Raw genomic sequence first — 576,716 nt, 5'->3', positions numbered from 1 at the left:
AAAGTTATTATAGGAACTTTTCTTGATCCCTGTCACATTCCTTTGATTTCGTGTTTCTATAGTCATGATGGTTTTGTAAGCAACACATTGAGAAACTCTGTGTCCAAAATTATGACATGAGAAACATTGACCATTAAAGAAGTTCCTGAAATTATCGTATCTATTGACCTAGTGATTGTAGTTTCTATTGATATTCATCTTTGGAGAAAATTGAGTATGGTTTACCTGAGGTTGGTTGTGGCTTCTGTTCACCCTTGAAGCAAATTGAGTCTAATTTTCCTGGTGATGTGATTTATGCCTTTGTTGACGATTGTCATACTGTTCATTGTTCTTTGCTGCATCAAGATATCTTTTAGTGGAGGTGGACGGCTTCGGTGATTGAGATGCTTCTTCAGTATATCCAAGACTTGTCTTTACCAGAGGAGAATGTTGCACTTTGATAATTTCATATAAGGTTTCTAATCCTTTAGCAAATCTAAGATTGAGAGATTTCGTTTTCTCAAGATCCTTTCTTAGACCCACAATTTCACATTCTAGTTTTTCATTGTGTTTTTCTTTTTCAGCAAGTTGGTATGTCAAGGTATCTATAATCATATTCTTTTCTTCTAAACGGATTTTGAGTTTATAGATTTCTTCATGAAGGTCATCTTCTTCTAAAGCATCCAAAAAATTATCATCGTCATAAGTCACTAGAAGTCTATAGTCATTACTATTTTCATCTTCATCACTATTTAATAAACCATCGCTATCTTCATGAGTATAGTAACTCTTTTTACTTATAGCTTGTTCTCTATTCCATTTTGCATATTCCTTCCCTTTATCAGATTTATCTTTATGAGGACATTTTGTTGCATAATGACCGACTCTACCACAGGCAAAACATTTGAAGGGTAGTTTACCCCTAAATCTTCCAGAACCCCGTTGAAGTTTCTTGACAAAGTTTACTTCATCTTCTTCTTCTAAAATATGCCCTGATTCATTGAGTTCTTCCTTTCCTTTTGTTGAACCTTTAAATGTGGCTTCTCTCATATCTGATGGACCTCCTTTTCTCATCTCAAAGGCAATTAAGATTTCGTCAAGCTGTGTCATAGTGATAGTCTGCAGATCTTGTTTTTCTTCTATGGAAAACACTTTTGATTCAAATTTCGCTGACAAGGATCTTAAAACTTTCTCAACTAAGGTAACTTCTTTTATATCTTCACCCAGATTCTTCATACAATTGACAAACTCATCTATACGTAAGAAGTAAGTAGCTATACTTTCATCATTGTGCATCTTAAGAGTTCCATATTGAATTATAAGAGTTTGAAGTTTAGCACGTTTTACCTGAGAGTCTCCTTCGTAGCTCAGAACGATTTTGTTCCATATTTCTTTGGCTGATTTGAGTTGCATAACTTTGACAAACTCCGATTGTGACAGACTTCCCAATAATGTATTGACATCCCTGGCATTGGTTTCATATTGCTTTTTATCTATCGTATCTGTAGGAATTGTTGATGGAAATGTATATCCTCCTTCCACGATTTCCCAGACATTCGTTCCAAGTGATTGTAGATAGGTTGTGGTTCTTATCTTCCAATAAACAAAGTTGCTCCCATCAAAGATTGGTGGTTTGATGGATCCCACGCTTTCTTGATTACTCATGATGATGGATCTCCCTTCAAGCGATCAAGCTTCTTCTGAAGGACCTGCTCTGATACCAATTGTTGGAAATAATACTGAGAGGGGGGGTGAATCAATATTATCAGGTTAATAATTTTATTTCCTAAACAGATTTGTATACACTACTTTAGCTAAGTGAACCAGCGTGTACACGCGACTGTACTTAAAGCAACCAGTGTAAATGCAGAGAACTTTTGATTTACCCAACTTATCATGCATTGAACTTTCACCAGTATATCAAATATTTATTAGACAATGTAGTAAAAGCAGAATAAAGCATCACACGTAAGCAACACACATGAACACCAAGATATAAGGTGGAAACCCAATGTGGGTAAAAAGCACCTGTTGTTGTCGTCTCTGTCTTCTTTTAATAATAAGAAAATATGTTTACAATATTGTATTGGTGCAGACTTATACCAGTACGTAGACACCCACCTGCAGAAGGTTGCAACCTTCTCTCGTTCTCCAGATTCTACTGGAAGGGAGCTACAACCCCCTAGCTCTAGTACTAGCCAATATGTTTACTAGTACGTAGGTGTCACCCTACAGAAAACTCCACTCTTCTACCAGGGACCACGTTCCATGAATTTTCAGACTGGATACTCCTAGAACACAACACCACAATATGAAGGCCATGTTTCATTCAATTTTCATACTGGACCCATCAACAACATCATAGCTGCAATACAATCATCAAGTACATCAACCAATCACTGAAACTCAATCATCATAACCTGAATCTGGTCATTCAGAATAGTGTCACCATAACACAAAACAGAACCCAGAACTCTGCAACAGAAAACAAAAACAACTGAAACATTCTTCACAAGGTATACGTTACTTCCCTGTGTCGAACCTGCGTGTGTATGCGTTTTTATCAAAGCCAACCATCGGATACATCTGTAAATATTAATTCATAATTTTTCAGCTATTCCAAACTTCAGTTATACCCAGATCATAACATTTACAGAATAATACATGCGTCAGTATTCAGATCTAGAATATACATGATCAAAACCATATACTGGTAATTCATTTTAAGCCTTAAGATCTCGATCCATCATTAGATCTTATCCCTCACCAACCGCTAAGGTTCATCCTTGGTTCAGATCCAGCAATGCACCATAAGCCAATAACCTGCATACTAGATCTCACACTTCATCAGATATTTGATACTTGCACGCCTAGTCTAATGATCTTCTCCTCCTTATATAGTTTTAGGCCTTTCTCAATACCATGGACCAAAACCACTTAGGACCAATACCTTGGACCAAATACCTAGGGTCAATACCTCAGACCAAATACCTTGGACCGATACCATGGACCAAAAACTGAGTTTTCCAAGATATACGCGCTTTTCCTTCTATGAAAGTGCGTGTGTACATATACGCTACTTGTGTTCATCGAACCTGCGTGTATACGCAGCTTGGTCAAGGTGAACTTGCGTATACCACCCTTTCTTCATTCTTTGAAGTCTGATCTGTAATTCTTTGTTGTTAACCTGTTGTACTGTGATATTTCATCTGAGTGAGTTGCCATCAAGGACAACACATGTATCATAATTCCAACCTTGATTAAATGGTAAGAAAAGTGTGATCAAGCAAGAGGGCTCATTCGTCAAACGGTTTCAGATAGTCTTCAGGTAAGCATTGAGGCATAAGACCGTCTGGTTGAGGTATGGATAGTTCTTGCTTCTTTATTTGATAAATCTAATGATGTTTCTTCTTATTACCTTGAAAATAAGATTCATGAGCTAGATCCTACTAATATTGATAGAGTATAATTATATCTTGCTGAATTGAAAACCTTAAATGAAAAGTTAAAGAATTGTGGTAAAGATTACAAGAAGATGGACACTACTCTTATCATTCTTGTAAAATAAAAATTGTCATCTTGTTTTGACATGTTCATCCAAACTAGGAATAGGGCCCTTGAATTATCTCAAAGTACCATGAAACCTACTTTTGATGATTTCTGTAAATGGTTGATAAATGATTAAAAATAGTGATTACTTTAGGACAAGTCTCACCTAATAAAGCTCTTATGGCACATAATAAGAATCCTAAGAAAAGTTTTAATAATGCTAAAGGTTTGTATTCACACACTTCTAATCGTACTAATAATAATGGTCATGCTTCTCATGCACATCATGAAACTAGTAAGAGGAAGAAAGTATATGATCCTTGTAAGAATTGTGGTAAAACTAACCATCCTGAAAAGAATTGCTTTAAAGCAAAACGTTTAATGGCTAAAGCTAACAAGAAAATTTCTAATGAATCTCAAGTAGTTTTATGTGCATCTATTGCTTCGTCTAGCAATTCTTCTTCTAATGTGGAATGGATAATGGATTGTGGTTCTTCTAAACATATGACTGGTAATATTTATTTATTTACATCTTATGACACTAATAAGCACTCATCTTAGAAAGTTTCTATTGGTGATGGTAAACAACTTTCCGAAATTAGTTATGGTAATATTAATGTTGCTAATGGTCAATTGGAAGATATTTTTCATGTTCAAAACATTCCCATCAAAATACTTTCTATTTATCGTGCATGTCAGAAAAGTTTTAAATTTGAAGCTTGGCCTGATACATATGTTCCTAAAGATATCAACCAAAATTACAAAGTAGTCTCTTCTGGTCTTGTTGATCATACAGTTGGTTTATATAAATTTGTTGGTTTTAATTCAACTAAGAGACAACCATTTTATTCCTATTTTGTTAATGCTAATGAACTAAGTCAATTATGGCATGAAAGATTGGGTCACTTGAATTATGGTAAAATGCAAATGCTAACTAAAATGGTTCATGGTTTGCCTAATATTTCTTCTACTACTAGTGTTTGTGAAGGATGTGTTCTCGGTCTGACATGCTAAAGCACCTTTGCAATTAATTCATAGTGATATTTGTGGTCATCTTGAAGTTCCTTCAATATCTCATGCAATTTATTTTCTTACCTTATTGATGACTTTAGTAGAAAATCTTGGGTTTATTTTTTGAAAAATAAAAGTGAAACATTTGTAAAATTTCAAGAATTTAAATCCATGGTTGAAAATGCATCTCGTAAGAGTATTAAAACCTTGCGATCTAATAATGGGTGAATTTGTTAAGAAATAATTTGATGCATATTTATCTAAACATGGTATTCAAAATCAAAAGATTGTTCCTTACACACCTCAACAAAATGGTGTTGCTGAAAGAAAAAACAGAACTTCAGTTGAAATGGCTAAATGTATGCTTTATTCTAAAGGTCTGCATACGAAATTTTGGGTTGAAGCCATCTGTTGTGCTGATTTTATTTTAAATAGAGATCCTACTGAAGTTTTTAAGCATGTTACCCTTGAGGAAAAATGGAATGGATGTAAACCAGATATTAGTAATTTTAAGGTGTTTGGTTGTGAATGTTGGGCTCATATTCCTGATGAAAAATGGAAAAAGTTAGAACCCAAATCTCACAAGTGTATCTTCATTGGTTATGATGAGAATTCCAAGGCTTACAGGTTGTTTGATCCTTCTAATAAAAGTATCATAATCAGAAGGGATGTTCAATTTCATGAAGTCTCTTCCCCACCTAAGTCTGTAAAATCTCGTGTTACAATGAATTTACCAATACCACATGTTACTCCTATTCCTATTACTCCTTCCAGTTTTGTGCCTCTTATTGATCTTGATTCTTCCTCTCCCTCAAGTATTCCACCTGAAACTCGTGAAGCTCCTAAAGTGACTCATGTTCCTTCTACTCTTCCTATTTGGGCTTAGAAAACTCTTGAATCTGCAAGTAGTGAGGTCGGAAATCCTTCTAACACTCGTCAAACTAGATCTAACTTTGCTCTTATGACCAAATATTTGGCCACAGATGGTCCTACTACTTATTCTCAAGCTAAGGGTAAGCCTCATTTGGAACAAGCTATGTCTGTTGAATATGAATCTCTTTTGAGAGACAAGACTTGGTCTCTTGTTCCTCTTCCTTTAGGAAATAATTTAGTTGGTACTAAATGGGTTTATAAAACTAAGTTCACTACAGAAGGACAGGTCGAAAAGCATAAAGCTAGATTAGTTGCAAAAGGTTTTAATCAACTTGAAGGTATTTATTATAATGAAACTTTTTCTCCCGTTGCTAAAATGAACACAATTAAAAACATTTTATCACTTGTTGCATCTAATAAGTGGAAAATTCATCAAATGGATGTTAAAAGTGCCTTTCTAAATGGTGATCTTACTGAAGAAATTTTTATGCAACAACCTCCTGGTTTTATTTATGCTGATTCCTCAAGCTTAGTATGCAAATTACAAAAATCTTTATATGGTCTCAAACAAGCATATAAGGTTTGGTATGATAAAATTGATGCATATTTCTTGAATAATGGTTTTAAGCGTTGTACATCTGCTCCAAATTTGTATGTTAAGAACTTTGGTGATAATGTCCTCATTATTGTTTTGTATGTGGATGATCTAATTATCACTAGCAGCCAGCTTGTATTAATTCAAGATATGAAAATTGCTCTTCAGAAGAAGTTTGAGATGACAGATCTCGATACATTGCATTATTTCTTAGGTCTTCAAATTTGGCATATGGTTAATGGTATTTTTCTCTCTCCTCCTAAGTCTGCGACATATTTATTGGCTCGTTTCCATATGAGTGATTGTAAACCAGATCCTCTGCCATTTCAATATGGTGTAAAGTTCACTGTTGAGTGTACCACTCCACTGGTTGATGCTACTCTTTATCGTCAGATCGTTGGCAGTTTGATATATTTAGCTCACAACATACCAGATCTCTCTTTTGCGGTCAGCATGGTTTCTCGATTCATGCAACAACCTCATGAAAGACATTAGCAGGCAACCAAGAGAATTCTGTGATATTTACATGGGACATTTCATTATGGTGTATGTTATTTGAGCAGTGCTACAGCTTTACTCTCTCGTTATACAGATTCTGATTGGGCAGGTAACAGTTGTGATCGACGATCGACTCCTGGTTACATATTTCAACTTGGTCCAGGTCCAATCTCTTGGTCGAACAAGAAGGTGAAGACTCTTTCTTTATATTCATGTGAAGAAAGAGTATAGAGTAGCCAAAGAAGTAGCTAAAGAAGTCATTTGGTTACGGCATGTTCTTATCGATCTTGGTCTGGTTCTGAAATTATCCATTGTGCTGAAATGTGACAATCAAGGTGCAATTCATCTTTCTTATAATCTGGTATATCACTCCAAGACGAAGCATCTCGACCTTTATGCTAATTATATTCGAAGTCTTGTTGCCAATGGTATTCTTTCTCTGGAGTATTGTCCTACCGAGCAGTAGGCAGCCGATATCTTCACCAAATCCTTGACAGAAGCAAAGTATGTACATCTTCGTTCTTTTCTTGGCATGAGGGAAGTTGTCATCAAGGGGGAGCAGTAATGACTCCTTCATTCCTTAGTGTTAGGATGGGCCCTTCTCCCAGCCAATATTAAGGGGGAATATTGGAATATATTATATTCCTTGGAAGGTAATAATGTATTTGTAATATGTGGAAGTTGTCTACAATCTTATGTAAAAGAGTAGTACATTATATCCCATATTTATTATGGCATAGTATACTCTTGTATCAATTTATTATATAAAGAGGTGTTATTTTGGAGAATTATATTATCCCACATTTAATATGTGAGAGTAATTCCTCCACATCTCTGGGTATATAATAGGGTTAAGGGAGTCTCTTAGGGGATATATCATTTTGTGATACCATCACATCTTTTCATGTGCTCACAGCATACTTCCATTTGTATCGGGATATTTGTAGTTTTTGTCTTTGTAAGATTGTAGGAGATTTCTGGAGATAATAGAAGACAACCTTCTCATGGATGTAGCCCAATTGGGTGAACCACGTATATCTGTTGTATTATTTTTCCTTGTTCTCTTTCTATTCTTATTTATATGTTGATATATTGTTGGTTTCTTAGATAGATAACTAGTTTAGTATATCTAATATTCTAACAAAGTGTAATGAGTATATCTATATTGGTGAGAATAATGAAAATTGAAATAAATAATATACATCAATATAAATTGAACAACAATGTACCATAGCAAGAAGTGACTCATAAATTGTGCACATGGTTTCCAAACCAAGTCTCGTGCCTTGTTACAACAAGTCTTATGTTTGTGTAGTTCCATACTTTGTTTCCTACATGTTTTAAATCCCATTATAAATCATAGATTTAATATAAAGGATTTTTTTGTTCTATTAATTATAAACTCATAAAAGTAAAACAGCATAGATACTTACAAATTCTATAATTAATTTTTGATACGTAAACATATACTCACAACCCATATTTAACCCAATGTCAAACAATTCTTCTGATGGCTCTTCTTTGTATGTTAGCACCTATTTGAAGACATTCAAGGATGGTTGCTGTAAAGCAACTTAAAATATAAAAAAATGAAAACGTGAGTTGTTATAAAGAAATATTAACAATTACTCACAAACTTTGATATCAACATTTTTTTTCCTTGTCGTCATATTTTATGTGCTGAATGAGTTCCATTTTGTTTAGTTTTCTACAAGAAAATACTTGAAAATTAATATTTAATGCTAAATTATTTTTTTATATGTACAAAGTTAATAATGATTACATACATTTGAAGCAAGTTGTTGTTGAGATGGCTCCTCCTGCGATGCAATTATGTCTATTTCTTTGACCATCTCCTTGTACACTTTTTTGGACATTCCTACTAGTATGTTTAACATATCCGCTCGTTGATCATTTGGGATGTTCATAATCTTCTTGGAAAAAAAAAAAAAACCTATTTTTATAGTGATATATGAATACTAAATATAACAAAATTGAAATTAATAAATGAATAGTTAGTAGTAATATATAAATATAATTCTAGAAAATCATTTTAATTAGGAATATTACCTTTTGAATGATTTTTTTTGTTGATGTATGATTTTTTATAGCAAGTATGCTATGTCTCATTGACCATTTCTCTGGAAACGCTTCCTGTAGTATAGATTTAATTTGGTTCTTGGAATAATTGGATTGATTTTTGTATTGTAAATGGAAATTACATCTATACGTTCATTCCACTAGATCCCTCATAGTTTTGTAAAAAAAATCCCCCCTTTCATTAACCTCCAACACCACTCCAGATGATCTAAGGACCAATTCATCGTCATTTACATTTTCTATAATTTTTCTTTTCTTAGAATGACATTGATCTTTTCATTTGTTATTGCTCCATGTAGAACATTAAACATATATTAATTAATAGGTTGTTTGAAACATGTTATCTAATACTCTTAAGTATATTATTAATGAAAATTCAAAAAAAAAAACTCATATTGAATAGTACCTTTTCATTCACCTTATTCATCCTTTTGCAATTTTTCTTCAAGATTTTAAGCTCTTCGGCACTTAGATTAGAAATAATCTTATCAACCTTCTTCATTTTGTGGCTCTGCATGATACACATTAACCAATACATATTAGTTTAACTTACATGTAGTTCAAGCATATTAATTTTGCAAATAATTCACAAAAACCTTGCCTTCTTTGCTTTTCTCGATATGCTATCATTGCGTTGATCAATATTTTTGTTACTTGACACCTTCTCAGACATTTTTTATCAATATGTACCATTCAATACATAACTCATTAAATATATTTTATACATAGATCAAAAAAAAATAGCCAAAATGATCGGTGTGTTTATTCCATTAAACGCATTGGCGTTTAATTGTTCAGCACCGTCAACGAAAATTATTTTTTTTAAATAATTTTAAATTATGATAGTGTGATTTGTAATGATAAACGCACCACACTGACTTAATAGTGTTATTTGGTAGAAGCACGTAGATGTGGTATATTACACTGAGAGCAACGATGAACAGATTGGACAGAACCGACAGTGTTATAATATACCGTTGTGTTTTATTACACAAGGCACACTGAGGAATATATATCTGTTTCTTTTTAACAGATAGGGTTGACAAGGTTTGGATCTAATTCAATAAGTGATCCCCCTATTTTACATGTCAAATGCCCTATATATAGTAAGTACACAAACCCATTAAATCTAAAATGCCTAAAATGAAAAACCTTAATTGTGAAGTGGTAGAGGGAGTTAAACCCTAAGGTGAAATTTTGCAGTCACATAAGCAAGAAGAAGCAAGGGTTTAAGGTAAGTATTGTTTTTTTTTTTTTTTTTTCTGAATTTTAATTAAATTTAAATAGGAACATAAATCGTAAAAAATGTTACTAGTAAAATCACCACACCTTTCAAATTATGATCCTTTTGCAGTTCCAAAATATTTTGCTACTCCACAGTGCTCCCATTATGTTTCTCTTGCAAATGATATCTCTTTTAATTAAACCCTAACAAAAATTGTAAAAAAAATATATTAGTAAAATAAAAAAAGAAAAAAAAAAAAAATTACTATGCAGAGTTTTGAGTGAATCACCATACCTTTCAGCTTTTGATCTTCTGAATAGTTTTGCTACTCCAAAATATTTTGTTGTTGCACAATGCTCCTGGCATGTCTCTCTTGCAAATCGCTCCCTTGAAATTTTGGGAAAAATAATGAAATAGCGAATAACTTTTTTACTATTTAAAAGACTTTATGAAATTAGATTTCGAAAAATCAATTGCCGCTCATTTGTGTTTTTTTTTCACTTTATTCGAACATTGGTGTGTTCGATAGTAAATAGCAGCAATGCATTTATAAGAAAAGTGCACTGACATTGTCGGGGCACCAAATTTTTTCAACGCACCAACGTGATACAATTCTTTTTCTTTTCTTTTTTCGAAATACCGAAACGTTGTGATTATTTTTTAACACAACGATGTAGTTTGTATTTAAATGCATTAGTTTTGTAGTTGTTACAAGAGCACCGAGATGGTAGAATTTGTTTTTATTTTCTAAATTTCGGAAACAGATGTGTACCAGTGTTTTTATTTAAATGCATCGGTGCATTTTTGTACAAGAGCATTGTATGATAACATATCTTATATTTTTCGGAATGTCAAAAATTGGTGCGGGTATTATCTGAACGCTCCGATGTTGTTATGATTTAAACGCATCGATGCAATTAGTTCTGATAAGCGCACCATAGAGTTTAAACGGTATCTAAACTTTTATTTTCACATCAAATGGCATATTAATCTCAAATCATATTAGTCCGTAGTTGAGTGCGTAGGGCAGGTCGAGTCTGTAACCGTTGGAAGAATTAATAAAGAGAAGTTTAACATAATTCTATTTATCATTTCCTGTTTAATGTATTATTGGGTATAAATTGCAAGTGTACTATTTATTTTTTGCGCGAACTTATATGTGTGTGTTGTATAAAGAAATATAACACAAGGCTTCTATTTACACGAAGGTAACTAATTGGTGAAGGAAGATAGGTAAGATCTCAGGTGCAACTTAGGGAAATAATACAGAGCACTGCTCCAGCAGCGCGGAAGCCCCACAGCCCCTAGTTAGGGTTGCACGAAGGCAAGTATATCAGGGCACGAAGGCCTGGGAAGTGCAGGAAGAAACCTGCATACAGGGACAAGCACCTGGACTGAATCAAACCCTCAGACATCTCAAGGGTGCGAAAACTTGGTTCCAGCACCCCCCCCATACTACCTCGGGTGAGACCTCAATCCGCGCTCCGTGGACTGTTGCCGAAAGGGCCAGTAGTACAGGGATTTGTTTGGCTAATTAACTCTGAACCTGGGTCAGGCCCCAACAAGCCAACAAATGGTTCTGTTGCCGGGACCGGGATCTGCATAGAGATTTATGATGTCATATCACTGAAATTTGACAAAGAAAGGAATTGAAGATTGGTTGGATAGGAAGATTTATGAGTTCGCGGTGCAGGAAAACAGGAATACATGACTATCAAAGGAAGAGTGGTTAGACTGCTACTTATACAAAGAGATCCACGAAATTTTCTTCGCATCTTTCCCTACTGAGCTATATGAGTGGATCGCGAAGCTAGCAAATATCCAAGGAAGGTGTAAGCTCAACAGACCTATTTCGAAAATTGGTGTGCATATTGGAAGCATCGGAGGATAAGATCATGTGCATTGTTGATCACTGGCTCGATCTAATTATAGGAGGATTCATCACCGAGTTCACAGTAGATACTTCATTCAGTTATAGCGAGGCATAACGACGATTCCTCAAAGGATCGCGAGGTAAGTACGTTAAATCTTTGAACACTTGGATTAAAATGCTATTATGTGAAAAACAGGTTATGTGAATAAATTGATGTTTGGGGCTACGTGAAGTGGAAGAATCTATAGAAACAAAGGTAGTAAGAACTAGAAACTAGCCCCTTGATTTCACCTCTGCGAGAGGGTGAAGAAGAGCTCGCGAAGGCTTCACCAAGAAGTGCGATCAATTTGATAAGGCAAAGGATTCCGTGCATACCACCCCCACCCACACCACTGGCAGTTTCACCGTCTTCACCCCCATCTTCGCCCATACCACCTCCACCACCACCACATATCAATATGGTGAGCACGATAAAGTTGCCAGTGTTCAAAGGAGTTGGGAATGAAGAACCAGACTAGTTTTGGTTCGTGATAAAAGCTGTATGGGAAGCACAGGGGTCACAGATGACAATATAAGAAAGCAATGAAGTATGGTGTGTAAAGTGCAAGGGTCAGGGACATGACAAGGACCACTTCTCGGTGTTGGCAAATTACCTCGCGGGAGGAGGACCAATTCCATTGAGACCAGAGGCACAAGCAGGACCGAGCGCGGCGCCTGCACTATGGTGCGTGATTTTTCAGATAGGAGGAAAGCATGCTACAGATAACTACCATTTATTATAAAAGTACACGCATAATTCACAGCAGTTATTCTGTAATTTTCGTAGATCAGTGGGACATGATGAGCGCACCTATAGAAGTTATGAGTTGATGATGGATCGGACTCCTACCTACAGAGTTCAGGCCGAAACATGGGCCCTTGACCAGAACATAGGGATGGCGCGAACCGAATTTCAGGGACGCGGATGAGGCTGAGGTGGAGGAGGACCAGGAAGAGGTCACGGATAGCTGATATGTTACAATTACAGAGGGCCAGGCATTATGCCTGTAATTGTACAAATCCAACGCGGCCATCATGCTTGTATTGTACATTATTTGATCATAAGATGGAGGATTGTCCCACCGTGATAGCGAGGTTGCGTGATAAAGGAGCACTCCAACCTTCCCCGACCCAGAGCCTACAAATGATGAGGTCTGAGCCGCGCGATGAAGACCCTAATGTGAATATTATGCTCTGAAGTGGAATTACGACAGGGGATGACAAAGGCAAGCAGCTCGAAGAAAGTACTTGGGTTCGCAAGGCTCCAATGAAGGAATCAGAGTTTGATTTGGAGCGCGCTAAGGAAACCTTAATGGAAGCCAAGAAGAGCTTCGTTGATTCCTCCACTTCAGGAAGTAAAGACAGACCGGAGCCAAAAATGGACCCATCAATGCTCACAACGTTCCTGGAAACATGCATGAAGCTGCTACGCGACAACAAGGTTGTAAAGGGACTACAGGAACTCATAAATAGATGCGCTGGGACCGCGCCAGGAGAACCGCACGTAGTCCAAAAGCTCAGAAAGCACACGACGTGAACGGGAAGGGAGATGAGATTGACCGTGTAGATTAGGGAATATGAGATGGACCAAGTGATTCTAGATCTAGGATCGGACGTGAATGTCCTGCTGAAGTAAACATGGGAGCGCATGGGAAGGCCTACACTGCAATGGTCTCCTATCCAACTGTGAATGGCGAACCAGCAAAAGATCCTACCTGTAAGGACCTCTGGTTGCAGGTGTGACGGGCGTCGGGCGAAGGCGTGCACGAGGGCGTGGACGGGCGCGCGGGCGTGCGGACGGGTGCGCGGACGGCGGCTGAATGACGAATGCGATGATACTATGCGACGAAAATAGAAACACTTGGAAAAGCGGCTAAGTGTTAAGCGATTTATATGGCGACTTGGAGGAGGCTACATTGAGGCATGGTCGGCGATACAAGGAGCGTTTAAGGGGTGTATGAATGCTATTTTGGGGGTCGGCCAAGGGGCTACCGCCCACATAAGGGACCACACATGAAACTATGTAATAAGCATATATATATGGCATACGTTGAGATCATTTGATCATCCAACTTCGCACTTGAGAAGTACGCATAAGGTGAGGGGTAAAGTAGTGCGCAGAAATAAGAGGTAGTGCGCATACCTCATGCGCAACTCTTAGAAGGTGCACTCAAAGTCTCTTGAAACCGGTTGTGGATTGGGCAAGGTGTGCCCGGGTGGATTTCTAAGGTGCGGTTCTTGGTGTAAGACTTGGCAAGGATTCTTGGTGGCTCGGGTGAGCACCGTCCTTTGTGCAAGAGATGCACAAGATGTTGTAAAGGCAGGATTGCCTCTCTTTGTAAAATATGGTTAAGTGTGAGACTTGGTTCGGCCAAGACACACTCGTTTATTGTAAACTGATATTCTTAATAAAATTGTCGGGCAAACTCACATTACGGGGAGTTGCCCCTCCCCTTTATACTTGTTGCAATTGTTGTTGTTCTTGGTATAATTGCATGATGATAATGAATGAGTATGGGCTTCATTAAGTATAAAGGATAATTGTATGTTTACTTGGTTGTGAAACACAAGCTAAGTAATGTTAATGTGAAAGTAGGCGTAGTCCACGAATGTTAGTATTGGTGAAAAGAAAGCGTTCGGTGGTGCCGCACCTTGCTACAAGCGGTTGGAAGACTACCGCAGGTGTAGGGGCGTGACAGTTGGTATCAGAGCTCGGTTGGAGCTGGTGTTAGAGCAGGGTTGCTCGTGACGAAGTGCAGGTGTGGGTACACTTGGAAACTTGACAGTTGATGACAGTGGAAGCAGGTTTAGCAGAGGTGAAGCTTAGTGCTTGGACCAAGCTGAACGACAAGGCATGGCAAGTTTGGGAGAAGGTGAAGGGAAGCTCTTGCTTACCTTATACAGGTTGAAGCGGTTGAAAGAGGAGAATCCCCGGATTCAAGAGAAGCTTGCAGTCTTGGAAAAGAATGTTGAAGACGAGCTTCTTCAACTTGGTTGGACAATGGAGCAAGGTGAAATTGCAGACTGTGCTAACAAGGAAGAGGAAGCCATGACAGTTGAAGATGTTGTAGACATGACCATGATGAGGGATGAACTTGAGGATGATCAAGTTGGACCAGGATCGTGCAGTTTATGGACATGGATGAATGAGGAAGAGCCTCATGATGATGAAGTAAGTATTGATACTCGTGTTTCATTTGGGCATTTGGTGGATGGACCGTATGCAGGGAGAGGCAAAGCCAGTTTGCCTATGCTAGGGAGGATCTTACCATGGATGACTAGGATGAGACCTTGTATGGAGAAGCAAGGATTGTTGATTGTTGCAGGACTTGTTGGGGTTTTTTGTGACCTTATGGTAGAAGGTACAAAGGCCCTTGACAAGAGAGGAACTTGATGATCGTTGTGGAGGATTGGGTCATGCTTTAGCCATATGGATATTTGGCTAAGTGCCCGGCATCACTCATGGACAGATTGGAGGGCAAACTCTTGGGTGGACTTCTCATGGCCGAGACCAAGAGATAGTCTTAATGGACACTTTGGTGGAGGAGCTATGATGGAAGGGACTCGTGATGATGCTGATATGGTTAGGTGACCGAGTTCACTAAACCGAAGATTGAAGACTTGGGTGAGGATGACCGATTGTTATGATGGGTCTACTTGGTTGGACTACATGGGTAACATAGTCATGGACATCAGGTTGGAGGCATGGAGCATGGTAGTCTTATGCAGGAACATTGTGTGGGAGCACTTGTAGAGGTGTCATGGACATCCAAGGAAGAGTGCCAAGGCAGGAATGTTGTGCAGATGGATTTGCTAGTGTGACATGGAGATGTTTTGCTTATGAACCGATGGAGAGATTGTACACTCTTGTACAACAAGACCATGGACTTGGTTGGATTTGTGAGGAGATTATGGAGCTCATGAAGACATGAGATTGTTGTGACTTTTAGGGACTTCATACATGGTGGACTTAGAGGATTTGATGCATTAAGAAGCTGAGGTCAAGAGACTTTGATGCAGTATGGGATGCATACTTTCAAAGTACATGTATGGGCATGGCTTGGAAGAGTGACTTGATGTGGAGGATCGATATGAGACACTTTGGAGTGATGTAGTTACAATGATGATGATGATGCCTTGACTTGGTCATGGGTTGAGCCGAGACTCAACTACTTTTGGCACATGGACAGGTGAGACAAGTGCATACTTGTTTCTATGGTAGACTTGAGGGATGACACATTGTAGATATGATGGAGATTGCTTCATGGACCTAGATGTGGCATATCATGAGTCGGTTTGATGAGATGATCTCTTCATATGGAGGAGACACACACATGGATGATGATGTTGGGATAGATGTGGCTGATTTCTTGTAGCACATTGACACCAAACATCATGGACAGCATGTTGCAGATGAGATGGATGGAGTTCCATGGACCTGAGCATGGACTATGGAGATAGATTCTTGATGAGTCGAGAATGTGGCAGGATGTTTTGAGAAACGACTGATGGTGGCATGAGGATGTTCACTCTCATGGTTTGAGCGTGACAGTTGGACTGGCCATCCGAGTAGTTCAAACATGGGGACTAGTAGTGTACAGGGATGTGTTGGCATCGTGTTGGAGTATCATGGCAGCAGTTCACATGAGGACACATGATGAAGACAGGGTCGGTAATCATGGATCGAGATGACATCTGATGGAGAGCATACCGTTGAGGTGCATACCTTGGTATGATGAGCTTGGTGACAGTTGGTTGCTAAGCCGGGACATGGTGGAGATGAGGCTCTACACATGTTGCAAGGATGGTTGCTTTGTGTGGAGAAGTCAACATCATGGTTGATGATGATCCTGGTGGATGGCTACCGGGATGGTATGTTGTCGAGGACGACAACGATTTCAGGTGGAGGAGGATGTAAGGACCTCCGGTTGCGGGTGCGACGGGCGCCGGGCGAAGGCGTGCACGAGGGCACGGATGGGCGCGCGGGCGCCGGCTGAACGACGAATGCGACGATACCATGCGACGAAAACAGAAACACTTGGAAATGCGGCTAAGTGTTAGGTGATTTATATGGCGACTTGGAGGAGGCTGCGTTGAGGCATGGCCGATGATACAAGGAGCGTTTAAGGGGTGTGTGAATGCCAGTTTGGGGGTCGGCCAAGGGGCTACCGCCCACATAAGGGACCACACATGAAACTATGTAATAAGCATATATATATGGCATACGTTGAGATCATTTGATCATCCAGCTTCGCACTTGAGAAGTACGCATAAGGTGAGCGGTAAAGTAGTGCACAGAAATAAGAGGTAGTGCGCATACCTCATGCGCAACTCTTAGAAGGTGCACTCAAAGTCTCTTGAAACCGGTTGTGGATTGGGCAAGGTGTGCCCGGGTGGATTTCTAAGGTGCGGTTCTTGGTGTAAGACTTGACAAGGATTCTTGGTGGCTCGGGTGAGCACCGTCCTTTGTGCAAGAGATGCACAAGATGTTGTAAAGGCAGGATTTCCTCTCTTTTGTAAAATCTGGTTAAGGGTGAGACTTGGTTCGGCCAAGACACACTCGTTTATTGTAAACTGATATTCTTAATAAAATTGTCGGGCAGACTCACATTACGGGGATTTGCCCCTCCCCTTTATACTTGTTGCAATTGTTGTTGTTCTTGCTATAATTGCATGATGATAATGAATGAGTATGGGCTTCATTAAGTATAAAGGATAATTGTATGTTTACTTGGTTGCGAAACACAAGCTAAGTAATGTTAATGTGAAAGTAGGCGTAATCCACGAATGTTAGTATTGGTGAAAAGAAAGCGTTCGGTGGTGCCGCACCTTGCTACAAGTGGTTGGAAGACTACCGCAGGTGTAGGGGCGTGACACTACCTATGGGGAGATTGCAGGGAATCATAATAAATGTCGAAGGAGCAAGGCGCTAGCAGATTTCGCAGTGATAGAGATTGTTGATGACAGCAATCCCTACCCCTTGCTATTAGGAATAGATTGGGCCACTGAGATGAATGGGGTGATAAATCTGAAGAAGTGTAAGATGATTTTTGAGAAAAAGTCTTTGCACATAGTTGTACCTTTGGACCCTGCAGAAGGATCACGCTACACGGAGCCGATGGGCAACTACGACAGCAACGAAAATTTAGATTGCATGTACAAGATAATCGTGCGACAACAAGACTAGGTGAATCCAATCGCGGATGGACAAATCTCATGGGAGCGCGAAAGCTCCTACACATCGAATTCTGACGAAGAGATAGAACGATGGCAGAACTGGTTACACGAGGTAACCACGCTGAACTGTAACATGATGACGAGATCGTTGCGCTGCGTATCAATGGAGGTAAGGGATTTGCCTACATATGATGGGTTAAGTGAGGTGGATGACTTCCTGAATAGATTTGAAAGAGAAATTCTAGAACAGCAACGTTTCGAAGCTTTGAAATGGGTACTACGCGCTACACCCATGAGGTGATGGGGTACGCACCAAAGAAGTTTTAAGGACTGACGCGAATGTAGAAGGATGATGCGCATTTAGTTTGGGAAGCCCCAGATGCGGTTAAAAGATAAGTAGAAGGATGATGCGCATTTAGTCTGGGAAGCCCCAGATGCGGTTAAAAGACAAGTAGAAGGATGATGCGCATTTAGTTTGGGAAGCCCCAGATGCAGTTAAAAGACAGGATGATCCATGTGTGCACCTCACCAAATGGACAAAAGTCTATGGGGAAGAGCTGCAACTTGAGTGGGTGCACCTGTTCTGTCATACCCTAGATATTATACCCATGAACTGGTATATAGAGACAAAGCTCCACCATGGAACGAATGAATGGAATCTCTTGCACGAAGGATTCTTGTTAAGCTTCACGTTTGACGATCATTGGTGGGATACTATTGATGATGCGCTACAAGCAGTAAAAGCAGCGATCTTCAAAATACCCCAGGAGCCGATAGAAGTGATTCAGCCTGAATGGGCAACCCAGCTGAGCTGCGTGCTAGAGTGTTACAACGTGAATATTGAAGAAGACGACGAAGATCCGTGGAAAGTTAACATTCCAAAAACGGAAGGCTATCGCGAGGTTCAAGGGCCATTGATTGAAGACCCTGACATAACCACATCGGTAAAGACAAAGCAGGTGAACATTGGTACGAAAGCCGAACCTAAGTATGCAACGCTCGGTGACTACTGGGATGACACGATGATGGATAAGGTCATTGAGTTACTCCACGAGTACCAGGACTTATTCTTGACCAAGATCACGAACTTTAAAGGAATCGTTGGCCCTATGCGACACGAAGCCAGTCAAACAGAGGCCTTACTGCTTGAATCCGAAGTACAAGGAAAAGGTCCACTTAGAACTAGACAAAATGCTCACAGCTAGAATCATCGAGCCAGTGGAAGAATCTTACTGGGTAATCCCTATGGTACGATAGGAAAATAAGTAGAAGGGCGAGATAATAATATGCGTGGACCTCAGGAAATTGAATGACGCATGTGTGCATGACCCATTCCCAACTCCGTTCACAGATGAAGTATTGGAAAATGTCGGCAGACAAGAAGCATATTCTTTTACGGATGGGTTCTCAGGGTACCACCAGACCAAAATCACGCTGGAAGATATGAGCAAGACCACCTTCGCGACTGAGTGCGGCTGCTTTCAATACACCATTATTCAGTTTGGGTTGAAGAACGCTTCGACCATCTTTTTTCACATAGTTGTTGCAACATTCAAAGAATATATCCACAAATTCTTGGAAGTCTATCTGGATGATTGGACTATGTTTGGATTGGTTAAGCACCACGTAGTGAGCTTACGCTTGAAGTTGGATACTTGCTGATGACACCAAATCACATTGAACCTTAAGAATTGTACATTTCTCATTCCCTTTGGAAACCTGTTGGGACATGTGGTCTGCAAACATGGACTGATGGTAGACCCCGTGAAGATTGTAGTGATTCTGAATTTGGAAGCACCGCGAAGTGTTAAACAACTGCATGCTACCCTGGGACATACGGGGTACTACAGGAATTTCATCAAAAGCTATGTCGAGATCACCGCACCAATGGAGAAACTGTTGAAAAAGGATGCCACGTTCTGCTGGAATGATGATTGCATGAAGAGCCTGGATGTACTAAAAGAGAAATTGGCCTCCGCGCTAATCCTGGTCTTCCCAAAATGGGATGTGGAGTTTCATGTCCATGTTGACGCATCGTGTATAACGCTGGCAGCGGTACTAACACAGGAGGGTGGAGAGGCCTTGGATCACCCTATCACGTTTGTGAGTTGCAAGTTATCTAAAGCAGAAAATAACTACTCCACAAGCGAATGCGAGGGGCTGGCTATGGCGTACGCACTCCAAATATACGAGCACTATTTGCTAGGGGGACACTTCAATATGTATACAAACCACTCCGCCTTAAAATACTTGGTCAATAATCCTGTGTTAGGGGGGCGCATATACAGATGGCTCTTATTGTTCCAAGAATATGACTTTGAGGTCGTGGTGAAGCCTGGATGCCTGAACGCGAGACCAGATCACTTGTTGCGCATTGAGATGGGAGAGGAACCTACTAGTTTGGAGGAAGGATTACCTAACGCACAACTCTTTGTTGTGTGCGTAGCGGATGGACACTTTGAAGATATAATCCACTTTCTAACAACGGGGACTACGCCAAAGGAATACTCTGTCCAGTAGAAGAAGGAACTGGTGGTGCGCGCGGCTAACTTTTTGGTCATCGCGAGGCACCTATATAAGATGGGCAATGATGAGGTACTGCGAAGGTATGTACCTGAATTTGAACGAAGTCAGATCCTCACAGAAGTGCATGGGGGCGCTGCAGGAGGACACTATGTAGGGCGAGCAACCGCGCAAAATATTCTCCGTGCAGGGTTATGGTGGCCAACCCTTCATCAGGATTCAAAAGCACACTGTAAGGCTTGTTATATATGTCAAAGTATAGGTAAACCATCATGGAGGGACGAGATGCCTTTGAATCCACAAATGACGCTGCAGCCCTTCGAAAAATGGGCAATTGACTTTGTATGACCTATCAAACCTCAAGGAAATACGGGCGCGAGATACATTATCACCGCAGCAGAGTACCTAACTTGTTGGATGGAAGAGCAGTCAGTCAAAGACTGCACAGCCTCTATGGCTGCGAATTTGTTGTTTGAACATGTGTTGACTTGATTTGGATGCCCGAAAATCTTGATGAGCGATCACGGTATGCATTTCCTAAACGAAACCGTCAACGCGCTAATAGAAGAGTTTCAGGCGTATCATCAGAAAAGCACACCACATCACCCACAAGCCAATGGGATAGTAGAATAATTTAATAAAATACTGGAGACTGCGCTAACCAAAGTATGCAACATGCAGCGGAATGATTGGGACCTACGTGTACCTACAGTACTATGGGATTACAGGACAACGTGCAAGAAACTGACGGGCCAGACACCTTTCTGCTTGGTTTATGGTGTGGAAGTTGTCATGCCAATGGAGTATATTGTGCCTAGTCTATGCATAGAAACACTCACAGGTATGACAAACCGCGAAGCTCTAGAAGAGACGCTCGTGGAGTTGGAAGAACTTGAAGAGGAACAGTTCTTGGCTGGCTTCCATCAGTAGGTACAAAAGCAGTGTGAGAAGGCCTGGCACGATCACCATATTAAGCTGTGCACCTTCAAGGTAAATGATTTAGTGTTGCTGTATGACAGTCAGTTTGATAAATTCCTAGGAAAATTCAAAATGCATTAGCTGGGACCATATGTGGTTAAGGAGGTCACAGACAGAGGCGCGGTACAGCTGGTCAAGCTAAATGGAGAGCCTCTCCCAGGCAAACTGAATGGCAGCCGATTGAAGCCCTACACGGATGGCCCAGCTATCTCACTAGCCGACAAACGCATAGTCTTTGCGCTCCAAGTAGCCGAATGAAGGCGCGAGACTATAAACAAATGCAGGGAACGTAGGACCATATGCAAGGAAGCAATTTCGACACCGCTGTCTCATAACAACACGTACAGGAGATCCAGCAGGCAACCACTCAGTGCGTTGCCGACCTTGTAACGGTTCGAGCAGAGTTGGAGGGACTCCACACGAAGATCTTTGCGCCGATAGAGTGACTCGAGGGTGAGTCACGATTTTTGTGTTGGGGGACTGTTGGGCATGGAATCCCCCCAAGGCATGTTTTGGGGCTTAAAGCCCAAGTTTTGACCAAGTCCATTGTAAAGACTCCGCGATTTGTGGGCACAGAGCGCAAAGTCAAAATAGAGTCACAGGGTTGTCTACCCTTGTGTCTTGTAATATAATGTCGGCTTGATAAACCTACCCATGGTCCGCAGACCATGGGATTGTATATATAGAGTGAGGCTCTAAGTGTAGAAGATAATATAGAATAGAAGCATGATGAGTCTAAGAGATTAGTCGAAGTGTAAAGTGTATCTTTGGGTCGTAGAGTAGGAGAAGGCTTTGAAGTTGAGTGCACAGAGGCCTAGTAGTCCACAGCTGAGTGCGCGAACCCCTACAGCTGAGTGCGCAGGGTAGGTCGAGTCTGTAACCGTTGGAAGAATTAATAAAGAGAGGTTTACCATAATTATGTGTATCTTTTCCTGTTTAATGTATTATTGGGTATAAATTCCAAGTGCATTATTTATTTGCTGCACGAACTTATATGTGTGTGCTGTATAAATAAATATAACACAAGGCTTCTATTTAAGCGAAGGTAACTAACTGGTGAAGGAAGATAGGTAAGATCATAGGTGCAACTTAGGGAAATAGTGTAGAGCGCTGCTCCAGCAGCGCGGAAGCCCCACAACCCCTGGTTAGGGCTACACGAAGGCAAGTATATCAGGGCTAGAATGCCATGGAAGTGCACAAAGCAACCTGCATGCAGGGACGAGTAGTTGGACCGAATCAAACCCTCAGACATCTCAAGGGTGCAGAAACCTGGTTCTAGAACCCCCCCATTCTACTTCGGGTGAGAACTCAGTCCACGCTCTGCGGACTGTTGCCGAAATGGCCAGTAGTACAGGGATTTGTTTGGCTAATTAACTTCGAACCTAGGTCAGGCCCCAACAAGCCAACACGAATGCATGTTTCTCGGTAATATTGAGGTAATTCACCTGCACGATCAATCAAGCCCCTTATATTTTGAGAAATCTTAGCACACAATCAACATTAATAATGGTCGATTTTACGAACGTTAAATATTGACATTGTACAATTATATTACCCACCAGCTGAAGGTTATTCAAAGATAATGCTCTTCTAAGTGATAATGTCTTATCGAGTAGCTAGGAAGAGGCAAAGTAGTTGTTGAAAATTTTTGGTGCTAAGTACATATCATATCATGCAAGTTTGAATGATTCTATTCTATATAGAGGAGAATATGCAGACAAAGAGATATGTCTGAAATGTGGGAATGACAGATACTGCAATTAAAAAAAATGGGTAAATCACATGGTCCTCCTCATAATATATTGAGGCACATTCATATAATCCCAAGGATTCAAAGGCTCTTTCATTGCAAAGAATTAGCTATGTTACAGGGATCGCATGCCTCACACAGAAGTGAGTCAGTGTTGAAAATGCAGCAAGAAAATCTCAGTTTGACCTTGCCTTGGTCAAACTAGAGAAATTTTGAATTTCCACATCAGCAGAAATCTTGTAGGTGGTTAACTGAGGTGACATGGAACTTGTCAATCAATTAACTTAGTTAATTCAAGTTGGGGAAGCTTGAGTTAAATTCAATATGATTGATTGCTAATTTCTAGAAATCTATTTCAGTTAGATTGAGTTATGGTCAGTTAAACTAGTTCTAACTATTGGAGGAACTAGTGCAAGTGTGACTTCAACCACACTCAGTGATCAACCAGTTAACTAATCATTCAGCCCAAATAACCGATGCATGCAGAGAATTCGAGTTACCTAGTTTACATTAAGATTCCAATGTAGTGTACTATCAATTGTAGACTATTCCAATGTATACAAGTGGTGCATGCAATCAGAGGATCAGCCTCAAGGTATTGTGCAATTCAATTGAGGGAATTTTCCTAATTAATAGGGGCCCGATTACTCAAGGAACAACACAAAGAAATAGGAGCTTGGAGGGCTTGAAAATTGGTTAAGTGTTGGCCAGGGATAGTCATTCAAGAAAAGGGATAGAATATACACTTGCAGGTTGGCTCAGGCTTAAGCAGGATATGTATTACATCTATATTCTTTGATTAATGCAATACATATAGGAATAGGTTTTGAGCAGTTCCTTTCCCTAGATAAATCTTTGTGTATGTGTGATGTTTCTTCTTGCATGTTTATGATTTGTGTTCTTGATCATGAATTAAATTTCGGAGACCAGTAGAGTAGATTTGAGTCTTTTGTTTTATTATATTTCATGAGTAGTTTCATATCTATACCATAATTTCTACATGGCATCAAAGTAGGATTCACAGTAGAGAAGAAATTTTGAAGTTGTTATAGCAGGAGAATCAAATTTGTAGGATCAATTCTTCAAAGCTAGAAGGATGGATTTCTATAGACTAAGACTTGAGTATGCCCTTGAGCAAAGATTGAATTGTGTTGCTTGGAAGGACAACATGGAGGAAGTGTTGGAAGACAATGGATTGAAGGAATTTGTTGATAATGAGATCCTGAAACCAGGATCAGCTAATACTCAGAATCTAGTAGAATGGAAGAAGTGTGTAGCCAAGGCGAGGAGAATCATATTGGAGGGAGTATGAGACCACATTGTCTCAAATATCCATGGGAAAGAGAATTTGTATGTAATGTGGAAAGCACTGACAGATTTGTTCCAAAATAGTTGTGACCATAGGAAGCTAGTGCTCAAGGATAAACTTTGAAATATCAATATGCATAAGAACGAGATTGTTCCAAAGTATCTGAGCAAGTTCACATAATGTCATGATGAACTTGGTGGAGTTTGTGCTACTGTTATAGAAGATGATCTGGTAAGCCTATCCCTTCTAGGCCTTCCTAAGAGCTGGCATAAATACCAAGATTCAGTGAATGGGAGGTAGAAACTGCCAAATTGGGAACGCTTATGATCTGATTTGGTACATGAGGAAATAAGGCGGAATACCAAAGATGAGACTTCATCCAAGGGTGAGGATCAAGAAAAATGTGCCTTGGTTGGAAAGGCAAAGAAGGGAAAAGGGAAGAAATCCCAATCCAAACTAGAATCTAGTCAAGGGGGAAAGAAGAAACACTTGTCCAAAATTAAGTGTTTCAATTGTCATGACCTCAGGCACTATGCCACGAAGTTTCCACAAAATAATGCAAGCAAGAAGACCTCAAGAGAAGCAGCAGGTGAAGCTTTGGCTTCATAATTCGAGCTTGACTTCACTCTCATCGCATGCATGGTGAGCACAGTGATGGGGAGCATGTGGTACTTGGACAATGGTGCCTCGTTCCATATGTAATGGAATAGAGAATTTTTCAGTGACTTAGAAGAGAAATATCTCCATATGGACATCAAGATGGGAGATGATGGAAGGTACAGCACAACCAGATTTGTATAGTCATCTTTCAGAGGGAGTCGGGCTCCCCTCTCAAACTCAAGGATGTGATGTTTGTTTTGGGTCTAAAGAAAAATCTCATCTTCATTGCAGTTTTGGAAGACCGTGGTTATGATGTGGTCTTTAGCAAAGGGAAAGCCTTCCTGAGACACATAGCCACAGGACAAGTGAATCAGATCAGGGTTCGTGTGAAGAACATGTACAAGCTATATGTGGAAGATTATGTTACATTAAGCATGAAGGTGGAGAAGGTGTAGAGCCGCAATGTCGGTGAACTTTGGCATAGAATACTTGGCCATTTTCATCATGGCGCCCTGAATATTATGTAGTAGATAACATAGGCTTCCCTAAAGGAGCACTTAAGCAGCACGATACATGTAAAAGGTGTACCTTGGGGAAGCACACAAAATCCACATTCCATGATCGCGACAGCAAAGCACATGCAGTCCATGAAATTATCCACTCTAATGTCTGTGGACCTTTCACGACATCCTCCACTATCAAGCACAAATATTATGTTATCCTTGTAGATGATTTCTCACAGAAGTGTTGAATATTCCTCATGTGGAAGAAAGATGATATATTCTCCAAGTTCGTTGAATTCAAGGCATTGGTTGAGAAATAAGGCAGCAAGAAAGTGAAGTTTCTCAGGAGAAATAATGGGGTTGAGTACGTGCCAAATGAGTTTAAAAATTTATGTGCAAAAGAAGGCATTTGAGGGAAGTTAACAACACCCCACAACCCACAGTAGAATGGGGTGGCTGAGAGGAAAAATCATAGCATTGTGGGAGAAGCAAGGGAAATGTTGCATGACCAAGGCCTACCTTTGCATTTGTGGGAAAAAGTATGCAACACAACAGTCTATTTGTAGAACAGGAGTCCTCATCGGATTCTTGGCATGAGTATACCGGAGGAAGATTTCTCTGGGAGGAAGTTAGATGTGTTGCACTTCAAGATTTTTGGAGCCTCTATTTACTGCGATGTCTCCAAAGAATCAAGGAAGAACTAGAGCCAACAATAGAGTTGGGGGTATTTTTGGGTTACACATAAACTCCCCACAACTACTATGTGTACTTGTCATCCCTCAAAATGACAGTTGTGTCAAGGGATGTAAAATTTTATGAGGAGAAAGCAATGAGATGTTCTCTTGAAATGGAGCTTTAGTTGCAACCAGATCAAGAGCATTTAGCTCCAAAGGAGGAGCCTTGGGAAGCTATGGAGTAGCCACAAGTTGAGGAGCAAACAGTGGAGACATCCACTCAAGCAGAATCATCCAAAGAAGGAAGGAAAATAACCAGGGAAGCTGAGAGATTATTGTATGATTCTAGAGAGAATGTGGGAGCACCCACTTCATAGCACAAACAGAGAAGGTCACCTGATCAGTACACTAGCTACATGGCTCTAATGACTATGCTTATAGAGACTAAGTCGTCCTCTTCAAGGAAGTAGTAGAGTAACCTGTATGGGTTGATGCAATGGTGGAGGAATGTGATTCCATTATAAAGAATAGTGTTTGGGAAGTGGTCCCAAGACCAGAAGATAAATGAGTTATGGGTTCGAGATGGGTCTTCAAGGTAAAGCATGCAACAAACGGAAGCATGGAGAAATACAACACTAGATTTGTGGCCAAGGGATTCTCTCAAGTTGAGGGAATTGACTATGAGGAGACTTTTGCTCCTGCAGCAAGGTACTCATCCATAAGATCAATTCCACATCAATTCTAGCATTGGTGGCATAGATGAGGTGGAAGATCCACTAGATGAATGTAAAAACAACTTTCCTCAATGGAGTTATTTAAGAGGAGGTGTACACAGAAAAACTAGAAGGTTTGAGACCTTTGATCAAAAGTCACATGTGCGTAGACTCAAGCAAGCTTTGTATGGACTCAAGAAAGCAACCCGTGCTTGGTACACCAAGATCGATAATTATCTCACCATGTTGGGCTTCACCGATGCAAAATTTTATCATATTGTGGCAGAAGGTAAATTATTGATTATTGTCTTATCTATTGATGATTTGATTTTAACCAGTGATGATAATTTTATTAGATCTTTCAAGGAGGACCTTGCAAGAGAATTTTAAATGAAGCATATGGGACTCATGCATTACTTCCTCTGTTTGGAAGTATGGCAAGGAGATTGGGAACTATTTGTCTCTAGGGGTAATAATACAAATGAGATACTAAAGAAGTTTTGCATGGAGAATAGCAAACCCATGGAGACTCCTTTAGCTACCAGTTGGAGGAAAGAGGATGCCACTTCAGGTGAGGAAGTGGAGGCTACCATTTATCGACAACTTGTGGGTTCATTAATGTATCTTGTGAACACACACCAAATATGTGTTATGCAATCAACCAGTTGATTCAAGTTATGGTTAGGCTCACAAAATTATATTGGAAGGAAACTAAGCATGTTTTACGTTATCTCATAGGCACTACCCAGTCTGGACTATGATACAAACGAACAGAGGGAGTGAAGCTATGCGGCTTCACGAATGTGGATTGGGCAGGGAGTTCATCAGACCGAAAGAGTACATCCGGAGGAATTTTCAGTGTTGGGTCCACAGTTGTTTCTTGGTATAATAGAAGCAAAGATCTATGGAACTCAACTAAACAGAAGAAGAATACATGGCTACCAGTCAAGCAACATGTGAGGCAATCTGGATGAGAAAGATTCTTGTGGGATTGTTTGGTCAGATGATGGATCCAACTATGATCTACTGTGATATTCAGAGTTGCAACAAGCTCTTTGAAAATCCTGTATTTCATGATTGATCTAATCATAAAGATATTCAGTATCACCGTCTACGGGATTGTGTGCAGAGGTCGATAATGTTGTTGGAATACATTCCAATAGAGGAACAAGATGTAGACATTTTGACAAAGGCTTTATCAAGATGAAAATTTGACTTCCATAGAGGCAAGATCGGGGTAACTGATAATCCATTTATTACTGAGAGGGAGTGTTGAAAATGCAACAAGAAAATCTCAATTTTACCTTGATCCAAGTGGCTCCAAAGAGACACAGGACAAAGAGGGCGTATGAACGCTCGAAAATCAAAGTGTTTAGATTATGCTCGAACCATGACCATAGCGTATATCTCGTCGTCCTGATCGTGGAGGTGTGAACGGTTCATCAGTCTGAGCCCATTTGAGGGAGAACGAGCCAGTCAAAGTTTTGGTCAAAGTTGGTCTATGGGCCAGGTTTAAGTGTCCTACAATTTGACTGACCCCGAGGCATAAACCTAGCTCTCGAAATCAGTCGAAATTGTTGCCATGCTAATTTGCCCAATGACCCTTATTTTCTAGAAGTTTCAACACAACCCTCTTCCTTATAAAATCCAAAATATAATTTGTTATGAGGTGGCAGGCCACCAACCCCACCACCCCAAACCTTCATAACCAAAATTATATTAAGGCCGACAGCCATAACCCCCGCCGACCTAATCGCCTCAACCCTTTAAACAAATCACATATATGTGTTCAGGACGACGGCAATAACCCCGCCGGCCTAATCGCAATCACAACAAATATGAATATATATTTGTTTAGGGATCGGCGGCCATAACCCCCGTCGAACCCTTTTAAACAACTATCGCATCAAAACATATATAATTAAGGCACCCTCCAAACCATATAACGAAATGTTGTATTATTCAGGGTAGGCACGGGCCACCGGCGGTGGACCCGGCCCACACCCTATTGCCCCGACCCTTATATATATGTTGATATTGAAATACACCGATATATGCGCTGATCGTCGATTTTAAAGGTGCCGACCACGCCGATCGCCGATCTTGAAGGTGCCGACCACGCCAATCGCAGATTTTGGAAAGCGTCGATTTCATATACGGTTGTGTCAGTGCGGGGTTTTAGGGGCAGGCCACCCAATGTGGACCGGACCCCTATTAATATATCATTTTGGTTCTATAAAAATATATATGGAGGGGCGGGATTTGATCCCCCGACCTCTCCTCAACCAACATATATTTTTACCATTGAGCCATAACTTCTCACCTTGGATAATCCACCCAAGGTTTTTTATTTAAACTCGGAGTTTTACCTATGCACACAGTTCGAGGAGGAAAAAGATGGACTTGGATTTCGAGGCAGTTAATTAATATTTTAATGCAAGAACCATGAATTTTGCAAGGGAGCAAAATTTTCACTTTGTCAAAAATTGACAATTTTAATATGGATTCTACACCTCTCGTTGCCACGAGCACAGTGGCACTGTCCGTTTCTTCATCAGAGTTCTTTGTTTTTCAATCATTTTTCAGAATGTACGTGGAACCATGATTTCAACAAAAACAGGTAGTGGAACCATGAGCCTTGATATTTTCACGAGGTAAAATTTTGCCATGTTGAATTATAGTCAAGTTTATACTTGTTTTTCATGGTTTTCAACAGGGATCACAATGGAGTGATCAAATTCCTCATCTAAGTTGCAGATTTCCAATCCATCCATGGAACAGAATCTTTGAGGAATCCCTAGGGAATCTAAAAGATTCCTTGAGCCTAGAATTCTCAACTTCTCAGAATTCAGATTTTGGACAGTCAATTCAGCACTACTCGACGCCACAAATCTGATGGTATATTCAAATTTGTCATTCTCTCATTTCTTCTTCTAGCCACTTTTCTAAGTGCCAGTGCAGATGTCCACATTCATGTGCGAGCAGTCATTTTCATATGATCAATGTCGTGAGATCGATGGTCCGAGCAGCTTCAGTAGTGTGACATCCACTTCCTCAGATGACCCTTGGTTGTGACGTATATGATGTGTCCATGTACTTCTTCTTTCTGCATTATGTTGCACAGATCCTTGATTGATGTTGATGCGGGATCTTGTTTATTACATGGTGTCATGATTCCTTGCTTGATTTGATGCGGAATCTTTTATGTCATGTACTTGTTGCCATAACTCATCATGTTATGTTTTGAGATCCCTTGTTGTATGTTGCTGGGCACTCTTGTTGTCGTCATTCATGTTTTTGTTTTGACATCCCTTTTATGCCATGTTGGCAGGATGCTCATCATGCATGTTTTTATGTCATACTAATAAGAGTCTTTTGATTGAGAATTCCAGTAGTGGAATATCTCTTAGAGACACTCCTGCGTGAGGGAATTTTTCCTTGTATGATCGAGACATCATCTCTATGTACATCATCATTATTGATATCACTTAATGTAGTGGCCTACACCATCTTGACACCGGGGCCCGGAGACGTAGTCCCTCCTAGATGAACTCCATTATCAACGCTTATGTTTATATGTTGCTGATGATTGCTATGTTCCTCTTATTTTCTGCATGCAGATGTATTGATTAGTGTTATTTTAAAATGCAATTTAGCACATCACGAAAGTAAAAGGTCTTGGAAGGGTCCTTCGTCACACCTGGACCAGGATCAAGTGGTATCAGAGCGGTCTTTGCGTTGATGTGAATTGCAGTGTGAACAATGGAATGTGCAGTCAGATAGAGAATGAAAAAGTGATGTACGAGACCATGGTCAACATTTCCAAAAGAGTGGAAATCGTGTATGAAACTCCATAGTAAGAGACAGCGGAAAAGGAGCGATTGCAGCTTGAGTTTCAAGCCACAGAAGAGGCCATGGAAGAACTGAAGCAAGAAAAACATAATCTTCAAACAGAGAACAATGAATTGAAGATGCGTCTACATGAAGAGAAAGAGGAAAAACATAGTTTTCTACTACAACTGCAAGCAAAGGACGAGGCCTTGGAAAAGCTGCAACGTGACCCATGTGAGGTAAAAAGTAGTTCTCCATCTTCATGTATGTTTCATGATGATGATTTCGCTGTTTTTGAAAATCATACCACAGGAATTGGCTCCAAATTGTTGAAGAAAATGGGGTATGAAGGAAAATGCTTGGGCGTTAATGGCCAAGGCATTGTCAATCCCATCAAAGTAGAGGAATTACCCCGTCAAGCAGGACTTGGGTATGTCAGAAAGGAAGTTGGGGAATGCACTGAGACAGTTAGCGAACCACCAACAACGGATAATGAGAAACCCTCTTCAGTTCTTTCCAAATCAAAAGAGAAGGTAAAAAATGTTGATTTCCTTTCGATTTCTCCTTCACATAGTATGATGTCTGTTGGAGATTTGGAGATCCCAATTACAGGGACCAACATGAGGCTCCTTACAAGGATGAGGCACGAGGAGAAAGAAGAACTTGGTGTTAATAACCAAGACATGACTCAAACTTTGGAGGTTGTGCATGAGCATCGATTTACAGGCTCGAGATACACTAAAGGAGAGTGCTCGAAGGTATCAGAGTCGTCTGAGACATCGTTGAAATCGTCGAGGAAAGAGAATGATGGGAACACTTCCCCATCATCCCACGGCAATGCCCATTGCAGGGAGAGAGCTGAGGCAAGCTCTCATCACCATACTGACATCAAAGACAGCAAAGCAAGGTATAACCACTTTCGATCTTCGAATGTTCATTTTGATTATGATCATGTTGTTAATAATGAACGAAGATCAAGGCATCGAAAAACATGTACCTTTTGTGGTTTACCTAACCATACCTTTTATAAGTGGTGGAAAATAATGGCAGCACTCATGATGCGTGAAAGACCCTCTCAATTGCATGAAAAGAAACAGGTTAAGCAAATATGGAGGAAGAAAACCTACTGCAGTCATTGTGACAGAAATGGCCATCAAAGAGCCACTTGTTGGAGGCTCCATACAGAGCAGCGCCTTAAAGACAAAGCGTCAGTGCGTGAACCAGGAAGAGCAGTTGTTCGACAAGCAAAATCACCCCAAGGAGGCGACCCATTCACCTTGATAAGTGAAAAATGGTTTATAGACATGTTTTCGTTTCATGGTCATTCTTTTGTAAATCATTTGTTGCATTTTAAAATGTAGAAGTGATGATGTGTTTCCATCACTTGGTCAACAATAATGATGTCTGGTCATGTTTTGAGTCGTATTTTACACTCTGGAAGTGATGTTATGTTTCGATCACTTGTCAAAACAATAGTGTTTGGCCTTATGATTGTAAATCATGTGTTGCAGTGATGATGTGTTTTCCATCACTTTTTGAAGCAACAATGATATGTTGGCCTTGTTGTCATAGATAGGGTATTGTGTCCATCTTAATGTAAACTTGACCACCGAGTATGTGTTATAAACTCGTGGCAAGTGTGTGACATTTGGGTCTTTAGTTGGTCATGTCATTCTAGCATGTAATTTGCAAAACAATGTACTACAGGTTGTAGAAGTAGCAAGTGTCGGTTCGTCGCTTAAGGCTCCGAAGAACAAAGATGAAGGAGATGGAAGCGAGACAATTCAGGATGCTTGTGATGCAGACAGGGTACAGAGAGAGTTGGAGATATTTTTTTCATGCTTTTAGAGGACCAAAAGCTCCTCATTGGAGAGGATTGATCCGGGTGGCTCTAGAGAGACACAGGACAAAGAGGGCATATGAAGGCTCGAAAATCAAAGTGTTTGGATTATGCTTGAACCAGGACCAGAGCATAGATCTCGTTGTCCTGATCGTGAAGGTGTGAACGGTTCGTCAATCCGAGCCCATATGAGGGAGAAGGAGTCAATCAAAGTTTTGGTCAAAGTTGGTCTGTGGGCCAGGTTTAAGTGCCCTACAATTTGACTGACCCCAAGACATAAACCTAGCTCCCGAAATCGGTCGAAATTGTTACCTCGCTAATTTTACAAATGACCCTTATTTTCTAGAAGTTTCAACACAACCCTCTTCCTTATCAAATCCAAAATATAATTTGTTATGAGGTGGCAAGCCACCACCCCCGCCACCCCAAACCTTCATAACCAAAATTATATTAAGGCCAACAGCCATAACCCCTGATGGCCTAATCGCCCCAACCCTTTAAACAAATCGCATATATGCGTTAAGGCCGACGGAAATAATCCCCGCCAGCCTAATCGCAATCGCAGCAAATATCAATATATATTTGTTTAGGGATCAGCGGCCATAACCCCCACCGAACCCTTTTAAACAACCATCTCATCAAAACATATATTGTTAAGGGACCATCCAAACCATATAACGAAACGTTGTATTATTCGAGGCAGGCATGGGCCACCAGCAGTGGACCCAGCCCACACCCTATTGCCCCGACCCTTATATATATATATATATATATATATATATATATATATATATATATATATATATATATGCCAATATTGAAATACGTCGATATATGCGCTAATCGCTGATATATATATCGGAAAAACCCCATAAATCACATCGATACATAATGGCAGCACTATATTAAAGGCATTGATAATCGATTTTAAAGGCGCCGACCACGCCGATCGCCGATCTTGAAGGCGCCGATTACCGATCTTGAAGGCGCTGACCACGCCAATCGCCGATCTTGAAGGCGCTGACCACGCCAATCGCCGATCTTGAAGGCGCTGACCACGCCAATCGCCGATCTTGAAGGCGCCGACCATGCCGATCGCGGATTTTGCAAAGCACTGATTTCATATACGGTTGTGTCAGTGCGGATTTTAACGGGCAGGCCACCCAATGCAGACCTGACCCCCATTAATATATCATTTTGGTTCTATAAAAATATATATGGAGTGGCAGGATTTGATCCCCCGACCTCTCCTCAACCAACATATATTTTTACCATTGAGCCATAACTGCTCACCTTGGTAAATCTGCCCGGGGTTTTTTATTTAAACTAAGAGTTTTACCTCTACACACAGTTCAAGGAGGCAGAAGGCACGTATGGATTTAGAGGCAGTTAATTAATATGTTAATGCAAGAACCATGAATTTTGCAAGGGGCAAAATTCTCACTTTGCCAGAAATTGACAAATTTTATATGGATTCTACACCTCTTGTCGCCACGAGCACAGTGGCATTGTCCATTTCTTCATCAAAGTTCTGCATTTTTTAGCCATTTTTCAGAATGCATGTGGAACCATGATTTTAGCAAAAACAGGGAGCGGAACCATGAGCCTTGATATTTTCCCAAGGAGGTAAAATTTTGCCAAGTCGGATTATAGTCAAGTTTATACTTATTTTTCATGGTTTCCCGCAGGGATCGCAATGGAGCAATCAGATTCCTCATCTGAGTTGCATATTTCCATTCCATCCATGGAACAAAATCTTTGAGGAATCCTGGGGGAATCTAAAAGATTCCTTGAGCCTAAAATTCTCAACTTCTCAGAATTCAGATTTTGGACAGTTGATTCAGCACTACTTGACGCCACAAATCTGATGGTATATTCAGATTTGTCATTCTTTCATTTATTCTTCTAGCCACTTTTCTAAGTGCCAGTACAGATGTCCACATTCATGTGCGAGCAGTCATTTTCATACGATCGATGTCGTGAGATTGATGGTCCGAGCAGCTTTAGCAGTGTGACATCCACTTCCTCAGATGGCCCTTGGTTCTGAGGCATATGATGTGTCCATGTACTTCTTCTTTCTGCATTATGTTGCACAGATCCTTGATTGATGTTGATGCAGGATCTTGTTTATTACATGTTGTCATGATTCCTTGCTTGATTTGATGCAGAATCTTTTATGTGATGTACTTGTTTCCATAGCTCATCATGTTATGTTTTGAGATCCCTTGTTGTATGTTGTTGGGATACTCTTGTTTTCATCCTGCACGTTTTTGTTTTGACATCCCCTTTATGCCATGTTGGCGGGATGCTCATCATGCATGTTTTTGTGTCATACTGATAGGAGTCTTTTGATTTAGAATTCCAATAGTGGAATATCTCTTAGAGCCACTCCTGTGTGAGGGAATTTTTCCTTGTATGTTCAAGACATCATCTCTGTGTACATCATCATTATTGACAACAGTTAATGAAGCAGCCTACACCATCTTGACACTGGGGCCCGGAGACATAGTCCCTCCTGGACGAACTTCGTTATCAACGCTTATGTTTATATGTTACTGATGATTGTTATGTTCCTCTTATTTTCTGCATGCATATGTATTCATTAATGTTCTTTTAAAATGAAATTTAACACATCACGAAAGTAAAAGGTCTTGGAAGGGTCCTTTGTCACACTCGGACAGGGATCAAGTGGTGTTAGAGCGGTCTTTGCGTTGATGTGAATTGCAGTGTGAACAATGGAACGTGCAGTGACAGAGAATGAAAAAGCGATGTACGAGACCATGGTCAACATTTCCAAAATAGTGGAAATTGTGTATGAAACTCTATAGAAAGAGACAGTGGAAAAGGAGTGATTGCAGCTTCAGTTGCAAGCCACAGAAGAGGCCATGGAAGAACTGAAGCAAAATAGACATAATCTTCAAACTAAGAACGATGAATTGAAGATGCGTCTACATGAAGAGAAAGAGGAAAAATAGAGTTTGCTACTACAGCTGCAAGCAAAGGACGAGGCCTTGGAAAAGCTGCAACGTGACCCATGTGAGGTAAAAATTAGTTCTCCATCTTCATGTATGTTTCCTGATGATGATTTCGCTGTTTTTGAAAATCATACCATAGGAATTGGCTCCAAACTATTGAAGAAAATGGGGTATGAAGGAAAACGCTTGGGCATTAATGGCCAAGGCATTATCAATCCCATAAAAGTAGAGGAATTACCCCATCAGGTAGGACTTGGGTATGTCAGAAAGGAAGTTGGGGAATGCGCTGAGACAGTTAGCGAACCACCAACAACGGATGATGAGAAACCCTCATCAGTTCTTTCCAAATCGAAAGAGAAGGTAAGAGATGTTGATTTCCTTTTGATTTCACCTTCACATAGTATGATGTCTATTGGAGATTTGGAGATCCCAATTACAGGGACCAACATGAGGCTCCTTACAAGGATGACGCATGAGGAGAAAGAAGAACTTGGTGTTAATAACCAAGACATGACTCAACCTTTGGAGGTTGTGCATGAGCATCAATTTATAGGCTCGAGATACACGAAAGGAGAGTGCTCGAAGGTGCAGAATCATCCGAGACATCATTGAAATTGTCGAGGAAAGAGAATGATGGGAACACTTCCCCATCATCCCACGGCAGTGCCCATTGCAGGGAGAGAGCTGAGGCAAGCTCTCATCGCCATACTGACATCAAAGACAACAAAGGAAGGTATAACCACTTTCGATCTTCGAATGTTCATTTTGATTATGATCATGTTGTTAATAATGAATGAAGATCAAGGCATCGAAAAACATGTACCTTTTGTGGTTTACCTAACCATACCTTTTCTAAGTGTTGGAAAAGAATGGCAACACTCATGAGGCGTGAAAGACCCTCTCAACAACATGAAAAGAAACAGGTTAAGTAGATATGGAGGAAGAAAACCTACTGCAGTCATTGTGACAGAAATGGCCATCAAAGAGCCACTTGTTGGAGGCTCCATCCAGAGCAGCGCCTTAAAGACAAAGTGTCGGTGCGTGAACCAGGAAGAGCAGTTGTTCGACAAGAAAAATCACCTCAAGGAGGTGACCCATTCACCTTGATAAGTGAAAAATGGTTTCTAGACATGTTGTCGTTTCATGGTCATTCTTTTGTAAATCATTTGTTGCATTTTAAAATGTAAAAGTGATGATGTGTTTCCATCACTTGGTTAGCAACAATGATGTCTGGTCATGTTTTGAGTCGTATTTCACACTCTGGAAGTGATGTTATGTTTCTATCACTTGTCAAAACAATATTTTTTGGCCTTATGATTGTAAATCATGTGTTGCAGTGATGATGTGTTTTCCATCACTTTTTGAAGCAACAATGATATGTTGGCCTTGTTGTCATAGCTGGGGTATTATGCCCATCTTAATGTAAACTTGACCACCGAGTATGTGTTATAAACTCATGGCAAGTGTGGGACGTTTGGGTCTTTAGTTGGTCATGTCATTCCAGCATGTAATTTGCAAAACAATGTACTACAGGTTGCAGAAGTAGCAAGTGTCGGTTCGTCGCTTAAGGCTCTGAAGAACAAAGGTGAAGGAGATGGAAGCGAGACCTTTTCAAGACGCTTGTGATGCAGACAGGGTACAGAGAGAGTTGCAGATTATTTTGTTCATGCTTTTGGAGGACCAAAAGCTCCTCAATGGGGAGGATTGATCCAGGTGGCTCCAGAGAGACACACAGGACAAAGAGGGCTTATGAACGCTCGAAAATCAAAGTGTTTGGATTATGCTCGAACCAAGACCAGAGCGTAGATCTCGTCGTCCTGATCATGGAGGTGCGAACTTTTCGTTAATCCGACCCCGTATGAAGGAGAACATGCTAGTCAAAGTTTTGGTCAAAGTCAGTCTGTGGACCAAGTTTAAGTGTCCTACAATTTGACCAACCCCGAGGCATAAACCTAGCTCCCGAAATTGGTCGAAATTGTTGCCTCATTAATTTTCCCAATGACCCTTATTTTCTATAAGTTTCAACACAACCCTATTCCTTATAAAATCCAAAATATAGTTTGTTATTAGGTGGCAGGCCACCACCCTCGCCACCCCAAACCTTCATAACCAAAATTATATTAAGGCCGATGGCCATGACCCTCGTCGGCCTAATCGCCCCAACCCTTTAAACAAAATCGCATATATGTTTTAAGGCCGACAGCAATAACCCCCACCGGCCTAATCGCAATCGCAACAAATATCAATATATATTTGTTTCAGGATTGGCAGTCATAACCCCCGATGAACCCTTTTAAACAACCATCGCATCAAAACATATATTGTTAAGGGACCCTCCAAACCATATAACGAAACGTTGTATTATTCGGGGCAGGCACGAGCTACCGGCGGTGTCCCGACCCACACCCTATTGCCCCGACCCTTGTATATATATGCCAATATTGAAATACGCTGATATATGCACTGATCACCGATATATATAGGCGAAACCCTGGAAGTCACACCAATACATAATGGCAGCACTATATTAAAAGCGTTGATCGCCGATTTTAAAGGCGCTGACCACGCCGATCGCTGATCTTGAAGGCACCGACCACGCCGATCGCCAATTTTGGAAAGCGCCAATTTCATATACGGTTGTGTCAGTGCAGGGTTTAAGGGACAGTCCGCCCAATGCGGACCCAACCCCCATTAATAAATCATTTTGGTTCTATAAAAATATATATGGAGGGGCAGGATTTGATCCCCCGACCTCTCCTCAACCAACGTATATTTTTACCATTGAGCCATAACTACTCACCTTGGTAAATCTGCCCAGGGTTTTTTATTTAAACTCAGAGTTTTACCTCTGCACATAGTTCAAGGAGGTAGAACGCGGGCATGGATTTCGAGGCAGTTAATTAATATTTTAATGTAGGAACCATGAATTTTGCAGGGGGCAAAATTTTCACTTTGTCAGAAATTGACAAATTTTATATGGATTCTACACCTATCGTCGCCACGAGCACAATGGCGATGTCTATTTCTTCATCAAAGTTCTGCATTTTTCAGCCATTTTTCAGAATGCACGTGGAACCTGATTTCAGTGAAAACAGGGAGCGGAACCATGAGCCTTGATATTTTCCCAAGGAGGTAAAATTTTTCCATGTCAGATTATAGTCAAGTTTATACTTGCTTTTTATGGTTTTTCGAAGGGATCGCAATGGAGTGATCAGATTCCTCATCTGAGTTGCAGGTGTCCAGTGCATCCATGGAACAGAACCTTTGAGGAATCCCAGGGGAATCTAAAAGATTCCTTGAGCCCAGAATTCAGATTTTGGACAATCGATTCAGCACTACTCGATGCCACAAATCTGATGGTATATTCAGATTTGTCATTCTCTCATTTCTTCTTCTATCCACTTTTCTAAGTGCCAGTGCAGATGTCCACATTCATGTGCGAGCAGTCATTTTCATACGATCGATGTCGTGAGATCGATGGTCTGAGTAGCTTCAGCAGTGTGACATCCACTTCCTCAGATGGCCCTTGGTTCTGAGGTATATGATGTGTCCATGTACTTCTACTTTCTACATTATGTTGCACAGATCCTTGATTGATGTTGATGTGGGATCTTGTTTATTACATGTTGTCATGATTCCTTGCTTTATTTGATGCAGAATCTTTTATGTGATGTACTTGTTTCCATAACTCATCATGTCATGTTTTGAGATCCCTTGTTGTATGTTGTTGGGATACTCTTTTTTTTGTCATGCATGTTTTTTTTTTGACATCCCTTTTATGCCATGTTGGAAGGATGCTCATCATGCATGTTTTTGTGTCATACTAATAGGAGTCTTTTGATTGAGAATTCCAATAGTGGAATATCTCTTAGAGCCACTCCTGCATGAGGGCATTTTTTACTTGTATGATCGAGACATCATCTTGGTGTACATCATCATTATTGACAGCACTTAATGCAGCGGCCTACACCATCTTGACATAGGGGCCCAGAGACGTAGTCCCTCCTGGACGAACTCCGTTATCAAAGCTTATGTTTATATGATGCTGATGATTGTTAAGTTCTTCTTCTTTTCCGCATGAAGATGTATCCATTAATGTTCTTTTAAAATGCAATTTAACACATCATGAAAGTAAAAGGTCTTGGAAAGTTCCTTCGTCACACCTGGACCGAGATCAAGTGGTATCAAAGCGGTCTTTGCATTGATGTGAATTGCAGTGTGAACAATGGAACGTGCAGCGACAAAAAATGAAAAAGCAATGTACGAGACCATGGTAACATTTCCAAAAGAGTGGAAATCGTGTATGAAACTCTACAGAAAGAGACAGCGGAAAAGGAGCGATTGCAGCTTCAATTGCAAGCCACAGAAGAGGCCATTGAAGAACTGAAGCAAAACAAACATAATCTTCAAACAGAGAACGATGAATTGAAGATGCGTCTACATGAAGAGAAAGAGGAAAAATAGATTTTGCTACTATAGCTGCAAGCAAAGGACGAGGCCTTGGAAAAGCTGCAGTGTGACCCATGTGAGGTAAAAAGTAGTTCTCCATCTTCATGTATGTTTCCTGATGATGATTTCACTATTTTTGAAAATCATACCACAGGAATTGGCTCCAAACTGTTGAAGAAAATGGGGTATGAAGGAAAACGCTTGGGTGTTATTGGCCAAGGTATTGTCAATCCCATCAAAGCAGAGGAACTACCCCGTCAGGCAGGACTTGAGTATGTCAGAAAGGAAGTTGGGGAATGCGCTAAGATAGTTAGCGAACCACCAACCACGGATGATGAGAAACCCTCATCAGTTCTTTCCAAATCGAAAGAGAAGGTAAAAGATGTTATTTTCCTTTCGATTTCACCTTCACATAGTATGATGTCTATTGGAGATTTTGAGATCCCAATTACAGGGACCAACATGAGGCTCCTTACAAGGATGAGGCACGAGGAGAAAGAAGAACTTGGTGTTAATAACCAAGACATGAATCAACCTTTGGAGGTTGTGCATGAGCATCGATTTACAAGCTCAAGATACACTAAAAGAGAGTGATCGAAGGTGTCAGAGTCGTCCGAGACATTGTTGAAATCGTCGAGGAAAGAGAATGATGGGAACACTTCCCCATCATCCCACGGTAGTGCCCATTGCAAGGAGAGAGTTGAGTTAAGCTCTCATTACCATACTGACATCAAAGACAACAAAATAAGGTATAACCATTTTCGATCTTCATATGTTCATTTTGATTATGATCATGTTGTTAATAATGAACGAAGATCAAGGCATCGAAAAACATGTACCTTTTGTGGTTTACCTAACCATACCTTTTCTAAGTGTTGGAAAAGAATGGCAGCACTCATGAGGCGTGAAAGACCCTCTCAACAACATTAAAAGAAACAGGTTAAGCAGATATGGAGGAAGAAAACCTACTGCAGTCATTGTGACAGAAGTGGCCATCAAAGAGCCACTTGTTGGAGGCTCCATCCATAGCAGTGCCTTAAAGACAAAGTGTCGGTGCGTGAACCAGGAAGAGCAGTTGTTTGACAAGCAAAATCACCCCAAGGAGGTGACCCAATCGCCTTGATAAGTGAAAAATGGTTTCTAGACATGCTATTGTTTCATGGTCATTCTTTTGTAAATCATTTGTTGCATTTTAAAATGTAAAAGTGATGATGTGTTTCCATCACTTGGTCAGCAACAATGATGTCTGGTCATGTTTTCAGTCGTATTTTACACTCTGGAAGTGATGTTATGTTTCTATCACTTGTCAAAACAATAGTGTTTGGCCTTATGATTGTAAATCATGTGTTGCAGTGATGATGTGTTTTCCACCACTTTTTGAAGCAACAATGATATGATGGCCTTGTTGTCATAGCTGGGGTATTGCGTCCATCTTAATGTAAACTTGACCACCGAGTATGTGTTATAAACTCGTGGCAAGTGTGGGATGTTTGGGTCTTTAGTTGGTCATGTCATTCCAACATGTAATTTGCAAAACAATGTACTATAGGTTGCAGAAGTGGCAGGTGTCGATTCATCGCTTAAGGCTCCAAAGAACAAAGGTGAAGGAGATGGAAGTGAGGCCTTTTCAGAACACTTGTGATGCAGACAGGGTACAAAGAGAGTTGGAGATTATTTTTTTCATGCTTTTGGAGGACCAAAAGCTCCTCAGTGGCGAGGATTGATCGAGGTGGCTCCAGAGAGACACACAGTACAAACAGGGCATACGAACGCTTATAAATTAAAGTGTTTGGATTATGCTCGAACCAGGACTAGAGTGTAGATCTCGTCGTCCTGATCGTGGAGGTGTGAACGGTTCGTCAATCCGAGCCCATATGAGGGAGAACGAGCCTGTCAAAGTTGGTATGTGGGTCAGGTTACAATTTGACTGACCTCGAGGCATAAACCTAGCTCCCAAAATCAGTCGAAATTTTTGCCTTGTTAATTTTCCCAATGACCCTTATTTTCTAGAAGTTGCAACACAACCCTCTTCCTCATAAAATCCAAAATAAAATTTGTTATGAGGTGGCAGGCCACCACCCCCGCCACCCCAAAGCTTCAAAACCAAAACTATATTAAGGCCGACGACCATAACCCCGGCTGGCCTAATCACCCCAACCCTTTAAACAAATCGCATATACGTGTTAAGGCCGACGGCAATAACCCTCGTCGGCCTAATCGCATTCGCAACAAATATCAATATATATTTGTTTAGGGATCGGCGGCCATAACCCCCGCCGAACCCTTTTAAACAACCATCGCATCAAAACATATATTGTTAAGGGACCCTCCAAACCATATAATGAAACGTTGTATTATTTAGGGCGGGCACGGGCCACCGGCGGTGGACCCGACCCACACACTATCGCCATGACCCTTATATATATATATATATATATATATATATATATATATATATATATATATATATATATATATATATATATATATATATATATATATATAGATATATATATATGCCGATATTGAAATACGTCGATATATGCACCGATCGCCGATATAAATATCGGTGAAACCCCATAAATCGTGTCGATACATAATGGCAACATTATATTAAAAGCGTCGATCGCCGATTTTAAAGGTGCCGACCACGCCAATCGCCGATCTTGAAGGCGTCGACCATGCCGATCGCCGATTTTTGGAAAGGGCTGGACCGCCCAATGCGGACCCGACCCCAATTAATATATCATTTTGGTTCTATAAAAATATATATGGAGGGGCGGGATTAGATCCCCCGACCTCTCCTCAACCAACATATATTTTTACCATTGAGCCATAACTGCTCACCTTGGTAAATCCACCGAGGGCTTTTTATTTAAACTCAGAGTTTTACCTCTGCACACAGTTCGAGGAGGCAGAAGGCGGGCACGGATTTTGAGGCAGTTCATTAATATTTTAATGCAGGAACCATGAATTTTGCAGGGGGCAAAATTTTCACTTTGTCAGAAATTGACAAATTTTATATGGATTCTACACCTCTCGTCGACACGAGCACAGTGGCACTATCTGTTTCTTCATCAAGTTCTACATTTTTCAACCATTTTTCAGAATGCACATGGAACCTTGATTTCAACAAAAATAGGGAGCGAAACCATGAGCCTTGATATTTTCCCAAGGAGGTAAATTTTTTCCATGTCGGATTATAGTCAAGTTTATACTTGTTTTTCACAGTTTTCTGCAGGGATCACAATGGAGCGATCAGATTCCATATCTGAGTTGCAAATTTCCAGTCCATCCATGGAACAGAATCTTTGAGGAATCCGAGGGAATCTAAAAGATTCCTTGAGCCCAGAATTCTCAACTTCTCAGAATTCGGATTTTGGACAGTCGATTCAGCACTACTCGACGCCACAAATCTGATGGTATATTCAGATTTATCATTCTCTCATTTATTCTTCTAGCCACTTTTCTAAGTTCCAGTGAAGATGTCCACATTCATGTGCGAGCAGTCATTTTCATACGATCAATGTCGTGAGATCGATGGTCCGAGCAGCTTCAGCAGTGTGACATCCACTTCCTCAGATGGCCCTTGGTTGTGAGGTATATGATGTGTCCATGTACTTCTTCTTTCCGCATTATGTTGCACAGATCCTTGATTGATGTTGATGCAGGATCTTGTTTATTACATGTTGTCATGATTCCTTGCTTGATTTGATGCGAAATCTTTTATGTGATGTACTTGTTTCCATAGCTCATCATGTTATATTTTGAGATCCCTTGTTGTATGTTGCTGGGATACTCTTGTTGTCATCATGCATGTTTTTGTTTTGACATCCCTTTTATGCCATGTTGGCGGGATGCTTATCATGCATGTTTTTGTGTCATACTGATAGGAGTCTTTTGATTGAGAATTCCGGTAGTGGAATATCTCTTAGAGCCACTCCTGCACGAGGGAATTTTTCCTTGTATGATCGAGACATCATCTCTGTGTACATCATCATTATTGACAGCACTTAATGCAGCAGCCTAAACCATCTTGACACTGGGGCCCAGAGACATAGTCCCTCCTGGACGAACTCCGTTATCAACGCTTATGTTTATATGTTGCTGATGATTTTTATGTTCCTCTTCTTTTCCACATGCAGATGTATTCATTAATGTTCTTTTAAAGTGCAATTTAACACATCACGAAAGTAAAAGGTCTTGGAAGGGTCCTTCGTCACACTCGGACCTAGATGAGACCTTGGTCAAACTAGAGAAAAATTGAATTTCCAAATCAACAGAAATATTGGAGGTAGTTAACTGAGGTGACATGGAACTTGTCATTTATTTAACTCAGTTAATTCGAGTTGGGGAAGCTTGAGTTCAGTGCATTATGATTGATTGTTAATTTGTAGCAATATCTTTCAGTTAAATTGAGTTATGATCAGTTAATCTAGTTCTAATTGTTGGAGGAACTAGTGGAAGGTCAAGTTTTGGAAGTGTGAATTCAACCACACTCAATGATAAACCAATTAATTAATCAATCAACCCGAAATAATTGAAGCATGTAGAGAGTTCAAGTTACCCAATTGAGATGGATATTCCAAGGCAGTGTATTATCAGTTGTAGACTATTCCAATATGTACAAGTGGTGCATGTAGTCAGAGGATCAACCTAAATGACTTATGCAATTAAATTGAGGGAATTTTCTTAATTAATGGGGGCTTAATTCTTGAAGGAACAGTGCAAGGAAATAGGATCTTTGGACGCCTTGAAAATTGGAAAGTGTTGGCCAGGGTCAATCAGTCAGGAAGAGGGATAGAATATACACTTGCAAGTTGTGCTCAAGCGTGAGCAGAATATGCATATCTATTCTTTGATTAATGAAATACAGATAAGAAGGGGTTTTGAGTAGTTTCCTTCCCCTAGATAAATCTCTATTTATGTGTGATGTTTATTCTTGCATGTTTATGATTTTTGTTCTCAATCGTGAATTAAATTCCACAGAGCATTAGAGTATATTTGAGTCTTGTGTTTTAATATATTTCATGAGCAGTTTCAGAGTTATGCAAATCCCAACAAATTCAATAGCCATGAAGCATATAGAGGATACATAGCCTGAAAAATTCAAGGATGAAGTATGAATTCTACGACTCAGCGTAGCCATGGATGGCATCAACCCATATTCCCTCCAAAACACCAACTATTATGTTTTGCCTATCGTAGTGATCAATAACACTATCCCCCCAAGGTTGTTCATGAAGAATGAACATCTTCGGTTGGCTCTCATAGTCCCTGGTGGAAGACAAGTGAGTAATATGGATGTCTACTTACAACCATTGGTAGATGAATTGAAGGAATTATGGGAAGGGATACATGTGTATGATGTATCAAGACCCATCACAACAAAGAGGATTTTTACGTTGTATGGCATATATGCTTACACCACACATGATTATATAGGCTTAGGAGTTTGCTCTAATAAATTACATTTTCATTGATTTGTTTATATAAGTAACAATATTGATTCACATCTTAATTTAATTAGCTAAAATTTTTCTAATCTTCATGGTCGCTAATGTGTTGTTCTGTATAAAATAATTTTGCAGGTCTTGTAACAAAAGTGTATCATGGGTGTAAATGTTGTGGACCTTCTCTGAAAGCTAGGTGGTCCGACCACCTATGAGAGCTAGTGTATGACTGCTCTAGGGTATTCCTCCCAGAAGAACATCCTTACAAAAGAGAAATATCTACTTTCAAAGGTAAACCGAAGAGAACCCAAAGGCATGCAATAATGACACTAGTTGAATGGGTTAGAACATATGAGAGAGAGAAGCAGAAGGAGTTTGCATAAATGTTTGACTCAAATGGGGAGCCTATGTTCGATGATCCAAACTTCTTCGACACCTATGTTGAGAAATTTCCCATTGGGACCAAAAGGAAATTTGTCTTTTATGAGCTGCCATATCGGAAGCATCTTCAGATTTCCCACTTACTAGATCCCATGCATATATTTAAAAGTGTTTCATCTTATTCATGGAGGCACATATCATCGAAATAAAGTGACACATTGGTTGTTAGGAGAGATCTTATTTCTTCACAAACTAAAAAGAAACATTGTCCCAGACAAGAAACTAGAGGAGACGTTGGTCCCTCTTGGTCTTTCAAAGAAGGTGATGTCCCATGTATTTTAAAGGAAGATGATACTTCTTTGGAAAAGGAAGTTAAAATGAGTGTGAGGGTGCCTTATTTTTATGGGTCTTCACTAAGGCATTGCTTTGATGTGGAAGACTGTTTTTCGAGGTTGAAATCGCATGACCATTTGAACCTTCTAAGAGTACATATGTCAAAAATATGATTTTCTTTTTCTTTTTCTTTTTTATGCAATGGGATATTTTATAATTATTTTATGTATAGTGTAATATTTAATGTGCAGTGTAATTATCATATGCTCCTGCATGGGTGTGTGAACCATGACTTCCCCCAAGACCTATAGCATGCCATATCTAAATTATCTGCATTTTTACGTTGGATCACATCAAAGGAGATTCATATGGCTAGCATTCCATGGTGGCATCAAGAGATAGTTGAGATTGTTTGTATGTTTGAGAAGGAATTGTCGATGAGTTTCATGGACTTGCAGGTTCATCTTCTAATTCACCTAGTAGATGAGGTTGAATTAGTTGGGGTGGTTTCTTGTCGTTGGATGTTCTTCTTAGAGAGATACATGAAGAAATTGAAAGGTTTTGTTCAACAAAGGGAAAAACCTGAGGGTTCTATGGCAGAGGGGTATATATCATATGAGTCTTTCTATTATGCCAGTGAGTACATCAAGCAGATCGACAACACACCAGGTGCGGTGATTTGGGATGACGAAAGGGATGAAGACAAAAGAGAAGGGGAGCTTCTCAAAATGAATGGAAAGAGGCGCATGATAAAGAGTAAGTGGCTTATCATTTGTCAAATTTCTACAACTATTCACACTAAACTTCATATTAATACATATTTTGACCTCATATGTACTATATATATGTTGGTTTGATTTCATCAGCGAATTCAAAAATTGAAGCCATCAACAAATTCATTCTTTACAATATGGAAGTGACACAATCGTGGGTCACATTGTATGAACAGAAGAGGAGGAAATGGGATAGTGATAGGAAATAATTCAAATGGTTGAATGGTAGAAGTGTGCCTTATCCTGATCATTTAAAATAAAATATGTCAATGACATGCCCTAATAGTTGGGTTGTTGATCAAGTCAGAGAGAAATATGATGCATCTGGTTGTTACCCATGTGTTGAAGAGGATGCGCTAAACATAGGGATTGGGTGCAGCAACTCGGTAATTATAATCTCTTTCTATACATTTTTAACTTCATACTGCACCTTTGAATTGTAACATCTATATATATTTTATATTTTTAATTATGTTTGATTTATTATACACATGACACTATAATTTTTTCACTTTTTTATAGGTGCATTTGTTCCCATATATGTGGGCATATGGACATCATTTTCGCATGGAGGATGTCGATGATGGATGCATGACACAAGATTGTGGAGTGGAAGTCGAGTTCGACCAATCTAGTCGTGCTAGCCACCGCGATAAAAACCTAATGCAGGGGACATTAGGTTACGTTGGAAATATACAAAATATCATTCAAGTGGACTTCTCTTCATTCCAATGTGTTATTTTTAGGTGCAAGTGGTGGGACACCTTTGATCGGAATAATGTAAAGGAATATCGTGATAGTGGGTTGATATCTATCAACTCTATAAAGATGTGGCATGAAGCTAGGGAGCCTTATGTTTTCCCAAAACACTGAAACCATGTGTTTTTTTACCCAGATGTGTTGGATAGGGATTGGTGGTTCGTATTAAGACACGACCCTAGATCAAAACATATTTTTTAGAACAATGGTGTATCATGCCAAGCGAGGAAGATAATCAGTGTGATGACAACAGAGAGTGATATGTACTTGTATGATTTCATCATTTATACTATTGTTGTATGTTTTTATTTTCTTTATTTCGCTAAATATATTGTTTTTTTATTCATCTTGTTGGCATTTTATATAATTGATAAGATTCACAAACGTTTTTACATGCTTTTTTGTAGTGGAAACATTTTTACACTTAAAACTAAGTATTTCCAATTATGTACAATATCTATGATAATAAGGATTCAAGGTCACAATCCTTCTCAAATAGGAAAATGAGAAGAATATAACCAAAATGAGAAAATAGTGAATTTAGAAACAACATTGAAGATTTATTCTCGATTTAGATACTTATTGGTTTATTAATCAATTCACATGTTTTTTCTTCTTGTTTAGTTCAAAATCAATATAAATCATGTAGTGATAACTCTATGAGGACTTTAACAATGAAAAAATTGTGTATTAATATGTAAGATTAAATTATTGACATGAGAGGTAAAGTCATGTTTACTATATTTAAATTACAGTTCTTGCAACATTATGTAAACTAAAAGGAGGTCTTATGCATGTATAAAATGTTGATTACATCTTTTATGGACCATAAGAGAAACAAATGGGCTTACATGGATGCATGAGAGGTTTTAATTTTTTCTTCATGGATAATGGAACAGTTTTGACTTTTCTTTTCAATGGTAATTATAAATAAAAGTTGAATTAATAAATATTTTATGGCTAAGAATTAAATGATAAATAATGTGATGGTGATTAAGAGGCATTTGTTTGACTTTCTGATAGACTTGGTGATGCATCTTTTTTCCTATTTAGATTATGTAAAATAAATGTCTAGTTTTATGTATTTATAAGTAAATTATTTAAAGTAGACATGTCTTTATCATTATGAACATGGAGTAATATTAGCTAGGAGAAATATGAAAACATCATTTTTAGTGACTATCTCGTGATAAGTTTATGGAAAAAATAAGATTTATTGAGTTGTTCATTAAGAAGTAATCAAATATATTATTTGTCAAAAGTTTAAATCTACTATAGTATGATTTTTATATTATTTAACTCATATTTATTATTAAAAAGAGTTAAATTTAAACCAGTACAATAGTAAATAAAGAACCAAAATAGCACCAAAATGTTATATATTTATTACTATAAAAAAGTTCACTTGCCTCTTTAAGGGAGAACTTCTCGTAGAGCAAATCCCCAACTACAAGTAACTTCACAGACCTTATTTTACATTTCTTGATCCTTAGCTTTAGAGAGCGAAAATTATAATTTAAATTGATAAGAGTTGCTATAAATATTAAATTTAAATTGCTTGAAATTCTCATAACTTTAGTAATAAATTAAATTTTATAAAAATTAAATTTTTTAAGTTGTATTAAATCTAAATTAATTATAAAAAATTCTAACTTAAGTTATTTAAATCTAACAGTAGATTGAATTTTATAAACCAATATTGAATTGGTTAAATTCTATTTTTGAATAATTTATTGTTATTAATATTTTATATTAAAAATTGAATGAGTTGCACATTTTCGCCTTAATAAAAACCAACTAAATAATTTTACCTTTAATTATTTCTTCCTTGTGAGTATTGGAATATTTTACTAATTAAGTTAGAATGAATATGAATGAACTATGTAAGCCATAGAAAAATATTTGTTGGAATTTTACAATCATAGTTTCAACCATACTAAACTTTGTAATTTATAAAAATATCTTTGCATTTTTTTTCTAAAGTAGGTCGTTTTGCATGCAATTTCATATATAAAATTTTGATATAAGTTCACCAATACATAATTTATAATAAATATTATTTCATAAAAATAAACATCATGATGATAACCATCTAATAAACAAAAACATCATTTAGGATACACATTCAAATTCACTACCATCATCTAGTTATATACACCCCTAGCACATATAAATGTCATTAGCAAGCACAAAAATAAATAATTTAACTGGGCATCATCATCGTGTCACATCTAACAAAACACAAACATTGCAATCTAACATAATCACCGCACACATCCTCAAATTAATATACATCTCATGTCAAATAATTGTTATCACATTCACATCTATCTACAAGCACATTAAATGAACATATCTAACATCGCCTAACAATGTACACATCAACACCAACATATAAATTAAGTACATAAACATGAACAAAAAAAATGCACCACTCTTACCTCATGCTAGTGCCCTGACATCGATGCTTCTCTTGCTCACCATCCTTCCATACGGTGCTCAGTGCATGGCTTTCCAATTTTCTCAAATAATGGTGAATTTTTCTTCTTCTTCTCAATTACATGTTAAAATGCCTCCCCAATGATAAAATGTCCCGGTAACGTCTATGTTTCTCTAAAATTTATTTTTTTAAGGGATTATACTTACAAATTAACTCAAAAAATCTGTTGTTTTTTAAATTTTTTTCCCTGTGTGGTGTGCTCAATATGTTCGGCTCGCACCGATAATGGTGCAATCTGTAAATTTACACGGTGCACCACAATTCAGTGCTTGAACCTAACACACCGCTATTGTTGCGGTGTATTTCGTAAATGAAAACGCACCGAGAAAATATATAAACTATACGTATGTGCGTACATTTTTAGGTTACACCCGATGCATTTATATTTACCAAGCGTACTGCAAAAATAATATTAAAAAATATAACTCAGTGCATTTGATAACCTGAATGTTTCGTACCGGTGTGAAAAGGTTACACGTGTGCACCAATGCATAAGTGAGATGCACCAAATGAAAATTTAAATATGTGAACCAACAACGGTGCATTATACATATGTGCGCAATGATTCTAGTGCAGTTGTGTTTGATAACACACTAGAGCCACTGCATTACTGTTTTTTGGGCACATCGGGATTTTTTTATTTTTTATTTTTTAAATTGAAAGTTATGTTTCCATATTTGGAGTATTTAGGAACAGGGTTTCCAGGGTTTCCTAATGTCCCCCATGGGGTTGCAGCAAAGAGTTAGCTTTCCTACTCAGAGATATGTTGGGCCTCATGTAGTGCATCCAACATATTTTTAGGTGCATGGTGGGAAACTACAAATTTCTTCTTTTGTTGCACAAGAGGTTAGGTGCCTCTCATTATTAGTCACCACCATTGCATGCTTTAGCAGTGATGGGAAATGCATTATTTGCCCTCTTTTTGTATTATGTCAATTCTTTGATTCAGGTGCCATGATTTATCAGATGGTCTGCCATTTTTTTAAGGTATTTTGGTATGGCTTTAGATAGAAGTTGTGTGATGATACATGGCAGGGCGAGCTTCCCTTTCGCTTCAAAGATTTTTGTTTATTTTTTGAGAGGTTTCCATAGACAAGGCCTACATTTGAACATTGCCCTCCCAGGTCAATGACTGAGGTCTGGATGCGCATGTGGGGCCAAATGATTCCCAAGAGGGACCTACGAAGTATCCACCCAGGCACTGACGCTACTGGCCAGTGAGTTTAACCATGCTTTTATATTTTTGCCACTTCCGTATGCAGGTATTGATTGGAGATAGTGTCCGAACATCCTCTTCACATCGGCTGAGCCTCCAGATGATAGAGGTAAGATTAGTATTTTATTTAAATTAATCTAGTTTCATTTTATTGTTTTATTTAATTCGAATACAATTTATTTTAGCACGTTATTTAACTTGTTTTATTAAATTATTTAATGAAATTGTCTAATTATTGTTGTGTACTATATATTTTTTAGACATCGGCACATTCCAAGGGTACATGCCTCCTCCCCCATCGGATGGAGTATATGAGGAGATGGGCGAGGTCCAAGAGGATGAGGCACATCCTTGGGGGGTGTGGGTGTCTAGGCCCATAGGGATGGTATGATATTTTGGATAGATTAATGTGACAAAATTTCCAGAGTTTTGGTTGAGGAGGAAGTCTGCCCTGCGAGGGCTCAAGACATCAACACAGATCCTAGGTTTGGGGATTTCTACAGGGATTATCCACAAGAGATGATGTCTCTTATGTTTCATATCATCAGAGCTAGTAGGCTACTGGCATTGATGAGGGATGCATGGCATGCAACGATAGATACGTCATGTGCGCCTTCATGTAGTGCTACCCCGTGGGATCATGATGATGAGGGTGGTGATCATGATGCTTCTTGTAGTACTACCCTATTCGATCATGGTCAAGTTTTTGGTGATCCTTCTGGTAGTACACCCCCTCCTTAGTCGCATGATGATTAGATGCGAGAGCTATAGTATGTGCCTTATGTTTCTCGTGACAGAGTAGACCAACCACCTCCTCCTCCACCTCATATTTCAACAAACATTAAGGCAGTAGTTGAATATCCATCGTCTTCTACTGCAGACCAGCCACCTCATCCTCCACCTCAGAGTTTGACAGACATTGACCATCCATCATCTTTTGCTGCGGACCAGGCTAGCACTACTACGTCTGTTGTTAAAAATGGCAGACCATCTGATAAATCATGGTGCCTAAATCAAATAATTGACATAATAAAACAAGAGGGCAAATAATGCATTTCCCATCACTACTAAAGCATGCAATGGTGGTGACTAAAAATGAGAGGCAACTAACCTCCTATGCAACAAAAGAAGAAATTTGTAGTTGTCCACCATGCACCTAAAATATGTTGGACGCACTACATGAGGCCCAACATATCTCTGAGTAGGCAAGCTATCTCTCTGCTGCAACCCCATGGGGAACATTAGGGAACTAGGGAAAATCCTCCCCTCTCCAGGATAGGTTAGTGATAAAATATATGTCCTCCTCAGAGGGCCTATACCACGCCTCAAGATAGACAATGGAAACACTACTCCTAAACACTCCAAATATGGAAACATAACTTTCAATTAAAAAAATAAAAAATAAAAAATCCTCGTTGCGCCCAAAAAACAGTAATGCACCGGCTCTAGTACATTATCAAACACAAATGCACTAGAATCATTGCGCACATACATATGACGCACCGGTGTTGGTTCACATATTTAAATTTTCATTGTGGTGCATCTCACTTATGCACTTGTGCGCACTTATAACCTTTTCGCACTAGTATGAAACGTTCATGTTATCAAACGCACCGAGTTATATTTTTTAATATTATTTTTCCAGTGCGCTTGGTAAATATAAATGCACTGGGCGTAACCTAAAAATGTACGCACATACGTATAATTTATATATTTTCCCGATTTGTTTTCATTTACGATACGCACCGCAACAATAGTGATGTGTTAGGTTCACGCATCGAATTGTGCTACACCGTATAAATTTACGGAGTGCACCGTTATCGGTGCGAGCCGAACATATTGAGCACACCACGCAAGGGAAATAATAATAATAATAATAAATAAATAAATAACAACCGATTTTTTGAGTTAATTTCCAATTATAATCCGCAAAAAAAATTAAATTTTAGAGAAACATAGACATTACTTGGACATTTGCTCATCGGGAGGCATTGTTAACACGTAATTGAGAAGAAGAAGAAAAATAAACCATTATTTGAGAAAATTGGAAAGCCATGCATTGAGCACCATATGGAAGGATGGTGAACAAGAGAAGCATCGATGTCAGGGCACTTCCATGAGGCAAGAGTGGCATCGGTGCTTCAAAGCTCTAAAACACTATAGATGGTAAAAATGAAATTTACAACCAGGAGGGTTTTTTTTAATTTAACCTTGTTTAGGTGTGTTATTATAACAACACCAATGCGTAAGAAATCCAAAAGCACTGTTTTTTTAATTAAAAAATCTATAATGGTGATTTTTTTAAGGCGCCTCGGGGTGTTCTAATACATTTACCACATCAATGCGTTGTTTAACTATAGCACCGTTTTTTATAAGAAAATTAAAAACCACCTCACGATGCTCTTTGGAAGATGCACTGGGCATTTAAATACATGAACTGCACCAGTGATTCATTGGAATATAACACCACATTTTTTTTAAATTAAAAACTATATTGGTGCTCCTTCTAAGTATGCACCAAGGCGTTTTACTACAAGAAGAGCACTGGTTGTAACATCCCTCATGAAAATTTCATGTAATAAAAGTTAATAAAGGCAAAATAAGACCACGGTTAAGGGACACTTATTCCAAGTTGAATCTTGGGCAAAGATATCCTAGTGGGCATCACTAGATGTGTGTTTTGGCTAAGGAAAATTGGAGGAAAATTTCATTTTTGGCACATTTATTAATGAAAATAAAGGAAAATAGGAGAAAACGAAGGTAAAAGGTCACAGGTTGCATGTGATGAGGAAATTGAAGGAAAATAATGGAAAATGAAGAAAATTTAGGCCTCATTAATAAAAAGGATTTTGAGGATCATTTGGTAACCTTTTGTCAGTTCAAGTTTGGAGGTCTCTCATTATTCTCTCTCTCTCTCACTCTTGGTCACTTAGAGTTTTCTTGGAGTAATCTAGCTTTGGATCATCGAAGGAAAAGCAAGCAAAACGGAAAGGAAGGAAATCAAGGATCAAGGAAGAAGAGCAGGATCAAGCAGCTTCAGCAGGAATAGTTGCAAGTAACCTTTTGCATGTGTGATTTCCTAGCTAGTTTGGACATGCATGGCCTTAAATGTTGGTGTATGGTTCTCTTGTTGTTAATGGCATGGTTTTTTCAGGCTATGACAGTGGTTTTCAGCCTAGCCTTTCCTTTTTCCAGATGTCATGGTATGTTGGAATGTTTATTTTAGTTTTGAGCTTTGGTTTGCTGGATGGATTTCGGAATCCGGGGCGGAGGTGGTCTCAAGGTTCATTCCCAAAGGCCTAGGAATCCCTTGACCAGTTTTGGCGAGATACACGGTAAATCCTGAGGGAGAAGTCTCGGTTTAGGGCCTAGTGATCCAGGTTTGGATTGTAGTAAATCTTGAGATACTAGTCTCGATTTAGTGCCTAGTGATCCGGGATTGGATTGCAGTAAATCCTGAGAGACAAGGAGACGGAAAATTCCTTAAGGAGAGTGATGGATTTCGAATTGCATTCCAAGCTCGGTTCAGTTATGATCGAAGCATCGGTTTTGGTGTGATCACGGTTTGGTGAGGGTGGAGATGGCTTAAACTCTAGATTCCCTTGGTTGTTCTTGGATTGGCTGTTCTATGAGATCCCATATTCATGCTTAGAATATGGCACGGGGGTGACTGGATGAAAGAGAGATTTAGTTCAGCCATGTCTATGGTTGGGTGGTACTTGGAACTCCCGAACCTGGTCATATTTTCCTATGATTAATCAAAGTTAAGTTCTCTTACTTTTGTACTTGTTTATATGTGGATTTAATGGTTGTCATATCTTTGATATTTATATGGTTTAATGTTGGTTATAAACATGTTTATGTCACTGGTTCATGTCATGGTTATTTCATGTATTTACTTGTAATTGTTAAATTGATGGATGCAAGACCTAATTGATGATATAATAGTCCAATGGAGAAGGAGGTGATACTTCTAGTTATGTTTCATAAGTTATTTCAGTCATTTATGTTTTGTCTTATATCCTAGACCTATAGGTTGCATTGATGCCAAGTGATTGACAAAATTTTAGTCTCAGTTGGGGATGCTCAAGCCAAGTTGTGAGGTTGATTTTTGATTTATCAGCGTCGTTATCATGTCTTTGATGGATTCTGAAGGTTGTAGCAAGTTCTAGGAAGATGCCCAGATTCTGGGCTAGAAAAGTGGCTCAAATCTCGTGGTTGTTGGCACAGGTCTGTTGAAAAAAGTCCACAGTCACTGGCACAGAGGCCTACGAGAGCGATTTTGAGTTGTTGGTTTTCGTATTGCCTATAGCATGAGAGCGACTTTGGATTAAGAGGCTTAAAACATCAGTGGGACCCAGGGACAGGATGTCTGAGTGGCTAACATGTCTCCTAGGGTGTAATTATTGATGTGGATCGGTTTGTTTGATGAGTTTCGTCGATTCCATTTCCTTAAGGTCACCAAGGAGATTAAATTCCTTATAGTAACCTCTCCCATCACATGTTTGCCTAGTTGGTTGGCTGCTTGGGTGGACCTAGGAGGAGGGGGTGTTATAGATTGGTATTAGAGCATGGTTGCGCTCTCCTTGGGTGAAGGTGCTTGGTCATGCATGCATGTCAGTTGCATGTGTGTCTCTTACACTTGAATTCCATGTGATTCTTGCATTGCATCATGTTGATTATGATTATAGTAAGCTTGTCATGAGGAGCTTGATGTGATTTTGTGGAATGCATCATCAAAATTTTATGGTTGGATGCATATTGCTATATGTCACTTACATGTTGATTATATGTCACTTGACTACATCCTTGTATGTCGGGTGCATTCTTGAATGTTTTCATTACATGTATCAGTCTTGTAGGTTGATTACAAGAATTGATCACTTATGCTTGACTACATGATTTCATATGTATGTGTCATGATTAGGCATTGCTTATCCATGTTGATAATTGCATGTGGAAATGTGTGCAATGGAGTAATGGTTGTTGTCATGCATGAGGTCACAACATGCATTGTTAATATGGCCTTGCATTAATGACTGGACCCTAGCTAGAATGATGTTTATGCATTGATACACTTATTTGATATATGTCTATATGTTGTTATGATTATGTTATACATATATCACGTTGATTTGATGATCTTACAGACAAGGTATCCTCCCTGAATTATGCTAAGGTATGTTGGGTTATTATTATTTGGTTCAGCTGACATAGTATGCCTTGCAAGAAAGAGATCAGATGGCTTGCAAGGTGGTAGATTGCATAGAATCTCCATATGCATTAGATGGGCAACGTGGTGTGGCACATTCTTCTGACCTGGCAGAAATGTTGAGAATCCTGAAGGAAGAAATAAGGAGTTTCAAAGCAGACAATGACAAAAGCACGCAGGCACAAGAGAAACAAGCAGAGGTGAATGCAATACTACTTCAAAGTTTGTCAGATTTGTAGCGGCAAGGACCACTTCAGATCAGCCATGGACATGAGGACATAACTAATGGGGCATATGGCAGCAGGTCTCATAGTAGACATAGGTTTGATAGATCTTACGCTATCAAAGATGGCAGGATATTGGACACTCCGGATAGGAGGGGTGAAAAACACAGGTATTACTCTAGCTCTGGTTCTGATAGATATCATGATCATCATCATTATCATCCGTACATGAGGAATGATAAGGGATACTTGCCAGATGAGTTCAAGAAGGAAAAGCCACCTACCTTTGATGGAGAGATGAAGAAATCGCAAGATGTGGAGGCTTGGTTGCTTGGCATGAGGAAATTCGTTAGATTGCCATTGGGATCGTATAGTATGCTTTTGGGTATGGATTGGTTATACCTTCACAGAACCAAAGTGGATTGCTTCAACAAGTCCATTGAGTGTGTGGATGATAGTGGACCTTTCAGGGAAAGAAGAAGCCTATATCAGTGAGGATGGTTACCTCTATGCAGTCTAAGCGTAGCTACAAAAAAGGTTGTGTGATGTTTGCAGTACACATGTCCAGTGACAAGGGTAAGGAGATTGAGGATGCTGATGTGTTGAGCAAGTGCCTAGTATTGCAACAATTTCAGGATGTATTTCCGAAGGACATTATAGAGTTGCCACCTCACAGGGAGGTAGAATTTTATATTGAGTTAGTGCTAGGGGAAGCTCCAAAATCAAAAGCACCTTACAAGATGAGCACGCCTGAGTTGGTGGACAAAGGATACATCAAACCTAGTGTATCACCTTGGGGCACACCAATGTTGTTCGTAAATAAGAAAGATGGTACTCTTAGATTGTGCATTGACTATAAGCAGCTGAACAAAATGGCCATCAAGAACAGATATTCTTTGCCAAGGATTGATGACTTATTTGATCAACTAAAGGGAGTAGCAGTGTTCTCTAAGATTGACTTGAGATCATAATACCATCAGGTACGCATCAAGGAAGAGAATATCTTCAAGACTGCGTTCAAGACCAGGTATGGCCATTATGAGTTTGTTGTTGTTCCATTTGGTTTGACTAATGCTCTAGCTACATTCATGTGTTTGATGAATAGTGTGTTGCATCCTTATTTGGACAAGTTTGTTATTGTATTTGTTGATGACATACTGGTATATTCTAACAATGAGGAAGAACATGTCAAACATTTAGTAGCAATGTTGGGATTGCTAAGAGAACATCATTTGTATGCTAAGCTTAGCAAGTGAATCTTCTTTCAGACTGAGGTACACTACTTGGGGCATGTTGTCTCCAAGGATGGTATAGCAGTAGATCTAGAAAAGATATGGGCCATAATGGAATGGTCAGCCCCTAAGAATGTAGATGAGGTGAGATCATTTATGGGATTGGTACGTTACTATGGGAGGTTCATCAGGAACTTCTCACACATTACATATCATATCACATCATTGTAGCGGAAGGTAAGAAGTTTTAATGGACGATGGAATGTGAAGATAGTTTTGAGCAACTTATGTAGTTGTTGACATATGGACCAACGCTAATGATTGTAGATCCAGATAAGGAGTTTGTAGCGTGTACCGATGCTTGTAAGGGGGGACTTGGTGGAGTTCTCATGCAAGAAGGACAGGTAGTGTGCTATGAGTAACGAAAATTGAATGAGCTTGATAAAAACTATTGAACACATGATCTTGAGCTAGTAGAGATTATACATGCATTGAAGATGTGGAGACATTATCTTTTGGGCAGAAGGTTTACATTGATGAGAGATCAAAATGGGTTGAGGTATTTGTTTGACCAGCCGAATCTAAATTCCAGGCAAGCTAGATGGTTGGATACCCTTAGTGAGTTCAACTTCGATATCAGATACATCAAAGGGAAGGAGAATTGGGTTGCAGATGCTCTTAGCAGGGAGGTACAGGTAAATCATATAGCAGCTATAAGCTCCCATGGGACCGAGTTACAGGATACGATATTGTAGGCATGACAACGGGATGACAAATACATGGAGATCATGCACAGGTTACAGCAAAGTACATGCACAGGTACAAGTTTAGGTGCAGGTACAGGTACAGGGAATCAGGATGCAGACTATCATCTCACAGTAGATGGCTTGGTGAGGTTTCGAGACAGGATCTATGTGTTGAATTGCAGTGAGCCCAAGAAGCTTATCTCAAGGGAGCTTCATGTGAAATCATATTCAGGTCATCTAGGATATCAGAAGACATTGACGACAGTGAAGAAGTGTTACTATTGGCCGAATCCGAAGAAGGAAGTGGCAGAGTTTGTGGCTAGATGTTTAGACTGTCAGCCGGTAAAGGTGGAATGTAAGCATCCAGGTGGTTTACTATAGCCTATTACAATTCTAGAATGGAAATGGAAGGTCATTTCCATGGATTTAATTACAGGTCTTCCGAGGACAGTGAAGCAGCATGATTCTATTATGGTCGTGGTTGACGGATTGAAGAAGGTAGCTCACTTCGTTCTAGTGAAGACTACATATTCCTCCGTTGAGGTAGCACATGTGTTCATCAGAGAGATAGTGAGACTACATGGTGTTCCAAAGAAGATTGTGTCAGACAAGGATGCAATGTTCACTTCCAAATTTTGGAAGGATCTATTTGTAGGCTTCGGTACAGAGTTGGCCTTCAGTACAGCTTATCATTCGTAGACAGATGGTCAGACAGAGAGGGTCAATAGGTTTTTTGGAGGATATGTTGAGGATGTACATGGTGCACCAACATAGGAAATGGGAGGAGTATCTTCCATTGGTAGAGTTTGCATACAATAATGGTTATCATCAGTCGTTGAGGATGAGTCCTTTCGAGGCATTGTATGGGTGGAGTTGTAACACTCCCATTAGCTGGAGTGATCCACTGAACAGGGTATTTATTTGAATGAACATGTTGGCAGATATGGAGCAGGAAATGTAGGTTATAAAGAAGAATCTCAAGGCAGCACAAGATAGACAGAATAATTATGTAGATCAGCGCAGGGTGTTCAAAGAGTTTTAGGTTGGGGGGCATGTGTATTTGCGCATCAAGCCCAATAAAATCTCTTTTAGGATTGCTTCACTGCCAAGTTGTCACCATGGTATTGTAGGCCTTTCGAGATCCTTGAGAGCATTGGACCAGTGGCATATCAACTTGCACTGCCTCCAACAGTGAAATTTCAGATGTTTTCTCTATTTCATTTCTTAAAAAGTATAAAGGATGTTGATCATGTTATTGATTGGTCTATATTACAGGTGGAGCAAGAAGGAGAGTTCCAGTCGGAGCCTCAGTGCATATTGTAGCGGAAACATCTCATGCTCAGGAACAGAGCCATAGAGCGAGTTAAAGTGTAGTGGAAGAACTTTGGGCCTGAAAAAGCCACATGGGAGATGGCAGATCAGATGCGGGCCCTATATCCTTCATTGTTTTCCGATTGACGCAAAGCAATTTTGGTTGATGATTGGTTTATGTTTGGCATATGTTTTGCAGATGTTTTGATATTTGTATATGTATATGTATATGGATGTAAATATTTCCATGAGCTAAGTTATAAAGCTCCAATAAGCGTTATGGTTATTATATTGTCATGTTTTCATGATGTTTTTCTTTTGAGCAGGTTCTTCATTATAAATACTGCAACAAGCTAAGTTATAAATCTCCATAGGCAGTATATTTGCTTTTTAGCGATTTTGCTGAGGTCTTGGTGTGGTTTAACACTAAGGACGATGTTCTCTAAGGGGGGGGGTTCTGTAACAGCCTTGGTGAAAAGTTCATGTAATAAAAGTTAATAAAGGCAAAATAAGACCATGGGTAAGGGACACTTATTCCAAGTTGAATGTTGGGAAAAGATATCCTAGTGGGCATCACTAGATGTGTGTTTTGGCTAAGGAAATTGTCAAAGGATGAGGCAAAGGAATTTTTGGCACATTTATTTATGAAAATAAAGGAAATTAGGAGAAAAGTAAGGTGAAGGGTCACAGGTTGCATGTGAGGAGGAAATTGAAGGAAAATAATGGAAAATGAAGAAATTAGAGGCCTCGTGCATAAAAAAGCTTCTAAGGATCAATTCATGGCTTTTGTCAACTTCAAGTTTGGAGCTCTCTCATTATTCTATCTCTCTCTCACTCTCTTGGTCACTTAGAGTTTTCTTGGAGCACTCGAGTTTGGAGCAAGGAAAAGAAAAGAAAGCAAAGGAAAGGAAGGCAAGCAAGGAAAATAGAAAGGAAAGCAAGATCAAGTAGATTCAGTAGGAATGCTTGCAGGTAACCTTTTGCATGTGTGGTTTCCTAGATGGTTTGGACATGCATGGCTTTGCATGTTGGTGTATGGTTCTCTTGTTGTCGGTGGCATGGTATTGTCGGGTTATGATAGTGGATTTCAGCCTAGCCTAGCCTTTTTCTGAATGCCATGGTATGTTGGGATGTTTATTTTGGTATTTGAGCTTTGGTTTTTTGGATGGATTTCAGAATCCGAGGCAGAGGTGGTCTCAAGGTTCATTCGCAAAGGCATAGGAATCCCTTGACGGATTTTGGCGGGATACATGGTAAAGCCTGAGGGAGCAGTCTTGGTTTAGGACCTAGTGACCTAGGTTTGGATTGAGGTAAAGCCAGAGAGACAAGGAGAAGGAAAATTCCTCAAGGATAAGGATGGATTCCGGATGGCATTCCAAGTTCTGTTCGGTTGTGATCAGAGCACCAGTTTGGGTATGATCATGGTTTGATGAGGGTGGAGGTGGTTAAACCTCTAGAATCCCTTGGTTGTTCTATGATATCCCACATTCATGCTTGGAATATGGCATGGGAGAGATTGGATGAAAGAGAGATTTGGTCCAGCAATGTCTATGGTCGGGTGGTACATGGAAGTCCTAAACCTGGTCGGATTTGCCTATGATTAATAAAAGCTAAGTTCTCTTACTTTTGCACTGATTTATATGTGGATTTAATGGTTGTCATATCTCTGATATTTATATGGTTTTATGTTGGTTATAAGAATGGTTGAATGACTGGTTTATGTCATGGTTATTTCATATATTTACTTGTAACTATTAAATGGATGGATGCAAGACCTAATTGATGATGTAGTAGTTCAATGGAGAAGGAGGTGATCCTTCTGGTTATGTTTCATAAGTTGTTCTAGTCGTTTATGCTCTGTCTTGTATCCTAGACCTGTAGGTTGCATTAATGCCAAGTGTTTGAAATAATGTCAATCCCGATTGGGGATGCTCAGGCCTATTACTGAGGGTGATTTTTTATTGATCAGCATTATTATTATGTTGTTAATGAATTCTAGAAGTTACAACAAGTTCTGGGCAGAGGCCAAGATTATGCGCTAGAAAAGTGGCTTAAATCTCGGGGTCGCTGGCATAGAACTGGCAATTCTGGTCCACAGTCGTTGGCAGACAAGCCTATGGGAGCGACTTTAGGTTTTTGGTTGCTCGCTTTCCCATAAAATGAGAGTGTAATGTAGGTTTAACCCCGTACAAAAATTACCTGCATACAAATTCTAAAACATAGAAAATAAACAATGCGAAAGCATAACACATAAAACACATATACACAGAGATTTTCCCATGTATCCCAAAACCGGGACTACTAGATTGATTTTTCATTATGTTCCTTTCAATGTTACAATACATATATATACATGTCGAAGCATCCAATACCATGGACCGAAAGCCATCGTGCCCAAAACCATGTGTGAAAACCATGCACAAAACCATAGGTAGGTTCGCCCCACCTAATATAGTGTCCAAAAAAAACTACCCCGGGGTGCTGCCGCGGACCCCGCAGAGGGGGCTACTCACCCCCCCTCTAACCCCCCAGTGGACTAGGGTGGCTAGTCATGGAAATAATATAACACAACCCAACATTCTCCCACTTGTTGTTTTTTTTCCACAGGGGGGCACAGGATAGCTTAGTCATTTATCTAGCCCTACAATGCCCATTGTTTCTCTACACAAAGAGAACTTCTCAGAGCTCACATATTTTGTCAATGCATTTGCAGTATTCTTCAAAGTGTCCACCTTTACCAGCAACACCTTTTTGTCTTCTATCATATCCCTCACAAAGTGATATTGAACATCAATGTGCTTTGTCTTTGAATTGTAAGCAGGGTTCTTTGCCAAGAAAATTGCACTTTGGCTGTCACAATCTATCCTTATAGCTCCATATACTAACCCCATACTTGAACACAATCTCTGCAACCGAACTACTTCCTTGCTTGCATGAGTGGCTGCCATGTATTCTGCCTTTTGTAGTTGATAGTGCCACTAAAATATGTTTCTTACTCATCCAACTGATTGCACCTCCAAATAGGTTAAACACATACCCACTTGTAGATATTCTCTTATCCAGATCTCCAACCCAATCTGCATCGACAAAGACACAAATATCCAAAACTCTGTCCAATCGTGGTCTTCCTTGGTAGCATAAACCATAATCACTAGTGCTACGCAAATACCTAAAAACTCGCTTCATTGTTGTCCAATGATCCTTCCCTGGTTTTGACATAAACCTGCTCAATACTCCCACTGCATGTGCAATGTCTGGTCTAGTACAAACCATCGCATACATCAGGCTATCGACTGCACTTGCATATGGAACATGGGACATGTCCTCTTCCTCTTCTTGTGTCTTGGGACACTGTTCAGCAGATAACTTTACACCTATAGGAATAGGAACCTTCACTGGTTTACTATCCTGCATATTAAACCTCTGCAATATTGTCTCGACATAATTCCTCTGGTTTAAACAGAGCTTCCTCTTTGCACGATCTCTTTTAATTTCCATGCCCAAAATATAATTTGCAGCACCAAGATCTTTCATGTAGAATTTGGAGAATAATTGGGTCTTCAAATCTTGGATAATTTCTTTGTCATTTCCAACCAGCAACATGTCATCCACATACAAGACTAGCTAAATAACACGGTCGCCAATTAATTTAAAATACACACAGTTATCTACTTTGCTTCTGGTGAAGCCAAGCCCCCATATAAATGTATCAAATTTCTGATACCACATCCTTGGTGACTGTTTTAGCCCATACAAAGACTTCTTTAACTTGCATACCAGTTCTTTCTTACCCTTCACCGCAAAGCCTTCTGGTTGCTTCATGTAGATCTCCTCTTCCAAATCCCCGTGGAGAAATGTTGTCTTCACATCCATCTGTTCTACCTCAAAATCAAAAGCAGTAGCAACAGATAAAAGTAATCTAATAGAAGCTACCTTCGCAACAGGAGAAAAAATATCACCAAAATCAATTCCTGGCACCTGGGAATAACCTTTTGCTACCAACCGAGCATTGTATTTCTCCACCTTTCCTTCTGCATTTGTCTTCTTCTTGAACACCCATTTGCTGCCAATGGGTTTCCTTCTAGCCGGCAACTCCACCAGATCCCAAGCCTCATTTTTGTGCAAAGATGTTATTTCATCAACCATGGACTCTTTCTAGAGTTTTCCATCTTCTGAATCTACTGCTTCCTTCACAGTTCTGGGATCATCATCAGTAATAGATAAAGCAAAATTTGAATAGAAAGAAGATGGACTATACCTTTCTGGCTGCCTTCTTTCTCGAACTAATCTTCTCACAACCGGAGTTTGTGGCTCTTCATCTTCTGATTCCTCTTCTGCTGTAGAGTCTGATTCTTCCTCCTTTAGCTCAAACTCTATCTTCTCAGGTTCCTTTGATGGGACTTCATGTTTAATAACATTTTTCACCTCTCTAAACACCACATCTTGGTTGTACACAACCTTCCTTGTTACTGGGTTCCAAAGCTTATAACCCTTTAAACCATCCTTATACCCAATAAAGATGCACTTTACATATTTACTATCCATATTTGTTCTTTTCTCCTTTGGAACGTGTATGTATGCATCACATCCAAATACCCTCAGATGTGAAAGAGATGGTTTCTTTCCAGTCCATATCTCTTGTGGAGTCTTATCCTCGAACGTTGATGAAGGTGATCTGTTGACCAGGTAACATGTTGTCTCCACCGCCTCTGCCTAGAATTCTTGCCCTAACCCAACACCACTGAGCATGCTTCTTGCCCTTTCCATCAACGTCTTGTTCATTCTTTCTGCGACTCCATTTTGCTCAGGTGTGTTTGGAGTAGTCTTATGTCGTGCTATACCACACTTCTTGTAGAATTCTTCAATATCCTTGCTGCAAAACTCTCCACCGTTATCTGTTCTCAACACCTTTATCTTCTTCTCTGTCTAGTTTTCCACCAAAGCCTTAAATTCTTTAAACATGTCAAAGACTTCAGATTTCTTCTTAAGGAAATATATCCATGTATTCTTTGAGAAGTCATCTATAAAGGATACATAGTACACAGACTTACCAAATGATGGAACCTTCACAAATCCAAACACATCATTATGCACAAGCTCTAATATTTGTTTCACCCTCTTACCACCAGAGGTGAAACTCACCCGATTATGCTTACCATATACACAATTTTCACAGAAATTCAAATCCAAAGAGCTATTAGTTGTACCTTCTACCATACCTTTACCATGAAGTATTCGAAGGCCCTTCTCTCTAATATTTTCAAGCCTTTCATGCCATAGCATGGTCTTTTCTCCACAGACCACTAGATTTTCTGCTCCACTTTCAGGAACCACAGAACTGTTGCACCCATCAATAACAGTGCTACCTTGTAGCTTGTACAGAGTTCCAATCCAAACTCCCTGCATCAATACCAGTGCTCCTCGAACCATCTTGCAGGTATCTTTCTTGAACACTGTTTTTACACCTGCATCATCCAGCTTGCTTACAAAAATCAGATTTCTGGCCAATGCAGGAATATGCAAAACACCCAGAAGTGTTCTAACCCTTTCACCTTGCAACTTCAACTCTATTTTTCCACAACCAACGATTCTAGCCTTCCTATCATCCCCTAAGAAAACATCACCACCATCATATTTCTCATACTCGCAGAACCACTCTCTATGGGGAGTGAAGTGAAAGGATGCATCTGAGTCAATCAACCATGCCTCATGATCTACATGTGCACTTGAAGAAGCCAAGTACACATCCCCACCTTCATCTGAGGTGGTTTTCGCCTCTGAAAAAGGAGCATCATCAGATCCCTTTCCTTTATCAGCAGCTTTAGATTTACAGTCCCTTTTGTAGTGCCCTTCCTTTCCGCATTACCAACACACCACCTTTATAGGTTTTCCTGGAGATTTAGATCTCCCACTCGATGACTTATTTTTGTTTTTGTTCTGGGACGTCCTCGTACAGACAAGGCATCACCATTCTAGCTCTCCATATTTTTTCATCTCATTTCCTCCGTCAGCAAGGATGAGACTATTTCATCAAACTGCAAGGCAATTGCATTGCTACCTATTGCAATAAACAGACTATCCCACGAATCTGGTTGAGAACACAACAAACTGATTCACTTATCTTCATCTGAAATTTTAATATCAATAGATAATAACAAACTTACCACAGTATTAAATACGTTCAGATGCTCTGTCACCGAGTCTCCATCTTTCATCCTCAGGTTATACATCTTTTTCCATAGGAATAGTTTATTCACCAGAGACTTAGATTGGTACAAAGTCCCTAACTTAACCCACAAAGCCTTAGCCGTAGCTTCCCCTGATACATTCAACAATACTGAATCTGAGACACAAAATCGTATTGTGATATTTTCCTTCCGATCCAACTTCTTCCATTCTTCATCGGACACTCCCATTGGTTTAGTACCCGGATCTACCGTGATCCACTGATCTTTATATACCAACAAATCCTCCATCTTGAGTTTCCATAACTCAAAACTCTGACCATTAAATTTCTCGATCTCTATCTTTCCATTGCTCGCCATCTTCTTTCACCACCAGAATTGATCCCACGGATCTCCCACTAAACAGGGTCTACCACAGGCCCGAACGAAACCCCTCAGCAACAAAGGCGTCCCCTTGAAGCCAAAACAGCTCTGATACCAAATGTAGGTTTTAACCCCATACAGAAATTACCCGCACACGAATTCTAAAACACATAAAATAAACAATGCGAGAGCATAACACATAAAACACATATACACAGAGATTTTCCCATGGATCCCAAAACCGGGACTACCAGATTGATTTTTCATTATGTTCCTTTCAATGTTATAATACATATATATACATGTCGAAGCATCCAATACCATGGACCGAAAACCATCACGCCCAAAACCATGTGCAAAAACCATGCACAAAACCATACGTAGATTCACCCCACCTAATATAGGGTCCAAAAAGAAATTCCCCAGGGCGCTACCCTGGACCTCATAGAGGGGGGCTACCCGCCCCCCTCAAACCCCCTGGATAGGGGGGGCTGCCCCCCCCCCCCCCCGTGACCCCCCCGCTACATAATCGGCGCAACAAAGTGGGGGCTTCGCCCCCCCTCTAACCCCCCGGTTAACTAGGACGGCTATTCCTGGAAAGAATATAACACAACCCAACAACAATGGCCTAAGAGCTGCAGAATAGTAGTGGGACCTAGGGATAGTTTGTCTAAGTGGTTGACTTGTCTCCTGAGGGTTCTGTTGATGATGTTGGATGATTGTATTTGATGTTCCATCTATTCCACTTCCTTAAGGTGACATAGGAGGTCGAATTTTGATTGTAGTAGCATCTCTCCTCATGTTTACCCCAGTTGGCATGGTTACTTTGGGTAGACCTGGGGGGCTGTTACAGATTGCATATAAAAAATAACATAAAATTCATAAATTAAAGTGGAGTAGTGTGACCTACCCACTTCTTTGCAGAATGAGGCACTATGTGGGTGCTCCTAGAAGAGCCTTATGCATCCATTAAAATTTTACATCCATGCATCCTAACCAACCATTAAACCAATATGGTTAGGAAGTATTTATGCTTCTAAATCAACTATAGGCACTCACAAGTCTCTTACCATTCCTATTCCTGCGACATTAAAGCTTAGGCCATGAAGGTTTTCCTGTACCATTGTAACACCAAAAGAAGATGATACCTAGTTTCATATTTTCAGCAACAATCAGGGTCCTTGATGAAGGGAATCACCTCTACCTCAATTTGGTCTCTGACCAAGTGTAACACCCCCTCCTACATTTATTGACTTTCACGATCCCTCTAGGGTTAACATGAGTTGAGTGCTACTATGACATGATCTGACCTCCAAGTTCTAGTTAAGGAAGTGGGGCCTACAAACTGAAACCTTTATGACCTTCCTAAGGGGATACAGACCACCCAAGAGCTAAAAAACCACCCCAGGTGACCAATCCCTAAGTTGGAACTCTTTTTTACTAATCTAGACCCATAACTGCACCCTTGACACTGCATCCATGTAGTTATGAGGCTATAATTGCACTCACAGACTTGCTTCCATGTAGTTATGGCCCAAAAGCCCTAGTTTTGTGCCTGCGGTTCCGGAATCTGAGCCAATTTTTTAGGCTAGTATCCAGACCACTGCCCAGAACTGCCTATAACTTTCCAGAAGTATAAATAAGATGCTAAGAATGCGAATCATTCAAAACTTGAACAAGAACTTTATCTAACCATGCCTAACCATGACAGACATTTCTTCAAACATATGACAAACATAGAAGCAACATGTCATGAATGAATATCTGATCTTAAGAGTCTGAACTTCATTTGAGAATCACCACGAACATCTAATTCCCTCTCATAATAGTTGCAATAACACTTGTTATCCCATGCATTCATAAACCATTCATTAACATATCAAATCATGGACAAGATCCATAGCTAGAACATATCATAGAACCATGCTTGTAACCATCATATAACCAGACTAGGAACCATGAAAAATTTCATATAATCAATATAATAACAAGTACATGTGCTCATTAATCACATTATGAAAATAGCTCTTAATTATATACGCAAAATCCAACCAAATCAGGGATTTTCGCATACCACCCAACCATAGATTGGGCTTAACTAAATCTTTCTTCTACCAATCACCCATGTGCCATATTCCAAGCATGAATGTGGGATCTTATAGGATAAACCAAGACATAAACAGCTAGGGTCTCCAGAGGTTAAATCACCTCCAACCTCATGCTACCATGATCTCACCTAAACTGTTCTCGAGATCACGAAACTAAACCAGCTTGGATGCCTCATAAATCCTTCACCATACCTTGAGGAATTTTCTTGTCTCCACCCACCTATCGAGGGATTCCCAGAGAAAACCATCTCCACCCCCAACCCTTGGAAATTTTCCTAAGACCACCTCACCCGAATCCAAAACCTTATGGAAATCCAAATCTTAACCAATAATAAATCCCATCACACCATGGATATCTAGGAAATGACAAGGCAAGACTGAAACCACTGTCAAACAAGGCAAAACCCATCCCAATGACAACAAATGAACCAAATGAATAACTACATATATCATGCATTCACAAATCAGCTATGAAATCATACATGTAGCCTATTACCTAGAATATCCTCCTATTGAAGTTGTTGACCCAATCCTCCTTGCTTTCCCTTTGCTTCCTTTTTCTTGTTCCTTGCTTTCCTTCCCTTCCTTGGATTTCCTTTTCTTGCTTGAATTCCCTCTCTTGGAGCTCTATCTTTATCTTTCTCTCAACTGTTCAAAATCAAAGCTGAAAGAAAGTTGTGAATTGTTTCTCTGATGCCTCTATTTTCTTCATTTTCCTTCATTTTTCTTCTAATTTCCTTCTCATGCAAATTTGTGTCTCTTTGTCTCCCTTTTGTCCTATTTTCCTTTATTTTCATAATTAAATGCCAATTAATGCCTCTTTGTCTTTTCCAATGAATTTTCCAATTTCCTTAGCCATAATAAACCACAAGTGATGCCCATTATAGCACTTTGCCCAACATTCAACTTGGAATATGTGTCCCATGACCTTGGTCTTATTATTTTTGCCTTTATTATCCTTTATTACATGAAACTTTAACTTGGGGATGTTACAAACCCCTCCCCCTTAGGGGAACACTTTCCTTGGTGTTCTATGACACTTATGACTAGAAAAACTGTTGAAAACCAAAACATATTGCCTATGGAGCTTTATAACACAACTCATTGCAGCATTTACAATCATATGTATATGTATATGTATATGCATATGCATATGTATATGTATATATATATACACACACACCAAAAAATCATTTGCTTGAACCAAAAAATAATGAAGGATACATAACCCGCATTTGATCAACCATCTCCCATGTAGCTTCATCAGGCCCAAAGTGCTTCCAGTGCATTTTAACTTGCTCTATTGCTCAGTTTTGGAGCATGAGGTGTTTCCACTGTAATATGCATTGTCGCTCTGGTTGGAATTCTCCCTTTGGTTCCACTTATAATACGGACCAATCAATCACATGATCAACATCTTGGCCATATCTCTTAAGCAATTAAACATAGAAAACATCGTGCAATTTCACTATTGGCGGTAGTAAAATTTTGTAGGCCACTAGTCCAATCCTCTCAAGGATCTCAAAAGGTCCACAATATTGTGGTGCCAACTTGGCACATGACCCAATCCTCAAGGAGCTCCTCTTGGGCTTGATGCGCAAGTACACATGCTCCCCAACCTGAAAATCCTTGAATGCTCTATGTTGATCAACATAACTCTTCTATTTGTTCTGTGTTGCCTTCATATTCTTCTTGATAACTTGCATCTCCTACTCCATCTTAGCCAATATGTCTGGTCCAATCAGCACCCTCGTTCACTGGATCACTCCAGTTGATGGGAGAATTACAACTTTTCCCATAAAGAGCCTCAAATGGACTTATCTTCATGAATTCCTGATACCCATTATTATAATAAACTCTACCATTGGACGATACTCCTCCCACCCCCTTTTTTGATGCATGACATGCATCCTCAACATATCCTCCAGAATCTTGTTAACCCTCTCTTTTTGCCCATCTGTCTATGGATGATAAGTTGTACTGAAAGCTAACTCTATCCCCAAACCTGCAAACAACTCCTTCCAAAACTTGGAAGTGAACTTGGCATCTCTGTATGATATGATCTTCTTGGGAACACCATGCAATCTTATGATATCCCCGATGAAGATCTGAGCTACTTCATTAGTTGAATTTGTAGACTTCACTTAAATGAAGTGAGCTACTTTGCTCAACCTATCAACCATAACCATGATGGAATCATGTTGCCTCGATGTCCTTAGAAAACTTGTAATAAAGTCCATGGAAATGACCTCCCATTTCCATTTCAGAATCGGAATAAGATGCAATAGACCAACTGGGTGCTTACACTCGACTTTCACCTATTGTCAGTCCAAACATCTAGTAACAAACTCAGCCACTTTCTTCTTCAAATTCAACCAATAATAGAACTTCTTGATTGTTGTCAAGGTCTTTTGGTATCCTGGATGACCTAAATATGTCTTGACATGAAACTCCATCAAGATGAGCTTCTTCAACTCATTGTTGGTGGTAATTCACTGTCTCTGTGGTGTATTAAATCTGAATTTAAAATTTAAATCACTGCTGGAAGTCAAATTGATGTAACAAAACAAATTGTATATTGCGCCCAGATTAAAATTGATGCTTCCTGCATTTGCTACTTTCACCAACATACATGAAATGGACCTCCACGTTGGTGTTTACTCATCAAATAGTGCTAGAAAGGGAATTCCAACGCACAAAACAGGGGAAGGAGCTTACCACGTTGAACTCATTGTTGGCTCGGAAATATAAGTGCGCCCTTTTCATGCCAGAGACAGGAAAATTCAAAAATCCATTAAGAGGTAATTGTAACTTGGTTTCCACCTAGAACTTGATTCAATCCATACAATGCCTAGCGTTGTCAATTACTTATCGAGTGTACCAATTCGATCCAACTTAGCTAAGGATGGATGTGCCCAATTCATGGGAGGCTACAATTACTCAGAATTCATTTTCAAATATAACCATACAACCACATAGTTCACACGATTATTCAATAGGAAATAAAGAGACTCAACACTGTGCAAATTCAGAGACTGATAATAAGAGAGAATCCATCATTCAGGGGCGCTCCAACATTTCAAGCATGGTTGATTTCTTTTTTTTTTTTTAGGAAAAACTCCACACAGAGTCAAAGCTTTGTTTTTATTTATTTTCTTTCTCCCTCACACACTCTTTTTTTCCCAAATTTGTGATTACATCAAGACTAAAAATAATCAATGGTTTGTTTTCCATATCCAAAATATTTTGCTCTAATGCTTATTTTTAGACAACTAAAAGATTTCGTATCAATTCTCTAGAGTTTCAAGGCCACTTGGACAAATAGCCTTGTTACATTATTTCTTCTACTTTATTCTAGAAGATAATCACATAACTTAGCCTCCTACTATTACATTTAGCATGAAAATTAAAATAAATAATTTTTTTAATGATGCACCTGCATCAAACTTCTGACCTTGAAGTTGTTCATGGACTCCTGTCCATGAGATTTTCAATAGTGCTGCCACTTTTCTGTATTATTGTGGTAGTCAACCAACTTGAATCTTCCACTAGATGGTCCTTCCACTTTACTTAATATTTGAAATATTCTTTCCCTCTAGTCTTTCTCTTGACTCGCTTGTCCAAGATCTTCTCTGGCTGCAAAGGTTCTGCCCTGGGCATCTAAATTCACCATTGAACTTGCTGACCAACTTCAGTAGTCTCACCATCTTCAGCTACTCCTTTTGTTGCACCTGGATGATACTTGTATAAATCTGCTACATTAAAGATTGGTGAAATGCCCATTCCTGCTCGCAATTTAATCTCATAAGCATTATTAGAGAATTTCCTCAAGATTTTACATGGCCCAATTTTCTTAAATTTATGTTTATTGTATTCCCCCTTGGTAAATCTTTCTTTCCTTAAGTGGGCTAAAACCAACTCACCAACCTCGAAACTTTGCTATTTCCTTCACAAATCTACTCTACTCTTATACTTGAAGCTGCTCTCTTGTCGTTTTCTCTTTACCTGTTCATGAATTTCCTACATGGTTGTAGCGAAGTCTTCACCATCTACACTTCTTTTCTCATCTCTTCCCAAATCTCGGAGCTCATAAACACCTCTTGGATGCATTCCATATAAAATCTAAAACGGACTTTTTCATGTACTTCTGTTTGGAGAATTGTTATATGCACATTCAACTTGTGTAACGCTCGATCCCATTGTTTCGGATGCTCTCCAACCAAACTCCTCAAAATATTGCCCAGAATTCAATTAGCTACTTCAGTTTTCCCATCTGTTTATGGGTGATAGGCTGAACTATAGCTTAAATATGTCCCAAGCTTCTTCCACAAAGATTTCTAAAAATGGCCAAGGAATATTGTATCTCTGTCTGAAACAATATTCCTTGGAAGTCCATGCAATCTCACAACTTCTCTAAAAAACAAATTAGCTATGTTTGTGGCATCACTAGTCTTGAAACATGGAATGAAATGTGCCATTTTTGAATCTATCCACAAGTACAAAAATGGAATCATGGCCTTTCTGTGTCTTTGGCAAACCCAATACAAAATCCATATTAACTGAATCCCATGATCGACTCGGAATTGGAAGGGGTGTATACAAACCCATGTTTTGGCTCCTACCTTTTGCATGTTGGCAAATCGTACACTTGTCCACAAACTTTTGTATATCTGTTCTCATCTTTGGCCAAAAGTAAAACTACTTTAGTTGTTCAAAAGTCTTATCATGCCCAAAATGTTCACTCATTCCTCCGCTATGCTTCTCTTTGATTAATTTTTTCGTCATTGAACATTTGGGAATGCATAATTGACTTGTTTTAAACAAAAGCCCATCATGTAGCATATATTCCAAGCATGGACTCCTATCTCTAATGACTAGTTCCTTACATGCCTTGAGTGCCTCTTTGAAGTTTGGATCATTGTCATACAATTCCTTCAGGAAGTCGATTCATGTGATTTTCACTTGCCTTTCCTACATTATCAAGGTCGTCATGCTTAAAGCATCTACAATCTTGTTAAATTGCCTATTGATATGCTTCAATATGAAGGTGAAATTTTGTAGATACTCCACCCATTTTGCATGTTTTTGACTCAGTTTTGGCTGCTACATAATGCACTGTAAAGCATGATTATCAAAATATAAGACAAAATCCCTGGACAACAAATAGTGCCTCCATTTCTTTAATGCTTGAACAATAACATATAATTATTTATCGTAGGATGAGTACTTCTTTCTGGCTTCATTCAGTTTTTCACTAAAATAAGCCATGGGCTTTCCCTCTTGACTCAAAATTGCCCCTATAGCTTCTCCACTAGCATCACACTCAATTTGAAAAGGCTTTTGGAAATATGGCAGAACGAAGATAGGTTGTTATGTGATCTTCCTCTTCAATAGTTGGAAGTTATTTTCAACTTCCATAGTCCACTTAAACGGTTGCTTATTTTTCTTAATAGTTTCAACATTTGGAGCACTTATTTTGCTGAAATTTTTAATAAATTTCCTATAAAAACTAGACAACCCATGAAAACTTCTTACCTCGTAAGAATTTTTGGGTGAAGGCCATTCTTGGATAGCCTTTACCTTTTCAGGATCCATTTTCAGCCCCTCTCTTGAAATAACAAAGCCCAAGTACACAAGTTCAGCTTGAAAAAATGAACATTTCTTCAAGTTTATAAACAATTTCTCCTGCTGCAATTTCTTCAAGACATGTCTCAAATGCCTTACATGATCCTCTTTAGACAGACTGTAGACCAAGATATCATCCAAATATACTATAAAAAAATTCCTAATGAAATCCTTCAGTACCTTGTTCATCAATCTCATAAAAGTGCTTGGTGCATTAGATAAGCCAAATGGCATAACAAGTCACTCATACAATCCATCTTTTGCCTTGAATGTGGTTTTTCATTCATCTGCTTCACTTATCCTAATTTGATGGTATTCACTTTTTAAATCTATTTTTGAAAAAAAAATTGCATCCGTTAAACAGTCCAATAGATCATCTATTATTAGTAATGGAAATTGTACCTGATTGTGATTTTGTCAATTGTTCTTGAATCTGTGCACATCCTCTAGCTTCCATCCTTCTTTGGGCTCAATAATTCCCGCACCGCACATGGACTTAAGCTCTCACGGATCAACCCTTTATCTAGCATCTCTCGTACCTATTTCCTTATCTCTTCATTCTCATGAGAAGTCATCCTATAGGCACCTTTATTAGGCAAGCTTGCACTTGGTATTAAGTCAATATGATGACTGATACTTCTCTTGGGTAGAAACTCTCTTGGCAGATCATCCACAACAATATCATGATATTCATTTAAAATTTCCTGGATTTCAATAGGCAAATATGAGATTTTAGTGGTTGTAAATACTAGGCTTGGTAATCAAAGCGAAGTTTACGTCATTATCTTCTAGCTGTTGTAAAAATACTTTTCCACTCATCAACAAAACCTTTGGATCATTGTTCTCTGCTACCCCATCTTTTGGTAACGGGACTAATACCTGATTCAGTCCATCCTTTTGAAATTTGTAGACATTCCTTCTTCCTTCGTGCATTGCATTCTTGTCATACTGCCATGGTCGACCTAATAAGATGTGACATATGTCCATCGGCATAACATCACAAATAATTTTGTCTTTGTAATTACCCAATTGTAGATCCACTTCACATTGTTCATTAACCAGTAATTGATGGCTCTTTTGAAGCCACGAAACTTTATATGGTGTTGGATGCTTTGTCTTCTTCAAGTTCATATTTTCTACCAATTCAGTGGATATCAAATTGTCGGTGCTTCTGCTATCAATTTCTACTTTGAAACATTGCCCTTTAACCTTACACATGGTTCTAAATATTGCTTTCCTTTGGGTTGGTTCAATAGCTTCTTTGACCGATTTCAATAGAACTTTCTTCAACAAGAGTGATTCACCTGTCTCCAACACATTCTCAACTTCTTTTACTTTTGGTTCTTCTTCCTTGGCTGGAGCAACAACAACATTTCTTTGACATGTATCCCTGTTCTCTAGACACTGAAAAGATCTACGTCCAATCTTTCCACACTTATAGAATTTAAACTCTCTTCCTCTACCTCGGCCTCATCTTCTAGAAGAGAATCTCCTTCCTCCATAATCATCTTCCTACTACCCATGTTGACTTGAACCACTAGTTCCTTCTCTTTGGAATGTGGATCTCCCCCGTCCCGATTGTTGTCCTCGTCTTGACTACTATCCTTTTCCTCTACCATATCCTCTTCCTTTGCCAAATTGTTTTTGTGCAATCTTCTCCTCTGCTTTCAAAGCAATTTGATAGGCTTCTTGCACTGTCTTTATTGTCAACATGTTGATTTCATCTTGGATATTTATTCTTAAACCATTTATATATCTGGCTACTTTTTCTTTAGTATATTCCACATAACCTGCCCTTATGTTTACGCTATAAAATTCTTCAGTGTATTCCTTAACAGTCATCATCCTTTTCTTAAGATTTTTCATTTGCCTAAATAAAGGCAGCTGGTAGTCTTGGGGAAAAAATTTACCTCAAAGTTTCACAACCATCCAATCCCAACTCTTGATCTTTGGCTTGTTCTGCTTGCTCCCTTCTACCTGCACACCATCCCACCACAGAGACGCATGCCCTTTTAATTTGGTCACCACAAACTTCACCTTCTTCTCATCTTCCATTTCTTCATATACAAAAAACTTTTCCATGTCATTGATCCAGTCGATAAGCTCTTCAGGATTCAAGCTTCCATTATAGTTTGAGAGATCCGGCTTAGGTTTCGAGGTGGATCCTATGACTGTTGTCAGCATTCTCATCTCAATTGGTTATGGAGTTGCTGCTCTTGGAGTTTCTTCCTCCTCACTAACATCACCAGGATCCCTTTTGTCCCCCTCTCTGACATTTAACCTCTCTTCCAAACGTTGCATCACCCTCATCACTTCAAAATTTGCTACCAGGCGTCCACTTCTTTGACCTCTTCCTCTTCCAAACCTGAAAGCCATAACTGATTGATTGTTATTTAAAGAAAACTTTAAATCTGTTATGAGTTCTTTTGGAAAAAATCTAACCTGCTATGATACCACTATGGTGGAAACTCACTGTCTCTGTGGTGTATTAGATCTGAATTTAAAATTTAAATCACTGCTGGAAATCAATTTGTTGTAACAAAACAAATTATATATTACACCAAGATTAGAATTTATGCTTCCTTCATTTGCTACTTTCACCAACGCACAAGAAAGGGACCTCCACGTTGGTTTTTACTCATCAAATAGTGTTAGAAAGGGAATTCCAACGCGCAGAACAGGGGAAGGAGCTTACCACACTGAGCTCATTGTTGGTTGGGAAATATAAGTGTGCCCCTTTCATGCCAAAGACTAGAAAATTCAAACTTCCATCAAAAGCTAATTGTAACCTAGTTGCGCCACCTGGAACTCGATTCAGTCCATACTATGCCCAGTGCTGTCAATTACTTATCTAGTGTACCAATTCGATCCAGCTTAGCCAATGATGGATGCGCCCAGTTCATGGGAGGCTACAATTACTCATAATTCATTTTCAAATATAACCATACAACCACAGAGTTCACACGATTATGAAACATGACATAAAGAGACTCAACACTGTACAAATTTAGAAATTTATAATAAGAGAGAATCCATCATTTAGGGGCGCTCCAACATTTCAAGCATGGTTGATTTCTTTCTTTTTTTTAAGGAAAAACTCCACATAGAGCCTAAGATCTATTTTTATTTATTTTCTTTCTTCCTCACACACTCTTTTTTTCCCAAGTATGTGATTACATCAAGACTAAAAATAATCAACAATTTGTTTTCCAAATCCAAAATATTTATCTCTAATGCTTATTTTTAGACAACAAAAAGATTATGTATCATTCCTCTGGAGTTTCAAGGCCACTCAGACAAATAGCCTTGTTACATTATTTCTTATACATTATTCTAGAAAATAATCACATAACTAAGCCTCCTACTATTACATTTAGCATGAAAACTAAAATAAATAATTTTTTAATGAGGCTCCTGCATCAATTGTTATCCGACACATATATCCTATCCCTAAATCTCACCAAGCCATATGTTGTGATGTGATACTCCTTATCCCTATCACCCTCACCTTGTTATTGCAATCTCTGCTTTCATTTTTTATACCTCCCATCATGTTTACCTGCATGCAAGATCTTCTCTTGCGAATTTGTCCCATATGAACTCACAACTACCATGTGATTCACCTATACTCTCCTGCTAAGAGAATTTGCAACCCTGTTCTCCTTGCCTTTGATGTACCTAATATCAAGGTCAAACTCACTGAGGGTATCCAACCATATAGCTTGCATGGCATTTGGAACAGGTTGGTAAAATAGATACCTCAATCCACTATGGCCAGTAGTCAAAATAAACCTCATGTCAATAATATACTGCCTCGACATCTTCAAGGCATGAATGATAATTGCCAACTCAAGATCATGAGTCACATAGTTCTGTTCATGCTCATTCAACTTCCTTGATCGTAGCATTCCACATGTCCCTCCTACATTAGGACTCCACCAAGTCCTTTCTTGCAAGCATCTATACAAACTGGAAACTCCTTATCAAGATCTACAATCTTCAAGACTTGAGCATTCATAAGAAAATGCTTCAACTGCTCAAAATTAGTTGCACACTGCTTAGTCCATTCAAACTTCTTTCCTTTTGTCTGCAATGATGTAATAGGATAGGCAATCCTTGAGAAGTTCATGATAAACCTCTTGTAATAACCTGTTCGTCCCATGAATGATCTCACCTCATCCACGTACCTAGGAGTTGGACACTCCATGATAGCTCTAATCTTTCTGGATCCACTGTTATGCCTTCCTTGGAAACAACATGTCCCAAGTAATGAACTTTAGTCTAAAAGAAACTGCACTTGTTGAGCTTGGCATACAACTCATGCTCTCTCAGCAATCTCAACACTAGAGCTAGGTGTTTTGCATGCTCCTCCTCACTCTTGGAGTATATCAATTTATCATCAATAAACACCATCACAAACTTGTCCAAGTAGGGATGCAACACATTGTTCATAAAAAACATGAAAGTAGTTAGAGGATTAGTAAGACTAAATGGAACCACCACAAACTCACAATGCCCATACCTGGTACGAAATGTAGTCTTGTAGATGTCCTCTTCTTTAATGTGCACCTGATAATGTTCTGATCTCAGATGAATCTTTAAGAACATTGTTGCTCCCTTCAACTAATCAAACAAATCATCAATCCTTGATAATGGATAAGTGTTCTTTATGGTCATCTTATTCAGCTCCCTGTAATCAACGCACAATCTAAGAGCACCATCCTTCTTTACAAATAATACCGGTGCACCCAAAGGAAATACACTTGGCCTTATGTACCCCTTGTCAAACATTTCCTTAAGCTGCAACTTTAGTTCCACCAACTTTGAGTGCTCATCCTATAAGGTGCCTTTGATGTTGGTGTTACTCCTAGTACCCACTCAATAGACAAATCCACTTCCCTATGATGCGGTGTTGTAGTTGCTACAACACCCTCCAAAAATTTGCCTTGCACTCAAATTTCAGAGCCCTCCATGGTCTTGTCCTTGTTTATTGTAAACACTCAATATCATTCCATGAGATTTATTGAAGTTCTTTGGCCTTGTTTTCTTGTTGGATTACTTGTCGTCTTTTGGCATGTCTTACTGTTATGTAATGTTTGTGAGCCTTTTCTGGTGGTTTTGAAGGTCAGTTTTCATGTAAATGAGTTGTCCTAACAATGTATACATCTATCGCACTCATACACAAAGTCTTGAACGTTGTCGCACAAGTGTTGTCATGGTCATCCCAAAGTCCATCTTAAGTGTCACACTTGTCGCATCTTGTCATGAGGCAGTCACGAAGAGGGGAATTATTTGTCTGTTTGTTATGATGATCTAAGTTTTTGTGTCATCAAAGTATGTTAAGTGTGTGATTGCAAGTCAAGTTCATCACGAGTCCAACTCCCTTCCCACACTTAGTCGTTTTCGGGAAATCTTCCAACCGGGAAACTTAGCTTCACCCACCCTGACTGAGATGCGCACTGCGCAGTCTCAACCCTCATTGATGTGACCTTGCTATCTGGAACTACACAGTGCACAGTCACTTTCTTCTAGGGTTGTTTTTCTACACAATTCGAGAGCCCAGAAGCCTCCCTTGACCTCTAGAATTGCACAATGGTGCCTCCCAGTCTTCCTTCAACTACGCACTTCACACCTTCAACCCTTAAGCTTTTCCCTTGCTTGTTGGAACTGCAAATGCACTGAAACCCTTGGCCTCTAAAACTGCACAAATGCTTCCTCCAGTGCCCTCCCTTTAGCGGGAGCTCACTTCCCCCAGAAACTGTGCAGATTTCCCCTTCATGCCTCTCTGCTACCCATTCCCCCTTGCCTATTAAAATTTCTCAAAATATCGTCCTAGGGCCTCATCCCGTAGCAACCACTGCCTAATTGAACTGCATGATTCTGACCCTCAGTGGGCACTGCGCAATTTTTCACCTCAGTGAGGACTGTAATGAAAAGTTCCTCAGTCAATCCTGAGTTGCGCTCTTCGCAGTCCCAGTGATCAGGCTCTCTCCCTATCAGCTGGAACTACGTAACGCGTAGTCACTGAGCCCCTCCTCCCAGTCCGCAACTTGTCTCGGGCTCAGTTCATGGATAATAATGCATCATCTTAGACTAGGGAGTTTTTGATTGATGTTGTCCCATCATGAGTGGATTGCAAGAACAGGTAGACTATCAAGTCATGGCGATATGATGAAGGAGGAGAAGAAGGAGGGAAGCATGCCTAAAGACTCACTTGTAGTTGAACTTACAAGTGGACCTATCAAGAGAAATAAATGGGACACAAGTTTACAACCACCTTCCAAGACAGAAGATAATTGAAGACCCCGCATCATCAAGCTATGCAAAGGAGAAGGGAAAGCAGATCCAAGAACACATTTAGAATTCAGTAGCAACAATAACTTGATATTTCCACATCATCAATCTAGTATGTGTCAACGATTTCATCTCAAGTCATGTCATGAGTTGTCATATGCCACATCACTAGTGTAGACCATGTATCAAATGTGTTGTAAGGTGGAAGTCCAAAGGACACACATGAATATGAAGAGTCATGTAAGTTGAAAAGCCATAGGAAGTTGAACAGTCATGAGGGTAGTCAAAGAGTCACAAGGGGGAAGCATCACCCCTTGGTTATATATATCCCCTCATTGTATGAGCAAAGGACTTTTCACCTTAGCTCCTCCTGCAAGGCATTAGAGAGATCAACTAGTTCTTTGAGGAGCAAGGAGTGGCTCTAATGTCCCACTACTGGGGCTGGTGTTGTACAATGTAAATATGTGTCTTGGATTTTTTTCTTAACAACATAATCCTTTTCAGGCCAACACGTTCTTGATGCATGAACTATGAATGTTTGTAAGACTATTATGTGGACGTTTGTATTTCATGTTTTCTTTCACATGTACTAAGATAGTTGAACTATTTCGGTTATTTTAGTGTTTATCTTGTTTATAATGTGTTGTAATGGTTTTTATTTATGTCTCATCCTTGTGGACTATTTTGCAGGATACTAGACATATCTTTCCCTTTTTATTGGTTATAACGTCTGTCGCACCCGCTGCGGACTATTATGTTGGATGTTAAATGAATCTTCCCTTGTTTGTTGGTTGTAACAATTGTTGCATCCGCTGTGGACTATTTCGTTGGATGTTGGAAAGGTCCTTTTGGCTCATGTGTGTCTCTTCTTGGGTGGTACTATTAGCTCTCACTTAGAGGCTCACTTTTCTCTTCCCCTTTGTAGTGGAATAACCTCAACACAATTGCACTGCACACTCACCAGGCACACTTCCCTCACTTTTCGAAGACACCATTGCATCACTCTCTTGCGCTGAAAGTAAGAGTTAAGGAAAATCTTTAAGGATTTGGCAACTGGGCCTTTATACTGGATGGGACTCCTACACCAAATGATGTGAGGTCTGATTGGGACTTCATATCAGGGAGATCCCGTGAATGTTGGAATGTTGGAAGGTCCAACACCATTAACATTTATGGTGCTATAAGGATGTCTGTCAGTATTTGATGGCTGATAGACCCACTGACCCCACTAATCCATCTTCTGTTAAAGGCAACAATGTTCACTCCATCTCCCCTACTTGTACTTCTAAAGGTGGGGACTTTTCCCATCACAGGCGTGAATGGGAAATCCCATATGAACAGCTTTGGGTCATTCGCCCCAGCACCCATTAGTTTACAAAATTTGTTGTATTGATTCCAGGAGTAATCGGTCTTCCATATTCTCAAAAGAAGAACAAGGCTACCCCAATAGACATAGTAGTCTCGTCCATTGAAGAAGTGGTCCTCGCCACTCTTAAAGAATTAGACGTTGTGGAAAGGGAAGAAGAGAATCCACTCTTTCAAGGAGGTAATGGAGGCAACCCCTTACTCTCGGGTTCAACTTTTTGCGGGGCAGGTGGAGAAGAAGAGGAAGAGGAACCATCAGATTCAGAAAATTAAGAGGAGGACAACGAAGAGGAAGACATGGCAGAGAAAAATCTAGACTGGATGACTCAGGGTGCACTAGTACTTCTGGCTGTTCTGCACAAGATGTCAAAGCATGCGAAAAATCTCTTGACGAAGTATGACCCTAACAAGAAAGTGAAGGTTGAAGATCACTTAGACAACTTTGACCTACATCTGCAAACACTTGAAGTACATTATGATGATGTTGCATGCATACTTTTTCCATGTACCTTGGATGGTAAAGTAGTTGTATGGTACCACATCCTTCCTCCAAACTCCATCAAGAATTGGAGGGGATTCAAAAAGATATTTATTGAAAATCTTGCTAAATAAAAGATCCCTGCCATGTTATTAAATGAGTTGGGTAATCTAAAGATGGAGCAGAAAGAAAAAGTTAAAAATTTCAATCATAGGTTCAACCGCATCTTGAACAAATTTTCGAACAACATAAAATCTCATGACTCCATCATCATAGATTACTACACTTCTGCCTTGCCAAAAAATATTGTGCAGTTTGTAAAGCGAAATGCGAAACAAACATTGACTGAAAACTACAAAGAGGCTATCATTGTTGACAAGGACTTGCATGCTATTAGAGTCATCATAGATGATGAATCAACAAAAGACTCCAAGGACACGGGTAAGAGGTCTCAGGCCTCCGTGAGCAAGGCTAAGGAGAAAGAACTGAATGATCTTGAAAGACTAACTCGTCTAGTGAAGTCCCTAACCACTGAAATGGTTGAACTCAAACAAAGGACAAGCGAGACTACTGTGAGCAATAAGCCTCCCAATTTCATGCTCAAAAGGAATTTAGCTTCCGGCAACAGCAACAATCAGCTGGAAAAGTCTGTGCAGAGTTCCAATGTTGTCCTGAATATTGAAAATTTGGCACAGATTCATATTTTATGTTTCATAATGAGCATCATTTGAAGAAGGCGTGCCCACAATGGAACCAACTCATGAGTAGAATGGTTACGCAGTTTGTTGACTCAGTCATGGTTGAGGAGCGGGTTGAGCCTAATGAAGAGAAGGAATAAGTCATTACAATTGATAAAGCTCCAAGCATTGGGCATGCAATGAACATGTATCATTATGTTCTCACAGCCCAAAAGTGTACTACTAACAAGCAGCCTCTGAGTGATGGTTTGGCCTCAAAGTAGAGCAACCGATAACATTATGTTCTCATAGCCCAAAAGCGTACTACTAACAAGCAGCCTCTGGGTGATGGTTCGGCCTAGAAGCAGAGCAACAGATAAAACTTAAGAAGCCAAGGGTCGAACACTCTGATTGAGGTGTCGAAACAAACCTTCAAATAAAATATGTAAAGGAAACTCAATCTTCTGGCTAAGTCAGCGCAGAACACTCAGAGAAAGTCCAGGAAAGCAGTCTCAATGAAAAGTGTTTCTGACAGCAGTAACGATAGAACCATCCCTCCGGAAACCACAAACCAAGTTCCACCCCTGGACACCTTATTCGGTCTACCCGCCATGGATTATAGCGTTGTAGACAATATGAAGAAGGTTCATGCAAACATCTCCATGTTCGAACTTACAAAGATCACGAGCCAGCGGGAAATCCTTCCATGGGAACTTGAGCAAACCTCCTCAAATAATGCCACCTCTTCGGACAAGGGATCAAGTAAGTCTCTTGAAACTCTTGCATATGTACTTAATGCACTCATGGTGAATTAAAACACACTCTGCCCGTCGTTCTTTTTAACATCCTAAATATTCAATTTCAATGTACATAATTGCTTGGTTGATTCAGGTGCATCGGTGAATGTCATGTCGTTATCTGTGGCCAAGAAGATCAATGCTAAATGGGAAAATACAGATGCACAGATTATTCAGCTGGATAGAAATGATGTCCAAGCGATTAGTGAACTCAGGGATGTCATCATCCAATTATCATCTTACGAACGAGTTCACCAATGTATCAACATAGTGATTATGAACATCCTAGAGGCATACAAAGTGTTACTAAGCAAAGACTGGTCAAGCAAACTTTAGGGATACTTGCCCACAAACTGGTCACACCTATGGCTTTCGTATAGGGGCGGGAATAATCAGATCCAGGTAGAGTCAGAAAGATATATGAAGCACACAATGACTCCCTTGAATGGACATAACGAGCTAATGGTGTTCACAAAATTGTTATATTGCAATTATTTTATGGAGACACAATTGGGGTGCTATCTTGCAGAGTCATCCCCACTTCCACCAAACACACAGTTGGATCTCCTTCCATGCCTAACTAGTGATAATGAACTCTGTATAGTTAGTAGTATTACTAATGTAGTCAGCAATCCCTGTATATGTGGACTATGTACTTCGATGGATACATGATACAGGAAGGCTCTAGAGCTGGTTGCATTTTAATAGACCTGCTGCAGGGAAAGCATTTGATCTCTAGTCACTTGGAATTCGAGTGCACAAATAACACAATATAATATGAAGCACTCGTATTAGGCTTACAAAAGGCCATCAACCTCAACGTTTCCAATTTAAAAGTGGTAGGTGACTCTGAAATTGTGGTGCGTCAAATACGTAACACTATACATTGTGTGTCACCTCATCTAAAAATTTATCAACAAGAGATATGGAAACTCATCTCTCACATCCAAGCTTTTAATATTATTTCAGTTCCAAGAATGTGTAATGCATCAGTAGATGCCTTGGCAAATGCTACTGCTAGGATGTCGCCTTTGAGAGATGATTTTTCTATTGAAATTTTGTATAAATCTTCTGTCCTAGATAATATCACTAACTTACGTGTTTTTTATGATGACCAACAGATATTGTATTTTATGGCGAACGTTGATGTATTCAAGGACGCAGTGATCAACAAGGACGAGCACGAAAAGGAACTATAGGATGTTGGCAATGCAAGTAAAGGCAACCTCATTCCTAAGGGTGTGGTTTCATTAGAGAAGTTGTATGATTTGTAGAACCACTTCCAGGGACCCGTTAATTCCAAGACCCACAATTCCACGTTGTCGCATGAGCAAATCAACTTGGGAACTGAGAAAGATCTTAAATATGTTAATCTTGGTACTTGTTGCACACCACAAGAGCAGCAAGCCTTCATCTACTTATTCAAGAAATACCATGATGTCTTTGCATGGATGTACGATGATCTCAATACATATGACATGTGAATCATCTAGCATGTAATACCAATCAAGGAAGGGGCCAAGCCATTTCAACAGAAACTGAGGAAAGTTCATCCAATGCTTGAGCCCCTCATACAAAAGGAGTTGAGAAAATTGTTGGATGCTGGATCATCTACAAGGTGTGACATTCAATGTGGGTATCAAACTTGGTTCATGTGAGAAAGAAGTTTGGGGAGATATGCTTATGTGTAGATTTTCAGAATATCAACCGCGCCTCGAACAAGGATAACTACCCCATGTTGTCCATGGAGAAAATATTGCAAATAGTATCGGGGGCCAAAATGTTTTCTTTGCTTGATGGATTCTCAGGATACAACCAGGTTTTGGTGGCAGAGCCTAACAAATTAAAAACTACTTTCAGGACGAAGTGGGGCACATTCGTATTTCGACGAATGTCGTTTGGGCTAGTCAATGTTGGTGCAAAATTCCAACATGCGATGGACATCACCTTTCACGGGCTTATTGGACAAAGTGTAGTGGTCTATCTTGATGATGTGACAATATTCTCCAAACAGAGGTCAAACCACCTGCGCCATCTAAAGAATATTTTTGAGCGATGTCGTAAATACAGGATATCCTTGAATCCCAAGAAGAGTATCTTTATAGTGTCCAAAGGTAACCTCCTGGGACACATCATTGCTAAAAGTGGGATCAAGGTAGACCTGGACAGGGTCAGGACCATCACATAGATTCCCCACCCAGTGAACAAGAAAGCCATGCAGTCTTTCTTGGGGAAGATCAACTTCCTCCGTAAGTTCATCTCTGACTATGCCCAGATTGTTAAACCAATACATGAGATGATCAAGAAGGACGCAATTTATAAATGGTATAAGAGGGAAAAGGACATGTTTATCAAACAAGCTATAGCAGAAGCACCCGCATTGTACAACCCTGACTTTAGTAAATACTTCTTGCTCTATACTTCTGCTTCCAACACTTCCCTTGCAATTGTGCTAACTCAGAAGGATGAGTTGAACAATGAACGACCTATCTCCTTCATGACTGCAAGTCTGAAAGGACCAAAGCTCAACTACCCCGTCATGGAAAAACATGCTTATGTAGTGTACAAGGCTGTAAAGCACTTCAAAACCTACCTGTCAAAGAACCGTTGTGTTATCTTTGTTCCACACCTAGTAGTTAGTTCACTGCTCATTCAACAAGAGATGGGTGGAAGGAGGGAGAGCTAGATAACTGGGTTACAAGAATAAGATGTAGACTTCAATCCAATTCACAACATCAAGGGTCATTATCTTTTCCAATTAGCAGCAGAGAAAATAAATGTAAAAGAGGAAGAAGAGCTCACGGGATGGGAGAAAGAGATTTAAATGTACAACATTGAGCGAGCCACCCCCACTACGGACGTAGACTCTTGGTACACAGATGTGCGCCAATACCTTGAGCATGGCAGAGTGCCCTCTCACTTCTCTACACGACAGAAGAGGGCACTCTGACTGAAAGCATTATCATATCAGTTGGTGCATGGGGTGTTGTTCAGGAAGCACCATAATGAAGCACTGATCAAGTGTTTAGAGACACATGATTCAGAAAAGTTCTTACATGATCTCCACGACGGACCAGTAGGGGGACACTTCACAGGAAACACTACAACACATTAGGTTATGTGAGTCGACTTTTACTAGCCTACAAAATTAAAAGATGCTCATGCCTATGCCTGCAAGTGTCCAGTCTGTAAAATCTATGCCAGCAGAAATCAGAAGTCAGCAACCGCGCTGCAATCCGTTGCAGTGGAAGAACCCTTTCAATAGTGGGGATTAGATATAACTGGGTGGATATTCCCACACTCATCGAAGTAACAACGCTATATCCTAATTGCTACAGATTGTTTCACGTGGTGGATAGAGGCAGCTCCATTAAAACATGTGAACGATCAGGAAGTCACCAGCTTTCTGCAGCAAAACATTATCTCTAGGTTCAACATTCCTACGTCACTTGGTTTTTACAATGCAACATATTTTTCATCGTTAAGACTTTATGATTTTGCACTAGAAAAATGGTATTATATTGGAACATTCTAATTATTATTATTCATAGGGAAATGGTCTTGCTGAATCCACGAACAAGAACCTTATCTATATCATAAAAAATACCATATTCTTTGAACAATGAAACTGGCACTCTTGCTTTAGTGAATGCCTTATGGGTGGACTGAATCATGCTTAAACCTTCTCTGAACACCTCCCCTTACTTCCTGGTGTACGAAAAAGAAGCCATCCTGCCGAACATCTACTTTCCCACTCTCCAACCGTCCCAAGGCAAGCCATGTATTTTAATTCAGCATAGGATAGACAGTTTGCACAAGCTATAGGAAGAAAGGGTGAAAGCTAAAGAAAAAAATTGCTTCACTAGAGTCGTAACAAGAGGTGGTTTGATAGAAAATATGCATCGAAAAATAGCTTTTGTGTGGGTGACTTCGTCTTAAAGTGGGATAAAGCCCATGAGGACAAAGGCAAACACACTAATTTTCAGTCCATGTGGATCGGTCAATACATAGTACACGAGAAGCTTGGCCAACACACATATCGTATTCAATCACTTGACAGGAAGATTGAATCTCTCTCTGTCAATGGCCAAGACTTAAAGCAATATTTTCAATGAAGATCTGGGGCTACGCCCCGCGCTATGTTCATAGTCTTTTGTTGTTTGTCATTTGTTTATCTTCTTGAATTTTGTGTTGTTTATCATTTGTTTATTTGCTTGAATTTTGTGTTGTTTTGTCATGTAAATAAGTGTTGTGCCTAATTGCGTTGTGGCTTCTAAGTGTGTGTGTGTACGGCTGAAGTCTAAAGAGCCTTGTTACACTATAGCATTTGGCTAGCATTCTATCCTTCTTCCTTGTGTTGGTTACATCTTTTGGTCGATGGAGTTCTAACAGAAAATATGATTCATCTTTAAGGAGAGTTTTGGTCCAACCATGAACCCATGGCTAGTCCGGAAACCTCGTGCCTATGCCCAATCTTTTCTGCTAGTGTTCTCAAGCTTATCCAATTAGTAGAAACAAAGAAGGGGAAATCTAAACAAGAAAATCTAAATCAGAGGTTTTTATATGCTTCTCTGAAGGAACAACCTTTTCTGCTCTCAATAAGTCGGGATCCCTCTTTTGCCCCAAAATAAATAAGTGTCGATGCATAGTTCTCTTTAAATAAATAAATAAAGGTGAAAGAAGAGAACGACTTTCTGCACATAGAGGTGAAGCAAGCAACTTCGTCGGGGCACTGTCCAAGCTTTCTAGTAACGGAGCAATGTTTGTGTTCCTGCATGACTCCCTCAGGATATTGTCCAAGCCTGCTAGTAGCGAAGCAACACCACAAATGAAAACTTTACTCTGAAAATCTTAAACTCACGAGCTAAACTACCCTTCCCAACTCGAAACATTATGATTACACTGAATCATATCTTGTGTTCAACTGAGAAGGTATACAAGGAAGCATGTCTGCCCATGGGGAAAGTGGGAAGGTCGAAATGATTTGCACACTAAATCAATACTCCCTGAGGAACCAAGGCCCTGCACAAAATAAAGTAACGAAGACAAAGAAACTGGAATTCAACCAGTGTGTCGCCAAGTGTTGTAGCTGCTGCAACGCCCTCCAAAATTTTGGCCTGCACTCAAATTTCGAAGCCTTCCTTGGTCTTTTCCTTGATCGTTGCAAACACTCAAGCTTATTCCATAATCTTTCTTCAAGTTCTTTAGCCATGTTTTCTTGTTGGATTACTTATCGTCTTTTTGGCATGTTTGATTGTTATGTAATGTTTGCGAGTCTTTTCTAATGGTTTTGATCGTTGATTTTCGTGTAAATGAGTTGTGCTAACAATGCATATTGTAGAAAATCTTATAGATTCACAAGCTAATGCAATTTTCTAAAGCAAGAGACAAGAATCTACTTCTACTCTTTACAGCGGAAGCCCATAAACATCGAGAAAAAATAATCAATAAAGGAAGAGAATTAAAGGCACATAACACAATAAATATCCAGGGAAAGCCACAACTCAAAACCCCACTATCTATTTTTTATTAATCCGGAAAATCAAGATGAAATTACAATGCTTGTTCTCTCTAGAACAATCCCAGCACTCAACAAATTCAATCTCCAACTCATAAGCAAGCTCAAGGCCAAAGCTTAGCCAATTCACAATCTCTCCAAGTCTCTATTCCAATGTGTAATTACTATGAAGGATAGCTTGTATTTAAAGGGAAATAAAGCCTCTAAAAATAGCGCAATCCCTCAAGGATCAGTTCCTGATTGCATGCACTGTCAGTGCAACTCAGAAAAATCTAAAACAAATAATACATTGTCCCTGCACTCTAGTCTCAACTGGGTCTTTCTCAAAATCGACATGCATGAGTTTCTGATGAATAAATATTTAATTAACTAGAGTAGCAATGGTGGAGTTCATTAGTGTCACCACTGACTATTAACTCACTATTAGTTCTCTCAATTAGTTTGAGAACTAATTTAACTGAATTGACTCATGAAACTGAGTCTTCTATTTTACAACTCACAATTAACCCATATTGGACTCCTACAAAGTAGGGAGAACATACACTTGACTTCCAAAAGACTTCTAACTTGAATTTCCTAAGTTAAGTAAGTTTAATAAACTTAATTTAACTATTTTAAGTTGTTATGAGAATAGAGTTTGAATTTAATTCAGAGTTTAATTCAAGGAAAAATTAAACTGGAATTTCTTGTTGCCATTTCTCAACATATACATTTATCGCACTCATACACAAAGTCTTGAACGTTGTTGCACAAGTGTCGTCACGGTCGTCCTAATGTTCATCTTAAGTGTTGCACTTGTCGCATTTTTTCAAAAGGCACTTGCACATAAGGGAATAATTTGTTTGTGTGTTCCGATGATCTATCTTGTCGTGTCGTTAAAGTATGCTAAGTGTGTGATCACAAGCCAAGTTCACCATGAGTCCAACTACCTTCCCACACTTAGCTATTTTTGGGAAATCTTCTGACCAGGCAATTTAGCTTCATCGGGCCTTGACTGAGCTGCACACTGCACGATATCAACCCCCATTGTTGTGACCTTGATGCCTGGAACTGCACAGTACACAATCACTATCCTCCAGGGTTGTTGTTCTGCGCAATTCTAGAGCCCAACAACCTCCCTTGACCTCCAGAATTGCAAAGTGGTGCCTCCTAATCTTCCTTAAACTGTGCACTCCACGCCTTCAACCCTCAAGTTTTTCCTTTCTTGTTGGAACTACATCATGCGCAGAGATTCCATCCCCCATCGGCTCCAAAGCTATGCAGATTCTTCCTCCAGTGCCCTCCCCTCAATCGTAGCTCACTGCCCCCAGAAACTACACAGATTTTCCGTTCAGGCTTCTCTACTTCCTAGCCTCCCTTGCCTCTTAAAACTACGCAAACTATCCTCTCAGGGCATGTTGGCTACGTGGGGCCTCACCCAGGTTCAATAGTGAGTTTAGCTAAGCAAATCCTGGTACTACCGGCCCTTTTGACAACAGTCCGCGAAGCGCAAACTGAGGTCTCACCCGAGGTAGTATGGGAAGGTGTTGGAACCAGGTTTCCGCACCCTGGGGGTGTCTGATATGGGAGATCGGTACCCGATTCAACCCTCGCGCTTATTATGCATACCAGCAAGATCCTTGCGTTCTGTGGGACTGTCTTCACGTAGCTCCAGCCATAGTGCGACCAGTGTAAATTACCCAAGTCTTCCTTAATTAGGGTTTGTTCGTTAATTACTCAGAAGATTCTCATTCATAAGCATACATACAAGTGCACGCATATAAATAAACAGATATCATCAATGCATTACATTCAAATACAGATCTATGGATTAGATGCACAATATATCAAACCAACTTATCTTTATTAATGATCTTTCTCAAGTACAGTTCGATACAGATCCGACTCCGCCCTGGGCACTCAGCTGCAGGGGTCCGTGCACACAACTGCGAACTTTTCCAGGCCTCTGCGCACTCAACTGCAGAGCCTCTTCCTACTACTACGACCCAAGACACTTCAGGGTTAACCACTATGCTCTAATCATACCTTCGCATCCTTCTATTACTTCCCAAATTCTCACCCCCTTTACACTCAGAGCCTCGCTCTATTTATACAATCCCATGGTTTGCAGACCAAGGGTAGGCCGACACAACTTATGTTAAATTACATTATTTTAGGGCAGACAACCCTAGATTCTCGCGCTCGCATTTCGCGGGGTCTTTACATTACTTTGACCAAAACTCGGGCTTTAAGCCCCAAAATCGTGCTATGGGGGGATCCGCTGCCCAACAGGCCCCCAACACAATCATCGTGACTCATCCTGAGTCACTGCATGGCAATCTTGGCACGAAGCCCTTCCAACTGTTCCTGAGCTACGTGAAGGTCCGTAGCGCACTGTTCGGCTGTTTGTTGAATTTGCTCTACCCGCTCTGCTAAATACTCGTTATCCTGGGAAAATCCCTGTCTGAGAGCACGCAATACTTTCATCTGTGTGAGCTTTTCTTGTCATGAACAGTGACCTCAACGGTCACTTTCCAGTCTACCCGAGCAGTAACGCAACCTCCCATGCGCGGCCACGACCCCTGTGACATACTGATCATGCGCGCACCCTCCCCATTGCGCCACTCCCATACAGACTCTTTTACAGTCCCACGCTCTCTTTCAACTGCTTGGAGCGTTGAGACCATGCTTTCTACGGATAGTCAGGTGGTCACACCACCTGTGTGAGGCTTCCCTACACCTTCTAGCCTAGTCCCCTGACCTTCCTCCATTTCCCTAGCGATAGTTAGTGCCGTGCAGTATGTCGTACATGGTGCTCTCCCCTGGTTACTTTGTTCGGCATCGTGCGGTCGCAGCCATGGTGGCAGAGCCCCAAAAGCTCAGTGTAAATCTTTCACTGTAGTAGCCTGGCAGCTCATATCCTGTCCCATCATTCTGAATTGCTTGGCTTGGCATGCTTGCGCGATAGTCCTTTGATCTCAACCTCCTTTACCATGCTTTTCTTCCTCAGTCGTACCTAATCCTTGAGTGCGCAAAGCTTAAGGTTCCCCCGTCAAATGGCTCCCTGAATCTGCATAGGTTCGACTTCGCGTGGTTGCATAATTCCTTTTTCCTGGTCCCTGTGCGGTGTTCCAACCATGTGAGGATTCCTTCCTCCTAGAATTATGGCCTTGACTCTGCCCATCCTCCTTGGGATCGTCATCGCGTTCAGATTCTTGTACATGGCCTGAGAGGCCCATTGGACCGCTAATACGCGCAGGTCCCAATCAACTCGTCTAGCCTAGCGAACCCTGTTCAAGATCCCACATCCCTTCTTGAATGCGTCTGTGTGGAACGATCGTGGCGCGTGCCGCTTTCGTTGCTGCCACGGCTGGTTCCAATTGTCGATCCTTAGTCTAGGGTGTGTTAGTGTGGACTACATAGCCCTCGTCTACACCCATTGACCCAAGTGAGTGCGCAAGCTGCTTTGTTTCGGCTGCCCAATTCTTGTTTGACGCTGTGGGTTTCCAAACCGTAAGCACATTTGCCTTCTACATTCGCGCCAGTTCACAATGGTCTTTTGAAGTGTACTCCACCATCGTGTAGGTGTTGCGCACAGTGCCTATGCTAGCACCGTAGCACTACTGTTCCAGTACTGTGCTTTCAAATTTATCTAGGAATTCATCCATCGTGGTCACTCCATCATATATTGGCAGTTCCCTTGCCTCTGTCATCACGCAGCGCAGTGATCTAATCATCATGTTGCAATTTAACGTCGTCACCTCGTGCAACCGGTTCTGCCAACGTTCTACTTCCTCGTCTGAATCCGAAGTGCAGGAGCTGTCGCGCTCCCACGAGATTCTTCTATCCATAGTGTTATGAAACCAGCTCAAGAAAAGATAGAAAAGAGAGATCAACGCCTTAGAATTCAGCCTCTTCGAGGGGGCAACCTCCTTTACATTACATAAATGAACAATTCTTTGATGATACAAATGAAAAGACCTCCTTTCTATATATAGGAGTCTAAGGGGTTATAATATAATCAGAGCCGACATAACAATAATAATGTAAGGGCACAATAATAACAATAGTGGGCTTCTATGTGGCACAATAGTAACAATATGGGCACTACATGGGTACATCAATATAATAAGTGGGTTATACTAACAACAATAGGGGGTTACACTAGTAGTATAGGGGCCTAACATGCCCCTCTCCTTCAAAAAGCATTGTCCTCAACGCTTGAGTAGTTCTTGATGCTTCTGTATAAAATTCTTGTCCTCCCATGTGGAATATTCAGCGGGTAAGTTCTTCCACTTGATGAAATACTCTGAAATTGATCGATTTCGTAGCTGTCGGGTTCTTGTTTTTGTGACTGCTCCAGGTTCCAATATGATTTTTCCTTCCTCTTCAATTTCTAACAATATTGCTTGAATTGGGATCTTTTGCAACTTTGAATAAGTGGCCATACTTCTTCGTCCTTCTTCCATTCATCCCTTGCTTCATTTATCCAATTTGGTTGGATAATATAAATAGCAAAAAACAATGCTTCCACATCCTCATCCGTCAAGAGTATTCTCATTCGGTAAGGTCGCCATTTTTTAAGTGCATGTAGTATTGCCAACATTTCCTTCTCATAAATAGCTTGCTTGAGATGTAGCAGTAAAAATACCCAATCGCCTACATCAAAACATTTTTCACTGCGATGTTGATCTATCTGTTGTTTCGTTTGATTTTGCACCGAAGTGGCGTTATCCTTTAAAATTTGGAGAACTTGTTGTTGATGCTCGATGTGATCTTTCTTTGCTTGAACCTTTTTCTTCTTGATATGTCCTTCTATCTTTTGAGGAGTGGTAATTTCTTCCATTGAATTACAAGATATGGTTGGATTCATTTCTTCTTTCTCGATGTGATCTTTCATTACTTGCACCTTTTTCTTCTTGATATGTCCTTCTATCTTGAGAGTTTGAGGAGTGGTAATTCTTTCCAATGCTTTACAAGATATGCTCTGATTCATTTCTTCTTTCTCTGGGGTGGTGTCCTGGCGTATATCCTCTTATTTTGATGTTTCTTGATCCTTTTCTTCCTCCTCTTCATATTCTATGTAAAATAATTTCTTCTCAGCACACCTATGACCTTTAGTGCATTTGCTATCACAATTGTAACAAAGCCCTTTTTCTCTTTTTTCTTCCAATTGTTGTGGTGTAACCCTTGTAGGTTGTGGAAGGCTGGGAGGAACAACACTTCCATCTTTATAGTTGTGAGGGGTATGCTTCCTGGTTTCCATAATTTTTCTTTCCATTATGTCACAAAGCCCTTTTACTCTTTCCAATTGTTGTGGTGTTGCTCTAAAGAAGGTGTTCCTCTTTGTATCCTCATAATGTGTTATCATTTCCTCCGTGAAAATTGACCACGTAACAAGTTTTTTACGAGAACAAAGCCCTTCATACCATAAAAATTGATCTGGTTCTAAATATGAAGATGCAATACATACCTTTTGTAACAGTTGTACACCATGTAGATCAAAATATTGCTCCATTTGAAGTATCCAATTTACCGGATCCTTGCCATCAAACTTCCTCATCTTGCTTTTTCTTGATTTTAGGAGCTCGACCTTGAAACGACTGTAACTCTGTACTTTTCAATCACCTAGTTCTGAATTTGTGATCTGCAGTAGCCCTCTGTGTCCTCTTTCCAATGCCACAAGTCTGACCCAAATTGGATTCTCCAAGGAAGAGTTATGCGAAATCTCCCACAGTGACTTGATTATAGACTAGTTCAGTAGAGCGAACTTGTATGAAGTACCACGTGTCACTTTTTCAACCTTTGACTCTAAAAAATATATAAAAGAAAACTACAGTCTGTCCTCTTTCTGTACCTTCTTACGAAATTTCAATCCGATGCTCAGAAAGAAAGTTATGACGATTTTCCCCAGGTCACCTGTTTTGAGTGTAATTCAGGAGTCTAAAAAGACCAACTTCCTCAGATCATATCTCCGAAAATATTGTGCGAAAAGCTCTAAAATTTGGACGCAAGGTTCAGTGCGATTTCTTCTCAAATGGGTTTTTTTTTGCGACTTCTGAAACGTCACAGAAAAAAAAGTTATAGCGAAAATGCCACGATGACCCGTTTGGAGCAGCGAAACCCTAGAACCTAAAGCTCTGATACCAAATGTTATGAAACCAGCTCAAGAAAAGATAGAAAAGAGAGATCAACGCCTTAGAATTCAGCCTCTTCGAGGGGGCAACCTCCTTTACATTACATAAATGAACAATTCTTTGATGATACAAATGAAAAGACCTCCTTTCTATATATAGGATTCTAAGGGGTTATAACATAATCAGAGCCGACATAACAATAATAATGTAAGGGCACAATAATAACAATAGTGGGCTTCTATGTGGCACAATAGTAACAATATGGGCACTACATGGGTACATCAATATAATAAGTGGGTTATACTAACAACAATAGGGGGTTACACTAGTAGTATAGGGGCCTAACACATAGTCGGATTCACCCGATCCTGGTCTCGCATCATTATCTAGTAAATACAATCCAGCTCATCGTTGCTTTCCTCGTCATGCACTAGTTCCGTGTAGCGTGCACCTTCGGCTGGGTCCAGCGGGACTACTAAGCGTAGTGATTTTTTTTCAAATATCATCTTCCTCTTATTCAAGTTGATGAATCCATTCATATTATTCGCCCAGTCTATTCCTAACAACATGGGATAGGGATTGTTGTCATTGACAATCTCTATCACTTCAATGTTTGTTTGTGTGCTCGCACCTTCAATATCGACTGTTACTCCTTGCAACCTTCCCATGGGCACAATCTTTTGTTGGTTCACCATCCGTAGTTGAATAGGGGACCACTGCAATGCGGGCCTGCCCATGCATTCCCATGTCTGTTTTGGTAATACATTCGCATCCGACCCTAGGTCTAGGATTACCTAATCCATTTCGTATTCACCAATCTGCGTCGTCAATCTCATTTCCCTCCCAGTGCGTAATGCATGCTTTCCCAATTTTCGAACTACGCATGGTTCTCCCAACCCCGTGCACCTAGTGATCAGCTCTTGTAGTCCCTTAACTGCCTTGTTGTCATGCAGTAATTTCATGCATGTCTCTAGAAAGGTAGTAAGCATGGAAGGATCCATTCCTGGTTCTGATTGATCCTTACTACCTAAAGTGGAGGTCTCCGTGAAGCTCTTCTTGGCTTCCATAAATGTCTCCTTTGTGTGTTCTAAGTCAAACTTAGGTTCCTTTGCAGGAGCCTTGTGAACCCATGTATCTTCCTCGGGCTACTTTCCCTTATCTTCCCCTATGGTCGCACCGCTCCTGAGCATCATGTTCACGTTTGGGTCTTCTTCGCGTGGTTCAGACGTCATCATTTGGATATTTGAGTCGAAGGAGGCTGAAGTACCCCTTTCTTGCGCATCTGCGTGATCAACGTAGGACAATCTACTGTTTCATGATCAAACTGAGCACAGTACGAACAAGATATCCTTGTCAGGTTGGTGCAATCACGAGTATAGTGCCCTGATCCTCCGCAATTGTAACAAATTAGTTGTCTACGACCCCTTCCTAGTCCCATTCCTCCTTGTCCTCGACCTCGCCCCTAAAATCCAGTGCACGCCATTCTCACGCTGGGTTGAGGGCTCGCGTCTCTGTCTGCATTCGATAGGCTGGGGTCCGATCCATCATTAGCTCGTAGCTACGACAAGTGCGCTCATCGTGGCCTACTGACCTGCAAAAATTACAGAACAGCTGTTGCGACATCTGTGTATACTTCTGTAATAAATGACAATTGTCCATATTATGTTTTCCCCCTATCTGGCAGATCACGCACCATAGTGCAGGCGCCACGTTGGGCCTTGCTTGTGCCTCAGGTCTTAGCGACATAGGTCCTCCTGCCACTAAGTAGTTCGCGAATACAGGACAATGATCCTTATCATGCCCCTGACCTTTGCATTTTATGCACCATACTTCCTCGCGCACCTCTGGCTGTGGTGCCCTATCCTACTTCAAGCTCTGCATCTCCAAGCATAGATTCTATAGTTGCACATGGATTTGTTGAACTCCTAACCCAGGATCTTGTATGCAACCTCATTGCCATTTCCAACGCTTTGTCCTGGGTTGAAAGCTTCTGTTGTAACAGCGTTATCCTCAGGTGCGGTGTCAAAGATGCCACAAACCATGCGCCGTGATGTGTATCCATTAGTGTCATGTTAGCCTCGTGGATCGTAGTCTTCAGCCGTTGATCCAGATCCCAGGGGGTCTCACTTGGAAGCATCGCGATTTATTTGAATCCGATGATTGACTGTGTTTCAGATTTCGGCAGGCTAAACTCTCTGTTCAACGCATTTTGGATTTCTGCTATCCCTGCATTTGGGTGGTCGTTAGAGTGCTTGATATACCACATCAATGCACGATCCTACAGCGCGCTCACCAATGTAGCTTTCTTAATATTATCATCAGTAACCCCTTGCGCTTCCCATACTGCTCTCACCACGAACCAGAACTGGTCCGGATCTTCATTCCCTACTCCTCTGAATACAGGTAGTTTGATCGCGCTTGCCATGCTGAATTGTGGGGGTGGTGGAGGTGGAGTGGGTGGACATGGAGGCGAAACGGGCAGTGGCATGGGTAGAGGTGGTAACTGCCGAATGTGTTGCCTTATCAAGTTGACTGCACTTCTCAGAGAGACCTAAGCGAGCTCTTCCTCGCTCTCTCGCGAAGGTGAAATTAATGGACTGTTTCGTAATTACCCGCTACCTTTGTAGATCTTCCCACTCTGCATCGTTCCAAACATCAATGTATTCGCATAACCAGTTTTTTACATAACAACATCTTAATCCAGGTATTCAAAGATCTAATATACTTACCTCGCGGTCCTTTGAGGAAACATCGCTCTGCCTCGTTGTAGCTCACGGTCGTATCCACTACAAACTCAGTGATAAATCCCCCTATTATCCGGTCGAGCCAATGATCCACAGCCCGCGCAATCTTGTCTTCAGATGCTTCTAATCTGCGCACCAATTCCAGGGTCCATACTATTAGTTGGTTGAGTCTATACCTTCCGTGGCTGTCGGCTAACCTTGTGATCCACTCATACAGTTTAGAAGGAAAGGATGCAAAGAAAATTTCATGGATTTCCATATACACGTACCGATCCAACCACCTTTTCTCCGATACCTATGGATTTCTATTTTCCTATGTCGTAAACCCGTGAATCTTCTGGTCTAGCCACTCTTTAATTTCCTTCTTTGTTGGGTTCTAGTGGCCCAACATCAGACATCCCTTAGGTAGATCCCAGTCCCGGCAATGGAACCATTTGTTGGCTATGTGGGGCCTGACCCAAGTTCAACAGTGAGTTTAGCCAAGCAAATCCCGGTACTACCAGCCCTTTCAACAACAGTCCACGGAGCGCGGACTGAGGTCTCACTTGAGTAGTATGGGAGGGTGCTGGAACCAGGTTTCCGCACCCTGGGAGTGTCTAATATGGGAGATCTGTACCTGATTCAACCCTCGCGCTTATTACACGCACCAGCAAGCTCCTTGCGTTCTGTGGGACTGTCTTCGCGCAGCTCCAGCCACAGTGCGACCAGTGTAAATTACCCAAGTCTTCCCTAATTAGGGTTTATTCGTTAATTACTTAGAAGATTCTCATTCATAAGCATACATACAAGTGCGTGCATATAAATAAACAGATATCATCAACACATTACATTCAAATACAGATCTATGGATCAGATGCACAATATGTCAAACCAACTTATCTTTATTAATGATCTTTCTCAAGTACAATTCGATACAGATCCAACTTCGCCCTGCACACTCAGCTGCAGGGGTCCGCGCACACAGCTGTGGACTCTTCCAAGCCTCTGTGCACTCAGCTGCAGAGCCTATTCCTACTACTACGACCCAAGGCACTTCAGGTTTAACCACTATGCTCTAATCATACCTTCACATCCTTCTATTACTTCCCAAATTCTCACCCCCATTACACTTAGAGCATCGCTCTATTTATATAATCCCATGGTCTGCGAACCAAGGGTAGGCTGACACAACTTATGTTAAATTACATTATTTTAGGGCGGAAAACCCTAGATTCTCGCACTCCACACCCACATTTCACGGGGTCTTTACATTACTTTGACCAAAACTCAAGCTTTAAGCCCCAAAATCGTGCTATGGGGGGATCCGCTATCCAACAGGGCCTCATCCTGCAGCAGCCACTGCCTGATTGAACTGTGCAATTTTGACCCTCAGTGAGCATTGCGTAATTTTTCTCATTAGTGAGGACTATGCAGAAAAGTTCCTTAGTTGAGCCTAAGATGCACTCTACACAGTCTCAATGATCAAGCTCTCTCCCTGTTAGTTGGAACTATGCAATGCGTAGTCATTGAGCCCTTCCTCCTAGTTTGTGACTTGTCCCAGGCTCAGTTCATGGATAATAATGCATCATCTTAGACTAGGGAGTTTTCGGATTGATTTCATCCTGTCATGAGTGAATTGCAGGAACAAGTACACTATCAAGTCATGGCGAGATGATGAAGAAGGAGAAGAAGGAGGGAAGCATGCCTAAAGACTCACTTGTAGCTGAACTTACAAGTGGACCTATCAAGAGCAAGCAAAGGACACAAGTTTGCAACCACCTTCCAAGACTGAAGATCATTGAAGACCTTGCATCATCAAGCTATGCAGAGGAGAAGAGAAAGAACATCCAAGAACACATCTAACACTCAACAACAACAATGACTTGACATTGCCACATCATCAAGCTAGTCTGTGTCAACAATGTCATCTCAATTCATGTCATGAGTTGTCATATACCACATCACTAGTGTGGACCATGTATATTGTAATCAAATGTATTGTAAAGTTGAAGTCCAAAGGATACACATGAATATGAAGAGTCATGCAAGTTGAAAAGTCACAGGAAGTTGAACAGTCATGAGGGTAGTCAAAGAGTCACAAGGGGGAAGCATCGCCCCTTGGTTATATATATCCCCTCATTGTATGAGGAAATGACTTTTCACCTTGGCTCCTCCCGCAAAGCATTAGAGAGATCAACTAGTTCTTTGAGGAGCAAGGAGTGGCTCCAATGTCCCACTATTGAGGCTAGTGATGTACAATGCAAATATGTGTCTTGGAACTTTTACTTAATAATAGAATCCTTTTCAAGCGAGCACATTCTTCATGCATGAACTATGAATGTTTGTAAGACTATTCTCTGGACATTTGTATTTCATGTTTGCTTTCACATGTACTAAGATAGTTGAACTATTTCAGTTATTTTAGTGCTTATCTTGTTTATAATGTGTTGTAATGGTTGTTATTGTTGTCTCATCATTTTGGAATATTCCATAGGATACTAGACAAATATTTCCTTTTTTATTGGTTATAACGATCGTCACATCCGTTGTGGACTATTCCGCTGGATGTTAGATGGACCTTCCCTTGTTTGTTGGTTGTGACAACTTTCGCATCCGTTGTGGACTATTCTGTTGGATGTTGTACATGTCCTTTTGGTTCATGTGTGTCTCTTCATGGGTGGTACTATTACCTCTCACTTAGAGGCTCACTTTTCTCTTCCCCTTTACAATAGAAGAACCTCGACATAGTTGCATTACACACTCACCAGGCACAGTTCCCTCACTTTTCGAAGACACCATTACATCACTCTCTTGTGCTGACAATAAGATTCAAGGCAAATATTTAAGGATTTGGCAATTGAGCTTTTATACCGAATGGGACTCCTACACCAAACAGTGTGAGGTTTGATTGGGCCTTCATATTGGGGAGATCCCCTAAATGTTGGTGGGTCCAGCACCATCAATAGGCGATAACTTTGAAATATATGAGAGAAATACATTGAAACTTATGTAAGATAGGGTACCTCTTGAGGACTTCCACATCCTCAACATCCTTACCTTTGTCATTGGAAACATGCACTGCAAAAGTACTGCAAATGCGCTTAACCTGTATGGTTGTAACCATCCTCACTGATGTAAGCTTCTTCTTACCCTGCAAGATTCTCTCTTCTCCATTATCATCTAGGCACTCAATGGCCTTCTCATAACAATATACCTTAGTCTTGTGAGTAAACAACCAACCCATACCCAAAAGCATATTGTATGATCCCAAAGGAAGCACATTTAGATGTGTTGTTGTAGGCATACTATTTAGCTCAAATGCACAAGCTCTCACCCAATGGTGAACTCTTTACTTAGTCCCTATAGCCAACTTCACCAACCAAGATTTTGCTTGCACTTATTTATTCAAACAACTCTGATCCACCAAGTTAAGACTAACATAGTTATAATTAGATATACGACCAATCAAAATGGAAACAACTTGATCACAAAGCTTACCTTCCATCTCAATAATGGATGCTTGATGATCATCCTGCCTATTGTCCACTGCTGCATAAATCTGAGGAATATTATGACCAACACCTCCAATTGTTTGTGCCTCCTAAGCACTGTAGATTTGAGGCCTACCTCTCTGGTACAATAGACAATATTTCTTACTATGATCTTCGCCACAAATCCAACACTGCAACAGTTCTTTGCCACTATCTTTATTCTGCTGCTCTCCAGGCTAAGGTTCGTGTCACTTCTTTGTTACATTAAACTTATTGTAAGGAGCCACATTCTCTTTCTCACCTGCATCCTGAGGTCTTCCCTGCTTCCGTGGCCACTTCCCTTTAGCTTTCTCATTCCCCTTCAAATCATGCTTTGGCTTAGCCTTGCGCTTCGACTACTCATAACAATTCTTCAGTTTCCTAATGGCATCCCCTAATGACCGAGGCTCATCAAACTCAATATGGTCTCTAAATGTTGGTGGTAGCCCACTAATGAACCTTTGAATCTTTACTTTCTTGTCCTTGAGGTAAGGTACACACCTCAACAAATCCAGGAATCTGTTAATGTACTCATCATCTGTCATAAAACCCATCTGCAACTCATAAAACTCCTTAGCTCTATCATCATAGTACCTCTCAGATAAGTACTTCTTCTTGAAGAGTCTTTCGAACTCATCCCAAATTAGCTCCTCTTTTGAATGCCTCTAACATTCTTCACGTCTCCCCACCATATATCTTCTTTGCCTTTGACACTGAAGGTGGTTATTTTGGCTTTCATGTTCTCTAAATAGTCATGCAACCTGAAGAACTTCTTCATCCCAAGCAACCATGCTTATGCATCTTTTGACTTCTTCATTTCTCCATCAAAGGTAGAGGGCTCAAATTTCTTGAACTCCATTGAAAAATACTCACTCCTCTTATAAGGATGATGGCAGTGATGACGATGATGTCTCCTGGAAGAAGAACTAGAATAAAACCTGTACATACTAGTCATCCTGTCAGGTGTGTCCATATTTCCAACTTGTGCCTTAATGGAGGCCTCCTACCATATGCCCCATTTGTCTTCTCCTCTTGCCTATCTCCATAATTGATCCCCATTTGCCCTTGTTTTTCCAACTTTGAAAGACTATGTAGAACCACTGCATTAACCTCTGCTTTCTTTTCCTAAGCCCTTGCAAGTCTTTCATGTGCCTCAATGAACCTATCATTGTTTGCCTTGCAACTTCTGATCTCTGCCCTTAAACTTTTCAATATGTCTGTTATGCCAAGAGAATACTCATCTCCTTGCTGGTCAACTGATATATAGGGAGAGTCACATGAACTCTAATCCACCATTTTTCTCGTCATCTCTGATCTTCTTCTTCCTGCAAACATGCTATGCTAGATAAACCAAATCGATACCATAACCAAAATCATACCCTAATGACGTTCAGGGGAAGCTATCACATCTACATAAATTAGTCCAAATTAGCATGATATTTGATATGCATAATCATATCAACATATCGACATCATGCATGATAACACTAACTACATACAATGACCTCGTGCGCGATAACCATAACCATGACAATACATGCATAACATCATGCATCTAGCCCATACACTCCAAGTATTTGAATGTAGAAGCTCTGATACCAATCTATAACACCCCCTCCCACATTTACCCACTTTCACAAGCTCTCCAGGGTAAACATGAGTTGATTGATACTATGACATGACCCGATCTCCAAGTTTTAGTTAAGGAAGTGGGGCCTACAAACTAAAACCTTTATGACCTTCCTTAGGGGCTACAAACCACCTAGGAGCTAAACAACCACCCCAAGTGACCAATCCTTGAGTTGGAACTCCTTTTTACTAACCTAGACCCATAACCGCACCCTTGACACTGCATCCATGTGGTTATGAGGCTATAACCGCACTCATAGGCTTGCCTCCATGCAGTTATGGCCCAAAAGCCCTAGTTCTGTGCCTACAGTTCCGAGATCTGAGCCACTTTTTTAGGCTAGTCTCCAGACCACTGCCCAAAACTACCTGTAACTTTCTAGAAGCATAAATAAGATGCTAACAATGCTAATAATTCATAACTTGAACAAGAACTTGACCTAACCATGCCTAACCATGACAAGAATTTCGTCAAACATATGACAAACATAGAAGCTACAGGTCATGAATGCATATCTAATCTTAAGAGTCTGAACTTCATCTGAGAATCACCAAGAAGGTCTACGGCTCACTCATAATAGTTGTAATAACTGTAGAAATTTTGAATAATATGACACTTATTCACAGAAATTATCTTGATCATACACTATTGCGGAATGCATGCATAATACATAACCTCCTCTACGTTGATCATCAATTTTGTGGAATTAAAAACAATGAAACATCAATCGCATGCGCACATTAACACAGTATGTAACCGGGGAAAGCATACAGCTGAAAACCCCCAACTATCTGTATATTATAATGATAGAGAACATGTAACAATACATAGTACAATACTCCTCACAAGTACTCAGTACTATCTCCACCTGTTACACACAAACTAGCTCAGATCTGAATCAATCACAGGTTCAAATCTCCTCCGCTGCTTGCCTGCCTCCACTGCGCAATCCTGCATGAGAATAGATGAGAATGGCTGATCCAAACTCGTATTTCCCTTGGATGAACCACGCAATTCTCATTGGCAATACTCAATCCATTGATTGTGCAAATCTCATGCACAACTATAGTCACAACTGATAGTAGTCTCCACCTCTAACACTTGTCTCCACTGAACTGTCCATGCACTGAGTTAACTGATGTATTCTTTAGTTGCTTTATGAGTTAACAATTAGTGAATTTATTAATAATTAATTCACATCACTCATCACTAGTGTATTCTGCAGTTAGACTAAATACAACTAGTTCAACCAAGTCAAACTGAACACAACTCCATCAACTCCTCAATCAACTCCACCAAACTCAACCACTTGAGTTCTAACTGAAGTCCATCATGCAATAGCTCAACTAACCCATAAGAAAAGCGTATTTCCTTCTGGAAGTTGCATGTGCCACATCCATAGCTCGAACTGAAGTGCTCCAAGAGGATAAGATCATGTTTATAGTCCAAATATTATTAAGAGCTAATAATATTCGATTGTTCTATTTTTAGCCTGGCAGTCTAAAAATACACTCCGCCCATATTTCTAAAAATAGAAGTCCATCTATTTTTACCAACATGACCAATCATCCACAAATAGCATCCTACAACTCATAGATCATGATCCATATGTCTAAAAATAGACATAGTCTAAAAATAGACATAGTCTAAAAATAGACTTTGCGCCAAAAATAGCCTGCGGGCCCACTTGGTGAAGGCGACTTCTTTTCACTAAGCTCCATCATCTTGTTGCATTTTCAACAATAACACTTGTTATCCCATGCATTCATCATTCGTTCATTAACATATCAAATAACGGACAAGACCCATAGCTAGAACATATCATAGAACCATGCTTGTAACCAACATATAACCATAATAGGAACCATGACAAATCTGCCATATAATCAACATAATAACAAGTACATGTGCTCATTAATCACATTATGAAAATAAATCTTAATTACATATGAAAAATCCAACCAAGTTAGGGATTTCCACGTACCACCAGACCATAGATTGGGTTGAACCAAATCTTTCTTTCAACCAATCACCTCGTTCCATATTCCAAGCATGAATGTGGGATCTCATGGGATAAGCCAAGACATAAACAACCAGGGTCTCTAGAGGTTAAACCACCTCCGCCCTCATGTTACCGTGATTTCACCTAAACTGGTCTCGAGATCACAAAACCAAACTAAGCTTGGATAGCTCAAAATTCTTTCACCATACCTTGAGGAATTTTCCTGTCTCCACCCACCTGTTGAAGGATTCCCAGAGAAAACCATCTCCACCACCAACCCTTGGGAATTTTCCTGAGACCACCTCACTCAGATCCAAAAACTTCTGGCAATCCAAAGCTTAACCAATAATGAATCCCATCACACCATGGCTATCCAGGAAATGGCAAGGCAAGGCTAAAACCACTGTCAAACCAGGCAAAACCCATGCCAATGAGAACAAATGAACCTAATGAACAATTGCATATACTATGCATTCACAACTCAGCTAGGAAATCATACATGCAACCTATTACCTGCAATATCCTCATGCTAAAGTTGTTGATCGAAACTTCCTTGCTTTCCATTTGCTTCCCTTTTCCTTCCTTGGCTTTCCTTTGCTTACTTTCTTTACCTCTCTTGGATTTCCCTCTTTCTCTCTCTCTCAACTGAGAAAATGTCGTGAATTGTTTTTCTCATGCCTTTTTATCATTGATGCCTCTATTTTCTTCATTTTCCTTTATTTTTCCTCTAATTTCCTTCTCATACAAGTTTGTGTCTATTCATCTCCCTTTTCTCGTATTTTCCTTTATTTTCATAATTAAATGCCAATTAATGCCTCTTTGCCTTTGCCAATGCCTTTGCCAATTTCCTTAGCCATAATAAACCACAAGTGATTCCCACTATAGTGCTTTGCCCAACATTCAACTTGGAATATGTGTCCCATGACCTTGGTCTTATTCTTTTTGCCTTTATTATCCTTTATTAAATGAAACTTTAACTTGGGGATGTTACACCAGGACATTCCACGAACCATGAACCTTTCTTTAATTGACTGCACCCAATTGCGTAGACCCGACAATGTGGAATGGAGGAATACCTATGTTGCATCAACAACATTAAGCTCCACCTTAGTTTATCATGGAGGAGGCTTGGAAAGCCATTTTCCCTTCTAGTCTAAGCTCTTTTCCATGGAATTTGAGGGGATAATATAAACCAAACCAAATATTGATATTGAAAACTACACGAAAGAATCCATTGAGTAGTAGAGAAATTAGGAGGAAATTTAAGGAGATTGTCCTCAAAATCCTTCGTAAATATTGCAATGTTGGCATTAAAAAACAACATTATTGTGGAGGGTGGATGGGAAATTAGTATAATTTATGTCATGCTACACCATAGCTTTCCAAACCTCACCATCATTTCCAATGGCTGAGACAATTGCCTGGGTTTGATTTTTTCATTAATGGTTCAATACCTTATCATTACAAAATGAAGGATCGGTATGAACTTCACGTGGACATGAAATGTTGCAATTGATGCTTTGCAAGGGAACAAGAACAGAGCTTGAGATCTTGTATTGTTGAAAATGAAGCAAGAAAATCTAGTTTTGACTTTGCATTGGTCAAACTACATTAAAATTCGAATTTCCACATCAACAGACAACTTCGATGATGTTAGCTTGTGTGACATGGCTTGTGTCACCTAGTTTACTCAGTAGATTTGAGTTGGAGGAGTTAGAGTTCAATTTTTTCATGATTGATTGCTAATTTGTAGCAATCTATTTCATTTAACTTGAGTTATTGTCAGTGTAACTAGTTCTAACTATCAGAAGAACTAGTGGAGGTCAAGTTGTGGAAGTGGAACTTCAACGACATTTAGTGATCAACCAGTTAATTTATCAATCAATCCAAAAATATTTGTTGCATGCAAAGAATTCAAGTTACTTGGTTGAGATGGAGATTCCAAGGCAATGTACTATCAGTTGTAGCATATTCCAATGTGTACAGGTAGTTCATGCAGTGAGAACTATACACTTGTAGGGTCTGATCAAGCTTGAGCAAGCATATGTATTTCTTTTTTATTCTCTGATTAATGAAATATAGATAGTAAGGGGTTTTGAGCAGTTGCTTTCCCCTAGATAAATCTTTGTGCATGTGTGATGTTTCCTCTTGCATGTCTATGGTTATTGTTTTAGATGGTGAATTAACTTTCACAGATCAATAAAGTATCTTCTAGTCTTGTGATTTAGAAAATTTCATGAGAAAAATTGAATATACACATTAATTTCTACATGGTATAAGAGCTAGAATCACTGTAGAGCAGAGATTTCGAAGTTGTCATTGCAGGAGATTCGAATTTGCAAATCAGGGTTGCAGGTTTTCTTCAGGTTTGAGAGGATGGCTTTCAATGGACTAAGGCTTGAGTATGACCTTGAGGGAAGCTCAAATTATGTTGCATGGAAGGACCGCATGGAGGCAATACTGGAGGATAATGGGTTGAAGGAATTCATTGATAATGATATTCTGAAACTAGCAACATCTGATGCTAAGGATCTGGCAGAATGGAAGAAGTGTGTTGCCAAGGTGAGGAGGATCATATTGGAGGGATTACGAGACCATATTGTCTCAAATATCCACAGGAAAGAGACTTTGTATGCAATGTGGCAAGCATTGACAGATTTGTTCCAAAATAGTAGTGACCACAAGAAATTGGCACTCAAGGACAAGCTTCGAAATATCAAGATGCAGAGGAACGAGACCATTCCATAGTACCTGAGCAGGTTCATACAATGTTGTGATGAACTTGGTCAAGTTGGTGTTACTATAGCAAAGGATGATTTGGTGAGCTTAGTCCTTCTAGGCCTTCCCCAGAGCTGGCACAACTACCAAGATTTGGTGAACGGAAGGGAGAAACTACCAAATTGGGAACGCTTGTGGTCTGATTTGGTATAGGAGGAAATAAGGTGGAATACCAAAGACGAGACTTCATCCAAGGGTGAGGATGAGGAGAACTATGCCTTGGCTAGAAAGGAAAAGAAAGGGAAAGGGAAGAAATCTCAATCCAAAGCAAAATATAGTTAAGGGAGCAAGAAGATAGACTTGTCCCGAATCAAGTGCTTTCAATATAATGAATTTGGGAACTATGCCAAGAAGTGTCCACACAAGAAGGCAAGCAAGAAGACTGTAGGAGGAGCAGCGGGTGAAGCCTTGGCTTCACAGTTCAAGCTTGATTTTACTCTCATTGCATGCATGGGCAACATAGTGATGGAAGTGTGTGGTATCTCAATAATGGTGCATCATTCCATATGATGGGGAATAAAGATTTTTTCAGTGATTTGGAGGAGAAGGATCTCCAGCTGCACATCGATATGGGAGATGATGGAAGGTACAACACGACCGTGATTGGTACAATCACCTTTCAGAGGGAGTCGAGCTCCCCTCTTAGGCTTAAGGATGTGATGTTTGTACTGGGTCTAAAGAAGAATCTTGTCTCCGTTGCAGTTTTGGAAGATCGTGGCTACGATGTGATATTTAGGAAAGGAAAGGCATTCTTGAGACACATTTCCATGGGATGAGTGCAGCAAATCGAGGTTCGTGTGAAGAACCTTTACAAGCTAGATGTGGAGGATTATGTGGCATTGAGCACAAAGGCGGTGAAGGTGCAGACCCGCAATGTCGGCGAACTTTAGCATAAAATACTTGGCCATTTTCATCATGGTGCTTTGAAGATCATGGAACAAATTACCATAGGCCTCCCCAAAGGAGCACTAGAGCAACAAGACACATGCAAAGGGTGTACCTTGGGGAAGTACACAAAAGCCACTTTCCATGATCGGGACAACAAAGCACATGCAGTGCTTGAAAGGATCCACTCTGATGTTTGTGGACCTTCCTTGACAATGTCCACTACCAGGCACAAATATTTTGTTATTTTTATTGATGACTATTCGTGGAAGTGTTGGATCTTCTTCATGCGGAATAAGGATGAGACTTTCTCCAAGTTCTTAGAGTTCAAGGCACTGGTGGAGAAACGAACAAGAAGGTGAAAGCTCTCAGGGGCGATAATGGAGGTGAGCACATGTCGAATGAATTTAAAAATTTCTTTGTAAAAGAAGGCATTCGACGAGAGTTGACAACACCCCACAACCCACAACAAAATGGGGTGGCTAAGAGGAAGAACCGAAGCATTGTGGGAGCAACACGAGTGATGTTGCATGACCAAAGCCTACCTTTGCACTTATGGGCTGAAGCATGCAACACAACGGTCTATTTACAAAACAAGAGTCCTCATCAGATTCTTGGCATGATCACACTAGAGGAGGCTTTCTTGGGGAGGAAGCTAGATGTGTCGCACTTTAGGATCTTTGGAGCCTCTGTCTATTGCCATGTCTCCAAAGAATCAAGGAAGAAGCTAGAGCTGACAATAGAGTTGGGGGTATTTGTGGGTTACATAAAAACTCCCCACAACTACCATGTGTATTTTCCATCCCTCAGAATGACAGTTGTGCAACGGGATGTCAAATTTGATGAAGACAAAGCCATGCAGTGCTCTCTTGAGAGGGAGCTTCAGATCCCACCAGAGGAGGAGCTTTTAGCTCCAAGAGAGGAACCTTAGGATGTTGTGGAGAAACCAAAAGTTGAGGAAGAGAGTGGAGATAACCACTCAAATAGAATCATCCAGAGAAGGCAGGAACAGAACCAGAGAAGCTGAGAAGCTTGTGCAGGATGCGAGGGAGAATGTGGGTGCTCCTTCATATCAACGCAAGTAGAGAAGGTCACCAGATCGGTACACTAGCTACATGGCTCTAATGACTGAGCTAGTAGATACTAAGCCATCCTCTTTCAAGGAATAAATAAAGAAACTAGTATGGGTTGATGCAATGGTGGAGGAGTATGAATCCATTGTGAAGAACAATGTTTGGGAAGTGGTTCGACGACCAACAGACAAATCAGTTGTAGGTTTGAGATGGATCTTCAAAGTGAAGCAGGAAACAGACAGAAGCATAGAAAAGTACAAGGCGAAATTTGTGGCCAACGGGTACTCTTAGGTGGAGGGGATTGACTATGAAGAGACATTTTCTCTTGTAGCAAGGTACTCATCCATCACATCAATCCTTGCTTTGGTTGCACAGATGGGGTGGAAGATCCACTAGATGGATGTGAAAAATACATTCCTCAATGGAGTTATTGAGGAGGAGGTGTATATCGAGAAACCAGAGACTTTGAGACTTTTGATTGAGAGTCTCATGTGTACATACTCAAGCAAGCATTGTATGGTCTCAAGCAAGCACCCCGTGCTTGGTACACCAATATCGATAACTATCTCACCGGTTTGGGCTTCACCAAAAGTGAAGCAGATGCAAACCTCTATCATATTTTGGTAGAAGGTAAATTGTTGATTGTTATTTTATATGTTGATGACTTGACCTTGACTAGTGATGAGCATCTGATCAGATCTTGAAAGGAGGACCTTTCGAGAGAGTTAGAGATGAATGACATGGGTCTCATGCACTACTTCCTTGGTTTGGAAGTATGGTAAGGTGATGGGGAGCTGTTTGTTTCTCAGGGAAAGTATGCCAACAAGATACTTTAGAGGTTTTGCATGGACATGTGCAAACCCATGGAAACTTCTCTAGCGACCAACTAGAGGAAAGAGGATGCCACTTTAGGTGAGGAAGTGGATGCAACTGTTTACTGATAGTTGGTGGGTTCACTCATGTATCTTGTGAACACATGACCAAACATGTGTTATGCAATCAACCAACTTAGTCAAGTTATGGTTAAGCCAACCAAACTATTTTGGAGGGCAGCTAAGCATGTTCTACAGTACCTCAAAGGCACTACCTAGTTTGGAATTTGGTATAGACAGACAGAGGGAGTGAAGATGTGTGGTTTCACCGATGTAGATTGGGCAGGAAGTCCATTAGACCAAAAGAGTACATCAGGTGAAATTTTCAGTGTTGGGTCTACAACAATTTCTTGGTACAACAGGAAGCAGAGATCAGTGGAATTCAGCTCAACAAAAGTAGAATACATGGCTGCAAGTCAAGTAACATGTGAGCCGATCTGGATGAAAAAAATACTTGTTGGCTTGTTTGGTCAGATTATGGATCCTACTATGATTTACTGTGATAATCATAGTTGTATCAAATTCTCTGAGAATCTTGTTTTTCACGATCGATCCAAGCATATTGATATCCAACATCACCATCTATGGGATTGTGTATAGAGGCAGATTATGTTGTTGTAGTACTTTCTAATAGAGGAACAAAATGCAGATATTTTGACAAAGGCCTTGTCAAGAGGGAAGTTAGAGTTCCACAGGTGCAGGATAGGGATGGTTGATAATCCCTTTCTTGTTGAGAGGGAGTGTTGAAAATGCAATGAGAAAATCTAGTTTTTACTTTGCCTTGGTTAAACTATATTAAAATTTAAATTTCTACATCAACAGACAACTTGGATAATGTTAAATTGTGTGACATGGCTTGTATCACCCAGTTTACTCAGTAAATTTGAGTTGGAGGAGTTAGAGTTCAGTTATGCATGATTGATTGCTAATTTGTAGCAATCTATTTCAATTAATTTGAGTTGTTGCTAGTTTAACTAGTTCTAACTATCAGAAGAACTAGTGGAGGTCAAGTTATGGAACTTCAGCCACACTCAATGATCAACTAGTTAACTGATCAATCAACCCAAAAATAATTGTTTTGAGTAGAGAATTCGAGTTATCTAGTTGATATGGAGATTTAAAGGCAGTGTACTATTAGTTGTAGCATATTCCAATGTGTACAGGTGGTGCATACAGTCAGAGGAAGACATAAGACAATTGCGCAATTCTAGAGTGTGAAATTCATAAACAATAGGGGGAAATTTCCCAAGGGAACAACACAAGGAAATAGGAGCTTTGAGGGCTTGAAAATTGGCTAAGTGTTGGCCACAGTCAATTAGTCAGACAGAGGGATAGACAATACACTTGCAGGGTGTGCTCAAGCTTGAGAAAGCATATGTATTTCTTCTCTATTCTCTGATTAATGCAGCAGTTGCTTTCCCCTAGATAAATATTTGTGCATGTGTGATGTTTCCTCTTGCATGTATATGATTCTTGTTCTAGATGGTGAATTAACTTTTGCATATCGGTAAAGTAGCTTCAAGTCTTGTGATTTAGCAAATTTAATGAGCAGTATTGAATCTACACCTTAATTTCTACATGTATGCCTAGCATGCACCAACCAAAGTGGAGGAGCTGCCACCCTTTGCTTCATTTCATCGTTGTGCCCATGCTAGGCAATGTGGGGAAACCATATTTTACCATGAAAACAAAGAAAAATTTTATGGATTTTAAAAGAATGCCACAAGAGAGATGGATCAGTGCCTTCACAATCTATAACATAGGGAGTCTAGGATATAAACAATTATATGATTTCTTTTGAGTGATTCGAAATCTAAACAAACTGGTAAAAATAAACTAACTTACCCTAGGGTTTGAGATTTAGGTTCTTAATTTTTCGGATGATTAAGGGATACAAAAACCCATCTTTATTCCTCAAATACATGGAGGAAGGGTTTAGCTCAATAGAGGACAATGAATCAAATGCCAAATAAACTAAAGCATAAGAAAATTAATCTGATGGAGCATAATACCAAGATAAAGCAAATAAACTAACTTGCCTCACTAATCAACATCCAAGATCTAGCACACAAGAGAGAACAATCACTAATCAAGTGAAGTTATGATCCAAATGTGGCAATGAACCAAGAGACAAATTGACTTCCCTATATATATAAGGGAAACCAAGTCAACATAGTTCTAATTTGCTCTAAGAGCACCTAAAAACAAGTTATCCATGATACAAGGAGCATAGGTCATCAAATTGACCCCCAAATATAGCCAAAATAATGTAATAACACAAAAATAAGCCTCAATTAATCCAAACGCATGAGTAGAAAAGCCTCAAAGGGTGACATCATCTCCAAAAAGGCATGTTTCTCCATGAAAAGGTGCGAGGGATGACCCAAAGGGTTTGTCTCATCTCAAAAGTCATGTTTCCTTATCAAAATGGTGCCTCAACACCAATGAAAACCCTCACAAGCCCAATATAATCCTCTAGAAAACCCAGGTCATCATCAAATGCATCATAAGGGTGATGTCATCATGCTAGGGCATGGCATCACTATGGTAGAAAGTGCAAAATCCCCTCCAAAGGGGTTCCATGTCACCATCATTATCATCACTTATCATCAAGAGAAGAGTAATGCTCATAAAGAAGGTGCAATGCCAACCAAGGGGAATCTTCTTATCTCTTGGGCACACTTGATCTCCAAGCAATGTCCAAGTCTAAATCATCAACTTCCAAGGTTCAATGGTAAAGGCAGGGTCTCATAATTGTGCCAAGTCAACCCTGAGGTTAACACTCCTCAAAAAGTGTCCAATGTCCTTTGGAAAAGTGCTTTGTGCCATCCTTAGGGTGGTTGGTTGTAATCAGGCCTAGAATTTCAAATTCCCTCTGCCTGTCAAATGAAAATTTTATGACGTTTTTACATTTTACATGCCCTTCACTTTACGTTTTATGCCAATAAACCACCTTTCATACTAATAAACTAAACTAGTAGCATTGGATCTTCTCGCATTTAACTCTTCTATGTAATAATCAAGAAATAATTCTATGTTTGTTCATAAAGCTTCAAAGTAGAATCATATAGTTTTCACATAGATGCTAGTGAGCAGTGTACAACATCCGCAGTGTGAGCATGGTCATCCAAGCCTCCAATGTGAGTATAATACTAATCATCTTACACTGTATGATGTTGAAAATATAGTGAAATTATGGTAATTTACTAAAAGTAACAACTACTAGCATTTATTCATGCTTAACACAACATTCTTTAAACCAAATTACCAAAGTTGTGCTTATAATTGCAAACTTTCAGACTTCACATAGATATATCCATCTCTAACAAAAACAAATGGCTGAAATATCAACAAGTGATCCCCAATCTGGACAATTATATCAACAGGTGATCCCCAATCTGGACAATCTTCAAGTAGCAGAAAACTTGAAAGCAAATATGGACAGTGTGGACTTTTAGTTAACCATTCAACTATAAATTTTCACCATTAAAGCAAGAGGATTGAACAATTACAAATCGTTCTCGTAAATTTATCTTTGGGTTGACAATTGGATTATCCCAAATGATGCTAGAACATTAATTTAGGAATTTTTTTACACAGATCAAGACTAGAGTTCAATTCATAAACGGTTCAATTCATAAATTCTTCTCATGCGTGTACAAACCAGATTGAAGCGATTTTCCTCATAAACTCCAAAACAAGGAAGGGAAAATTATAATCACTAACCTTTTTCATTTTTCTAAAAAGGCTTAGAAAATTCTAATCACAGAACTTTTTCATTCTTCTAAAAAGGAAAATTCATTCAATCATTCTTCTGTAATATTTTATGTAATCACGCACATTTTTCATTCTTCTGTAATATTTTATGTAGTTTTACCATTAACAACACATCTGCAACAATGTACAGAGGACAAAATGTTCAAACATTTATCAACCCAGAAACATTATTTTTAACATATTTTGGTCTATAAGTATATACATTTGTCAACCTGGAAACATTATTTTTAACATATTCTGGTCTATACGTATATTATATATGAAAATTTTCAATCTCCCCTCACTAACAGACTCAAATTCTAGTTTTATTACAATTTCCAGATCCAAAAAAATAGAATCAGTTTGACTAAAATTAAAAAGAAATATTTGTTTTTCATTTTTTTAACTTAAGTAAATAAAAATAAAAATACAACTGACACTAGTTAGTTTTCAAACTAGTTTTATTATAATTTCCAGATCCAAAAAAATAAGATGTCTCACTAAAAATAGAAAACAAATATTTGGTTTTCATTTTTTTAACTTAATTAAATAAAAATAAAAATACAACACAACAGTTAGTTTTCAATCAATCATGCGGATTTTAGCAGAAGTCATTTATTGTTGTGCACCTCACTACCATACTCAAACAAATCTAGCATTATAGAAGTCAACAAACAAAATAAAGAAATTTAACGACACCATGCATCATTGTATGTGGGTAAAAATAGTGGAATTGTAGTCTATCATATTTATAGTCCAAATTTATAGTGAGACTATTTAAACAATGAAAACCAAGCAAAAGTAGTATAAATAAAACATTTAGTGGAATTTTTCCAAACTATAGTGTATTTCATTGAAATTCAAACTTGTTAGAGAAAATACAAAAAAGTTTTTAATAATAGATCGTAATTATACTTCATTTAAAGTCAATCTTTCTAGAGAAACTACAAAAAACTTTTCAATAGGGATATCTTAACATAACCTAGAAGAAATTTCAAAGCTCAAGAATCCTTCTTGACTTTGTATCAATCCATACCTCATATACTACATGCCAATCAACATTAGATGATTCAAGTCCATTCAAAGATATTCTCATTAAAGCATCCAGTGTATCCAACCCTAGCCTTGATTTTCTGATGTCCTTGATGATGTTTTGCTTAGAAAATCCCCTTTCACAATCTACTGTACTTGCAGGAATAGTGAGCATGGCTTGCCATAATTTCATCATATTAGGATAAGTTTTGTGCCATTGTTTTGTGTTACGAAAGACTTTCCATGCTTCTTTCATAGAAAAACCCTCACAAGCCAGATTTAATGAATCAACAAAAGGGTGCAACTCTCTTTTACAAGCTTTAACATCAAATAAAGCTACAAATCCAACATCACTTGATATGGTATGTTGCAAATGTTGAAAAAGCTTTTCTAAATTTTTCTCACGATTATGACGCTCTTCTAGATAATAGCAAGGGCTGAACAATTTTGCTGCATTAAAAAGATGAAGGTCTGGAAATCTTTCATTTAAAGAGTCTATGAGAGTCTCTATATAACCTTTTGTGAGTTGCTGACAACTCTCTTGTGTACCTTCAATACAAGGTTTCATAGATTGTTTCCTTGCTTCATTGCATTCAATATCCATGGCTGAGATAGAGATGTATCGTAATTCATGTCTATCTACCAATGTCCCTTCATCTTTAATATCAATGTATCCATTTTGAGAATTGCTTAAAAATTTTGAAAGACAAATTGTGTCTTCTGTAAACGTCTCTTTTCTCAAAAACCATCTAGATAATGTGCTTATAGTTACTTCAAGAGCCAACCCAATAGTTGTAATGTCTACATTTTCTTCTTGAAAAGTCATATTCAACTTGTTCAATTCCCCTAGAACATCAGCAAGCATATGTAAACAATATTGGATAGAATATATTTGTGCCTTATCATACCATGATGAAGTTTTTTTTTCATTTTTCCACAAAGTTAAAATTGCTGGCATAAGCTTCACAAGCCTTATAATAACTTTTCCTCTCGATAACCATCTCACTGAATGTATTTGTAGAACATCAAGAACATCAATTTTCATGACTCTAAGCAAATCATTAAGTTCATTATTTCTTTTTGGGGAGTTTTGAACCCATGAATACACTTTGTTTGCAATTTTTTCAACATATAATAACTCAGGTATTTTCTTAGAAGCATCTGTTGCTGCTAAAGACTCACGATGAGCCACACAATGAACTGTAATAAGGTTTGGATTGTTCTTTTTCAAAAATGAAACAAGACCATTTTCATGTCCAATCATTGTTGAAGCTCCATCTGTAGAAACAACTATCAAATCTTTATATTGAAGGCCTCTAACATCATATATTGTTTTCCCTTTTCCATCCACTACATCATTGAGCTTCATAAACTGTGAGATAGGTGGCCCAAGACCCTTTGAGTCTAGATATGTTTCATAAACAACAAGGTGTTGCTCTAAGGTTCAATCAGTGCTTTCATCAACCATTAATGAGAAGAAAGGGCTTTCCATCATATTTTTTATCTGAATCTGTTCAAGATGTTTTGATATGCAATATATAAAATCATTTGCAGACTTACGATTTGTGTATGAAGAGTACTCTTGAGACTTTGGCATATATGGAGTTTTTGCATCCATTAGAAATTTGCAAAGTTTCTCATACTTTGAAAGAGATAAATCTTCTTGACAAATGAAATACGCTACTTTCATTGTAGAAATCATTCTTTCCTTATTGGCATCTTCAAGCTATCTAATATGATCTGGAATTGGTTTCATCTTTCCCTCTAGAGAATTTATCCATCTTGCCTTCGCATCTTTATGCACCAATGGTTTTTCATGAGTAACAAGAGCATCATGTTGTAATGTTGTGCAACCATTACCTAAACCCCATGGTCCATTCATCTTATACTTCTCACAATAACTACACTTCATAACTATTTTATCATCAAACCTCACATAATTCAACCAAAGAAACTTATCTAACCATTCCATACGAAAGTGTCTTTTTGTTTGCACTTTCATTTTTGAATTATTAGCAACTTCTCCTTCAACTTCATTTGTTTCTTCATCTAGATCACGATCATAAGAACTTCCAAAAATTTCATGTAATTGTTGTTCCAAATCAGCATTATGGGTTTCTTCACATATTTCTAAATTGTTTTGAGTCTTGGAAGTTTTTCCTTTTGTCCATCCATACATTTCCCCAATTGTAGCTTGTAGTTTTCTCTTTTGAGACATTTGTAGATTTGTAATCACCTATATAAAAAACACATATGGAAATTAAAGTTCATTAAATCATACAAATTGGCCGAGTTAATACTTTCTAATAATGGATATTTATTTATTACCTAAAAAAGCATAAACATTGTTAAACCCATTACCCAAAAAAATATTTGTTAAAAAAATATTAAATGTTAAAAAACAAGGTATTAACAATTGCATTTAGAACAAAAGAAATTGTTAAATAAAATTTAACTATTATATATAACTCAATTCAACAACCTCAACGGCCTTCACATGCAAATCCATAATCACGTAAAGTTATACCATCACATCTAATTATAAAATAAATTTATATTCATTTCAAACTATTTAAAACCGGACATGAAAATTTGAAATGACACTCTCGCAGTTCTAAATTTTATTAATACAATTTTATGAGTTAATAAATAAAATTAATATTCATGGGGATACCTTTATAAGTATTATAAATTTGGGAGCAACAAAGTGTTTCTGGAGTGAGGCGCCGCAGAGGCTAGGGCATCCTTTATCGACGCCACAGCCACCGTCCGCGACCCGCTGACAAAGAATAGCTGGGCAGAGGTGCGGGTTATCGGTTCTGGTCTTTAGTTCTTATTCTGTGTGGGGGCGAGGTGGCTGCCCTTGCCGCCTTTGCCCCCGTTTCTCGCCTCTGCTCTGTTTTGGTACTTTTCCTATGCAGCGGTAGTTGGGTTTATTTTGGTACTCGCGGGCTATTCTGTTGGAGCGTTGAGGGAACAGGGATGTGGAGGTTCTGTCTCTGCATTGTTTCGTGCTGCATCAATGGCTGGCTTCACTGGTTTTTATTGCTGGTTGCTGTGGATGTTTGGGATAGTTGTTCTTACTCTGGTTTCGTCTGCGTCTGGAGGAGAGTTTTGAGGGGGTGGGGAAGGAGTGGCTACCCTGGCGGCTCTCTTCCTCATTTCGTGCCTCTCCTTCTTGTCTGGGTAGCCTGATCTAGAGCATACTGTTTCTCTTTTTCCCTCCACAGGAGCATTTATCTGTTAGCGGGGCTATGGTGTTGGATCTTCTTCTGGGTGCTGCACCTCTGCTCTTTTTTTCTTTTTTGTATTAGGTTTGGGTATCCTCTACAGGTCTGTTGCACATTTTTGGCCTTTTTTGGGCTCTGTTGTTGCAGATTTGCTGGGGTTCTCATTACCTATTGTTTGCTGCCCTGTCTAAGGGCATTCTGGATACTTTCTTTGGGAGTATTGTTTTGTTGGTGGCTCTGTCCACATTACTGCATATGCTTCAAGCATCTACAATATGTAATCTTCTGAATCTTTTGATTAATGAAAATTACGAATTTTCTCCACAAGAAAAAAAAAATAATATTCATGGCGAACATTTTCAGAATCTTAAAGTCACAGAAACGATAAGCTTTAGGATAGAAAATTTTCAGCTCCCTTATAAGAGCACAGTTCTAAATTTTACTAATATAATTTTATGAGTTAATAAATAAATTAATATTCTTGCAGAATGTTTTCAGAATCTTAAAATCACAGAAATGATAAGCTTTCGGATAGGAATTTCATATTACGTTATAAGATGATGAATGATAATGAATGGTTTCAATTTTGAAGTCACGTCCCTATAAATATAGAAAGGATAAGCTTTCAGATAGAAATTTCAGATCACATTATAAGATGATGAATGATAATGAATGGTTTCAAATTTCAATTTTGAAGTCACGCCCCTGTAAATTCAAAATCTTCAACTTCCCATTCCAGAAAACTACCAAATAACATTAAACCTCTTATCCACTGCAATTTTGAAAATTCAAAATACCAAATAACATAAAACACATATTAGATTAGAATAAAAAAAATAAAATACACACTTTTTTTTTCTTGAATTTGAGGGTTTATCGCGCTACCAACCTGAGTTTGAGCTGCTCCCCAAGCTGGTTGGAAGAAATCATGCCTTAATTTACTTCAAAATTTCTTTAGGGGCTCCCTAAGCTGGTTGGAAGAAATCACACCTTAATTTACTTCAAAATTTTGTGAAGGGTTGTATACCATATCAAAATGTACATATAACTTGTAAGTATTTTTCAGGTTTTACAATAACTAACTACATAAGTAAATAAAGCAACCACGCCTTAATTTACTTCAAAATTTCCTCAAGGACTGTATACCATATCAAATTTGACATAACTTGTAAGTATTTTTCGGGTTTTACAATAAATAAAGAGTACATACCTCATAGGCTGATACCACCAGTCTAGCAGTTTTGAACGAGAAAGCATGCCATATTCAGAGGCTAACAAATTCAACACTGCAGTAGAGTAAAAACAAATTCAAAAGCAACCACCCCTTAATTTACTTCGGGTAAAAACGAATTCAAAAGCAACCATGCCTTAATTTACTTCAAAATTTCGTGAGGGGTTGTATACCATATCAAATTTTACATAACTTGTAAGTATTTTTCAAGTTTTACAATAAACTAATGACATAAGTAAATAAAGAGTACATACCTCATAGGCTAATACCACCAGTCTAGTAGTTTTGAATGAGAAAGCATGCCATATTCAGAGGCTAACAAATTCAACACTGCAGTAGGATAAAAACAAAATCAAAAGCAACCATGCCTTAATTTACTTCAAAATTTCCTCAGGGCTGTATACCATATCAAATTTTACATAACTTGTAAGTATTTTTTAGGTTTTACAATAAACTAATGGCATAAGTAAATAAAGAGTACATACCTCATAGGCTGATACCACCAATCTAGTAGTTTTTAAGCATGCCATATTCACAGGCTAACAAATTCAACACTCAACACTGCAATAGGGTAAAAACAAATTCAACAGTGAAGTAGGGTAAATTAAAAGATTGCAGGGATGTTATTGCTTTTCCCAATTAGCAAGAAAGAGCAATCACAGAGGAAAATGTAAGACCATAAAACACATAGTAAATTCTAAAGGCGAAAGTGGTAACTGGACCCTGGTAAATTCTAAACTGGACCCTGGTAAATTCTAAAGGCGAAAGTGGTAACTGGACCCTGGTAAATTCTAAACTAGACCTTGGTCAATTCTAAAGGCGAAAGTGTTAATTGGACCTTGGTAAATTTTAAAGGCGAAAGTGTTAACTAGACCCTGGTAAATTCTAAAGGCGAAAGTGTTAACTGGACCCTGGTAAATTCTAAAGGCGAAAGTGGTAACTGGACCCTGGTAAATTCTAAAGGCAAAAGTGGTAAGTGGACTAAGTGGACCCTGGTAAATTCTAAAGGCGAAAGTGGTAATTAGACCCTGGTAAATTCTAAAGTTGTTTCACAAGAGAGTGAAATCCAATGCTAGTAAATAGGTCATTAAATTATGTCATCAACAACCAGATCTTGAAAGAATATAGCACGCTAGCCAGCTGTGCCGTGTGCCATAGCCCTGTAGTCCCCATTGCCCAATGCCCATAATGTTCCATTAATTCTCAACAACCAGATCTTGACTCCGTAGGTACAGAGCAATCCGATTGGATCACCCATGATTAGATTTTTGTAAACTCAACCTTAGTTATAATAAATAATTTTGGGGATTAGTAAATTCTAGTACAATAGATTTTTACGGTTTGGATTTTTAATTAAACATCAAAATGACGGGACCCCAATATATTTTAGACGTCAGATTTGAAGTGCAAAAATTTTCACCAACCGTAAAATATGTGCTGAAACTTAAAATATGTCTTGTAGGATGTCAATTTCCAGAACTGGTTGTAATCCCTTAAGTGTTGGATGTCATCCCCTAAGGGATCTTGGCCACAATTGGAAGAACCGTCTAACACATATTCAAAAGTTAAATCAACGTCATGGGCAGAAGAACCATAAGAGCATTAATACGAGCCATATTCAATGTCTAAGCCATCAAAGTACTTCACACAACTATCATCTTCAAGTGTCTACCAAGCTTTTGATTGTATACATGTTACTATACTTAGACTCGGGAGGGTTATCAGGCGACCCTCTTAGGTACTTTCAACCCTAAGGGGATGACTAGTTCTCAGACCAACCCTTTCAAATGATAGGTGCAAGTATTAGGTGTTATGACTTGGGGTTTACTTCACCAAAGGCATCATAATCTTATACTAAATTATGTAAAACCATTATCCATGAGCACCTTTGTCAATAGAGTGATTAGTTGCTTGAAGTATCTTCCCTTGCCTTTGTTTTTCTAAGTCCCCATATTTTCTTTTCTCTTTCTTGATATGGGTTGTTTAACAAGATTCATTGATTTGTGTTGAAAATAGCAACAAGAAATGCTAAAATTAGCATTGCTACAGATAGCATTTCAGGATATTCCAATTTTAATTTGTCCTTGAATTAAAATTGAGAGTTAAATTTCGAATTTAGTCTCACCAGCTGTTTGAAAAATAATTAATTAATTCATCTTGAGTTAATTAGTTGGAGAAATTCAAACATGAAGTCTTTGTGAAGACATGCAACAGTTATCCCTTTGATTGAGGAAGTTATCCCTTAATTAAGGAGATAAGGATGAGTTGTATTTGAGTTGTAATTAGTTAGCTCAGTTAACTGAGTTAAGTCCAATTAAATTAGTTCCAAACAGTTTGAGGAACTAATTGTGAGTTCAGTCAGTTAATGCATGCATTCATGCAACTAGTGTTCTCCAGATAACTGAATATTCTCTCATAAATAACTCATGCATGTCAGTTCAGACAAAGACCCAGTTGAGATTAAAGACAGGGACATTGTACTATCAGTTGGAGGAATTTTCTTATAAAGGAAACTCATCCATGCAGAAGGAACAAGGTTCCTTGAGGATTGCATAGTTCTGGAAGGGTGTGAGATCAGTGTGAGAGATCAGTGTTACACTTGGTAACAGTAGGATCACCCAGGAGAAACATCGCAATGAAATCGGAGGCTTGGAGGACAAAGGAGAAAGCATATGTGTTGTCTATTTTGTCTATGAGCAGTAGTGAGGGATTGTACTGAGAGTTGGATAGCTTGAGAGCTAAAGCTTTGTGTAATCCTGAGATATTTCCACTTGTATGATAATACATATAGCGGGGTTTTTCGCTGAGGCTTTCCACAGAGTATTCTTATGTGTTTCATGTGTGATTGAATCTTCTTCTCTGTTATATGTGTTCTGTTTGATCTTTCTCAAATGGATTAAGCTTCTGCAAGTTTGATAGTAGAAGTAGATTAAGTATTTTGCTTTAGTACATTGCATAATCAGTTTAATCTATAGTGAGAATTTCTACATGGTATCGGAGCAAAGGTGATCAAAGCGGAGAACATTATACAAAGAAGGGAGAACTTCGAAGTTTGAAGTTCTTGATTGTAGGTACAAAATCGATTTCTTATCACATCTCAAAGTTCACCAATGGCGTTCAATGGCTTGAGACTCGAGTATGCCCTCGATGGCAACTTGAATTACGTAGCATGGAAGGATCACATGGAAGCGGTATTAGAAGACAATGGTTTGAAGTACTTCATTGATCAAGAAGTCCCCAAGCCAGCTGCAGCTAATGCCTAAGAATTGGCAGGATGGAAGGAATGTGTGGCAAGAGCGAGGAGGATTCTTCTGGAGGGAGTTCGAGACCATATTGTCTCGAGTCTCCATGGGAAGGAGAATCCGTTTTTAATGTGGAAGACATTGAAGGACCTATATCAGAACAACAACGACCAGAGGAAGTTGGCGCTGAAGGACAAGCTTCAGAAAATCAAGTGTGAAAAGGGCGACACGATTTCTACATATCTGAACAAGCTCACCACCTGCAAAGATGAGCTTGGAAGTGTAGGAATCATGACATCCGATGATGATATGCTGAGTCTTGCTCTCCTCAGTCTTCCTAAGAGCTGACATAGCTACCAGGACTCAATGAATGGAAGAGAGAAACTGCCAGATTGGGAATGACTGTGGTCAGATCTGATGCAGGAGGAGATCAGGAGAAGCACTAGAGATGGTTCTTCATCCAAGGAGGATGAAGAAAATATGGCCTTAGCGAGTAAGGCAAGGAAAGGGAAGGAGAAGGATTCTCATCCCAAATCGAGTTCTTCTCATGGTGGGAAGAAGATTGACAAATCTAAAGTGAGATGCTTTAATTGTCATGAGGTGGGCCATTATGCAACTAATTGTCCATTGAAGAAATCCAAGAAGGGATCCTCGGAAGGATCTGAAGGTGAGGCATTGGCCTCTCAGTTCGAATTGGATTTTACCCTCATCGCATGCATGGTTTCATCGATGATGGGTTGTGGTTGGTTTCTTGACAGTGGAGCCTCATTCCACATGACTGGTGATAAGAGTTTACTCAGTACCTTGGAGGAGAAAGACTTCAAGATACTCATAGAGATGGGTGATGATGAAAATTATAGTGTTTCAGGAGTAGGCACAGTTGCTTTTCAGAGGGAGCATGGAGCTCTTATTACCTTGACAAATGTGAAGTATGTGCCTGGACTAAAGAAGAACTTGGTATCGATCGCGATGTTGGAGGACAAAGGCTACAATGTTGCCTTCAGTAGGGGAAAGGTGTTCCTTAGACACATCATCACAAGACAGGTGAAACGGATCGGTTCACGAGTCAAGAACCTGTATGCTCTTGAGGTTCAAGATGCATGCAAAGCCTTGAGGAGTAAGGAAAATGTTAGAGACTTGGTGGTTGAGAGGGAGAGTAAATTACCTCTCAACATGCAAACCCAGAAGAAGTCTCAGACAATTGTGGAGGAGCCACAATTGGAGATGTTGAGAGGAGACCGAGTGGAGGCATCCACTCATGCAGAGACCTCTAGTAGGGGAAAATTTCGAGCCAAGTGGGCAGAGGGATCACATGCAGCCATACCTCCAGGTGTGAGGTGAGGCGATATGAAGTGATAGCCTCAAGAAGGCTGAAATAGGGGTAGGATCCTTGAGGTACCCAGTCTCTTTGATTAGACCTTGCTACGGGAGCCCCGACGAGGAGTAGCAGGACTAGCTGAGTGGGTAGAGACAGATGCAGATGGAGCGGCAGAGAGAGCTACAGTGCAAGAGTCCTAAGACAGCGCAGAGCTAGCAGGCTGTTGAAAATAGCAACAAGAAATGCTAAAAATAGAAATGCTAAAGATAGCATTGCTATAAATAACATTTCAGGATATACTCCAACTATGTTGGAAATAGCAAAAAATAGAAATGCTAAAAATAGCATTGTTATAAATAGCGTTTCGGGATATATTCCAATTTTGATTTGTCCTCGAATCAAAATTGAGAATTAAATTTCGAATTTAGTCTCACCAACTGTTTGAAAAATATTTAATTAATTCATCTTAAGTTAATTAGTTGGAGAAAATCAAACATGAAGTCTTTGTGAAGACATGCAACAGTTATCCCTTTGATTGATGAAGTTATCCCTTAATTAAGGAGATCAGGATGAGTTGTACTTTGAGTTGTAATTAGTTAGCTCAGTTCACTAAGTTAAGTCCAATTAAATTAGTTCCAAACAATTTGTGGAACTAATTGTAAGTTTAGTCAGTTAATGCATGCATGCATGCAACTAGTGTTCTCCAGATAATTGAATATTCTCTCATAAATAACTCATGCATGTTAGTTCAGACAGAGACCCAGTTGAGATTAAAGATAGGGACAATGTACTATCAGTTGGAGGAATTTTCCTATATAGGAAACTCCTCCATGCAAAAGGAATTATCTCCTTCAGGATGTACAGTTATTTCAAAGGTTAGTGTTGTGTGTGAGGTGAGAATCACACAGGTTGCAGCTGGAGGACCCAGGAGAAACTGCGTAAGGAAATAGGAGACTTGGAGGACTGCAGGAAGGCATATGTGTTGTCTATTCTGTATATGAGCAGCAGTGAGGGATTGTACTGAGAGCTGGATAGCTTGTGAGCTAAAGATTTGTGTAATCCTGAGATATTTCCACTTGTATGATAATACAGATAGCGGGGTTTTTAGCTGAGGCTTCCCCCGAGTATTCTTCTGTGTTTCATGTGTGATTGTTTCTTCTTCATCTGTTATATGTGTTCTATTTGATTTTGCTCAAAATCAATTAAGCTTCCACAAGTTTGTTTGTAGAAGTAGATCAAGTATTTTTCTTTAGTATATTGCATTATTAGGTGATCTACAGTGAGAATTTCTACACAGGCTGCGGCAATGCGAGAGGCACAGGAGTGTTGCACCAGTGCAGGATGGCACAGAGAGGTGTGCAACGGTGCGAGATGCAGGGAGTTGTTGCAGCAACACAGAGGTCAGAGAGGGAGCACTTATTAGCGGCAGAGGGAGCTTCAGCATCAGAGGGTGTTTCTAGCCCAACAAGGAGGTCAATTACTTACTTCTCAGTAATTGAGTTGCAATGCAGTAGTGGGCAACACGATGCAACATGATGAGAGGAGGTGTAGTGTGGACGCAGTGCTGGGAGATAGGACCAACAGTAGCACAGATGCAACAGGAGGAATCAATGTGATTGATGCAGAGAGAGATCAAAGTGACAGAGGCTAGAGCAGTCAGATACTGAAGAGGACAGAGGTGCAGAATTTTCAGTCAACAGAGGCAATAACAGTCAGAGACTTTGATGACAGAGGCATCATTTTGATTTAGGTTGGATATATATTTTTTTTTTGTTTCTGAGTTGCTAGAGCAACAACACTAGGGAGAAGTGTTGCATGCAGAACATTCCAAAGGTTCATGATCGGGATCGAGTTGAATTCCTTTCTTGTTGAGAGGAAGTGTTGAAAATAGCAACAAGCAATGCTAAAAATAAAAATGTTAAAAATAGCATTGTTATAGATAGCATTTCAGGATATTCCAATTTTAATTTGTCCTTGAATTAAAACTGAGGATTAAAATTCAAATTTAGTCTCACCAGCTATTTGAAAAATAATTAATTAATTCATCTTGAGTTAATTAGTTGGAGAAATTCAAACATGAAGTCTTTGTGAAGACATGCAACAATTATCCCTTTGTTTGAGGAAGTTATCCCTTAATTAAGGAGATAAGGATGAGTTGTATTTGAGTTGTAATTAGTTAGCTCAGTTAACTGAGTTAAGTCCAGTTAAATTAGTTCCAAATAGTTTGAGGAACTAATTGTGAGTTTAGTCAGTTAATGCATGCATGCATGCAACTAGTGTTCTCCAGATAACTGAATATTCTCTCATAAATAACTCATGCATGTCAGTTCAGACAAAGATCCAGTTGAGATTAAAGACAAGGACATTGTACTATCAGTTGGACGAAATTTTCCTATAAAGGAAGCTCATCCATGTAGAAGGAACAAGGTTCCTTGAGGATTGCGCAGTTCTGACAGGGTGTGAGATCAGTGCTACACTTGGTAACATTAGGATAACCCAGGAGAAACAATGCAACGAAATAGGAGGCTTGGAGGACAAAGGAGAAGGCATATGTGTTGTCTATTCTGTCTATGAGCGGCAGTGATGGATTGTACTAAGAGCTGGATAGCTTGAGAGCTAAAGCTTTGTGTAATCCTGAGATATTTCCACTTGTATGATAATACAGATAGTGGGGTTTTTCGCTGAGGCTTTCCCCATAGTATTATTCTATGTTTCATGTGTGATTGAATCTTCTTCTTTGTTATATGTGTTCTGTTTGATCTTGCTCAAATCAATTAAGCTTCTGCAAGTTTGATAGTAGAAGTAGATTAAGTATTTTGCTTTAGTACATTGCATAATCAGTTTAATCTACAGTGAGAATTTCTACAATTTATTGTGTAATAATAATGATATAATTCCCCTTTAATGGTAGGTAGTTTATCGCTTCATCGCGAACAAGATGTTCTTTGAGAGTTCGATTTACTTTGATAGGCATGATATGAATGAATACTCTCAGGGATGAGTGTCTAAAGCTATAATTGGATTTTAATCACTGTATATCCTTTTCCATTCTTTTGTATTTTGATATTTGGCTCATGCTTTTTCTTTTCTTTCAACTGTGTCAACCTCAGGTATTTCCAACATTGTGTTCTCATAGGACAAAGCTAATAGTGAACCAATAAGAGCAACTGACAACAATCAATCAAAAGATGGGATAATAAAATGAGGGAATGATGGAAAACATTAATTGTTAATAACATAGGACACTACTATGACTAGAGTCTCATGTTTGTGCCCCTCCTCAGTAGTGAAGGAAAGACCCAAATAAAGGTCACATTAGGCTAGGGCCAAATAATAGCCACCAAGATGGAATAAGGGAACTAGTACACAACCAAAAATAGTTTGTGATCCAATTTCAACCTATGATTCATACAAGAATGCCTTGAACATTGAATGAAAGCAATTGAATGCAAAATGATTATTGTACCTCACAATATATGGCCCACCTTCAATTGATGAGTAGGATAGACCAATGGATATACTCACTGAAGAATGGGTGGGAGGCATATGAGGCTGGTTATTTATTAATCATAGTAGAGGTTGTTGACTAGCAAGTTGCATCATAGAGGACAAATTTCTGGGGGTTACCTATGCATGCGAATGGGTAATAGGAAAGACAATGAAAATGAAGTTGGAGGGATATCAAAGTTGTTGAATTTTGAGAACATTGTTTTGCATGAAGAAAACTCCCATAGTACATGAAATTATGAACTATGTAACTTGCAAACACTAAATAATATATGTCTGAAAGACTTACGTAATCAATTGTGTTCTCTATTATTGAACTATTTTATTTGAATTAAATTATGCGCAACCTTAATGTTTTATATGCCTATATTTATTTCCACATGAAATGATGAATTATGTAACTTGCAAACAATAAATAATATATGTCTACAAAACTTATGTAATCAATTGTATTTTCTATTATTGAACTATTTTATTTGAATTGAATTATACACAACCTTAAATTTTTTATATACCTATATTTATTTCCACAAAAACCGTAAAGATTTTTAAACATAATTTTTTATTGCAATTTTTTTTCTTATATATCCACTTTACCCAACATTTAGTTTTTATGCATGTTATTTTCTTATACACAAACAATTATATATGTATTAGAAAATAAGTTGTGGTTGAACCATATAGGCTAGCTTCTTCTAATGTTATGTTTGTATATTTGGCACCCTTACAAAGTAGTGTATAAGAAACATAAATTGACAAAACCCAACTAAATTTGAATAGAAAATTTAAGTAAATAGGCTCTTAGAGGGAATTTCTATCCATTCCTCCGAAATTTGCGTGCAACTCTTTACAGGTGCACAATGAGGCTAAGGAAATATTACCTTCTGCCCATTGCCCAACAAACTTGTACATTCCAACCCCTATTGCAGGCCTTCTTCCTTTAGGTATTGTCTTCTTCTTCTTACTTAGGTACTGTAATTTCGCCCTACTGTGTCAACCTTGAACTTATCATAATCACACACTCCTTTACACCATGGTGAATGAATAATGGGTGTTTAATGCCTTAACACCTTTGGGGCTTCCATTATCTATACACAACTTGTGTTTCATTTGCAAGACCTTCCAAGCCTAAGTGGACCTAAGTGTTTGTATCACTAACTTCCATTGTGCCCAATGGTTCTTTGCTATGTTCATGATATATTTGTTGATTGTTCAATCTCTATTAATGGTGTGCTTGAAGGGCCACACATCTAACAAGTGTCCCCAAGGTGCCCAAGTGTGCCTAGCAAGAGTGCACCTAACAAGTGCATCTAATGGATGGGAGCCCAATAAATGGATCCCACAAATGTGCTCCAAGTATGCTCATGCTTGAAGACATTTTTGTTGTCCATCATAGCGCCCAAGTGTGGAACATCCAATTCCTTGGGTCTACATGTAGCCCTAAGCACCCAAGTTTATAAAAAGCTAGTTAAACTCTTTATTCCACATTGTTAGTCATGTGTAGAGCATGTGTATGGACACGATTGGTTAGGATAACCCTCTTTGCCTTTCTTTGCCAAGTTCCTCTTAGTGTGACAAACTAATGCACACTACGACAATTTATCAGACATTTGATATATTTTTTTTAAAGGATGAGTATTTTGCATTAATTCAAACTAGTTTGAAGGCCAGGTCCTTTTACAGATAATGCTAATTCTTCTTCTTTGGCCCCCAATAAAATCCAAAAAACTCTAATACATTGCATACTATTGGCTACTTCTGCATACAATATCCAACTATACTTATATTGATGCCAAAATATGCCCAAAAACTTAATATATTGACACTTCATTCTACACCAAACAAAAAGTTGACATACCACCAAATTCAAACAACAAGAACATGTGGACTAGGAGCAAGATTTTTAACACTTGTATCATTATGCAAACCAGAACACAATATAACTTGAGAGGCACTGTCTTTAGTTGGCTCTATAACGTTCTCCTTCTTGTGCAACTTCACGTCCTCCAAACTGGTTGGTATGCCTAGAACTTCACGCAGGGTTCCAACTGACCTTTTTTCGCCTTCAATTCATCATCATGCAAACAAGCAGACAAAACATCCTAAGTGATTTGCAAACGATTGAAACTACCTTTTAAGTTTATATTAATCATTGACTTGATAAGGGATGCATTTAGGGCCCAAATTTTTCATGTCCTACCAATATTATCCTTGCGCCAATTGCGCTGCCTTATTCGCCATTTGTTCAACCAACATTCAAATGTCTCTTTACATGATAAAATTCATTTCTTTCAAAGTTGGTCAACAACAAACCAATCCTGTGTACAATGGGAGGTATTATTTGCTCATGATTCACTTGATACTTGTGGATTTGATGTATGAAAATCGAGTCCCCAAATACCATTAAAGTTCTTATCTTATTCTTAATGACTAGTTTTAAACCTTACCAAAGTGCTAAAAATTATGCTTGATTGTTAGTCATTGCACTGAGTACTCATGAATAATCAAACTCCCTTTGGTTATCGAGACCATATATAACCCCACCCCCTTTGGTTATCGAGACCATATATAACCCCACCCCCTTTGGTTATCGAGACCATATATAACCCCACCCGCTCCTACCTCTCCCAAATACATTTAATATATTCATGTTATATAACCCCACCCGCTCCTACCTCTCCCAAATACATTTAATATATTCATGTTATATAACCCCACCCGCTCCTACCTCTCCCAAATACATTTAATATATTCATGTTATGCTTAAAGCACTCCAAAATCTATTTTTTAAGTATCAAATTCCCCTTAAAAGCTCTCCTCATTTGTGAATGATCACTAAATGAAATAATTATACAATAGAAGTGCTTGGGACTATTCAAGACCAAGGCGTAAGTCATTGATAAACATTCAACCGAAGCAAACTCAATGTGAAGTTGCGACATATAATGAAATTGGCATAAACAGAAAACAGACATATCTATCTGAGAGGATTTCCAAAAATATGAACACATGAGCTCTTTCATTTTGAAGAGCTCCCGCTTCAATCTGCACCTCCCGCAGTCACACGATTAGTTCGAAGTTGAGCGCGCTGCAACTCAAGCGTGGAATCTGAACTATTTTATATTCTATGCCACTACCAGGTATCAGTAATAAATTTTCAAGCGGACCCGACTTTAGCCATATCTCTGTTATGTTTAAACTTTGGATCAGACCATAGATTAGTGGCTTCTATGACGCTGTGAATTCACTTGGGGATTAATAGAAGGGACGAAAAAAATATTCGTGGACTTGGTTTAAACAGGTTTTCTCAGTCACACCAATTTTTCACCACTCCAACTAAGGTTATCATCGTGCAGCACCTGCTCAGCTTTTAAATGTCGAGTGAATTGATGAATTCATTTCACCACACAAAAATTGAAATTATCGGAAGCAGGAAATACCCTGAAGTGAAAGTCTTTCTGTAATACGAGGATTCTTCCTCTTTTGCTACAATAGTGAATAAAGAGCTCACAGTAGTGTTGGCTTCGTCAAGTAAAGTCTGATTTGGTGACTGAAGGATAGGGTTTCAGGGCTTCTCAGTGATTTACAACAATGAATTCGTGACGTCATAGAACATTCAAGGTAAGAATTCAATATGTTTCTGTGTGAAATTTTTTGATATTTGACAAATGCTGTTACTGCTATATACTTGCAATGGCATTATTTAAAGCCCTTGGGCGAACTCTCTGGATTGCATTTGAACAGGCCCGGAAATATCAGAGGAACATTTGCTTTGCTTCTCACAATTGATTTCATTCCATTTTCTCATCATGGCGGACGAAAAGCGCCTACAAATATGGGTTTCCGATCAATTGCACATTCTTCTGGGCTATTCCCAGCCAGCAGTGGTTTCTTTTGTCATTGGCTTGGGTAAGCATGCTATTCTGGGAACGTGGAGCTTGGAATTCTGTTTTGGCATTGAAATTTCTTCTTTGCTCCGGTTATTGCAGGGGACACAATTTTTACAAATTTGATGACATGCTGTATATTTGCAGCTAAGAAATCATCATCAGTTGCAGACGTGGCCAGCCGACTTTTAGAATATGGTCTTCCATCATCTTCAGAAACACAGTCATTTGCGAATGAGCTCTATACCAAAGTACCACACAAATCAGGTGGCATGAATGTAAGTAATCTGTCGCGACAAATCCACTTTAATGTGGGTTCCCAAATTTGGCCAAATTGTGCACATGTTCATAGCTCTATGTTCACCGGGGTTTGGGCCGGGCTTATTATCATGGTGATGCCCCATTTTGATCACGATAGAGTATAATTTTTTCCTTTTTAACACTCACTCAAACATGATATATGTTTGTCTAAAGAGAAATGGTATTTTAGTCAAAAGCACCAAAGCTGGTGCAAGCGTTACATTCCAACAAAATAGGTTGCCTCAGCTTACCTTATAATTGATTAAGTACAGGATGGCTCTAGTCTGCACCTTTTATACAATCCTGCATAAATCGTTTAGCCCTTCCCTTTTATGTAATATCCCTTAGGGTAAAATTGCCACAGGGTTTGAAAGAGTACCTGACAAGATTTGTATACCCACAAGTTGTAGACCAATTGATTTGCATTGAGTTTAGTCTCCACCAAGTCTACTAATATCACAGTTTGCTTTTCATTTCTTGCAATTACAAATAATATTAAAATTCAATAAACAGTGTAACCAGTGTTTAGTTTCACCAATAACTCATGCACATGATACCAGTCCAACAATACATAATGGGTTATAAACCCCCAGTCCTTCCAATCTCACACTAAAATTCAGACTCACAACAATTGCTAGCAACCCTACTGTCCTAATACTATTGGTCTGACCTTCAACCAGCTTCAGTACCAGTCTTGGCTGCCTCTTTGCTGCTTCTTTACTGTCATTGTCAGTCAGCCAGACTTGTTTGCCAGGGATAATGCCCATAAATGCTTGAGGCTGCAAACAAAACCTCAGTAGGGTTTTGTTACTCTCAGTCAACCTTTGCTGTTGCAGATCAAAGTCTTCAAGGTGGCCACAACCACAGGAACAATCTTCCGTAAACTTTGCAGCCTCAGGTAGGCCCCAGGATGGTCTTGCTACCAAGAATTCCTCCTTGGATAAGTCTGCTGTCACAGGAAAATCACCCTTAGGAAGGCCGCTGCGACAGACTAGGGTATGAGTCCTCAATTGACCAGGGATTAGGCCTTATGCTGTCTAGTGTTATCACAATTGACTTCAAATCCCTGCGCTGCCAGAGAAGGGTGCTTGAAGAAGGTCTGCTGCTTCATCTGATGGTTAGGGACTAATTCACTGGCCAAACAAATTTCTTGAATGCCCCTCTGCTGCAAATTTAGCCACAGAACTCTTTGATGCAATAAAATATATGAAGATGCCACAGAGATTATGCTAAACAAATTATAGAGAAGGAATTGGCTAGGGTGGAATCTTTCACCACTGAAACCAATAAAAAAAGGGGTCTTAAAACCCTCAGAGCCTCTGTTCACAAATCAGAAAGATCAACAATCCATGATGAGCTAAATGATTTCTCTTCCCTTTGGGGCCTTTTTTCCTAATGTTAGAATTTGCATGCACCCGAGGTCTGGTCTGTCTTAACTAAGCATAAACACACTAGCAGTGCCAAACTTCAAAATGACTTGCACAGTGGAAATGTTACAACAATCAGATCAATGATAGTTCACAAGAGTTAAAACCCCAAATCTTGTTCTTTATCACTTTAATAAGAAAATCATAGGACTCTTGTACCAGGGATCATGGCCCTTTAGAATCCCAGTGCAATGCTAATAAAGAAGGTCTGTCCTTTGACCAATAACCTAGGACTAAGGCCTAGTCCGTTAAGCTCTCATTTGCCCATAAAATACAATAAATATACAACTGTACTTGTTGTTGCTTTCCTTGGCAACGAGTCCTCTACAATCCTCTTTTGGTACTAGGTCTGCTCCTTTAAACCTCTGCTATCAACCTATACAACCAACTCCCTTTGCCTCTGCCTATGTCTCTTTGAGCTTGGCCTGTCCCTATTGGTTGCAGCTGGTTTTGCAGATCTGCGGTCCCTGTGGCCCTCCTGTAGCTCCTGCGGCTTGGCTTGTCTACGAACCATAGAACCAAACCTAAACCTTCCTCGATTGTTAAAATTGGCAACTAGGGCCAAAGTCCATGTGGGTCATCTTATTTATGGCAGCTGATATTTTTCTTGGATTCCTCTCGTCGAGAGGTGTAGGATTGATCTAACGATCATCCGATTCCGACATGTATTTATGGAGATATGAATTTATTTGTATATACTTGACAATTTGTCAAGGTCGGCCAGCAAGATAAAGTGTGTGGCACACCCCCAACTTAACCTCAACGATTCATATAAAAGGAAGATACCTTGTGGCATTATTACACATTATCTCAACACTCATCTTCTCTCTCTTCATCTCATTGGGCCAGCGTAGGAGCAGTGTCTCTCACACGTGCAAGAGGAAGGACGATTTTCTATTTTAGGGCAGCATGGACTGTTTCTAGGGCAGCATTGACTTTATGGGCAGCGTTGCTCCTCTTTCTATTTTAGGGCAGCGTGGACTGTTTCTAGGGCAGCATTGACTTTATGGGCAGCGTTGCTCCTTTTTCTATTTTAGGGCAGTGTGGACTGTTTCTAGGGCAGCATTGACTTTATGGGCAGCGTTGACCAAGGATCAGGGCTGTTATTTGATGCGTTGACCAAGCGTTGACCTGTGCATGCTGTTTGGGCGCTGTGTTGATCAACGTTGACCAAATTGTTGACCAGCGTTGATTGGTTAGGGCTGACTGCAGGCTGCTGATTATTGACTGCCGTTTTGACCGTTGACTGAGGGCTGTTTTTGGTTGCCGAAGTTTGCTGTTGAAGACTGAGTTCTTCAAGGTTTACTAGAGGTCAATCCGGGGCTGTTTCACTAGCATCGACTTTTCTGGTTGCTGATTTATTATTGCTGATATAAAATATCAGACTCGTGATATTGTACTATCTCTCTCTCTCTCTTCTGAATTATTGAAGATTATAGAAGAATTGATCAAAGGGTTTCTCCACCTTGGGGTTTGTCCTTGGCTAGCCGCCACATCTGGTGTCTCTTGTCTTGGCTTGTCTTGTGTTGATCTATTTATGTTATATCAACATTTTACTTTATGTTAATGTGATTGCTAAACAGTGAAATTGACATTGGGCTAATAAGAAGAAATTGAAGTAAATTGCACTAAGCATAGAACATACCATAACTTAACATGGTATCAGAGGTGAGGTGAAGACAAATTCCAAGCAAGAGCAATCACTGAAAACTGTTGGAAAAAGTCTTAAGACTTCATGGGTTCCTCATCACACTTCCCTGCCGAAGTTAAGCTCCGTGAGAAGTCTGACTATCACTGATGTCTCTCGATCTGACATTAGAAGAGCAGGAAGTGTTGGACTATGTGAGAGGCAGAATTACAGAGCCTCCATCAAATGCACCGGCTGCTACAAGGAACAAGTGGACTAAGGGTGAAGTCAAAGCAAAGAAGATCATCCGGGACTCTATTGACAAGCACCTGGTGGCCTATGTTTCCGAGCTGAACACCTCCAAGGAGATCTACGATAGATAGACTGGTAAGCTTGTTTAAAGTTAGTGATGCAAATCAAGTTTTGTTCCTCAAAAATAAGCTGAAGGAAATTAAGAAGGGCAAAGATGAGGATATGCAATCCTACTTCTTAAGGATCACCGAGATCAAGAATGATCTCCTATCAATTGGGGAAGTCATTCCTGATAGGGAACTGACTATCACAACTCTTGGAGGGCTCCCATTTGAATGGTATGTATTTAGAACCACTCTTCTCAACAATAATGTAATTCCAGGATTTGAGGAATTGATGGTGAGATGCATTCAAGAAGAGACTAGGATGGAAGAGCAGGAAATGCCTTCATTTAAAGGCAACCCCACTGCTTTCTCCTCTCATGCTAAAAGGAGAAATAATTCTGGGTCTAAATCCAAAGGAAAGGCCGGATTGAAAGGTGGAAGGAAGGGAAGATGTTTCGTTTGCAATAAATTCGGCCACTATGCGAGGGAGTGTCCAAATAGGAAGGACACATCTCATGACGATGATCAAAATCACTCTTGGGGCAATTCCAACCACAATCAAAGGAATGGCAGGTTCAATGGCAAAGGAAAGAGGAATGCCGGAAATCAAGGAAGTGGTCAACCCTCCAAGAAGGCAAGGAACTCCAAGTATGAATCTAATGTTGTTAACAATAAGCAAGATGAATATTATCTGATATCGACCCTCTCTACTACTTCTCCTCCGGACTCGTTGGGCAATTGGCTTATTGATAGTGGTGCCTCAAGGCACTTCACTGGTTACAAGGAAGCTCTCTCTAATCTGATAGATAAGGAGACCAACCTAGAGATTATTCTTGGAGATAATTCCACCTATCCCGTAAAAGGTGTAGGGAATGTTACTCTTCAATTAAATCAGGGTAACACAATTCATTTGCAAGAAGTCCTATATGTACTTGATCTCAAGAAGAATCTGGTGTCCATTTCGGCGATGGAAGACAAAGGCTACAAGGTGGCCTTCATCGATGGCAAGGTATGTGTATGGGAAAAGAATTTTAAAGATGCTTTCACTCTTGGGTTTTGAGTTGACTCTCTATGTCAAGTTGGAGGAAGTCCATTGGGAGTCATGTCTTGCAACACAACTCCTCAGTCTGAACTATGGCACCGGAGGTTTGCCCACCTTCACTATAAGGCTTTACCTGATGTGAGACAAATGGTGACCGAGATGCTCGAGTTTAAAGTGGAGCAAGAAGGTGTATGTCCGGGGTGTGCCGAAGGAAAACTCAAAAGGGGACCATTCCCTCAAGTCATAGCAAGACCTCCGACATTTTGTAGTTGGTTCACTCCGACATATTTGGTATGATGCTTGTGAACTCTTTAGGAGGATATTTATATTATCTCACTTTTACATATGACTATTCTCGCAAGACGTGGATATACTTCTTGAAAAAGAAGGATGAAGTGTTCTCCTGGTTCCGTCACTTCAAAGCCTTGATCGAGAATCAAACCGAGAAGAAGATCAAGATCTTAAGGACTGATAATGGGACCGAGTATGAATCCAATGAGTTCCATGACTTTTGCAAAGAGGCTAGCATTAAGAGGGAGACCACAATACCATACACTCCTGAGCAAAATGGTGTGGCGGAAAGGAAGAATTGTATGATTTTGGAAGCTGTTCGTTCCATGCTCCATGATCAAAGGCTTCCGAAGTTTCTATGGGCCGAAGCTGCAAATACCGCCGTATATGTTCAAAATCGATGCCCTCATCAAGCATTGGATTCCAAGACTCCCGAAGAGATGTTCACTGGTAAGATGTCTCTCATTTTAGAATTTTTGGAAGTCTCGTATATTTTCATGTGCCGAAAGAGAAAAGGAATAAATTGGGTGCATCTGGAAAGAAGGGAATCTTCGTGGGCTATAGCGAAAATTCTAAGGGCTATAGAATCTATGTGGCTGGTCAAAGGGAACTCGAGATTAGTCACGACGTCACCTTTGACGAAGACATGGCTCGTAGCAAAGTTGACAATCTTCCTATTCTAAGGAAAACTAAAGAAGTTGACACCAAGAAGCCGGATGAAAAGGAAGATGAGACGATGCTTGAAGTGGAAGAACCTATGGATCCTATTGATCCTCCTCTGCAAGAGCCTTCCTCTTCTAGGAAGAGGCCCTCATGGCTTAGGGGGACACTTGATGATGCCAAAGGACACATTGCACCCAGAGGGACTTTCTACGAAAGTAAGAAGCCGACCAGGTATTGGGATACTTGACCATTATGAGCATGATCATTCAAAATGAGCCTTCATCGTCCAAAGAAGTCGTGAAGCATCAAGTATGGAAGGATGCTATGAATGAGGAATATGAGTCCATCATGAAGAACGATGTTTGGGATGTGGTCCCCAGACCCTAGGACAAAACAGTTGTCACCTCGAAGTGGCTTTACAAAATAAAGCATGGAGCTGATGGAAGTGCTGAAAAGTGTAAGGCTCGTTTTGTCGCTTGTGGCTTCTCTCAAAAGGAAGGTATAGATTATGACGAGATATTTGCACCCGTTGCTCGATACACCACCATCCGCTCGATCATAGCCCTTGCCGCTTCGCAAGGATGGAACCTACATTAGATGGATGTCAAGACCGTGTTCTTGCATGGTTCGATCAAAGAGGAAGTCTATGTGGAACAACTCGAGGGGTTTGAGATTCATAATCGGGAATCTCACGTATGCAGGTTGAAGAAAGCCCTCTATGGGCTGAAGCAGGCACCCCGAGCTTGGTATGAAAGGAGCGATAGCTACTTGATGAAGCTAGGATTCACTAGAAGTGAAGCCAATCCAAACCTTTACTTTAAGGTTGAGGATGATAAGCCTCTCATACTGGTGTTGTATGTTGACGACCTCTTTCTGACAGGTGTAGACCCTCTCATTCACAAATGTAAGAGGGAGTTGGCTTCCGAATTTGAGATGAAGGACCTAGGACTGATGCACTATTTCCTAGGGCTGGAAGTCTGGCAGAAGCCAGGGAGATTTTCCTATCTCAAGGAAAATATGTGGTGAAGATATTGGAGAGATTCGGTATGGTGGACTGCAAGCCCGTGACTACCTCGATGGAGCTTGACTTCAAGAAGTTATGCGGTAGTGCTGCCGGACCTGCTTTGGGAAATGCTACCGAGTATTGTCAACTCATAGGAGCATTGATGTTCTTGGTGAACTCCCGTCCGGATATATGTTTTGCAGTCAACATGTTGAGCCAACATATGGTTGAGCCTCACCACTCACATTGGATTGGTGCCAAGAATCTTTTGAGATATCTTCGGGGCACAATCACTCATGGGTTGAGATACACTGCCAGAGATGTGAGGCTACATGGATATACTGATGTTGATTGGGCAGGCAGTGTGGTGGACCGAAAGAGCACCTTCGGGTGCTGTTTCTCTCTGGGTTCTGCCTCGATATCCTGGATGAGCAGGAAGTAGAAGTCGGTGGCTTTGAGCACCGCTGAGGCAGAGTACATTGCTGTGAGTATGGCCTCTTGTGAGGCTGTCTAGTTGTGGAAGCTCTTCAGTGAGCTGTTTGGATATACATTGGATACTACCGTGATCCTTTGTGACAACCAGAGTGGGATTTGATTATCTGAGAATCTCGTATTTCATGATCGCTCCAAACATATCGATATCAGGTACCATTTTATCCGGGATATGGTACAACGAGGAGCAATAAGGCTCCATCATATCGGTACAGATGAGTAGGTCGCCGACATTCTGATGAAGCCCCTAGGAAAGGTCAAATTCTTGACTTTCTGAGAACGACTTGGAGTCATTGAGAGACCCTCGTATGAGGGTCCTGTATGATGCATGCATTGAGCTCTGGGAGCTCCGGGGGGCTTGGGGTACTTCTTGGAGCGACAAGCGACCATAGGGCGACTCACCCTCCCCTAATGGTGCGCTGTGTACAGGGTGAATGGTTCAACCTTCCCCTATGATACCCAGTGGCGACCTATGGGTAGGATGAGTGGTTCTCCTGCTGAGGCATCCTACCCATGTAGTCTGGTACTCATGGGAAGTACCTATCATTTGGCCAATGAGTAGGGAAATGAGGATAGGGACCATAGTAGTATTGATGGACGCATAGTGTATCTACTGTACTACCTATGCTAGGATGATCGACATTGATCTGGGATCAATTGGAACTGATTTCAGGTCAGTAAGAGTGATATAACTCACTCTCTCTTGGAACTGATTTGGGATCAGTAAGAGTGGTATGACACACTCTCTGGGATTGACTTCGGGTCAGTAAGAGGATGGTATGATACATCCTCGATCATTTCTTCTTCTTCATAGTTCAACAGAGCAGAGCCGAGCAATGCATTTGATGGTAGAGATAGTACCGACGGACAAATGGATTGGCAGATGGAGTTCTCCCTAGTTGAGAGGAAGTGTTAAAATTGGTAACTAGGGCCAAACTCCACGTCAGCCATCTTATTTATGGCAGCTTATATTTTTCTTGGATTCCTCTCGTCGAGAGGTGTAGGATTGATCTAATGATCATCTGATTCTGACATGTATTTATGTAGATATGAATTTATTTGTATATACTTGACAATTGCACTCTCTTTATCTGGGACTGACTTCGGGTTAGTAGAGGATTGTATGATACATCTTCAATCATTTCTTCTTCTTCATAGTTCAATAGAGCGGAGCCGAGCAATGCATTTGATGGTAGAGATAGTACCGACGGACAGATGGATTGACAGATGGAGTTCTCCCTAGTTGAGAGGGAGTGTTAAAATTGGCAACTAGGGCCAAACTCCACGCGAGTCATCTTATTTATGGCAGCTTATATTTTTCTTGGATTCCTCTCGTTAAGAGGTGTAGGATTGATCTAACGATCATCTGATTCCGACATGTATTTATGGAGATATGAATTTATTTGTATATACTTGACAATTTGTCAAGGTCGGCCAGCAAGATAAAGTGTGTGGCACACCCCTAGCTTAACCTCAACGATTCATATAAAAGGAAGATACCTTGTGGCATTATTTCACATCATCTCAACACTCATCTTCTCTCTCTTCATCTCATTGGGCCAGCGTAGGAGCAGTTTCTCTCACACGTGCAAGAGGAAGGACAATTTTCTGTTTTAGGGCAGCATTGACTGTTTCTAGGGCAGCGTTGACTTTTCTGGGTTGCGTTGACCAAGGAGCAAGGCTGTTATTTGATGCGTTGACCAAGTGTTGACCTGCGCACGCTGTTTGGGTGCTGCGTTGACCAGCGTTGACCGAATTGTTGACCAGCGTTGACTGGTTAGGGCTGACCGCAGGTTGCTGATTATTGACTGCTGTTTTGACCATTGACTGAGGGTTGTTTTGGGCTGCCGAAGTTTGTTGTTGAAGACTGAGTTCTTCAAGGTTGACTAGAGGTCAATCCGGGGCTGTTTGACTAGCATTGACTTTGTTGGTTGCTGATTTATTATTGCTGATATAAAATATTAGACTTGTGATATTGTACTATCCCTCTTTGCTGAATTATTGAAGATTATAGAAGAATTGGTCGAAGGGTTTCCCCACATTGGGGTTTGTCCCTAGCTAGCCGCCACCTCTGGTGTCTCTTGTCTTGGCTTGTCTTCTATCGATTTATTTATGTTCTATCAACATTTTACTTTATGTTAATGTGATTGCTAAACAATGAAATTGACATTGGGCTAATAAGAAGAAATTGAAGTAAATTGCGCTAAGCATAGAACATACCATAACTTAACATTGACCCCGTTCCACAAAATTACTAGTTGCTCGGCCTTGTCTTCCAGTTGACTATGACTCCTCCTTTAGCTCCACACACAAGTGATGTCCTTCATGCTTGTCTCTAGCCTCTCCTTTGGCTTCTATTTATACTAGTCCAAGGGGTGTGAAACCCCAAGTGGTGTGTCCTTTGGCCTTGCTGGCCGACCTGAGCGTGCTTGACTCATAATTAAATTGAATTTGTTAAGTTCATTTTCTTGGGTTTTAGGTTCGCTCTTTTGGGCTTCAACATCACTTTTCCTTCCCAGAATATAACATCAACCGCTGTACCTCAATTGCTGAGACCGACAACATGCTGCACTTGAGTTTCGGTACCCAAAGTACATCCTAGACTCGCAACAATCCTCTTGACTCCATCCTAAATGGTACAATACCGTTCCTCTCACTGCCTTTTGACTCTTGAGTCTTATCACCAATATTCACGTGTAGATCAGGTTCTAGAGTCCCATTCGGTCAGGCTCTCAAATACTTCTTGTGATCTTGTCATATGATTTAACGCTCTGTTATCTATGAACCAAGCACCATCATGAATGGTTCTCCCTAAGAAATGAGAGATTAGAGAAAACTCTTCATTGAACTTCTTGTTGCTCGGATTGTATAGGCACCACAACAACCGCTCAAGGCGGGCGCTGTCACTCTGTTCTCGCTGTCTTCCAACAACAGGCTTTGGGGGGTAGTCCCTATGGAATGAGGTGAAGGAAAATAAATTGGGAACCAACTTGTTTGGGAGACATGGATGAGTGGCCTAGTTACTTGGTAGAATTTAGCAAGATTAATGATTAGATTAGATTTTAAGTATGAGACTAGTGCCTTATGGAGTCACAATTCTTGTTTAATGTAAATTAATGCCAAGTAACCGGATGGACACCTGCTACTTGAATGATCGACTAGCCTATATGATATGCAAGTCCTAGGATCTATTTGTGATGCAGTGATCTTGGGTAATTTTAATTATATGCCTAGTCTAAGTAGAACCTTTCCCCTAACTGTTTTGAGAAACAATCCTCAAAGTAAGTTGTGAAATGAGAGCCAACGAGAAGCAGACAACGACCTGATTAACGATACCTCCCCTTGTGTTCCACTCACCCAGTGCCTCCGACACTACAGAGACTGTGGCTCTGACGACTGCAAGGTCACTGTGTTAACTACTAGGAAGAGTTGAACCTCTCCAGCTATTTTGAATTGGGTTGCCCTAAATCTCTATCAACCTAGGTTATGCTAGGAGGTAAATTCTTAATGTAGGCTAGATCCTAGAATGCTTATGCAAGATGATGAGTGAAATTATCGTGAATTAAGATTGTTTGTGTTATTCAAGTACTAAATGTGAATTATCTTAAAGCAAGAGTACTTAACAATATTGAGATAACAATCTTAAATAAGATAAATGTTGAAAGATACAAGTGCAAACTTCAACTAGAGATCACCCACAAGATGCTTAACCAATTCAAAGAAAACTAAAGCACTTATCCACTTATGATTATCCACAAGATATAAATCAAGAATATCACAATGCCAATTTGATCTTAGATGCTCAAAACAAGATTATGTATGATCTTATTACTTCAATGGCAATTATTAAGAGGAACTCAATCAAATCCACAAGATACCAATATGCTCAAGAGACTTATCACCAAGACAATTTATGATTCAAGTGCTTTTAGTGAGTGAGCTTATTAAATGTGAAATATGAATTCTTATAGCACATAAACTCGCAAAAACACAATGTTAGCCACTTTCACCATGTAAATGCTAGGAACAAGTAACAACAAAATATAGAGCTATGAAGACACTTATGCACTTTATGTTCCAATGATCTATTTATGAGTAACAAGTGACTATTATGACAACAATAAGTAAATAGCAATTCCACAATGCCTATGCTTGCCTAAAGTTACAAAGAAAAGCCCAACAACCAAACAAACTTAGCTAACTGAAAAATTAGATGTAATTGCCCTTTTAAAAAGTATTTTTCAGAGATATTTCAGATCGGATATATTTATTGCTGCAGTAAATAAATCACAGATCAACAAGCTAATGAGGCTAAAACAATGCCAAAATTGCCTAAAAATAGGAAAATTCACCGAAATTGAAAGATTTCAAGTTTTTTGACCCTCTTTAAGTGTGTGATTCAGAAATTTCAGAACTAATATTTTCAGTTATGTAGTAAATTCCATCAAGCATAAAATTAGATCTAGGATAAATCTAACGTGCCCAAGTGGCCAAAATTTAGGAAAATGAAAATTTTACAATTTTGAACTATTTTGAGTCTTGCCCAAAGCTAGATATGATTTTAGGGCTTAATTATCATTGTTATTTCTGTTGTAAAGAAACATAGGCAAAATAAGGGTTTAGATATCAAACCCTAGGCCAAGGGCCTTGTAGATGCACTTGCCCATGTCGCCCAAATCTTTTTGATGAAGAAGCTACCTGAAAATCAAACTTTTGGAGCTCAAGAATCTGCAAAACCACCAAGGAACTAGTCTCAAAACCTCAGAGGAGCGTTTAGGGACAATTAGGGCAGAAAAGGGCCAAGAAAAGCCAACGCTAGGCCAAGGAAGGCCGGTGTTGAGGGATGGGGAGCTTAGGAGGGCAGATCGGGGCACAAAAAGGCAACAGGAGGTCGGAAAGAGGCAACGCTGGGGCTCCGAGGCTGGACGCTTGATCCAGGTCCGGGTGTGACAAAGGACCCTTCCAAGACCTTTTACTTTTGTGATGTGTTAAATTGCTTTTTTTAAAAGAACATTGATGAATACATCTGCATGCTGTAAAGAAGAGGAACATGACAATCATCAGCACATGAGAACATAAGTCGTTGATAACGGAGTTCATCCAGGAGGGACCACGTCTCTGGGCCCCGGTGTCAAGATGGTGTAGGCCACTACATTAAGTGCTGTCAATAGTGATGATGTACATCAATAGTGATGATGTACATAAGAGGTGATGTCGCTATCATACAAGGAAAATGCCCTCACGCAGGAGTGGCTCCAAGAGATGTTCCACTACAGGAACTCTTAGTCAAAAGACTCTTATTAGTATGACACAAAACTCATGCATGATGATCATCTCGCTAGCATGGCATAAAAGGGATCTGAATGCAAACATGCATGACGACTACATGAGTATCCGATCAACATACAACAAAGGGATCTCAAAACATAACATGGCGAATCATGACAAGAAGTACATCACATAGACGATTCCGCGTCACATCAAGCAGAAATCATGAAAAAAAGTAATAAACAAGATCCATCATCAACATCAAACAGGGATCTGTGCAACACAATGCATAGCAAAAGAAGTACATGAACGCACTGCATATACCTCACAACCAAGGGCCATCTGAAGAAGGGGATGTCAAACTGCTGAAGCTGTTCGTGCCATCGATCTCACGGCATCAATTGCATGGAAATGGTTGCTTGCTCATAAACGCTGACACCTGCATTCCACTTAGAAAAGTGGCTGAAAAATAGAATGAGAAAATGGGAAATCTGAAAGCACCATCAGATTTGTGACGTCGAATAGTGCAAATTCGACTGTCCAATTTTTGAATTCTATGAAATTGAAACTTTGGGGCTTAAGGAATCTTTTAGATTCCCTCTAGATTCCTCAAAGATTTTGCGCCATGGGTGGACTGCAAATCTGCAACTCAAAAGGCGAATCTGATCTCGCCATTGTGATCTTTGTGGAAAACTGTGAAAAACGACTATAAACTTGACTATATTCCGACATGGAGAAAAATTACCTCCTCGCGAAAATTTCAAGGATCATGGTTCTGCGCCCTATTTCTGCAGCAGTCATGGTTCCACCTGCATACTGAAAAATGGCCGAAAAATGCAGAACTCTGATGGAGAAACGGACAGCGCCATTGCGTTCGTGGCGTCGAGAAGTGCTGAAACCATATAAAATTTATCAAAATCTGACAAAGTGAAAATTTAGCCCCTCTTGCAAAATGTTGCCTCGAACTGCGTGCATTGCCTCCTCTGCCTCGAAATGTGTGCCCGCTCCTGGTTCCTCCATCTGCCTGGGCGCACTGTGCAAATGAAGGTTCATATAATTTTTCGGGCGGATTAATCAATAAGGTTGTTTGGATGAGTTGGTTTGGAATCCCAAATAAGAAGGAGGAGGTCAGGTGGTCAAACCCCGACCCCTCCATTTTAATACACCATTTGTTTTTATGTTGAACCAAATTTAAAATTTTGGGGTCTGGTCCGCATTGGGCGGCCCGCCCCTTAACTCTCGTAACTCCCTTGGAAATTGCGCGCTGTTTTGTTATTTAAATGGCATACGGTTTTTGTGTATTGCCGTATTAATTAAGGGTTGCGTGTGATATGATTCATGGGTGCCGTCCTTTATGGTGTATGCACCATAAATGGGGCCGCCTAGTGGGGGCTAGCCCACGTGGGCCGGGTGGGTTCGATCCCTGCTGGCCTCACTTAAATGTGGCTTTTATATAGTGCGATGGTGGTTGGGGGTGGTGGGGTTGGTGGCCCCCGCCCCCTTTTTTAATAGGCAGTTTTGAAAATTTGGTTTTTGGACCGAAGGAGTCTTTTTAAACAGGCAACAATTTTGCCCGGAATCTGGCCGGAGTTGGCCAGATTTCGTCTGTCGGAAAAAGTACAAATTGCGGCCTCCTTAAGCCTGCCCAGTCAGCAAAAAATCAACCCAACTTTGACTGCTTCTAACTTTCGCATACGGACTCGGTTTGACGGATCGTTCACACCGCTGCGATCAGGGCAACGAGATCTACGCTCTGGCCGTGGTTAGAAAGCATTCTGATCACTTTGATTTTTGAGCTTTCTTGAGTTCTTTTTGTCCTGTGTGTGTCTCTGGAGTCACCTGGATCAATGCTGGGGCTTCTAGGGGAAAAGGCTAGGGTTTAAGGGTTGAAAGGCCCACGATTAGCCATAGGGGCAGCCGTCTAGGCTTCCAGAAGGAGGCCAAGGCTAGGCCAGAAATGGCCTTAAACCCTCTGTGCAAGGGCTTGGAGAGGAGGCTGAGGCCTCTGGGGCTCACGACCTACCCTAAAAGGGCCGAAAAAGGACGATGCAGGGGCGAAAAGGTCGGTGTTGGGGCCTTAGAGGCTGACGTTGGCCTTGGAGAGGCCGGATTCGGTCCTGGGAGGCTTGAAATTGAAAACCCTTATCTCAATTATTTTTTTCCTTTCGGATCTGAATTTTGCTGCAACATCTTCCATGAATAGCCCTGCAAAATTTCTTAGAGACTAGATCTTACCCTCAAGGGCCTAGATCTAGCTCTGCTTTAGCTTGATCCCTTGATCTAACCTGCAAAAAATGAAAATAAAACACCCAAACCCCAAATATATGCAAAATACTTAAGACCCCAAAATCCACGTTAGAAAAAATAATTTACAAATTAGATTTTATTTACATGATCTACAAATATACAAGGGTTTTGAAAATTTTAAACTTTGAAAAAAATATTTTTATGGAGTTTTTTCCTTTGATGAATGACTAAAAATACTTTAGAAACCCCAATGTATACTATAGCCTTAGAGAAGATTTAATCCACCATACAAATATTTGGGATCCAAGCAACAGTGATTCCTGCCCAAGTTTGTGAACTTGGAGGCCAAGGACTGAAGTACCTGCAAGCACTGTATTTATCTAAAAAATAATCTGTTAAATCACATGGGGAATCAAACCACCTAAGATTAGCCCAAAACTATCAATAGTATGATTTTATCTCCATCTAATGAAAAAACAGATCTTACCAATATTCAACACAACATAGAGATGCTTGTAGTCAACACATACCACAAATCAATAAGCAAGAACACCTTGAATTGCACCCCAAAGTCTTTATTATGATAGAAGAAATAGTTCCCAGCGGGACAATAGTTACAAAGATGCTTCAACAACAATTTTCTAGCCAGAGATCAAGATGCTAGAGACTCAAATGACTCTCTAATTTATAGATTAATCCTCCAAGTGGAAAAATAATGGTTAGTTTCTTTGATCTTTGTCAAAATAATCTTGGCCGTTGAAAAATATTTGATTATCTTTTAATCTTGGCCCTTGATTTTTTATTTTTGAGGAATTTTTGAATTTATCTTTTAATTTCATTTTATAAGCTCAAAATTAATTATTTTGAGCCAATTTCCTAAAAAAATTGACTTTGAATTAACCACTAAGGTCCAAAGGTCCATTTTTTTTTAAATATACAATATTCCCTCGTTGGAGGACCTTTAAAAATTGACTCCTTTAAGACCCATGAATTTTTCCACTTAGAGAATTAATTTTCCTAAGACAACTTAATTTGACTCTAATTAATTAATTTTTTGGCTTAGGATTTTATTTTATTTTGCCAGAAAAATTAATTAATTTACACATGAGGGGATTTAATTATTTTTCCACCCTCTAATACATAAGATTTCCATTTACAACTCTCAAAGGGGAAATGCACATTTGACTTAGACCCTCAAGACACATACTCAATCTGCGACACAATATGATCTAGTAGACCAAGTGATTTGTAATAAAATAATTTAGCCAACTAGCTTAAATTATTCCCAAATCACTTTTACATCAGAATTGAATAAAACACTAGGACTCACCTAAGATTTTGACAATAAATTTCACCCTAGCTTTGGGGTTTAAGCTGGAGGGAAAAAACTCTTCTGATTAGCTGTGTCTAGAAACACAGGTAATCAACGAGGTTAAAAAACCTCCTAGGATGAAATTCGTCATCAAAATTATAGGCTTACCTAGGTTGTTACATATACTCAAGGTCTTACTAGGATCATTTACATTATATAACTTGCAAAATGGGTTTACAATGACATGTAGACTGCTGATAGATGACTCGATCTTGTTGAAAAAATTTGGCACTTCCGCTTCCTTGGAACTTTGACAAATTCTGTGCAACAAAACCGTTTTGCGAAATCAACATTGCTATCTCCCACTTCTTCTTATTCCCTCCTTTCTTCCTATGCAGACACTTACTTTCATAATGACCAAGGTCGCCACATGCAAAGCATTTCACTTTGCTCAAGTCCTTCTTGTTGCCATTGTCGAACATCCCTTTGCCTTTCTTTAGTTTACTAGCAAGAGCAACATTGTCATCATTGGGACTCTTCTATTGAAGATCCTCGTCCTAAAGTTCTTCGTGGATGAAATCATCCCATAACCTATTTTGATCTAGAAGATTCTCTCGTGATACTATTCCTTCGATGAATGGCTTCCACTGCTCTGAGAAGCACTTCAAGGTAGTCCTCACTAACTCAAGTTTTGGAACATCGTCACCAATGGCACTAAGCTCATCATGAACTTGTTGAACCCTTGTAAGATATGAATTTACATTCCCTCCACTTGTCATCTTGATGTCCCAGAGCTCTCTCTCAATACCGTCTTTTAGTTCTCATTCTTGTTTCGAAACAACACTTTTAGAGCCTTCCACATATCCCATGCAGTGTTCTACTTGGTGAGATGAGTTATCAAGTGATCCTTGACTCCATTAACGATGATTAACTTGGCCTTCACATCTGACTTATTATGCCTAGCCAACTCTGCCGCATTGGTTGGCGGGGTGATCGTAGTGTTGGCAAATTCCCATAGATCATTCACCAAGAACACTAGCTTGATTCTTTCCTTCCATGGATTGTAGTTGGACAACCCATCCAATCGATCCTCATACCTCAAGCCAGAAATCATTTTTGACACGCTGTTCAACAACAAGTCAACTTAGCTTCCTCTTAGAGTTGATCCATGTGCACACTCTGTTCCAATTACCCTTCAAAGTTGCTCTGATACCATGTTAAAATTTCCACGCACCCTAGGTCTTGTCTATGTCTTAACTAGAAGCGTAAACTAGCAGTTCCTAACTTCAAAATAACTTGCACAATGGAAATATAACAATGATAAAATCAATGATAGTTCACAAGAGTTAAATGCCCAAATCTTGTTCTTTATCAATACTTTAATAAGAAAATCATAAAGCTTCCGTACCAAGGAACATGGCCCTTTAGAACCCCAGTACAATGCAAATAAATAAGCTCTATCGTTTGACCAATAACCTAGGACTGAGGCTTAGTCCATTAGGCTCTCATCTGCCCATAAAATACAATAAATATACAACTATACTTACTTCTTGTTGCTGTCCTTGGCAACCAGTCCTTCTACAATCCTCTTTTGGCACTAGGTCTACTCCTTTAGACCTCAGCTGTCAACCTATATCGTTAGCTCCTTTTGCCTCAGCCTGTGTCTCCTTGAGCTCGGCTTGTCCCTATTGGCTATGGCCCGTTTAGGAGATTTGTGGACCCTGCAACCTGGCATGTCTGCAGACACCACAAAACTAAGCCTAAACCTTCGTCGACCCTGCTCCACAGAATTACTAGCTGCTCAACCTTCTCTTCCAGTTGACTACGGCTCCTTCTTTAGCGCTCCACACACAAGTGATGTCCTTCATGCATGTCTCTAGCCTATCCTCTGGCTTCTATTTATACTAGTCCAAGGGGTGTGAAACCCCAGGTGGTGTGTTTGTTGGCCTTGCTGGCCGACCTGAACCTACTTGACTCGTAATTAAATTAAATTCATTAAATTCATTTTCTTGGGTTTCAAGCCTGTTCCTTCTGTTCCTTTGGGTCAAAAACCAAAAATTCAGGTAAAAACCCTGGACATCACATTTGTGGGTTTTCTCTCTCACAAGCCTTGCACCAAGGGCTTGTGGGAGTACTTCCCAATCCTACACAATTTCAACACCTAATTATAATTTGAGAAGCTAACAAGTTTCCCTCCAATTACCCCAATTTACCCAATGTTACCCCAAAAACATTGAATGATGGATTCCCCCTATTGTCGCACAAAGTGTCTAGGCATTGCGACAACGCTCAGAGTAAGTGCTGTCACTCTAATCCTTACTCACTCCGTTTAGACTCTCTCCTAGACAAGTCAAGGGGGGTAGTCCCTAAGGTGAATGAATGAGAATGGCCTGTTAAACAAAAGGCTCTAAGAGACTTAAAGATGGACAACTTGACGAATGTAAACGAGTCCTGGTTAACTGAGATGAATAGATTAAACACAAGACACAACCACAAGATAGAAATGATTATAGACTAGTGCCTGAATATTCAATTAACGAAATGAGAACAAGTTACCCAGAGCAATTTATAATGTGGCGAAGGTGACGATCATGAACGATTAAATGTAAACGCCCAAAACTGCAATATATTCTAGCAATTAAATCCCATGAAGAATTATGAAAATTAAATGCTAAGCAATGATTCTAGATTAAAAATGATTTTATTCAATAACCCAGATCTAGAATTAATTATCTTTCTTCTATAGCCAATGATTTTAAAACATTAATCGCACTTGACAATAGAGAAATCACTACCACAAAATTTAAAATTTTACACTCAAGACCAATGACACCAAGGAACTTTAAATTTGAATTTGAATTATCCCTTAGGGAATTAGTTTAATGTCGTAAAATGAAGAGATTAAATTTTTAATGTGACCAAAGTAAAATAAATCAAATAAAAAAAGGGTTAATAAGTTGAAATTTTAATGGGCAATAGGCCACATTAAATTTTTTAATGTGAAAGTGCAAATCACCTTTTGATTTAATTCTTTGAGGAATTTTAAAGTCACATAAATGAAAATTTTTAATTAGTAGGTTTTTAATGTTTTTTAAATTTTATTTTAGATTTTTTAAATGAAATCAAAATCAAAATAAAAAAAATGAAAATCAAAATAAAATAAAATCAAACTTAAACAAATTGAAAAGTAAAGAAAATTAAAATTGAATTAATTAAGAAAACTAAACTAAAGTAAACAAGAGAAATCCAAAAAAAAAAGTCAAATTAAAACAAAATCAAAATGGAACTCAACCCAAATAAAATCGAAACCTAAACTCACTAAATTAACCTAACATAATAAATAAATAAATAAAAAGTGAAATCCTAAATCTAACCATACACATACAAATGAAGTAAATAAAAAAGGTCGAAATGTTTGGGTATCGAATTCTTGTGTGCATGTATACTTTGACGGTGGCGGAATGGAGAGAAACTACCGGTCGACAGAATGGAACGATTGTAGCGTTGGATGGATGAGGGAAGGGCTGCGAGAGAGAGGGTGTAGATTTGAGCGAGGAGGAACCGCGGGCTTGCAGGACGGTGACAACACGCAGATTGAGACAACGGAAGGGGTGAGGAGTTGTGTGAAGAAAAGGTCGTGATGGAGAGAGCCACGGGATGAGAGGGAGCAGCGGATGGTAGTGCACAGGAAGAAAGGGAGGAGCACAGAGAAATGAGGAGAGCAGTGGACAGGTCTTGCAGGGACCGTGGGTTAGGGAGCTGGCAACCATGGAGGGCCAAGGGACGTGAATGGGTTAGGAGGGAGAAAGGGAAACACAACAAAATATAGCAGAGAAAAGACTTTGGCTTTAATGGAGTTTCGAGGGTAGCGAAAATGCAGGAATGGAGGAGCAGAAGCTAGGTTTCTAAAAAATTTCGAATTTTGCAGCAAACCCAAAAACCCAGGGAGCAAATAAAAAAAAACCGATCAGCGAAAAAAATGGTAGCCCAAAAACTTAAAAATTTTAGAATTTTTTTGGTTAAAATGTTGAATTCTTGAAACCCTTATAAAGATCTCCAAATTTAAAATTTTCGAACCCTTGGACTGCAAAATTTTTCGAATAATGTCCCTGCAAAAGTATGTTGAAAAACCCCAGAGATTCAGATCTTACCCTCCAGGTCCTAGATCTGGACTCTACATAAATTTGTTCCTCAGATCTGTAGCTGCATGACAACAAGAGGCCACCCAAACGATATATACAATGATAAAAACCAAAACCCAGAAAAACCCACGTTAGAAAAATAATTACAAAATTTACAAACTGCACAAGAATGGTAGATCTATCAGATCTGAAGAGTATGAGCCCAACTCGGCTCCCAGATCTGATAATTTAAGTCTCTAAACAACCAGATCTATCAATTTCCCACACAAATTAAATTTTTAAATTTTAAGGAGGTGCTAACTCGAAACCCTTCGCAAGTCACCAACAAAAAATCTTATGATAAGCTCGACATTCATTTTACTGGGCTCCTCAGAAAACACGGATTGAGAGTTGGTTGGTCCAACTGAAAACTTCCCCTTACGCCCGAGGATCTAAATCCAACGATTAAAAATAGAGCGAGAAAATAAGAATAAAACTCAGACAAATAGAGATCCCTGCTATTATGTTCAAAATTTATATTATTATTCTAACCCCAGCAACTGAGCAAGATACCTGTACTCAAATCACTTTTTAGAAGCCATTATCAATGGCTTTAGAAAAATTTATGCATGAAAACACATCTTACAGTATTCCGATGAAGAGTAACACTAGCAAAACTCAACCCCAAAGTCTTTCTTTATTATCCAGAAAAGATTACACAAGAGCTTCTCGCTAAGCACACTACTCAAAGGTCGGATTGATCGATTGACAAATGACTTTTTATTTAAAGATAAATCCTCTAATGACTAGTTCGAGTGATCCCTGTCAAAAAAATCTCGACCGTTGAAGAAGATTTTTTTTTTTTTTAATCTAATCCGTCGAAATATTTAATTCTCGAGGAAATTCGAATTTTTTAATTAAATGTATTTTAATTAACTCAAAAATTAATTTTTTGAGTTAATTTCCCAAAAAATTGGACTTTGACTTAACCCCCAGGGATCAAAGGTTTAAAATTTAGCAAAATAATTAATTTACCTTAGTCCTGGGACCTTCTAAAATTTGATTTTTAAGGGCCGATGAATTTTGCCTTTGGAGAATTTAAATTTACCTAGGACCTAGAATTAATTAAATTTCTGGCTTAGGATTTTAATTTTTGGCCAGAAAATTTAATTAATTAACCTATGAGGGGATAAATTATTTTTCTAACCCTCAAGACACTTTACGTCATGATTTTCATATTTTTTATATCATAAGGGGGAAAACCCATTTGTAATAGACCCTCACAGACTACCCATTTTTGCGACACAAATATAATCCAACAGACCAAACAATTTGTAATAAAATAACCTAACCAAATAGTTAGGGTTATTCCCAAATCACTTTTACATAGACTTGATTTAAAACACTAGGACTTGCCTAAAATCCTAGGGACAAAATCCATTCCATCTTTGGGGTAAGACTGGAGGAAAACTCTGCCGACCATCCGAGAATGGATCAGTGAGACAAAAAACCTCCCAGAATGAAGATTGTCACTAGAAAAGTAGGTTTACCTAGGTCGTTACATACATGACACAGATCTACTGAGATTATTTACATTATACATATGCAAAAAGGGTTTACATAACATCTTAGAAGTCAGGCTGATGATGATAGCTGGACGGCACAAACAAATCGATCAAGTGCTATCCCTTTTGCGAAAAAAGCGGGTGTACTGCTATGGGTTGTTGACACGTAGTGGTCAACATCTAGGTCTACTTGGGGACACGTTGCTGCACTGGAGGAATGCGAGAATCCAGAATTTGCATCCACACAACACACAATATAACATAAGTAGCGTCCATCCAAAAATCATCATATAACGTTAATCACAGGAAAGATATAAGCTCTTCATTTATTAACTATCCTAATAACATGTAAAACATCTACCTACAAAAATAAAATACTGAAATAAAAGGGTATAAGGTTAGAAATACAATACAAAGATGCCCCATTGCATCAGATGCATTCAATATAGTGCATATTGAGCATTTCCTGCTTTCATGGAAATCTGTCGGTTGTTTCTCGGATGTGCCATGTCCAATCCTGCACACGGTAGGATTTTTTCCTATCCGAAAATCAAGCTGCTCGCGGCCATTAGATGCATCAAACCTCTTTCTCAAGGAACAATTGGAAAGCATTAAAAGCTCATGGAAATTTATAGGTTGTACAATTATGTCTGCTGGGTGGACAAATTAGAGAGGTAGAACAATAATAAATTTTGTTATAGCTCGCCCTAAAGGAATCATGTTCCTAAAATCCATTGATGCATTTGTAAATGTAAAAGATGCACATTTGATTTTTTCGTTGTTGGCTGATGTGGTGGAGGACGTTGGAGTTGCAAATGTTGTTCAAGTAATCATGGACAATGCAACAAATTATGTGGCAGCTGGAAGGTTGCTTTGTGCCAAATATCCCACCATTTTTTGGAGTCCATGCGCTGCTAATTACATAGACTTGATGCTAGAGGACATTGGGAAGTTGGAGTGGGTGCAAGATGTTGTGCAAGAATGCAAGTAAATTACCAAGTATATTTATAATCATGCTTGGGTGTTGAACCTTATGAGGGAATTCACTGAGGGTGAGCGTAGTCGCCCAACTGTCACACGGTTTGCTACAAATTTTCTTTCCCTCCAAAGCCTTTTGTATGAGTACCAAGCTTTGAGAAGAATGTTTTGTAGCCAACAATGGGTATTTTGGAAAGATAACACAAAACCAGAAACATTGTCTGTGAAAGCATTTGTCTTTGGTGATAGTTTGTGGGACAAAGTCACTGAGATTATCAGCTTCACTGAGCCCCTTGTGAAAGTCTTGAAATTGATGGATGGAGAGAAACCAACAATGGGATATATTTACGAGGGCATGGACAGGGCCAAAGATGCCATCAAGACTTTCTAAAAGGGAAATGAATCTAAATATCTCCCTATATGGCAAATGATTGATTCCAGGTGGGATAGGCAACTACATTCACCATTGCATGCAGTAGGAGCATATCTCAATCCGAGCTTATTCTGTAATGAGGGGTCTAGCATTCAAAGAGATCCCGAGGTGATGAGAGGTGTCATGATATGCATTGAGAAGATGTTCCTGGATCAAGATATTTAGGACAAAATCAACATACAACGAGATATGTACAAGGAAGCATCTGGCATGTTTGGATTTAGCTCAAGCCAACATCTCAAGGACGAGAAAATGCCTTGTAAGTGTTGTGAAAATTCTATCACTGCAACAACTGATTTATTTTACCTACTTATTTCCCAATAAGTTATTTATGAAAATCCTTCAGTAAACATTAAAATAAATTCTGGTGCAGACATCACATCATAATACAAAAACAAACTCATGCATAAGAATCGACACAACTATTTTGGACAATTAGTCCTCGGAAAAACCCAATGTGGGAAAACCAGTGCAGCAAGGGAGGATTTTATTATTCAGCAATTCTTCAGTACAACTGGGTGCCAAACTGGCTTACCCAACAGAGAGAAAATTCTTCAGCACTTCTCCCAGTCTTAGCGTCAGCCTGGCTGACCTCTGCGTAGCTCCCAGACCCTCTACGTCAGCCCCTGCCTCTCTGCGTCACCCACGCAGGCCCTCCAGTGACTGCGCAGTCTGTTGCCTCTGCGTCTGCCTCTCCAACCTCTGCGCTGTTCCCCTGGTGCTGTTCTCGACTCTCTGTTCCGTACTTGCTGCCTCCTGTTGCTCTCCAGACCACTAGTTTGAATTTCTCAGCTAACCCCGCTCCAGAAATCGAACTGACTGGTCTCCCTCAGTGTGTTCTCCAACTGACCCTCAAGCCTCTTCTTATACTTTTCCTGTTGGTCTTTCAATGACTGAGATTAAATCTCTAATCAACGGCTAAGATTAGATTTGGCTTGATCCATGACTTTTGGAACCTTCTAACCCATTTTTATATTAATACCCATTAATATTTTGTTTTTCCTAAGTTTAGACTTAGGAACTTCATTAAAAATATTAATTATTTTAATATCTCCCAAACTGGTTAGAATCTGTCCAAACCATTTCCGGGTCTTGGAGATCTCATCTGCTTTAGCATCTCTACAAATTTTCAAGGCTAGAGCACATCTGATGCTACCCCAAGCCAACATTCCCTCTTAGCGAGGACTCTGCTCTAGTAATACTCCACACTGAGCATTACTCTGATCATACGGCATCGATACCTCTGCTGATGTTAAGCCTCCCTGCCCATCATCCTTTGCACGGCTGCATCCTGTAGTGTTGCCCATGGCTCTATCACTGCCACTGCTACATCTGTACTGCAGCTCCCTTTGCATCTGTGCTGCTATTGGTTCATCTTCCCAACATTGCATCTGCACTGCAACTTCCTCTGCATTCGTGCTGCTATTGGTCCTTCTTCCCAACACTGCATCTGCACTGCAAACTCCTTCTCATCATGTTGCATCGTGCTACTGCTGACTGCTACTGCACTGCAACATCATACCCATTTTTGCTACTGAAATGGATTCTTTATCATCCCCATCTTCTCCCTGAAATAATCAAACTTGGTTCTTCCAAGGGCCTTGGTAAGGATGTCTGCCACCTGTTCTCCTGTAGGAGTGTAGCTCAACTGTACAACTCCTCGTTGGACACAGTCTCTAACAAAGTGACACCGGATATCAATATGTTTTGACCGATCGTGAAACATTGGATTCTCAGAGAGCTTGATGCAACTCTGATTATCACACATGATCCTGGTCGCCTCCATCTTTCTTTTGAATAGGTTCACAAGCAGTTTTCTAAGCCATATGGCCTCGCACGAAGCTGTGCTTGCGGCCATATATTCTGCCTCTGCTGAGCTCAGAGCCACAAATTTTTGTTTCCTACTGCACTAGGAGGTCATTCCTGATCCAATGTTGAAACAGTACCTAGAGGTACTTTTCCGATCCACTAAACTTCCTGCCCAATCTGCATCAGTAAATCCACTCAATCTGATATCCTTACTCCTGGTGTACAAGAGTCCATAATCGACTGTTCCTTGTAAATATTTGAGAACATGTTTGGCTGCTGCCCAGTGTGCCCTCTTCAGCTCCACCATGAACTGACTAAGGGTGTTGACAATGTAGCAAATGTCTGGCCTGGTATTGGCTAGATACATCAGGGACCCTATGAGTGTTGAAGTTTTTAAGTTTACTTAGTTAGAAACCCTTCATGCACTTTATCTGATTTATTCCTACCTACTTGTTATTTTTCCTCAACAAGTTATTTACAAAGTAAATACTGAAAATAAACACCAGTGCATGCTCAACATATTACAGATCAGCAACTAAAAGAAACAAGAACAAACACACCATATGACACCATTATTTTTGGACTAATGTCCTTGGAAAAACCCAATGTGGGAAAACTGGTGCAACTATTTGAGGGTTTTCTTATTAAGCAATATCAGAGTACAATCTGGGTGCCGAAACTGGCCTACCCAACAGAGAATTTCCTTGGCAGTAATACCTCTCAGTTTCTGACAAATCTACTGGCTGAAACCTCGGATAATCCTTCCGGCAGCTACTCAGCACCAATCTGCCCCAGAAACCCTAGCATCTGCCCAATCTGGACTGCGTCAGCCTCTCCTAGCCCAGCGCTGGCCCTGCGTCAGCCTATCTTGGCCTGCGTCAGCCCCAGGAGGCCCTGCGTCAGCTCTCTGAGCCTTTGCGTCAGCTACGCTGGCCTCTTTGGTGCTCTGCGCAACACTTAGCTACCTCTGCGTGGCCTTGCGTGAGCACTGGTTGCTCCTGCTCTCTGGCTGCTCTGCTGCTCTCCTGGCACTATCTCTGCCTCTCTGTACTCAATGCCCCTCAGCTGCTCTCTCGATCACTGATTCTATCTCTCTTAGCAAACCCCACTCTAGAGAATAGAATGACTGATCACTCTCTGGTGTTTTCTCCAAGTGACCCTCAAGCCTCCTCTTATAATTTTCCTGTTGACATATCAACGACCGAGATTAAGTCCCTAATCAATGGCTAAGATTATATCTGGCTTGATCCATGTCTTCTGGACCATTTTAACACAGTTTCATATTAATACACATTAATATTTTATTTTCCCTAAGTTTAGACTTAGGGACTCCATTAAAAATAATAATTATTTTAATATCTCCTGAACTGTTTAGAATCTGCCCAAACCCTTTCTGGGTATTGGAGATCTCATGTGCCCCAACCTCTCCACCAAATTTCGTGGCTAGAGCACATCTGATGCTACCCCAAATCAACACTCCCTCTTAGCAAGGACTGTGCTCTAGCAATACTCCTCACTGAGTATTACTCTGATCATTCGGCATCGGTACCTGTGCTGATGCTAGGCCTTTCTGCCGAGCATCATTTGCACTGCTGCATCTTGTACTGCGGCCCATGGTTCTGCCACTGCCACTGCTGCATCTTGTACTGCTGCCCTTGGTTCTGCCACTGCCACTGCTGCATCTGTACGACAACTCCCTCTGCATCCGTGCTGCTGCTGGTCCTTTCTCCCAGCACTACATCCGCACTGCATCTCCTCTCATCATGCTGCATCGTGCTGCCCACCATTGCACTGCAACTCAGTTACTGAGAAGTAAGTAACTGATCTCCCAATTCTAACTTCCCTGTTGGGCTAGAGACCCTCCTGATGCTGAAGCTTCCTCTGCCACTGACAAGTGCTCCCTCTCTGACCTCTGCGCTGCTGCAACAACTCCTTGCATCTCGCACCATTGCACACCTCTCTGTGCCATCTTGCACTGGTGCAACACTCCTGTGCCTCTCGCATTGCTGCAGCCTGCTAGCCTCGTGCTGTCTCAGGACTCCTGCACTGTAGCTCTCTCTGCCGCTCCATCCGCATCCGTCTCTACCCGACTCAGCCAGCCCTGCTACTCCTCTTTGGGGTTCCCGTAGCAAGGTCTAATCCAAGAGGCTGGTTACCTCGAGGATTCTGCCCCTCATCGTCTGTAGTCCGCCTGACTACAACTCGATGTCTCCCCACTTCTGTTCAAGTGGTGCGTGTGTACTCATGGCACAATCATCATCTGTCAAAATTTCCTTCTCTGCCCGTGTTGGCGCTGCCTTTGTCTTGGAAGACTCTCCTTTACTTTTCTTCCTTGGACACTGGGTCGCATAATGACCCAGCTCCCCATAGTGGAAGCACTTGATCTTGGAGAGATCTTTCTTCTTCCGCTTTTCCTAGTTTCCCTCAGATGCTAGGGCCATATATTCCTCCTCTTGCTTGACTTTGATCCCCTTGCTGCTGCTACCTGTCTTTGACTGCCGTCTGATCTCTTTTTGGCGAAGAGCTGCCCACATCTCGTCCCAAGGTGGAAGTGTTTCTCTGCCCAATATACTCTGGACAAATACTTCCCAGTCTTCTGAGACAGCATTTAGGGCTGTCCTCACCATTAGCTCTTGATTCGGTGTCGCTCCTATAGCAGTCAACTGGTCTCGGATCTCATTTAGTCCTCCGAGGAAGGTGTCAATCGATTGTCCCTTCTTCATCTAATACGACCTCATCTGATTCTCAAGCAGCATTCTTCTCTGCACAGAAGTATGCTGGTACAGCTTCTTGAGAGCCTCCCACATCTCAAATGTCGTTTCCTTCTCGGCTATATGTGGTACCACATGATCCTTAATCCCATCAAGGATAATGCCCTTGGCCCTTGCCATCGCCTCCTCGTACCTGTCATTATCACTGGGGTCGACTGGGACAACTATTACCTTCAAGGCGAAGTTCTTGACATGATTCCTGTCAAGCACGGATAAGATTCTGGCCTTCCAGACTGCGAAGTTCGATGCTTCGTCCAGTCTATCCTGGTCTCTTACCCCGTGTAGTGCCATGATGCTCCTCTACTTCCCTCTTGGAAGTTCTCTGTTCGACTCCTTTGAGTCTCTACTTCCCGTCTGGAAGTTCTCTTCTGGACTCCCTTTGAGTCCTGATTTCCATCCTGGAAATCCTTTTGCTGCTTGTCGAGATGCCCCCTACTCTAATCGACTTGTGTAGCTGCATTGCTGATCCGGGTTTCTCAGCTAGAAATCCTCGGTAACAACACCTCTGGCCCTGCTCTGTCAGGTACTATTTTGACTACAGTATCTCACCAGCTCCACTTTGCAATATTCTTGCAACCTTCTAGACCCTAGCAACTACCTTTCTGTGAACTGCGTCAACCCCTCTCTGCCTCACGCTGGCTCTGCGTCACCCCAGATGGGTCTGCGTTAGCCCTGGGATGCCCTCCGTTAGCCCTCTGGCCCTCTACGTCAGCAACGCTGGCCTTTCTGGGGCTTTGCGCAACTCTCGGCTTTCTTTGCGTGGCCTTGGCTGGCTCTGCGTCACACTCCTTGGCTTCTGCATTGCTAGAAACAACTTTTGTCACCTCGGGACAATTGTTTTCTGCTGCTATTGCTCCGCTTGGCTGATGTTTTTTAGCCCTCTTGTGATTTGCAATCACGCTCTGATACCATGTTGAAGTTTCTAAGTTTACTTAGTTAGAAACCCTTCATGCACTTTATCTAATTTATTCCTACCTACTTGTTATTTTTCCTCAACAAGTTATTTACAAAGTAAATACTAAAAATAAACACCAGTGCATGCTCAACATATTACAGATCAACAACTAAAAGAAACAAGAACAAACACACCATATGACACCATTATTTTTGGACTAATGTCCTCGGAAAAACCCAATGTGGGAAAACCGATGCAACTATCTGAGGGTTTTCTTATTAAGCAATATCAAAGTACAATCTGGGTGCCGAAACTGGCCTACCCAACAGAGAATTTCCTTGGCAGTAATACCTCTCAGTTTCTGACAAATCTACTGGCTGAAACCCCGGATAATCCTTCCGGCAGCTACTCAGCACCAATCTGCCCCAGAAACCCCAGCGTCTGCCCAATCTGGATTGCGTCAGCCTCTCCTAGCCCAACGCTGGCCTTGCGTCAGCCTATCTTGGCCTGCGTCAACCCCAGGAGGCCCTGCATCAACTCTCTGAGCCTTTGCATCAGCTGTGTTGGCCTCTCTGGTGCTCTGCACAGCACTTAGTTGCCTCTGCGTGGCCCTGCTTGAACACTGGCTGCTCCCGCGTCTCTCTCTCTGGGTGCTCTGTTGCTCTCTCGACACTATCTCTGCCTCTTTATCTCTCTGTACTCAATGCCCCTCCGCTGCTCTCCCGATCACTGATTCTATCTCTCTTAGCAAACCCCGCTCTAGAGAATAGAATGACTGATCACTCTCTGGTGTTTTCTCCAAGTGACCCTCAAGCCTCCTCTTATACTTTTCCTGTTGACATATCAACGGCCGATATTAAGTCCCTAATCAATGGCTAAGATTAGATCTGGCTTGATCCATGTCTTCTGGACCATTTTAACACAGTTTCATATTAATACACATTAATATTTTTTTCCCCTAACTTTAGACTTAGGGACTCCATTAAAAATATTAATTATTTTAATATCTCCCGAACTGTTTAGAATCTGCCCAAAGCCTTTCTGGGTATTGGAGATCTCATGTGCCCCAACCTTTCCACCAAATTTCGTGGTTAGAGCACATCCGATGCTACCCCAAATCAACAATGAGCTGCTCTTATAAGGTGGGATCAACGTCCTTGTCTTCTGATGCATCATTCTTCTTCCAATTGGTGATCATTGGAGTAGCCATGGGTCTATAGTCCATCCTGAATCTCTTCAGGGTTTTTGTAGCATATCTTCCTTGCCGAAGGAAGATCTCTCCCTTTTGCTGCCAAACTTCCAAACCCAGGAAATAATGCATTCGTCCCAAATCCTTCATGTCGAATTCCGTGGCTAGATTCTTCTTGCAGTTCTCGATGAGCCTGGATGATCCTGTCAGGAAGAGATCATCCACATATAATACTAAGATTAGAGGCTCATTCTCTACAACCAGATAGTAGAGATTTGGATCTGCGTCACTCTTGACAAATGCCATTTTCTGTAGGTAGCCATCGATTCGACCATACCATGCTCTAGGTGCCTGTTTCAGCCCATACAAGGCTTTCTTCAATCTGCATACATGAGACTTCTTCTCATGTGTTTCAAAGCCCTCTGGTTGTTCAATGTATACCTCTTCTTCTATCACTCCATTTAGAAATTCCGTTTTGACATCCATCTGATGGATCTCCCGCCCCATCTGTGCTGCAAGAGATATCATGGTTCTAATAGATGTATACTTGGCTACCGGGGCGAAGGTCTCTTCGTAGTCAATTCCTTCCTTCTAAGCATACCCCTTAGCCACAAACCTGGCTTTGTATTTCTCAACACTGCCGTCTGCAATGTATTTGATCTTGTAGATCCATCTCGAACCTACCCCTGATCTGTCTTGAGGCCTTGGCACTACCTCCTAGACATCGTTTACCATTATGGAGTTGTACTCGTTAACCATCGCATCCAGCCAAACCTGATGTTGAGCTGCCTCCTAAAAGTTGGTAGGCTCCCCATCCTGAGTTACTAATGCCTGATATCTATCTGGCTGTTTTCACTCCCTCTTATTGTTCGTTGGCACACCGATGAAGTCCTCTGCATCTCGCAGAATCTGACGAAGTTCCCTGCTCGTTCTTCCTCTGCTAGCAAGTGCTTCTGTTAGCTCCTCCTCATCCTGTGATTCTTCCTGACCCGAGGAAGAATTCTTTTCTTCCGTTGGTTGAAGAGGTTTGACCAACGGTTCCTCTTTTGACTGCTCCTTAGAAGGCATTTCTCGAGATTTTCTGAAGGCCTTGTCCTCCATGAACTTCACATCTCGTCGAACTACTACCTTCCTGCTCCCTGGAAGATAGATTTTGTAAGCCTTAGCATTTTCGCTGTATCCCACTAGATATCCTTTCTCTGCAGTTTGATCCAGTTTCTTCCTCTTTTCTTCGGGTATGCGACAATATGTTAAGCTCCCAAATATCTTGAAATGACTGACTTCAGGCGTCTTCCCTGTGAAGACTTTCTCTGGAGTAATCTTGCCCAATGCTCGATGAGGAGTTCTATTTTGAACATAGACTGCTGTGTTGCATGCTGCTGCCCACAGAAATTTGGGCATATCCTGATCATACATCATCGCCCTAGTTGCTTCTACAATAGTCCTGTTCTTTCTTTCTGCTACTCCATTCTGCTCCGGATTGTAAGGAGCTGTCCACTCTCTTTTGATGCCCTCCTTAGTGCAAAAATCAGTGAAGTCCTTATTGACATACTCTCCACCATTATTTGAGTACAAAATTTTTATTTTCTTCCCAGTCAGATTCTCCACCAGAGCCTTGAACTCTTTGAATTGACAAAAAACCTCGTCCTTGTTTTTTCAGAAAATAAATCCAAGTTTTCCTTGAGTGATCATCAATGAAAGTAAGGAAGTACTCGACACCACTAAGAGCTTTAGTGGACATGGGTCCACAGATATCTGAGTGTATCAATCCTAGTACACTCTTGGCCCTGTTTTTACTTCTAAGAAATGCTGCTTTGGCATACTTTCCTAGAGCACATCCTCTGCATACATCATCTCATTTCATACTAAGATCCGAAATTCTTATTATAGTTCTCCTGAGAATTCTCAGAGCCCCATGGTGCAAATGTCCCATTGTTCTGTGCCATAGTTTGTTCAAATCCTTGTCTCCATGACTGCCGATTAGTGCCATTGGTGATTCTAGTTGTAGTCTGTACAACCTGTTACTTTTGATCTCGATCTGCACTTTCTTTTTCCAGCTCGGGTCTTTGACGTATACATTCTCCTTGATGATGAAAACGTCATAGCCTTTGCGTTGAAGTTGCGACACGGAAAGTAAGTTCATCTTCTCCTCCCGATAATCTGAGAAACATTCACGGATTCCTGTCATATGCCAAGAGGCCTCACTGTCTATATACCATACCTCTGATGATGCAGAGCTAGTCACACAAGCCACTTCTTCCAACCTGAAAGCCAACATAGAGAAATCGAAATCACTTTCTCTTATGCAATTTTCTGAAAATTTGTGCGAGTCTCTTGACGTAGATGCCTTTGCATCATGGTCTTGACCCATAATTGATTTTCCCTTCCTGTCTTTGATTACTTGCTCTGATACCATGTGAAAATTCTATCACTGCAACAACTGATTTATTTTACCTACTTATTTCCCAATAAGTTATTTATGAAAATCTTTCAGTAAACATTAAAATAAATTTTGCTGCAAACATCACATCATAATACAGAAATAAACACATGCACAAGAATTGACACAACTATTTGGACAGTTAGTTCCCGGAAAAACCCAATGTGGGAAAACCGGTGCAACAAGGGAGGATTTTATTATTCAACAATTCTTCAGTACAATTGGGTGCCAAACTGGCTTACCCAACATAGAGAAAATTCTTTAGCACTTCTCCCAGTCTCAGCGTCAGCCTGGCTGACCTTTGCGTAGCTCCCAGACCCTCTGCGTCAACCCTACCTCTCTGCGTCAGCACTGGGCCTCTCTACGTCACCCACGCAGGCCCTCCAGTGACTACGCAGTCTGCTGCCTCTGCATCTACCTGAGAGGCTCTGCGTCTGCCTCTCCAACCTCTGCGCTGTTCCCTTGGTGCTGTTCCTGACTCTCTGTTCCGTACTTGCTGCCTCCTGCTGCTCTCCAGACCACTAGTTCGAATTTCTCAGCTAACCCCGCTCCAGAAATCGAACTGACTGGTCTCCCTCAGTGTGTTCTCTAACTGACCCTCAAGCCTCTTCTTATACTTTTCCTGTTGGTCCTTCAACGATCGAGATTAAATCTCTAATCAACAGCTAAGATTAGATTTGACTTGATCCATGACTTTTGGAACCTTTTCACCCAGTTTTATATTAATACCCATTAATATTTTATTTTTCCTAAGTTTAGACTTAGGAACTTCGTTAAAAATACTAATTATTTTAATATCTCCCAAACCGGTTAAAATCTGCCCAAACCATTTCTGGGTCTTGGGGATCTCATGTGCTTTAGCCTCTACCAATTTTCAAGGCTAGAGCACATTCGATGCTACCCGAAATCAACAAGTGCAAATTGTTAGAACTGAGCTTGCAATTTTGCTAGTTCTCTTTTATATGTTTGGCATTGCAAACTGATAATCTTTGTTGTTATTTTTTTTACAGCTCATTGGTGGATAGATTGTTGCATTGAGGCACCATAATTACAAGAATTTGCCATCAGAGTTCTGAGTCAACCCTGTAGTGCTTCTTCTTGTGAGCTCAATTGGTCAGTGTTTGAGCACATCCACAACAAAAAGAGAAACATGTTGGAGCATGAGAGGTTGGAGAAGTTGTTTTACATCTACTACAACCTTCGAATTCTCACAAAACAAGTGCAACCAAAGGATACAGATCCAATTGTATTGGATACTATTGAATCTTGATTTATACTCTGATTGGGTTGTGGAGGAGGAGGCCCCTGATTTGAGTTGGCTTGATGAAGAGACTGAGGATCTCTCTAGTTTGCCATCTCAAATGGAGACTCCAAATACACCTGCCTCACAGTTGCTTCAGCCTTCCGATGTTACCACTAGCTCCACGAGGGCTTATTCTAGGCGTGGTTTTCCATGAGTGATGAGACTCAAGATTGTTATGAGACAATCATTTATTGCTTCAGCCTTCCGATGTTACCACTAGCTCCACGAGGGCTTATTCTAGGCGTGGTCGTCCATGAGTGATGAGACTCAAGATTGTTATGAGACAATCATTTATCATTTATGACATATGTATTTGAATTTTGAACTTGCTGACATTTTTGATTTTAATTATAGAATCATGAGTCCTTTTCTTACTCAGTATGTAAATGTTTTGCTTACAAAAATCGAATATGTTATGTTGCACTTTTATAGATATGAGATGATGTTATGAATTATTGCATATATTGTGGTTTTTATAACTTATAACGATTGGAATTGTCATTATTTTATTTTTTGTGCTTCAAATTGACCATATTTTAAGTTTTCTTTGTATTTTGATGAGTCTTATAAGGGTCGTTCCCAAGTCTTATACGAATCGACGAGTCAATGTCGTGATGAGTCTTATACGAGTACGAGTTGTGCAACATTGTTTCTGAGCCCCATTGACTTACTATTGTTGTCATTTGTCTTCCATAGAATTTGACCAATTTTCACTGTTAAATTGTGATGATCTGAAATGTATCATTGACAATGAGATGGTTTGTTTTAAGTGACCCTATGTTCAATGTTTAGTGCTTGAAGGGCTTTAAAGCAGTGATGCGAAAATCACGATTTTATCGGAAAATTGCGATTTTAAGTTTTCCTCTATTTTATCGCCCAATTTTTTAACAGTTTTTTTCGTAAAAAATCGTGAGTTTTTGAAATAATCGCGATAAAAACAAAAAAATCGCGATTCGATGCATAGTTATCGCTAGGCCGGCGGACAACAGGTTTATAAGGCCAAAAAATGATTTTTTTAAATTCATTTGGACAGACAGCGGCAACGACGTGGTTTGGGAGTGACCTAGGAGAAAAACCTTGGTCGATTGGGCGCTGATTGGAGGAGAAAAACAGATTGAGAGCTAAGGAGGAGAGGAATTTTCTCCAGCAAACCGGTATGGGCACCAAATTTATGTGTTTTGTAACTTTGTTTTGGTTTTTTTTTTTAATGTTTTTGGTTGGGTTTGGAATCTGGATAACCCATTGTTTATCAAATATTTCAATGGGTTATCAAATATTTTTGAATTGATTTGATGGGGTTTTTGTTTGTTAAATTGTCAAAAATTCCATGTGTTTTGTCATGTTACTCATGTATGTAATTTTTTTAAATTTTTGTAACTTGTAATCCTTATTTTGCCATAGGTTCACCATTCAACTTCAAAGTTCAAAGTTCAAACTTCATCTTACAAATTTAAAACTCAAGAGTCAAGAGTTCAACCAAGTTACAAACATGCCAAGGAAATTGGACCCTCTGTGGGAATTTGGTGAACTTGATGGAGGGTTTGATAGAATAAACTTGTCTTGCAAGTTGTGTGGGCAGCATATGTCGGGGGGGTTTATAGATTGAAGTATCACCTTGCACAAATCCTTGGATTTGATGTAGGGCCTTGCAAAAATACAAATCCGGAAATCATCCGAAAAGCCATGAGATCATTGGAAAATTTAGAGCACAATAGAGAGGCCAAAGCAGAAATGAAGAAGCAACTAACAAAGACTGTGTTAGGCTCAAGTGAACAAGGAAGTGGCACTGGTTCTACTTTAGCATCAATATCTACAACCAACCCGGTAGCTGCCTCATCATTTTTTGTTCCTAGAACCACGCCTGGTTCACAACCATCTATCACTTCAATGCTTAAAAAAACTGAGAAAGAACAAGCTGACAAGTTGTTGGCCAAATTTTTCCTTTGGAGTGATATTCCTTTCAGCGTTGCAAGGAATAATCCATTTTTCCAGCCTGCTGTTGATGCTATTGCAACTGTTGGCCCAGGGTACAAAATCCCTTCTTATGATGACTTTAGAGGCCGGATTCTTCAAAATGAAAAGGTTGACTGCACCAAAAGATTGGAGGAGTTTAGGGCATCATGGGCACAAACAGGATGCATTGTGATGTCAGATGGTTGGACCGACCAAAAGGGGAGAACCCTTATAAACTTCTTGGTTAGTTGTCCCAAGGGGACAATGTTTATGAAATCTGTTGATGCATCTTCACATATCAAAGATGCAAAAACTTTATGTGATTTGCTGGATGTGTTTATTTTGGAGGTGGGTGCAGAACATGTTGTCCAAGTCATAACGAACAATGCTGCAAATTATGTTGCTGCTGGCAGGATGCTTATGGAGAGGCATCCTACTTTATTTTGGACACCTTGTGCTGCACATTGTATTGATTTGATGTTGGAGGACATAGGGAAAATTTCCTTTGTCAAAGATATTGTTGAGTCATCAAAAAGCATTACAAAATTTATATATAATCATACATTTGTGCTTAGCTTGATGAGAAAATTCACCAACAACAAAGAGTTGGTGCGCCCTGCCATTACACGGTTTGCCACCAGTTTCATATCTCTTCAATCCCTCTTGAATTCTATGTGGGATGTGAAGAGAATGTTTCTTTCAGAGGAGTGGCGTGCTTTGACAATCAGTCACAAACCAGAGGGAGAGGCCATATGCAGATTAGTTTCATACCAGGAAGACTTCTGGGCGGGAGGGCAGGAGGTGTGCACTGTTACTGAACCTTTGGTAAAGGTTTTTCGATTAGTTGATGGTGAGAGGCCCGCAATGGGCTATTTGTATGAGGCCATGGACAGGGCCAAAGAATCCATTCAGGCCTACTATGATGATAAGGGAGATGAGGGGTTTTTGAGACAATTCCTCCTATGAGAAGTGATTGATGAACGATGGAACAACACACTCCATCGTCCCATTCATGCTGCAGGGATCTAGCTGAACTCCGCATTTTCTTACCTATGTGGGTTCGTATTTGATGCTGAGATCATGGATGGATTCTTAACCTGTGTTCAGAAGATGGTGCGATCTCCAGCAGAACGTACAGAAATCTCCATAGAAATTGAGACATACAGGATGGCAGGTGGCACATTTGGCTTTGACATGGCTGTGATTGATAGGACGACTAAAATGCTAGGTATTTTTTAGTTTGTTTCAAATTTCATTGTCTCTTCAAGTTCATAACTTCATACTTTGCTTCAACTTTCAAATTTCCTTTTTTTTCTTATGTTTATTTAAAATTTTATTTGTAATTTTGTTGTAGATGCATGGTGAGAATGTATGGTGCCAGGGTACCCCTTTTGCAAAAGCTTGCCATTCGAATTTTTAGCCAAACATGTAGCTCCTTAGGATGCGAGTGCAACTGGAGTGTATATGAAAAAATACACAACAAGAAGCGCAACAGGTTAAACTTAAAACTTAAAATATTGTAAATTTTCAAATAATTTTTTGAATTCATGAAACAATATTTTTTTATAATTATTATTTCAAGATCTTTGTACAGGTTGGAGTCCCAGCGACTTAATGACATGGTCTACGTCTACTACAATCTTCGATTTTGGGTGAGGCAACTTGAGAGTATACCTGATATGGAGGCCATCTCATTGGATGGGATTGACACCACTGCTGCATGGAGGGTTGAGGTAGAGAGGCCTCTCATGGAATTTACTGATGATTGGTTAGAGCAGGAGGTAGTGGAGGGGGAGGAGGAGGAGGAGGAGGAGGCGGAGCAACAGGAGGAGGAGGTGACACCACCTACCCGGGCTACCCCTGCCACCAGTAGAGGACGTGGTCTACCTCCTATAGCTCCTAGTTCTTCAGCTTCTAGAGCACAACAGAGTCCACTGCCAACTCCACCAACATCTACATCTAGAGGGAAAGGGAAAGCTATTGCATTTTCTCGCAAGAGGGGCAGAGGAAATCAATAGTATTAGACTTTAGTTATTTGGTTCATTTCATTGTATATGACATTATGACTCATGATATGACTCATGAGATACATTATTATATTTTCTGTTGATATTTTGAGGCTGAGTTGGGGCTTAGGAGTCAGGACTTACTATTCAGGACATGATTCACTGTTATGTGTGATGTAGCGCTAGAAATGATATTACACATCTTATATATTAGTTCTTTTATCATATTTATGTGTCAATGTATTTATTTTATGTTGTAGATGTTTTAGATATTAAAAATTTTGAAAAAAATGAATATTTTTGTATTTTATGATTTTTTTTTCCGATTTTCCCGATTTTTTCCGATTTTTTCTCCTCGCCGATAATATCCTGATAACGATTACTGCAACATTGCTTTAATGCCTTCCCCAAAACCTCGTTGCAAGTTTGGCTATATCATGCCTTAGAAGTTTCCATGCGTGCAGAGCTTTTGGTTCTGTATGGGGAGCTTGAAGCTCTGCACTTTCACATATCACACACCATTTAGAAGTAAGGTGCATGCGAAGTTGGTTGTGTGTAGACTCGTAGAGCCAAGGGTGCAATAGAGTGGAGGTAATAGCCTTGCGTTGTGCACTTTTCATTGGAAGCAATAAGCTACGTGGTAAGCAAAAGCCATGCAACAATGTGGTACACTAGTAGATGGAGTGCCAAGCAAAAAGCAAAAGACAGGTTATACTGATCATCTTACCTGCACTAAAAAGCAGTCTCATTGCACTCGTCTTTTTACAAGGATCAATAATATCTAATCATCTCTGACTGAAGTCCCTAGATCTCTGGATATTGGAAAATGCAAACTCAGTCAACTTGACTTAGTTTGAGTTTGAGTCCAAGTTGAATGAGTTTAAAAACATTGGATTGAATATGTCTCAACTCAAATGAACAACACTGAGATGCAATGGCTCACATACCGGCAGTAAATTTTCATGGTAATGTGCTAGCAATAATGAATGTTGAGTGTAGCTTCCACTTCCTCCACAAACTCTTCAACGAAAACGTTCCTTCAAAGCCTGAGATCAATAGACTTCAAACAGAAACAAGTTTGGGAAAAGAAGGCAAATGCTCAAGAGGAAACCCTACTTTCCTTTTTAACCCAACCAAGGGCTTAGATTTGATCACAAAATTTTATGACAAGGAATTGCTGTATGGTGACTTCAAACTATGGTTTTAATCATTATTATACTCATGCATTTGGCCATCCTCAAATGCATTGACTGATTGACATAGTAAAGTGTTTTTTTTGTTTGGCATATATGCTTGGTATTGACACTTTACAATAGCGATTCCATGTTTACCATAGTCATGACACTGGCCTTGCAATACTTGTACTATTTAGCTTTTTCAAAAGCATGAATACGGTGAGGTATATAAAGGCAAGACACACAGCAATAGTGATCAATAAATCTTTTACCATATTGCTTGAGAATATGAGCTGGAGACATCAATCTTGTTGATTTCAGATTTTATTTTAGGTGCTCCTGTACATGCTCGCTTCGTTTTTGGCTTCAAAACTAACTTTGATTGCTCACTAATTATGTGTGCTTGTTCAGGTAAAACAACTCACTTCCACGTGGGCTAAGACACTAACAATATCAATCAAATCAGTGTCTTCCGTCATCAAAGCCACAATTCAACAGCATTTAAAGTTTGAAGACTTTCACATGATGCTTGTGCTAACCTGAACTAAGCCATCCAAATCATATAACCATTTATTTTCAACCAAACCACTTCATCATCATGAGAAATAAAAGCATTGAATGCACTGGAACAATCATCTGACATATCTTTCTCGTTGTTTGATTAAACAACCATGATATATAGGAATGACATCAAGATTCAAAAGTATTTCTTCTCATCAGCATCAGAGCAACAGTAGATCAATCTGCTGTAACATTCATTGATTCAACTTATTTCACACTAGAAGGAACTCCCAGTGGTTGCCTAGTAGCTTGATAAGATCGCAACTTTATTAAGGTTCTGGAGTTAAGTAAAATTTTGTTATAAGGCTTCATTGCGACACTTCACAATTGTTGGGATGTTGACTATTGTGGGAGTCAACAGAATCAATGACTGATTCCACCACCATAGTTTTGGAACCTATCTCGAACTAAGGTCTTGTACACCCTTCCTCAATGCCAACACTCCAAGAAAAGAGTATTTATGTGAAGAATACAATATGAAAGATTAATATCTCCAAGATCTGGAGCAAAGTACAAATGCACAAGATCACCAATAACTTAGCATCACACTAGCTATTATATCCATGATCAGTCTCTCCACAAATGTACAAGATGTACAATCAATACTATCCTCAATGGATAGCAGTGGAAGCTCCCTCTATCTGTAACAATCACTGAAACTGAGCAAGGTAGCCATTCCTGTAAACCCTTTAGTCACACCTCAACCAAAACAGATCAGCCAATAGTCATTGATCATCAATCTATCACAGAATGAATTATCTTGATTATTTTTCTCCAGATTAAATACAGTCTCAATCCTGATAAGCTATTTCTAATATTTTGAAATAGGATGAACAAATTCACCACCAAAATTTTTCCAAGAATGAACAGATATGCACTCACCCTTTTTAATTATGAATACGAGAAAATGGCCACAATCAAGTTTACCTGGTTTTAGAGCACATGCTATAATAATATAATTAACTTGAGTTCTGCATAAGGGAAAGCTTTTCAGTGCTTCTTGTACTGGTTTTGCACCATTGACAGGCCATGAAAGATAAAATTTCTTCTTATATGTTGCAACTGTGCAAATAAACTTTAGTATCCTATATGGGTCAAGTCTGATTCAGGTCTACAGAAATACAGAAACAGATCTTGTTCTGCTGCAACTTCTAAACCTTTTGGTTGCCTGAAAACACTAGACAACTGGTATTTTTGTTAGCTCTTTTTGGTTCTGTTGTGACTTGTCTATTAGTTTATGCTTTTCCCTATAAAGCATATGCATTCAGCTTTGTGTTCAAGGTTTCATCATGTTATCACTCAATCTTGTGTAGATGGAAAGCAAACAAACTGTCAAATTTAAATTAGAATACTCTTTTAACTGTTTTTCTGCCTCTAATTAAGTTTCTTATTATAGAGGCATCAGAAACTTGAGCTAGGGTCGCTGCATTTGTTTGTGGGCAGAGAAAGCATAGAGGCTAGTAGATGCTACTTTCTTCATCAACGCTTGATTGTGTTTATGTATAGGCCTACCAGCAAGCTGAGAGAGAAGCAGCTGCATTTGTGAGGAAGCAAAAAGAGTATGCAATCTTAGATGCAGATGATGATGATGAAGTTGCTACAGTTGCAACATCTAATGTATCTAAGAAAGATTCTCGTCAGAAACACATTCGAAGGAAAAGGCAGCCTGATGAAAGTGATGACGATGAGAAGGTATACTGTTTTTCTATAATATTTTTGTGATTGCTTTTTCTTGTTTGCTTCTTTACTTTGGAGGATATGCTTTAGCTTTAGACATGCTTGGTGTCCAAGGAACTAATAATTCAGTCTCAGTTATTCATCAAAGCTGATGATTTCAGAGGTGCTCAGTTGTCTGAATGCTTTATTTTCAGAGTGGTTCACATTGTTGAGTTCAGAAATTTTTCTATTTTTTGTTATTGATGGCAAATATATTGCAGGTTGTTATAAGGCCAGCAAAAATAAGACGGGGTGGAAGAAGTTCAGATGAAGACGATGAAGATGAGGAGGCAAGTAATCACAGGACTTTAGAAGTGAATGATCACGTACACTTTAAACTATGTGGTAGTAGTTAGATAGGGAATAAATAGTGAACATACAAATAATAACTAAATTACTATGACCATTTATAACTAGGCTCTACCTATCCAAAAACATCCTTTGATGAATATAAATATAAATTATATTGAAGTTTGAACTATGGATCAAACATATATTTTTGGCTTTTGAAAATTTGAATTATCATACAATGGGGGTGTGGTTTTAACTTTTGTCTGCAAATTATTACATTCTATGCTTCGAGTTACACATGTAGCATCACATCAACTTTTCTCTCTGGGCTATTTTAGAAAGGGGGAACTGACAGAAGAAAAACAAGTCAACCTGTGTAATAGTTAAACTATTCTATTTTTATTTCCTATCTGTTACATGGTGTCATACTTTTTGTATATTTACTTCCCTTGTCAATCTCACTGTCACGTTGTGTTCTATATCCTACTCATATTATTTTTATTGGTTATGTCTCTCTACTCTTCTGATCCATTTGAAATGAACTTCCTGCCTGTCTTTCATTGTGTCTATATTCCCCAAGTGTTATTGTAATTCATGCTTTCATTCATTGTATTTTTTACATCTTTTCGCCTCCCTTGCCCTTGGCCACAAGACTCATGAAACTTTGACATCATTGGCCCCATTGTCCGACCTCCCTCTATCACTCTTTTTCTCTTGACAGGTTCTTGGGTTGGGTTGTTCACCATTCCAGCATTTGACAAACTCACTTAGTGTTTTGTATCACTGTACCTTTGTCACAGTTTTATACATATGTTGTGATGTTATACTTATGTAGTTTCTTTCTTTGTATTATTTTCATCATTTTCTATGAGTTGCGCTGGCACTTCCACATTGTATTCATACTAGTTGTACTGTTTGGTCCCATTGACCTACTTTTGTGGTCAGCTGTTGGGCATTAATAAAATTATCTTATCTTATTTATACTGTACAACCAACACTGCTTGGTATATAGGCTTTGATTAATCTTAAGTTGTTTTGATTCATTAAACATCCTCTTATCCCATCAGTTGAAACTTCTTATCATATTTCTGGACTCTGAACAAGTCCTGTAGCAGTATAGTGTCTTTTACCTTTAGGAATAAAATTAGACATTACAGTCTCTCGCTACCAATGAGTTTGTACCCATTATGTTAAATTTCCTTGAACCCAGCAACCTGGCAATCTACTATCTAGCAGATTGTTATATATCTACTAAATAAAAAGCATGACTGAGATCTTAACAAAACTTAAATATTGGAAATAAACAAGTAATCTCAATCACACATTACACTCAAAAGTTTTCTGCTCAATCAAATCAATTCTTCATTAAATCTTCAGAACCTACTCTGGCTCCGTTACTGGGATAATGGCCCTTTGTGGAAATTACATATACTACAATAACCTGGATATGATCTAGCTGATCAAGCCTGAGACCTCTTGTGGTTGATTGGATTCTCCTTGCATCTCCTTGCACCTTCCTCGGACCTGGCACATGTGGAGGAAAGTCCTCCACCCAATCACTGAGATGTCCTCATCTCAGTGTCTTGTGCTCACTCAATGTGTCTTCTCTTGTAACCTAGCCTTTCTTTTTTAAGCTTGAGTTATGATCGAATCCACAACCCTAATCTCTAAAGTGATTGACAGTTGAGATTAGATCTCAACATCACTTGAGATCGACGTTTGAGATTCATCTAATTCACTAATGCAAAAACCTTTGCATTTCATTAGATTAACTCACTTTTGTCTTATAAAAGAAATTACTTTAATCACTAAAGTAATTGCTAAGGTTAATGGTATATTAGGCAACTTCCGCAGGCCTAGACACTTAGGTCTGTGCAAAAGTACCTCCCTGAGCTACAAAACATCAACACTTTATTGTCTGAATTTTGGACAAGGCCATCATGCTGGTTTTATGCTTTTGTATTCTTTGTGCTTAGCCATTTCTTTCATGTGCACGCATTTCCATTTCCATTCATGTCATCATTCCAAAACTCATTCATCTTTTACTCTTAAATTAAGTCCTTGATGACAGGGATATTCCTATGATTTTGTTTCCCTTAGAGTTCTGTCTGTAACTCACTAATACTTTATTTATCTCAACTCTGTTCTATTCATCCTACCTTGTGACTAGGTTCTCTTCTGAAATTCTCATATTTTAGTTAAAGTTATCAGAACCAGCCCCGAGGGTCAGACTGGGACTGAAATAGAACTGGACCAGAACCAACCAGTGAATCTGGTTTATTATTAGTTGTCTAAAAAGTTACAAATTTTAATAAAAAATTATTTATGTATATCCATGTAAATCGAAACAATTATACACCAAATATCCAAGTTTGCTCATGTATATAGCATGTAAGGTTGAATATAGAAAAATGGCACTGAGTGTGATACATATGCAAAACAAAATACATATACATCAAGGTTCTAAATGGCCTCTAGATTCCAAAAACCATAAAGCGACAGCCTACAACCTACAGGCTACACAAATAACTACATACCATCAGATTCATCCCCACCTAATGGTGCCATTGTAAATAACTTGCTCAATGCCATGCAGGTCAAAAGTGTAATATCATTGTACTATGCCATTGAAAGTTTTATAATGGAAAGATATGCTGGCAATGCCACATAAGAATGACACCCCTTGCATAGTTGGATACATTTGTTCTGATCTGAGATCACTGATTGAGATTAGAAATCACAAGGGCCGGTGTGGAGTGGAGTTGTTGCTTAGGCTATTAAAAGCCATTATTTCTTATTAGATGAAGGGAAGGCAAGCTTCTTGTTATTGCCCTTGAGTATCTAATTTAGGGTCCAAGTAATGGGCAGAAAACCAAGCAGGAGCTTTATTCAGAAGTTAGCAAGTCTGAGGAGGTTGTGGAGCTATATGAGGTATCTATGAGGAGGCTAATCTTGGATGATTTGTATCTTCTCTAGACCCAGGTATTCTTGAGTCATCAATGATGAAATTTAGATACAGAATTTGCTCTGTTACAAACGAACACTTTCCAGGGAAAGCATAGAACATATATTCCCAGAGAGTCTACAGAAATACTTGCCTAACATGGTAAAGGTGCTCTTATTAAGTGTCACTGTAAACAAGGATGTCATCCGGGCTAAGTCATCGGGTTTGGTGAACTTGATTCTTTAAGCTCAAAATTGCCAAATTTTGTCTGATCCCAAATTTGTTAGATTAAAATTTGAGATCGCTGAACCTCAAGGCGAACTTGAATATGTGAGCGAACTAGAAAAAATTCATCAAAATTCATTGGAGTTTGATTGGGGTTCGACTCATGAATATAAAACAATTAACAAAAAGAAAGGTAAAATCTTAAAAGACAACCCTAAACTCAATTTTCACCTCTGCCAAGCTTCATTCCACCTTTGAATCACGACTGTGGCCTCCAGACTCTTGGCATTTGTGACTTGAAAGCTTGACTGAGTTGTGAGTCTTGACTGCATCCCGCAAGTGGACTTGATGTCCCCTAAATTCGTGCCTACAAAGTCTAGCGAGTTGCCACAAATCTGAGACCCTACAGGTTGGTGTCATCGTGCGACCACAAGGTTGAATCGATTGTGGAACATTGCTGAGTCTGTTGACTAAACTGGAACCAAGACAAATAATCAATAATGCTGAATTTATCCTCAAAATTTTTACTGTTGAACTTTTGTCGAATTTCAAGATCCCCGAATTCAAACATGAACGCAAACCAGGTGACTTAGCATCCAGTTACACAACTACAAACCTTTCTATGAATGATAGTGGGACAATTTTCACTAGATGCATAAAAGTAATATTTGAAGGTAGTCTTTGATATGTCTACCACAACTTAGCAGAAAATATCTAGAACAATGGTGATAACAAGAGAAATAGATAGAGGAAGTACAAAAAAGGATGGTCAGATCCTTTTAAGGTTCAACAATTTTGGTCAGCACTCAAGGGTTCATATCATCTCGTGTCATCAACTATGACAGCTCCAGGAATAGCTACAAGCCAGAGAAAAAGACATCAAACCCTTCCAGATATGCTTTGAGTACAAAACATTTCTCAAGGGGAAGGCAATTTAATGAATATAAATATATATAAATATAAAATATCATTAATTAATAATCAATAAGTGATAATTAGCATTAATGAAAGGTCATGTCTCAACTAAAGTAGATGACTCTTAGTGAAAGGGAACTTTCACTTATTTATATAAACATGGCCTTCATCTGTAATCATATCATATCATTTTTAGTATTTTACCCATGCATTCATATATGATTTATTTAACCTAATGGATATCTTTATTTTCCAAATATTTTGGATAAGTGATCTGCGAGCCAGGTTTGGTTGTCAATTTGGTATATTTCTTATATTCCAAGTATTTTGGATATTTAATTAGTGAGCCATATTGGTTGTCACACTCTGGTGCTCCATGTCCATACCAATAAAATGGCATTCAAATCCCACTCCCTGCATAAGCTTATAAAAATAGCAGGTGTGAAAACAGATCTAGTTCCTAAAAAATGAAAGTCTTTATAATGGCTTGATATTTAAGATTGATACTATATGCAATATTGGGTCTCCAAAAACATAATTATCTTGTTAAAATATACTTTCTTGCTAAAGATAGACTACCCAAACTAGACTCAAAATGTTAGTCTTGGGATTAGCTGAAATCCAAGCCATGGACCAATCTTTGTATTGGGCCTCTGAAAATTTAATTATCTTGCTATTCTGACCACTTTCTAAAAATAGAGTCTTCTCTGATTTGCCCCAAAGTCTAACCACAAGCTATCTCCCCCACGGGTAACCAAATATGTTTTCATTTTCTGTTGAAAAAGACCATGTGCTTAAAAATAGAAACTGTTGAAAATATCTCACTCAAGAATTTGAAAGTGCCCATCTGATTGTCCCCATCTCCACATTCATCCTTTAAAGTCTGCATGGGAAAAACTGCTAAAAATAGAATCCTGGAAGTCTGAAATGAAAACATACTAAAATAGCATAGAATGTGTTCTATCCCAAGAATATTGGTATCTAAATAATCTTTAAAATTCATACATTGCAACTATGGAACAAGGTTGTGTTGATTTTTGGGTAGCTGCAGGTGGTATTCCCCAACTACTCAAGTCAGCTCATCAAATAATTAAAAGGAAATTAAATTAAATTATTTTCATCAAGTCGGTCCAACAAGGAGACGTGCCCCTTGGAACTAGGGAACAAGGTTGTGTTGATTTTTGGGTGGCTGCAGGTGGTATTCCCCAATTACTCAAGTCAGCTCATCAAATAATTAAATGAAATGAAATGAAATTATTTTTCATCAAGTCCGTCCAACAAGGAGACGTGCCCCTTGGACACCTCATGAACACTATAAATAGGCATTTGGCCTCCTCACTTGGACACACACTCATGCGTCATCACTCACATATCTCTCTCTCTCTCATTCTCACAAACACATGTGGGAAGCAATTTGAGGAAGAGGCTGAAGTTTCTAAGGAGCCAAATTTCTGAGACAGCTGAAGTTTGACCAGCATTGACGGAGACTTTTTGAGATCTGTTTTGACCAACTTTGATGGAGTTTTGAGGTCTGTTTGACCTGTGTTGACTGAGTTTTTAAGGCCTGTCTAAACTGCATTGACCAAGTTTTTGAGGTCTGTTTGACCTGCGTTGACCGAGTTGCTCTGTGATATATTTGGCCTGCACTTGACTGAGTTTGACCTCACACATGTGTGCTGCATTGTTTGACTGTTAGACCAAGTATTTCTAGGCAGTTTGACAGAGATGATTTGCTGCTGCAGAAGGCCGAATTTCGGCCTGTTTGACTAGGTTTGGCTAGTGCTGTATTTTTGGTCTAGGTTGACCAAGTCTGACTTTAAAATATCAGATTGTACTTTCATTGAATTGAACAATTTCTCCTAGAAAAGATTGTTGGGTTTTCTCTCGAGTTTGGGTTTCCGAAGGAAAAATTCTGGTGTCTAATGTGCATGGCTATTCTACTGTGAGCTTTGCTGTTTTCCGTTGCATTTACAGTGGAAGTTTTTGAGTGTAATTGCTTAATGATGTTCTGGGGTGTGCTAAAGTAATAACATATATCATTGGAAGTGATTATCGGTTGCGGAAAATTGTGCTTGTCTAATTACACTAGAAAATTGTTAAATTTTGGTATGTTCTATGCTTAGAGCAATTTACTTCAATTTTCTTATTAGCTCAATATCAATATCCAGATTAGCAATCACAGCAGCATGATAGTAAAATGCAGATAGAGCATAAACATAAACAGTAGAAGACAAGCCAAGACAAGAGAACACAAGATGTGGCACCAACCAAGGACAAACTCCAATGTGGGGAAACCTTTGATCAAATCTTCTTATATTCTTCAATAGTTCAGCAGAGAGAAAGATAGTACAAGTATACAAAACTGATATTTATGACAGCAGTAGAAAGTCCATCATTCTGCTAATGATGACTGTTCAAAGATGCAGCCCTGAATCCAATCACAAAGAGCGCTAAAGCAAATCCTTTGAGGAGATAAAGTAATGGCCCTTCTCATAACACTGGTGCAACATTCCTCTGATTGATAGCTGCTCCTGCAATTCTGTTTAGGGCACAATATGCAGCCCTAAGTAACCCTTGCAATGGTGCTATGGCCTGTGGCCTAGCACATAGCAACTCCTGGTGTAAATGTCCTCAAAACATCATCAATGCAGCAGTATCTTATCCTATAAGAACTTGTCTTTGCTGTCAGCACTTTCAAGCATCTAACTGTGTACATACGCTGATCTATAGAGCAGATCTCTTCAACGCATTCCTTCACTTTATGACTGTGGCTTATCAATCTAGCAAACAGTCCTTAAGGCATGCCTAGAACAACTTCCTTCATCACACTGTCACCTACAGCAAATACACTGTCTTTCCAGGCTTCTAAATGTTATGTTAAGACTCCTTTTTGCTGCGGCCTAGGGCTGATCTTAGACAGTGGCTAGGACTCCTCTTTGCTGTAGATTAGGACTCCTACAAGCTGCGGATAAGAGCCTCTCTTTACTGCGGATGAGGGCTTCCCTTTTGACAGCGGATAGGTCCACTTGACTGTGAGTTAAGGGGTCCTTTTGACAGAGGATTAGGACCTCCCTTGACTGCGTCCTAGTCTCCTTTATGACTGCGGATTAAGGCCTCTTAGGACAGCGGATCAAGACCTTCCTTGATCACGGATTAGTCTTCTTCTTGACGGCAGATAGGAGCCTCCTTTGACTGCAAATGTAGCCTCCCCTTGACTGTGGCTTGCTGTGGATAGGAGCCTCCCTCTAGGCTCCTCTTGACCTGCGGCTAGGGCACCTTCAGGACTGCGGCTAGGGCTTCATTCTGAGCTGTGTATTAGACCTCTTCTGGACAGCGTATAGGAGCCTCTTTAAACTGTGTATAGGTCTCCTCTTTGTTGTGTTCATATCTCCTCACAAGACTGCTGCTAGGGCTTCTTTAGGTGACTGCGTCCAGATCTCTTAGATAAACCTTTTCCACTACGTCCTCCTTGTGAGAGGACAAACCCAAGCCAGTGGAGAGGAGAGATCAAGAGAAATGTATGTGTAACAAAAGCTTGAGGACTCCTCTATTTATAATGCAATGTGGAGGTTGAGCTGGGGTAATTTGCTTGTTGGCCAACCTTGACAAATGGTCAAATAATGCAAATAAATTCATATCAACATAAATACATGTCGGAATCGAATGATCTTTGGATCAATCCTACAACTCTCGGAGAGAGGAATCCAAGAAAAATCAGCTACCATAAATAAGATGACCCACATGGAGTTTGGCCCTAGTTGCCAATTTTAGCACTCCCTCTCAACTAGGGAGAACTCCATTTGCTAATCCATCTGCCAGTCCGTACTATCTCTACCATCAATGCAGTGCCTTGCACTGCGCTGCTCTGCTGAACTATGAAGAAGAAGTGATCGAGAATGTATCATACCATTCTTTACTGTCCCAAAGCCAGTGCCAAATAGAGAGTGTTGTTGCACAAAGTGTGTAAGTAGCGCGACAATGCTCAGAGTAAGGGCTGTCACTCTAGTCCTTACTCACTTCGTTTAGACTCTCTCCTAGGCAAGTCAAGGGGGGTAGTCCCTAAGGTGAATGGATGAGGGTAGCATGTGGAACACGGGCTCTAGGAGATTTTAAGGATGAACAACTTGATGAATTTAGAATAAGTCTCGGTCAATTGAGATAGATAGACACAATCACAAGATAAAAATGACTACAGACCAGTGCCTTTAATTTGAATTAACCATAGATTAAGTAAGAAAACAAGTTATCTAAAACAATTTTCCAGTATGTGACGAATAGTGACAATCATGAATGATCAATATAAACGCCCAAAAATGCAATATGCAAGATATTCTAGATTTAAAATAATTTTCATTAATTGCCCAGATCTAGAATTTAATTAACTTTTTCCAGTATGATTAAAACATTTATCGCACCTTGACCATAGAAAAATCATGAAAATTTAATTTAATCACCAAATAACACCATGGTAATTTAAATTTGCGTTTCAATTATTCCTTAGGCAATTCCTTTAATGTGAAAAATAAAGAAGTAAAACAAATCAACATGTTAATAAATCGAATTTTTAATGAGCCACAGGCCACATTAATTTTTTTTAATGTTTAAGCACAAATCCCTTAATTTATTTCGTTTTTTACCAGAGATTTTTTTTAGATTTTTTAGATGTTTTAGATTTTTTTGAACTTTTTAGATTTTTAAAATTTTTTAGAATTTTTAATCTTTAGGATCTTTTGAATTTTTATATATTTTTTTGAATAAAAAAATAAATCATAAATGAAAAAAAATAAAAATGAAATGAAAACGAATCAAAGAAAAGTCAAAACAAATTTGAAAGTCAATTAAAACAAAGCCAAGTGAAAAAAGAAAATCAAAATAAAAAAAAATAAAAAAATAAAGGTCAAAACTAAATCGAAAATCAACTAAAACAAATTCGAATGAGAAAATAAAAAATCAAAATCAAAAATAAAAAAAGAAACCAAATCGAATTTCAAAATAAAAGAAAAAATTATATTAAACTAAACTAACGCATACATGAGAAAGTCGATAGACCAAATGTAAACCAACCCTAACAAATGAAAACCAAAACGAAAAATAAAAATTGAACGCTTTGTTTGATGTTTCTGCGGGTGAGACGGAGGTGAGAGCAACTCGACGGCGATAGACAGAGAGGAGGAAGAGAAGGTCTGCTCGACGGGTTTGATGGACTGGACGAAGCAGAGGAATGGATGCGACAGATGGAGGTGGCAGCGCGCAGGAGGAGAAGCTGCGGACATCGATGGATAAACGCAGAATGAGGTAGCAGAAGTATGGAGGAGCTGTAGTAATGGGTAGGCGGGGTTTCTGAAACGTGGGATGGACGCAACAAGGAACGAGGAGCAAGGAAGAAGTGCGGATGGGCAGCGTGATGGAGCAGGGAGATATGCAGATCGTGGGGAGTGAGGGCGAATGGAGGGTTAAGAAGAGAGTTGTAGATGGAAAACGCAAAGTTGTAACTGTGGCCCTCTCCTTCAAAAACAAATTTCGAAATTTGTGTTTAGAAAAAATGCAAAAAACCCAGGCAACAGACAAAATGGTGGCCCAAGAACCCAAGCAAACATTCTAGAAATCTCTGATTAAAATGTTAAAATCTTCTGCTTCAAATTTATTAATGGAACCCTTAAAAAATTTCTCCAGATTTAAAAAAAAAACTTGAAACTCTAGACTGCAAAATCTTTTGAATAATGTCCCTGCAAAATTATGTAAATAAAACCCCAAAGATCTTGATCTTACCCTCCAGGGCTTAGATATGTACTCTACACAGATTCTTTCCTTAGATCTGTAGCTGCAAGACAACAAGAAACACCCAAACGATATATACAATAATAAAACTAAAACCCAGAAAAACCCGAGTCAGAAAACTAAAAAATAATTTACGGATCTATGTACAAGAATGACAGATCTATCAGATTTGAGGAGTGCGAGTCCAACTCTGCTCCCAGATTTGATAGTCTAAGGCTCTCGAGTCTCAACAGCCAGATTTATCAATTTCGCATATAATTTTTTTTAAAATTTTTAAAGTTTAAAGGAGGTGCTGAGCTCACAACCCTTCATTCATCACCAACAAAAGTCTTATGATAAGCCCGGGATCAAATTAAGCTAGGCTCTTCAGAAAATACGGAGGAGGAGTTGGCTGGTCCAATTGAAAACTTCCCCGAATGCCCGATGATCTAAAAATCAAGACTTTCCTGCAAAACTCAATTCAAACATCAAAATAGAGCGAGAAAATGATAATAAAATTTCAGATAACTAGAGATACCTGCTATTACATTCAAAATTTAAATTATCACCTAAACCCCAGCGACTGAGTAAGATACTTGTACTCAAATCACTCTTCAGAAGCTATCATTTATGGCTAAAAAAAATTACGCATGGAAACGATACATCTTACAGTATTTCCATGAAGAGTAACACCGATGAAAATTAACCCCAAAGTCTTTTTTTATATACCGAATAAAAATTTACATGAGAGCTTTTCGCTTAGCACCCAACTCAAAGGTCGGATGAATTCACTGACAAATGACTTCCTATTTAAAGATAAATCCTCCAATGGCTAGTTCGAGTGATCCTTGTCAAAGCAATCTCGACCGTTGATGAGGATCAAAATTTCTTTTAATGTCATCTGTCGAAATTTTAAATTCTTGAGGAAATTCGAATTTTTCAATTAAATGCATTGTAATTAATTTAAAAATTAAATTTTGGAATTAATTTCTTCAAAATTTTGACTTTGACTTAACCCCAGGGATCAAAGGCTTAAAATTTATCAAAATAATTAATTTACCTTAGTCCCTGGACCTCTTAAATTTTGATTTTTAAGGACCGATGAATTTTGCCTTTGGAGAATTTAAATTTACCTAGGACCTAGAATTAATTAAATTTCTGGCTTAGGATTTTAATTAATTTTTGGCCACAAAATTTAATTTACTAACCTATGAGGAGATAATTTATTTTTTCAGCGCTCAAGACACTTTACATCATGATTTTCATATTTTTACATCTTAAGGGGGAAAATTCATTTGTAAAAGACCCTCACAGACTACCCATTTCTGCGACACAAATATAATCCAACAGACCAAGCAATTTTTAATAAAATAACCTAACCAAATAGTTAGGATTATTCCCAAATCACTTTTGCATAGATTCGATCTAGAACACTAGGACTCGCTTAAGATCTCAGTGACAAAATCCATTCAAGCTTTGGGGTAAGGCTGAAGGAAAACTCTGCCGACCATCCAAGAATGGATCGGTGAGACAAAAAACCTCCCGGAATGTAGATCGTTACCAGAAAAGTAGGTTTACCTAGGTAATTACATACACGCCACGAATCTCCTGAGATTATTTACATTATACACATGCAGAATGGGTTTACATTATAAGATGATGATCAGGCTAATGATGAACGCTGGATGGCATAGAGACATCGATCAGGTGCTATCCCTTTGCGAAAAAAGGGGGTGTACTGCTATGGGTCGTTGACATGTAGTGGTCAGCATCTGGCTCTACTTGGAGACACGTTGCTGCACCGGAGGAATGTGAAAATCCAGAATCTGCATCCACGCAACACACAACATAACGTTAGTAGTGTCCATCCAAAAATCATCATATAACGTTAAGCACAAGAAAGATATAAGCTCTTTATTTATTAACTATCCTAATAACATGAAAAACATAAATCTAACTACAAAATGAAATATTGAAATAACAGGGCATAAGGTTAGAAATACAATACAAAGATGCCCCATGGCATCAGATGCATTCAATATAGTGCATACTGAGCATTTGCCTGCTTTCAGGCAAATCTGTCGGTTGTTTCTCGGATGTGCCATGTCCAATCCTGCACACGGTAGGACTTTTTCCTATCTGAAAATCAAGCTGCTCGCGGCCATTAGATGCATCAAACCTCTTTCTCATTCTCTTTCTCTTGTGCTTTTTCTGTGGCAGGCTGTATCACTGATGATGTGAACATTCTGCTTGAAAATTCTCAGATGAAGTATGTAAGATATGCATGATATGTCTTTCTTCATTCTGCATCTGCTCTGTCAAGAATGATGGATCAATCTCACAAGTGTCATGAGTAATAACTTGATCTTTTATGACTGGTGGATTAACCATGTGAACATCAACCTGATTCTTATTAATTTCCATTTTATTCGGGTCACCTTCAATTAGCCACTTTTCAATGGAACAAATGACCTCCTCATAATAAAATGGAGCCTGCTGCAGTAGACAGGGAGGCTTATGATCTGTTGATGTTTCCTTGTTTCTTTCATCCTTTGATCGATGTTGAAATTTCTGTACCTGTATTGTTATGTCATGCATCTGGCTAGAGTGTTCAATCTTCATAGCACTGACTTCCTTGGCATGGTTTTCCTCCATGGTCAATAATTTATTCTTAAGACATATCTGACTAGCTTCCATATCTTTTATTACTTTATCATTACCTGTTTTTATGGTCATCAAATAATTTTGCATAGAGCTCATTTCTTTGTCATGATTAGCTTTCATGGTTTCCATTTCTTAGCATGTTTTTCTCTCATGACAAGTAAATAGTTTTGCATGGAAGTCCTTTCTTTCTCATGACTTGCTTCCATGGCCTCCATCATTGTGTTATGATTTACTTGAATAGTACTCATTTCTTTCTCATGATGACTTTGCATGTCGGTCCTCATAGCCTTCATATTTTGAGCACACTTTTCTACTATGGTGGCTACGTGATCGGAGTGTTTAATTTTCATGATTTCCATCTCCTCATCACGTTTTTCTAGTTGAGTGTACAAAGTTCTCATATCCTGGGCGTAATCAGCTATCAATTTTTCTTGACTAAGCTCCATATTTTTTACCAGCTGCGTTTGACTGAATTGCATGTCTTTAACCAACTACTTTAGTTCTTCTATAAGATGCTTATCATTTTCCCTTTCATTGTTGACACTGATTTGACAACTTGTTCCTGCTTTTCCACTATCATGGATTCGTCTTGCAATGGTACAAGTGGATTCATCATGAGAACATTCACAATGCCTGCAATATGACACATTTTGATATGGAGAATTGTCTTGAAGTATTTCATTGACAGTTGGATCCTTTACAAGATCACTTTCATCATGTTGCATAGTATTAGGGGCACAAGGCGAGCCACCTTGATCTCCATATCTATCTTTAAAAGCATTGATGATGTCTTGTAAAGAAGCGAAAGAATCTTCAGGACAATTATGAAACCAATTCAAAGCATCACCAAAAAATGTTGGCGTTGTCGACTCAAATAAAAAGATGAGAAATGAGAAGAATGATGAGGAAATGTCGATGAAACACCGAGAATAAAATATCCCCGACAACGGCGCCAAAAAATGTTGTAGCACAAAGTGTTTAGGCAGCGCGACAACGCTCAGAGTAAGGGCTGTCACTCTAATCCTTACTCACTCCGTTTAGACTCTCTCCTAGGCAAGTCAAGGGGGGTAGTCCCTAAGGTTAATGGACGAGGGTAGCCTGTGGAACACAGGCTTTAGGAGATTTTAAGGATGAAGAACTTGATGAATTTAGAATAAGTCTCGGTCAATTGAGATAGATAGACACAATCACAAGATAAAAATAACTACAGACCAATGCCTTTAATTTGAATTAACCATAGATTAAATAAGAAAACAAGTTATCCAGAACAATTTTCCAGTATGTGACAAATAGTGACAATCATGAATGATCAATATAAACACCAAAAACTGCAATATGTAAGAGATTCTAGATTTAAAATAATTTTCATTAATTGCCCAGATCTAGAATTTAATTAACTTTCTCCAGTATGATTTAAAACATTTATTGCACCTTGACCATAGAAAAATCATGAAAATTTAATTTAATCACCAAATAACACCAAGGAAATTTAAATTTGCGTTTCAATTATTCCTAAGGCAATTGCTTTAATGTGAAAAATAAAGAATTAAAACAAATCAACGGATTAATAAATCGAATTTTTAATGGGCCACATGCCACATTAAACTTTTTTAATGTTTAAGTACAATCCCTTAATATATTTTATTCTTTACCAGAGAAATTTTGTAGATTTTTTAAAAATTTTAGAATTTTTAATCTTTAGGATTTTTTGAATTTTTATATTTTTTTTGAATCAAAAAATAAATCATAAATGAAAAAATAAAATAAAATTGAAATGAAAACGAATCAAAATAAAAGTCAAAACAAATTCGAAAATCAATTAAAACAAATCCAAGTGAAAAAAGAAAATCAAAATAAAAAAAATTTAAAAAAAAGGTCAAAACTAAATCAAAAATCAACTAAAACAAATCCGAATGAGAAAATAAAAAATCAAAATCAAAAATAAAAAAGAAACCAAATTGAATTTCAAAATAAAGGAAAAAAATATATTAAACTAAACTAATGCATACATAAGAAAGTCGATAGACCAAATCTAAACCAACCCTAACTTATTGTAAATGAATCGAGTTACCCTGATCCAATTGAAGAGTAACGTTCCCCACACCCTTTACGGGATAGGTGGCATTGTCTCCAAGAATGATCTGCAAGTTTGTCTCCTTCTCTATCAAATTAGAGAGAGCTTCCTTGTATCTGGTGAAGTGCCTTGAAGCACCACTATCAATAAGCCAATTTACCAAAGTGTTTGGAGGAGAGGTAGTAGAGAGGGTAGATATAAGATAATACTCTTTTTGCTTATCAAAAACAACATTTGATTCTTCATACTTGGAGTTCCTTGCTTTCTTGGAGGGTCGACCACTTCCTTGATGTCGTGCATTCCTTTTTCCTTTGCCATTGTACCTGTCATTCCTTCGATTATTGTTAATTGAAGTTGCCCCTGGAATGATTGTGATCATCATCATGTGATGTGTCTCTTCTATTTGGACACTCCCTCGCATAGTGGCCAAACTTATTACAAGCAAACCATCTGCCTTTCCTTCCACCTTTAGGTCTGGGCTTTCCATTGAAATGACCTCTAGACCCTGCATTATTTCTCCTTTTGGCATGAGCGGAGAAAGTAGTAGGGTTGCCTCTATTAGAAGGAATTTCTTGCTCCACCATCTTGGTTTCTTCTTGGATGCATCTCGACATCAATTCTTCAAACCCTATAATTCGATCATTATTGAGAATAGTGGTTCTAAATATATACCACTCAGGTGGGAGCCCTCCAAGAGTAGTGATAGTCAGTTCCCTGTCAGGAATGACTTCTCCAATCGATAGAAGATCATTCTTGATGTCAGCGATTCTTAAGAAGTAGGATTGAATATCCTCGTTATTTCCCTTCTTAATATCCTTCAACTTATTTTTGAGGAACAAAATTTGATTTGCATCACTAACCTTGAACATGCTTACCAATCTGTCATAGATCTCCTTGGAGGTGTTCAAATCAGAGATGTAGGCCACTAGACGCTTGTCATTGAATCTTTGATAATCTTTTTCGCTTTGACTTCACCCTTGGTGTACTTGTTCTTTGTAGCAGCTGGTCCATTTGATGGAGGCTCAGGGATTTTACCCTCTTCACATAATCCATCACTTCTTGTTCTTCCAATGTCAGATCAAGAGACCTCTTCCATCTGTGATAGTTAGACTTTTCATGGCTGTCTTCAGCTGGGAAGAGGGATGAGAAACCCATTGAGCCTTTTACCTTGTCCAACTGTCTTCCGTGTTTGCTCTTTTACTCTTGCTTGGGCTTTGTCTTCACCTCACCTCTCATACCATGTTAAATTTTGGTGTGTTCTATGCTTAGAGCAATTTACTTCAATTTTCTTATTAGCTCAATATTAATATCCAGATTAGCAATCACATCAACATGATAGTAAAATCCAGATAGAACATAAACATAAACAATAGAAGACAATGAAGCATAAAAACTGATAGCTTGTAGGCTTGAATGTAAAAATACACAAGAGGTATTTTGTAATAATAATTTATTATATATAAAAATGTATAAGTGATGATCAAATGTTACAATGAGGACCCGCATATATACCTAAGCAGGTGTCCTTTCGTGACTGGGCATGTCTTTTAGACATGCCTTTTCACTTAACTTAATGACTATTTAACATAACCAATATTTGATTATTTAATATTTACATTTATTTTATTTATTTACTTGTTATGAATTATATTCATAACACAGCCCCTTCCTTCAGAAGCTTTGTCCTCAAAGCTTTAATGTTGTTGATTTTCTTCATTTAGTGTTAGTCATCTTGATGTATATAATCTAGCATGCGTCTCGTCATGTAGCTCATTAGTAATATTCCCCCTTGTTTTCTTATATATAATAATAATTTTTATTTTTTTTAATAATATATATATATATATATATTTGTTTAACAATATTTTTTTTAATAATAATAATATTTTTTTATAATTATAATTTTTTTATTTAATAACAATAATATTATTATTATTATTATTATGGTTTTTTTAATAATTAAATTAAATTAATTAAATTACTATATTGTAACTATTATATAGTTATTGTGAAACGAAATTATGTGGTGCCTGTTATAATGTCAAACCCCAATATACACTATGTATATTAACTTAACGTATTTATCGAGTGGTGTACTTGATGTCATGTCTTTCGACCTGGGGACGTGGCGTTTGATGGGAGACGACAGTAGCGTTTTAAACTGAATGTATGGGTGGATGGTTCGTCGGCTATCCGAACAAGGGAGCATGGGCCTGCACAATCGTTCACTGTGTAGCGTGTGGGCAGTTTGTGTGTAGTGTATGGGCCCAATGTGGCCATGTTCTTCCTCACCGCGCTCCTTGTGACCACGATCATCATTGTGTGGAGGCCGATGCCATAGAAACCCTCGCCTTTTAGCCCACAGTTTCAGACACCGCAGTGCCATGCGATAACCCTCAATGTTTTCATTAACAATTGCTTTAATTTGTTCTATATTTTTATATCCGTTCAAACTGTTAATACTCTTGGGATTCATGCTCCCAGTCACAGGAAGGTGGGACTGTTTTAACAATTCTGGCTTTCCAAATTTGCCCACATCAGTTCCATGGTTTTCAGCCCTTGTATAGTTGTCTATAATACTCTTTGAAAAGAAACATTTGCAGAAACTTGGAACATCTGCTGCAATGTTCCTCATGCTAGCCAGGAGATTTATGCAGAAATTTATGGAATCAACCACAGATCTAGTGCTAATGCTCTTCACTTTTTCCAAATATTGAAACCCAGAGCGAAAGAAACGAAGTCTTAAGTCTGAAATTTTAGTGAGACTTTCCCTTGATGATTCTTTGATTCGATCAAGCTTGAAACTAGACTTCGTTGAAGCCATTGAAGGTTCTTGAAACCATTTGAAATATTCTTTCAGTCCCATTGAGTTCGATCCTGATGGTTGAGTTGTAGAAGGTGTATACCATTTTAGTTCTAATGGAACAGTACTGTGGGTGCTGAAGGAATTGCTTCTGACAGGCATTACAGAAAATATTGAAAAACAGAAAACCAAGATGTTCTTGGAAACACCCTTGAGAGCATCGCTCTCGGCATAGGCTGCAGCGTCCATGAGAATATCCACAGTTTCCTCGAACGAACATCTCATCAAGGGTCCTTTCTCTGTGTTACAGTGATGGCACCAATATTCTAAAATAACACACAGTAACGAAGTCTAAAAGCAGATTATCTTCGTGAAATTCATTCCCAGTCTTTTCAAGTACTTCATGTAAGCTTCAAGCTTTGCTCTTTCTTTGAGCATTCCTTTACTTTAAGCTCCAACCAATTATTTTGCCTTCTTATCCTCATTGATCAATTTTCCCACATTATTAACATCCAAGGCTGAACCTGTCAATGATTTATTTCTATCTTCACCATCCTGCACAGACTGATCTGACTTGGCTTTAACCACACTTGTCTTGAATTCTGACATAAAGTCCTCAGCTGAGATAAAGTCCACAGAAGATTTTGCTGGAGCACCCTCAATTGAATTAGTGTTGTCTTCCTTGAGTATTCTTTCAAACTGATTTTCAAGTCTGTTGTCAATGGGCTGAATCTTATCCAAGAAATCTCGTATCTCCACAAGGCGAGCAATCACAGGGTGATCTCTGACAGGACGACCTTCTGCTTTTAAAAGTGAGTAGAAAACAATAGATTGGAAATAGCACAACAACAACACATGCTTCACCTCCAGATAGTCCACGCCTTTGGTTACATTTTTGTCACCTTTCACCTCCTGCTGTATAACCTGAACAATTTTCAGGGTATCAAGTCCATCCTTAAATTCTGATAGTAGTCCCACTAACTCTGGAGCATCACTCATTACAACTTCCATCTGCTGCTCTTTTGTTAACGCATTAATATCCTTCTTGACTTCCTCAAATGCTACAATTTTACCATCATCAACATCTTTGCCCAATTCTCTATTTGAAGTTTTCTTTGATTTCCTCCTTTCAAGCCCCCCTTCACGTCGCTTCACAGCCTCCTGCAGGGTTTCCTCATGGGTATCTGAATTGACATTGCTTTCGTCTTCCTCATCCTCATCTAGACCAAAGTCTTCAGGACGAAGTGATTCTGCTTTTTTTCTTTGCAGTCTTAGTACCTCAGCCTCTTCAACTGCCGGTAGCTCATCATCACTAGATTGGATCTCATAGTCAATATTATCAGCACTATAATATCGGTTTTTTCCTTTGCCCCATGTTGCTTTCCTTTCTTCCTCCTGTTCATCAGCTTCTTCTCCCATTAGCTGTGCAGCCTCATTTAATTCTTCATCATCAAAATCATCTATATAAGGAATTGGAACGGGCCTTCCATTGGGTGCGCCCTTACTGCCCTTTTTTTTCTCCTTGACTGAGTTTTCTTCAAGGGGATATTTTGTATTGTCGTGCTCTAGTAAGGACACTAGCTCTTTTTGGATCACTTTATCGACCTGCTCAATGAAATTTGTTGGTGCAAAAGAATCTTTATCATGACCACTTATAAAAATTTCACATTGCTTTTGTTCCTTCCCATCCTTTAAGGGAAAAGGCATGTCATTAATTTCATGTTCATCATATTTTTCAGCGTCTTCAACAGTCTTCTGGCTAGCAGGCTCACCTTTATCTTTAAGAACACCTATATTCTCATCATAATCTGGATTTGTCATAACAGTTGTCACGTATCCACTTTGATTTTCGGTTTCATTCATGTTATTGTCCACTGCCCTTGCTGCCTCTACTGACAGAGGTTTTGTTCTTTCTTTAGATATAATAACAACAACCTCATCATCATCATCTTCATTTGGATCATCATCTTGATCATTTCCTGCAACATCTTCATTTTCAATATTATAATCATCTAATGCTCCACCTTGTTTCTTTTTACCATCGCTATTATCTTCCTTAATCAACGACCGAGATTAAGTCCCTAATCAACGGCTAAGATTAGATCTGGCTTGATCAATGACTTTTGGACCATTCTAACACAGTTTTATATTAATTTACATTAATATTTTAATTTCCCTAAGTTTAGACTTAGGGACTCTATTAAAAATATTAATTATTTTAATATCTCCCAAACTGTTTAGAATTTGCCCAAACCCTTTCTGGGTATTGGAGATCTCATGTGCCTTAGCCTCTCCACCAATTTTCGTGGCTAGAGCACAGCTGATGCTACCCCAAATCAACACTCCTTCTTAGCGAGAACTGTGCTCTAGCAATACTCCTCTCTGAGTATCACCCTGATCATCCCGCATCGGTCCCTGTGCTGATGCTAGGCCTGTTGCCCATCATCTGCACTGCTGCATCCTATGCTGCTACCCATGGCCCTGCCACTGCCACTGCTGCATCCGTACTGCAACTCCTTCTGCATCCGTGCTGCTGCTCATGGCGTTGCCACTGCCACTGTTGCATCTGCACTGCAACCCCTCTCATCACGCTGCATCGTGCTGCCCATAGCACTACCACTGCTAACTGCTGCATTGCAATTCAGTTACTGAGAAGTAAGTAACCGATCTCCCAACTCTGAAATCTTTGTCAGGCTAGAGACACCCTCGATGTTGAAACTCCCTCTGTTGCTAACAAGTGCTCCCTCTTTGACCTTTGCGCTGCTGCAACAATTCTATGCATCTCGCACCGTTGCACACCTCTTTGTGCCATCTTGCACTGGTGCAACACTCTCGTGCTTCTCGCACTGTTGCCTCACGCTGTCTTGGGAATCCTGCACTGTAGCTCCCTCTGTCGCTCCATCCGCATCCGTCTCTACTGACATCCGCCAGTACTGCTACTCCCTTTGGGGCTCTTGTAGCAAGGTCTTAATCCAAGAGGCTGGGTACCTCGAGGATCCTGCCCCTCATCACCTGTAGTCCGTTTGACTACAGCTCGATGTCTCCCCACTTCCGCTCAAGTGGTGTGTGTGCACTCATGGCACAGTCATCGTCTGTCTCCACTTCCTTCTCTGCCCTTGCTGGCGCAACCTTGGTCTCGGAGGCCTCTCCCTTGCTCTTCTTCCTTGGACACTGGGTCGCATAATGACCTAGCTCCCCACAGTGGAAGCATTTGACCTTGGAGAGGTCCTTCTTCTTCCGTTTCTCTTGCTTTCCCTCAGATGCTAGGGCAGCATCCACCTCCTCCTCCTTCTTGATTTTGATCCCCTTGCGCTGCTTCCCGCCTTGCTCAGCCTTCTGATCTCTTCTTGGCGAAGAGCAGCCCACATTTCCTCCCAATTTGGAAGGGTTGCCCTGCCCAGTATGCTCTGGACAAACACCTCACAGTCTTATGAGACTGCGATTAGGGTTGTTCTCACCATCAATTCTTGATTCGGCTTGGTCCCTATGGAAGTCAGCTGATCTTGGATCTCCTTTAATCGACCGAGAAAGGGGTCGATCTGTTCTCCCTTCTACATCTGGTATGATCGCAACTGATTTTCTAGTAACATCCTTCTTTGCACAGAAGTATGTTGGTACAATTTCTTTAGGGCCTCCCACATCTCATTTGCTGTTTCCTTTTCGACAATATGTGGTACTACATGGTCCTTGACCCCGTCAAGAATGATGCTCTTGGCCCTCGCCATTGCCTCCTCATACTTGTCGTTATCAGCTGGGTCAACTAGGATAGCTATCGTCCTCAAGGCGAAGTGCTTGACATGATTCCTGTCTAGAACAAATAGGATTCTGGCCTTCCAAACTACAAAGTTTGAGGCTCCGTCCAGTCTGTCCTGGTCTCTTACCCCGTTCACTGCCATCTCGTTGCTCCTCTACTTCCCTCTTGGAAGTTCTCTGAGTGACTCCCTTTGAGCCTCGATTTCCCTCCTGGAAACCCTTTTGCCAATGTCGAGATGCCCCCACTCCGATCGCTAGTGCAGTTGCACCACTGATCCGGATTTCTTGGCTAGAAATCCTCGGTAGCAACTCCCTCCTCCTTGGCCTTGCCCTGTTAGGTATTGTTCTGACTACAGTACCCCACCAGCTCCACTCTGCAACTTACCCACAGCCTCCTAAACCCCAACAAACTGAAGGTTAGAGCTCCTAGGCTTTGCGCAATCCCGACACCGGCAAATCAGCTTCCTCAGCCAACTACGTCAGCCCTCCTGGCCTTTGCATGGCTCTGCGTGAGCCTATCTTTGCCTCCCTCAACCTCTGCACTGCCTCTTCCTGGCTCAATCTTGATGACGCAAGCACTGCATCACCCCTTCCTTGCTGCTACTCTGCTAGGAACAACTTCTGTCACTCGGGACAACTGTTTTCTGCTGCTGCTGCTCTGCTCGGCTGATGTCCTCAGTTCTCTTGTGATCTGCAACCATGCTCTGATACCATGTTGAAGTTTCTAAGTCTAACCCGTTAGAAACCCTTCATGCACTTTACTGCTTTATTCCTACCTACTTGCTCTGTTAATTAACAAGTTATTTACCATGTAAATACTGGAAATAAATACAAGTACATACTCAACACATTACAGATCATCAACTGAAGGAAACAGAAACAAGCACACAAGTGACACCGTTGTTTATGGACTAATGTCTCCGGAAAAACCCAATGCAGGAAAACTGGTGCAACTATCTGAGGGTTTGATTTATTAAGCAGTTTCAGAATATAATCTAGGTGCCAAATCTGGCTCACCCAACAGAGAAAATCTCGGCAGTAGTACCTCTCTACTCAGAAGCAGATATTCTAGCTGAAACCCTAGATAAACACTCCGGCAGCTCCACAGCTCCAATCTGCCCCACGAAACCCCAGCGTTAGCCTCTAGGGACTGCGTCAGCCTCTCTCTAGCACAACGTTAGCCCAATGTCACTTTGGCTTGGCTTGCGTTAACCCTCTGGCTCTCTGCGTCCCCCACGCTGGCCCTCTGAGGTACTGCGCACTCCTGGCTGCCTCTGTGTGAGCCCTGGCTGGCTCTGCGTGAACCCTTGGCTGCTTCTGCATCCCTCTCTTTGGCTACTGCGTTGATCCTCCCGGTGCTATCTCTTCCTCTCTGCTTTTGTATTCACTGCCCCTCAGCTGCAACTTTGATCACTCTCTCAACTTTTTCAGCAAACCCAGCCCCAGAAAGTCGAAATCTTGATCTCTTGGTGTGTTCTCCAAGTGACCCTCAAGCCTCTTCTTATACTTTTCTCGTTGATGAATCAATGACCAAGATTAAGTCCCTAATCAACAGCTAAGATTAGATCTGGCTTGATCCATGACTTTTCGACCATTCTAACACAGTTTTATATTAATTCACATTAATATTTAAATTTCCCTAAGTTTAGACTTAGGGACTCCATTAAAAATATTAATTATTTTAATATCTCCCAAACTGTTTAGAATCTGCCCAAACTCTTTTTGGGTATTGGAGATCTCATGTGCCTTAGCCTCTCCACCAATTTTCGTGGCTAGAGCACATCTAATGCTACCCCAAATCAACATTTAGGATTGCCGCTAGGGCTTCATTCTGAGTTGTGTATTAGACCTTTTCTAGACAGCGTATAGGAGCCTCTTTAGACTGCGTATAGGTCTCCTCTTAACTGTGTATCGGTCTCCTCTTTGCCACATCCAAATCTCCTCACAAGACTGTTGCGACTGTGTCTAGATCTCTTAGATAACCCTTTTCCACTACGTCCTCCTTGTTAGAGGACAAACCCAAATTAGTGGAGAGGAGAGATCAAGAGAAATGTGTGTAACAAATGACTTGAGGACTCCTCTATTTATAATGCAACGTTGAGGTTGAGCTGGGGTAATTTGTTTGCTGGCCGACCTTGACAAATTATCAAATAATGCAAATAAATTCATATCTCCATAAATACATGTAGGAATCAGATGATCTTTAGATCAATCCTACACCTCTCGGAGAGAGGAATCCAAGAAAATATTAGCTGCCATAAATAAGATGACCCACATGGAGTTTGGCCCTAGTTGCCAATTTTAACAAAAATCAACATGGTATCAAAGCATTGGTGAAAAAAGGCCATCGAGATAACCCCTTGAAGACACCTATTCTGCAATTTGATTTGTGATCAGATCCTTTGACCAGAAGGCAAGATAACTGAACCTCATGAAGATAAGGGAGAAGCCAATTATAAGAAGAATTGGGCCTGTTTTGACAACAAAAGGAAGTTACTCCAAAGTCAGAGGAAGCTAAGGAGAAAGCCTCCCTCACCTACTTTTTGTATACAACAATAAATTCCAGTGATGAGCTTCACAGGTGGTCAATGATCTTCAAAGGTTCGACATGATATGATGGCATCATATAATGGATTAGTGTCAATTTTTTTTCAAGGGACAATGATTGGTTCCATGACTATAGTGGGATAATTTGCACATGACAAGTTTGTTGGACTTGCAAAGGGTGTTGATGAAATTTGAAAGTATTAGGGTTTGTAAACCCTAGAAGTCTAGAAGGATATGACTTGTATTGAAGTCTTGGTCCTAAGGGTTTGTGAAACCCTAGAATGAGACCTAGAGTGTCGAATGCCAATGGAGTTTGTACTTGGTTCATCTTCTTGTTAGCATGAAGATGTCTTAGCTTGCAGTTGAGCCTTTGGTGTGGCTAGATAACTCGAGGATGAAGAAACCCTAGCTCATACAATTCATGCAAGGAAGGAAAGGAAAACAACATGCATTAGTAGCTAATGATGAGGATGAGGATGAGCATTTCTAGCTTGATGAGATTGCAGATGGATTTTAGTGATTTCTGCAAGAAGGCAAGGATCAAGAGGGAGTTGACAATTCCCTACAATCCTCAAATCAAAAGATAAGTACTTCATATCTTTCTTCTTTGATTATTATTACTTTATTTTTGGTCAACCTCTTGTCTTTGTATCTTTTGCTTGGTTATAATCGTTTCTTCCATGGCCTCTTAATGAAATTTGCAGGTACATCGTGAAGGATGCCAAAGCAATGATTCTGGTAGTAGATGGAAGCATCAGGAAGAATGAAGCAAAGCATTTGGCAAGAGGATTCTCCTAGGATTGAGTTTAAACTAAGCAAGAGTGATTTGTGTTTGAGAGGGAGAAATTGTATAAACATCTAGAACTATGCCAGATGACTGGAAGAGCTTCTAGTTCAAAGGGAGCAAATAGTCAGGTAGAGTGGAAGGATGCAGCCTACTGGAGATCCAAAAGGTCTCTCATGATGATGAGCAAGAGGCTCCCAAGTATGTGGGCTTAGGTCCTTTTGTACCTGTGGAACATTCGTTAGATCATTAAGGACCCATTGAGGCAGTGGACCCACTCAGGGTCGTTGTTCCAAGAGTTCAAAAGGAGGCCAACATGGCTTCGATATACATTGCACGATGTAGAGGGGCATGCAACTCCTTGTGGCACTTTCAAGGAAAGCAAACGTCCTAAGAAGTACCCAGGCTATGCAACACTGATGAGTCACATCATTGATTTGTAGCCATCCAATTATGAGGAGGTAGTAGGCCAGCAAGTCTGTGTAGGAATTTACAGGGTAAGTTCCACAGAAGAATACCAAAAGGACACCGCTCACAACCAGATCTCAAATCAATACACCAGTATTTTTGACGTGGTTAAAACCCTCAGAGTGCAAGGAGGGAAACAGTCCACGGCCTGTCCCAACGTGGGTACAGACAATTTATTAATCAAAGAATGAAAATTTACATAAGCTTCTCTCATGCACGGATTACCCGAACAATGACCCTCCATGCGCTTTAAATAGAACTCATGGACCAATCGGGTGTCAAGCCACGGATCAAGTGTCGGTAATACCGAGGTGAGAGTGAACCGTCGGATCACTACATATCGTGACCGTCGGATTGTAAGTTACAAAATGTACAACGGTAAAGAAACACACTTTACCTAACTCTAACCTAACTCTATACTAGACCAAGTTGAACTTAACTATATCCTATGTGTCGGAATATCCTAACATCCCCCCTTAAGAACAACTTGGGATAGGATTGAAGGATTTACAAATATGACACAATAGGAGAAGGAAGGAGGCACTAGAGCCTATCCCCCCTTAGTGACAACTTCCTGAACTCCAAGCATATATCGAAGTTTAGTGAACTTCGCCTCTGTGAGAGCCTTTGTGAAGATGTCTGCAACCTGATCATCCGTTGGACAATATTGCACTTCAAGAACATGGTCAAGAATGAGCTTTCTGATGAAGTGCATGTGTAGTTCAATGTGTTTGCTGCGCTGATGCTGGACTGGATCTTTGCATAGCTGAATGGCACTTTGATTATCACACCAAAGTGTGGTTGGATGCTGCTGCTCAAAGCCAAACTCTGATAGGATCTGACGAAGCCACAAGGCTTCCTTACTAGCTTCCACGGCACCACGATACTCTGCTTCTGCTGACGAAAGAGAAATGGCAGCCTGTTTCTTACAAGCCCATGTAATAGGTCCTGAACCAAGAGTGAAGACATAACCGGCAGTAGACTTCCGATCATCAAGGTCACCAGCCCAATCAGAATCAGTGAAACCAACTAACAGAGGAGCTGCTTTGGCACTGTAATGAATCCCAAACTGTATTGTACCTCGAACATAACGAAGTATTCTTTTAGCTGCTTTCCAATGACTTTCACGGGGGTTTTGCATAAAACGAGCAACAAGGCCAACAACAAAGGAAAGATCAGGACGAGTATGGGTTAAATACAAGAGTTTTCCGACAAGTTGACGGTATAAGGTAGCATCAACTTCAGGAGAAGTACAAGAGACTGAAAGTTTGACTCCAGACTGAAAGGGAGAAGGGGCTGGCTTACAGTCTTCCATGTGAAAATGACGAAGAATATCACAAGCATACTTGGACTGGGAAAGGAAAATACCCTCTTGGGATTGCAAGACTTGAAGACCGAGAAAATAGTGTAAGTGTCCTAAGTCTGTCATTTCAAATTTCTTTTTAAGGCTGGACTTCACATGGTTTATAAGGTTGGGATCACTACCAGTAAGAATAAGATCATCAACATAAAGAACAAGGATGATGAGAGAGTTGCCCACTTTCTTGGTGTAGACAGTATTGTCAGAATGACACCTAGAAAAGCCAGATTCTAAAAGAAAGCTATCCATTTTGGCATACCAAGCTCGAGGAGCTTGCTTGAGGCCATAAAGGGATTTCTTAAGGCGACAAACGAGGCTGGAGTCTGTTTGTATGAAGCCAATGGGTTGTTCCATATAGATTTCTTCCTGCAAGTCCCCATGCAAGAAGGCAGATTTAACATCCATTTGATGTACTTCCCATTTTAAAGAGGCAGCAAGGGAAAGAACAAGGCGGATAGAGTTCATTTTGGCAACTGGAGAGAAGGTTTCAGTGTAGTCAATGCCTTCAACCTGTGAAAAGCCCTTAGCAACTAGACGAGCTTTATGTTTGTTAACTTTCCCATCTGGTCCATACTTGGTTCTGTAAACCCATTTGCATCTAACAAGTTTGCGTCCCTTTGGTAGAGGAACAAGATCCCATGTATCATTTGTCATCAATGAATGATATTCTTCATTCATAGCTGTTTCCCAATGTGGATGGCCTGAAGCTTCTGCAAAAGTGTCAGGATCATGATTCACTGGAGCTTGAGCCAGTAAAGAAGAGGCTCTTTCAAACTGAGAACGTGTACGTCGCTGATCTGTAGGATCACCGGCAAGATCACCTGCTGCATCCCGAGTAGCACGGACCCATCTTGGAAGTTGAGGATCCTGAGAAGGTGGGGAAGGATTATCATCCTCGCTTTCATCATCAGAAGAAGAAATGTTCTCAAAGATAGAAGAGATGGGAAGAGGTGGCACATCCGCCGGACTAGGCTCGCAGGCCGATTTATTTTCATCAAATTTTACATCTCTTCTAATGATAACATTTTTGGACTTAAATGGAATAAGTCTATAGCCTTTTACATCTTCAGAATATCCAACAAAAGTACATTTCTCACTCTTAGGTTCTAAGGCTTTATGCTTTTCATCTGGAATATGGGCCCATGCTTCACTTCCAAACACACGAAAGTGACTTACATCTGGTTTAATGGAACTCCAAGCTTCTTCTGGAGTGATATTCTCTAGAACCTTAGTAGGAGTGCGATTGATTATATAATTTGCACAATTAATTGCTTCGGCCCAAAAACTAAGACTGAGTCCTTTAGATTGCAGCATACAATTAGCCATTTCCTTTAAAGTGCGATTTTTCCTTTCAGCTACACCATTTTGTTGTGGAGTGTATGGAACAGTATGTTGCATTTGAATGCCATTTTCGGTGCAAAAGTGATGAATGCATTTTTAACATATTCTCCACCATTATCAGTTCTTAGCTTAAGAATTTGATGTCCAGATTGTTTTTCAACGAATGCTTTGAAGGCCAAAAAGGTGGTAAATACTTCGCTCTTGAGTTTTAAGAAGTATACCCAAGTGCGTCTAGAGAAATCATCAATGAAAGTTAAGAAGTACTTGCAGCCAGAGAATGAAGCAACAGGAAGAGGACCACATAAATCACTGTGCACAAGCTGTAAAGGGGCTGAGGCGTGCCAAGAGGCACGTTTGTCAAAACTGTCCCGATGATGTTTTCCGAGTACACATCCGGAACAAACACCATCTTTGCAAGATACCATAGGAAGACCTGTCACCATGTTTTCTTTACATAGATGCTGAAGGGAGCGATAGTTTAAGTGACCATACCGCTCATGCCAAAGTTTGCTCACTTCATCATTATGAGCAACAAATACTGAGGGAAGATGGGATGACCCAAAGTTGTGAAACTTATACAACCTTTTGGAATCATCAGCAAGACCAGTAGCTAGAATCTGTTTAGGATCTTTTAGATCCTTGATTACAACATCATGAGGTGAAAATTCAACAATTTTACCTTCACCTGAATGAGTTATCTGATAGACAGATAGAAGGTTGCAGGATAAGTTTGGAACACATAATACATCATTGAACTGACCATTGTCTAGATGAACAGTTCCAGTCCCTACAACATTAAGAGATCTATCATCACCAACATATATATTTTTGGTGTTACAATCATTTAAAGAAGAAAACATGGCTTGGTTTTTGGCCATGTGACAAGAGGCTCCAGAATCAATGAGCCACTCATGAGAATGAGAAGAAGAAGAAGATACATTTAATGCATAACTAGACTGAGATGATTGACGATGACATGCAGAAAATGCCGTTCCGGAAGTTGAAGTTGAAGTAGGCTCCAGATGGATGTTATGTTTCTTCATTGCGGCTTCCAAGGCTTCCATCTTCTTAAAGCATTTAGATTCTAAGTGGCCATCTCGATTACAAAAGTTACAATGTCTTTCAGTCTTCTTCCATTTGTTTTTATTGGGCTTATCATATTGCTGAAATGATCTTTCATCTTGAGGCTGAGTTGGTTTAGGACCATTCCTTTGAGGATAAGACTTTTAGGATTCTTTGAATTTGGATACTGCTGGGCGGCTAACGCTTTTGTGGAAGAGTTTCCAAGATTAAGAAGACCAAGGTGTAAGAGTTTTTCTTGTTCTCTTATTAAGGAATCACAAAAGGAGTCAAAGGAAGGGGCTTGTAGTCTTTGCCTTGACAAATGAAAGCTTCCCTGGTAGAATGGAAAGTGGAAACAAATACAGAGTAGGCTGGCCCTAACTTAGTGAGGATGGAATAAATAAGGTTACCATCATCTTTCTTAACTTTAACACTTCCAAGAGATATCTAAGGTTCTTGAATTTGACAAGAAATCTTCAATGCAAGAAAAATTATTAGGATCCAAAGTAAGCAGCTCATTTTCAAGTTGATGGGATCTAATTTCATTTTTAATCCCAAAAACTTTAGCAAGTTTTTCTAATGCTTCATGAGGAGTTTCAATTTCTGCAATGTGGAATCTAAGATCAGGAGAAACAGACATTCCTATCAAGCCACGTGCTTGATCTTGTCGATTTTCCCATTTTTCGGCCTTGTCTTCATCTTTGGGTTTCTTCTCTTGGTCTGTGGCTATTCTGAAGAGACCTTTACTTCTAAGTAAATCTCCCATGTAGGCTACCCATTGGAAGTAGTTAGTGCTGTCAAGAATGACTTGGCATGGACTTTCCATTTTTGAAAAACAACTGAAGCTGAAGATGCTGAAAGTGAGTGGTCCAATGGATAGATCTCGAAAAAATAGGCGGTTTTAAAAAAAACGGCTCTGAAAAAGGCTTCCGGATGAAGAAGTTATGGCTTTTTGAAAAAAAATTGTTGACGTTGCCGGCAAAGTGCGCGAATGTGCGGGAATGAAAAAATCCGCCCCCACAAAATGGAGACTTGAACCCAAGACCTCTACTCTCTTAAAAGGTCTTTGAACCAATTGATCTATACAAAAGATTTGAGAGAGAGAGAGAGAGAGAGAGAGAGAGAGAGGGGGGGGGGGGCCTCGATTTGCGTGCTTGCCTTGGGAAGACTCTTTTCCCCTACAAAACACAAAACACAAAACCCAACACGAATATCCAAAGAAAAACGAACCTTACGGCTCGAAGTTAGCTTTAGCCAAAAAACTAGAAATTTTAAAAAAAATCTCAAAGTTAGCTTTTAGCCGAAAAACTAAATATTTTCCTCAATGTTTCTGATTTTCCGAGATCACACTAAGGTGCAGGGAAAAGAGCATACGCATGAGAAAAATCCTTTCTTTCTGTTTCTGATTTGCCCAGATCGCACAGAGTCGCAGGGCAAAGAGCATACGCAGAAATGAAAGGTATAGATCCGGAAAAAAAAAGGCTAAATAAACCGAAACCGAAATAAGCAGAGAGAAAATGACAGTAAACTGCAAAAAAAACACTGTATACCTCCCGATCTGAAAAATGACGCAGCTAGGGCTACCGGAAACCTTTTCGCGTGAAACGAAAGGGGTTCCTCACTGAAACAGATGCTCCGAATGCAACAGAGCAGTCCTCTCGGCCCGAAAGCAGTCAGAAACAGCAGATCTAGGAAACGACAGCCGCATGCAGTTCTACCGGCTTCAGATTTGGATCACCAACGGACGCGGCCCTCAAATAGCTCTGATACCATGTAGGAATTTACAGGGTAAGTTCCACAGAAGAATACCAAAAGGACACCGCTCACAACCAGATCTCAAATCAATACACCAGTATTTTTGACGTGGTTAAAACCCTCAGAGTGCAAGGAGGGAAACAGTCCACGGCCTGTCCCAACGTGGGTACAGACAATTTATTAATCAAAGAATGAAAATTTACATAAGCTTCTCTCATGCACGGATTACCCGAACAATGACCCTCCATGCGCTTTAAATAGAACTCATGGACCAATCGGGTGTCAAGCCACGGATCAAGTGTCGGTAATACCGAGGTGAGAGTGAACCGTCGGATCACTACATATCGTGACCGTCGGATTGTAAGTTACAAAATGTACAACGGTAAAGAAACACACTTTACCTAACTCTAACCTAACTCTATACTAGACCAAGTTGAACTTAACTATATCCTATGTGTCGGAATATCCTAACAGTCTGGAGGAATGCCATGACGAAGGAATATCAATCTGGGAAGAATGATGTGTGGGAAATTGTGCCTAGATCTGAGGGGAAGTTAGTGGTAACTTCTAAGTGGATCTACAGGATCAAGCATGCGGTAGATGGCAACATAGATAAGTACAAAGCAAGATTCGTGACTAGAGGGTTCTCCCAAAAAGAGGGAGAGGACTATGAAAATATATTGGCTCCAGTCACCAGGTACACTTCTATTAGAACTATTATTTCTATTGCTATTATTATATGTTGGAAATTGCATCAGATGGATGTGAAAACCACTTTCCTCAACAGAGTGATTGAGGAAGAAGTGTACATAGAGCAACCTCAAGGCTTTGAGGTACATGAGGAGTCTCGAGGACTAACCTTAAAAGAGATGCCACGTTTGCCTAGAAGAGTACAAAAATCAAGCTCCAGAGGCCACAAAATTGGCCATTTACTCAAACAAAATAGCCGCAGGAAACCAATTGAGGTTGCCTCAAATAAGCCACATAAACCTGAGTTTTAAGCCTCAGGAATGCTGCATCTATCACATAGAAACATCGCAGATTTGCCTCAGAACAATTCTCGTCCAAGCTTCAGGAGTGCCTCAGATTAGGTTTCAGATGAAGGCCGAAAACTTCAGTCCAATGAAAACTTTGCTTAGATAAACCCTAAACTAAGCCTCAGAAAGTACATATTCAAGTCTCAGAACAACTTCAACTTGACACCAAATTGCTTCTGCTCTAGGGGGGCCGAGATTTAGGCCTTAGGGCCTGCAACTAATTCAGTGAAGTATACCCTCAGAGTTAGCCAAAATTCGGCCTTTGAGGTAGTCGAAAAACCACAAAGATGTGTGAGCGAGAAAAACTTCAGGAAAGAGGGCCAAACCTTTGCCCATAATCTGCTATAAGGATGCTTAATGTGCCACAGAAATCTGTGCCTTTCCACCACAGAAATTTTCCCTTAATTACAATTTCAAATAAGCATAGAAAGTCCTCAGACTCAAATTTCTTTAGAACCCCAACGAAGGACCAAGAGAAGAAGATAAATCGTTAAGTGCCCAGAACTGTCTCCAAAAATGGCCTGCTCCTTGGTTACTCGCGACTACTCTAGGCCTCTAAATTTCTCATGGATATTTCAGATCAAGTGCATGAGTTGATGCTCCACGAAGGGAAAATGAACCCTATTTATATAGGTGTGGAGGCTTCTAGGAGGGAGGCGGCCTGATAAAAAAGGAGGGAGGCCGACCATACCCAAATAATTTGAATTTCGAAATGAAATTTTGTAGCAAAAAATAATTGTCATTAGGGTCGACTTTATTTCAATTTTTTTTGATGATTTATCCTTGATAAAATCCTCTTTTGACTTTGACTAGGATAGGTGTTAATTTTTATGGTATGTTCTATGTTTGCAACAATTACTTCAATGTCTTATCATCATTGACAATAATTGTAGATAGAACATCAACAATACATACAAGAAGATATGAGATAATTTGATTACAACTGAGGGTCCCAATTATATACCTAGGTAGGTACCCATTCATGAATGGTCATGTCCTTGGAGACATGACTCTTCAACACTAATTATTAGTTAATTATTCATTATTTATGATTGTTATTATTTATATTATTTTTATATATATTTTATTCATAACAGGCTTCTAGGAAGGGGAATTAGCCCCTAGTTGCACTCTTTAACACTCCCTCTCAACTAGGGAGGAATTCCACCTGTCAACATTCATCCACTGCTATGCGATTGTGTCCATCAAGTGCCATCTCTGCAACTTGTCTTGTCTCTGTTGAAGTTTTGATGTCATAGTCCACTAAGAAAGGAGTGAAAGAGGGTGGGTCACTAGTCCTTGCCATCCTTGCCAAAATGACAAAGGAAAGTCCTCATGTCCAGGGATAGAACCCGTACTAGGCTTGATCCTTAGTGATCAAGTTGTTCAACATCATGCGTCCTAGTCATAGGGAATATAGTAATACCTGACGCATCCGTCAATAGTACTAATTAACCCTAAGCACTTTTCCCAACTCATTGACCAGATGAGAGGTACTTCCCAAGAGCCCCAAACTGCGAGGGTAGGATGTAGGCTGGGGTATCCACAGGGGAAGGTGAACCACTCACCCTGTTCATATAGCGTACTCCATAGGGGAAGGTGAACCACTCACCCTATGTTCACATACTAGGGTATGTACACCACAGGGGAAGGGGAACCACTCACTCTGTGTTCACACGCTGGGGTATGTACTCCACAGGGGAAGGTGAATCGCTCATCTTGTTCTCATCTAGCATACTCCATAGGGGAAGGGGAACTACTCACCCTATGTTCACATATTGGGATATGTACTCCATAGGGGAAGGTGAACCACTCACCCTGTTCTCATATAGCGTACTCCATAGGGGAAGGTGAACCACTCACCCTATGTTCACATATTGGGGTATGTACTCCACAGGGGAAGGTGAACCGGTCACCCTGTATTCACATGCTCCTGTGCTCATATAGATCCAAGAAGTACCCCAAGCCCCTAGGTGCTCCAGAGCTCAATGTTCAACTCAATCAAGATCCCTCCATATAGGGAATGCTACTCTCTAAAGGCTAAGAACTTTGCCTTCCCTAAGGCTTTGTGAGGATATCAGCAACCTGACCATCCATCCATGGGAGCCTCAGTGCTCCTCCCAACAACATATAGATGTATGATGGCACACAACTCACTAAAGAGCTTCTTCAAAATACATTGTCTTACAACTAGCCATTCTAGCAATAGTGATTTTAGCAATCCTCTATTTCCTGTACATCTAGGATACCAAATCAAAATCATGTTAAAGAAAATATTTAACTAACCTTACTCCCTCTCACTCAGGGAGACCACAAGCCTAAGCTTGTCTAATTCATGAAGGTGCCCCAGTGCTTGTTTTGCACAATTTTCTTTCATATGATCAGACTCTCTTTGGTTTAAGGTGCATGTTGTAATACAAAGGATACTTCAAACAAGATTGTAGTGATGATGCATAACTCTCATTCCAATGATTCGAGAAGTCATTGATCTTTAAACTTAGTTCTCACATTATAGTATGTTATGCATGGAAACCTTTATCAAGCTAGGAACCAAGTAATATGTCAAGTTGAAAGCTCTTCAATCTTGTCACCTCTTTATTGCCAATGCCACTTAAGGTTTATGAAAGAGGGTCTTAACCAATCTTATTTGAGCAAACTGACTTCAAAAGACATATGCTTGAATCATAGACTTTCAATTATGCCTTATTCCATATTGACAGATATAGTCTTCAAGAGCGTTCAAACAAAAATTACTATTAGCAGATACATACTTTATATTTCGGTAATTAGACATATTTACCAGTAGTTATTGCCCACCATAATTTATGGAATTCTTTGCATTCTTTATATTTTGGTAATTAGATATATTTACCAGTAGTTATTGCCCACCATAATTTATGGAATTCTTTGCATTCTTTAGGTAGGAGTAAAAATTCAATATGTTGTAGGTAAAGATTGTAACAACCCCAAAATTTGAACACTACGTTGTGTCCTTTCTCCACCAAAGCTCTGATACCATGTTAAATTTTTATGGTATGTTCTATGCTTGCAACAATTACTTCAATGTCTTGTCATCATTGATAGTAATTGGAGATAGAACATGAACAATACGTACAAGAAGATATGAGATAATTTGATTACAATTGAGGGTCCCAATTATATACTTAGGTAGGTACCCATTCATGAATGGTCATGCCCTTTGGAGACATGACTCTTCAACACTAATTATTAGTTAATTATTCATTATTTATGATTGTTTTTTTCTATATAATACTGCCTAAGCACCCACGGGGGATTTGAACCGGTGACCTATCGCAAGGAGTGCCTTAACAGTGCACCCATTCACCATCAATCCAAAGCCCAGTGGGCCATTATTTATGACTGTTATTATTTATAGTTATTTTTATTATTTCTATATATATTTTATTCATAACAGGCTTCTAGGAAGGGGAATTAGCCCCTAGTTGCACTCTTTAACAATAGGTCCATTTTAATTTAATTTTATTGAATAAACAAAAGTTTCTTGTAGCATCTCCTTTGGGGCTTCTTGACTACAAAATGGGGCACTGATCGTTAAAGAGGCATATCTCTTCAACTGTGAGGAGTTATGAGGCGTGCTACCTACCATTGGAATTGACACAAAGAGGAGAATCAAATGGAGATGGTCACGGGAACAAATTCACTGGTCTTCATCCTCAAATTCTTCAACAGGTGTAGGGCAATATGATCAGGTATTTGGGCTTATAGAATGTTACTTCCAATCAATGTGATCCATAGATGAATATCAAGAGCATTCAAAGACCGATGTTGGCGTCAATGAAAACACCATTCAACAGGTTTCACCATTGGTCAGGGAGAATTTACTTGGTTCCAAGTGTCGACTTGATTAGTTGGTGAGCCAAGACTACTATTGTTTTACCCTGTTCAAGGGGTACCTGACCATATCACCAAAGGGTATTTGGCTAGTGGGTGACTAGATCCTTCGCATGATACTGATGCAGGATGCTTTCCACATGGTTGTAGGATAGAATATGAAGTGGATGGATACATTAAGTAGGCTCATTTAATCTTTTCTTGGGATGGAGAAACTTTTCAGCAAAGTGGACATTTGAGGAAGTCAAGGTGAATACTTCCCTAGCTGAGAGGGAGTTTTGATTTTTAGGTAGCTGCGGGATGTATTCCCTAGCTACTCAAGTTGGCTCATTAAACAATTAAAAGGAAATTAAATTAAATTCTTTTTCTTCAAGTCGGCCTAACAAGGAGACGTGCCCCTTGGGCACCTCATCAACACTATATATAGGCATTCAACCTCCCCACTTGGACACTCACTCATCACTCTCATATCTCTCTCTGTCTCTCACACGTGGGAAGCAATTTGAGGAATAGGCCGAAGTTTCTAAGGCGCCAAATTTCTGAGACAGCTGAAGTTTGTCCAGCAGTTGACCAGCTTTGATTGAGACTTTCTGAGATCTGTTTTGACCAATGTTGATTGAGTTTCTGAGGTCTATTTGACTTGTGTTGACTGAGTTTCTGAGGTATATTTGATCTGTGTTGACCGAGTTTTTGAGGTCTGTTTGACCCATGTTGACTGAGTTTCTGAGGTCTGTTTGACCTGCATTGACTGAGCTGCTCTGTGATCTGTTTGACCTGTGGCTGACTGAGTTTGACCTTGCACGTGTGGGCCACATTGTTTGCCTGTTTGACTGAGTATTTCTGGGCAGTTTGACCGAGCTGATTTGCTGCTGCATGAGGTCGAATCTCTGCCTGTTTGACCAGCGCTGTATTTTTGGTCTGGGTTAACCAAGTTTGACTTGAAAATATCAGATTGTACTTTTGTTGAACTGAACAATTTCTCCTAGAAAAGATTGCTGGGTTTTCTCCCAAGTTTGGGTTTCTTAGGGCAAAATTTTGGTGTCTATTGTGCATAGCTACTCTACTGTGATATTTACTGTTTTCCATTGAATTTACAGTTGAATTTTCTGAGCGCAATTGCTTAATGATGTTCTGGGGTGTGCTAAAATAATATCATATATCATTGGAAGTAATTATCGGTTGCAGAAATTGTGCTTGTCTAGTTAGCACTAGAAAATCAACAGGTTGGGCTGGAATAAAGCACTGCAACAATGTATTGACATGGCCATGGTTCTCACCAACTATCAATGTTAAATGATGAACTCTGTATTGTTGAGTTGATCTTGTATAATGTTCATGAATTGAAGTATTTAATATTGATCTCACTATGAATAATATCCAATGGAAATTAACACCCAGATTCATGAAGGAAAATTTGCTGTTAACAGAATTTATCCCCTATCTAGAACTATGTCAAATTTAGGGACGAAAAGCTTTATGTGTAGTGTGAAAGATTTCTTAGCAATGGGGATACCTTTGGGAATATTGGGTTGAGGCTATGGTTTGAGGTGTGGTGTTTGTTGGAGGACTTGCTGTTGAGTGGTGAGGAACTGCTGGAGCATACTCACCATATCCTACATTATTTTAGCCTGGAATTCTTGTTATTACTGGGCTTCTTCTTGTTATTTCACAAGGATTTCCAACAACAGATTCTGCTTCTGCATTTGTTTGGCCAAGATTTGGACAAGGTTGGAGCTCTTAGAGTCTTCAGAGTCATTGGCAGCTTTATGGGGAGCCATAACACACAGGAAATGCTTGAAGAGGTTGGTTTTTACAATTAGTAATAGTGATCCGTGGGTTACAAGTGTGGATTAGGGCCTTGCGAAGAAATCATTAGTGTGGGATTCTCTGTGGGTTAAATCAACAGAATGGCACCTTTATGCGGGTTCAATCAGTGAAATGGTCTAGAAACCAACATAATATATTGCTGCAACCAGGGCCTACCATGGTTGGAAATATGTTATTATAAGAAACTGCAGAAAAGCCAAAAAAAATGGTAAGTGCATTTGCACAAAAATAGGTTACATGATTATCACCCTTATCTCCTGACGAGAGCTTGAAAAAATATTTCAGGTAGGAAGAAAATATCGAACACTGGAATAGCAAAAGTCTTAAGAGTCCCTGACCTTAAGGCTTTGATACCAATTCATATGGACACAAAACAACAATGTGACACACTCATATACAATATTAAAATATTCAAGAGAGAGAGCAAGCATGGGAGTAGAAAGGAGATTGCTGAAATGAACACAAATGTCACACACTCATTTGTTGTAATTATACACGAGTACAAAACTGTGGGGAAAGTGATCGAAGTTGAACAAGTCCCCAATAAAATATAGTAAAGTAGGTCAGCGATCAATTTATACCCAGTCACCCCAAATGTACAAAAGATGAAGTACTAAAGTACATGGTACAAAAGATTAAGTACTAAAGTTCAAAGTAGACTAGTGTAAATTGCAATTTCAATACATAGTGTAATTAAATCCATGAGGAATTTAGGGGCTAGGTTTCATCACAGTAGTTCAACGTTACGACTCAACACTAATTAGTTGTATGGGTTCTTGCCTCTCCTGAGACATATTGCTTTTATTATCTGATTGTTATAGGCATTGAATACTCTCTCTCTCTCTCTCTCTCTCTCTCTCACCAAGTAATTGTTAGTTTATGGTAGCATCGAATAGGTGTTCTAGTCTCTATGATGTCTAAGAGGCTAAGGAACACGAGATCTCCAAAATCCAGAAAAGGTCTCGTGAGATAAGACTAAAAAACGCCTTAATTAAATTAATTAGCCAATAATTTAATTATTTCCTAAATCTAACTTAGGGAAGCTGGTTAATTAAAGTTAATTAATTATGGGTAATTTGATTTTTCTCTTGATACTTCTATTGATGGAGTCAAAGTGATCTAAGCCATTGATCAGGATTAGATCTTAGCCGTTGGTTAATTAAAGTTAATTAATTAAGGTAATTTGATTTTGCTCTTGATACTTCTATTGATGGAGTCAAAGTGACCTAAGCCATTGATCAGGATTAGATCTTGGCCATTGGTTGCCCAACAAAAGATTATAAAAGCAAGTCGAGGGCTTGGAGAAGTGGCATCGAGTATCATTTGAACAGTTCAACTACCTAGTTGCAGGTATTCAGCAATGGCGTATAAATTAATTACTCCAAAAGACTTGGAATATGAAGTTATCCATCGAGGATATAAATACTATATTAAATATATGAATAAGAATAAGAATGATAATGAATTTACAAATGAGAACGAGAGGCTTGCTTATATATCAGGCAAGTGTCTCTTCATGAAGAGTCATGTCTCATTTAGACATGCCTCTTCAACCTAATTACTAATTAACTAATAATTATTTATGCTTATTATCATTTACATTATTTATATATATTTTATTCGTTACATTGCCTTCTTCCTCAAAAAGCTTTGTCCTCAAAGCTTGTCGATGAAAAAGGCTTGATCTCTTTTTCGGCTTCGAATGACTTTCTCTCTCGGAACAATCATCTTCGTTGATACAAGCCGATATGATCTTCTAAGGGACAAACAAAATTGTCGCACTGAGAAGGGATCAGACCATCCTAAATTAATCTTCTGTGGAATATTCTGATCACTGGAATTTTGTAACAACTTGTTAGCATAAGACTGGATTGATTTTACGTCATTATTCTTTGGAACATCAATTTGTCGTTTCGGTTCTGAATGGTCCCGATACGTAGCGTGGTTGATTTGTCTATTCTCATGATTCGGATGCCGATAGGGAACCTTTTTGGTTTGATTTTCCCTTATTGGGCATGTGGCAATTTTTATATTTTTTTTTGGCGAAGATGTTGTTGAGTTCGTTACCAAACCTTCACTTGGGGTGTTTATCATCTGAACTGCAACATCCAAGCGTGTCTTTTCTTCAACTTGCTTGTCTTCTTCCTGAATTGTGACTTTCACTGGATCGGTATTTGTTGTTTTGTCGTCAACTTGAATTCCTACATTTGATGCTTCTTTCTCGATAAGTTGTTGTACCTTGTTTCCTAATGACTTCTTATCCTTCTTAAGTTTCTTAATTTGCGACAACAATTTTTCGCTATGGTTTTTAAATCGACAAACTTCTTCATTTTTGTCAACATTGATTTTGTCAATTTCTTTTTGCATATTTTGTAATACCTTTTTACCTTCTTGAGACATTACTTTTGAAATATCTGAGATATCTTCTGGTGTCACTGAATTTGGTTTTAGTGTAAAATTTTGGAGCGTTATTTTCTTCTTCTTGTAAGAAAATGTTAAAAACTTCTTCTTTGTATTTAGAATAAAGGAACCTAGAGTTTTCATCCAGGGTGATCCCAAAACAATGTCACTATCGTTAAAACATAAAGTTTCCATGGTGAATTGTGAGGTAAAAGTATAATCTCCAACATTTAGGTGTAGATTACTTATGTCGTATTGTTTGTTACATGTGCCAAAAATATTCGTTTCAACTATATTTGATTCAGGAATCACCAATTGGTTAGCACATTTAGGACTAACATAATTACTTCTTTCAGTAGGACTGATAGAGATTATGATATCTCTTCCTGCGAGTGATCCTTTGATTTTAAATAATGTATCAACACATTTACCAAAGGTTTCAGGAAACCTTTCATTACTAGTCTCCATTTTTGCTTCTTAAATATTAAATACTGTTTTCTTTTAAAATCATTTTTTTAATTAATTTTTTTGTTTTTTTTTGTAACTCTCTTTTTATATAATTTCTCTTTTTATTTTATATATATAGCTCTTTTTTTTTGTTATATATATATATTCTCTTAATCTATAAAATATATTTCCACTTCTCTCTTATAAAAATCTAATATATATATATATATTTCAAACATTCTCTTCTTATTCTTCTTTTTTCTGTTCACTCTTTTAATAAAAATTTTTATATAATAATTTTTTTTTAATATATAATTATAAATTATATATATTATATAATTTTAATTTATATATATTATAAAATTATAATTATATAAAATTTATATATACATTTTTGAGACCCACTTTTCCTTTTATATGTAACTATATAAGGCTTATATACTAAGTCACCTGACACGGGGATTCGGGATTCGTAGTGTCGGATTCAGACATGTTGACCCCCCGGAACAGGACACGTAGGATTTGTTATATATTATTTTATTAAAATATATATATATATATATATATATATATATATATATATATATATATATATATATATATTAAAAATTAGATATTTCCTACACAAATTTTAATTAATGATACAAATTTTTTGATTTCAAACATAGATCTTCATCTATAGCATCCATAGTACATACAAAATTCAAATACATGTTAGTGGTCACATAAATCATGATTCATAATTCATAAATGAAATACAACTTACAACTACAAGATAGTAAGATAAACACATTGACAACTGTAGTTTTCTCATTAAGTCATCAAATCAAAATGTGTTACATAGGTAGTGCTAGTGTAATGCCAATGGCAAATAGAAATAGAAAATATAAAACAACTACAGGTATACAAGCCTCAAGGCATCAATCCTCATCATCAGCATCAGAATCAGCATCAATGTCCTCATCATCATGGTCCCCACTGCTCTCCTCTGCATCCTCCTCCTCCCCTGTATCCATAGCGGCCTCTGCGTCTGCTGGTGTGGAGGATGACCCGTCTAAGTTATCAAATCTAACAGGCTTTAGCACTAGATCATTGAGATCCATGTTGGCCAATGCCAACTCAACGCTGGTGTCCAGACCCATATCATCAGGGAAGACATCCCAGATCTTTGTCTTTCCCCTCAACCACTCTTCCCTTTGCCTGTAAATAAGACGAAGGTTGGTATGCACATACGTCATTGTCTCTGCCCTGGACTGCTCAAGCCTGCTCTTCTTCACACTATACAAATTCCCATATGTGCTCCAATTCCTCTCGCAAGAAGAGGATGAAGTCACCTGAGAGAGGAGCCTCATGGCTAACTGCTGAAGAGGAGGGCTTGTTGCCCCATGATTTGCCCACCAAGAATAGGGCTTCTTAGCCCCCCTGTCTCTAATCACATCATAACCTCCAAATCGACCACTGCCAGTGGAAAACTCTGCAAAGGCATCCTCCACCTCATCAAGCAATGCACTATCCTGAAAAATCCGCCTGAATGCCTCTTTTCTTCCCTGTGAGATTTCACCATCCATGTGAGGAGGGAATCTGTGGGAAGGTCAACCATTCAGCCACTCATGGTTGTAGTATTTGGGGTTCAATGAGTGAGCCAAACAATGTAAAGGTGTACAATTCTTGTCCCATCTGCTGACAAGAATATTCTGTATAGTATCACAGAAGGCCTCTGGTGATGTCTCATACTCGGGGCACTCACTCTGTAGAATAATGCTCCTCACAGACTCAATCATGGAATCCCATCCCTCATAAACCTCTCCTAGGATGGGTTTGTCTGTATCTGCAAATCGAAGCAAAGAAATGATAGGGTCCATGATCCAAATAATTAGATCTACCCTCTCCCACCAAGCATCATCTAGCATTGTGTCCTTCACTCTTTTAGAGGCTACCTGATCTGTCTTTCTCCAAAAAGACCAAAACTCAGAAATAACCATGGACCCAAGAGCGATCTTGACCTCCCTTAACCTCTTCAACATCATGAATGAAGAGGCAAACCGTGTATCAGCAATCTTCAACAATGATAAATTGGTGTACTCCTTGTAGATAGTGAGGGCATTTGTATGATTTTGCACAAAGTTACGGATATGTCGTGCATCCTCAATAATGTTACCAATCCAAAGCACATCAATGGATTTCAGTGCTAAGTTCAATGAATGGACAATGCAAGGTGTCCAAAACACTTGTGGATATTTAGCTTCCACAATCATGCCAGCAGCCTTGCAAACAGGTGCATTATTTGTAATGATTTGCACACAAGAATCAACACCTACATCTTCAATAACTTTAATAAATAACTCACCAATAAATTGTGCATCCTTGTATTCTCCAAGTGTATCCACTGCTTTCATGAAAACTGGACCAGTCAAGGAAGACACCATGAAGTTGATGATTGGGTGTTGTGCTGGATCTGTCCATCCATCAGAAACAATGCTAACCCCAGATGTTGGCCATGATGCTACAATAGGCTCAAGCATTTTTTGCACCTCTTTTTTTGCCTTCGTCAACAATGTGGTTCTCAGCTTCTCTGACCCAGGAGGCACATACCCTGATGGAGCCCCTTGAGTTAGAGCTCGACACATCTCAATAAATAGAGGTGAGCGTGCAACATTAAATGATATGAAGTTTTGATAGAAGAAGAAGGCAATGGTGAGATCAAGCTCTTCCCGTCTCTCTTTTTGGAAAATCTTGTCCATTGGACCAAGTGCAATTGCTCTTCTTTTTGCTGCTTGTCCCCCAATAGAACTCTCAAATGGAAATTTGGTGGTGGCTTTCCTCAAAAATGGAAGGGGGTCTTCATTCTTGGGTTTTCTTGATTTTGAAGCCACATTTTCCATACCAACAGTGGACTCCTTTTCCAATTCTTTTCTCTTTTGTAAAGGAACAGCTTTAAAAGCTCCAATCCCACGACCCGGTAAAGCCAACAAATGGGCTTTCACACGGAAATATGTGCTTTTGAAAGCAATGTGACAAAAGTTGCATCTCCATTGCACATTGCCTCCTCCCTTCCCCTTGGTGGATATTTATCAATGTTGTCTCTAGGTCCTCCTCTTCCCTCAACATTACTTGCAGCAGACTCTGATGATATTGGGGGAGGAGGGGCATCTCCAATGGAGACATTCTTGACCTTCCTTTGCCCCTTAACTGCTGCCTTTGATTGAGCCATTAATACTGTTAAAAAAATGAACAAAACATGCACAAATTTGTAAACAAAAAATCATATACAAACTGCTGTAATAGAATAAGAAATGCAAAAAAATGGAGTTGAAATGCACTTACTTGGTGCTTGAATCTCCTTGCCGAACGCTCTACTCCCTTAGCTCCTTGCTCCAAACCCTTATCTCCTTGCAAACAGCTCAAACAATGCAGATACAAATGACAAACAACGTGAAAGAATAGAAGAAATGCGTGCTTTATAACCCGCGGCAGACACGGGTTTCGCTGGTCATGCACGGGATTCGTACAGGATTCGCTCGAATCCTAGTCGGACTCGTCGAATCCGATTTTGGGATACGATTTTCTAGTGAATCGTATCGGACACATGGGATTCGGGTTCGCCGGGGTATATGAATGAATCCGGTTACTTAGCTTATATAGTATCCTTTTTTATAATTATAATAATATTTTTTTCTCAGAAAATTTGGATGAGACGTGACTCTTGGTATGATCACAATCTTTAGATTTGAACGATAAAAATTATTTAGATCACACCTTTTTTCTCCAATGTTATCAAAATATCTTTTACTTTTAAAATACCATGGGCAATTACCATGGGTTGTTTCTAAAATCTTGGTGAATGTTCTCCACGTAAAATGTAAAACTTACAATTGGTTTCTAAAACCACGGGCAATTACCATTGGTTTCTAAAACCATGGGCTTCTCCACGTAAAAAGTTTTAAATATACTTGAAAAGATTCCCTCTTATCTTTAATTTTTTTTTTTTTTTTAATATGTATATATTTTAAGTGGCCAAAGAATTGAAAAATGGAGAATCTCCCAATGTGTAGTGAAACGCTTCAATTATTACAGCAACAAGGTTGATGACTATTGATGGCCAAGGGTTGGTGATCGGAGAACGTGCTTCGTGCAGCAGTGAAGCGGGCAAAGGATCGGCTGCTCTGATACCAAATGAAGCGAACAAAGTTCCTTCTATAAATTAATTACTCCAAAAGACTTGGAATATGAAGCTATCCATTGAGGATATAAATACTATATTAAATATATGAATAAGAATAAGAATGATAATGAATTTACAAATGAGAACGAGAGGCTTGCTTATATATCAGGCAAGTGTCTCTTCATGAAGAGTCATGTCTCATTTAGACATGCCTCTTCAACCTAATTACTAATTAACTAATAATTATATATGCTTATTATCAATATCATTTACATTATTTTACATTATTTATATATATTTTATTCGTTACAACGTAGTTGAAGCTAGGGAAAGCATCAAAGCGAGGGATTAACACAGATTTGGGAGCAAAGTTTTTGGTGGAAGATTTCCTCAGCATTTCCATTGTGGGAAGACAGGAAAGAGGAGGCCGAATTATCTACAGAGGAGGCCATACAAAGTAGTGCGAATAGCTAGAAACCCCAATGCGAGTTGTTGAAAGAGACTTGTTTTAGTTGCTAGGGGCCGGATCAATGTTTTGGAGGCAGAGTGAGTAGGTTCCAGAGGAAAAGAAAGGCTAGACATCTCACCTAGAGGCAATTTTGGTGCTGTACAAATTTATTCAGTCAGGCGGTGTGTATTCTAGGCTACGATGCGAGTGGCCAAGCAGAGTGCGAGCAGGCTAGAAGAGGCTAGATCAGTTGCAGGGGGAGACAAGGGGGTCTTCTAGTATCTTTTGCCAGTTGAAAATTGCCGGAGCCTTGCCAATTTGGCAGGCAAATTATTGTACTCTTGAATTTGCTGAAGAAATAATAAAACCCTCATTTGCTGCACTGGTTTTCCCTTCGGGGTTTTTTCAGGGACAATTGTCCAAAAATAACATTGTTAATTTTGTGCGTGTGCATCTATTTCCCAGATTCGTATTTTTATTTCTGCAACATTTTTATTTTGATGAATGCATCAGTGATTTAATCGTTATTTGCCGAATAATTTATTCAGAAGACAAATAAACTGCTAACAGTTAGAAGATTAAACTCCAGTTGTTGCATTCAAGGAATTTTCACATTAATTTGTGTACGTGTTATGTGCAATTCTTAAAAATTATTATAAGAAGGATGCCATCATTTTTGGAAGGAGTTCACTTGTATTAGATGTTTGTAGAACATGGATGTTAATAACACTGATATTAGTGATCTTCTATTAAGTAGCCTTCTAAGGAGGCAAAGCGTACATAGTTCATTAAGACATAGAAATCAACGGGAACGTTACAAAAGCCAATTTTTGTTGTTCCAAATTAATTGACTACAACTTCCCTTAGAAAACCAAGCTTAGAGGCTTCTGATGAAAACTTGAAAATTAGAGTTTTTTTATAGTGATATAGTAATCTATTGGACTAACTTCGGAAATAATATCATACAATAAGAGACAACAAAGTTAGACTGACATAAATGAAGAGAAAGTATGAAGGGGTCTTAAGAGTATCCTCTATATTGACAATCGTTTCCTCTTCCTGAAGACAACGAAGGGTCTCAACTTTTCACTGATGCTCATTGGATAAGATCCATCGATTTGTTTATAAGCTCTACTTTGTATGTTGGAAATAGTAGCAAGGTATTCTTTGACTTGTGCCTTAGTCAAATAGACCACAAGCAATCTTTCTTTAGCATGCATGAGTTCCTATAAGTTAGGACGAATTCCTATAAGTTAGGATGAGTTTCAATAAATTAGGACAAGTTCCTAAAAGTTAGGGCAAGTTCATGGAGCAGTTTAACTCATGTGAATAGTTGAAGGCTCAGTTGTTTGTCTCCTAGTGCGAGTTAGAAGCTCCAATGGTTAGGACGAGTTACATGAATCATTTAGACTCAGTTAACTAGTCAATCACAAGACCGAGTTCCAAAACTAAATTTGCCAGATTTAGATGGGTCAAATTGCTTATAAGGAGGAGAAAGGCACAAAATTGATTCATTGTTTTGTAAGCACGAGTTGGTGAGACAAGACAATAGAGAGCACAAGTTTGTGTGCAAGAGCTTGTGTGTGGGAATGGCGTACTAAGGAGAAGCTTGTGCGCGGATTGATAGAAGAGAATTCCTTGGGATTTGTGCTAGGATCTAGGATTTAATTCCTAAATAATAGGAGCTGCCTATGCACAAGGATTTAGGAAGCAGATCGGGGTTCTTGCAAGGTGTTTCAAGCTTAGGACAAGCAGAGGGAGAACATGATTGTTTTCTGATTGAAACAGTTGTATTGTAAGAGATCTATTGCTCAAATTTCTATCAATAAAATTCTCAAACAAGCAGAGGGTTATAGTTAAGTTCCCTAGAAAATACTGTGTTATTGTATTGAGTTAATGTGTTTTTAATTCGGTTCTATTCCGCTGCAGAAGAGTAGAGAAATTCTGTGTCTTGGTGTTACAATTTAGTTTCAGATTTGTTCACTACAGCAGTGCAGAATTTTCAAGGATTTCTACACTGTACATGTGATTCAATTGACACAGGCCTTCTGCAAGGTGGCTTGATTTTCTGTCAATATAAAATTCCTTATTTGGGTGGTTCAATTCCTTGGAGCTGAAAAAGGTCTCCTGCTTACTGGGACGTGAATCTACTGGTGGAGCCTTGCTTTTTCCCATAGATTGACTTTTGTACTGATATTTCAGTAATCATCAACATGATCCTTTTGTATGGACTTCAGATTCCTAATTCCAGCCCCAAAGTTAATAAATAATTCCCTCACCTCTGGTCACATATCCTCTGCAAATATGTAATTGTTCTCCCTTCATCAAATTTACAGCATCGTAACACAAATGAATAATGAGTGAATGAGTTGAATATAATCTCTGTATGGGCAACATTGATTAAAAGGAATTAGTTCATTGCCAATTCTTTAGCTTCACAATGGCCTACAATTATTCTCAGAGGATAATGAGCAAGAGAGTATAACTGTAAGAATGTATATAGGTTATTGGTTAAGTCTTTTTGTCCAACCTCCCTTTTAATGATTTCTTTCTGATCACTTCTTGTACAGTATTGCCTTGCACTGCATTGCAATGCCTCGGATTGTCCAGTTATTTAGGGCCATAGAGCTATTCCATTTTTCAAAAACCCATCTTATAAACTGTAATGTTCCATCTTTAAACTGTTGTCAAATACATTGAGTGGTTCTTGTGTGTGTTGTCTATATTATTTGTCACAGAAATGCTGTTATTATCTTGTTTTGAATTAAAGGAAGCATTAGAAGCTTTTAGTTTTAAGATGCAAGTTATGTGCTTCTGTTATAATGTGGGTTGAAAATAAACAAAGCTTTTAAAGAAAATAGTTTTATTTGGTTGCCTTGAAATGTCTAGGCAATGAAAGAGGAGGCTAGAGAACAAGATCAGCGAGAGAGGGCAGAATTGGAAAGAAGACTTCGAGAAAAGGATGAAGCTAGCACAAGGAAGGTTTGTAGTGATGTTTTCCTCCTGCTCTTGTTATTTTAGGGCAACATAAATGTTCGTCTATTGTCAGTGTCTAGCATTTCATGGTTGGAATTTATGTTATGTTTCCATGTTCTATATGGTTTTTATTATGTTGAGGTTTTTGGTCATCAAATAGAAAAGATTATATATTTGATTTGAAACAATTGTGATGGGATTTGCATTTCAACTAGACATTTACTGATGAAATTTATGCTTTAATTTACAGCTAATGGAGCCAAAGTTGACACGAAAACAAGAAGGTATGTTGCTTCATTGGTCATCAATAATGTTGTTCTAGCATCTTTCTTCAGAACTAGTGTTCTTGCTGCCAAATCCCTTCTGCAGTAATGACTAACATTCAGTGTTCTATTAAAAGAGGATGCAATTCGGCGTTCTGAAGCTGAGAATGAGAAAGACCTACTTCCCACTCTAAGGTTTTATTTCTCCCTCAGTTTTGGCTGTTTTAATGTTCTCCTTTCTATGTCCAATCTCTTTTGTGTATACCTACTCCCAGGAGTGGAGACTAAACAACAAATGTCAATTTTTTTGGCTATTTTAATTTGGCTTATGTGTTTTTGAATTTGAACACACAGAGAAATTTCTCGGCAAGAATACTTGAAGATGAGGGAACAGAAAAAGCTTGAGGAGCTGAGGTATACTGACATAGCCATCTTGATTTTTCAAAAGCATATACTTGTTTTAGCGTGTTATGGTTGGCATCAAAAAGATCGCTTGAACATGATATTTATCTATCATAAGGAGATTCATTCTTGAAAGATTTCACCCAGGTTTAAGTTTATTAATATTATACTTTGTGGACATTATCTTATACAAATTTCAGGGATGATTTGGAGGATGAGAAATATTTATTTGATGGAGTGAAGCTGACGGCAAAAGAAGAGCAAGAAATGAGGTATGCATTTTCAAGATATAAGCAATTAAATAGATTCTTACTTATCATCTAGGAGGGCCATAATTTGTTTGATTAGTATTAGTTCATATTGCAAGAGTTGTGTTTTAATGTAATGTCCCTTTTTTAGGTATGTGCCAAAAATTCACGAAATTCTCGCTTACACAACCCCAGGTCTGGTCTATATGCTTTGACAGTCTCACAAAACAGAAAACATAAACAAACTAAGATGCCCAACTTTAATAGCAACTTTTGCACGTACACAGTATTTATTACTCAAAACTGATTTCTTATTAGTCCTCCAACAAGAATCCTTAGGGCTTCCATACCAGGGATAATGGCCCTTTACAATCCTTTGAAAGTGCCTAGAAAACAATGTCAAACCCTTTGACCAAATGTCCAGGGCTGAGGCCAAGTCCTATAGGCTCTCATCCACCCAATTATCACTGCTGTAGGTGTCTTTTTGCTACAGCATCCACTGAAACCCTTGCTGTGGTTACCTAGGGTTTTCCTAGCCCTTCCAAACACCACAGTCTTCTCTTAACTGTGCTCAGGCCTACTCCTTTAGGCTTCTGGTCTTCCTTAACAGCTTGGCATCCTCCTTTAACCCTCAGCCCCCTTGTTGTAGCAGTCTTCAGGCCCTCAACCTCCTTGCTTTCCCTTGCAGCTAAGTTGCATGAAATGGGGAAACGGGTATGAGTTTCCGAAATGGGCACGGGTACGAAACGTGACCCCCTCAAATTTTGGAAACGGGGAAACGCGATATATATATTAGAATTCAGGGCATTTAAGAAATGTTATGTGCAATCATAAAGCATACATGATACATTATAATTTATTACATTTAAAGTCTAAACATTATGATTAAATTTACATCACATTTACTCATGAATGATCACATAATGAAAATAGCAATATTGGACTATCCAAAATCAACCTTTATCATATATCCAAATCTCAAATTCAGCCTTTATTGTATATATGAGGCTGCAAGTACAATAAAGACTATGCGGCTGCAAGAACTATAAAAACAAAATACTTATCCTCATCAAAAATAGAAGCAGAAGCATGCTCAACAGTGGATGGTTGCGCTGAAGAAGATGATGGGCCAATTCCACTTCCAGGCTGGACCTCAATATTCAGGGAAGCAAGAGAGAGATCCAAATCAGGACTTTCTAGATCCACATCCCATTCTTTAGAAGGACCACTGTGGTATTTTGGACCTCTACGAGATGCAAGGTGAAGGTTGGAGTGCACATAAACAAGATCCTCTGTCTTCCATGAGCCCAACCTATTGCACTTCACAAAACGAATAAAACCATAGGTGCTCCAATTCCTTTCTGCTGATGAAGAGCTTGCCACTTGTGAAAGAACACAAATGGCAAGGTTTTGCAAATGTACACCATTTGCTCCATGACAAATCCACCACCTAACTGGATTCATGGTGCTTCTCTCCTCCAAAGCTGATATATCTGAATAATCATCTAATTCTGCAGCGAAATTGACAAATTCTTCCTTTACCTCCTTGTGTAGATGAGATGGAAATATTCTCATAAGGGTTTTTTTCACCCCATTAGCCACCTCTCTATCCTTATGGGGTGCCTTCCTCTTCCCATTGCTTTGAGCAATAAGCTCCTCATCATAAAATTTGGGGTTCAAGGCATGTGCTAAAGTATGCAATGGAGTGTTGAAATTGTTCCAGCTATCAACAATGATTTTCTTGACTAAATCAACAAAATGATCATCAACAAACAAAAGCTGTGGAGACTCTTGTGAAATGATTTCCATAGTTTCTCAACCATGGAATCCATGCCATCATATACCTCTCCTAAGAAAGGTTGGTCAGTGTTAGCATTCCGAAGAAGCTCAAATGCAAGGGTTGTGAACTTTAGCAAGAAATCTATCTTGCTCCACTAGTCCTCATCAAGGCACAATCTACGCACCATATATCCCCACTCTGAATTTGCTTGTCTCCACTCAACCCAAAGTTGACTCACCACCATAGAAACTAATGCAAGTTTGAGGCATATCTAGTCTCAACAACTTTTAACAACTCCAATTTGGAGTACTCTTGAAATATTGCCTGAGATTGGTGGTGGTTGGTGATGAATTCAACAATCTCCCTTGCTTCCCCTATGATTTCCTTTATCCATGGAACTTTGTTGCGGATCTCCTCTAAGATCAGATTTAGATTATGGACGATGCAGGGTGTCCAAAAGATGTGGTCATACCTCCCCTCAATAATTAAACCTGCAGCTTTGCAAACTAGTGCATTATCTGTGAGAACTTGCACCACCTTGTTAGGGCCTATTTGTTTATTAGATTTTATAATAACATCAACAATGAACTGTGCATCTTTTACGTCTCCCGAGTAGTCTTCCGCCTTTATAAACATTGTTCCTTGGGGGGAAGTGGCAATGATATTTATCAATGGTTTGCGCTTTGTATCTGTGCATCCATCTGAGACTATGGTAACCCCAGAGCTACTCTAGGAAGAACGAATTGGTGATAAGATATCCTCCACAAGCTCCTTCTCATTTTTGAGAAGCTGAGTTCTGACTTTCTCATAGTTGGGCCCCTTGTACCCTTGAGGAGCTTTGTTAATTGCCCTTATCATATCTTGCTAGTAAGGAGAGCGAACAACATTGAATGGGATACCACATGCATAGATGCACCTAGCCACTCTGGAATCAGTTTCTTCTCTCGCTTGCACATTCACCAATTTAGAAATTCAGCTATCCTGAACTGAAGGGGATGCCCCTTCAGTGCTTTTGGATGGTTGTTGTTCACACTGTTGATAATATCGACGATATTCGAAAATATTTTCGGCAAAACAATATATCGCTGAGAAAATATCGGCAAAATATCGCGATATTTTGAAAATATTGGCAAAATATCGCAATATTTTGAAAATATCGACAAAATATCGCCATATTTTGAAAATATCGGCTACTTATAAAAATCTGGAAAAAATTGATTTTTTATGCTTGCCGATATTTTCGCCGATATTGCCGATAAGATGTTTTTTGGACCGTCGCCGATATTTTGCCGATACCGATATTATCAACACTAGTTGTTCATGTTGTTGAGTGGCACTGGCTCTCCTCTTCCTTGCTTCAACTACAATCCTTGGCTCAATGTTAGGTGGAGCTTGAGGAGTAGCTTGACTAAGCTCATCATGCCTTCTTTTAATTCCATCCACCTCATCTTGCTCTCTTTGATATGCCCTCCTTGCCAATGGGTCTGTTGTTTTTGTGCAACCTACAATCCCTTGTCCTCCTCCATGCAAAAGATGTGCCTTCACTCTTGGGTAGGAGCCCTTGTACGAATTACTGCAAAGATTACATCGCCATTCCCATGAGCCACCACCTCCACATTTTTGAAGCTTTTGAACATGCCTCCAAAGAGGATAATATTCAGCCCTTGGGTTGGACCTGGGGCTTGAACTTGCAGCTGCACCTTGGTTGGAAGCCATTGTTGCAAAAAAAAATCTGTAAAGAAAAACGTTTTTTATATATTTGGAAGCATAAACCCTCGAAAAATTGAAGAAATAGTAGGAAAAAATTAAGAAAATGAATGCCTTTTAACCAAATTAATTTTTTGTGGCTGAAGCCACCCCAAAATTCCAGAAAAGATAAGAGAAATATGGCCGTAGCTGAGCCAAAAGCCAAGAATGCCGTAGCCGGAAACTCTACACTCCAAATCTGCTCCTGAAATCTCTTTCTCTTGCTGCTGAAATCTCCTTTGCTCACTGTTCAAAACACTGTAGCTGAAACCACTGCTCTCTTCCTCTTTTCTCCTTCGCTAAAATCGCCCGTCTCCAAGAGAAACGACTTGCTCAAATGTGTGATGAGGGAATGAGGCGAGTCTTTATACTTTGAGAGAGGCATCTAGAAGCATCCACAAGATATTTTATTTGTCCCCAGCGTGAAACGTGCTAGTACAACCGGAAACAAGTTTTTGTTTCGTTTCTTGGCTGCAACAGACCTGGGGGCAACGTTTCCTGCAACATAGCCTTGCAGCCTGCTCCTAGGCCTCATTTTTCTATGGCTAGCACTTTACTCCTTGCTGTGGCCAACTGCTCTTGGTTGCATCCTCCTTCAGCAAGCCCTTCAAGCACTCAAAATAGGCTGTGACCTTCTCTTTTTGTCTGAAGCCAACCCTTCCTGGCTGCGGCTAGCCTCTCCTCCCAGCTGTAGTTTTATTTTCCTGTTCGTGGCTAGCCTCTCCTCCTGGCTGCAGTGTTCTCTTCTTTCCTGCGGCTAGCTTCTCGTCCTGCCTATGGCCTCGACAAATCAACCTCCTTGAGGTCCGACCTCAATCCTTTTAGATCAACCTCTTTTTCTTAGCCCGTCGGTCGTTTCTCAAGGTACCACCTTCCCTTTCAGCCTCTCACCTACAAACAACAGACACAAAGGACAAAACGTAGCCTTTTTTCACCATAGAAAAGATGCCCTCCAAAACCCTATGCTTCCCTAGTTGTAGGTTTGTGGTTTCCTTGATCAATTTCAGATCTCAATCAAGAAGAAATCCATTACATCTTGTCCATATGAGTTGCTCCTCAAGCCTCTCCATTGGCATCTAATTTATACTAGACCAAAGGTCCCTTTGGAAGCCCCCTTTGCCTTCAAGAAACCTCCAACATCAAACTCAACATTAAATTAGAACATTAAATGCTCTCCTTGGGTATAGAGTCCACTCACTTTGGGCACAAAGCCTACAACTTTGGTGCAAAGCACATACACTCATAAAATCACACTTTATGAGTGTTTCTCTTTCACAAGCTTAACACCAAGGGTATGCGAGAGTACCTCCTGATGCTACCTGTTGCTACCTAAATCCACACCTAGGATTATTGTGGAGAAAATCTCTAACTCCACTTGTTGTGGCCTTGGGGGCAAGTTGCAAGTTGGGGCTTTAACCCAATTCCCCATTCCTCCATCTAGGCTAACTCCTAGCAAAGCCAAGTGGGGTAGTCCCTAAAGGATAAAACTAAGGCTTGATTAGTTTATACTAAACAAGTCCTAAGAGTTAAATGGAATTACAAGAAACAATCCACCATTAACAAGATAAATCATATCATGAACTTCAAAGCATGTAGATGATAACCATAAGCATTAACCATTAAGCATCATACTCATTCATAAACCATAGATACAATGACGATAAGCAAATGAATAAGATACTTGACAAGTAAAAGATATGGATAATGATGCCAGTGCCAAGCATGTGCTCGATAAATGCTCCAAATGAAGTATTTGAAAATGTAAAGTATTGAAACGTAAAGTGCTTTGAAGGTGAAAAGTACTTGAAATTGAAATGATAATTGCCCACAAGTTAACAAGCTTTGGAATATAAAGTGACAACAAGTTGATGGATCAAGTAAAGAAAGTGCTGGAAAGTAAATGTAATGGAGTGCTTCTTTTTTGATTTTAGAGTTATTAGGTTGTCTCTTGTGTTAGATTAATTTGAAATTGGAACATGCAAATTAGACCAGTTTCAGTTCAACTTTCCCTTTCGTCCTTATCTTAAATGGGTTAAGAAAAGATGCAAGTGTGAAAATTTCTAAATCTAATACATCAGAAACCCCTACTGCAATATCTGGTTTATTATCCTATACTTGTTCTTTACATTAACAAGTTATTTAATAATATAAACATCGAAATAAACACAATTGCAGCCTTCACAAATATACAGATCATGAACTGAGATAAACTGAGACAACACAAGGGACACCGTTATTTTTGGACAATCGTCCTCAGAAGAACCCAATGTGGGAAAACCGGTGCAACATATATGAGGGTTTTATTATTATGCAGATTTCTGAATACAACTAGGGTGCCAGAAATGGCTCACCCTTCAGAGATTATCCTCGACAGTAGTACCTTTCTCCGGAGATAGATATTTCGGTTGATCAGCAACCGAATGAAAGATCCCACAACAACCTTGACTGTTCCTTAGATGGATAGCGAAAGCTGCTCCAAGCTATCTTCTAGAACTGCGTCACCCTCCAGGGACTGTGTCACCCTCCTATGGCTCTGCATTAGCTGATCAACTCCCAGTTTGGCCCACGAAATCACCTCAGCGCAGCCTCTTCAACCCAGCGTCAGCTCTGTAGCTCTCTGCGCTGCCTGCGTCAGCCTCTGCGGCTTCTGCGTCAGCCTCTTGGCCCTCTGCGTCCTCTGTGCTGGCCTCCTCAGCCTCTGTGTCAACCCTTGCTCCCTCTGCGTTAGCCTTTGCTGCCTCTGCGTCAACCTTCCTAGGCTCTGCGCTGTCTCTTTGGCACTTTCTCTGCCTCTCTGATATGTATTCTCGGCCTCCTACTGAACTGCCCCTCGCTGCAACAGATCACTAACTCGATTTCTCAGCAAACCCTGCCCCAGAAAATCGAATTGACTGATCAACTTGGTGTATCTCCAACTGACCCTCAAGCCTCCTCTTATACTTTTCCTGTTGGCAATTCAACAACCGAGATAAGTCCCTAATCAATGGCTAAGATTAGATCTGGCTTGATCCTCATTATTTAGAACTTTCTCACCCATATTATATTAATACGTATTAATATTTTAATTTTCCTATGTTTAGACTCAGGGTCTCATTAAAAATATTAATTATTTTAATATCTCTCCATCCGGGTGGAATTTCCCCAAACGATTTCTGGGCCTTGGAGATCTGATGTGCCTTAGCCTATCCACCAATTTTCATGGCTAGAGCACATCCGATGCTACCAAAAAGCAACACTCCCTCTTAGTGAGAAGTGTGCTCTAGTAATGCTTCACCATGGAAACATCACACTGATCCTCTGATGCTCTGCCCAAAATGCTTTGGACAAATGTCTCCCAATCTTCGGAGACTGCATTCAGTGCAGTGCTTACTATAAACTCTGGATCCGGTGTAGACCCCACGGAAGTAAGCTGGTCCCGAATTTCTTGCAACCCGAGGAGGAAGGGATCTATCTCCTCTCCCTTTTGCATCTCATATGATCTCAGCTGACTCTCCAATAACATCTTCTGCTGCATGGAAGAGCCCTGGTATAAGGTGGTCAGGGTGTCCCACATCTCCTTTGTTGTGTTCTTCTCAACAATATGTGGTATGACATGATCTTTGACCCCGTCTAGGATCATGCACTTCGCCCTCGCCTGGGCCTCCTCATACTTCTCATTCTCAGCTGGGTCAACTGGGATAGCCACTACTTTCAAGGCATAGTCCTTGATGCGATGTCTATCCAGGACTGCCAGGATCCTGGCCTTCCAGATGACAAAATTGGAAGCCCTGTCCAATCTATCTTGATCCCTTAGTCCGTTCACTACCATCTCTGCTCCTCTTCTGGACTCCCTCTGAGTCTTGATTTCCCTCCTGGAAATCCTCTGGCCAACTGTCGAACCACTCCTCTCTAATCCTCCTTTGCAACTGCAACTCGGATCTGGATTCCTTGGCTAGAAATCCGTTGAGGTAGTGATTCCCTCTACCTTGGTTCCGTCTCCTTAGACACTATTCTGCTAAGACAGAAACAACGTCCCACCAGCTCCTCAAATCACAATCTGCACAACTCCCTTAGCCCTGACAACTGAAGAATCTAAGCCCTTTAGGCTCTGCGCAATCATGGCGAAGGCTGAATCTGCTCCTCTGATCAACTGCGTCAATCCTACCTGGCTGAGAAGGATGACGTGGCTCTGCGTGAGCCTCTTCTGCCTCTCTTTGCCTCTGCGCTGGCCCTTCCCTTGGCTCGAAATGCTGACGCAGGCTCTGCGTGAGCCTCTGCGTCACCCTCTAAGCACTGCGTCACCTCTTCTCTTGCCGCTTCAGCTCTGGAACAACGCTGTCTCTCGAGACAGCTGCTTCTGCTGCAAATTTTTCAGATTTCTTCTGCTGGCGTCTTTAGTCCTCCTGTGATCTGCAATCGCTCTGATACCATGTGAAAATTTCTGAATCTAATACATCAGAAACCCCTACTGCAATATCTGGTTTATTATCTCCTACTTGTTCTTTACATTAACAAGTTATTTAATAATATAAACATTGAAATAAACACAATTGCAACCTTCACAAATATACAGATCATCAACTGAAATAAACTGAGAAAACACAAGGGTCACTGTTATTTTTGGACAATCGTCCTCGGAAAAACCCAATGCGGGAAAACCGTTGCAGCAGATATGAGGGTTTTATTATTATGCAAATTTCTGAATACAACTAAGGTGCCGGAAATGGCTCACCCTTCAGAGATTATCCTTGACAGTAGTACCTTTCTCCGGAGATAGATGTTCCGGTTGATCAGCAACCGGATGAACAATCCCACAGCAACCTTGATTGTTCCTTAGTTGGACAACGAAAGCTACTCCAAGCTATCTTCTGGAACTGCGTCACCCTCCAGGGATCGCGTCACCCTCCTACGGCTCTGCGTCAGCTGATCAGCTCCCAGCCTAGCCCACGAAATCACCTCAGTGCAGCCTCTTCAACCCCAGCGTCAGCCTCTGCGGCGTCTGCATTAGCCTCTTGGCCCTCTGCGTCCTCTGCACTGGCCTCCTCAGCCTCTGCGTTAGCCTTCCTAGGCTTTGCGCTGTCTCTCTAGCCCTTTCTCTACCTCTCTGATATGTATTTTCGGCCTCCTGCCGAACTGCCCCTCGCTGCAACAGATCACTAACTCGATTTCTCAGCAAACCCTGCCCCAGAAAATCGAATTGACTGATCAACTTGGTGTATCTCCAACTGACCCTCAAGCCTCCTCTTATACTTTTCCTGTTGGCAATTCAACGGTCGAGATTAAGTCCCTAATCAACGACTAAGATTAGATTTGGCTTGATCTTCACTATTTAGAACTTTTTCACCCATATTATATTAATACACATTAATATTTTATTTTTCCTAAGTTTAGACTTAGGGTCTCATTAAAAATATTAATTATTTTAATATCTCTCCATTCGGGTGGAATTTCCCCAAACGATTTCTGGGTCTTGGAGATCTCATGTGCCTTAGCCTCACCACCAATTTTCATGGCTAGAGCACATCAAATGCTACCAAAAATAAACAACAAGGAGGTCCAAAGTGGAGAAGCTTAACTTCATTAATGAGTATGCACCCGGTTCTCAATGCGCCCCACTTGCAAGTAGATCCAACGCTAGTCACCTAGTCTGCTTTAGCAAGTCAAGTGTTTACCATTCCCCCAGTCTTAGAATAAGAAGGCATAGGAGGAAAAAGGTCCATGGATTAAAATACTTCAAGCAGTTAGGCTGGAGGTTAATTTCCTCTAAGTACAAAAGAATTCAAATTTAATAAAACTAGGAAGTTAAGAGTCTAAAATAAACTAATTGCATAAAGAAAGGAATTGCAATTGTCAAACTAGAGATAAGATGCCTCGAACAAATTGATGATACTTTGCAAAATAAAGAACAAGAGCAACTTATGAGAAAATTAGAGAAAATAGGCAAATGAAACTATGAGAGGGCAAGCTATGAACTATAAGAAACTGGAATGCTCAAAATAAATTAAAATACTTTACAAGACTCATCCAAGTATTTTGCATGTGTAGTTTTAGAGCATATGAATCATAAAATGAAAAGAGTGTGGAAAAAATAGAACTAGTCTAATCCACTTTAGTGTAAAAGCAATGAACAAACCAATCAATCAAACCATGAAGGTCTCCTCCAAATTGAGAAGAGTGGGATGCCAAGGGGAAAGAGTCCCCAAGCTCCCAAAAAAAGGACAATTTTTATTAGAGTTGATAACCCCTTATATGATGAGGAGGATATGGAGCGAGTCCTTTGGAGAGGTTTACAAGTTATCCCTCAAGAGGGAATGGATACTTCTTCCAAGTCCAATTAGTTACAATAAGTAAGTTACAACTAACCACCTCCTCTTTAGAGGAATTAAATGAAAACTAGTTACACATAGGAATAAATTGCTTAGCAACATTAGGAAATTCTATGAAGGTGAATGTCACAAATACAGAAGTGATTTAACCCTCTCTATAAGGGTTAAATCACTTCTAAAGAGCTTCCTCAACCAAGCAGCTTCACAAGAGGCCATACTTGCAACAATGTATTCGGCCTTGCCGGTGCTCAGAGCAACTGATTTCTGCTTCCTGCTCATCCAGGATATCGAAGCAGAATCTAGTGAGAAGCAACATCTCGATGTGCTCTTACAATCCACCACACTGCTAGCTCAGTCAACATCAAAATAACCATGGAGCCTCAAATTCCCGACAATGTATCTCAGTCCATAGGTGATTGTGCCCCAGAGATATATCAAGGGATTCTTGGTAGCAATCCAATGTATGTGATGAGGCTCGACCATAAATTGACCCAATGTATTCACTGCAAAGCATACGTCCGGACGGGAGTTCACCAAGAACATCAGGGCCCCCACGAGTTGACGATACTTAGAAAGATTTCCCAAATCGAGCCCAACAACACTTCTGCATAGCTTCTTGAAGTTGAGTTCCATAGGAGTAGTCACAGACTTACAATCCACCATCCCAAATCTTTCAAGTAGCTTCACAATGTATTTTCCTTGAGAAAGGAAAATCTCACCTGGCTTTTGCTAGATCTCCAAGACTAGGAAGTAGTGCATCAATCCTAGGTCCTTCATCTCGAATTCGGAAGCCAACTCCCTCTTCCATTGATAAATGAGAGGGTTTGCACCTGTCACAAAGAGATTGTCCACATAAAGTACCAAGATGAGAGATCTATCATTTTCAACCTTGAAGTAAAGGTTCAGATTAACTTCACTTCTTGTAAAACCCAACTTCATCAGATAGCTGTTGATCCTCTCATACCAAGCCCGGGGAGCTTGCTTCAACCCATAGAGGGATTTCTTCAACCTGCATACATGTGTCTCGATCTTGAACTTCGAACCCCACAAGTTGCTCCACATAGGCTTCCTCCTTAAGTGAGCCATGCAAGAAGGCAGTCTTGACATCCATTTGACGTAAATTCCATCCTTGAGAGGCAGCAAGGGTAATGATCGAACGGATGGTTTATATCGGGCAACTGGTGCAAATATCTCATCATAGTCCACACCTTCCTTTTGAGAGAAGCCTCGAGCAACAAACCTGGCCTTGAACTTTTCAAGACTTCCATTAGCGCCATGCTTGATCTTGTAGAGCCATTTCGGGGTGACAATAGATTTGTCCTTGGGTCTAGGGACCACATCCCAGACATCATTCTTCATAATCGACTCATACTCTTTGTTCATAGTATCCTTCGAATGTGCAGGGCTCAGTTTGAACAATGGTGCTCATGGCAGCTAAGTACCCTTGGTACCTGTTCGACTTCTTACTTTAACGAAATGTCCCCATTGGTGCAATATGTCTCTTGACATCTTCGAGAGTGTCCTTGAGCCATGAGGGTCTCCTTTTTGAGGAGGAGGGCTCATGGGGAGGTGGATCAATGGGATCCATCGGTCCTTCAACATCGGGCATCAGCTCGTCCTTTGGTTCTTCCTGCTTTCCTGTATCTTCTTCTTTGTCCTTCCTTGGAATAGGAAGGTCTCTAACCTTCCCAAGGGCAACATCTTCATCGAAGGTGACATCATGACTTATTTCCACTTCTCTTTGACCAGACACATAGATTCTATGTGCCTTTAAAGTTTCACTGTAGCCCATAAATGTTCCTTTCTTCCCAGATGCATCCAATTTGCTTCTCTTTTCTTTCGGCACATGAAAATACACAGGCTACCAAAAATTCTAAAATGATAAACATCATGTTTCTTACCGTGAAAACTTCTTCGGGAGTTTTGGAGTCGAATGCTTGGTGAGGGCATATATTTTGAACATACACGACAGTGTTGGCAGCTTCTCCCCATAGGAATTTCAGAAGGCCTTGATCATGAAGCATGGCATGAGTCGCTTCTATAATGGAATGATTCTTCCTTTTAGCAACACCATTTTGCTTGGGAGTATATGTGGTAGTAGTCTCCCTCTGAATGCCAACTTCTCTACAATAGTCATTGAACTCATTTGTTTCATATTCGGTTCCATTATCGGTCCTCAATATTTTGATCTTCTTCCTTGTTTGATTTTCAACTAAGGATTTGAAAGAGCGGAACCATTTGAACACTTCGTCCTTTTTCTTCAATAAATAAATCCAAGTTTTGCGAGAGAAATCATCCACAAAAATAGCATAATACAAATATCCTCCCAAAGATGTCGTAGGCAATGTACCAGATAGATCAGAATGAACCAATTGCAAAATGTCAGTGGTCTTACTATCACTTGAGGGGAATGGTCCCCTTGTATGTTTTTTTTCAGCACAACCCTGACAAACACCTTCATGTTCTACTTTAAATTCGGGCATACCTGTCACCATCTTCCTTGCATCGGGTAGAGCCTTATAATGAAGATGAGAAAACCTTCGATGCCATAATTCAGATTGAAGAGATGTGTCACAAGACATAGCTCCCAGTGGACTTCCTCCAACTTGATATAGGCTGTCAACCCTGAATCCAAGAGTGAATGCTTCTTTGAAATTTCTTTTCCAAACACGTACCTTTCCATCAATGAATGCCACCTTGAATCCTTTGTCCTCCATCGCCGAGATAGATACCAGGTTCTTCTTTAGATTGGGTACATATAGTACTTCTTGTAGATGAATGGTGTTACTTTGATTCAATTGAAGAGTAACATTCCCAGTTCCTTTCATGGGATAGGTGGCATTGTCTCCAAGAATGATTTCCAAATTTGTATTCTTTTCTATTAGATTTGAAAGAGCCTCCTTATACCCGGTGAAGTGCCTTGAGGCACCACTATCAATCAACCAATTGTCTAAGGTATCTAGAGGAGAGGCAGTAGAGAGGGCAGATATAAGATAAAATTCTTTTAGCTTGTTATCTACAACATTAAATTCATCATACCTGGAGTTTCTAGATCTTTTGAGAGGCCAACCATTTTCATATTGAGTAGCGGGAGCATTCCTCTTTCCTTTGCTGTTGAACCTGCCGTTCCTTTGATTATTGTTGCCTCTAAAATTGTTGCAATTGTTGTTGTTATCATCATTCCGAGGTGTATCCCTTTTATTTGTACACTCCCTAGCATAGTGGCCAAACCTGTTACAATTGAAGCATCTTCCCTTTCTTCCATCTTTGAATCACTGTCTTCCTTGACCTTGTTTCTTTGAAACAACGTTGTTCTTCTTTTTAGCATGAGCGGAGAATGCAGTAGGATCATTTCTATTTGAAGACATGTCCCTCTACATTATCCTTGTCTCTTCTTGAGTACATCTAGTCACCAATTTATCAAAACCTGGAATCCTGTCATTGTTGAGGATAGTTTTGTTGAACACATCCCATTCACGAGGGAGACCTCCAAGGGCAACCTGTCAGCAATAACTTCTCCAGTGGATAGAAGCTCATTTTTTATTTCGGTAATCCTCATGAAGTAGGATTGGATATCTTCTCCTCTTCCCTTCTTTATGTCCTTCAACTTGTTCTTGAGAAAGAGGATCTGGTTTGCATTGCTAGCTTTAAACATGCTAACCAACTTGTCATACATTTCCTTAGATGTGCCCAGATCGAAGATGTAAGCAACTAAATGCTTGTGAATAGAATGCCTGATGATCTTCTTAGCTTTGAATTCACCTTTCTTGTACTTTGTTTTAGTGGCAACCGATGCATTTGAAGGAGGTTCGACAATCTTTCCTTGCACATAGTCCATAGCATCATGCTCTCCCAAAGTCAATTCAACAGACATCTTCCATGCATGATAATCAAACTTATCATTGAGCTTGTCATTAGATTTGAAGTAAGATGAGGAGGCCATTCAATCTTGTCCTTGTCTCACAAATCTTAGTGATTTATTTTCTCACCCTTGCTTGGGTTGTGTTATATTCTTTCCACGACTAGCCCACGTAGTTAACTGGGGGGTTAAAGGGGGGGCGAAGCCCTCCTTTTGTTGCGCTGCTTGCGTAGCGAGGGGGTCACAGGGGGTTTGAGGGGTGCAGGTAACCCCACTCTATGGGGTCTGGGGCAACGCCCCGGAAAATTTTGGTTTTGGAACCTATGTTAGGTTGGGCGGACCCACCTATGGTTTTGTGCATGATTTTCGCACATGGTTTTGGACGCGATGGTTTTCGGTCCATGGTATTAGATGCTTCAGCATGTATAAATATGTATTATAACATTGAAAGGAATATAATGAAAAATCAAGCTGGTAGTCCCGGTTTTGGGATCCAGGGGAAAATCTCTGTGTATATGTGTTTTATGTGTTATGCTCTCGCATTGTTTATTTTATGTGTTTTAGAATTCGTATGCAGGTAATTTCTGTACGGGGTTAAAACCTACATTTGGTATCAGAGCTGTTTTGGCTTCAAGGGGACGCCTTTGTTGCTGAGGGGTTTCGCTCGGGCCTGTGGTAGACCCTGTTCAGTGGGAGATCTGCGAGATCGATTCTGGTGGTGAAAGAAGATGGCGAGCAGTGGAAAGATAAAGATCGAGAAATTTAATGGTCAGAGTTTTGAGTTGTGGAAATTCAAGATGGAGGATCTGTTGGTGGATAAAGATCAGTGGATCACGGTAGATCCGGGTACTAAACCAACGGGAGTGTCCGATGAAGAATGGAAGAAGTTGGATCAGAAGACAAAGAGCACAATACGATTGTGTGTCTCAGATTCAGTATTGCTGAATGTATCATGGGAAGCTACGACGAAGGCTTTGTGGGACAAGTTAGGGACTTTGTACCAATCTAAGTCTATGGTGAATAAACTGTTCCCGCGGAAAAAGCTGTATAACCTAAGGATGAAGGATGGAGACTCAGTGACAGAGCATCTGAACGCATTTAATACTGTGGTAAGTCAGTTAGCATCTGTTGATATTAAAATTTTAGATGAAGATAACTGCATCAATTTGTTGTGTTCTCTACTAGATTCGTGGGATAGTTTGGTTATTGCAATAGGTAGCAATGCAACTGCCTTGCAGTTTGATGAAATAGTCTCATCCTTGCTGACGGAGGAGATGAGACAGAAAAATATGGAGAGCCAGAATGGTGATGCCTTCTCTGTACGAGGACGGTCCCAGAATAGAAACAAAAATAAGTCATCGAGTGGGAGATCTAAATCTAGAGGGAGATCTAAATCTCCAGGAAAACCTGTAAAGGTGGTGTGCTGGAAATGCGGAAAGGAAGAGCACTACAAAAGGGACTGTAAATCTAAAGCTCCTGATAAAAGGAAGGGATCTGATGATGCTCCTTCTGCATAGGCGAAAACCACCTCAGATGAAGGTGGGGATGTGTACTTGACCTCTTCAAGTACACATGTAGATCATGAGGCATGGTTGATTGACTCAGGTGCATCCTTTCACTTCACTCCTCATAGAGAGTAGTTCTGCGAGTATGAGAAATATGATGGTGGTGATGTCTTCTTGGGGGATGATAAGAAGGCTAGAATTGTTGGTCGCGGAAAAGTAAAGTTGAAGTTGCAGGGTGGAAGGGTTAGAACACTTCCGGGTGTTCTACATATTCCTGCATTGGTTAGAAATCTGATTTCTGTAAGCAAGTTGGATGATGCAGGTGTAAAAACAGTGTTCGAGAAGGATACCTGCAAGATGGTTCAGGGAGCACTGGTATTGATGCGGGGAGTTCGGATTGGAACTCTGTACAAGCTGCAAGGTAGCACTGTTGTTGATGGGTGCAACAGTTCTGTGGTTCCTAAAAGTGGAGCAGAAAATCTAGTGGTTTCTGGAGAGAAGACCATGCTGTGGCATCAAAGGCTTGGACATATTGGAGAGAAGGGCTTTCGAATACTTCATGGTAAAGGTATGGTAGAAGGTATGAGTAATAGCTCTCTGGATTTTGATTTCTCTGAAAATTGTGTATATGGGAAGCAAAATCGGGTGAATTTACCTTCTGGTGATAAGAGGGCGAAATATATATTAGAGCTTGTGCATAGTGATGTGTTTGGACCTGTGAAGGTTCCATCACTGGGTAAGTTTGTGTACTATGTATCATTTATAAATGACTTCTCAAGGAATATATGGATATATTTCTTTAAGAAGAAATCTGAAGCCTTTGACAAGTTTAAAGAATTCAAGGCTCTGGTGGAAAACCAGACAGAGAAGAAGATAAAAGTGCTGAGGACAGATAACAGTGGAGAGTTTTGCAGTAAGGAATTTGAAGAATTCTGTAAGAAGTGTGGTATAGCACGACAAAAGACTACTCCATATACACCTCAGCAAAATTGAGTTGCAGAAAGAATGAACAAGACATTGATGGAAAGGGCAAGAAGCATGCTCAGTGGTGCCGGGTTAGGACAGGAATTCTGGGCAAAGGCGTTGGAGACAGCATGTTACCTGGTCAACATATCACCTTCATCAACGTTGGAGGATAAAACTCCACAAGAGGTATGGATTGGTAAGACACCCTCTCTTTCACATTTGAGGGTATTTGGATGTGATGCATATGTACATGTTCCAAAGGAGAAACAAACCAAGTTGGATAGTAAATCTGAAAAGTGCATCTTTATTGGGTATAAGGATGGTTTAAAGGGTTATAAGCTTTGAAACCCAGTAACAAGGAAGGTTGTGTACAACCGAGATGTGGTGTTCAGAGAGGTGAAAGATGTTATTAAACATGAAGTCCAACCAAAGGAACTTGAGAAGATAGAGTTTGAGCTAAAGGAGGAAGAATCAGACTCTACAGCAGAGGAGGAATCAGAAAATGAAGAGCCACAAACTCCGGGTGTGAGAAGATCAGTTCGAGAAAGAAGGCAGTCAGAAAGGTATAGTCCATCTGCTTTCTGTTCAAATTTTGCTTTATCTATTACTGATGATGATCCCAGAACTGTGAAGGAAGCAGTCGATTCAGAGGATGGAAAACTCTGGAAAGAGGCCATGGTTGATAAAATGGCATCTTTGCACAAAAATGAGGCTTGGGATCTGGTGGAGTTGCTGGCGGGAAGGAAACCCATTGGCAGCAAATGGGTGTTCAAGAAGAAGACAAATGCAGAAGGAAAGGTGGAGAAATACAAAGCTCGGTTGGTAGCAAAAGGTTATTCCCAGGTGCCAAGAATTGATTTTGGTGATATTTTTTCTTCTGTTGCCAAGGTAACTTCTATTAGATTACTTTTATCTGTTGCTGCTGCTTTTGATTTTGAGGTAGAATAGATGGATGTGAAGACAACATTTCTTCACGGGGATCTAGAAGAGGAAATCTACATGAAGCAACCTGAAGGCTTCGCGGTGAAGGGTAAAAAAGAACTGGTATGCAAGTTAAAGAAGTCTCTGTATGGGTTAAAAACAATCACCAAGAATGTGATATCAGAAATTTGATACATTTATACGGGGACTTGGCTTCACCAGAAGCAAAGCAGATCACTGTGTGTATTTTAAATTAATTGGTGACCGTGTTATTTATTTGGTCTTGTATGTGGATGATATGTTGCTGGTTGGAAATGACAAAGAAATTATCGAGGATTTGAAGACCTAATTGTCCTCCAAATTCGACATGAAAGATCTTGGTGTTGCAAACTATATTTTGGGCATGGAAATTAAAAGAGATCGGGCAAAGAGGAAGCTTTGGTTAAACCAGCAGAAGTATGTCGAGACAATATTATAGAGATTTAATATGCAGGATAGTGAACCGGTGAAGGTTCCTATTCTTGTAGGTGTAAAGTTATTTGCTGAACAGTGTCCCAAGACAAAAGAAGAGGAAGAGGACATGTCTCGTGTTCCATATGCAAGTGCAGTCGGTAGCCTGATGTATGCAATGGTCTGTACTAGACCAGACATTGCACATGCAGTGGGAGTATTGAGTAGGTTTATGTCAAAACTAGGAAAGGAGCATTGGACAACAGTGAAGCGGGTTTTCAGGTATTTGCGTGGCACTAGTGATTATGGTTTGTGCTACCAAGGAAGACCAGGATTGGACAGAGTGTTGGATATTCGTGGCTTTGTTGATGCAGACTAGGCTGGAGATCTAGATCAGAGAAGATCTACAAGTGGGTATGTGTTTAACCTATTTGGAGGTGCAGTCAGTTGGATGAGTAAGAAACAATCTGTAGTGGTACTATCAACTACAGAGGTAGAATACATGGCAACCACTCATGCAAGCAAGGAAGTAGTTTGGTTGCAGAGATTGTGTTCAAGTATGGGGTTAGTACAGGGAGCTATAAGGATACACTGTGACAGCGAAAGTGCAATTTTCTTGGCAAAGAACCCTGCATATCATTCAAAGACAAAGCACATTGATGTTCATTATCACTTTGTGAGGGATATGATAGAAGACAATAAGGTGTTGCTGGTAAAGGTGACACTTTGAAGAATACTGTAGATGCATTGACAAAATCTGTGAGCTCTGAGAAGTTTTATTGGTTTAGAGAAACAATGGGCATCGCAGGGCTGGATAAATGACTAAGCTCTCTTGTGGCCCCCTGTGGAAAGAAAACAACAAGTGGGAGAATGTTGGGTTGTGTTATATTCTTTCCACGACTAGCCCACGTAGTTAATCGGGGAGACGGAGCCCCCTTCGTTGCGTTGATTGCGTAGCGAGGGGGTCACAGGGGGTTTGAGGGGTGCAGGTAACCCCACTCTATGGGGTCCGGGGCAACACCCCGGAAAATTTTGGTTTTGGAACCTATGTTAGGTTGGGTAGACCCACCTATGGTTTTGTGCATGCATGTTTTTGGACGCGATGGTTTTTGGTCCATGGTTTTGGACGCGATGGTTTTTGGTCCATGGTATTAGATGCTTCGACGTGTATAAATATGTATTATAACATTGAAAGGAATATAATGAAAAATCAAGCTGGTAGTCCCGGTTTTGGGATCCAGGGGAAAATCTCTGTGTATATGTGTTTTATGTGTTATGCTCTCGCATTGTTTATTTTATGTGTTTTAGAATTCGTATGCAGGTAATTTCTGTACGGGGTTAAAACCTACAGAATCACTTTTCTTGTACTTTGTCTTAGTGGCAACCGATGCATTTGAAGGAGGTTCGACAATCTTTCCTTGCACATAGTCCATAGCATCATGCTCTTCCGAAGTCAATTCAAGAGACATCTTCCATGCATGATAATCAAACTTATCATTGAGCTTGTCATCAAATTTGAAGTAAGATGAGGAGGCCATTGAATCTTGTCCTTGTCTCACAAATCTTAGTGATTTCTTTTCTCACCCTTGCTTGGGCTTTGTCTTCACCTAAGCTCTGATACCATGTTAATTTTAGATAACAATGGTATGTTCTATGCTTTAGAGCAATTTACTTCAATTTTTCTTATTAGCCCAATATCAATTTTCAGATTAGCAATCACATTAACATTGATAGTAAATGTAGATAGAACATAAACAATAAGCGGAAAACAAGCCAAGACAAGAGGACACAATATTTGGTGGATGCCAGGGAAAAACCCCAATGTGGGGAAAACCCTTTGATCAAATCTTCTTATTATTCTTCAAAAGCTTAACAGAGAGAGAGTACATCATACAAAATTTACTTGCCCAATCACTGTCAAAACAACCCAGCCAAATAGCAGTCAACAAGATGCCCTAACGAGAAAGTCAATGCTGGTCAAACCAATAGAAAATCTCCTCCAAATGAGCTCGGTCAAACCCAGTTAACTTGGCCTCCAAAGTCAGTCAAAATCAACCCAAAACAGTGCTAAAAATCTCGATCAAACTCTGTCAACATAGAGACAACGCTGCGTCAACGCAGGTCAACCTGCTCCAATTACCTCATTTTTGTGCCAGGAGATGTGACCTCAAAAGATCAGAATAATTGCCTGAAATCCATCAAAGTAGATGAGTTGACACTCGGCCAATGCTGCTCAACGCCCCTGCAAATAGCCCAAAAATAGTCTTATGATTTGCGCTTGAAATTTTCGGCCAACCCAAGTCAACGTGAGAAGAGAGAAGAGCTGCTCCTTTTGCTGTACGAACGAATGAGGAGAGGAGAGAGAAAGATCTGTTGATTGATGATCCAAATGAGGAGAATGTCTCTCTTATTTATACATTTCGATGACGGGTGGAGACACATCTATTGGGGCATCATGAGCCTACATTAGACTTCTGGCCGACCTGACAATTTGCACATGTGTGAGAATTAAATTTAAATTCTCACTTCTGCTCATCCAAACAAAGATGATCTTTAGATCAATCTTGCATTCGGAAAGAGGAATCCAATAAAAATATCATCTCCATCATATGAGCTGTCCAAGGTGAAGTTTGGCCCTATTTGCTAATTTTAACTTGTGCTAAAGAGAAAGGAACCAGGAACCTGTATAAATGTGAAGCAACTAATGATTGGGACAGTGAAGAATCAGATGTAGAAGAAATCGAAGATTCTCTAGAATTTTCTCCAAAGCTAGATAGTGAGAATATTCCGCAAGTGTCATTATCAGCCATGTAAGGTATATCTCAACCCCAGGCATTAAAGCTAGAAGGACACATCAAAAAGAGCAACGTAATGGTTATGATCGATACCAGAAACACCCATAACTTTTTGGACTTGACTATGGCGAAAATACTCAACATTTTTACATTTCCCATGCCCAACATGAAGGCTATGGTAGCTGACGGTAAGAAAATTGAAAAGGTACAGAAACGCCATAAAGTTAAATTACAGATTCAAGACTATAATCTAGAATCTTCGTTCTACGTTGTACCATTAGGAGTGGATGTGGTCCTAGGCATCTAATGGCTTCAAATGCCAGGTACTTACTCTGCCAACCATCAAAAGCAATTTATAAAATTTTAAATGGTAGGGGCAACAATACAAGTTATATGGGTTCCAAGCCCCTGAGAATCAAATTGTATAAATAAGAGAGGCATCCTCCACCCCTCATCGAATTGTATAAATAAGAGAGACATTCTCCTCATTTGGATCGTCAATCAACACATCTTTCTCCCTCCTCTCCTCTTTGGTTCATACAACACCAGTTTTATTCCAAGAAGTCCAATGCAATTTTGGGAAAGAAGAAGTAGAGTATCTCAGACATATAATATCCAAAGGAGTTAAAGGAGATCGTAATAAGATCAAGACTCTAAGCGAATGGCCCAAACCAGTTAATATCTCCAAGCTAAGAGGATTCTTAGGATTGATCGGGTATTATCGAAGATTTATAAAATCCTATGCCCATATAATCACACCCCTAACGAATCTTCTAAAGAAGAACTCGTTTCGATGGAATGATGAAGCAAAAAAGTGTTTTGAAGACTTGAAAGAAGTTATGTCTAATAGCCCTGTATTGGCAACTCCAGACTTCTCAAAACCATTTGTGATTGAGTGTGATGCTTCAGATTTTAGCATAGGAGCATTACTAATGCAAGAGGGCCACCCAATCATGTTTGAAAGCAGGAAGCCCAATAAGCAAGAACGTCTCAAGTGTACATACAACAAGGAAATGCTTGCTATTATGCACACATTAGCCAAATGGAGACAATATCTCTTGGGAAGTAAGTTCTTAATACGAACAGATCATAATAGTCTTCAGCATCTCCTCCAGCAGAAAACACTATCTACAGAACAACAAAAATGGATCGAAAAAACCACTGCCTTTGACATGGATATATTACATAAGAAAGGGAAAGATAACATAGTAGCTGATGCTCTGTCTAGGAAAGACGAAGAACCATCATTACTTGTAGTTTCAGTTGTTGTTCCCGAATGGCTTAATGAGATTTGAAGTGAATATGCAAAAGATCCAAAAACAAGTGCTATAATCAATAACCTTCCTCAGAATTCAAAATTTGAATGGAAAAATGATATTCTATGGTACAAGGGAAGAATTTATCTGAGTTCAAATTCCAAATTTAAAGCCAAGATTCTCAAAGAGTCACATGATTCACTGTCAGATGAACATATAGGATTCTTTAAAACCTACTATAATGCACATTAGTCATTCTTCTGGAAGGGTATGAATAATGATATTAAAAAATATGTAGCATAATGTGATGAATGTTAACGAAATAAAAGTGAGAACATTATGATCCCAGGGTTGCTCCACCCCTTAAATATCCCAAACCAAAAATGGGAAGAAATATCAATGGATTTTATTGAAGGATTACCCATGTCAGACGGGAAAGATAAAATTCTTGTAGTAGTAGACAAACTCACAAAGTATGCACACTTCATAGGAATGAAGAAATAAGATTCAACAAAATTGATCGCCGAGATATTTTGCAAGAATGTCTACAAATTACATGGATTTCCTAAAGTCATTGTTAGTGATAGAGATCCTAAGTTTAAGGGGAATTTTTGGAAGGAGCTTTTCAAACATATTGGAACATACCTCAACATGAGTTCTGCATATCATCCTCAAACAGACAAACAAAACAAGTGGGCTCAGTGGTTACATCTCACTGAATGGTGGTACAATTCAACTTATCACGCTTTCGTAAAGATGATCCCATTTCAAGCTCTGTATGGATATAAACCACCCAAATGGAAGGATTTGGCCATTTTTGAGACAAAAGTTCCAGCAGTTAAGGAGCAATTAGAAGAAACACAAAAAGTTTTTCAAACATTAAAAGAAAATCTAAGTGTTGCAAGAAATCACATGAAGCAACAGGCTGACTGACACAAAACAGAGAGAGAATTTGAAGTTGGAGAATGGGTATTTGTTAAACTTCAGCCTTACAAGCAATTATCCCTAAAACAAAAAGGAAAAAACAAATTGGCGCCAAAGTTTTATGGACCATATCAGATTAACAAAAATATCAACCAAGTAGCATACAGCTTAAGCCTTCTAGACAATAGTCGAGTTCACAACGTTTTCCATGTATCTTGTCTTAAAAAGGCATTGGGCAAACACCAATCAGCACAGACAACACTTCTGATATTAGATGATGAAGGCAAGTTCATCTTAGAACCAAAAGGAATTGTTACCACCAGGGAAAGGAAGTTGTGATCTCGAGTAATTGAAGAATACCTGATCAAGTGGAAAAATCCACCAGAAGAAGAAGCCTCATGGGAGACAAAAGTTTTTTGCCAAAAACACCTGTCGTTATGGTTACATCTCGCTAAATGGTGGTACAATTCAACTTATCACACTTCTGCAAAGATGACCCCATTTCAAGCTTTGTATGGATATGAACTTCCCAAATGGAAGGATTTGGCCATTTCCGAGACAAAAGTTCCAACAATTAAGGAGCAATTAGAAGAAACCCAAAAAGTTTTTCAAACATTAAAAGAAAATCTAAGTATTGCAATAAATCACATGAAGCAACAGGCCGACTGACACAAAACAGAGAGAGAATTTGAAGTACAATGAGTATTTGTTAAACTTCAGCCTTACAAGCAATTATTCCTTAAACAAAAAGGAAAAAACAAATTGGCGCCAAAGTTTTATGGACCATATCAGATTAACAAAAACATCAGTCAAGTAGCATACATCTTAAGCCTTCTGGACAATAGTCAAGTTCACAACGTTTTCCATGTATCTTGTCTTAAAAAGGCATTGGGCAGACACCAATCAGCACAGACAACACTTCCAATATTAGATGATGAAGGAAAGTTCATCTTAGAACCAGAAGGAATTGTTACCACCAGGGAAAGGAAGTTGCGATCTCGAGTAATTAAAGAATACCTTATCAAGTGGAAGAATCTACCAGAAGAAGAAGCTTTTTGCCAAAAGCACCCGTCGTTATGTATGCTTTGAGGACAAAGCATCTTTTCAAGAGGGAGGCAATGTTATGTAATTAATTAAGTATGTAATTGGGGCACGATCAAAGATCATGCCCCTTCTTGAAAAGGTGCCCAAGGGCTTATTTAAGCCAGGGCCCTTGTAAAAATCAACATTCAATTCATTAACATATATATATTTACTCTGTAAAAGTCAGAGTTTCCACTACAGTGACTTATGGGGATTAAGAGAAATCCCATATTTCTTGCATCTTTTAAAAACTTTCCTAAAGTGTTTCAAGTGTTTATCATCAGAATCAGAAAATACAGTTAAATCATCAAGATAAATGACAATAAATTTATTTACCTTACCAACAAATGTTAGATCCATTGCTCTTTGAAATGTTGCTCTAGTGTTGATTAAACCAAATGACACCTTAGCATACATAAATGTACCCACTGGAGTTGTAAATGTTGTCTTTTCTCTGTCTTTTGGACTAACCATAATTTGGTTATATCCAGAAAAACCATCTAACATTGAAATCCTATTTGAATCTGATACTCTCTGACATAATTGGTCTATTATTGGTAATGGATAATTATCCTTTAAAGGCAATTTGTTCAGATTCCTAAATTCAGAAGTCAGCTCCCTCTTACACTCGAGAATAAGAGGCTCTCCATCAATTAAGAATAAATCATCAACATATAATACCAAAATCAGGGGCATACCTTAGATGATCTTAAAGTAGAGATTTGGATTAACATTGCTTATTATAAATCCAAGCTTCATCATGTAGCTATCAATGTGGGCATACCAAACCCTTGGGGCTTGCTTCAATCCATAAAGTGCTTTCTTCATCCTGCATACTCATGCTCCTCAAAGCCTTGTGGTTGCTCAACATATACTTTTTCCTTGAGAATGCCATGTAGAAATGCGGTCTTCACGTCCATCTGGTGAAAAGTCCATCCCTGGCTAGTGTTGAAGAAAGTGTAACTAGGTTCGGTCTTCATAGATCTAATTTTGATCTTTGTACTTGTAAAAGAAAAGAATTATTATTTTTGTCACTTGTAAAAAATGAGTTTCTTGCTCATTGCATAGGTCAAGCACATGTTTAAGTGCTTCTAGGAAAGTCAAAGAGTCAATGTAATTGTTGAACACCCATGTGGGCATGTTACACTATGTAAATCTATGTAAATATGTCAAAAGAATATGTCAAAGGTGATCCTCCAAAGCAATGACAAGTCTCCTCTTCAAGTCGGCTCAAAAATGAATTTTGGTACACTTAATGATAAGTCGGCCTTACTAGCTCAAGTCAGCCCAAATAGGAGGGACAAACTCCTATGTATAGGGCGGTTCGACCTCACAATTGAACCATAAATCATCTCTGAAATCAACGAAGAAGAAAGAACGAAAAGAGGTGCGAAAAAGGTTCATAAAAGGTGATTCTAGGGTAGTGAAGAAGAAGGAAGAAGAAGCCGAGTTTGGGAGGTCTGTTTAAGGGTCAAATTCTGTCACACGTGTGAAGGTAAAGAGGGTAAGTCTGCTGTCATATCAGATCCAGAATTGCAGCAACCTAAGAGAACTGGTTTGGGTGGAAAAAAGGCTCCAAATAGGCCTCCATCTCAAGTGAAGAAGGTCCCATCTCAAGCGAAGGAAGGGAGCAAGCTAGAAGGACAATCTTGAGCCCTAATCAGCCACACGTGCGAGGAAAAATCAGATCTACAGTAGGGTTAGAGGATCAGCCTCTAACTTAGGAATATACCTCAAAAAGAACCTCATTCTCTAGCCCAAGAATCAAAGAGAAGGAAGACTGCCTAGCGAAGTAGAGAAGGAAAGGAAGACACCAAAGAAGTGGTCTCTAAGGAGACCTAGGGTTTCTGTAGTTGCTGGAAAAAGAGCGAAGGAAAGTTCTATCAGTTGCGAAGAAATGCGAAGGAAGAGATTAAGGTGCAGAGCAGAAGAAGGTATTGATTGAAGGACAAAAGGAAGAGAGACTGTGTCTTGTGCTTGGAGGATCTACTGGTCAAGGGTCTAGGGTTTGGCATTTGTCAATTGAAGCTTCAATAAGAGAAATTTGTAGAAGGGTTTTCCTCTCCCTCTTTCTGGTAGAAACCTCTAACCACAAATCTCACCTCGTATTTCTCAATACTCCCATCCGCACCATGCTTAATCTTGTACAACCATTTAGAAGTCACAACACACTTTCCTTTTGGTCTCAAAGCCACTTCCCATACATCATTCTTCATGATAGATTCATATTCTTCGGCCATAACACCATTCCATACTTTTAAGTTTTTCTTTCACAACTTCTTCAGAAGTGTGTGGTTCAACCCATATAATGTTGCTCATTGCTACAACATATCCCTAATATTGGTATGTAATTTTGCTTTCCCTGAAGGTTCCTCTTGCAGTAGCATGTCTCTCAACATCCTGAAAAGTGTCACGAAGCCATAATGGTCTTTTCCAGCCTGGAGGATCACGTAGAGGGGGATCCAAGGGGTCCATGGGTTCCATAGAATCATCAAGAACATCAGTCTATGGCTCAGGCATATAGTCTTCTTGTACATCCATGGCATCATCCCTTCTTTCAATATTGGCAGGGGGAGGAGTGTCCCTTGCTTTCCCAAGGGTAGCATCTCTCTTTCCTGAAGCTTCCAACTTGTTCCTCTTGTCCTTCAGCGCATGAAAGTAAATGAGGCAACCAAAGATCCTCAAATGTCAAACATTGGGCTTCACACCAGTGAAAACTTCTTCGGGAGTCGAACATAAACACAGTGTTAGTAGCTTCCCCCATCGGAACTTTTGATCATGCAACATAGCTCGGGCTACTTCCATGATAGTCCTATTCTTTCTTTTAGCTACACCATTTTGTTGAGGGTTATAAGGTACGATGGTCTCCTTCGTGGTTCTTGCTTTCTTGCAAAAGTCAATGAACTCATTTGAAATAAATTCTCTTCCATTATCAAACCTGAAGACTTTGATCTTCTTTCTTGTTTTATTTTCTATCAGTGCCTTGAAGTCCTTGAACATGTCAAATGCTTGGTCCTTGTGCTTCAAAAAGAAAATCCATGACTTGCGGGAGAGGTCATCCACAATGGTTATATAATACAAGTAGCCACCAAGAGAAGTCATTGGTGTGGGTTCACATAGATCAGAATGTATGAGTTGAAGTATTCCATTTGTCCTAGTCCTGCTTGAAGGGAATGGTCCCTTTGCCTTTTTTCCACTTGCACATCCTAGACAAACTCTATCATGATTTACTCAAACCTTAGGCATTCTAGAAACCATCTTCCTCACCTTACGAAGTTTTCATAATGAAGGTGAGAAAATCTTCAGTGCCACAGTTCACATTGATGATTGCTGTCATGAACCAATGCTCAGATCGGTCATCCATTGACTTTATAAAGGCCTCCAATGCTAATTCCCAAAGTGAAGGCATCCCTCAAGCGAGATTCCATTTTCCAAGGAAGGACCTTTCCTCTTATGAAGAAAACTATGATTCCTTTGTTCTCCAAGGCAGATATAGACACAAGATTCTTTTTCAATCCCGATACATACAAAAGATCATGAAGATGTATAGTTTGACCATAATCCAGATGAAATGTAACAAAACCAAACCCCTTCACAGGATAAGTATAATTGTCCCCAAGAATGATCTTCAAATTTGTCTCCCTCTTAGCTAGGTATGAGAGGGCTTCATGATAACCAATGAAATGCCTTGAAGCCCCACTATCTACCAACCAACTATCAAACAAATTAAGAGGAGAGGAACTAGAAAGAGCAGAAATAAGAAAGTATTCAGATTGAGTAGCAGCTATATTATTTTCATACCTTGAGTTCCTTAATCTCTTGGGATGACATTGAACTAATTCACGAGTTGTACGAGCTTCTCTTCTTCTTCTATTGTTGAACCCATTGTTATTGTAGCCACGATTGTTGTTGTTAGACCTGGGAGCATTACCATTGTCCCGACAATCTCGAGCATAATGACCATATTTATGGCAATTGTAGCATTGAATTTTGTCCCTTTTAAATCTTCTATTGGAGTCCTGGATGGTAGTGTAGACTTTCTTGAATTAGATTGTCCTCTTGCTTTTTCTTGTCATGAGCAACAAATGTAGTGGGTTCTCCTTCTTCATGCTTTTGAATTCTCCCTCTTGAAATCATCCTAGTCTCTTGAGTGCACTTGCCCAACAACCCATCAAATGAAGGAAACCTGTCATTGTTGCTAATAGTTGTAATGATTGTCTCTCAAATTGGAGGAAGACCTCCAAGTGCAATTAGTACTAGCTCTCTATCAGATGTAATTCTCCAGCAGACAACAAATGATCCTTGAGTTAGGATATCCTCATGAAGCATGACTGCACAGTTCCCCCCTTGTTCATCTTAATGTCCTTGAGTTGATTCTTCAAAGATAGAATATGATTCAAGTTGTTAACCTTATACATCCCAACTAACTTATCATACATTTCCTTAGACTTCTTCAATTTCTCAACATAAGTGATCAAATGATCTCTCAAAGAATCAATAATGATTTTCTTAACTTTGACCTCACCTTTCTTGTACTTGGACTTGACAACAATAGAAGCATTTCTCGAAGGCTTAGGTACCTATCCTTCAACATATTCCAAAACATCATTCTCCTCCAAAGTCAAATCAACCCTAGCTCTCCAAACAACATAGTTAGATGAGTCATTTAGCTTTTATACAATTTTGAAGTATGAAGTAGACATCTTGACCTAGTCAAGTGATCTTCAGTAGCGGATAAGATATCTTCAAAGGGTGTTTGGTATTGTCTCCTTAGGCTCGTCTTCACCTCAATTCTGATACCATGTTAATTTTCCAAAGTTTTACGCTGTAACAATCACTTGTAACAATTCTTCTTCCAATAGCAATAAATTATCCAATATGTTTTCCATCACCCAATCACAGTGAGCAATTGTAGATACAACATAAAACCATATGCACAATAGAAGACAACCAAGAATGATAGAGACACAGAGATTTTGTTCAAAGACTAGGGAAAAACCCCACAAGGGGGGAAACCCTTTCCAAATTCTTCTTCTATTAGATTGTCATCAAATGTTCAACAAAGAGATACATAGTCCAAGTACATCAATAACAAGTCAAAGGTCAAATCCTTGACCAACCAAGTCAACCAACCAATATTCAATCAAATATGAGCATGAAAGTCAAATTTGGTCAAATTTCGATTTTGCAATTTCCAGTCAAAGTCAATAGTAGTTAATGCAATCCTAACTAGTTCTTGCTCAATGGTCAAATCTGCTCCCAAACAGTTTGGTTAACCAATCAAAGAGTGCGACCTTCTTTCCTTAGTCAAATTCAGTCAAAACAATGTCAAACTCTCAGTTAAAGGAGAGAGAAAGTCTGCAGTCAAACCCTAACCAAACCTGCAGTCAAACTAGTCAACGCATGCCTAGAAATCCTCAGTCAAAGTCTCCTCAAACTCGACCTTCAAGACAGTTAGAGAATGCGGTCAAACCAAGTCAAATCCAAGTCAAAGCTAGTCAAAACAATCCCAAAACATAAATTCAACGCTGGTCAATAGAAGTGTCTCTCTCTCCTTCATAAGTGTGAACTTGGACGTGCAATTTTCAGAGAAGATAGAACCAAATGAAGAAGGAATGGTGTGTGATGTGATGCCCCCAAGTGATGCCAAGTGATGTCTATTTATGTGTCTTTAGAGGTCGAATTTCTCTCTCTAGGCTTTTGAGTTGACTTTGGACCAACATTAAAAATATAATTTTCCCATGTGTAAATTGAATTCTTCCAAGGACCAGTGGGGTCTCCTTAAGGTGTGCAGGGCTTCTCCAAGGAGGGAATTGCTCCCTTAGTTGCCAATCTTCAATGAATTTTGTTACAACTTGTTTAATTTCTTTAATTTTTTCACCTCTTTATGCCACTCACATAGGAAAATTGGGCTTTGAGGAGTTAGAAGTCATTTTTTGACCCTCAAAGTGGACATTAGAAGAATGTTGGGGTGGAGAGCATGATTTTTAAGTAATTATATGCCCCCAACATTTTCTAGGCTCAATGTTGGGGTGGAGAGCATGATTTTTAAGTAATTATATGCCTCCAACATTTTCTAGGCTCACTTATTTACAATTTTTTGAATAATTTAATTAAAAATCCCATCCCACGGGAAGTTTTAATAAATTAAAAAATCTTATCAAAATCCAATCAAATTTCGTGACACTTTAGATATGTCCTAGTATGGTAATATACATTGATTCTAGGCACTAGGACAGATCTAGGGCTCCTTCATCACTGTCGCTCCAGCTTTGGAGGTAGGTGAGTAAAAAGCTCAGATAATTATTCATCGCTGAAAAGCAAGAATAATTAGCTAAGTGAAAAAAAACACTCTAGAGTATACTGGCTCTATGATTGAGTCTTAAGTCGCTTGAGCCTTTTACAAAAGGTCATCGTACTAGTAACATTTACTACAATTCCCTGTAGGGTTTCGAAATTTGAGAGAGAATAAAGCAGAGAGGAGATAGAAAAGGTCAATAGGTGCCTGTTGACTTATGGTCTTCTAAACAAATGATGTTTTGACTTCTGGTCTTCTAAAAAAAATGATGAGTGCCCTGTTCATTAGGCCATGGGGTGTTCAAGTTCTGCTTGGTGCAACCCAACAGATAACACTACCCAATTTTAACACTCACACTTAGCAAGGGAGACACTTCCATTCCTTGGAAGTCTCTTTGTTTCTCACATTGGAACACAATCCTCTTCCACAACTGCTCTCCAATATTCATCATAAGCATCATCTTTCATCATAGAAGCAAAACTTGCTACAAGAAGAAAAGCCTTCTTGGAAGTTTCCTTGCTTCTATAAGCCTCTTGCTTCTTTTCCTGATAGGCCTTTAGGCCATTCCATGGCTCCTTTTTGTTAGCTATGGAAGTCTCCTTTCTCCTCTCTGACGATGCACCCTTCTGGGGTTGCTGATTCTCCCTTTGAATTGGCGATCTCCCTCTTGAACTTGACTACCTTTGAGTTTGAAACCTTCTTCTTTCCTTGGTCAATATGCTTGCCTTTGAGCCTGTACAAATATTTCTCTCTGACTATCCATTGGGCTTGAGCATCACTTTTCCATCTCGGAATAGAACATCAAACCTCTTTGCCTCAATTACTGAGATTGAAACTTGAAAGAATGCTGCATTTAAGCTCCGGTACCCAAAGAACATCCTGGACTTGCGACAATCCACTTAACACCATCTTGAATGGTACAGTCCTAGTTCCTCTAACTGCATGTTGACTCTTATAGTTATCACCAATCTTCACATGTAGATTATAGTCCCACTCGGCCAAGCTTTGAGACACTTCTCATGTTCCTGTCAAATGCTTCGAGGCCTTGTTGTCTAGGAACCAAGCACCCTCACGAATGGTGCTCCCGGAGAAATAAGATAGGAGAAAATTCCTCATCAAATCTCCTAATGAAATCATGCCGATTGTAGCTGGAGTAGCCATCTCAAGCTTCCTCTCTTTCCCTCCTTATGTGAACACCTGCTCGGATAATGACCAAACTCATCCCATGCAAAGCATTTCACTTTGCTCAAGTTCTTCTTCTTGTTTCCATTGTTGAACTTTCCTTTGCCCTTTTTTAGCTTACTAGCAAGGGCAATGTTCACCTCATTAGGGCTCTTCTACTGAAGATGTAAGACTCTGAAATATTTAACCAGAAATGTAAAGTTTTAAAACATAATATGTGTTTTCTTCAAACCTGTTTGCAGCTTAAATGGTTTATCCAACATTCATATAACTGAATTACTCAGTTTGGTATGGAGTACCTACCTGTATTCCGGCGGTTGATGATGCCTCATACTGCTCCTGCTTCCTGCTTCTCTTACCAAAAGACCGAAACCACCCAGCCAAACTGAGCATAAACTCGATACTCAGTCCAGTAAGCTTCTCCATTGAAGCAGACTGTTCCCCCGTGCCCAGAAACCTCAGAACAACCAGCTCTCCTTCTGTTGGTAACTCAAGTCTGCAAAGATCTGTCCTTCTTCAGTATCCCCTTCCTTTGTTCTCCCTTCTTCCTTCCCCCTTCCAAAATTCTTCTCTTTGGTTTATATATTGTTTCTTGGCGGTGGCCGCCCTTCCACTAGCAACCCACCGCTTTGCCTCCTCGTGACACCCTTCCATGTCACGTAATAAATCTATTTCTTTTATGAATACTTATGATAACGATTAGTACATTCTTGTTCAGATTGTGTATCGAGGTTAAATTCTTACTTAATGTGAGGGTACTATAAAATTGGTGTTTTGAATACTTTTAGGTTTATAACTTTAATGATCATGTTTTACTTCATCAGGTGCCCAGGCTATCATAAAATCATCCTATCCTTCCTAATCTCTTCCGCTCCCATCCTATCCGTCCTCTACTAGAGTATGCCATGGCGTCAGTTATACTGACCTAACCATTCATAAACTCCAAGGATGACAGCGTCGGCTATACCGACCTGATCCCTAGTAGGCATCCGGCAGTCATCATCACACGTCTAGGGGAGCGTGACTCGCACAGTCCTCCCATGACTCCAGGGTTCGGAGGATAAACAGTGGGCAACACCTCCACCCCTCCCAGTAGAATCAGGGTTAATACCCTATCATGGAATCTCTTTGAGCCTTAATTGTTCTGAGGTTTCTGTCATCACGCGGTCATTTTGGTAACGGATATTATCTGCAATCATAAACACTTGTCCATGCATTTATAAAATGTGCATTAACATATTCAAAAACAAATAGAATTAAACTGATATTATATCATAAAAATTCACGTTTATATATGATCATTTCAAAATGGTTCTGAGTCTCTGATTTAAAGTAGAGCAAATATATACAAAACATGGTTTTAAGGTTCTTCAAAATTGACACACGTTGGGGTAATTTTGACATATGATTTCCGTATCTTCCCATTGTACCTCTAGTGTCTATATTACTAATATAACATTCAACATGTATTTTCATGGTTGTTTGTGACTCACTTTGCTATAGAAGCACCTTTGCCTCCCTTGTCCGTATATTTCCGTTTGCCCATCATTTATCAAGTTAATGCTCTCAGACTTTATCATAATAGAGGATAATGCACATAATCTACTAATTGGAACTAATTGTACTGCTATGTCGACATCATTTTATATTTTAAACAAATTATCTATTAAGTCCCAATCTTTATCCTTTATTCAAGATATGGGAATCCTTTGAAGGATCTAAATTCAACTTTTACCTGTGAATTCAATTATTCTCTCCATAATATTAAATTCTACATATTCATGAATTAATTCGCCACTTAGTTTAATTGGAAGTATTCTTTTAAGGAAACCTCTCTCTATGTTCTGAGTAATGCATCATAATTTCAGATTGAAGCAATTGTAACATTGGTTTTCATTGCCTCTTGAAGTTGCATAGTTAATAGGCATTAGAATTCAGGTTTGATATGCCCAGTTGAGTAGATAGCTTGATCTTTGTGCTTACTTGGGCATGCCTTTCCTCGGCACATATTTAGCATGTGAATCTTGGTAACAATATGCGAGTTGGATAAAGCTTAGTTAGATGGTTTGGTCAAAAGATTGGATATGCCCAAATTTTCGGCACATATATGTTTCTGTTATGTTCTAATCTCTCTGAAAACATTTGTTCAAATCGTATTTTATCTGTTCTAAAATAGAGGATAGCCTTTAAATCTTTGCTTAATGATTTGGAAAGTATTTAAGCATTATGATTTGAAATATATATATATATATATATATAAGGTATATATATTGCAATTACTGATAAAAATATTTCTGAAGGAATGGCTATTCCCATATCTTGAAAATGGTATTGAGTTAAGAATTAATTATTAAAATAGTTTATTTAACATTTAATATCCTTGTAGGTGTTGCAGAGTAATCCTTTGTGACTTTGCTTGGGCCATTTTATTGTAATGAGTCCGAGTACACAATGTGGAGGAAAACTTCGTCATTGAAAACTAAAAAAAAACAAACATCAAGGAAGCAACGGTAGTAGGGTTAGATGTGCCATGCATGATGGAGAAGTTGCTGACAAAGATGAAGAAGAGACTGAGAAAGAAAAATTCAAGGTAAAGACTTCAGAGATTGGTGTTGAATTTGTTTCATTATAACTGGAGAATGTGGGCTCTCACTAGGTAGTGTGTTCCCAGAAGATGGTGAAGAGTTTGTGAAGGAGTGTGCCATTCCTTTGGTGCTTTGTTTACAGTAAGAATGCAGTAATTGAGGTAATTTGTTCAGAGTCCAATTTTATGCTTGCAAAAGCTGTTATGTAAAAAATTAGTTAATTTTAGGTTTATTGTTTAATTTTAGGTTTAGTTAAACGAAAGGGCACGATCATAAGATCATGCCCTTTCCCAAAGGGTGCCAGAAACCCCATTGTAATCAATCATCATCTGTAATTCATCTTATTAATAAAATATTTCTATATATATTTCTGTCTATCCAGAAGTTTTATGCTTCATTGGTATCGGAGCCATCGAATCTTCTCGCCTGTGCAGGTTTCAAGCACCTATCCGCTGCCATACTCACTAGATCAATCCCTCATTGTTCCGCTGCTTGCAAGCCTCAACTCCTCACTGCTTCGCTACCCTAAACTCTTCGTTGTTCCGCTGCCATCGTCCTGCATCTCCACTGTCAACACACATCATACCTCGTTGTTCCACTGTCTAGCCACAAAAAATCCGGCAATCTGTCTAAGAAACCGGCCACTGGTTCACATAAATTCTCGACAAATTAGAGGGGGGGCGTTGTTCTAACAAGCCGAAACTCCAGTGAATTATTGTCGTTTCTCCCCTGTTGTCGAGTAGTGGAAGCATTGTGTCTGCGTGGAGGCGGAACTTAGTTGGAAATCAACGGTGTGTCGTGGTTGGAAGTCAATCGGTTTTTTGTCGATATATAAATGTGGTTGGGTCAATCACAAGTGGGTTATTCATCGTAAAACCCTCTATTCTGCCCCATTGGCCACCATCATCATTTGCAGACAGGCAATTGTCTCCCTTCACCCGCTGTGCCGCCTCGTCAAGTGGCTGTGTAAAAAATCGATTCTGAACAGTCAAAGGGCGTGACTATGTAACTGCCCGATTCCCTCCGCACACACGCGTCCATACAATTCTCTGCGCATACAATTCCGGGTTAGCCGCAGCACTTCTGTGATTTTCGCTTAAAGGTTTTGAACAATCCGCAGGAGGTGACCCCCACAGGTGGACGTGACGGTCGACAAACACTTGAAATAAATATAACGTGACGTATATTATATATAATATATATATATAACGTTTGTTTATATATAATATCAAAAATATATATATATATATATATATAATATATAATATAATTATATATATATATATATATATATATGTTATATATAATACATAATTTAATTTAGTTATAAGTTTTATATATATATAAAAAGTTAATTTAATTAATTAAAATTATTTTAATTAATTAAAAAGTTATATATATATATATATATATATATATAATTTAATTAATTAAAAGTTATATATATATGTGTGTGTGTTAATTTAATTAATTAAATTTATTTTAATTAATTAAAATTTATATGTATAAAATTTATTTTAGCTAATAGAGAAAAAAAAGAGGGAGGAAAAATATTTTAGCTGGCAAATAAATACACACCCCCGCAAACCCGCTCAATGTCGACAATGACAATGGCGGATTTTCAAAAAAAATTGTTGGATGCAGAGCATAAGATAAATAGCAACCACGATGAGGTCAATAAAAGACTAAATGAATTCGAGATCAAGCTTGGGGAGCAAGCGGACAAAATCAAAAATCTTCAAGATACGACAAATCGAATAGAGATAAAGATGGAAAGTCAACATGTCCAAACAGAAGTAAACATCAGAGATGCCTTAACAATGCTGAGACTTCTGTGTAAAAGGTCGAATTGTACACCCGAAGAGCTATTAAAAGAAAGTGAAGAGAATCAAGAACACCTCTCATCAGATTCAACAAAGTCAACAGATTCTCATGAAAAGGTTGAATCCCCAAGAAAATCAGCGACACCCCACCAAGAAGCAAGTAACACGACCTTTACAAACAAGCAACTTTGGGATACCCTTACTAATCAACACCCTTTTTTTGCTCAACCATTAGCCACATACCAGAAGAGGGCAAAGGTTGAGATGCCTAAATTCGATGGAAACGAAAAAAACAATGTTGCATGGATAAATAAAGCAGAAGAATACTTTGAGATATATGACATCACTGACGATGACGAAAAGCTCAAACATGCATCCATGAAAATGGAGGGAGAAGCATATAACTGGTATATGTGGTGGAAAAAGACAACACATGTCATTCGCTGGAGGAGATTTAAAGATGCATTCTTCAAAAGATTCCAAGGTGTAAAGGAAGAAGAGTTCTTTTCAAAACTCATCAAACTATGACAAAAAGGAAGTGTCGACGAATACACTCAAGAATGGGAGATCTTAGTAACACGAGTACCTGGGTTATCAGAATCTCGTCTAATTCAGTCATACATCTCGGGACTCAAAACCCATTTACAAGCAGAACTTGAGATGCATGACATTACATCTATAGAAGTAGCAAGACGAAAAGCAAAAACAGCCGAAAAGAAATCTGAACCAATATTTTGGTCAAAAGCGGAAAAAACTTATGCAAGACGAAGGATACCTCAGTATGTGGACTCAAATAATACAAGATATGTTCCACCGCATCGTCGTGAAGATGAAAAATCTAATGTGGAAATGCAAAGAATAAAAGAGGGTAAATGTAAACGCTGTGGTGAGAAATGGGACCCCAAACATAGATGTGCTAAAGGAAAAGAACCAAAGAACCTATATAATTGTGAAGCAACCAATGATTCAAACAGTGAAGATTATGACATAGAAGACACAGAAGACGCCCCAGAATTCTCACCAGAATTAGATGACGGAAGTATTCCGCAAGTGTCATTATCAGCTATGACAGGTATATCACAACCTCAGACTTTAAAGTTAAAATGACACATAAAGAAGAACAACGTAGTGGTTCTCATTGACTCTGGAAGCACACACAATTTTTTAGATGCAACCGTGGCAAAGAGACTCAATATCTTTTCATTTCCCTTACCAAACATGAAAGTGATGGTAGCTAATGGTAAGAAGATTGAAAAGGTAGGGAAATGCCATAAGGTCAATTTGCAGATTCAAGACTTTAATCTAGAGTCTCCATTCTTCATAGTACCGTTAGGAGGAGTAGATGTAGTCTTAGGTATCCAATGGTTACGAACTTTAGGTACTTATGCCGCCAACCATCAAGTACAATTTATAAAATTCAAATGGGGAGGTCAGAAGTAAAAACTAGACGGATTCCAAGCACCAGAAAATCAAGTTGTATCATCATCTCAGATGATGAAGCTGAGTCGAAGAAGAGCACCTGCTTATGCAATACAATGTCACCAATTAGAAATGTTATCTGCAAATATGACCAGAGAAGAGTCACCAGAGATACAAGATCTGATTCGGAAGCATGAAAAAGTATTTCAAGACCTACCTATGAAGATGCCACCTAATAGGGAAATTGAGCATACAATAGAAGTCAAGGCAAGATCAGACCCCGTCAACATCAAGCCATACCGATATTCACATCACCAAAAAACGGAAATTGAGAGATTAATCCAAGACCTTTTAAAGTGTGGGACCTTGATCATCTTGGAATATATAATCAAGTGGAAGGACTTACCGAAGAAGACGCTTCTTGGGAGAATGAAGCATTTTGTCAACAACATCCGTCGTTGCGTATGCTTTGAGGACAAAGCATTCTTTCGAGAGGAAGGCAATGTTATGTAAAAAATTAGTTAATTTTAGGTTTATTGTTTAATTTTAGGTTTAGTTAGACGAAAGGGCACGATCATAAGATCATGCCCTTTCCCAAAGGGTGCCAGAAACCCCATTGTAATCAATCATCATCTGTAATTCATCTTATTAATAAAATATTTCTACATATATTTCTGTCTATCCAGAAGTTTTATGCTTCAAAAGCATTGTGAAAATTATTGTGTTGGTGGGAGAGGCAATAGTTTATATTCGTCACTGGATGAAACCAGTCCGAATGATGTAAGAATGTATGTTACATATACTTCGGATTTATCATTTCTCTAATAATCGAACAGGCATTTCTCCCAATTCCTCCACATAAACTTCTCAGAGTTTCACTAAAGTTATTTATTTATTTATTATTAGATATACAATGGCAATTTGTAAGTTTCTCCCGTGATACTTCTCCTTTGATGAATGGCTTCCACTGCTCTAAGAAGCCCTTTAGTGTAGTCCTCACCAATTCTGATTCTTCCATTGTCTCCTTCACAGCTGCAAACTCATCATGAACTTGTGGAATCCTTGTAAGATAGGAAGTCACATTCTCTGAACCTGTCAGCTTGATGCCCTTGAGCTTCTCTCTTAATACCATCTTCCAGTTTTCGTTCTTGTTCTGAAACAATGCTTTCAGAGCTTCCCACATGTCCCATGCAATGTCTTTTCTGGTAAGATGAGGTATCAAATGATCCTTGACTCCATCAAGGATGATCAACTTGACCTTTGCATCTACTTTGTTATACAAAGCCAAATCTACCACATCAGTTGGTGCCTTGATTTAGGTGTTGGCATAATCCCACAGATCATTCACCAACAACACTAGCTTGATTCTTTCCTTCCATGAACTATAGTTAGATATCCCTTCCAACTGGTCCTCAAACCAGAAGCTAGAAACCATTTTCTCTATTGGATTCTTACCCATAAATCCAAGAGACCAGCTGTCCGTCCAACAACAAGACAACTAAACTCCTTGTTAAATCTGTCACCTGCACACAATTCAGAGGCAATTGCTCTTCAATGTAGCTTTGATGCCATGTTAGAATTTCATGCACCCTAGGTCTGGTCTATGTTTTGGCAGTTTCACAAAATTGGGTTGCCGCTCTCTCCTCGAGGTATTCTTCTTCTTAAATTTAGTCTTTCTAGCTTTCATTTTATTTTATTTTCTCTATTTTATTTATTATTTATTATTTTATTTCCTTCTGTTTCTATTCCTTCCTTTATTTTACCCTTGGCTGATATTGCTATTAATTTTATTTTGTATTAATAAATTTTATTTATAGAATTATCGCTATTAATATTTACTTATAATAATTTTATTATTTTTTTGTTTTCTGTTGATTTGACTTGATTATTATATATTTAATAATTATTTATTTAACCCTTAATTTTAGTTTTTTGCTTAGTTTTTACTTTTATTATACATTTAATCCTAGTTTTGTTACCATCTATTAAATGACTATATAAAGAAATTTTATGTTTTTAGAATTTATATGTATTTTATTTATAATAAAGATATTAATATCCATCTATTACATATTATGTCCTAGTTTTATATGATTTTTTTTTGGTTCAGCTGTTGAGACATGTCCTGGGGGATTGAACCTCCGATCACTTGGATACACAAGTGCTTGCCAACATGCTTTTTTCCAATTGTGCTACCACCGCAGACTAGTTTTATATGATTTTGATTATATTAATATAATTCTCTTATTACAACTTTTTATTATTTTTATTCATTGATGAATTTTGACCTTTATCTTTTTTGACTTTTTCCTTTAATTCTTTGACTTGGTTTATATTGATTTATCGACTTTTTATTTAATATATTTTTAATATATTATATATTTATGCCTAATTTTATTATAAATAATTATATATTTAGTTAATCCTAGTTTTATTTGATGTGTATTTTTATTATTGTATTAGTATTCCCTTATTATAACTATTTATACTTATTTATATTTATTATTGAATTATGAGCATTTATTATTTTTTCTAATGGTTAGTTTTTGACTTTTGACCTATCTCTAAGTTCTTAGATTCCTCCCTCTTTCTAAACCCTGTTGGATCAGATTCTCTCTTCATCTAATAATCATCTTGATGATAAATCACATTGGATGGTTCAAAACACGTTGACAATCTACTCTTCTATGTGATGGATCTGGAAGACAAATGCTTAAATAATTCTACTCGCAAAAGCCTCCTTTTAGAAATACATAAATACACTGAAATGCTTAACTTTAAAAACAACTTTTGCACAATACACAATATTTATTGTCCAAAACTAATTTCTTATTAGTCCCTTAACAAGAATCCTTAGGGCTCCCATACAAGGGATAATGGCCCTTTACAATCCTTGGAAAATGGCCAGAAAACAATGTCAAACCCTTTAGGCTTTGACCAATCTCTCGGGCTAAGGCCAAGTCCCTTAGTCTCACATCGTCCAATTATCACTGTTACATGTGTCTTTTTTCTCCAGCATCCATTGAAACCCTTGCTGTGGTTACCTACTCCTTTCGCAACCCTTCCAAACACCATAATCTTCTCGTAACTGTGCCCTCACCTACTTCTTTAGTCCTTTGGTTTTTCTTAATAGCTTGGCCTGATCCTTTAACCCTCTATCCCCTTGCCATAGCAATATTTAGGCCCCCAACCTCTTTGCTTTCCCTTGCGGCTTACTCCTAGGCCTCAGTTCTCTGCGGCCAACCCTTTTCTCCTTGCTATGCCCTTTAAGCATTCAAAACAGGATGCGAGCTTCTCTTGTTGTCTGCGACCAACTCTTCTTGGCTGTGGCCTTCTCTTCCTACCTACGACTAGCCTCTCCTCTTGGCTTAGCCTCCACAAATCAACCTCTTTGAGGTCCGGACTCAATTATTTGAGTTCGACCTCCTTTTCCTAGTTTGTTGGCCCTTCCTTAGAGCACGACCTTCCTTTTCAGCCTCTGGTTAAATCTCTTAATACTAGCCCAAAGTTATTTTCTCATGACAAATATTTATTCCCGACAGACTATTTAATTAACAAAATAAATCGTAAATTACCGAAAAATAAATCATTGGTATTTTAACATTTAGAAATATATACAATAAATCGGAGAGATCAATCACAGTGCGCACATTGCAATAGAAATAATTCACCCACAAAAATTCTCTGACATTTATTAATCAGGAAATCAGTGTTTCAACCCAAATAGAATTTACAAAGAAAAATATAGTGATTGGAACCTGCAACTTGGCCCCATTGGAATAGTTTGACCCAAGGAAAATCGGCCAACTAGAAATCAACCTATGAAGAAATTCGACCCACCTCTCACCAGAAAAATCGGCCTTTGCTCCGACCTCTCACTCGGCTTCTGCGCACTCACAATTTGGCCCTGGCAAGTCTGTCTCCCCAGCAACTGCGCCTCCTCCTAACTTCAGCAATTTGGCCTCTTAGAAACACCCTCAAATTATCCTTGTATTCTTCTTCCTTCTTCTTAGTCAAATTAAGCCACACACTCTAGAGAATTCACTTTCTCGTTCTTGGGAAAATCGCTTTCCCAAAAAGGCTGTAGTTACCTCTCTCTCGTGTTCTTGTGTCTTCACCTTTTCGCTAGGCTTATTTTATAATCTTCATGAAGCCCACATCCCTAACCCTAATCTCTCTTCTAGAAGATCTTGGAGATCAATGGTTGAGATTATTTCTAAGTCACTTAAATAATTAAATTATTTATCTTTAGAAAATGACTTAATAGTCCACAATAATTAATTGACTTTAATTATTGTACTCTTCCTAAGTTAAACCTAGGAAAGAAGACAAATCGCTTACTCCATCAAGCAAACACCTAAAGAAGCAATAAATCATCTTCCACATGCTATGACACCAAGGTTATGCAGAAGACCTTCAGAAGCTACCACGAGCTTCAACACCTCTCACCTGCAAGCAACAAACACAAAAGACAAAATGTAGGCCTTTTTCAGCATAGAAAAGATGCCCTCCAAAACTCTTTACTGCCCCTAGTCGCAGGTCTGCGGTTTCCTTAATCAATTTCAGAGCTCAATCAAGAAGAAATCCATTACTCGAATTCTGTTGAATTCTGGACATTGTATTCGGTTGTCGTCGAATCTGTGAATTAGTGAATTTTGGCACTGTGATTGAATGAGATATTGTTTCATGTGCTGAAAGAATAGTACGAATCTGTTATTGTTTGAACTACATAACAGTGATGCTGGTTTACTATATTATATACCATTAAATGTACAACACCATTGATTGGAACTACACTGTTGCTCTTGTACTGTGCTACTGAATAAGATATCTATTTCCATAGTTGAATGAAAAGGAAAGATTTGGGGTAAAAGTTTAAAACCTAGCTGCCTAAGAATAACCTGGGGCAAAAATTACCCTTGCTCCTTACATTAATAAAATTCTCTTATCTTATCACATTCTAAAAGTTTATCCAGATTCTCAAGTTTACCCACTTACATTGCACATTTCCATTGGTGAACTTTCCAAAGGGTTGACACATATCAAAACTTCACCTTGTGATATAATGCAGCAACCATGTGAAATTTTCACTTCCAAGTTTGTCAACAATAGAGCCGATGTAGATTAGCTTGAAGAGATTTATGCATGAATGCCCTGTCAAAATTAAGTATTGAAAGAAGCAAATATTCACACGTATGTAGAAAGAATGCATATGTATGATACTTGATACGTACAGTTGCATCCCTTGGATGTCCATATATAATAAATTTCATTGCTATGTTTGCAATCATTAGGCTTCTAAACGTATAAACCTGTAATAGTTGGAATTGTTCGACAATAACAGAACTCTAATATTTTTAGATGAGGAATGCAAATTGTGAGCAGAATTTGTCCTGAGTTATGTTGGTGATTTGTATCTTGTCATGCTTGTTGATGTTGATATTAAGCTGTACTTTAAAGCTATGTTAGAAGCAAAATGTTTATTTGCTTCATCAAACAAGTGCATCATAGAATGGAGAGTTACTGCACACATATAAGCAGCTTTTTAAAAAGCAACGTTTATTTGCTTTATTTTTGCAAGATTCTGTTATAGTTGTGGTGCTTCTGTCTCACAAATAAAATTCACTCTGTTCCTGTATGAAATTCCTTATTGCAGGTACAAGAAAACAGTTTACGAGCTAGCATCACAGCGTGCTAAGGATACAGACAATATTGTTGAGGTATGTTCTAAATTTATGCTTTATCCTGATTGCAAAAGTGGGTTCCTTTTGCATTTATTTCTATAGTGTATTTATTTGAATCTACTAGCTTTTTCTTTTCTCACGACGAACTAGATGAAAGGGAGTGGGTTCCTTTTGCATTTCTTTCCATAGTGTATTTATTTGAATCTACGAGCTTTTTCTTTTCTAATGAGGAACTAGTTAAAAGGGAGATAATTTGAATGGATATGAGATATTGTTAATTTCCTAAATTTTAAATTTACTTCTTTTTGGGTCAATGGGTAGCATGCAACTTAGGAAGCTGTGCCCCTCTTGCCACTGTGGTCAGCCTTCATAATTTTTGGTAGTGATTTCTTTGATGCATTCATAGTTTTCTATATTTCCAATTAGAAAAACATTGATTGAAGTTCGGACATTTATTACATCATTTGCATATGGTACATAGACTTATAAGTTAACTCTAGCCTACAAGATAGGTTCCATCTTATTCACCCCCATATATGCCCCTTGCAAATTGGAGGGGTAAGAGCCAACCAATTTTCATCAGGTTTGTGTTCAGAGTCATCTTTTAGAGCCAACGTCCACATTGGTCAGAGATGGTTCTCATGGAGATTAGATACAACATCAGTGATTTGAGCCCATTTAAGAGTAAGAGATATTCCACAGGCATCTTCATTAGTTCTAAGGAGATTACGATTTTTAGTAGTTGGAGTTTGGAGGCTTTCTTGTCGAAAGTGATTGCATATTTGAGGTCTTTGTGAGTTCACGGTTATGATAAGCTATCTCCAAAAAACATGAGAGACATTGCCATTTTTAGCAGTTAGGGTTTTGGGGTTTGCCTGGTGCTTTTGAGCACATATTTGGGTTCCTGGAAGAAAATTGATTCCAATGAGCGTGCTTTCATTGACATTCAAGAACCTTATATTTTGAGCATTGCCTACTTTTATGATTAGGAACATGTGTTTCCTCCTGAGAGGTCATTGGCTCAAAGCCAGATGGAGGTAGAGTATATAGTATATACACCTCCGTAGACTTATAATAGTCAAGTCACTGTGCATAGGGTTTTCCCTTATCCCACAAGCAAGGGGGCATCATACACCAATTTAGTACTGGTTTGGAAGTGACCTTAAAACTAGATTATTATTATTATTATTATTATGATATAGAAAGGTTCCTCTAGCAGTGCCAAGCATTTTTCATCTTTTCATATTTTTTAGTGGTACAGCTATTTTTGGCATGCCTATTTATTGCTGATGGTCACCATGTAGGGCAACAATTGTTGAGAAATCAATATGGCAACTAATAAGGGTGATTTCTCTTAATTTGATAGTTGCTTGTGATGTTCTTTTACTTATTTGATTAGATTCTTCTTCTGCTTGTTATTATTATGTTCTTTATCATCAAACAACTACCAAAAACATGAAGATCATCAAAGACAAATGGACACAAAATGTAGGCTACAAGCTAGGGCCAAAACCTCTCTTAGAGAGGAAAACACAAAAGAATCTCTTCTCTTCTTATAGACACAATTCAAATGAGAATTCCAAGACCCAATACCTTTGACCAAGACACCCTCCAAGCACCAAGTCAACCTTCCAACAAAGTCCTTGCAATAAGTCAAATCCTCCCAAAGTCAATGAAGGTCAACATCTTTCAAATCAGCCCTAGATCAACTCTTGGTCCTGCAATTTCAGAGGTTTAGACCTGCAACTTCTTCAGAACTTCGAACCTGTAACTTTTGGCTTCTTGCAGCAGAATAGTAACCCTAATTTCTTTGCACGTGTGAACAATGACCAAAAATTCGTCTTCTTCTTTGCTAGTATTTGCTTCTTGTTTCCTTGCCTTGTTTCTTGATTTCACTCTTCCTTCTTCTTCAGATCAAACTTATGTGTCTCTATCTCCAAATGAAGTCGAAGACCTTCTATTTATATGCTTCTAGTGGGGTCGTATTACTCCTCACTGGGCTGACTTCTCTTGGACAGGCCGACTTGGTCTTGGAGGGTTACTTTGACACTTTAGACACAAAAATACATTTTCTTTCTTGTTACGTGTTGGCCAATAGGGTTTTACAAATATGAAAATGACTTCTTTGACTCACGATATTAATTCTTTTGACTTGAAAAACCCTAGAAGCATGAAGAACATGCTTGATCTAGAAAGTGTTGAGAAATCTATGGGCAACAATATAGGATGATTTCTCATACTTGATCACTGTCTGTGGAGTATACTCATCTTGATTAACTTCTTCTTTTATTTGATTCTTAGTGGTGTTTTCTTCATCAAACAGCTACCAAATCATAATTTATAAAGAACAAAAAGACAAAGGACACAAGATATAGGCGATCAACCAGGGCCAAAACCTCTCCAATTTGAGAGGAAAACACACACGAATTCTTCTTCTTATAGAATTTTCAATTGACGAATTCCAAGACCTAGACCCTTGACCAAAAACTCCTCCAAGACCAAGTCAACCTTGCTTCTTTTGCCAAGTCTAATTAGCTGCTCCTTCCTTGTCCTCTAATTTAGTCTTCCAATACCTTGACTGCAACTTCGACCTGCCTTCCTTCTATTTTGGCCTGCTTGCAATTTTCAGCCCTTGCTTCAGAAACCCTAGCTGCACATGTGAGATGATAAAGTCAGATTTCAGTGCTTTCTCTCCTTTGCTTGTCTTGGACTATTCTTCTAGTGAATTCAGCTAGCAAAATGATCCTTCCTTATGCTATAACTTGGCTCCTTCAAGATCTGTAATTTCTCACTTCAGAAACCCTAGTTGCAGTCACATGTGTGAGGTAATTAGCCCAGAAACAATCCCTAAAGGATTCGCTTTTCTCCTTCTTCCCTTCTCTGTACAAGAGAGTTCTTTTCTTTCCTTTTTCGCACTTCTTTTCCTTGACATGGATGCTTGATTGATACCTTCTTAAGTGAGCCCGAGTCCTCCTTTATATAGGTTTCACACTCATGCAATTAGGCCGACTTGACATAGATCCTAGGCTGACATGTCATATTGTGTAGGCTGACTGCTCCTTTTGAAGGCCGACTTGCTTGAAGCAATTAGACAAGGTCTTGGGGGTCTTTTGAGGTTGTTCGACCTATCTTTCTGCCCTAGTTCACTGATATGAAACTCTCAGGCGTTGAACTAAACACCCTTCTCTTAGATGAGTTGAACACACAAGTTGTCTAGTGCATAATGAGCCAAGTCTGTGCCCTTTTCCCTCCTTAGAAGTTGACTTGGGCCCACCATTTAAATGAATGGCTGAGATTAGATCTCAGTAGATGGCTGAAATTGTTTCAACTTTTGACTATAGTAAAATTAAATTTTTTCTATGTCATAATAATGAGAAAAAGTAAAACTTCACCTTTGGCCCACCTGTGGGTCCCTCTGCCAAATTTAGTGCACCTCTAAATTTAGCTGAAGCCTTCCTCCTCTAACTCCATTTAACACTCACTCTTAAAGAGGAAGGTGTTCTGTTCTACACCCAATTTATCTCCGAAGTAAACGAATCTGCCCCTTGCCAATGTCTTGGTTTAGAATATCAACTGTCTTCTCTTCTGTAGGTATGTACTGGAGTCTAACTTTACCCTCTGAACACAATCTCTGATATGGTGGTATTGTATATCGATGTGCTTGGAGCGGTCATGAAACAGAGGATTTTCAGAGAGCTTGATGAGACTTTGATTATCACAGTGTATGACTGTGGGCTCCAACTTCTAACTAAACAAACCAACAAGTAGCTTACTCAACAGTATGGCCTCACAAGCTGCTACGCTGGTAGCCATGTACTCTGCCTCAGCTAGGGTCAGTGCTACTGATCTCTGCTTCTTGCTGAACCAAGAAACAACTGCTAATCCAACCCTAAAGGTACAACCTAAGTGCTCTTCCTGTCTGTTGACCCCCCTGCCCAATCTGCATCTATGAAGCCCTGAATCCTTTAATATTTTTAAGGGATTGATTGGGCTAAGTGATGAAATAGCCTATCAATCCCCATAGGCTACAATCCTCAATAAAGGGGAAGACCCCAAATTTTCCAATTCTGGGCGAGTTTTGGGTCGGTTGGGCAAAGAAACCCAAAACTGGGGTTTGAAGTAAAATTTACTCAATCATTTAAGGAGGAGAGACCCCTATAGGAATCTGTAAATAAGGGAGGATTGAATTCATTTCGAATCATCATTGAGTTGGATCGTTTTTCTCTGTTTTTCTTTGAGCCTGAAGCTCTGAGATTTTTAAGACCCCTTTTTCCCTATCAATTTCGGTGGTGAAAGATTCCACCATAGTTGATAAAAATTCTCTTTTATATTTTGTTTTTCTTTTATCTTGTTCTGGCTACAGGAATTTAATTGTTTGAAGGGCAACGAATTATCTTTGAGAAAAAACTGTGACCAAGCATTATCCAACCCCACTGAAATTGGATGAATTCTTCCTGAGGCTAAGACGACTGAGTTTTAATCATTACAAGAAACAACACGTCAAGAAAATTCATCATTCAAGGGGCAACAGGATATCTTGAAGCAGAACCAGGAAGCAATGATTGAATTCTTCTAAGGTTCTGAAGCAATCCACATTTCCCTGAGGATGGTAAAGCAAAGTATCGAGGAAAAATTGTGAAGTTTCTTGGGGCGGCGAAATATTCTTAGTTGATAGTCTGGTACAGGATCTTCTGGAAACAACGAAAACTTCTCTTCCCTTTTTATTGAGACAGGAATTCTTTTAATAAGGAGTGAAAGGCTCTGCTAGATCAATCTCTCTGTTTTGAACACAAGATTGTAATTTGGGTAGCAAGGTTCTTCTTGTAGATATTTGGACTTTTGGGAGTTTTCTAAAGGATAGCGAATATCTTTGGAGGAGTAGCGAAGAACTTTTGAAGGTAGTGAAGGCCATCACTTCCTATTGGGCATAGGGATGTACATGGAAAACAAGCAAATTCACCTTGTGTCTTAACTGGCACGTGATGATTGTTGAAGTGGAGTGAATTTCTCCGAGCGCAGGAGATCATGCACAATTCTGTCAAAGTTTGATTATTGACATAATTCAAGAAGAGTGTATGATAATTAATCCTATTCTGGTCTGATGTGATTTTCTTCTCGGGGGAATTACGACTTTCTGTGGACATCTGAACTATACAGGGAATTACACAATCATCAAGGGTTTTGTCTGTAGATCCGACCCACTTAACAAAAGTATCCGTGACAGATTAATAATTTAAATGTTTGGAACAGTAAGGGAATTAGGGATACATATATATTGAAGCCTATGTAGAATCAAAGTCTTCCAGTGTTTTGTGGAATTTGTATTGGGAATTATAAATTGTTTATCATGAACTGCTGCTAAATGTTATCAATACTTACGTTGTTACATAGTTAGATTGTAAATGGTTGAAGTATTGAAACTGTGAACTGGTTTTTTCTGAACTATTGAAATTTTAGTGAATATTGTTTAGCACTGTTATCACAGCAGCGCCTTTACAGTTGCATTTGAATTGCAGAGTTCACAGTATGAATAAAAAATGCAGTATTGGTTGATATCTTTGATTGCATACTTTGTAAAAGCCGTAGGGTAAACTAGGGAAAAATTTCACTGTTCCATTACAAAGCCTTACACCATCAACCTGTATGTACAACAACACATAATTTGTTGTGCCCCTGAGATACCTCAATACGTGCTTGGCAGCAACCCAGTGCACTCTGGTCGGCTCAACCATGAATCGGCTCAATTGGTTGACTGCAAAGCAAATGTCTGGTCATGTGTTCACCAGATACATCAACGACCATATGAGCTGCTTGTAAAGTGTAGGATCAACTCGCTTTGCTCTAGTAGCGTCCGCCTTTCTCTAGTTTATGATGAGAGGCGTGGTCATGAGCCTGCACGCCTGCATGTGGAACCTCTTGAGAATCTCCTGTGGTTACTTTCCCTATCCCAAGAAGATCTGTCCATCACTCTGCCATACCTCCAGCCCAAGGAAATAGTGCATCAGCCCTATATCCTTCTTCTCAAACTCCTCAGCAAGATCCCTCTTGCAGTCACTGATGAGCTTCTCGTCCTTGTCAGTGTTGAGTTGTCAACATACAACACAAGAATGAGAGGCTGCCCCCCAGCCACAATATAATCAAGTTAAGGTTAGCTTCACTCTTGGGGAGGCCCAATCCTAGAAGATAACTGTCTATCTAAGCATACCATGCCCTCGTTGCCTGCTTGAGCCCATAAAGAGCTCTCTTTAGCCTACAAACATGCATGTCTCTGTTGAAAATCTCGAACCCCTCAAGCTTCTCAATGTATATCTCTTCCTCAACATCTCAGTTAAGGAAGGCAGTCTTCACATCCATTTGGTGGGCTTTCCACCTGATTTGCACTACTAGAGCCAGTATGGTCCCGATGGACAAATATCGGGCTATTGGTGCGAACTTTTGATCATAGTCTATCCCTTCGACTTGAGAGAAGCCTTTGGCCACGAATCTAGCCTTAAAATTCTCCACACTCCAATCAGCTGCATGCTTAATCATCTACACCCAATGTGAACGAACCACTGATTTGCCAATTGGTCTTGGCACAATCTCCCAGACGCCATTATGCATGATAGAGGAATACTCGTCCACCATGGCATCTCGCCATGCCTACTGAGAAGCTGCCTTCTTATAGCTAGAAGGCTCTAAGTCTATCATCTCAGTCATAAGTGCCATGGAGCCCATATATCTCTGTGGTTGTTTACTTTGTTTGAATGTGGAGATGGGGGCTTCAAGTCGCTCCTAAGCTTCCCTGATGAATTGATTTGCCCACCTGGCTTGTCCTCTCCCTGCACTAGGAGTCACTGGTGGAGTGGGCCCCTCTAGCTCTACTCTCTCCTCCTGTTCTTGCGCTTTCTCGTCAGTTGCATGCTGCTGTTCGACTTGCCCAATAATTGACTGTGATAAAGTTTGAGGAGCTAGTTGAGCCTCCTACTCCTACTCTTGTGCTGTGTTAGTTTTTGGTAGCATCGAAAGTGCTCTAGCCTTGAAAATTGGTGGAAAGGCTAAGGCACATGAGTTCTAAAGAACCCAGAAACTGTTTGGTGAAATTCCACCTGGATTGTATTTTATTGAAATAATTAATATTTTTAATGGAGTTCCTAAGTCAACTTAGGGAAATTAAAATATTAATGGGTATTAATCAAAATATGGGTGAGAATGATCTAGAAGGCAGATCAAGTCATGTTTTAATCTTAGCCGTTGATTAGAGACTTAATCTTGGCTGTTGAAGACTCAATAGGAAAAGTATAAAATGGAGACTTAGGGTTCATTTGGAAACACACACACATAGAGAAGAATTGCTCTGGAGTTCGATTTCTGGGGCTAGGAAGCTGAGAAATTCGAATTAAGTGATCATTCAGCAGAAGAGGGGCAATGAGAATCTGGGAGGAGGACTTTCTGGAGAATACTGATAGAGAGGTGGAGAGAGCTTGCAGAGAGGCAGCGTAGTAGCCTGGTTGACGCTGGGCCAGTCTGGGCCCACACAGTCCTGACATAGAGCCAAAAGGGCCTGCGCAAAGCAAAAAAGCTACCTGTCACGCAGAATCCAGAACTGCCGGAATAGCTGGCATAGTTGACACAGAGGGCAGAGAAGCTGATGCAGGGTTGACGCAGAGCCTACACAGGCCAACGCAGAAATAACCAGGGTTAGCTAGTCTTGTGCCGGATCAGTTGAAATTCTGCTGGGTGAAGTGAGGTAAAACTCACTTAGATTTTCCGCCAATATTTTTCTCTGTAAAGGATTGCTAGATGAGCATCCTAGATTTGTATTCAGATATTTCTTTTGCATAATAATAAACCCTCAGAACTGCTACACCGGTTTTCCCACATTAGGTTTTTCCGGGGACTATTGTGTCAAAAAATAAGTGTGTCCTATGTATCTTGTTCTTTTCTCTGTTTTTTGTTTCATGAGATTAAATATTTAATTAGTGTAGACCGTAGAAGTAATTTGCTTCAATATTCAGAAGAATAACTTGATGAATGTAATTTAAAAAAAAATCAAGTAGGTGAAGTAGATTCAGATTTGTTGTAGTAGGGGTTCCTTCGATTCTAGGAATTTTCACATGGTATCAGAGCATTGATTTTGAAACAGGAAGAGTAGATCCAATGCTGAGCAGTGAGGCCGAAAGCTGCACTTGGCAGCAATTCGAATCCCCTTGAAGGGATTGCGAAGTCCTTGCTGGGAAGCAGATCAGAGGAAATCTCTCTGAGTGAGACGACAGAGAGGTACGATTTCCAGTTTGTGAGCTTGCAAAGGTAGAGGGAGTGACGTAGAGCCTCAGCGCAATGCTTGAAGTGTGCAGTTTCTGCCGAGGCAGAAATCCGATGGAAAAGAATGAAGACACGTAGAAGGGGAATTTTCTCCTCAAATAACTTTCCGCCAAAAAGTTCGAATTTCTCACTTGTTGAGCAGCTGAGCAGTACTAAGAAGTGACTAGAGGAGTCAGTTCGACAGTTGGGTGAAATGGCATTGCATGGGCTCAGAGATCAGGACAGTTTGGATGGTGCCTCCAACTATGTGATATGGAAGACCAGAATCTTAGCTATTCTGGAGGAATATGATCTCAAGGCCTACGTCAAAAGTGTTGTAGTTGTTCCTGCTAGCAACGATCAAAAGAAGAAGTACAAGACCAAGCAGGGGAAGGCAAAGAGGCTCATTCTCGATGGAGTTCGAGATCATGTGGTCTCACACTTGCAAGGCAAGGATACAGCCTGAGAGATGTGGGAAGCCTTGTCTTCTCTGTATGAAGGCTCTTCCAAACAACGAAAGATGTATTTAGAGCAGAAGTTGCAGCGGACCTTGATGCAGAAAGGAGAAGTGGTGAACCTCTATCTTCAACGTCTTTAGGACACTAGAGACCAACTTGCTGCAATGGGGTCCACTCCTCAGCCAACCGCAATGGTGAGGATAGCCCTGAATGGAGTCTCAGATGAATGACAAGTTTTTGTCCAAAGCATATTGGGCAGGGAAAAACTACCTTCATGGGAGGAGATGTGGGTGGCTCTTCAACAAGAGGAGTTAAGGAGGGACCTAGTGAAGGTCAACCTCAATGGCAACAGTGGGAGTGGCACAAAGACGAAGGAGGAGGAGGAAAACGCAGCTCTAGCATTTAGGGGACAACAGAAGCCGAAGCGAAAGAACATTTCAAAGGTGAAATGTTTCAGTTGTGGCGAGTTGGGCCATTATGCATTCCAGTGTCCTTTGATGAAAAAGGAAAAGGATGAGGAACATGATCCTAAGGCTGCTTGAACAAAGATTGACGAGGATGAGTTTGCCATGAGTGCCCACGCATCTCCAGGAGGGAGATGTGGTGATATTGAGCTGTAGTTGGGAGGACTACATGTAGGCAGGATCCTTGAGGAGTCCACCTCTTGGATCAATTCCTTGCTATAGGAGCCCAAGGTTCAATAGTAGCAAGATGGACTTAGTGTTAGATGATGCAGTGGTTTGTTTGGAGGATAGATGCAGTAGCTTGGTACCAGACACTGATCAACGCAGAGCAAGGTTGGCAGCAGTGCAGTTGGCATAATGCAGGAGTCAGCAACAACGCAGAAGATTCAGAGGGTTAGAATCAACAACAGTCAGATTCCAACATTCATTGTATTATGTTGAACACAGTTAAGTTCAATTAATTTTGGATGTTTTTCAGTTGCTTCTCTTAGCAATTGAGTTGCAATATGGATGCAATGTTAGCAGTGGCAGTGCTAGCAACATAACAGATGCAACGTTTGAGAGGGAGCTGTAGTACAAATGCAGCAGTGGCAGTGTTAGTGTCATGGGCAACATTATAGTAGCAACAACATCACAGTGTTGGTGGCAACAAGAGTACAGAAAGGAGGTTCTTCAGAAACAAAGCAACATGCAGGTGGACATGGTAGCACTTTCCTTGCTAAGAGGGAGTGTTAGTTTTTGGTAGCATCAAAAGTGCTCTAGTCTTGAAAATTGGTGGAAAGGCTAAGGCAGTTCTAAAAAACCCAGAAACCGTTTGGTAAAATTCCACCCGGATTGTATTTTATTAAAATAATTAATATTTTTAATGGAGTTCCTAAGTCTAAACTTAGGGAAATTAAAATATTAATGGGTATTAATCAAAATATGGGTGAGAATGATCTAGAAGGCAGATCAAGTCATGTTTTAATCTTAGCCATTGATTAGAGACTTAATCTTGGCCGTTGAAGATTCAACACGAAAAATATAAAATGGAGGCTTGGGGTTCATTTAGAAACACACATAGAGAGAAAATAATTGATACAGAGTTTGATTTATGGGGCTAGGAAGTTGAGAAATTCGAACTAAGTGATCATTCAGCAGTAGAGGGGCAGTGAGAATTTGGTAGAAGGGCTTTCCGGAGAATACTGATAGAAAGGCAGAGAGAGCTTTGCAGAGAGGCAACGCAGTAGCCGAGAAAGGTTGACGCTGGGCCAGTCTGGGCCCACGCAGTCCTGACGCAGAGCAGAAAAGTTGCCTGTCACGTAGAATCTAGAATTGTCAGAATAACCGGGGTAGATGACACATAGGGCAAAGAAGCTGACGCAAAGCCTATGCAGGGCCAACGCAGAAATAACTGGGGTTAGCTAGTCTTGTGCCGGATCAGCCGGAATTCTGTCGGGTGAAGTGAGGTAAAACTCACTCAGATTTTCCGCCAGTGTTTTTCTCTGTACAGGATTGCTTGATGAGCATCCTATATTTGTATTTAGCTATTTCTCCTGCATAATAATAAACCCTCAAAACTGCTGCACTGGTTTTCCCACATTGGGTTTTTCTGGGGACTATTGTGTCCAAAAATAAGTGTCCTATGTATCTTGTTCTTTGCCCTGTTTTATGTTTCATGAGATCAAATATTTAATTAGTGTAGGCTGCAGAAGTAATTTTCTTCAATATTCAGAAGAATAACTTGATGAATGTAATTTAAAAAAAATCAAGTAGGTGAAGTAGATTCAATTTTGTTGCAGTAGGGGTTCCTTTGAGTCTAGGAATTTTCACATGCTGTACCCTTCTCATGCTCCAAGGACTTCCAAAGAGCCCTTTCCTCCTTAGATATCACATCACGCTTGATCACTATCTTCCTGAGTGCTAGGATGTACACCCTGACGGTTTAGATGTCTCACTGTAACTCATGAAAATGGCCTTTTTTGTTGTGGGATCTAGCTTCCTCGGGTTATTTGAAGACACATGGCAGTAAACAACGTTGTGAAAGATCTGAAGATGAGACACATCAGGCATCTTGAATCTTGCCTGTGAAAGCCTCCTTTGGTGTGACTCTGCCGAGCACCTTGGGTGGACTCTTGTTCTGCAAAAAGACTGCAATATTGCATAGTTATGCCTAAATAAACTTAGGCAACCCTTGGTCATGCAACATGGCCCTAGCTGCTCTAACAATGCTCCAACTCTTGTGCTCACCCCATTCTGTTGAGGGTTATGAGGTTTGGTGAGCTCTCTCCTGATGCCCTCCTTCGCACACAAGTCCTTGAAGGCATTGGAGATGTACTCCCTGTTACCCACCACTTTGTGTGTGATATCCCCAGGAGAAATTTTTTCTCCATGATGAGCCTCAGTCGGTAGCCAACAACCCCTTGATGCCTCCTACTAGCTCGTTGTGCCATTTCTCTGCCACCTAAGCCAGCCATGTGGTTCCTCACCCACTTGTATTGATCGTATGTTTGAAGGTGGGCCTCCTGAATCTAAAGGTATGTCTTGTCATTTGATAACTGAGTATTGGGTTTACTTAACATGGATACTTCTGGGTATGAATTGATGGTGGGATTTGGCAGAAAGAGCGGGCTTAGTTTGTACTCTTGTCTCCTTGGTCTCTTTTGGTTGTTACCCTTGGATCTTAGTCTTGTGGGATCTCCTTTACTGACCATTTGGTTCTAGGCTAGTACTACTTGGGAAACCCCAATTTTGGGTGCGTGGTCCCACTCCTTTACCCACACATATTTCTCCCTTTCCACTCACTAACCCTCATTCATCTTTTCTCCCACCTGGGTCCACATTTCCATTCTGGGTCCACATAGGGCCAACAACCCTACCCCCTTGCCCCCACCTTGGGTCAGCCTAGACTGATGCCCCAGAGGTTGAAGCAATTAAAAGAAAAAGTGAAAAGCATAATTGGCCACATTTAACAGGAAATTGTGCCACAAAATGCAAAAGATGGTCGGGACAAAATAATTAGCACGTGGGCAAAAGCCAATACATGAGCTCTACCCCCATCCATGGCCATCACCCTGGTTCCATAGGCCCTAGATGAGCCTCATTTATCATTCAGGAACCCATGATTGTCCCAAACCCTGGACGACAATGAATTGCCCTACCTTAAAGGGGGTAATCACTGTTATATTATACACATCATGCTCTTGTCCTTTGAGCTCTGAGTAGTTAATTAAAGAAAATTCATAAGAGGCAAAAGACATATGAAGAAGGGTGGAAAAATCAAGGTCAGGGCACCTCATGTACCACGACTGTGCCCTCCTATACATGACATACCCAGGTGTGGGCTTCCCCTTATCTAGCTACCCCTATGCCCCATTCTGTGGCCTAGGGATGCCCTTCTCATTCCCTATTCCATCTCACCTATTTGTCACTTGCCACCCCTTTTAGAAGGATGTACCTTGGACAGAGTATCCCCTCTAACGACTGAAACCACCTAATAAGGTACTTGGATAACCCCCTTTGGAGCTTGGAGACACTAGCACATGCCAAAGCCCACTACGGAAGGGCATGCCATTATGAAGTGCCCACTTTGCTATCCATGATTTGTAAGCTCTTTTACCTGATTATTTTAATGACTGATTGTACTGGAAGCCTAGGGGACGCATTGGATCTTATGCAGGATTGCAGTTGGTTTCCATTTGGGTTTGGCTTCCCTATATGGGATCTTGACCCCCAGAGGTCCACATTGGCACATGCAGGGTGTGCATAGAGAGCCATGGGCCTCCACAACAGCAGAAAGTACTCCACAGATCTTCATGGATGTTCAGAGACTACTAGTGATCCACTTTCGGGACAATGGTGACAGGCTTTGTACACTATGCCCAACTGCCCCCCACAGGAGCCCCACACTCTTGGCAGGAGTCCCAACACTTGTACGATGTAATGGCAGCATTCATTCCACCACTTGGACCACTATGGAGGATATACAGGCATCTTCGATTCATATGGAGACCCGTGAGGTCATTGATGTGCCCTCAGACCCACTGGGAGCACCATAGGTCTACTACTTGGAGAACAAGGGGCCAACCCGTTGTCCATCATATTCCGAGGAATTTATTCCTCAATATGGCACTACAGGATGTTATTGAGCCTTTGGAGGGCCCTACGTCACACATACATTATTATTTGGCCCCTTGCGAGGCTTATTTTTACATTATGAGCTAGTATGGTGGGCTTGTCACCATTAGGAGTTATTATATGAACATTATTTTATCTTTAGGGGCCCATAGGCTATTTCGAACTCCTTAGGAGGCTATATAGTGATGTTAGATACATTCATTTGTATCATCACTTGACTTGGGATCTCTCTAGTCATAGAGAATTTTCACATTTTTTCCTTGGAGGATATTTTTGGAGATGATGAATTTTGATGTATGGATTTGGGCTATTTCTCTTATCTTGGAGCTTTGTTCTGCAAACGAATTGCTAGTTGGATATACTCTATAACATCGTAAGTGCATTTTATCGTTATGATTCTTGTTGCTGCATACTGCTAAAATTAGGGCTAGTTGCTGGATTATTGTAATGTGGAATTGAGCAATGTTTTAGTTATTAAATGTAGGGACACTATTATATGAAATGTCCTAGAGATTATTTATCTCGAGAAGCTTGCATCATTTGCTTTAAAGTATAAATGCTTGAAAGTCACTTTTCTTTTCTTACTATCTACATTGGATGAAGTTGACTTTCTGGGCCTCCTTGATCAAGAATCCAAGTTCTTACTCATTACCATCCTTGACTCCATATCCCCAAGTGAATTAGGCACTGGTTCCATAAAAAGGGTGATCATATTAACCTTCTTTTCACCATTTTCCCCCTTTTTCCCAAGTCTAGCCCCATTGGGTCACCTAGGGCATCAATTTCTCGATAATTGGCCTAAGGAAAAATTTTGATCTCCTCTAGGCTACTGTGCTGGTGGGTCCCCTCCCTCTCCTCCAAATTTGAGGCCATTTTGATGGTGGAATCTCCGGGAATCCCAAGCCCTAGCTCTAGGACCAAATTTTGCCTAGGCATCCCCAAGGCTAGACACTAATAGGATCAATTCAACCTTTTGAAGTAAATATTCTTGTTTGGTCCTTTCCCCTCACCTTGTCCAGGATAGGAACATCATTGGCTGCTACATTCCATCCCCGAACCTGGGCTGGGTCCACTTGGCCCCGTGTGGTCCCACTTCTCAATAAAGACTATTTGTCAAAGACCATTTGGGAATCCAAGTTTCCAAGGATTATAGGGATTGAGAAACTCCTTTATAAGTCTATCCTTTCTCCCTCAACCCTCCAATCCTCACCCCTTACCCCTGGTGGACCAAGTCCCTTGCTTAAAGAGCAAGCAAGTTCCATTCATCACTCCATCCTTGGGAAAGGGTTTTCAGGGTCACTCCTCACCTCTCCATTGACTTCTACTTTACAAAGTGATCCCTACACTATAGGGACTCCTCCCATCGGTGAAACTCTGTAAAGAGCAGGGAGACTTAGCTGTGGTGACAGTGGGCTAAGCCTCCACCGTTGCCCTTGACCTAGCAGTTACCCTCTTAGGAACCCCTTTTAGGTCCCCTGCTGGTTTGAGTGGTAACAATCCTCACCATTGTTTGACCTCAACGCCTTGATCTTCCTACTAGTCTGGTTTTCCACAAAGGCATTAAACTCCATGAACTTCGAGAATAATTCATCTTTCTTCTTCATGAAGAAGATCCAAGTCCATCTCGAGTGGTCGCCGATGAAGGTGACATAATATTTGTATCCCATAAGGGATGGAGAGGAAAAATCATCCACAGGCATCCGAATGTACCGACTCCAAAATGCTTTTGGCCTTGTTGTGTCTACTGGGGAAGGATGTCATGGCATACTTGGCAAGTGTGCAACCCTTGCACACATTATGCTGATCTACGTTGCAGTGTGGTAGCCTTGTGGCAATCTCTCTCAAGATCTTCAATGCTTCATGATGTATGCAACCCATATGCCCATGCCAAAGCTCCCCTAGGTCACAACTCTGCTCACCAACTACTGTGTTGATTAAGGCCGCGACTGTCTTAAACTGTAGCATGTAGAGGTTCTTCACCCTAACTCCAATCTGCTTAGCTGCTCTGGAGTTGAAAGGCTTGATAAAGGCCTTTCCTTTGTTGAAGATAACCTCATAACCCTTGTTCTCCAAGGTTGAGACTGAAACAAAGTTTTTCTTCAACCCTAGGACGTGGATGATGTCTATAAGGTAGAGAGGATTCCCATACTCGCTCTCAAACTTGATAGTACCCACCCCCTTGGCTATGTACCTGCCATCATTTCCCATCTCTATGTGAAACTGCATGTCCTTCTTTGTCAATTGGCTGAAATATTCCTTGTACGTGGTCATATGACATGATGCTCCATTGTCAATATACCAAACATTGTCCACTGAGCTTGCCATGCAAGCTATGAGCGAGACCTCCCTCTCAAATTGAGAAGTGAACTCCACCTTTGTTGATGCTGCCATATGGTCCTTCTTGGACCCCTTCTTCCTATTTGGACACTAGGTGGATTAGTGCCCAAACTGATGACAAGAGAAGCACTTAATTTTGCTGAGATCTTTCTTCTTCTTATCTCGTGAATTGGACTTGGCCCCTCCTGCATTTTTCTTTTCCTTGGCCTTGGCCCCTTTGCCATCTAGGACAAAGTTTTCCCCTTCTTCAGTCTTCACATGAGACCCAAATTTGGCCTACTTCTGAATGTCGTCTTGCACACAATCACTTGATAGCCACTCCTAGTCCGGAAGCTTCTCCCTGCCCCTCACTGTATCATTGAAGTTTTCCCATGACTTGGGAAAACCCAATAGTGGAAAACTGACAAGGTCTCTATGCGAGACTGTCTCCCCAACTCTAGGTAACTCATCCCTCACATGGATGAATTTGGTGAGATATGACATCACAGACTTGGACTTCGCCATTTTGATATTTCTGAGTTTATCTTTGAGTACTAGCTTCCTGGCCTTGCTTGAACCCTGCTATAGCCCTAAAATATGTGTCCACATAGCCTGAACTGCCTTTTTCCCTGATAGGTGAGGTATGATATGATCCTTGACCCCTTCTTATGGCCTTTGCATCCTTCTTATTGTGTTGGGCCAGCTTCTGAGGGCCTTGTTGTTGAGCTGGTGGACTGTCCACGAACTCCCAAATTCCTTGCTCCTCCAACACTACACAAATCCTCTCCTTCCAGTAACAGAAATTTGAGGCCCTTCAAGGTGGTATTCAAATCTCAACCCCAAATACGCCATTCTGCTGTTCGTGTTGCTCAGAAATACTAGTGCAGAGCTTGCTATGAGAAAACCCTTGCGCAGAGTTGGTTCTGGTAAACCCTCGTGCAGGTCCATCTGATAAACTGTGCTGTTTTCTGTCTCTAAGCTGCTCTTGAGAAAATAAACACGCTTTCTGGTCTTCAATCAGAGACTCGCTCTGATAGCATGTTAGACTTTTAAAACCCAACAACTAATTCAATGAATTTTCTGAAGTGAAAAGAACTGCAACTGAACTTTCAACATACATTCATCAAATATACTAAGTTTACTAACTGAACTATTTGTAGCAGAAAAAAAAAATTGAAGACACAAGCACATTCAGAAATTTAACACCAGAAATTTTACCCAGGAAACCCTAACTACGGAAAACCTGCAAACTTGTGTGTTCTTATTATGCTCAGCAAAATCTTCAGAAGTTGATTACAAGTATGAGGGAAAACTTCCCTTCACTTTGCTAACCGATAACATAATTGGACTGTGCACTTCTCTTCTACTCGGCCTGCTTGTGTCTGCACTATACGGACTCGCACAGGCTTGTATGGCCCTTTTGTGCAGCTGAATGCAGCCCTGGCTGAAGTGTACGCTGGCTGGAAAATACTCCGAAGTTGCTTGACCTCTCTTTCTGCCCTAGTGCGCTGATCTGAAACCCTTGGGCACTGAACTGAACACCCTTCTCTTTGCTGAGCTGAACACACAAGCTGTCTTGTGCACAATGAGCAAGTCTGCGCCGTTTTCCCTCCTTAGATGTCGACCTGGGCCCACCATTTACATGAATGGCTGAGATTAAATTTCAATGGAAGGCTGAGATCATTTCATTTTTTGGCTATAGGAAAATTAAAAATTTCTTAAGTCGAGATAATGAGAAAAAGTAAAACTGCGCTTTTGGCCCACCTGTGGGTTCCTTTGCCAAATTTAGTGTATCTCTAAATTTAGCTGAAACATTCCTCCTTTAACTCCATTTAACATCCCTAATATTTTTGAGAGCGATTGGTATTTTGCTACTTGTTTATAAGCAATGCTTGGCAATAAATATCTATTAACTACTCTTTTGGAAAACATTATTTGTGTTCAATTGTGTGAGGAATTCAATAGCTCATAGACTTTCTTTTATTACATATTTCATAGAAAATTGTGTAGTAGCAATCAAATATCTTTCGTTGCTCTACTTACTTTTGTTTATTCATTTTGGACTCCATATAAGCCACCGGCCAATTATGTGGGTGTTTAACCCAGTCTGGTTTGACTTTGCCAAGACTTCTGAGTCTTGGCTGACTGAAGTACTCGCCTTCGAACTCACCACAAACTTGGCACTAATGATACTTGCCAAGTCTTGTCACAATCTCACCATCAAACTCCCTATATTTTGTTGTGCACGATATACACTATATCTCGAGTTTTTTTGTTTGTTTGAATTGCTGATTCTTTCTTGAGTCACAGAGTGTTGCCAAGTCCGATCGTGGGAATATTGGTTTAACCATTAAAAAAATACCCAAACTTAATGAATTTACTTGATTTGCCTGCATTCTAGCATATAGGTCATATATCTTAGACATTCTGTTTTCTTTAGCTTTTGATTAAAAAATACAAGTTCATCTTGTTGGTATTTGACCCCTTTTCACAGAAACAAGTAGTTCTACTTCATCCTCAATCTTCTTGCATAGAAAAATGTCTAAAACCCAACAACAACACAATGAACAGGTTGCAGTTGTTCACTGTTTTCATCTTAGTTGCATTGATTTCAGAGTGTTTCCAGCAGCTTTGGACTGTTTTTCTATTTGCTGTTGTGCACTATTTTAGCACGAAAAAGCAAAGTGTTTTGTGCTTTTAGTTGATATCTACTTAATATTTTTGCTTTGTTTTCCATGCCCATTATATTGCTGTCAACATTTTCTGTCTTCTAGTTTTTTCAGGACACCAGCGTATGACTTACTTGTTTGAGGTTGTACTTATCCTTGTTAACTTAGAGTTAAATACATTAGAGTCTTGGACAATTTAGGGAAGTCCCCCTGTGATCGAAAATTATCTGGGAACGAAACATATCAAACATCCAACATCGCACTTGTGGTCTCAGCCTACTTTCTTGAAACATTTGATTTCCAGTTGGTAATAGAGTGCAAAATCTTACTCATGTATTTGAGTTATCTCAAGTAATTTTTATCCTTGTACTTGCAATTTGGAATTGATTTAAACACTTCAATGCAGTATCGCATGCCAGAAGCCTATGACGAAGAAGGCAAGGTCAGGCAGGAGAAACGATTTTCTGTAGCCATGCAACGATACAGGTAATGTTTTCTTCAGAAAGTGCTACCTGAAAAGTTACACAATCATTTTGTACTTAATGACATTTGATTTTGCTGGTCAATGTTGCAATAATCCTAGCCTAGTTATCTTATACCATGGTATAAGTCATCTTGATTAGTTGTGTATTACATATCATATAAACTTCTTTTATTCTTGCTTTTCTTTGGAGAGCCAAGTTATGAAGTTATGGATGCCATAAGGTTGTGCTTTTGGATGTTCATTGTAATAATCATTTATTGCATGTTCCCATTGAAGCAGAGACCCGGGTTCTGAAGATAAAATTAATCCATTTGCAGAGCAAGAGGCTTGGGAACAACATCAAATCGGTATACTCTCTCAAAAAAGCTTACTAGGATTTGAATGCTTTTTTTTATCATTAGTTGTGTAGAAACAATTTTTGGAAATTAATTATGATGGAGCATGTTATACCTGTTATGGTCAATATTCAAAATATCGCCCTTATTTGATATTTCCTTTTCTTTTCTTTTCCTTGTCTGACATTGAATTCTTGGTATTTTATAATTCCTTACAACCTAGATGTTTTTGTATATGTTTCATACAAAATGTAGAGCTACAAGACAAATTTGAATATCTATACAACATTCACCCTACATCACATGAAGCACCCCCGAGCTGTTAGTTTTTGGTAGCATCGGATGTGCTCTAGCCATGAAAATTGGTGGAGAGGCTAAGGCACATGAGTTCTAAAGAACCCAAAAACCATTTGGTGAAAATCCACCCGGATTGTATTTTATTAAAATAATTAATATTTTTAATGGGGTTCCGAAGTCTGAACTTAGGAAAATTATAGTATTAATGGGTATTAATTAAAATATGGGTGAGAATGTTCTAGAAAGTGGATCAAGTCAAGTTTTTAATCTTAGCCATTGATTAGAGACTTAATCTCGGCTGTTGAAGTCTCAATGAGAAAAGTATAAGAAGGAGGCTTAGGGTTCATTTAGAAACACACCGAGAGAATGAATTGATCTAGAGTTCGAAATTTCTAGGACTTGGAAGTTGAGAAATTCGAACTAAGTGATCATTCTACAGCAGAGGGGCAGGGATAGTTCGAGAATACTGGGCAGAGAGGCAGAGAGCCACCAGTGGAGGCAACACAGCACTTAGAGGGACTGATGCTGGGCTAGTCAGGGCCCACACAGGCTTGATGCAGAGCTAGAAGGGCCAGCGCAGAAGGGATGCTGCGTTCACGCAGAAATCTGGAACTGCTGGGGAGTTGCCAGAACAACCGGGAGAGATTGATGCATAAGCTCCAAGAGGCAGAAGAGACAGTGCAGGGTTGACGAAGAGCTTCTGAGGCTGACGCAGGGCCATCGTAGAGATCGCTGGGGGTTTGCCAATTCTGCTGCCTTCACGCAGAAATCCGAAATTGTCGGGGAGCTGCCAGAACAACCAGGAGAGGTTGACGCATAAGCTCCAAGAGGTAGAAGAGACAACGCAGGGCTGATGTAGAGCTTCTGAGGCTAATGCAGGGCCAACACAAAGATAGTCGAGGGTTTGCCAATTTTGCTGCCGGATCAGTGAGAAACTGCCCGGTGAAGTGAAGTAATCTCACTCAGTTTTTCGCCATTATATTTTTCTCTGTAACTGGATTGTCGGGAGGGCATCCAACATTGTATTCAAAACTACTGCTTAATAATATAAAACCCTCAGAGCTGCTGCACCGGTTTTCCCGCATTGGGTTTTTTTGGGGACTATTTTGTCCAAAAATAACAGTGTCCTATGTATCTTGTTCTTTTCTTAGTTTATTGTTTCATGTAATCAAAATAAATTGGTGTAGGCTGTAGAAGCAATTTACTTCAGTATTTTTCAGAAAATAACTTGATAATGTATATTAAAATCAAGTAGGAGAAGTAAATTTAGCATTGCTGCAGTAGGGGTTCCTTGAATATAGGAATTTTCACACGAGCATGGTGTAAGCACTCTCGAAGTAACCCTAAAAGCTAATAGTAGTAACAAACAACCCCTGTTTGATGTCTTGTTAGAATTCAAAAATGTCATCATAAGATGTTCCGCCAATTAAGGTACATGGATGTTTGGCAAGGAAAGTGGCTACAACTTCGACAAATCTCAAGATGATGTGTCCAACAATTTATTGACGTCTTCAACAAAATATCCATCAAGCTTAAGGTAAAATGTTTTGAAGAAACTCTATATTAAGCTCATTTTAGGGCTATTGCTGCATTCAAGGAAGTGAACTATTCTATGCTACTTCCTTGTAGCATGTCTTCTAGAACTTGCTTCCAAAATATAGGAGAAGCTACCTAAAACCAATTTTGTAAGTTCTAGGAAGCTGATTAGGACTTCCAAGGGCCAACCGAATGGCAATGGCCAAAACATGAGGCATCCGAGCAAAACATTACTACTAAGACACATAAGAAGAGGAAGTGGTTCTCCCTCCCAGAAATTGTCTAGACATTTGGATGACAAGTGTAAGGTTCGTTAGACCAAGATTACTAAAGAGGCTCAAGTCCTTGCTAAACAACAACTTTTTAGACGTCACGAACTCATCTACACTAGATCCACACCCTGTTTTAACAAGAAAGACTACATAGACAATGAAGAGAAAGCCCTTTTCACTCAACTCTGCCAAATCAAAGATAAATTGGATTCTATCATCATGGTCAATGGTATTTAAAAGGATTTGGTGCCTTGGAGTGTAAAAGCTCATGGTAGATAAATTATTCAGACAATTTTCAGAGAAAATATTATATTTAAATTTATTTTAGCATGGATGATTTATGTTAGACACCTAATTCTCATGGACTGGGTGAAAATATGTAAATAGAAGAATTTGAAAAGTTAGAATGGGAAAAGACCTTGGTATTGGAATCCCAAAGGTCACCACTCTTCGTGTATATAATGATGTTCACATTAATGGAAATCATACAAATCGAGAGTTCTCCTATGCCTAACATGGTATTAGAGCACAGGTCCTAGGTTCCAAGTTAAGACACTATTACGAGGCGAAAATCAAAGACCTTTCCCTCTCTTGAGAAATGTTGTTTAAGATCCTTTTTTATAACATGAGTGGAGAGACCAGTCACATAAAGGATATTCCCATTATTATCTGCTTCATTTCCCCTCCATTGCTTGACAGGACTACGAGATCTGGATCTTGATCTCTTAGAATAGTAACGATAGCCACTACGGCCTTGCACTAGGCTCTCATAACGAGGATAGTAGGGAGGTGTGCGTGAATGATCTCTTTTGGACCCATTGCCTTCGTAAGGAGTGTGTCGAGGAGAATATATATGTTCGTCATGATAGTGTAAAGGTCTAGGAGAATGACGTGAGCTGCAACCATAACAATTTTTATAACCTTTATGTCTGTCATGGCCAAGGTTACTTGGGAGCGGGAGCGAAAACAGGGAGCAGGAGCGAGAGCGACATTTTTAGAAACTCCCGCTTTGGGAGCGATTTGGGGAACGAATTTTTATATAATATATATATATATTTTTATATTTTTTATATTTTGATGCATATATGTCAACAAAAACATGTAGACTGATGAATTAGATATAAAAAGCATAAAAAGCATAGATTGAACCATATAACAACAATCATCTAGAAGTTATAATCTTCATCAACCACGTCCACAAGTTAGTAACATACAAGATATTAAGTCTCATGATTCATCAATCTTAAAGTTTCAAGCTTTCAAAATTCAATATATAACATTTATCATCATTGATCACCAAAGTTGTACTTGTAAGCTAAGTGTAACCATTACAACAAATAATTTCTAACATCAAATGAAATGTTATAAATGGAAATGAAATTAAACAACTTTCAACTTTCACGAAGCATCATTTTCATAATTCATTACTAATGAGTTATAATTGCCAATTTCAAACTTCAAATTTAAATTGTCATATATTGTTTACAAAAAATATCATAATAAATATGAAAGAGTCAACAGTTATAAAAACTTACTAGAAACTAGACAAGACAAGTAAACCTATTATCTATTGCTAATTCTTGGGCCTCTTGCCACAAGAAATGTCCAATTTCTGAGTAGGTCGTGGTACTATTGGTGATCTTCTAGTAGCCTCCTCCTGCACAGTCGCACGGCCAGAACCAAAAGGCACATGCCCTCCACGTGAGGATGTAGATGGAGGTGGCAACAACAAAGGAAAAGGTGTTGGAACTCGAGCACTGGCACTGCTACTGGATGGTGGGGCTGGCATTGTTGTTGTTGCTTCATCATCATCTCTCAAAAGTTCTGCTTCCAATTCTTCAAGATGTATAGTACCATCCTTCAAATTATCGTCCTCTCAGTGGTTGTCCCAAATTTTATATGTTTGATCCTCATAAGCTCGATCAAAATAATGACTCAACAACCTCAAGTTGTAGTGCACATAATCCAAGCTTTCTGCTTGGTTTTCATTGAGTCTGTTTCTTCTCATGTTATGTATGAAGCTGTAGGTGCTCCAACACCTCTCTGCAGAAGAAGTATTTACAAGTTGTGAGAGAACTTTTTTTTGCCAATTTTGGCAAAAGTCCCATGCCGCCATATGCATCCCACCATGTGAGAGCATCAAATCTGTCTCTATCTTCCATTGCATGCAAAGAACCAAACAAACAGTGCAACTGAAGTATTTTCCTAATTCAAGACACAGATTAGCACACTCCTCCTTGTCAGGTATGAACTGTGAAAATTCCTAAACCCAGAATCCCTACTGCAACAACTGATTAAGCTTATCCTATTTGTTAATTAATGAACAAATTATTTACTGCTTCCTACATCAAATATCGAAACTAATACACTGCAACCTTCACTTAATTAATTAATTTGTTGAAACAAGATAACTGAGCAAAAGAGAAAAAACATCACATAGGACACTGTTGTTTTTGGACAAATGTCCCTAGGAAAACCCCAATGTGGGAAAACCAGTGCAACAGATCTGAGGGTTTTTATTATTAAGCAGAAGTTATTTCTGAATACAAACTCCGGATGCCTTGTTGACAATCTAGTACAAAGAATATCACTCGACAAAAGGAATTAGTGGGATTACCTCACTCTACACTGCAAATCCCGATTGATCCGACAGCTGAACCAACGAGTCCTCGACTACCTTTGCGCTTCCTGTTATGAACGTAAATTATGTAAAAATAAATAAAATTAAAAAATAAATAATAATCATAATAATATAAATATAATAATAAGTAATAAGTAAATTAACTAAGCTCCTCATTCGAGCCAGGTGAAGGTGACGCAGTAGTTGGGATAATCCCATGCAGTGGTTGCGTCAGTTATCCAGGCCAACGTAGAGGCAGAGGGGGGGCAGATCAGACCTACGCAGTGCCAAGTCATCTTTCTCAGCCAGGAAGGATTGACGTAGTGGCCAGGAGGAGCTGATCCAGCTCTCATTGTGATTGCGCAGAGCCAAAAGGGCTCTGATTCTTCAGTTGCCGCGGCTAAGGGAGCTGTGCAAATTTTGATTTCTGGAGCTGATGGGACGTTGTTTCTGTGAGTGCAGAACAATGTCTAAGGAGACTGAACCAGGGTAGAGGGAAGCACTACCTCGACAGATTTCTAGCCAAGAAATCTAGATTCGAGTTGCAACGACAAAGGAGGACTGGAGAGGATTGATTCGACAGTTGGCCAGAGGATTTTCGAGAGGGAAATCAGGACTCAGAGGGAGTCTAGAGAAGAAGAGCAGAGATGGCAGTAAACAGATTGAGGGATCAAGACAGATTGGACGGGGCTTCCAATTTTGTCATCTGGAAGGCCATGATCCTGGCAATCCTGGATAAACATCGCATCAAGGACTATGCCTTGAAAACCGTCGTTGTCCCAGTTGACCTGAATGCAAATGAAAAGTATGAGGAGGCCGAGGCAAAAGTGAAATGCATGATCCTAGACGGAGTTAAGGATCATGTCATACCACATATTGCTGAGAAGAATACAACAAGGGAGATGTGGCAGACACTGACCACCTTATACCAAGGCTCTTTCGTGTAGTGGAAGATGTTACTAGAGAATCAGATGAGGTCATATCAGATGCAGAAAGGAGAGGAGATAGATCCGTTCCTTCTCAAGTTGCAAGGAATTCGTGACCAGCTTACTTCTGTGGGGTCTACACCGGATCCAGAGTTTATGGTCAGGATTGCTCTGAATGCAGTCTCCGAGGACTGGGAGATGTTTGTCCAAAGCATTTTGGGCAGAGCGACTCTCCCCAGTTGGGAGGAGATGTGGGCAGCTCTTTGACATGAAGAGATTAGGAGGTTGACTAAGGCGGGGAGTAGCGGTAAGGGAGTTCGAATCAAGAAAGAGGAGGAGGAGGATGCAGCTCTAGCATCTGTGGGACAACAAGGGGTTCAGAAGAGGAAGAAGAAAGATATCTCCAAGGTCAAGTGCTTCAACTGTGGGGAGCTAGGACATTATGCCTCTCAGTGCCCTAGGAAGAAAGGCAAGGGAGAAGCTTCCGACTCAAAGGCTGCTCCAACAAAGGCGGAGAAGGATGTCGAGACTGATGATGATTGTGCCATGAGTGCTCATGCGCCTCTAGAGAAGAGGTGGGGAGACATTGAGCTGTAGTCGAGAGGACTACAGAAAGGGGAAGGATCCTTGAGGTGCCCAAACTCTTGGATCACATCTAGCTACGGGAGCCCTTAACGATAGTAGCATGATGACAGTTTTGGGTGGAGCAAGGTGTGATGGCGCGACAAGGCAGTGCTAGAGTGCAGAAGTCTGTAGCAGCGCAGTGGAGGTTGCAACAATGCGAGAGGCACAGAGGTGTTTGCAGCAACACAGTAGTAGCAGAGGGAGCACATGATAGCAACTGAGGTAGCTTCAGCATCATGAGGCTTCTAGACTGATCGGGATGTCAGTGTTTGGGTGAAGTCAGTTACTTACTTCTCGGTAACTGAGTTGCAGTTAGCAGTGGCAGGGCTATTGGCAGCATGATGCAGCATGTTGAGAGGGAGCTACAGTACAGATGTAGTAGTGGCAATGGCAGTGTCATAGGCAGCAGTATGGGAAGCAACAACGCAGTGGATGTGGGGCAACGGGCCAAGCATCAACACAAAGGACCGATGCGGAAGATCAGTGTGATGCTTCTATGGTGAAGCATTGCTAGAGCACATTCCTCACTAAGAGGGAGTGTTGATTTTTGGTAGTATCGGATGTGCTCTAGTCATGAAATTTGGTGGAGGGGCTAAAGCACATGCGATCTCCAAGACCTAGAAATTGTTTGGAGAAATTCCACCTGGATGAAGAGATATTAAAATAATTAATATTTTTAATGGGTCCCTAAGTCTAAACTTAGGAAAATAAAAATATTAATGTGTATTAATATAAAATGGGTAAGAAAGTTCTAAGTAACGAGGATCAAGCCAATTCTAATCTTAGCCGTTGATTAGGGACTTAATCTCAGCCATTGAATTGTCAACAGGAAAAGTATAAGAGGAGGCTTGAGGGTCAGTTTGAGACACCAAGAGAGATCAAGAATTCGATTTTCTGGGGTTGGGTTTGCTGAGGAAATCGAATTAGTGATCAGTTGCAGCGAGGGGCAGTTCAGCAAGGGATTTCCATCCAAGGCTGAAGAATACATAACAGAGAGGCAGTGAAGTGCCAAGAGAGACAACGCAGGCCCTAGAAGGGCTGACGCAGAGGCCAAAGGAGCCAGCGTAGAGGACGCAGAGTGCTTCAGAGGCAGCGCTGGGAGATTCTATGGGGCAGAATGGGAGCTAATCAGCAGATCTTGAGCCGGGAGAGGGTGACGCAGTTCCAGAGCAGTGCTTGGAGCAGCTTTCGCTATCCAACACAAGGAACAGTCAGAGTCACTGTGGGGTTGATCATCCGATTGCTAATTTGTCAGAATATCTGTCTCCAGAGAGAGGTACTATTGCCGAGGACATTCTCTGTTGAGTGAGCCATTCTGGCACCCAAGTTGTATTCAAGAAATCTGCTTAATAATAAAACCCTCATATCTGCTGCACCGATTTTCCCGCATTGGGTTTTTCCGGGGACGATTGTCCAAAAATAACGGTGTCCCTTGTGTTATTGTTTCTGTTTACTTCAGTGCATGATCTGTATATCTGTGAAGGCTGCATTTGTGTTTACTTCGATGTTTATGCAATTAAATAACTTGTTAATGTAAAGAACAAGTAGGAGATAGTAAACCAGAAATTGCAGTAGGGGTTTCTGATGTGTTAGATTCAGGAATTTTCACAAAAACTATGTATGGCATCAAAGATAGGTTCATAATATGGTGAATGAGAAGCATTGAAGGGGATATCAACATCATACCACCATCTAGCTATGTAATCACAGGCAACCTCTCAATTCTTTCTTCCAATGGTCATCTAAAGTGGGCTTCATTTGACCTCTATTAGCTTGAGGACCATGTGCACTATCAGAGGGAGAGGAGGGTGTGAAATAAATTTTGATATCACCCTTCTTTTTCATTTTACCCTTACCCTTTTCTTAAATAGACTCCAAAGAGGGAGGAACATAGCGAATGGGGTTGGATGCATCAGTGCAAGGAATAAATGAAGAGCCTTCATAATTAAAATTGGGGTTGGCAGCCATCTTTTTTTTATACTCCTCTTCCTCCCAATTTCAACCTCTTTCATTTTGCCTAGCTTTTTCATACTCAAACTTCTCAAAGTTATCTAGCAACTCCTTCTTAATCTCCCCAATTTATGTTGATGGTGCTTCACATGGAGTAATTTGGCCTCTAACACCAACCAAGTGTTGTTTCAGCCTATGAATGCACCCTCCAGCCCCCTTAATTTTTCTATGACAAAATTTGCAATGCATTTGATTATTAATCATTTTCGCATATGCCCAAGCAACATCTTTTATTCTAGGAGCCATAATTGATATTTGGACTTGGAAATGAAAGGAAAAAAATTGAAAATGAAAAAAAAAAATGCTTCAATGTTCATTTCTTTTACAAAAATTACTCTTTTCAATTTCCAGATTTGCACAAAAAAAGGGCAAAAACAGGTTTTAGAAGTGAAAAAAAATACCTCTACGTACAAACCGCCTCCTTAATGCTGCTCCAACAAACCAACTCCTCAATGCTGCTCCAAAAACAAACTCCACAACTCTCCACAAACTCCTCACAAATTCTAACACAAATGCAATGAGATAGTTGAGGAAATGTGAGGGGGTTGGGTAGCTTTTATAGGCTTGAGAGAGGTAAATGGCCTTAAAGATAACCTAAAACCAAATTAGAATTATGTTTGGGGTCCGTTTTTCCCTCCAAAAGGTATCGTTGGCCAGTTCAGCCGGTTTAACTCGGGCTCAGCCGAGCCCATCGATTTGTTATCGAACCGACTGAGTCGGTGACCAACTCGGTTGGTTCGGTAACAAACCTGCCACCAGACCGGTTTTTCTGTTGAGTCGGATCGGGCCAAGGTATGGCTCGGTCAACTCGGCTAAATCCGAGCCAGCTGGGCCGTTTTTTAAAACACTGGTATGTACATATTTGATTTAATGAAATAGAGTTTCATATATCTGTGGTGCTCACGAATTGTCTCTGTATGAATGGAAGAATTAGAGTCAGTGTGGAATCTAAAATTAGTGGAATCTTAGTGTCTGTGTGAAGTTGAGATTAATAGAGTTTCAGTTTTTATGTGAGGCATGAATTTGATGATTGATTAGCGTGTTAATATGCCATGTGAGGAAATGAATCTTGTGCAAGAATTAGAGACAATTTCAGTAATGAGAAGAATCCTGGACATGCTGTAGAATTCATTATGTGTGGGTTAAATGGAAGGCGTCTATTGAAGGCTTGGACATACACTTGAAGTGTTGAGCGCTAAGGTGCTTAAGAAATTATCAGAAGGTACGTTTGTAGGAAAAATTGAATTTTTCCTGCATCAAATGTTAACTTCCATTGTAGGTGTTGAATCTAATGTTTCAAAAAGCTTTAGCGATTTTATAATTTCTTCTTCATTTCCAGTAATAATTCTCGATTAGTTTTATGGTACTCCATTATTGCTTGGGAATATGTTTCTATGATTTCAGGACCTAAAGCTTAATGGATGGACTGTGGAACGTTTGAATGGCCGGAATCTCGAATGGCTTTGATACCACTGTAGTAAACAAACTATATTCCGTTTGTACTTAAAATGTGTTGTACACAATTGTATTGGAAAAAATATATTGATAAGATGATAGAGTTGATAGATAATGTTACAAATGAGGGGCCCTGTAATAATCACTAGGCGATGCACCCTTTCATATGAAGATATGTGTGTTTTTCGTAAGACACACCTTTACACCTTAGCGGAGAAGTCACAGATTGACATTCACGACCAGAAAAACAAAGGATCACTAGCATGCCGAGGAGATGTTGGCTAACCAAAAGGAAAGAAAACTAGGCACCTAGTCAAAGCATCCCACCTCTTCATACCCTTCCACGTACATTACAACACAACATCCTTTCTAGCTACAACGTAACAAACAACAATAAAACAACCAAGCAAATAAGTCGCAACCTAAAGACCACTAGAAAAGACGAGGGTTGTGATGAGACCAATGTCTGGAGCACGTTACTGAGAGGTAAACAATCCCCCAACCCGCACAAGGATTCAAATAATAGATACAATAATAGCAAACCCACCACACTATTGCACCCCTCCGTGTACAAAAAACCCAACAACCTTTCCATCCAGAAAGTCAAGGGGGTCAACAATCGAACTCCAAAGAGGAGCTATCACAGGCTAACACTTAATGTTGGATAAAGCCAAGGGCCACAAATACACTGATTGTGCAAGGCCACACCCTAAAGAGAGGGATGTCCTCAAAGCACACACCACGACACTGTTGCAACAATCAACACAACCAAGAAATGACCAAGTCGCGCAAAAATCCTACAATCCAAAGGGAGAAACAAGGACATAACCTGCTACTTGTTTCCTTGGAAGGGGAGTGGCTCACGAGAGGACGAGGAATTCCCTCAACACCAAAGTCACTAGAGAAGAATGCTACCTTATGCCCATTGACGGGGAAACTTGCGATTTCGATGGAGCTCAGAATGAGGGAGGAGTTTCTCATTACCTAGGGCAGATAGAGGAACAATCGAGAGGACTAAGGTGGCCAGCCAAGCGATCGCTCTTCATCCATCCCATATTGATTCCACCCCGATTATTTCCCCTCGCGGAAGGATTGATGTACCAAGCGCGCGCACAACCACTCCCTTGATCCAACCACCAACAAAAAAGCTCACCCAAGCAACACATAAACTACCGCTGCCCTTTCGAGAGAACTAACTATGGAGGTTCGAACCCTTGGCCCACGCCTTCCAACGAACAAAAGACTAAGCACCGCCGCTATGAATGAGTATGAATTTGTCCATCAAATTTCCGAAGCATCGCTTTTATTAGACACACCTTTACCCTCTGTTTCCCTTGCAAAATCAAACTCGGCCTCCTCCAGTAAATACGCACAAAAAACATTGCTGTGGGAAATACACACTCGCCGGAAACTGAGATCGACTGATCCTGCGCTGCTTTGGTGATCCTGCACTCGCACTAGACAACTTGCGCTGACCTTCGGAATTGATTTTCGACAACTGGAAAAGCGATTTGCTGCCCAGATCTGTGCACTGGAGAAACTCACACGACCTTCCTGCTGGTAAACTCGACCTCTGCAAATTTCTGTGGAAATCTCCCTTGGAAACTCTCTCTCCAATTTCTACTAATCCTCTCACTAATGCTCTGCTGGCTCGAACTCTTCCCTCGCTAAATGCTGTGCACTGGGAAATTCGTACTGCCTTGCTCATTTGATGTGTCTTCTCCAAGCCCCATTGACTTGCTCTTATAATTCTCATTAGAGCACCAACGACCAAGATCTAATCGTGATCGATGGCTCAGATCATTTTAGTCTCCGTCAAATTACTTTTGAGAAGTCTCTACAGCAAACATCGATTTCCTTAATTAATACACTTTAATTAACCAATTTTCCTAAGTTAGGAAATTTTAATTATCCAGTGTATTAATTTAATTAAGGTGTTTCGGAGCCAATTCTTGCGAAACCTTTTTTGGGTATTGGAGATCTCATGTTCCTTAGCCTCTCTGACACCTTAGAGACTAGAACACCTATCCGATGCTAACACCATAATCAAAAGCTAACAATTACCAACATATTCTCTATTCCTATACGATTTGCTTTGGGGTCATTCTCTATTCCTATAGCGGCCTATACAAAACCAGTGTTGTAAAACACTGTTATAGCAACAAGTTATTAAATTTCCTTCCTTTTTAAATTTTTTTTTACAGCCTGTTGTCACTCGGATTGTACAGGCACCTACGACAACCGCTTAGGGCGGGGGCTGTCACTCTGATCCCCGCCCACTCTGTTCTAGTTGTCTCCCAACAACAGGCTATGGGGGGTAGTCCCTATGAGATGAAGTGAAGGAAGACAAGTTGGGGACCAACTTGCCTGGGAGACACGGATGAGTGGCCTAGACACTTGGTTAAATTAGAGCAAGATTTATTGATTAGATTAGATTTTCAAGTAATGCCACTAGTGCCTTCATGGAGTCATAATTCTTGCTTATTATAAATTGAAACCAAGTGGTTGATTGGGCACCCGCTGCTTAAATGCTTGACTAACCTATATGAAATGCAAGTCCTAAAATCTACATGAAGTGCAAGGATCTTGGTTAGTTTTAGATTATATGCCTAGTCTAAGTATGACATTCCCTTAATAATTTTGAAGTTGAGATCCAAGGTAGGTTGTGGGAAGGAGGCCAACAGGAAGCAGGCTAGGGCTTGATTAATGATACCTTCTATTGTGCTCTTATCACCCGATGCCTTTGGCGCTGCAGAAACTATGGCTCTGACGACTGCAAGGTCACCGTGTTAACCACCGAAGAGTTGCCGAGGCCCCTCAAGCTAGGTGAGAAGGGTTGCCCTATATTTCTATCAACCTAGCTTATGCTAGGAGGTAAATTATTAATGCAAGCTAGATCTAGGATGCTTGTGCAAGAGATTATGAGTGAGATTATCTTGGGTTAAGATTGTTTATGTTACTTAAGTACTTATTGTGAATTTGTCTTAAAGCAAGAGTACTTAACAATATTAAGATACAATCTTAAGCAAGATAGATGCTGAAAGATACAAGTGCAATCTTCAAGAAATTTCCACAAGATGTTTAACCAATTAAACCAACTTATCCACTTATCAATCAAGATGCCAATCACAATTACCAAAGATGTAAAACAAGACTATACGTGATTTAATGCCAATATTCCCAAGAGACTTAAGTGCTTTAAGTGAGTGTGAAGTATGAATTCTTATAGCATGTAAACTCACAAGAGACACAAAATGTTAGTCACTTTCACAATGTAAATGCTAGGAACAAAATATGAAGACACTTAGGCACTCTATTTTCCTATGATCTTTTGATGAACAAGTGACTATTATGGCAACAGTAAACAATTTATGACAACAGTAAATAAATGCCAATCCAACAATGCCTATGCTTGCCCAATGCTACAAAAATTTGCCCAAATGGCAAGTAATCTTGATTAACTGAAAAATCAGATATGTTAGCCTTCTTAAGATGTATTCTTCAGTAAATTTTCAGATCTGAAATATTTGTTACAACAGTGGATTAACCAACAGATCAACAAGCAAATGATATCACACTAATACCCAAAATGCCCCAAAATAGTAAAATTTCACCAGACTTGAAAAAATCAATTTTTAGGAGGGTATGACTAAGAAAATTTCAGAACTGATATGTTTATTACAACAGTAAATAAATGATAGATCAACCAACTAGCAATGCATAAGACAATGCCCAAAATATCCAAAAATGGCAAAAATTCATTGAAAACTGAAAATTTCAAATTTTTAATCCTAATTAAGAATGTGCTTCAGAAAATTCAGATATGGAATTATCGATTATGCAAAAAATTCCAGCCAACAAAAAATCAGATCTAAGCGAAATCCAAGATGCCAAGAGGCCAAAATTCATGAAAATCAATATTTAGCAATTTTGATCATTTAGTATGTGATTTTAGGGCTTAATTCTTACTGATTTAATTGCTGTAATAGAATAGAGATAAAACTAGGGTTTAGAGGTCAAACCCTAGGCCCAAGGCCTTGAAGATCCCTTGGTTAAAATTTGTTGAAACTTTGGGATCAAGTTGCCACTTAAAAAATAGAAATTTTGAGCTTCAAAACCTGCAAAACCACCAAGTATTTAGTCCAAAACTTTAGATCTAGGGCTTTAGGGCAAACTCGAGCAGAAAATGCAATGCTGGAGGAGGAAAGCCCATAAAGGCTTGATGCTGGGGCTTTTAGGGCAGATTAGGGCTTGAAAAGCCCATGACCAGCCCAAGGGGCAACTGTTTGGGGGAAAGAAGGGGGGTCGAGGCCTCCTAGGCCCACGACCAACCCTAAAGAGGGCCTAAAACCCCAATGCAGGGGCTAGAAGGGAGGGCCTAAGCCTCTGAAGGTTACGACTAGCCCTAAAATGGCAGAAAAGGATGACACAGGGCCTCTGGATGCTGACACATGCCAAGGAGGGAGGACACTAGGCCTGTAGGGGCTAGATCTAGGCCCAAGAGGCTTGGTAAAGTGAAACCCTTGTCTCAATTTTTTTTCTTTTCTGGATCTGAATTTTGTCCCAAAAGCTTCATTTAATAACCTGCAAAAGTTTCAAGAGGCTAGATCTTACTCTCAAGGGTCTAGATATAGCTCTTCCTTCACTTGATCCCTTGATCCAACCTGCAAAAAATAAAATGCAACACCCAAACCCCAAATATATACAAAATAAATCTAAAAACCTCAACGCAAGTTAGAAAAATAATTTACCATTAAAAATACAAAATTATTTTACAAAGGGTTTTTAAATGAATTTTGAGAAAATATTTTTTATAATATTTTTCCTTTGATGAATGGCTAAAAATACTTCTGAAAAATTTATGCTCACTATAGCCTTAATGAGGATTTAATCCACCATGTAAAAACTAAGGATCCAAGCAAAATGATCCTTGCCACAGTCTGTGAACTTGGAGACCAAGGATTGAGTACCTACAAACACTATGTATTATCTTAAAATAATCACATAAAGCACAACATAGGAAGCTTGTAGTCAATACATATCACAGATCAACGAACAAGAACACCTCGAGTTGCACCCTAAAGTCTTTTATTATAGTAGAAAAAATAGTTCCCAGTGGGACAATAGTTTACAAAAATGCTTCAACAACAATATTCTAGCTAGAGATCAAGATGATAGAGACTCAAATGACTCTAATTTATAGATAAATCCTCCAAATGGAAAAATAACGGCTAGTTTCTTTGATCCTTATCAAAATAATCTTGGTCGTTGATAAACACTTCAAGATCTTTTAATCTTGGCCCTTGATTTTTTATTTTTGAGGAATTTTCGAATTTATCATTTAATTCCATTTTAATTAGCTCAAAATTAATTATTTTGAGTTAATTTCCTCAAAAAATTGACTTTGACTTAACCACCAAGGTCCAAGGGTCCAAATTTTCTTGAAATATACAATATTCCCTTGGTGGAGGACCTTTAAAAATTGACTCTTTTAAGATCCACGGATTTTTCCATCTGGAGAATTTATTTTTCCTAAGACAATTTAAATTTGACTTTAACTAATTAATTTTCTGGCTTAGGATTTAATTTTATTTGGCCAAAAAAATTAATTAATTTACACATGAGGGGATTTTAATATTTTTCCAACTGTCTAATGCATAAGTTTTTATATTTACAAGACTTAAAGAGGGAATACACATTTGGCTTAGATCGTCAAGACACGTAACCCATCTGTGACACAATATGATCTAGTAAACCAAGTGATTTGTAATAAAATAATTAAGCCAACTAGCTTAAAATATTCCCAAACCACTTTTACATCAGACTCGACTAAAAACACTAAGACTCACCTAATAATTCGACAATAAATTTGTTACAAATATAAATTATATAAAATTAAATAAATATAATTAAATGTAAATAATAAATAATCAAAATAATGATTATTTTAAATAGTCATTAGTTAAGTAAAAAGGCATGTCTAAAAGACATGCCCATTCATGAAAGGACACTTGCCTAGGTATATAAGTAGGGCCTCATTGTAACATTCAACATCTTGTACATTTCATATATATTAATAAAATATTACTTACAAATACATTTGTGTATTTTACATTTAAAGTCAACAAGCTATAAGTTTTGTTGCTTCAGTGGTATTAGAGCCATGCGAGTCTTTGAACGTTATCCACCGCACAATATGTCGTTAAGTTTTTGCCCTGAATTCATTGAGAAGTTTAGTAAAATTCAAGAAGTATTTCAGCAATTAGAAAAATCATGTGCAGAAGTTACAACATGTCTAAAGAAAAGTTATGCAGAAATCCATAATAAGGAAGATGATAGCAATGGTGAAGAAATGAAACAAGGTGAAGCAGGAGAAGAAGATTTTGATCAGAATGATGATAATGAAAATGAAGATGTAATAGATAATGATGAATACGAAAATGATATCAATCCAGAGGAGGATCCAGATGAAGCTGACCTTAATGTCAAAGAGGATGAAGTTATTGAAAATACAACACTTGAAGATGTAGAATCTATAAAAGAGGATGTAAATACAGTTGTAGATGATGAAGATATCAAGATTACTGATTTTGATGATGAACAAACAGAAACAAAGTTGGGGAAAAACGTAACAGACAGACTATGTTTTTGAATTTGGAAGATGCAAAGTGAGTTGGTCCAATCAAGACACCAACTTCAAAAAGGAAATTTTCAGTTTAATCACCTTCTACTCATTTGCCAAGGGAGAATCATCGCTCTTCACATGCTTCATTTGATGGGTCAGTAGATAAGCAGGGTTGGCTCAACAATAAAGATCAGAGACAGGCAGATTCATCAAGTAGTGAAGGAGGCACCATGCCTGAAATTCAGTATCTCAAAGGGACTGATTACATCTCTGAAGACTCTTCAGCTGTACAAATGTCTAACACTGAAAAGGTTCTAAGGGGTGTTGAAGAAAGTGTAACTAGGTTTAGTCTTCATAAATGTAATTTTAATCTTTGTACTTGTAAAAGAAAAGAAATATTATTTTTGTAAATTATAAAATGAGTTTCTCGCTCATTGCATAGGTCTAGCACGTGTTGAAGTGCTATAGGAAAGTCAAAGAGTCAAAGAAAATGTTGAAGAGCTCTTCTTGAGCCTATGTGTAATATATACAGTCTATAGAAAAGTCTAAAAGCCCTCCAAAGACAAGCACAATCACTCTTGATGAAGTCGGCCTCCAAACAAGATAAACCTCAGTCATGTTGGCTCATATAAGAGACACATCGGTTCACTTGGTAAAGTCGGCTTAATATGGAAAACAAACAACTATAAATACCCAGCTAGGGTCATTACCGAAAACACATAACTCGGATTTCTTTCTGAACTTCGGATGGGTACAGGAAGTGCAGGATGACAGTTTCGGATGACATTTTCGGAGGTCTTTCCTGTCATGTCCCTTCTCAAATACATTTGTAACAGGGTGCTGCTACACAATTTTGCACAATTTTGGCTAAGGAAGAGAACCCATCATTTTCGACTTAGGGACTTAGGAGGCAATTCGACTTTATTTGGTTGCTAGTGGAATGTGGGGGCCACCCACATGGGAGTTCGAATTGGCCCATTCGAATAACTTGGAGGGAAAGTCGAATAGGTGGATGGAGGGGCCCACATGAGGCTAGGGAGGCCCAAGGAGTTATAAGGAGGGAGAAACTCTCATTTTGGATTCATTCTTACACCTTGCAATCAAAATTACTTGACTGTTCGCTCTGTTGTTTAGCTGAGTCAACCGGCTGTTTAGCCACGAATCTCTCAAGCGGGAGATTCAACCTCTACTTCGGGGGACCATCCGTGCCCGCCCTAGAGAGGCAGTTCCATAAGTATTTCAGGAGTTTCAGGAGTGTGTTACAGCACTACCATTCAACCACAACAGGGAGTGCGTATTTCTGGCTAGCTAGAGAATACGCAGGGGGAGTTTAGAGCTATCAGTGATCAAGCATTTGCCGGGAGAGTTAGAGGATTGGGAGAGCGGCAAAGGGCCTGTTATCACCCTAAAATCTTTGTCTCTAAGCTTTGGAAAGTTGCCTTGTTTCTAGTCATAGTATTATAATTTTTGAGTCATTTCATCACAATTAGTGTCATTCTCATTTACAAGCCCTTCTTCTAGTCATGGTGTTAAAGGGTCTCTAGGTCATTTCATGCTTTAAGGGTTAGGTCATAAGGTTAGAAGTCTTTTAAGATCATATCTCTTTTCCAAATAATGTTTGACAGCCTCATTCCATGTTTTAGAAGTCTTACCAGGTGTTTATAAGTCATATCTCACATCATTTTGGAGAAATTTTGAAAGTAGCTACGAAATCACTGAACTAGGAGTTTTCGTAGCGCGCTACGAAACCCCTGTAGCAGCCTGTTTTAGCAGAAAAAACTCTGTTTTCTGCGTTTACTAGTAAACTTCCAGAAGGGGTTCTGAGCAGCTGAAAACTAAATTTTGAAAACTGAAAGAGGCTTTTATTCCTAACATACCAAACTACAAAAACCTCTTTCAGTTTCTTCAATTCCATTCTGAGGTGGGAGAAATTTATGGTTAAACTTGCGCTACGAAACTGCTGAAAGTCAAGCTTTGTTTTCTGGTTTTAGCAGTCTTTTTCAAGATCAGTTTCTGGTCACATGAAAGGGTATTTTGGAATTCTGAAGGAGGTTTATCTTCATCAACTCTCCTACTACAATAACCTATCTCAATTTCTTCATAAGTGTTTTCAGTTGGGAGATAATAAGCTTTCATTGAAACCCTACTTTCAGAAAACGGATTTTTCCTGTTTGCCACGTGTTTTTCAAGGACAGTTTCTGGACAGCTGGAGAAATGTTTTAAAAAACCAGGAGAGGTTTTTGTTCTGGACAACATGGGCTACAAAAACCTCCTTCAGTTTCGTAAAATGTGTCATGGATGAAGAGATAAAGGCTCTGTCCCACGTGCCAATTTTCAAGGATCTAAACCTAAAAACAGGGAAACATGTTCCCTAATTTCTAGGGTTTGTCATCAGCAGTTGGGTGACCACGTGGGAGGCTTCATCAAGTTCGACTTCATGGAGTTTTAGGTGTCAAAGAATGTTTTAAATGTTTAGATAAGTTTGTTGTAATCATAATAAGGAGTTACACTTCTAGTTGTATTAGGTCTCTAGGACTACTAGTTAGTTGTCAAATGCATTTAAAGTCTTGTTTTATGGTTAGAATAGGTGTCACTGATGGCAAATTCGAATTCCCCCATGATGGAGGAAGGAATCCAAGCATGTAAAGAGCTCTATATATAGCAGAAGAGCTGATGTACAAAGGGTTGGAAATTTTATGGAAAAGCTTGTATTGGGCCTATGTAAGACTCATTTTCAGTAATACATGCTTGACTTTACTTCTCAGGATTCATGAAGGATTTTTTATGTTCAGAATATGTGATGTTGTCATTTTCTTAATTCTTACAGTGGTATGGATGTATAATCACTCAGAATTCACTGAATGTGCTCTGACTTCCTGTATACATTTATAAACTGTGTGGTCCCATATGAGTTTATGTTCTGAATGTTTAAATGTTGAATGCCCTGACTTCCATGTAAGGTTGAGTTCATTGTTATATTGAGGTGTTGTTGACTCCATAAGCCCAATGGATAGTTTTGTTTAATGTGTTTCCACCATTCATATTTTTCATACTTGTTTCATAGAGTTAGCCATCTAATCTTTATCAAAATCATTAACCTTTGAGAGAGCCCTCTCAGGTTGAGGAGGCTAAGCCTCAGCCAAAAGTTGGTTTGAAATAGTTACTTGAAGTCTTCCTGGTCTGCAGCCTATCAGGATCTGATTTTGAGATAACAGGGCCAACCTTTCTTGCGAGTTTGGAGCCAGCAGAGCTAGCGTCCGAGCAGTTCGATTTTGGGTCTGCGCAGAGAGCCATCACTAGGCTCACGTGGGAGTTGGAGGAAGGAATTGTAGAGCTGGAGTTGGCTGAGAGAAGTAGGAGATCACTTGGAGGGCCATTTGAGGAGGATTGCTGGAGTTGGGAGAGCAGAGATTGATAGGATTAGTCACAGCAACAAAATTCGAAATTGGAGGAGGGCCAAGCTGTGAAGGGTCAATTTTTGAAGGTTGGAACCAAGGGAAACCCTTTCTGGGTTTTTCTGGGTTTTGGGCAAGGATCACACTCCTAATTTTATAAAATTTTCTGGGCATATATAAGGGGTCAAATAGGGGTCCCAACTCAGCTAGCAACTAGAGGAGCTAAGGGGAATTTGGGCCAAAATTTCGAGGTCAACATTTGGCCAATTCCTTCGTGGGTTTTTCTGGGTTTAGGCCAAGGAGCAAGGAGTTGAAATCTCATAATTTTCTGAGCACGAGAAGCAGTGATTCCAGCCCTTCGAAGTCAGTAGACAAAACAGTTTTCTGGGGCAACGCAGTTCAGTTTGGTGCAACAGTTGTAGCAACCTTCAGTTTAGCATTTTCTCACCTGGGTTTTGTCATGCTTGTCCATTGAGACAAACCCAGGTGCACCATTCTATTTTATTATTGTATTTGCTCTTGAAGAAGTAATAAAATGGCTCAACAATTCTCTATTTCTAGTGTTTCCATGGGTGCTTAATGTATATTTCGTTTTTTTGATTGTTGGATTGTTTGCATGCTTTGTATATCACTTACATTCCTGTTTAGGAACATTACATGTCCATAAGCTTAGCAACTTCGGATGGGTACAGTAGACACCTCTGCAATTTTTGTGGATAATTACAGTGAGAAAATTACAGTCTTCATCTCCTCAGTGTTCACAATCTCGACCTATCTATACATTAGGTGATCTTTGAAGCAACCTTACAATCTCGACATTCTTGTGATAAGGAGGATCTCAGTGATCTCATAAAGACACACTTTGTCTCGGTATATAGTCCAAAAGTAGTCATAATAAGAGTAATTATGATCTTAGTATAACTACAGTCATGACCTTAATGGAGAAGATCATTGTCTCGTTGAATCTAAGTGCAACTCTCCTATATACATATATCTCAAATCTCTTTGTTGTGAAGATCTCAGTGAGGGTATAGCAGTAATGATCTCGGTGGTACATCAATGATAATCTCGATGTTGTAGCGGTAATGGAGATCTCAGTGGTGTAGTAGTGATGGCCTCAATGGTACAACAATGATGATGATCTCAGCAGTGACAAAGAAGAGGATTGGTGTCTTGGTCTTGGAGTGGCATAATAGGTCAAGGGTCATGGTCTTGGTATTCATCAATTGGAAAGAAGAATTTTGTGCGGGTTTTCCTCTCAAAGAGTGAGAGGTTTTGGCCTTGGTAGAAAGCCAACATCTTGTGTTCTTGTCTCTTTGTTGTGGTAGCTATTTGATGAACTAAAGAAGACACACTCTAATAATAAGGAAAGATTGTACTAATAAGAAAACCTCACAAATAGTTATCATGAGAAGAAGAATCTTATTAACTTCATTTGTCCTAGATTCTTCAACAAGGGGAAATGTTGTGCTGTGGTCCAAAAGGATGAACTGTAACTCAGAAACTACAGTGGAAGGCTTACCACCACCTATACCAAGGCAGAGTTCATGGAAGCAAGGACTAGAACAAAAACATGGAAAAGGGCAACAACTTCTGAATCAAAAGTTGACAATAGTTTCAGGTCCAGCAAGGGACTCATTGGATCAGAGGCCTGCTGGCAAGAAGCATCTGTCAACATCCAAAAAGCAGGGACTTGGCAATGCATCATATCAGGACACATCTATTGAGCGCCTTCATCGAGAGGTGACAAGTGGAAAGTTTTGGCATCATCCAGGTGAGATGGAGCTCCAGTGTGTGTCTGGTAGGTTTGAATCTGTAGAGGGATATGTGCGAGTGTTTGAGCCTTTGTTACTTGAGGAATGTCGAGCACAGTTATACAACACTTGGGAGGAGCTTTGTGATGCAGTTTCTAGAGATGCATATTCGATGGTTCCTGTCAAAAGTGTTGACAGACGAGAAAGAGGTTGGTATGACATCACAGTTATTCCGACACATGAAGACAAGTTTTCATACAAGGAGGGTGATGTGGCTGTATTATCTACACCAAATCCAGGATCAGGTAGGTTTAGGAGGATCAATTCTGGGAACACAAGTGATCTTGAAGCTAAAGGTGGTGACCTAACTGCCAGAGTAGCTGGTATTGTTCGCAAATACTCATCAATTGATACTCGTGATCGTAATGGAGCTATTGTTCATTTATATGTGGGTGATATATTGATCAGAGGAGCAAAGCAAATGATGATCATATTCTAATGACATTTCAGGTTTTACAAAATATGGATCAAAATCTGTTTCCTATGCTACATAAACTTTGTCCTAAACCACGAATGCTTGTCTGTGCTCCGACGAATGCTGCTACATATGAGTTGTTGCAGCGTGTCCTTGATCGTGGTTTTATTGATGGAGAAATGAAATTACAAGATACTTCCACCAACAGTCCGAGCTTGCAGATTGCAAAACCTTAAACCATGAAGACACCTCACAGTAATACGTTTGTCTACCAAAGAAGCCAGCCATGGATGACCAAGAGCAGAGCTCAGAAATTACAGAGAGAACTGAAGAAGAAATCATGCAAAAGATTGTAGAAGTTGCAGACGATGAGGCACTCTTATTGGCAAGTTTCAAAGAAGGGTCCTCCACTCTGGGAAAATTGAACTTGGAATCTCTGGTTGTCGAGGATTCGCTTGTTAGGGAATCACGACAAAGGAAGCGAGATGCCCGAATCTCGACTTTGGGTAAAACACCAGCGAGTGTTGGAAGAAGGCACCGAAGGGCAAGGAGACAAAGTAAAGATATTAATCCCATCGACTTGCATTGTGTTGGTTAAATCTCAACCTGGAGGATGATCTAGATTTTCAAGGCATTGCAGTAAATATAATTTCGAGATTTCGATTGCTCCTCTCGGTCAACAAACCCTCAACTGGTCGCGATGGTACAAATCCGTATGATGACTGGGTATATATATATATATATATATATCGCTCGTATATATATATATATATATATATATATATATATATACACACGAGCTTAACAAGTCATTGAAGTAATGAATTATTATAAAGTAACTTTTAAAGTTATTTTATAATAAACTTTATAAAGTAAGAAAAAAAACTAATTATATATATAATATAAAATAAAATAAAATAGTAATAATAAATGAAAAAAAAACCAAACCTAATTAACTATATATTAAAAAGAAAAGAAAAGGGATTATAGAAAATTAAATATTAAAAAAAAGAACGTGAACAAAGCGAAGAAAATTGGTTCCAGTGACTAGTTACAAATGATGTGACCAAAGTGAACAAAATTGTTTGGGATTAAGGTGAAGAAAACTGTCAACAATAAGCTTTGAGGACAAAGCTTTTGAAGGAAGGGGCAATGTTACGAATATAAATTATATAAAATTAAATAAAGATAATTAAATGTAAATAATAAATAATCAAAATAATGATTATCTTAAATAGTCATTAGTTAAGTAAAAAGACGTGTCTAAAAGACATGCCCATTCATGAAAGGACACCTGCCTAGGTATATAAGCAGGGCCTCGTTGTAGCATTCAACATCTTGTACATGTCATATATATTAATAAAATATTACTTATAAATACATTTGTGTATTTTACATTTAAACTCAACAAGCTATAAGTTTTGTTGCTTCAAAATTTCACCCTAGCTTTAGGGTTTAAGGTGGAGGGAAAAAATTCTTCTGATTAGCCTTGTTTAAAAACACAGGTAATCTTGGAGGTTAAAAACCCTCCTAGGATGAAATTCGTTATCAAAATTATAAAAGTTTACCTAGGTTGTTACATAGACTCAGGGGTTTACTAAGATCATTTACATTACATAACTTGCGGAATGGGATAACCATGACACATGGACTGCTGATTTGTGATCCGATTGTGTTGAAAAAACTGGTACCTCCGCTTCCCTGGAACTTTGTGATCCAAAATGGATCTTGAAACCTCTAAGTCTTCAAATATCGGAAATAGAGTATTGCAGAGAAACATTGAAGGAATGGCGGAAAACAGAGTTAAACAAAGAATGAAATCTCGTTGCACTGGAGCAGTCGGATCGACCAGATCAATGGACAGGATTGAATCAATGATATCGCATCGGGAGAAAGCAAGCATTGTGTTCAGACCTTAGCCGTAAGGGAATTGCGATTACGATTAGCAATATAACATGGACTGTGGATCGAGTGTGCAGATCAACAGTGGGGATAAATGATCAATATCGCATCGCAATAAACTAAAGGGAGGACTTAACACAGGCGGAAGGCTTTCAGCGGACCCGAAGGAGTTATGAATTAAACAGTGAAGGATTTGAGTTCCGTGGTAAACGGTATTTCGGGCGGGCTTCAGGCAGTAAGTGGTATTGGAAGGGCTTCACCCGATTCCATACACTAGCCGACATGTAGCACGCTGCAAGAGAGAGAAAACTGCTTTTTCGGGCGGGTAATCTCCGTGCAAGTAGGCCACCCGAAATGACTGTCATCCGTCGGGTTGGAGATTGCAGATCAACGGCGGAGATTGCATTGCAATATCGCTGAAGGGAGGATTTACCGAGGGCTCGAGGACTTGCGATATGCGATCGCCGATCGCGATATCGCATCGCAATATCGCATCGCAGCCGCGCATCGCAACAATACAAAGGAGCGGCACTATGCGACATGCAACATGCGATAAAGCGGACCCGAAAGGATTATATACATAGAACCATCAATATTTCACTCACAAACTAAATTGCAGCAATCAAGAGATTATAGGTGGATGGGTTTTCTACAACAATTTCATCTTTTTATCAGATATAAGAAGGGCATACACAATAAGGTTGCAGACATGTTATCAAGACCAATCATAAATGCGTCTACTCTACTTAAGCATAACTCAGTAATGCATGAAAGTTAGATTGAACAATATGCTCAAGATGTATATGCAACTTTAAGTCATGGCAAGCAAGTAGAAGAATTGGATTATTATGTAAAGGACCAACTCTTATATCATTTGGGAAAGTTATGCATTCCACAAACTGAAAGAGTTAACATAATCCGAGAAGCACATACTTCTCTCATATTAGGTCATTTTGGTGTAAGTAAAACAGTTGCACAATTGCAAAGGTTTTGTTATTGGCCAAGAATGCATGAGACAGTTTCTAGATATATCAAAGGGTGTACTATGTGTGCTACAAGCAAGCCCAATAATCGGAAATTAGGCTTGTACACTCCACTTCCAATTCCTTCTCGTCCTTGGGAAAGTGTTTCCATGGATTTTGTTGGGGGATTGCCAAAATCTAGGAAAGGTCATGATTATTTGTATGTTGTTGTGGATAGGTTCAGTAAAATGTGTATTTTGATACCATGTAACAAGCAAGTTACAGCTGAACAAACAACAAAGTTGTTCTTTCAGAATGTATGGGTTCATTTTGGGTTACCCACTTCTATTGTATCTGATCGAGATTCTCGATTTGTTGGGAAGTTTTGGTCAAGTTTATGGGAGTTGATGGACACCAGGTTGAAGAAGAGCACAACATTTCATCCACAAATAGATGGTCAGACAGAAGTGGTCAACAGGATAGTGATCTAGTTGCTCAGAGGCTATTGCAACAAGCATCCCAAGCTTTGGGATGAGCATTTGTGTTATGTGTAACATGCTTACAACCGTGCCAAGCACTCTTCTACTCAAAGATCTCCTTTTGAGACTTGTTTTGGTTTTATACCAAAGTCTCCCTTGGATTTTGTCTTTGGTAAAGACATAGCAGTTGATGGACACAGTGATGTGGACAAAGCAACCAAGTTCATTGAACAAATCCAGGAAATTCACTAGGCAGTACAGGAACAACTGGAAAGAAGTCAAGCCAAGTACAAGGCAAGACATGACAAGCATCGAGTTGAGCATAGTTTTCAAGTTGGTGATCAAGTCTGGCTGTACATCAGCAAAGACAGAATGCAAGGTGAAGGTAAGAAGCTAAAACCAATAAGGTATGGACCTTTCAAGATACTTGATAAAATTGGTGAAAATGCTTTTCGCCTTGATTTGCCAGCTTATATGCAGATCTATTCAGTCGTTAATGCAGAAAAATTGAGATTGTATGAACCTTCATTGATTGAAGATCCTGAAGAGCAAAGTTAGTTGCCTTCTATTGGGGATTTGTTGCCTGAGTATCTCAATGAGTTATAGGAGGACATAGTTTTGGACAGGAAGGTAAGAACTACGCGTCAAGGGGATGTTGAGTACTTGAGAGTGGAACTCAAAGGCTCAAATCCAAGCAAAGCACGATGGATAGAAGTTAGACAGGTGAAGGAGTAGTATCCTCACTTGATCGATGCTTAAAACCAACTTTTGGTGGTCCAAAAGCTTTTCAGTGGGAAGGCGTGATCCAAAATGGATCTTGAAACCTCTAAGTCTTCAAATATCGGAAACAGAGTATCGCAGAGAAACATTGAAGGAATGGCGGAAAACATAGTTAATCAAAGAATGAAATCTTGTTGCAATGGAGCCGTCGGATCGGCCAGATCAACGGACAGGATTGAATCAATGATATCGCATCGGGAGAAAGCAAGCATTGTGTTCAGACCTTAGCCGTAAGGGAATTGCGATTGCGGTTAGCGATATAACATGGACCGTGGATCGAGCGCGCAGATCAACGGTGGGGATAAATGATCAATATCGCATCGCAATAAACTAAAGGGAGGACTTAACACAGGCGGAAGGCTTTCAGCGGACCCGAAGGAGTTATGAATTAAACAGCGAAGGATTTGAGTTCCATGGTAAACGGTATTTTGGGCGGGCTTCAGGTGGTAAGTGGTATTGGAAGGGCTTCACCCGATTCCATACACTAGCCGACATGTAGCACGCTGCAGGAGAGAGAAAACTACTTTTTCGGGCGGGTAATCTCCGTGCAAGTAGGCCACCCAAAATGACTGTCATCTGTCGGATTGGAGATCGCAGATCAACGACGGAGATTGCATCACAATATCGCATTGCAATATTGTCGAAGGGAGGACTTACCGAGGGCTCGAGGACTTGCGATATGCAATCGCCGATCGTGATATCGCATCGTAGCAGCGCATCGCGACAATACAAAGGAGCGGCACTATGCGACATGCGACATGCGATAAAGCGGACCCGAAAGGATTATATACATAGTTTCATAAATTTTGAGTTCCGATAATCAGTTTTGTTGTCGGGATTTCTATGTATTTCTTTGTATTCCGATAATATTGTATATAGACCAAATATGCATTATATCGGGGATTTGTGCGGAGGAAGACCGAACGGTCGGTTTCACCGTGCCTGCCGATCCTTCCGTTTCTAAAAGGAGTTCTTTGTGCCTTAAGCGTTTTGTTTTAACATAACGTGTCCAACGCCGAAAAGGGAGATGAAGGGACAAAGGCCGGGAGGCAGAGAGCCCGAAAAGGAAGGTGAACGGACAGGGCCGAGAGGCTTAAAAACCACTCAATGGCAGAACAGAGGGGGACAGAGAGAGAGCAAGAGAAAGCAGAAGACAGAGAGCAAGAGGAAGCAGTTGTGTACTCTTGTAGACTTGAGGATTTCGAGTAAATCCCTGTTGTTTTTGTCACTGTTGTGTTGAGACTCTGTTTGAGCTCACACTTGTAATATTCTGCTCTTAAAGACATAATATAGAGGTCGACACTGAAAGCTTGGACCAGGAGACGTAGCCAGGGGGTCTGGTGAACTCCTTCATTATTTTGATTGTGTTGATGTGTGTTTATTATGTTTTATAACTGTTCATTGTCTATATTATTCGCAATCTTTTCGATCCGTTGCACTAAATAATATAGGCATTCCTGCACATGAGTCTGTAATACCTTTTCTTCTTGATTTAATATCCATTTCGGATCACTTTGACAATTTGAGTGCAACACAGCCATTAACAATGATCTTAGATTTGATATTTGCAACGATCTAGTTGAGGGTTGGACTTTTGGAGCAGTGATGTAGTTGAGGATTGGAATTTGGAGCAGCGAATCAGCTGAAGAATCATTGGAGCAGCTAGCACTCTGAGGTAGGAATTTTTATTTAAATCCTGATTTTTAAATTACTGATATTTTATTTTATTTTTCTTATTTTTAAACCATTAATCTAAAAAGTAGGCAACATTAGTCACAGTGGCTCCAACAGTAGCAACAAAAGTCTTAGTGATTCAGACTATTATGAGGCAAATGAGGGTGATATAGACACAAGCAATGCAACTGGAATTGAAACTTCAAAAACTCCCACATCATCAAGAATATTAAACTGAAATGAAAGTGCCAGTGCCAATCTCTACCCAAAGTCATTGAATGAATTTGCATAGAGGACATTTAATCCCCCAAAATCCCTTTTGTTGTATGCAACCATAGTACATGGAGTTGCTCCCCCAACAAACAAAAAAACAAAGGGTGGATCACGTTGTTGGACATGCAATATTTGTGGCCATCCTTCGATTGGGAGTTATAGTCGGGTAAAACAACACCTTTTGGGCATTGGTGGCAAAGGTCTTTCTCCAAGTAAAAAAGTAAACATGATCCAAAGATCTGAGCTTTTGAGGCTACAAAATGTAGTAGAGGCAAAGAGCACATTTGCCGGCTAAAATGTCATATCACATGAAGAAATAGAAAGGAGTTCCAAAAGCAAGGCTAACCCATCCTTCAAGATGCCTTCGCCATCTCTTGTTGAGGCAAGTTTATCAAGAAAGAAGGATATTCGTTCTTCTACAACAGGACCAACTATTACAGGGATGTGTGGTAAGTTGAATCCTAATGATATAGATGATGCCATTGGCAGATTCCTTTTCATGTTAATTGCTCTCCTTATTATAGGGAGATGGTCGATGCAATTGCAACAACGGGACCTTCATATGTGCCCCCAGGTGAAACCAAGTTGAGAACAATGATTTTGGAAAGGGAAGCATCCAAAATTAATGTGCAGAAAGAGATGATCAAACAAACATGGGAGAGTTCTGGTTGCTCTATTGTTATGGATGGGTAGACAAGCATTGCCAAACGTCCACTCATCGACATTATAGTTGCATGCAGAGATGGGCCTTTCTTTCTTAGAGTTGTTGATAGTTTTGTAAAGCCCAAAGATGCAACTTTCCAATTTGAGCTTCTTCGGGATGCTATAGAAGAGGTTGGGCCTATCAATGATGTGCAAGTTGTGATAGATGCAACAACAGTGTTCCAATCAGCTGGGTTACTGATTTAGGGTAAATACATGCATATTTTTTGGACCCCTTGTTGTGTGCATGTAGGAATTTACAGGGTAAGTTTCTTAGGCAGAACACCAAAGGACACCACTCACAAACAGATCACAGATCAATACACCAGTATCCTTAACGTGGCTAAAACCCTCAAAGAGGGAAACAGTCCACGGCCTGAGCCAACGCGGCCACTTCAGGCAATTTATTAATAAAAGAATGAAAATTTACATAAGCTTCTCTCATGAACGGTTACCCTACAAATGACCCTCCATGCTCTTTAAATAGAGATCATGGACCAATTGGGTGTTAAGCCACGGATCAAGTGTCGGTAATACTGAGGAGAGAATGAACCGTCGGATCACTACATATCGTGACCGTCGGATTGTAAGTTACAAAAGTACATAGTAAAGAAACACACTTTACCTAACTCTACACTAGACCAAGTTATACTTAACTATTTCCTATGTGTCGGAATATCCTAACATCCCCCTTAAGAACAACTTGGGATAGGATTCAAGGATGTACAAATATGACACAATAGTAGAAGGAAGGAGGCATTAGAGCCTATCCCCCCTTAGTGACAACTTCTTGAACTCCAACCATAAATCGAAGTTTAGTAAACTTCGCCTCTGTGAGAGCCTTTGTAAAGATGTCTGCAACTTGATCCTCTGTTGAACAATATTGCACTTCAAGGACATGGTCATGAATGAGCTTTCTGATGAAGTGCATGTGCAGTTCAATGTGTTCGCTGCGCTGATGTTGGACTGGATATTTGCATAGTTGAATGGCACTTTGATTATCACACCAAAGTGTAGTCGGACGCTGCTGCTGAAAGCCAAACTCTGATAGGATCTAACGAAGCCACAATGCTTCCTTACTAGCTTCTACGACACCACGATATTCTGCTTCTGCTGAAGAAAGAGAAATGGCACTTTGTTTCTTGCTAGCCCATGTAATAGGTCCTGAACTAAGAGTGAACACATAACCTGCAGTAGACTTCCGATTATCAGGGTCACCAACCCAATTGGAATCAGTGAAGCCAACCAATAGAGGAGATGCTTCTGCACTGTAATGAATTCCAAATTGAACTGTAACTTGAACATAACGAAGTATTCTTTTAGCTGCTTTCCAATGACTTTCATGTGGGTTTTGCATAAACCGAGTGTTGACCACTACGTGTCAACTTCCCATAGCAGTACACCCCCTTTTTTCGCAAAAGGGATAGCGCTTAGTTGACATGTCTGTGCCATTCGACAGTCATCGTCGACCTGATCATGTTATGTTGTAAACCTAGTTTGCATGTGTGAATTGTAAATAATCTTAGCAGAGTTGAGTCATGTATGTAAATTGCCTAGGTGGACCTAATTTTCTAGTGATAATCTACGTTCCGGAAGGTTTTTTGTCTCACCGATCCATGATCGGCAGAGTTTTCCTTCAGCCTAACCCCAAAGCTAGAATGAATTTTGTCATTAGAATCTTAGGCGAATCCTAGTGTGTTGATCTGCTAGATTATATTTGGTCACAGAACTGGGTGGTCCATGAGGGTCTGTGTCAAATGGGTTTCCCCCCCTTGAGATGTAAAATTGTAAAAGTCATGATGTAAAGTGTTTTGAGGGTTAGAAAATGTTTTAAACCTCTCATAAGTCCTAAGTCCTAGGTCCTAGGTGATTTTTCCAAAGGCTAAGTTCGAGGATCCAAAAAAAATAAAAAAATAAAAAATAGATAAAAATAATAATAAAAATTAAAAATAATAAAAATAAAAAAAATAATAATAAAATAATAAGTCAAAATTTTGAGAAAATAAATGCAAGATTTCAATTTTTTAATATATTAAAATGCATTTAAAAATTCAACGGATGAGATTAAAAGGGATTTTGATCCTCATCGATGGTCAAGATCATTTTGACATGGATCACTTGAATTAGCCGTTGGGAAATTTTTCTTTAAATAGGGTGTTAGGGGTCATTTGAGATCAGATTGGACCTTAGAGTTTGGTGCTAAAAAAAGCTCTTTTGTAGTCATTTTTTGCGCAGAAAGAAAGACTTTGGGGTTGAAAATCTTGCTGGTGTTACTCTTCTGGAAATGTTGTAAGATGTTTTATTTTTCTGCATAATTTTATTTTCAGCCATTGATAATAGCTTAACGAAGATTGATTTAGGCACAGGTATCTTGTCTGATTTCTGGGGTTTGAATGGTAGTTTAGATTCTGAATTATAATGACAGGTATCTCCATTTGACCTGGATTTCACTATTGTTTTCTCCCTCTATGTTAATGGTTGATTTTAAGCTGTGCAGGAAATCTTAGTTTTAAGTTTACCGGGCGTTAGGGGAAGTTCTCTGCTGAACCAGCCAACTCCCGGATTGCGTTTTCTGAAAGAGCCCAGCCAGTTTTAATCCCGGGCTTATCATTTGAGATTTTTTTTATAAATGCATGAAAGGTTTTCTGAAGTATCTCACATTAAATTTAAATTCTGAAAATATTTCTGTGGATTATTGACAAATTTGGCTACCTAGAGTCGTTATTTTGTAATTATTTAGTTAAATTTTGGGTTTTTGTCCTTGCATATTTTGCCTCTGGTTTTTCTGTTTTTGCAGGTTGCAGGAAGAGATTCTTGTTGGAAGCTAGATCTAGGCCCTGGGGGGTAAGATCTGGCCTCACAACCAGTTTTTGCAGGGTCACCGTTTTGCTGCCCGAGGGTTTCAAATTCAATCACTGTTAAATCTGGAAATTTGTTTCAGGGTTTTGAAGCAAAGGGAATTAAATTTTCTTTCAGTTTTCAGAAAGAGCTCAAGGCTGTACAAACCATACCACTCCTGCGTGAATCACTTTTTCTGATTACCCTGGCACACCCACATTGCCAGTTACAGAACCGCAACCTCATTACGCTGCTTGCATCTTGTTTCTGCCTTCAACGTTTGTTTCTACTGCAGCTCAGCCACTTACTCACGCTGCAAGTCCATCCCTTCTGCGATTTCTTTGATCTGGCATCAACTTTCCTTGCTACTCACTAATCACCCTGTCACCATTCGCTTCCTAGCTCCTGTGGCTCACCCTTGCCCTTCCATTTCGCAAGTTTCTGTACTTGTCCACGTATTTTTGTCAGAACCCCACGTATATACCTCAGTTCTCTCTGCCTGCGTTTAGTCTCCACGAATCTCTCTCTGCTGCGCATCCATTCCCTGCCATTTTTATTCTTCCATCCACCTGCAAACATTCACTTCACTTCTCCTTCCTTGCATCCACGCTGCCATTCGATTTTTTTTTTAATTTTTTTTTACGCTGCTCCACATTCAGCTGCCATCGATTTTCCAATTCCCCGGAGCAAACCACCTTCGTTTTCGACGCTAACTTGCAAACGAATCCCCAAGCAGCAAACCTGCAAGTCGAAAACCTCCCACACGCAGCCAATCCACCTGCAAAAAACTTGCTGTCCCCGCACCTGCAAGCAACATTCAAAACCCTCGACGATTCCTTAGCTGCTCACGTCGGCTCTCCTCCACGCATTTGCCTCTTTTTGCCGTTGAGCTCCCAAGCCTGCGTAAATCAAAAAGAAAATTTTTTCATGCGTTTTGATTTTAGGTTTAGAGTTAGATTTACTTTCGTTTGATATTTTTTTCAGTTACGCTTTAGTTTTAGTACTATACATATTAGTTTAAATTTAATTTTATCCTAGTTTCTAGTTTAGAATTTTTCTTCCTTAAGTTAGCGTATTCTTTTTAGATAGATTTGAGTTTTAATTTTCTTAACTCTTAGTTTAGTTTAGTATTAATAATTTTTTTTTCTAAGTTTTATTTACTCTGATTTTGCTTAGTTAATTTTCGTTCTATTTAAAAAATCAAAAGAAAAACAAAAAAAATATAAAATTTTTTTATGGGGTAACAAAAAAGTTCTTCTATGGTTTAGTATTTAAATTAGATTTAAATTTAGATTAATATTTAAAGATTTTGAGTTATTTTGTTTAGTTTTTCTTTGAAAATAACAAAAAATAAATAAAAAACAATTAAAAAAAATTTAGAGTTTCATTTTCTCTATTGGCTGTTAGCTTTAGATCTAAATTTTGTCTTAGATTTTAGAATTTAATTAGCTTTATTTATTTTAAATTTCATTTTCTTTTATTTAGGATTTAATCTTTAGTTTTTTTTGTCTTAGATTTTAGAATTTAATTAGCTTTATTTATTTTAAATTTCATTTTCTTTTATTTAGGATTTAATCTTTAGTTTTTTTTTTGGTTATGTTTTTTTTCTGACTTAGAGTTATATTTTGGTAATTTTAAGATCATATTTGATTTTGAATTTTTAATTTAGAACCAAAAAAAAAAATCATAAAAAAAAAGTCCCAAAAACATAAAAAGTTTTAATCCTTAGTTTTTACTTTTGATTTTATTTAGTTTAAGTCTTAGTTTTAGAATTAAACTTTAGTTTAGAAAGGTTAGTTTAGATTTCGGTAATTTTAGATTTTAGGTTTGATTTTTATTTTATTATAATTTCGATTTCATTTAGTTTAGAATTTAGTGTAAAGTTTTAGATAGATTTTAGACTTTTTTTTGGGTTTATAGATTTAGTTTGGTTAAATAATCATATAAGAAAACATAAAAATAAAAATAAAAATTTAAAGTTTCTTTTTTATTTTTTAGACTTTAGTTTAGACTAGATTTTAATTTAGGATTTTAATTTTGTTCTATTTTGATTTTTTAGCTTAGAATTATATAAAAATGTATAAAAAATTAAATTTTTTTGAAAAAGCTTAGCTAAAAATTGAAAAATCATTTTGGTGTCTTTTTGTGGTATTTTTCTATAGCTAAATGCACTTAAATGTTCATTTGAAGTCAGCTATGTGAAAGTGGTAGCTGGTCAACATTTAAATTTTATGATCATTTAAAGCATTTAATTTTTCTTGAAGTTTAATTGCTGGAATATCGTTAAGCCATTGAGCATTTATCGATTATCTCGCATTTGGTAAAAGTTAATCTTTGTTTGAGTTATTTGATGGTAAATGATTGTTAATGAGTTCATATTTCTGCAAAAATTTGATAAATGATCATTCAGTCATTAACTCCATAAGGCACTGGTCCATTAATTTCTAAAATCAATTAGGTGCTAAATTGCTTTGCTGTGTCTCCCAACACAACTGGTCCACAGTTGGTCTTCATTCATCCCAAAGGGTCTACCCCCCTTAGCCGCGAGAGACGGCTTAAATAGAGAGATCGGGGATCAGGGTGACAGCCCCCGGTCTGAGCGTTGTCATGACAATCTGTGCGACAACACCGAGCAATAAGGCCAATAACAAAGGAAAGGTCAGGATGAGTATGGGTTAGATACAAAAGTTTTCCTACAAGTTGATGGTATAAGGTAGCATCAACTTCAGGGGAAGTACAAGTGACTGAAAGTTTGGCTCCAGACTGAAAGGGAGAAGGGGCTAGCTTACAGTCTTCCATGTGAAAATGGCGTAGAAGATCACAGGCATACTTGGACTGGGAAAGGGATATACCTTCTTTGGATTACAAGACTTGAAGACCAAGAAAATAATGAAAGTGTCCTAAGTCTGTCATTTCAAACTTCTTTTTAAGGCTGGACTTCACATGGTTGATAAGTTTGGGATCATTATCAGTAAGGATAAGATCATCAACATAAAGAACAAGAATGATAAGAGACTTGCCCACTTTCTTGGTGTAGACAGTGTTGTCAGAATGACACCTAAAAAAGCCAGTTTCTAAAAGAAAGCTATCCATTTTGGCATACCAAGCCCGAGGGGCTTGCTTGAGACCATAAAAGGATTTCTTAAGCCGACATACAAGGCTGGAGTTTGTTTGTATAAAGCCAGTAGGTTGTTCCATATAGATTTCTTCATGCAAGTCCCCATGCAAGAAGGTAGATTTAACATCCATCTGATGGACTTCCCATTTGAAAGAGGTAGCAAGGGAAAGAACAAGGCGGATAGAGTTCATTTTGGCAATAGGGGAGAAGGTTTCAATATAGTCAATGCCTTCTACTTGTGAAAAACTCTTAGCAACAAGACGAGCTTTATGTTTATCAACTTTTCCATCTGGTCCATACTTGGTTCTATAAACCCATTTTCATCTAACAAGTTTTCGTCCCTTTGGTAGAGGAACAAGATCCCATGTATCATTTGCCAATAATGAACGATATTCTTCATTCATAGTTGCGTCCCAATCTGGATGGCCTGAAGCTTCTGCAAAGGTGTCAGGATCATAATTCGCTGAAGCTTGAGCTAGTAAAGAAGAGGCTCTATCGAACTGAGAACGTGTACGTCGCTGATCTGTAGGATCACCGGCAAGAGCACCTACTGCATCCCGAGTAGCACAGACCCATTTTGGAAGCTGAGGAGCTGAAGGAGGATCCTGAGAAGGTGGGGGAGGATTGTCATCCTTGCTATCATCATCTGAAGAAGAAATATTTTTAGAAGTAGAAGGGATAGAAGGTGGCACATCCTGCCGAACTAGGCTCGTAGGCTGATATATTTTCAACAAACTTTACATCTCTTCTAATGATAACATTTTTGGACTTAAGTGGAATAAGTCTATATCCTTTTACATCTTCAGAATATCCAACAAAAATACATTTTTCACTCTTAGGTTCTAAAGCTTTATGTTTCCCATCTGGAATATGGGCCCATGCTTCACTTCCAAAAACACGAAAGTGACTTACATCTAGTTTAATGTTATTTCTGGAGTGATATTCTTTAAAACCTTAGTAGGAGTGCGATTTACTATGTAATTTGCACAGTTAATTGCTTCTGCCCAAAAATTAAGACTAAGTCCTTTAGATTGAAGCATACAATTAGCCATTTCCTTTAAGGTGCGATTCTTCCTTTCAGCTACACCATTTGTTGTGGAGTATATGGAATAGTATGTTGCATTTGAATTCCATTCTCAGTGCAAAAGTTGATGAATTTGTTGTTAACATATTCTTTGCCATTATCAGATCTTAGCTTAAGAATTTGATGTCCAGATTGTTTTTCAACAAAGGCCTTAAAGGCCAAGAACATGTTAAATACTTCACTCTTGAGTTTTAAGAAGTATACCCAAGTGCGTCTGGAGAAATCATCAATGAAAGTTAAGAAATACTTGTAGCCAGAGAATAAAACAACTGGAAGTGGGCCACATAAATCACTATGCACACGCTATAAAGGGGCTGAGGCGTGCCAAGAGGCACATGTTTCAAAACTATCCCGATGATGTTTTCCGAGTACACATCCGGAACAAACACCATCTCTGCAAGATACCATTGGAAGACCTGTCACCATATTTTCTTTACATAGATTTTGAAGGGAGCGATAGTTTAAGTGACCAAATCACTCATGCCAAAGTTTGCTCACTTCATCATTATGAGCAACAAATACCGAGGGAATATTTGATGACCCAAAGTTGTTAAACATATACAACCTTGTAGAATCATCAGCAATGCCAGTAGCTAAAATCTGTCTAGGATCTCTTAGGTCCTTAATCACAACATCGTGAGGTGAAAATTCAATGATTTTACCTTCACCCGAATGAGTTATATTTAGTGCATATCTAGACCAAGATGCTTGACAACTACATGCAGAAAGTGCTATTCCTGAAGATGAAGTTGAAGTTGAAGAGTGCTCCAAATGGATGTTATGCTTCTTCATTGTTGCTTCTAAGGCTTCCATCTTCTTAAAGCATTTGGATTCTAAGTGGCCATCTTGATTACAAAAGTGGCAATGTCTATCAGTCTTCTTCCCTTTGTTTTTATTTGCTTTATCATTTTGTTGAAATGATTTTTCATTTTGAGACTGAAATTGCTTAAGACCCTTGTTTGGTTTAGCACCATTCTTTTTAGGATAGGGCTTAGGAATCTTTGAATTTGGTTGCTGCTGGGCGGCTAAGGCTTTCTTAAAAGAGTTTCCAAGATTAAGAAGACCAAGATGTAAGAGTTTTTCTTGTTCTCTTATTAAAGAATCTCAAAAGGCATCAAAGGAAGGGGACTTGTAGTCTTGTCCTTGAGAAATGAAGGCTTCTCTTGTAGAATGGAAGGTGGAAACAAACACAGAGTAGGCTGGTTCCAACTTAGTAAGAATGGAATAGATAAGGCTACCATCTTCTTTCTTAATCTTAACACCTTCCAAGAGAAGTCTAAGGGTCTTGAACTTGGACAAAAAATATTCAATGGAAGAAAAATTATTGGGGTCCAACGTAAGCAACTCATTTTCAAGTTGATGGGCTCTCATTTCATTTTTAATTCCAAAAACTTTAGTGAGTTGTTTCATTGCTTCATTGGGGGTATCAAGTTTTGCGATATGGAATCTAAGGTTTGGAGAAATAGACATCCCTATCAACCCACGTGCTTGATCTTGCCTATTTTTCCATTTGGCTGCCTTATCTTCATCTTTAAGTTTGGTTTTTTGGCCTGAGGCTATTCTGTAAAGACCTTTACTTTTAAGTAAATCCACAATGTAGGACCACCATTGGAAGTAGTTGGGGCTGTCAAGAACAACTTGGCATGGACTTCCCATTTTAACAGAAACTGAAGCTGTAGATGCTGAAAATAAGTGTTCCAATGGAAAGATCTCGAAAAAATAGGCCGGTTAAAAAAAAACGGCTTTCGGATGAAGAATTTACGGCTTTTTGAATAAAAGTTGTTGAAGATGCCGACAAAGTGTGTGAATGTGTGGAAATGAATGATAATGTTATATTTAAAAAAAATTTCCCCTCTTTCCAAACATAAATCTAATTAGCTCACTTTTAAAAGAAATTTATGTGATTCACTTTTATAAATAAGTGAAAGTCACTTTTACAATGGTACTTTATGAGCTACCCACTAAATTGTAACTTAAATAAAAGATAAAGAGACTTTAGAATTATAAGTGGCTCACTTTTTATAATGGTGAACACTTTTACATAAAGTAACTTTAAAACATAAGCTACATGTGCCTTTTGAAAAAGTAATTCAACAAAAAGAAAGACTTGAACCCAAGACCTCTATTCTCATAAAGTAACTTTGGACCAAGTGAGCTAGTTTAAAAGGTTAGTAATTTTTGGAAAAGAGGAAGGGTTTTTTTTTTTTAGTCACTGAAGCTTTGGGGTGCGTGCTTACTTGAGAAAGCTCTTTTTTTCCTGCAAAACAAAAAACACAAAACCCAACATGGACATACAAAAAAAACAAACCTTACGGCTTGAAGTTAGCTTTACCCGAAAACTAAATATTTTCCTCAATGTTTCTGATTTTTCGAGATCACACTAAGGCGCAGTGGAAAAGAGCATACACATGAGAAAAATGCTTTTTCCTGTTTCTGATTTGCCCAGATTGCACAGAGTCGTGGGGCAAAGAGCATACCCAGAAATGAAAGGTATAGATTAGGTAATAAAAAAATAGAGAGCTAAATAAACCGAAATAAACAGAGAGAAAATAACTAAAATTGCAAATAAACACTGTATACCTCCAGATCTTAAAAATGACGTAGCTAGGGCTACTAGAAACCTTTTCACGTCAAACGAAAGGGGCTCCTCACTAGAATAGATGCTCCTAACAAAATAGAGCAGTCCTCTCGGCCCGAAAGCAGTCACAAACAGTAGATCTAGGAAACGACAGTCGGATTCAATTCTACCGGCTTCAGATTTGGATCACCAACGGATGCAGCCGTCAAATAGCTCTGATACCATGTAGGAATTTAGAGGGTAAGTTCCTCAGACAGAACACCAAAGGACACCACTCACAAACAGATCACAGATCAATACACCAGTATTCTTGACGTGGTTAAAACCCTCAAAGAGGGAAATAGTCCACGGCCTGAGCCAACACGGCCACTTCAGGCAATTTATTAATAAAAGAATGAAAATTTACATAAGCTTCTCTCATTAACGGTTACCCTACAAATGACCTTCCATGCTCTTTAAATAAAGATCATGGACTAATCGGGTGTTAAGCCACGAATCAAGTGTCGGTAATACCGAGGAGAGAATGAACTGTCGGATCACTACATATCGTGATCGTCGGATTGTAAGTTACAAAAGTACATAGTAAAGAAACACACTTTACTTAACTCTACACTAGACCAAGTTATACTTAACTATTTCCTATGTGTCGAAATATCCTAACAGTGCATGCACTCAATAAGGCACTAAAAGATATTGGAGAAATTATTAGGTTTCCAACTTGGTATCAACAACCAGGGATGTGCAAATGTTTATCTGCAACCACCACACCTCTTTAACCATGTATAAAGCTCACTCGAAGAAGGAATTCCTCAAGCCCACACAGATTAGATATGCCAACTATTTTCTCTTATTGGAGAGGATGTTGCAGGTACAACAAGCATTGCAGGGCATGGTTGTGATTCAAGAGTGGAACAAGTGGTTAGAATCCAAGATAGAAGAGGGAAAAGAGATAAGGCTTCAGATATTGGATAAGGATTGGTGGGTAGATTGCAGTTATTTGGTCTCAATGTTACGCCCTATAGTTGAGGTCATTCACTACACTAACACAAATTCTCCTAATCTTGGAGAAATCTATGAGACCTTTGATAGCATGTTGGGTCAGGTAAAAGAGGCCATTCGTCAGAAAGAACCCTCCTTGGAGTTCTATACAAACCACATTCGACCCATCATTCAACGTATATGGGATTGAATGAACACACCTTTCCATATGGCAGCATATGCATTGAATCCAAAATGGTATATTCCCAGGTCTGATAGAGTTCTTCCTATTGATGATCCAAAGATCAAGAATGGATTTCGAGCTGCCATTCCAATGATGTACAATTCAAAGGGGAAAATACTTCAGAGGCAGTGGATTCAATTTGCAAGTCTCACTGGTCCCTTCAACAAGCAAGATGCAAGGGAAGATCATGATGACTTAGGCCGGGATGACCCCATTGGTTGGTGGAGGACGAATGGGGATGATGCTCCAAACTTGTCCAAAGATCAAACATATTGCTATTCGCTTATTGTCACGGATTGCCATTTTGTCTGCAGCTGAGAGGAATTGGTCCACATATAGATTCATCCACTCTATCAAGAGGAATAGACTTACCTCTAGGAGAGCAAAGAAACTAGTTGCAGTGCATAATTCTCTACGCCTTACGCATAGGAAGACGCCGGAGTATTGGATGGGACAAGCTACATGATGGGATGTGGATCTAGAGGAGGATACACAGATTGATGAGGAGGATGGACCAGATGAGATGCATAATGGTTTGGTTGGTGTGCCATTAGTTACTCATGAGAGTGACTCTGACTTAGATAGTGACATTCCCATTTATGGCCCTGATGCCTTTATGCAGCAAATGAATTCAGAGGACCAGTTGATGGAACATCAGCAGATTCAGCACACTCGATGCTTATTAGTTATTTGATCATGATGTTGATTTATTTCAGTTATTTGTCATTGTTTCAGTTTTGACACTAGATAGCAGATATTGATGATTAAGTCCTTGACTCTTTGCTATTTACTTATCGTATTTACTATTTTATGAGATTTTGTTTACTGTGAAACTTTTGTCTATTTCATTGTTCTAACTTCTTTTGTTTTTGTCTGTTTCATTGTTCTAGTTTTAAATTGTACAATGTATTCCTGTCCCCATCACTTAGACACATGGACAGTAATCCGGAATCCCACTAAACATGAATCTTTCTAGTGTATATGCTGGAAATTGTTGCTCATGATTATTTGCAATGTTCATGTACTTGGGATTAAAAATATCACAAGTTGAGAAAGCACAGCAATGGCGTTATTTGGTGTGTATCTGAGAAAGAGAAACAGGGAGAGGGAATATGATATAATAATACAGATAAGTATTGGATTTTAGTATTTTACTAAACCTCCACGAGACCAAAAGTCTCTGTGACTGAATATTAATCTCTGTGCTGTGGAATTTTACAGGGTAAATATAAATAAAAGAAAAGAAATTCCCAAGTAAAATTTAAATGATATACATGAAACACATAGGGGGTGGGTGGACTTGTATTGTCCAATACCCACCAAATGTCTTCTTATCTGGGTTGGTGCATCTGTTGCTCTTGCCATGTCGTTTCTCATTATCTTGCTCCTGTAGCTCATTACACTTGTATCATCCTTGTGATATCCTCCAACCCACTATCCTGGAATTGCTCCATCAATATCTTGTAGATCTTGTTGAGTTCTGTAGGAGATCTGTTGCTGCTGCAGCTCTTTTATATTTCTAGTTCTAAGTTTAGAATTTTTTCCATTTAACTTGTTTATGTTCTGAAAAATGTCTACATTTAATTTGATACTCCTGAAACATCTTTACAGGCAAGGCGACCTTAAAATTTGGATCACTGGATAAGAGAAAGCCTCAGGAGTATGAGTAAGTTATCAATGCATTTGTTATTTTCCTGTCTTTTATTTACATATTTCACCATTGGCCGAAAGAGACCATGACCAACTAATGCACAATTATAAGCTTCTGTAAGCTTTTCTTGGCTTGTAAACTTTATATCTTAGCCATTTAAAAACCTCAAAGTGAAACACTATGAAGAACATTGGAAGATGAATAGTTTTTGGATATGCGGTGGTGTGGATGACTTTTCCTGCATTTTTATAGAGGCAGTACTCAAACTGTTGAATAAATACAGGATATCACTGAAATTACTTTTCTTTTGTTGTATGTTTCTTATGTTTTGGTGGAAACGGAGTATGAACGAAAACTAACAGAGACTTTACATACAGTTCTGTAAACATTGCCACAACCACAGGCATAAATTTTAAAACATACACTTCTCCCTTAGAAGGACCTGTAAGGAAAACTCATAGAAATAAAAGGAGGAAAGGTTTTGCTAGGAAAGTTGTTCTCAGCCTAACATATTGCTTCTGTTAGTCTTTGTGAAAATGTCCACAACTTGATCATCTGTATGATGATAGAGCACTTTGAGAACATGACACTGAGGAAGCTTTTTGATGAAGTGCATGTATAGCTCAATGTGTTTGCTGTGTTGTTGTTGAAGTAGATCTTTGACAACTTGAATGAAACTCTGATTATGACACTAGATTGTGGTTGGATGCTACCACTAGAATTGAAACTCTGAAATGATCTGTTGAAGCCGCAGGACTTCTTGACAAGTACCATATAATATAAAATATCATCAGTGTATAAATGCAAGAATTTAAAACTTACTGATGTTGTTGTCATATACAAGCAGGTTCACTGACCTTTCTTTGGCAATACCGCCAAAAAATCTTACCTATTAAATTGGGAGGGTTGCTAAGGCCCTTGCAACCTGCTCCTGATTAGCACACACAGAATTGGGGCCTATTGTCATCTTGGCCCAAATCCCCAACCTTTAAGGCTAACTACCTCCTTAATGGCTAGGTGAGGATTCCCTTTGAATACCTCACCCAATCAAGGCAAATCAATAAGGTTTAGTGCCCTGATTGGGTTAATGGTGTTGAGAAATCTAGGGCATAGCAATTAGGTGATTTCTCTTTGTTAGATAACTGCTTGTGAATGCTTTTTACTTCTTAGATTAGGATCTTCTTTTACTTATGTTATTATAGTGTTCTTCTTCATCAAACAACTACCAATGCATAAACCATAAAGAGACAAGAGACACAGAATGTAGGCTATCAACCAGGGCCAAAACCTCTCCCACTTGAGAGGAAAACCCAAACGAATTCTTCTTCTTATAGAGACTCCAATTGACGAATACCAAGACCAAGACCCTTGACCTATTTTCCACTCCAAGACCAAGACACAAAGCTTCCTTGATGAGATCCTTCTTGCTTTAGTCAACAATGGTCAAACCTATGCTCCTTCCTTCTTCTTGGCTACTCTTCAAAATTTCGTGTTAAAATTGGAAACTAGGGCCAAACTCCATGTGGGTCATCTTATTTAGGACAACTGATATTTTTCTTGGATTCCTCTCATCGAGAGGTGTAGGATTGATCTAAAGATTATCTGATTCCGACATGTATTCATGGAGATATGAATTTATTTGTGTTATTTGACAATTTGTCATGGTCGGCCAGCAACCAAATTACCCCAACTTATCCTCAACGTTTCATTATAAATAGAAGAGGTCTTCAAGTCATTTCACGCACACTCATCTCTTGTGATCTCTCTCTCCACTCATTTGGGTTTTGGTGGAAGGAGAAGTCTAGTAGAGAAGACCTATACGCTGTCCTAGAGGAGGCTCTTCTACACAACAAGGAGAGGCTTCAATATATTGTCAAAGGAAGCTCTAAAAGAGCCCTAGCCGCAGACAAGAGGAAGGCTTCTATACACAACTAGCCGCAGTCCTAAAGGGAGGGAGATCTAGCCTTACCCTAGCCGCAGTAAGGAAGAGACTTAGCCGTAGGTAAGGGAGAGATCTGGCCGTAGTCCTAGAGGGGAGCTCTAGCCCTAGACGCAGTCAAAGGGAGCTTCAATATGCAGCCTAAATGGACCCCTAATCCGCAGTCAGGAAGAGGCTCAATACACAGTCCTAAAGGAGGTGATTTAGCTGCTGTTCAAGCAAGGAGACTTAGCCACAACTTAGCCGTAGTCGCAATTGTAGGGAGAAGCCCTTGCAACTGTCTTATGAGGAGGACCTATTCGCTGTCTAAATGAGCTTCATACACAGCCCTAATCCACAGTCAAAGAAGTCTTATCCGCTGCCCTAGCTGCAGTCTAACTAGCCCTAGCCGCAGTAAAAAGGGAAGTCTCCTATTCGCTGTCAAAGGAGGTTCTAACCAACAGTTAAGGAGGGCTCTAATCCGCTGGCTAGAGGAACTATAAACCACAGTAAAGGAAGGCTTCACAGTTATGAAGAAACCCTAAGCTACAACCAAGAACTGCCCTAACCAGTCATCATGATGACATCATCAAATCTCTTATTGACTGTGTCCTAGAAGTGTGGTGACAGTGCAGTGTTGAGGCTGTTCATGAGGACAGTTTATAAGGTTGGCAAACCTCAATCATTACATTGAAGAAATCTGTCCTAGTCCAAGATCAGATCAGTATATTCAGATTGGGTCAAGCTTGTTGGACTCAATACTGTTGTGTTGATATTATTGATTGTAGATTGAAGACCATAGGCCTAACTTGCTGTTGGGCTAGGCCGTAGGCCATAGCTAGCATCAAAGTTTGTTCTAAGGATTGCACAAGTGGTGGAGCCTCACCTCGAAGACCTACATTGTTGACTGTATGAAGGAAAATGACTGAATGTTGATGTCCTATCTCATGAACCAGTGACAACTAGTGCAACGAGAAGTCATCAGAATTCTGGGAAATGTTTTGGGTCAAGATTTGACTATGTTTGGCTTAGTTTGATGAGCATCCTGTTGATGCCACTTGGATAAAGATTCAATCCTGTTTGACCTCTCTAGTCAAGGCTTTACTATTGTTGTCACAAAATCTTATATTTGTATATTTGTATCTCTCTCTCTGTTGAACTATTGAAGAATATAAGAATTAATCAAGGGTTTCCCTACATTGGGGTTTGTTTCTGGCTGGTGCCACATCTTTTGTCCTCTTGTCTGGCTTGTCTTCTACTGTTTATGTTTAGGTTCTATCTGCACTTTACTATCATGCTGATGTGATTGCTAATCTGAATATTGTCATTGGGCTAATATGAAAAATTGAAGTAAATTGCTCTAAGCATAGAACATACTGAAATTTAGCATTTCGGCTTCCTTGACACTACTTCAGACCTGCAACCCTTTTCGGCCCTAATTCAGAAACCCTAGCACATGAAAATGACCTTTCTTATGCCTTGATTTCCTTCTCTTTAGTTGGAGATCTCTTCCTTGGCAACTCGGCTTGTAATACACCTTGATTTTCTCATTGTTTTGACCTACGAGTATCACAACAAGAACTCGGCTTCTTCTGCAGTGGACAACACCCTTTTCCTCGCACGTGTGGAGTAGATTATCCCAAACAGATCAGAAATTATGTTCCTCCTTCCTTCGCTTGGATATAAGTCTCCTTCTATGATCCTCACACTTCTTTATTGCAGACTTATCCTTTACCGAATTTCTTGCCTTCAAATGAGATACGAGCTGCCTATATATAGTGATTTGCCCATGCTTATAAGCCGACTTGTTAGAGGGTGAGCTGACATGTCCTTTGGTGAAGATCATTTATTCCATCTTGTAGCCGACTTGAAGGAGATGCCTTTGCTTGGTCTTCGAGGGCCTTCTTATTCTTTTAATGACTCATACAAAAATGTAACATGCCCAAGAAGGGTTCTTCATACATGACATTGACTCAATTTGACTTTTATGACATGATGACAAAACCTAAAGGCTCACAATGGGAGCCATAACTAAAAATAAAATTCCTTGCTCATGAAACCCATGAGACAAGCTTTACAATAATAATTTTATTTTTCTTCCTTACATCAATTACATAAAATTACAATTACATATGTCATTATTAAGACTGAACCTAGTTACACTTTTCAACACTCCCTCTTGACTAGGGAGGTGTTCATAATGGTACTTGGTCATTCTCAATCTGAAGAATTCTCATAAGAATAGTCGGATTGGTAATCCATCTGTTTAACATCATATCAACTAGCATTGTCACATAGCAAGGCCTTGACTAACAACTCTATCTCTCCACAAACTTTGATCTCAATGATGTATAGACACCCTCATCATTGTCTCTCTCGGAACATACCCCACTCGAGTTCTCAGGGTGTGTTCCACAAGGACTATTCTTATCTTGGATTTCCAGTCCTCAAAGAATATCAATCCTCTATGACTACTCTTATCTTGGATGCCCTAACTCATCCTCAAAGAACATCGGATGCTAGATGTTTACCCAATCCTCCATTATGTCTTCCCAAGTGAAGACAAGAAATGATGTGTCTATCTCTCCCTCTTAATTAGGGAGGACATACCTATTCCAATGAAGGAATGTACTCATTCCTATAGAAGGAATGTACCTAAGCTCCCTCTTGGCTTAGGAATTTTGCTTCCAAGTTTCTATCAAGTAAGAAACTTGTTTCCAGGCTCCCTCTTAATTAGGGGCCTATAGCACCTCCTTAGGTGGAGATGGTGGGACAACCAGCTGCTTGAAGAACTCCTTTCTCACAATGTCATGAACTTCTTTTCTTTATTCAGGAATCTTCGTGTTTTGGGACTTCTTTGTCGGGCACTGGAACATTTAAACTTGTATGCAAGCATGAATCATATGTGTAGACTTGTATTTGTAGTAAGTAGTAATTGTATTATTTATAAAAATATGAATGGTCCTTACAATTCTTCGTGGCGGTATGCCTATATAGGAACTGACTAGCCACGAAGATAGAAGATCACAACTTTTGACCCATGTCTCTTCACAACTAATGGGACATTAACTAATCTAATTAATTTATTATTATTAATATTTTAATATTTATTATTTAATTGATGTTTATGAATATTTTTATTCATAACATTGCCACCCCCTTTAGAGATGCTTTGTCCTCAAAGCACAACCAAAAGGGTTTTCTCTAGTTGAACATTGTTGCAATGGAATGGCATCCTTTCGTTGATTGGTGCATTCTTCACGAGTACTTGTACCTTCCTTGGAGCTGGGAGTGTTAACACCATTTAATTTATAATGTCGTCCTTGCCAGTTAAACTCCATGAATTGTTCTTCAAGGTTTGTAGTATAGCTCCCTAGTTGTATTAACCATTCTGCACCTAGAACTACATCCATTTCTTTGAGTGGTAGGGAAAATAGATCTGTTTGTAGCTCTAGTTCTTGTATTTGGATTGAAACTTTTTGACATTCTCCTATTTCCTTGATTTTTTTTCCAATAGCGACAGACATGGTCAGCACCTTGATTGCACACATACAAAGATCAAGTTGTTTAGAAAGATCAATGTTTATACAATTGTGAGTACTACCCAAATCTATAAGTATATTGACATTTCTTCCTTTTAAGAGTCCCTTGAGCCTTAGGGTTTTAGGACATAGTCTCTTCCTCATGTTTGTTGACGGAGTAGTAAGTTTAATGTTCCTTCTTGCAAATTGGCTCTTCTTCCGAAGATGTGGTGGAATGTATTTTGCAGTTGCTTATTGTTCTTGATCTCCGAAAGAGTTACTATTTTCCAATGATGCATTAATCGTTATCGAGATAATATCAGCGCGAGAAAAAAATCGGAAAAAATCGTAATTATCGGGAAAAAATCATTTGGTACAAAAATATTCATTTTTTTTCAATTTTTTTAATATCTAAACCATCTACAACATAAAAGAAATACATTGACACATAAATATGATAAAAGAACTAATATATAAGATGTTTAATATCATTTCTAGTGCTAAAATCACACATAACATTGAATCATGTCCTGAATAGTAAGTCCTGACTCCTGAGTCCCAACTTAGCCTCAAAATATCAACAAAAAATATAATAATGTATCTCATCATGTCATAATGTCATATACAATAAAATGAAGAAAATAACTAAAGTCTAATCCTATTGATTTCCTCTGCCCCTCTTGCGAGAAAATGCCACAGCTTTCCCTTTCCCTCTAGATGTAGATGCTGGTGCCTGTGCTGGTGGAGTTGGCAGTGGAGTCTGATGTGCTCTAGAATCTGAAGAACTAGAAGTAGGAGCTATAGGAGGTAGACCACGTCCTCTATTGGTGGCAGGGGTAGCCCAGGTAGGTGGTGTCACCTCCTCCTCCTCCTCCTCCTCCTCCTGCGCCTGCTCCTCCTCCCCCTTGATCCGAATCGGATCCATCAAAGACTGGCAAAGAACCATGACTGTATCAGGTCGGGACGAATCTCTAAAAATTCCAAAAACAACGATAAAAAACACCCTGAACCAGTGGCAATGGCAGCCAACGTGGAACGACAAGGACCTCGGTCAAAGCGCGCTAACCGAGGCCCATGGAGACTGCGCAGGAGGTCAAAGTAGCCCCTGGGAGCCCCAGATCGGGAAAAGGAGGTGATTTTTGATGCGCGATTAGCGCCATCGCTAGGTGAACAGGGTCGAAATGGGGGGGAAGCCCGAGCACTTGGACGCATGGCGAACCGGAGAACCGTGGGCGGGAAAGGCAAAAAGCGCTAATCGTACAAGGCGGGACCCGCGCTCTGGAAACCGACGGTATTGATCGGGGCGCCCTCAAACGGTAAATGGTTTTGGAGAAAGTGGAGCGATCCCACTTAACGATCGACGCGTGGCGGCGAAGGTGAGAGAAAACCGCCGTTGATCGCGCGTTATCGGTCGAGCAGGTCAACCGCGCGGGACGTGCGTACAACGTTGGATCTGGGGAATCCAGATCGGACGGCTGAGATTGTGCCCGATGGAGGAAGCGGAATCGATGAAGGATTAAGCCGCGTTTGTAAAGATTTGAGGTCCGTTTGACCGCCACGGTGGAGGAAAAACACATCCACGATGTAACTGAAGAAACGAACCAACGAGCAGGCTGGCGCTATTTAGAGGAGGACACGTGGCCACTTCCTGAGCGTTCATGCTGACGCCGAACAGGGAACTCCAAGTGCAGCTGCAGAAGGTGAATCGACAGAGGCGGAAGAGGAACCGAACGGGCATGGGGACGAATGGCTAAAAGCCATGAACAGAGACAGTCGAATCAAGTGAGAGTGGAAGTGGAGTAGACACAGAGAGAGTCGAGAGACGACAAAGGTGGAACAGTGAACCCTGAGAGGACTGAACACAGAGAACAACAAACAGAGCAGAAGAGACAGAGGGCCGAGCTGACCAGTGGCAGCATCGAGCACCAGAGCTTGAAGATTCAAGCCATCCCATAGAGGAATCTGTCCGGACTGAGCATCATATTTGGCTCTGTCCATTGTAGACCTGAAGGTCACAGAGCTGGTAGGAGGAAGAAGAGTCTGTGCACTCCAGTGGCCTGGGAAATCCAGGAATCACCCTGCCAAGCAAACCTGCTTCAGGAGAACTCCCATCGAGTCCCTGCATTGTAATTCTCTACTCAAAGACCCAATAAAACAAGGCCACCACTGAAAGCTGGACCGGAGACGTAGCCCTGGAGAATAGGGTGAACTCCTTATTAAAATTGCTTGTGTCTTTGTGGTTGCTTACTGTATTTCTCTGTTGTCTTTCCATTTAAATGTCTGTGTATTGGCAATCTGATCGATCCGTTGCTTAAATAACACAGAACACACACCGGCACATGAGTCTGTAATACCTTTTGTTTAATAAACTTTAAATTGGTGTCACTCATAGGGTGATTATCAGATCACCCCTCCACTACATCCTGCACTAACCAATCATTAGCAGACTCCATGAGAGGCCTCTCGGCCTCAACCCTCCATGCAGCAGTGGTGTTAATTCCATCCAATGAGATGGCCTCCACATTAAGTGTCCTCTCAAGTTGCCTCACCCACAATCAGAGATTGTAGTAGACGTAGACCATGTCATTAAGTCGCTGGGACTCCAACCTATACAAAGATCATGAAATAATAATTAATAATTATAAAAAAAATTGTTTAATGAATTCAAAAATTTATTTGGAAATTTGCAATATTTTAAATGTTTAAGTGTTAACCTGTTCGCTTCTTCTTGTGTATTTTTTCAAATACATTCTAGTTGCGCTCACATCCTGAGGAGCTACATGTTTTTCTGAGGATGCGAATGACAAGCTTTTGCAGAAGGGGTACCCTGCCACCATACATTCTCCACCATGTATCTACAACAAAATTACAAATAAAATTTTAAGTAAACATAAGAAAAAAATGGAATTTGAAGAGAATGAAATTTAAAACAAAGTTACAAACTAAAAAACACCTGGCATTTTAATTGTCCTATCAATGGCAGCCATCTCAAAGCCAAATGTGCCACCTGCCATCCTATATGTCTCAATTTCTTTAGAGATCTCTATACGTTTTGCTGGAGATTGCACCATCTTCTGGACATAGGATAAAAATCTATCCATGATCTCAGCATCAAATACAAATCCACATGCGTAAGAAAATGCGGGGTTCAGGAAAAGCCCAGCAGCATGAATGGGACGATGGAGTGTGTTGTTCCATCGCTCATCAATCACTCCCCATAGGAGGAGTTGTCTCTGAAACCCATCGTTTCCCTTATTATCATAGTAGGTCCGAATGGCTTCTTTGGCCCTGTCCATGGCCTCATACAAATAGCCCATTGCGGGTTTCTCACCATCAACCAACCGAAGAACCTTTACCAAAGGTTCAGTAACGGCGCACACCTCCTGCACTCCCGCCCAGAAGTCTTCCTGGTATGAAACTAGTCTGCATACGGCCTCTCCCTCTGGTTTGCGGCTCATTGGCAAAGCACACCACTCCTCTAAAAGAAACATTCTCTTCACATCCCACATAGAATTCAAGAGGGATTGAAGAGATATGAAACTGGTGGCAAACCGTGTAATGGCGGGGCGCACCAACTCTTTGTTGTTGGTGAATCTTCTCATCAAGCTAAGCACAGATGTATGGTTATATATAAATTTTGTAATGTTTTTGGATGAATCAACAATATCTTTGACAAAGGGAATTTTCCCTATGTCCTCCAACATCAAATCAATACAGTGTGCAGCACAAGGTGTCCAAAATAAAGTAGGATGCCTGTCCATAAGCATCCTGCCAGCGGCAACATAATTTGCAGCATTGTCCGTTATGACTTGGACAACATTTTCTGCACCCACCTCCAAAATAAACAAATCTAGCAAATCACATAAAGTTCTTGCATCTTTGATTTGTGCAGATGCATCAACAGATTTGATAAACATAGTCCCCTTGGGACAACTAACCAAGAAGTTTATAAGGGTTCTCCCCTTTTGGTCAGTCCAACCATCTGACATAACAGTGCATCCTGTTTGTGCCCATGATGCCCTAAAATCCTCCAATCTTTGGGTGCAGTCAAGCTTTTCATTTTGAAGAATTCGGCCTCTGAAATCATGATAAGAAGGGATTTTGTATCCTGGGCCAACACTTGCAATAACATCAATAGCTGGTTGGAAAAATGGATTATTCCTTACAACACTGAAAGGAATATCACTCCAGAGGAGAAATTTTGCCAGCAACTTGTCAACTTGTTCTTTCTCAGTTCTTTTTAGCATTGAACTGATAGATGGCTGTGAACCAGGTGTGGTTCGAGGAACAAAAAATGATGTGGCAGCTACTGGATTGATTGATGCTGCAGTAGAACTAGTGCCACTTGCTTCAACTGACTTTTTTAGTTGCCTCTTCACTTCTTCTTTGGCCTCTCTATTCTGGTCTAAAGCTTCCAATGCTTTCATGACTTCTTGGATGAGTTTAGGATTTGTATTTTTGCAAGGCCCTACATCAAATCCAGGTATTTTTGCAAGGTGACACTTCAATCTGTACACCCCCCCGGACATATGGAACCCACACAACTTGCAAGTCAAGTTTAGTCTATCATTTGGAGCTTTAGGTTCACCATATTCCCAGAAAGGATCCGATTTCCTTGGCATGTTTGTTTTTGAACTTTGAAGTTGAAAACTTGAATGGTGTTTCGGTGAAATTGTGAACCTATGGGAAAATAAGAATTACAATTTAGTATTTACAAGTTACAAATTTACAATTTAGTATTTTAATTTTTACATTGTACAAAAACTAAAAAAAATTACATACATTTTAAGAAACCCCATTCCAGAATCCAAACCCAACAAAAAAAACTAAAAAAAGTAAAACAATACATCAAATGACAAAAACTCCATTCCAGAATCCAAACCCAACCAAAAAAACTAAAAAAAATTTACATTGGGCAAATTTCATAAACCCCATTCCAAACCCAAGTTACCCAACCAAAAACAATGAAAAAAACAAAAACAATGTTTAAAAACAATGAAAAAAATAAAAAAAATTGGTGCCCATACCAAGTTACCCAACCAAAAACAATGAAAATAAAAAAAATTTGGTGCCCATACCGTTTCTATGGAGATAACCGGTCTCCTCTTCTTGATTTTCTCCTGTACGCACTTGAAAAATCTCCAAGCCCTCTCCAACACTCCTCTGCCCTCCGCGCACCTAACTGTGCAAATGAAATGAAAAAAAATCAATTTTTTCATTATAAAACCTCGCTGCCCCGACCCTTGCCGATAAAATCGGAAAAAATCGCGATTTTTTCCGAAAAATCGTGTATAAAAAAAACGCGAGTATTACTCGCGATAATATTGGTTTCATGAAAAACTCGCGATAAAGCGATAATATCGCGATTTTAACAACACTGCTATTTTCATCAAGGTTTGTCCAATCACATGAGATTGCAGTGAATGACGGTTCCTCAGAATCTGAATCTTCACTGTGTGTGACAATGATTCCTTCATCATGTTCTTATACTTCAATTTGCTTCCCATCTACTATTTTATAGTAGTGCAGGGATGCTTCTTCACATTTATGGCTTGGTGTCCAATTTTCTCCACATTTGCGACAACTATTTTTGTTTTGTTTTGTTTTTGTTTTTTGTTTTTTGTTTTTGTTTTTTTGTTTTTTGTTTTTGTTTTTGTTTTTTTTGTTTTAATTTTTAGCTCGTTACTTAAAGTGTCTGATTCCTTCTTGACTTCATAAGTATACAGTTTCTTGTTAAGGCATATGTGTCCTGATGTCCATTTGTCTACACAATACCTACATTTGTTAGTTTCTTTTTTCCCGAGTGATGTTGTTGTTGATTTGGGGTAGCATTGGATGTGCTTTAAGCCTCAAATTTTGCGGGAGGCTTGGGCACAGGTATTTCAAAGAACACAAAAGCGTTTTGGAAAATTCCACCTAGAAGTGATTTTATTAAAATAATTAATATTTTTAATGGGGTTTCTAAGTCTAAACCTAGAAAAATTAGAATATTAATGTGTATTAATCTGATCAAGGGTGAAACTTCTAGAAAAAGCCACGAAACGATCTGAGCATTTGATTATGTTTTAATTTAGGCCATTGGTTGTCCAACAGGAAGATATAAGAAGGGGCTTGAGGGCCATTTGGAAAACGACATAGAGAGATAGAGAAAATTGATTTTCTGAAGTGAGAAGTTCTCGGGAGGAAAAATCGATTCAGGAAATCTTTTGCAGGTGAGGGGCATGTTGATTTGTGGTAGCGTCGGATGTGCTCTAGCCATGAAAATTGGTGGAGAGGCTAAAGCACACGAGATCTCTAAGACCCTCAAATGGTTTGGTGAAATTCCACTTGGTTAGAGAGATATTAAAATAATTAATATTTTTAATGGAGTTCCTAAGTCTAAACTTAGGAAAATTAAAATATTAATGGGTATTAATATAAAACTGAGTGAGAATGTTCTAAATGACATGGATCAAGCCAAATCTAATCTTAGTCATTGATTAGAGACTTAATCTCGACTGTTGAAGACTCAACAGGAAAAGTATAAGAGGAGGCTTGAGGGTCAGTTGGAGATACATCAAGATTGATCAGTCAGTTCGATTTTCTGGAGCGGGACTTGCTGAGAAAATTCGAACAAGTGATTTGTTGCAGCGAGGCGCAGTGAGTACATAGAAAAGAGGCAGAGATGTGCCAGACGGTCAGCGCAGTGACCAAAAAGACTGACGCAGAGGCAGCTAGAGCTACATAGAGGCAGCAGGAGCCACGCAGAGGCAGCTAGGGACTACGCAGAGGCTAAGGGGCCTGCATAGGTGACGCAAAGGGCCAGAGAGCTGACGTAGAGAGTCATAAGGCTGATGCAGAGGGTTCATGAGCTACGCTGAGGCTAGCAAGGCTGACCTAGAGCCAAGAGGAAGCGTTGGAGGGATTTTCGTGTTGCAGACTAGAGCTGAGAGGCTGAATATCTGTATCTGAGAAGATGTATTAATGCCGCGTAACAATCTTTGTTGGGTGAGCCATTTCAACACCCTAATTGTACTCAAGAATCTGCATAATAATAAAACCATTAGAACTGCTGCACTGATTTTTCCACATTGGCTTTTTCCGGGGACGATTGTCCAAAAATAACGTTGTCCCTTGTGTGTTTGTTTCAGTTGATGATCTGTATATGGGTTAAGGCTGCATTTGTGTTTATTTTAGTATTTATATTTATAAATAACTTGTTAATGGAATAAACAAGTAGGAGAAATAAACCAGATAATGCAGCAGGGGTTTCTAATGTGTTAGACTTAGAAATTTCAACATGGGATCAGAGCATTGCAGATCACAGGAGGACTGGAGGCATCAACGATATCAAAAATTTGCAGCAGTAGCAACTGTTCCGAGATACAACGCTGCTCCTAAGCAGAAGGCAACATAGGAGTGACGCATAGGGCCTGCGTCATCATTTCGAGCCAGAGAGAGGGCAAGTGCAGAGCAAAGAGAGGCAGAAGAGGCTCATGAAGAGCCATGTCATCCTACTCAGCCAAATAGGCTTGACGCAGTTGGCTAGAGGAGTGATTCAGCCTTTGCCGGGATTGTGCAGAGCTGGAAGGCTCAGTTTCTTCAGTTGCCGAGGCCTAGGGAGCTGTGGGCAGATTATGGATTGGGAAGTTGGTGGGGTGTTGTTTCTGTCGAAGTAGAACAGTACCTAATAGGACAGAACCAAGGTAGAGGGAGTCGCTGCCTTGACGAATTTCTGGCCAAGAAATCCAGTTCTGAGTTGTAGTTGCAAAGAGGATTGGAGAGGAGCGGTTTGACATTTTGTAGGAAGATTTCTAGCAGGGAAATCAGGACTTATAGGGGGATTTCTAGGAGGGAAGTCGAAACTCAGAGGGAGTCCAGAAAAGGAGCGGATATGGCAGTGAACGGAATGAGGTATCAGGACAGGTTGGACGGGGCTTCCAACTTTTTCATTTGGAAGGCCAGGATCTTGGCAGTCCTAGATAGACATCGCATCAAGGGCTTCACCTTGAGAACCGTGGCTATCCCAGTCGACCCAGTTGATAATGAGAAGAATGAGGATGCAATGGCGAGGGAAAAATGCATAATCCTTGATGGGGTCAAGGATCATGTCGTACCACATATTGCCGAAAAGAACACAACAAAGGATATGTGGGATACTTTGACGACATTGTATCAGGGCATTCCATGCAGCGAAAGATGCTATTGGAGAATCAACTGCGGTTGTATCAGATGCGGAAGGGGGAGCAGATAGATCTATACCTCCTCAGATTGCAGGAGGTTTGGGACCAACTCACTTCCATAGGGGCCACGGTGGATCAGGAGTTCATGGCGAGAACTGCCTTGAATGCAGTCTTCGAGGAGTGGAGACATTTGTCAAAGGCATTTTGGGCAGAGCTACTTTTCCAGGATGGGAAGAGATGTGGGCAGCTCTTCGCCAAGAAGAGATGAGATGGTTGACCAAGGTGGGGAGTAGTGGCAAAGTAGGTCGAATCAAGAAAGAAGAGGAGGGTGCGACTCTAGCATCTGCGGGACAACAGCGAAAGAGGAAGAAGAAGGACATCTCCAAGGTGAAGTGCTTCCATTGTGGGGATCTGGGTCATTATGCATCCCAGTGTCCCAGGAAGAAGAACAAGGGAGAGGCTTCTGACTTCATGGCAGCTCTGGCTAAGGCAGAGAAAGAGGCCGACACTGATGACGATTGTGCCATGAGTGCTCATGCACCTCTAGAGAAGAGGTAGGGACTCGGGAGACATCGAGTTGTAGTCAGGAGGACTACAAAAGATGAGGGGTAGGATCCTTGAGGTGCCCAAACTTTTGGATCATATCCGACTACAGGAGCCTTTAACGACAGTAGCAGGATGATGGATGTTGTGAAACTTCTATCACCGCAACAACTGATTTACTTTACCTACTTATTTTTCAATAAGTTATTTATGAAATTCCTTCAATAAACATTAAAATAAATTTTGCTGCAGATATCACACCATAATACAGAAACAAACACATGCACAAGAATCAGCACATTGACACAGATATTTTGGACAACAGTCCCTGGGAAAACCCTATGTGGGAAAACTGGTGCAACAAGGGAAGATTTTATTATTCAGCAATTCTTTAGTACAACAGGGTGCCAAATTGGCTTACCCAACAGAGAGAAAAATTCTCCAGCACTTCTCCCAGTCTCAGCATCAGCCTGGCTGACCTCTGCGTAGCTCCCAAACACTTTGCGTCAGCCCCTACCTCTCTGCGTCAGCACTGGGCCTCTCTGCGTCACCCACGCAGGCCCTCCAATGACTGCGCAGTCTGTTGCTGCCTCTGCGTCTGCCTCTCCAACCTCTGCGCTGGTTTTTTGGTGCTGCTCCCGACTCTCTGTTCCATACTTGCTGCCTCTTGCTGCTCTCTAGACCACTGGATCAAATTTCTTAGCTAACCTCGCTTTAGAAATCGAACTGTCTGGTCTCCCTCAGTGTGCCCTCCAGCTCAAGCCTCTTCTTATACTTCTTGTTGGTCCATCAATGACCGAGATTAAATCTCTAATCAATGGCTAAGGTTAGATTTGGCTTGATCCATGACTTTTGGTCCCTTCTAACCCAGTTTTATATTAATACCCATTAGAAGCTTCCCAAACCGGTTAGAAGCTTCCCAAACCATTTCTGGGTCTTGGAGATTTCATTTGATTTAGCCTCTCCACCAATTTTCATGGCTAGAGCACATCCGATGCTACCCCAAATCAACAAATGTTTGGTAGAAGCAAGATGCGATGGAGTGACAAGGAAGTGCTAGAGTGCAGAGGTCTATAGCAGCGTAGTAGGGTTTGCAACAATGCAAGAGACACAAAGGTGGTTGCAACAGTGCGAGAGGCACAAAGGTGTTTGCAGCAGCGCAGAGGGAGAACATGATAGTAGCAGAGGTAGCTTCAGGATCAGGAGGTTTCCGGACTGACAAGGATGTCAGAATTTGGGTAGATCAGTTACTTACTTCTCGGTAACTGAGTTGCAGTGCAATAGTTAATAGTGGCAGTGCTAGGGGCAACGTGGGTAGCATGTGTTGGAATTTCTGATTTATTTCTGCCTACTTGTTCTGTTTAATTAACAAGTTATTTACCATGTAAATACTGAAAATAAATACAAGTACATGCTCAAAACATTACGATCATGAACTGAAGGAAACACAAGCACACAAGTATTAGTGATTTGACTTTGATGATACCTAGAACCCTGTGAGTGTTGGTGTCTTGACATGGAGGCCTATATTTTATCTATATCCTGTTGGATTGATACTAGGGCTGTAGCCTGATGGTACCTATAATGGCGAGTTGCCTTGATAACACCTTAGTTCTCGTTGGGAGGTTACCTTGACAGTTATGGTATCTAGATCCCTAACATTGTGTATGCTTGTACTCTTCTGAGAACATGTCAATTTGAGTTCATCCTTGTACCTGTTTATACAATTATGTATACCTCCCTTGTTATGAGGGAGTATTGAAAATGTAACTATGGTCGGTCTTCATAATTGCTATTGTACTTTATCACTATGTATTTATTGTAAAATTGAAAAAGAAGAAAAAGAAAATTATTTTGATGTATGGGTTTCATGCTCTTTTTACTTATTTATTAGGTCAAACTGCTAAGTTGCAGGAAACGTTGGAGAAGGGTTCGTTTCCGGCCAGAAATGAAACGGAAACGAGGAAACTCGTACCGTACGGCCTGGAAACTCGTTTCCGGCCGTATTGGCCCGTTTCTCGAGGAGGAAATGTGGCTAGTATGGCCAGAAATGCGTTTCCAGGCCGTACAGTGGAGTTTCCTCTTCTAACTTGACTTTTTCTTGTATTTTTTTTTTAATTTTTCGCTTCTAATTTTTTATTGGGTGACTAAAATATCTTCTGGATGCTTCTAGATGCCTCTCAAGTTATAAAAAAGAGGATTTTTTGAGTGGGGCAGCCTAATGTTCAAGCCTATGGCCCTAGTGTTGATATGCAGTTCATGGTAATGTTAAATTCTTAAAGTAAAAGTGACATTCTCTTTTATTTTTCATTTTCATCCTTTTACTTAAATTTTTAACATTACCATGAAATGACTCAAGATGTTTGAGAGTGGTTTCGCCCTCATTGGATTTCATATGGAGAAAATAGAATTTTAGATCTCACTCAAAATCCAGCAGACTTATCTGTTTTTCAGGATTTCAGGATTGGGGGGATTGCAATGTTTCCATTGGATTTTGTCATGTACTAGGGTATGGAACTTGTATTTAATCAAGAGAACCAAGCCCTCTATGTAGGGGAGACTCCCAATAATCAAGAGCACATAGGGTACTAGAGTATGGAACTTGTATATAATCAAGAGCACTAAGGTCGTTCGACTTTGTAGGAGGAGACTCCCAATCAAGCACGAGACAAGAAATTAGAAATTTCTCGTGGCTGATTTTGGATATTTCTATTTTCATTATGTGATCATTCATGAGTAAATGTGATGTAAATTTAGAGGCTTATAGTCTATGCATTGACAATTGACAATTTAATCATAATGTAATAAATTAGAATTTATCATATATGCTTTATGATTGCACATATTTCTTAAATGTCCTAATATATATATATCCATATTTCTTAAATGTCCTAATATATATATATATATATATTGCGTTTCCCCGTTTCCAAAATTTGGGGGGTTCACGTTTCGTACCCGTGCCCGTTTCGGAAACTCGTACCCGTTTCCCCGTTTCGTGCAACTTAGGGTCAAAGCCTCCATTTTAGGCTTCTAGGGTTTTCTTGAGTCAAAAAAGTCATTGTCATATTTATTAGACCCTTCTTGGGCTTTTTTATCATGTAAAGAAAAATTATTTTGAGTCAAAACAATCATATTTCACCTCCTCACCAAGTCGGCTCTATTTGGGGAAGCAATATAAATTGAAGAAGAATTCAACCTATTTGGCATCCATCCGTCAATAAGTTCAATCTGTGGTGAAGGAAGAGAAAAAGAAGTGCGAAGTCAAGGACAAGAAGGTCAAATCAAAGGAAGAACAAAAATCAAAGTTTTGGGGCATCTTCTCTCTCACACATGCGAGATTTCTAGGGTTTTTGGGCAAGTTGCAGGGGCCAAAATTTCTGCAGTGACTGTAGGTTCGAAATTCTGAGTTGTAGGAGGCCAAAATTCTAGATTGAAGCAGTTTTGAAGGAGTTGACTCTTGTTGACTTTGGCAGAGTTAGTCTACTTGGAAGGAGGGCTGACTTGGTAATTGGAGGTCTTTGTCTTGGTCAAATGGTCTTGGATTGTCTCACTTTGACTTGGTTCTATTATAGAGGAAGTTTGACTGGGTTATCCCCTAGGAGAGGGGTTTTGTCCTGGCTAAGTGACTACATCTTGTGTCTCTTGTTCTTGTGATATTCATGCATTTTTGATTTGGTAATTGCTTGATGAAAGATGCCATAATAAAGAAGTAAAGAAGCCAACATGTCACAAATAATTATCAAGAAAAGAGGAATTAAAAACCTAATAACTACATCCATTGATTTCTCAACAGGGATGAGTCTATGAAATGGAAACACGTTGGAAATATGACCCCCCAAAAATTTGGAAATGGGGAGACACAATATTTATAGATATATAATGTGCTATTTTATAAATAACACATTACATTGAAACTTTTAAAGAAATCATTATGAGTAAATGAGCAAGAATGTTTAAATGATAAACATAAATGACAAGCAGTGGTCCACCATTGCTTGTATTAGGATCGTCATCATTAGTATCACCCTTTGCTGCTTGCCTACCTTTGGCCTCTTCTTGAATCCTCTAGGGATGTCTGTGAACACCACCGAATTTTGATGAAACTGCCTAATCTGACCCTTAAAATATAGTAGAAAAAGCTTAACATATATAATCAGTGATTTTGGTTTGAGTGAAGGGTACATTTTTGCTAAGGTCATAATAGAGGAGATGAACAATTGTAAAAATTTCTGTTTTCCCACCCCGGTTTTCAGTTTCTCCTTATTTCTCCCATGTAGTTAAATGCCCATTCCCATAACCATACATTTAACAGACTGAAAAAATAAATATTGCTGAAAACACAAATTCTGGAAATTTTTCAGAATGCTGGAAATTGCAGAATTAAAAATCAGCAATTAAAAACAGCCATTAAAACACATTAAAACACTGATATTTTTGGTCAACTTGACCCTGGAAAAACCCCCTACAACTCTTGGGGAAAACCAGTTTGAGAGCTCTTCTTTATTTCTGAAATTTGTCTTTTTACAGTGAGAATTATTCAGCAAAAATCAGCAAGCAAATTTACAACTTATCTCCTTTCCCGTGCCTCACAGCAATCTGGAAATTACAGCAAACAGGACAGCAATAAATGCTGTACGACCTCCGTTTTGTGTGCAGAAAAATCAGCAAACTGCTCCTCGATTTTTGTGCAAAAATCTGCCTTTCACTATGTGCTGAATTAGCTGTACAAATCTGCTCAACTGCTGCCTTGGAATGTGTGCCAAGCTGCTGTCTCCTTCTCCTTCCTGCTCAGAAATCTCTCTTGCTCTCTTGCTCTCCTTCTCCCAATCTGCTCATGAAAGAATGAATGACCTTTTCCTCCTTTTCCTCCTTTAATATAACTCCAAGTGACTTTTGGGTGATCCAAGTGACTTTTGGGTGATCTCTAAATCCAATGGCTGAAATAGATTTAGATCAATGGTTGAGATTAAATGCTCATTTAAATCTCATTTTCTATTTTTTAATTCACCCCACTTTAATAAAGACCCACTTAGTCATTTATTTCCAAAGTCACTTTTCCTTTCTAATTTTTCATTGACTTTATAAAAGTCACTTTAAAATTAGACTTAATAACTTTATCACTTAAAGTCACTTTTAAATTAGATTTAACTTTATAAAATTATAAAGTCACTTTAGGAGAAAAATTAAATTCTTTTGGACACTTTTCCCTAGGCCAAAGATCAAAGCCTAAGGGAACCACCTGTCCTCTGGTACCAAATTTCAACACTCCCTCTTACCGAGGAAGGTGTTCCTCACCACACCCATCTTGTCTCTGAAGTAGACATGCTTGCCCCGTGGTAAGGCTTTGGTAAAGATATCTGCAACCTGCTCATCAGTGGAAATATACTCAAGCTTCACAGCTCCCTTCTGAACATAGTCTCTGATGAAATGATATCTGATCCCGATATGCTTTGACCTGTCATGAAATACTGGATTCTCCGTGAGTTTAATGCAACTCTGATTATCACAGTAAATCACTGAAGGTCTCAACAGCTGACCAAATAAGCCAAACAACATCTTGCGAAGCCAGATGGCCTCACAACTAGCTAGACTGGCTGCCATATACTCTGCTTCCGCTGAACTCAGTGCTACTGACTGCTGCTTCCGGCTGAACCATGACACTACTGCTGAACCCAACCCAAAACAACACCCTGAAGTGCTCTTCCTATCAGAAGCACAACCTGCCCAATCAGAATCAGTGTATCCTGCCAATCTCACTCCATCTCCCTGCCTGTAGTCCAGACCATAATCCACTGTCCCCTGCAAGTACCGCAAAATGTGTTTTGCAGCCACCCAGTGAACCTTCCTAGGCTCACACATAAACTGACTCATCGTGTTGACTGCAAAACAGATATCTGGTCTAGTGTTGACCAAATACATCAAGGAACCAATTAGCTGCCTGTACAATGTGGGATCCACCAACTCGGAATCCGAAGCATGAAGCTTCTTCCAGTTGGTGATCATCGGTGTCGACATGGGTCTACAATCCTCCATGTGGAATCTGCTAAGGATGTCCACAATATACTTCCCCTGCCCCAGGAAGAAATGCCCCTCCTCCTGCCACACCTCCAAACCCAAAAAGTAATGCATCAAGCCGATGTCCTTCATCTCAAACTCCGCCGCAAGATCTCTCTTGCAGTGCTCTATGAGTCTCTCTGCACCTGTAATGATCAAGTCATCCACATACAGCACCAGAATGAGAGGCTCCTCACCAATCACAATAAAGTAAAGGTTCGGATCTGCCTCACTCTTTGTGAAACCCATCCCCTGCAAGTATGCATCTATCCTGGAGTACCAAGCTCTGGGAGCTTGCTTCAGGCCATAAAGGGCCTTCTTCAATCTGCACACATGGGACTCCTTCCCATGCACCTCAAAGCCCTGTGGCTGCTCAATGTACACCTCCTCCTGTATGAAGCCATTGAGAAATGCGGTCTTCACATCCATCTGGTGGATCTTCCAACCCATCTCTGCTGCTATCGATATAATGGAGCGGATCGAAGTATATCGAGCCACGGGAGCGAAGGTCTCCTCATAATCAACTCCCTCTACCTGGGAGAACCCTCTAGCCACAAACCTCGCTTTGAATTTCTCAATGCTGCCATCTGCAGCATGCTTTACCTTGTAAAGCCATCTGGAAGTAACCACGGATTTGCCCTCAGGCCTCGGCACCACCTCCCAAACATCATTCTTCATGATAGAAGAATACTCCTCCTGCATGGCCTCTCTCCAGACCTGCTGGCTAGCTGCCTCCTCATAGCTAGAAGGCTCAGAGTCAAGGATGCTGGTAACCATCGCCATATAACTACAAAACCTCTCAGGTGGTCTACTCTCTCTGACCGGCCTCTTCGGCTCAGCAACAGATGTGGCATCTCTCAAGGTGTCCTGAAGCCACTTGGGCTTCCTCTTCCCTGAGCGCACTTCTTCCACCGGAGAATGAAACTCCTCCTCCTCATCATCATCAGTAGCCTGAACTCCTGACTGTCTGTCTGCTGTCCTCCTGCCTGCACCTGAACCTGTAGAAGCTGAGGTACCGTGTGAACTGTCCATCAGTGGACTCCCTAGTGAACTGCTCTGTGAACTGCTCTGCATGCTGCCCGGAGCACCACCCCTCTGGCTCGATGAGCCACTGCTCACTGATGGACCTGACATCCTCATAGATGTACCTCCGGATCCTCCTGATCCCTGCCCACTGGATCCTTGCGACTGACTCAACTGCTGCTGAGGGTCTGGCTGATCCAGATACTCTAACTCCCGTGACCTCCTAAAGGCCCTGTCCTCCTCGAACTTCACATCCCGTCTGACAACAACTCTCCTCTGTGCAGGAATGTAAATCCGAAAGGCCTTTGAGGTCTCACTGTAGCCCACAAAGATACCCTTCTCTGCGGTGGGCTCTAGTTTGGTCCTCTTCTCTTTGGGTATATAGGAGTATGTAATGCATCCAAAGATGTGAAGATGACCAATATCAGGCTTCTTCCCAGAGAAAGCCTCCTCCGGAGTCATGTGCCCCAAAGCACGATGCGGACTCCTGTTCTGCAAGTAAACAGCTGTGTTGCAGGCCTCTGCCCACAAGAACAATGGCAACCCCTGATCATGTATCATGGCTTTGGCAGCCTCTATGATGGATCTGTTCTTCCTCTCCGCAACCCCGTTCTGCTGGGGGTTGTAAGGAACAGTGAACTCCCTCCTAATGCCTGCCTCCGCACAATAGTCAACAAACTCTCCAAGGGTGTACTCTCCTCCATTGTCCGACCTCAAGGACTTGATCTTTCGACCTGTCTGAGTCTCCACAAGAGCTCTGAACTCCTGAAACCGCTTGAAGACCTCACTCTTGGTCTTCAAAAAATAAATCCAGGTCCTCCTGGAGTGATCATCAATGAATAAAACATAGTACTCATATCCACTCAAGGAAACATGAGACATCCGACCGCTCACATCGGAATGAATCAAATCAAGTATCCCCGTCGCTCTGCTGTCACTGCTGGGAAAAGGGGATTTGGCAAACTTGCCCATCGCACAACCTCTGCAAGTATCAAAGTGATCAGTACTGAAATCTGGCACACCTGTAGTGATCTCCCGCAATGTCCTCAAGGCTCCATGATACATATGTCCCATCCCGCGGTGCCAAATCTCACACAGCTCAGAATTGCTAGCTCTGCTGTCGGTACTACTGCTCAATGCCAAAAGGGCTGAAATGCAAACTTGTACACCTTTGCATGGCGTACACCTATCACTCTAGCTGAATCAGCTGGAGCGCCCCTGGGATACATCAACACTTGTCCTCCCCTGAACAGTACCTCATATCCTCTGTCCTCCAAAGCTGAGACGGATATGAGGTTCTTCCTCATCCCTGGCACATAAAGAACCTCTGACACTTTCAAGGGAGGTTTGGACTCCCTCTGAAATGTCACTGTCCCCACCCCGACTGCTCTAACAACTCTGTCATCACCGAGTACTACCTCAATATCAATACCACTCTCTGAAAGCTCTGAGAAGTACTCACGGACTCCTGTCATGTGACGTGAAGCCCCACTGTCCACATACCAGATACCTGTAGATGCTCCGCTAATCGAGGGAAAAGCATGCTCCCTCTGAACCTGTTTGGCAGGGGATCCTGCACTAGAGGACTCACATGTAGTGAACGCAAACTCTCGGTCAAAACGACCAGCAAAGTCCTCAATCTCTGCTGAAGCTGCCACGTCCTGGTTCTTCCCCTTCTTCTTCTTCTTCTCCGGACACACAACTGCATAGTGTCCCATCTTTTGACAATTCCAACACTTCACCTTGGAATAGTCCTTCTGTGTGTTCCCCTGTTTACCTTTACTTTTGCCTTTGCCTCCACCACCGCTTGTGGAAGCCTGCTTCTTCCCTTTGCCTTTCTTGCCTCCTGCCACCAGTGCTACGTCCTCATCCTGCTCAACTGGCTTGGCTGCCCCAAGTTGCCCTTTCCTGATCTCTGTCTGAATACCATCATCCCAAAACCTCTCCCATGTGGGAAGGGTCTCACGTGCACAAACCCCATCAGCAAAGTTCAACCATGAACGGGGGAGGCCATTCACTGCAATCCGCACCAACTCAGTGGGTGGAATGGCCTCTCCAATCGCTGCCAACTCATCTCTCACATTAGTAATCTTTGTGAGATATCCAGCTGCACTATCATTACCCATCTTAATGTTCTTTAGCTTCTCCTTCAGGACCATCTTCCGGTTCTCATTGGTACTCTGGTAGAGATTGGACAATGCTGTCCACATCTCATGGGCATTGCTCTTTCCTCTCACATGAGGAATGCAATGGTCTTTGATTCCGTCTAGAATCAGCCTCTTACCCTTATTGTTCTTCTTTTTATACTCAGCCAACTGAGTAACATCAGTGGGCACAACAACAGGGTTCTGTGCGGTATGCACCATGATATCCCAGACTTCTGCCTCCTCAAAGATACTCTGCATTCTCTCCTTCCAAACGCTGTAATTTGTATGCCCATCCAACCTATCCTCCACCCTCAATCCCAATGACATCCTGTTGTCCTAAAACTGAAAAATAGCACTGTTGTAGTAAAGATAAAACTGCTGTTTATGAAAAAATCAGCTTGCTGGAATTTTCTGAGTGAAAAATCAGCAACTTCAATTTTTCCTTTTGCTGTCCCAAACTGCCCTTCAGCACTCAAGCTCTGATACCATGTAAAAATTTCTGTTTTCCCACCCCGGTTTTCAGTTTCTCCTTATTTCTCCCATGTAGTTAAATGCCCATTCCCATAACCATACATTTAACAGACTGAAAAAATAAATATTGCTGAAAACACAAATTCTGGAAATTTTTCAGAATGCTGGAAATTGCAGAATTAAAAATCAGCAATTAAAAACAGCCATTAAAACACATTAAAACACTGATATTTTTGGTCAACTTGACCCTGGAAAAACCCCCTACAACTCTTGGGGAAAACCAGTTTGAGAGCTCTTCTTTATTTCTGAAATTTGTCTTTTTACAGTGAGAATTATTCAGCAAAAATCAGCAAGCAAATTTACAACTTATCTCCTTTCCCGTGCCTCACAGCAATCTGGAAATTACAGCAAACAGGACAGCAATAAATGCTGTACGACCTCCGTTTTGTGTGCAGAAAAATCAGCAAACTGCTCCTCGATTTTTGTGCAAAAATCTGCCTTTCACTATGTGCTGAATTAGCTGTACAAATCTGCTCAACTGCTGCCTTGGAATGTGTGCCAAGCTGCTGTCTCCTTCTCCTTCCTGCTCAGAAATCTCTCTTGCTCTCTTGCTCTCCTTCTCCCAATCTGCTCATGAAAGAATGAATGACCTTTTCCTCCTTTAATATAACTCCAAGTGACTTTTGGGTGATCCAAGTGACTTTTGGGTGATCTCTAAATCCAATGGCTGAAATAGATTTAGATCAATGGTTGAGATTAAATGCTCATTTAAATCTCACTTTCTATTTTTTAATTCACCCCACTTTAATAAAGACCCACTTAGTCATTTATTTCCAAAGTCACTTTTCCTTTCTAATTTTTCATTGACTTTATAAAAGTCACTTTAAAATTAGACTTAATAACTTTATCACTTAAAGTCACTTTTAAATTAGATTTAACTTTATAAAATTATAAAGTCACTTTAGGAGAAAAATTAAATTCTTTTGGACACTTTTCCCTAGGCCAAAGATCAAAGCCTAAGGGAACCACCTGTCCTCTGGTACCAAATTTCAACAACAATCATTGCCACAAATATCGGGTTATATAAAGGGCTTGGTGCTCTTGATTAAATGCCAATCTCATGCCCCCATATATGATAGAATCCAATAAAAACTTTGTATTGCCACCAGTCTTGAAAACTGTAATTTTGCTGAATTTTGGTTAGGATATGAAATTATAATTTCTCCATATGAAGTCCATTGAGGTTGGAACCACTCACAAACATATTGAAATAATTAATGGTAATCTTAAAAATTTAAGTAAAGTTTGACATTTCCTTTATCTCTCCTTTTTATCCTTAAAACACGAATGTGAACTTTTAATGATAAAATGGAGATTTAAAGGAAATGTCAAAATTTGTTTTAAGAATTTAAAATTACCATTATTTGTTAGCATTTTTGGTCAAAACTAGTAAAAAAACTGAGTCAAACCAAGTTAAGATAGGCAGATTTAATGTTGGAAGCACATCATAACAATATTGCTATGGCTCTTAAATGTGTTTTCGACTGTATAAAACATGTTTCCCAAATGTGGGACGCATTTGTATTGCTGAAAATATGTTTCAAGGCCATACCACATGCGTTTCCACGTTTCTGTATGGAAACCCGCTTGGTATTGTACCTTAAGTGGCGTTTCTTGCAACATAGTCTTAGCATTTAATTCTAAGTTATTCTATGTTACTGTGTATGGAAACTTTGCATTGTGTCGATTTCATCTGATGCATTTAATTGAAGACATTGTCTCTTTGATGGTGTGTGATGTTGCTCATGCAAGTTTGCTTTATCTTCTACCATTGACATGCAGGACTTGTGCTCTTCATAGGTTGAAGTGCAAACACTTGGTTCATTTTCAAATGTGTAGTTTCTTAGCAGTTCAATTTTAAAAAGCTTTATTTATTATATTACATGTTATTGACTGTTATAGGCATTCATGCTCTCTATCTCTTACATGTCTTTTGTCGCTGCTTGTGCCTAATATGACACCAAGGGGGGCATATGTGGGGGGCTATATATATATATATAATGATGTAATTGCTTACTTAATAGTGGTCAGCCTAATAAAGGGTCCATAGGTCGGTCCTGTGCATCCTCTATTAGGCTGACCCCCTATTACATAAACAATTACCCCATTACATATATACATATAGCCCCACATATGACCCCCTAGACTCATAGAAGTGTGAATTATGTGTTTTAAGATCAAATTGAGTTTATCAAGGCTTCAGTGCTTTGTTGTAGTCATTCATGCTCTCTACCTCTTACATGGCTTTTGTTAATACTTCTGCCAGTTATGTGTTTGAAGATCAGATCGAGTTTATCAAGGCTTCAGTGCTTGAGGGAGACAAGGTAATATGACTTATCATTTCAGATGATGGTGTTCTCAGGCATATGCGTTGTTTATGCTTATTGCCTTTTGAGTTATATAAATATTGTCTTAGTTAGTGTGTTGGGAGGATAAATGGTAACTATTTTTGAGCTATAGTACATTTTCCATGGCTTCATCAACTATACAATTAAAGAGTTTAATGTTTTGTTCTCTGCCTATATTGCTTCAACTGTAAACCAGGATCAAGATGGGGCACTTAGTCCAGACACTCAGGAATTTGCTGCCAAAACAATGTCGGAGAAACTTCAGGTGGAACCCATTTCTTTGGATCCTCAAGGAATTGATTATGGAATTGTTCTGTTTACTTTTAAGTATGATTTTATGCTGCACAGTGTTTTATTTGTAGATGGTTGATTCATTAACTTCTGTTTACTAATATTCTATTAGCTTTATTTTTGTTGCTTCACTTTATTGTATTGTATGCTAGCCATGAGAGGTCAACTGGGTTGGTGAAAGTGGGGGCCTGCAGTAGTCCCCACAAGGGTTTTAGTTCTCAAAAAATGGCTGACACGTTCCTGCAAAGGGAACGTTGATAAGTGTTTCTGCTGTCATGGCCGTTAAGTTGGGCCAGGCAGTTACATGTCTCATGAGTGTAAATGGTGTGCCACCTTTTGATATGTCGTGGATGCTGGAAACTTTAATGTAACAAGTAGGCTTTTCCAGTTTTGTTTACATTGCATTATGGTTGTAAAGAAATTTTTCTTCATCCATAGTGCCCTGGAATGTTTTCTGCAATAGTCAATCTATAATAAAGGCCCAATGGTGCTATTTTTCTTTCTGTTTGTTATAGAGATTGGCTATATTTATTCTAAATGCTGTTGGTCCTTGACTTACGTTTGTTTTTTCTTGTGTAGGATGATAGGAAGTTACTTCCAATCTATGCCTACAGAGAGGAGTTGCTTCAGGCTGTGAATGATCATCAGGTAGATTGCTGGAACCTTTATGTATGAGTGATCATTGTTTCCCACATTTGCCAAGATTAATGCTAGGATGTAGCACATAATCTATTATGGTAAACATTAACACTCTAAAGTTCAGCAGCCATAATGTTATTGCCTGAAGGGTCAGTTTGGAATGTATGATATTCTTTATAATGTTTCTTTTCACTAACTGAAAATCTAAATTGGTAGTAGCCTATTATTGCTTAAATGACCTTTTAATATATCAAGAAAAATTCTGCATTTTTGTTAATAGTAGAAAGACATTCTCAAATAATGGATGTGTAATATTGTCAGTGTTTCCTGAGCCTTTCCTAGGAGTACTAGTCCTAGACTTGCCATGTGGTCAAAACTCATCATACTGGTCCAGACTCACGTAACTGTTGATTTTTCTACAAGGAGGCACAGTAGAAAATTAATTTTCTGATCTGATAATTACTTCTAATGATCTTCAAATTATTCTTCTTATGCCACTGATATCATTAAGCACTTATACACAGAAAATCCCAATAGTAATGCAGCGAAAACAGTAGAAACAATAAAGATCATAAAGAGACAGCCATGCGCAGTAGAGAACAAATTTTCGCGGGGAAACCCAAACAGAGAACCAAGAACTCTTCTTCTAGGAGAAATTTTCTTCAGCAAGCTTTACAATTCAAATTGTCTAGAAATCTGTGCCTAAAACCAAGTCCAAACTTCAGTTATTTCATCATTTTTCTGCTCCTATGAGTGTCTTCTATAGAAGGGATATGATGAGTGAGTGATCAATTGAAGATTCATACTATGTATATATATACAAGTCGAATAGGTGTATTTACCCCAAGGGACACACCCATTCATGGTGGGGCTGACTTGTCCCTTTTGAGCTTACATGAAACCCAAAACTACAAATTTTAATTTTTCATTTATAATTTTCCTTGGTCGATTGGGGAGGCCTTTTGGCATGCGGGAATACCTCTTGATGCTACACAAAAATCAACACTCCCTCTTAGTGAGGGAGGTATTCTCTGCAATAGATTTCCCCTTTGCTGAAATCTCCTTAAGAAAAGTTCATGAGCTTGTCATGTTGATCCATGTTTATAAGATAACTCCATCCTCGATTGGGCAATGTAACTCCTCATATGTACGTGAGTATCTAGGGTTTTTGGCCAAAATCCTTTATGGCTCCTTAGGCAAATGCATCAATCTCCTCTGGTTAAGTTCCTTTACGACCCAGCCAAGTCGTTTTGGCTTCTCAAAAGAGTATTTGCCTTTGGACCATTCACCTTTCTAGTCAGAGTCCTTTATGACCTAGCCAAGTCCTTATGGTTTTATAGGTGAATTACATCTATTTGTTAAAAATTGGCAGCTAAGGGATGAATTTCCTTGCATAAAATCCCATTTTTAACAATTCTAGAGTGACTTTCCAAAAATAGAAAGTCATGTCTATTATTTCAAGCATGACTTTCCAAAAATAGTAAATCACCTTGCATCAATTGGTAATAAAGTATAGTTGATGGAAAATCACTTATCATTAATCAATCCTAATAGGTCAATCTCGACTTAATCATCAATATTATTATTATTATTACTATTATCTTCTTTATGATATTATTATATTATTATTAAAAAGAAATTCAAGTCTCTCAATCATGGGACTCAATCATGTCATATGTAACTCCGCTCAATTAATGCATATGTTACTCTCTCTCTCCCACTTAATGGATACGTTACACTCTCTCCTACGCACTCATTAAAAACACGACATATTCCTCTTACACACTCATTATTGCATGTCATAAAAGATTCTTCTTACACACTCTTTAATGCATATGTTACATTCTCTCCTTTAATGGCATGAGTTACACTACCTAAAAGGGCATGAGTTACACTCTTTAAGGCATGCAAGGTTCCTCCATTAAAGGAATTCGTTGCCACTCTCCATAACGGCTTAATTTACTCTTCCCATTTTTGCATACGAGTTACTCTAGGGCATGCTCCTCCTTTATAGCATAAATTTGTTGCTTCAACTGATTCTCCAAGGTGACTCCTTCACCTATCGTTGTGCTGCATTTCGTCATCATGCTGCACCTCACCGCGTTGCACCTATCATCACTATGCTGCATCTCATCACGCTTCATTAATCATGATTGTACCCATCACTGTACTGCATTATGTGCCATTGCTGCACCATGTTGCCATACTGACCTATGTGCTGGCTGCACCTTGCTTGCTTGTTGTCCCTTGCTTTCTTGTTGTCCCTAGCATGCTTGTTGTCCTTAGCATGCTTGCTGTTGCATGCTAGCTGTCCCTTGCATGCTAGCTGTACCAATACATGCTTGTTGCACTAAGTATCATGCTGTTGTCCCAATATTAGTTTGCTGTCCCTTGCATGCTTGCTGTAACATTGCATGCTTGGTGTACTTGTTGCTAAGTACCATACAATTGTCCCAATGTTAGTTAGCTGTCCCTTGCACGCTGCTCTCCTTTGGAGACAGATGCTTTGGCTGAAACCCCGGATAAACACTTCGACAGCTCTTCAACTCCAATTTGCCCCATGAAAAACCCTAGCGTCAGCCTCTAGGGACTGCGTTAGCCTTTTCTACCCTCTGCGTCAGCTTTCCCGGCAGTTTCGGCAGTTCCCGGATGTTCCCGCTGTTCCGGATGTTCCCGACAGTTCCGACTTCTGCCCTCTGCGTCAGCTTTCCTGGCTGTTCCGACAATTCCCGGTTGTTTCGACTGTTCACGGTAGTTTCGGCTTCTGCCCTCTGCGTCAGATTTCCCGGCAGTTCCTGCTGTTCTCGACAGTTTTGGCTTATGCCCTCTGCGTCAGCTTTCCCGGCAGTTCCGGCTTCTGCCCTCTAGATTAGGGCAGCGTTATCCCTTAGGATCTCTCCTCCTACTAAAACCCAAAGACAAGTAGAAAGGAAGAGATCCCAAGTGTGTTGAAATGACTTGAAGGCCACCTCTATTTATACTAAAACGTTGAGCACAAGTGGGGTTTATTTGGTTGCTGGCCGACCTTGACGAATTGTCCCATAACACAAATAAATTCATATCTCCATGAATACTTATCGGAATCGGATGATCTTTAGATCAATCCTACACCTCTCGATGAGAGGGATCCAAGAAAAATATCAGCTTCCATTAATAAGATGACCCACATGGAGTTTAGCTCTAGTTGCCAATTTTAAAACTCTCTCTCAACTAGGCAGAACTCCATTCGCTGATCCATATGTCCGATTGTACTATCTCTGCCATTAGCACCCTGCACTGCTATGCTCTGCTCTGCCGAACCATGAAGAAGAAGAATTGATCGAGAATGTCTCATAGAAGAGAGTGTGTCACATCACTCTTACTGACCCGAAGTCAGTTTTATTGGTCCCAAATCAATGGAGGTCATCTTAGCATAGGGAGTACGGTAGATACAACGATGTGTCCATCGATAGTACAACTATGGTCCTTAACCACATTTCCCTGCTCATTGATCAGATGAGAGGTACTTCCCATGAGTCCCGGACTGCATGGGTAGGATGCCTCGACAAGAGAACTAATCATCCTGTCCACAGGAGAACAAATCATCTTGCCCCACAGTCGCCACGGGAGAACTAATCATCTTGGCCCACAGGAGAACTAATCATCTTGTTTCAGAGTTGCCACGGGAGAACTAATCATCCCGGCCCATAAGAGAACTAATCATCCTGTTCCACAGATGCCACGGGAGAACTCATCATCCCGGCCCACAGGAGAACTAATAATCCTGTTCCACAGTCGCCACGGGGTATCACAGGGGAAGGTTGAACCTGTCATCCTGTACATAGTGCACCACCAGGGGAGGGTGAGTCGCCCTGTGGTTGTATGTTGCTCTAGTAAGTACCCCAAGCCCCTCAGAGATCCCAGAGCTCAATGCATGCAACATGCAAGACCCTTATAAGAAGGTCTCTCAACGACTCCAAGTCATTCGGGAAAGTCACAGATTTGACCTTCCCCAGGACTTTGACAAAATGTTTGCGACCTGTACATTAGTCTCAATGCGATGGAGCCTCCTCGCTCATCGACTTACCATATCCCAGATAAGGCAGTATCTGATGTCTATCTGCTGGAGCAATCATCGAATACAGGATTCCTCAATAATCGAATCCCCCCTCTGGTTGTCACAGAGAATCACAGTGGTATTCATCATGCGTAGAAATGGCTCACTGAAGAGCTTCCACAACTAGGCAGCTTCATACGTGATCATACTCGTAGCTATGTATTTGGTCTCGACGGTGCTTATAGAAATCGACTTCTGCTTCCTGCTCATCCATGATATCGAAGCAGAATCCAAAGAGAACCAACGCTGAGAAGTGCTTTAGTGATCCTCCACACTGCCTGCTCAGTCAACATTCGAATAATCATGCAGCTTCATATTTCCGGCAGTGTATCTCAATCCATGAGAGATTGTGCCTCGAAGATATCTCAGAAGAGTGAGGCTCAACCAAATATGAGCTCACCATGCTAACTGCAAAACATATGTCCGGACGGAAGTTCACCAAGAACATCAATGCAAATGAGTTTATGAAACTCAGAGGCATTTCCCAAATCTGGTCTGGCATCATCACCATATAACTTCTGAAAGTTAAGATCCTCGAGGTAGTCATGGGCTTGTTGTTTACCATTCCACATCCAGAATCCAACTCCCTCTTACTTCCGCAAGTGAGAGGGTCTGCACCTGTTTGAAATAGGTCATCCTCAGAAGGCGCTAGTATGAGAGGTCTATCATCCACAACCTTCAAACAATGGTTTGGATCGGCTTCACTCTTAGTGAATCTCAGCTTCATCTGACAGCTATCAATCCTCTCATAATACCCCTGAGGAGTTTTGCTTCAAGCCATAGAGTGCTTTCTTCCACCTGCATACGTGAGATTCCTGATCATGAATCTCAAACCCCTCGGGTTGTTCCAAACCTGTGGACCTGCTACATGAGGGGAATGGTCCCCTTGTAAGATTTTCCTTCGGTACATCTCAGACATGTACTTTCATGCTCTCTTTCAATTCAGGCATCCCTGCCACCATCTGACTCACAAACCTTTGGTGCTATGTGTCAATGGACATGGTCCCCAGTGGACTTCCTGCAACTTGATACAACCCTGAACTCAAAAACATCTTTGAAACTTCAATTTTCAAACACGTACCTTTCAATCGATGAGTGCCACCCTGCAACCTTTGACTTCCATTGCCGAAATGGACACCAGGTTCTTCTTGCGATCAGGTAGATAAAAGAGATTCTGTAAATGAATCGAGTTACCCTCATTCAATTGAGGGGTAACATTCCCTACACCCTTTTCGGGATAGGTGGCATCGGCTCCAAGTATGATCCCACGATTGTTTCCATCTCTACCAAGTTAGAGAGTGCACCCTTCTATCCGATGAAGTGCCTTGAAGCACTACAATCAATAAGCCAGATTCCCAAAGAATTTGAAGGAGAGGGCCAATACATGATAACGCTTCTTTATCTTATCAAAAACAACATTTGATTCTTCATATCTGGGGTTCCTTGCTTTCTTTTAAGAGTCGGCCATTTCCTTGATGACCTGCATTACCTGTTATGTGTTTGATCATTGAAGATGTCCCTGGAATGATTGTTATCTTCATCAAGAGATGTGTCTTTGCCATTCGAACACTCCTTCACATAATGGCCGAACTTATTGCAAACAAGGCATCTGCCTTTCCTTCCACCCTTAGATCCGGACTTCCCAATGAAGTGATCTTTAGGTAGGCCATCAGAAACTTTCGCTGCGCCATTCTGATAATATTCTCTGCTTCGACTTCACCCTCGGTGAATTTGAAGAGGGATGAGGAATCCACTGATCCTTTTGTCCTTTCCCAACTGTCTTCGGTGATTGCTCTTTCACTCTTGCTTGGGCATTGTCTTCACCTCAGCGCCAATACCATGTTAATTTTAGGTATGTTCTATGCTTAGAGCAATTTATTTCAATTTTCACAGTTAGCTCAATATCTTTTCCAGATTAGCAATCACATCAGCATTAAAGTAAACTGCAGATAGAACATAAACATAAATCGTAGAAGACAAAACAAGACAAGAGGACACAAGATGTGGCGCTAGCCAGGGACAAACCCCAATGTGGGGAAACCCTTGATCAATTCTTCTTATATGTTCTTCAATAGTTCAACAGAGAGAGAGAGATAGTACGTTTACAACAGAAGTCAACACTTTGACTTATCTAGATAAGAGCAGAGATCATCTCTAAGAAGATGATACATGAGATCAGTTGAAGACATGTTGCTTCAACTGATTTTCCAAGGTGACTCCTTCACCTATCGTTGTGCTGCATTTCGTCATCATGCTGCACCTCACTGCGCTGCACCCATCATCACTATGCTGCATCTCATCACGCTTCATTAATCATGACTGTACCCATCACTGTACTGCATTATGTGCCATTGCTGCACCATGTTGCCATACTGACCTATGTGCTGGCTGCACCTTGCTTGCTTGTTGTCCCTAGCATGCTTGTTGTCCTTAGCATGCTTGCTGTTGCATGCTAGCTATACCAATACATGCTTGCTGCACTAAGTATCATGCTGTTGTCCCAATATTAGTTTGCTGTCCCTTGCATGCTTGTTGTAACATTGCATGCTTGGTGTACTTGCTGCTAAGTACCATACAACTGTCCCAATGTTAGTTAGTTGTCCCTTGCATGCTGCTCTCCTTTGGAGACAGATGCTCTAGCTGAAACCTCGGATAAACACTCCGGCAGCTCCTCAGCTCCAATCTGCCCCACGAAAAACCCTAGCGTCAGCCTCTAGGGATTGCGTCAGCCTTTTTTGCCCTCTGCGTCAGCTTTCCCGACAGTTCCGGCTTCTGCCCTCTGCGTCAACTTTCTCGGCAGTTTCCGGCAGTTCCAGCTGTTCCCGACAGCTCCGGCTTCTGCCCTCTGTGTCAGCTTTCTCGACTGTTCCGACAATTCCCGACAGTTCTGGCTGTTCCCGACAGTTTCGAATTCTGCCCTCTGCGTCAGGTTTCCCGACAGTTCCGAATTCTGCCCTCTGCGTCAGGTTTCCCGACAGTTCCGACAGTTCCGACTGTTCCCGCTGTTCCCGGCAGTTTCGGCTTCTGCCCTTTACGTCAACTTTCCCGGCTATTCCGACAGTTCTGACTTCTGCCCTCTATATTAGGGCAACGTTATCTCTTAGGATCTCTCCTCCTACTAAAACCCAAAGACAAGTAGAGAGGAAGAGATCCCAAGTGTGTTGAAATGACTTGAAGGCCGCCTCTTTTTGTACTAAAACATTGAGCACAAGTGGGGTTTATTTGGTTGCTGGCCGACCTTGATGAATTGTCCCATAATACAAATAAATTCATATCTCCATGAATACTTATCGAAATCGGATGATCTTTAGATCAATCCTACACCTCTCGATGAGAGGGATTCGAGAAAAATATCAGCTTCCATTAATAAGATGACCCACATGGAGTTTGGCCCTAGTTGCCAATTTTAACAAAGACTTGAAGAAGATTGTGAGAGAGAGAGAATTGGAGAGTAAGAGCAAAACTTGAAGGTTGATTCAGTTTTTGCAACAACTGCTACTACTAGTGACTTTCGTGCTACAACTTCTTCAAATTTAGGTGAACTTACTTATTCTCTTGATCTCTCATTGTACTTTGTATCTCTGCTGAACAATTGATATCTAACAGAAGAAGAATTTTGTTGCGTTTTCCCCTTGTGGGTTTTTCCCTGGTCATTGGACCTAGATCTAAGTTGCAGGAAACGTGGCCCTAGGGGTCGTTTCCTCCCGGGAAACGAAACGAAACGCGTTTCCGCGTACCGTACGGCCTGGAAACGCGTTTCCGGCCGTACGGCCACGTTTCCCGAAACGGAAACGTGGCCGTACGGCCGGAAACGCGTTTCCAGGCCGTACAGCCCGCGTTTCCCAATTGAATTGTGTTTTTTTTAATTTATTGTTTTTTTCAAATTTGTTTTTTAATTTTCTAGATGTGTGTCTAAAGTTATAAAAGTGAATTTTTGCCCTAGTGTTGACATGCAGTACATGGTAATGTTAAATTCTTAAAGTAAAAGTGATATTCTCCTTTATTTTTCATTTTCATCCTTTTACTTAAATTTTTAACATTACCATGAAATGACTCAGGATGTTTGAGAGTGGTTTCGCCCTCATTGGATTTCATATGGAGAAAGTAGAATTTTAGATCTCACTCAAAATCCAGCAGACTTATTTGTTTTTCAGGATTTCAGGATTGAGGGGGTTGCAATGTTTCCATTGGATTTATCATGTACTAGGGTATGGAACTTCTATTTAATCAAGAGAACCAAGCCCTCTATGCAGGGGAAACTCCCAATAATCAAAATCATGTAGGGTACTAGGGTATGAAACGTGTATTTAATCAAGAGCACTAAGGTGTTCGACTATGTAGGAGGAGACTCCCAATACAACAGTGGTCCTTCTAAAGAATGGGATGTGGATGCAGAAAATCCTGATTTGGATCTCTCTCTTGCAGCCTTATAGTCTTTATTGTACTTGCAGCCTCATATTAATATAAATAAAGGCTGATTTTGAGATTTAGATATCTAATAAAGGTTGCTTTTGGATATTCCGATATTTTTATTTTCATTATGTGATCATTCATGAGTAAATGTGATGTAAATTAAATCTTAATGTTTAAGTGTAATAAATTATAATGTATCATTTATGCTTTATGATTGCACACACACACACACACACACATATATATATATTTAAATATTATATATATATATATATATATATATATATATATTCGCGTTTCCCCATTTCCAAAATTTGGGGAGGTCGCGTTTCGTATCGCTTCCCGTTTCGGAAACTCGTACCCGTTTCCCCGTTTCATGCAACTTAGACCTAGATTCTTTGTGTCCTATCTTGTTCTTGGCTATCTTGAATTGTGCATTTGGTTTATGTTCTACTACAATTGCTTAACTAATATTGCAACATAAAGAGGTTTGTCATAAGTGATTGTTACAACATAGAACATCTGACTTTCAACACTATCTCTGTTGGTCGACCTAGCCAAGTCCTTCTAGCTTCTTAGGAGAAGATCTATCCAATCCTATAATTTCCATGGGTCATTCACCTCTGGAAAAATGCCTTTATGTTGGAAACATTGAGGGGGGTGTATCAATATTTCTTATCAATTAGTATATTTTTAACTTCACAGAGCATTAATTGTTATTAGCATTAGATAAACATAAACATTCATTAACACCATTCAACAATGCACAATAATAAAGACAAGAAACAAATTTTTTAGGTGGAAACCCCTACGAAACAAAAACCATCGAACACTTTTTAATATTTATCTTTTAATAAAATGTACATCAATATTTTCAGCTCCAACTGAGGGAGGCTCCAACCTCTGGTTTACGAGCTCCAACTTGTAGGACGCTCCAATGCCCTGTTTACCAACTACAACTGGGAGGATGCTTCGACGCCCTGGTTTACAGGTTCCAACCTGAAGGATGATCCGACACCCTGTTTACTAGCTGTAACTAGATGAACGCTCCAATGCCCTGTGCAGGCTCGAACCTGCCTTAGCACCACCCTGCCACCCCGAAGTGTTCTAAAGCTCCAACCTGAAAAAGACTCCACTCTCTTGCCCTGTACTGCCCTGCCACCTTGATCAACTGACGTACCGCGTTTCGCAATTTTAAGACTGGATCCACCTGTGCTCAATAAGCAATACAAAAGAAATTATATTATAATCTGCCTTGCTTTTTCACACATCAAACCCTAGCGTCAGTCAAAACACCAAACTTTGGCTGTGTTACCCACCACTTTTTTGGTAATATCCCTAGGAGAACATTTTTCTCCAAGATGGTCCTCAGCCGATAGCCAACAACCCCTTGCAGCTATCAATTAGCTCATTGTGCCATTTCTTTGCCACCTGAGCCAACCATGTGGTCCCTCGCCCATCTGCCATGATTGTATGTTTGAAGGTGGGCCTCTCAAAGCTAAAGGTATGCCTTGTCATTTTGAAATTGAGTCTTGTAGTTTGCTTGTCATGGACACTTCTGGGTATGGATTAATGGGGGGATTCGGTGGAAAGAACGGGTTAAGTTTGTGGTTTTGTTTCCTAAACCCCTTTTAGGACTTAACCTTGGATTCTAGTCCTGTGGGATCTCTTTTTCTGACCACTTGGTTTAAGGGATGGTATTTCATGGGAAGCCCCGATTTTGGTTGCGTGGTCCTGCTCCCTATTCCGTTTACATTACCCCCTTTCCATTCATTATTATCCCATTCCTCCATCGGGTCCACATAGGGTCAATCCCCCCTTTCCCTTGCCCATACCTTGGGTCATGGTTTGGAATGAATCCCGGAGGTTGATGCAGCTAAAAAGAAAGTCAAAAGCATATATGGCCACAGTCAACAGGAAAAGTACCACGAAATGCAAAAGATGGCCGAGACAAAAATGTTTAGAACGTCGGCAAAAGCCATGACATGAAGCTCCACCCCATCATCATGACCATCACCCTGGTTCCAACAGGTTCTATGAACCTCCCTCATCATATAGGAACCCATGATTGTCCCAACCCCTGGTGCGCGATGAACCACCCCACCTTAAAGGGGGAATTCACTACTATATATTATACATCATGCTCTAACCCCTTGAGCCCCGAGCAGTTAATCAAAGAAAAAAATAAAAAGACAAAAGACATATAAAGAAGGGTGGAAAAACCAAAGCCGGGGCACCTCATGTACCACAATTGCTCCCTCTTATACCTTATAAACCCAAGTGTGGGCTTCCCTCCTATTAGCTACCCCTATGCCCCAGCATGTGACCCAAGGCTGCCCCCTCTCTTTCCCTATCTCATTTACCTATCTGTCACATTCCACCACCTTTTGACAGATGTACCTTGACTATATTATCCCCTTTAGAAGCAGAAACCACTTAATAGGGCACTTGGTTAACCCCATTGGGAGTTTAGGCGAAATTGGCACACCCACCGCCCATTATGGAAGGGTTGGCCATTATGAAATCCCCACGTGTGGTCCATGATTAGGTAAGCTCATTCTCTCGATGTCTCTAATGACTTGTTGTATTGGAAGCCTAGGGGACACATTGGATCTTATGTAGGATTGCAAATGGTTTTCATTTGGGGTTTGGTCTCCCTATAAGGGGCCCTAATCCTCCAGAGGGCTACATTGGCACATATAAGGTGAGCATTGAGAGCCATGGGCCTCCATAGCAGCAGATTGCACGTCATAGATCCCCACAACCATTCAGAGATTGTTGGTAGATTACTTATTAGACGAGGAGGATGCACCTGATCCATCATGCCCAACTGACCCCAGGTCTACACCACACACTTGGCAGACGATCCAAGACTTCTACGATGATTTGGCATCTCCTACATTGTCATCCTAGCCCTTGAAGGCAACCTACAAGCATCTTTGGCTTGTTTGGAGACCCATCAGGACACTTGTGTGCCCCCATAGCCATTTGGAACACCACATGTTATTCTTCATTAAGGGTCCTATTCTTCATTATGGCACCCATGGACCTAATCAGGCCTCTTAGAGGTCCCTATGACATCCAAAGATTATTATTTTTCCTCTTGAGAGGCTCATCTTTTCATTTGTGAGCTAGTTTGTTGGGCTTGTCACCAAAGTTATGTAATTTGCACGTTATTTTATTTCTAGGGGATAATGTAGGTTCATTAGCTAAATCGAACTCTTAATTGGTATATAAATAGGAGTTAGTTGGATTCATTTGTATCATCACTTGACTTGGGATCTCCATATCTTTAGAGAATTTCACACTTTTTCCTTGGAGGACTATTTTGGATGATGGATGAATTTTGATGTATGGATTTAGGCTATTTCTATTTTGGAGTTTCTTATTGTGCAAATGTGATGCTGGTTGGATATACTCTCTAATATTGTAGGTGCAAATTTAACGTTATTTTCTTGTTGCTGCATACATTGGAATTTTTCTATAATTAGGGCTAATTGCTGCATGTATGAAATGTGGAATTATGTATCTATTTGGCTTGTTCATTGTATGGGCCATTGTTAGATGAATGAAATATCCTAGAGATTTGTTATTTTGATAAGCTTGCATCATTTGTATGAAGTATAAATGCTTGAAAGTCACTTTTCTTATTATGTTATCTTGATAAGCTTGCATCGTTTGTATGAAGTATAAATGCTTGAAAGTCACTTTTCTTCTCTTTCCTCTAGCATTGGACAAAGTTGACTTTTGAAGCCTCTTTGAATGAGAAACTAAATCTTTGTTCATAATTATCTTTGACTCTGTTGACCACTATGTGTCAATGACCCATAGTAGTACACCCCTTTTTTTCGCAAAAGGGATACCACTTGATCGATGTGTCTGTGCCGTCTAGCTATCATTATCAGCCTAACTTCCAAGATGTTATGTAAACCCTTTCTGCATGTGTATAATGTACATAATCTCAGCAGATCCATGTCATGTATGTAATGACCTAGGGAAACTTACTTTTCTAGTCGATCTCCATTCTGGAAGGTTTTTTGTCCCACCTATCCATTCTAGGATGGTCGGCAGAGTTTTCCTCTAGTAGTACCCCAAAGCTGGAATGGATTTTGTCGCTAGGATTTTAGGCGGGTCCTAGTGTTCTAGATCGAGTCTATGTAAGAGTAGGTTGAGAATAATCCTAACTATTTGGTTAGGTTATTTTATTACAAATTGCTTGGTTTGCTAGATTATATTTGTGTCGCAGAAATGGGTAGTCTGTGAGGGTCTATTACAAATGGGTTTTTCCCCTTAGGATGTAAAAAATATGAAAATCATGATGTGAAATGCCTTGAGGGTTGGAAAAATAATTTATCCCCTCATAGGTTAATTACTTTAATTTTCTGGCAAAAAAATTAATTAAAATCCTAAGCCAGAAATTTAATTAATTCTAGGTCTTAGGTAAATTTAAATTCTCGAAAGACAAAATTCGTGGGTTCTTCAAAATTAAATTTTAAAAGGTCCCGAGACTAAGGTAAGTTAATTATTTTGATAAATTTTACCTTTGATCCTTATGTTTGGAAGAATCACCGCACTTCTATAGAATCCGTAATTTCCACCCTGGGGATCCTGTTGAAATTTGGTACCGGAGGACAGGTGGTTCCCTTAGGCTTTGATCTTTGGCCTAGGGAAAAGTGTCCAAAAGAATTTAATTTTTCTCCTAAAGTGACTTTATAATTTTATAAAGTTAAATCTAATTTAAAAGTGACTTTAAGTGATAAAGTTATTAAGTCTAATTTTAAAGTGACTTTTATAAAGTCAATGAAAAATTAGAAAGGAAAAGTGACTTTGGAAATAAATGACTAAGTGGGTCTTTATTAAAGTGGGGTGAATTAAAAAATAGAAAGTGAGATTTAAATGAGCATTTAATCTCAGCCATTGGATTTAGAGATCACCCAAAAGTCACTTGGAGTTATATTAAAGGAGGAAAAGGAGGAAAAGGTCATTCATTCTTTCATGAGCAGATTGGGAGAAGGAGAGCAAGAGAGCAAGAGAGATTTCTGAGCAGGGAGGAGAAGGAGACAGCAGCTTGGCACTCATTCCAAGGCAGCAGTTGAGCAGATTTGTACAGCTGATTCAGCACATAGTGAAAGGCAGATTTTTGCACAAAAATCGAGGAGCAGTTTGCTGATTTTTCTGCACACAAAACGGAGGTCGTACAGCATTTATTGCTGTCCTGTTTGCTGTAATTTCCAGATTGCTGTGAGGCACGGGAAAGGAGATAAGTTGTAAATTTGCTTGCTGATTTTTTGCTGAATAATTCTCACTGTAAAAAGACAATTTTCAGAAATAAAGAAGAGCTCTCAAACTGGTTTTCCCCAAGAGTTGTAGGGGGTTTTTCCAGGGTCAAGTTGACAAAAAATATCAGTGTTTTAATGTGTTTTAATGACTGTTTTTAATTGCTGATTTTTAATTCTGCAATTTCCAGCATTCTGAAAAATTTCCAGAATTTGTGTTTTCAGCAATATTTATTTTTTCAGTCTGTTAAATGTATGGTTATGGGAATGGGCATTTAACTACATGGGAGAAATAAGGAGAAACTGAAAACCGGGGTGGGAAAACAGAAATTTCTACAGATCCTAGTTACTGGTTTGTAAAGTTTACCAACACCTGCGAGTTTTGGTGTAACGACAAACCTCCACATGGTATCAGAGCTTGAACCCAGGTTCGATTCCCCCGAGTTGCTTTTGAGGGGGGTGTTGGAAGAATCACCGCACCTCTATAGAATCCGTAATTTCTACCCTGGGGACCCTAGTTACTGGTTTGTAAAGTTTACCAACACATGCAGGTTTTGGTGTAACGACAGACCTCCACACTTTAGGGGTTAAATCAAAGTCAAATTTTTGGGGAAATTAACTCAAAAATTTAATTTTTAAATTAATTAAAATGCATTTAATTGAAAATTTCGAATTTCTCAAAATATTTAAATATTTCAACGGATGAGATTAAAATAAATTTTAATGTTTATCAACGGTCGAGATTGCTTTGACATGGATCACTTGGACTAGCCGTTGGAGGATTTATCTTTAAATAGGAAGTCATTTGTTAGTTGATCTATCTGACCTTTGAGTCGTGTGCTTAATAAGAAGCTCTTGTGTAATCTTTTTCTGGATAATAAAGAAAGACTTTGGGGTTAAGCTCTGTTGGTGTTACTCTTCATGGAAATACTGTAAGATGTGTTGTTTTCATGCATAATTTTTTTCTAAAGCCATTGATAATAGTTTCTAAAGAGTGATTTGAGTACATGTATCTTGCTCAGTCGTTGGGGTTTGAATAATAGTCTAAATTTTGAACCTAATAGCATGTATCTCTATTTGTCCGAGTTTTATTATTATTTTCTCGCTCTATTTCTATGGATGGAATGAGTTTTGCAGGGAAATCTTGATTTTAGATCCTCGGGATTAGAGAAAGTTTTCAGTTGGACCAGCCAACTCACGATCTGTGTCCCTGGAAGAGCCTAGTTAAATTAAACAATGTAAACTTTGAAACAGGAACTGATATTGTTACCTGTTTCGTAGAGATAGCAAATAATTGACCCAATTTTGAAAAGGGGCGATGCAGAACACACATATTATTTTTAAAGCATAGTTTTTGGCACTTTAAATAACCGATACGATTACCCATTTCGTAGGGGTAGTAAAAACGTGACACGATTTTCAAAAGTGGTTAAGCAAAATACACTTCTATTTGTTGGGAGCATATTTTCGACATTTTAAATTTTCTTATGTATCAAATATAAATATTTGTTTTTAAATATTAGTGATTTTCATGCTGATTTTGAAACGTGTTGATGCAGCATACCTTTTTTTTAAAGGACTTATTTTTCACACTTTAAAATTTATTATGTCCAATTTTTTTAAATTATGATTACTTAACGAATTTTCAAGTTGTTTTATTTTTCTTTTTTTAAATGTTGATTAGTTAAAAAAAGCAAATATAAAAATATATATAAAAAAAGACAAACAGAAAAAATAAAAAATGTTAAAAAAAGAAAATTTATCTCATAAACTATAAAAGAATTTGGAAAAAAAAAACAGAATTAAAAAAATATACATAAAAAATTAAGTAAGTAAAAATAGAAAAATTAGAAAAAACATTAACAAAAACTAGGAAAAAAATTAAAAACAAATTAGATTAAACAAAAATAGAAATTAAAAAAATAAATAAATTTAAAAACTAGTAAAATTAATATTAAAAACATTTAAAAAAAACTAAAAAAACAAAAATAAATTCAAATTAAAAAAAAGAAGAAAAACTAAAAAAATATGAAAATTTTAAAAATATGTCTTTTCAAATTAAAAAAAAAAAAACTAAAAAACATTTTAAACTTGTAAAAAATGTGTTTTTGATTGAAAAAAAAATAATTTTTTTTTTTTACTAAACTTTCATTGTTTATTTAAAAACAAACAAATAAAAAAATTAAAAATTTTAACTTTTTGTTTTAAACAAAATTTTGTATTTTTATTTGAAAAAAAAAAAAACTTATTAAAATTTTATTTATTTATTTATTTTTCCCAATTTTTTTTATGGTTTACATATTTGTGTTTTTTTTTCATTTTTTTTTTAAATATGTTTTTTTACTATTTATTTGTTTATAATTTTTTTTTTTAGTTTTTTAATTCTTATCTTTTATAGGTTAATTTTGTTTTTTTTTTTTTTTAACATTTTTATGATTGATTTTTTTTTTGATGTTTGGTTTTTTTTGTTTTTTATTTTTATTTTATGTTTTGTTTTTAGTATATATTTGAGTTTATGTTTTGTTATTTTTTTTTACATTTTTTTTGTTGTGTGTTTTTTCATTGTTTTAATTATTTTAATTTTTAACTTTAATTTTATGTTTTCATTATTTTTTTGAAATTTTAATGTTTTACAGGGTCGCGATAAAATATTTTACGCCATTAGAAATTTTACCCTTGAAAAAAAATTTGTTATCCCAGCGTCAACACTTTTCGTTTTGAGGGTGTTTTTTGCACAAAATTTACCATTGAAAAAAAAATGTTATTCGAACATCAACACTTCGTTTTGAGGGTGTTTTTTGGACAATTTTTGCACAAAAAATTGGTTTTCATCGCCATTTTTAAAACATGTTGAAAATTTACCCTAGAAAAAAAAGGTGTTATTCCAGCATCAACACTTTTTGTTTTTAGCACTGTTTTTGATGTTTTTACGGGGTTTTTTGGCCAGAGTTCCCGTTTTGAGTTTATAGTTCCCATTTCAAAGTTTACATTGTTATTAGCTTTGAGCTTATCATAAGATTTTATTGGTGATACATGAAGGGTTTCGAGTTAGCACCTCTTTTAATTTTTTTTTTGGCGGCATAATGATAGATCTGGCTGATTAAAGCTTATTGTTTGTAAATTTTGTAATTATTTTTCTAAAGTTGGTTTTTTTGGGTTTTAGTTTTTATCATTGTATAATATCGTATGGGTGTTTTCTTGTTGTCGTGCAGCTACAGATTTGAGGGAAAAATTTGTGTAGAGTCCAGATTTAGGCCCTGGAGGGTAAGATCTTGTTAAAATTGGCAACTAAGGCCAAACTCCATGTGGATCATCTTATTAATGGCAGCTGATATTTTTCTTGGATCCCTCTCATCGAGAGGTGTAGGATTGATCTAAAGATCATCCGATTCTGATAAGTATTAATGGAGATATGAATTTATTTGTGTTATGGGATGATTCGTCAAGGTCGGCCAACAACCAAATAAACTCCACTTGTGCTCAATGTTTTAGTATAAATAAAGGAGGACTTCAAGTCATTTAGACACTCATCCTCTTGGTGATTTCTTCCTCTCCACTTGTCTTTGGGTTTTGGTGGGAGGAGAGACCTAAAGAGGATATGCTGCTTTAGAGGATGCCCTATCCTATACGCTGTCATGAAGGAGACCTCTACACTGCCCTAATGAAGATCAAGCTTTAGCCATGGAGAGATCTATATGCTGGACATCTAGACGCAGGCTCTATAGACGCAGTAAAGGAGGATCCTTATACGCTGTATGAAGGAGGCCTTAATAAGCCTTAGCGCAGTCACAAAAGAGGCATAGCTGCAGTTGGAAGGAGCCCTACTGCAGGTCCTATTATGCAGCAAAAGAAGGTCTAAGTACAACCCTGTATCTGAAGTTGAAGGAGGCTTCTATACACTTCACAAAGGAGGACTAAACATTGTCAAAAGAGACCTAATCTATCTGCTATTGAGGAGCCCTAATCCGCAATCCTGAAGGAGACTTATACGCAATCAAGGGAGGACCTATATGCTGCCTGAAGAAGCTCCTCCTAAATGCTGTCAAGGAAAGGTCTTAGACACAATTTAGGATGATGCCCTAGCCACTGTTATGTGCAACCCTTATTCCGCAGCAAGAAGACCTTATACGCAGCTCTAAGAGACCTGTTACAGTCATCTAAGCAGTTGTCATAATGCCACATTGCTGTAGGTGACAGCGTGGCCTATTTAAGGACTGTTTGGGCAAGTTAATGTTATTCTTGAGGGGCAGTAGAATCCACAATAAGGAGGAACTAGAGGTTGCTGTTTTAGGGCTGTTTGGATCCCTAAGCTACAACCAAGAAGTGCCCTAACCAGTCATCATGACAACATCAAAGACTGTGTCATAGAAGTGTGGTGACAGTGCAGTGATGAGGCTGTTCATGAGGACAGTTTATAAGGTTGTCATTACAATGAAGAAAACTGTCCTTGTGTATATTCAGATTGAGTCAATCTTGTTGGACTCAATAATCATAGGCTTAACTTGTTGCTGGGCTAGGCCGTAGGCCATAGCCAGCAACACAATTTGATCTAAGGATCGCTCAAGTGGTAGAGCCTCACCTTGAAGACCTGCATTGTTGACTGTATGAAGGAAGAGCACTGAATGTTGATGACCTATCTCATAAAGCAGTGACAGCTAGTGCAACAGCATGATGATTAAGAGCAGCAAGTTGTGTACAACGTGATGAGGTACAACTCAGCAGTGGAGCAGCATGGTGCAACTTAGGAACATGGTATGATGTTGTAGCATGGTGCAACACGGTGAGGTGCAGCACATGGACGAGATGCAACACAATGACAGGTGAAGGAGTCACCTTGGAGAATCAGTTGAAGCAGCATGTCTTCAACTGATCTCATGTAGAGATGATCGATTCTCTTATCTAGAAAGTCAAAGTGTTGACTTTTGTTGTAAATGTACTATCTCTCTCTCTGTTGAACTATTGAAGAAAATATAGGAAGAATTGATCAAGGGTTTCCCCACATTGGGGTTTGTCCCTGGCTAGCGCCACATCTTGTGTCCTCTTGTCTTGGTATGTCTTCTGCGATTTATGTTTATGTTCTATCTGCAATTTACTTTAATGCTGATGTGATTGCTAATCTGGAAAAGATATTGAGCTAACTATGAAAATTTAAATAAATTTCTCTAAGCATAGAACATACTTAAAATTAACAGATTTGGATCTCTGGGGTTTATCAACATAATTTTCCAGGGTTATTATTCAAATTTTTTGTAGTCCAAGGGTTTAAAATTTCTTGGATCTGGAAATTTTCATAAGGGTTTTAGGGATAAATCTGAAGCAAAGGAACACATCATTTTAAATCATTTTTTTTTTCTCTGAAATTTTTAAGTTTTTGGGCTACCATTTCTTTGCTGGTTGGTTTTTTCGATTTGCTGCCTGGTGTTTTTTTTTTGCTGCAAATTTCGATTTTTTTTTGAAACCCCTTATCCCTCCATTTCTCCATCCTTCATCTTCATGTGGTGTCTGGGGTTTTCTAGCCGTTTGTTGTAAATTTCCAATCCCATTGTTCTGCTGCAAAACCCTGCTCGAAAACTGACTGCCTCATCCTCTGGATCTGCTGCTCCTCCATGTGCCCTCGTCTTCTGCATTTGCGGCTCCCTCCCTTTCTAACCCGCGACAACCTGCATACCTCTCCATCTCTACCCGAGCTCGCTTTTTCCTTGCTATCTGCATCCCTTCTCTTCCGCTGCTCCGCCTCCAAGCATTCCTCCGCAGCCTCCTTACCCATCCGCATTAGTTTATTTCTTCCTCGTCATTCCTTGCTTCTCTCCCACACTCCTTTCCATCTCACAACTGCTCTCGCTGCAACTCCATTGCCCTTCCGTCGAGCTGCTCGCTGCCTCTGCCGCCATACCTTCATATCCCTGCTCACAGACCCTCCTTTCCACCGCTGTCTTGACCTGCACAACAAAGCAAAACATTTCGATTTCTTTTCTTTTCATTACTTCATTTGTATGTGTTAGGTTAGGTTTATGTGGCATTAGATTTATTTTATTGTTTTTTAGATTCGTTTTGATTTAAAATTTGATTTTTTGATTTCATTTTTTTTTTGTCTTATTTTGATTTCACATTTTCTTTTTTTATTTTTACTTATGATTTTTTGATGTTGATTTTGATTTCCTTTCATTTTTAGTTTTGTTTTAATTTTTTTTTATGACTTCGGTTTTTATGTTTTGAATTTTTTTTTTTTGATTATTTTGGTTTTGTTTCAAAAAATTTTAAAAAATAAAAAATTAAAAAAAATAAAAAAATAAAAAATAAAAAATTTAAAAAATAAAACATATAAAAATCATAAAAGTTAAAAAAAATTCTTTTATTGTGACTTTGATTGCTAATGAAATAAATCAAAAGAATCACTTTCATATTTGAAAAATTTTAATTTTTTTATGTGGCCTACGACCCATAATTTTTTAAAATTTGTTTAAGGTATTTTGATTTGATTTTTTAGTCACATTAAAAAATTCATTTGCCACATTAAGCATTGTTTCATAAGCTTAGCATTTACCTAAGGGACAATCAACATTCAAATTTAAAGTTCCTTGGTGTCCTTTTGTGGTAGTCATTTCTCTATTGTGAGGTGCGATTGATGTTTTAAAATCATTGGCTATTGGAGAATGATAAATTATTCTCGATCTGGGTTATTAATGAAAATCATTTTAAATCTGGAATTATTGCTTAACATTTAAATTTCATAATTCTTCACAGGATTAAATTGCTAGAATATCTTGCGTGATAAGGTTTTGTGCGTTGACGTTTAATTATTCATGATCGTCGCTTTGACACATTTATAAATTGCTCTGGATAACTTGTTTTTACTTAGTCTATGGTTAATTGAGTATAAAGGCACTAGTCTAAAATCATTTTTTATCTTGTGATTGTGTCTTATTTTATTAGATCTATCAATCTCAGTCAACCATGACTCATTTACATTCGTCAAGTTGTCCTTCCTTAAATCTCCTAGAGCCTGTGTTTCACAGGCTATTCTCATTCATTCACCTTAGGGATTACCCCCCTTGACCTGTCTAGGAGAGAGTATAAATGGAGTGAGTAAGGATTAGAGTGACAACCCTTATTTTGAGCATTGTTGCGGTGCCTAGACACTTTGTGCGACAACATTTTTGGCGCCATTGCCAGGGATAGAGTTTTTCTGTCCTTGGTCCTCACGACATTTTTCTAATCATTTCATCTTTTCCGCCATTCATTAGCTCGTCAAGCGACACAGCATTTTTGGCATCGTTGTTGGGGATATTTTATTCTCGGTGTTTCAACGACATTTCCTCATCATTCTTCTCATTTTTCATCTCTCATTCAAACCGGCAAAGCCAACACTTCTTGGCATTGCCACCAAGGACCAATTTATTGGACCTTGGATTTACAACATTTCATCTCATTTTTCTGGCGTCATTTCGTCTCTTCATTTCTCACCATCCTAACTCTCGTCATCTCTCTCATCTAATCCTTTCATCTTCACTTTCTGCACCTGGACATTCTGGCTAGTTTCTTGTTTGGGTGGCGACTCCACTGATTCATTCATTTAATCCTAGACAAGGAGCCTTCCCTGAATATCCATCTACCTCCATCCACTAAGTTTTCGGTTTCGCTTTTGGAAGCTTTGTGAGAGATCCATGCTCAAGTGGCGACTCCACTTCTTCCAATTCTTACATGAATTTCTGCTAGAAGCTCGCTTCTTGTAGAAGTTTTGATTTTCTTGAGTAGGGATCTCTCTCTCTGGTATCCATTTGGCCCATCTTTTTTCCGTTAGGCAGGCATCATGGATTTTGACTTGTTTTCTCCTTGTGATTTTACTAACATTTAGGGAGCTCTACATGGTTATCCTTATTTTTTTGGTGAAGCCATCGATGAATTTCCTCCTTTTCAAGGTAACAATGCTTTTACTGCTGAGACTCACCTTTGGAATGTCAGCCTTTGTATAAGCAAGTGTCACCCATATTCTAACTATGAAGATGTGAAGATGAAGATTTTCGTTCTCACCTTATCTGGAGATGCTTTAGATTGGTTTGTTAAGTTCCCTGATAACACTTTTGATTCTCTACAATCAATCATTGATGCCTTTGAAGATAGATATGGAGATAAAGAAAAGGTCAAAGTGAAAGCTGAAGTAAAGGAAACTATAGAAGTTGAAAATAATTTCAAGGAGTTAATTCAAATGGTTAAAGACATACAGTTAAATCAGGCTCAACTTATTAAAGATATGGAACTTAATCAAGCAAGATTAACAGCTGATCATGCCAGGGAAATTAATTCTATGCAAAGCAAGTTATTAGCCCTAGAGGAAAAGATGACGATCATGGAATTCAATCATTCAAATCAAGTGACTGCCATGGAAGCAAGTTATCAAGAAGAAATAAGTTCGATTTAGAACAAATTGTCAACTATGGATGAAGAAATGACCATCATGAGATTCGATTATAATAATCAGTTAGCTACCATGCAAGCAAATCATAAGAAAGAGATAAACTATATGCAAAACTGCTTCATGGGCATGAAAGCAAAGAATGATAAAATTATAAAGGACATGGAAGTTGGTCAGATATGTCTTCAGAATAGGTTATTGACCATGGAGGAAAACCATGCCAAGGAAATCAGTGCTATGAAAGTTGAACACTCTAACTAGATGGATGTCATAACAATGGAAAAGATATAGGTACAGAAATTTCAGCATTGGTCAGAGGATGAAAGAAACAAGGAAACGTCAACAGATCATAAGCCTCCCTGTCTGCTGCAGCAAGCTCCATCTTATTATGAGGAGGTCATTTGTTCCATTGAAAAGTGGCTAATTGAAGGTGACCTGGATAAAATGGAAATTGATAAGAATCAGGTTGATGCTTACATGGTTGATCCACCAGTCATAACAAATCAGGTTCATAAAGAAGTGCAGGTCATAGAAGTCTTGAACATTCCAAATTTTCCATATGAGCATTTTTTGGATCAAGAAGGAAGTTGTGCACCGACCACATCATCATCAACATCACAACTTGCCACAAAGAAAAAGCGCAAGAGAAAGAGAATGAGAAAGCAGTTTGATCCATTTGATTGCTGCGAGCAGCTTGATTTTCGGATAAGAAAAAGTCCTATCGTGTGCAGGATTGGACATGGCACATCCGAGAAATAGCCAACAAATTTGCCTGAAAGTTGGTAAATGCTCAGTATGCACTATATTGAATGCATCTGATGCCATGGGGCATCTTTGTATTGTATTTCTAACCTTATACCCTGTTATTTCTGTAGTTCATTTTGTAGTTAGATTTGTGTTTTTCATGTTATTAGGATAGTTAATAAATGAAGAGCTTATATCTTTCTTGTGCATAATGTTATATGATGATTTTTGGATGGACACTACTTATGTTATATTGTGTGTTGCGTGGATGCAGATTCTAGATTCTCACATTCCTCCAGTGTAGCAATGTGTCCCCAAGTAGAGCTAGATGTTGACCACTACGTGTCAACAACCCATAGCAGTACACCCCCTTTTTTCGCAAAAGGGATAGCACTTGATCGATGTGTCCGTGCCGTCCATCTATCATCATCAGCTTGATTTCCAAGATGTTATGTAAACCTTTTCTGCATGTGTATAATGTAAATAATCTCAGTAGATTCGTGTCATGTATGTGACGACTTAGGTAAACCTACTTTTCTAGTGACGATCTCCATTCTGGGAGGTTTTTTGTCTCACCGATCCATTCTCGGATGGTCGACAGAGTTTTCCTCCAGTCTTACCCCAAAGTTGGAATGGATTTTGTTGCTAGGATCTTAGGCGAGTCCTAGTGTTCTAGATCGAGTCTATGTAAAAGTAATTTGGGAATAATCCTAACTACTTGGTTAGGTTATTTAATTTCAATTTGCTTGGTCAACTGGATTATATTTGTGTCGCAAAAATGGGTGGTCTGTGAGGGTCTATTACAAATGGGCTTTTCCCCTTATGATATAAAAAATATGAAAATCATGATGTGAAGTGTCTTGAGGGTTGGAAAAATAATTTATCCCCTCATAGGTTAATTAATTAAATTTTCTGGCCAAAAAATTAATTAAATTCTTAAGCCAGAAATTTAATTAATTCTAGGTCCTAGGTAAATTTAATTCTCCAGAGATAAAATTTGTTGGTCCTTAAAAATTAAATTTTAAAAGGTCCCGGGACTAAGGTAAATTGACTATTTTGATAAATTTTACCTTTGATCCTGGGGGGTTAAATCAAAGTCAAAATTTTGGGGAAATTAACTCAAAAATTTATTTTTTGAATTAATTAAAATGCATTTAATTGAAAATTTTGAATTTCCCCAAATATTTAAATATTTTGATGGATGTGATTAAAATAAATTTTAGTCTTCATCAATGGTCGAGATAATAAATTTTAGTCTTCATCAACGGTCGAGATTGCTTTGACGAGAATCACTCGAACTAGCCGTTGGAGGATTTATCTTTAAATAAGAAGTCACTTGTCAGCCGACCTATCTGACCTTTGAGTCGTGTGCTTAACAAGAAACTCTTGTGTAATCTTTTTCTGGATGATAAAGAAAGACTTTGGGGTTAAGTTCTGCTGGTGTTACTCTTCATGGGAATACTGTAAGATGTGTTGTTTTCATGCATAATTTTCTTTTAAAGCCATTGATGATAGCTTATAAAGAGTGATTTGAGTACAGGTATCTTGCTCAGTTGCTAGGGTTTGAATAATAATCTAAATTTTGAACGTAATAGAAGGTATCTCTATTTGTCTGAGTTTTACTATTATTTTCTCGCTCTATTTTTAATGGTTGGATCGAGTTTTGCAGGGAAATCTTGATTTTAAATCCTCGGGCGTTAAGGGAAGTTTTCAGTTGGACCAACCAATTCCTGATCTGTGTTCCCAGAAGAGCCTAGCTAAATTAGCTCCAGGCTTATCATAAGATTTTATTGGTGATACACGAAGGGTTTCGAGCTAAGTCACCTGACACGGGGATTCGGGACACGTAGGATTCGGGATTCGTGGTGTCGGATTCGGGACACGCTGACCCCCGGAACAAGACACGTTAGGACACGTTATATATTATTTTATTAAAATATATATATATATATATATATATATTTAAAAAAAATATATATATATATATCTTAAAAATTAGTTATTAGCATATTTCTTACACAAATTTTAATTAATGATACAAATTGTAAATTTAAGTTCTTTAGAAGTGATCACTGCCCAGTGCCATCCTTTTACAAGTTTCTCCCACCACTCTGTATCTGGTGTACCTAGTTATGAGAAACTGGATTATCCTTGTAAGCAGATTGATTCTCCTTTTAACAGTGTGATAACCACTTTCTTACCTAACGCATGCTTTGCTAAGCTTTAGGTCATGCTCTCTTTGGCAGTCACAGAAACACTTGTTTTTAATAAAATTTTTGCAACATGAGTTTTGAGGTCGTACTCAATAGTGCTAAGTTTAATGAATATCTCATCTAAATACCCAGAACTTCAAACTTTTAAGTTTTTGTTGATAAGGTATTTACAGCATAACAAAACAATCAGCAAAAATCATTGCCGTAATCAGACATTTCAGAAAATTTTGTTTTAGTATAAAATAGTCGTTCTTTGTGATCTAAATTTTGCTGCACATCCCTATTGCTTGAGATGAGCTCGCCATACAATAAAGCATCGTGTCAAAGATAGCTCCCAGCACTGAATACCATACTCCGTTTATTAAAATATCCGTTTATGTAACCTTTATTATAAAACACAGTGGGCCGTGGCGTATACCTTTGTTCTGTCTATTTATTAATTTAACTATGGTTCAAACTTCATATATGTATCATGGCGTTGCTCCATACGTTGTGGTGACTGGTTCTATATACCCGTAACCCAACATTACAGTGGTTCAACCGTTCATTGATACAGTGATAAGGCGTGCCTAGTGGTTACTAACCTTGGTCCTTAAACCTGCAAATTGCAATGCGGTCCGCCGCTGCTCCAAATCGCTGTTACTCGCTCCAAATTGCAAATGCGGTCAAATGGGAATGAAAACAGCGAACTTAAACCCCGAAAAACGAATCCGAAACCAAAAATCGTTCCAAAAATCGTGACACGTTCTTCATTTTTTTGACACGCTCATGACACGACGTACCCGGATATGACACGACGAGTCATTGAAAGATGACACGTGTCAGGACAGAATCGTGTCCGATTCGTCCGATTCGGGATTCGTCCAGGGGTTTGGACGAATCCGGTTTCATAGGTTTCGAGTTAGCAAATCCTTTAAATTTTTTTTTTTGGTGCAGCATAATGATAGATCTGGCTTATTAGAGCTTGCAGTTTGTAAATTTTGTAATTATTTTTCTAACGTGGGTTTTTCTAGGTTTTAGTTTTTATCATTGTATATATCGTTTGGGTGTTTTCTTGTTGTCGTGCAACTACAGATCTGAGGAAGAAATTTGTGTAGAGTCCAGATCTAGGCCCTGGAGGGTAAGATCTGGATCTCTGGGGTTTATCAACATAATTTTCCAGGGATATTATTCAATTTTTTTGCAGTCCAAGGGTTTAAAATTTCTTGGATCTGGAAATTTTCATAAGGGTTTCAGGGATAAATTTGAAGCAAAGGAACAAATCATTTTATATCATTTTTTTCTTTGTTTTGAAATTTTTTAAGTTTCTGGGCTACTATTTCTTTGTTGATTGGTTTTCTCGATCTGTTGCCTGGGGTTTTTATTTTTTGCTGCAAATTTCGTTTTTTTTTTTGAAACCCCTTATCCCTCCATTTCTCCATCCTTCATCTTCCTCTGTGTCTTGGGTTTTCCAGCGGTTCGCTGTAAATTTCGAATCCCCTTATTCTGCTGCAAAACCTTGCACGAAAACCGACTGCCTCATCCTCTTGATCTGTTGCTCCTCTGCGTGCCCTCGTCTTTTGCATTTGCGGCTCCCTCTCTTTCTAACCCGCGACAACCTGCATACCTCTCCATCTCTACTCGAGCTCGCTTTTTCCTTGCCATCTGCGTCCCTTCTCTTCCACTGCTCTGTGTCCAAGCATACCTCCACAACCTCCTCACCCATCTGCATCAGTTTCTCTCTTCCCCATCATTCCTTGCTGCTCTCCTGCACTCCTTTCTGTCTCACAGCTGCTCTTGCTGCAACTGCATTTCCCTTCTGTCAAGCTGCTTGCTGCCCCTGCTGCCAGACCTTAATATCCTTGCTCACAATCCCTCCTTTCCGCCGCTGTCTCGACCTGCACAACAAAGCAAAGCATTTCGATTTCTTTTCTTTTCATTACTTCATTTGTATGCATTAGGTTAGGTTTAGGTTGTATTAGATTTATTTTATTTTGTTTTTTAGATTCGTTTTGGTTTAAAATTTGATTTTTTGATTTCATTTTTTTTTGTCTTGTTTTGATTTCACATTTTTTTTTTTTTTTTTAATTTTTACTTGTGATTTTTTGATGTTGATTTTGATTTCCTTTCCTTTTTATTTTTGTTTAAATTTATTTTTTGACTTTGGTTTTTATGTTTTGATTTTTCATTATTTTGATTTTGTTTAAAAAAATTTAAACAAATCTAAAAAAAAAAACATTTAAAAATCTAAAAAGTTTAAAAAAATTTCATTGTTTGTGACTTTGATTGCTAATGACATAAATCAAAAGCAGGACTTTCATATTTGAAAAATTTTAATTTTTTATGTGGCCTACGGCCCATATTTTTTTAAAAATTTGATTAAGGTCTTTTGATTTGATTTTTTAGTCACATTAAAAAATTCTTGCCACATTAAGCATTGCTTCATAAGCTTAGCATTTACCTAAGAGACAATTAACATTCAAATTTAAAGTTCTTTGGTGTCCTTTCGTGGTAGTGATTTCTCTGTTGTCAGGTGCGATTGATGTTTTAAAATCATTGACTATTGGAGAATGATAAATTATTCTAGATCTGGGTTATTAATGAAAATCATTTTAAATATGGAATCATTGCTTAGCATTTAAATTTCATAATTCTTCACAGGATTTAATTGCTAGAATATCTTGCGTGATAAGGTTTTGGGCATTGACATTTAATTATTCACGATCACCGCTTTGTCACATTTATAAATTGTAGTGGATGACTTGTTTTTATTTAGTCCATGGTTAATTGAGTATAAAAGCACTGGTCTAAAATCAAATTTTATGTTGTGATTGTCTTATTTTATTAGATCTATCCATATCAGTTAACCAGGAGTCATTTAGATTCGTCAAGTTATCCATCTTTAAATCTCCAAGAGCCTGTGTTTCACAGGCTATTCTCATTCATTCACCTTAGGGACTACCCCGCTTGACTTGTCTAGGAGAGGGTCTAAACAGAGTGAGTAAGGATTAGAGTGACAATGCTTACTTTGAGCGTTGTCGCGATGCCTAGACACTTTGTGCGACAACAAACTCCATATCCCCAATTGAATTAGACACTGATCCTTTAAAAGGGTGATCGTTTTAACCATCTTTTTACCCCTTTTCCCTTTCTCCCTAGGTCTAGCCTAGTTAGGTCATCTAGGGCATCACTTTCTCGGGAAACTGGCCACAAGAAATCTTAGATATCCCAGATACAACTGCGCTGGTGGGTCCTCTTGCTCTCCTCCAAAATTGAAACAATTTTGACAGTGGAATCTTCAGATACCTCAAGCCCTAGCTCTAGGATCAAGTTTTGCCTAGGTGTTCGCAAGGTTAGGACCTAGTAGGATCAATTTGACATATTTGGAAGAAAATCATTTTTTGATCCTTTCCACTCACCTTGGCTAGGTTAAGAACATCATTGGTTGCCTATTATCCATCCCTTAACTTGGGCGGGGTCCACTAGGCCTTGTGTTGTCCCATTCTTTACCAAAACCTATTTATCAAAGACCACTCAAGAATCCAAGTTCTCAAAAGGATTTTAGGGATTTGAGGACCTTCTTCATAGGTTTATCCTTTTACCTCAACCCTCCAATCCTCTTTTCCCTTGATGATCAAGTCCCTTGCCTGAAGAGTAAGCATGCCCTATCCTTTAAACTCTTCTGGAAAGGGAATCATTCGAGTCACTCCGCCCCTTCATTGATCTATACTTTATAAGGGGTCTCCCAACTATCGGGTCTCTTCCCATAGGTGAAAGTCCGTAAAAAGTATGGAGTCTTAGCTGTGGTGACAGTGGGCTAAGATTCCATAGTTGCCCTTGACCTAGCATTTGTCTTCATAGGAACCTCCTTTAGGTCCCCCGCTAGTTTGTTTGGTAATATTTTGGCACTGTTGTCGGGGAGGAAGCATGTAATGACCAAAAGTCCATTGTAAATACTTCAAAGATGTAAATGTCCATTGTAAGACATGTAACTATATATTGAATATTGTATATTGAATTGATGTAAGATATGAGATGATTACAAATGAGAATGAGGGTCTGCTTGTATACCCTAGGCAGGTGCTCTTTCATGAATGGCCATGTCTCTAAGACATGCCTCTTCATTACTAACTAACTAACCATTAGTTAATTAATTATTATTTATTTATATTTATTATTTTTATATGAATTATAAAACAGTGCGAAAACATGCATATAGATTTCAATGAATGAATTGAATTACTTTACATGAGCAAATGAAGCGCAATAAGTAATATAGAGATATTTACAGAAATAGAAACATCAAGTTTCTATTAGGAAATAGAAACAACCAGTTTCTTCTAAGAAACTGCTAAAAAAGATAAAAATAGAAACAACTAATAAGAATGAGCATTAAACACTAAATAACATTATTTTAATACCCTCCTTTAATGCTCAATCTATTTACAACACCGATAGACCCTCTGAATTTTACAAACTTATCAGGAGCAAGGGGCTTAGTGAAGATGTGGCGGGCTGCTCCGTTGTGGGAACATATAGCAACTGAACGGATCCGTCTTCAACAAGCTGGCGAATGTAGTGACAATGGGTTTCTACATGCTTTGTTCGTTCATGAAAGACTGGATTCTTGACAAGTTTGAGCACTCCTTGATTGTCACAGAACAAGGGAGTAGGACTTGTTTGGAAAACATGCATATCCGCAAGCATACGTCGAAGCCAAATTGCCTCACAAGATGCCTTAACTGCTCCCCGATACTCTGCTTCTGTTGAGGAGAGAGCCACTGCCTGTACTTCTTACTAGTCTAGGTGACAGCACCGGATCCTAGACTAAACACATATCCAGCTGTAGATTTACAGTCATCAACTGAACTGGCCCAGTCAGAATCTGTGTAACCACTGAGTATAGGATCAGAACTTCGAGTGTACAAAAGTCCATAATCAGGAGTGCCACACACATAATCAGCACACGCTTCGTTGCTATCCAATGATCAGCCTTAGGAGCTGACATGAAGCAGGAAATGTAGCTCATTGCAAAACTGATGTCAAGTCTAGTGGCAGTAAGGTAGATGAGGCTGCCCACTAATTGCCTGAATAAAGTTTCATCCACAAGGGGTGAGGATGACTGAGCTAAAAGTTTGAGCCTTGGTTCCATAGGAGTCGTGGCAGGTTTGCAATCCTGCATTCTGAATCTGTCCACAAGATTTCTGGCATACTTGGACTGAGAGAGAAAGATGTTGTTCTCAGTCTGCCAGACTTCAACCCCCAAACAATAATGAAGAAGTCCTAAATCTGTCATATCAAAAGTGCTGCACAAATCCTGTTTGATCCCATGGATCAAATGTGTTGAGCTGCTAGTAATGATAAGGTCATCCACATAGACAACCACAAACAGAATATCATCACCAGTATGCTTGATATACAGGTTTGCATTAGATGGACTCCGTTGAAAACCATGATCTGTGAGGTACTGATCAATTTTCATGTACCAAGCCCGAGGAGCTTGTTTCAGACCATAGAGTGCTTTGACTAATCTACAGACTTTCTGTTCTTGACCGGCAACCTTGAATCCTGGAGGCTGTGTCATGTAGACTTCTTGCTGTAAGTCACCATTCAGAAAAGCACTCTTTACATCCATCTGATGGAATTTCCAATTGGAGTGAGCTGCTAAGGCAAGGACAAGCCGTATGGTACTCATCTTGGCTGTAGGAGCAAAGGTCTCCTCGTAGTCAATGCCTTCCTTCTGTGAGAACCCTCGAGCAACAAGGCGAGCTTTATACTTGTCTAGGGTTCCGTCTGCTTTGTATTTCACTTTATACACCCATTTGCAGCTAATGGGCTTTTTCCTTGCAGGAAGATCAGAAAGGGTCCAAGTGTGATTCTTCTGAAGACTTTGGAATTCAGCTTCCATAGCCTGTTCCCACTCAGGTGTACCCTTAGCCTCTAAATAGGTTTGAGGCTCAAAAATACTGTGCAGGTTAGCCATAAGAGCAAAATTTACTGTAGACTACTGTTTGCTCTTATGTCTAGAAGTTCTACCTTCAAGGAGCTCATTATCCCGGAGATCACCAATGGTTTTAGCCCACCATTTAGGTCGGAGAGTAGAGGAACCAATATCAGGAGGAGATGGAGAAGGCTCAGGAACAATAGGAGCAACAAGAGGAGGGTTATTTTCCGGAGGAAGCTCAGGTAGTGCATCATCAAATACTGATGCTGCATCATCCCTCCCATCAGGTGGACCTACCGGAAGAAGAACACTGTGAGGCTGATCCTTAGAACATTGCTCAAAAGGAAGAGACTGAAAGAATCCTCTGTCTTCATCAAATATACATCATAACTGAAGCTAAGACAACCAGTGGCTATATGTATCAACCTATAGGCCTTGTGATGATCACTGTATCTTGTCATCATGAGTTTCTGGCTTTTGGAATCCAACTTAGAGCGCTTAGCAGCTAGAATCCAAACATATGCAACGGAGCCAAATACTTTGAGGTGACTGATCTTAGGCTTACGACCAGACCAAACCTCTTTGGGAGTTTTCCCCTTAACAGCCTGAGTAGGTGATCGGTTAAGAAGATAGACAACAGTAAATACTGCTTCAGCCCAAAATTTGTTTGGAACATTCCTGTGTTGTAACATGGAACGAGCCATTTCAACAACCATACGGTTGCGGCGTTCGACAACACTGTTTTGCTGAGGAGTGTAGGGTGTAGCTAATTGACGTTTGATGCCATGAGTATTACAAAAGTTGGAGAAAGCAGAAGAACAAAATTCCCCCCTGTTATTTGTTTTAAGAGTTATGATATTACAGCCAAACTCTTTTTCAACTAAGGATTTAAACTTCTGAAAGATACTAAATACATCAGATTTATATTTTAGAAAATACACCCACATCTTTCTACTGAAATCATCTACAATAAGCAAAAAATATTTGCAACCAGTAATAGAAGATGTATGCATAGGACCACAAATATCAGCATGAATTAACTGGAGTACCTTAGATGCGCGCCAAGATTCTCCATCCTTGAATGAAGACCGATGTTGCTTGCCAGCTTGACAGGCGCCGCATACTCCCAACTGCTGAGTCTGAATATCAGGTAACCCTGACACAAGTCCCTCCCGAGAGAGCTGAGAGAGATACTGCATGTTTAGATGCCCATATCGCTGATGCCATAGAGTGCTGATGGGAGAAACACGAGCTGCTAGAGCCACTTCTGGAGAATCTCCAGTGTCAAGAAGCCTGTATAGACCATGATCCTCTAGGCCAACAACAACCGTAAGACTAGTGTCCCTGTTGATAATGGAGCACTTGTGCACACTGAACACTACATCAAGCTGAGGAGAGTTCCTCATAATCTGGCTGACAAACAACAGATTAATTTCCATACCAGGAACATAGTACACATTCAGGAAGATGAGTGTGCGCCCACCAAACTGGATCTGAACTGTACCTTTGCCAACCACTGTGTACTCTTCACCTCCGCCGAATACCACTGAATCACTAAAAGGTGAGAAGTCAATAAACCAGTCACGCCTGTGAGAGAAATGGCGTGATGCACCAGAGTCAATGTACCAGGCCGAAGACAGGACATGATCTGAAGACCTTTTAGCCATAAAGGCGTAAAAGGTAGATTCTGTCTGCTCGGAATGTTCTGCAACATTCGCTGTCTGATGGGGCCCTCCCTGTTTCTTCTGTTCAGAAGCAATCCTCTGTCGGCAATCTTTCTTCATGTGACCGAACTTGTGACAGTAATTACACTGCACATTTTTCTTTTTAGCGAGATCAAAAGGCTGAGAAGAACCTTTCTGCTGAAAACACTGAGAGGACTGATATTTGGTAGCAAAAGCATTTTCTGAGGAGGCTGATGAAGCACCACTACCAAACTGTTGTTTCCAACGATCCTGCTGCATGAGTTTGGTGCATAACTCCGGAAACTTCAGATCAACATTAGTGGAGGTAATGTTGAGTGTTTCTATGAAGTGCTCATAAGGTTTTGGTAGACTTTTCAGAGTGATGACTACCATATCTTCTTCCTCCATGGTCCGACCAATGGCTTCGAGCTGATCTCGAATGTCTTTAATCTTGTTAAGATGTTCCTGTAAAGACATATGTTCATCCATCATGATGGAGAACAACTGATTCTTGAGAAAGAAAGCTCTGCTCTTGTCGGATGTCTCATGCAGTTCCTTCAAATGTTGCCAGATTTCAGCAGCTGTCTTGCTGGAAGGAATCTGTGGTAACTGATCATCAGTCACAGAAAGTTTGAGGAGCATAATAGCCTCTCGTTTTCAATCATCAAACTTATCTTGATCGGTACTAGCTGTACCAGGACTGAGCTCTTTGCCCAAAACGAGCTGGTCAAGACGCCTATATTAAAAAATGGTCAACATTCTCTGCTTCCAATTGTTATAATTGTTGCCATTAAAGTGTTGATTGCCTTCCAACATCAGATTGGTTAACGAGGCCATCAACATGTTTTTCCAAGACACGGAAAACAACAAAGGAGTCTGGCATGGATTTCAATGTAGATGCTTGCTGATCCGGACAAAAACTGACAGGTGCTGGAAACAAAATTCAAACCCGCTGACTCAAAAAAACGAGGTACGGAAAACGATGCACCCAAAAAAATTCTGGCGACTACCCAGTTGAGATATCACAAAACCCACATCAAATCTGTAATCAGAAAAATTTTTCGACAAAAAAATAAAATACCTGATTCCGACTGCAAACAGAACCGAGAAAAAAAATAGTCGAATTTTCTGATGATCAATATAATTTCCGCGTGACGCTCGCGGGTCTACTAAAGTTCACGGGCAATCTCTAGTCGTGCTGTTCACCGCTGGATTCCCGACTTTCAAATGCCCAAATCTCGTGACTGTGACTGTGACGGAGGATCGAACCTCTTACCAGACAGAAGAAACAAAATGCCTGAACGGAGACTGGTGGCCCCTTTTAAGCCTTAAAATAAAAAACAAAACGAAGGCAATTTTCGCTTTCCGCAGGTCAATAATGACTGTCTTGACCAATAGTAAGATGGCCTCCCGAACAGAACAACAAGAAGCGTCCCTACGACGCGCAGTTTTGCCCCAGGTTTCGAATCTCCGGGCCTTCCGAGACAGGGAAAGCGTAAACACCAGACGACTGCAAACGAGAATTTAGAGGGTAATTAACGGTTGATCATACGGAAATATTTAGTGCAACGTCCTCGGATGTCTGACGTCTCAGAGTATTCCAGTGACGGGTATCAAAGACCTCGATGGCCCTAATCAAGCATCTCTAGTGTCTGCGCAGGGAGAGTCTGTCTCTTGACACGAAGAACAGGTGGACGTGCCGTCTCCAGCCACTGCTTCGCGAGTAAGAGTTGGCAAGCGGTGTGGCCAATCGTGATGCCCAGTAAACAACCACAATTTTTCTCAGAATCCACGAAATTTTTCAAACAATTTTTTTTTTTTTTTGCTGCTCCGAAAAAAATAGAACCTAAGCTCTGATACCATAAAACAGTGCGAAAACACGCATATAGATTTCAATGAATGAATTGAATTAATTTACATGAGCAAATGAAGCTCAATAAGTAATACAAAGATATTTATAGAAATAGAAACATCAAGTTTCTATTAGGAAATAGAAACAACCAGTTTCTTCTAAGAAACTGCTAAAAAGATAAAAATAGAAACAACTAATAAGAATGAGCATTAAACACTAAATAGCATTATTCTAATAAATTATATTCATAACATTGCCTCTCTCTTCAAGATACTTTGTCCTCAAATTTTACTGAGAATATCTTCTTGTCTCTGAACTTTCATCTTCGTTGATACAAGATGGTATGATGCTCTGAGTGATAGACAAAATTGTCGTACTGAGAATGGATCAGACCATCCTAGATTAATCTTCTGTGGAATTTTCTGATCTCTAGAAATTTGTGATAAATAATTATCGTAGGACTAGATTTTGCAACTTTAGTATTCTTGGGAACATAAATTTGTCGTTTATGGTCTGAGTGATACTGATACGTATATTGATTAGAAAGCCTGCTCTTGTGATTCAGATGTCGATAAATAGTTCTTCTGGTTGGACTTTCCCTTATCATGTTAGTGGTTGTTTCCTGATTTCCTTGAGGTGTTATTGTTGAGTTGGCCATTGAATCATCATTTGGAATGTCCATCGTTTGAATTGCAACTTCTGCATGTGTCTTCACTTCAGTAGGTTTATCCTCTACTTGAGTTGCGATTTTGACTGGATCGGTATTTCAACTTGGATTGAAACCACTGAAGACTTCGATACTACTTGAAGTTGTTCTAACTTGTCATTTAGTGATTTCTTGTCACTTTTAAGCTTCTTTATTTGCGTAAGTAAGGCTTGGTTATGATTCCTTAGATGTGAAAGCTCACCCTTTTCTGAATCGTTGAGTTTGTCCTTAGTATCTTTCTCTTTATTTTTTAAGTTTTTGATTTTCTCTAATAATTTTCGATTAAGGGATTTTAGGCACAATTTTTCTTTTTCTTTTTTATGATAGATTCTTCTTTAGTTCCTTATCAAAACTTTCCTTTTCATGTTTTAGTCTTTGTTTCTTAACCTTGGACATTTTTATCTGTGAAAGTAATTTCTCATTATGGCCCCTTAGACGCCACATTTCTTTGTTACTTTCTGTTGATTTTTCATGCAACAATCTTCAATATCTTTATATTTCTTTCTTGATGCTTCGTTCTTTTGTTAAAGTTTTACGATTTCTTTCTTTAATATTTTTGTTTGTGTTTGGGTATTACCTTGATATTTTTCCAAAGTAAACAACCTTCGACATTTTGGACAAGGTATTGTGCGATTTTTAAAAATCGACAAACACTGATCTTCTGTTTGACAAGACATCTGGTCTAAAATGTAGAGTTATATATGGAATCCATAGTTTTTTTGTTCATCTTCGAATTAGACTCCATTCGTTTTTTCCTTCAAAAATGGACTTCTTTTTAAAAATAAGTGCCATTTTATTTGATAAAATTGAGCACTTTTATAAATTCCTTTAACTTTCATTTTCTTTAATTATATATCTTTTTCCCACTTAAAAAAAAGTCAATATAGCTCCACCTTTTAAATAAACTGCACCTTATATTTATTATAATGCGTTTAAAAAGTACTCTTCTTTTGTTATAACTTGTTATCCTTATGTCTCTTTATAGTTCTAGATTTAACCCTTTATAAACTTTAATATATGGGTCTTTTAAGTAACCTTCTATAATAATACCCACTTTGTACTTATATATATTTTCAATAATTTTATGACTTGAACTTTTCTTTAAAATACCTATTTATAATATAATACTTATCTTTATATATCTTTTATTTTTATTTATTTATTTATTTATTTTATTTATTTTTTATTTTTTATATCTTTTTGAAAAGTTACTACACTAGTGAAATGTGGCTATTCACCTCTTTTGGGTATAATATAAAATATATGTCCACTTATGTGCCTTTGACTTGGTTAATTTTCTCCACGTAAAAAGTAAAACTTACCATTCACATAAAGAGATTTTGTATTCCTTTTGTTTTTATTTTACCTTGAAAATACCATGGGCAATTACCATGAGTTGCTAAAACCACGAGCTTGTAAACCACTTAATGAAGAATCAAGATAATCTTATCTACTCTTCCTTCTCTTACGTATAGTTTTAAAGATATTTGGAAAGATTCCCTTTTGACTTTATCATGCACCTTTTATCAATAATGTAGAACCTTTTTATATATATGAATGTTCTTTTTTTTAATTTTTATTTATTTATTTATTTTTTTATAATTTTATTTATTTATTTATTAATGGCCATGGCGAATTGGTGAAAACGGAGAAACTCCAACTTGAGTAGTGAAACGCTTTGGTTGTGATGACAACAAAGTGACGAAGACTTGATGGCCAAAGGTTGGTGATCGGAGAACATGGCTCTGATACCTATGTAACGACCAAAAAATCGTATACGCAGTGGAAATCTTTAAAATACTTCAAAGATGTAAATGTCCATTATGAGACATGTAACTATATATTGAATATTGTCTATTGAATTGATGTAATATATGAGATGATTACAAATGAGAATGAAGACCTGCTTATATACCCTAGGCAGGTGCCCTTTCATGAATGGTCATGTCTCTAAGACATGCCTTTTCATTACTAACTAACTAAGAGCGAGCGTTAGGTTTTTGTAGCATCATATGTGTTCTAGCCACGAAATTTGGTGGAGAGGTTAGAATACATGAGACCTCCAAAACCTAGAAATCGTTTCTGGAAGTTTCGCCTATAAATGACTTAATTAGATTATTAAACAATTTTTTAAATATTTCCTAAGTCTAAACTTCGAGAATATGGTTAATTAATCAATATTAATTAAGTCAAGGCGAGAATCATCTAGAAACTCACACGGATCGATCCAGAGATGATCCTAGCCATCGATTATGTTTTAATCTTGGCCGTTGGTGCTCCAACAGAGGATACAAAAGAAGGTCGATGTGGTGATGGAGAAGACACTTCAATAGTTCTATTTCTTGGCAGATCGATTTTGAGAGTAGTAGTAGTCAGTTGCCGGAGAGAGCTAGAGATCGAAGCAATGAGTGAGGGGCAGAGATAGAGAGGCTGGAGGAAGTATTCGAGATCTAGTGAGTGCATTTGCAGATGGACAGAAGAGCCACAAAGAAGTTGACGCAGGGGCAATGCAATAGCTTCTAGAGGCAAGTTCGATTTGCTGAGAGGGATTGACGTCCTCAATTTCAGAGGCCGGGAAGGAGTCCCAGAGTGTCAAAGAAGCATCTTTCCAGCCAGCAAAAGGCAGAACGACTTCATTAGAGACTAGTTAGAGGTTTAACGTCAAGCAGGCTTCGCGGAACAATGTAGAGGCTAACACAGAGGGTCAGAGGGCTGAGTTTCTGAAGGCAAGTTGTGCCGGGAGTTTGCCTGTGGTGTGAGGAAAATTCCTCACTATATTCTTGCCAATATTTTTCTTTGTAGGATTGCCAGATTTCAGCATCCAATTGTACTCAAAATTTCTCATTGCTACATAATAATAAAAACCCTTAGTTGCTGCACTGGTTTTCCAAAGTTGGGTTTTTCCGGGGACTTTGGTCCAAAAATAATTGTGTTAATTTTATGTGTGTGCTAGCATTTCTCAGCTTCCTCTTGGAATTTCTAATTCTAACCCGTTAGAAATTCTTCCTATACTATTTGGTTTATTTCTTCGTACTTGTTTAATTACCTAACAAGTTATTTACCATGTAAATATGGAAAATAAACACAAGTACTATTTGGTTTATTTCTTCCTACTTGTTTAATTAACAAGTTATTTACCATGTAAATACTGAAAATAAACACAAGTACTATTTGGTTTATTTCTTCCTACTTGTTTAATTAACAAGTTATTTACCATGTAAATACTAAAAATAAACACAAGTACAGTATCAACATCTACTAATCATCAACTGAAAGAAAACAAGCACACAAGTGACACTATTATTTTTGGACCAATGTCCCCGGAAAAACCCAATGCGGGAAAACCGATGCAACTATTCAGAGGGTTTTATTATTATGTAGTTTTCAGAATACAACTAGGGTGCCAGAAGTGGCTCACCCAACAGAGAATGCCCTCGATAGTAGTGCCTCTCCTCGGAGACAGATATTCCGACTGATTAATCATTGGATGAACAATCCCACAACAACAATTATAGCTTCCACTGCTCTGCGTCACTCTGATAGGGACTGTGTCGCCCTTCGTGGCTCACCAGCACCTAGTCTACCCCACGAAAATCCTCCAACGTCTCTCTGAGGCTCTGCGTTAGCTCTGCTAGCCTCTACGTCAGCCTAGAACCCTCTGCGTCAGCCTACAGATGCTCTGCGCTGCCTCTCTGGCCCTCTACGTCACCCACGCAGGCCCTCTGGCCCTCTGCGCAGTCACTCTGGCCCTCTGTGTGTCTCCTGTTGGTTCTGTGTCTGCCTCTCTTCTTCTACACAGTCACTCTGGCCCTCTGTGTGTCTCCTGCTGGTTCTGTGTTTGCCTCTCTGCCTCTGCGTTGTCTCTCTGGTACTAACTCTGCCTTTCTACTATGTATTCACTGCCCCTGACTGCTGATCACTGATTCTATCTCTTAGCAAACCCTGCTCTAGAGAATAGAATGACTGATCACTCTGGTGTGTCCTCCAACTAATCCTCAAGCCTCCTCTTATACTTTTCTCGTTGGTCCATCAATGACCGAGATTAAATCTGTAATCAATGACTAAGATTAGATTTGGCTTGATCCATGACTTTTGGACCCTTCTAGCCCAGTTTCATATTAATTCACATTAATATATCATTTTTCCTAAGTTTAGACTTAGGAACTCCATTAAAAATATTAATTATTTTAATATCTCCCAACCCAGTTAGATTCTGCCCAAACCATTTCTGGGTCTTGGAGATCTCATGTGCTTTAGCATCTCCACCAATTTTCGTGGCTAGAGCACATCCGATGCTACCCAAAATCAACAGTCCCTCTTAGCGAGGACTGTGCTCTAGTAATACTCCTCATTAAGTATCACCCTGTTCATCCAGCATCGGTCCCTGTGCTGATGCTAGGCCTCCCTGCCCAACATCCTCTGCACTGCTGCATCTTGTACTGCTTTCCATGGCCTTGCCATTTCCACTGCTGCATCTGTATGATAGCTCCCTCTGCATCCGTGCTGCTGCTCATGGCCCTGCCACTGCCACTGCTGCATCTACACTGCATCCCCTCTAATCATGCTGCATTGTGCTGCCCATAGCACTGCTACTGCTAACCGTTGCATTGCAACTCAGTGACCGAGAAGTAATTGATCCTCGCAACTTTGACATCTCTGTCAGGCTAGTAACACTCTCGATGCTGAAGCTCCCTCTGTCCTCTACAGACCTCTGCGCTGCTGCAACAACTCCATGCCTCTCGCACTGCTGCGTCATGTTGTCTGGGATTCCTGCACTGTAGCCCTCTCTATCGCTCCATCCGCATCCGTCTCTACCGACATCCGCCAATCTTGCTACTCCTCTTCAAGGCTCCTGTAGCCAGGTATAATCGAAGAGGTTGGGTACCTCAAGGATCCTGCACCTCATCGCCTGTAGTCTGTCTGACTATAGCTTGATGTCTCCCCACCTCTTCTCTCAAGGTGCATGAGCACTCATGGCACAATCGTCATCAGTCTCCACTTCCTTCTCCACCTTAGCTGGTGCAGCCTTGGTCTCAGAAGCCTCTCCCTTGCTCTTCTTCCTAGGACACTAGTTCGCATAGTGACCTAATTCCCCACAATGGGAGCACTTGATCTTGGAGAGGTCCTTCTTCTTTCTTTTCTCCTAATTTCCCACAAATGCGAGAGCCGCATCTTCTTCTTCCTCCTTGATTCTGACCCCTTTTCCGCTACTCCCCGCCTTGGACACCCGTCTGATCTCTTCTTGACGAAGCGCCTCCCACAGTTCTTCCCAATCTGGAAGGCTCGTCCTACCCAGTATGCTTTGGACAAATACCTCCCAATCCTCTGAGATTGCGTTCAATGCGGTCCTCACCATCAGTTCTTGATCTGGTGTGGCCCCTATGGAAGTTAGCTGATCACAGATCTCCTTCAATCCACCGAGGAAGATATCTGCTCTCCCTTCTGCATCTAATATGACCGCAGCTGGTTTTCAAGTAACATCCTCCTCTGGACAGAAGTATGCTGGTACAATTTTTTCAGGGACTCCCACATCTCATTTGCCATCTCCTTCTCTGCAATGTGTGGCACCACATGATCCTTGACACCATCAAGGATGATGCACTTTTCCCTGGCCATTGCCTCCTTGTACTTGTCATTTTTAGCTGGGTCAACTGGGATCGCTATCGTTTTCAAGGCGAAGTGTTTGATGCGATACCTATCTAGAATGGACAAGATCCTGGCCTTCCAGACTACGAAGTTTGAAGCTCCGTCTAGTCTATCCTGATCTCTTAGCCCATTCACTGCCATTTCGCTGCTCCTCTTTCGACTCTTTCAAGTCTCTCTACTTCCTGTCTGGAAGTTCTTGGTTTGACTCCCTCTGAGCCTCGATTTCCCTTCTGGAAATCCCTCTGCCAATCCTCGACAACAACTCCCTCCTCCTTGGTCTTGCCCTGTTAGGTACTGTTCTGACCACAGTACCCCACCAGCTTCGCTCCACAACTTACCCATAGCCTCCTATGCCCTAGCAGTCTGAAGGTTAGAGCCTCTAGGCTCTGTGCAATACCGACACCGGCACAATCTGTACCTGCTGGCCACAACGTCGATCCTTCCTGGCTGAGAAAGATGACCGGGAACTGCGTAGGTTTGATTTGCTCCTATCTGCCTCAGCGTTGATCCTCCTCCTGGCTCGAACTGATGACATAGGCTCTCTGTGTCACCCCTTTCTTGCTTCTTTCTGCTAGGAACAACTTCTGTCACTCGGGACAGCTGTTTCTGCTGCTGCTGCTCTGCTCGGCTGATGCCTTCAGTTATCCTGTGATCTGCAACCACGCTCTGATACCATGTTGGAATTTCTAATTCTAACCCGTTAGAAATTCTGCCTGTACTATCTGGTTTATTTCTTCCTACTTTTTTAATTACTTAACAAGTTATTTACCATGTAAATACTGAAAATAAACACAAGTACAATATCAACATTTACAGATCATCAACTGAAAGAAAACAAGCACACAAGTGACACTGTTATTTTTGGAGCAATGTCCTCGAAAAACCCAATGCGGGAAAACCAGTGCATCTATTCAGAGGGTTTTATTATTATGTAGTTTTCAGAATACAACTAGGGTGCCAGAAATGGCTCACCCAACAGAGAATGCCCTCGACAGTAGTACCTCTCCTCGGAGACAGATATTCCGGTTGATTAATCATCGGATGAACGATCCGACAACAACAATTGCAGCTTCCACTGCTCTGCGTCACTCTGATAGGGACTACGTCACCCTTCCCGGCTCACTGCATCCCCTCTCATCATGCTGCATTGTGCTGCCCATAGCATTGCTACTGCTAACCGTTGCATTGCAACTCAGTTACCGAGAAGTAACTGATCCTCGCAACTCTGACATCTCTGTCAGGCTAGTAACACTCCCGATGCTGAAGCTCCCTCTGTCCTCTACAGACCTCTCGTTGCTGCAACAACTCCATGCCTCTCGCACTGCTGCGTCATGTTGTCTAGGATTACTACACTGTAGCCCTCTCTATCGCTACATCCGCATCCGTCTCTACCGACATCCGCCAGTCCTGCTACTCCTCTTCGAGGCTCCTGTAGCCAGGTATAATCCAAGAGGTTGGGTACCTCAAGGATCCTGCACCTCATCGCCTGTAGTCTGTCTGACTATAGCTCGATGTTTCCCCACCTCTTCTCTCAAGGTGCATGAGCACTCATGGCACAATCGTCATCAGTCTCCACTTCCTTCTCCACCTTAGCCGGCGTAGCCTTGGTCTCAGAAGCCTCTCCCTTGCTCTTCTTCCTAGGACACTAGTTCGCATAGTGACCCAATTCCCCACAATGGGAGCACTTGATCTTGAAGAGGTCCTTCTTCTTTCTTTTCCCCTACTTTCCCACAAATGCGAGAGCTGCATCTTCTTCTTCCTCCTTCTTGACTTTGACCCCTTTTCCGCTACTTCCCGCCTTGGATACCTATCTGATCTCTTCTTGACGAAGAGCCGCCCACAGTTCCTCCCAATCTGGAAGGCTTGTCCTGCCCAGTATGCTCTAGACAAATACCTCCCAATCCTCTGAGATTGTGTTCAATGCGGTCCTCACCATCAGTTCCTGATCTGGTGTGGCCCCTATGGAAGTTAGCTGATCATGGATCTCCTTCAATCCACCGAGGAAGACATCTATCTGCTCTCCCTTCTGCATCTGATATGACCACAGCTGGTTTTCAAGTAACATCCTCCTCTGCACAGAAGTATGCTGGTACAATTTCTTCAAGGCCTCCCACATCTCATTTGCCATCTCCTTCTCGGCAATGTGTGGCACCACATGATCCTTGACACCATCAAGGATGATGCACTTTTCCCTGGCCATTGCCTCCTCGTACTTGTCATTTTTAGCTGGGTCAACTGGGATCGCTATCATTTTCAAGGCGAAGTGTTTGATGCGATACTTGTCTAGAATGGACAAGATCCTGGCCTTCCAGACTACGAAGTTTGAAGCTCCGTCTAGTCTATCCTGATCTCTTAGCCCATTCACTGCCATTTCGCTGCTCCTCTTTCGACTCTTTCAAGTCTCTCTACTTCCTGTTTGGAAGTTCTTGGATTGACTCCCTCTGAGCCTCGATTTCCCTTCTGGAAATCCCTCTGCCAATCCTTGACAACAATTCCCTTCTCTTTGGTCTTGCCCTGTTAGGTACTGTTCTGACCACAGTTCCCCACCAGCTTCGCTTCGCAACTTACCCATAGCCTCCTATGCCCCAGTAGTCTGAAGGTTAGAGCCTCTAGGCTCTGTGCAATACCAACACCGGCACAATCTGTACTTGCTGGCCACAACGTCGATCCTTCCTGGCTAAGAAAGATGACCGGGCACTGCGTAGGTCTGGTTTGCTCCTCTCTGCCTCAACGTTGATCCTCCTCCTGGCTCGAACTGATGACACAGGCTCTTTGCGTCACCCCTTTCTTGCTTCTTTCTGCTAGGAACAACTTCTGTCACTCGAGACAGCTGTTTCTGCTGCTGCTGCTCTGCTCGGCAGATGCCTTCAGTTATCCTGTGATCTGCAACCACGCTCTGATACCATGTTGGAATTTCTAATTCTAACCCGTTAGAAATTCTCCCTGTACTATCTGGTTTATTTCTTCCTACTTTTTTAATTACTTAACAAGTTATTTACCATGTAAACACTGAAAATAAACACAAGTACAATATCAACATTTACAGATCATCAACTGAAAGAAAACAAACACACAAGTGACACTGTTATTTTTGGACCAGTGTCCCCGGAAAAACCCAATGCGGGAAAACTGGTGCAGCTATTCAGAGGGTTTTATTATTATGCAGTTTTCAGAATACAACTAGGGTGCCAGAAATGGCTCACCCAACAGAGAATGCCCTCGGCAGTAGTACCTCTCCTCGGAGACAGATATTTCGGTTGATTAATCATCGGATAACGATCCGACAACAACAATTGCAGCTTCCATTGCTTTGCGTCACTTTGATAGGGACTACGTCACCCTTCCTGGCTCACTAGCACCTAGTCTGCCCCACGAAAATCCTCCAACGTCTCTCCGAGGCTCTGCGTCAGCTCTGCTAGCCTCTGCGTCAGCCTACAAATGCTCTGCGCTGCCTCTCTGGCCCTCTGCGTCACCCACGCAGGCCCTCTGGCCCTCTGCGCAGTTACTCTGGCCCTCTGCGTGGCTCCTGCTGGTTCTGCGTCTGCCTCTGCGTTGTCTCTCTGATACTAACTCTACCTCTCTGCTATATATTCATTGCCCCTCGCTGCTGATCACTGATTCTCTCTCTCTTAGCAAACCCCACTCTAGAGAATAGAATGACTGATCACTCTGGTGTGTCCTCCAACTAACCCTCAAGTCTCCTCTTATACTTTTCTCGTTGGTCTATCAACGACTGAGATTAAATCTCTAATCAACGACTAAGATTAGATTTGGCTTGATCCATGACTTTTGGACCCTTCTAACCAAGTTTTATATTAATTCACATTAATATTTTATTTTTCCTAAGTTTAGAATTAGGAACTCCATTAAAAATATTTATTATTTTAATATCTCCCAAACTGGTTAGATTCTGCCCAAACCATTTATGGGTTTTGGAGATCTCATGTGCTTTAGCCTCTCCGCCAATTTTCGTGGCTAGAGCACATTCGATGCTACCCCAAATCAACACTTCCAACATTTTATTTTTCTAATTTTATTTGTGAAGGTTGCAGTGTATTTATTTCGATATTTGCTGTAGCAGATAAATTGTTAATTAGTTAACAATTAGGAGAAATAATACCAGTTGCGACAATAGGATTCCAGTTTGGATTTTTCACAGGAACTAACACCAAGACCAGTTAGAAAGAATGTCATTGGCACAAAATCGGTATTCAAAAACAAGATGAATAAACAGGGTCAAATTGTGAGAAACAAAGCGAGACTAGTATGCAAGGGGTACTCACAAGTAGAAGGTCTTGATTATGAAGAAACCTTTGTGCCAGTTGCAATATTGGAGGCAATCAAGATGTTTTTGACTTTCTCTTGTTATAATGATTTCAAAGTATACCAAATGGATGTGAAGTCTGCTTTTCTAAACGGAGAACTTGAGGAAGAGGTCTATATGGAACAACCTGAAGGGTTTTTGTTATCAGATAAACCTAACTATGTTTGCAAGTTAAAGAAGGCACTGTATGGTCTTAAACAAGCACCACGGGCATGGTACTCTACACTAGACAAGTACCTTAAAAAACAGGGTTTCAAGAGAGGAGCAGCTAATAGTATTCTGTACATCAAGGTTGATGGAGGTGAATTACTAATTGTTGTTGTGTATGTGGATGATATTATGTTTGGAAGCAATAAAGATCATCTAGTAAAATGGTTTGATGGAGAGATGAAGTTTGAGTTCAAGATGTCAATGATTGGAGAACTTACCTTTTATCTGGGGCTGCAAATCCTACAAAAGGATGGAGGCATATTCATTTCTCAAGAGAAATACCTAAAAGATATGTTGAAATTTTTTCAAGTGGACGACTATAAACTTGTCTCAACCCCGATGGCAACTGCATGCAAGCTATGTGCAGATGATGAATCACTTGATGTTGATATTTTTTTTTATAGATCTATGATAGGAAGTTTGCTATACCTAACAACTTCTAGACCAGATATAATGTTGGCAGTTGGATTAGTGGCACGATATCAATCAACACCTAAACAAAGTCATCTATTAGCAACAAAGAGGATATTCAGATACCTGAAAGGGACTATAGACTATGGACTATGGTACCCAAAAGGGAAGGACTTTACATTGACAACATACACAGATGCAAATTGGGCCAGTTGTGTGGATGACAGAAAAAGTACAAGTGGTGGTGCGTTCTACTTAGGAGAGTCTTTGGTCACATGGTTAAGTAAGAAACATACATCAGTTTCTCTATCTACAACAGAAGTCGAATACATAGCAGTTGCTTCTTGTTGCACACAAGTGTTGTGGATGAAACAAACTTTACAAGATATGAAGGTAAATTTCAGTGAACCTATATCTATTAAGTGTGACAATACAAGTGCAATAAGCATTTCGAAAAATCCTGTGCTTCATTCAAAGACTAAACATATCCCTATAAAGTACCACTTTCTCAGAGAACAAGTGGCTGAGCAAATAGTCAAGACGAAGTACATACCCACCAAAGAACAAATATATTTACAAAGCCTTTTGCTAGAGAACCATTTGAAAATCTAAGAAACAAATTAGGGATAGTTCTTGCAAATTTTTCCCACTAATGTGACTTCAAAAGGATAACCTAAAACATGATAGAGTATATGAAATTGAGTGCATGATCTAAGGGGGAGATTACAGGGGTAGGAATGAGTAATGAAGAGGGACAAGAAGCCTATGATTATGTGAAGAATTTGAAGCAGTTGAGAAGCAACAAGAACAAAGGCATCATCAAATTGTGAGATCAAGTCACTTTCTTCATGAGCTAGCAACATCAATCAGGTTCACCATTCAAAAGTTCATTCTTTAATGGAATTTTTTTATGTACACATGTATATATCCTGTACATAAGTGTGTAAATAAATATTTTCAAATGTACATAGTCATGTTAAGACATTTGCATATCCATTCAAAGCATGTTGGAAGATAAGCCTAACTCATTGTATGATTGCATCATCAAAATTTTCTCAAAATTCTTCATCTTCTGATAAATCTAAATGTTTATATGGAATGCATCAATGTACATTATGATGATCCCTGTATTTAATTGACATTTGATCTATGAAAACCTGAGATCCATTCAAATATATACATGTAAGCAAAAGCAAAGGTATTGCCATCAAGCGGAGGAGCAAATTCTATTCTATTCAAATATATACATGCAAGCAAAAGCAAAGATGTTGCGATCAAGTAGAGGAACATATTATATATGTTTATGTTTGGCTTATAGAAGCACTCATCATGAAGAATCACGAGATCCATATCCGAACCATATTACTTGTAACCTCTATGTGAAGATAGCTATCTTAGTGGCTAATCAAATTCTATATTACATGAATATATCTTTTATGATTGCCAGAGACTACTATTGAAATAAAAATGACTCTTAAATCAAAAGGCCAAGAAGTAATTAAGCTACAATCTACAATTGACAATATCACCATGACTCCTCTAATTCCTTCAGTTGTGTATCATGAAATCAAAGGTAATGCCATTATGATTAACTAATGCCATTCAGATAAACTAACGCTCCAACAACCTTCCAAGCCACCATGAATGAGGTATTTCGTTCGTATCTAAAGAAGTTTGTGTTAGTGTTCTTTGATGATATTCTAATCTATAGTAAGACATGGAAAGAGCATCTACAACATATGGAGCAAGTTCTAACTATATTAGAAGAACATCAGTTCTATGCAAAGATGTCCAAGTGTACCTTTGGAAAAGAAGAGGTAAAGTACCTCAGACACATAATATCCAAGGAAGGAGTAAAAGTAGATCCTAATAAGATCAAAGTGATAAAAGAAGAGCCCAAACCAATTAACATGTCCAAATTAAGAGGATTCTTAGGGTTGACTGGATACTATCGAAGGTTTATTTGAAATTATGCTCATGTATCTGCACCCCTAACAAATCTGTTGAAAAATAACTCCTTTCAATGGGATGATAAGAAAAAAAATGTTTTGAAGACTTAAAGGAAATCATGTCCAAGGCACCTGTATTAACAACTCTAGATTTTTCAAAGCCTTTTGTAATTGAATGTGACGGTTCAGGTTTTGGCATAGGAGCAGTATTGATGCAGGATGGTCATCCAATAGTGTTTGAATTTTGAAAGCAGGAAGCTCAACAAGTGAGAATGTCTCAAGTCTACATACAATAAGGAAATGCTCACCATTATGCATGCATTAGCTAAGTGGAGGCAATATCTCTTGGGAAGTAAGTTCTTAATACAAACATAACATAATAGTCTTCAATGTATGAATTTACAAGGTAAGTTCCTTAGATAGAACACCAAGGGAAATCGCTCACAAATAGATCACAGATCAGTACACCAGTATTCTTGATGTGGTTAAAACCCTCAAAGAGGGAAACTGTCCACGACCTGAGCCAACGCGGCCATTCAGGGAATTTATTAATGTCAAAGAAAGAAAATTTACATAACCTTCTCTCATGAACGGTCACCTTACAAATGACCCTCCATGCTCTTTAAATAGAGGTCATGGACCAATCGGGTGTTAAGCCACGAATCAAGTGTCGGTAATACCAAGGAGAGAATGAACCGGTGGATCACTTCATGTCTAGAACATATCGTGATCGTCGGATTGTAAGTTACAAAAGTACAAAGTAAAGAAACACACTTTACCTAACTTTACACTAGACCAAGTTATACTTAACTATTTCCTATGTGTCAGAATATCCTAACATCACCCCTTAAGAACAACTTGGGATAGGATTGAAGGATGTACAAATATGACACAATAGGAGAAGGGAGGAGGCATTAGAGCCTATCTCCCCTTAGTGACAACTTCTTGAACTCCAAATATAAATCGAAGTTTAGTAAACCTCACCTCAGTGAGAGCCTTTGTAAAGATGTCTGCAGCTTGATCATTGGTTGAACAATATTGCACTTCAAGAACATGGTCATGAATGAGCTTTTTGATGAAGTGCATGTGTAGTTCAATGTATTTGCTGCGCTGATGTTGGACTGGATCTTTGCATAGTTGAATGGCACTTTGATTATCACACCAAAGTGTAGTTGGATGTTGCTGCTAAAAGCCAAACTATGACAGGATCTGACGAAGCCACAGGGCCTCCTTACTAGCTTCTACGACGCTACGATAGTCTGTTTCTGCTGAAGAAAGAGAAATGGCACTTTGTTTCTTGCAAGCCCATGTAATAAGTCCAGAACCAAGAGTGAAGACATAACCTGCATTAGACTTCCGATCATCAGGGTCACCAGCCCATTCGGAATCAGTGAAACCAACCAATAGAGGAGATGCTTCTGCACTGTAATGAATCCCAAACTGAACAATACCTCGAACATAATGAAGTATTCTTTTAACTACTTTGCAATGAATTTCATGTGGGTTTTGCATAAACCGAGCAATAAGGCCAACAACAAAGGAAAGGTCAGGATGAGTATGGGTTAGTAACAAACGTTTTCCTACAAGCTGATGATATAAGGTAGCATCAACTTTAGTGGAAGTACAAGTGACTGGAAGTTTGGCTCCAGATTGAAAGGGAGAAGGGGCTGGCTTACAGTCTTCCATGTGAAAGTGGCGTAGAAGATCGCAGGCATACTTGGACTGGGAAAGGGAAATACCTTTCTTTGGATTGTAAGACTTGAAGACCAAGAAAATGGATGTTATGGTTCTTCATTGTTCCTTCCAAGGCTTCCATCTTCTTAAAGCATTTGGATTCTAAGTGGCCATCTCGATTACAAAAGTTGCAATGTCTATTAGTCTTCTTCCCTTTGTTTTTATTTGCCTTATCATTTTGTTGAATTGATTTTTCATTTTGAGACTGAAATTGTTTAGGACCCTTGTTTGGTTTAGGACCATTCTTTTTAAGATACTGCTTCTTAGGATTCTTTGAATTTGGCTGCTGCTGGGCTGCTAAAGATTGTAAAAATTTCTGTTTTCCCACCCCGGTTTTCAGTTTCTCCTTATTTCTCCCATGTAGTTAAATGCCCATTCCCATAACCATACATTTAACAGACTGAAAAAAATAAATATTGCTGAAAACACAAATTCTGGAAATTTTTCAGAATGCTGGAAATTGCAGAATTAAAAATCAGCAATTAAAAACAGCCATTAAAACACATTAAAACACTGATATTTTTGGTCAACTTGACCCTGGAAAAACCCCCTACAACTCTTGGGGAAAACCAGTTTGAGAGCTCTTCTTTATTTCTGAAATTTGTCTTTTTACAGTGAGAATTATTCAGCAAAAATCAGCAAGCAAATTTACAACTTATCTCCTTTCCCGTGCCTCACAGCAATCTGGAAATTACAGCAAACAGGACAGCAATAAATGCTGTACGACCTCCGTTTTGTGTGCAGAAAAATCAGCAAACTGCTCCTCGATTTTTGTGCAAAAATCTGCCTTTCACTATGTGCTGAATTAGCTGTACAAATCTGCTCAACTGCTGCCTTGGAATGTGTGCCAAGCTGCTGTCTCCTTCTCCTTCCTGCTCAGAAATCTCTCTTGCTCTCTTGCTCTCCTTCTCCCAATCTGCTCATGAAAGAATGAATGACCTTTTCCTCCTTTTCCTCCTTTAATATAACTCCAAGTGACTTTTGGGTGATCCAAGTGACTTTTGGGTGATCTCTAAATCCAATGGCTGAAATAGATTTAGATCAATGGTTGAGATTAAATGCTCATTTAAATCTCACTTTCTATTTTTTAATTCACCCCACTTTAATAAAGACCCACTTAGTCATTTATTTCCAAAGTCACTTTTCCTTTCTAATTTTTCATTGACTTTATAAAAGTCACTTTAAAATTAGACTTAATAACTTTATCACTTAAAGTCACTTTTAAATTAGATTTAACTTTATAAAATTATAAAGTCACTTTAGGAGAAAAATTAAATTCTTTTGGACACTTTTCCCTAGGCCAAAGATCAAAGCCTAAGGGAACCACCTGTCCTCCGGTACCAAATTTCAACACTCCCTCTTACCGAGGAAGGTGTTCCTCACCACACCCATCTTGTCTCTGAAGTAGACATGCTTGCCCCGTGGTAAGGCTTTGGTAAGGATATCTGCAACCTGCTCATCAGTGGAAATATACTCAATCTTCACAGCTCCCTTCTGAACATAGTCTCTGATGAAATGATATCTGATCCCGATATGCTTTGACCTGTCATGAAATACTGGATTCTCCGTGAGTTTAATGCAACTCTGATTATCACAGTAAATCACTGAAGGTCTCAACGGCTGACCAAATAAGCCAAACAACATCTTGCGAAGCCAGATAGCCTCACAACTAGCTAGACTGGCTGCCATATACTCTGCTTCCGCTGAACTCAGTGCTACTGACTGCTGCTTCCGGCTGAACCATGACACTACTGCTGAACCCAACCCAAAACAACACCCTGAAGTGCTCTTCCTATCAGAAGCACAACCTGCCCAATCAGAATCAGTGTATCCTGCCAATCTCACTCCATCTCCCTGCCTGTAGTCCAGACCATAATCCACTGTCCCCTGCAAGTACCGCAAAATGTGTTTTGCAGCCACCCAGTGAACCTTCCTAGGCTCACACATAAACTGACTCATCGTGTTGACTGCAAAACAGATATCTGGTCTAGTGTTGACCAAATACATCAAGGAACCAATCAGCTGCCTGTACAATGTGGGATCCACCAACTCGGAATCCGAAGCATGAAGCTTCTTCCAGTTGGTGATCATCGGTGTCGACATGGGTCTACAATCCTCCATGTGGAATCTGCTAAGGATGTCCACAATATACTTCCCCTGCCCCAGGAAGAAATGCCCCTCCTCCTGCCACACCTCCAAACCCAAAAAGTAATGCATCAAGCCGATGTCCTTCATCTCAAACTCCGCCGCAAGATCTCTCTTGCAGTGCTCTATGAGTCTCTCTGCACCTGTAATGATCAAGTCATCCACATACAGCACCAGAATGAGAGGCTCCTCACCAATCACAATAAAGTAAAGGTTCGGATCTGCCTCACTCTTTGTGAAACCCATCCCCTGCAAGTATGCATCTATCCTGGAGTACCAAGCTCTTGGAGCTTGCTTCAGGCCATAAAGGGCCTTCTTCAATCTGCACACATGGGACTCCTTCCCATGCACCTCAAAGCCCTGTGGCTGCTCAATGTACACCTCCTCCTGTATGAAGCCATTGAGAAATGCGGTCTTCACATCCATCTGGTGGATCTTCCAACCCATCTCTGCTGCTATCGATATAATGGAGCGGATCGAAGTATATCGAGCCACGGGAGCGAAGGTCTCCTCATAATCAACTCCCTCTACCTGGGAGAACCCTCTAGCCACAAACCTCGCTTTGAATTTCTCAATGCTGCCATCTGCAGCATGCTTTACCTTGTAAAGCCATCTGGAAGTAACCACGGATTTGCCCTCAGGCCTCGGCACCACCTCCCAAACATCATTCTTCATGATAGAAGAATACTCCTCCTGCATGGCCTCTCTCCAGACCTGCTGGCTAGCTGCCTCCTCATAGCTAGAAGGCTCAGAGTCAAGGATGCTGGTAACCATCGCCATATAACTACAAAACCTCTCAGGTGGTCTACTCTCTCTGACCGGCCTCTTCGGCTCAGCAACAGATGTGGCATCTCTCAAGGTGTCCTGAAGCCACTTGGGCTTCCTCTTCCCTGAGCGCACTTCTTCCACCGGAGAATGAAACTCCTCCTCCTCATCATCATCAGTAGCCTGAACTCCTGACTGTCTGTCTGCTGTCCTCCTGCCTGCACCTGAACCTGTAGAAGCTGAGGTACCGTGTGAACTGTCCATCAGTGGACTCCCTAGTGAACTGCTCTGTGAACTGCTCTGCATGCTGCCCGGAGCACCACCCCTCTGGCTCGATGAGCCACTGCTCACTGATGGACCTGACATCCTCATAGATGTACCTCCGGATCCTCCTGATCCCTGCCCACTGGATCCTTGCGACTGACTCAACTGCTGCTGAGGGTCTGGCTGATCCAGATACTCTAACTCCCGTGACCTCCTAAAGGCCCTGTCCTCCTCGAACTTCACATCCCGTCTGACAACAACTCTCCTCTGTGCAGGAATGTAAATCCGAAAGGCCTTTGAGGTCTCACTGTAGCCCACAAAGATACCCTTCTCTGCGGTGGGCTCTAGTTTGGTCCTCTTCTCTTTGGGTATATAGGAGTATGTAATGCATCCAAAGATGTGAAGATGACCAATATCAGGCTTCTTCCCAGAGAAAGCCTCCTCCGGAGTCATGTGCCCCAAAGCACGATGCGGACTCCTGTTCTGCAAGTAAACAGCTGTGTTGCAGGCCTCTGCCCACAAGAACAATGGCAACCCCTGATCATGTATCATGGCTTTGGCAGCCTCTATGATGGATCTGTTCTTCCTCTCCGCAACCCCGTTCTGCTGGGGGTTGTAAGGAACAGTGAACTCCCTCCTAATGCCTGCCTCCGCACAATAGTCAACAAACTCTCCAAGGGTGTACTCTCCTCCATTGTCCGACCTCAAGGACTTGATCTTTCGACCTGTCTGAGTCTCCACAAGAGCTCTGAACTCCTGAAACCGCTTGAAGACCTCACTCTTGGTCTTCAAAAAATAAATCCAGGTCCTCCTGGAGTGATCATCAATGAATAAAACATAGTACTCATATCCACTCAAGGAAACATGAGACATCCGACCGCTCACATCGGAATGAATCAAATCAAGTATCCCCGTCGCTCTGCTGTCACTGCTGGGAAAAGGGGATTTGGCAAACTTGCCGATCGCACAACCTCTGCAAGTATCAAAGTGATCAGTACTAAAATCTGGCACACCTGTAGTGATCTCCCGCAATGTCCTCAAGGCTCCATGATACATATGTCCCATCCTGCGGTGCCAAATCTCACACAGCTCAGAATTGCTAGCTCTGCTGTCGGTACTACTGCTCAATGCCAAAAGGGGCTGAAATGCAAACTTGTACACCTTTGCATGGCGTACACCTATCACTCTAGCTGAATCAGCTGGAGCGCCCCTGGGATACATCAACACTTGTCCTCCCCTGAACAGTACCTCATATCCTCTGTCCTCCAAAGCTGAGACGGATATGAGGTTCTTCCTCATCCCTGGCACATAAAGAACCTCTGACACTTTCAAGGGAGGTTTGGACTCCCTCTGAAATGTCACTGTCCCCACCCCGACTGCTCTAACAACTCTGTCATCACCGAGTACTACCTCAATATCAATACCACTCTCTGAAAGCTCTGAGAAGTACTCACGGACTCCTGTCATGTGACGTGAAGCCCCACTGTCCACATACCAGATACCTGAAGATGCTCCGCTAATCGAGGGAAAAGCATGCTCCCTCTGAACCTGTTTGGCAGGTGATCCTGCACTAGAGGACTCACATGTAGTGAACGCAAACTCTCGGTCAAAACGACCAGCAAAGTCCTCAATCTCTGCTGAAGCTGCCACGTCCTAGTTCTTCCCCTTCTTCTTCTTCTTCTCCGGACACACAACTGCATAGTGTCCCATCTTTTGACAATTCCAACACTTCACCTTGGAATAGTCCTTCTGTGTGTTCCCCTGTTTACCTTTACCTTTGCCTTTGCCTCCACCACCGCTTGTGGAAGCCTGCTTCTTCCCTTTGCCTTTCTTGCCTCCTGCCACCAGTGCTACGTCCTCATCCTGCTCAACTGGCTTGGCTGCCCCAAGTTGCCCTTTCCTGATCTCTGTCTGAATACAATCATCCCAAAACCTCTCCCATGTGGGAAGGGTCTCACGTGCACAAACCCCATCAGCAAAGTTCAACCATGAACGGGGGAGGCCATTCACTGCAATCCGCACCAACTCAGTGGGTGGAATGGCCTCTCCAATCGCTGCCAACTCATCTCTCACATTAGTAATCTTTGTGAGATATCCAGCTGCACTATCATTACCCATCTTAATGTTCTTTAGCTTCTCCTTCAGGACCATCTTCCGGTTCTCATTGGTACTCTGGTAGAGATTGGACAATGCTGTCCACATCTCATGGGCATTGCTCTTTCCTCTCACATGAGGAATGCAATGGTCTTTGATTCCGTCTAGAATCAGCCTCTTACCCTTATTGTTCTTCTTTTTATACTCAGCCAACTGAGTAACATCAGTGGGCACAACAACAGGGTTCTGTGCGGTATGCACCATGATATCCCAGACTTCTGCCTCCTCAAAGATACTCTGCATTCTCTCCTTCCAAACGCTGTAATTTGTATGCCCATCCAACCTATCCTCCACCCTCAATCCCAATGACATCCTGCTGTCCTAAAACTGAAAAATAGCACTGTTGTAGTAAAGATAAAACTGCTGTTTATGAAAAAATCAGCTTGCTGGAATTTTCTGAGTGAAAAATCAGCAACTGCAATTTTTCCTTTTGCTGTCCCAAACTGCCCTTCAGCACTCAAGCTCTGATACCATGTAAAAATTTCTGTTTTCCCACCCCGGTTTTCAGTTTCTCCTTATTTCTCCCATGTAGTTAAATGCCCATTCCCATAACCATACATTTAACAGACTGAAAAAAATAAATATTGCTGAAAACACAAATTCTGGAAATTTTTCAGAATGCTGGAAATTGCAGAATTAAAAATCAGCAATTAAAAACAGCCATTAAAACACATTAAAACACTGATATTTTTGGTCAACTTGACCCTGGAAAAACCCCCTACAACTCTTGGGGAAAACCAGTTTGAGAGCTCTTCTTTATTTCTGAAATTTGTCTTTTTACAGTGAGAATTATTCAGCAAAAATCAGCAAGCAAATTTACAACTTATCTCCTTTCCCGTGCCTCACAGCAATCTGGAAATTACAGCAAACAGGACAGCAATAAATGCTGTACGACCTCCGTTTTGTGTGCAGAAAAATCAGCAAACTGCTCCTCGATTTTTGTGCAAAAATCTGCCTTTCACTATGTGCTGAATTAGCTGTACAAATCTGCTCAACTGCTGCCTTGGAATGTGTGCCAAGCTGCTGTCTCCTTCTCCTTCCTGCTCAGAAATCTCTCTTGCTCTCTTGCTCTCCTTCTCCCAATCTGCTCATGAAAGAATGAATGACCTTTTCCTCCTTTTCCTCCTTTAATATAACTCCAAGTGACTTTTGGGTGATCCAAGTGACTTTTGGGTGATCTCTAAATCCAATGGCTGAAATAGATTTAGATCAATGGTTGAGATTAAATGTTCATTTAAATCTCACTTTCTATTTTTTAATTCACCCCACTTTAATAAAGACCCACTTAGTCATTTATTTCCAAAGTCACTTTTCCTTTCTAATTTTTCATTGACTTTATAAAAGTCACTTTAAAATTAGACTTAATAACTTTATCACTTAAAGTCACTTTTAAATTAGATTTAACTTTATAAAATTATAAAGTCACTTTAGGAGAAAAATTAAATTCTTTTGGACACTTTTCCCTAGGCCAAAGATCAAAGACTAAGGGAACCACCTGTCCTCCGGTACCAAATTTCAACAAAGATTTCTTAGAAGAGTTTCCAGTATTGAGAAGACCAAGATGTAAGAGTTTTTCTTGTTTTCCTAAGTCACCTGACACGGGGATTCGGGACACGTAGGATTCGAGATTCGTGGTGTCGGATTCGGACACGTTGACCCCCCGGAACAGGACACGCATGATTCATTATATATTATTTTATTATATATATATATATATATATATATATATATATTAAAAATTAGATATTTCTTACACAAATTTTAATTAATGATACACATTTATTGATTTCAAACATAGATCTTCATCTATAGCTATTAGCATGCATAGTACATACAAAATTCAAATAAATGTCAGTGGTACTAGTCACATAAATGATAAATCTATTAAAAATGTAAATCATGATTCATAATTCATAACTGAAAGACAACTTACAACTACAAGATAGTAAGATAAACACACTGACAACTGTAGTTTTCTCATTAAGTCATCAAATCAAAATCTGTTACATAGGTAGTGCTGGTGCAATGCCAATGGCAAATAGAAATAGAAAATATAGAACAACTACAGGTATACAAGCCTCAAGGCATCAATCAACAATAGCATCAGAATCAACATCACTGTCCTCATCATCATGGTCCCCATTGCTCTCCTCTGCATCCTCCTCCTCCCCTGTATCCATAGTCGCCTCTGCATCTGCTGGTGTGGAGGTTGACCCCTGTAAGTCATCAAATCTAACAAGCTCTAGCACTGGATCACTGAGATCCATGTTGGCCAATGCCAACTCAACAGTGGTGTCTAGACCCATATCATCAGAAAAGACATCCCACATCTTTGTCTTTCCCCTCAACCACTCTTCCCTCTGCCTGTAAATAAGATGAAGGTTGGTGTACACATACACCATTGTCTCTGCCCTGGACTGCTCAAGCCTGCTCTTCTTCACATTATGCAAATTCCCATATGTGCTCCAATTCCTCTCGCAACAAGAGGATGAAGTCACCTGAGAGAGGAGCCTCATGGCTAACTGCTGAAGAGGAGGGCTTGTTGCCCCATGATTTGCCCACCAAGAATAGGGCTTCTTAGCCCCCCTATCTCTAATCACATCATAACCTCCAAATCGAACACTACCAGTGGAAAACTCTGCAAAGGCATCCTCCACCTCAGCAAGCAATGCACTATCCTGACAAATCCGCCTGAATGCCTCTTTCCTCCCCTGTGAGATTTCACCATCCATGTGAGGATGGAATCTGCGGGAAGGTCCACCATTCAGCCACTCATGGCTGTAGTATTTGGGGTTCAATGAGTGAGCTAAACAATGTAAAGGTGTACAATTCTTGTCCCATCTGCTGACAAGAATATCATGTATGGTATCGCAGAAGGCCTCTGGTGATGTCTCATACTCGGGGCACTCACTCTGTAGAATAATGCTCCTCACAAACTCAATCATGGAATCCCATCCCTCATAAACCTCCCCTAGGATGGGTTTGTCTGTATCTGCAACTCGAAGCAAAGAAATGATAGGGTCCATGATCCGAATAATTAGATCTACCCTCTCCCACCAAGCATCATCTAGCACTGTGTCCTTCACTCTTTTAGAGGCTACCTGATCTGTCTTTCTCCAAAAAGACCAAAACTCAGAAATAACCATGGACCCAAGAGTGGTCTTGACCTCCCTCAACCTCTTCAACATCATGAATGAAGATGCAAACCGTGTATCAGCAATCTTCAACAATGATAGATTGGTGTACTTCTTGTAGATAGTGAGGGCATTTGTATGATTTTGCACAAAGTTATGGATATGTCTTGCATCCTCAATAATGCTTCCAATCCAAAGCACATCAGAAGCAATGGATTTCAGTGCTAAGTTCAATGAATGGACAATGCAAGGTGTCCAAAAAACTTGTGGATATTTAGCTTCCACAATCATGCCAGCGGCCTTGCAAACAGGTGCATTATTTGTAATGATTTGCACACAAGAATCAACACCTACATCTTCAACAACTTTAATAAATAACTCACCCATAAACTGTGCATCCTTGTATTCGCCAAGTGTATCCACTGCTTTAATGAAAACTGGACCATTCAAGGAAGACACCATGAAGTTGATGATTGGGTGTCGTGCTGGATCTGTCCATCCATCAGAAACAATGCTAACCCCAGATGTTGGCCATGATGCTACAATAGGCTCAAGCATTTTTTGCACCTCTTTTTTTGCTTTCGTCAACAATGTGGTTCTCAGCTTCTCTAACCCAAGAGGCACATAACCTGTTGGAGCCCCTTGAGTTAGAGCTCGGCACATCTCAATAAATAAAGGTGAACGTGCAACATTAAATGATATGAAGTTTTGATAGAAGAAGGCAATGGTGAGATCAAGTTCTTCCCGTCTCTCTTTTTGGAAAATCTTGTCCATTGGACCAAGTGCTCTTCTTTTTGATGCTTGTCCCCCAGTAGAAGTAGAACTCTCAAATGGAAATTTGGTGGTGGCTTTCCTCAAAAATGTAAGGGGGTCTTCATTCTTGGGTTTTTTTGATTTTGAAGCCACATGTTCCATACCAACATTGGCCTCCTTTTCCAATTCTTTTCTCTTTTGTGAAGTAATAGCTCTACAAGCTCCAATCCCACAACTAGTTAAAGCCAACAAAAGTGATTTCACACGGTAATATGTGCTTTTGAAAGAAATGTTACAAAAGTTGCATTTCCATTGCACATTGCCTCCTCCCTTTCCTTTGTTGTTTGGCCCATCCTCTCTTGTGACATATTTCCACAATGGATATTTATCATTGTCTTTAAGTCCTCTTTCCTCAACATTACTTGCAACAGACTCTGATGATATTGGGGGAGGAGGGGCATCTCTACCCATGACATTCTTGCCCTTCCTTTGCCCCCTAACTGCTGCCTTTGATTGAGCCATGAATACTGTTACCTGTAAAAGAAATGAACAAAGCATGCACAAATTTGTAAATAAAAAATCATATACAAACTGCTGTAAAAAATGCAAAAAAATGGAGGTGAAATGCCAGTCACATTTAACACACAAACTCACAAAACCCCCTGTATTGGTCACCTTGCAATCATAAGCAATTGCTGTGAATAGAGATGGAACTATTTAGAACAAAATTACTCTCTTGCAGGGGTTATTTTAAACACGGGGAAATAATGGAAACAATTTACAAAAGATTCATACCACCACAGCAGCAGTTCTACTCGCTCAGGACAGCAACAGCTGCCAGAAAAAGCATGGAAGAAAGACATACATGACAGGACTAGATAACTGCCAATTTGGAGCTGTGGTGGTCTGAATTTGATAGTATATCCCGAGGAAGAAAGACATACATGACAGGACTAGCTTCAAATTGTTTTTTTAAACGATATCCACCAAAAATGAGTGCCAAAATATAGAGTGTACTGTGTAACAATAGTAAGCAGGTGTTCAGATATCCGTAAACCAAAATATGGGCTAGTCAAAATGTTGAAGTTAGATAGGTCAGCAGGTGTTCAGATATCCGTAAACCCCTCTCCTTTAATTGCAGGGTGCTTGGATGGTTAATGCTTAACAAAAGCCTAGTTGTTAAGGATAGCATCCATCACTCAAACTTAACAGATGGTTTCCACATGATTTATCATAAAACAGAGACAGTTTTAGCATGTCTTTTGGAAATTCAAGGTTGCCAGAGTATTCTGAGAACGGGTTACCAACGACCACTGAGACACTGTTCTCTTTGGTTAACTTCTATTAAAAAGGAGCCATTTTGGGGGATGGATAGATCACCAAACAGTTTAGCAGAGGTCTATGGAACACCATAACACTTGCCTCTTCTTGTGTGAAAGAAAATTAACATAAAAAAAAGGATGTCTTGCCGTTACAATACACATAATTAAATAGATTCCAGATATAAAGTTATTTCATTACAAATCGACCCCATTCATAACAACCGCAGGGTCCATACTATTATAATGTAAACCATTAATGGTTCACCACCCCATTCATTAGTTTATGGAAGAAATTGCATTCTACAAACAGTGAGATCAGAAATGCACTTACCTGGTGGTCGATTCTCCTTGCTGAATGCTCTACTCCCTGCTGCAAACCCTTCTCCACTTGCCAACAGCTCACAAAACACTTGCCAAATGAAAATATGTGTGGCTGTAATGAGCAAACATGCCCTTTTAATACCCGCGCAGGTCGCTTTTTGAGCTTAGTGAGTCCTGGAAACAGGACGCGATTCCCAAAATCGTGACACGCAGATGGAAATCGTGACATGACCTCGGATTTGACGAGTCAGGAAAGGACACAACGTGTCATTGGATTTGGACACGAATCTGGACAGAATTGCGTCGGATTCGCTGGATTCGGGATTCGAGGGGCCTCTAGGGCGAATCCGGTTATCTAGCCAAAAACTTTATTGATCTGTTTCATTGCTTCATTAGGGGTATCAAGTTTTGCGATATGGAATCTAAGGTCTGGAGAAATAGACATCCCTATCAACCCACGTGCTGATCTTGCTTATTTTCCCATTTGGCTTGCTTATCTTCATCTTTAGGTTTAGACTCTAGCCTGAGGCTATTCTATAAAGACCTTTATTTCTAAGTAAATCCACAATGTAGGACAACCATTAGAAGTAGTTGGTGTTGTCAAGAATAACTTGGCATGGACTTTCCATTTTAACAGAAACTGAATCTGTAGATGTTGAAACTAAGTGTTATAATGGAAAGATCTTGAAAAATTAGGCTGATTAAAAAAACCGCCCTGAAAACGGCTTCTGGATGAAGAAGTTATGACTTGTTGAAGATGCTGATGAAGTACGTGAATGTTCGGAAGTGAATGATAATGTTATATTTAAAAAAAAATCCTCCCATTTCCAAACTTAATCTAATTAGCTCACTTTTAAAAAAAGATTACTCTATGTGACCTACTTTTATAAATAAGTGAAAGTCACTTTTATAATGGTACTTTAAGAGCTACCTATTAAATTGTAACATAAATAAAAGATGAAGTCACTTTAGAATTATAAGTGACTCACTTTTTATAATGGGTGAGAAGTAGAACACTTTTACATAAAGTAACTTTAAAACATAAGTTACATGTGTTTTTTGAAAAAGTAACTCAACAAAAAAAGACTTGAACTCAAGACTTCTATTCTCATAAAGTAACTTTGGACCAAGTGAGCTAGTTTAAAAAGTTAATAATTTTTGGAAAAGAAGAGGGAGGCGGGGTTTGTTGATTTTGAGTAGTATCAGATGTGCTCTAGCCATGAAAATTGGTGGAGAGGCTAAAGCACATGAGATCTCCAAGACCCAGAAATGGTTTGGCGAAATTCCACCCGATTAGAGAGATGTTAAAAAAATTAATATTTTTAATGGGTTCCTAAGTCTAAACTTAGGAAAATAAAAATATTAATGGGTATTAATATAAAACTTGGATAGAAGGTTCTAAATGACATGGATCAAACCAAATCTAATATTTTTCGTTGAAGACTCAACAGAAAAAGTATAAGAGGAGGCTTGAGGGTCAGTTGGAGATACACCGAGTTGATCAGTTAGTTCGATTTTCTGGAGCGGGGCTTGCTGAAAAAATTCGAACTAGTGATCTGTTGCAACGAGGGGCAGTGAGTGCATAGCAGAGAGGCAGCGATAGTGCCGAAGGACCAACACAGAGGAAGAAAAGGCTGCACAAAGCCAGTAGGAGCCACGCAGAGGGCCAGAGGGACTGCGCGGAGGGCCAAAGGGCCTGCATGAGTGACGCAAAGGGCCAGAGAGCCTGCACAGAGTATCAGAGGGTTGACACAGAGAGTTCTAGGTTGACGCAGAGGGTTCTAGGCTGAAGCAGAGGCCAGGAGGGCTGACGCAGAGCCTCAAAGAGGCATTGGAGATATTTTCATGGAGGAGACTTGTCGAATATCTGCTTCTGAAGAGAGGTATTACTGCCAGATTGATTTCTCTGTCGGGTGAGCCAGTTTGGCACTTAGTTATACTCAAGAAAATCTTCTTAATAATAAAAACCTCAGAACTGCTGCACTGGTTTTCCCAAGTTTTCTGGGGACAATTGTCCAAAAATAACGGTGTCCCTTGTGTGTTTGTCTATTCTTTTAGTTGATGATCTGTAGATGGTTGAGATTGTACTTGTGTTTATTTTTAGTATTTATATGGTTAAATAACTTGTTAAGTAATTAAACAAGTAGGTGAAATAAACCAGACAGTACAAGAAGAATTTCTAACGAGTTAGACTTAGAAATTTCTACATGGTATCAGAGCGTTGCAGATCACAAGAGAGCTGAAGGCACTAGCTAAATCAGAAAATTTGCAGCAGAAACAACTGTCCCAAGCAACAGAAGTTGTTCCTAAGCAGAAAGTAGCAGAGGAGGAGTGACACAGAGGGTTTGTGTCATCATTTCGAGCCAGAGAGAGGGCCAGGTCAGAAGCAGTGAGAGGCAGAAGAGGCTCACGAAGAGCCACGTCAATCCTGCTCAGCCAGGTAGGAGTGACGCGATTGGCCAGAGAAGTGATTCAACCTTGCCGAGATTGCGCAGAGCTAAGAGGCTCAGTTTCTTCAGCTGCTGGGGCCTAGGGAGCTGTGGGCAGATAGCAGATTCTGAAGCTGGTGGGGTGCTTGTTGATTCTGGTAGCATCGAATGTGCTCTAGCCACGAAATTTGGTGGAGAGGTTGGGGCACATAAGATCTCCAATACCCATAAAGGGTTTGGGAAGATTCTAAACAGATCAAAAGATATTAAAATAATTAATATTTTTAATGTAGTCCCTAAGTCTAAACTTTGGGAAAATAAAATATTAATGTGTATTAATATGAATCTGTGTTAGAATGGTCCAAAAGACATGGATCAAGCCAGATCTAATCTTAGCCATTGATTAGGGACTTAATCTCGGCCATTGAGATGTCAACAGAAAAAATATAAGAGGAGGCTTGAGGGGCACTTGGAGAACACACTGAGGGAGACTAGTTAGTTCAATTTCTGGAGCGGGGTTTGCTGAGAAATTGAACCAGTGGTCTGGAGAGCGGTTAGGAGGCATCAAGTACGGAATAGAGAGACGGCAGATCAGCGCAGAAGAAGCAGAGGCAGAGCCAGAGGAAGCCACACAGAGGCAGCAGAGGCTGCGTAGAGCCATAAGGGCTTGCGTCATCCACACAGAGGCTACAGGAGTGACGCAAAAGCCCAGAGAGGCTGCGCAGATCCTCAGTAGGCTGACGCAAGGGGTTTAAGGCTGATGCAGAGGGTTTCAGGCTGTAACAGAGGTTAGTAGGGCCTACATTGGGTTTAGAAAAGTGTTGGAAGTTTGTCTATCTGTGGGTAAGCCAGTTTGGCACCCTGTTGTACAAGAAAATTGCTGAATAATAAAATCCTCCCTTGCTGCACTGGTTTTCCCACATTGGGTTTTTCCGGGTACATTAGTCCAAAATAACTGTGTCAATGTGTGCATATTTTTGTTTCTATATTGTGGTGTGATATCTGCAACAATATTTATTTTAATGTTTGTTGAAGTAATTTCATGAATAACTTATGATATAAGTAAGAAAAGTAAATCAGTTGTTGCAGTGTTGCACTGGTTTTCTCAAGTTGGAATTTTCTGGGGACAATTGTCCAAAAATAACGGTGTCCCTTGTGTGTTTGTCTATTCTTTTAGTTGATGATCTGTAGATGGTTGAGATTGTACTTGTGTTTATTTTCAATATTTATATGGTTAAATAACTTATTAAGTAATTAAACAGGTAGGTGAAATAAACCAGACAGTACAGGAAGAATTTCTAACAGGTTAGACTTAGAAATTCTACATGGTATCAGAGCGTTGCAGATCATAAGAGAGCTGAAGGCACCAACTAAATCAGAAAATTTGCAGCAAAAACAACTATCCCAAGTGACAAAAGTTGTTCCTAAGCAAAAAGCAGCAGAGAAGTGATGCAGAGGGTTTGTGTCATCAGTTCGAGCCAGAGAGAGGGCCAAGTCAGAAGCAGTGAGAGGTAGAAGAGGCTCACGGAGAATCACATCAATCCTGCTCAGCCAGGTAGGAGTGACGCAATTAGCCAGAGGAGCGATTCAGCCTTGCCGGGATTGCGCAGAGCTAAGAGGCTTAGTTTCTTCAACTATTGGGGCCTAGGGAGCTGTGCGCAGATAGCGGATTGTGAAGCTGGTGGGGTGCTGTTGTTGTCGAAGCAGAACAATACCTAACTGGACATAACCAAGGTAGAAGGAGTTGCTACCTAGGTGGATTTCTAGCCAAGAAATCCAGATCAGTGTTGCAGGTGCAAAGGAGATCGGAGAGGTGCAATTTGACTGTTGGCAAAAGGATTTCCAGGAGGGAAATCAGACTCAGAGGAAGTCTAGGAGAGGATTTCCAAGAGGGAGATCGAGACTCAGGGGGTGTCTAGAAGAGAACTTCTAGGAGGGAAGTAGAGACTCAGAGGGAGTCGAAGAGAAGAGCAGAGATGGCAATGAACAAACTGAGGGATTAGGACAGGTTGGACGGAGCATCCAACTTTGTCATCTAGAAGGCCAGGATCTTGTCTGTTTTGGATAGACATCGCATCAAGGCCTTTGCCTTGAGAACCGTGGCTATCCTAGTCGACCTAGCTGATAACGAAAGGTATGAGGATGCAATGGCCAAGGCAAAGTGCATAATCCTTGATGGGGTCAAGGATCATGTAGTTCAGCATATTGCCGAGAAGAATACAGCAAAGGAAATGTGGGATACCTTGACGACATTGTATCAAGGCACTTCCGTGCAGAGGAAGATGCTACTGGAGAATCAGTTGCGGTCGTATCAGATGCAGAAGGGGGAGCAGATAGATCTATTCCTCAGCAAGTTGCAGGAGATTCGGGACCAACTTACTTCCATAGGGGCCACGCCGGATCAGGAGTTAATGGTGAGGACCGCCCTGAACGCAGTCTTTGAGGAGTGGGAGACATTCGTCCAAAGCATTTTGGGCAGAGCGACTCTTCCAGGATGGGAAGAATTGTGGGTAGCTCTTTGCCAAGAAGAGATCAGACGGTTGACCAAGGCAGGAAGTAGCAGCAAAGGAGGTCGAATCAAGAAAGAGGAGGAAGAGGATGCGGCTCTGGCATCTGCGGGACAACAAGGGAAGAGGAAGAAGAAGGACATCTCCAAGATAAAGTGCTTCCATTGTGGGGAGCTGGGCCATTATGCAACCCAGTGTCCCAGGAAGAAGAATAAGGGAGAGGCTTCTGACTCCAAGGCAACGCCGGCTAAGGCGGAGAAGGAGGTAGAGACTGATGACGATTGTGCCATGAGTGCTCATGTACCTCTAGAGAAGAGGTGGGGAGACATCAAGTTGTAGTCAGGAGGACTACAGAAGATGTGGAGCAGGATCCTTGAGTTACCCAAACTCTTGGATCATATTCGACTATGGGAGCCCCGAGAGGTAGTAGCAAGATGACGGATGTTGGTAGAAGCCAGATGCGGATGGAGCGACAGAGCAGTGCTAGAGTGCAGGGATCTGGACCAGTGCAGTGGGGGTTGCAGCAATGTGAGAGGCACAAAGGATGTTGCAGCAGTGCAAGAAGGCACATAGGTGTTTGCAGCGGTGCGAGAGGCACAAAGTTGTTGCAACAACGCAGAGGTAGCAGAGGGAGCACAAGATAACAACAGAGAGAGCTTCAGCCTCAGGAGGGCTTCTAGCCTGTCAAGGATGTCAGTAGTTGGGTAGATCAGTTACCATCGTCTTAGTAACTGAGTTGCAGTGCAGCATTAGTAGTGGTAGTGCTATGGGCAACACGATGCAGCATGATGAAAGAGGGATGCAGTGCAAATGCAGTGTTGGGAGAAAGGACCAGCAGCAACACGGATGCAGAGGTAGCTGCAGTACAGATGTAGCAGTGGCAGTGGTAGAGCCATGGGCAGTAGTACAAGAGGCAGTGGTGCAGATGATGTTAGGCAACAAGCAATGTTTTTAAAACCGGAACGCCGAACCGGTGACCGGACTAGTCCACCTAATGAACTGGTTTACCGACCGGAACTGGTCTAACCGGGACTGGTTTGGTCTAAACGAACCGGTTTTAGAAAAATACATTAAATAGTTAATTTTTAATGAAACAAAACTATTTTTAAGATTTAAAACCATGATTCCAAGCCAATAGAGACAAAATATGCAAAGTTTGCTTATATACCATGTAAAGGTGAATATATCGAAATGGCACCGAGTGCAATACATGTCATCGACAAAATAGCAAAATACATAAGCAATGAGGCTTTAAATGGCCTATAAAGTCCAAAAACAATGCTGCAAGCTATGAGGCGTTTGGCCTACTACAAGACTACAGTGTACACATGATCAATCATCAAGTTCATCACCACTACTAGCCATAGGATCATCATCAGGAGCTACATAGACATCATCTGGTTCAGAGTCTGAGGATGCCTCAGCCTGATCTGCAACCTCAGTAGCAATGCCACCAATAACAATAGAAGTGGACCTAATGGAAGCACGAGTTTGTCGACCTGCACGACTAGTGCCTTCCATTGGTTCTTTGCCTTTCCTTGATGCCGCTACTGATCTTGGTTCTGATGCCGCCACAAAATTTGCTTCATCCCTGCTAAAGCCATGTCAATATCAAAATCAGCCTCAAACACAGGATGTTCAGTCTCCACCCATTCTGATGTTGGATCAATATCATCCAACACAATGGGATCTAGATCAGGTGCTTTGTTCATCATTTGGTTCCTCCTCAGTCGAAGGTTGTATTGCACGAAAACAAGATCATTTAACCGTTTTTGTTCCTTAAAGGCTTGGAGAGGGTGTTTTTGGAGGGAAAGCACCCTTAATTTCCCTCTAAAACCCCTAAACTACCTTGGAAAAGCCGCACTGTGGGTCCTCAGTGGGCATGGCAGGTAACCGGCTGGTTTAGGACTGGTTAGGACCAGTTAGGTCAAATTTTCCACCACACAGCTTATTAAACAGGGTTTTTTCACCGGTTCCAACCAGTGGGCCTGCTAATCGGCCGGTTAGTCCGATAACCGGTTAACTAGGCCAGTTTTTAAAACTATGGCAGCAAGGCCAAACATCAACACAGGTACTAGTGCCGGATGATCAGAGTGATGTTCAGTGGTGGAGCATTACTAGAGCACATTCCTCACTAAGAAGGAGTGTTGATTTTGGGTAGCATTGGATGTGCTCTAGCCATGAAAATTGGTGGAGAGGTTAAAGCACATGAGATCTCCAAGACCCAGAAATGGTTTGGCGAAATTCCACCCGGTTAGAGAGATATTAAAAAAATAATATTTTTAATGCGTTCTTAAGTCTAAACTTAGGAAAATAAAAATATTAATGGGTATTAATATAAAACTGGGTGAGAAAGTTCTAAATGACATGGATCAAGCCAAATCTAGTCTTAGTCGTTGAAGACTCAACAGAAAAATTATAAGAGGAGGCTTGAGGGTCAGTTGGAGATACACTAAGTTGATCAGTCAGTTTGATTTTCTGGAGCGGAGTTTGCTGAGAAAATTCGAACTAGTGATTTGTTGCAGCGAGGGGCAGTGAGTGCATAGCAGAGAGGCAGAGATAGTGTCGAAGGACCAACGCGGAGGCAGAGAAAGCTACACAAAGCCAACAAGAGCCACACAGAGGGCCAGAAGGACTGCGCAGAGGGCCAGAGGGCCTGCGTGAGTGACGTAGAGGGCTAGAGAACCTGCACAAAGCATCAGAGGGTTGACACAAAGAGTTCCAGGCTGACGCAGAGGGTTCTAGGCTGAAGCAGAGGCCAGGAGGGGTGACGAAGAGCCTCAAAGAGGCGTTGTAGATATTTTCGTGGAGCAGACTTCCCGAATATCTGCTTCCGAAAAGAGGTCTTACTGCCAGATTGATTTCTCTGTCGGGTGAGCCAGTTTGGCATCCAATTGTACTCAAGAAAAGCTGCTTAATAATAAAACCCTCAGAACTGCTGCACCGGTTTTCCCAAGTTGGGTTTTTCTGGGGACAATTGTCCAAAAATAACGATGTCCCTTGTGTGTTTGTCTATTCTTTTAGTTGATGATCTATAGATGGTTGAGATTGTACTTGTGTTTATTTTCAGTATTTATATGGTTAAATAAATTGTTAAGTAATTAAACAAGTAGGTGAAATAAACCAAATAGTACAAGAAGAATTTCTAACGGGTTAGACTTAGAAATTTCTACAGTTTTTTTTTTATTACTCACTGAAGCTTTGGGGTGCGTGCTTACTTGAAAAACACCTTTTTGCCTACAAAACAAAAAAAACCACACAACCCAAAACGAGCATGCAAAAAAAACAAGCCTTACTGCTTAAAGTTAGATTTCGCCTGGAAACTAAATATTTTCCTCAATGTTTTTGATTTTCCGAGATCACACTAAGGCGCGACTGAAAAGAGCATACGCATGAGAAAAATCCTTCCTTTCTATTTCTGATTTGCCCAGATCGCACAAAGTCGTGGGGCAAAGAGCATACGCAGAAATGAAAGGTATAGATTCAGTAATAAAAACGGAGAGATAAATAAACCGAAATAAATAGAGAGATAAATAACTAAAACTGGAAATAAAGACTGTATACCTTCAGATCTTAAAAATGACGTAGCTAGGGCTACTGAAAACCTTTTTGTGTGAAACGAAAGGGGTTCCTCACTGGAACAGATGCTCCTAACACAATAGAGCAATCCTCTCGGCCCGAAAGCGGTCAGAAACAATAGATCTAGGAAATGACAGTCAGATGCAGTTGTACCGACTTCGGATTTGGATCACCAACGGATGCGGCCCTCAAATAGCTCTGATACCATGTAGATTTAGGAAATGACAGTCGGATGCTGTTGTACCGACTTTGGATTTGGATCACCAACGGATGTGGCCCTCAAATAGCTCTGATATCATGTAGGAATTTATAGGGTAAGTTCCTTAGATAGAAAATCAAGGGACACCGCTCACAAACAGATCACGGATCAGTACACCAGTATTCTTGACGTGGTTAAAACCCTCAAAGAGGGAAACAGTCCACGGCCTGAGCCAACGCGATCACTTTAGGCATTTTATTAGTGTAAAACAAAGAAAATTTACATAAGCTTCTCTCATGAACGGTCATGTTACAAATGACCCTCCATGCTCTTTAAATAGAGATCATGGACCAATCGGGTGTTAAGTCATGGATTAAGTGTCGGTAATACAGAGGAGAGAATGAACCGTCGGATCACTTCATGTCTAGAACATATCGTGACCGTCAGATTCTAGGTTACAAAAGTACAAAGTAAAGAAACACACTTTACCTAACTCTACACTAGACCAAGTTATACTTGACTATTTCCTTTGTGTTGGAATATCCTAACATTCAACACCTTCTCCAACAGAAAACACTATCCACAAAACAACAAAAGTGGATTGAAAAAATTGCTGCCTTCAACGTGGATATATTACATAAGAAAAAGAAGAACAACGTAGTACCAGATGCTTTGTCTAGGAAGGATGAAGAATCATCATTACTTGCAATTTCTGTTGCTGTTCCAGAATGGCTTAGTGAAATTTGAAGTGAGATGATTACAAATGAGGGTGAGGGCCTGCTTATATAGCCATATACATCTTCACCAACGGTCATGTCCCTAGGGACATACCTCTTCATTAACTGATTGCTAGTTAATTAATCATCATTTATTATTTTTATTGTTTACATTTATTTGTATTATTTTATATATATTTTCTTCATAACATTCTAATTGTGTGTATTGGGCCTTTTCACTTTGGAGATGCATAAGGTACATCTATGCTGGCTATTTCTTGCCAATCTGTCTTTGTGTTTCAGCGATTGACTGGTCACTCAATGGACTATAATTAAATTCCAGCTTCAGTTTTTAATTTTTTGTTACTTTAATTCTTTATGAAGATGTTCTCTTTATCCTTTAAGCTACTTCTTGTAAAATAGAGGGCGCTGTTTTCTATTGGTTAATTTGTAGATTTTTTCCATATTCTTTATAGATTGACAATTAAGAACGGCTTCTTCAAGAAAGATATGGAGGTTGAACTATATACAAATCAACTGTAAGGTTGGAATATTTATTCGTGTCTTAAGATGTCTGTATCGGGGAATACTTTCTATGTTTAAAATGGCAGATAGAAGATAATTGGCAATGTTATTGTGTTTGAATATTTTCCTTAAGATTTTAGAACTGCATACGGACATGAAAACAAGCACATTATAATGTAGATACACTCTAAGGTTAGCTAGGTTTAGGCTAGCCAAGAACATCCATGACAATGTATCGTCATGTTTTACATGTATTGCATCATTTACAGTACTACATGTAATACTCAGTGTTGCACACATCGCGATCGGGATTTAATCGGCGCCGAGAAAAAAGCGGAAAAAATCGTTAAAATCGGGAAAAAATCGGAAAAAAGCGGGAAAAAATCGTTTGGCACAAAAATATTCATTTTTTTTCAATTTTTTTAATATCTAAACCATCTACAACATAAAATAAATACATTGACACATAAATATGATAAAAAAACTAATATATAAGATGTTTAATATCATTTCTAGCGCTAAAATCACACATAACATTGAATCATGTCCTGAATAGTAAGTCCCAACTCAGCCTCAAAATATCAACAAAAAATATGATAATGTATCTCATCATGTCATAATGTCATATACAATAAAATGAAAGTCTAATCCTATTGATTTCCTCTGCCCCTCTTGCGAGAAAATGCCACAGCTTTCCCTTTCCCTCTAGATGTAGATGCTGGTGCCCGTGCAGGTGGAAATGGCAGTGGAGTCTGATGTGATCTAGACGTTGAAGAACTAGAAGTAGGAGCTATAGGAGGTAGACCACGTCCTCTACTGGTGGCAGGGGTAGCCCGGGCAGGTGGTGTCACTTGGAAACATTACAATCTCCCAATCCTGAAATCCTGAAAAACTGATAAGTCTGCTGGATTTTAATTGAAATCTAAAATTCTACTTTCTCCATATGAAATCCAATGAGGCTGGAACCACTCTCAAACATCCTGAGTCATTTCATGGTAATGTTAAAAATTTAAGTAAAAGGATGAAAATGAAGATTAAGGAGAATGTCACTTTTACTTTAAGAATTTAACATTACCATGAATAGCATATCCATACTAGGGCCTAGACTTGATCATTAAGCTACCCCACTCAAAAATTATTTGTTTCTTTCAAAAAACATTGCATGAAAAAACCCAAAAAAAGTTATAAAACTATGCTGTCCTGAGCCCCCACGATTTTTTCGTTAAAAATCGCGCTTTTTTTCGAAAAAATCGCGATTTTTTGAAAAAAGCGCGATTTTTTCAGTAAAAATCGTCAAAAAAAAAAGTAGGCGATTTTTTCGTATAAAAATCGCGATTTGATCGGCAAGATGAAAAAATCGCGATTTTCCGATAAAATCGCGATTTTATCGCGATTTTAACAACACTGGTAATACTCTCTGCCCTATCTCATCATACACTAATATCTAGTAATATAAAACAGTTAAGGTGGTCTCACTGCCTAAGTAACTTTAACTGTATTTGTTATCATTATCTTTTATGCCATTTTATATTACTAACATGTTAGTAGAGACATGCTCATTTAATACTGTATATTAGCATTAACTTTATATTAACACTGTAGCTCATTGGTTGCTCCTCCACTATTTCTGAGTGTGCGAAGTGATGTCTTGTGGCTACTCATGAAGAGTGGATATGAAATTATGGATTGACTAAACAAATTGGGATAAGGAAGTTTTAATTCTACTTGTATAGTCTAGAAGGAAATGAAAAACTGATAAAAATCTGGTAATACTTGGGACTCTCTTTGTAACCTTAACAAATGGTTGTAATCTTGTATGTATTACTTGACTTTTAGAGTTTTTTTACTGCTGATAGACACAACTCAGATATGAAGTGAGAGCCCGATAGTGTTACTTCACTATTATGTAGTTACTTCTCAAGTTCACTATTATAGTCAAGGTTTTCAGATGCTAGAAACTTGTAGATTGTGTCTTCAACATTACTGTTTATATTTTATATGGCTTGTGTGTGAAATGTAATTGCATCTTTCATGCCAATTTCCCTGCAATTGTTTTCATGAAAGGAACGGGAAAATAAAAATTCCATCGACTTGGAATGGTTTCTTTCTGTTCAAGGGGATATTGTTGGTAGATGTTTAGCAGAAAGCTGCTGGCTAAAAATAAGAGTTGGATATTCCTAAGTGCGTTTTTTTCATTTTCAGATTCTTGTCATTGTTGGAGAGACTGGCTCAGGGAAGACAACACAGATACCTCAATATCTTCATGAAGCCGGTTATACAAAACGAGGGAAGGTGCGATGTTTTTCTCTTATTAAGCAAGTTTCTTTCAGCTCGTCACTGTAGCAAATGAGAATAACTAGTAGCAACTTTGTGTAGAAACAAGAATATTTGAAAATGAAAATGTTCTTTGATAAGGCTGGTTTTCAATGCTATTCTCCACTCGCTAGAGAGAGATGAATCAATGGCTGGGTTGATATTTTGGGACTTGAAAAAAAAACAAATCTCGCCAATTTACAATAGATGTTATGAAATGGAGCAACCTATAGGTTGAAGAAGGTGATAATTAGAACAATTTTTGACTGTGTTCATGTGCTGAAAATTAAGTAATGGTCTGTGCTTATTGGTGGCATACTGATTTACTGTTACATACCCTGATAAATTTTGCAGCACCATATCTGAATTTAATTCCTGGCTATTTATTTTATGCCCAAAAAATATATTCACCCAGTAAATTATTTTTCTGAAGAACTACTGAATAAAAGTACACTGGTATTTTAACTTAAATATTTTGCACTGGGAATTTAAATAGAAATCAATTATAAACACAACAAAATTTTCCTTCACTTTTTATTACTCAGAAAAATTAAGGGTTCCGTTAACAGAGAAAATGACTCTCGTAGAATACATAAAAAATACAGCTAATGGAACCTGACAAAATCAGTTCCCAGAAATTTGTCCTGCTATTTAGCTATGTCTCTGACAAGTTCGGTTCTCCTGAAGCTGCTTGGCCCCTCCACTCATGTGGCCTCAACCCTCTTGGCCTCCCCACACTTGCGGAACACTTGCTCAAACTCAGTCTCGACTCTCAACCCTCTCGGCCTCTCCATGTTTTCTTCACACTCTCAACCCCAAATTCCAAGTAAATCTTGGCCCTTCACTTGTGTGCTCCACCTGCAAAATTCATGCTCTCACTCGAATTTCCACCTAACATTTCGTCTCCCCTTTGTCTCGAGTCTCTCACTCCTCTTGTGAAATCCGCTGTTCCAATAATTCGGTATGGCTTTCACCTCTCTTAGGCTTCTTTTATAATTTCTCTTTGAGTTGGATCTCAAACCCTCGATCTCCTAAGTGATGAATGGCTAGAATAAGATCCTAAGCCTCACTTGAGATCAATGATAGAGATTAGATCTAACTCACTAAAATGAATCAATTTACTTTTCATTAGAAAACCTTAGTCCATTAGCCAACATTAATTAATAAATTATTTAATGTGCTTTTCCTAAGTTAGACTTAGGAAAGAGATCATAAAATTCACTAAGCTTTAATGTAGATGTATTTGCTTGAGCATGATTTTTCTGCAGAGTGTGATGCTCCTGAAACAGAAATGCAGGAACAGAAAAGTGGCTGTATTGTTTTTTTTGTTAGGGAATTTATGCTGATCCTTCTCATGGCCGAGAGCGCCATTGCTGGTTTTTGACATAGTCAAGAGCTCTAGTATTGGCAGATTCCGGTAGTGATCTTCGCTACAGATCTCAGCTATATAAATTTATGCTCTGCAATGCTCAGTGTATAAGTGCCAGATCCATGGCTTCCACAATGCCCACACAGTTTATTCATGCACAATCCTCCAATGCTGCTTCACGCATAGATCTCTACGCGCAGGTCTTCCTCTGGCTTTGGTCCACTAATTAAATTCTTCACCATAGTCATGCATCCCACCTTGAAATGCATAAAAAATGCCTAGACCACTGTCATAAAATGGAGAGCCGACCGCTTTGAATAAAAAATCGACTCACAAATCTGGTACTATAAGCTATTATGAGCACACGCAACAGCTGCAAGCAATGCTGAGCAATTTGATCGAGCTATGAATAGGGGCAGCAGAAAGATGGTGCTGCGGAAGCAACAACGGCCAGTGGTCAACACGAAGGCAGCCAAGAAAGGAGGAAGCCGATGCCCTAAGGCTCTGATACCAATTGAAGAAATATATGAATACAAAATAATAATATCAGAGACAAGAAACTGGGTGGAAAAGGCCTCAAGCCTCAATCACTCATATCACAATATTCATCTTCCAACGATACAAATATATAATACAATGATGAAACCGCCTCATATGTTTTCACCTTGACACCTCACGAAAGAGATAAACATGGATGAGAGAAAATAGGATCTAGAAACTCTAGAAACATACCTAGGATAAAAACTATATCCTAAGATGTGAAATAAATAAAGGTGGTACATTAGGACTTAATGATTGTTTATGTGAGTAAGAGGCTGACAACGAAGATCCCAATATAGGCAATTGATTTTGGTGATATGTAGGTATTTGTCGTAGCATGATTTTTTTTGGATGCTAGAGGCCATGTGGAGCTTGTTTGTTGATTTATTTTTGGTTTAGAGATGGATTGCACTTGGTGCTATTTTGGTTATGTGTTATGAATACAATATATATAAATAATATAAATATAAATAATGATGATAATTGTAATAATGATTAGTTTGTTAGTAATTAGTACTGAAGAGGCTTGTCTAAATGGGCATGTCTAAGCAGGGCCTCACTCTCATTTGTAATTATCATTCTCATTCATACTTTTTAATATTTATATATTCTTGTATCTCAATGGAGATTTACATATTCCAAGACTTCTGGAGTATTTTAACTTGAAGATCGAACACTGTTCGTTCCATTTGGTATCAGAGTTGTTCGATTCTCTGGTCGCTCCACTGCTGCACAGAGCCGCGCTCCCTGATCCACGTCCTTGGCCATTGACTCTTTGTCAACGTTATTGTTGTTGCAATTCAAGTGTTTCGCTACAAGTTTTTGGAGATTCTCCATTTTGCCTGAGGCCTTGGGCCATTAAAAAATTAAAAAAAGAAAAGAAAAGAAAGAAATAATTAAAAAAAAGGAAAAGAAAGAGAAAAATTATATATATATATATATATATATATATATATATATATATCATTGAAAAAAAAAAGAGTTAAAAAAATAATTAAAAAAGAAATATATATTAACAACAAAAACAAAAAAAGAAAAGAAAAAAATAACAACACCGCAGTCGTAGCCAACCTAGAGTAGCCAGAGCCGTGCCCAAAAACAAACACCGAGGCCCGCCGCCATTCTCGTCCAACGCTGCAACCTCTAGACAATGCCATTGCCGAGTTGCCACCCACGCCATGCAGGGTGTCGTTCGCCGATGTGCAACACACCACCACGTCTCCTGTTGCAAGAAGCCCCCGCAATACCTGTCCACTGCTGCCCACAAATTTTCTGCCCCACGATGCTGGAACCACATATTCATCTACGTCGGGTTGCACAAACCAACAACATCGACGTTGAGCTACACTGTGGTCTTCCGCCGCCTAACGCCACCCTGGAGACGCCCAGACCGTGGATTCTTCTGTCGCACGCAGCCCCACGACCACATCTCTGCCGCTGCAACCAGCCATTCTATCATCCGTCGAACTGTTATGTTTCATCTGTTTGCCATCTTCTGTGCCCTAGTGGTAGCAATTATCCGACGTTACCCAGTGAGCACCATTGTTACAAATATAAATTATATAAAATAACAATAAATATAAATAAATGTAAAAATAATCAAGTAGTGATTATGTTAAATAATTATTAGTTAAGTGAAGAGGCATGTGTAAAAGACATGTCCAATCGTGAAAGGACCCCTGCCTAGTATATATGCGGGTCCTCATTGTAACATTCAACATCTCTTGTACATTTTTATATATAATAAATTATTACTACAAAATACCTCTTGTGTGTTTTTACATTAAAGTCAGCAAGCTGTAAGTTTTGTTGCTTCAGTGGTACCAGAGCCATGCGAGTCTTCGAACGTTATCCGCCACACAATATAACCATGTGAGTCCTTGAATGTTATCCACCGCACAATATGCCATTACATTTATGTCCTGAATTCATTGAGCAATTTAGTAAAATTCAAGAAGCATTTCAACGATTAGAAAAATCATGTGCAAAAATTACAACATGTTTTAAGAAAAGTTATGCAAAAATCCATAATAAGGAAGATGATAGTGACGGTGAAGAAACAAAACAAGGTGAGCAGAAGAAGAAGATTTTGATCAGAATGATGATAATGAAAATGAAGATGTACTAGATAATGATGAGTATGAAAATGATATCAATCAAGATGAGGATCCAGAAGAAGTTGATTTCGATGTGGATTAGGACTATCTTGAGAAACAAGAAGATGAACAATATCATAATAATGAGGAAGACGCTGAAGAAGACATTGATGATGATGAAGATGGAAACAACAATAATTCTTTGAGTCCTCCCAACCCTCCTATTCCTTCCTCTTTCTTACTGCCCAATAAATTCCAACGACTTAAGTCTTGCTAATCCTCCAAATCCTTCCTCCCACTTACTGTCCAATAATCGGAGGCCCAACAAAAGTAGAAAAATAACTTTAAGGCTCAACGAGAACAAAAATTTCGGTAACACAAGTGACTTTGCTCATCGTCCTGCTGCGCCCTCTCCCGTATTGCGCAATAATAATAGTAATTATGAGAGTGATGACAACGATAACAACACAAGTGGAAGAAGATCAAGAAGATTAATTGGAAATGGAAATTCCAATGATAATGAGTATGGAAGTAGAACTGCAAGAAGAATATCAAGAAGATTAAATGAAAATAGAAATTTGTATGGTGAAGAGAATACACCATTCACATTTGGCTTTGGCACTGGGATTGCGAATGCTTTAGCAGGTAGTCGCAATGCTATTAGAGAAGTGTGTTTTCATGAAATTGCTCGTTTTAGAGTAATGCGCGACATTCAGGTGCTGCATAGACAAATAAAAAATAGCAGCCCTGTGGAGAGGATCCCCGTCCAATAGTTGGCTCGCATCTTAGTCGTTTCGAACGACAATACGAACAACACGGGACATTCAGAGGATGAATTGAACAAACCCTTAGAGGTTACAATTAATTCAGGTGGAGTTGTTTTCGTTGCACTGTTTGAAGTCACTGAAGAAAACTCCAGTTATTCAAAGGAGGGAGTAACTGTTATGAAGTTCTCTTCCTCAAGGATGGCCACTCAATCTAAGTGCTTGGGTTATGAATTTGCTAAACGTTTGGGAGTCCAAACACCTCAAGCTAGAGTTATTCATAATTCCAGGGATGAGTGGCAGAGTAACAAGGATGCTGTTGAGAAACCAAGAAATATGGCAAGTGCAGAGCGAGATGAGGTGGGCACAACAACATGTACTGAATTGCTAGAAGCCCTTGAATTGAGTCGTTGCTTATTACTTATGGGGTATGTACATGGTTGCCCATGGTTGGACAATTCATTTGCATTTAATACTCAAGAAGCTGCTCAAAAGACTGCTGCAACTCTTGGCAAGCTATTGGTTCTAGATTTAGTTGTTTGAAATGAAGACCGCCTGCCTTGTTGTCAGCTTGGATGGCGTGGGAATCCGACAAATCTTTTATTCACATAAAAACTTCCATTTATAAATGTGGATGTCTCATTACATGAAAAATATGAATTTATGCCTCGAAGAAACAGAGGAATTGCAGTTTCTCATAGGGAAAGGAGATTTAACTCAGTGGACAACGGGTTTGGTTTTGATAAAGTAGGTCTTGTTTCACACAATTCTGACACATCTGATTGGTGTGGTTCTGCGGGGGATATTCATGCAGTAGAGTGTGGGGCATTGAAAAATGATATGAGTGACTTTTACGTTGTGGCAATTGATTCTAAAGTTCCACACCGGCCTCCCGCTGGAAAAAGGTCGTCTAATCAATTGCAATATCCAAAGCTGGTGGAGCTTCTTCTAAATAATGTTGTTTTTCGTCAAATTTGCTTTATGAAATATTTGGGGAGAGACTTGGTTTTCAAAATTTGGCTGAAACTGCAGGGAATTTAGATTCTTGTTCTTTGGAAAGTGTTGACCAAGTAAAAGTTGTTCAAGAGTTCCGAGCTGATCTTCGTGGTGCCCTGTCATCAACACAACGACACCACTCCATTCTACTGCGGCCTGTGTTCTGTTGCATCCACGCTGCCTTTCCACTCCACCATTCTCGACTGCATACACTGCTCCGCGTCCCTCTTTGCTGTGCCTTCCCCCCGACGTGTAGCTACACATGCCGATTAAGAGGGGTTCCTGCCCCCACGTCAAGTGTTTGTCCCTAGATTCGCGGTGATACATTACGGACAGGGTCAATATATGGTCACCTGTTATATATAGAGATCTGCCTTAATATATACTCGAGAGATGTGAGCAAAGTGAAGACAATTGTTCAAGATTAAAGTGAAAAAAATTGTCAATGTTAAGCTTTGAGGACAAAGCTTTTGAAGGAAGGGGCAATGTTACGAATATAAATTATATAAAATAACAATAAATAACAATAAATGCAAAAATAAATAATCAAGTAATGATTATGTTAAATAGTCATTAGTTAAGTGAAAAGCTATGTTGCAGGAAACGTGGTGCAGGGGTACGTTTTCGTACGAAAACTGGTACGAAACGGTGAAATGTGTTTGGTACGGCCATGAAACGCGTTTCTGGCCGTACTGCCACGTTTCACGAAACTGAAACGTGGCTAGTACGACCGAAAACGCGTTTCACGGCCATACGACCCACGTTTCACCATTTACTTGTGTTTTTAATTTTTTTTTTTTTAAATTTGTTTTTTAATTTATTTTTAGGGTACGCTAGTGACTTCTAGCTGCTTCGAGATGCCTGTTTAAAGTTATAAAAGTGAACTTTTGCCCTTGTGTTGATATGCAGTTCATCAGGAAGTTTGAGGCATATGCAGTTCATGGTAATGTTAAATTCTTAAAGTAAAAGTGATATTCTCCTTTATTTTTCATTTTCATCCTTTTACTTAAATTTTTAACATTACCATGAAATGGCTTAGGATGTTTGAGAGTGGTTTCACCCTCATTGGATTTCATATGGAGAAAGTAGAATTTTAGATCTCACTCAAAATCCAGCAGACTTATCAGGATTTCAGGATTGGGGGGATTGCAATGTTTTCATTGGATTTTATCATGTACTAGGGTATGGAATTTGTATTTAATCAAGAGAACCAAGCCCTCTATGCAGTGGAGACTCCCAATAATCAAGAGCATGTAGGGTACTAGGGTATGAAACTTTTATTTAATCAAGAGCACTAAGGTCGTTCGACTATGTAGGAGGAGACTCCCAATCAAGCACGAGACAAGAAATTAGAAATTTCTCGTGGCTGATTTTGGATATTTCTATTTTCATTATGTGATCATTCATGAGTAAATGTGATGTAAATTTAGAGACTTATAGTTTATGCATTGACAATTGACAATTTTATCATAATGTAATAAATTAGAATTTAGAATGTATCATATATGCTTTATGATTGCACATATTTCTTAAATGTCTTAATATATATATATATATATATATATATATATATATATATATATATATATATATATATATATATATATTCGCATTTCCCCGTTTCCAAAATTTGGGGAGGTCGCGTTTCGTATCGCTTCCCATTTCGGAAACTCGTACCCGTTTCCCCGTTTCGTGCAACCTAGGTGAAAAGGCATATCTAAAAGACATGCCCAATCGTGAAAGGACATCTGCCTAGTATCTATGCGAGTCCTCATTGTAACATTCAACATCTCTTGTACATTTTTATATATAATAAATTATAATTACAAAACACCTCTTGTGTATTTTTACATTAAAGTCAACAAGCTATAAGTTTTGTTGCTTCAACTATCAACCCATAGCATCATTTCTTCAGCTGCCGATCGGCTTGGCACCGTCTTCCATTACTCCCGTAGCTGGTTCAAATTCCTTTCCGCTGCAACTTCAACACACCAGCTGCCAACCCATCTACTACCACTGCATTACCATCGGTACACACAGTCCATCATTCGAATAACTGTTGACCTTTGCAAATACACGAGTTTCCAAGTGGATGATTGGGAGCGTTGCAGTCACATTTGATTTCAGTTTTGTAGACTTGATAATTAAACGCATTATAAATAGAATTAAAGAACTTTCTCAGATTTGAAGGTGTATAAATGAAACAATATCAATAGTAAGTTTTAAAAATTAAAAGAGAAGTGCTAATTAATATTTTATGGCTTGGTTAAGATTGCCCAAAAATTACCAAAGGGAAGACTAAATTCATAGGGGCCTTAGGTATCATCGAAAGGATATTTAAATTATGAGTACTGAAGATTCTACTCGAGTATTATCAAGTATTATTTCTAAAGGGCTATTCCAAAAAATAATTAAAAAAAATTGTAGTAAGAAAGGAAAAGGGAGAATAAATAAAGAAACCTACATATAAAGTCAATAATAAAAAGAAAAAGAAATTATTGATTCCACCATGAAAAAAAGAAGAAGAGTTTATTAAAGGAATAGTAAGTTTAAAAATAAAATAAAATAGGTAAGCTTCATAGTCAAAAGTATCATTTGACGAAAAATAACGTCAATCATTGAAATGAATGAAATTTTAACATCCACGAGACTAGCTATAGTCTATGGGACCACTAGCTTCCCTGCTTTTTGCCTCTTGCAGTTCAATCCTCTTATTATTCAAATTAATGATGAGTTGACCCAACCTTCTAACAATGCCCTCACTGAAAAGACAATGCCAAGGAACCGATGTTACCCTATTGCTGTAACTGTCTTTGATGTCTCTGAAAGCATCACATTCCAAAATAATTTTGTTTTGATTCCACTGCCCCAGAAGTGCAAAAAGTACACACCTGCTCTTCCCAAGCTTCTTTAGGTCTTTTCCACTGATCTGTTTCACACCGTAATTGATGCGAGTTAGTTCTTAATTGAGCAATAAGAATCTTTGCTCTCCATGGAATGCTAGCTCCAATGTACTCTTTTTGTTGGAGATCACACGCGGGGTTGAATTCTTGAACATAGTACTTCTTTTTACCCAACTCTTTTCCCCATATATGCTTACAAAACTTCTCCATAACATAACTCTTTAAATCCTTGCTATTTGTGGGACATGCATTGATGTAAATATTCCATTTTTGCATCCATTTGTTGTTTTATCTCATCCACGATTTCTTTCTTTCACTCATTCCTTCATTGAAGATAACTTTAGCCCATCTACCTTCTCCCATTTTCTCAATTCTCTGAAGATACCTTATGAGACACACCATAACAATTGCTTCGACGGAAGTTGCTTCTGTTTCACTCAGCATTATCTCATAAGAAACCAAACTTTTTATTTTAAACTTGCTCATGATCAAGCGTTTTTAGATTTTCTCAATTTGCTTCCATTTTGAGACAGGGATGCTGCTAGCCCACAATTCACACCCATATAATATCACTGGACAAACTAGGAGCCCAAAAAGCACTTTAATTGTTTTCCAATCCCATAACTCTGCCTCTCTACATCTGTTTTGAAGAGCATATAATGCTTTCCACCCTCCTAAAACTATCTTCTTTCTGCAGTGCTCCCAATTAAGTTTGTTGTTGAAATCAATCCCGAGGTACTTGTATTCATTTACTTCTTCAAGAATGTTGCCTTCAAAGAAGAACGTATGCTGGCTCTGCTTCTTTTTATTTGAGAAAATCATTATTTTGGTCTTGCTGATATTGACTTGCATCCCCACTGCTTTACAAAAATGCTCAAGGGCATATAGGTCCATCTAAAATCCCTGGGCTGATTTAGCAATCAATACAAGGTCATCAACATAAAAAGAAGCTTTATCAAAAACTCCCCCAACCGAACACCATTCCCACCTTGCAGATTTAACCGCTCTTCCAATTTATCAATATATAAACCAAAAAGGAAAAAGGAAAGAGAAGTAAAAAGATGATTTCCACAAAGAAAATGGTTTCTTTTCAAAATATCCTTTTTGTTCAGAAGGATATTCCAATTGTCAAGAGTCATTCAGAAATGAAAATGTGGTTTGCACAAAATGTTACAAAGCTTTTACCTTAGTCGAATGTCTAAGTGATGTACAAAATCAATCAATAGCAAGAGATTTAAAACAATTAATGGCAATATATAAGCGACAACATGCTGATTTAATAAGGGAATGAAGAAAACAGAATCCACATTGCAAGTTGAAAGCCCATCATCACTCCTACAAAACGATGTAATCCAGATGTACCGAGAAATTACAGCTAGAAGATCAAAATAAAGGCAAAATAACGAAGCTTTGGCAAAACAAGAAAGCATTACAACAAGAACGTAAAGATCCTGCGGATATGCATTACAAGGAAGTAATGGAAAAGGATGAAGAAATCTCTTGCTTCAGGGAGCACATTGAAAAATTACTTGCACAAGTGAAGAAGACTAAGGTCACAAAGAAGGAACTCAAGAAGCACTTATCAGAACAAGAAAAGGAAACTTTACGTTTAAAGAACCTTAGTAAAAATTTATTAGAACAAATAAAACATTTAAAAGATAAAGAGAAAGATACTAAAGACCAGTATTGCACCACTCGCGATTTTACGATAAAATCGCGGTTTTTTAAAACAGGTGATATTATCGCCCGATAAATACAACATTTTTTTTTTATTTTTTATATTTATTTATTTATTTATTTTTCTGGCGATTTTTTGGAAAAAATCGCAATTTTTTGAATTTTCCCAAAAAAAAGAAAAGAAAATAAATAAATAAATAAATAAATAAATAAATAAATAAAAATAAAATAATTTTTTTAATTTTTTTTTTTTGTTTGTGAGGAGGAGGTGACACAACCTACCCAAGCTACCCCTGTCACCAGTAGAGGATGTGGTCTACCTCCTGTAGCTCCTAGTTCTTCAGCTTCTAGAGCACAACAGAGTCCACTGCCAACTCCACCGACATCTACATCTAGAGGGGCAGAGGAAATCAATAGTATTAGACTTTAGTTATTTGGTTCATTTCATTGTATATGACATTATGACTCATGATATGAGATACATTATTATATTTTTCGTTGATATTTTGAGGCTGACTTGGGACTCAGGTGTTAGGACTTACTATTCAGGGCATGATTCACTGTTATGTGTGATGTAACACTAGAAATGATATTACACATCATATATATTAGTTCTTTTATCATATTTATGTGTCAATGCATTTATTTTATGTTGTAGATGCTTTAGATATTTAAAAAATTGAAAAAGATGAATATTTTTGTATATTATGATTTTTTCCGATTTTTTTCCCTTGCCAATAATATCCCGATAACGATTAATGCAACATTGCTAAAGACATAGTCGATAATTCAGAAAACGACGAACTTTCATGTCTAAGAAATCATAATCAAAGCCTTCTTACGCAAATAAAGAAGCCTAAAAAGGACAAGAAGTCGTTAGAAAACAAGGTACAACAACTTACCGAAAAAGAAGCATTGAATGTAGAAGTCCAAGTTGAAGAGAAAGGAACAAATACCGATCTAGTGAATGTCACAACACAAGAAGAAGACAAGCAATTTGAAGAAACTACACACTTAGATGTTGCAGTTTAGACAATGAATGTCCCAAGTGATGGTTCTGTAACGAACTCAACAACATCTTCACCAAAAGAAAATAAAAAAATTTCCACACACCTAATAAGGGAAAGTCAAACCAAAAGAATTCCCTATCGACATCTGAATCATGAGAGTAGACAACTCAATCAAGCTACGTATTTGTACCATTCAGAACAGAAACAACAAACTGATGTTCCGAAGAATATTGAAGTAAGCTCAATCCAGTCCTATGATGACAATTCGTTACAAATTTCCAGTGATCAGAATATTCCACAAAAGATTAATCTAGGATGGTCAGATCCATTTTCAGTCCGACAATTTTGCTTATCACTCAAAGGATCATATCAACTTGTATCAACGAAGATGACAGTTCCGAGACGAGAAGACATTCGAAACAGAAAAAGAGATAAACCTTTTCATCAGCAAGCTTTGATGACAACTTTTTGAAGGGGAAGACAATGTTATGAATAAAATATATATAAATAATATAAATATAAATTGTGATGATAATTGTAATAATGATTAGTTTATTAGTAATTAGTACTGAAGAGGCATGTCTAAATGGGACATGACCTTCCATGAAGAGGTACTTGCCTAGGGTATATAAGCAGGCCCTCACTCTCATTTGTAATCATCATTCTCATTCATACTTTTTAATATATATATATATATATATATATATATATATATATATTCTTGTATCTCAATGGAGATCTACATATTCCAAGTCTTTTGGAGTATTTTAACTTGAAGGTCAAACTTTGTTCGTTCAATTATGTGGACGCTTACATGCTATATAAATGAGAACTTTTTTCTTATTTGTGTATGGTTTGGATTCATATGGATGCACATGCCTTTATACGTTTTTCTTAAAAATTTGAATATTTTATGTGCTTTTTGGTTGACCGGTTTTTTGGTCTAGTTTTTTTACTGATCCTGGTCTGGTTCTGACCGGTTCCTGGTCTGGGGGGTCTACCGGTTTGATGACCGGCCCAGTTCTGTTAACATTGATTAGACCTGCTAGATTTTGCGGCAACGATTCTAAACACAGGTCATAGGTTTCAGCAAATTTTCTTTTCAAGGAAAACCTTGTGAGGAAACACAAGGGATGCTTTGCCACATTTGTGAATGGCATCCCTCCTGGTAGACCTGTTGGCATAGAACTCTGCACCTCATTGAGGGTGATTAGAACTGACTACCTGCTAATGCACAACTATCCAAATGCCCAGCAACATTGCAATAATTGTTTGAGCTAGCCCCTTGGCTTAAGTTTCAGCAAGATAGGCAAGTTTTGTCGGCTGCATTTAATACAGATTCCAAAGTTGTGACTGTAACAGGACGAGAAGATAGATTTTGTATGTAAACATAATCTTATTTCTTATACTGTCTAATTCTTGAATGATTAAGACTAGACAATATTTTGACACCATATATGATGAGATTCTACTTGTAATTTGACTTTAGTTTGGGATTAAGATGCTAAATCAACTTCCTTGGTTTTATATTTAATATAATCACCATTGCCATTGATATTGTTTTGGTCATCCATGGATATGAATATAAGTTCTTTCTTTATTCTGGAAGTTGGTACAACAGAGGTTGACATTCATGAATCAATCTGAAGTTATTAGCAGAATGAAGAAAGTATAAATGGTTCTGTCTGTCAGTGTTCTGGCTTCCTTTTGGTTTTTCCCTGGACTCTAGTCTACCTTGTAGTAATGTATATTAAATTTTCCTGTACAGATTGGGTGCACACAGCCACGGCGGGTTGCAGCAATGAGTGTAGCTGCTCGAGTTGCCCAGGAAATGGGTGTTAAACTTGGTCATGAGGTGATGTTCTGTCTAGTTTATAACAGTATTTATTATGTTCACAGAAGTAAGTGATGATAATTCCATGCTTGTAATTTGGGTTTCTTCTCACTATGTATGAAAGGATGTTTGCATCATTCATGTCTGAATATTGCTAGTCAGAGGACCATTACGTATTTTTTGTTCAATTCAACTGCAATGCTGTTTTCTATAATTTTATGCACATTATCTGTTCAGTTTATAATCTGTTTCTTGGGTGTGTATTATTTAAATCTTCAGGTAGGTTATTCTATTCGGTTTGAAGACTGTACATCCGAGAAAACTATTCTGAAATATATGACTGATGGAATGCTACTGCGAGAATTCTTGGGTGAACCTGATCTAGCAGGCTACAGGTTTGTTGGCAGTAATTAAACATATTTATTTCAACAATAAAGAAAAGTAGCTTTGGTTCTAATTGACTGTTTTGTTATTCAGTGTTATGATGGTTGATGAGGCCCATGAGAGAACCCTTTCCACAGATGTTCTGTTTGGTTTAGTGAAGGTGATCATCTTCTCCCTCTTCTCTGTGGTGGATTTTCTTTATCATGAATCTGTTTAAACTGCAAAACTTCTTATGTATCTGATAGTGTAGTCTCTAATAGTTCTACGTTAGTATTTTGCTCCAAAATTATGTGTCGGAATCAGATATTAGAAAATGAATAATGAAGTTTTATCATAGTGTTTGATGTTAGTAGAGGCAGACTGCAATGTAGACAATGAGTATAAATGCAGACATCTAGTGTTCTGTGGTTTGAGTTTAAAATTCAGACATGTTGAGTTCAGAGCATCCATATGTGAAAATAATAGAGAAAAGCCACACACAGATGACTTGCAAAGCACTTCTTGGTGTTGCCTAATTAGCTCTGAGAAATACGTTATGGAGCTAAGATTTTTCTGGGAGTTGTTATGCCTTATACTGTAGGACTATATGGCAATCCTGATGGAAAGGGATTCACAGTCTTATGTGATCCTTGTGAGTTTTTCTCAAACAAGCATAATGCAATGTCTCATTACATGGTAGGAGAAGATGATTACAAAAATCCCATAATTAACAATTAACTAATACATTAAACACTTCATTATTACATCACTTTATTAATGAGACTTATTATACATTATTATACATCTAACTCTTAAACAACATGTCTATGTTCTAAATATGATTGTTATCTCTGACAGCCTTCCATAATGGTCATTTTACTTGTTTGATCAAACTACAAAAATAATAGCTTTGGACAAGCAAGATATTTGCAGTCCACAAGATAAGATATTGAAAACAACCATTGGAAGTGAACTATTTGTTAAATTTCTAATACCAGCCAGATTTATTTTTTCACGGCAATTTAATTTATCCCTAATTTATTATTTATTTACCCAAATAATAACTGAATCACCGAAAAATAAAATCACTGGTATCTTTAACTTCTAGAATTAAAAATATGCAGCAGAAATAAACCAGAGAGATCAATCACACATTGCAAAAATTAATTAACCCACAAACAATTCTCTGTCATTTCATTATCTGGAAAATATGGGTTTTTTGACCCACAAAGATACAAGGAGAAATACAATCTGGAACCTGCAACTTGCCTCCTTTAGAATGAATTCAGCCCAAGTAAATCAGCGTCAAGGAAATCTGCCTCCAGATGAAATTTCTTTGAAGAAATTGACCTCCAGCAATCAGATCTGTGCCCTCCAGCAACTTGATTTGCGCCTTGCCACTAATGCACACGAGAGAAACCCCAACACCTCAGCAACTTGGTTTCCTCCAGACAAACTCGATCTCCTTCTAGCAATTCGGCCCTGCAATTTCCTCAAACTCGGCCCTCTTCGACTCACTCAAACTCACTTGTACTTCTTCCTTCTTTGTGCACTGGTCACTGAGCCACTCACGCTGCAAAGAGAATTGCTCTCTCTCGTGATGACTTGCTCACACAGTTGTGCTCGTCGTTGTGTCTTCACCTCCATCGCTAGCCTTCATTTCTAATCTTTATTGGGTCCAAATCCCAAACCCCAATCTCCTCTCTAGAAACATCTTGAATTTTTTTCTAGAAACATCTTGAAGGTTCCTTCTAGAAACATCTTGAAGATCAACAGTTGCGATTATTTCTAAGTCACTTAAATAATTAAATTATTTATTGTACTGTTCCTAAGTTAGATTTAGGAAAGAAAACTTAAATCACTAGAAAGAGACAAATAATATCTTCCACATGCTAAGACACCAAGCAATTTTAGAAGACCTTCCGATGCTACTCACATCAAGATTCAATGCTATTTTATGCTCCATCATCCTTTGAATCATGTATTTTAATTATTAATTATTAATTTATGACCCTTGTTTCCTGCTTAGATGTAGCTAGGAGGGAATGAAGACCAGATTGCCCAATGGACAAGGCACCTACAATTTTTTTTCAAATTCGCAAGTCCAATAGGGCAATTTTGCCCCTTCTTCTTTCTATTCTTCTATCTTCTCTCTCCTCTATCTTTGTGCAAATTCTGTACCCCCAATGATAAATAATTAAGTGAGTTTGTTCACTCATATCCTCTAAAACTATTAATAATAATTTTTTTTTTCATAGAATGGGAATTTTTAATTAAATTTTATCTATAAGATAAAAAAGTGGTGGTAGGAAATGTTGTTGGGCATATAAGTACTTGATTTTCATCCTTAGAGTACCAACATTACCCTATTGCATATTTTGTGGTGGAAATGATCAACTTTTCCTCATGAAAATCACTTTTACTCAAAAAGTGAGGAAAAGACATGAAAAATCATATATTAAATAATTGGAAAATAGTTGGAACCCACTTGCCACTCACAAAAGGCGGCCAAGTTGCTACCACCTACAAAAGGTGTTGGGACCTGCCCTCCACTCACAAAAGGAGGTCGAGTTGGCAACCATACATAGAGGACGAGTTGGGCCCACACAACCACCTTTTCTTCGCATGGACACTTGGAGGAATGCATGCATTGTGGGGCCTATGCATGGACACTTAGGCTCATACACTTCCCTTATTTGGCAACTCATCTTTATCCTCTCTTTCCATAAATTGGAGCTCTCTCCTCCATTGTAAACTAGTGTTGTTGAGCTAGAGCTTGGGGAAGTGCTGTTGCTTTGTAATTGTCTATCATTTTGTTGTTGGAATCATGATTGCAGTTAGACCAAAACCCGTAGGCATTAGTCTCTGCTACAATTGCTAGAGTTAGGATCAACAAGAGGCAGTTAGTCCATGTCGTGAAACACACGGGGAGTGCTAAACCCATTGTCCAACAATATCCCCCGAGCATGAGCTCGGTGAGTTTCGAACTCTAGACCTGTTGCTCTGATACCATTTGTTGGAATCACAATTGTTGTTAGACCAAAAGCTGTAGGCATTAGTCTCTGCTACAATCACCAGAGTTAGGATCCACAAGAGGCGTTTAGTCCATGTTGCAAAACACACGGGGAGTGATGAACCCAATTCCAACATTTGTTAATAAAAAAAGATTTGGAGGCTTATGGTGTGTGAATTTGTGTGGTTGCTTGTGTGAAATTATGGTTACCCAGAAGCTGCTATATTGACGATTTTGGAAGCGCCAACAGGTGAGGGGGTCTCCCTGGTATGAAGTCCCGATTAGACCTCAAACCGTTTGGGATAGGAGTCCCATTCAGAATATAGGCCTGACCCCCTGTTATCGCTCAAACTAGCTGGGTCCTAGGAGGCGATCCTATAGAGCGACTACTAAGTCGAGGGCAACAATGGAGCGATAGCTCACTGTCACCTCAACTAAGGCTCCCCGCTCCTTAAAGACTTTCACCAATAGGAGGAGTCCCGGTATAAAGAGAATCACTAGGGAGAATGGATAGAGAGTGATTCTTAAGGTCTATTCACAAGAGATGCTCAATTAGATAGGTTGCTTGCTTAGAAGCAAGGTGGAAGGCTCTCTAGGAAGGGCTAAAGGGATTCTCAAGGCTAGTGTTTTGGAATATATCTTATCAAGGAAGTCCCTAGACCCGAAAATCTTTATGGGGACTTGGCTTCTATGTGATCTTTGTGGAGTTAGAGTTAACAAGTTGCGGGACCACAAAGGACCACGTGAACCCAACCTATTGCGTTTCACAGAATGAATAAAACCATAGGCGCTCCAATTCCTTTCTGCTGATGAAGAGCTTGCCACTTGTGAGAGAACACAAATGGCAAGGTTTTGTTAATGTACACCATTTTCTCCGTGACAAATCCACCACCTAACTAGATTCATGGTGCTTCTCTCCTTCAAAGCTGATATATTTGAATAATCATCTAATCTTGCAACAAAACTGACAAATTCTTCCTTTACCTCCCTGTGTAGATGAGATGGAAATATTCTCATAAGGGGTTTTTTCACCCCATTAACCACCTCCCTATCCTTATGGGGTGCCTTCCTCTTCCCATTGCTTTGAGCAATAAGCTCCTCATCATAATATTTGGGGTTCAAGGCATGTGCGAAAGTGTGCAATGGAGTGCTGAAATTGTTCCACCTATCAACAATGATTTTCTTGACTAAATCAACAAAATGATCTTCAACAAAGAAAAGCTGTGGAGACTCTTGTGAAATGATTTCCATAGTTTTCTCAACCATGGAATCCATGCCATCATATACCTCTCCTAAGAAAGTTTGGTCAGTGTCAGCATTCTGAAGAAGCTCAAATGCAAGGGTTGTGAACTTTAGCAAGAAATTTCTCTCGCCCCACCAGTCCCAATCAAGGCACAATCTATACACCATATATCCCCTCTCTGAATTTGCTTGTTGTCTTCACTCAACCCAAAGTTGACTCACCATAATAGAAACTAATGCTTGCTTAAACTCAACAAGGCGGCGCAACATCAGGGAGTTTGAGGCATATCTTGTCTCAACAACTTTTAACAACTCCAATTTGGAGTAATCTTGAAATATTTCCTGAGATTTGTGGTGGTTGGTGATGAATTTAACAATCTCCCTTGCTTCCCTTTGATTTCCTTTATCCATGGAACTTTGCTGTCAATCTCCTCTAAGATCATATTCAAACTATGGACAATGCAGGATGTCCAAAAGATGTGGTCATACCTCCCCTCAATAATTAAACCCGTAGCTTTGCAAACTGGTGCATTATCCGTGATAACTTGGACCACCCTCTTAGGCCCTATTTGTTCAATAGATTTTATAATAACATCAGCAATGAATTGTGCATATTTTACCTCTCCAGAGTAGTCTTCCGCCTTTAAACACATTGCTCCTTTGGGGGAAGTGGCAGTGATATTTATCAATGGTTTGTGCCTTGTATCTGTCCATCCATCTGAGACTATGGTAACCCCAGAGCTACTCCAGGAAGAACGAATTGGTGATAAGATATTTTCCACAAGACGCTTCTCATTTTTGAGAAGCTGAGTTCTGACTTTCTCGTAGTTGGGCCCCTTGTACCCTTGAGGAGCTTTGTTAATTTCCCTTATGATGTCTTGCCAGTAAGGAGAGTGAAAAACATTGAATGGGATACCACATGCATAGATGCACTTAGCCACTATGGAATCAATTTCTTCTCTCGCTTGCACATTCACGAATTAAGCAATTATGCTATCTTGAATTGAAGCGAATTCCCCTTTGGTATTTTTGGATGGTGGTTGTTCATGTTGTTGAGTGGCACTAGCTCTCCTCTTCCTTGCTTCAACTACAATCCTTGGCTCAATGTTAGGTGGAGCTTGAGGAGTAGCTTGACTATGCTCATCATGCCTTCTTTTAATTCCATCCGCCTCATCCTGCTGTCTTTGATATGCCCTCCTTGCCAATGGGTTTGCTGTTTTTGTGCAACCTGCAATCCCTTGTCCTCCATGCAAAAGATGTGCCTTCACTCTTGGGTAGGAGCCCTTGTACGAATTACTGCAAAGATTACATCGCCATTCCCATGAGCCACCACCTCCATATTTTTTGAAGCTTTTGAACAAGCCTCGAAGAGGATAATATTCGGCCCTTGGGTTGGACTTGGGGCTTGAACTTGCACCTTGGTTGGAAGCCATTGCTGTGAAAAAAAATTAAAAAACAAATCTATAAAGCAAAAAAGTTTTTCATATATTTGGAAGCATAAACCCTTGAAAAGTAGAAGAAATAGTAGGAAAAAACTAAGAAAATGAATGCTTCTTACCCAAATTAATTTTTTGTAGCTGAAACTAACCCAAAATGCCAGAAAAGACGAGAAATATCGCTGTGGTTGAGCCAAAAACCAAGAATGCTGTAGCCAGAAACTCTACACTCCAAATTTGCTGCAATCTCCTTTGCTCACTATGAAAATGTTGATTTGGGGTAACATTGGATGTGCTCTAGCCATTAAAATTGGTGAAGAGGCTAAAGCACATGAGATATCCAAGACCCAGAAATGGTTTCAGGAAATTCTACCCAGTGAAGGAGATAATAAAATAATTAATATTTTTAATGGGTTCCTAAGTCTAAAATTAGGAAAATAAAAATATGAATGGGTATTAATATAAAACTGTTTAGAAGGTTCTAAATGACATGGATCAAGCCAAATCTAATCCTAGCCGTTGATTAGAGATATAATCTCGGCCGTTGAAGACTCAATAGGAAAAGTATAAGAGGAGGCTTGAGGGTTAGTTGGAGATACACCAGATTGATCAGTCAGTTCAATTTTCTAGAGCGGGGATTGCTAAGAGAAATTGAACCAGTGATCAGAGTTGCAGCGAGGGGTAGTGAGTGCATAGCAGAGAGGTAGAGATAGTGCCAGAAGACCAGCGCAGAGAGAGAGCGGTAGATGCAGAGCCAACATAAGCTATGCAGAGGGCCAGAGTGACTGCGCAGAGGGCTTGCGTGAGTGACACATAGGCTGCAAAAGTGACGTAGAGGGCCAGAAAGGCTGTGCAATGCATCAGGAGGTTGACGCAAAGGGTTCTAGGCTGATGCAGAGGCCAGGAGGGCTGACGCTAAGCCTCAGAGAGACGCTGGAGAGAGTTTCGTGGAGCAGACTTTCCGAATATCTGCTTCCGAAGAGAGGTATTACTGCCAGATAGATTTCTCTGTAGGGTGAGCCAGTTTGGCACCCAATTGTACTCAAGAAAAGTTGCTTAATAATAAAACCCTCAAAACTGCTGCATCGGTTTTCCCAAGTTGGGTTTTTCCGGGGATGATTGTCCAAAAATAACAGTGTCCCTTGTGTGTTTGTCTATTTCTTTTAGTTGATGATCTGTAGATGGTTGAGACTGCATTGTGTTTATTTCAATATTTATATGGTTAAATAACTTGTTCAGTAATTAAACAAGTAGGTGAAATAAACCAGATAGTGCAGGAAAATTTCTAACGGGTTAGACTTAGAAATTTCAACATGGTATCAGAGCATTGCAGATCACAGGAGAGCTGAAGGCACCAACTGAATCAAAGAATTTGCAGCAGAAACAACTGTCCCGAGTGACAGAAGCTATTCCTAAGCAGAAAGCAATAGAGAAGGAGTGATGCAGAGGGCCTGCGTCATCATTTCAAGCCAGAGAGAAGCCAGTGCAAAGACAGAGGAAGATACAAGAGGCTCACGAGGAGCCATGTCATCCTACTTAGCCAGGTAGGAGTGACGCAGTTGACCAGAAGAGTGATTCAGCCTTGCCAGGATTGCGCAGAGCCAAGAGGCTCAGTTTCTTCAATTGCTAGGGCACAGGAAGCTGTGGGTAGATTGTGGAGTGTGAATCTGGTGGGGTGCTGTTGCTGTCAAGACAGAACAGTACCTAACGGGACGGAACCAATGTAGAGGGAGTCGCTACCTAGGCAGATTTCTAGCCAAGAAATCCAGATCAGTGTTGAAGGAGCAAAGGAGATTGGAGAGGTACGATTCGACTGTTGGCAAAAGAGAACTTCTAGGAGGGAAGTAGAGACTCGGAAGGAGTCGAAGAGAGAACTTCCAGGGGGGAAGTAGAGACTCAGAGGGAGTCGAAAAGAAGAGTGAGATGGCAATGAATGGACTGAGGGATTAGGACAGGTTGGACGGAGCATCCAACTTTGTCACCTAGAAGACCAGGATCCTATCTGTTCTGGATAGACATCGCATCAAGGCCTTCGCCTTGAGAACCGTGGCTATCCCAGTTGACCCAGCTGATAACGAAAAGTATGAGGATGCGATGGCCAAGGCTAAGTGCATAATCCTTGATGGGGTCAAGGATCACGTAGTCCAGCATATTCCTGAGAAGAATACGACAAAGGAAATGTGGGATACCTTGACGACATTGTATCAAGGCACTTCTGTGTAGAAGGGGGAGCAGATAGATCACTTCCTTAAGCAGGTTGTAGGAGATCCGGGACCGACTTTCATAGGGGCCACACTAGATCAAGAGTTAATGGTGAGGACTGCCTTGAACGCAGTCTTTGAGGAGTGCGAGACATTTGTCCAAAGCATTTTGGGGAGAGCGAATCTTCCAGGATGGGAAGAATTGTGGGCAGCTTTTCGCCAAGAAGAGATCAGACGGTTGACCAAGGCGGGAAGTAGCGACAAAGGAGCTCGGGTCAAGAAAGAGGAGGAAGAGGATGCGGCTCTGGCATCTGCGGGGCAGCAAGGGAAGAGGAAGAAAGAGTACCTCTCCAAGATTAAGTGCTTCAACTGTCGGACGCTGGGCCATTATGCAACCCAGTGTCCTAGGAAGAAGAATAAGGGGGAGGCGTCTGACTCCAAGGCAGCGCCGACTAAGGTAGAGAAGAAGGTAGAGGATGATGACGATTGTGCCATGAGTGCTCATGTACCTCTAGAGAAGAGCTGGGGTGACATCGAGTTGTAGTCAGGAGGACTATAGGAGATGTGGGGCAGGATCCTTGAGGTACCCAAACTCTTGGATCATATCTGGCTACGGGACAGTAGCAGGATGGGTGAGCCATTTTTGGCATCCTAGTTGTATTCTGAAAACTGCATAATAATAAAGCCCTCTGAATAGCTGCACCATTTTTCCCGCATTGGGTTTTTTCGGGGATATTGGTCCAAAAATAATGGTGTCACTTGTGTGCTTGTTTTCTTTCAGTTGATGATCTGTAGATGTTGATACTATACTTGTGTTTATTTTCAGTATTTACATGGTAAATAACTTGTTAAGTAATTAAACAAGTAGGAAGAAATAAACCAGATAGTATAGGAAGAATTTCTAATGGGTTAAACTTAGAAATTCCAACATGGTATCAGAGCGTGGTTGCAGATCACAGGAAAACTAAAGGCATCAACCGAGCAGAGCATTTGCAACAGATTCAGCTGTCCCGAGTGACAAAGCTGATCCTTGCAGAAGGTGACAGAGGAAGGAGTGACGCAGAGGGATTGCGTCATCATTCTGGGCTAGAGAAAGGCAGTGCAAAGGCTAAGGGAGGTAGAATCAGGCTCATGCAGAGCCACGCAGAGGCCAGGAGGGCTGATGCAGTTGGCTGGGGGAGCTAATTTGCCGGTGTCGGGATTGCGCAGAGCCAAGTGGCTCAATCCTTCAGTTGCTGGGGTATAGGAGGCTGTGGGTAATTTGTGGAGTGAAGCTGGTGGGGTACTGTGGTCAGAACAATACCTAACAGGGCAAGACCAAGGTGGAGGGAGTTGCTGCCAAGGCAAATTTCTAGCCAAGGAATCCGGATCAGTGGTGCAGTTGCACAGATGATCGGAGTGGGGCAACTTGACGTTGGCAAAGGGATTTCTAGAAGGGAAATTGAGACTCAGAGGGAGTCGAACCAAGAACTTCTAGACGGGAAGTTGAGAGACTCAGTAGGAGTCAAACAGAGGACTTCTAGGAGGGAAGTAGAGAGACACGGAGGAGTCGAAAGAAGAGTAGCAAGATGGCCTTGAATGGGCTGAGAGATCAGGATAGGCTGGACGAAGCCTCAAACTTTGTGGTCTATAAGGCCAGGATCTTGTCCATTCTAGACAGACATTGCCTCAAGGGCTTCGTCACAAGAGTGATAGCTGTAGCAGTTGACCCTGTGGCTAATGAAAGGTACGAGGAGGCAATGGCGAAGGCTAAGTGCATCATCCTTGATGGGGTCAAGGGTCATGTGGTACCACATATCGCCGAGAAGGAAACAACAAAGGAGATGTGGGATGCCTTGAAGACATTGTACCAGCATACTTCCGTGTAGAGGAAGATGCTCCTAGAGAATCAACTAAGGGCATACCAGATGCAGAAGGGAGAGCAAATAGATGTCTTCCTCGATCACTTGAAGGAGATCCGTGACCAGCTAACTTCCATAGGGGCCACGCTGGATGAGGAATTGATGGTGAGGACCGCACTGAATGCAGTTTCCAAGGATTGGGAGGCATTTTTCTAGAGCATACTGGGCAGGACGAGTCTTCTAGATTGGGAAGAACTGTGGGTGACCCTTCGTCAAGAAGAGATCAGACGGCTGACCAAGGCGGGGAGTAGCGACAAAGGGGTCAGAATCAAGAAGGAGGAAGAAGAGGATGCGACTCTAGCATCTGCGGGAAAGCAGGAGAAGAGGAAGAAGAAGGACCTCTCCAAGGTCAAGTGCTTCCATTGTGGGGAACTAGGTCATTTTGCGAACTAGTGTCCTAGGAAGAAGAGCAAGGGAGAGGCTTCAGACTCGAAGGTAGCGCCTGCAAAGGCGGAGAAAGAAGTCGAGGAGGAGGACGATTATGCCATGAGTGCTCATGTGCCACTTGAGAAGAAGTGGGGAGACATCGAGCTGTAGTCAGGAGGACTACAAGCGATGAGGGGTAGGATCCTTGAGGTACCCAACCTCTTGGATTATACCTTGCTACGGGAGCCCCGAAGAGGAGTAGCAGGATTGACGAATATCGGTAGAAACGGATGCAGATGGAGCGACAGAGAGTGCAACAGTGCAGGAGTCCCGAGATAGCGTGAGGCTAGCAGGCTGCAAAAGTGTGAGAGGCACGGGAGTGTTGCGCCAGTGCAGGATGGCACATAAAGGTGTGCAACGGTGCGAGATGCAAGGAGTTGTTGTAGCAGCGCAGAGGTCAGTAGAGGGAGCACTTGTTAGCGGCAGAGGGAGCTTCAGCATCGGGAGTGTCTCTAGCCGGACAGGGATGTTAGAGTTGGGTGGATCAATTACTTACTTCTCGGTAACTGAGTTGAAGTGTAGCAGTTAGCAGTGGCAGTGCTATAAGCAGCACGATGCAACATGATGAGAAGGGATGTAGTGCAAATGCAGTGCTGGGAGGATGGACCAGCAACAATACCGATGCAGAGGGCACTGCCGTACAGATGCAACAATGGTAGTGGCAGGGCCATGGGCAACAATATAGGATGCAACAGTGCAGAGGATGTTGGGTGGGGAGGCCTAGCATCAGCATAGGGACTGATGCTGGATAATCAGGGTGATTCTCAGTATGGAGTATTACTAGAGCATAGTCCTCGCTAAGAGGGAGTGTTGATTTTGGGTAGCATCGAATGTGTTTTAGCCATGAAAATTGGTTGAGAGGCTAAAGCACATGAGATCTCCAAGACCCAGAAATGGTTTGGGCAGATTCTAACCGGTTTGGGAGATATTACAATAATTAATATTTTTAATGGAGTTCCTAAGTCTAAACTTAGGAAAAATAAAATATTAATGGGTATTAATATAAAACTAGGTTAGAATGTTTCAAAAGTCATGGATCAAGCCAAATCTAACCTTAGCCATTGATTAGAGATTTAATCTCGGCCGTTGATGGACCAACGAGAAAAGTATAAGAGGAGGCTTGAGGGTCAGTTGGAGAACACACCAGAGTGATCAGTCATTCATTTTGCTAGAGCGGGGTTGCTAAGCAAAAGTGAATCAATGATCAGCAGCGAGGGGCAGTGAATACATTGCAAAGAGGCAGAGTTAGTACCAGAGAGACAACACAGAGCTTGGAGAGGTTGATGCAGAGGCAGCTGGGTGCTACGCAGAGGCAACTGGGAGCTGCGTAGAGCCAAAAGAGGCCAGTGTGGGTGACACAGAGGGTCTAAGGGCTGACGCAGAAGCTTCAGTAGTTGCACAAAGGTTAGCAGAGCTGACGCAGGGCCAAGAGGCAGCACTGGGAGGATTTTTGTGGGGCAGACTGGGAGTTGGTGATCCGGGTAGGGTGACACAGTGCCTATCAGAGTGACGCAGAGCAGTGGACGCTGCAATTGTTGCTGTGGGATCATTCATTTTGTGATTAATCAGCCGGAATATCTGTCTCCGAGGAGAGGTACTACTGCCAAGGGCATTCTCTTTTGGGTGAGCCATTTCTGGCACCCTAGTTGTATTCTGAAAACTGCATAATAATAAAACCTTTTGAATAGTTGCACCCTTTTTCCCATGTTGGGTTTTTCCGAGGACATTGGTCCAAAAATAATGGTGTCACTTGTGTGCTTGTTTTCTTTCAGTTGATGATCTGTAAATGTTGATACTGTAATTGTGTTTATTTTCAGTGTTTACATGGTAAATAACTTGTTAAGTAATTAAACAAGTAGGAAGAAATAAACCCGATAGTACAGGAAAAATTTCTAATGGGTTAAACTTAGAAATTCCAACACCTAGGAGGCTCAGGTACCTTTCCTTGGACATATTCCAAAACATCATTTTCATCCAAAGTCACATCTAACTTGGTCCTCCAGGCAACATGTTTAGATGAATCATTCAACTTCTCTTCAATTTTGAAGTATGAGGTAGACATCTTGACCAAGTCAAATAAGCTTCTTCAAACAGATTCCTTCAAGGGGTGATTGCTCTTGTCTCCTTGGGCTTGTCTTCAACTCATCTTTGATGCCATGCTAATTTTCTAGTGTTCTATTCTTGACACAATGACTTACAACAATTCTTCTTCAATTAGCAAGCAATTTCCAATATAGTTCAATCTTCCAACAACAATAAGCAATTGTAGATAGAACAGTAAACCAAATGCGCAATAGAAGACAACCAAGTGTTGAGAAATCTATAGGGCAATGATTAGAGTGATTTCTCTTTCCTTGATAACTGCTTGTGATGTATTTTAACTTTTTCTTACTTATTAACTTCTTTACTTATTATTGTGTTTGTATATCATCAAATAACTACCAAAACAATAAGAACAAGAACACAAAATATAGGCTGCAAGCCAGGGCCAAAACCTCTCCAATTGAGAGGAAAACCTACAAATCTCTTCTCTTCCTTATAGATTCTTCAATTGACGAATTCCAAGACCTCTAGACCAAGACCAATACCCTCCAAGACCAAGTCCAACCTTTCTGGATGATGTGCTTTCCTTGAACAAGTCAAACCCAATCAAATCTCTTCTAGTAGCACAACTTCGACCCCCAGCTGCAGAATTTCGGCCTCCACTGCAAAACTGATCGACCCTCTTGTAGTTGCCGCTGCCACACATGTGAGCTTTGTTTTAGCCTTCCAAGGCTTCCTTAGACCTTCGCTTGGATATCTTTGACTTCTGGAGCTCGAGGATGGCTTATTGTGACCTTTGCTTGACCTTCTTGCCTTCCCTTCTTCAAGATCAAACTTGTAGAGGAAAACCCTAAATCTATTGCAAAAACCCTAGCTTTCCTTCGCATGTGTGAGAGAAATAGCCCAAAACCAAGTCTTCTTCGTCCTCTTCCTGCTTTGCTGCCTTCTTCTTCCTCCTCCTTTGCTTGAATGAGTGAGAGATGAATGTGCTTCAAGGAGGTTGAGTTTCCTCCTTTATATAGGCTCCTCAAGGTGGACGTGGTTCCTCATTTTAGGCTGACTTGGTTTTGAAGGGTATTTTGACACTTTTAAAGACAAATAATTTTCTTTACAAGTTACAATGTGCCCGAATGGGTCTTCAACTTATGAAAATGACTCTTTTGACTTCTTGACCTAAGACAAACCCTAGAATTGGGTGCTTGACCTATAAAATAAAAGAACTTGAGCATGAAACCCATGCTCCAAAAATAATAATAATAATTTTCTTTCATTTTACAATTTACAAGAATCAAAAGGTACATTTCATATTTATGAAGACCGAACCTAGTTACACATTTTTCAACACTCCTTAACTAGGGAGGTATTCATAAATGGTACATGGACATTCTCAATCTGAAGAGATCTCATAAGAAGAGTCGGATTGGTAACCCATATGTTTAGCATCATATCAACTGACATTGTCACATAACAAGGCCTTGAATAACACCTCTATCTCTCCACAAGATCAGAGCACAATGCTGGCGAGACCAATGATTTATAGACACCATTGTCATTGTCTCTTAAGGTACATACCCCACCGGGGTGTTCACAGAGTGTGACCTTCTTTTGACGATTCTTATCTTGGGTAGCTAGCCCTCAGAGAATATCGGTCCACGACTACTCTTATCTTGGATGCCCTACCTCATCCTCAAAGAGTATCAGATGCCATATGCTTACCCAATCCTCCATTTTGTCTTCCCAAGTGAAGACAAGAATGATGTGCCTATCTCTCCCTCTCAACTAGGGAGGATACATCAACCAAACCAAGCTTGTCTCTCAAATACACAAGCTTCTTATTAGGAAGAGATTTTGTCAATATGTCAGCTACCTGCTCATCGGTGGAGATATACTGTAGCTGCAACACACCATCTTGTACTAGCTTCTGAATGTAGTGATACTTGTTGTTGATATGCTTTGTCTTTCCATGAAATACTGGGTCTTCAGACAATCGTATACAACTGGTGTTATCACAATGTATCATTGTAGGGTCCATTGGTCCTTCAAATAGGTCCGATAGCAACTTCCTTAACTAGACAACTTCTCTGCTTACTTCACAAGCTACAATGTACTCAGCCTCAACACTACTCAAAGCAACCGTATCTTGCTTTTTGCTCATCCATGAGATGATGGAGGATCCCAAACTAAAACATCCTCCTGTAATGCTTCTTCCATCTTGCTCACTGCCTCCCTAATCAAAATCTGTATGTCCAATCAAGTGGACACCAATTCTCCTATCATATTTTAAGCAATAGTGGATTGTTCCTTGCAGATATCTCAGTATGTGTTTCATTGCTATCCAATGATCATGCTTTGGCTCCACTTGGAACTGACTGATAATATTTACTACAAAACATGTATGGTCGAGTATTCACCAAGTACATCAGTGAGCCAATCAATTGCCTATACCTGGAAGGATCCACAAGGCTTGATTCAAAACTCCTTAGTCTTTTCAAGTTTGTGATCATTGGGGTTGTCATTGGTTTGCAATCCATCATGTCAAACCTCTTCAACATCTTGATCACATACTTTCCTTGACCTAGATAGATTTCATCAGGTCCTTGCGAGACTTCCAATCCCAAATAGTAGTGCATAAGCTCTAGATCCTTCATGTCAAATTCTGCTACTAGATGCTTCTTACATTCTTCAATTCGACCTTCCACACCTGTCAATAGAAGATCATCCACATACAGAAGAATTATCACTGACTTTCCCTTCACAACCTTAATATAAAGTTTGGATCAACAAAACTCTTGGTGAAACCTAATCTCTGAAGGTATGCATCCATTCTAGCATACCATGCCCTTGGTGCTTACTTGAGGCCATATAATGCCTTCTTCAATCTGCAAACATATGCCTTTCTATCTTTTTCAAATCCCAAGGGTTGTTCTATATAGACTTCCTCATCAATTATGCCATTCAGGAATGTAGTCTTGACATTCATTTGGTGGATGTTCCATCCCATTTATGCTGCCAAAGAGACCAATGAACGTATAGTTGTATACCTTGCTGTCGGAGCAAATGTCTCTTCATAGTTGATGCCTCCCTGTTGAGAGAAGCCCCTAGCCACAAATCTTGCCTTATACTTGTCAATACTTGCATTTGTTGCACTTTTGATCTTGTAGATCCATTTGGAAGTTACCACAGATTTGTCTTCAGGCCTACGTACGATCTCCTAGACTCCATTCTTCATTATAGATTGATATTCTTCATTCATGGCATCCTTCCATTCTTGGTGATTGACAACTTCTTCAAAAGTGGATAGCTTTGCTTCAATTAGTTTTGTCATGTAGGCTGCATATCTAGAATATCGTTTGGCCTTTTTGCTTTCCTTGAATGTACCTTGAGTTGCTCCATGACCTTTTGCATCTAGAAGTGTAGACTTCAACCAATTAGGTATTTTTCTGGTTTCGAGAATTACCATAGGTTGTATTAGTTCACAGGGACTTTCATCTTCATGGTTTGATTCTTCTTCTCCCCTAGTAACTTCTTCTTCGAATACCGGAAGCTTTTCATCATCAGAGCCCATAGGGAGATCCTTTGATTTCTTGAATTCAATACTTTCGTCAAATATCACATCTCGACTGACTTCTATTCAATGTGCTTCCTTTATGTAGATCCTACAGGCCTTAGAAGTGTTATTGTAGCCCACAAAGGTTCCTTTTATGTTAGACGAATCCAACTTCTTTCTTTTGTCCATAGGTATATGTATATAGATAGGACAACCAAAAATTCAAAGATGATCGACGGTTGGTTTCTTCCTAGTGAACACCTCTTCGGGAGTCTTGTTATATAGAGAGCTGTGGGGACTTCAATTTCGTATGTATACACTTCCTTTGTAGCTTCACTCCATAGAAATTTCGGTAAGTCTTGATCATGTAACATTGCTTTTACACTTTCTTCAATGGATTGATTCTTTCGTTCTGCAACTCCATTTTGTTCGAGATTATATGGGATTATCAACTCCCTCTTAATCCCAGACTCCTTACAAAAAACTATGATTTCCTTGGATGTATATTCTCCTGCATTATCGGATCTTAATATCTTGATTCTTCTTTTTGTAAGCTTCTCTACTTCATCTTTGAATTCTTGAAATTTCGTAAATACTTCATCCTTGGATTTCATTAAGTAAACACAAGTCTTCCTTGAATGATCATTTATAAATGTGACATAATATAGATGACGTCCAAGTGATGTAGGAGTCATAGGACCACAAACATTAGAATGAATAAGATCCAATATTTATTTTAACCGTGAAGCACTGCTTCCAAATGGTCTCGTGGTGTTCTTACCCAATGCACATCCTTTGCATACTCCTTCGTGATCTTCTTTTAGTTCAAAGATTCCATCTACTATTGAACTTAGAGTTGGAAGGATTTTGAAATGTTGATGTCCAAATCTTTTATGCCAAAGTTCACATGGCTGATTTCAATGTTAACCAAAGCTTGAGCAAGAGGAGATATCAACCTGTAAAGTCTTCCTTCACGAATGCCAATTACTCTAGCATTTTCTATGCTTAAGTTCTTACTCCATACTACAATTTTTCCCTCAATGAAAGCCATTCTATCACCTTTATCTTATGCAAACCTGGAACAAATAGGATGTTGTTGAGATGAATATTGACTACATTCTCCAGCTCTATTGAGGTTGATCCAATTCCTCTCACAGGATAGCTCTTATTATCTCCAAGTTCTACGGAGTAAGAAGATTTTCCTTTTGATAACCTCTTTAGTTGCTTGTGATGAGTAGTCATGTGTATTAATGCACCACTAACGATCACCCAAATGTTCTCATCTTGAAATGTGTCAGTGAGTGCCGAGAAGAGTCCTTTATCCTTTGTCTTGGTCACTTCCTTCTTTGGAGTAAATAGAAGATTCCATGCTTCCTTGATAACCTTCTTGACATGGCTTGCTACGTTTGAACATTTCTTGAGGAACTTCTTTAATGTAGTAGAGATCTTTATAATGCCCTTACCCAACCTTAGCTCTGATACCATGTTGAGAAATCTATAGGGCAATGATTAGTGATTTCTCTTTCCTTGATAACTACTTGTGATGTATGTTGATTTGGGGTAGCATCAGATGTGTTCTAGCCACGAAAATTGGTGGAGAGGCTAAGGTACATGAGATCTCCAATACCCAGAAAGGGTTTGGGCAGATTCTAAACAATTTGGGAAACATTAAAATAATTAATATTTTTAATGGAGTCCCTAAGTCTAAACTTAGGGAAAATAAAATATTAATGTGAATTAATATAAAACTGTGTTACAATGGTCCAAAAGTCATGGATCAAGCTAGATCTAATCTTAGCCGTTGATTAGGGACTTAATCTTGGTCGTTGATTTGCCAACGAGAAAAGTATAAGAGGAGGCTTGACGGTCACTTGGAGAACACACCAAGAGATCAAGATTTTGACGTTTTGGGGCTGGGTTTGCTGAGAAAGTTGAGAGAGTGATCAGAGCTGCAGCTGAGGGGTAGTGAATATAGAAGCAGAGAGGTAGAGATAGCACCGAGAGGATCAGTGTAGTCGCTGGAGAGGGATGCAAAACCAGCCAAGGGTTCACGCAGAGCTAGCCAGGGCTCACGCAGAGGCAGCCAGGAGCTGCGCAATGCCTTAGAGGGCCAGCGTGAGTGACGCAGAGGGCCAGCGTGAGTGACGCAGTGCCTCCAGAGGTTGACGTAGGCCAAGCCATAGTGACGCTGGGATAACGCTGCGCCAGAAAGCGCTGACGTTGTCCCTAGAGGCTGACTCTGGGGTTTCGTGGGGCAGATTGGAGCTGTGAAGTTGCTGGAGTGATTATCTGGGGTTTCAGCTGGAATGTCTGCTTTCGAGTAGAGAGGTGCTACTGCCAAGATTTTTCTCTATTGGGTGAGCCAGATTTGGCACCCATATTGTATTCTGAAACTGCTTAATAAATCAAACCCTCAGATAGCTGCATCAGTTTTCCCGCATTGGGTTTTTCCGGGGACATTAGTCCAAAAACAATGGTGTCACTTGTGTGCTTGTTTCTGTTTCCTTCAGTTGATGATTTGTAATGTGTTGAGCATGTACTTATATTTATTTCCAGTATTTCCAGTATTTGCATGGTAAATAACTTGTTAATTAATAGAACAAGTAGGTAGGAATAAATCAGTAAAGTACATGAAGGGTTTCTAATAGCTAGACTTAGAAATTCCAAAATGGTATCAGAGCGTGGTTGCAGATCACAGGAAAACTGAGGACATCAGTTGAGCAGAGCAGCAACAACAGAAAACAGCTGCCCTGAGTGACAGAAGCTGTTCTTAGCAGAGAAGCAGCAAGGAAGGGGTGATGCAGTGCCTGCATCATCAAGTTTGAGCCGAGAAGAGGATCAACGTAGTGGCAGAGGGGAGTAGACTCGACCTACGCAGTGCCCGGTCATCTTTCTCAGTCAAGAAGGATTGACGCCCGTGGCCAAGAGGTGTGAATTTTGCTGGTGTCGGGATTGCGCAGAGCCTAGAAGCTCTAACCTTTAGTTTGTTGGGGTTTAGGAGGTTATGGGTAAGTTGCAAAGTGGAGTTGGTGGGGTACTGTAGTCAGAACAGTACTTAACAGGGCAAGGCGAAGGAGGAGGGAGTTGCTGCCGAGGATTTCTAGCCAAGAAATCCGGATCAGTGGTGCAACTGCACTAAGGATCGAAGTGGGGGCATCTCGACATTGGCAGAAGGGTTTCGAGGAGGGAAATCGAGGCTTAGAGGGAGTCAAACTGAGAACTTCCAAAAGGGAAGTAGAGGAGCAACGAGATGGAAGTGAACGGGGTAAGAGACCAGGATAGACTAGAGGGAGCCTCAAACTTCGTAGTCTGGAAGGCCATAATATTATCTGTTGTAGATAGGAATTGTGTCAAACACTTCGCCTTGAGGATGATAGCGATCACAGTTGACCCAGCTGAGAATGAAAAGTACGAGGAGGCAATGGCGAGGGCCAAGAGCATCATCCTTAACGGGGTCAATGTTCATGTAGTACCACATATTGCCAAAAAGGACACGACAAATGAGATGTGGGAGGCCTTAAAGAAATTGTACCAGCATACTTCTGTGCAGAGAAGGATGCTACTTGAGAATCAGTTGTGGTCATACCAGATGCAGAAGGGAGAACCGATCGACATCTTCCTCAGTCGATTGAAGGAGATCCGAGATCAACTGACTTCCATAGGGGCCACGCTGGATCAAAGAATTGATGGTGAGAACAGCCCTGAACGTAGTCTTAGAAGATTGGGAGGTGTTTGTCCAGAGCATACTGGGCAGGGCAACCCTTCCAAATTGGGAGGAAATGTGGGCTGCTCTTCGCCAAGAAGAGATCAGAAGGCTGAGCAAGGCGGGAAGCAGCGACAAGGGGATCAGAATCAAGAAGGAGGAGGAGGTGGATGCTGCCCTAGCATCTGAGGGAAAGCAGGAGAAACGAAAGAAGGACCTCTCTAAGGTCAAATGCTTCCACTGTGGGGAGTTGGGTCATTATGCGACCTAGTGTCCAAGGAAGAAGAGCAAGGGAGAGGCCTCTGAGACCAAGACTGCGCGAGCAAAGGCAAAGAAGGAAGTGGAGATAGACGATTACTATGCCATGAGTACACACACAACACTTGAGCGAAAGTGGGGAGACATCGAGCTGTAGTTAGATGGACTACAGGCGATGAGGGGCAGGATCCTCGAGGTACCCATCCTCTTGGATTAGACCTTGCTACGGGAGCCCCGAAGAGGAGTAGCAGTACTAGTGGATGTCAGTAGAGATGGATGCGGATGGAGCGACAGAGGGAGCTACAGTGCAGGATTCCCAGGACAACGTGAGGGAGTAGTGCGAGAAGCACGTGAGTGTTGCACCATTGCAGGATGGCACAAAGATGTGTGCAACGGTGTGAGATGTAGGGAGTTGTACAACAACGCAGAGGTTAGTAGAGGGAGCACTTGTTAGCGGCAGAGGGAGCTTCAGCATCGGGAGTGTCTCTAGTTTGACAGAGATGTCAGAGTTGGGAGATCAATGACTTACTTCTCAGTAACTAAGTTGCAGTGCAACAGTTAGCAGTGGTAGTGCTATGGGCAACACGATGCAGCATGATGAGAGGGGTTGCAGTGCAGATGCAACAGTGGCAGTGGCAGGGCCATGGGCAGCAACACAGATGCAGAGGGAGTTGTAGTACGGATGTAGCAATGGCAGTGGTAGGGCCATGGGTAGCAGTACAAGATGCAACAGTGCAGATGATGGGTAGTAGGCCTAGCATCAACACAGGGACCGATGTCGGATGATCAGGGTGATACTCAATGAGGAGTATTGCTAGAGCACAGTCCTCGCTAAGAGGGAGTGTTGATTTGGGGTAGCATCAGATGTGCTCTAGCCACGAAAATTGGTGGAGAGGCTAAGGCACATGAGATCTCCAATACCCAGAAAGGGTTTGGGCATATTCTAAACAGTTTGGGAGATATTAAAATAATTAATATTTTTAATGGAGTCCCTAAGTCTAAACTTAGGGAAAATAAAATATTAATGTGAATTAATATAAAACTGTGTTAGAATGGTCCAAAAGTCATGGATCAAGCCAGCTCAAATTTTCTCGGTCATTGATTTGTCAATGAGAAAAGTATAAGAGGAGGCTTGAGGGTCACTTGGAGAACACACCAGAGTGATCAGTCATTCTATTCTCTAGAGTGGGGTTTGCTAAGAGAGATAGAATCAGTGATCAACAACGAGGGGCAGTGAATACAAAAGCAGAGAGGCAGAGAGATAGTACCGGGAGGATCAATGCAGAAGCTGGGAGAGAGGGACGCAGAGCCAGCTAGAGGCCACATAGAGCCAGCTAGGGCCCACGCAAAGGCAGCTAGGAGCTACGCAGTGCCTCCAGAGGCTGACGTAGGCCAAGCCAGAGTGACGCTGGGCAAATGCTGGGCCAGAAAGGGCTGACGCAGTCCCGAGAGGTTGACGCTGGGGTTTTCCTGGGTCAGATTGGAGCTGGGAACTGTCGTAGTGTTTATTCAGGGTTTCAGTTGGAATATCTGCTTCCGAGTAGAGAGGTACTACTGCCAAGATTATTCTCTTTTGGGTGAGCCAATTTTGGCACCCAGATTGTATTCAGAAACTGCATAATAATAAAATCCTCAGATAGCTACACCGGTTTTCCCGCATTGGGTTTTTCCGGGGACATTGGTCCAAAAGCAACGATGTCACTTGTGTGCTTGTTTTGTTTCCTTTAGTTGATGAGCTGTAATGTGTTGAGCATGTACTTGTATTTATTTTCAGTATTTACATGGTAAATAACTTGTTAATTAATCAGAACAAGTAGGTAGAAATAAATCAGAAAAGTACATGAAGGGTTTCTAACAGTTAGACTTAGAAATTCCAACAATGTATTTTAAATTTTTCTTATTTATTAAGTTCTTTACTGTTAATTTTAGGTATGTTCTATGCTTAGAGAAATTTATTTCAATTTTCACAGTTAGCTCAATATCTTTTCCAGATTAGCAATCACATCAGCATTAAAGTAAACTGTAGATAGAACATAAACATAAATCGCAGAAGACAAGCCAAGAAAAGAGGACACAAGATGTGGCGCTAGCCAGGGACAAAACCCAATGTGGGGAAACACTTGATCAATTCTTCTTATATGTTCTTCAATAGTTCAACAGAGAGAGAGAGAGAGTACATTTACAACAGAAGTCAACACTTTGACTTATCTAGATAAGAGCATAGATCATCTCTAAGAAGATGATACATGAGATCAGTTGAAGCCATGCTGCTTCAACTGATTTTCCAAGGTGACTCCACCTATCGTTGTGCTGCATTTCGTCATCATGCTGCACCTCACTGCGCTGCACCATGCTGCACCTCACTGCGCTGCACCATGCTGCACCCATCATCACTATGCTGTATCTCATCACGCTTCATTAATTATGACTGTACCCATCACTGTACTGCTTTGCACCATGTTGCCATACTGACCTATGTGTTGGCTGCACCTTGCTTGCTTGTTGTCCCTTGCTTGCTTGTTGTCCCTAGCATGCTTGTTGTCCTTAGCATGCTTGCTGTTGCATGCTAGCTGTAACATTGCATGCTTGGTGTATTTGCTGCTAAGTACCATACAACTGTCCCAATGTTAGTTAGTCGTCCCTTGCATGCTTCTCTCCTTTGGAGATAGATGCTCTCGCAGTTCCCGATAGTTCCGGTAGTTCCTGGCAGTTCCCGACAATTTCGGCAGTTTCGGTTGTTCCGGTTGTTCCGATTGTTTCGACAGTTCTCAGCAGTTCCGACAGTTCCGACAATTCCCGACAGTTACGGTAGTCCTGGCAGTTCCCGACAGTTCCCGGCAGTTCCGACAGTTCCTCGCTGTTCTGGTAGTTCCGGCAGTTCCCGGCAGTTCCGGTAGTTCTCAGCAGTGCCAACTATTCCCGCTGTTCCCGGCTGTTTCAGCTGTTCCAACTGTTTCACAGTTGCCACGGGAGAACTAATCATCCTGACCCACATGAGAACTAATCATCCTTTTTCATAGTTGCCACGGGAGAACTAATCATCCCGACCCACAAGAGAACTAATCATCCTGTTCCACAGTTGCCACGGGAGAACTAATCATCCCGACCCACAGGAGAACTAATCATCCTGTTCCACAGTTGCCACAGGGTATCACAGGGGAAGGTTGAACCTGTCATCCTGTACATAGCGCACCACCAGGGGAGGGTGAGTCGCCCTGTGGTCATATGTTGCTCCATTAAGTACCCCAAGCCCCACCAGATCTCCCAGAGCTCAATGCATGCAACATGCAGGACCCTTATAAGAAGGTTTCTCATTGACTCCAAGTCGTTCGGGAAAGTCACAGATTTGACCTTTCCCCGGGGCTTTGACAAAATGTCTGCGACCTGTACATTAGTCTCAATGTGATGGAGCCTCCTCGTTCATTGACTTACCATATCCCAGATAAGGTAGTATCTGATGTCTATCCAGCTCATCGAATACAGGATTCCTCAATAATCGAATCCCCCCTCTGGTTGTCACAGAGAATCACAGTGGTATTCATCATGTGTACAAACAGCTCACTTAAGAGCTTCTGCAACCATGCAGCTTCACACTAGATCATACTCGTAGCAATGTATTCGGTCTCGACGGTGCTTATAGCAACCGACTTCTGCTTCCTGCTCATCCATGATATCGAAGCAAAATCCAAAGAAAACTAGCACTGAGAAGTGCTCTAGTGATCCTCCGCACTGCCTGCCCAGTCAACACTCGAATAATCATGCAGTTTCATATTTCCGGCAGTGTATCTCAATCCACGAGAGATTGTGCCCCGAAGATATCTCAGAAGATTCTTGGTACCAATCCAGTGAGGCTCAACCAAATATGAGCTCATCATGCTAACTGCAAAACATATGTCTGGACGGAAGTTCACCAAGAACATCAACGCGAATGAGTTTATGAAACTCAGAGGCATTTCCCAAATCTGGTCCGACATCACTACCATATAACTTCTGAAAGTTAAGATCGTCGAGGTAGTCACATGCTTGCAGTTTATCATTCCACATCCGGAATCCAACTCCCTCTTACTTCTGCAAATGAGAGGGTCTACACCTGTCAGAAATAGGTCGTCCTTATAAGGTACCGGTATGAGAGGTCTATCATCCACAACCTTTGCGTAGTGGTTTGGATCGGTTTCATTCCTAGTGAATCTCAGCTTCATCAGACAGCTATCAATCCTCTCATACTATGCCCGGGGTGTTTTGCTTCAAGCCATAAAGGGATTTCTTCCACCTGTATACATGAGATTCCCGATCATGAATCTCAAACTCCTCGGGTTGTTCCAAACCTGTGGACCTGCTGCATGAGGGGAATGGTCCCCTTATAAGATTTTCCTTCGGTACATCTCAGACATGTACCTTCATGCTCTTCTTGAATTCAGGCATCCCTATCACCATCTGACTCACATCAGGTAGGGCCCCATAGGTAGACCTCCGGTGTTATAGATGCGATATGTCAATTGACATGATCCCCAATTGCAAATTCTATTTTTTAACACGTACCTTTCCATTGATGAATGCCACCCTGAAACCTTTGACTTCCATTTCCGAGATGGACACCAAGTTCTTCTTGCGATTAGGTACATAAAAGAGATTCTTGTAAATGAATAGAGTTACCCTCATTCAATTGAGGGGTAACATTCCCTACACCCTTTCCGGGATAGGTGGCATCGACTCCAAGTATAATCCCACGGTTGTTTCCGTCTCTACCAAATTCGAGAGAGCACCCTTCTATCCGATGAGGTGCCTTGAAGCACTACGATCAATAAGCCAGATTCCCAAAGAATCTGAAGGAGAGGGCCAATACAAGATAACACTTCTTTATCTTATTAGAAACAACATTTGATTCTTCATACCTAGGGTTCCTTGCTTTCTCTGAAGAGTCGGTCGTTTCCTTGATGACCTGCATTACCTGTCATTCCTCTGATCATTGAAGATGTCCCTGGAATGATTGTTATCATCATCAAGTGATGTGTCCCTACCTTAGACACTCCTTCGCATAATGGCCGAACTTATTACAACCAAGGCATCTGCCTTTCCTTCCACCCTTAAATCCGGACTTCCCATTGAAGTGATCTTTAGGTAGGCCATCAAAAACTTCTGCTGCGCCATTCTGATAATATTCTCTGCTTCAACTTCACCCTTGGTGAATTTGAAGAGGGATGAGGAATCCATTGATAATTTTTCCTTTCCGAACTGTCTTCGGTGATTGCTCTTTCACTCTTGCTTGGGCATTGCCTTCACCTTAGCTCTGATACCATGTTAATTTTAGGTATGTTCTATGCTTAGAGAAATTTATTTCAATTTTCACAGTTAGCTCAATATCTTTTCCAGATTAGCAATCACAGTAGCATTAAAGTAAACTGTAGGTAAAACATAAACATAAATTGCAGAAGACAATCCAAGACAAGAGGACACAAGATGTGGCGCTAGCCAGGGACAAACCCCAATGTGGGGAAGCACTTGATCAATTTTTCTTATATGCTCTTCAATAGTTCAGCAGAGAGAGAGAGAAATAGTACGTTTACAATAGAAGTCAACACTTTGACTTATCTAGATAAGAGCAGAGATCATCTCTAAGAAGATGATACATGAGATCAGTTGAAGACATGCTACTTCAACTGATTCTCCAAGGTGACTTCTTCACCTATCGTTGTGCTGCATTTTGTCATTATGCTGCACCTCACCGCGTTGCACCATGCTGCACCCATCATCACTATGCTGTATCTCATCATGCTTCATTAATCATGACTGTACCCATCATTGTACTGCTTTGCACCATGTTGCCATATTGACCTATGTGTTGGATGCACCTTGCTTACTTGTTGTCCCTTGCTTGCTTGTTGTCCTTAGCATGCTTGTTGTCCTTAGCATGCTTGCTGTTGCATGCTAGCTGTCCCTTGCATGCTAGCTGTAACATTGCATGCTTGGTGTATTTGCTGTTAAGTACCATACAACTGTCCCAATGTTAGTTAGCTGTCCCTTGCATGCTGCTCTCCTTCGGAGATAGATGCTCCGACAGTTCCCAGCAGTTCCGGTAGTCCCTGACAGTTCCCGGCAATTTCGACAGTTCCAACTGTTCCGATTGTGTTCTCGATAGTTCCCGGCAGTTCCGGCAGTTCCCCGCAGTTTCGACAATTCCAACTATTCTAACAGTTCCCGACAGTTCCGGCAGTTCCCGGTAGTTCCGACAGTTTCGGCTTCTGCCCTCTGCATCAGCTTTCCCGGTAGTTTCGATAGTTCCCGGCAATTCTGGTTGTTCCCGGCAGTTCCCGACAGTTCCGGCTTTTGCCCTCTACGTCGGCTTTCCCGGTTGTTCTGGCAGTTCTCGGCAGTTCCGGCTATTCCCGACAGTTCCAGCTTTTGTCCTCTATGTCAGCGTTCCCGGCTGTTCTGGCAGTTCTCGGCAGTTCCGGCTTATGCCCTCTGTGTCAGATTTCTCGGCTGTTCTGACAGTTCCGGCTTCTGCCCTTTAGATTAGGGCAGCGTTATCCCTTAGGATCTCTCCTCCCACTAAAACCCAAAGACAAGTAGAGAGGAAGAGATCCCAAGTGTGTTGAAATGACTTGAAGGCCACCTCTATTTATTCTAAAACGTTGAGCACAAGTGGGGTTTATTTGGTTGCTGGCCGACCTTGACGAATTGTCCCATAACACAAATAAATTCATATCTCCATGAATACTTATCGGAATTGAATGATCTTTAGATCAATCCTACACCTCTCGATGAAAGGGATCTAAGAAAAATATCAGCTTCCATTAATAAGATGACCCACATGGAGTTTGGCCCTAGTTGCCAATTTTAACATTTACTTATTATTGTGTTTGCATATCATCAAACAACTACAAAAACCAAGAAGAACAAAAACACAGAATATAGGCTGCAAGCTAGGGCCAAAACCTCTCCAATTGAGAGGAAAACCCGCAAATCTCTTATTTTCCTTATAGATTCTTCAATTGACAAATTCCAAGACCTCTAGACCAAGACCAATACCCTCCAAGACCAAGTCCAACCTTTTTGGATGATGTGCTTTCCTTGAACAAGTCAAACCCAGTCAAATCTCTTCTAGTAGCACAACTTCAACCCCCAGCTGCAGAATTTCGGCCTCCACTTTTCGGCCCTCTTGTAGTTGTTGCTGCCACACGTGTGAGCTTCGTTTTAGCCTTCCAAGGCTTCCTTAGACCTTCACTTGGATTTCTCTGACTTCTGGAGCTTGAGGATGGCTTCTTGTGACCTTCGCTTGACCTTCTTGCCTTCCCTTCTTCAAGATCGAACTTGTAGAGGAAAACCCTAGATCTGCTGCAAAAACCCTAGCCTTCCTTTGCATGTGTGAGAGAGAAATAGCCCAAAACCAAGTCTTCTTCGTCCTCTTCCTTCTTTGCTGCCTTCTTCTTCCTCTTCCTTTGCTTGAATGAGTGAGAGATGAATGTGCTTCAAGGAGGTCAAGTTTCCTCCTTTATATAGGCTCCTCAAGGTGGATATGGCTCCTCATTTTAGGCCGACTTGGTCTTGAAGGGTATTTTGACACTTTTAAAGACAAAAATAATTTTCTTTACAAGTTACAATGTGCCTGAAGGGGTCTTCAACTTATGACAATGACTCTTTTGACTTCTTGACCTAGGACAAACCTTAGAAGCACTCAATGGGTGCTTGAACTATAAAATAAAAGACCTTGAGCATGAATCCCATGCTCCAAAAATAATAATAATAATTTCTTTTCATTTTACAATTTACAAGAATAAAAAAATACATTTCATATTTATGAAGACCGAACCTAGTTACACATTTTTCAACAGCAAGAATGATAGAGACACAATAATCTAGTAGAAAACTAGGGAAAAACCCCACAAGGGAGAAAACCCTTTCCAAATTCTTCATCTATTAGACTGTCATAAAATGTTCAACAGAGGGGGAATATTCAAGTACATCAACAATGAGCCAAAGGTCAAATATTTGACTATCGAAACCAACCATCCAGTATCTAATCAAAGATGATGAGCCCAAAAGACAAATTTGGTCAAAAAGTCAAATTTGCAATTTTCGATCACAGTCAACAACAGTCAACATAACCCTAACCAAACTTGGTCAATGGTGAAATCAACCTTCAAAGATCTTGGTTAACCAGTCAAAATATGCGGCCTCCTTCCTTTAGTCAAATTTGGTCAAATCAGTCCAAAAATCTGCTCATAAAATTCTCGTCAATGTGACCTACGAAAACCGTAGCTCAAAATTGTAGTCAACGTTTGTCAAAGGTGCCCAAAAAATCTTGATCAAAGCAGTAGTCAATTTGGCCTTACAAACAGATCCAAAAACCCAAGTCAAAGTAGGTCAAACCATGTCCAAACACCAAAAAGTCAATGTTGGTCAAAGTCCCAAAGCAAAAATTCAACCTAGTCATCAAATTCCTCTCTCTCCTCTCTGCACGTGTGAGCTTGGACTTGCAATTTTTAGAAGTAGTCGAACCAATCAAGAGAAGGTGTGAATGTGTAATGATGCTTCCTAGTGATGTGACACGAGGTGTATTTTTATATGTGGTTGATGAGGTGGAATTTCCTTGCCCAGGCTGATTTGTACACTTGTGTAGATGTAGTTTTCACATTAAAAATAATATTTTTCCTTATGTAAATTAAATTCTTCCAAGGGCTAGTAGGGTCTCCAAAGGGTGAGGAAGGCTTCCAAAAGGAGGGAATTTCTCCCTGAGCTGCCAAATTTCATCAAATCCCACTTCCTCCCAACCAAGTCTAACTCAATGTCAACCCACTGTAGAAAAAACAATGCAAATAATATGCTTTTCAATACATTGCTAGATGGTGGTATGATGCAGATATCCCATTTATTGTTGCTCACTCACCTTATTACCAAGTTACGTGGGACTCTGTTATACCTGCAAGAAAGTGATTCAAAGGCCCTAGTGTGTATGAGTTGAGGGGAACTCTTTTGCCAAAAGATATTTTTTACATTGATGAGTATTTGATTGAGTATAAGGAATCGTCGGCCAATACATGTTGTTCCATCATGTTAGATGGATGGAGCGATGGAAGGAACCACACTATCATTAATTTCCTTGTTTCTTTTGTTGAAGGAACTATGTGTTTGAGATTAGTTGATGCATCTGATAAGGTAAAGGATGCAAACCTTCTATTTAACCTTTTGTAAGAGATTATTCAGGTAATGGGGGAGGAGATTGTTGCGCATGTCATCACAAATAATACCTGAAACTATGTTCTTGTTGGAATGATGTTGGAGTCCAAATATAAGACCATATTTTTGACTCCATGTGTTGCACATTGCATAGATCTTGTTACCCACCACCTGCGGGTAGTATCCATAAGAGAATTTTTTTCTCTAGATGGTCCTTAGCTGGCAGCTAGTAACCCTTTGCAACCACTAGATAGCTTGATATGCCACTATCTCCGCCACCTAAGTCGACCATGTGGTCCGTTGCCCATTTGTGATGATCATATGTTTGAAGGTTGGCCTCTCGACACCAAAAGTATGGCTTTTCATTGGTATAGTCGAGTAATTTTGTTTACTCTTCGTGGACACTTTTGGGCATGGATTGGTGCGGGGATTCGGCGGAAAGAGTAGGCTAGGTCTGTACTTTTGTCTCCTCTACCCGATTTGATGGTTAGCCTTGTATCCTAGTGTCATGGTATCTCCTTTATTGACTATTCGCTTTAGGGTTGGCACTACATGGGAAATCTTGATTTTGGTTGTGTGGTCTCGCTTCCCCGACACCATATACATCAATCCCTCTACTCATTATAACCCCATTCATCATATTTCCCATCCAGGTCCACATGTGTCCACCAAGTCCACAAAGGGTTAGCCTCCCCCTCCCGTTGTCTACACTTTGGGTCGGGCCTTGAATGATGACCCGGAGGTTGATGCAACTAAAAGAAAAGAAAAAGCATAATTTGGCCACTCTCAATAGGAAATGTACCACAAAATGCAAAAGATGGCCAGGACATACAAATTTAGCACGTGGGAAGAAGCTAAACATAAGATCTACCCCTTATCTATGGCCATGACCCTAGTTCCTATGGGTCCTAGATGAGCCCCCTCCACATTAAGGAACCCATGATTGTACCAACCCCTGGTGGGCAATGAAATTCCCCACCTTAAAAGGGGGTACCTACTGCTATATGTCACACATTATGCTCTCATTCCCTGGAGCCCCGTGCAGTTATGAAGAAAAATCAAGCAAAGACAAAAGGCATATGAAGAAGGGTGGAAAAACAAAGGTTGAGGTAACTTATGTACCACGATTGTTCCCTTCTACACTCATATACCCAAGTGTGGGCTTCCCCTATTATAGCTACCTTTATACCATGACATGTGGCTTGGAGCCTTTCCCTTCGTCCCCACTCCATCTCATCATCACATCACATGCCACCTACCACTTGATGGATGTGCCGTGGACATGCTACCCCCTTTAAACACTGAAACCACCTAATAGGGTCCTTGGTTAACCCCTTATTGAGCTTGGAGACACGTGTACATGCCAAAGCCCACTATGGAAGGGCATGCCACCATGAAGTGCCCATTTGATTCAATGATTTGTAAACTCTTTTACTTGATTATCCTAATGATTTGTTGTACTGGAGGGCAAGGGGATGCATTGGATTTTATGTAGGATTGCAGATGGGTCTCCATTTGGGGATTGGTCTCCATATACGAGGTCCAAGCTCTCCAGAGGGCCACATTGGCACTTGTAGGGTGAGCGTTGAAAACCATGGGCCTTCACCATAACAGAGAGCACTTCATGGATCCCCACCACCATTCAGTGATTGCTCATGTTCCACCTTTTGGATGAGGATGATGCACTTGGATCACCATGCCCAACCGATTTCTCACTTGTACCACACACTTAGCAGAGGTTCGAGGGTCTAGATGGATGTGTCTCACCGCGGGAGACAAAAGGGAGGGCTTATGACATCATCCTAGCCCTTATAGATGGTTTACAGGCATTATAGATCCACTTGGAGACCCATGAGGATGTCATTGTTCCCCCACACCCACGTGGGGACACCACATGTGACTTGCTTAGATATCAAGGGGCCACCCCTCATTCACTATGTTTGGAGCTTATTCTCACAAACTGGCACATTTTGGACTCAATCAGGCACTCTCAAAGGCCCAACGTCTCATCATGTTTACTATTTTGTCCTCTTAAGAGGCTTATCTTTCTATTTTGAGCTATCATGGTGGGCTTGTCACCAAGGGATGTTATTGTTGCACATTATTTTATTATTTGGAGCTTGATTAGGCCTAATTAGGCAAATCAAACTCCTTAGAGGATATAAATTGATGAGACGCTCATTCATTCCTCTCATCATCACTTGGATTGGATTAGTATCGCTTGAGAGAATTTCACACTTTTTGCTGGGATGAACTTTTGGAGCTTTCTTGATGCACTATGATGTTTGATTTTCGCTATCGTCATTGGAGCCTCTTTCTAATGTGAAGTTGATAAATGGGTATACTCTCTCTCTCATGTAAGTCAATTTTTTTATGCTATTCTTGTTATCTTACTTGTCAAATGACTGTTTATTGTTATTCTTGTATGGGTAAACTAATGTGAAATTCTTCTGGGACCTTGAATAAGTGATTAAAAGCATGCATTGATCTTTGAGGGATTGGGTGAATGTTCCTAGAGGCACCTCTTAGGTTAAAGACCTCGAAACGTTGTCTCCTTCGTAAATTTGAAGTATAAATTCCTATTGATCTAGTTGGTGTCCTTGGAGAGGCTAACAAAGTTCAATTAGGTCTGCGTAGCTCATAAAAGTTATTGCTCTATGTGCATCTTAACTCCATTAAGCCCAAGCAACAAGATAATGATCCTTGTATCCCTTTGGTGGTCAAATTTATCTCTCTTTTTTTCACTTTTTCCAATTCTAGGCCTAACCTTGGAGGGTCACGTAGGCCATCAAGTGAAATTTTTTGTAGCCATCCAAACATCTTGAAAATTGGTCCAAGCGAATTTTTTTGTAGCCATCCAAACATCTTGAAAATTGGTCCACTACTGTGCTGGGGTTTTCTGAAGGGGTCTTCCAAATTTGAGCTCAATCCGATGGTGGAATCCTGGGATATCTCAAGTGCTAGTTCAAAGATCATTCCTCTCCCTAGGTTGCTTTGGGTTAGTGTCTTCATTTGGATCATTGCATTTGAGTTTCAAAGAAGATTGCTTCTTTGATCCTATTCTCCTCCCTAACCTAGTCAAGCCCCTCCATTGATGATCAACCCCGCACCCTTGACCTAGTTTGGGTCCACTTGGATTCTTTGTGGGCCCACAACTCTATAACTCAAATGCCACAAGGATTGCCTAGAAGCCATTTCTCTAGAAGGATTCTTATGTCTAGGAAGCTTCTTGTCAAGCAAAATTCTCCAAATCTAAGCTTAAGTATCCTCTTGGCCCTTCTTAGAGAGCCCATCACCTTGCTTCTTAAGCAAGTAAGCCATTTATTTGAGCCTCTCTTGTGAATAGGCTTTAGGAATCACCATATCTTATCATTGATCCCCATATTCTTGTGATTCCTCTCATAACGAGCCTCCTCCCATTGGTGAAAGTCTGTAAAGAGTAGGGAGCGTTAGTTGAGATGACAGTGGGCTATCGGTCCATTGTTGCCCCTTGACCTAGTAGTTTCCCTTTAGTATCCCCTCCTAGAACCCTTGCTAGTTTGTGCGGTAACAGATCTCATGCTTGAGGACATAGGTAAAGTGGAGTGGGTAGAAAACACTATAGAGCATGCTAATTGCATCACAAAATACATATACGACTACTCATGGTTATTGAGCCTGTAATTGGTCTGTTTTTAAGCGCATACACACGAAGAAGAGAAACCATTTGGAACAAAAACGGTTAATTGATCTTGTCTTCGTACAATACAACCTTCGACTAAGGCACAACCAATTGATGAACAAAAGACCTGATCTAGATCCCATTATGTTGGACGATATTGTTCCAACATCAGAATAGGTGGAGGGGACTCAACCAACTGAGTTTGATGCTGTTTTTGATATTGACATGAGTTAAGGGGGGTTGATCCCAATGTAAATCTGGCGGTGCCATTGGAACCAAAACTAGTAGCCTAATCAAGCAAAGGCAAACAACGAGTGAAAGGCACTAGTCGTGCAGCTCAACCAACTCGTGCTTCCATTAGGTCTAGTTTTATTGCTCTTGGTGCTACTATTGAGGTTGCAGATGAGGTTGAGGCATGCTCAAACTCTTATTCAAATGATGTTTATGTAGCTCCTGTTGATGATCTCGTGTTTGGTAGTGGTGATGTGTTTGATCATGATGAGGAGTGATTATGTTGATCACTGGTATGTAGACTTTTAGTCTTGTAGTAGGCCATTCACTCCATAACTTGTAGCATTGTTTTTGGACTTTATGGGCCATTTAGAGCGTCATTGATTATGTATTTTGTCGTTGATATGTATTGCCCTTGGTGCAATTTGGTATTTTCACCTTTACATGGTATATAGATGAGCAAACTTTGCATATTTTGTCTCTATTGGTTTGGAATCATGGTTTTAAATCTTAAAAATAGTTTGCATTAAAATCTAATTATTTCGTGTATTGTTGAAAAAACTGGTTCATTGAGATCTGACTAGTACCAATTTGACCGGTTCTGGTTTGAAACCCAGTTTGATAGGTGGAGCGGTCCAGTCACCGGTTCCGGTTTTGAATACTATGCTTGGAATAGATACATGGCCATGATAATTTGTCTCCTTTATCAGGAACAAAGAGACCCAAATTGACATTCACAAAGAGGAGAGTGGACTAGAGACCCAGAGGACTAGATTAAGGACACTGCTCCCAAGAATTCTCACACAACAGAAAGAACTTGGAACACTTGTTAAATTACCAAAGGAGAATATCCTAGAAATCAAACACCTTGACCAGACAACAGGGTAAACAGAGGGAGAACAAAGAGACCTCTGAGACTCTGTTGCCAAAGAAAGGACCAGGCAGACCAGACTAGCAGCCCTGACAATTCAATTGCCATCTTCAAACAGAGAAGGCTACGATTTACACTGCCTTGCATATCACAAAGGACAGGGCTGATATCGTTAGTTGACGAAATCATTCCAAATATAGAAGGATAGAGAGCGATCAGACCTGTTCATTCCCATGGAGAACAATGATGATGCAGCTGCCTATATCTCCGTTGCACTCTTGAGCAATCTCATTGACACCACCTATCTTGATAACAGAATCTCACCTTGGGCACCCAGAGTTTGGTGCCCCATATATCCATTTCAAATGGCTCAATCCAACAGTCAGTGAAGTTCATCATGACTAGTTCACACAGTGAAGTCCTGCACCCCCCCCAGTGCACATTCACTGCAGCTCCAATTGCCAAACCATCCCACCAGCTGCAGTGATTAAAACTCACATTCAAGAGCAACCACATCAATATTTTGCAAACTTGAAAGGTGTGCTGCCATGTGCATTGCTGCATGGAGCTGCACATGTACATAAGAGGCACCTGCCACCCAAAAGTAACTGTCACCCATATCATCCTTGGTCTGCCATAATGACCCATCAAAACAACCTTTTCTGGTCATAAGTATATTAATGGAATTGGATGGAAGCTTATCTGATCGTTCATAAGCGAGTATCCCAACTCCATTCTAATATCCTTGTTTGCCATTTGATCTGCAATGAGATTATAATGCCAGAGGATGAGATAGCAATTAAATTCCGTAATCTGGGCAAGGAGAAACTTGATTCTAGAAAAATCGAACTAAGATGCAGGTCTCTGGGACTAGTACCTTTCCGATGATGCCCTATAATTATTTTTGAATCAGCAACAAGTGTTAGCTTTGTGATCCCATTGTTCTGAGCTAGAGAAAGACCTTGCAAGAGGCCATAGGCTTCTGCTTGGTTATTGGAGGCCTGCCCCAAACTCCAAGCAAAACAATGATCCATTTGTCCTCTGGGGAAAATATAGTGCCCACACCAACACCTGCCATCCCTGTTGATTATTATTATCGTTACCATTATTTGTATTCATATATATTTATATTTATTACATCTGTATACTAGGGACATGCTTTGGCTATTTATTTTCAAGCAACATACTCTTCAGGAATCAAAGTTGTCCCGTTGCTGAGTCAAAAATAAATCTGTCGGAGATTCTGTGCTAATTCAAGTTTATCTGGCAGGAAACCTGAAAAAATATTTTCTTCTTGCTAAATGGCAATCAAGTATTGCAGTAGGTATATATTTTATTTTCTTATGTTAGTTAAATAGCATACATAGGATGTTCTTTGATGCTTACTATGCCAGTCTTGTATGCATTCATATGCCTGTGACTGTTGAAACCAAGAAATATGGAAATTTTCAGTATAATTTGCCTGAATGTGGAAAAATAATATGCTGATCTTTTGTTTAATTGCATGCTATGGTTCTATTTTCTTTAGTTTAACAACCATTACTATGTCATTTTGACAATTTTGTGAAGGATATTGCTCGGTTTCGTCCAGACATAAAACTACTTATATCCAGCGCAACATTAGATGCAGAGAAGTTCAGTGATTACTTTGATGCAGCACCAATTTTCAAGATACCAGGGAGGAGGTATCCTGTTGAAATTCATTATACAAAATCACCTGAAGCAGACTACTTAGAAGCTGCAATTGTTACTGTTTTACAGATTCACGTGACACAGGCAGCAGGAGATGTTCTTGTGTTTTTTACAGGTCAGGAAGAGATTGAAGCAGCAGAAGAGATTCTGAAACACAGGACAAGGGGTCTAGGAACAAAAATTGCTGAGATGGTTATATGCCCAATATATGCCAATCTCCCATCAGATATGCAAGCTAAAATTTTTGAGCCAACCCCAGAAGGGGCACGTAAGGTCATTCTAGCAACAAACATAGCAGAAACGTCTTTGACAATTGATGGGATAAAATTTGTGATTGATCCAGGATTTTGCAAGCAGAAATCATATAATCCACGCACAGGCATGGAGTCACTAATTGTGACTCCAATATCCAAAGCATCTGCTCTGCAGAGATCTGGCAGAGCAGGAAGAACAGGACCTGGTAAATGTTTTCGTTTGTACACTGCATGGTCATATCAAAATGAAATGGAGGATAATACAATTCCAGAAATACAGCGAACAAATCTATCGAATGTTGTACTCATGCTCAAGAGTTTGGGCATTAATGATCTTATTAATTTTGATTTCATGGATCCTCCTCCAGCAGAAACATTAATGAGAGCATTGGAGCAGCTTTATGCTCTTGGTGCCTTGAATGACCGGGGTGAGTTAACAAAATTAGGAAGGCGGATGGCAGAATTTCCACTAGATCCAATGCTTTCCAAAATGATAGTTTCATCAGACAAATATAAATGTTCAGAAGAAATCATCACAATTTCTGCTATGCTATCAGTTGGAAGTGCCATATTTTATCGTCCAAAGGATAAGCAAGTTCATGCTGATAATGCTAGGATGAACTTCCATGCTGGCAATGTGGGAGATCATATTGCATTGCTGAAGGTATGCTGATTTGTTTAGTTTCATTTCCTATTCACAAATATGTGCTAGCTCATGGAAAGAATCTCTACTGAGACTATTATTTGATGTTCAAGTACAATCTCTATGCGACTACTTTAATTCTTTTTCATATGCATGTAGGTAGAAAAGTTTAGATCTTTTTTCTTCAAAGAAAAAATCGTCATTTTTTTTCAAGTAGAATGAAAATTACACTTTTAATGTGATGCAGCTCTTACAGGGCAATATTGTAGGGGCTTCTATGCCTCCTATCAAAACTCAGATTTTCATCTATATCGAAAAAGATCATAGCTTTCAAATTAAAAAATCTTTTCAGACCTGCTCTAGTCTTCAAACAAAAACTACGAAGCATTTTTCCTCTAAGGAGGAAGAACCATACAAATTTCAGAAATTACATTAAGAGAGCTGAGAGTATCGCTGTACTGTAGCCTTACACATTCAAAAGAGATAGAGACTAAAAACATATCCAGAGATGAAAACGGGGAGAAGCAGCTCGATTGCTGATTTAGGAATAAAAATCTTCAGAGACAGTTATGAACCCATCTCTGCATTCTTCATATATTTCCCTTCCTACTGGCACCTGCTGACCTTCTTTGGAAAGCATTTCAGCTTCCATATTCTGTAGCCTGTACACATGAGAAAAGAGAGTTTTGTTAAAATTAAGCTAAAATTCACACCTATGGATGCCATCTATCTCTGAGTGCTGCCCTCAGCCTTTTCTATTTGGTCTGCTCAGAACAGTTTTGAGTTGTACTTCTGCTTAAAATTCCTATATTGTTAGTAACTTCTTCTGTTTCTGCATTAGAATGGTCACATAATGTTTGAGTTAATGCTTCTTATGTATCCTGTCAAACTCGTCTAACTTATAATCCATGGTTTTATGGCTTCTGGGGTTTGATTTTAGGTCATTTATGTGGCGACACACCATTTCGACCACTAGATCACAGCCCAATGGACAAAACAATCATGTTTAAGATCTCATTTACTCCTATCAAACTTCATTTTGTTTTGTATCATCCATAGATTTCATATTTGCACACTAGTTGTGTGCTTTTTTGTGCTTTTCTTCTTCTTTCAAATTTGGAAATCGCTTACATTAATGTCAAAAAGTGCAATAATTATGTTCCTGCTTTTCAAGAAAAGAGGCCCCTAGAGGCAGGCCAGTATCTGTCATGGTTGTCATCCAATCTTGATGTAGTCTCTAACAAAATGTGCTGCTTAAATAATTTATTGATAAAATTGGCGCTATTAGGTTGCACAGAGTTCCACATAATCATCATAAATAAAATAATAAAAGCCAAGCAGTCAAATATTTTAATGACAAAATTGGTGCTAGTAGATTGCACAGGGTTCCTTTTCATCATCATAAATATGAAAATATAGGGTGATTTGTCAAGAAACAAAGCATCTGAGGTGAAGCATGTACCATAAGTTTGGATCACTTGCAACAATGATTACATGGGTTCAAAAACCCAGTGGGCTTGCTCCCTGTGCCAACACGGTCTTCCATGCAAATGAGGTTAGCTACAAGTCCTGGGTAACTTTGATGGAGCAGATACCTATCGGTTGTAGCTCATAGTGAAAGTAAGCTTGTTTGAACTTTGTAAGGGAGATGTTGTAGGGAGTATTGTACACTTTCCAGTCAAGAATGGGGTGGGGGCGAGGGGGATCAGTTATGAAGAAACAACATAATTTACTGAGGGGCATAGCCATTTAGTTATGAACCATTGCTAACTTGCTTGCTGGCAAATTCTAGTCTTGGTGATTTCAATGCCATCAGTCTTTAATATGTTAGAAGCACCTTCAGGAGCATTGTTTCTTGACCTTTGAGCTACATATTTTATTTGGCTACCTTGCAATTGATATGGCTAGCCTAATAGTGGGGTAGTTGTCTTATTGAGCTGAATACTTCAGCCAATGTTATGAATATAATATATATATAAATAATAGAAATAATCATAATGAGTAAAATATATATAAAATAATACAAATAATGCAAACAATAATAATAATAAATAATGATTTATTAACTAGTAACTAGTTAATGAAGAGGTATGTTCCTAAGAATATGACCATTGGTGAAAAGGTATCTGGCTAGGTATATAAGCAGGCCCTCACCCTCATTTGTCATCATCTCACTTGTATTCAAATATTCTAATATATAAATACTTGTCCTACAATGGATGTCTTTGACTTAAAAGAAATTCTGATGATTATTGCAGAGTACGAACTGTGTTCATTCCATTGGTATCAGAGCCATGTTGGCAGATTCTGACCTTTGGCTATCAACACTTCGTCAAACTTGTTGTCGTGCAGTTGAAGTGTTTCGCTACACATTTGTTGGAGGTTCTCTGATTTACCCATTAGGCCTTCGACCATTTAAAAAAATAAGAAGAAGAAAGGGAGTAAAAAAAAATATTTAAAATAATAATAATAAGATAAAGGATAATAAAAAAAAGCCTATAGGAGAAAAAATAAATAAAACAATATATATTTATACAATAAAAAAATAAAAAGGAGTATTTAGATTAAAAAAAAGTATTAGAAAAATATAAAAAAAAAGGAAATATATATATATATATATATAAAAAGTCAAAATATATATGAGGATTATTAAAAAATCGCAGCACTGCCAGCATCACACAGTCACCGGGAACCCACGAACTTCCACAATCAACCTTGAAGAAAAACCATAAGAAAAATAAAAATAAAATTTGAAATTACATTAGCTGTTGTTTGATATTTTTTGTCTTCGCCCAGATCCTCGAGCCGAACCACAACTCAACAGACGTCGTCGCTGACCACACACACACCTCGCGCTACCTTCTCAACGCTGCCAGAACCACCAATCTTTTGCTGCACTCAATCCTCTACTACACTCAGCCTTGGGTAGCCACTACATCACCCACAATGTTTTTAAAACCGTTTTGAAAAACCGGTAACCGGTCAAACCGGCTGGTTAGCTAGCTGGCCGGTCCGAACCGGCCAAAAAACCCGGTCAGACCCTTCATTTCTCCGTTTTTGGGCCCTAACCGGTGGAAAGTTTGTATCAAACCGGCCGGTTCTGTCCTAAACCGGCCGGTTTATGGCATGCCCACCGAATCTTGGAAAAATGCGGATTTGGTTTGTGGTTTAGGGGTTTTGGGGGGGAGGTAAAGGTATTTTCCCTCCAAAAACACCCTCTCCAAGCTATAAGAGACCCCTCTCACTCTCATTTGTCTCACACAACTGATTTGGAGTGTTTGTGAGTGTTTGTGAGTTTGTTTGTGAGCTTGGAGAGTGTGGAGTTTTTGCTGAAGTAGTCATCTTGGAGTTGGAGTTGGAGCTATTTTGGAGATAGTGTGTAGCTGTCAGTGGAGTTGCCATCTTCAAGAGGAGGCTAAGGGAGCTAGTTTGCATTTCCAGGTAAGGATTTGCACTTGATAATTCCTCATTTGAGTCTGCTGTCCATGATTTTTTTTTTAATGTGTTGTACTTATAAACTTCTCACTTCTATGATCTATCATGTATGCTATAAACTCTCTAGCTCTATGCTATCAAATTTTGTAGCTTGAGCCTTGCATGTGCATTTGTTTTCCTACATTTATCTTTGGTTTTCCATTTTGCTTAGCTGCAATTTTTTTTTTAAATGGCAGATTTCTTTGCAAATTGTTATTATTTCAAGCAAACATGGCTCCAAAAGGAAAGGACAGTGCATGGGCTCATTGTGATTTAATTGATGGAAAAATGATATGCAAATTATGCCATAAATCTATTGGAGGTGGGGGTATTCTTAGGTTGAAACAACACTTGGCTGGGATAAGAGGCCAAGTAAAGCCATGTGATGCACCAAATGCACTGTTAGGTCCTATTAGGCCAGAATACATTTCCAAGCTTGAAAATTTTTATGAGGATAAGGCTAGGGAGAAGGCCATCCAAGATGACATTGCAAGGAAGAGGGAATTATTAGAAGCTATGAAAGAGAGTGGGTATGATGATTATGAGATTCAAAACTCCACTTCTATCCCTTCCACCAATGACCCCTTTCACTATGTTCATCCTTCTGTTGAACTTGGCCAACCATCGAAAGGAACAAAGAGAACAAACATCCAAAGTTATTTCTCATCTTCTGCCAACATTGCCTCTTCTAAATCTAATCCCACTTCCTCCCAGCCAAGTTCTCAACCCACTTTGGATCAACATTGGAAAAGACAATGCAAAGAAACTTCTCACCAATACATTGCTAGATGGTGGTATGATTCAGATATCCCATTTAATGCTGCTCGCTCACCTTATTACCAAGCTATGTGGGACTCTGTTATAGCTGCAGGAAAGGGCTTCAAAGGCCCTAGTATGCATGACTTGAGGGGAGCTCTTTTGCAAAAAGAGATATCTTCCATTGGTGAGTATTTGGTTGATTTTAAAGAGTCATGGCTCAAAACAGGTTGTTCCATTATGTCAGATGGATGGTCCGATGGAAAGAACCGCACTATCATTAATTTCCTTGTTTCTTGCCCTCAAGGAACCATGTTTTTGAAATCAGTTGATGCATCTGATAAGGTAAAGGATGCAATCCTTCTATTTGAGCTTTTAGATAACGTTATTCAGGAAGTTGGGGAGCATCATGTTGTGCAGGTCATCACTGATAATGCCTCAAACTATGTTCTTGCTGGAAAGATGGTTGAGGCCAAATATAAGACCATATTTTGGACTCCATGTGCTGCACATTGCATAGACCTCATGCTTGAGGATATAGGCAAAGTGGAGTGGGTAAAAAACACTGTAGAGCATGCCAAGTGCATTACAAAATACATTTACAACCATTCATGGGTATTGAACCTAATGAGGAAACACACTGGAGGCAAAGAGCTTGTTAGGCCTGCAATTACGAGATTTGCAACTCACTTCCTCACGTTGCAATGTCTCAATGGTCAACATAAAAACTTGCAGAAAATGCTTTCCTCTGAAGAATGGTCTGAATCTCGGTGGGCTCGTAGACCAGATGGAAAAGACACCAAAATGAAAGTGTTAGACACTTATTTTTGGAAAAGGCCTGTAGAGCTTGTGAAAATTACCGAGCCCCTTGTTAAGGTGCTAAGGTTGGTGGATGGGGAAAGATTGGCCATGGGCTACATTTATGAAGCTATGGATCCGGCAAAGGAGCAGATACAGGCAGCTTACAAGGACAGGTTAGCTAAATATGGCCGTATATGGGAGATCATTGATAACAGATGGAACAATCAACTCCATCGTCCTATACATGCAGCCGGGTATTTTTTGAACCCAAGGTATCACTATAAAAATCGGCTAGGAGATCAGCATGATGGGGAGGTCAGAGCTGGATTGATTGATTGCTTGGAGCGCATGGTCCCTAACGATGTAGACCAGTTGGAAATACATAGACAGCTTACTATTTTCAATATGGCAAGTGGTACTTTTGGCAAAAACTTGGCAAAGATGGCAAGAGATGTGGACCAACCAGGTAATCAATTCCAATTTCCATTTTGTTTTTCATTTCAAGTTAAAATTGTTTACGTTCTTTACAATTCAAATTATAAACTAAGTTACTAATTATTGTCTTTTTCTTTGCAGCACATTGGTGGGAGTCATTTAGTGGCCAGTGTCCTCAATTGCAAAGGTTTGCAATTAGAGTCCTCTGTCAAACTTGCAGTGCTTCAGGTTGTGAGCGCAATTGGTCTGTTTTTGAGCGCATACACACGAAGAAGAGAAACCGTTTGGAACAAAAACGGTTAAATGATGTTTTTGTGCAATACAACCTTCGACTGAGGAGGAACCAAATGATGAGCAAATCACCTGATCTAGATCCCATTGTGTTGGACGACATTGATCCAACATCAGAATGGGTGGAGGAGACTAAAGATCCTGTGTTTGAGGCTGATTTTGATATCGACATGGCTTTAGCGGGGGATGAGGCAGATTATGTGGCGGCATCATAACAAGGATCAGTAGCGGCATCAAGGAAAGGCAAGGAACCAATGGAAGGCACTAGTCGTGCAGGTCGACAAACTCGTGCTTCCATTAGGTCCACTTCTATTGTCATTGGTGGCATTGATACTGAGGTTGCAGATCAGGCTGAGGCATCCTCAGACTCTGAACCAGATGATGTCTATGTAGCTCCTGATGATGATCCTGTGTCTAGTAGTGGTGATGGACTTGATGATTGATCATGTGTACACTGTAGACTTGTAGTAGGCCAATGGCCTCATAGCTTGTAGCATTGTTTTTGGATTTTATAGGCCATTTAGAGCCTCATTTCTTATGTATTTTGCTATTTTGTCGATGATATGTATTGCACTCGGTGCCATTTTGATATATTCACCTTTGCATGGTATATAAATGAGCAAACTTTGCATATTTTGTCTCTATTGGCTTGGAATCATGGTTTTACATCTTAAAAATAGTTTTGTTTCATTAAAAATTAATTATTTAATGTATTTTTTTAAAACCGATTCGTTTAGACCAAACCAGTCCCGGTTAGATCGGTTCCGGTCGGTAAACCGGTTCATTAGGTGGACCGGTCCGGTCACCGGTTCCGGTTTTAAAAACATTGATCACCCACTGCTGCTATCAGCCTTGTGTAAGCCATCAAGCCGTCACTTTCTGCCACCGCAAATTTCGTTGGTACTTCTGCAGTCAGGTTTGAGCCAGGGAAGAATACTCCACCACTGCTATAACATAATTAAAAGTTGCACAATTCGTACTAATCGCGTGCCAAACCGTACTTTGCACAACGGTTGTGCCTCAATATTAGCGGGTCACAAGCCAATACGGTGTAACTTTTCCAAACGTTTTGGAGTATTGAACTTATGCTGCATTTAAACATCGTATTAGTTAACCAGGTATAGTTTGGTCCTGTTGTCGCTCAGATTGTACAGGCACCACGACAATGGCTCAGGGCGGAAGCTATCACTCTGATCCCTGGCCACTTCGTTTTAGCTGTGTTAAGTTTTGGTATGTTCTATTGTTAGAGCAATTTATTTCAATTTTTCCAATTAGCTCAATATCTTTTCCAGATTAGCAATCACATCAGCATAATAATAAATTACAGATGGAACATAAACATAAATCGTAGAAAATAAGCCAAGACAAGAGGAGACAAGATGTGGCACCAGCCAGGGACAAACCCCAATGTGGGGAAACACTTGATCAATTCTTCTTATATTCTTCAATAATTCAACAGAGAGAGATAGTACATATACATCAGAAGTCAACCTTTTGACTTATCTAAATAAGAGCAGAGATCTTTTCTAGGAAGATGGCATATGAGGTCGCTGATTTGAACTTAGGTGAAGGCAAACTGCTTCCACTGATCCAAGGTGACTCCATCACCATGCTGCACCTCACTGTGCTGCACCCAATCTTCATGCTATACCTTATCTTCTCGCTGCACCTACATGTGCTGCATCATGCTGTACCTCACTGTGCCCATCATGTTGCATTTGATTGTAGCATTTATTATCATAGTGCTGCACTTTGTTACCAAGTGCTGCACACAACATGCTACACTACACTTCATCACGATGCCCATCATTATGCAACAACATTCAACATCATGCTGCACCTTATAGCAACGCTGTCACATCTTATCATGTTCTGCATTAGTTCACTGTTTAGGGAATTCTCTATTTTCTGCAGCAAATTGCGCAACCTTCATCATGGACTGGTTAGGCCATCAAGACAGTCCTACCAACCCTCACACATGGGCAGCAACATATCAAATACATACTTGGAACTTGTGTATACTGTTATAGTATTAGATCATGGGTTAGGGCATCCAAACAGTCCTGTTCAGCCCTTCTTCCAGCTACAATAGTCCTCTTAAATCTGCAGCTTATCAACCAGAGAGAATACCCATCATTCCATGCACAAGTTGCTCCACAAACCACCTAGGTTTGTCCTTCTTCAATGCGGCTGCCTACTACACTTGCTCGGCCCTGTCTAGGGCATCATGCTGCCTACAAGAACACTTCAGAAACCCTCAACAAGGCTCCCTTTCCTTCGCTGCTGCTACAGGAATATGCGGCCTTGTTTTGGAGGGCCTAATAATCTTAGCCTCCAAAACAAGCCTCCCTTCCTACCTGTAATTACCCAAGGAAACTCGACCTGTTCACTTGTGAGGTTTCTTTTATTTCTGCCCAGAATTTCCCATCATGACCTTGGCCTCCTGCCTGTAGTAACTCGGCTTCCAAACAGTCTAGAAGGAGGCATAAACTATGCCTTCCTTCACCTTCGCTGGGCTCCTCTCTTCTGCGGCCAAAACAAAGCTCTTTATGCACCATAGATCTTGTCATAAATCTGATGCTAGGGCACATTGTGACAGCTGATTTATAGCCTCAGAGATCAGCATTGTAGGTCTCTTCTAGACCTTCGTTTAGGGCATATTCATGACTGCGTTTTAGGGCATCATCTCCATGACTGCGTTTTAGGGCATCATCTCCATTAGGGCAACATTGTCTTCTTAGGATTTCTCCTCCCACCAAAACCCAAGACAAGTGGAGAGGAAGAGATCACAAGAAGTGTGTGTACAAATGACCTTCAAGGCACCTCTATTTATACTAAAACGTTGAGCACAAGTGGGGACAATTTGGTTGCTGGCTGACCTTGACAAATTGTCAAATAAATTCATATCTCCATGAATACTTGTCGGAATCGGATGATCTTTAGGTCAATCCTACACCTCTCGATGAGAGGAATCCAAGAAAAATATCAGCTGCCATAAATAAGATGACCCACATGGAGTTTGGCCTTAGTTTCCAATTTTAACACTCCATCTCAACTAGGGAGAACTCCATCCGCTGATCGATATGCTAGACTGTACTATCTCTGCCATTAGTGCCCTACACTGCTCTTCTCTGCTCTGCTGAACCATGAAGAAGAAGAATTGATCGAGAATGTGTCATACCATTCTCTACTGACCTGAAGTTAGTCCCATGTGAAGAAAGTGTCTTATACCACTCTTACTGATACGAAATCAGTTCCAAAAGAGAGTGAGTTATATCACTCTTATTGACCCGAAGTCAGTTCCAAAAGAGAGTGTCTCAAACCACTCATACAGACCCTAAGTCAGTTTCATTGATCCTAGATCAATATCATCCTAGCATAGAGAGTACGGTAGTTACACGATGCGTCCATTAGTACTACTATGGTCCCTATCCTCATTTCCCTACTCATTGGCCAGATGAGAGGTACTTCCCATGAGTTGCAGACTGCATGGGTAGGATGTCTCAGCAGGAGAAGGATGGACCACTCATCCTGCCTATATGTCACTAGGGGTATCCTAGGGGAAGGCTGAACCACTCACCCTGTACACAACAAATGTTAAATTTGGCAACTAGGGCCAAACTCCATGTGGGTGTATTGCTTGAGGCGCATATATAATGCATAAAGGTAAGATCCGTAACTAATTCATATTGCTCTATCTTATTTATGGTAGCTGATATTTTTCTTGGATCCCTCTCATCGAGAGGTGTAGGATTGATCTAAAGATCATCTGATTCCGATAAGTATTCATGGAGATATGAATTTATTTGTGTTATTGGACAAATCGTCAAGGTCGGCCAGCAACCAAATAAACCCCACAAGTGCTCAACGTTTTAGTATAAAAGGAGATGACTTGAGAGTCATTTCTTACACTCACTTCACTCATGATCTCTCTCCACTTGTTTTGGGTTTGGTGGCTAGAGAGATCTAGAGGGAGAAGCCCTAGACGTTGAACCTAAGATGCCCTAGCCGCAGTCTTATGAGGAGATCATCTTGCAGGTAAGAGGAGATCTATACGCTGCCATAGAGGAGACTAATTCACTGCCCTAATGAGATCTAGACGCAGTCATGGAGGATCATGGAAGAGTCTTATACGCAACCCTAATCACAGTCATGCAAGAAGACAATTTGGCCACAGTCAAGAAAGGGTTCTATACGCAGCAAATCAAGGTGCCCTAGAAGCAGTTGAAGGGAGGAACACCTAGCCGCAATTGAAGGGGATCTAGTCATGCCCTAGCCGCAGCAAAAGAAGGTCTAATGCAGCCATATATTTGCAGTTGAAGAAAGGCTCCTATACGCTGTATAGAGGAGGCCTATCCAAGATCTCAAGAAGACCTAGCCGTTGTCATATCAAGCCCTAGCCGCAGCTCTAAAGCTAGTCCTAGCCGCAGATTAGAGGAGACCTATATGCTGTCATAAGGAGGTTAAAGAAGAGTTCTGGCCGCAGTTATATAGAGGCTCATATTCCGCAATTAAGGAAGGCCTAAATCGGCAGACAAAAGGGAACTCTATCTGTTGTCATGAATGCCCTTATTCACAGTTATGGAGAAGCCATATCCACAGCAAAGGGAGGACTGATCAACAGTGGAATATAAGCTCTATATACAGTTTGAGTGGCAGCCCCAATCCGCTATTAAGAGAGGTCCATTAGCAGTCTTGTGAAGACTCTTATTCACAGCTCAAAGAGACCTAGTTGCAGTCACTTTAACTGCTGTCATAATACCACATTGCTGTAGGTGACAACATGGCCTAATTGTAGACTATTTGGGCAGGTTGATAACTCAGTGTTGCTGGACATATTATGGGACAACAACATAGTACAACTCAGTGCTATCAACATATAGTGATGGGTAGCAATGCAACATAATGTAAAAAGGGTGCAACATGATATGATGCATAGTACAACACTATGTATGATGCAGCTACATGGTTGGATGCTACATGCAGCAGTTAAAATACAACAAGCTTATACATAGGACAGTTGCAACATGGGACAGCTGCAAGCATGAAGAATCATGAACAACAACAGCATGTTAAAGCATGGACAGCAGCAAGTACAATGCAACAAGTACATTGGGACAACAATAAGCATGGTGCAACAGTGGCACTATGTACAACAGTGCTAAACACTGGGACAACAGCAGCATGAGGTCCAATATTGCGATGATGGGTGCAGCGTGGTGCAACACGGTGAGGTGCAGCATGATGACGAGATGCAGCACAATGATAGGTGAAGAAGTCACCTTAGAGAATCAGTTGAAGTAGCATGTCTTCAACTGATCTCATGTATCATCTTCTTAGAGATGATCTACGCTCTCATCTAGATAAGTCAAAGTGTTGACTTCAGTTGTAAATGTACTCTCTCTCTCTCTCTCTCTCTGCTGAACTATTGAAGAACATATAAGAAGAATTGATCAAGGGTTTCCCCACATTGGGGTTTGTCCCTGGCTAGCGCCACATCTTGTGTCCTCTTGTCTTGGCTTGTCTTTTGTGATTTATGTTTATGTTCTATCTGCAGTTTACTTTAATGCTGATGTGATTGCTAATCTGGAAAAGATATTGAGCTAACTATGAAAATTGAAATAAATTGCTCTAAGCATAGAACATACCTAAACTTAACAACAAATCACTAGGGGAACGCTGAACCACTCACCCTATGACTGTGTTTTGGTAGGACAAGGATGAACCACTCATCCTGCCTACATAGCAGACCACTAGGGGAAGGCTGAACCATTCACCCTATGGTTGCTCATCGCTCCAAGATGTACCCCCAAGCCCCTCGAAGCTCCCAGAGCTCAATGTCCATATCATATAGGACCCTTAGGAGAGAATCTCTCCATGACTCCTAGTCGTTCTCGGAAAGTCACAAATTTGACCTTTCCCAGGGGCTTCGACAGAATGTCGATGACCTGCACATCAGTCCCAATGCGATGGAGCCTTCTTGCTCATCGATGTACCATATCCTAGATAAAGTGGTACTTGATGTCTATATGCTTGGAGCGATCATAGAATACGGGATTCCTCAACAATTGAATCCCCCTTTGGTTGTCATAGAAGATCACGGTGGTATCCAGCATGTGTCCAAACAACTCACTGAAGAGCTTCCTCAACCAGGCAGCTTCACATGAGGTCATACTCGTAGCTATGTATTCGGTCTCAACGGTGCTCAAAGCAACCGACTTCTGCTTCCTTCTCATCCAGGATATCGTAGAAGAACCCAAAGAGAACCAACACCCAGAAGTGCTCTTGCGATCCTCCACACTGCCTGCCCAGTTAGCATTCGAATAATCATGCAGCTTCACATTTCTAGCAGTGTATCTCAATCCATGAGAGCTTGCGCCCTGAAGATATCTCAAAAGATTCTTGGCACTAATTTAGTGAGGCTCGTTCATTTATGAGCTCAACTTGCTAACTACAAAACATATATCCGGACGAGAGTTCACCAAGAACATGAATTCTAGATTGAGTTTATGAAACTCAGAGGCATTTCCCAAATCAAGTTCGACATCACTACCACATAACTTCTGAAAGTTAGGCTTCATCGAGGTAGTCACCGGCTTGTAGTTCACCATTCCAAATCCGGAATCCAACTCCCTCTTACTTTTGCAAATGAGAGGATCTGCACCTGTCAGAAAGAGGTCTTCCTCATAAGGTGCTAGTATGAGAGGTCTATCATCCACAACCTTCAAGCAATGGTTTGGATCTTCACTCCTAGTGAATCTCAGCTTCATCAGACAACTATCAATCCTTTCATATCAAGCCTGGGGTGTTAGCTCTAAATCATAGAGAGCTTTGTTCAACCTGCATACATGAGATCCCTGGTCATGAATCTCAAACTCCTTGGGTTGCTCCAAACATGTGGACTTGCTACATGAGGGGAATGATCCCCTTGTAAGATTTTCCTTCGGTACGTCTCAGACATGTACCTTCATGTTCTTCTTGAATTCAGGAATCCCTGTCACCATCTGACTCACATCAGGTAGGGCCCCATAATAAGTAGACCTTCGGTGCTATAGAAGATATGTGTCAACTGACATGGTCCCTAATGGACTTCCTGCAACTTGATACAAATTGCCAACCCTGAACTCAAAAGCATCTTTAAAAACTTCTTTTTCAAATACGTACCTTTTCATTGATGAATGTCTTCCATTGCTGAAATGGACCCCAGGATAAGGTACATAAAGAACTTTCGGATTGAGTTACCCTGATCCAAATGAAGAGTAACATTCCCTACACCCTTTACGGGATAGGTGGCATTGTGTCCAAGAATAATCTTTAAGTTGTTTCCTTCTCTCTCAGATTAGAGAGAACTTCCCTGTGTCCAGTGAAAATGCCTTGAAGCACCACTTATCAATATAGCACTTTTAAAGTGTCCAGAGGAGAGGTAGTGAAGAGGGTTGAACTCCTCTTCACTACATAAAGAACTTTCGGATTGAGTTACCCTGATCCAAATGAAGAGTAACATTCCCTACACCCTTTACGGGATAGGTGGCATTGTGTCCAAGAATAATCTCCAAGTTGTTTCCTTCTCTCTCAGATTAGAGAGAACTTCCCTGTGTCCGGTGAAAATGCCTTGAAGCACCACTTATCAATATACCACTTTTAAAGTGTCCGGAGGAGAGGTAGTGAAGAGGGTTGAACTCCTCTTGCTTATCCGAAACAACATTTGATTCTTCATACCTGGAGATCCCAACTTCTTTGAAGAGTCGGTCATTTCCCAGATGACCTGCATTCCTTTTTCCCTTGCCATTGTACCTGTCATTCCTTCGACCCCTGGAATGATTGTTATCGTCATCAAGTGATGTGTCCCTTCTATTCGGACACTCCTTCGCATAATGGCTAGACTTGATGCAAGCAAAGCATCTGCCTTTCCTTCCATCCTTAGATCCAGACTTCTCATTGAAGTGACCTGTAGGTAGGCCACCAGATGTTTTTGCTGCGCCACTTTGATAATCTCTTTTGCTTCGACTTCACCCTTGGTGAATTTGAAGAGGGATGAGGAACCCATTGAGTCTTTTGTCCTTTCCAATTGTCTTCGGTGATTGCTCTTTCACTCTTGCTTGGGCATTGTCTTCACCTCGGCTCCGATACCATGTTAATTTTAGGTATGTTCTATCCTTAGAGCAATTTATTTCAATTTTCACAGTTAGCTCAATATCTTTTCCAGATTAGCAATTACATCAGCATTAAAGTAAACTGCAGATAGAACATAAACATAAATCGCAGACGACAAGCCAAGACAAGAGGACACAAGATGTGGCACTAGCCAGGGACAAACCCCAATGTGGGGAAACCCTTGATCAATTCTTCTTATATTCTTCAATAATTCAACAGAGAGAGAGATAATACATATACATCAGAAGTCAACCTTTTGACTTATGTAAATAAGAGCAGAGATCTTCTCTAGGAAGATGGCATATGAGGCAGCTGATCTGAGCTTAGGTGAAGACAAACTGCTTCCACTGATCCAAGGTGACTCCATCACCATGCTGCACCTCACTGTGCTGCACCCAATCTTCATGCTGTACCTTATCTTCTTGCTGCACCTACTTGTGCTGCATCATGCTGTACCTCACTGTGCCCATCATGCTGCATCTCATTGTAGCATTTATTATCACAGTGCTACACACAACATGCTACACTACACTTCATCACAATGCCCATGATTAGGCAACAACGTTCAACATCATGTTGCACCTTATAGCAACATTGTCACATCTTATCATGATCTGCATTAGTTCAATGTTTAGGGAATTCTCTATTTGCTGCAGCAGATTGGGCAACCTTCATCATGGACTGGTTAGGCCATCAAGACAGTCCTACCAACCCTCACACATGGGCAGCAACATATCAAATACATACCTGGAACTTGTGTATACTGTTATAGCATTAGATCACGAGTTAGGGCATCCAAATAGTCCTGTTCAGCCCTTCTTCCAGCTAAAATAGTCCTCTTAAATCTGCAGCTCATCAACTAGAGAGAATACCCATCATTCCATGCACAAGTTGCTCTAGAAACCACCTAGGTTTGTCCTTCTTCAAGGCGGTTGCCTACTACACTTGCTTGACCCTATCTAGGGCATCATGCTGCCTACAAGAACACTATAGAAACCCTCAGCAAGGCTCCCTTTCCTTCGCTATTGCTACAGGAGTATGCGGCCTTCTTTTGGAGGGCCTAATACATCTCAACCTCCAAAACAAGCCTCCCTTCCTACCTGTAATTACCCAAGGAAACTTGACCTGTTCACTTGTGAGGTTTCTTTTATTTTTGCCCAAAATTTCCCATCATGACCTCGGCCTCCTGCCTGTAGTAACTCGGCTTCCAAACAGTCTAGAAGGAGGCATAAACTATGCCTTCCTTCACCTTCGCTGGGCTTCTCTCTTCTGTGGCCAAAACAAAGCTCTTTATGCACCATAGATCTTGTCATAAGTCTGCTGCTAGGGCACATTGTGACAACTGATTTAGGGCCTCATAGATCAGCATTGTAGGTCTCTTCTAGACCTGCGTTTAGGGCATCTTCATGACTACGTTTTAGGGCATCATCTCCATGACTGCGTTTTAGGGCATCATCTCCATTAGGGCAGCATTGTCTTCTTAGGATCTCTCCTCCCACCAAAACCCAAGACAAGTGGAGAGGAAGAGATCACAAGAAGTGTGTGTACAAATGACCTTCAAGGCACCTCTATTTATACTAAAACGTTGAGCACAAGTGGGGGCAATTTGGTTGTTGGCCGACCTTGACGAATTGTCCCATAACACAAATAAATTCATATTGCCATGAATACATGTCGAAATCGGATGATCTTTAGATCAATCCTACACCTCTCGATGAGAGGAATCCAAGAAAAATATCAGCTTCCATAAATAAGATGACCCACATGGAGTTTGGCCCTAGTTGCCAATTTTAACAAGTTGTTTCCCAACAACAGTCTATGGGGGGTAGTCCCTATGGAAATGAGATGATGAAAGAGAAGTTGGGAACCAACTTGTTCAGGAGACACAATTGAGTGGCCTAGCTACTTAGTTTAATTTAGCAAGACTTAAGGGTTTAATTAGATTTATAAATGAGACCAGTGCCTTATGGAGTCAAAATTCTTGCTTATTACAAATTAAGGCCAAGTAACCAGATGGACACCCGCTGCTTAAATGATTGTCTAACCTATATGCTATGCAAATCCTAAAACCTAGATATGATGCAAGGCTCTTGGTTAATTTTAAATTAGATGCTTATTCTAAATGGAACCTGTTGAGCACTATGTGTCAACGACCCATAGCAGTACACGCCCTTTTTTCACCAAAGGAATAGCCCCTAATCGATGTGTTCGTGCCGTTCAGCTATCATCATCAGCCTGATTATCATGTTACAATGTAAACCTATTCTGCATGTGTATAATGTAAATAATCTCAGCAGATCCGTGTAGTGTATGTAATTACCTAGGTAAACCTACTTTTCTGGTGATGATCTACATTTCGGGAGGTTTTTTGTCTCACCGATCGATTCTTGGATGGTCGACAGAGTTTTTCTTCAGCCTTACCCCAAAGCTGAAATGGATTTTTTCATTGGGATCTTAGGGGAGCCTTAGTGTTCTAGATTGAGTCTATGTAAAAGTGATTTGGAAATAATCCTAACTATTTGGTTAGGTTATTATATTACAAATTGCTTGGTTTGCTGGATTATATCTGTGTTGCAGAATTGGCTAGTCTGTGAGGGTCTTTTGCAAATGGGTTTTCCCCTTTGAGATGTAAAAAATGTAAAGATCATAATGTAAAGTGTCTTGAGGGTTGAAAAAATAATTTATCCCCTCATAGGTTAATTAATTAAATTTTCTGGCCAAAATTAATTAAAATCCAAAGCCAGAAATTTAATTAATTCTAGGTCCTAGGTAAATTTAAATTTTTCGAAGGCAAAATTCGTCAGTCCTTAAAAATTAAATTTTAAGAGGTCCAAAGACTAAGGTAAATTAATTATTTTGCTAAATTTTAAGCCTTTGGTCCCCGGGGTTAAGTCAAAGTCCAAATTTTGAGATAATTAATTCAAAAATTTAATTTTGAATTAATTAAAATGCATTTAATTGGAAAATTCAAATTTCCTCAAGAATTTAAAATTTCGACGGATGAGATTAAAAGAAATTTTGATTCTCATCGACGGTCGAGATTGCTTTGACAAGGATCACTCGAACTAGCCATTGGAAGATTTATCTTTAAATAGGAAGTCATTTATCAGTGGATTGATCCGATTTTTTGAGTTGTGTGCTAAGCGAAAAGCTCTCGTGTAATCGTTTTTCTGAATAATAAAGAAAGACTTTGGAGTTAATTTTCACCGGTGTTACTCTTCATGGAAATACTGTAAGATGTATCGTTTTTCATGTGTAAATTTTTTTTAGCCATTGATAATAGCTTCTGAAGAGTGATTTGAGTACAGGTATCTTGCTTAGTCACTGGGGTTTAAGTGATAATTTAAATTTTTAATGTAATAGCAGGTATCTCTATTTATCTGAATTTTATTATCATTTTCTCGCTCTATTTTGATAGCTGAATTGAGTTTTGCAAGAAAGTCTTGATTTTTAGATCATCAGGCGTTCAGGGAATTTTTCAGTTGAACCACCAAACTCTCGATTTGTGTTTTCTGAAGAGCCCAACTTAATTTGATCTCGGGCTTATCATAAGATATTTTTTACTAGTGATGCATGAAGGGTTTTGAGCTCAACACCTCCTTTAAACTTTAAAAATTTTAATTTTTTACGTGTGAAATTGATGAATTTGGCTGTTAAAAGCCTTAGACTATCAGATCTGGGAGCGGAGTTGGACTCACACTCCTCAGATCTGATAGATCTGCCATTCCTATGCATAGATCTGTAATTATTTTCAGTTTTTTGACTTGGGTTTGTCTGGGTTTTTGTATATATCGTTTGGGTGTTTTATTGTTGTCTTGCAGCTACAGATCTGAAGAAGAAAATTGTGTAGAGTCTAGATCTAGGCCCTGGAGGGTAAGATCTGGATCTTTGGGGTTCATCAGCATAATTTTGCAGGGAGATTATTCAATTAATTTTACAGTCTAAGGGTTTAAAGAGTTTTAAATCTGAAAAATTTTATAAGATCTGGAAATTTCGTGAGGGTTTCATGGTTAGATCTGAAGCAGGTGGATTCAAAATTTTAATTAAAATTTCCAGAAAGCTTTCAAAGGGTTTATGGGATTTGTTGCCTGGTTTTTGGGTTTCATTGTGCAAATTCAATTTTTTTTTACCCTCTCAGCCATCAAACTCCTATCTGCTTTCTCTCTTGGCTGTTCGCTGCCATTCTTCTGCATATCCAACAGTCCCATTCACCTGATCTGCATTCCGTCCAGCCCTTTCGCTGCTAAATTGCCTTCATTCCCTGCACGCTACCTCAAATCCGTTGATTTTTTGGTGCACGCAGTTCCCATCCACAGTGCGTTTCCCTCACTGCAGCCAAAGACCCTTTTCCCTGACCCTCGGTCCTCACTCATTTATCCTTGAAATTTTGTCCAACCTGCTGCCTCATCTGGCTCCCCACGCGAACAATCCATATCCGTAGCCCTCTCATTTTTCGCTGCTATCATCGCTGCTTAACCTCTATAAATCCGCCGCTTGTTCAAACCTGCTAAACCCTCATTAAATCGTTGCTTCCTGCATCTCCAAGCTCTCCTCCGCTCCTAAACTTGTCCGCCCATTCCTGACAGTCCATTCTCAGCAGATCTGTGCTGCCATTTCTCTCGTCCAGCTCCTCGCCCATCGTTGCAGCTCCCTCCTCCGTCTTCCGTCGACCTGCATAGCTTCTCCTTGCTACCACCGTCAAAGACCTGCACACACATAACAAACCTCATTCAATTTCACCTCATTCGATAATCAAAGTGTTAGGGTTAGTTTATTTTTTCGATTTTATTTTTGTAATATGTATGGTCTCGTTTCTATTTAGTTTAGGTTAGTCTAAATTTTTAACACATTTGATTTTTTTTTTTTACACACTTTGGATTAGTTTTTTTATTTCTTTTATGTTATATGTATATACGTAGAGATTATTTCAAATTCATTTTATTTTTGGATGTGTTTTTTTATTTTGATTTTTGTTTTGATTTCACATTTCTTTTTACTTATGATTGTCTTTTTATTCCGATATTTGATTTCATTTCACCTATTTTCATTTTTTATTTTTATTTTAAAAATCATCAAAAATAAAAATAAAAAACTTGAACCTACACCAGATTGAACCTACACCAAATGGATGTCAAAACTACCTTCTTTCATGGTTCGCTTAAGGAGGAAGTGTATGTGGAACAACCTGAGGGGTTCGAGGTTCAAAATCGTGAGACACATGTATGCAGGTTGAAGAAAGCCCTCTATGGGTTGAAGCAAGCTCCTAGGGCTTGGTATGAGAGGATCGATAGCTATCTTATGAAGCTGGGATTTACGAGAAGTGATGTTGACCCGAACCTATACTTCAAGGTTGAAAATGACAAACCTCTCATTTTGGTCCTTTATGTGGATGATCTCTTTCTGACAGGTGATGACCCTCTCATTCATCAATGCAAGAGGGAGTTGGCTTCTAAGTTCGAGATGAAGGACCTAGGACTGATGCATTATTTCCTAGGGTTGGAGGTCTGGCAAAAGCCAGGTGAGATTTTCCTTTCTCAAGGAAAATATATTGTGAAGCTACTTGAGAGATGTGGGATGGTGGACTGCAAGTTCGTGACTACTCTGATGGAACTTAACTTTAAGAAGCTATGTGGAAGTGTTGTTGGGCCCAGATTGGCGAACCCTGCCGAGTATCGTCAAATTGTGGGGGCATGATGTTCTTGGTCAACTTGACTCCATATATGGTCGAGTGTCATCATCATATCCATTGGATTGCTGCCAAGAATCTTTTGAGATCTCTCTGGAGCACAATCCACTATGCACTGAGATACATTGTCGGGGATTTGTGACTACATGGATACACAGATGCTGACTGGGCTGGCAGTGTGTTGGATCGTAATAACACGTCTAGGTGTTGCTTCTCTTTGGGATCTGCTTCTATATCTTGGATGAGCAAGAAGCAGAAATCGGTTGCACTAAGCACTGCGGAGGCCGAATACATTGCTGCGAGTATGTCATGTTGTGAATTAGTTTGGTTGAAGAAGCTCTTCAGTGAGCTATTTAAGCACGTGCCGGATACCACCGTGATCTTCTGCGACAACCAGAGTGGGATCCATCTATTAGAGAATCCTGTGTTCCACGACCGCTCCAAGCACATTGATATCAAGTACCACTTTATCTGAGATATGGTACAATGGGGAGTAGTTAGGCTCCAACAAATCAGGACAGATGACCAGATTGCAGCCATTGCCACGAAGCCTTTAGGGAAGGTCAAATTCTTAACCTTCCGAGAGAGACTTGGAGTCATGGAACGACCCTCCTATGAGGGTCTCGTATGAGTTGGACACAGAGCTTTGGGAGCTTCTGGGGGCATGGGGTACTTCTTGGAGCTAGCTATGAGCGACCATAAGGTGAGTGGTTCACCTTCCCCTAGTGGTGCGCTAGATACAAGGTGAGTGGTTCACCTTCCCCTGTGATACCCAATTATGGTTGACATATGTGTAGGGTGAGTGGTCCACCTTCCCGTACATGGACACATGTATGTAGGGTGAGTGGTTCACCTTCCCCTACGATTGACATATGCATAGGATGAGTGGTTCACCTTCTCCTATGACATATGAGAAGGATGAGTGGTTCACCTTCTCCTACTGATGCCCTGACACACATCCAACCCATAGAGTCTAGGACTCATGGGAAGTACCTCTCATCTGGCCAATGAGTTGGGAAAAGCTGGTGAGGGAGCATAGCGCTACCAATGGACACATCGTGTACTGTCGTTCTCCCTATGACTAGGATGCATGGTGTTCAACAACTTGACCTGGGATCAAGGACTGATTTTAGTCAGTGGAGAGTGGTATGATACACTCTCGATCACTTCTTCTTCATTATTACTTCATGGTTTAGCAGAGTAGTACAGGACAATGATGCCAGGGATGATACAGAATGACAGGTTGGCATGATGATGGATTGGCAGGTGAAATTCTCCATAGTTGAGAGGGAATGTTAAAATTGGCAACTAGGGCCAACTTCCACTTTAGGGCAGCTCATATGACGGTGATGATTATTGCATTGGATTCCTCTTTCGGAGAGGTACAATTTTGATATAAAGATCATCTCATTTTGACAAGAAGAAATGGAATTATGAATTTATTCTTCTTATGGACAAATTGTCAAGGTCAACCTTAGTCAAATGTGGGCTCATGAAGCCTAATAGATGGGTCTCCTCACCCTCGGCTCATGAAGCCTAATAGATGGGTCTCCTCACCCTCAACGAATTGTATAAATAGGAGTGACGCTTGTTTCATTTGGACACTCACTCATCTCATCATATCATGTTCTCTCTCCTCCCTTAATTGGTTCGTACAACTTGGAAGCTCTTTTCTCTTCGCATGTGTGGAAGGAAGACAATTTTTGGAGGCCGAAAATTTTTATTATTAGGGCAACGTTGATTTGGGTACTTTGGCTGCAACGTTGACTTTTGTTTTGGGCCAGAATTTCGATCCTTTTAGGCCGCATTCTTTTCCATGCAAATCGAGGCATTTGGGGACAGTTTGACCATGTTGACCGCAACGTTGACTTTCTGTTTGACTATAGAAATTACAAGAAGAATTGTTTGGGTTGATTGAGCTGTTTTGGGTTGACTTTGATCCTCTCTTGAGGCCGTACTATTCTGCTGTTGACTGAGCTGATTACAAGTTGATTTAGGGCATCTTTTACCACTGTTGACTTTTTGGTTAGGGTTGTATTGATTGCTGATTTGGCAGATCTGTTTTGGGCTTTTACTTATGATATTTGTATTCTTTCTCTGCTGAACTATTGAAGAATAATAAGAAGATTTGATCATAGGGTTTCCCCACATTGGGGTTTGTCCATGGCATTCGCCACATCTTGTGTCCTCTAGTCTTCTGCATATGATTTTATGTTCTATTTGCATTCACTGTCAATGTTTATAAGTTAACGTGACTGCTACTGGGGGCTACTGAAAGAAAATTGAAGTAAATTGTGCGTAAGCGTAGAACATACCATTGTTATTTAAAATTAACATAGACCCTATTGACCACTACGTGTCAACGACCCATAGCAGTACACCCCCTTTTTCGCAAAAGGGATAGTGCCTGATCGATGTGTTCCTACCATCCAGCTATTATCGTCAGCCTGAGGATCATGTTATAATGTAAACCCATTCTACATGTGTATAATGTAAATAATCTCAGCAGATCCATGTTGTGTATGTAATCACCTAGGTAAACCTACTTTTCTGGTGACGATCTACATTCCGGGAGGTTTTTGTTTCACCGATCCATTCTCGAATGGTCGGCAGAGTTTTCCTTCAGCCTTACCCCAAAGCCGGAGTGGATTTTGTCACTGGGATCTTAGGGGAGTCCTAGTGTTATAGATCGAGTCTCTGTAAAAGTGATTTGGGAATAATCCTAACTATTTGGTTAGGTTATTTTATTACAAATTGCTTAGTCTGCTGGATTATATTTGTGTCGCAGAAATGGGTAGTCTGTGAGGGTCTATTTCAAATGGGTTTTCCCCCTTGAGATGTAAAAAATGTAAAAATCATGATGTAAAGTGTCTTGAGGGTTAGAAAAATAATTTATCCCCTCATAGGTTAATTAATTAAATTTTCTGGCCAAAATTAATTAAAATCCTAAGCCAGAAATTTAATTAATTACAAGTCCTAGGTAAATTTAAATTTTCCAAAAGCAAAATTCATGGGTCCTTAAAATTCAAATTTTAAAAGGTCCCAAGACTGAGGTAAATTAATTATTTTGCTAAATTTTAAGCCTTTGGTCCATGGGGTTTAAGTCAAAGTCAAATTTTTAAGGAAATTAACTCAAAATTTTTATTTTTGAGTTAATTAAAATGCATTTAATTGAAAAATTTGAATTTCCTCAAGATTTTAAAATTTCGACGAATGAGATTAAAAGAATTTTTAATCCTCATCAACGGTCGAGATTGCTTTGACAAAGATCACCCGAACTGGCCGTTGGAGGATTTATCTTTAAATAGGAGGTCATTTGTCAGTTAGTTCATCCGATCTCTGGATCGTGTACTAAGCTCTCAAGCTCTCTTGTATACTTTTTTGAATTAATGCAAAAATCTTTGGGGTGTCAAAGTGCTGTAGTGTTCCTCTTCATGAATTTATGGTAACATTGTTTTAATTTCTGCTTAATATTATGTGAAAACTATCAATTAATAGCTCTCTTAGAATAATCTGAATACAGGCATCTTATTCAATTTGTTGGATCTAGGGTAACATTTTTAATTTTGATTGAAGTCGCAGGTATCTCTATTTCTTCAGAATTTTATTGTTGTTTTATTTCTCTACTTGATTTGATGGTTGATCTAGTGTTTGCAGAAGATCTCAGGTTCTCATTGAGTGTTTGGGGATAGTTCTCGGTTGGACCAGCCAACTCTCAACACATATTTTTTGAAGAGCCTACTTCATATAAGCTTCAGGATTTATCTAACGATAATATTTTTTCTGTAGGGTGTTTTTGGGCTAGTTCCTCTCTAAAATTTAAAAATATTTTAAATATTTTGTGGAAATTTTGATAGATCTGGCTATTAAGAGCCTTAGATTATCATATCTGGGAGTGGAGTTGGACTCATACTCCTCAGATCTGATAGATCTGTAAATTATTTGTATAGATCAGTTATTTACTTGTGTAGATATGAAATTTTGTAACATAATTTTCAATTTTAACCAGTGTTGTGAAAAGCGCGATTAAATCGCGCTTTTTACACGAAAAAATCGGCTATTTTTTTTGCCGATTTTTTCCGAAAAAAGCGCACTTTTTTCGAAAAAAGCGCGATTTTTTCCAAAAAAAGCGCGGGGTTGCCGGGACAACACGATTTTATAATTTTTTTTTTGGTTTTTCATTTGGTCATTTGGGTTTTTTCATGCAATTTTTTTTGAAAGAAACAAATAATTTTTGAGTGGGGCAGCTTAATGATCAAGTCTAGGCCCTAGTATGGATATGCTATTCATGGTAATGTTAAATTCTTAAAGTAAAAGTGACATTCTCCTTAATCTTCATTTTCATCCTTTTACTTAAATTTTTAACATTACCATGAAATGACTCAGGATGTTTGAGAGTGGTTCCAGCCTCATTGGATTTCATATGGAGAAAGTAGAATTTTAGATTTCATTTAAAATCCAGCAGACTTATCAGTTTTTCAGGATTTCAGGATTGGGAGATTGTAATGTTTCCAGGTGACACCACCTGCTCGGGCCACCCCTGCCACCAGTAGAGGACGTGGTCTACCTCCTATAGCTCCTACTTCTAGTTCTTTAGCTTCTAGAGCACATCAGACTCCACTGCCATCTCCACCAGCACAGGCACCGACGTCTACATCTAGAGGGAAAGGGAAAGCTGTGGCATTTTCTCGCAAGAGGGGTAGAGGAAATCAATAGGATTAGACCTCATTTTATTGTATATGACATTATGACATGATGAGATACATTATCATATTTTTTGTTGATATTTTGAGGCTGAGTTGGGACTCAGGAGTCAGGACTTACTATTCAGGACATGATTCAATGTTATGTGTGATTTTAGCGCTAGAAATGATATTAAACATCTTATATATTAGGCTTTTTATCATATTTATGTGTCAATGTATTTATTTTATGTTGTAGATGGTTTAGATATTAAAAAAATTGAAAAAAAATGAAAAAAAATGAATATTTTTGTACCAAATGATTTTTTCCCGCTTTTTTCCGATTTTTTCCCGATTTTTCCGATTTTTTCCGATTCGTTCCCCGCACCGATTTAATCCCGTTCGCGCTTTTCACAACATTGATTTTAACACTTGGGTTTTGGGGATTTTCTCTATTTTGTACATATTGGGTATTGGGTTTTCCTCTTTTCACTTGTGCAAAAATAGATTTGAGAAATCAGCCAAGTAAATCTTCAGATCTGAGATAGATCTAGACCCTGGAGGGCAAGATCTGGGCTCAAAGATTGTTTGCAGAAATAGATCTGAGAAATCAGCCAATAAAATCTTCAGACCTGAGCTAGATCCAGACGTTGGAGGGCAAGATCTGGGCTAAAAGATTGTTTGCAGGAATAAATATGAGAAATCAGTCAAGTAAATCTTCAGATCTAGGATTTTTCAAGCAGATCTGGGGGTTTTGAGACAGATCTAGTCCCTGGAGGGCATATCTTATCCCAAATCTTTTTACAAGGGCAACCATTAAAGATTTTGCAATAAATCTGAAGATCTGAAGCAAAATAATTTTTTTTTTAGAACAAGGGTTTCAAGTTTTGGGGCTCCTAAGCCCAGATTTGCATTCTCTTAGCCCAATGTTAGTTCTATTGGGCCTAGTGCTAGCTTTCATTGGCACTAGATTCCCCTTGCTCCATTTCTTATTTGAATATTTAATTTTCTAAAGCTAATCATTGGTGGGTTTTTGCAGAAAATTTGGTAAAAATTTGTGTTTCAGGTATTGAAATTTTTTTGGCAACTTGGGCAAATGATCTTCAAGGCCTAGGGCCTAAGGGTTTTATCTCTAAACCATATTTTTCCTCACTGTTTGCTACATCAGTCATATACCTTTCTAATAGTGGTGAAAAACACAACTAAGTGGTTTGAAATTAACCCAAAAATTTCGAAATACATTAATAAGTCATTTATGTTTGATGTGTATCGAGAATTTGGCCTAGATCTACATTTTGGGCCACTGTTATCTCTGAATAATTCTGTTTTTGAAGTCTGAAATAGAATAGTGGAAAAATTTCATGTGGGTTAGCCTAAAGTCAGTTCCTTAGTTGTCTAATACATTAAAGAATTAATTTCTTGAGTTGGGCATTTATCATTAGGCGTATTTCATGTTTCAATTGCTGACTGTAATAAGTATATCAGATGTGATATAATTCCGGAAATCACATCACAACAGGCTGATTTTTTTTATAATTCATGTGGGCAAGTTTGGAAAAATTTCGGTAAATTTTTGGCATAAAGATATCATTGATAGCCTACTGTTTTCATGGTCATATTGTTGCTGTCATAAATTTTTTCTTATTGCTGTCCTAAAAATTAATTTATCAAAATTAAGTACTTTGTCATGGAATTGTGAGAAAATGCATATCCTTTGTTTCATAAACCGAGTATTTTTTCTTGAGCACTTGTTGACATTGATATCGAATTGCAAAGTTGTTTTTGTTCTCTTTGAGCTAAATTGTATCAAGAAGATTTGAAATAAGCTGGTGTTTTAACTATAGTATCTTCAAGAGTTTATTTTCTAAGTCTTCATCTAAAAAAAGGCGAGCATTTCATTTGGGTAATTGAGGGTTTTTGCAGCATAAGTGTTTTCCCATTCTCGAGTCTAATTTCATCTCATCTTCCAGTGCATTTGCATATAAGTTAACTTTGCATAGATAAAATTTACTTCCAAGCATAAGCTTGGTCGATAGACAGATAGATCTCCATCCATCTTTTCTTGAGAACCCTGTTTTAATAGTACTTAAAACGGTGACCTTGCAGTTGTTAGAGCCACAGTTCTCTGCAGCGCTGGAAGCATCGGGTATGTTAGAATTTCAGGAGAGGTATCGTTAATCACACCTTAGTGTGCTTTTACTGATCTTCTCTCTGCCAATTACTACGAAATCAGGATCAACACAGAAATGATTGAAGGGTTCACAATTAAATAGGCATTTAACTAAAATTAACCAAGATTCTTGTATCTCACATTAGTTTTAGGATCTGCATTTCATATAAAATAGTCATTCATCTAAACAGCAGTTGCTAATCGATTACTTGGTCTTAATTTCCTTAGCAAGATCGTTGACTCCATAAGGCACTGGTATCAATCATTTAAAATCTAATCAAATCCTATAAGTCTTGCTAAATCTTAATCAAGTACTTGATCGCTTCACTATTTCTCCCGAACTGGTTAGTTCCCAACTAGTTCTTCTTCATTCCACTTTTCCATAGGGTCTACCCCCCTAGCTTGTTGTAGGGAGACAGCTTAAACGGAGAGATTGGGGATCAGGGTGATAGCCCCCTATTTGAGCCGTTGTCGTGGTGCCTAGACATTTGGTGCGACAACAACCCTATTGGGCATCTTGTATCAAGTAAAAAGAATTTATGTTGAGTCAAGATGTGATCCAGGTGGAAAATAATTAACGCAATTAATAATTATTTTTCTATCAATGGTTGTTAAAACTTAAAACCATGGATAATGCATGATAATAAACAAAATAAATCATAAAAAAATTTCAAGTTGGAGAAAGACCTCCAAACATAATCAACACCAACTTTTTATCAAATAAAATTTCACCAACAATTGACAAGTGATCCTTGATTTCTGATATCCTCATGAAGTGTGCTTGGATGTCTCTCCTCTGTTCATCTTAATGTCCTTTAGCTGTTTCTTCAAAGAAAATTTTTGAATCAAGTTGTTTGCTTGATACATTCCAGTCAACTTGTCATACATTTCCTTAGATTTCTTCAACTTGGATACATAGGTGATGAGATTATCTCCAAGAGAATCAATGATAATGTTCTGAGCCTTGACTTCTCCCTTCTTGAATCTGGCCTTGACAACAACATTCAATTTTTCTGGTGGTTTTGCTACCTCACCTTGAACATATTCCAGCACATCATGTACTTCAAGAGTAATATCTAATCCTACCTTCCATTGACCAAAATTTGAAGCGTCATTCAACTTCTCTTTGGTTTTGAAGTAAGAAGAAGACATCTTGTTAATTTTAGGTATGTTCTATGCTTTGAACAATTTACTTCAATTTTTCATATTAGCCCAATGACAATATTCAGATTAGCAATCACATCAGACTGATAGTAAAGTGTAGATAGAACATAAATATAAACATTAGAAGACAAGCCAAGACAAGAGGACACAAGATGTGGCAGCAGCCAAGGACAAACCCCAATGTGGGGAAACCCTTGATCAATTCTTCTTATATTCTTCAATAATTCAGCAAAGAGAGAGATAGTACAGATACATAAATCTGAGATTTTATGACAACAGTAGAAGGTACATCATTATGACAGTCTTCAAGCATATCCTGATGCATCATTCCTCCAATTGCTAGCTGCTCCAGCAATTCTAGATGCAACCCCAAACTCCCTTGACTGTGATGAATGACTGATCTGAACAGTCTCCAACCAATCCTAAGACAGCAGCCCCAAGAAACCTCTTTGCTATGATGCTATGGCCTATGGCCTAGCACATAGCATCTCTGAAGCAAACGTCCTTAAAATATCATTAACGCAGCAACACAAAGGCATAGACTTCAATGCATTCCTCCAATGCATAACAGTGACTTATCCATTTAGCAGACAGTCCTTAAAGCATGCTCATATCAGCTTCCTTTACCTACAGCAAACATGCTTGTTTATCCATGCATCTCAACGTTGTGATAAGTCACTTTCTTGCTGCATTCCCTGTGCTTGAGAGGCTCTTTTGACAGCGGATGAAGTGCTCTTCTTGACCTGTGGTTAAGGCACTTAAGGACTACAAATTTAGCTCCTCCTAAGACCTCCTTCACTGCGGCTAGACTTCTCCATTTAGACAGTGCCAAGACTTCCTTTATCAACTGTGATTTAGTGTCACCTTGGCTGTAGAATGAGGGCACAAACTGCAGCTAGGGCATCTGCGTTTAAGGCCTTTTTATGCCAGCGTATAGGAGCCTCTTGACAGCGTATGGATGACTGCGTTTTATACCTCCTTATGCTGCTGATTAGGGCTGCGTATAGAAGCTCCTTAGGACAGCAAGTAGGTCTCCACTTTGACTGCGGCTAGGGCTAGATAGAATAGTGGCTAGGTCTCCTTTGATTGGGCTGCGGATTAGAGCCTTTTTGGCTGTGAATTGTAGCTCCCTTTTGACAGCGTCTAGGGCTAGAGCTCCCTTCTAGGACCGCGGCCAGATCCCTCTTTTCTCTGCTGCTTAGGCACCCTTAAATGCTGCGGATAGAAGCATCTCCTTTTCTGCGTATAAGTACCTCCTCTTGCTGCATATGAAACCCTTCTTGACTGCGTAGAGGTGTCTCCTTCTAGGACTGTAATTTAGGGCAGCGTATAAGACTAGGGCACTCCCTCTAAGACTCCTTTAGGACTGCGTCTAGATCTCATTAGGGCAGCGTATAGGTCTCTCCATGGCTGAAGCTTGATCTTCATTAGGGCAGCGTAGAGGTCTCCTTCATGGCAGCGTATAGGGCACTCCCTCTAGATCTCTCTTTCACCAAAACCCAAACAAATGAAGAGAGAGATCACAAGAGGTGTGTGTACAAAATGACTTGAGGTCCTCTTCTATTTATAATAAAACGTTGAGGATAGGTTGGGGTAATTTGGTTGCTGGCCGACCTTGACGAATTGTCACATAACACAAATAAATTCATATCTCCATGAATACATGTCGGAATCGGATGATATTTAGATCAATCCTACACCTCTCGATGAGAGGAATCCAAGAAAAATATCAGCTGCCATACATAAGATGACCCACATGGAGTTTGGCCCTAGTTGCCAATTTTAACACATCTTGATTAAGTCAAACAAATTTCAGCAGCACATGTAAGATCTCTTTGAAGTAAATTTTTTCCAAAAGGAGTGATAACTCTTATCTTCTTGGGCAACAAATTTTAGAAGCATGTAAGATCTCTTTGAAGTAAAACTTTTGCAAAAGAGTGACAGCTCTTATCTTCTTGAGCTTGTCTTCACCAAAGCTTTGATATCATGTTGAAAGTTTGATGTTTTGTGCTGAAACAATTACTTATTCCAAAAATTTCTTTCTACTGCAATATTAGTTAAGCAATTGTAGATAGAACATAAACCAAATGCACAATAGAAGACACCGAATAACAGAATGAGACAGAGAATTTAGGTCCACTAACTAGGGGAAATTCCACAAGGGGAAAACCCAACTAGATTATTCTTTTATTAGATATCAATTGTTCAACAGAGATACAAAGTACAATGAGAGATCAAAAGAATGAGTACGTTCACCCAAATATGAACAATGTAATATTCCTATTAGGAGAATACAGTAAATAATAGAAGCAATGAACTAGCTACAATTATGAAGTTCAGAAAAACACAGGAAAATAGGAGCAAAAATTATGAGCCATTGTATTAATCTTGGTAAATTTGAGTGCAATAGTGAGAATAGAGGAACCACAGCTCGCTGCAAGCTTGTGGCAAAACCTAGGTATCCAATATGGCTCAAGTGCTAACCAAATGCTTCCCCAAGAACTATGCCTTGCTACTGGGTTTTCTTGCTGTTGTTGGCTGAAAGAACTAGTGTCTTAGCCCTCTAGAGTGCTCAACAAATTCTGAAAAAGGAATTGGTGCCTTTTCTCAACGAGCCCAGAAAGGGTTTGGCCTCAATCCAACTCACCCTGAGACCCACAAAATGTGCGAGTTCCTAGACTAACCAGCAATACGCATCCTCTAGAAGTGGCTCTGCAAACTGGTGCCAAAATCAACCCAAATCACCAACAAAATTCCCCACTGGAATCCCACCAAAATCAACTCCAAATTCCTCTGCGTTTTCACCACTTAGCCCAACCCCTATATCTGTGTAGAAGAACCCTTGCGCAGCATCTGAAGACTAAAGCTTGGCCTGTATAATTTCCCACAATCTAGACTTGCAAACCTTCTCAAACTTCAAGTGAAATTCCGGAAGAAATCACATCCAAAATCTCAGAACCTGACATGTAATGGTGTTGGCTCCACAAATGGTACAAATTTCTCCAGCTACACCCAATCCACACGCACAATGAGTGGAATACTTTTGTGACAGACTCCGGAACAACGCCAAATCACAGCTATATCACCCCTAGGGTGACACTCAAGGTTCAACAAAGAAAGAGTGTAAATTCCTACCCGAAAATTCCCTTGTGCTAAGCAACACTAGTTAACTTCGCTGAGCAACGCAAGCAAACACTGATTTAGTATTTAGATTAACGAAAAGGCCCCAAAATGATGCTAACCTATCATTTATCTTTGCTTCCTTCTCTTTCCTTGTGGGCCCTCCATTCGACCTCCCTCCTTGTCTCTCTCTTCCCCCATCGAATTCCCTCAAGGAGTTCGAATTCCCTCCTTGAGGTGGCCCCCACAATCCACTATCTAATTAATTTCTCCCTTTTCTTAATGTTTGGAACCTCCCTCCTTCCAAAAATTAATTGGTGTCTCCTTATCCCCTTTCTCCTAAGTCTTATGCCAAAATCTTCCCCCATTGCCAAAATTGCAAAATTTTTAATATTCACTTAGCAAAATTAATTGGTTTCATGCTCTTACTCTTCAAGTCTCTCTTCCTCACAATCTTCTTCAAGTCTCTCCAAATCTCCCTCTCAATTTCGAATCCTTCTTTCACAATTCACAAGTAGCGAGGGGAGAAGATATGAGGCACATATATATATAGGAGGAGCAACAAATTCATGCCATAAATGAGGAGCATGCCTTAGAGTAATTCATATGCCAAATAAGGAAGAGTAACTTAAGCCATTATGGAGAGAGGCAATGCATGCCTTCAATGAAGGAATTTCGTATGCCTTGAGGAGTGTAACTCATGCCTTTTTAGGAAGTGTAACTCATGCCTTTTTAGGAAGTGTAACTCATGCCACTAAGGAGAGAGGGTAACAAATGGCATTTAAGAAGAGGTATGCATGCCTTTGTAACTTATGCATTTAAGAGAGAGTGTATCATATGCTTTAAAGAGTGTGTAAGAGGAATCTTTTATGACATGCCTTCAATGAGTGTTAAGAGGAATATGCAAGTCTTTTATGAGAGAGTAAGACAAAGAGTAACGTAGAGTTATGTGAGACATTAAGGAGAGAGGGATACAAAGTATGAAGGTAAGGTGACTTGAATTTCTTTTTGATAATAATATCATAGTATCATAAGGATAATAATAATAGTAATGATAATATTGATAATTAAGTCAAAATGGAACTATTAGGATTGATTAATGATAAGTCGAGTGATTTTCCATCAACTATACTTGATTACCAATTGATACAAGGTGATTTACTATTTTTAGAAAGTCACTCCAAAATTGTCAGAAATGAGATTTTATTTAAAGAAATTCATCCCTGAGCTGCCAATTTTTCACGTGTCTCATTAAGTAAACAATAGAAAATTGTCAAGCTTATTTGATACCAATATTTGGGAAATCGAATATACTTGAGAAATACAGTAACTATAAAGCTAATCCAAAGTTTTCTATACTTCATACACTTATAAAAGTAAATATCTAATTGAATGACGACATATGGATGAATAAAACAAATGTGTTTAGTAATAATCACTGCATAATATTTGTAGGTCAAACAATCATTGCGGTATCCATTACTGTCTTACCATTGTTTCCTTGGTATCAGGTATATGAGACGTGGAAGGAAACAAACTTTTCAACGCAGTGGTGTTATGAAAACTACATTCAGGTAAAGAGACTATTCTTAATACTTTCTAGCTATTTCTTAAAGGTTGAGCTATATTAAGTAATTCATGTTGAGTCCTTTCTTTTAAGTTTTAGTGCAGAGGGTCATATGCTTTCCTTTTTGTCTCTTTGGGCCTGGAATTTCCAAATATTCTTGCTTGTGTGATGTGATTCTCTTAGTTCATGTACTTGTTCATTCTATCGAGCTATATATGCAGCACTTTAAAATAATTAATTATTTTTCTTGCGAAGTCATTCAATCTTTAAACATTCAGATTGAATAATTTGCATATCCTTGTGAAATTTGTAGTACGAATTCTCACCACAAAATAATTCTTCAATGCTGCAGTGAACTTGCCAGTCTGGCATTTGAAAACTTGGTTCATGTTTCTGTGCACTGAAAACATTTGAGAAATGCTGATTTAGATTGTGTCCATGTCCAGGCTGCCAATGTCTTCCAAAGTATAATTTGCATCTATTTAATTGTAGGAATTGTGGTTCCGCTTACAAATTAAAACATCAAACATGTTTGCCAAGTTTTGACAAGCTTTCCACAACTAGTAGTATAGTACTATGCTGAGACTGGAGGTTGCTGAATTGTTGAACTGTATTATAACAAATGACATATGTCAATATTCTTTAGCTTTTATTTTTTATATATTGTATGTATTTTTGATAGTGAAATGCGCTTCATCTATTTTACTGGTTTCTGGAAACAAGGATATCCTTGAAATACCCTGGAAACATTTTGGTGTTTAAATACTAGGGACCCATTTCTGGGGCATTTGTTAGATGTTTCATGATTACAGGCTAAATTTCCCTGCTTTTCTATGACATAGACATTCATAACTCAAGTTTTGTAAAACACATTTTTTTTTCTAGGAATAGAGACAGCCATACTTGGATTTACTCTTCATTCTTTACAATTTGTGTGCACTGTGTGAGTAGGCTAAGAGTGTCTAATATCCTCATGTTGTGCATTGCCACATATCTGTAAAGGCGCCAACTAAATAGGTGTCTACCATTTAGCTAAGAGGATGTTTATGTAATGGGATCCTAATTTTGTAAAAGCAGCCGGTCAAATCAAGGTCTCGTTTCTAAATGATGCTTTACAATATTTTGAGATATTCTTAGTGTTTTTTGGTCTCTTTCCAAAACTTGCTGATTTTTGGCCTCTTCCCAAGACAAAACTTGTATGGTATGCCACTTGTCCAATTCTTTAAATCCGATTTTGAAATTTTTACTTGAGGTACTTCATTATGTACCCTCAATTCTGTGAGAATTGCGTAGTATGAAGTGTTTGAGAAAAAACTTATAGCAAAAATTTCAAGATCACTCATTTGAAAATGATTTCAGCACCATTCACAAACCCTAACTTCCCCAAGGTATATCATAGAAATTAGAGCAAATATGAATCTAAAATTTGTACCATATATAACTTCCAATGCCTCAAATTGCTCGAAACATCATATTTCGAAATTGAAGAACTATTTGTTATGAATAAAATATATATACAAATAATACAAATAATAATAATAATGAATAATTATTAATTAACCAATAATTAGTATTGACGAGGCATGTGTCTATGGACATGATTGATCGTGAAAGGGTACTTGCCTAGCTATATATATGGGACCCTTTGTTTTAATTAAATCATTTCATATTTTCTATACATTTTCTATATAAATATTATTATCCTATACTGGATATTTACATATACCAGATATTTTGAGTATTCTACTACTTTTATGAACTTTGTTCATAACATTGGTATCAAAGTTGTTCCATCCTCTGGCTGCTTAGCCGCTGCACAGAGCCAGTCTGATCTGACCTTTGGCCATCAACTTTCCTAGGGTACCTGCCTAGCTATATATATGGGACCTGTTGTCGCACAGATTGTCATGACAACGCTCAGACCGGGGGCTGTCACCCTGATCCCCGATCTCTCCGTTTAAGCCTGTCTCCCGCGGTTAAGGGGGGTAGACCCTATGGGAAAATGGATGACCAACTGAGGACTAGTTGGGTTGGGAGACACGAGGGGGAACAAGCACTTAATTGATTTTACTAAGTTAATAGACCAATGCTTTATGAAATAAATGATTAAACGATTATTTATCAAATGCTGCAGAAATATGAACTCATTAACAATCGTTTGCCATCAAACAACTCGAACAAAGCTTAACTTTTACCAAATGCGAGATAATCAATAAATGCTCAATGACTTAATGATACTCCAGCAACTAAAATTTGGAAAGATAAAGTGCTTTAAACAACCACGTAAAGTGTTAACCAGAGATCACATTCATGTAGTTAATCTTCAAATGAACATTAAAGCATGTTAAAAATGATAAACATTAATTCCCACATCAAAATTTAAGCCTTAGCAGGAAAAATAAAACATAATAAATTCTTCAGCCAAGACTCAAATTGGCAAAAAAATTTCAAAAAAAATATTTTTTATATTTTTCAAATAAAAGAAAATTAAAGACTAAATGAAACTTTGAATCAAAAATCTAAATAAAACTAACTTAAAAGAAACCCCTTTTTTATTATTTTATATATATATATATAATATATATATATATATATTAACAAAATAAACAAAAGCACCTAAACCAAAAATGAAAATGAAACTAAAACTAAAACCTAAAATAATTTTTTTTTTTAATTTTATTATTATTATTATTATTTTTAATTTTTATATGTCAAAAATTAAACAAAACTAAATAAATCTAAACTCTAAATAAAATTAAAATCTAATAAACAAAAAGAAACTCTTTATGTTTTTTTTATAATTTTTATGATTTTTATTTTCTACTTTTTTTGTTTTTTTTTGTTTTGTTATATTCTTTAGTTATATGAAAAGCTAAACAAAATTAAACAAATCTAAAAATGAAACTAAAATTTAAAATCAAACTTCTAAAAAAGAATTAAAACTAAATAACCTAACCATGAGCTAACGTATATGAACAAAATAGAACTAAACTAAAGCTAAACTAAAAAAAATAAAATAAAAACTTCATTCTAATCTAAATCATATACTATACAAAAATTTAAATGCCTAACCGTATGTGAAGAAAATCGAATTTTTTTTTTGGTGGTGCTTTTACTTTGTTTGCAGGTACGCGTGAGGGATGCTTGGACGGCAGCAAGGGAAAACACACAGGTTATGGAGCTGGCTGCAATGATGTCTGCACAGGTTTGAGGCAGCGTAGAGCTGCCAGAGGAGCTTGCAGGGACAGGACAACACGCAGAGAGAAAAAGACCGCGTGAGGATGAGTGAAGGTTTGCTTTGCAGGATGGACTGGACGATGAGGAAGAAGAACCGTGAGTAGTTTGCTATGCGTTTGCAGATGTGAGGTTTTCGATGCAGGATGGGCGAGTTGGAAGGCTTTCACGCAGGATTTATATGGGAATAATGGACTGCACAGATGAGAGAGGAGCTGAAGGAGGGATAAGGGAGCAGAGGACAACGTTTGAAGAATGGAATGCGATGGCAGAGGGAATCGTTTACCAGCATACAAAAATGCGTGGATCGTGGGAATGGCCAGCAGAAAAACTTGCGTGCAAAGGAAGGCTAGCAAAGGATGCCAAATAAAATTTCGGAAAATTTCTCCGTAACAGCAATGAAACCTTCGGCAACAATGAAAAATGAAAACGCAGGTAGCAGAATCGTAGCCTAGAAACCTGACTGAAATTTTAAATCTTTTCTGCTCCAGATCGCCTAAAAAACCCCGAAATTTTTTTAAGATCTGTACCTGCAACCTGTAATGGCAAAAAATGGAACACCCGAAAATAATGTGCAGGAAACAAAACTGAAAACCCTAAATCAGCTAAATAATTACAGTATTTACAGATTAATGACTCTAAGCAGCCAGATTTGTCAATAATCCACAATAATATTTTCAGAATTTTAAACTTAATGGGAGATACTTCAGAAAACCCTGCATGCATGCATAAAAAATTTCAGATGATGAGCCCGAGATTAAAACCAGCTGGGCTCTTTCAGAAAATGCAATCCGGGAGTTGGCTGGTTCAGCCGAGAACTTCCCCGAACGCCCGGTAAACTCAAAACTAAAGATACCCTGCACAGCTTAAATCAACCATTAATCATAGAGGGAGAAAACAATAGTGAAATTCAGATCAAATGGAGATACCTGCTATTCTATTTCAGAATCTAAACTATCATTCAAACCCCAGAGATCAGAAAAGATACCTGTGCCTGAATCAATCTTCATCAAGCTAAAATCAATAGCTAAAAATAAAATTATGCAAAAAAATAAAACATCTTATAGTGCTTTCAGAAGAGTAACCCCAGCAAGATTTTAAACCCCAAAGTCTTTCTTTATTGCACAAGAAATGACTATAAGAGAGCTTTCTTTAGCACCAGACTCTCAGATCCAATCTGATCTCAAGTGACCCCTAGCACCCTATTTAAAGGAAAAAATCCCATCAGCTAGTTCGAGTGATCCATGTCAAATTAATCTCGACCGTGGATGAGGATCAAGATTTCTTTTAATCTCATCCGTCAAATTTTTAAATGCATTTTAATATATTAAAAAATTAAAATTCTGCATTTATTTACTCAAAAATTTGACTTATTATTATTTTATTATTTTTTAATTTTTTTATTTATTTTTTTAAATTTTATTTTATTTTATTTTTTATTTTTTAATTATTATTTTTTAATTTTATTATTATTTTTATCTGTTTCTTAATTAATTAATTTTTTTAATTTTTATTTTTGGATCCTCGAACTTAGCCTTTGGAAAAATCACCTAGGACCTAGGACTTAGGACTTATGAGGGGATTAAAACATTTTCTAACCCTCAAGACACTTTACATCATGACTTTTACAATTTTACATCTCAAGGGGGACAACCCATTTGACATAGACCCTCATGGACCACCCAGTTTTGCGACCAAATATAATCTAGCAGATCAACACACTAGGATTCCTCTAAGATTCTAATGACAAAATTCATTCCGGCTTTGGGGTTAGGCTGAAGGAAAACTCTGCCAATCATGGATCGGTGAGACAAAAAACCTTCCGGAACGTAGATTATCACTAGAAAATTAGGTCCACCTAGGCAATTTACATACATGACTCAACTCTGCTAAGATTATTTACAATTCACACATGCAGATTGGGTTTACAACATAACATGATCAGGTCGACGATGACTGTCGAATGGCACGAACATGTCGATTAAGCGCTATCCCTTTTGCGAAGAAAAGGGGGTGTACTGCTATGGGTAGTTGACACGTAATGGTCAACATTTGGCTCCACTTGGGGACACGTTGCTGCACTGTAGGAATGTGAGAATCCAGAATCTGCATCCATGCAACACACAACAAAGTATAAGTAGCATCCGTCCAAAAAAACATCATATAACATTAAGCACATGAAAAATATAAGCTCTTCATTTTTTAACTATCTAGAAAAGCAAATCTAATCATAAAATAGAAATGAAAATGCTGAAAAAACGAGTAAGGTTAGAAATACAGGGGATGCCCCATGGCATCAGATGTGTTCAATATAGTGTATACTGAGCATTTGCTTGCTTTCAGGCAAATCTGTCGGTTGCTTGTCGGATGTACCATGTCCAATTCTGCAGATAGTAGGACTTTTTCCTATCCGAAAATCAAGCTGCTCGCGGCCGTCTGATGCATCAAATCTTCTTCTCATTTTCTTCCTCTTGCGCTTTTTCTTCGTGGCAGGCTGTATCACTGATGACGTGGAACTTTCTGCTTCAAAGCTCTTAGATGCAGTATGTAAGATGTGCGTGACATGTTTTTCTTGATCCTGCATTTTCCTTGTCAAGGATGATTGACCAATCTCACAGGTGCCATGAGTTATAACTTGATCTTCAATGATTGGTGGATTAACCATGTCACCTTCAATTATCCACTTTTCAATGTGTTAGAGTCGGTCTAGTAGCCCTCCACCAGAGATCAAAGCTCTTTGCATTTCATGATTAGGTGTCCCATCAGTGTGATCATGTTGCATTCCGTTAGGCATGCCATAATCCCGATGGAGGGAGTTTGTGTCTTTTATTCCCCTCTTGTTTGGCACTGCTGGTTCAGGTTTGTTTAAGTAAATAAAATCTTCAAAGGGTCATTCATCTTGCTTTAAGTTTTGAGGTCTTAAGTCTAGGGTTGAGTCCATTTTTGTCTTGAGAGGTCATAAAGGATCAGCAGGCCAGAGGGATGTTCTTCATAAAGCATCATTTCAACAATTCTCACTATTGTACAGCTAAATTTTCACCTTGTTTTCAAAGCTCTGTTTTTGAAAAACAAAGGTCATTATCTCATTTTTGTAAAAATTCTCAAAATTTCAAACTCTCCAAATGTCGAAGTGCAGCCTTGGTCTCCTTTGCCAAAGCACCTTAGAAGCTATCCCTGCAAAAATTTTCAGAAGAAATCATCATTTCAACCAATTTTTCAAAGAAAAGAAACCAAAAGTCAGAGCCAATTAATTCAAAAAGTGTCAACACTCAAAACATTATAAAGTGGGTTTTGGGCAAATGAAAATCTAAAGGAAGCCTATAAAAGCACATCACTCTTCATTAGCAACTCATTTGCCTCTCACAAGCTAAGTGAATCCTTGCAAAGGCGATTTTAGGAGTTCTTGAGCAAATTGGGCAGTTTCAGAGGCGCGCTACGCGTCAGGGAGGGCGCGCTACGCGTCAGGGGCGCGCTATGCATCAGGCTGCCTTTCTCAGTGTTATTTTGCACGTGCGCTACGCGTCAGAGGGGCGCTACGCGTTGGGCGAGGGGCGCTACGCGTTGGGTTTTTCACTCAACAAACTGTCAGCAAGCTATCAAATCGACTTTTCTCTCAAGCAAATTGCAGGTAGGCCTCTCCTCCATGGCTAGATTTGGTTTTGCAAGATGAATGAGAAATGAATATGCTTGAAATGCCATGAAAATGAAAATTCAAAACCCTATATTGCTGTGGAAGATTTAAAGTCTTAATGGTGCTAGGGTTTCAAATTTTTTTTGCTGTCCAAGGTTGCCCATTTGTGATCCCTCTTTTCCCTTATTTCCATCAACATTCTCCTTCAAAGTTTCCCATAAAATTTCATAATTTTCCTCTCTAAAATCCCTAAAACTTATTAAATTCCCAAACCCCATTTCCACCTTAAAGTCCCACAATATTATGATTTCCCATGTTGCCTTCCCTAAATTCCTTCTTTATGTTTATTGTCCCTAATTCCCTCATGTTCCCCTTTCCCTAACAATCCCCTTGTATTTATGTCCCCTTGGTGACAGCATTTGAAAAGGTCAAACAACAGTTAATTGGGTGCAAAGTCAGCATTACATTTCAGCCATCTTGCCTTCAAAACCATGTCAGAAACCGAATCAGATTATCAGCAGAGCTATGACAGTGATTCAACACCAGAGGTAGAAGTGCCAAGGAGGCATCACAAGGGTGGTAAGGGTGGTCGGCATGTCAGGGAGGAGCCCACTTCTCTAGCTCATTTGCAAGCTTGTCCACTTGCAATGACATGTTTTCAGTATCAATCATGCCTTGGATATTGTGAGCGAATCTCACAAATTCAACATCACAGAGAACTAGTCCGCTTGTTTGTCCTACATTTGCACAGTGGTCATGTGAACCTTGCAGGAGTGGATTTCACTCTATCACCTGAAATTGTTGCTCAAGCCACCGGGATACCAAATGTTGGGGAGGAATGGAGCAAGCGCAAGCAGCTAGACAGATTTCATTATCAACCATACATCAAACCCGGATGCATGAGACACCTAACTTCTGTTTTTCCTTTCAGATTCCTAAGGGATGAGTATGCACCCTTGATGAGGCTCATTATGCGCTATTTCACTTGTGAGGGCAGATTTTCACGTTTATATTCGTACCATATCCGTTTGTTGATGAATTTCACCCGGGTACGAATGATGAACATTCCATTTTTCATGTGCCGAAATATAGAGAAGATGGTGCCCGTAGTACAAAGGAAGAACCCCGCACAACAACACAAAAGTATATATCATTATGCACTGATCGAGATCATAGTGATGCATCAGTTGGCACAACAGGGTATTGCTTGGGAGGATTTCATTTCTCACGACTTCTTCATGGTGCCACAGCCACCTCCTGAGATTGTCCATGATGAGGGGGGGCCTTCACAACAGTTTCACATTCCAGAGCCCGAGCACATCAGCACTCCAGCATGTGTTACATATCAGAGAGGCCACAGGGCCTTATTTGCATCTGCACGGCGAGTATTATCTCCACACCAGGTGGAAGGGGTCTCACCTTCTTCATCAGCACAGCGAGTGTTATCTCCACATCAGGTGGAAGGGGCCTCGCTTTCGACAGCAGCACAGGTACAAGAGAGAGGCAAGCAGCCCATGATTGATGAGGGGCCATCAGGTGATCCGGACATAGATATTGTTGACCTTGACATCAGTTCTCCTAGCTCGGAGCCAAAGGAGATCATTCAGCAACTAAAGGCTGAAAATCACTTGTTGCAGCAAAAGTTGGAAATGGCAAATTGGACAATCACATACTTAGAGCAGCGCAACAAGAAATTAGAGGATGAACACACTCTTGATGAGTTGCAAAGGATCCGAGAAGATCGAAACTTGGCTCGCAAGAGACCCGGTGATTTGACACCTATTGAGCAAGGGTCTATGCTCATTCGGGTGAACACTCATTTAGAGAGGTTGATAGCCAAGGCAAACAGGGACAAAGATATGCTCCGCCACATGAAGAATCATTATTGGGCCCGCATGCATGTGTGCAAAGCAAAAATGAAGGTACTCAAAGCACGCTTTGCCAAGGCGCTAAAACGGAGGAAAAGGCCCGATCCACTTCAAATTTTGGCTGAAGCCACCTTGAAGGAGCATGGTGCTCAATGATACACCCCCAGCTCAAAATTCAGAAAATTTGAAGCAATTTTGGTCAATTTTGAATTTTTTTTGCTAAAAACAGGTTTTTTCCCTCAACGCGTAGCGCGCCGCGCACTACCCTTAAGTTGGGGAGGTCCATTTCACAAAAACTCAGCATTTTTGGATTTGTCATGACAAATTACACTTACTCAGCCACTGCCAAGACATTTCATTGAGGTTTGGGCCCTCAAAAGGTCAAAAAACAAGCAAAAAATGACCTTCTGCCACTTTTTGGACACTCATGAAGTAGTCTTGGGAGATTGCATTTTTGGATGGGCAAATGGCCACCAAATTGAGAAACTCCACTTGAGCTGGAGAGTAGACATCCAGACCTTTCCAACAAGCCCACTTGTGCCTCATTTGGATGCCGGGAAGTGCCCCAAAAGTGGGCTCAAAGGCGCACTACGCGTTGAGAAATGGCGCGCTACGCATCAGGACATTTTCTCAATTTTTCACCTTCAGCTCAGGAAAACGCAGCATTTGACCAGTTTTGACTTTTTGGTGGGATTTTTCATCCTCCTTGATGTAATTTCATGTTGACATGACACTTTTTTACCTATTCTAGAAGATTCATTCATAAAATGGCAAAAAATTAATGAATGAATTGGTTTCCTAGCTTATAGAGGCAAGTTGTTTTGATTGCCTAGATTGTAGTGCTCAGTTTAGAATTGGTTGAAACAGCTCCTAGGATGATGAGCTCGACCCCTAGAGGCAAGGGAATGTGTTAGCTTGCCTATATTATGTATTTTCTTAGTCATTTTCATGGTTGGACTCTTGAGGGATAAGTTTAGACTGTATTACTCTTTGTATCTCTGCAATTTTGGCAAAGGAAAGACCAGGGTTTTGCAGCACTATTTGGGATTCCTGTGGTGATTTGTGTTGATGGTGTGTTTCTCTCATGTACTTGTAAGTTTGTTATGTGTATCATTTTCCTACTCTTCTCTTCTGCAAATTAAGTAAATGAAGTGTTAAGGTAGAATTCATGGTTTCTATGCTCTGCCTTTAAGTTTGCTTAATATCTATGTTTTCATCTTTTTAAGGAGAACTCTCGATGGTTTCTTGCTCTCCTTAACTTATCACCGGTCATATCTATCCATTCACTTATTTCAAAGGCATCAAGACAATCTCCTACCTTGCCCCAAAAAGACCTCTGCAAAAACTGTGTCTCATCCCCGCACCCAAAATTGCCGTGCTCAGTTTTCCAACAAAACCCTAAAAATTTAAAATCAAACTTTCCCTATCAGTTTACTAGCCTAAAATCAGTGTTCTTTATTGGTCATCTCAGCCCTTTGAAGACCTTTTGCAGAGATAGACCCGGAGAGAGCCCTCTCCTGTCCCCATAGGGCTAGCTACGAGGCTAAGTGGTTTGATGTTGCCTTGAATTTTGTCTTTTTCAGCCTGAGGCCAAATTCAAGCGCTAACACAATGGAACAAAGGACCTCATAATATGATGGAGCTTGTTGTAACAGATAAGGAGGCTCCTGATCTATTAACGTTCCCTGGTTTCTTTCATCTTCTGACCATTGTTGAAATTTCTGAACCTGTATTTTAATCAGTGTTGTTAAAATCGCGATTTTATCGGAAAATCGCGATTTTTTCGCAAAACCGATTTTATCGCGATTTTTGGGTAAAAATCGCAGGGCACGGGGGCAGCGCTCTTTTTATATGGAAAATCGATTTTTTTTTTATTTCATTGAGCAGTCCGCACGGAGGAGGAGGAGAAGAAGTGAGGGAGAGGAGCTGAAGGGTTGCCGTCGGATTTGGGAGCGAATCCAAGCGTTTTTAGGAGGAATCCAAGCCAAGATCACCAATTTGTCCATAAACCAGGTATGTAGATTAATTTCTTTTTGTTTTGCTTCTATAAAAACTTTGTTTTTCATTGTTTTTAAAGAATTTTTGGAAATTTTTCATTGATTTGGGATGGGTTATTTGTTATGACTATGAGAACCAATTTTTTATTTTTATTTTCTCATTTTTTTTAAACATTGTTTATTTTTTTTGAATTTTCATTGTTTTTTGGCATTTGCCATTGGCATTTGGTTGGGTAACTTGGGTTTGGAAATTGGGATTTTGGAAATAATTAACTTGTAATTTTGTAAATGCTAAATTGTAATTTGTATTATGTAATCCTAAATTCTTATTTCCTAATCCTTATTTTTCCATAGGTTTGCAAATTCAAAATTCAAAAACAAACATGCCAAGGAAATTGGATCCTTTCTGGGAATATGGTGACCCTAAAACTCCGAATGATAGACAAAACTTGTATTGCAAGTTGTGTGGAAAGGAGATATTCGGGGGGGTGTACAGGTTGAAGTTCCACCTTGCACAAATCCCTGGACGTGATGTGGTGCCCTGTCCTAATACAAATGCTGAAATTATCCGAAAAGCCATGAGAGCATTGGGAGAATTAGAGCACTCTAAAGAGGCCAAAGAAGAACTCAAAAGACAACTAAAAAGGTCAGCTGAAGGAAGTGGGCCAAGTGGCACTGGTTCTACTGCAGCGTCAGTCAATCCGGTAGCTGCATCATCATTTTTTGTTCCTCGAACCACACCTGGTGCACAACCAACTATCGGTTCAATGATGAAAAGAACTGAAAAAGAACAAGCTGACAAGTTGATGACAAAATTTCTCCTCTGGAGTGATATTCCTTTCAGCATTGTAAGGAATAATCCATTTTTCCAACCTACTGTTGATGCTATTGCCAGTGTTGGCTCGGGGTACAAAATCCCTTCTCTTCATGATTTCAGAGGCCGGCTTCTTCAAGATGAAAAGCGTGACTGCACCCAAAGATTGGAGGATTTTAGGGAATCCTGGGCACAAACAGGATGCACTTTTATGTCAGATGGTTGGACTGACCAAAAGGGGAGAACCCTTATAAACTTCTTGGTTAGTTGTCCCAGGGGGACTATGTTTATCAAATCTATTGATGCAACTCATCAAATCAAAGATGCAAAAAATTTATGTGATTTGCTGGATGTGTTTATTTTGGAGGTGGGTGCAGAAAATGTTGTCCAAGTCATAACGGACAACGCTGCAAATTATGTTGCTGCTGGTAGAATGCTTATGGACAGGCATCCTACTTTATTTTGGACACCTTGTGCTGCCCATTGTATTGATTTGATGTTAGAGGACATAGGGAAAATTCCCTTTGTCAAAGACACTGTTGACTCATCAAAAAGCATCACAAAATTTATTTACAATCACACATCTGTGCTTAGCTTGATGAGAAAATGCACCAACAACAAAGAGTTGGTGCGCCCCGCCATTACACGGTTTGCGACGAGTTTCATATCTCTTCAATCCCTCTTGAAATCTATGTGGGATTTGAAGAGAATGTTTGTTTCAGAGGAGTGGCGTTCTTCGCCAATGAGCCGCAAACCAGAAGGAGAGGCCGTCTGCAGACTTGTTTCATACCAAGAAGACTTCTGGGCGGGAGTGCAGGAGGTGTGCGCTGTCACTGAACCTTTGGTAAAGGTTCTTTGGTTGGTAGATGGTGAGAAGCCCGCAATGGGCTATTTGTATGAAGCCATGGACAGGGCCAAAGAAGCCATTCGGTCCTACTATGATGACAAGGGAGATGATGGGTTCCAGAGACAACTCCTTCTATGGAACGTCATTGATGAGCGATGGAACAACACACTCCATCGTCCCATTCATGCTGCTGGGCTTTTCCTGAACCCTACATTTTCTTATGCATGTGGGTTTGATTTTGATGCTGAGATCATGGATGGATTATTAACCTGTGTCCAGAAGATGGTGAGAACTCCAGAACAACGTATGGAGATCTCTAAACAAATTGAGACGTATAAGATGTCAGGTGGCACATTTGGCTTTGATATGGCTATCTTTGATAGGACGGCCAAAATGCCAGGTATTTTTTAGTTTGTAACTTTGTTTCAAATTTCATTGTCTCTTCAAATTCCATTTTTTTCTTATGTTTATTTGTAATTTTGTTGTAGCCGCATGGTGGAAGATGTATGGTGGCAGAGTACCCCTTTTGCAAAAGCTTGCCATACGCATCCTCAGCCAAACATGCAGCTCCTCGGGATGTGAGCGCAATTGGAGTGTATTTGAAAAAATACACAACAAGAAGCGCAATAGGTTAACAACTTAACACTTAAACATTTAAATTATTGCAAATTTCCAAATAAATTTTTGAATTCATTAAACAATATTTTTTTTTATAATATTAATTATTAATTATTATTTCATGAACTTTGTACAGGTTGGAGTCCCGTAGACTTAATGACATGGTCTATGTCTACTACAATCTTCGATTGTGGGTGAGGCAACTAGACAAGACACCTGATATGGAAGCCATCTCATTGGATGAGATTGACACCACTGCTGAATGGAGGGTTGAGACCGAGAGGCCTCTCATGGATCCCACTGAGGATTGGTTAGTGCAGGATGAGGGGGAGGAGGAGGAGGAGGAGGAGGAGGAGGAGGAGGAGCAGGAGCAGGAGCAGGAGGAGGAGGAGTTGGAGGAGCAGGAGGAGGAGGTGACACCGCCTACCCGGGCTACCACTAGAGGACGTGGTCTCTGTCTACCTACAGTAGCTGCTACTTCTACAGCTACTTCTTCAGCTTCTAGAGCACGTCAGACTCCATTGCCATTTCCACCACCACAGGCACCAGCATCTTCATCTAGGGGGAAAGGGAAAGCAGTGACATTTTCTCGCAAGAGGGGCAGAGGAAATCAATAGGATTAGAGTCTTAGACTTTCATTTTATTGTATATGACATTATGACATGATGAGATACATTATCATATTTTTTGTTGATATTTTGAGGCTGAGTTGGGACTCAGGACTTACTATTCAGGACATGATTCAATGTTATGTGTGATTTTAGCGCTAGAAATGATATTAAACATCTTATATATTAGTTTTTTTATCATATTTATGTGTCAATGTATTTATTTTATGTTGTAGATGGTTTAGATATTAAAAAAATTGAAAAAAAATGAAAAAAAATGAATATTTTTGTGCCAAACGATTTTTTCCCGATTTTTTCCGATTTTTTTCCCGATTTTAACGATTTTTTCCGCTTTTTTCCCGGCGCCGATTAAATCCCGATCGCGCTTTTAACAACATTGATTTTAATGGCATTTATCTGACTAGAGTGTTCAACCTTCATAGCACTAATTTCCCTGGCATGGTTTTCTTCCATATCTTTTATTACTTTATCGTTCTTTTCCTTTATGGTCATCAAGCAATACTGCATAGAGTTTATCTCTTCCTTATGATTTGCTTGCATGGCGGCCAACTGATTATTATGATCGAATGTCATGATAGTCATTTCTTCATCCATAGTTAATAACTTGTTTTGCATAGAATTAATTTCCCTATCATGATTAGCTTTCATCGTCGTCATATTTTCCTCTAAGCCTAATCACTTGCTTTGCATAAAACTAATTTCTGTGTCATGATTAATCTTCATGGCCTCAATTTCCTTAGTATGCTGATTTTGCATGATCTCCATCTCCCTATTACGTTTTTCCAGGTGGGTGCATAAAGTTCTCACATCATTGGCATAATTAGTTTGATTGATCTCCATATTTTTTACCAGCAGCATTAGTTCTTGTATAATTTGCCTTTGATCTTCCTTTTCATTGTCATTTGTCCCTGCGTTTCCACTATCATGGATTTGATCTGCAATGGTACAGGTGGATGGCACATTCTGATATGAAGAATTGTCTTGGAATCTTTCACCGACAGCTGAACTTTTCATAAGATTACTTTCATTTTTTTGCACAATTTTAGGGGCACAAGGCAAGCTATCTAGATTACCATATCTATCTTTAAAAGCATTGACAATGTCTTGTAAAGAAGTGAAAGAATCCTTAGGACAATTGTTAAACCAATTCAAAGCATCACCCTCTAAAGAAAAGACAAAAAGACGCATTTTGACATCTTCATGATTATACTGAGGGGGTCTACAATATATGATCATTATACGAGTAAACAAGCCTAGATGTCTTTTAACAATGACTGAATCACCACTTGAGAACAAAGGTAATTTAGAAATGGCCACTTCTGGAATATCATGGAGATCATCAGTAAAATGACATGGTTTAAACGAATAATCCATGATGAATAATGAGGGACCAATTGGATGATAGAAAGAGATCTCTGCTCAAGAAAATTAATAAATGAAAGAAGTGGAGTCGCCACTTGAACAATGAATCTAATTTTAGGATCCAAGAGGGAGGCTTCTTGTCTGGGAAAAAATAAATGAGAAGAAATGGAGTCGCCACCCAAACAAGAAACGAACTAAAGAGAAGTTGTTGATATGACGAAAGATAAGGTGATGAAAAAGATCCAAATGATGCCCAAAAATGTTGAATCTGCCAGCTCAAACACGAGATGAGAAAGATGAAAGAATGATGAGAAATGAGAATATGAATGTCGAATGTCGTTGAAATGCCGAGAATAATAGAGTCCCCGGCAACGGCGCCAAAAAATGTTGGTGTTGCCGGGCTAGATGCAAAGATAAGAAATGAGAAGGATGATCCCCGGCGACGACGCCAAAAAATGTTGTCGCACAGATTGTCACGAAAACGCTCAGACCGGGGGCTGTCACCCTGATCCCCGATCTCTCCGTTTAAGCCTGTCTCCCGCGGCTAAGGGGGGTAGACCCTATGGAAAAATTGATGACCAACTGAGGACTAGTTGGGTTGGGAGACACGAGGGGGAACAAGCACTTAATTGATTTTACTAAGTTAATAGACCAGTGCTTTATGAAACAAATGATTAAACGATTATTTATCAAATGCTGCAGAAATATGAACTCATTAACAATCGTTTGCCATCAAACAACTCGAACAAAGCTTAACTTTTACCAAATGCGAGATAATCAATAAATACTCAATGACTTAATGATACTCTAGCAACTAAAATTTTGAAAGATAAAGTTCTTTAAACAACCACGTAAAGTGTTAACCAGAGATTACATTCATGTAGTTAATCTTCAAATGAACATTAAAGCATGTTAAAAATGATAAACATTAATTCCCACATCAAAATTTAAGCCTCAACAGAAAAAATAAAACATAACAAATTCCTAAGTCAAGACTCAAACTGGCAAAAAATTTTCAAAAAAAATATTTTTTATATTTTTCAAATAAAAGAAAATTAAAGACTAAATGAAACTTTGAATCAAAAATCTAAATAAAACTAACTTAAAAGAAACCCCTTTATTATATATATATATATATATATATTTTTTTTTTTTTTATATATATATCTATATATATTTTTTAACAAAATAAACAAAAGCACCTAAACCAAAAATGAAAATGAAACTAAAACTAAAACCTAAAATATATATATATATATATATATATATATATATATATATTAATTTTTATCTGTCAAAAATCAAACAAAACTAAATAAATCTAAACTTTAAATAAAATTAAAATCTAATAAACAAAAAGAAACTCTTTATGCTTTTTTATAATTTTTATGATTTTTATTTTTTACTTTTTTTGTTTTGTTTTGTTTTGTTATATTTTTTAGTTAAATGAAAAACTAAACAAAATTAAACAAATCTAAAATTAAAACTAAAATTTAAAATCAAACTTCTAAAAAAGAATTAAAACTAAATAACCTAACCATGAGCTAACGTATATGAACAAAATAGAACTAAACTAAAGCTAAACCAAAAAAAATAAAATAAAAACTTCATTCTTATCTAAATCATATACTATACAAAAATTTAAATGCCTAACTGTATGTGAAGAAAATCGATTTTTTTTTTTTGGTGGTGTTTTTACTTTGTTTGCAGGTACGCGTGAGGGATGCTTGGACGGCAGCAAGGGAAAACACACAGGTTATGGAGCTGGCTGCAATGATGTCTGCACAGGTTTGAGGCAGCGTAGAGCTGTCAGAGGAGCTTGCAGGGACAGGACAACACAGAGAGAAAAAGATCGCGTGAGGATGAGGGAATGTTTGCTTTGCAGGATGGACTGGACGATGAGGAAGAAGAACCGTGAGCAGTTTGCTATGCGTTTGCAGATGTGAGGTTTTCGATGCAGGATGGGCGAGCTGGAAGGCTTTCACGCAGGATTTATATGGGAATAATGGACTGCACAGATGCGAGAGGAGCTGAAGGAGGGATAAGGGAGCAGAGGACAACGTTTGAAGAATGGAATGTGATGACAGAGGGAATCGTTTACTAGCATACAAAAATGCGTGGATCGTGGGAATGGCCAGCAGAAAAACTTGCGTGCAAAGGAAGGCTAGCAGAGGATGCCAAAAAAAATTTCGGAAAATTTCTCCGTAACAGTAATGAAACCTTCGGCAACAATGAAAAATGAAAACGCAGGTAGCAGAACCGTAGCCCAGAAACTTGACTGAAATTTTAAATCTTTTCTGCTCCAGATCGCCTAAAAAACCCCGAATTTTTTTTAAGATCTGTACCAGCAACCTGTAATGGCAAAAAACGGAACACCCAAAAATAATATGTGCAGGAAACAAAACTGAAAACCCTAAATCAGCTAAATAATTACAATATTTACAGATTAATGACTCTAAGCAGCCATATTTGTCAATAATCCACAATAATATTTTCAGAATTTTAAACTTAATCGGAGATACTTCAGAAAACCCTGCATGCATTCATAAAGAATTTCAGATGATAAGCCCGGGATTAAAACCAGCTGGGCTCTTTCAGAAAATGCAATCTGGGAGTTGGCTGGTTCAGCAGAGAACTTCCCCGAACGCCCGGTAAACTCAAAACTAAAGATACCCTGCACAGCTTAAATCAACCATTAATCATGGAGGGAGAAAACAATAGTGAAATTCATATCAAATGGAGATACCTGCCATTCTATTTCAGAATCTAAACTATCATTCAAACCCCAGAGATCAGACAAGATACCTGTGCCTGAATCAATCTTCATCAAGCTAAAATCAATAGCTAAAAATAAAATTATGCAAAAAAATAAAACATCTTACAGCGCTTTCAGAAGAGTAACACCAGCAAGATTTTTAACCCCAAAGTCTTTCTTTATTGCACAAGAAATGACTACAAGAGAGCTTTCTTTAGCACCAGACTCTCAGATCCAATCTGATCTCAAGTGACCCCTAGCACCCTATTTAAAGGAAAAAATCCCATCAGCTAGTTCGAGTGATCCATGTCAAATTAATCTCGACCGTGGATGAGGATCAAGATTTCTTTTAATCTCATCCGTCAAATTTTTAAATGCATTTTAATATATTAAAAAATTAAAATTCTGCATTTATTTACTCAAAAATTTGACTTATTATTATTTTATTATTTTTTAATTATTTTATTTATTTTTTTTAAATTTTATTTTATTTTATTTTTTTATTTTTTAATTATTATTTTTTATTTTTTTTATAATTTTATTATTATTTTTATCTGTTTCTTAATTAATTAATTTTTTTAATTTTTATTTTTGGATCCTCGAACTTAGCCTTTGAAAAAATCACCTAGGACCTAGGACTTAGGACTTATGAGGGGATTAAAACATTTTCTAACCCTCAAGACACTTTACATCATGACTTTTACAATTTTACATCTCAAGGGGGACAACCCATTTGACATAGACCCTCATGGACCACCCAGTTTTGCGACCAAATATAATCTAGCAGATCAACACACTAGGATTCTTCTAAGATTCTAATGACAAAATTCATTCCGAGTTTGGGGTTAGGCTGAAGGAAAACTCTGCCAATCATGGATCGGTGAGACAAAAAACCTTCCGGAACGTAGATTATCACTAGAAAATTAGGTCCACCTAGGCAATTTACATACATGACTCAACTCTGCTAAGATTATTTACAATTCACACATGCAGACTGGGTTTACAACATAACATGATCAGGTCGACGATGACTGTCGAATGGCACGAACATGTCGATTAAGCACTATCCCTTTTGCGAAGAAAAACGGGTGTACTGCTATGGGTAGTTGACGCGTAGTGGTCAACAGGACCCTTTGTTGTAATCAAATCATTTCATATTTTCTATACATTTTCTATATAAATATTATTATCCTATATTGGATATTTACATATACCAGATATTTTGACTATTCTACTACTTTTATGAATTTTGTTCATAACATTGGTATCAAAGTTGTTCCATTCTCTGGCTACTTAGCCGCTGCACAGAGCCAGTCTGATCTGACCTTTGGCCATCAACTTTTTGTCAACTTTGTTGTCGTTGTGATCGAAGCATTTCTCTATATAGTTCCTGGAGATTCTCCAATTTTTCCATTAGGTCCTTGGCCATTAAGACAAAGGAAAAAGAAAAAAAAAAAAGAGAATAATAATTAAAATAAATTATTCAAAAAAAAAAGGTACATATCTTTAAAAAAAAACTATATATAAAAGTCGGAAATAAAAAGGAAAAAAAAGGTAAAAAAAAATACTTATAGTAAAAAAAAGGGTTATATAAAAAAGTTATGAAAAAAACATTAAAAAAATAATAAAAGTAAAAAAAGGGCATTCGCCTGGCCCGTCTCCGCTGTAGTTATTGGGTACCAATGCAAGCCGTCCCGCCCTACACTGTAATGACCTATCCCTTTCCATAGACAACCACCACCTTTTGCATAACTGCCTCTGATAATTCAACCATCGTTTCTGCCCCTGTTAATGCCCTCTTGAAGATGCCTATAGTGCCACCATAACTGTCCCTTTTAGCCTCCCCGCGGTTGTTTTCCACTGCTAACCATACACCACTACTGATAGTTTTGCAACCCACCGTATACACCGCAATTGAATGTACGAAATTAAATCACATTTCATACATTGAAATTTAAAAAATAAAAATAAAAGTAATAATACTATCTAGGTGTTGTTGCCGGATTAGTCTTGTTACCACACAATCTAGTAAGGGTCCTAGAAGGGGTTCGAAAAGGATTACTGCTAGACCAAGTGACAACAATGGGACAAGGACCCACTGTCACCTCAATCAATGTCCCTTGCTCTTCACAGACTTTCATTGATGGGAGGAGTCCCGGTATTAAGGAAATCACTAGAAAGATAAGGTCAATAACAATGTACAATGTGATTTCCAAAGCCCATTTAAAGGAGAGGCTCAGATAGTGGCTTGCTTGCTTCAAAAACAAGATAAAGGCTCTCTAGAAAGGCTTATGTGAGGAGGCCTAAAACCTAGGAAGGAAGAATAGTCAATATGAGTGATACACCTAGATCAAGGCTTCAAAAAGAGAGAGAGACTTCTCTTATGGTTTTGTCAGATAACAAGCATATGAAGGTTTGGGACCACAAGGGAGGTTAAGAGGATCTGAGCAAGGCCTAGAGTTTGCAAATTTTATTGAGAATAAGATGCCTAGGTCAAGCAAGGATGACAAGGGTCAACAAATGATTAACTTCCAATGAGTTTAGGAACAAATGACCCAAGAAAGCCCTCTAAACCAAGAAGCCTAGGGGAAGGAAATGATGTTGGAGCTAGGGCTTGAATTTCTCGAAATCTAGCCACGGGATTTGCTTCAAAATTGGAGGAGACTTAGAGAAAACCCCAACGCAGTAGCTCGCCAATTAGCACTTCAAGATGACTGCCCTATGCAATTCACCCTAGGCCCTAGAAGACCCTCTAGGGTTAGGGTAGAAAATGGGAGAGGGAGAGAAAAGAAGAAACTTGATGTGATCAAACTAGGATTTAAGACCAATGTTTGTCTATTGGGAGGATTGGAGTCAAAATGATCTTGATTTTGTCATCTTCGCTCTTCAAGGAGGCCTAAAGCAATAACTTCACTATTTATGGATGCAACTACACGACAACTTTAGACATTTATACTTCGATGGCAAATATTATGGATTTTCAAGGATGCACATGCAAATGATCCCCTAGTAACATTCATTCATTCATCATCTTATGAGTAACACATGCAAAATTTTCCAATAGCATCAAGGCCTAAAACAATTTTCATGAATGATCCAGGTGGATATTGGTGGTCACCCACCTATTCTACCTAGATCACCAATCAGTTTCATTTGTTTCCTTGTTTATTTCAACATTTACTATTTTTAACAATTTTTTGGGTCCGGAACTTTCAGAGCAGTTTTGACCCCCTAAACGATGTTTTTTTTGAGGTCCGCTATTGGCCCGTAGTCATAGGCAGGGTCTTGCGGCGAAATCTGTAGTACTCAAAGAGACCTTTCCAACAAGGTATCATACGCGCCGAATGGAGATAATATGACCAAGTTATGACCCTAGGAAGTTGATTTCCCAACTAACGCCAACGGGGCCCACAAACTCTTGGCGTTACATGTCCTGGGGTTAGGGTTTTGGTTGTTTATGGTTTCCTCATGTTTTGCAATAATAAATAGGCCCTTGAGCCTCATTGTAACACAATTCAGAGGCTTGTAACCCCCACATCTCTTCTTAGAGATAAGCTACCACTGCCCGAGCTAGTCTTATTTCCATTATGTTTGTAAGCATATTTCAATATTTGATATTAATGAAATGAAGTGTTATTTTTGCTGCATCTCTATATTTATGGTTATTTCTGTAGTTTGTTGCATTCCTATTTAAATTCGGATCAGTGGTATTAGAGCAGACTGCTATTTCTTTGTTTTTCTTTGCATGTCCCCAACAAGGTTGGGATATAAGGAGTTAGGGCTTGAATTGGTCGAACCTTTGCAAGACCAGCCTCGCAAATCCCGACGACCTCCCATGGTGGAAGAAAAGAAAGACGAGGGGGCAGGAGATCCTTTCAAAATCTTGTTCAAAGAAGCCCTCGAGCGATAGAGGAATGTGATGATGGACAATTTTGCCCAGATCCTTCAACGACTACCCAAGGGCGAAGCATCTACTTCTAGTGGATACTTTGGAAGTGCCACACCCTTTAAGGTACAAGTTAACTTTGACATTCCCATATTTGAGGGTTAGATAGATGTGTGTTGAAGAATCTAGGGCATATTATTAATGATTCTTTCGTCGTTGACAATTGCTTGTGATGTCTTTTATTTTCTTGAGTTAACTTCTTTATGTTTGCTTGTTCTTTAATCATCAAACAATTATCAATACAAGAAACACAATAAAGTACATGTACACAAAATGTTGGCTCCAAGCCAGGGCAAAACCTCTCCTCTTGAGAGTAAAACCCTTGAATCTCTTCTTATAGATATTTAGATGATGAATACCAAGACCCTTAACAAAATTGACACTAGATTACCTCCAAGATATTTGTCACTATCCTCTGCACTGTTTAGCCTGCACTCCACAGTCTTGATATCACTGTCCTCCTTCAGTTCTCGGTCTTCTTGTTTATTCACTGCCACAGATCTTCGCTTTTATGTTACTGTCTTTGAGACAGTTCTTCATGCTCTTCGTTTAAGATAATGATGAGACAACCCACCACCGAGGGCTATACCGAACATCGTCACTGTATATATATATATATTCAGTACTTCAATAGTAATGCCAGACTTCCGAGAGTTATCATTGTATAGATATAGATTCAGTACTTCAATAGTAATGCCAGACTTTTGAGAGTTATCACTGTATAGATATAGACATCTGAGATAGACTTCCGAGTGCTTGATATTACCCTTGATCATTTCACCGAGATATCATTGTGTATGCCTACAATCTTCGTTGACTATAATGAATGATCCGAAGACTTGTTGCTTTAGACTTCACGTCACACCTTATATATATGGGTCAACGATAGTGCCTTGAGCCGACAGGAGTGCCTTGAATTTAGGCCAACATATCATCAAGGAGATTGCTGCATTTTTGTAGAGCGGATTTGCATGAGGATAGTGACACTTGTTCTTGGAATATAAACCTTTGACCTTATGACTTTTATAATACTTACGATGAAACATAAAAACCTAAAGACATCAGGAAGAAGTCTTTGACCTATGGTAATCACATCTTTCTCAGGAAACCCATGATGCAAGGAATAATAATTTTCTTCATAATATTATAATTGCAAGTCATAATGAAAACAGAACCTAGTTACATTTTCTTCAACACTCCCTCTTAACTGTTGATTTTTGGTAGCATCAGATGTGCTCTAGCCTTGAAATTTGGAGGAGAGGCTAAGGCACATGAGATCTCCAAGACCCAAAAATCGTTTTGAGAAATTCCATCTGGATAAGGAGTTATTAAAATAATTAATATTTTTAATGGGTTCCTAAGTCTAAACTTAGGAAAATAAAAATATTAATGGGTATTAATAAAGATAAGGATGAGAAGCTTCTAAGAGACGAGGATCAAGTCTGTTTTAATCTTAGTCGTTGATTAGGGACTTAATCTCGGTTGTTGATTCATCAACAGGAAAAGTATAAGAGAAGACTTGAGGGTCATTTGGAGACACACCGACAGATACTCAGTATCTCAAGGAAATTCGATTCTCAAGGAAGAGGAGATCGATTTCAGAGGGAGTTGCAGGGTGGAGGAAGAGGAGGGCTTCAGCAACAGGCAGTGATTGAGGAGGAGGTGACGCAGGGTCAGTGGAAGACAGTGCAGAAAGAGAGACGCAGTCCAGAGGAGAGACACAGGGCCTACGCAGGCTGACGCAGAGGGACACAGAGCCACTCAGAGCCACGCTGGGTCAATCAGAGTGACGCAGGGGTGATGCAGAAGTGGGAGCAGGGTCTCCAAAGTGTCAGATGGTCTCAAAGGGAAAGTCTCAGGTGTTTTCTTTCAGTTTCTCTGTAAAATCATTCCTTGTAAAAGCAATTGCTGCTGAAGATTAATAAAGCCCTCATTTGTGGCACTGGTTTTCCCGCATTGGGTTTTTTTCGGGGACAATTGTCCAAAAATAACTGTTGATGTGATTGATTCTTGTGCATGTATTTTTTCTCTGGGTAATTGTGTGATAATTGCAATAGAATTTATTTTAATATTTGCTGAAGGAATTTCGTAAATAACTTATTGAGAATAATAAGTAGGTGAAATAAATCAGTTGCTGCAGTAATAGAATTTCAGTTTAGAAATTTTCACATGGTATCAGAGCAGAGATCCGACAACAGGAAAGGAAAATCGATTATGGGTCAAGAGCATGATGCAGAGGCATCCACTCAAGGGGACTCGTGCAGATTTCCAGAAGAATGCACAAGGGACGAATATTCGATGTTAGCTTCCAGATTGGAAGAAGAAGCTGCTTGCCTTGCAAGCTCTGCCTCCTCGGAGGTTTGGTATATAGACAGTGGAGCTTCCTGGCATATGACAGGAATCTGAGAATGTTTTTCAGATTATCAGGAAGAAAGAATGAATTTTCAGATCACCATGGGGAATAAGGCAAAGTGTACTCCAGTAGGAAGAGGTACCATAGTGTTTCAAACCGAAGCAGGAGAGCAACTTTGGGCAACCAATGTGCTGCATGTGCCGGGATTGGGGATGAACTTATTTTTCGTATCTCAACTTCAAAACGAGGGCTATGACGTTTTTTGCATTAAGGAGAAAGTATATGTCAAACACCCAAGCTAGAAAAAGAAGGCTCAGACTGGAATCAGAAGTAACAGGTTGTACAGGTTACAGCTAGAATCACCAATGGCACTGATAGGCAGTAATGGATACAAAGACTTGAATGAGCTATGGCAGAGGAGGATGGGACACTTACACAATGGGGCTCTAAGAATTCTTAGGAAAACAGTGTCAGGAGTTCTAGAACTAAGTACTGACCGTGATGATGTATGCAGAGGGTGCGCTATGGGCAAGTATGCCAAAGTTGCATTTTCTAGAAGTAACATTAGCGCGAAGAGAGTGTTAGGATTGATACACGCAGACATTTGCGGATTGATGTCCACAAAAGCTCTTAGTGGTGCCGAATACTTTGTCACCTTCATCGATGACCATTCCAAGAAGACTTGGATATACTTTCTGAAAACCAAGGATGAGGTTTTCGGTCGATTCAAAGAGTTCAAGGCTCTAGTGGAGAATCTGACAGGAGAGACGATAAAAGTGTTCGCTTGAACAATGGTGGAGAGCATGTTGACAAGTACTTCACCGATTTTTGCACTAAGGAAGGCATCAGAAGAGAGTGGACAACTCCCTACTATCCGGAGTAGAATGGAGTAGCAGAAAGGAAAAATAGGACTAGTGTGGAGACAACTAGGTCAATACTGTATGATTAGGATATGCCTAAATTCCTGTGGGCAAAAGCATGTAGCATGACAGTTTATGTCCAGAACAGGACTCTTCACAGGGCATTGGGCAAAATCACTCTGGAGAAGGTCTTCACTGGGAAGACACTTGAAGTCAGTCATTTCAGGATATTTGGGAGTTTAGCATATTGCCGTATACTCGAAGAGAAGAGAAAGAAATTAGATCAAACTGCTGAGAAAGGATATCTTGTGGGATATAGTGAGAATGCTAAGGCATATAGAGTCTATCTTCTAGGGAGTAGGAAGGTAGTAGTTCGGTGGGATGTAAAGTTCATGGAGGACAGAGCTTTCAGAAGATCCTCAGAAATACCTTCCGAGGAGCAGTCGAAAGAGGAGCCGTTGGTCAAACCACTTCAACTAGCAAAAACTGGTACAAGAAATCCTCCTGAAGACAAGGCTTCAGAATAGGAGGAATCTCGGGAAGAAGAGGAGTTGATAGTTGTACCTACCACCTGTGGAAGAACGAGTCGGCAACTCCGACAGATTCTACAGGATGCAGAAGACTTCATTGGTGCACCCAGGAATAGTAAAAGAGAGCGAAGATAGCCAGACAGCTACCAGGCCTTAGTAGCTTAGGTTGGGGAACCTTCTAGTTTTCAGGAGGCCGTTCAGCATCAAGTATGGGTAGATGCTATGGTGGAGGAATACAACTCTATAATGATCAATGATGTTAGGGAAGTGGTACCTAGGCTGGTACCTAGGCCTCAGGACAGATCAGTGGTAGGTTCGAGATGGATCTACAAGGTCAAATATGTTGTAGACGACAGTGTGGAAAAATACAAAGCCAGGTTCGTGGCTAAGGGGTATGCTCAAAAGGAAGGGATAGACTACGAAGAAACCTTCACCCCTGTAGCCAAGTATACTTCTATTAGGACCGTGATATCTCTTCCAGCATAGATGGGGTGGGAGATTCATCAGATGGATGTCAAGACGATATTCTTGAACAGGGTGATAGAAGACAAAGTGTACATCGAACAACCAGATGTTTTTGAGACACATGAGAAGAAATCTCGTGTATGCATATTAAAGAAAGCCTTGTATGGGCTGAAACAAGCACCTAGAGCATGGTACGGTCGAATTGATGGCTACTTGCAAAAGATGGGGTTCGTCAAGAGTGACGCAGACCCTAATCTCTACTATCTGGTTGTAGAGAATGAGCCTCTAATCCTAGTGTTATATGTGGATGATCTCTTCCTGACAGGATCATCCAGGCTCATCAAAGATTGCAAGAAGAACCTAGCCACAGAATTCAACATGAAGGATTTGGGACAGATGCATTATTTTTTGGGGTTGGAAGTTTGGCAGCAGAAGGGTGAGATCTTCCTGGGACAAGGGAGATATGCTACAGAAACCTTGAAGAGATTCAGGATGCAGGACTGTAGACCTATGGCTACTCCAATGATCACCAACTGGAAGAAGATTGATGCATCAGAAGATAAAGATATTGATCCCACCTTGTACAGAAAACTCATAGGGTCCCTGATGTATCTGGTCAATACCAGGCCAAACACTTGTTACACTGTCAACAGCCTTAGTCAGTTCATGGTAGAACCTAAGAGGGTGCACTGGGCAACAACCAAACATGTTCTCAGGTATATACAAGGAACAGTCGAGCATGGACTATTGTACACCAGGGGCAACGACATCAGGCCGAGTGGGTTCACTGACGTAGATTGGGTTGGAAGTTCAGTAAATCGGAAAAGTACAACTGGGTATTGTTTCAACATTGGATCAGGAGTGACCTATTGGTGCAGTAGGAAACATAAATCAGTGGCTCTGAGCTCAGCTAAAGCATAATATATGGCAGCTAGCACAACTTTGTGCGAAGCCATATGGCTTAGGAAATTGCTTGTGAATCTATTCAGGAGAAGGATGGAAGCGACTAGGATCATGTGTGATAACCAACGTTGCATCAATCTCTCTGAGAATCCAGTATATCATGATCGGTTGAAGCATATTGATATCAGATGTCACTTTGTCAAACACTGTGTCCAACGAGGAGCAGTACAATTGAGGTACACTCCTATAGGAGAACAGGGGGGAGACATCCTCACCAAGGCTCTAGGAAAAACAAAGTTTGTTCATTTCAGGGAGATGATGGGGATGGTAAAGAATCCATTTCAATAATCGATAAGTATCAGAAGTTGTAGTGCAGCAGTTAGCAATGGCAGTGCTATGGGTAGCAGGTTGAGAGGGAGCTGCAGTACAGGAGCAGCAGTGGCAGTGGCAGTGTCATGGGCAGCAGTACAGGAAGCAACAGTGTAGGGGATGTGAGGCAGCAAGCCAAGCATCAGCACAGGTACCGATGCGGAAGATCAGTGTGATGTTTCTATAGTGAAACATTGCTAGAGCACATTCCTCGCTAAGAGGGAGTGTTGATTTTTGGTAGCATCAGATGTGCTCTAGCCTTGAAATTTGGAGGAGAGGCTAAGGCACATGAGATCTCCAAGACCCAAAAATCGTTTTGAGAAATTCCATCCGGATAAGGAGTTATTAAAATAATTAATATTTTTAATGGGTTCCTAAGTCTAAACTTAGGAAAATAAAAATATTAATGGGTATTAATAAAGATAAGGATGAGAAGCTTCTAAGAGACGAGGATCAAGTCTGTTTTAATCTTAGCCATTGATTAGGGACTTAATCTTGGTCGTTGATTCATCAACAGGAAAAGTATAAGAGAAGACTTGAGGGTCATTTGGAGACACACCAGTAGATACTTAGTATCTCAAGGAAATTCGATTCTCAAGGAAGAGGAGATTGATTTCAGAGGGAGTTGCAGGGTGGAGGAAGAGGAGGGCTTCAACAGTAGGCAATGATCAAGGAGGAGGTGATGCAGGGTCAGTGGAAGACAATGCAGAAAGAGAGACACAGTCTAGAGGAGAGATGCAGGGCCTACGCAGGCTGACACAGAGGGATGTAGAGCCACTCAAAGCCACGCTGGGTCAATCAGAGTGACACAGGGGTGACACAGAAGTGGGAGCAGGGTCTCCAAAGTGTCAGATGGTCTTAGAGGGAAAGTCTCAGGTGTTTTCTTTTAGTTTCTCTGTAAAATCATTCCTTGTAAAAGCAATTGCTGTTGAAGATTAATAAAGCCCTCATCTGTTGCACCGATTTTCCCACATTGGGTTTTTTCGGGGACAATTGTCCAAAAATAACTGTGTCGATGTGATTGATTCTTGTGCATGTATTTTTTCTCTGGGTAATTGTGTGATAACTATAGTAGCATTTATTTTAATATTTGCTGAAGGAATTTCGTAAATAACTTATTGAGAATAATACGCAGGTGAAATAAATCAGTTGCTGCAGTAATAGAATTTCAATTTAGAAATTTTCACATTAACTAGGGAGGTATTCATCAAATGGTTCAAAGCTATTCAACACTAAAGAGATCTCATAAAAAGAGTCGTACTAGTAATCCATCTGTATAGCATCAATATAACCAACATTGTCACATAGCAAGGCCTTGACTAACAACTCTATCTCTTAATACATCAGAGCACAATGTTGGCGAGACCAGTGATGATAGACACCTTCATCATTGTCTCTCAAGGTACATAACCACCCGGGTGTTCACTGAGTATGACCTTCTAGGACTCTTCTTGTCTTGGGTTCCCAGCCCTCAAAGAATATCGGTTCTCTTGCCTACTCTTATCTTGGATGCTCTACACATCCTCAAAGAGTATCAGATACTAGATGATTACTCAAACCCCCATTCTTTCTTCCAAAGTGAAGACAAGAATGATGTGTCTATCTCTTCCTCTTAATTGAGGAAGATATACCCAAGTTTCCTTTGACTAGGAACTTGACCAAGCTCCTTTGTAATTGGGAACTTGTTAGAACTCCCTCTTAGCTAGGGACTTGTCCATTCATCAACAACTTCTTCTTCGTGGGTCCTTCAGTTGTCGGGTCTCCTTCTTCTTTTGATGTCATGAAGTCTTTGTTTGAACTTCTTCTTGGTAGGGCGCTGGCCATCGATCACTTTCCTTTTTGGCTTGTCATGTCATTTCTTTCTTCATGGGAAGTGGCCTTCTTGGAACCTTCATCATATGGCTACTTCTTCATCATGCTTCTTCTATCCACCACATGAATGCTAGTTGTACTTGTATTTATAACTCGTGTTTGAGTGACCCTATATGGACTTATCCAGATATTTTCCAAGAAATCAAAACATATTAAATCAAGTCATACCTTATGAGATGACTCTTCATCATGACATCTTTCTGTAGGTATCAGCATCCTGCATACATGTTGACACATCTCCCAAAGATATCCATTGTCCAGGGTTTTCATCTTGTCCATCAAAGTCTTCATATCTTTTCAGGAGATTTTCTAGTCAAGTTTTCTTGATCTTTTGCCTTCATCAAGGTTGCATATCTCACGATCCCTTCCTTCTTCACACATTTCATTCCTAGTAGCTTTCAATCAGAGTTTCTTCATTGTAGTCAACCACCTCATATTTCATATGAGGACATATTATGTTGATTTCATCTGGTGTGACTTATGTCTTTCTGCATCTTTTCAGAGGAGGAGATCCTTTTCCTTCAATCATGCTTCTCAAGATAGAAATTGTTGGAAATATTGGGGGGGGGGGGGGGGGGGGGTGAATCAGTGTTTCTTTTCAATTGTTATTTTTATTAGTTAAATCATTTATATTTAGAACACAAAAATGAATAATAAGAATAACTGCTTTTATTAATATAATCTTCGCAGTAAATCAAGTACAATGTATATAGGGCTTCAACTAGTTTCCAAGCACCAACTTGGACTTTTTGTGAGGCTCCAACCTCCAGAGCACCAACCCTGTCTTGTCAAGGCACCAACCTTGGATTTAGGAGCACCAACTCCCAAGACACCAATCCTTCCAATTCTGAGGCACCAACCCCAAGGGCTCCAACCCTCTGCTATATATTGTCTGGATATGTTTGGTAGTAATTCTCTACTCCCAACCTTGCTGGACCTACGACTTACTTCTGTCCTCTTGCTTCTTCCACGTTTGCCAGACCTTCGACTTCCTCTGTTTCTTACAGTTCACTCGTTGTGAACTTTCCTTGTTCTTTGTTATAGATGCCTGATACACCTGACTTTTGGCTTCCATTTTCACTGGACCATTCGGCTTCTCGACCTTCGACTTCTCGATCTTTTGTTCACTTGACCTTCCGGCTTCCTCTGTTCCTTCAAGTTCACGAACTGTTACCTCTTCTCTGTGATAGATGCCTGAGATACGTTACCCATATGGAGATCCCATGTGCCACGTCATTCCTTTAATCGCAATCGCAACTTCCGGAGGTCTTTTACAAGTCATGCCCATAACATACTCTATCCTCCGATATCAACATCATCGATCTTCACATATCAACATAGTTAAAACCATATAATGGGTGGTCCCACCTGCCACATCATCACCTTAATCACAATCGCAACTTCCGGAGGTCTTCTCATAACATAGTCGATCCCCCTACTGCCGACTGAGCGGATGCGATACGATCTTAAGCAGTTGTTAATAAACCCGTCGGGTCCACAACCTTATCGCAATCGATGGTTTACCATCGTTACATTTCTTCAAGACTTGTGATATGCGACGGATGTGATATTCCAATAAGCTTCTTTTGATAACTCAATCGGGTCCACAACTTTATCACAAACAACGGTTTTAACATGTCATCCCTTTTGAACTTTGCGATTCAATGGATGCGATATTACATTAAGTTATGTCATAGTGGTGCAGTCGGGTCCACCATAATATCACAATCGCAGTTTTTACTGTGACATCCATTTATGAATTGCGATATGAAAGTTCTGATACAGCGGATGCGATATTACAATAGGGTGTGTTATAATGGAGCAATCGGGTCCGTAATAATATCGCGATCGGAGGTTTTAACGTGACAAGGCTTTAAACACTTGCGGTATGGCGGATGCGATATTTCTTTAAGATGTATTATAATGGTGCAGCAGGTCCACAATGTTATCTCAATCGACAGTTTGCGGGACTTCGACTGGCACATGGATTAAAAACCGGCCTTAACCCCCGCAGTTGACCGTGATCTAAGGGTTGACTATGAGATCGATGGCTAGGATTGAGTGCGGGACTTCAGCCACGAGTGCGGGACTTGAGTCCGTACTTTCCTACCCCCGCTCTTCCGATATGTTAACTCCTCTGATACTCTGCAATACTCCTCCGATATGTTAACTCCTCTGATATTTCTCCGGTATTTCATGCGATATTACTGTTAACTCCTCCGTTAACACTGTTTATGCACCTCTGTCGATGTGTTCCTCTTTGCTTCTCGTGGCTTCCAATGACCTCTTCCGATAGCTCTTCTTTGACTACTCCTATTCTTGACTTCCAATGGCTTCCAATGTCTTTCCAATGGCTTCCCTGATGGCTTTGCTCCTTGGCTTCTTGCTCCTGTTTCTTCACGGATCTGCTCTGCTTCTCCTTGGCTTCATATCATCATTTAGTATCTAGAATATTGCCATATTGACATCAATGACAATCTAGATCAACAATCTCCCCCTTTGTTATTGATGGCAATATTCTTCTTCTCTCCCCCTTTGACATCAATGGCAAAGGAGTGCACAAGGACTCCCCCTGTCGAACTGCTCCCCCTGTCATGCAACATCTTTATGAATCAACTTAATGTGATGCTAAAGAAATAACCCCCATCTTTTGACGAAGATGTTCAAATGCTTCTTGAGGAAGAGGTTTTGTGAAAATATCAGCTATCTGCTCCTTAGTATTGATATATTCCAAGATGATGTTTTGTTCAGCTACTTGTTCACGAAGGAAATGATACTTGATTGGTATATGTTTGGTCTTTGAGTGCATCACTGGATTTTTGCTAAGGCTGATAGCACTTGTGTTATCACAATAGATGGTGATTGGTTGATTTGTACCTATGTTGACATCTTTCAGAGCTTCCTTCATCCATAATATTTGAGTACAACAATCTGCGGCAGCTATATACTCGGCTTCAGCTGTAGATAGTGATATGGATGTTTGTTTTTTGCTGAGCCAAGATACTAGACAGTCTCCCAGGAAGAATGCATTTCCACTAGTACTTTTTCGATCATCGACACTTCCGACCCAATCAGCATCAGTGTATGCAGTCACAGTAAGAGTTGAGCTCTTAGGGTACCAAAGACCGAAATTAGGAGTTCCTTTCAAGTATCTGAGAATTCTTTTTACAACCAACAAATGGGATTGTTTAGGAGCTGATTGAAATCTTCCCACCATTCCTACTACTTGCATAATGTCGGGTCTCGTAGCAGTTAAGTATAGAAGGGCTCCAATTGTTGACCTGTAATGAGTTGCATCTACCGGAGGAGAGTCATCATCTTTGCTTAATTTGCAATCTGTGGTCATAGGTGTGCTCATGGGTGCACAGTCTTCCATTCCATATCTTTTAAGCATGTCTTTAAGATATTTGGCTTGAGATATGAACATGCCTGCTGTGGTTTGAGATACTTGTAGTCCAAGGAAGTAAGATAACTCTCCTATCATCGACATCTCGAACTCTTTTGACATATTTTGAGCAAACTCATGGCTCATCTCATCATTATTACTAGCAAAAATCAAATCATCAACATAGACAAGTGTGACTAGTAACTTATCCTCATCCGTCTTTATGTAGAGATTACTTCCTGCCACCCCCTTCTTGAAGCCTTGTTGTTGTAGATAGTGATCCAATCTTGCGTACCAAGCTCTAGGAGCTTGTTTCAACCCATATAATGCCTTTTTCAACTTACAAACAAAGTCCTTTCCTTCTGCTAGATTAAACCCTTCTGGTTGCTCCATGTAGACTTCTTCCTTGAGTTCCCCATTCAGAAATGCTGATTTTATGTCCATTTGATAGATTTTAAATCCTTTTGAGCAAGAAAATGCCAAGAACATCCTTATAGCTTCCACACGAGCTACTGGTGCAAAGGTTTCTTCAAAGTCAATTCCTTCAATTTGTGAATAACCTTTACAAACAAGCCTTGCCTTATTTCTGATGATTTGTCCATCTTCATTCATTTTGTTTTTGAACACCCACTTGGTTCCAATTATATTTTTATCCTTTGGACGAGGTACCAACTCCCATGTCTCATTCTTCTCGATTTGAGACATTTCTTCTTCCATGGCTTTTACCCAATGAGGATCCTTGCTTGAGTAAATGTTTCTGGTTCTATCATGGATAGAAGAGCAACATCATTTTTCTTTGGTGTACTTGTCATCCTTCTTTGGGTTTGCATCCCTTCATCTATATTGCCAATAATCTGCTCTTCTGGGTGATGTTTTTGGAGAAACTTCATCTTAGAAGGGGTTTGAGATGGTTCTTTTTCCTTGTGTTTTTCTTGATCTTTTTCTTCTTTTTCAGGTTCTTCTTCAATGAGAGGGTCAACTTCATGTTCTTCAATTTCTTTTTCTGGAGGTCTTCATCAATCTTCACATCAATGCTATCCACTACTTTCCGTAGTCGATTTTTGTAGCACTTGTAGGCTTTTCTCCTTGTAGAATATCCAAGGAATATCCCTTCGTCAACCTGAAAATCAAATTTTCTTGGTGAGCCATCATTGATTTTTATGAAGCACTTGCTTCCAAAAATCTTGAAGTATTTTACTGAAGCAGGTCTTCCTTTTCATAATTCATAGGGAGTCTTCTCATTATTTGGTCTTAGTTGAGTTCGATTCAAGGTATAAACAGCTTGTCCCGACTGCTTCTCTCTAGAATTTTGGCTGCAAGTCAATTGCTATTAACATTGTTCTTGCCATTTCTTGAACTGTTCGGTTTCTTCTTTCAACTACCCCATTTTGCTTGGGTGTTCTGGCAACAGAGAGTTCTCTTTCGATTCCATGTACTTTACAAAATTTATCAAATTCTTTTGATGTGAATTCTCCCCTCTATCTATTCTGAGACATTTAATCTTAGAGTCCTTTTCATTTTCTACAAGAGCTTTAAGATTCTTAAAACACTCAAATGCTTCGGATTTATATTTTATGAAATATACCCACATCATTCTAGTATAGTCATCAACAAATAAAGCAAAGTACCTTTCTCCTTGGAGTGCCGGAGTTCTAGTTGGTCCACATAAATCAACATGGATGATCTCTAAGGGCTTTGATGTAGAAAACTCCTTCGTCTTGTGGCTAGTTCTAGTTTGTTTTCCATGTTGACATGGACCACATACTCTTTGATTTGGCTTGAATAACTTTGGGATGTCTCGTACTGCATTAATCCTGCTGATATTGATCAAGTTATTGAAGCTTGTATGTCCAAGTCGCTTGTGCCAGAACCAACGTTCATCTGTTTGACTCAAGTAACATTTATCTTCTTGTTCAAAATGTAGATGTTATCTGGTGTTCTAACCCCTTTCGCCACAAGTTCCCCTGAGGAAGAGTTTCTTATTTCACAATCTTTAGTGCTAAAGACAACATTATGTCCTTGATCACAGATTTGGCTAACACTTAGGAGATTGTGTTTGAGCCCATTTACTAGCAAAGCATTTTGAGCCTTTCCTTTTCCATTAATAAGGGTAACAGTTCCTTTTCCAGCAATTTTTGCAGATCCACTTCCAAAGGATACATTTCCTTCCTTTTTGTTCAATGAGACAAACTTCCTTTTGTCCCCTGTCATATGTCTAGAGCACCCACTATCCACAAACCAATTATTTTCATCACTGTGAGCACATAGAGCTAGGCCACATTTATCCGTGTTGGGATTCTCATTTTTTGCTTTTCTTCTTTTGAGGGGGCAATTTTGTTCATTGTGTCCATTATCATTACATAATGAGAAAATCAGATCAAATTTGGCCAAGGGATCAAAAGAGTTGTAGGTCTTGATTTGTCCTTGCCCTTTGGGACCATATGGTTTGTTTGTTTGATCCTTCAATTTTGGTGTTTCATTCTTACGGGCCATGCAATGTCTAGCTTGATGACCAAAATTTTTACAATAAAAACAATGCCCAAAAAAGATAGTTTTGTACCTGTTGTAATAGCCATGATTTGAATCAACATTCTTCCTTGGAGTTACTCTCTCTTCATTCTTTGGATTTGAGATGGGCCTTTGATGAAATAATCTTTCTTCTTTTGGGTTGCTGGAAAGTACGTCGGCATAGCTTTTCGCATTATTCTTAGTACTTGATGATTCTCCTTTAAAACCTATCCTAGATTTGTCATGTTGAGGTTTTTGATCATTTAGAATAATGTCAAGTATTTGAGAGCTTTCCCAACCCTTTTTGACTTGCTCCAATTCCTTCCTCAGAGATACTATTTCGGCTTCACGTTCTTCACAAATTTCTTCTTTTTCTTTTAGTTTATTTTTCAAGAGGTCTTCCCTTCTTTTTGTTTCCTCATTTTCTACCTTGAGAGAGATGATTTTATTTCATAATTTCTCATTTTCTTCAATGGCACTCATTAACAATTCATCTACATTTCCTTCTAGACCTAAATCATCATCATTTGTGAATGCCATGAATAATACTTCTTGGCTTCCAGCATGGTCATTTTCTTCATTTGATTCATCATTACCTCCTTTGCAGTGAGGGAACTAATTAGTTGATTTCTTTTTTATGACTACAAATTCATCTTCATCAGACTCATCTTGCTTAGAGAAGAAATTCTTCTTATTGAACCCTTTCTTTTTGTATACCATCCTTTTAGAATTTTCCTCACCATCACTATCATGCTTAAGAGGACATTTTGCAGCATAATGACCTATTTTTCCACATTTGAAACAAATAAGAGGGTACTTACCTTTTAGCTTAGATCCTTTCTTTAGTCTTCGTACAAATTGTGCCAATTCGGATTCAACATCGAAGTCATCACTACTGGTATTCCATTCTTTCCCCTTTTTTGATTTTGAGGCCTTGAATGCTGCATCTTTGGAACTTGGGCATCCTTTTCTCATCTCATAGGCAATGAGGATTCCATGAAGTTCATCCATCTTGAGAGTATCTAGATCCTTCATTTCTTCTATAGCACTTACTTTGGAGTCAAATCTGTCTGGGAGAGATCTTAAGACCTTTTGAACAATAGTGCTTTCTTCAATGTTTTCTTCCAATCCTTTAAGAGAGTTGACCACTTCAGCTACTCGGAGAAAGTATGATGCAATATCTTCTTCATCATCCATTTTCAGACTTTCAAATTGCCTTCTATGAGTTTGAAGCTTTGCCTTCTTAACTTTGGAGTCCCCATCGTATAAGCTAATTAGCTTATCCCATACTTCTTTGGCCGAGTTACAATTCATGACTTTTGTAAATTCAAAATTAGTGATTCCACTAGTGATGGAGTTTAAGGCTTTTGCATTTGCAATGTAAGCTTTCCTTTCATCTTGATCTGTTGGAAGAGTGGAAGGAGCTGTGTACTCATTTAAAATCGAATGCCAAACTTCAGGTCCAAGGGACATTAAGTAGTAGGACATTCTTTTTTTCAAAAAACCAAAAATTTGTGCCATCAAACAGAAGAGGTCTTCCTGCCACTTCTTGATTTCTCATTATGACTAAGAATCCTTCTTCTAGCTGTTAGGTTGATATGAAGAAGTTGGCTCTGATACCAATTGTTGGAAATACTGAGAGGGGGGTGAATCAATATTTCTTTTCAATTGTTATTTTTATCAGTTAAATCATTTATATTTAGAACACAAAAATGAATAACATGAATAAATGCTTTTATTAATATAATCTTTGCAATAAATCAAGTACAATGTATATAGGGCTTCAACCAGTTGCCAAGCACCAACTTGGACTTTTTGTGAGGCTCCAACCTCCAGAGCACCAACCTTGTCTTGTCAAGGCACCAACCTTGGATTTAGGAGCACCAACTCCCAGGACACCAATCCTTCCAATTCTGAGGCACCAACCCCAAGGGCTCCAACCCTCTGCTATATATTGTCTGGATATGTTTGGTAGTAATTCTCTACTCCCAACCCTGCTGAACCTACGACTTACTTCTGTCCTCCTGCTTCTTCCACGTCTGCCAGACCTTCGGCTTCCTCTGTTTCTTACAGTTCACTCGTTGTGAACTTTCCTTGTTCTCTGTTATAGATGCTTGATACGCCTGACTTTTGGCTTCCTTTTTCGTTGGACCATTCGGCTTCTCGACCTTCAACTTCTCGATCTTTCGTTCGCTTGACCTTCCGGCTTCCTCTGTTCCTTCAAGTTCACGAACTGTTACCTCTTCTCTGTGATAGATGCCCGAGATACGTTACCCATATGGAGATCCCACGTGCCACGTCATTCCTTTAATCACAATCACAACTTCCGGAGGTATTTTACAAGTCGTGCCCATAACATACTTTGTCCTCCGATATCAACATCATCGATCTTCACATATCAACATAGTTAAAAACCATATAATGGGTGGTCCCACCTGCCACATCATCTCCTTAATCACAATCGTAACTTTCGGAGGTCTTGTCATAACATAGTCGATCCCCCTACTGCTGACTGAGCGGATGCGATACGATCTTAAGCAGTTGTTAATAAACCCGTCGGGTCCACAACCTTATCGCAATCGACGGTTTACCATCGTTACATTTCTTCAAGACTTGCGATATGTGACGGATGCGATATTCCAATAAGCTTCTTTTGATAACTCAATCGGGTCCACAACTTTATCACAAACGATGGTTTTAACATGTCATCCCTTTTGAACTTTGCAATTCAACGGATGTGATATTACATTAAGTTATGTCATAGTGGTGCAGTCGGGTCCACCATAATATCGCAATCACAGTTTTTACTGTGACATCCATTTATGAATTGCGATATGAAAGTTCTGATACAGTAGATGCGATATTACAATAGGGTGTGTTATAATGGAGCAATCGGGTCCGTAATAATATCGCGATCGGAGGTTTTAACGTGACAAAGCTTTAAACACTTGCGATATGGCGGATGCGATATTTCTTTAAGATGTATTATAATGGTGTAGCGGTGTTAGAGTCGGTCTAGTAGCCCTCCACCAGAGATCAAAGCTCTTTGCATTTCATGATTAGGTGTCCCATCAGTGTGATCATGTTGCATTCCGTTAGGCATGCCATAATCTTGGTGGAAGGAGTTTATGTCGTTATTCCCCTCTTGTTTGGCACTGCTGGTTCAGGTTTGTTCAAATAAATAAAGTCCTCAAAGGGTCATTCATCTTGCTTTAAGTTTTAGGTTTTAGGTCTAGGGTTGAGTCTAATTTTATCTTGAGAGGTCATTAAGGACCAGCAGGCCAGAGGGATGTCCTTCATTAAACATTTCTCATCATTGTACAGCTAAATTTTTACCTTGTTCTCAAAAACTTACCTTGTTCTCAAAAACTCTGTTTTTGAAAACAAGGTCATTATCTCATTTTTGTAAAAATTCTCAAAATTTCAAATTCTTCAAATGTCGAAGTGCAGCCTTGGTCTCCTTTGCCAAAGCATCCCAGAAGCTATCCCTGCAAAAATTTTCAGAAGAAATCATCATTTCAACCAATTTTTCAAAGAAATGAAATTAAAGGTTAGAGCCAATTAAAGCAAAAAGTGTCAACATTAAAAACATTACAAAGTGGGTTTTGGGCAAGTAAAAAATTAAAAGGAAGCCTATAAAAGCATTCCATCCCTCATTGGTAATTCATTTGCCTCTCAACACTCCAAGAGAATACTTGTCAAGATGGTTTCAAAGTTCATTGGGCGAATTGAGCAGTTGCAGCAGCGCGCTACGCATCAGAGGAGGCGCGCTACACGTTGGGGGCGCGCTACGCATCAGTGCGCATTTTCCAGTGCTAAATAACTCAGGCGCTACGCGTTGAAGGCGCGCTACGCATCAGGCTGGGTGCGCTACGCGTTGGGTTTCTTGCTCAGGAAATCGCCAGCAAGCCACCAAAACTACTTCTCTCTCAAAATCTTTTCAGCATCTAAACAAGTCAAAACAACAGTTCATTGGGTGCACAGTCAACATTATTTTTCAGTCACTTGCCTCCAAAACCATGTCAGAAACCGAAACAGATTATGAGCAAAGTGATGACCGTGAAACAACACCAGAGGTAGAGGTGCCAAGGAGGCATCACAGGGGTGGTAAAGGTGGTCAGCATGTCAGGGAGGAGCCCACCTCTTTGGCTTATCTACAAGTTTGTCCACTTGCAGTGTCATGTTTCCGATATCAATCATGCTATGAATATTGTGAGAGAATCTCCCAAATTCAACACCACAAGGAATTGGCCCGCTTGTTTGTCCTACATTTGCACAATGGGCATGTGAATCTTGCAGGAGTGGACTTCACATTGTCACCCGAGATTGTTGCTCAAGCAACAGGGATACCCAATATTGGAGAAGAGTGGAACAAGCGCCAGCAGTTGGACAGATTATTATGAGCCATATATCAAACCTGTATATATGAGGCACCTAACTGGTGTTTTTCCCTTCAGATTCTTAAGAGACGAGTATGCACCTTTGATGAGGATCATCATTCGCTATTTCACTTGCGAGGGCAGATTTTCACGTTTACACTCGTACCATATCCGTTTGTTGATGCATTTCACACGGGTACGAATGATGAACATTCCATTCTTCATGTGCCGAAATATAGAGAGGATGGTGCCCTTGGTGCAAAGAAAGAGCCTAGCACAGCAACACAAGAGCATCTATCATTATGCACTGATCAAGATTGTGGTCATGCATCAGTTGGCACAGCAGGGTATTCCATGGGAGGATTTCATTTCTCGTGACTTGTTCACAGTGCCACAGCCACCTCCTGAGGTTGTCCGTGATGAGGGAGGGCCTTCACATCAGTTTGACATTCCAGAGCCCGAGCATGTCAGCTCCCCTCCATTTGTCACATATCAGAGAGGCCACAGGGCCTTATTTGCATCTGCACGGCGAGTATTATCTCCACATCAGGTGGAAGGGGTCTCGCCTTCTTCATCAGCACAGCGAGTGTTATCTCCACATCAGGTGGAAGGGGCCTCGCTTTCGACAGCAGCACAGGTACCAGAGAGAGGCAAGCAGCCCAAGATTGATGAGGGGCCATCAGGTGTTCCAGGCATAGATGTTGTTGACCTTGATATCATTTCTCCTAGCCTAGAGTCAGAGGAGATCATCCAGCAGCTAAGGGCTGAAAATGACTTGTTGCAGCAAAAATTGGAGATGGCAAATTGGACAATTACTTATTTAGAGCAGTGCAACAAGCAATTAGAGGATGAACACTCTCTTGATGAGTTGCGGAGGATCCAAGAAGACCGGAACTTGGCTCGCAAGAGACCCGGTGATTTGACACCTAAGGAGCAAAGCTCTATGCTCATTCAGGTGAACACACATCTAGAGAGGTTGATAGCAAAGGCAAACAGGGACAAAGACATGCTCCGACACATGAAGAATCACTATTGGGCTCGAATGCATGTGTGTAAAGCAAGAATGAAGGTGCTCAAAGGACGGTTGGCCAAGGCACTAAAACGGAGGAAAAGGCCCGATCCCCTTCATATTTTGGCTGAGGCTACCTTGAAGGAGCATGGTGCTCAATGATGCACTTCCAGCTCAAATTTCAGGAAATTTTGAGCAATTTTGGTCAATTTTGACTTTTTTGTGCCACACACAGGTTTTTGCTCTCAACGCGTAGCGCGCCGCGCGCTACCCTGAAGATGGGCAAGTCCATTTCTCAAAAACTCAGCATTTTTGGATTTGTCATGACAAATTACACTTGCTTAGCAATTGCCAAGACATTTCATCAAGTTTTGAGCCCTCAGAAGGTCAAAAAACATGCAAAAAATGACTTTCTGCCACTTTTTGGACACACAGGGAGCAGTCTTGGGAGATTGCAATTTTGGAGGGGCAAATGACCACCAAATTGAGAAATTCCACTTGGGATGGAAAGTAGACATCCAGACCTTTCCAACAAGCCTACTTTTGCCTCATTTGGATGCCGGGAAGTGCCTCAAAAGTTGGCTCAAAGGTGCGCTACGCGTTGAGAATTGGGGCGCTACGCATCAGGGAAATTTGCCAGATTTTCACCTACAACTCAACAAAACGCAGATTTGACTAGTTTTGACTTTTTGGAGTGATTTTTCATCCTCCTTGATGTAATTTTATGATGTCATGGCACTTATTTATCTCTTCTAGAAGATTCATTCATAAAAAGTCAAAAATTTAATGAATGAATTGGTTTCCTAGCTTATAGAGGCAAGTGGTTTTGACTGCCTAGATTTTAGTGCTCAGTTTAGAATTGGTTGAAACAGCTCCTAGGATGATGAGCTCGACCCCTAGAGGCAAGGAAAGGTGTTAGCTTGCCTATATTATGTATTTTCTTAGTCATTTTCATGGTTGGACTCTTGAGGGATAAGCTTCTATTGTATTACACTTTGTATCTCTGCAATTTTGGCAAAGGAAAGACCAGGGTTTTGCAGCACTTTTTGGGATTCCTGTGGTTATTTGTGTTGATGGTGTGCTTCTCTCATGTACTTGTAAGTGTGTTATGTGTATCATTTTCCCACTTTTCTTTTCTACACATTAAGTAAATGAAGTGTTAAGGTAGAATTCATAATTTATATGCTCTGCCTTTAAGTTTGCTTAATATCTATGTTTTCCTCTGTCTAAAGAGAACTCTCGAAAGTTTCTTGCTCTCTTTAGCTCCTCACCAGTCATTCCTATCCATTCACTTAAATCAAAGGCATCAAGACAATCTCCTACCTTGCCCCAAAAAGACCTCTGCAAAAGCTGTGTCCCATCCCCGCACCCAAAATTGCTCTCCTGTTTTCCACCAAAACCCTAAAAATCTAAAATCAAACCTTCTCAATCAGTTTACTAGCCTAAAATCAGTGTTCTTTATTGGTCATCTCCGCCCTTTGAAGACCTTTTGCCGAGATAGACCCGGAGAGAGCCCTCTCCTGCCCCGTAGGGCTAGCTACGAGGCTAAGTGGTTTGATGTTGCCTTGGATTTTGTCTTTTTCAGCCTGAGGCCAAATTCAAGCGCTAACAAGTGGGTCCACAATGTTATCTCAATCGACGGTTTGCGGGACTTCGACTAGCACATGGATTAAAAACTGACCTTAACCCTCGCAGTTTACCGTGATCTAAGGGTTGACTATGAGATCAACGACTAGGATTGAGTACGGGACTTCAACCACGAGTGCTGGACTTGAGTTCGTACTTTTCTACCCCCCCTCTTCTGATATGTTAACTCTTCTGATACTTTGTAATACTCCTCCGATATGTTAACTCTAATATTTCTCTGGTATTTCATGCGATATTACTGTTAACTCCTCCGTTAACACTGTTTATGCACCTCCGCCGATGTGTTCCTCTTTGCTTCTCATGGCTTCCAATGACCTCTTCCGATAGCTCTTCTTTGACTGCTCCTGTTCTTGACTTCGAATGGCTTCCAATGTCTTTCCAATGGCTTCCCTGATGGCTTTGCTCCTTGGCTTCTTGCTCTTGTTTCTTCACGGATCTGCTCTGCTTCTCCTTGGCTTCATATCATCATTTAGTATCTAGAATATTGCCATATTGACATCAATGACAATCTAGATCAATAGAAATATTGATCTGCGACCATACTACATGACATTATAAAACTTAAAGACAAGTATACATACCTCATTTTACCTTTAGTTTGTCCAGGCTTCTTTCAACAACTTCCTTGATTGAAAGATCTTCAATCCCTTGAACACCCTGTCTCTGTATCATCTCTTGTCACTCTGCTGATGTCTAGCTGCTACTGCCCACCAACTACTGCATTGCATCTGTGATGTTGCTACCCTGCCATACTGTTGCCAACACTGCATCCGCACTGCAACTCCCTCTCATCTGATGTCGTTGCAACTGCAACATTTGCAACATCCAAAATAACTTCTCTCTGCTACTAAAATGGGTTCTCCACCATACCCATATGTTCTCTGAAATAAACGAACTTAACTCTCCCTTGAGCTTTCGTGAGTGTATCTGCAACCTTCTCTTCTGTGGGAACATACTGTAGCTAAACTGCTCCTCTTTGTACACAATCTCTGATGAAGTGACACCGAATATCGATGTGCTTCGACCTGTCATGAAACAATGGATTCTTAGAGAGCTTTATGCAACTTTGGTTATCATAATCGACACTGATTGCCTCCATCCTCTCCCTGAACAAGCTCACTAGCAGCTTCCTAAGCCATATAGCTTTGCACATAGTTGTGTTGGCTGCCATATACTGTGCTTCCGTAGAGCTCAGTGCTACTGACTTCTGCTTCCTACTACACCAAGAAACCATCCCTGATCCAACACTAAAGCAATACCCGGAGGTACTTTTCCTGTCCACTGAACTACCTGCCCAATCTGCATATGTGTACCCACAAAGTCTGACATCACCCTCTCGAGTATATTTCAACCCATATTCAACTGTGCCATGAATGTACCTCTGAATATGCTTCGCTACTGCCCAATGTACCCTTTTCAGTTCCAACATGAACTGACTAAGGGTGTTGAATGCGAAGCAAATGTCTGGCCTAGTGTTGACCAAATACATGAGAGACCCGATGGGGTCGACATCCTTGTCATCTGATGCATATATCTTTGTTCGGTTGGTAATCATGGGTGTAGACATGGGTTTGCAATCCTGCATTCTGAACCTCTTAAAAATATCTGTAGTGTATCTTCCTTGCCCAAGGAAGGTCTCCCCATCCTTCTGCCACACCTCCAATCCTAGGAAATAATGCATCAACCCCAAATCCTTCATGTCAAATTCTGTTGCAAGGTTTCTCTTGCAATCCTCTATGAGCCCTGATGATCCTGTCAAGAATAGATCATCCACATACAAAACTAGAATGAGAGGCTCATCCTCCACCATCAAATAGTAAAGGTTTGGATCTGCGTCACTCTTGACGAACCCCATCTACTACAAGTAGGTGTCAATTCTACCATACCATGCCCTGAGAGCCTCCTTAAGCCCATATAGAGCCTTCTTCAATTTGCACACATGCGTGCGCCTCTCCTGAGTCTCAAAGCCCTCTGGCTATTCTATGTACACTTCCTCCTCTATCACTCCATTCAAGAAGGTTGTCTTGACGTCCATCTGGTGAATCTGCCATCCCATCTGAGCTGCTAGAGATATAACTGACCAAATAGAAGTGTATCTGGAAACTGGGGCAAAGGTTTCCTCATAATCTATCCCTTCTTTTTGTGCATACCCCTTTGCCACGAACCTAGCTTTGTAGTTTTCCACACTATCGTCTGCTGCATACTTTATCTTATAGATCCACCTCGAACCTACAACTGATCTGTCTTCTGGCATGGGCACTATCTCCCAAACATCATTCGTCATGATAGAGCTATATTCTTCTACCATGGCATCTATCCACACCTGATGTTGTGTGGCCTCCTGAAAACTGGAAGGTTCTGCAACCTGAGCTACCAATGCTTGGTACCTGTCAGGTTGTCTGCGCTGTCTCTTGCTCGTCCTAGGAGTTCCAATAAACTCCTTTGCATCTCTTAATGTCTGACGAACCTCTCTGCTGGCTCGACCACTAGTCGTGGGAGGTTCTGCCAGCTCCTCCTCATCCTGTCTCTACTGCTCCATCTGTTGAGAACTCCTCGGATTTCCTGCACCTGAGGAAATACTAGTACTGGTCACAATACTTGACCCTTGTGATTGTCCTCCTGCCTGTCCCACTGGCTGCCCCTGCTGTTGGACTAAAGGAACTTCTACTGATTGATTATGATCGCTCGCAGGCATCTTACGAGACCTCCTGAGGCTCGGTCCTCCATGAACTCCACGTCTCGCCTTTACTACTATCTTCCTACTGCTAGGAATGTAGATTTTGAATGCCTTTGAGGTTTCACTATACCCAATGAAGAACCTCTTCTCTGTAGTCTGATCCAGTTTGTTCCTTTTATTGTCTGGCATGTGACAATAAGCATTGCTGCCAAAAATTCTGAGGTCACTGACTTTTGGCTTCTTCCGTGTGAAGACACCTTCTAGCGTTTTCTTCCCCAATGCTCTATGAGGAGTCCTGTTCTGAATATATATTGTTGTGTTACATGCCTCTGCCCATGGAAATCTGGGTAGATCCTAGTCATATAACATAGCCTTTACGGCTCCAACAATGGTTCTGTTTTTTCGCTCTGCTAAACCATTCTGCTGTGGATTATATGGAGTTGTCCATTCTCTCTTGATGCCTTCCTTCACACAGAAATCTGTGAAGCCTTTATCAATGTATTCTCCACCATTATCTGAGCGAAGCACCTTGATCTTCTTCCCTGTCGCATTCTCCATGAGAGCTTTAAACTCTTTGAAATGATCAAAGACCTCATCCTTGGTCTTCAAGAAATAGATCCATGTTTTCCTGGAATGATCATCAATAAAATGCTATTTCTCCCCTTCTCCCAACGAATTCTGTTGTGCAGCTTGCAGTAAAAACTCTTTGCATCCAACTAGGACTTTGCTCAGCGAAAAATTTGAGTTGCAACTGCTCCCTCTGACTGCTGGAATCACTAATCTGGGTAATTCGATTTTCCTGCCTCACTTTAACTGAAAAAATCGAACTACTACCCTAGTAACTCGAACTACCTATTCTAGGCTCTGCGCAGTCGCTTCTTGGAATTTCGATCTGCTACTCCCTCTAAACAACGAAATTCCTTTTTGCTTCCGAGTTTCCCGGCTGATCAATTAAGCTTTGATACGATTTGAAAATTTTATCTATTGCAACTACTGGAGATTATTCTTCTAACTCAAAAATTAATTTTGCAGTTTATTTGCTTACGACAAATAACGAATAAAATCACAACTGCAATTTTCACCATAAAAAATACTGCGAAAAGTAAAATATTGGAAACAAAGAAATTCTAGCATACACACAATAAAATCGATAGTTATTTTTGGACAATTGTCCCCGGAAAAACCTAACTTGGGAAAACCGATGCAGTAGATGAGGGTTTTATTATTAATATTCAACAACAATTCTGAGTACAATAGTTTAGACGCCCAACTGGCAATCTAATCTGAAAAATATTGTGAGAAATTTTCTCACCCTACGGCTATTTTCTGCCTCTGAAATAGCTTCACTGACCTCTGCAGTGTAGTGCTTGCGTCAGCCTCTACGCAGTCCCTACGTTGGTCCTCTGAAGATTTCAGCCTTCCGTCGACTCTTCCGGGAACTGAAAACTTCCTCCCATAATGCTGCTCCTTTCCTCTTCCTCCTGCTACTTACCCTGTGGCTCTATCTTTTCTGCTGAGTTGCTGCTACTGAGAAAATTGAATTGCCTGGGCAACTGAGTATTTGCAATGGATGATCTCCACCACCACATCGACTTTCTTTTAGAATCCACTGTTGGAGCACCAACAACCAAGATTAAAACTTAATCAATGGCTAGGATAATTTCTAGGTCGCTTCAAGTGAGTTTCTATATGATTCTCGCCGTATCTCAATTAACACTGATTAATTAACCATATTCCCTAAGTTTAGGCTTAAGAAATATTCAAAAATTGGTTAATAATCTAATTGAGTCACTTCTAGGCGAAATTTCCAGAAACAATTTCTGGGTGTTGGAGATCTCATGTATTCTAGCCTCCACAAAATTTCGTGGCTAGAGCACATCCGATGCTACAAAAACTAACATGGAAGACATTTTATCTTATTTTAAGCATATCAAGACTCCATTGCCCAAAGGACTAGGCACTAGTCCAAGGATTTTGGTGATCAGACTCCTCTTTCCCCATATTTTATCCTCCTAAATTTCGGTCCAGTAAAGGTAGGGAGGACATCTAGGGTTTGTAGCGAAATTTTAGGGAGGTGATTTTTTCGGGAATTCGAGGGTCCAAACATCAAGCTCAGGGTTTAGGCTACCTATGTTCCATGTTTGGTGGGCATCCGCTCGAGTTTCAACCATAAAATCTCTTGCCCTGTGTGCTACTCCAAGAAGGAAAACCTAGGTCTTTCTCTCCCACCTTTGGGGCTTCTTTAAGGGTTGTATGAACATAGTATTTGGTGAAATAATCTCAAGAATCCCTTTCTTCTCCTTGCCTTGACCTTGGGAGTGCCTTGGAAGCATTTCTTCCCATGATTATCCATAAAACCCTAGGTCTAGCTCAAGTCTTTTCTAGGTCTCTTAAGGGGAGCGAAGATCCTCTTGGAAGTATCAAAGTGTTGCATAGTGCTTCTTTGAGAGGTCCTACACTATCACTTGGAGCGTTGATCTTGGGAATACATATCATCATCACAAATCTCAAACCCTAAGTCATGATCTCCTCCTAGGCCTTTCTTGGAGAGCGTTTAGCTTCCTTGAAGCATTGAGCCATTGTCGTGTCTCTCCTTGAATGGCCTTTATGGAATCACATCATATCTAAATCATTGATCTATTCATTCTAAGTGATTCCCTTCCTACCAGGACTCCTCCCATCCGTGAAAGTCCGTAAAGAGTAGGCGATTGTTGGAAATATTGAGAGGGGAGGGGGGTTAGTATTGATTTTTAATTTATACCCAATTAAATAGTCTGGAAAACATTCCTCCCAAAAATATTTTTCCTAATGGAGCAAGTTTTATTGTTTGTGCGATCACAAACCTTTCACACAAGGATAGGGAGACATCCAATGGAATTTTCTCTCTACCTCTACATTTCCTTCTTTTCGACTTTATAGGGCGTGTTTCTTTTTCATGTATTTTTGTTAGCTTATTTTACTCTATGATTTTGGAGTAGCTTAGTGCACTCTTACAGATTCTTATCACTGATTGTATGTTTCATCCTATTGAGCTATTGTTTTGGTAATTCCTTGGATATTAATATAATTATCCCCTCTCTCATATGCTTCTCTTCTCGCTTTTCTACTTCCACTTTTATCAGAATGGTGATGACCCACAAAATTTAGGGTTTTAAATTTACAAACTCTACTAAACAATTTTGATGCATTTCTCGACTTTTGGTGAAAATTATATTTTGGTAACATTGTGTTTCTTAGTTGCCGTGACACAATGTCTCTTTGTTAAAATTACCAAGCAATTTACGTGCAGTCTAGGATGAGCCCTAAGTTATTTAGGATAATACATTATTACACATTGACCTACGTTGATGTTTGTCGTGCTTTTGTTTTCTTTTCAGGTGAGGAGTATGAAGCGAGCACGAGACATCAGAGATCAATTAGAGGGGCTCTTGGAAAGGGTCGAGATAGAGCCTTCAACCAATTTAAATGATCTTGAGTCAATAAAGAAGGCTATAACGTCAGGTATCTACATCTTGGCCTGAGAAAGTTCAATCAAGTGTCAATTTTCTTTCAGTTTAACTTGTCAAAGTTTGCCTGACAATCATGGGGTTCTTACTTTAATAGGATATTTTTACCACACTTCCAAGCTGCAGAAAAATGGATCCTATCGCACAGTCAAGAACCCGCAAATTGTACATATACATCCAAGTTCTGGCCTTGCTCAGGTAACATGCATGTGAGCAATAATACTTTATTTGGTTTCCTTTTATAAATTCTTTGGTTTTGTTCACTTTACGCCTCACCCTTTAAGACTTTATGATGGAACCTAAACACAATAGAATGTCTTTGGCAATTCATCCTGGGTAGAGTCTATGAACAACTATATTGATTGTTCAATGTTACCCATAGAGACATTTTCCTTTTATTGTTTTCCAGTTTTATAATGATGCAGGGTATTCTGTTCTGTGCCTGGCTTTTATTTTGTTTAAGTTTTTACAAAATTCGAAAATGGCAAAATAATTGAGCACCCTCATTAACCATCAGTAGCAATTTATCCATCAGCACTTGTTCTTGATAATTTCAATCAAGCTATGTTTCCAGTATATAAATGCAGATACAGATACAAGGATGGATAGGTATTTGGCTCTTTTCAAGAAAATTTTCCATATAGCTAGGTGTGTGGACGAACATAGAAAATACTGTCTATGATTCCAGAAATATTACTCAATAGCTTGGATATCCATTGATATTAGGTTGTCATATGAGTTTCCAATCACACTAGATATCTACAAGATATAAATCCTTGTCATCATCATCATCATCATCATATCAGTGAAGAAGTTTCACGTCATTGACTTTCTCCGGCTTGTGGAGTGATTTTCATATCATTTTCTTTTCTTACCCCATTCTCTGTGATTCCAGTCTGAGGTAATTTATATGTTCGTTTCATCTACTTGTCTCTGCCTTCTGTTTGGAATAATTCGGTGCATTTCACTTTCACATGTATAACAAAAGATATTCAAGGCTAATCATCAACACTATTTTAATTAACATTTGGCCGCCCAGAAAGTCAAATGTTTACAAGTGGAAGGTCACTTCATAAAGCATATCATCAAGGAGTCTAATATTTGGTAGGTTAAATGTAAAGTTTGCCCCGTTGACATACCTATACTTGCAAAACTCTGGAAAAGCATTGTTACGTTGGGGATCTTTTGAAAGAGTTGCAGATTAAACATGGGAAAACCTTTGGATGCATTCCTCTTTAGCTATAGCTATTATTTTATTCCATGTATGACGTTTTCTTTCCTACGGTGTGCTTGTGGCAGGTCCTACCACGCTGGGTTGTTTATTACGAGTTAGTTTATACAACAAAAGAATACATGCGACAAGTATGGACTCGTTTTTTCTTTTTGTCAAAAATTTCTTAGCGTTTCTGAACTGATTTCAGTTTTTTATATCATTGGACGGTCATTTTATTTAACTTTTTGTGGTAGTGTAGGCGATTGAAATCAAACCTGATTGGCTGGTCGAGATTGCTCCGCACTACTACAAGCTAAATGATGTGGAAGATGGTAAATTTCTCATCATACAGTTTCAATATTTTTCCTTTTATCGACGTGTGATGCTCATCTGACTGAAATAACCTTCCCTTCTTTCAGCTGGGTCTCAGAAACTGCCAAAGGGTAAAGGCAGAGCAGTAATGGATAAGTTCTGATTCCAAGGCTTTAGAAAGTTATGTGTTCTGCAGTGGTTTTATCAGATGACACAATGAGGAGTATAGAGCATAATTTATGTACAACTGATTCAATGGCTTGTTACTGAAGATGAAGTCAATAAAGAATGGAGTTATTCCCCCTAATGAAAAGAGTAATTCCTTGTGAGAATATGTGAATAATTTATTGCGCTCTAAATATAAGGTGTATTTTACTCAAATTTCAGTGATAGTTTTTGTCCTGCAAACTTGCAGCTCCAGAATCAATTTTTTAAATAAGTTTCTATTAGCAATTTATACATTGCGAGGTGAAAGTTCCCATTTTTGTATGGTTGGACGAAAGGGTGTAACACCCTCGAGTACGGTAAGTTGAGCTGTAATATAAGCCATTCAAGAATCTGAAAATGAACTGCTTGAATTCTGATACAAGATATGTAGGATAGGTAAAAACATATACATCTCTCATGTAAATATATAAAGCGTTATTGACCTGCCCAACATTGTTATTTCAATTGTTTGACATGGACCCATGTTTGTTATATTCAGTAATAATTTGTTGTTAAGTGTAGATTCTGCGTTTTACATCATTATATGATGAGATAAATTTATAGTGGCAGTCATAATTTTGAAGCTGGTTGTTTAATAAAGTTGGCAAAGATCCATAAGATGTTTAACAATTGAAGCATTTTTGCTGAAGGAATAAGCATTCTATTTTAATTTTCTTTTTCAGACGCGGGGTTTATTTTATTTTGGTATGTGTTTAGTGGGGAGTGCATATAGTAAGTTAAAGTTAAGTCGCTTGGAGGGGGTGTGCATGCTAATCCACGTATTTACATAAAAGGTTACGTAAGGTTACACTGTTTCTGATATGAAAGATAAAAGGTCCCTTTATAACTTTATATCTAGCCTAGGCCATATCCTATTTATAGAAATTTGAACTCCTTAATGTTCGTTTCAAATGCTAAAAAAAGTTGAAGTGTTAGGTCATTTTGTTGTAATTTTTTTTTTTTTTTTTTTTTAAATTGTGTGAAAAATTAGTGCTACTTCGTAGTTAGTACCCACCCCACCGCTTAGTTTAAATATAGCTAATTGGAGTATGAAATGCTGCGAAGGTGAGATGATTAATTAAAGCTTTCATAAAAAAAATAGAAATACGTAAGGTTACACTGTTTCTGATATGAAAGATAAAAGGTCCCTTTATAACTTTATATCTCGCCTAGGCCATATCCTATTTATAGAAATTTGAACTCCTTAATGTTCGTTTCAAATGCTAAAAAAAGTTGAAGTGTTAGGTCATTTTGTTGTAATTTTGTGTGTTTTGTTTTTTTTTTTGTTTAATTGTGTGAAAAATTAGTGCTACTTCGTAGTTAGTACCCACCCCACCGCTTAGTTTAAATATAGCTAATTGGAGTATGAAATGCTGCGAAGGTGTGAGATGATTAATTAAAGCTTTCATAAAAAAAAATAGAAATGAAAGGGAAAATGTTGTGTTAAAATGTTGCTTTTTGGTGAGCGGCCTACCTCATTGATTGTAATGAAGCTTTATTACTTTTTTTTTCGCAGTGTTTGGTTTAAATTGATATGGAGAAACTTAGTTGCAAGTCAATGAGATGTCAATTCCAATAAACTCGTTTTGCACAACCAATTGTCTCCTCCAAAGTTCATGGGAATTGAACATGATTGATATAGGTTGAATGCAATTGTGTGTGGTAGTGAAGGCATGAGAATATGAAACAAAACTTTTATTGTTATTGTCTTTCTTTTGCAGAGAAAAAATGACTTGAGATGATCTATAATTTGCCATTTAGTATTAAATTAAATTGTAAAGACATGTTAATTAATATTTATGAATAATTCGTAATAACAATTGTTTTACTATTAATTTAACAACTAAATTATAAGTAGCACAGTTATATAAATTAAATCACTAGTAATTATAGATGGATATCAAAAGACTTAGTTTCTAATCAAAATACTTGGTTCTTAAAATATTTCTTATCTTGAAAATAAAATAAAAATCATTTAAAAAAATTAAATATTAAAATAAGTAAAATATATCATTATCTCTTTTCATTTTTTTTCATTAGACGTTTGTCTATGATTTGTGATTTAGTACTAAATTCATGGAATTTGATATTCACTATGAATAAAAGCAGGAATAAAGTTGCTGTAGCGGTTGGTGTTTCAAAGCAGTTGGTGTTTCAAATCCTTTGACCTACAAGAATAGTAGACATTAATCACAGACAAAAGAAATTAGAAAATAAAACTTCTTAATTCAATTTCTTGTTATAAAATCAATTTCTTGAATTTTTGATATACTTGGAGACATAAATTATAAAAACTATGCTTAAATAAAACAAATTCAACAAAGTTATGAAAAAAATGCTCACAATATTCTAAAATTAGTAACTATACATCAATAAAACTTTCTTAATAAAATTAAGAAAGAAAGGATCACAAGATTCTAAAAACTAATAACTAATTATTATAATAGTTATTAATTATAAAAGTTGTGTAAACAAGAAAAAAAATTATGATTAATGTAATTGGAATAAAAATAAAGAAAAAAAAAAAAAAAGACAAAAAGAAATATAAGTCAAATTAAAAAGTATGAAAACTAAAAACAAAAATTATTGGGAAAATATTTTTTATTTACTTTTTCCTTTTTAAAATTTATTCTCTTGAAAAAAACATAGAAAAAGACAAAAAAATATAAGTCGAATTAAAAAAGTATTAAAACTAAAAAAGTAAGGGATTTTTTTTTTTTTGAATTATTTTTCTCTTTAAAATTTGTCATCTTAAATTGAAAATATGGAGAAAAAATCATAATTCATGAAGATAGAAAAATAGAAAAAAAAAAAAAAAAACAAAAAAATAAATAGAAAGGAAATAGAAATGGAAGTTAATTTTACAAATAAATAAATTTAAATAATAATTGAAAATAACAAAAAAAATGGATAAGTGGCATAATTTTTTGGTCAAAGACAAACTAATAGGCAGTGAAAGACAAAACTGGCAAAATTGACAATAATAAGACAATTAAATATTTTCAAGTTTTTCCAAATTAATTGGCTTTAACTCTATTGTGTTGTAGTTTAGTTGTGAGTTTACACATGTATGTGCTAAAGGCCTAGGTTTAAACCTTTATCTATATAGAACCCTAGTATGCATGTTCCTTGAAATTGGCAATGCTCCATGTTGGAGTGGGACATGATAATGCAAACAGTGACATGATAATGCAAACAGTGGAGTCCATAGTTATCTATTGATAAAAATTGTGTTTATCAACGAAAAATAGGTCAATGAGACAAAAATACATCAAGCGATAATAACAAAGTAGAGGTGCTTAAGATACCTCGAATGGAATAACAAAATCGAGAATCTAGAATACTAAAAAGGAGAAATAACGAGTAGATGTTGCTAGATGCTGCTATAATAGTAGAAACATTTCAAAAAATTTATAATAAAGATTATAGAATTTTTTTTGTTACCACTAACATAGTGAGGCATGGAATGTCTAGGTTGTGGTAATTACCTATAGTATTAAATCTTCACAAATTTGAACTCATTCTTAGTGGAAGCCTTGCAGTCTATGAAGATATGCTTGTCTAAAGGTTAGCATATTCTTTGGTTGCTATGGTTTGATAGTTGTAAGTAATAATGTTAAGTATTCGTTGTATTCTTTGTAGGTATTTAATCACATCATGGTTGAGGTTCATCCAATGGTTTTGTTCTATTGTAATATAATGTTGTTTTAAGGGATTATGGTTGCCATCTAATCCAGGTTAACATACTATAATTGATTGAATCATTCAAAATATTGAAATATTCTTATGGTGAATGATGAGTTAATATAATGAGATAGAGGTGTTTATCTCAATCAAGATGGTTTATGTTGAAGAAAGTGTAACTAGGTTTGGTCTTCATAATGACATGATCTTTGTAAATCATATAATAAAAGAGAATAAATTATTTTTGTATGCCTTGCTACATGGGTTTCATGAGCAAGAAGTGTCATTAAGTAAAAGACTTCTTCTTGATGTCTTTAGGATTTATTAATAAAGTCAAAGAGTCCAGTAATGTATGAAGGAGCTCTTTAAGAGCCTATGTAAAATGTATTCAAGTCTAAGCATCCCTCCAAGACCAAGAACAATCCCCCATTAGCAAGCTCAAGAAGTTTGTAAGCAAATCAATAAGGAATTCATCATGTCCTCCAAAAATGAATTAAATACATAATTAAATGTCATGTCGGCTTGGGCAATAGACATGTCAGTTCATGTATTCAAGTTGGCTCAATATATGAGGCACAAACGACTATAAATACCTGTCTAGGGTATCTGCAAATGCCAAGGACAGAACTCGCATTTCTCTCTGAGATTTCGTATGTATAGAAGGAGCAGATCCGCATTGCATTAGGGCAAGTGTTTAAGGGTCTGACTGCACCTCAGATGGGTATAAGGTGTAGGCAGACTAGGTCTTGGGTGGATAGAAGGAGCAGGAAGGAGACCTCGCATTACAGGAAGACAGTAGATCAGGACTACGGATGGAATGGTATCATTGTAATCTTCGCATGGGTAAACAGAGGTACAATCTCGACATTACAATGAAGAGTATTTGGTCTCCTAGCAGCCTCAACATATATGTATATATATACATGTATCTCGGTGCTCTCACAACAGTGCATTATCTAGGCACTTATTCCATACGCAGTCACAGTCTAGGCATCATTGTGAGGAGAAGGGTTACAATGATATAGTCTCGACATCACTACAGTAGATCTCGGTGCAAGGAGAACTTAGCCTCGATGAAAGTGCAGACACAGTCCTAATCTCATGGTAGAAGAAGGATCTCAGTGTTTATTATTATCTCGGTGTAATAAGAAGGAGCAATACCATAGTCTCGGCATAATTAGAAGAAGCAGTGACAAGGAAGATTAGTCTCATCATAATGAGAAGGAATGACAAGGATTATCACAGTTTAAACATCATGATGATGAAAAGGATCTCATAGTGGCACACGTATAGTCATGATCCTATCTCAGTTATGATCCCAGTCTTAAGGGTCATGATCTCTGATGAGCCTTGGTATTGCAACAAGAATGTTGCAACTCCCAAGGCTACTGACTTTAATTATCAACCCGGGGTTTATACAAACTTAAGAGGTATCAACACTATATGTGTGTCATACAATGTGTCCTTCCTTTGCTGTCATGATGTAATGGAGTGCATGTGTTGAAATCAAATCCTAAATTAATTGCAGAAAATGAACTGCTCGAAATGGACACCCTAACCTATTGCAAGAAATAAAGTACAAGGAAAGAAACATATTCTACTTGCATAAATATCATGAACTAAATGTAAAAGAAACCTAACTTAACCCTATTTATCACATGTGATGATTTAAACTAACTAAGCATGGAATTTGATCTAGAGAGTGCTAACTGCTGTGTGCATGAATAAATATAAAATAACTTTTTCATTTTTATCTTTTTGCTTGAAAAATGTAAATGCTAATCTTGCTTGGTTCTTTGGCAGGGGAGACAGGTGTGGAGGAAAATGAGTACAATGGTTCAAATGGCTTGGAGGGAAAGTAGGGGCCTAATCCTGGCTTCTAGTGATGATTTTTCTCAATTTGGGCTCAAAACAGGCCACTACAGGTTTTCCTACAAGATGTCTACAGGAAGTACTAGTTCCTATAGGATGTCTACAAGATCCCCTATTTTATTACAAAAAGAAGGTTGAAAGCTTAGGAAGTGGTCTAGAAGGTGGAATGGAGCTTGGGAAAGGTGGATAATGGAAGAATAAGTCATGGAGGTGGTGGAAACTACCCAGAACTCAAGCAAGGGCTTTAAGATGGGTAGATTTGCTCAATGGAAATGACAATTTTTGTTTATAAAACAATAATTTAGATTGAGATTTTAGTGGATTTTGGCGACATGGTGGATGAGGTTTGGATGAGGCGAATGAGGTGAGGTCTCCCTGCAACAACACACATTATTGTCTACATCTATCTACAAATTTACCTATGCATGGGAAAGATTTATTAAATAATGGAAATTACTAGTCTAAAAATTAGAAATCCGAGAACTAGTGAGCTAGTAAATCTATCAAATGCCCAACCTAATCAAGCGCAAATGCAATGGGGTAATTTTTTTATTAAATAGAATGATTTTGTGATCTAATGCAAGTGGAACCAACTCGACTGAGCTCGTTAGCATGCTCTAAAAAATATCAGAAATTTAATGTTCTTTTTAAAAATGAGTTCCAAAAATCTAGATTTGGGAATAAGAAAACTAATCCAAGTAGCTCAATGATTACTATGACCTTCCAAAGCTCTTCCAAGGATGAAATGATGCTTGTGATCATGTAAAAGAAATTACATCAACCATTTAACTCAATCCTACAACAAGAAATCATTAATACTGAATGCAGAAATGGAAAGAAATAAGAGCAAGAGATGCATGTGAATAAGAAGTGAAAAGAAGAAAAGAAAATTATACAAAAAGGCCTCTGAGGCTCCTGAGATGGCCAAGCCCAAGGAAACTCAAAGACCTCTAGTGGATAACAAGATTTAGAAGCTGAACATGACACCAATCTTCATTATTTTCATCAATACAATTACATCCCTGCAAGAAAATATAATGGAGCTGCACAAATATGAATTCTCTCCACAAGAACACTAATAAAAATATCTCCCTAGAGGAAAATTTGACTTTATACTTATGCAAAATGATTATGAATCATTCCCCATGAAAGGAGGAAGCTTTCCCCACCAAAATCCCTTGATTAGTGGATCTGGTTCCCAATACTAGGAATCTGCATTAAATGACAGGGAACACATTCCTAGATTTTCTCAATCATTGGAGTTCCACAATCTGTGCCATAATTCCATAATATATTGTTTATTTATTATTTAATATTGATCCTCCTGTAGTAGGGATCAAGTGCCTAAATTATCTCCTCCTCCAAATCTTCATAATTTTCCCAATATTCTCATAATATTCCACAAAAATAAATAATATTAGACACAAATATGAAATTATTCATAAACCTTCCTAATGAATATATTAAAGTTAAAAATACATTATCTAATGCAAAAAGAGAGGTTTAATGTGCTGAAGGATGGTCATATGTCTTAATTTATGTTTAATTTAGAGGCATGGACCTTAATTTATGTCTAATTTAGAGGCTCATCAATCTCAATGAAGACAAGAGATCTTAGTGACATAATGAAGAAGCGGCAGTGAAGATCTCAGTGATGCAGCAGTAATAGCTTCAATGGTGCAACAATCATGATGATCTCAACAGTGACAGAGAAGAGGATTGATGGCTTGGTCTTGGAGTGGCAGAATGTGTCAAGGGTCATGGTCTTGGTATTCGTCAATTGAAATCTCTATAAGAAGAATTTTGTGCGGGTTTTCCTCTCCAAGAGGGAGAGGTTTCGGCCCTGGCAGAAAGCCAAATATTTTTTGTTCTTGTCTCTTTTGTTTTTTATAGTAGTTTGATGAAGTAAACACCTACACTAATAATGCAACAAAGATCAAGCTAAGATAAATTGTAAAACACTTCACAAATTGTTATCATGTTAAGAAGAATCTCTCTAATTTCTGAATGCCCTAGATTCTTCAACATGGTATCAGAGCGAAGGTTCAACAGTCAAAGAAAGGGCAGAAAAGAGACATGCAAGGATCAAGTTTCAAGCATCAAAGCAATCTCAAGGATGTCAAGATCTACATTAAAGAATCATTTTGATCAAACCCTAGATCAAGGAAGCAGTTTACAACAACAGTCTACAAACAACAAGGGTTTTGGATGTCAACAGTCTTTAGATCTCAGGGTACATGACAACAGTCTTGGTGCCTCCCACAGTTTCATCTACAACATCCCAGTGATAGACACTATCCCAAATTGAATCCTTCCCTATAAAGAACACAATCTTAAAATATCAGATTCTCAGAACTTGATTCAAAGGCATATATAGGAGTGTATATGGACAGTACTCAAATAAGTTGTACTAACTAATGGATCTCTATACATCATGGCAAGCAACTTCAATTCGATGCTGCATACTTCAAGGTTTCTTATGTAGCCCAATTATATCAGCAGTTTGTTGGATATATAAATCAAGATAGCTCGAAGGCAAAGAAGGCAATCTTCCTATCAAGGATCTCAGTCGGAGGAAGCATCAATACATCTGCTCCAACTACTGCCAACATGATCAAGGTGAAGATTTCATCTTCACATCTCAAGTAAGTATTTTCATTAATCATTTTTCTTTGAAATGACTTCATGAATGCAAGGAGATCTATAGATAGATGGGTCATCAAAGGTCCTTGCATAGAATAAGAAGGATTGACAGAATCCTTATGGAGAATAGAAGTCAATGAACAAGTCTCCTTTGAGCTCATGAGAAGGAACTCTTAAAGGTTCTCTCATCTCTATGTAGCAAGAAAGGAGACATATAAGAAATACATGAAATGATAGAAGAGGTACTCTCTGAAATGCAGTAAAGAAGGTATCAAAGAATGAAGAAATATCTTCATAAAATCTCAATTGCGAGATCTGGGAAAAATGATGAAAGGATAATCATCATTGATATTGATATTGATAAGAAAGGTAACAATTATCCATGAACAAGAAGGCTAATTCAATCAACAGTTTGTGGTCTCTATGCTAGATAGAGAAAGACAAGTTGAAAGGACTCAAATATGTGCAGAAAAGAAAAGGTAGGTTGACAAGACAAAATAGTACTATGGAAGAGGAGCTCATATCACTGGAAGGGTGGAGGAAGCTGAAGAAAAGGACCAAGGAAAGAGGGAGTAACAAACCTCTACTATAAGTGAGATGGTGTCCCTCATAAAAGGATCCTATCATAGGCTTCAAAATCCCTTGCAGATATGACCATGATAATAAGATGCATTGTGGCATCATGGAAGCATTGGAAACAAGAGCTCGTAATATCACCATGGGAATCATGAAGGACAAAAATCCATGGCAGTCGAACATGAAAGACATAGCTCTTGGGAATCTCATTGGACATTAAAGGAAAGGAAGAAGTCATCCAGGTCAAAGGAAACATTTGCCAAATGGGGATATGCAAGATCCTATAGATAGAAACCTCAACGAAGGATCCCCTAGTCTGGGAAGGCAGCAAGTGTTTCATCAGGAAATCCAACTTATGGAATTCATGAGATGAAGGACTGATGACTTGAGAAATGAAGCAGATCAAGGGATTGAAGATATTTTCAATCAAGAAAGTTGTTGGAAGAAGCCTGAAGGAAAAATGAGGTATGTATGCTTGTATTTGTATTTAATATTGTAATGTCATGACATATGGTTGCAAGTAACATGGATCGAGAATGATCAAGAGAAAAAGTATCTCCTCTAAAAGGTTGCAGGAAGGCATAAATCACACTAGATGAAATCAACATAATATGTCCTCCCATGTAGTATGAGGTGGTTGACTACAATTCAAGAACTTTGATTGAAATCTCTTGGGAATGAAAGATGTGAGGATGGAAGAGATTGTTAAATATACAACCATGATGAAGGCAATGAAAATTCAAAGGATCAAGAAGATTTGACTAGGAAATCTCCTGGAAAGGTATGAAGAATCTGATGGAAGTATGAAAAGATGAAAATCCTTGACAACCAATATCTTTGGGAGATGTGTCAACATGTATGCAGGGTGTTGATACCTACAAGAAGATGTCACCGGAAAAGGCCACCACCAAAAAGGTAATATGTGATTTGTTTTTGGTTTCTGACCTCTTGGAGAAAGTCCGGGTATGTGTGCAGGGCCATGGTAAGAAGAGTTGTGAAGGATGTCACAACTATGCACCTCATGATCTAGAGAAATCACAGTTGAAGAAAAGATGGCTCTATGAAGGAAGCCCTAGATGTAAAGCCAAGGAGGATACTATTAGGGTCCTATAATTTATAGGATCTCAAGGTAATTGAGTATTGTATCTTGGGAACCTTATTTTGTAAATACTTGTCAATCTACCAATGATTTCCAAATAAATGAAAAGAGAATTAAAAAATGTAAAGAGAGTATAAATAAGAAAAAGAGAAAAACAAAAAAATATTGAAAAAAAAGAAGAAAAGATTGAACCCCACCAAAATAAAGAAAAGTAAAAAAGGAATAATACCGAAAGTGTTGCAAGTCTAAATCCCACTACTCATAGATAGTTTTTCTTTATTATTGAAAAATAAAAGGTTGTGTGCGGCTTGTTCAAAATGCCACAATCACTAGCTTTTAGTTTAATCATATAGTGTAATCATGATTAAACTCCTTTAAATTTTTGTAAATTAAGTTAGAGAATAAATGTTTTCCCAACAGTTTAATCTGGGTAAATCACTAGTTAGGTAGAAAATGACATTGATTCATCTATTTAATCTGGATCAATAGGAGAAATAAGGGATATGCTAGATAGTTTTTGATTCTGTAATAAAAAAAAATAATGTGGGTTTGCTAGTCTAAGTGCACCCTAGAGGAAAGAATAAAAAATGCTAGTTTAGCTAAGGGTAGGTAGATTGGATTATTTGTAAATATCTGCATATGTAATTTTTATCCTAAGTTTTAAGGATAGGATTAAAAAGGGAAAATATGTGTGCCATGGGAATAAAGTCTTTCATACATTTCAACATTTATTCCTTATCCTAAGTTCAAAAAGAAAATATTAAAAGCGCAAGCGGACAAAGATTTTGTTTGTTATATTGAGGTTAAAGGACACTGCAGTCAGCAGCCTCAGGATCTGTTCTCGCTTATGATCAGCGCAACTCATTTACCTTTGGCCCCCCCTCTCCATCCTTCCTTTACGGCCGGGGGGGTTTGAAAAGCTGCTTTCCTCATCAGGCCCCATCCCCTACGTGTCCTCTTGTAGTTTCACAACCCCCCTCACGAAAACCACATACTACCCGCTACCCCCTCTGAAAACTACTCATCCCTTGCCCGCTCTACCATGCCCCACCATGACTACTCCACCACTCTTCGCCCGCCATGTGGCATAACTATTGGCCTATTAAATGTTTTCCTAGCCAAAATGACCGTTCTATATTAAATTCGATTTCTCTCGAGTAACCGTTTAGGCCTAACGTTCCCATGCCATTTCAACGGAACGATTTGTTGCAGTGTTTAAAACCTTCTGAACCTGTCATGATCATTTCGTCTGCTCAACCTATTGCTCTCATCCATTTTTCACTCTTGTTTTTCTGCTCAACCTATCGCTCTCATACTTTTACAATCATGCCTCCAAAGACTAAGACTCAAGATAAGCCTATTAATCCTTTGATTCCCCCTTCTGTGGATTTAGATCATATACCTTTAGCCAATAGGGATTACAGGATTAATGAAGCCCAATGTGACTGTGATTTTCTTGAGTTATATTGTTGGTTGGAAGATAAACACACAGACAAAACCGATGAAATTGGGCTCTGGGAGTCCAACCTCCCCCACTACATTTTCCCCTTGACATTCCAAGCCCCATAATTTACCAGAAGATGTCAAGCATGCTATATCCCTGCCCAAAGAGCCATCATTGCCCCTACAAGTGACATTCTCTTCACAATTACTGCCCAATCCATTGACCAAATGATGTTGGCTCCCACTGTGGAAAATACTGCTCCTTTCTCCCTAGAAGCCCTCACCCAGCTTTATCAGAAGCTGGATTTTTTCACCAGAGCCAAAATCTTTGAGATTTTATTACTTGAGAATGCCCAATTGCCTAAAAATAATCCTCCATATTCCCTGATCAGACCAAGCAAATTATATCCATGATTTCCTACATTTTAGGCTATTATTCTGATCAGTGGGTAGATGAGCCCATTTTAGGATTCCTCTCCATATTTTCCACAAACAGAAAGCCCTCCTTGGTGTTCAATTTCAGTCAATTCTTGGCTAATAGTATTCATGAATGATTCATAAAATTTCTTACAGAACAAGTGTTCAATTACACCTCTATTTTGATTTATATGTTCCTCTATTATCAAGCAAACAAATTCAATTTTTCATTGCAGAAACTTGATGATGCAGGAAACCAACAACCAATGATATTTTGGACCTCATTGGTCATGAGAGAACATCAGGAATTCACTTATAAGCAGTTTATTGAAGATTTTTTTCATCTAGCCATGAACATTCTGAAAAGTGCAGTACAACCCAGGATCAGTGAAGAAATCAAGAGAATTTTGCATTTCACAGATTAAGCAAAGACCGAGGATTGGTATTTATACCAAAATTACACAGAAATTAGGGTGTATGGTTGTGAATTGGCACCCTATAAACTCCGCAAATACCTCCCAATGATGATTTTTTCCCTGGAGTATATTAGACAGATGCTGAATTCAGATGACATCCACTTTGTAGTGGCCAAGAAGAAGTCACAATTCAGAATAAAGACACAGGTGGGCCCATTTGTGTGCAACACAAGGATAACAGGTGAAGAGGTAGATAGAATGCTTAAAGAAATGAAGTTCATTCTGAGATTTACATGGTCTTATGACCCGTGTGGCATTATTTCAAAGCTCATAGTGTAGAACAGAAGCACTCCTTACATTCATACTTCAAGGCCAAAAATAGAGCAGTATGTCAATCAACTGGAGTGGATAGAAAACACCTTACAGGAAGTTGAAGAACAACTTGTTTCTACTTCCAGTTTGCAGAATCCCATTCCTCAATAAAAATCAAGCAAAAGACAGGGGGAGGAAGGATCATCATCAACAAATGGGAGTGAAACTAAAGAATTCAGGATCGGCTACTGGAAGAGAATAAAGTTGAATCCTAGAGTAGAATTGGACAAAGAGAATGAAGAGCAGGCTGCCATCATTATCACAGATTCACCACCCGCAACCAACAAATTCACAACATCTCCTAATGAACCTTCATCTTCACAGGGTCACAAGGAAACTGAGCTAGAATCACAGAATGTCCAAACAGACGAGGAGAAGATAGTCTTTGATAGGTATAGGGAGATAAAACTCAGAAATGAGATTTTATAAAATAGCACCTATAACCAATTCTGGAAGCAAACCTCCATCTCACAGAGTAGGTTGTTATCAGTCTTTGACACAGAGCATGGAATAATGCAGATAGACTTTCTTGAGGCTTAGATTCCACAACCAAAATCAGCAGTAGACTACAAGAGCACTACTTTTTAATTCAACACAAAGGACATACATCCCATTGATCAAATGGAGATGCACAAGAAAACTGGTGAAATGATATCCTCCACTTTGACCAACATTGCTATGTCATTATCTAAATTGCAGGTTTCGTTTGTCAATGTTCAATCACAGTTGAAGATGGAGAAAGTTTCCTCCTTAGCCAAAGATAACAGGATCAAGTCTTTGGAAGACTTGGTGATTAAGATAGGATATGATCCCAAAGATGTTAATGCTACTGAGCATATTATCAAAAAGAAGAACCTAGACATTGCAGCCTTAAGAAAGCAGCTCAAGCTCCCAGCCACAAAGGATCCAATAACAAAGGATATTGAAGAAAGTGAAGCACAGAAAGCATATATGATGAAATTGATCATAGAATAGAATATATAGATTAGGCAGATGGAGGCAGTGATGGAGAAAATGATAAAGGAGAAAGAAGAGAGTCTGAAGATGGCCATTGTCCCCCTGGATGCCATACTTATTTCTCAGCTTCCATCAACAGGGACAACCACTACAGCCACTTCTTCCACTCAGACTGCAAGTGTTGAACAGGTAATAAAGACACTATGGAACATGTCACTCCAGTCAAAGGAGATTAAGACTTTGCAGGGCCAACTCAAAGATTTGGAAGTGCGAAAGGCCAAAGCCGAAGCTGCTCGCGTTACTGAAATGCAGAAATCCCAGATACTGATGGAGAAGTTGCATAAGGTAGAGAGAGACACTTCAATTGGTCAAACCTTGGCCCAAGCCAAGGAAAATTTTTGGATGAATATATTAGACTCTATGAATGAGATTTAGCCTTCTATTCAAATCATATTTGAACAGAAAGAGCTAATAGAAAATGTTACATAAACTATTGTATAGGGAAGAGAGAAACTGGGAGAAATGCCCACAGAAGCCTCTAACATAATCAAGTTCTTGAACTCTAAGTCCAAGTATGAGCTGGAAGAAGTAGGGATCACTGACAGGACTGATACTATTTTGGAATTCAAGAAAGTCTTGACAAAGAGAAATCTCATTGATCAGTTGGAAGAAGGGTGTGAAACCTTGGAGTTGCAAGTAAACATGTTCACAAACAGAATTGAAGCATTAATCGAAACAAGACTGCGCAATATTTATGTTATAAATGACAAATTAATCACTCAGGAAGATTATATCCTGAAGATGAAAGAAGTGGCTAGAAGCAGCATCAAGTTCAGTGGAATTAAGGGCAGTATGACAACAAAGGAATTTTTGGAAACTATGTCAAATGATTTCCATGTATAGAATGAGGTAAAACACATTTTTACCGTGAAGCCAACTTTTTCCAAATACACAGAGGTAGATGAAATTTACCGCAGGGTAACTAGATTGAAAATACTAGATGAAAAGAGATGGGAAGAATTAGTCGATTTACTATATTGAAGGATAATTCAGAAACATTAAAACAATTTCCAGCACAAAGCCAATACGACAGTCAGTTGAGCAACACAACACTGTTTCGGGTTGACTCAGCAACCGAAACCATCAAAACAGGGCCACCTTTCCTTTTAATTGCCTACGTGGCCTATTTGTCTATCAGGATTAGATCATATTGTTTGTAATTAGGCTAATAATACATTGTTGGTTTGACAACGATTTTGTAAAGGATTTTGTAATTTTCATTATAAATACTTCATTGTTTGAAGTATTAAGGGTTGATTTCTGAATGTAATTTCTTCTGCATATTGTATTTTTCAAAGTACTGGAGCATCAATAATACAAGGACCTTTCACAAGATTCATGTGGTGTACTAAATGGTGATGTGTCTTTTTTGTCTATTTGTTTAAACATTGTTTTTCCTTTCTCTGTTATTCTAAATTTCTGAATTAATCAACATAAACTATGATAAATAGGATTTGTTACTTAGAGCACCCTATTTTGGTTGTTGATCATTTTAATGTTTTCCACTGAATTCAGATCAATGAATTATCAATTTCTCCTTGGTTTCTACTGAACCTTACACTTCTGCTATTCCACAATTCATTTAATTTTTGAAAAAATCCAGTTAGTGCAACCTAGCTTGCCATGTGAGAAATCCTCTAAAAATTGATGCAAAATCCAATTTAGTTTATAGACTCCATAGCCTAATGGAACTATAACACTCAAATCAACCAAACCAATCGAACAAAACAAACAAGTATAGTCACAGCTAGCCTAAAATCTTCATAAAACAAAGCTAAATTAAAAAGAGAGATCCCTCTCTGAAGCTGGAAAGGCTAGATCCTAGCTTCCAAAGTGGTTTTGATGTTGTCCTATGTGTTTAGTCCTACAACCTCAAAAATACAGAACAACAACATAGTGGCGACCATACTGGAGATGAAAACTCTTTAGATTGAAAAATCATTATTCCCTGGTATTCAATCAGTATTTATATAAATTAAACTTATATATCATTATGAAATACATGATCCGAGTTGTTATTTTGTAAATATTTAGTGTATCATTGATTTGTTTTTTATTTGTGTGATGATTTGTAATAGCCTTGGCTCCCAAAACAATTTTCACTTGAGCTCACCCTGATCCTAACCCTGTTGAGTTCGTATATAATCCATAAAAATTGGTGAGTAAGAGAAGTTTTATAGAGAGTCAAGGTAGTAATAGTCCTCTTAATAGATTTAATTCTCTTCCTAAGAATAGTCCTTTTTCAAGGTCTAACTCTCTTCCAGAGAAATTTGAAACTATTCAAGATATAGAGTTTGATTTGCCTTTCCAACATAGTTTGTTTAGATCAAAATCTGAGGCTTTTGTAGATCAGACTGTCATTGATAAAGCCCTACTGCAACCATACATACCCCAAACCTAGCTTCTTGAAATAGATCTTGACCTTGAATCCCTACAGCAATTTGACAAATTACAAGGTCTAGTTTTAGTTTTGGACCAAGCTATTGAAGAAGCTTATATTCAACAATCTGTTGAATTTTCTGCTTTAACAGTTGCAACAACCTCTTTGTCTACCCAATCTTCCCAGTCTGTTCATCTACAACCTCCTAGTCCTACTCATTCCATAGTCTCAACTTCCTCACCTGTGATATCTCAAACTATTATTCCTACTATCCCTGTAGTTATCACAACTACACCTACATCAGGTCCATCTTCCAGTCAATCTTCTAGACCAGTTATGGCAGGTAGGTATGCACCTTTGGTGTTACCAGGCCAGCTAAATGCTATGCCTAGAGATTACCAATCTAAAATTGTGACCTTTGATAACACTGGTGCTTATACTTCTCAACAACATGTGGATAGGATGAATGATGTGTTTGACCTTAAAGAAGTAGATGCAACCAATGTTAAAATGAGATTGTTTGCTCAAAGTTTAGGAGATGATGTCAAAAAGTGGTTTAGGAGTTTACTTGCAGGAAGTATAAACAACCTTGATGCATTCCATAAAACTTTCTTAGCTAGATGGGAGATCAATAAAAATCCACTTCAACTCCTAAATGAATATAAAAGACTGAAAAGAAAACAAAATGAAAGTGTGGAAGAATACTGTGAACGGTTTAATATTTTTTACAATGCCATTCCACAAGACATCAAGCCCTTCCCTGACCTAGCTCTAATTGATTTTCTTGATGGTTTTGATGTAGATACAAAATATCAACTTAGAGGGAGAGACTTGACAACTTTGGAAGAAATGCAAGCTAATTCTATTAAAGTTGAAGCTAATGTCTTAGCCAAGAAGGACAAATTAAAATATGAACGCAGGGTTACCATAAAGAAGAATCTTCTACTTCTGTTGTTGATCATAAAATTGATAACCTAGTGAGAGTAGTAAATCAGATGATGCAAAGAGTAAACCCAAATGACCAAACTCAAGTGAGGGAGAACCAAAATGCTCCTCAAAATAGAAACCAAAACATTAGAAGAAATGTTCCCCAAATTAAACAAAGAGAACAAAAGGGTCCAGACCAATAGGTTCGGCCTCCTTTTCAGGAAAATTACACAGATGATGAGGGGAATATTGTTGAAGATTTGGATGATAATCAAATAAATCTGATGGGGATAAACGATGATGAAACAATTTTCCTCACTCAAGAGGAGAAATAACTTTTTCTCCTAGCTCAAATTGAACTAGATTCTGAAGAATCAGATGAATATAAACAAGGGTTTGAAAATGCCATAATGGAAGTCCATAGGCAGTATAACCTTAGGAGAAAAAAGAATCCAGACACTCTCAACACCAAAAACTCAGATAATCCTGCTAAAAAGTCATTTGAAATTGAACCTAGGAAAACCACATATAGTCTTCCTAAGAAAACTGTGGATAATTCTGGTAAGAAAAAAGTAGAAATTCCTATCAAGAAGATAGTTGACAGTGTTTCTAAAACTACTCAAATAGATATCCCAACCACCAGTCAACAAAAAGAGCCTATGAAAAAACAAATCACAGATCAATCTGAACTTCCCAACTTGATTAAGATTCAAACGTCGTTCAACATTGAGAATGAACTAGAAAAATTGAAAATCCCTATTCCTCTCACATAGTTAATGAGAAAAAATATGTACAAACCCCAAGTAATGAAAGCTTTAAACATAGGGGAAAACACTGACTCTGTAAATATGAATGATGACCAACCTGAACTCTTATTTGGACTGGAAGTTGAGGGCAAACCACAGGAAGGGGGTGTTCCTCCATTCTACGTTAGCCTAAATATTCTTGATAAAATCCTCCATAATGCTATGTTAGATTCAGGAGCTTCCCACAACTTAATTCCTAAAGCTGTTATGGAGAAATTAGGACTTGATATTACCAGGCCTTATAAAGACTTATACTCCTTTGATTCCAGTAAAGTAAGATGTCTGGGTCTCATCAAAGACCTATGTGTTACTTTAGGACAAATCCCAGCTAAGAGTATGGTAATGGATATAGTGGTTTCAGATATTCCCCCTAAGTATGGCATGTTGTTGTCATGCTCATGGAGAGAAAAATTACAAGGAACCCTATAAATGGATATGACCTTTGCCACCATACCAGTTTTTTGGGCAGCAAAGAAGATTATATAGGGAAACCTTGATGAAGTTCATGGTGAGTAGCCAAGAGAAACCTCACAACTATCCTCTTTATTCTGTTCACTCAGATATGGATTCTTTCATTCCATACAATGATGGGGATATCAACACTTAGGTGATCAATGCTAAAACTCAAATTTCTAAAACAGACCCAACCCAATCACAAATAATAAAATTGAATACTCCTAAACCTCTTTGGAACATAAGTTTTGATGGCTCTTGTAAAAAATATGGTTCTGGAGCAGGAATTTGGGTGGTTAACATAGGAAATAATCATGTTGAGGGTCACTCATACAGGCTTAATTTTCAATGTACCAATAATATAGCAGAGTATGAAGCCCTTATACTAGGATTGCAGTTGTTGAAAAAATTAGGTGCTAAAAGAATCTCCATTCAAGGGGATGCTAAATTAATTATCAAACAAATTAAAGGAGAGTATTCAGCCAAACACCCTAGAATGAGAGCATACAAAAATGTTGTGCTTGACTTTCTAGAAAGTTTTCTTGAATATGACCTTTCTGCAATTCCTAGAAAACAAAATATCATTCCAAATAATCTAGCTTTTTCAGCCAGCTCTTGTAAAATGCCTTATCCTAATCAAGAATATGTACTAGAGGTGAAACATTGACCAGTTGTACCAGATAACATGAGGTATTGGCAGGTGTTTGGAAATGATAAACATATTGAAAGTTTTCTGCAATCCAAAGATGAATTTCAAGATGATAGTATTGATTTGGAATTTGAAGTAGATACTCAAATTGTTGTACATTCTAATCTAGAAAGGCAATTAGAAAATTCAGATGTAAATATACCCATAGATAAAGTTGTAAATAAATTAGAATTGCTTGAGATAGATCCTGAAAAAAGAAGAATTTGAAACACTCCAGCTAAAAGATAATGTTTTGCCTAGAGGTCTAGTTCCATTAGAAGAATTATTTGATTTCAATGACGTGGCTAAAAATCCTAAGATTGAACCCTCAGGGAACAACAATTGAAGATTGTAATTTAGGTACTGAAAAAGACCCCAAAATCATAAAACCGTCTAAATCAATCCCAACTTCTGAAAAACAAAAATATATTGCTTTATTCAAGGAATTTAGTGATGTTTTTTCCTGGAGCTATGAATATCTTAAAACATATGATACATAAATTATACAACACAAAATTCCAATTAAAGAAGATCAGAAACCCTTTAAACAAAAGCTTCGCAGAATAAATCCGGTTCTGATTCCTTTAATTGATAAGGAAATCAAAAGAATGTATGATTTTAAAATCATAGTTCCTCTTACGTACTCTAAATGGGTTTCCGATATTGTGCCAACTAGGAAGAAAATAGGTGAAATCAGATTGTGCATAGATTTTAGGAACCTAAACAAAGTTTCCCTAAAGGACAACTAACCCTTACCTAAAATGGATCATATTCTACAAAAGGTAGTTGGATCTTCTAGGATTTCTTTATTAGATGGTTTCTCAG

At 39.5% G+C, this 576,716-nt stretch overlaps 2 protein-coding genes and 1 pseudogene across 6 annotated transcripts; all 3 read left to right on the top strand.

Annotated features, from left to right (window-relative positions):
• The first annotated feature begins 131,450 nt into the window (after positions 1-131,450).
• Positions 131,451-557,330, top strand: LOC149212335 (pre-mRNA-splicing factor ATP-dependent RNA helicase DEAH1-like). Of its 5 annotated transcripts, XM_089391822.1 has the most exons (29): positions 131,451-132,157; positions 132,281-132,445; positions 132,571-132,701; positions 173,157-173,342; positions 173,588-173,656; positions 221,193-221,285; positions 221,530-221,563; positions 221,680-221,737; positions 221,897-221,956; positions 222,145-222,216; positions 264,746-264,809; positions 283,486-283,565; positions 283,843-283,910; positions 325,111-325,165; positions 351,319-351,376; positions 351,597-351,665; positions 352,271-352,339; positions 424,941-425,030; positions 438,175-438,261; positions 438,520-438,635; positions 438,718-438,784; positions 473,883-474,687; positions 474,817-474,923; positions 507,147-507,209; positions 555,238-555,361; positions 555,464-555,564; positions 556,666-556,728; positions 556,839-556,911; positions 556,999-557,330. In XM_089391822.1, the coding sequence occupies exons 2-29, from the start codon at positions 132,346-132,348 to the stop codon at positions 557,052-557,054; spliced, it is 3,018 nt and encodes a 1,005-aa protein (XP_089247948.1). In that variant the 5' UTR covers positions 131,451-132,157; positions 132,281-132,345; the 3' UTR covers positions 557,055-557,330. The 5 variants fall into 5 exon arrangements, 3 of the variants coding, with proteins under 3 accessions (XP_089247948.1, XP_089247947.1, XP_089247946.1); XR_016250762.1 differs by having other exon boundaries at positions 473,883-474,923; positions 555,493-555,564; positions 556,999-557,225; XR_016250761.1 differs by having other exon boundaries at positions 473,883-474,923; positions 555,464-555,575; positions 556,999-557,164.
• Positions 426,289-431,127, top strand: LOC149212337 (dual specificity protein phosphatase PHS1 pseudogene; annotated as a pseudogene).
• LOC149212336 (uncharacterized) lies at positions 518,511-520,525 on the top strand. Its single transcript, XM_089393107.1, has 2 exons — positions 518,511-520,223; positions 520,348-520,525. The coding sequence occupies exon 1, from the start codon at positions 518,511-518,513 to the stop codon at positions 520,002-520,004; it is 1,494 nt and encodes a 497-aa protein (XP_089249233.1). The 3' UTR covers positions 520,005-520,223; positions 520,348-520,525.
• Positions 557,331-576,716: the final 19,386 nt, after the last annotated feature.

The sequence above is a fragment of the Pinus tabuliformis genome, chromosome 1_1 (assembly GCF_031772625.1).
Source record: "Pinus tabuliformis cultivar Carrire ecotype Pingquan chromosome 1_1, CPIR1, whole genome shotgun sequence".
Taxonomy (NCBI): domain Eukaryota; kingdom Viridiplantae; phylum Streptophyta; class Pinopsida; order Pinales; family Pinaceae; genus Pinus; species Pinus tabuliformis.
Note: the sequence above shows the minus strand (reverse complement) of the source record. Positions and strands in the feature narration are given on the sequence as shown.

Coding starts and splice junctions, on each gene's coding strand:
- LOC149212335 (XM_089391820.1), top strand. CDS start 132,346: ATGGCGGACGAAAAGCGCCTACAAATATGGGTTTCCGATCAATTGCAC. Junction 132,702..173,156: donor ACAAATCAGGTGGCATGAAT/GTAAGTAATCTG, acceptor GTTTATGTATAG/GCCTACCAGCAAGCTGAGAG. Junction 221,957..222,144: donor AAAAAGCTTGAGGAGCTGAG/GTATACTGACAT, acceptor TACAAATTTCAG/GGATGATTTGGAGGATGAGA.
- LOC149212336 (XM_089393107.1), top strand. CDS start 518,511: ATGAGAGCATTGGGAGAATTAGAGCACTCTAAAGAGGCCAAAGAAGAA.